General features: G+C 31.1%; 28 protein-coding genes and 1 pseudogene across 36 annotated transcripts; 13 read left to right on the plus strand and 16 right to left on the minus strand.

Annotated features, from left to right (window-relative positions):
* Nucleotides 1-22,035: 22,035 nt before the first annotated feature.
* On the minus strand, nucleotides 22,036-182,843 carry LOC135957022 (putative uncharacterized protein DDB_G0290521). Of its 4 annotated transcripts, XM_065507674.1 has the most exons (5): nucleotides 182,832-182,843; nucleotides 55,150-55,244; nucleotides 24,878-25,017; nucleotides 24,648-24,804; nucleotides 22,036-23,192 (listed from the first exon to the last, which is right to left on the minus strand). In XM_065507674.1, exons 2-5 carry the CDS (start codon nucleotides 55,189-55,191, stop codon nucleotides 22,431-22,433), a joined length of 1,101 nt encoding a protein of 366 aa, XP_065363746.1. In that variant the 5' UTR covers nucleotides 55,192-55,244; nucleotides 182,832-182,843; the 3' UTR covers nucleotides 22,036-22,430. The 4 variants fall into 4 exon arrangements, with proteins under 4 accessions (XP_065363746.1, XP_065363748.1, XP_065363749.1 ...); XM_065507676.1 differs by lacking the exons at nucleotides 55,150-55,244; nucleotides 182,832-182,843 and adding an exon at nucleotides 36,184-36,332; XM_065507677.1 differs by lacking the exons at nucleotides 55,150-55,244; nucleotides 182,832-182,843 and adding an exon at nucleotides 36,188-36,325.
* Nucleotides 95,024-100,507, plus strand: LOC135958648 (cytochrome P450 4d10-like). The gene is made up of 2 exons (XM_065509542.1): nucleotides 95,024-95,122; nucleotides 100,004-100,507. Exons 1-2 carry the CDS (start codon nucleotides 95,024-95,026, stop codon nucleotides 100,505-100,507), a joined length of 603 nt encoding a protein of 200 aa, XP_065365614.1.
* Nucleotides 100,972-113,704, plus strand: LOC135956382 (cytochrome P450 4d1). Of its 3 annotated transcripts, none has more exons than XM_065506848.1 (4): nucleotides 100,972-101,548; nucleotides 112,522-112,591; nucleotides 112,654-113,204; nucleotides 113,269-113,704. In XM_065506848.1, the coding sequence occupies exons 1-4, from the start codon at nucleotides 100,987-100,989 to the stop codon at nucleotides 113,616-113,618; spliced, it is 1,533 nt and encodes a 510-aa protein (XP_065362920.1). In that variant the 5' UTR covers nucleotides 100,972-100,986; the 3' UTR covers nucleotides 113,619-113,704. The 3 variants fall into 3 exon arrangements, with proteins under 3 accessions (XP_065362920.1, XP_065362919.1, XP_065362921.1); XM_065506847.1 differs by lacking the exon at nucleotides 100,972-101,548 and adding an exon at nucleotides 106,523-107,147; XM_065506849.1 differs by lacking the exon at nucleotides 100,972-101,548 and adding an exon at nucleotides 111,767-112,214.
* Nucleotides 135,320-312,065, minus strand: LOC135957023 (sex-lethal homolog). Of its 2 annotated transcripts, XM_065507678.1 has the most exons (8): nucleotides 311,887-312,065; nucleotides 310,986-311,080; nucleotides 201,410-201,455; nucleotides 170,277-170,579; nucleotides 164,237-164,344; nucleotides 151,382-151,563; nucleotides 150,959-151,164; nucleotides 135,320-135,456 (listed from the first exon to the last, which is right to left on the minus strand). In XM_065507678.1, the coding sequence occupies exons 2-8, from the start codon at nucleotides 311,048-311,050 to the stop codon at nucleotides 135,389-135,391; spliced, it is 978 nt and encodes a 325-aa protein (XP_065363750.1). In that variant the 5' UTR covers nucleotides 311,051-311,080; nucleotides 311,887-312,065; the 3' UTR covers nucleotides 135,320-135,388. The 2 variants fall into 2 exon arrangements, with proteins under 2 accessions (XP_065363750.1, XP_065363751.1); XM_065507679.1 differs by lacking the exon at nucleotides 135,320-135,456 and having other exon boundaries at nucleotides 150,869-151,164.
* Nucleotides 312,066-313,537: 1,472 nt separating this feature from the next.
* On the minus strand, nucleotides 313,538-317,108 carry LOC135957321 (cytochrome P450 4ae1-like). Its single transcript, XM_065508046.1, has 6 exons — nucleotides 316,969-317,108; nucleotides 315,247-315,450; nucleotides 314,798-315,184; nucleotides 314,669-314,738; nucleotides 313,961-314,529; nucleotides 313,538-313,899 (listed from the first exon to the last, which is right to left on the minus strand). The coding sequence occupies exons 2-6, from the start codon at nucleotides 315,398-315,400 to the stop codon at nucleotides 313,538-313,540; spliced, it is 1,542 nt and encodes a 513-aa protein (XP_065364118.1). The 5' UTR covers nucleotides 315,401-315,450; nucleotides 316,969-317,108.
* Nucleotides 317,109-317,709: 601 nt separating this feature from the next.
* Nucleotides 317,710-322,006, minus strand: LOC135957660 (cytochrome P450 4d2-like). Its single transcript, XM_065508443.1, has 4 exons — nucleotides 321,804-322,006; nucleotides 318,950-319,336; nucleotides 318,817-318,886; nucleotides 317,710-318,748 (listed from the first exon to the last, which is right to left on the minus strand). The coding sequence occupies exons 1-4, from the start codon at nucleotides 321,958-321,960 to the stop codon at nucleotides 317,851-317,853; spliced, it is 1,512 nt and encodes a 503-aa protein (XP_065364515.1). The 5' UTR covers nucleotides 321,961-322,006; the 3' UTR covers nucleotides 317,710-317,850.
* Nucleotides 322,007-326,827: 4,821 nt separating this feature from the next.
* LOC135957618 (cytochrome P450 4d2-like) lies at nucleotides 326,828-328,773 on the minus strand. The gene is made up of 4 exons (XM_065508400.1): nucleotides 328,525-328,773; nucleotides 327,991-328,450; nucleotides 327,345-327,919; nucleotides 326,828-327,280 (listed from the first exon to the last, which is right to left on the minus strand). The coding sequence occupies exons 1-4, from the start codon at nucleotides 328,685-328,687 to the stop codon at nucleotides 326,934-326,936; spliced, it is 1,545 nt and encodes a 514-aa protein (XP_065364472.1). The 5' UTR covers nucleotides 328,688-328,773; the 3' UTR covers nucleotides 326,828-326,933.
* A 17,109-nt stretch (nucleotides 328,774-345,882) lies between these two features.
* On the plus strand, nucleotides 345,883-349,058 carry LOC135959284 (cytochrome P450 4d2-like). Its single transcript, XM_065510413.1, has 6 exons — nucleotides 345,883-346,062; nucleotides 346,135-346,521; nucleotides 347,791-347,860; nucleotides 347,933-348,123; nucleotides 348,186-348,560; nucleotides 348,622-349,058. Exons 1-6 carry the CDS (start codon nucleotides 345,900-345,902, stop codon nucleotides 348,957-348,959), a joined length of 1,524 nt encoding a protein of 507 aa, XP_065366485.1. The 5' UTR covers nucleotides 345,883-345,899; the 3' UTR covers nucleotides 348,960-349,058.
* A 6,509-nt stretch (nucleotides 349,059-355,567) lies between these two features.
* On the plus strand, nucleotides 355,568-361,653 carry LOC135959283 (cytochrome P450 4d2-like). Its single transcript, XM_065510411.1, has 6 exons — nucleotides 355,568-355,751; nucleotides 355,820-356,206; nucleotides 360,448-360,517; nucleotides 360,592-360,782; nucleotides 360,844-361,218; nucleotides 361,306-361,653. Exons 1-6 carry the CDS (start codon nucleotides 355,589-355,591, stop codon nucleotides 361,641-361,643), a joined length of 1,524 nt encoding a protein of 507 aa, XP_065366483.1. The 5' UTR covers nucleotides 355,568-355,588; the 3' UTR covers nucleotides 361,644-361,653.
* Nucleotides 361,654-364,106: 2,453 nt separating this feature from the next.
* On the plus strand, nucleotides 364,107-369,058 carry LOC135959281 (cytochrome P450 4d2-like). Its single transcript, XM_065510409.1, has 6 exons — nucleotides 364,107-364,302; nucleotides 364,365-364,751; nucleotides 367,839-367,908; nucleotides 367,971-368,161; nucleotides 368,231-368,605; nucleotides 368,670-369,058. Exons 1-6 carry the CDS (start codon nucleotides 364,140-364,142, stop codon nucleotides 369,011-369,013), a joined length of 1,530 nt encoding a protein of 509 aa, XP_065366481.1. The 5' UTR covers nucleotides 364,107-364,139; the 3' UTR covers nucleotides 369,014-369,058.
* A 5,885-nt stretch (nucleotides 369,059-374,943) lies between these two features.
* LOC135959279 (cytochrome P450 4d2-like) lies at nucleotides 374,944-379,923 on the plus strand. The gene is made up of 6 exons (XM_065510408.1): nucleotides 374,944-375,110; nucleotides 375,178-375,564; nucleotides 377,342-377,411; nucleotides 377,473-377,663; nucleotides 377,725-378,099; nucleotides 378,162-379,923. Exons 1-6 carry the CDS (start codon nucleotides 374,948-374,950, stop codon nucleotides 378,503-378,505), a joined length of 1,530 nt encoding a protein of 509 aa, XP_065366480.1. The 5' UTR covers nucleotides 374,944-374,947; the 3' UTR covers nucleotides 378,506-379,923.
* Nucleotides 379,924-388,461: 8,538 nt separating this feature from the next.
* On the plus strand, nucleotides 388,462-391,280 carry LOC135959282 (probable cytochrome P450 4d14). Its single transcript, XM_065510410.1, has 5 exons — nucleotides 388,462-388,639; nucleotides 388,706-389,162; nucleotides 389,224-389,420; nucleotides 390,424-390,795; nucleotides 390,855-391,280. The coding sequence occupies exons 1-5, from the start codon at nucleotides 388,477-388,479 to the stop codon at nucleotides 391,190-391,192; spliced, it is 1,527 nt and encodes a 508-aa protein (XP_065366482.1). The 5' UTR covers nucleotides 388,462-388,476; the 3' UTR covers nucleotides 391,193-391,280.
* A 5,077-nt stretch (nucleotides 391,281-396,357) lies between these two features.
* LOC135959285 (cytochrome P450 4d2-like) lies at nucleotides 396,358-407,813 on the plus strand. The gene is made up of 5 exons (XM_065510414.1): nucleotides 396,358-396,555; nucleotides 401,538-401,994; nucleotides 406,717-406,901; nucleotides 406,974-407,345; nucleotides 407,413-407,813. The coding sequence occupies exons 1-5, from the start codon at nucleotides 396,390-396,392 to the stop codon at nucleotides 407,748-407,750; spliced, it is 1,518 nt and encodes a 505-aa protein (XP_065366486.1). The 5' UTR covers nucleotides 396,358-396,389; the 3' UTR covers nucleotides 407,751-407,813.
* A 736-nt stretch (nucleotides 407,814-408,549) lies between these two features.
* On the plus strand, nucleotides 408,550-415,745 carry LOC135958649 (probable cytochrome P450 4d14). The gene is made up of 5 exons (XM_065509543.1): nucleotides 408,550-408,608; nucleotides 413,923-414,393; nucleotides 414,501-414,685; nucleotides 414,978-415,340; nucleotides 415,408-415,745. The coding sequence occupies exons 1-5, from the start codon at nucleotides 408,550-408,552 to the stop codon at nucleotides 415,743-415,745; spliced, it is 1,416 nt and encodes a 471-aa protein (XP_065365615.1).
* Nucleotides 415,746-428,665: 12,920 nt separating this feature from the next.
* LOC135958650 (probable cytochrome P450 4d14) lies at nucleotides 428,666-431,536 on the plus strand. The gene is made up of 5 exons (XM_065509544.1): nucleotides 428,666-428,701; nucleotides 428,767-429,086; nucleotides 429,250-429,446; nucleotides 430,764-431,135; nucleotides 431,199-431,536. Exons 1-5 carry the CDS (start codon nucleotides 428,666-428,668, stop codon nucleotides 431,534-431,536), a joined length of 1,263 nt encoding a protein of 420 aa, XP_065365616.1.
* A 4,402-nt stretch (nucleotides 431,537-435,938) lies between these two features.
* LOC135958651 (cytochrome P450 4d2-like) lies at nucleotides 435,939-437,822 on the plus strand (annotated as a pseudogene).
* Nucleotides 437,823-437,988: 166 nt separating this feature from the next.
* Nucleotides 437,989-438,761, minus strand: ND-B14.5A (NADH dehydrogenase (ubiquinone) B14.5 A subunit). The gene is made up of 3 exons (XM_065508515.1): nucleotides 438,717-438,761; nucleotides 438,574-438,648; nucleotides 437,989-438,462 (listed from the first exon to the last, which is right to left on the minus strand). Exons 2-3 carry the CDS (start codon nucleotides 438,634-438,636, stop codon nucleotides 438,223-438,225), a joined length of 303 nt encoding a protein of 100 aa, XP_065364587.1. The 5' UTR covers nucleotides 438,637-438,648; nucleotides 438,717-438,761; the 3' UTR covers nucleotides 437,989-438,222.
* A 1,323-nt stretch (nucleotides 438,762-440,084) lies between these two features.
* MED22 (Mediator complex subunit 22) lies at nucleotides 440,085-442,705 on the plus strand. The gene is made up of 3 exons (XM_065506664.1): nucleotides 440,085-440,279; nucleotides 442,267-442,368; nucleotides 442,428-442,705. The coding sequence occupies exons 1-3, from the start codon at nucleotides 440,177-440,179 to the stop codon at nucleotides 442,643-442,645; spliced, it is 423 nt and encodes a 140-aa protein (XP_065362736.1). The 5' UTR covers nucleotides 440,085-440,176; the 3' UTR covers nucleotides 442,646-442,705.
* On the minus strand, nucleotides 441,346-442,067 carry LOC135956246 (uncharacterized). The gene has a single exon (XM_065506663.1). The coding sequence runs from the start codon at nucleotides 442,010-442,012 to the stop codon at nucleotides 441,464-441,466; it is 549 nt and encodes a 182-aa protein (XP_065362735.1). The 5' UTR covers nucleotides 442,013-442,067; the 3' UTR covers nucleotides 441,346-441,463.
* A 3,653-nt stretch (nucleotides 442,706-446,358) lies between the features above and the next one.
* Nucleotides 446,359-446,955, minus strand: LOC135958652 (ADP-ribosylation factor 6-like). The gene has a single exon (XM_065509545.1). The coding sequence runs from the start codon at nucleotides 446,953-446,955 to the stop codon at nucleotides 446,359-446,361; it is 597 nt and encodes a 198-aa protein (XP_065365617.1).
* Nucleotides 446,956-449,877: 2,922 nt separating this feature from the next.
* Nucleotides 449,878-450,450, minus strand: LOC135958654 (ADP-ribosylation factor 1-like 1). The gene has a single exon (XM_065509546.1). The coding sequence runs from the start codon at nucleotides 450,418-450,420 to the stop codon at nucleotides 449,878-449,880; it is 543 nt and encodes a 180-aa protein (XP_065365618.1). The 5' UTR covers nucleotides 450,421-450,450.
* Nucleotides 450,451-453,300: 2,850 nt separating this feature from the next.
* LOC135957416 (uncharacterized) lies at nucleotides 453,301-454,496 on the minus strand. Its single transcript, XM_065508155.1, has one exon. The coding sequence runs from the start codon at nucleotides 454,420-454,422 to the stop codon at nucleotides 453,883-453,885; it is 540 nt and encodes a 179-aa protein (XP_065364227.1). The 5' UTR covers nucleotides 454,423-454,496; the 3' UTR covers nucleotides 453,301-453,882.
* Nucleotides 454,497-456,637: 2,141 nt separating this feature from the next.
* LOC135958655 (uncharacterized) lies at nucleotides 456,638-459,011 on the minus strand. The gene is made up of 7 exons (XM_065509547.1): nucleotides 458,852-459,011; nucleotides 458,663-458,797; nucleotides 457,894-458,035; nucleotides 457,630-457,825; nucleotides 457,170-457,403; nucleotides 456,829-457,107; nucleotides 456,638-456,764 (listed from the first exon to the last, which is right to left on the minus strand). Exons 1-7 carry the CDS (start codon nucleotides 458,909-458,911, stop codon nucleotides 456,638-456,640), a joined length of 1,173 nt encoding a protein of 390 aa, XP_065365619.1. The 5' UTR covers nucleotides 458,912-459,011.
* Nucleotides 459,012-459,409: 398 nt separating this feature from the next.
* On the plus strand, nucleotides 459,410-489,425 carry tko (technical knockout). The gene is made up of 2 exons (XM_065507962.1): nucleotides 459,410-459,625; nucleotides 488,996-489,425. The coding sequence occupies exons 1-2, from the start codon at nucleotides 459,574-459,576 to the stop codon at nucleotides 489,358-489,360; spliced, it is 417 nt and encodes a 138-aa protein (XP_065364034.1). The 5' UTR covers nucleotides 459,410-459,573; the 3' UTR covers nucleotides 489,361-489,425.
* A 3,019-nt stretch (nucleotides 489,426-492,444) lies between these two features.
* LOC135959026 (uncharacterized) lies at nucleotides 492,445-495,513 on the minus strand. The gene is made up of 5 exons (XM_065510011.1): nucleotides 495,343-495,513; nucleotides 494,866-495,271; nucleotides 494,168-494,272; nucleotides 493,470-493,574; nucleotides 492,445-492,888 (listed from the first exon to the last, which is right to left on the minus strand). Exons 1-5 carry the CDS (start codon nucleotides 495,385-495,387, stop codon nucleotides 492,752-492,754), a joined length of 798 nt encoding a protein of 265 aa, XP_065366083.1. The 5' UTR covers nucleotides 495,388-495,513; the 3' UTR covers nucleotides 492,445-492,751.
* A 5,894-nt stretch (nucleotides 495,514-501,407) lies between these two features.
* LOC135958656 (uncharacterized) lies at nucleotides 501,408-507,825 on the minus strand. The gene is made up of 4 exons (XM_065509548.1): nucleotides 507,532-507,825; nucleotides 506,921-507,405; nucleotides 505,169-506,830; nucleotides 501,408-501,630 (listed from the first exon to the last, which is right to left on the minus strand). Exons 1-4 carry the CDS (start codon nucleotides 507,823-507,825, stop codon nucleotides 501,408-501,410), a joined length of 2,664 nt encoding a protein of 887 aa, XP_065365620.1.
* A 7,104-nt stretch (nucleotides 507,826-514,929) lies between these two features.
* LOC135958268 (uncharacterized) lies at nucleotides 514,930-525,182 on the minus strand. 2 transcript variants are annotated; one of them, XM_065509164.1, is made up of 3 exons: nucleotides 524,958-525,182; nucleotides 515,740-515,967; nucleotides 514,930-515,671 (listed from the first exon to the last, which is right to left on the minus strand). In XM_065509164.1, exons 2-3 carry the CDS (start codon nucleotides 515,956-515,958, stop codon nucleotides 515,243-515,245), a joined length of 648 nt encoding a protein of 215 aa, XP_065365236.1. In that variant the 5' UTR covers nucleotides 515,959-515,967; nucleotides 524,958-525,182; the 3' UTR covers nucleotides 514,930-515,242. The 2 variants fall into 2 exon arrangements, with proteins under 2 accessions (XP_065365236.1, XP_065365235.1); XM_065509163.1 differs by having other exon boundaries at nucleotides 524,966-525,181.
* A 9,708-nt stretch (nucleotides 525,183-534,890) lies between these two features.
* On the minus strand, nucleotides 534,891-538,503 carry LOC135958657 (uncharacterized). The gene is made up of 3 exons (XM_065509550.1): nucleotides 538,210-538,503; nucleotides 537,599-538,026; nucleotides 534,891-537,508 (listed from the first exon to the last, which is right to left on the minus strand). Exons 1-3 carry the CDS (start codon nucleotides 538,501-538,503, stop codon nucleotides 536,071-536,073), a joined length of 2,160 nt encoding a protein of 719 aa, XP_065365622.1. The 3' UTR covers nucleotides 534,891-536,070.
* An 11,764-nt stretch (nucleotides 538,504-550,267) lies between these two features.
* LOC135958224 (uncharacterized) lies at nucleotides 550,268-560,568 on the minus strand. Of its 2 annotated transcripts, none has more exons than XM_065509110.1 (3): nucleotides 560,353-560,568; nucleotides 551,127-551,354; nucleotides 550,268-551,058 (listed from the first exon to the last, which is right to left on the minus strand). In XM_065509110.1, exons 2-3 carry the CDS (start codon nucleotides 551,343-551,345, stop codon nucleotides 550,558-550,560), a joined length of 720 nt encoding a protein of 239 aa, XP_065365182.1. In that variant the 5' UTR covers nucleotides 551,346-551,354; nucleotides 560,353-560,568; the 3' UTR covers nucleotides 550,268-550,557. The 2 variants fall into 2 exon arrangements, with proteins under 2 accessions (XP_065365182.1, XP_065365183.1); XM_065509111.1 differs by having other exon boundaries at nucleotides 560,345-560,568.
* Nucleotides 560,569-576,716: the final 16,148 nt, after the last annotated feature.

Genomic DNA, 576,716 nt, shown 5'->3' on the forward strand with positions numbered 1-576,716 from the left:
TCTCAAAGATTTCAAGTAGACCAAAAAGTCTTTTGGAGGGTTTTAAAAAGTGGCCATATTTCATGGTTATGGTCACTTTTTGATTTCATAATTGATTGATTAAATTTAAATTTAATTGTGCTGTTTTTGTTTTCGATAAAACGCATGTAAGCAAATCGGGTATCGATGTCTTACATTTATAGCAACCTTGGCTGCGCCAAAAATGAAGATTTCAAGATTTTTTAGAGCTTGCCGTAACAAGAATTTGTTTACTAGTCTAAACCTTTGGCCCTTATTTTGTAAATCACGTCACCAAAGTGATATTTAAACAAAATTTCACACATTTTAAAAAATTGTTTTTGTTTTATGTACAAAATTTTCAAATTATGAAAGGCAAATCAACGCTCGAATGTTTATGCGGTTGTTTGGTTCAGAATTTGTATGTATATAAAACAAAAACAAAATTTTTAAAATGTGTAAAATTTTGTTTTTGCTATGCACATAAATATCACTTTGGTGAAGTGATTTACAAAATTAGGGTCTTTATATATTGGTAATTCGAATGCTTTTTGTTTTTACAATACTTGAAAAACCCAAAGCATAAACCACATAAATAAGGAAAAACTAAGTACAATAGAGTTTAGTTATACAAAAAAGATAATTTAAATGGCAATATTGTTTTATATAATTCATACATTCGGCACGAAATAACCTAAGCATACAAATACTAATTAAATAGGAACAATGGGCACGAAATAACCTAAGCATACACATACTAATCAAATAGTAACAATCACCCTTATCGTGGTTGGCGTAAACGTTTTACGCCTATGACAGTTTCGTACTAGATTAAAGAAATAGTTTGCATTTTATCTTTAATCTAGTACGAAACTTTCGTAGGCGTAAAATAATTACGCTAACCAAGAAATAAATAAACAAAGCATACAAATAAAGAAATTAGATTAATTTTGTCTTCTAATTGTAAAATTGTTTATCCAGGGATAAAGTTTAAGATCTAAGGCATGTTATAACTGATAAATTTGATCCAGATATCGCTCCAATATTTTTCAGAAAAATGTCAAAGTGCTTATTAAAAGATCAAAAAAGGGGAGGTGTATAATGGAGATATGAACATGTCTCAACATGGTAAAATTTATCAGACTGTAAAGGTACCAGCACGTTACCAAATCCATGTACTTTTCAGAAAAGGAAATTACCATGCGTTCAATTCAAGCCCTTACCATTTGGGAAACACCCTATAAATTTCTAAAGTGTCGGCAATTTTCATTCCACAGTGTTTTTTAAATTTTTGTAATTTATTTTGAAAAACATTTCACAGCATACATTTTTACAAATGCGAATTAGGTTTTGTTGATTAACTAAATATGTATGCTTAGGTTATATTGTCCCTATTTATATAATTTCTTTAAATATTGCCACAAATGAATGAAACATTGGAAGATTTATACTTTCTGCAATTCTTTTTTAAATTGTATTTTTTTAATGATTTTCTAAATAAGTTTTCAAAGATTAATTTTATTTATTTATTATTTAAATATTTTTAAACATTTTACGATAATTTTTTAAATATGTTTTTCCAATAGTTATTTTTTTACAGCTTATTTGGCACATTTTTGTCACTGAATTTTTAAAATTTTAACTCCCTACTGATTTTGATATGTACAAATTCTAGAAAAACTTCCTGATATTTTCATAAAATTGGTCAAGGTTGTTAATACAATTGAAACATAGTAGAACCAAAAAGTAGTAACTTTGATAAGATTAGAGGAATTCATTGATCATAGTAAACAACTACATAGTAAAACTTGCAAACATTGTCTAGCAAAAATTTTACAATTTGCAACACCACAGCCATAAAATGTATAAAAATGGGATTTGCTAGACTTTAGTAAATTAGCAAGACTTATAATTATGATCAAATGGTATGAAAATTGAAAATTTTATAGAAATCCAAGTACAAAATACACTAAAAAATTTGTAACATATTGAATTTGTAATATTTTACCATTTGCTTATAATGCCCAACTCCTCTTTGCTAACAAGTCTTGTTAATATACAAGAGCTAAACAGATAATGGCTTTGATGGCAAAAACATTATACTCTTTGAAGCATTGTTTCTTTATGATAAAGTAATACAAATAATTCAACTACATAGGGGATCAATTACCACATTCTTTTATTGAGGTTCCATTGTATCTACTACTCCTGTTATCTTTTTATTTTTAAACTGGAATTGGTTTATCTGAACTAAACACAAAGAGCCTGATTTTACAGGCTCTTTGACAGGAAATGAATTTTAAAATTTGTTTATGAAATAATTTTTCAGTGTTTTTCAATAAAAATTTCAAATTTTTAGATATGAGATGATGATCAATAACTTTAATTATAATGATTTATTAAAATTTTGTAGGTTTGTTAATTTCTAAACTATATAGCAAGTCCAGATTTACATATTTCTATGTTTAGTTTTAGAGATTTCAGAGTCTCTTTCAGGTATATAAATTTTATAATAAAATGTATATGTTTTTTAATAAAATATAGTTAATTTCTCTTGAATCATTTGCTTATTTCAATTAAAGGTGAAAAGAGTTTTAAAATAAATTTCTTAGAATATCAAAAATACGGTTTACTTGATTTCTAAATTACCAAATCCTATTGTATCTAAACATTTATTTGTTTATATTACCTAGCAAACGTAGGAATTTCCAAAAATCTAATTGGCAGCTGTAATATTTTGATTTTTAATTTTGTTTGTTTAAATTTTTCCTTAACAAATCTTTAACAATATTTTCTTGCACCTAATTATTAAAAAAATATTACTGGACAAAATTATCAATATACTTATATAAAAAAACAAAAACATTTCTTACAATAAACGAAAATTGTATTTTATTATTTACTTAAAACACATTTTCTTTTCTAGAATATTTTGCTTTTAATTTCTTTTTTTGTTTTTAAATGAATTTATTTTAAATTTTTTATTTTACTGTTTTTTTTTTTAATGATTTTACAAGAAAAATGTATTTTTGTTTTAATTTTTTTTTAAAAAAATTTTTATTTTGTACAATTTTAATTTGTATAATTTGACCATTGTAAATTTACACTTGACCATAGTTTCTATACGTTTTAGTAATTTAAAACACTTTGCTTGACCTTAAATAGATTTGTTCATAATTTATTTTGTTTAAGACTTTAAAACTTGACCTTAACAAAGAAAAACAGAATTATTTGTTTTAAACATAACCGATCATTTTTTAAATACTACAATTATTGTTTTTAATTTTTAAATGGGTTGTGCTATTTGTATTGTTTTTTAATAGCACTTCCAGTTTCATTCATTTCGCTTATTTTTAATTATAAAATAATCATTTATTTCAATAAATCATTTTTATTTTATAAAATTTCTCTTACAACCTAAAAAATTTTTAATTTGTTTGCCTTTTTTTATTAGAAATAAGTTAAATTTTTTATAATTTTTAAGCCATATAATTTTTATACTTTAATTTAGTTTTAAGCTTTATTATGTAAGATTACTAATCCCCCTTCACTTTATAGTTTTAAATTTAAGCTTGTCTAATCCTTAAATTTAGTTAATAAGTTAACAAAATAACAAAAAATATTAAAATTAAAATGCTTTAAATAATAATATTTTTAGCATTTTATTGCATACAAATCTTCAATAAATTTAAATAAAATAATACAACAAATTATTTAAAAACAAAAAATAAACAATTGTTATAATTTTTTTTTTGGTTTAAATTCAAGCAAAACCTGCAAATCTTGTATAAATGTTATATTAATGTAAATTAAATTATATAAACAAAATCTGCTTAAAATTTAAAGACTTTTTAAAGCAAAGTAAACAATGTCTGTCTTAGTCTGTTTATTAATATATATTATTTAGTGTAACATATAATTATTAACATATAACTGTACTTAATATTTTATAATAAGAATATAGTTAATAATACTACACAAAACTCTACTCAATTTTGTTAAACAAAATTGTATAGAAAATTAAATCTAAGTTTATAAACAACAACCAATTAATGAATGATATTTTAAGCTTGAGCTTAAATTGTTTAACTTAAATTTTATATAGCTTTAAGTTTTATGCTACTCCTGATGATTATTTGTTTATAATTTTTAAAGCAAAATTAATTTTTTAAAAAGGGGGCCTATTTTTATAAAGTATTTTGTTTCTAAAGACAGTCTATTATATTTTTAGAGCAAAAGTACTTTTTTAAAAAGGCTACTTTTTTATAAAGTTATTTTTTTTCATAAAGTTTCTTATTATTGAAGGATCTTTTTTATAAATATCCGGTTTTAAAAAGTATTTTTTTGTAAGACAGGTACTTTTTTTGAAAAGATATTGAATTGAAAAGTCACTTTCTTAAACACCTCAAATATTTTCCCAAACAAATCCACATAATTGCCGTAATATTTAACACTTATTTATTGGCCAGTTGGATTTTTATTAAGAAATGTACTATTAAGAAAGTTTAAAATATCCAACCACCATTTCGCTGACAAAACAATTACTGCATCTGTTTGGCCATTAAACCTAGTAGATAGTACAAACTATTAGCAGACTTTGTGCTTTGTAGCAACCCTTTGCTTTAAATTTGTATGTATTTCTCATTTTCATTTCCTATCACGAAACTGTTGCAGTGTAAATTTTCATGAGATTACCAAAATCTTGAATATTAACCCTACTACCTACAGAAGTTTATGACACATCTTGGCATTAACTTCTACCTGGGGCTAAATCACCGCATTCGAAATCCAGTACTTTGTCATCGAAATGTAGTTAACGTGGATCACGGCAGTCGTTATCGAAACGTATTTACTCGAAGTTGTTGTCTATTGGTAATCTCTTATCGAAAAGAAACAAACACTGCCGTTTTGTGGTAAAACTAAACAAAGCAATGAAGTAAAATAATAAATAAATAAAAATATACGTATTTTTCTGATATTTTCTCAAAATAAGTGTAAAAAATATACATATTTTATTTTAAAATTGTAAAATTTTGGGCCACAATTTGTTTTGTATTTTGTTTACGTTTTTCACAACTTTGCACATGGTACTTTGTGTAACTCAAAGTACCATGTGCAAGTAAAGTAAGTTTTAATTAATTCTAAATTAAAAAAGTCTTACACAGTTTCAGGTAAGCAACTAAAACATAACATGTATACTCTGATTTCGAATGTTGTAGGCATAACGGATTCGAGCGAATTTTTGAAATTCACATTACCACTACGAAATCGCGTATTATAAATAAATTCTACTTCATCCATTTTTTTTTCGAATAAATAAAAATTCTTCCGTAAATTATTGTCTGTACCTTTCAAAGTTCATTATGCAACTGAAGCGAAAAAAGGGATGACGGAGGGTTAACACATTTTAAAATTTTGTAACTTTATACTTAACACTGTAACACTCGATCCTGTACGGTTCATGAAAACGTATCCGACCAGTTTTGCGTTTGAGCAAATATCATTGACACTTTTTTCAAATATCATTCGTGCATTCTGGCATCGAGTCAGGCCACATATTACTCCGATTATATTGCAAATGAAGTGAATTCCGGGCTTAAGCAAGGGAAATATGATCTCCGGTAGATAGCATTCTACTCATACCATGTATAGCTTTCGTTGAAATTTTTGCTAGATGGTATTGATATTATTCAGGGGTTTCTGCCAATGTGACAACCATATCATCTTTGTCTCTATGAGATAATCCTTCATTCAATGCAAATTATACTTTGTGATCTGTACGGTTAATGAAAACATATCCGACAAGTTTAGCGTTTGTCAAAATATCATTTATACTTTTTTCTATTATCATTCGTACATTCTGACATCGAGTCAGGCCACATATTACTCCGATTATATTGCAAAAGAAGTGAATTCCGGGATTAAGCAAGGGAAATATGATCTTCGGTAGGTAGCATTCTACTCATACCATGTATAGCATTCGTTGAGATTTTTGCTAGATGGTATTGATATTTCATATGTGGATACAGTATTATGTGCTGTATATTCCTCTCTTTAATTTTCTTCTTCAGGGATATCTGACAATGCGGCCACCATATCATCTTTATCTCTTTGAGATAATCCTTTGTTCAATTCAAATTATACTTTGTAATCTATACGGTCCATGAAAACTTATCCGACAAGTTTAGCGTTTGACAAAATATCATTTATACTTTTTTCTATTATCATTCGTGCATTCTGACATCGAGTCACGCCACATATTACTCCGATTATATTACAGAAGAAGTGAATTTCGGGATTAAGCCTAGCTGAGAAAGCACTGCGATTGCATAGACCAAGGTCCATGTGATATGGGAAATATGATGTTTCTTTATCATATCTGTAAGACTTTAATGCAGCACAATCTCAGAACTATGATCAGATTGTTGCAACTCTTAAAATTCCCCTTTGGTCTTTATCAAACTTATTAAAGTACATATCCACTGCAGCAATTAATTTCTGACAATCAGTTTTTCACACTAACCGTAAACGATTTAAATAATTTTCTTCTATAATCCTCATCAGTACTCTTAATCAATCGAAAAGTTCCGACTATCCAGATACACATCCACAGCTCTGAATCTTCATATGAGTCTGTTCCTTGAATTATATCTGGAATGTCAGCAGGGACCCTATCTACCTTAAGATCAATTGGAATGATGAAAGTGTTTCCTGTTCCCATAGTTACAGAGTAGGATTTCCAGTATTCAGATAGTCTGTTTATATCTACATTGTACTTTTTTTTACCTAAGATTCATTAAAGGCTTTCCTCATCGATTGAATCCCAATTGAAGTTTCTATTATTGATACAGAGGGCTTTTGATTAGGGTGGTTGCTGGATTTCTTTTCAGTAATGATGGTGTTTACGTTAACCACTTGCTTTATGAGGGCACATAAAACTGCTTTAGTTTGTCATTCAGCGGCCATCCAGAAAAGTAAAACTGATAAAACAATGAGAGTTGTTAAGCTGGAAATGTAACATAACTACTTTAATTTGCTGCACACTTTCGATGTGCATCTTTGCAAATCATCCATTGCAGTATTTCAAAAAGTTCATCAATACTAAAGAGATTAGAACCATCTTTAACTTGACTTATTAACCCTGTTATTGCTGATGTTTTGGTTTTTGTTACCTAAGGTTGGCAACTCAGTAGCATGATCTATTCTGTCTTTGCCATATTTTTTGCAGCCCGTTTTTCACATGCATTAAATGGGCAAGAATCTTTATGATGCAGTTCATACATGCAGCAGTACAATGACAGTGTTCTCCGCCGTATCCATACATTAAACAATTCCAACATTGTGTCGGTTTTTCACCGTTTTTTTGGTTTATATTTTTTCCAAGTAATAATTACATTGGCAATTGTTCTCACATTTTTAAGCGAGGTAGGGTTTGAAAGTTTTGCGGCGGCACTGAACTGAGCTGTATTTAGTGGGAATTTCCATTACAAAAGAGGAAGATAAGTTGTAACTTATCAATTCTTTTTTGATGTCTATATAATCTATTATCCTTAGAATTATAGGAGTGAAACTCTATTTGGTTTTCTTTCAAAATTTGTTTACAGGCCTTATATTGCGTCTCATTAGGAGTAAATATTTTCGTACCAATGGAGGTCCGCTTATAAATACATTCTTTATCTACTTCATTTCCAAGTAGCTTTCGGATTTCCGTGGTAGGTGTGTTGACTTCTTTCATGCTTACGTACTTATCTGTATTTCAAATCCTCAATGACTTTTACATTTTTAATATGTCTAAATAATTCTAGATAAATGACAATCAGTTAACAATTGACATTAAGTTGCTAATGTTTACTTTATTCCTTCTCAAAAACATAATACATAGTTTTTTAGGGCGTATAAATTGTCTAATCCTATCGACTATTCGCCAGCCATTTGCTATAACCGCGAACATATTCGGTATATCCTTAATTTCTGCAAAAAAAAAACATATTTTGTATGGGTGTATACATTTTCCAATCCTATCCAATATTCGCCAGTCACTTGTCAGATTTCGGTATATAGATCCAGTCAGAACATCATCAATGTACATTGCGTGAACTTCCTGTACGTCGTCAGCTAATGGCCAGATATGAACACCGAAGATTTCCGTTTTCAATTCGTAGTGACGTAAGAATTATTTGTATCTTCTCAGAATTGAATTGGCCGAAGTCTTACCTTTTGTGGAAGGTCCAAATACTGGTCAGTTGTTTAAGGGTGTCTACATTTTCTAAACCTATGCAATATTCGCCTGACATTTGCTATACTATAATATTTCCTTTATTTTTGCTGGAAAATATAGTAAGGGCATATAGGTTTTCTAAACCAATCCAATATTCTCCTGTCACTTATCAGATTTCGGTATCAGGATCCATCATCAATGTACATTGCTCTAATGGGTGAACTTCCTGTACGTCATCAGCTAATTGCCAGATATGACGCGCAATTAACACCGAATGTTTCCGTTTTCAACTCGTAGTCACGTATAGAATTATTTGGATTTTCCAGAATGGAATTGGCCGATACATAGAAGCCTTGCCTTTTGAGGAGGATCCAAGTTTTAGTCAGTTGTTTAAGGGCGTCTACATTTTCTAATCCTATCCAATATTCGCCTGTCACTTGTACAGCCGTGAACATACTCGAACTAAGTATGATTTAAGTTTAATACTCAAACATGTCTTAATTTCTGCAAAAAAAACCAACATATTTTGTATGGGTGTATAAATTTTCCAATCCTATCCAATATTTGCCAGTCACTTGTCAGATTTTGGTATCTGGATCCAGCGATGCGCGAACTTCCTGTACGTCATCAGCTAATGGCCAGATATTTTTTTCATTTTCATTTATTTATTGCATAGCAACGCTTAATGGGTTAATTTTATTTGTAATCAGTGTGAAGCTGATATAGAATACCAGAAAATAAAAGATTTTTGTTTTCTGGTATCTCCAGACTTACAGCTGTTGTATTTTCTTTCGTTTGACAATCATTAGTTGTTGTCAATGCGGTGGAACAAGAACGAGCACGGTTAACAGGCTTGGCTTTTAAAAACAAGTTGTCATCTATTCTTCTGTTTGTTTTGTTTATATTTTTTTCATCTGCATTAACTGTAACGTATGCATTTCTGCAGTTTACACTTAACCTTCGCTCACAGTGTGATGTTTCCGAATGTTTCTGTTTTCAACTGGTAGTCACGTATATGACTATTTGGATCTTCTCAGAATTTAAATGGCCTTCACATAGTAGCCTTGCCTTTTGAAGAAGATCCAAATATTGGTCAGTTGTTTAAGGGCGTCTACATTTTCTAATCCTATCCAATATTCGCCTGCCATTTCCATTATTTCAACTGGAAAAGATAATAAGGGCATATATGTATTCCAATCCAATCCAATATTCACCTACCACTTGTAATCACAATTAGAACTATCTGTATTTTTATTTCTGTGCATTTTCAATTTGAAGCAGCAACTGATGTTGTTGATCCTTTATTATTTCTTCTTGCAATTGTCGATCCTGTGTAGAATTTGTTCTGTATTCATATTTACTGTTTAGTATATATTTCTATTTTTGTTAGGTTCGCAATATATCGTTAGATATATTGTCCAGTGACTGCGCCACAAATGTAAATGAAACAACTGAGTTGTTTTGTTGGTTTTTCAAAACTAATTTTATTTTAAATCTTAAAAAATAACTTAAAGGTAAGAATTGCAGTTAATCTGCAATTCAGCATAAACTTATGTCACAGTACTGATATTGCTACTATCCACAATTACAAAACTATCAGGTTGCTCTGACATACAAGTTGTTTAAGGGCGTATACATTTTCTAAACCTATGCAGTATTCACCTGCCACTTGCTGTACTATAATATTTCCTTTATTTCAGCTGGAAAACATAGTAAGGGCATAGAGGTTTTCTAAACCAATCCAATATTCGCCTGTCACTTATTAGATTTCGGTATCAAGATCCATCATCAATGTACATTGCTCTAATGGGTGAACTTCCTTCCAGATATGACGCGCAATTAACACCGAATGTTTCCGTTTTCAACTCGTAGTAACGTATATGACTATTTGGATCTTTTCAGAATAGAATGGACGATACATAGAAGCCTTGCGTTTTGAGGAAGATTCAAATTTTGGTCAGTTGTTTAAGGGCGTATACATTTTCCAAACCTATCCAATATTCGCCTGCTACTTGCTATACTATAATATTTCCTTTATGTCTGTTGGAATATATAATAAGGGAATATAGGTTTTCTAAACCAATCCAATATTCGCCTGTCACTTGTTTGGCCGTGGACATTCTCGAACTAAGTATAGTTTAAGTTTTCGGTATTAAACATTGAGTCTATCCTTATTGTCGAGGAAATAAAATTAAAATTTTAACGTTTAAAATTCTGTTGTTTCCCTCTATTTATTTGAAATTATCAATGACTTTTTTACATCTTCAACTTGTTCAATTAAATATAAATTAATATAAACGTCAACCAAAGAGATAAAGGAGTTGCAAAATGGTGTAGATTCTTTTATTTTGCCTCTAACTTATTTATATATCTAGAAGTATGGCAGATTTAAAATATCCAATGGCTTTTTTACATGTACCATTTCTCTTAATAAATGTAAATAAACATTAACCAATTCACAATCTTATAAGGAGATAAACTGTTGTCTTTGAGCAGATATAAATGGCTCATAGACACTTGTTTTTAAGGGCGTTTACATTTTCCAATCCTATCCAATATTCTCCAGCCACTTGCTATAAAAGTGCAGTTTTCTTTGTTGGCAGGACTTTGTAGTGAAGTCTTCCTATCGACTGTTAGACTCCTATCAGTCGTCAGTTGTTTAAGGACATATACATTTTCCAAACCTATCCAATATTCGCCTTCCACTTGCTAACTGTAATATTTCCTTTATTTTTGCTACAAAACATAATAAGGGCATATAGATTTTCCAATCCAATCCAATATTCGCCAGCCACTTGCTATAAAAGTGCAAAGGTTTCTTTGTTGGCAGGACTTTGTAGTGAAGTCATCCTAACGACTGTTAGACTCTTAGTAGTCGTCAGTTGTTTAAGGGCATATACATTTTCCAAACCTATCCAATATTCGCCTGCCACTTGCTAACTGTAATATTTCCTTTATTTTTGCTACAAAACATAATAAGGGCATATAAGTTTTCCAATCCAATCCAATATTCGCCTACCACTTGTACAGCCGTGAACATACTCCAACTAAGTATGATTTAAGTTTAATACTCAAACATGCCTCAATTACTGCAAAAAAAACATATTTTGTATGGGTATATAAATTTTCCAATCCTATCCAATATTCGCCAGTTACGGTATCAGGATCCTTGCCTTTTGAGGAAGATCCAAATTTTGGTCAGTTGTTTAAGAGCGTATACATTTTCTAATCCTATCCAATATACGCCTGTCACTTGTATAGCCGTGATCATACTAAACCATGTATGGTTTAAGTTCTCGGTATCATTGTGACATATTCTTGTTGATGAAATAAAATTAAAATTTTAATGTTTTAAATTCTGTTGTTTCCATCTATTTATTTGAAATTTTCTATGACTTTTTTTATAACATGTTCAACTTGTTCAATTAAATGTAGATAAACGACAACCAAAGAGATAAAGGAATTACAAAGTGGTATAGTTGCGTTTAATTTGCTTAATACTTATCTATCTGGCTTTTTTACATGAACAATTTTTCTTAATAAATGTAAATAAACGTCCATCAATTTCCAACCTTATAAGGAGATAAAATATTGTCTTTGAGCAGATATAAATGGCTCAAAGACAATAGTTTTTTAAGGGCGTTTACATTTTCCAATCCTATCCAATATTCTCCAGCCACCACTTGCCATAGCCTTGAACATCAAGTTTTAGGTAACATTATGGCGCCTTTGAGTAAATCATTCATAACTTTTAAAATTATGTTAAAATTATGTTATACTTAGCTTTGAAACAAACATCCAAATTAGAAATCTTAAAATGATTTATTTTTAATATATTCTGGGTAGTCTAAAAATTCCATTTTGACTCCTTTTATATTCTGTCAATAAGAATTTTAAATACTCTTGTGTAATAATCAAATGTATGATATTTATTATAAAAATGGTGATTTATTTCCTTTAAATAAAATGGATTCTCTTAATTGAAAATAATCACCAGCAACTCTTCGTTACTATTCAATTATACACCGCGCCATCTTCTAGCTAATTCCAGCATTATCTATTAAATTGATCAACCAGAAATTTTAAAGCTGCTGCCATAATTGTAAACAACTTGCTATCAACATTGTTTATAAGCAGAAGTTTCTAGCGGTTTTGGTTATATTTGAGGACAAATTCGAAATTTCAATATGTTCGTTGGCTGAAAAATATAGAATCTAGGAACCAGAGGCTGCTTGGTTTTTAAGGAATTGTAATTCTGTGAATTCGAATAGTTGAATTTATCCAACTTAAAATAATTGTGAAAAAAAATATTTGCGGCACAATAACAACTTTAAATGGATGGATTTTTTTTAATGAGATGGGGGGCATAATATATGGTCAGATTATCCATTAACCTAATTGAAGTAATTTTATAACATTATCATGTTACATGGATGCTTTTCTTATGCTAACATTATTAAAGAAATTCATGTAAAATAAAGAAAAAAATCAAAAATAATAGTGAAGCTTAAAAATCTAAGGATCTTTTGCTCAATCTCTGGTTATTTTTTATCGTGATGATATACTGACAGTTCTTATACAAAAGTTATATTAATTGGATGTATTTCGGTAGGAAAAACGATAACCAGATATTGAGAAAATGGGGCTAATCATTTTAAAATAAGAAATAAATAAATCTTACTTATTTCAAAATTAAAAAATACTACGATTTTCGTTTTTGATTTTTAGTATTAAAAGAAATATTTTAAATGTAACTTAAATAGCCGATAACTATAATATTTCAAGAATATATAATTTAAAACAGAATTTATAAAAAATATGCATAACAAATTATTATATTTGAAAACAGCTTAGTTAATGTTTAATAAAAATACACAATTTTGTTAATTATATATTAAAAACAAATGAATAAATCATTATAAATATAATATTGTAAAATTAACAAACTAATAAACTAAACTATTTATAAAAAAAGTATAATAATAATTTCTAAAAATAAAAAAGGATTTTAAAAATAAAAACAAAATATGTATAGAAAAAGAATCCAACATTATTTGTTAAAAAAAATTATACTAAAAAATCTTTAAAAATTAAAAAAAAAGATTTGAAAATATATAGAAAAAAATAAAATACATAAAAAATATTAAAAAAAATATTGAAAAATCCTTAAAATCTATTACACATTTAAAATATTAAAAAAAAAAATATAATAAAAATATATAAAATAAAACTTAAACAAAATCTTTATAAAATAATAAAAATTAATGAATTAATAATAAAAAAACAAGAAAATATTAAATACATACACACAAAAAGATATATCCTTGAATATAAATAAAATATTAAAAATATATTAAGCTTAAAAAATGAATAACTAAAGGCCTTATTCATCAACAATTTTTAAATGTAATAAAGGTTTGTAAATTAAATTTTTGTATTGAAATTTTGTTTTATAAACATTTGATAAATTTAAAAATTGATTATGAATATAGGGGAAAGTATTTAAGTATAATAAGGAAATGGATTAATTATTTATTAAGAAGGAATCTAAAATGTATAAATAATACAAATTTAAACATTCAATTGCTTAACAAGATCATTATCTAGTTGTAGATATTGTTTGTTTTTTAAAAAAAATTGATTCTTCTCTTCTTTAAACTATTTGTTATAAGTAAAGCAAAAAATTGTCATTCAATTAAAAGTAAAATGTAAAATTTATGTCGAAATCGAATCAGCTCTATTCTGTAAACAGAAAATATTTGTCATAGATTTAAAATAGACCATTTTAAAATTAATTTTCTATAAAAGTAAACAAACAATTTGGTCTAAAATTCAACATGGACCTTGAAATTTATAACAAAACTTTAACTGCCCTAAAAAAAAAAAATAGAACAAAACTTAATAAGAGAAAGCCACATTTTAATTGTAATACTTCAAATTTACCACAAAATGTGAATTTTATAAAAAAAAATTAAGCTGCCCAATCGGTAAACAAAAAAATAGCCTTAATATTTGTTGGTTTATTTCTGCCCTATTCTGTAAACTGAAAAAAGCCTTAATGTTATTGGTTTATTTTCATTTAGAATAATAAACACTTGTAATAGACAGTTTTACACCCCCATTTTCTCAATCTCTGTTCTCAGTTCTCATTAAAAAAATGCTAATTGGAGGTTTATCGTTACGAAAAACGTTAACCAGATATTGAGAAAATGGGGGTTAAACGTTAAAAGCAAAATTATGCTTTAAATTCAAATTAAAACATGAAATTTACGCCAAACTTAACATAATCCATTCTGTAAACAGATGAAAGCAACATTTTATTTGTAACAGACTTGTAATTCACAGTTTAAAACATTTCTATTAAAGTAAACATACAATTTTATATACATTTTGAAAAAAATCAATCTGCCCTATTCTGTAAACTGAAAAAAGTCTTAATTTTGGTTGGTTTATTTTCATTTGAAATAAAAAATCACTTGTAATAGACAGTTTTAAACTGTTTCTATAAAAGTTAACATATAATTTTACTTTAAATTCAAATTAAAACATGAAATTTACACCAAACATAACATCCTCCATTCTGCAAATGAAAGAAACCTACATTATATTTGTAATAGACTTGTAATGCACAATATAAAACATTTCTATTAAAGTAAACATACAATTTTATATACATTTTGAAAAAATTCAATCTGCCCTATTCTGTAAACTGAAAAAAGCCTTAATTTTTGTTGGTTTATTTTCATTTGAAATAAAAAAAACACTTGTATTAGACAGTTTTAAACTGTTTCTATAAAAGTTAACATATAATTTTACTTTAAATTCAAATTAAAACATGAAATTTACACCAAACTTAACATAATCCATTCTGTTAACAGATGAAAGCAACATTTTATTTGTAACAGACTTGTAATGCACAGTTTAAAACATTTCTATTAAAGTAAACATACAATTTTATATACATTTTTCAAAAAATTAATCTGCCCTATTCTGTAAATTGAAAAAAGCCTTAATTTTTTTTTGGTTTATTGTCATTTGATATAAAAAAAAACACTTGTAATAGACAGTAAACTGTTTCCATAAAAGTAAACATATAATTTTACTTTAAATTCAAATTAAAACTTGAAATTTATACCAAGGTTAAGATGCAACATTCTGTAAATGAATGAATAATACATTTTATTTGTAATAGACTTGTAGAACATTTCCATAAAAGTAAACATACAATTTTATTTAAAATTAAACATAAAATATGGATTTTATAAAAAAAATCTGCCCTATTCTGCAAACATAACAAATAGCCTTCATTCATTTGTAATAGTCAGTTTAAAACATTTCTATAAAAGCAAATATATAATTTTCATATTCAATTTAGCCTAAAATCTGAATTTTATAACAAAATTTAATCTGCCCTATTCTGTAAACTGAAGAATAACCTTAATTTTTGCTGTTTTATTTTCTTTGTAATAATTTTTTTTGCGACAACAGTTTATTTAACTTTAAATTCAAACTTAATATGGGTCATTCTGTAAATAGATTTCTAATGGACAATTTACAACATTTCTATAAATGTATTTGTAGGTTTACTTTACCATAAAACAAAATCTAATCTGCCCTATTCTTTAAACAGCCTTTATTTTTTATATAAAAAACACTTTTAAACATTTTCTATATAATTTGAGAAAAGGCTTGATCAGCCCAATTATGAATAAAAATTCCCCGGAAGTTTTTTCCCTTTTCCCATTTCTCCTATTCAAATTCAATGGGAAAAAACTCCCGGGGAACAAACTCCAGGTAACATTTTTATTCATAATTGGGATGGATATGTTTTAGATTCTTCAGATTCCGTTTGATTTTGTCAATTCCCAAAATAGTTTATTATTCAGAATTTAGAAATTATTTAAAAATATGAGAAAAACAAAGAATTATGTACAAATTAAGGAATACACTTAGAAAACTGAAAATGGTTTCATACCGAAAAAAATTTTCTTTTTCTAAAGGAATGGAATTCTGTGACTGGTGTGTGCCCTATTCTGTAAAGTGAAAATGTATTATTTAAAAAAAACTTGTAATAGATAGTTGTTGTTGTAACAGCTCTGCTTTCGTCGAAACTTCTTCCTAGGGAAAAAAAACTTGCGGTTGATACGGCTATTACTAAGTTGAAATCTTTGGCAGAGTGAGACTCGAGTCGTTCTGGAGCGAAGTTACATTTGTCGTGGGAATTTATTAGACAGTTAACATTTTTGCTATAAATTTCAATCCAAATTAAATTTTTTTTTTTGGTTATGAAATGTTTTTCTAAATAGAGTCATATTATGTTTAAAAATAACTATAAAACCAATTAAAAGAAATAAATTCAAAATAATTTTAAAGATTTAAATCTATGCTTTTAAGATTATGTAAAAATCCTTAAGAAAATCTGAAAATTTAAGAAAAGTTGAAAGCAAACTAATATTTATATTCAAATTAAACAAATAATAGCTTAAAGATTAAAATATAAGAAATAAACAAAATTTGTTTTTATTAAAAGCACTTGTCATTTCAGAATCTTTTTTGTTTTATAACAAAATATTGTATGAATTAAAATAACCCTTAATTTTATTAAATAGTACTTGTACAAATAATATTATATTATAAAATATGCCTATTAAACAGACAAGCAGACATAAAATTGTTTACCAAACAAAATAATATATTTAAATTTAAGAATTAATAAATATTAAAAGTAACAGATACATGAAAAAACACAAAAAGAGCAGAAACACTATAAATTAAAGAAAAAAAATACAAATTATAACAAACAAATATTAAAATATTTAAAAAAATGTAGCAACCACTTTTAATTGTTCAAATTCATTTATTTAGTGTTAACTTTATTTTGAAAATACATGTTTTTTTTAAAAAAATAAAAAAATCTTATTTATAAACATGGAAATATTTTAATAATTAAGCTTGGAAAATATTTGCTAATGATAAAGAATTAACCGAAAAAGTACGAAAAAAATAAATTTTATAAAACTTTATAATTAAATGTTAGTTTAGTAACAACATAAGTACACAATATATTATAACATGACAGAGAATATTTGCATAAAAAAGATATTTTGTGTGTGACCTTTGACCTTTAATATCTAAAAAAGCAGGCTCATGATTTCCCAAGTTATTAAACTTAAAGTTAATGTCATTTATATCGAAATTTAAAAGATTTCATGACTTATAATGGAAACCTTAAATTATATTTAAAATTTTCTAAAAATAATTCAAATATGAAATTAAAATTTTTTTAAAAAATAATAAAATTTCAAAACAAGCTACAATTTGAAATTGAAAACTCTTTAATACAAATATTCTAAAAAACTTATGGTTCAAAGAATGGTCCTTTGCAAATTTTCTCTCCCCGGGTATAAATCTAAACCAATATATACTAAATAATATTCAATATAATCTTAAATAATGTGTTATAATTTCTTAAATTTAAGTTTAATCAATTAGTCCATACTATTTTACTATATAAAAAAAAACATATAAAACAAAATCATTTAATAATAAATAATAAACAATCCCTATATTAATCTCTATTAATATTTTTAAACAAAAAACCACAAAACAAAATCTAGAAATATTTTTAAACAACAAAACAAACAAAAAAAACAACAACTGTGATTATTTTATTTATAATTTTTGCATTTTATTACATTAAACAAAACAAAAAAGTAACTCAAACTGTACAAAAAAACAAAATCCCAAAATCATTAGATAAAAACAGCAACAAAAAAAAATCTTGAAAAAACAATATTGTGATATTTGCATTTAAAAATTCTCATATTTTAATAATTTTAAAACAAACCAATTCACAAAAAAACATAGTTATTATTTATTTCTTTTTTAAATACTTCTTAAAATTATCTTCAAATTTTTAAAAAAAAAAATTCAAAATTGTTTTTATTGTCGTAACAATTAGTTACCTAAACAATATTTTTTAATTGCATCATTGAGTAATTGTGCCTTAAATATTATGCTCAATTTTTATTCTATTTTTATTAAATATTGGTTTTACCTATTTTATTTATCAAATTGTTTATGTTGTTTGTAATTAATTTTCTTTAATTAATTTGTATACACTCACTTACACACTTTTTTATTATTATTTTTAATTGTAGTTATAATTTTGTTTTTGTTGAAACCAAGTTTTTTTTTTTTTATTATTATTATTATATCTTTTATAAAGATTTTTTTCTTACAGCTACTTTTGTGTGAGTTCGTTTTATGAACTCATCGAAAGTTTAACTTTTTTTGAAACAGTATTCAAAAAAAAGCCGAAAAAAGTAACAAAAGTTCTCAATGAATTCACAAAATTCATTGGAGAATTACTGAATAAAGAATGAATATTTTTTACAAAAAAAAAAGAAAGCAAATGTGTTTTTATTTTGAAAAAAAAAAATTGTTTATATAAGGTGAATGTATGTGTCTCAAAATTAGAAAATAAGTTCAATATGTGATTCACACAAAATTCGAATTTTGTATGAAAAACTCAAGAATTACTAGAGTAAATATTCAGACTTTCTAAAAAAAAGTGAGACTTTTTCAAGAGCTATGAGATTTATTCTAGACAAAAAGTTTCTCTTTTGTAGATAAAAAAAGTGTCATATTCGATGAGACTTTGCTAGTGAGTGTCTCAAAATTAGAAAATAAGTTCAATATGTGATTCACACAAAATTCGAATTTTGTATGAAAAACTCAAGAATTACTAGAGTAAATATTCAGACTTTCTAAAAAAAAGTGAGACTTTTTCAAGAGCTATGAGATTTATTCTAGACAAAAAGTTTCTCTTTTGTAGATAAAAAAAGTGTCATATTCGATGAGACTTTGCTAGTGAGTGAGACTTTTTCAAGATAAAAATTGCCTCTTTCGATTAGGCTTTTTTCGAGAGAAAAGGTGACTGACTCCTTTGTTTAGACCAGGGAAGCGCAAAAAGAGAAATTGCAGTTTGTGTGCATGTATAGGTTAAAAATAAAAAATCCGCAACAACATCAAGCAACAGAATGAAATATTTGTATCTTTACGCTCAATTGTTTGCAACTAAATGAGTTAATTGTATTTTTTACGCTCTTGCTGTTTGTTTTGTTTACTTTCGGGTTGTGTACGTGTAAATTCACGAAAATGTTCGTAATCTCAACAATATGAACGCCTACCAATGGTTTAGACTTTCTAGAGAAAAAGTGTCTATCGATGAGTCCTTTTCAACAGAATAAGTGTCTCCCTCTATAAGACTTTTTCTAGAGAAAACATGTATTCTTTGATGAATTTTTTTCTACAGAATCATTTCTTAAAATATGTAAAATTTGTGTAGAGAAGTTCCTACATTAATGAGATTTTTTAAAGAAAAAGGCTCTTCATTCATAATTTTTTCTAGAGAAAAAAAGTCTTCTTTGATGTTAGATACGAAGAAATTAAATTGGAGAGAAAAGATAAATAAGGTGCAAAACCCAGTCCAAAGAAAAAGGACAGGAAATAAGTATAGTGGGATGCACAGATTCCTGTTACCTAAAAATAGCCAGCCTATTCCTCTGATAAAGCCTAATTGATTTCCTAGATCATATCTAGCTATATCCCACAGTTCATCATGTTCCACTGTTTCTACACCATTTCCAATTGTATTTCAGAAATTTCCATTTGTATTTCAGAAAATTCCAATTCAATTTCAGAATTTTCCAATTATATTTCAGAATTTTCTAATACTATTTCAGAATATTCTTATTATATTTCACATACACACATTATGTTCCACTGTTTCTACACCATTTCCAATTATATTTCAGAATTTTCCAATTTTATTTCAGAAATTTCCAATTATGTATCAGAATTTTTAATTTATTCTTAAAAAATTTCCAATTGTATTTCAGAAATTTCCATTTGTATTTCAGAAAATTCTAATAGCAATACCAATTTAAATTTCTGAAATACAATTGGAAAATTTTGAAATACAATTAGAAATTTTTTAAGAATAAATTAAAAATTCTGATATATAATTGGAAATTTCTGAAATATAATTGGAAAATTCTGAAATATAATTGGAAATTTCTGAAATTCAATTTGAATTTTCTGAAATATCTTCGCACAACCTACAGAATTGATCATAGGCTGATCAATTACACTATGCGACAAATAGTAGGGTCAGTGATCGGCGGAGGTTCTGCCCAGTTTGTAAGATAACTAACGAAGAAAATGATGAAAAACTAATTATCCAGGGTGCCATCACAGAAAATCTGTGATTTTGTAACGAAAATTTAAAAATAATTAAAATATCTTATAATTCGTAAACTATAGGGCCTAGAGCGAAAATAAATCACTCATATTTCCCACCAAAATTTGATTTTTATAACGAAAATTCAAAAATATCTAAAATAGCTTATAATTCGTAAACTAAAAGACCTAGAGCGATAATAAAGAAAATCTGTGATCACGCATATTTCCCACCAAAATAAAGAAAATCTGTGATCACTCATATTTCCCATCAAAAATTGATTTTTATAACGAAAATTGCAAAATATCTAAAATTGCTTATAATTTGTAAACTAAAGGGCCTAGTGTGAAAATAAAGAAAATCTGTGATCACTCATATTTCCCACCAAAATTTGATTTTTATAACGAAAATTGCAAAATATCTAAAGGTCCTAGAGTGAAAATAAAGAAAATATGTGATCACTCATATTTCCCAGTATTAAACAACATTTTATATTGCATATTTCTTCAATTACAATATTTTTTGAGAATTACATACAGTGAGGTCTCGATTATCCGTGATGCGATTATCCGGCAACATCAATTATCCATGAAAGAAAAATAAACAAATTTTGGATCGATTTCAACTTTTTTGCATGTTAATAAAACGAAAAAGAGGAATACCCCATTCCAAAACTGAAAATATTTAAAGACAGCTGAAGAACCAAAAGTTCTAGATTAATAGTGAATGAAAAGGCTAAAATATTCCACTCAAAATTAAACAAAATTCACAAACTTAGGACAAAAATCTTCAGCTGATTATATAGCTGCCACAATTCATATCAATAGAATAGAAATACTCAGCAATGAACGATGTATACAATTTTCCAAACCAAATGTGACGTCTTTGATCTAACCGATGGATCAGGGTGCAATATGGAGCTTTAAATGTCATTATCGGAAAACTATAGTGCAAAAACTATTCACGTCAATCAATAGATAAGAATTTAAGAAAGCGTTTAACATCAAGAAAGCAGTAGTAGTTTTGAAAAATGCGTAGAATAACTTACTCTGCATAGAAAATGAAATGCTGTGGGCATATGTCCGAAATTTAATAAAATCCTTATATTATTTAAACATGTACATAAAATCCTTTAAAAAATTACTCAAAATTGGTACTCAATTAACCGGGAAAATTGATTATCCAGAATGCTTCCGGTCCCGACCAATACGGATAATCGAGGTCCCACTGTATATATTTGTTCCAATACAAAATTAAAAGTTTTTTTCTAGTGGTTCCATTAAGTTCTTTCAGAACTAGTTTGTGTTCTATATAACTAGTCTAGAACTAATGTTTTACTAGTTGTAAATAACTAGTTCTTATAAATCATTAAAATTTCTTATCGTTCCTCAGAACGGGTTCTGGAAGTAGTTACGATATCACTAGTTCTATGGATGTTATCAAGAAGTCTGAAGTGGTTCTGGTTATATATTATCCAAGTCGTTCTAGAACTACAGATTTTGAATATTTAGGTAACAGTATTTTAGGGGTATTGGTAGCCAAACTTGCTTTAAATTCCAACTAATAATTTAAACAATTTTCTTTATATTTTCGGTATTTTTCATTTCTTTATTAATTTATAATTTCGTTATGTTATTTTATATTTTATGTATCACTATGTTTAAATAATTTAAAAACCAAGGAGAAAAAAGCAAAAATTTAAAAGACTACAGACAAATTTAATTTAGCTTAATTTATTCGATATTTACATCATTTATAATACTGCAGCCTAGAAAAGGAGACAGAATTTAGTACATATGTATGGATCTAATAACTTTATTTAGATTAAAAATAAAAATTCAAATTCCAAATTAGGTTGCATATTGAGTTGTCGTCTTGTCACTAAATTATAGTTTTTTGAATTACATTTAATTTAAAACTAATGTTTTTTTTTTGTGTTTGAAATAAATTAAGAGACTTAAATTTAATAGATTAAGCACTGGCTGCAGCCACTGCGGGGGCGCTTGAAACTGCACTGTTGGACTCAGAATCAGTTTTGGCAGGAGCTTCGTAAACTGCTGTGGCTTCTATAATAATGGTGGGTACATCGTTGTTGTTATTAATGTTATTGTTGCTGTTGTTATTGTTATTGACATCTGTTTTGATTTCTGAGGCTGCAGTTGGAGTGGCTGTTACCTCCACTGGTGTGGGCTGTTGTTCCTGGGGAACTACTTCTATTGGCTGTGGTGGTGCTTGTTGTGCCGTTGTTTCAGTTGGAGCTTTTACTTCCTCTGCTGGTTTGTTAGGGGTCTCTTGCGGTTTATTTTCCACAACTTCAGGTTTAGTAGCTTCACCTGTGCCTTGGCTTATTTGAATTTTGGGAGTTTCCGAGGCTGCTGGAGCTTCAGCAGTCTTAGCTTTAGTTTCACGTACTGGTGTTGGGGCCTTAGACGTTTGTGGTGAAGGTGTCCGCGACACAGAACTTCTGGGTGAGGCACCCTTGGGCACATCTAAACCATGAGCTTTCTTATCCAATAGAACCGAGGTTGCCTGTGGTGCTGGACTGCCACATCGTTTAATGCTCTCTATTTTAGACTCCATATCGCGACGTATTTCATGTATGGGCTTGAGTAAGAAAATGGGCACATCGTCGTCACGTCTTTGGAATAACATTTCACCCTCGAATTCGACCAATTTGTGTTTGCGAGCTCTCAAGAGAATGCCCACCACTTTGTCGGAAATGTAGTTGTAAATCTGTAAAGAATAGGAAAAAAATGGTGAATTGTTAAATTGAATTTAAGATAAAAATCTTTTTTTCAAGAGAAACACTTTTCCTCTAGATAAAGTCTTATCAAAAGAGACTCATTTTCTCTACGAAATGTCTCTTCAAAGGAAACTTGTTTTCTCTAGTAACAGTCTCATCAAAGCAGACTCTTTTTCTAGAGAAAGTCGAATCAAAGGATATTTTTCTCTAGGAAATGTCACCAAAGATACACTTTTTCTCTAGAAAAGGTCAAAGAAACAGGTCAAGAAGACTATTTTTCTGTACAAAAAGTTTCATCAAAATGAGACGATTTTTGGGTGGGAACAGTTTAAGCATAGGGAACTATTTTTCTGTAGAAAAAGTCTCATAAAGGAGACAATACATCTCTAGAAAAGGTCTCAACAACGGAGACACTTTCTCTAGAAATAGACTCAACAGAGAAGATACTTCTTCTCTAGAAAAAGTCTCATTAATAGATACTTTTCCTCTAGAAAAAGTTTTGTCAAGGGAGACTATTTTTCTCTAGAGAAAATTTCACCAAAGAAAACAATTTTTCCGTAGAAAAAGTCTCAGCAATAGAGACTCTTCTTCTGAAGAAACAACTCACTATAGAAAACATAAGAAAAGTCTTATCAAAGGCGACTCCTTTTTTGTACAAAAAGTCTCATCAAAAAGACTCTTTTTCTATAAAAAATTTCATAAAATTAGATGCTTTCTCTAATCTCAAAGAAGATACAAGTTTTACTTGCTTCTCTAGAAAAAGTCTCACGTACTTTTCAAAAATTGTCTTTAGAAAAAGTGTCTCACAAGGAAGGAGGCACAATTTTTCTATAGAAAAAGTCTCACCCAAAGAAAGGTCCACAGTTTCTCTATAAAAAAAAGTCTCACCAAATGAAAATACACAGTTTTTCTATAGAAAAGGTTTAATCCAGGGCACACTTAAAAAGGTGACTGCATCACTACAACAAATACAACAATACAAAAACAACAGGAACTTTGTTTTTGTTAAAAGGTAGGTGAACTGTCAAAGTTGCCTGTTGTTGTTTTTGCTTTTGGGTTTGTTGTATTTTTCGCCATAACAACCACAAGTGAATTGACAATTCAAACTGAATAAAAAAAATAATCAGCTGTTTCATCGCAGTCACCTTTCTCAGTGTGCCCTGGTCTAATCCAAATAAAGAGACACAGTTTTTATGTAGAATAAGTCCCACCTTTGGAAAAAGACACTGTTTTTCTATAGAAAAAGTGTCACCTAAGGAAGGAGGCATTTTTCTTTAGAAAAAGCCTCACCCAAAGAATGAAACACAGTTTTTCCATAAAAAAGTTTCACACAATTAAAGAGCCTCCGTTTTTCTATACAGAAAATAACACCCAAAGAAACAGGACACAGTTTTTCATTACAAAAAACCCTCAACTAAATAGAAATCCACTAATAGAAAACTTACATTAAATAACTCTCCAAATGGTATAACACGCATAGTAGGTTCATCTTTCACATCATAGCCCTCTGAATCAATAATCTGGCACAATTCCAACATTTCCTTCAACACATGCATATTGGCTTTCTGGCCTCTCATTTCTGTCAAACTGCCAGCCAAAGGTCTGCAAAAAAAAAATAGAGTTTTATAAAAATGTCTCCGATTTATTTAAATGGTTTTCTTTTATTACTACTTACTTGCCGTATTCATCTTTGGAAAATGATGGCTTGGGCGATGATCTGCCATCTGGATTGGAAAATGGATTCAAAAGTTGTGCCTGTTTGTGTTGATTAACATGTTGATTAAACATGGCGACTTTGGAGGACAGTGGAGAGTCCTGTAATGATAAAATAATTTAAAAGGTTTGCATTAATTTAAAATTGTTTAAAAGAGATTTACAGAATTCATATTTATTTAAACAAAGAATTTTGAGAAAGAATTAAATGAAATAAAGAACTATAAAATAATAAATTGTTTTGTTTTCATTCCAATTTAAAGTTTTTTTTTATGCCCAAAAACACACTGAGCCAATTTTCATCACATATGTACCTGAATATCTCAATGTGTATTTATTAAGTTTTCAAAATTCAACAGATTTGACTGAATTAAGAAAATAAACAGCAGCCGTAAATGAAATAAACTTTATGCGAATTGCATGAAAATGTTCGAAAATAATTGAAATTAAGAGAATAAATACAACTGCACTGCTACGGCTTTCTATATGAAATGATTTGTGGAAATATGCGACCAGTACAATGTCGTTAAATACATTTTATTTTCTTTTCTTAATCTTTCTTTTTTAGGCCTTCAGACAGCATTACTGTGTGCATTCATTGCGAAAAAATATACGTATTTAATAAATTTTGTTTAAAAAGTGAATAAAAACGGGTATATTGATTTTCTCATTCCGTTTGTAATTTATTGTTACGAAGTTGTATTAACGATTTGAATTTAACGTTCTGTAACGACTTCTTGCAACTTTCTTGAAACTTCTACTTATCAACAATGTAGATAATGCGCTGTTATTAACATGATTTGTAAGTATAACATCATTAATTGTTAAAGCTGCTAAAAACTCTAGAAATAGAAGATTCTAGTTTTGTCCGTTAGATATACAATTCATGAAACTACTAGAAGATGGCACTGTGTATATAGTAAGTAACCGATAATTACAGTCAGTCAGTTTATTGTAGGAGCTGTTAGAATTAACATCAACTGCATTCTTGTACAATATAAAGTGTGTAATTTAAGTGTGTAATTAATTGTAATTAAAAGAATAAGGTTTATTTAAATAAACAACTGTTTTTAAAAAGTAAAAACGTAACAATATCGATATATTGGCCGTAGAACCTAAAGTTATATATATCCTGGGTTCTCATACGATTCTAAGACGATCTAGCTATGTCCGTAGGTCCGTCTGTCTGATGAAAACACGATAGAGCCCAAACGAAAGCAGCTAGCTGGCTGAAATTGTCCACAAATACTCTCTATTGATTGATTGATGATTTCACCTAGCCCACATGCAGACGATCCCCCGGGAATACTGTTCGAGCAGTCATAAATTTGTTGATTATGCGGCAATCCTGATAAAATGTTGCACAAATTAGTTGTGCAACAGTAGTTCAAAGTATTTCGAAAATCGGGCATAGAAAATGACTTGAACATACATAATTGTCCTATAAAAATTAATATCCTGATGAATTTTAACATAAACAAGTTTTATATGAATCTTTCTACTAACTTTTGTGAGGATCGGTCCATAATTGAATTAAAAATGCAGGATTTTTTCAAATTGTTAGCTTTTATTTTGAAACATTTGAGGAGCCGCAGAACAAAAGGAACTTTTTCGAATTTTTTTACAAATTGATTTTTCGATATTTTTATAATATTTGGGTTGAAATCTTCTAGAACAAATCGGCGGCTTCTTATTTGTACAATATAAATTCATTCAAAGTATTAGCCATTGTTAGCTATGACCTTTTCCCATCTATCTAGCAACATATGGATTCCAAATCCTAAAGAACTGCTCATCTGAACTGTCAAGAACCAATCAAGCCAATATCGGCAAAACTTCCCAGTCACTTCATTTTAAATACTTTCTAACAGGGATTGCAACATTTGGCCGAGCGTTGTCATGATGGAATATTACGGTTTCATGCCTGGCCGCATATTCTGGGCGTTTTTCGCTCAATGCTCACTTCAAATGAATCAACTGCTTACCGTACAGGTTCCCTGTGATGGTCTGGCCAAATTTCTGCAGCTCATAAAAGATAGGACCCTTTTGCTCCCCTCAAATTCAGAGCATTAACTTAGAGCCATAGATATTTGGTTTTGATGTCGATTCGGGCTTCATATCCCGATTCGCGATAATCACCCTTATCGCGAATCAATAATTCACATGAAATATGTTCCCTTTTCCCATTATTCGTTCATCAACTTTGTTCGCGTGAAAAAATTCCCCATGTTGTGAAATTTTTAGATGGAATTTTGTAAACAATAAACAGCTGTTACGAACAAAATCTACTATTGTGAATGAAAAGTTTAGGGGAATATCACGATAGCAATTTTCCCTTCGAGGGAAATGGATATTTCATGGGAACTTATCCATTTTTCATCCCAAGCAATGATTCGGTACAAAAATTATTTTCTTTTATAGCATTCAAGCATTATTTCAGACATGCAAAATCAAGGTCTCTCGGCTTTAATTCGTATGGTATCCAATTTCTTTGCTTTTGGATGAATCCTTCTCCTCGCAAACGTTTTGAAATTGCTGCTCGAGTAGCTCCCAATATTTTTGCAATATCTTGAGTTGAGTTTGACAACAATCTTCATGGAGTATTGCCTCTAATTGGTCTTCAATCTTTTTTGGATGGCCTGGGCAATCTTTGTTTTCCATGTCAAAATCACCACTTCTAAATCGAACATACCATCTCTCGCACGTTTAAACCGATGGAACACATTCAAGGTCTCTCAGCTTCAATTTGTATGGTACCCCAATTCCCTGCTTTTGGATGAATAATTCTGCTCGCAAACGTTTTGAAATTGCTGCTTAAGTATCTCCCAATGATTTTCAATCTTCTGTTGAGTTTGACAACAATCTTCATGGAGTAATCTTTCTTTTCCATGTCAAAATCACCACTTCTGAATAGATCAAGCCTTCTCTCGCACGTTGAAACCGATGGAACACATTCAAGGTCTCTCGGTTTCAATTCGTATGGTACCCAATTTTCCAGCTTTTGGATGAATACTGCTACTCGCAAACGTTTTGAAATTGCTGCTTAAGTATCTCCCAATGATTTTACAATCTCCTGTTGGGTTTTACAACAATCTTGTCAAAATCACCACTTCTGAATCGAACAAACCATCTCTCGCACGTTGAAACTGATGGAACACATTCATCATAAGCAAAAAATCTTTGTTGTTTACACCATAATATTCAATAACTAAGTGAGAATAAATGACAGATGCAGCCTATAAAATTCTGTATAGATCGGACCATAAATACATATTGATGGTGGGTATACAAGATTCGGCACACTCCTACTTGTTTTTATTTAAGAAATTTTTTCAAAAATAAAAAAAATTCTTTATTATAACATCAATTTGATAATAAAGAAATTGAAATGAAACATTTCTCAAAAGTCCAATTTCCTTGGACTGTGTACTGTATGGAATCACCCACATGTTGGTTAAAATTTTTGTAAATAAATTTGTCAACAAACATTTAAACATTTAGATTAGATTTGCAACAGATGAGTCATTTCAATTTTCTGCATAATCACCGACAAAATCATTGAATTTTAAATAAAAAGGCATAAATCCTTAGTTTTTTTTTGTTTCAAAATCAACCAAAACAAAAGGCAGTATTATGATTTAAAGGCCAAAAAAAAAAAAAAAATAGTAGAAGCTTAACACCCACAAGTATTTGAAATTTTGTATATTGAAATCATAAATATTGTCGCTGTCTTGTATTTTGGCCGCATCATGTAAGAAATATTTTAATTAAAACAAAAATTTATGCAAGTTTATAACCAAATAAAAAAAAAAGATGCAAGGGAAGTTAAGCCATTTAACAAATATCAAAAGAGAAAGATGAATTTAAAAAAAAGATTTGGAAAACTAAATGTTTTCAAAAATTTCTAATTATTTGGCTCTATAAGTCAAATTCCAGTACAGATCGCCCAAAATTAGATCGTGGTTGTTTAATTTTTACAATATTATGATCTCAAATAGTTTTTTATATCTTTTGATCCATCTTACTTGGCTCTACTTCCCTTTAACACATCTGTCTATTCATCTACTTGTACGAGTGCAAATTTTTTTAAATTTCTTTTTTACAACATTGCATATAAAAACATATTAAATATGCTAAGCATGAGGCATTATCTGAAGGTCATATTTAGCCAAGATCATTAGCAAAAAAAAACTGAAAAAACCAGGAAGACTGCATTTACAAACGACTACATATAAGTAGTTTATAATAGATGCTCTTTTTCTATTTCTATTTCTTTTTCATTTATCATATTTTTGTTGTTTTTATTTCAAAAAATTTATGATAAAACATCTGCTGTGCCTGCGTCTCAGAGAAATATATTTTGAAAAGAAATGTGTTTCGTAGCAGAAAAAAGATGTATTAGTTTTTAAATACACAGTTTTTGAAGAACAAAAAAAAAAAAAAAAAGATAGATCAGACATTGTTTCATACTTGGTAATAAATTACAAATTTAGATAAATTGAAGAAATACACTCGTATTTAATGGGTTTTTAATTAAAAGTTGTTTGATAAACAATTTTTTTTTTTTGGGTTTATGTGTTTTTCCAAAGGGGGAATATGAGATAAAAACAAATTAGTACTTAAGATTTTTATTAGAAATTCTTTGAAACATTGAAAATTGGGAAAGATTTGTTTATAATAAAATAGCATTTAGTAAATATTTACTAAATATATTGTAGTTTTTACCTAATAAGAAATTATGTGCAACAATCACCCTAACTTTTGAATACAAATCGTTTTGAAATTGTACTATTATGCAGATGGAGTTCGTTTCGAAATCGTACTATTATTTAGAGGGAGTTCTTAATTACTCGCTATATTTTCAATATTGTTTAGGCAACTAGAATGTAATTTTTCAATTAAAATGTTGGGACACAAAAACATCTCTTCAGTTTGTCAAAGTACCAGAAAACTAAACGAAAACTTAAAAATACCAATTTGTGAAAACCTATTAAAAAATGGTTACATTTTTGAGACTTCATTTTGGTTGTCGAGTAGTTGTATTTGATATTTAGGGAATTAATAAGGGTTATCATATAATCCAATCATTGTCGAAATCGGGTTTGAAAACGACAGAAAAGGTATATTTGACTTATGAAATCCAAAATAATTGTTTGTTTAATCGTTAAAGAATTTAATTCTAGATCGAATATAACTTTCGATTTCACGAGACCAATAATGTACTATTTCTTTCGTTTTCAAATTCGATTCCGACAACGATTGGATTCTATGACAACCCCAAATGTATGAGTATCATTCGGAGTATCACAGAACCTCTAATTTGTACAGCCATCGAGGCAATGTGTAAAGTTCCTACTATGCACGATTGGGCCAACGACCAGTTTTTGAGGCAATAAATCACAGGAAACAGCTACCCCTTTCAAATTTCGTACAGATGATAATAAGTTTTTAAATCTTCAGTAAAAAATTAAAAATTTAATTTAAGTATCAAATATTTAGTTGAATTTTATTTATTATATTTCCTTTAGCTTTAGTATGATTTATATTTTCTTTAGCTGAAACATTTCGTACTCCATTTGATTTTTCTCAATTAGAATCTGAATTAGTATCAAGCTTATATTCGTCTAAAATTAAGTGGAACTCAAATGTAGACAATTGGCAACAATATGCATTAAAGGGTTAAGTAAATCGGACAGTGCCACGCCCATTTCCAGTAGTTGGAGTAAAGTGCAACTGCGAATGAAGATCACTGGAAAATAATAAGTTGCTGACTTTCAATTAGGTCACATAAATGTTCATCATAGACTTTAGTAATCATTTCAAGTCAATCCGCCTACTGCCACACCCACCTCTAGTGACAGGAAATATATGCATGGCGATAGGCGGATCATGAAATTAAGCGAGGTGCTATCACTAGTTATGGACAAATCGCCCTAAAATTAGGTGGCATGTTTTCTGTGTACATGAAACTTATGTATTTACGTTGAATTTTATTTTAATACGAACATCTGTAAGAAATCTATGCTCGTTAAAATGATTTTTGGAAGTGGGCCTTATATGGGAGCTATGACTAATTGTGGAACGATCGTTATAAAATTTGGTGACATGAATTTTGTATCTATATAACTTATTTGTATTGAATTTTAATGGAATACCCACATTTTTAAGAGATATATTTTTTTTTTTTTTTTTAATAACGCCAAACGAGGGCTCAATATTTTATTTCATTTAAAAAAATTTGTTTACATATTTAACTTAGTTCTAATCCCGCGAAGCCATTCGGCTTTTCTGCAGGATACAAAAATAAAAATATGGACTCAAATAATTTTATTAAAAAATATACATACATATTATGTTTAGATATTAAAATGTTTAAATTCATTGCGAGGATATAAAATGTAATTTTAATAATGATTTTCTTTTATAAATATTAGTTATATTAAGTAGATATAACGGTAACTTGTTGAAAATTGTAGGTAATATAACGGCTAAGGTGTTTTTGCCATAGTTGTTTCTGTAGCGCTCAACTTTGTATCTTCCTTCAGTACGAAGTCGTGTGCTGTATGTATGGTCTAGTGGTTTTAGGAATCTGTCGTCTTTATAAAATTCATTAAAAAGTGTGGTGTAATATATACTTTTGACGTTGAGTATTCCTAGCTGGGTACCGATGTTATTATTTGGGCTGATGTTGTTGCTCCTATTAATGCTATTACTTTCTATATTGTTTGCGTTCAGGTTTCTGCGATTCTGGATATTGGTGTTTGAGGTGTTGTTGTTTGGATAGTTGTTATTCGTAGAGTTGTTTGTGTTTATATTATTGGCTGTGTTACCGTAAACCAGGTCGTAGTTAATAAATCGTTTGTTGTACTGGAGATTTTTAAATAGTATCTTCAAAATTTGGTTTTGTGTTTGTTGCAGCGATTTGCAGTATGTAGAACTGCCCCATGAAGTAATACCATGTCTCAAGTATGATTCAGCTAGTGCAAAATACGCCAGCTTAAGGACATTAAATGTGGTACAGTTGCTGAGATGATATAGGCTGTATGCTGTTTTCCGTAATTTTTTGCGAAGGTATTGGATGTGAGTTAACCATTTAAAATTTTCATCGACATAAACACCGAGATATTTATATGATTTTACCACTTCTATCATTGTTGTACATTTATCAGTTGAATTGGTTTTGTTGACTGTATCATGTAGACATTGGGTATCGTGAAATTTTATGTTTATGTTAGTGTGGGTGATGTGAGGTGGTTTAATGTGCATTAGTTTAGATTTTGATGAGTTTATTACGATCCCGTTGTCATGACACCATTTATTTATATTATCTAATTGGTTTTGCATCACATTAATTGCAGTATCAACATTTTTGTGAGATACTATTATTGCTGTATCGTCTGCGTATGCGAGTGTCGTGCAGTTTTTTAGCATGTTGATCATTTCATTTGCATATATGAGGTAGAGAATAGGACCTAGTTTTGACCCCTGTGGTACACCGTTGTTCGAAGTGGTTTGGCTGCTCGTTGTGTTTAGGATTTTGACACGATATGTTCTAAATGCAAGGTAGTTTTTGAACCAATTCAAAGCGTTGCCTCTAACGCCATTTCTTTCCAAGATATCAATCAGATTTTCATGTGATAAGGTGTCAAAAGCTTTGCTAAAATCGATGAAAAGAACTAGGCAGTGGTTATTTTCGCTCAAACTTCTATTTATAAAATTAGAGAAATTTCCGAGGAGTTTGTTGATGTTTTTCCCTTTTTGAAAACCAAATTGGTTAGGGTTTATAATTTTATATTTCCTCAGAAAACTAGAAAGTTGCTTCACTATTATTTCCTCTAAGACCTTTTCGATAACCGGGAGAATTGATATAGGTCTATAGTTGTTATAATCGTTTTTAATGCCGTTTTTGTAAATTGGACGGATTATAGATGTTTTTAGTAGGTCTGGTATTGTCGCGCTGTAGATACAAGTATTAATAAATGATGTTACTAATGTGGTTATAATATTAGCATTGTGTTTTAAATCTTTTGGCCTGATCCCATCTGCTCCTGCGCCTTTATTGATATTTAGACTTCTTAAAATATGCTGGTTAAAGTGATTTTCGGAAGTGGGCCTTATATGGGAGCTATGACTAATTAAGGACCGATCGTCACAAAATTTGGTGGTGCAATTTCGGCTTATCTAAAACTTATTTGTGCTGAATTTGGTTTGGATATCTATATAACTAAGATTTTTATGAGAGCTTAACTATTTTCAGATAGGGCAATCGTATGGGGGCTAGGAGAAATAATGGACCGATTCTAATCAAATTCAATAACCAAATTTTGTCGAATTATCTTTAAAATTGCAACCTGTAGTTTGATTACAAGGTTTACATTGACAGAAGTACAGATGGACGGACGAACATCGCTTAATCGACCCAGAAAGTGATCCTGAGCAGATTGGTATACCATAAGGGACAATATTTTTGCACGTTGCCATTGTTTAATTTTTCTAATATTTGAGTGTTTTAAAGTGTTAAATATAAAATTCTGTTATTCACCCCTACCGGCAAAACATGTGAAATTTATGTTCCCATAAAATATCCATTTCCCTCGAAGTAAAAATTGCTATCGTGAAATTCCCCTGAACTTTGCATTCACAATAGTTGATTTTGTTCGTAACAGCTGTTTATTGTTTACAAAATTCCATCTAAAAATTTCCCATGTTGGAGAATTTTTTCACGTGAAAAAAGTTGATGAACGCAAAATGGGAAAAGGGAACATATTTCATGTGAAATATTGATTCGCGATAGGGGTGAGTATTTTTTTAAATGGTTGACTTGAAAAAAGGCCTTTTTGCCTCAAAACCTGTCATTGGCCCCATCGTGCTATGATTGAAACAGAATGATTGACTCAACATTGATACGCAAATTTCATTAGGATCAGGAGATTACCACAATCATTACACTGAAAGATAACTGGAAGTGCTTACTCACATTGAGAGATAACTGGAAGTATTGAAGTGTTTACCAAAGGTTTAATAAATAAATGATATTGACACGAGAAACTGAGAATATTACAAAGTTCTTTAAACTGAAGTAAAATAAATAAAGGTTGTTGGCCTGACTAATGCGCCATCGCACCACAGTAAAAAAGATTTTCTCCTCCTTTCACCACCTTTCCTTTTACAATCTATCCCCTTTATAATTGTCTGAGTGTAACTTATCTTTTTTTTTTAAAAAAACTGAACATTTTGCGACATGAAATATTTAAGGTATCCGAACTAACTGCTGTTACAAATGAGGACGAAATATCCAACGATATAACTATTGACTTAAATGACTTATAAATGCGGAATTTATAATAGATGGCGTATCTTTTGAACGCGGATTTGGTTTTTAATAACTTATATGTCATTTTGAAGGGTACAATATCTGTCATTTATTCCCACTTAGTTATTGAACATTACCCCCTGTCTATACTTGACAAATATTTATCATAACAATTAATGACGTTTGTTGTCAATACAAAGTTGTCTGAGCAAAAGCACTAACAATTTTGTCATAACGAAGCAATAATACTAATAAATTTGTATCCTGACAACCATTTTGACGTTTATCATGATAAAAATTTATCAGGTATAGACAGGGGGTTATAGTGTAAACAACAAAGTTTTTTTTGCTGCAAAAATGTCGAATTTTGTTCCAACAAAGCGTCATAAGTGGGAATTTTGGCTTTACTTGTTTACTTTAAAAAAAGTGCCGCTGAGGCACAACGATTGCTCTCCAAAAGCTTATGGTGAATGTGTTCTATCGATTTCAAGGTGCGACAGATGGTTTGTGTGGTTCAGAAGTGGTAATTTCGACACGGAAAACAAAGATCGCTTAGGCCCGCCAAAAAAAGTTTGAAGACCAAGAATTGGAGGCATTACTCCATGAAGATTGTTGTTTAACTAACCAAGAGCTTGCAAAATCATTGGGATCTACTCCAGCAGCAATTTAAAAATGTTTGCGAGTAGCAGGATTCATTCAAAAACTAAGAAATTGGGTATCATACAAATATAAAAGAAAATCATTTTTCCACCCAATCATTACTAGCGATTAAAAGTGGATCTATTACGATAACCCGAATCCTAAGAGATCGTACGTGGAGCCCAGCCAAGCAGCTGAATCGACACCAAAGCCAAATATCCATGGCGCTAAGTTAATGCTCTGTATTTGGTTAGAGCAAAAGGGTCCTATCTATTATGAGCTGCTGAAATTTGGCCAGACCATCACAAGGGAACCTATACCATATGCAGCTGATTCGTTTGAAGCGAGCATTGGGCAAAAACGCCCAGAATATGCGGCCAGATATGAAACATTAATATCATGATGGCCACATTATTCGTTTTCGAAAATCGTTAATTTATGTATTCACTCGATTTACAGAACAGAGACCAATGATATGCAGGCACTTGGTAATAGGAATATTCTTTTAAAATCGAAAATGTTACTCGGATTCGGTTTACAGAACAGGGGGATTAGATCGATTAAAATCAGTCAGGTCGCAATAATATTGAAGAAAGTGATATTCCGGATGTTGTGACGAATCGGATGTAGGAACATATACATCATCCCTGGTTTTGTGTACAAGACGATAAATGATAAACTGAAAGTCGCTGCAGATATGAACGATAAATTGAGAATTTTTTTAAGTAGACTTCTTAGATATTTTGAAATGAAGATTCGAGAAGTAGAAGAATAATCAAGTATTCAGGTACTCCAAAATAAAATTTTCTACTGAAATTTGAGTATTAAATATGATAATTGATATTATAGTTCAACTAATAATGCAAATTGTATATTCAGTTTCCAAATTATCAGATTCAATACCTTAATTTAGAAATTTTTTTAATTGTCTGATTAATTACGGATCGGCCGTTTATTATGTTATAGTGAAAAACGATCAAGTATCCATCGCATGGGAAAGGTCTCTCATTATGCGAGATATATCCAAAAATGGTTCCACAAATCCAGGTACTCATATTTTTTGATTATATCTTAGCGATTAATAGACCGATTTTGTTGATTCTCTATTTCGAATATGGAAGGAAAGATCTTTGAAATAACTCACTATCTGAGATATGTCCAAAAATAGTTTAAAAAATTTAAGAAGTCAGGTTTTTTTTATCATATCTCAGCTATTTAGGGACCGATTTTGTTCACATATTGATTTGGATCTATCAGATATCATTTTTAAAAGTTATCAAATCTTTTTCTATGTTTATTTATTATCATTAACTTACGCACTTATTTTATTTGTATTATTTCGTAATTAATTTCTTATTTGTACTTATTTGCTGACTTCTCTCCAACTTCTAAGAATCTATTAAAAATTGTCTAACCTCCTTCACTTCCGATTTCACTTTAAATACTAAATTCGCAAAATAGACTAGTTGTTTGGTTCATTTCACGGTTTTGTTTGAATTTGAAATTGTTATTTTTTTAGTAAACAATATTTATTTTATTTTTTATTAAACAAATAAACAATAAACAATTTTAATTTCAGACAATATGTAAACAAAATTCGAACATCCTATTAATTATTTATAGATGCAATTTAATTGATACGAAATTGTTTTGTAATTGATTTTATTTAAAGAGCCAATTTCACTTGTTTTCTACCCTTCTACGTGAATGAATGAAAGGAATTTAAAAACAAATATTATTAAATAAAATTTGGCAACAACAGACGAAAGTTAATTTTAAAACAATTACCGGAAATAGGAATGAAATTAAATACGAAATCAATAACAGTGGAAAGAGGGAAAAAAATATTTCTTTTAAGGAAATCAAAATTCTAGGCTCTTCTTAAGAAGCTATTGAATTGTAAGAAAGTACAACTGGATAATTTTCGTTTCTCTATATATAAATTAAACTTGTTCTAATTGAAACGGTTTTTTAAATACTTCGTTTGGTCCTTCGAACCAAAATTTTGTTTCGAAAGCCTGTTTATTTCAATTCCTATAATATTCAAAATCATGTTCTCTTTCTGTTCTATTTATTAGTTGTTAATATTCTAATACTATTGGAATTTTTTCATTATTATTATATCTTTTTTTCACCAAATGTTTAAGCATAAATCACAAGAAATTCTTAAGATTTTTATCTACTTAAACACGCAAATATCGTGTGACTATTTTATCCGCTATTCATTTATTTCTTGATTCTTTATTTTGCGGCTGTCATCCGAACACTTGACCATTTTATATCAAGTTTTTTTTTCCGATTTAGCAAAAAAATTATTTTATGTTTTATTTTAAATATATTGAGACTTCTTGTTTTTGGTTTTGGTGAATTAAAATATTTTCGAATTTACCGCCACATGTGGTGTGATGCCAAGAATATAAAAAAGCCAAAAAAATGTTAAATAAAGAAAATGTTTTTGCTACAAATTCGCCACAATTTTTTTTTTTAATTATTTGAATTTTTTTTTATTATTTATTTCGTTTAATGTCGCAAAGAAAGAAACATTTTATTTTTATTAACATTTAAGAAACCAACAAAATAAAACTGAAACAATTAAAAATAACAAATCATGTTATTACAAACAGGAGGTGGCAATAAAGCAGCCGTCTAGAAAAGACAAACTAATGTTGGTAAGTAAAACTTATTTTACTAGATTTAATCAAAAACTGTCTGAATATTTATTTTATTCAATATCGAATTCTAAATCGTTTTAATTTTAAATTCTGATCCGACTTAATAAAAATCTTTAATTGGAAATTGTTCGTACTAAAGATCTGACTGAACCCCTGAACAAAACTTTCGCTTAAATAGGCCAGATTTTTTTGTATATTTGGTTTGTTTTCACAAAACAATTTCACAATTTTATGACCCAGATAAAAAAAAAACATATGATTAATATTCGGGCAATTTCATCTATTTAACCTCCTGTCAAGGGTTAACATTTTAAATATTAGATATTTGTCTAAAAAAAAATACAAATCGGAGAAGAAGTATTTACAATTTTGATATCACTGACCCTACACATTTTAAAAAGCTAAATTACATTGTCGGAATGAAACATTTAAATATTGGATGAAGAGTGGTTTCCCCATATTAGAACCTTGTGGACCGTGGTTTATTTGAACATTCTTTAATAATTTTTTCTCATTGGATTGTATATGGACAGTTGATTCATGTTAGATGGCAATCTAGATCATTGGTAGGCAAAAAGAGGCATTTAATTTGTGTGCTTTTTTGGGTAAAAATAAAATATCATCAAGCAACTGAATGAAATGTGTGTATTTTTATGCTCTATTACGCTCTTTTGTTCACATTCGGGTTGTTTGACGAAAATCATCGTAACCTGAACAATATGAACGCCTACCATGGATCTAGAATCTAGATGAATGTTTAGCATGGTATTGGTTATGTTCAGGAATTATGATATAAATATAACATGTTTATAAAAGAACAAATTTTTTTGATTCATTGAATAAGAGTTGTTATTCTCTATATTAATTCGATACATTAAATTAGTATTCAATTCAAATCTATTTTAGAAACTTATTTCATTCACATTTTATGACGAACATTTTTAGATTACGAAAATCTGCAATCATTTGTCTCCTTGCTAAACTGGGCTACGCAGAATTCGCCCATTATTTTCAGGCAGTATTGTAGTAATTTTTTGTAACCCAGCCTGAGTATGTAAAAGAGCAGTGACAAGCCAATGCTCTCCAACTCTGTTGGAACTCATTAGGTTGTGACATGTCTAGTGAGCTCATGTGTAGACAGCCGAGGGCTGTATTCTCGGAGTAGATGTTTATGGCAGTCGTTGATATGACTCTCGTTCTCAACCAATCCGCCACCTATTAAATTGCATATTTGCTTGGAAAACATTGCGTTGATTCTGAAGCCGTTTATATATAATGATATTCAAATCCCTTAAGTATATCCCTTACTCCAAACCTTCGTGAAACTTACAATTAAAATTTAGAAATGTGTTGCACTCATATCATTCGGATTTCCCTCTGTAGAACCAACCAGAGCTTATTGTAAAGTATTAATCCATCGTAGTTCAATGACCAATGATGTCAGAGAGATCCCAAAATTCAAGAGAACCCATTGTAATTTTCTCGCCCATACGAGACAATGACAGAGGTGGTGTTCTAAACTTTCCTCCTCATGTACACAAAAATTGTCCGCCTTTCACCAAATTCAGAAATTCAAAGAATCCTAGCCTAAAGACAGTATGTTACTTCACCTTAAACAATTAACTAATGTAATACATACAGTTATTATTACAAATGAACTCATCGGAAAGGAATCCACTTTACATCGATTCGACTTTAGTGAAATTAAGCTCATTTGTGAAAATCCGTTACCTCCTTAATTGCTAGCATCTTTGCTTGGAAAATACTGCCATGATCAATATAAAGAGTTTCAAATCCTGAGTCTTTGAGCCATCAGTATAAATTGTCAGATCTATTCATCGATCCGGAGTAGCATAATGTCATGAACACCGCAATGATATCCGGGTCGTGTAGAGGCCTTTATGAATTACAGTGAATGGTGTGGTCAACCCTCCACATCAAAGCTTCTGGATCAAATATACATACAAGTTTGTGCATTTATCGATTTATGACCAAACAAAATAAATGGTGTTTTTAAAGGCAGAGAACTTTAAATTGGCAGTATTTTTTTCAGTGACAGCTGATTTGACAGTTCTGGGTTGTTTTGAGTTTGATTTGGTTGGCAGTTTATCATGAATAGACTCACGTCAGAGTCTATCATGGTTCAATTCGACAAACTCATCGGGCATTACGTGCATTTCATGGTGCTCATAATCGTCCATCAGATCGATTAATTCGAGAAACTATCGATCGTTTTCTCAATGCATTTATTCTTAACGATATTACATATCCCGAAAGAGGCGTAAAGATCTTGGAAGGCGTTAGTATTGCAGGTGTCAAGAAATTGACCTCATTCATGTAATTTGTCGCCATTACATTATTTTCTCTGGGGATATATAAAGTCCCAGGTCTATGCAGATAAACCAGAAACGATCAAGCACATGGAGGCGAATATTCGACGCGTTATTGCAGAAATACAGCCTGAGTTACTGCAAAGGGTATGTGGAAATTTGACCTCCAGGTTGCGCCATGTTTGCGCTAGGCGGGCAGTGCTCATGTCCTAAATCAAAATTTGAACATTATTGCCATAGAATTATCTAATTAATAAAGCCATTTTGATGGACATTAAAAACATGTTTCTTCTTTATTTCATTGTAAAGTTCTCCGTCTCTATAAAAAATCATATAAAGGGATTTCTGTGGATTCTAGGAAATCTATTTAAGCCTTCAAATATCAAACATGTGGTACATATTAGTATACCTGATATATTCGTTAGAATGTATATAGATATGGTATCGCTTCTTCAGAAAACGTAAAACGAATATTACTTTCGGAATGAAACCACTTTCAGTTTTCAAAGTGAAATTGATATTTCATTGTAATTATTTGTTTTTCTAAAATGTTTAACCTTCCGTTAGTCGCAATAATTTTTAACTGAGACTAATCACAATGTATCAAATTATTATCAATAAAGATAAAGCCGCGTTTGAAAATAATATCTGAAGAACTTAAAACGAAATCGATCGGAATAAAAATATGTCAGGCCTGTATATTGTAAATGTTTCAATATTTTAAAACATGACTTTTAGTATAATAACTGCAAAATCGGGAAGTATATCATTAAAGTAAGTAACTAGATAGGAAGTAGTTTCCAGCCAAAATATTAAGTTTTAATTTAACGCCTAATACGACCCTGTATGCCGTCAAATTTCGGAGATTTTAACATTGGTTTACACATGAAATCGGGGTTGCTCAAAAATATATTATTTCAACAAATATACTTTTTTGCGTACTAAGCAAAGGGTATATAAGATTCGGCTCAATCGAATATAGCAATCGGAATTAGTTTTCCATGCATAACATTGTCTTTTTATTTATTTTCCCCTTGGCCTTTTTATGTCACTTGCTGTATACTGATAAAAACAAGTAAGGAAGTATGGTCGGTCAAGCCCGACCATATAATACCCTACACTAAGTAAAAGAGCAAAAACATTTTTCTTTTAAAATTTCAATAATTTATATTTTTGAGTGATTTTCGGAAGTGGGCCTTATATGGGGGCTATGATCAATTATGGACCGATCACCATGAAATTAGGTCGTGTGATTTATGTCTATTTATGTCTATATTAAATTTACTATGTTGAATTTTGTGTGTATACCAACATTTTTAAGCGATTTATGCACGTTAAAGCGATTTTCGGAAGCGGGTCTATATGGGAGCTATGTCTAATTATGGACCGATCGTAACAAAATTTAGTGACATGAATTTTGTGACATGAATTTTGTGTATATAAAACTTATTTAGAGCGGAATTTGTGGAGATACATATATAAATTAAACATTTATGACCGATAAAGTCCAATTTCGGGAGGGCATTTGTATGGGGGCTAGGTGAAATAATGGACCGATTTCAGTCAGTTTCAATAGGCTTGGTCCTTGAGCCGAAAAAATAATATGTACCAAATTTAATCGAAATATCTTCAAAATTGCGACCTGTACTCTGCGCACAAGGTTTACATTGACAGCCAGCCGACCAGACGGACGGACGGACATCGTTTAATCGACTCAGAAAGTGATTCTAAGTCGATCGGTATACTTTAAGTTGGGTGTTAGGCTAATATTTTTGGGCGTTACAAACATCTGCACAAACGCATAATACCCCCCACTATGGTGGTGTAGAGTATAAATATATCGAACAAAAAGACCTGTTTGCGGCAATTGAAATGTGTATCATCCACAAACTCTCATAAAGAACAAACATTTCTGAAAAATAAAAAAATGTTCATCGTTAGATTCAGATTTTGTTGTTATTATTAGTGACTGTTTGTTGTAGATGAATTTTCTTGTATTCACTTGGCTTTGACCGTCAACGAGGTTAAAAGTGTGTGGTTTGGTGGTGTGTGCGCGAGGGTGTGTGTTTGAGAGTGTGTCCGGCGTTCGTTGTCGCAGAAATGGCGTCTTCTGGCTGTTAGCCGGTATTTTCAAAAATTTTTCTTCAACTTGGCACGAATGTTTTCATATGTTCATATGTATTTTAGTTTGGCTAAATGCGACAAGTTAATATGTTTAATTTTATTTATTTTACACTCATTTAAAAGCAGAAATTTTTGTACATGATTTGTGTTATTTGATTTGTTTTAAGTGTTTTATAATGATGTTGCCAGGCCAACAACAGCAACAACAGCTAAGATATATTTTTTTTAAAGAATTTTTTTTTATTTTTATCAGTTTAAAGATTTTTCACATATTTTTGAAAAATCCGATTTGTATACAAACATATTTATGTACGTCAGCATAATATTCAAATATGTTAGTTGTGTTAGATTTAGATTCAAGTTATTTAATATTGGCGATATTTATGCTATTTAATAGCGTTGACAAATAATTTGCGTATTACTATTAAAATCTTTTGAATATACAAATAGATTTTAAAATATTTTTGTTAAAAAAAAACATGATTTATATTGTGGGTGTCTTTAACCCCTTGCGGAAATATATTAGATAAATCAAGAGATTTAGTTTTATATAAAGAAACTACAATGAAAACGCTAAGCGATAAAGTGAAAGAAAAAAAGATTTTTTGCTATTTTTCTTATATAACTCTTAATGATGACTAAATATTATTAATTTTTCAATATTTAATCATATAGTTTTGTTAAACTTATGACCTTGCTTTAATTTATTTGTTGCGATTTTAATTATATATCCGCCAAATGTTACCATTATAATTTCAAATCTTCTTCTAACTTAATTATTTTAATATCCACAAAATTTCTATCACCAGAGAGAAAGTTTGGTATCACTTTGGTTAAATAATTAATTATAACAGAAACTCTGTAACGTTTTTTTCAGTTGCTGGTTTTTTTCTCCCCCAAAAAAACACAATAGAAGAAATGTAAACTAATTTCACAGACCTTTGAACAGCCATATAATAATTAGAAAGAAGTGCTGGGAAATCTTTTTTAGATATAGAAAACAAATGCATAATTTAAACAGATAAAGTTCATTTGGAGAAATGGAAAATTAAAATTCAAAAATTCGGTTCACAGCAGGTAGACAATGAATGGATTTCTTTTGTTTAAATAAATTATTTTGAAATAAATTTCAAATAAACATTTTTTTATCATTCACAACCTCTTTTTTTTGTATTAAAATGTTTTGATAGTTGAGACAAATTATGTTGTAAAAATTACAAAAAAAATGCATTTTAATTTTAATAAAATACAATTGGTTATAGGGTAAAAGTGTGATGTGAACGTACAGTAAATATTTGATGAAATAAAATATAAACAATATGAAATGAAATAACAATGGTATTTTCTAAATTAAATAAATATTTGTTTAAAGTCTTGGGAAATGTGAAATTGCTGGAGGTTATGCTTATTTATTTGAATAGTTGAACAGTGTGAACGTACTTTTCTAATATTTGAATGGATATTCTCTATTTTGTTTAAAATTCTTCAACAAACCATCCGGTAGTTTCTATAAGAATCATAATGTCAATTCAACGGTTCGATATTACTTTTTTTTGACAACTGTCATTTGTTGCATATCTGTAATAATCTATGCCTTGAGGGTTCCATTAAATGGCTCTTTTAGTAATAACACCAGGTCTTCCAGATAATTTGAATGAAAAATAACGGCATTATTTTTGAAATATAGGCCAAAGTGTTAATTGTATACAAAATTTTGAAATATACGTCCAATTTCGAATGTGAAATATTTATTTAATGTCTTTTTAAATATTTGAGCCATAAAAGTTTATTTTTTTTATCTAAAAATAATCATTAGAATAAAAACAAGTAAGAGAGCTATATTCGGCTTTGCCGAATCTTATATACCCTTCACCAAATTATACTTCAAAATACAAATTTAAAATATTTTTACGTAAACAAAATTAATTTTTTTTCCAAAGTTGTTTTTTTTAATTTTTTGGTAAATTTTTTAAATTAATTTTTAAATTAAATATTTTTTTTCGAAATTTAAAAAAATTTTTTTTTGTTTTTTAAATTTTAATTGGTGAAAAAAATTCGGGTTAAAAAATATTTTTTCCGATTTTGAACCATTGGACTATGGTCTTATATACGTCGTTGTAAAGGTTTTTGAAATATCTATCATCAGATATCCATATTGTATATATTAATGACTTAGTAATCCAGATATAGGTCAAAAATCGAGGTTGTCCTGGTTTTTTCCTCATATCTCAGCCATTTGTGGGCCGATTTTGCTGATTTTAAATAGGAAACTTCTCGAAAGCATGTTTGTCAGAATTATTGAAGATTTGGATTCCGACGATATCTGGGGTCTTTAGAAAATTGATTTCAACAAACAGACGGACAGGCAGACAGACAGACATGGCTTAATCGACTCTGCTATCTATAAGGATCCAGAATATATATACTTTATAGGGTCGGAAAATTATATTGTGGAAATTACAAACGGAATGACAAAACTTTCCATAAAAGAATATTTGACACTGAAGTCCTCTTAAAGAAACTGCATATTTTGGCCTTAAAGCAAAACATCAGAACTTTATCCGGAATTTTGAGGTAAAAAGCGGAACTTAACGACCGCCAGTATGCTCTACGGTATATTTGCTAGCCTTCCTATCAGTAAAATGGTGTCGCTCCATTCACCGTTTTTGGCGAAAGTAAAGTGGTTATTTGCAAGGCGTTCGATAGAGTTTTATCAAAACTTATTGCTTTTGGTGTCGATATTAACTTCTCTCGATTTATATCAAGCTTTCCCTTAGGATTTCATCAAACGAGTTCAAGATAAATTCAGGAGTAACGCTACGGCTCCGTTCTTTCTCCTACTCTATTCCTATTTTTGCATTTGGTGTCGGTATTAACTTCTCTGGATTTATATCGAGCTTTGGAATCTCATCAAACGAGTTCAAGATAAATTTAGGGGTACTGCAAGGCTCCATTCTATCTCCTACTCTATTCCTTATTTTTCTAATCGACCTTCTACGTCAAACTTCCAATCCTATCTATTCTTTTGCAGATGACAGCAACATTTGTCATTCATATTCATTCAGTTACATACCAAGCTTGTCGAAGATTGGGACAATGAGACAAAACATGAATGATCCCCTTAATCGGGACCTTCTGAAATCTCTAAATGGTTTCGTGCGAATAGGGCGCTTTCAACACTCGACTGACCATGTCGCTTCATCTGTATTTATGGTTAGTGTAAATATTGTGGAATCAGACGTTCTTGATATTCTGGGCATGAGAATACAATTTGATAACCGCTGGTCTAAACACATTTTTCAAGTATCTAAAGAAGCATTCAAGTGTCTTGGTTTTCTGAATAGGTGATTTCCTCACTATTTGCAACACCTATAATCGACCGAAAATGGGGCGCTACGAACAAAGTCCCCAAACCGCAAATGAATTAAAACCCCAAAATTGGGGGCCTAATTCATTATGAATTAAAACCCAAAAGTTTTAAATGAAATAAATCCCCAACAAAAGCAACTAAACCCTCAAACAAAAATGAAAAAAACCGGCTTCGCATACTAAAAACTTTTTGCAGTGCCGGCCTTTGGCCGTGCGCAAAGGTTTTCTCCTCTGTGGTGTATCAAAAACCGGCTTCGCCAAGAATGCACACCCCAGAGGAGAAAACCTTTGAGCGCGGCCAAAGGCCGGCAATGCAAAAAAAAAACTTTTCTGAGCGAAGCCAGTTTTCGATACATTCCGAGAGGAGAAAACCTTTGCGCCCTGCCGAAGGCAGGCAATGCAAAACAACTTTTTGAAATAAATCCCCAAAAAATGAACTAAGTCCCTAAACCTTTGAAATGTGTTCTGATGAAATTAGGGAACTTTTTCCTGATACACGCAGATTTTTACATAATACACGTTTTTCATCAAGAACAGATCCCTTTGTGGTCGATTGACCAGTGGATAGCACAACACACTACAGCCGTACTGTCCGTATATGGAACAAACTTCCCGCTGAAGTTTTTCCTGTCATTTTCAATGTAGAACAGTTCAAATCGAATGTCCGCAAACACTACTCCCTCTTTCCTACCTCCCATAACCTATTTTCTTAGTTCCAAACACAATGTTTTGCATGAGTAGGGACCATCCGCTGAGTGCTGATCCAAGAAAAAAACAACAAAAAGGGCCGAAAACTCGGCTCGAATATCAGTCTTGGAACTTCGGAATTAGGGATCCGGACTCTTAGCATTCCCGGGAAATATTAAAACAAATAAATTTCGGGTAAATTCTTTGAAAATTCTAGAAATTACTAACTTATGCCCTTTTCATTCATGGATAATAAAGCTATTAATTTGAAAACATGACCCCAATAAGCAGCAAAGCCCCAAAAATTCAAGCACTTGAACATTTTGTTAAAATTTGACTTGAATTTTCAAACAAATAAACATATGGCTTGAATTTATGTTTCCTTTTCGCTAGTGGATGCTATTGAAATAAATTGTAATACAATAGTATTTCAATTGCTTGATTATAATTCAAGGCTTGAATTACACTTGCTTTCAACTTGAATTCCAGTAAAAATGCTTATTGGGATGTATTAGTTCAGTTTTGCTAATATTGATCTTTAAACTAGAGCCAGTTGTGAACGACTCTAAAAGTTACTGATCATTTTGGAACAACTGTGCATTAATAGACTAATATTATCAGGGTAATCGAAGTCGTTGAGGTTGGCCTAAAGGCTCCATGTTGTACCTTTGCTACTAAGGGCCTAAAGAAATTCAACTATAGTGCTAAATATAGCAGGTAACTATAAAACATAACTACAATAAGTTAAGCTACTATGAAAATTAGCAACATTTTTTTTTGGCTTAAAATTTACTACAGGGGATATTTGAATATTTGTTATTACTTTCCACTACATTTTAATGTCATGAACTACAAATTATAATCTTGTATAACACCACATTAAAAATTGTTTATATTTTGTAATGTCACCACCTCCACTGTTTCCCCATTTCGTTTATAATGTCTTAGTTTTCAAACCGTTGCTTGTCCTTATTTTCATTCAAACTTCCCAAACAAGTCTTTGCTTCATCATGAATTATTAGTTTTTAGTTTTCTTAATTATTTATCAGTTAAACTAAAAAATGTGTGCCGGCGTAAAATCTAGTATTGCTGTTGCATGTTGCTGCAAATCAAGTAGAACTTCTACTTGATTTGCCACAAATTGCTACCTATTTTTCATATTTTAGAATTTTTTTTGTAGCTGTTACAGGCCAAACAGTAAAATTTTATTAAATAGTTCAAAGCTATTAAACATTTAGCATAAGATACTGACTGATAGACAGACATAAATAAATATATGGATGGTTGGTTATTAACTGGTTTGTTTAAGCCTGACATTTATTTGGGTGTATTACTCACTGACAGTCTATGGGCAAAATGATAATTACGCTACAATTTATCATAAAAAATTAAAAAGTTATCAAGTGATTTATTCCATTTTCGTTGGGGAAATAAACTTTTTTAAAATTTATGGAATGTGCACTGAAGTTATTGAATCAATGGGTCACTATATAAGTCTATCAATGCAAAAGTGGTGTAACCACAAATACCAAAAGATAGCTTACCCCACTTTTGTATTGATATTGTTAATGTAAAGACTGTTGTAACACCAGAACAGCAACCAAAAAAAATTGTGGGTTACACCATTTTTGTGCTGATGGGCTTTAGCCACCCAAAAATGGGAAAGAAGTTTTGATGCTAGAATGACTTTTAGATCCCATCTAGGGAACAATTTTATGAAGCAACAGGATTTTATAATGATTAACATAAAAAATCTAACCAAATGTAAACTAACAATAATTTGCCCTCCTTTCCTGAGCCCTTCCAATTAAAAAATATCAGCAATTCATTCCATACAGACGTTCTTAATAAAACAAATTCTTTAGACTTCATTTCAAGGCTTGTATTTGCACCCAATAAGCACCAAAGCAACAAAACAATTCAAGCACTTGAACATTTTGTTGGAATTTGACTTGAATGCTAATATAATTATGTTTTATGCTTGAAAAATATTTGAATAAGATATGGCTTGAATTTATGTTACTTTTTACTGGAGAATGCTATTGATATAAAGTGTAATACAACTATAATTTGACTTGAAGGCAAATGTAATTATATTTTAAACTTGAATAATATTTGAAAAAATAAAATATTTTTCAAACAAAAAACATATGACTTGAATTTAAGTTTTCTTTTTTACTGGAGAATGCTATTGAAATAAAATGTAATTCAATTGCTTGACTATAATTTAAGGCTTGAATTACACTTGCTTTCTATTCCAGTAAAAATGCTTATTGGGCAAGTTGAAAACAATTATAATTCAAGCCTTGAATTATAGTCAAGCAATTGAATTACACTTTATTTCAATAGCATTATCCAGTAAAAAAGAAAACATAAATTCAAGTCATATGTTTTTTGTTTGAAAAATATTTAATTTTTTCAAATATTATTCAAGTTTAAAATATAATTACATTTGCCTTCAAGTCAAATTCCAACAAAATGTTCAAGTGCTTGAATTTTTGGGGCTTATTGGGTGGGTATAGAATCCCAATAAGAATTTTTATTGGAATTCAAGTTGAAAGCAAGTGTAATTCAAGCCTTGAATTATAGTCAAGCAATTGAATTACATTTTATTTCAACAGCATTCTCCAGTTAAAAGGAAATATAAATTCAAGACATATCTTATTCAAATATTTTTCAAGTTTAAAACATAATTATATCAGAATTCAAGTCAAATTCCAACAAAATATTCCAGTGTTTGAATTTTTGGGGCTTATTCGGTAAACTATATATTTAAATGTTTGAATTTTTGGGGCTATGTTGCTTATTGGAATTAATTAATTCGTCACAAAAATGCATTCAATATTTGAATATCCAAATTTTGGTTAATTCAAAACTATTCCAAAGTGTATGAAAATATTTTTTCTTCATAAAATTTTATGTTTGTTTTGTTTTTAATAACTTACAAAAAGAATTGAAAAAAATACTTCTAAAGATTTGAATTGAGGAAAAAAATAATCATTCAATAAATTTTATAAAGAATTGGAATTAAAGAAAATTTTAATGATGATTTTTAAGGGATTTAAATTAAAGAAGCCTTGAAAAATTCAATAAGAAATTAATTCTACAAATAATGAATTCTAAAAGCAATGAATTCAATACTTTTGAAGTACTTGGAAATTAAGCCTATGAATTATTCGTAATGAATTCTTTAATGAAATGATTAAAAGATGAATTTAGTTTGAAATATGTTACTAAAATCTTAAGCCAGCATTAAAAAACGTTAGAAATTCATTCCATACAACATACAAAAACTTGTATTTGAATAGAATTCATTAATTGTTGAATTAACTTATAATGAACTTAATTCATAATAAAATTAATTTCATATTTGAATGGTTAAATTTTTGTTCATTGAAATCTAATCCAAAGTGAATGAGAATAATTGTTCTTCATTCAATTTGTTATGTTTTAAATAATTTACAAAAAATAAAATAGATTTGAAATGAAAAAAAATTCAATTAAAGGAATTAATTCTATAAGAATGAATTCAATACGTTTGCAGTACTCAGGAATTAAGCCTGTGATCCATTCGTAATAAATTCTTTACTATACCATTTGTATTTCAGATTTTTTCTAATTTTATTCCATTAATTCCCAACTGAACTTCATAAATGTCTAATTATATTTCAGAAAATTCCAATTGAATTTTAGAAATTTTCAATTATATTTCAGAAATTTCTAATTGAATTTTAGAAATTTCCAATTATATTTCAGAATTTTCCATTTGTATTTCAGAAATTTCAAAATTTTCTAATTATATTTCAAAAAATTCAAATTTTATTTCGGAAATTTCCAATTATATTTCAGATTTTTCTAATTTTATTTCAGATTATTCCAATTATATTTCAGAAGTTTTCATTTATATTTCAGAACTTTCCAATTAAATTTTAGAATTTTCCAATTGTATTTCAGAATTTTCTAATTGTATTTCAGGAACTTCCATTTATATATCAGAATTTTTGAATTGAATTGAAAACCAATGGAAGTTTCTGAAATACAAATAGAAAATTCTGAAATACAAATATGAATTTCTGAAATACAATAAGAAACTTTTTAAGTATAAATTAACCCCCATATGCATAAACAGTTTATAAATTTATCAAAGGTTTATAAAACTGATTTTGTATGGAAATTTGGTTTTATAAACCTTTGATAAATTTATAAACTGTTTATGCATATGGGGGTAATACTTCTAAAATACAAATGGAAATTTCTGAAATAAAATTAGAAAATTCTGAAATAAAATTGGAAAATTCTGAAATTCAATTGGAAAGTTCTGAAATATAAATGGAAACTTCTGAAATATAATTGGAAATTTCTGAAAAAAAATTTAATTTTCTGAAATTTAATTGGAATTTTTTGAAATACTTCTGAACTACAATTTGAAATGGGGTAATTTGATTTTGAAAATTTTAATCGTTCAATAAATTTTATAGAGCCATTTTATATTGAATTTGAATTAAAGAAAGCTTGAATGATAAGGAATTAATTCAAATAAATAATGAATTTCCAAAGGAATGAATTCAATACGTTTCCAGTACTCTGGAACTAAGCCTGTGAATCAATTAGTAATAAATTCATTACTATAATGGGTAATAGAAAAAATTTTCCTTGATTTTGAAAATTGAATTAAGAATTAATTCTTTCGAACCGAAAGTGAACGAGAATGTTATAAACTAAACTAGAGTATTGAAAAACGAGTAGGAAGTCGACGCTTTGGTTTATTTAATTATAATTGAAGAAAAAAGGATTCAGGATTCAGAATTAATTCCTTATTCTATAAAGAATTAATTTTAAAAGGAATGCATTCAATACGTTTGTAGTACTCAGGAACTAAGACTGTGAAACAATTCGTAATAAATTCATTACTAGAATGTGTAAGAGAATAAATTTAATTTGATTTTGAAAATTTTAATCATTCAATCAATTTTATAGAGCTGTTTTGTAATGAATTTGAATTAAAGAAAAATTAAATGATAGGGAATTAATTTTATAAAGAATGAATTAAATTCAAGCCTGTGAATCAAATCGTAGAATGGGTAAGAGAAAAAATTTAATTTGACTTTGAAAATTGAATTAAGAATTAGTTCTTTCGAACGAGAATGTTATAAACTAAAGTAGAGTATTGACAAACAAGTAGGAAGTTGACGCTAGGGTTTATTTAATTATAATTGAAAAAAATGGATTCAGCAAGGAATTAGAATTAATAATAAAGAATGAATTCTAAAAATAAAATTCTGATATTCAATTGGAAAGTTCTGAAATATAAATGGAAACTTCTGAAATATAATTGGAAATTTCTGAAAAAAAATTGAATTTTCTAAAATTTAATTGGAATTTTTTGAAATATAATTAGAAAATTCTGAAATTCAATTGGAAACTTCTGAAATGCAATTGGAAATGGGGTAATTTAATTTTGAAAATTTTAATCGTTCAATAAATTCTATAAAGTTATTTCGTAATGAATTTGAATTAAAGAAAGCTTGAATGATAAGGAATTAATTCAAATAAATAATGAATTTCCAAAGGAATGAATTCAATACGTTTCCAGTACTCAGGAACTAAGCCTGTGAATCAATTAGTAATAAATTCATTACTAAAATGGGTAATAGAAACAATTTTCCTTGATTTTGAAAATTGAATTAAGAATTAATTCTTTCAAACCGAAAGTGAACGAGAATGTTATAAACTAAACTAGAGTATTGAAAAACGAGTAGGAAGTCGACGCTTTGGTTAATTTAATTATAATTGAAGAAAAAAGGATTCAGCAAGGAATTAATTTTAAAAGGAAGGCATTCAATACGTTTGTAGTACTCAGGAACTAATACAATGAATCAATTCGTAATAAATTCATTACTAGAATGTGTAAGAGAATAAGTAAATTTAATTTGATTTTGAAAATGTTAATCATTCAATAAATTTTATAGAGCTGTTTTGTTATGAATTTGAATTAAAGAAAAATTAAATGATAAGGAAATAATTTTATAAAGAATGAATTAAATTCAAGTCTGTGATTCAATTCGTAATAAATTCATTACTAGAATGGATAAGAGAAAAAATTTAATTTGATTTTGAAAATTGAATTAAGAATTAGTTCTATCGAACGATAATGTTATAAACTAAAGTAGAGTATTGACAAACAAGTAGGAAGTTGAAGCTAGGGTTTATTTAATTATAATTGAAGAAAAATGGATTCAGCAAGGAATTAGAATTAATAATAAAGAATGAATTCTAAAAAGAAATGAATTCAATACATTTGACGTACTAATTAATTAGGACTATGAATTATTTAATGAAATGGTAAAGAACTAGTTCATTGTTGAACGAGAGTGTTATAAACTAGAGTTAAAAAAAATAATAAAAATTCTAAATCCTATTTGAATCAGTCATTAAATATTAGAAAGCTATTTTCTAATGAATAGAAGACTTGAATGATAAGGAATTATTACTAAAAAGAAGGAATTCTTAAAGGAACTAATCTTATGAATCAATTCGTAATGAATTATTGGGTAAGATACAAATTTTATTTGATTTTGAAAATAGAAATAAGAATTGTTTTGAACATTAACGTATTCCAGTGAACAAGAATCTTACAAACTAAAGTAGAGTATTGACAAAATACTCTACTTTAGAATTATCTAATTATAATTTAAGAAAAGAGGATTCAACTTATGAATGAATTCTAAAAGGAATGAATTCAATATATTTATTTATATTAGTACTATGAATTAATTCGTAATGAATTCTTTAATGAAATGGTTAAGAGCTGAAAATGATTATGGAAATGAATTAAGAATTTATTAATTCTTTCTAACTTTGATATGAAGTTATTGTATTCAAGTGAACGATAGTGTTATAAATTAGAGTTTTGAAAACAAAAATTCAAAAGCCTATTTGCAATAGATTTGAATTAAAGAAAAATTGAATTAGTTATTAAATTTTAAAAAGCTATTTTCTAATCAATTTGAATTAAAGGAGACTTGAATGGTAAGGAATTAATTCTATAAATAATAAATTCCCAAAGGAATGTATTTAATACGTCTGCAGTACTCAGGAACTAAGCCTGTGAATCAATTCGAAATAAATTAATAAGAATAATGTTATTTTTTTTTATTTTGAAAATTTAACAAGTAAGGAAGTATGGTCGGTCAAGCCCGACCATATAATACCCTACACTAAGTAAAAGAGCAAAAACATTTTTCTTTTAAAATTTCAATAATTTATATTCGTGAGTGATTTTCAGAAGTGGGCCTTATATGGGGGCTATGACCAATTATGGACCGATCACCATGAAATTAGGTCGTGTGATTTATGTCTATATTAAAGTTAACTATGAATTTTGTGTGTATACCAACATTTTTAAGGGATTTATGCACGTTAAAGTGATTTTCGGAAGCGGGTCTATATGGGAGCTATGACTAATTATGGACCGATCGTAACAAAATTTGGTGACATGAATTTTGTGTATATAAAACTTATTTGGAGCGGAATTTGTGGAGATACATATATAAATTAAACATTTATGACCGATAAAGTCCAATTTCGGAGGGACATTTGTATGGGGGCTAGGTGAAATAATGGACTGATTTCAGCCAGTTTCAATAGGCTTGGTCCTTGAGCCGAAAAAATAATATGTACCAAATTTCATCGAAATATATTCAAAATTGCGAAAATTGGACAGCCAGCCGACCAGACGGACGGACGGACACCGTTTAATCGACTCAGAAAGTGATTCTAAGTCGATCGGTATACTTTAAGGTGAGTGTTAGACTAATATTTTTGGGCGTTACAAACATCTGCACAAACGCATAATACCCTCCCCACTATGGTGGTGTAGGGTATAATTAAGAATTAATTGTTTTGAAGGAACTATGCTTATGAATCAATTCGTAATGAATTATTTAATAGAATGGGTAAGAGAAAAAATTGCATTAGATTTTGAAAATTTAATTAAGAATTAATTCTTTCGAACCTAATAGTTTTCAAGTGAACGAGAAAGCTATAAACTAAACTAGAATCTATAATTATAATTGAAGAAAAAGGCATTCAGCCAGTTATGAATTCTATAAAGATTGAATTCAATATATTTGATGTAATAATTCATTAGTATGTATGTACTATGAATTAATTCATATGCATTAATGCATTAATTCACAGTAATTAAGAATTAATTCTTTCTAACTTTGGTCTGAAGTTATTGTATTCAAGTGAACGAAAGTGTTATAAACTAGAGTTTTGAAAAAAATTCTAAAGCCTATTTGCAATAGATTTGAATTGAAGAAAAATTGAATTAGTTATTAAATTTTAAAAAGCTATTTTCTAATGAATTTGAATCAAAGGAGACTTGAATGGTAATGAATTAATTCTATAAATAATAAATTCCCAAAGGAATGTATTTAATATGTCTGCAGTATTCAGGAACTAAGCCTGTGAATCAATTCGAAATAAATTAATAAGAAAAATGTTATTTTTTTTATTTTGAAAATTTAATTAAGAATTAATTGTTTTGGAGAAACCATGCTTATGAATCAATTCGTAATGAATTATTTAATAGAATGGGTAAGATAAAAATTCTATTTGATTTTGAAAATTGAATTAATAATTAATTCTTTCGAACCTAATCGTTTTCAAGTGAACGAGAAAGCTATAAACTAAACTAGAGTCTATAATTATAATTGAAGAAAAAGGCATTCAGCCAGTTATGAATTCTATAAAGATTGAATTCAATACATTTGATGTAATAATTCATTAGTATGTACTATGAATTAATTCGTAATGCATTAATTCATAGTAATTAATAATTAATTAATTCTTTCTAACTTTGGTCTAAAGTTATTGTATTCAATGTTTTGACAAACGATTGGGAAATCGAATCTAGTGGGCATTCAATATTATTTGAAATTTGTAGCAACAGTAAACAAATTGTTAAAGTAAATTAAATAAAAGTGCATAATTTGCCTTAATTTTATGTAAATTGTAACGGTTTTAATTCACGTATTGTTATATGCTGTAATAAATTTTGAAAGTATATTAAGTTACGTTTCGATTGATAACTTACCACAACAAAACGCAAAGCACCCAATTCATGTGATACATCCATGGTTTTATTATTATTTAAATGAATTTATTTACAAAAATAACAAATAAATAAATAAATATAAATTTTATTGCTGTTTTTACTTTATTTTGAATTTATAGTTAAATAAATGCAGTTTTTTTTCTTCTTTTTTAATATATTTTATTGTTATATTCGCTGTCTTAAGCTGAACTGTTAACACCACATAACCAACACGCGTCGTTATAAGTTTCGAATGAACAATAAACGCATTAACGGTTTGAAAATCGAATGTAATCAAATCAGTTTGTTTTCAAATTGTTTTAAAGTAACGGTGTTTGTTATGATTACATACACTTAACAAAATAAAACGTTATGGGTTTTTAAGTTTTTAAATACCACAAATTGTTATCACTTTTTTTTAAAAAAAATTTATGTAATTTTTTGATATTTTTTTTTAAATTCACTATATATTTTATTTTATATTTTTAACAAAAGATTTATTATCTTATTTTTTTTTTTCTGAATTATAAAATGTTTAAAATTTAAGATTTATATCTAGCTATCTTTTCACTTTGACGTTCTAAATGAAAATGTTGACTTTTTCCAAATTCTCTATGGTTTTTATTAATAAAAAAAAATATTTTTCTTTAACTCATCAACAACTGAGAAAAAGAGCCAAACTACAAATATATGCGTGTTAGAATTTATAAACACAAAAATTCATTCAGAAATTTCTTCTTTTACGTTTTTCTTTAATTCAAAATTCACGTGTTTCTTATTTCAATGTTAACAAAGAATTATTTAAAATTCAAATCTCAACAGTTTTCAATGCTGCTGTGGTTTATATTTATAATAACAACCACTTCTTTTCCGTTTGATTGCCGGGACAAAAGTGAGCACATCTTTTATCAACTTTTTCATTTTATACCCACAACAAAATTTTAAAAGAAAATAAAACTACACGAAATTTTTGTTGAACAAAAGAAAAGATTTTTTTTCAAGTTTTATTTATACCACAAATGCGAATAGTTCAGTCAGTTCGTTTATAATTGTATGTAAATCTACTTCTTTGGCCCGTTTCTTTTGGTCTGGTCTCTCTTTGTTCAGTTGAGTTCAGTTTTGTTTTTATTTTATTTGTTTTGATTTGTAAGATACTCGCTTCGCTGTTGCATGCATGCGCCTTTCTCTTTGGTTGCTGTTGTATCTGTGCATCTTTTAGATACTTGTTGTGCTTCTTGTTTACGTATAGTAACCCAGAAGTTTTCCAAAAGATAGTAATGGACACTAATGTCTGACTCCAATTTAAATATTTTTGATCATTTGAGACGTATGTGCTCTTTGTAATGCAGATAGAAGTCAATTGGTTACTTTATATGTTCTAGGTAATCTAGCATGAAGTCAATCGTCTCTTAAGTGTCTGTAAGTAATCTAGAATGTAGTCACTTTAAACGTTAATTTTGAACTGCTCTCTTTTTGTGAATGCTACTTACGAACTGGTGTTTTACAAAGTCAGTGGATACTTAGGTAATCTAGCATGAAGTCAATTGTCTCTTAAGTGTCTGTACATCCCAGGTAATCTAGCATGAAGTCAATTGACTCTTTAGTGTCCCTAAGTAATCTAGAGTGTAGTCACTTTAAACGTTTATTTTGTATTGATTTTTTTGTGGGAGCTACTTACGAACTAGTTTTTTACAAAGTCATTGGTTACTTTACTTATCCCAGGTAATCTAGCATGAAGTCAATTGTCTCTTAAATGCCTCATAGTAATATAGAGTGTGGTCACTTTAAAGTTAATTTTATACTGCTCTTTTTTTGTGCGAGGTACTTACGAACTGGTTTTTTACAAAGTGATTGGTTACTTTACACATCCGATGTAATCTAGCATGAAGTCAATTGCCACTTGAGTATCTCTAAGTAATCTAGAGTGTAGTAACTTTAAACCTTTATTTTCAACTGCTCTTTTTTGTGAGTTGTACTTTTGAACTGGTTTTTTACAAAGTGATTGGTTACTTTACTTATCCCAGGTAATCTAGAGGGAAACCAATTGTCTCTAAAGTGTCTCTAAGTAATCTAGAGTTTAGTCACTATAAAAGTTTATTTTGTACTGCTTCTTTGTGGGAGCTACTTACGAACTAGTTTCTTACAAAGTCATTGGTTACTTTACTTATCCCAGGTAATCTAGCATGAAGTCAATTGTCACTTAAGCGCCTCATAGTAATCTAGAGTGTAGACACTATTACAAACTGTTTTTTACATAGTCTTTTGGTTACTTTACTTATCCCAGGTAATCTAGCATGAAGTCAATTGTCTCTTATGTGTCTCTAAGTAATGTAGACTGTGGTCACTTTAAACGTTAATTTTGAACTGCTCTCTTTTTGTGAATGCTACTTACGAACTGGGGTTTTACAAAGTCAGTGGATACTTTATACATCCCAGGTAATCTAGCATGAAGTCAATTGTCTCTTATGTGTCTCTAAGTAATCTAGAGTGTAGTCACTTTAAACCTTTATTTTAAAAGGCTCTTTTTTCGTGATTGGTACTTACGAACTAGTTTTTTACAAAGTCATTGGATACTTTATACATCACAGGTAATCTAGAGGGAAATCAATTGTCTCTTAAGTGTCTCTAAGTAATCTAGGGTGTAGTCACTTTAATCGTTTATTTTGTACTGCTTTTTTGTGGGAGCTACTTTACTTATCCCAGGTAATCTATCATGAAGTCAATTGTCACCTAAATGCCTCCTAGTAATCTAGAGTGTAGACACTGTTTTGTACTAGTCTTTTTTTGTGAGTTCTACTTACAAACTGTTTTTTACATAGTTATTTGGTTACTTTACTTATCCCAGGTAATCTAGTATGAAGTCAATTGTCTCTTAAATGCCTCATAGTAATATAGAGTGTAGTCACTTTAAACCTTTATTTTGAATTGCTCTTTTTTGTGGGTTGTACTTACGAACTGGTTTTTTACAAAGTGATTGGTTACTTTACACATCCCATGTAATCTAGCATGAAGTCAATTGCCACTTGAGTGTCTCTAAGTAATCTAGAGTGTAGTCACTTTAAACCTTTATTTTGAATTGCTCTTTTTTTGTGGGTTGTACTTACGAACTGGTTTTTTACAAAGTGATTGGTTACTTTATACATCACAGGTAATCTAGAGGGAAATCAATTGTCTCTAAAGTGTCTCTAAGTAATCTAGAGTTTAGTCACTATAAAAGTTTATTTTGTACTGATTTGTTGTGGGAGCTACTTACTTACACCAGAAAGAATCTATTCGAGAGTAGTTGGAGGAAGGTTTGAAGCAATTTAATCGTTTATTTCAAAAACCAGTCAAGTAACAAAAAAAATCAAAAATTGAGTTATTGGGCGTTTACTGTTTTGTAAATGTAAAAGCTGTGTTTAATGCAAACAAAATTCAATACTGCCCCCTATTATGGTGAAGCAAAGCCGATAAATCTGTGTTTATTGCTGAAATACGTCAAGTGGTTTATTTTTTACTTTGTAATATTAGGCCCTAATCTATTTATTTTTTCATAAATGTTGTAGGTCACAATAAATGAGAAAAAGGGAAAAGGTTTACCAGCTCTAAAACCCTACTTGGTGGGATGTGGAGAGTTTTATGGAAATATAATTCAATGGCCTACAATGGCAGCAGAATGAATGTATGATGACGAATACTTTATAATATTTTTTAAATATATGTTAATATAGATCAGGCGTGGATCTAGGTCAAACATTTTGTGTGTGGGGGGGGGGGGTTTGTTTGTTTTGTAATTAAATTTGTTCTACATATTTATTTTTTTTTACTTTTTTTATATGAAAACTTTTCGGTTTTGGGGGGGGTGGAATTCCTATTTCCAAACAGTTACACAAATGGTTGACTTTCATAGGAAAAAATTTAAATTTTGTAAAAGTAATTTTTAGGTAGCTAGGAAGTTTTCTTTTATTTTTTCAAAATCAATAAGTTGTTGCTTGACTGGTTTTTGAAATAAACGATTCAATTGGTTATTGGGGTGTTTAGAAAATGTCTTTATAACTGACTATTTGAGAACAATTAGCTTACGCTTAGCACTCACACATGTTGAAATAACTAGTTATCAGTTAGATAGATAGTAAGGTAGCTAGCTCTATGTAAATGGTCTGCGAATCCAATACCTTGACTTCTTTGGACCAGCTGTCTCTTTGTAATCTATATAGGGTCAATTGACACCCTGCTTAGGACATGCACATGTTAAAATAACTAGCTATTTATGTAACTAGTGGTCACTTTAAATGATACGTAAAATCACTAATTTGGGACCGTCTTCCAGAACTGTTGGGTACTTTGAAATACCATTAACATGAATATTCACTTTTGACTTTTTGTTGTTGTTTTGCGTACTTATTTGTTGTGCTCTTCTTTTCATATATTTTTTTCTTGGAGTGCAAAGAAATTAGCTCTTTGCATCGGCGCTTACAAGTCACTTAAAATGTTCGTGTGCCATCTTCATAGTACATTTGTTGATATGTTTCCGTATGATTTTTTTTAATTTGCTCAGGTACACTCGCCAGAAAATGTTAGGTGAATTTCATATTTATTAAGAAAAACAAGACATAAACTTATAATTTTAGTAATAACATGGATTGCAAGGGTTTTGGAGCCAAATCAATTTGAAGAAATATTTTAACATTTCGTCATTCTAGAAAAGGTACAGTTTGTTTTTAAATTTAAATTGCCAGGTTATCCCACGTTGATTTTTGTTCCCAGTCGACCTATATCTTCATATAGGAAGTTGGAACTTTAAATCATTTATTAAAAAGTTAGGTTATGAAAACCAAAAACGATTGCATGTGGACAATGCAAACTTCGAGAAACTGTAACGCGGTACAGTTAGACGACGCCAAACATTATCCAATGCGAGAGTGAGCCGCAAAACTGTCGAAGGCAGCGAAATGACAATGACGCGCGAGCTCTTTCTCCACCCAGATCTGAATTACGACTGTTATTTTTAAGTGATATATTAAAATGTGGAAGTTAATAGTTGACGGAGCCGAAGAAAGCTGTGAGAAAAATGTGAGATGCTCAATTTGTCAGTTATCTGTATTAGAGTGACAGCCGATTTTTTTTTAGATTTCAAAGAGTGCCGGGTGGAATACTGTGACTGTGCTGAAAATTTGAGCCAAATCGGACAACGATTTCTAGACGCGCATCGAGGTCAAAGTTCAGATATATGCAAAATTTTAGTATTTAGATGGAATAAATAGGTGAAACTCGTTAACTTTCTGTATTGTTTTCTAAAATATAGATTTATTTATATTAATGAGTATTACATTAAAAATGAATCCAAAATTTGGAAAAAATGCAAATTTTGCTACTAAATAAATACTTTTGCATCGTTGTAATGAGATATAAATGACAAAATTTGTTTAAAAAATGTTAAAGTTATTACAAATTCGCCAGACCATTAATGTGTCTCAGGCCACTTGAACAAGAAATTTAGGGAAAAAATTAACATATTTCGTGAAAAATTAAAATAAAAGCTAATTTTTATTTAAAATATATCCGTATTTACTTGTGTATGAATTTTTGTCTTCGTAGGATACCGTTAACCTATTCGTAGGTATGGCCAAAAAAAATATTTTTAACGGCTGTTTCGAGTCTCCATTTTCAATTTTTAAAAATTTTGTTAACAAATTTCAGAATTTTTCGAACATCACATTGGGATTTATTGAGATCATAATAGGGAATAAAAATATAAAAAAATATGTCAATACCTCTTACAGTTTTTGCGTACCTTCGATTTAAATTTTGCGATTTTCAAGAAAAACTAATTTTTTGTCCATATTTTGGTGAAAAACGAAAATATGAACCCAGAGGTAAGAGAGCAAACGCCAATTTTCAATTTTACCCGACTAGAATCTACAATAGAAACTCTTGTGCAATCGGTAAATAACTTTACAAACTCATAAATGGATATGTAATATATGACACCAAAGATCCCAGAGGTAGAGCATGCGGAGGCTCGGCAATTTTAATAAAAGCTCGAATAAAACACTACTTAATGTGTGATTTTTGCGAAGATTATCTTCAAGCTACTACAATCTGTCTTGAAGATTTTCATCGAAACTTAGTGATTTCATCGATATACTCACCCCCAAGATTCTCAATTACAGAAAGTCAATATAATAGATTTTTTAAATCACTAGGCCCCCGTTTCCTGGCTGCTAGCGATTATAATGCTAAGCACACATTCTGGGGATCACGACTGATTACCCCTAAAGATCGTGTTTTGCAGGCACAAGAATAAATTGGCTCAAATATAAAAAATACCTCAGTACACATTGCTCGGAAAACATACCGCTAAGAACACCAGAAAACATCGATCACTCTCTTATCAACTTCGATAAAAATCTCAGACTGGCTGCTCAACATGCTACCCAAACCCCACGACAATTCAGATATAATAGAATTAATTCTGCAGATGTCGAACGGCTCTTAAATGAAAAAAGAAGATTTCGAAGAGAGTGGCAATTGCACAGATCCCCCAACTAAAATCGAAGCTTAAAGATTGTATAAAAAGACTTAAAAAGCTCTTGGAATTTCGAAAAATGGAATCATTGAATAAATATTTAGAAAGCCTGGACGCAACCCCGCAATCGGATTACTCATTATGGCGAGCAACAAAAAATCTTAAAAGACCCGTTATATATAAGTCCCCCTTGCGAAATTCAAGTGGTGGTTGGGCAATAAATGATACTGAAAAAGGGAATCTGTTTGTTAATCATTTAAAAAAAGTATTTACACCGAACACATCAAACGAAGCAATTGAGTTGTTACCTGTTGCACCCTATTTTGGAGCAGTCGTACCCCTACGTTTTGAGATTCGAGCGATCGAAAATGCTATTGCTGATTTAAATCCCAAGAAAGCGCCTGGTATGGACAAGATCAGCAACAAGATGCTTATGGAGCTACCCCGGATAGCAATAAAAATAATTCTTTTTATTTTTAATGCTATATTACGACTTGAATATTATCCTCCAGAATGGAAGGTTTCACTGGTTACCATGATACCCAAGCCGGGAAAAGATCACACAAAAGTAGAATCATACAGACCCATCAGCCTATTGTCTAATATATCAAAGCTATTTGAGAAGATACTTATGAACAAGTTGTACCCGATGTTAACTGAAAACAATTGTATTCCGAATCATCAATTTGGATTTAGAAGAAAACACAGTACTATCGAACAAACCCAAAGACTTGTAAATATGGTGAGAAAAGCGTTTGAAGAAAAGAAATACTGTTCTGCACTCTTCATCGACATCTCTCAAGCGTTTGATAAGGTATGGCATGCTGGATTAATATACAAATTGAGTCAAAATTTACCGGCAAACACACATAAGCTGTTGGAAAGCTATTTAACTGGTCGAACATTTAAGGTTAAAGAGGGAAACTTTTTAAGTACTGCACAACCCATTGAAGCTGGAGTCCCCCAAGGCAGTATCATGGGACCTTTTTTATATTTGATGTATTCGTCTGATATGCCAACTAACAATCGCACTCATACATCAACATTTGCTGATGATACTGCTATTCTAAGCATTCATGAAAACCCTCAAGAAGCGTCTCGTTACTTACAAAACCACATATTTGAATTAGAAAAATGGTTAAAACAATGGAAAATTAAAGTCAACGAGCAAAAATGTACACACATTACATTTACATTGCGTAGAGAATCATGCCCCCCTATTCATATCAATAACCAAACAATAATTCAACAATCGGAAGTGAAATACCTCGGAATACATCTCGATCGTCGCATTACATGGAAAAGTCATATAGATGCAAAGTTGACTCAAATGAAATTGAAATCAATTCAAATTAATTGGCTTATTGGCAGAAACTCCACGCTTAGTTTAGATTGTAAACTTCTACTTTATAACATGATCATAAAACCGATATGGTGTTATGGCATACAATTATGGGGCACGGCCTCAGCGTCAAATGTAGAAAAGATCCAAAGACGCCAAAACAAGCTTCTAAGAATGATCACAGTTGCCCCCTGGTATATCAAAACCGCGAATATACACAAAGATCTGAACGTGCCCATTGTAAAAACTGAAATCTCGAAAAACGTACAAAAATATTTAAAAAAAACTTGAAGTTCACCCAAACCCGCTGGCCCGCAACATATTAGATAACCGTGGCCACACTCGATTAAGAAGGAGGGACACAGCAGACCTAATCTAGAAGGAAGAATGCCAATTTAACCAAAACAACCATGAACACAAAATTTTTTCGTCCGGCACTGGCTGGACTAATTAAATAATAATATTAGATATAAGATTTGAACCACTTATTGTTAGTTCATTAAATAATGAAGATACAATAAATAAATGATGAAAAAAAAAATATTTTGGTGAATGAGCCCAATTTCCTTACTGTTATAAATTTTAAGTAAAACCTATTCATAATATTATAGTACAGATAATTTTAAACACACTCTGAAAGTTTTACTTAAATCGGAAAACGTTAACCTTTAAATCGTGGAGGTCAAAGGTAAATTTTTTCAATATTTGGAATTTCTTATGGAAAGATTGCGAAATGCTATATATTTTTGTGCAGATTTTAATGAAACTTGAGGAAAAAAAGAATTTAATTAAATTAACCCTTATAGCACTTGGGTTCCAAATGACCCTCAACCTTTAAAATCACGAAAAACTCAGCCATTTTGACCCAAAAATGGTCAAAAATTGTATGTCTTGAGTTAAAAAATATTTATTTTGATAGATATCCCACTCGCATCCCACTAAGCGACCAAATAGGTCTTCAAGAAAAATATCTAAGTTTTATTTTAAGAAAAAAGGGCCCATTTTTTTAAAAAAAAACAAAAAAATTTGATTTCGGAAAAATAATATTAAAAATTTTTTATTTTTTTTAAATATTTTTTTTCGAAAGAAGAAAGAGCTATCTAAGCTATTTGTGACTCATTATGCTAAGAACAATAAGTAATAAGATACATGAATAAGAAAAAGCACCTGCTTGGCCAAAATGTCAACTCAGAGAGTTCTCGACCGATCTTGTTGAAAAATTGTGCCTGAGTTACTATCTAACTAACCTTGGTGCAAATTTCATCCCGATCGGAAGACATCGATTTCAAAAGTTGGTTCACTTGACATGAAATGCCCCATATATATTCTAGATCGGATTCGATATAGCGTTGTCCGTCTGTCTGTTGAAATTATCTTCACGAAGCCCACAAATAACTTTCACACATGATTGTAGTCCAAGCTGAGATATAAGCAAAAGCGACTATCTCGATTTTTCACCCAAATTTAAAAAAATTGTTTTTACCACTTTTTTTCATCAGAATTTTATTTACAAAAAAATAGCTTTTAATATTTTTCTTAAAGTAATCATTGGTAAAGTGTATGTAAGATTCAGTACAGCCGAATATAAAGGATGCTTTTTTAAGGGCGATAGAACTTACAAAATTATCAAAATTTACTTTGGATTGCAAAACTATGTTCAGCGATGAGGCTCATTTTTGGCCTACCAGGTTTGTTAATAAACAAAATTGCCTGATATGAAGTCAAATCAATCCACAACAGACCCTACAGACTTCATTACATCCAGAAAAATTCATCGTTTGGTGCGTTGTACAGGCTAGTGGCATCATCGGACCTTATTTCTTCAAAAATTAACCTTATTTCTTCAATGGAGATCGTTACCGGACCCTGATCAATGATTTTTTGTATGAGAATATGGATGCTCCTGGATGGTGCCACGTACCATCGATGTATTGAAATCACAATTTTGAAGATAACTTGATTTCGAGAAATGGACCTGCCAATTGGCCTGCAAGTTCGTGCGATTTCAAACCTCTCGATTATTTCCAGTGGGGTCACGTCAAGTCACTGCTTTAATCTGAAAAACCAACAACAATTGACACTTTGGAGGCCAATCTCGAAAAAGTGGGCTAAAATTGGACGTCGAGAATGTGCTTCGTCAAGAACAGTCGCTGTGGTCATATGCCCGAAATCATTCAAATGTTAATGCCAGATATTGATCTTTGGAAGAAAAAAATTTTTTGATTAAAATTAGCTTTTCATTTTTTACAATTTTAGGTTCTATGGGGTTTAAAAATAACCCTTAGCACTCTTACTTGTTAATTAATTTGGAGTAAATTTTGAAATTATAATTTTCCATATTTTATGTATCTATTAAGAATATAATTTTAGCAAGTATTTGTAGCTACATATATTTTCACTTGTAAGTAGTATAAAATTTCCCTGCTGCTATTTTGGATGAGTCTATTTTTTTATTTAATTAAATTCACTTGTAAGTAGTATAAAATTTCCCTGCTGCTATTTTGGATGAGTCTATTTTTTTTATTTAATTAAAAACTGACCTAAGTCTGAATAATTTTTAGTTATTTTTATCTTGGATTTGGACATACGGTCATACAAACAGGCCTTCTCTATTCGCTAAGACCAACCTGCAGGGGACACTCTGCTTAGACAAAAAATGAAAAAAAAAAACTATTTTAGTCTGGGGAAATTTGGTGAAATGCCAAACGAATGACACTTCTGTGTGGCACGTTTCCTTACAAATGAATAAACAAAAGTATCATCAACTGACTAGTTGATAATCATAGATAGAATATTAGGAATAGTTCCGAGCCCTTTATGCCCACCATTTCCGGTCACCTATGTAGGTGTGTTAGTGTACATTTATGTAGTCACGCCAACGATGTCATTTAAAAATAAAGTTAATTGAACTTTTCTTTCTCGAATGGCTCGTTAAACAAAATAAACAACATTTTTGTGATTTCTTTATTATAAACAACTTAATTATATTTACATATTTGTTTGTTAATCATTCATTCATTTCATTCTTCGTTCATTTATTCAATCCATTATTTACAATTTAATTTGATGCGAAACAACAAAAGTTTGTTTATTTTTTTCTTTTAATTTTGCGCCAAATAACCAAATTTGGTAGGAAAATTATGTGAGTGTGAGACTGACGACAAACTACTGCGACGAGTTCGTTACAAAAATAAGAAATTCCACATATTTTAAATAAAATTCAAAGAAAAATGTAAAATAATAATAATATTTTTATTAAAATAAATCATGAATCTTATTTGAGGCAAAGCAGGGCGTGAAAAGAATGTAGTTTTGATTGAAAATTTCCAAAAAAGTTTTGAAAATTAATTTGTATTTTTAACATTAGAGGAAGTTTGATGAATATTTAGTAGAAATAAAACCATTTTGGAATACTATCGCGAATAGAAAAACTATCAATAAGAGATTCAATAAGTTGCTAACTGAAATCTGTGAAAATATTAATCATGACATCTTTATTCTCGGCAATCCGTATAAAATTTTGTTTTACATAAATTAGTTGTAAGTACTCTGGCTGCCAACTTACTATAGCCTTATCTACATCGTTGCAATGGACTTTGAAATATCTATCATTATATATCCATATTGTCTATATTAATGACTTAGTAATTCAGATATAGATCAAAAATAGGTCAAAAATCGAGGTTGTCCAGGTTTTTTCCTCATATCTCAGTTATTTATGGACCGATTTTGCTGCATGTCTGACAGAATTATTGAAGATTTGGATCCCGAAGATATCTGGGGTCTTCAGAAAATTGATTTCAACAGACAGACAGACAGACAGACAGACAGGCAGACAGACAGACAGACAGACAGACAGACAGACAGACAGACAGACAGACAGACAGACAGACAGGCAGACAGACAGACAGACAGACAGACAGACAGACAGACAGACAGACAGACAGACAGACAGACAGACAGACAGACAGACAGACAGACAGACAGACAGACAGACAGACAGACAGACAGACAGACAGACAGACAGACAGACAGACAGACAGACAGACAGACAGACAGACAGACAGACAGACAGACAGACAGACAGACAGACAGACAGACAGACAGACAGACAGACAGACAGACAGACAGACAGACAGACAGACAGACAGACAGACAGACAGACAGACAGACAGACAGACAGACAGACAGACAGACAGACAGACAGACAGACAGACAGACAGACAGACAGACAGACAGACAGACAGACAGACAGACAGACAGACAGACAGACAGACAGACAGACAGACAGACAGACAGACAGACAGACAGACAGACAGACAGACAGACAGACAGACAGACAGACAGACAGACAGACAGACAGACAGACAGACAGACAGACAGACAGACAGACAGACAGACAGACAGACAGACAGACAGACAGACAGACAGACAGACAGACAGACAGACAGACAGACAGACAGACAGACAGACAGACAGACAGACAGACAGACAGACAGACAGACAGACAGACAGACAGACAGACAGACAGACAGACAGACAGACAGACAGACAGACAGACAGACAGACAGACAGACAGACAGACAGACAGACAGACAGACAGACAGACATGGCTCAATCGACTCCGCTATCTATAAGGATCCAGAATATATATACTTTATAGGGTCGGAATTGAAAAATTTAGAAATTACAAACGGAATGACAAACTTCTCACGAAGGTGAAGGGTATAAAAATTTAAATAAAATTGTGAATTTTTTTAGACGTTTCCACACATAATTAATGATAACTCAAAAACACTTAGTCCGATATATTGTGAAAATACCAAACTTTTTTGTTTTAAAAAAATCATAAAAAATCGAAAACGTCAGAAATTGTTCAGATTTATTATTTATCGCAAAGCCACATGTAATAGGAACAAAATGAGATATCGATCATAAAAATCAATGGATTATTTTCGAATTTATTCACAATTAAGTGAATTCGCTCATTTTCACAAAATTTTAGTTTTTTGTTTGATATACATAAAATTGAGTTGTTAGTGTTCTACTTTCAATTGATTGAATTTTGAAAACATTTTCTCCATGCTATGTACAACTTTTCATATATATATTGCGTTTCAATCCGCTCAGTAGTTTCGGAGTTATAATAACAAAATTAAGCAAAAAATATATTTTTTACGTGAAAATAGCAAATTTTTTTGTTTTAAAAAAATCATGAAAAATCGAAAACGACAGAAATTGTTCAGATTTATTATTTTATCACAAAGCCACATATAATAGCAACAAAATGAGATATAGATGATAAAAATCTATGGATTGAATTCGAATTTATTCACAATTAAGTGAATTCGCTTATTTTCACAAAATTGTATGCGCTTGTAAGCGCTACTTCTACTTTACCGATTTTGCCTATTTTTAATACCAAGCATTTCTGGTCAACAAAGAATATTTGGAGAATATATATTTCCCTCTAGGCCCTATCGAGCCAACAACAGGCATGGGCATAGCTAGATCGCGTTAGAATTTTATAAGGACCCATAATATATATAATTTTTGGTTCTACGACCGCTCCACCCATATTCTTGGTGGTGGTTACAAAACTGTGTAAAAATTTATTAAAACTAAAGAGATTACATTCCTTCAAAACTCCTTCACTTATGTACATTAGGGTGGCCCCAAAATTAAAGTTGCGGATGTTCCCACCTAAAATGAAAATTTGATTCATTCTAAGACTACGTTTTGAATTTTTTTCGTCCTGGGGTCAATATTTGGCAAGCTGGATCGAAGGATAAAAAGGTCCTTTTTTGAGGTTTTTTACATTTTTTCCATATTTCTTCCAAAGGAAGTATATGTAAATTTGGTATCATATGAAAGGTCTTTGAGAGACGCATTCAATTGGTTAAAAGAAATTTAAAAAAAAAAATGTTTAATTAAAAAATTTTAAAAATTTTCGACAAAATTTTAGTTTTTTTTATTTTTTTCATAGAATTTATTCAAATACATAGATGAAATTTCTTGATCATAAACATCATGTAATTTCACCGAAATGGTTTTTCTCGTTTTTTAAAATTCAGTCCAGTTCAATGTTTATTCAAATTTGTTTAAACCCAATTTCATCCCTATCTGACAATCTCTGTATACTCAATTCATAGTATATGTAATGGGCATCAAAATAACTCAAATTTTATAAGCTTTCCATCGATGTATAATTTCGTATACTTTTTTTTTGTTACACTACGAATATTTAAATTTAAGCTAAAACATTTACTATACATCGCGCTATAATGATTATTTTAATGTTATTCCTTTGGAATGTTGTTGTTAATTTTAAGTAACATGTGAAAAACTGCTTATTACATATATTTTTACATTGTTTAGTATATTGTTTGCTAAATGAGAAATATTAATTAACAGTTAAAAATTAAAAATATAAATTCATAGAAAATATTCTATTAGCAATATAAGAAGGTCGATTTTTTTTCGATTACTGATAGCATGGATTGACTGACAAAATGTACAAATCGTTCTGTATTTTGTGAATGACATAGAAAATCTGAAATTAGTAATATATTATTAAAATATCACGATTTTATACATAATAGCTTAACCAAAGATAAAATAATTTTCTAGTAAAAAGTTTAATTTTATTATCGCGATTTTTATGAGAATTTATAATGTTTTACCTGGAATATCTATAATGTTGCTTGAGTCGTTGTATTTCATTAATTGTTCTGTTGAGTAAAATTGAATGCAAGGGGGCTCTGAGAAGGCTACCTCTTTCCAATCTATTAAATCCGTGTACGATTGACAATTAAAATTGAGTGTTGGAATTGTGAATTGACGAAGTATATAATAAATAATAAGTTTATAATAAATATGTAGTATGAAAACTATTTTTGTTATAAATATGATTTGTTCTTACATTTATTATCTCCCAACCTACACAATCATGTCTGATATGCCCTTTGAATTTTTCTTTAATAAAATTAAAATAAATAAAATTGGTATTGTTGACAACAGTGTTCTAAAATGTGTTATGTTGCAATGTATTATTTCCAATCAAAATGTAAAATTTTATTTTTTTGGTTGTTATGCCCTTTTGATTTTAAGGTGACCATATATAAGATTTTTTGTAAAAATTAAAAAAAAGAGACAAAATTTTCTCTTAAAATTTTACTAGTTGTCAATGATTTTATACAAATTCTTCATTACTTTAAAAATAAACGACAAAATACAACAACATTCAAAAGCAAATTATTATTATTATTATTATGGAATAATGTTTTAGCTTAAATTTAAATATTCGTAGTGTAACAAAAGAAAAGTATACGAATTTATACATCGATGGAAAGCTTATAAAATTTGAGTTATTTTGATGCCCATTACATATACTATGAATTGAGTACAGAGATTGTCAGATAGGGATGAAATTGGGTTTAAACAAATTTGAATAAACATTGAACTGGACTGAATTTTAAAAAACGAGAAAAACCATTTCGGTGAAATTACATGATGTTTATGATCAAGAAATTTCATCTATGTATTTGAATAAATTCTATGAAAAAAATAAAAAAAACTAAAATTTTGTCGAAAATTTTTAAAATTTTTTAATTAAACATTTTTTTTTTTAAATTTCTTTTAACCAATTGAATGCGTCTCTCAAAGACCTTTCATATGATACCAAATTTACATATACTTCCTTTGGAAGAAATATGGAAAAAATGTAAAAAACCTCAAAAAAGGACCTTTTTATCCTTTGATCCAGCTCGCCAAATATTGACCCCAGGACGAAAAAATTTCAAAACGTAGTCTTAGAATGAATCAAATTTTCATTTTAGACGGGAACATCGATACCTTATTTTTTCTCCATACAAACGGGGCCACCCTAATGTACATAGTTAGTGGGTATTTCTACCAAAAAGTCTATATTTATATATATATTTCATACAAATCTATAGATCCCAAAGGAAAAGCGTCAGCATTCATTTTATTTATTTATTTTTACTCACATTCAATCACTCAAATATCCCGCCACCAAAAAAAATAAAACAAAACAATCAGAATTTTTTCAAAATAATAAGAACCAAATTTATTTATATTAAGATATAAAAATTCATATACCCTGTTATATTTTAGATACTTTTATATATTTTCTTTTTCCCCCCAAACAGCCCGCTCGAAATTCTTCGGAAAACAAAAAATTGGCAAAGTGTTTCGCTTATTCTTCAGTTCGATGAAACGAAACACACAAATAAATTTAAATGACGTACATTAATTATGAGCAAAAACCCCAAAAAAATCACTTAATGAATCGAAATTTTTCATTGAGAAAATATGCATAAATACATATGTATAATAAAAATATATTTCTTCTTTATCTTTCTTTGTAAGTAGTTGGATATATTATTTATTGAAATGAAACGAAGTAATTTGAGCCATAAAAATTAGAAAAATAATAAGCACAATTTGTGAAATGATTTAAATGCATTTGTGGCCTCTGTATAAAACAGCTGGAGTCGTAAAATTATTTAATAAATAAGACTTTTTATAGATTTTTAGTAATATTAACATGTTTAGAGATAATGAATGATTTCCAGTTCTTTATTTCAAGTTTGAATTAAAGAACATTATTGTTTGTATTAATGTTTTTCCTTGAAAATGAAATATATATTCAATATTTTATTTCTAATATTAAGTTAACATGATGAAACATGCTTGATCTAGTATATACTTTGTTCTATCTAGTCGTAAACTTTCATACAATCAAAGTCGACTGATACAAATCGTTCAACCCATTTTCTATTTTACATTTTCTTTGAATATATTGTAATACAGAGGCTTTGACCAACTGTTAAATACAGGTACTTCGTCAACTGTTCAAGACAGAGACACCGGTCTTCTGTTCAAGACAGGCTTCGGCCAACTGTTCAATACAGAGACTTCGGTCGTCTGTTCAGTACTGGAACTTCTGACGACTGTTCAAGACAGAGGCTTCGACCAATTGTTAAATACGGAGACTTCGGTCGTCTGAATAAGTCAGAAGCTTTGACCAACTGTTAAATACAGAGACTTCGGTCATATGTTCAAGACAGAGGCTCTGACCATCTGTTCAAGACAGGCTTCGGTAAACTGTTCAATACAGAGACTTCGGTTGTCTGTTCAGTACTGAAGCTTCGGACGATTGTTCAAGACAGAGGGTTCGACCAACTGTTAAATACGGAGACTTGGTCATCTGTTGAATACAGATGCTTCGACCATCTGTTCAAGACAGTGGCTTCGACCAACTGTTAAATACGGAGACTTCGGTCGTCTGTTCAAGTCAGAAGCTTTAACCAACTGTTAAATATAGAGACTTCGGTCAAGACAGAGGCTCTGGCCATCTGTTCAAGGCAGGCTTCGGTAAACTGTTCAATACAGAGACTTCGGTCGCCTGTTCAGTACTGAACTTCGGACGACTGTTCAAGACAGAGGGTTCGACCAACTGTTAAATGCGGAGACTTCGGTCGCCTGTTGAATAAAGAGGCTTCGACCATCTGTTCAAGACAGTGGCTTCGACAAACTGTTAAATACGGAGACTTCGGTCATCTGTTCAAGACAGAGGCTTCGGACGACTGTTCAAGAACTGGGGCTTCGGACGACTGTTCAAGACAGATACTTCGGCCATCTGTTCAAGGCAGGATTCGGCAAACAGTTAAATACAGCGACTTCGGTCATTTATTCAGTACGGAGACTTCGGCCGACTGTTCACGACAGAGACTTCGGCCAGCTGTAATACAGAGACTTCGGTTTTATAAACCTGTAATAAAATTAAAACTTGATTATGAATAAAGCCATAAGTATATAAAAAAAAATTATAGTACCGACGAAACGCCAGAAATCCGTAGCTATCACTTGTGACAAACTATCAGTTAGAGTGTTGTACCAGTACATAGTACCGCCGACGATTATTAAAGTCCCTAAGAATCCGAGAAACATATCACCAGAATCGTCTACATCCGAAAGTAGTAATCATAGTAGTAATAACCCGATCGTGGAAACGCATCTCCTCCAGTAATGCCTCGTGCCAATTCATCACCACCAACGAGTATTGAAGTCCCGAAGAATCCGATATACGCATCACCAGAATCGTCTGCATTCGAACGTATTTTCGTAGCTGTTTGTAATAAATACCCCAGAAAGGGATAAATCAGTTTGTGTTATCACTTAATGTTTGTTTATCCCTAAGTCTACCCTGGACTTGGCTGAACTACCTCAGCCGACGACAAAACCACGTTATACTAGGCAAAAAAGATCTACACTAGAACTTGGTACTGGAAATCTAGGACATCTGTCAAGCAAGGAACTTGAAATTTGCTGCTATTTTGCAGATGAAATTTCCGAACTTCAAAACAACCCACACGAATTTGAATGTGACATTTAAGGTAATTTAGAAATGAATCTTAGGTAAGCTGCGATGTATTGTAACTTCCGGCGACTTCTTTGGGAAATATGGGAGATGCAAAGTCCTATTTAACAATCATTTTGTTCGGAAATATTGGCATTTACCGACAGTTAGGTGACACTTCAGTCACTTAAATCTTACACTACTTCCTTTAATTTTTTCTGACAGTTTTTCTGCCCTTACAAAGGTAATGAACGAGCAGACGAACTAATCAGATCTGATTACTCTTTAAAAATCTCGAATGAGATATCTATTGCAATATCGCTTAGAATGCTTAAAATATATGTCACAAAAAGAATACCTGTAAGATCGCGAGAAAAATATGGTCCGAATATAACGTAAGACGCCCTGTGCAACTTACAAGTCGTAATCGTAGTGACGTTTCGAGTCTTATGAACGTTCAGTTTGGATCTAGAATTCTTTCACGGGTTTTCAACCTTGACCTTGGTTGGGTTAAAGGAGACCACACATAGTTCTGTGTGCTTCCGTTCGTCCGTCTGGCTCCACAAAAATTCCTCTACAAATAAGTTTTTTCTAAAAGGAACTCACATTTAATGATATTGGATATTGTCCAAGGAATGTAGAAAACTTGTTAATAAAGCGAAGAGATACCAAGACCCGTTAAGCTGATACGACTATCGTCAAAGATACAACACTTTCAAGAGGGAAACTAGACGGGCAGAGAATTAATATTGGGAGCGTTTCAGCGAAGAACTTGTAAGTACAACGGATGCATCGCATCTGAGGAATCCAAAGATTCCGGTACGCCTATATTCCTGTTGAAACCGGATGGTAACATTACTGAAAGTAGTACCGAAAATTTGGAGCTGCTTATGGAGACACACTTTCCGGATTGCAGAGAAGATAAAAATGAGGGCTCCGCTTCGGAGCACCATGAAGATTCTCACATCCACATTGTTAGCGAGGAGAAAATTTTGTTGGCGGTGGCATCCTTCAAGCCCTATAAATCTCCAGGGCCGGTTGGCATATTACCAGCGTTACTCCAAAAATCGATTTCAGCTATCATACTATGGCCCATTATGGTATTTAGAAGCAGTCTGGAAACAGGATACATTACTAAGGAATGGATAGAGATTATAGTGGTTTTTATACCCAAAGTGGGAAAGGTAAACCTCATTACCGCCAAAGACTATAGACCGATCAGTCTGTCATCGTTTATTGAAAACACAGGAAAGACAGGTCGATATCAATGTCAGGAATATCCTCTCCCCCGATAAACTCCGTAGGGCAAAATTTAAAGGGAGATCGGTGGAGACAGCCTTGAATGACGTTGTCGGAACTATAGAGGGGACATTTGACAGAAAGGATATAAAAGGTGCGTTTAATAATGTGAAAATATCCGCAAAAGTCGATGCATTAGGTGTTGATCAGCTGATAACGAACTGGACAGAAAATATGCTTAAGAGCAGGGCCATAAACTCAAATATGGGTATTCGTAGGACAAGTAATGTTGTGACAAGGGGCGCACCACAAATTGGTGTCATCTCTTCACTTTGTGGAATCTTGTCGTAAATAAAGTCTTTTTCAAGCCTAGTAGAACAGGCACCAAAGTAATCGCATATGCTGACGACGTTGAGCTTTCTATTAAAGGGAGGTTTCTTCCCACAATCTTGACATAGTCATAGGAATTAGGAAAGAAAATCATTCTCTTTCTCATGTATGATTTTCTGCATACGAGAAAAAAGTTTTTCTAAGGGTATCGCAATGGGCCACAAGGCCTACGAGTGAACTCGCTATCTTGTGATCAACCCCCGTAACCTAACCAGGATCAATCCATAATTGGTCATGGCACCCATATAAAGCCCACTTCCGAAAATCACTTTAAATCTCTTAAAAATGTTGGAATCCAAATGAAATTTTACAAAATAAGTTTCAGGTAAAAAGAAATCACGCGATCTAATTTCATGGCGATCGATCCATAATTGTTCATTATAAGGTCCACTTCCGAAAATCACTTTAACGAGCAGAAATCTCTTAATAATATTGGTATCCACATATAATTCAACAGAAAGAGTTTCATAAGAGTTCCATATCAATCTGGGATTTTCCCCAATTGTTGGAAGGTTGCCAATGTCCAGCCAATCCCCAAAAAAGGTGACCCCACCAATCCGGAAAATTATCGCTCAATCGCAATTTGTTCGGCGCTCTCGAAGGTTATGGAGAGCATGTAAAACTATCACCTTGTCAATTATTTAGAATCGAACAAACTTCTAAATGACAGACAATATAGCTTCCGTAGTAGTCGTTCAACTGGAGACCTAATGGCTTTTCTTTCTGAACAGTGGTGTCAATCAATACACCGCATGGGAGAGAGTCAACGCACTCAAAACTCAGTGCTGCCTATTGACACTTAAACGTCTCGAGATTTCACCAGAATCAATTCTTCGTATGGGTAACACAACTGTTGGTATTTCAGATAACCTTTTGATTCTAGGTACGAGAATACAGTGTGACGTCCGTTGGAATCGTCATATATTCGATGTTGCGAAGGAAACTTTTAGGTGCTTGGGTTTCTTGAGACGGTGTCGAACATATTTCTCCCCTTTCGAACTTCCTCGTATATACACAAACTTCATTCGTCCAAAAATGGAATATAATTCCCACATATGGGCCGGATCTGCAAGGTCAAGTGTAGAGCTGCTGGACCGGGTTCAAAGAAGGGCGGTTGATCTTATAGGTGATGAAAATGTCACCCGGTTTATCGATACTTTGGATCCTTATAGATAGCGGAGTCGATTAAGTCATGTCCGTCTGTCTGTCTGTTGAAATCAATTTTCTGAAGACCCCAAATAACTTACATACACGATTCATGCATCAATATCTCCGGAATTCGGTCCACAAATGGCTGAAATACAAGGAAAAACCAAGGACAACCTCGATTTTTGACCTATATCTGGATTAATAAGTCATTAATATAGACAATATGGATATCTAATGATAGATATTTGAAAGACCTTTACAACAACGTATGTATATAAGACAAAATCGGGAAAAATATTTTTTATCCCGAATTTTTTTTAACAAAAGTTTTATTTGTTAAATATTAAAAAAAATTGAAAAAACAAAAAAAAAATTTCGAATTAAAATTTAAAAACAAATCGAAAAATTTGTTTGTCCAAAAAATGAAAAAAACTACTTTGGAAAAAAAATTAATTTTGTTTACCTAAAAATATTTAAAATTTTTATTTTGAAGTATAATTTGGCACTCTCTGATTATCTTATGCAGTTGGTCAAATATCATAGCAAGAAATACAGTGCGTTGAGTACAATTGTACTTATGACAATTCCTTAAAGATTTTTAAAATCTTATGATCCAGATCGAGAAAAATATTTAGTGAAAACTTAAAGCTTTTTCCCATTTTAACCTGGGGCTGTCTAATGAGCAAACTTTTGGGGATGACCTCGACAAATTAAATGAATCAAATTAATCAAAGTTTTTATTGTAATTTATAGCTATCGATCAATCAAAATTATTAAAAATGTCTATATAATGTAACTCCTTGAAAAGTCAATAATATTAACATGTATAATTTCAATATTTTATTAAGATTTCAATGTTTATTTTAATGGAATTTGTTTATTATTTTAAACTAGAAAAAAATCAAAACACGAGGAATAGTAGTATTTTTTTGTATAAATTTTAGACAAATGGCGCAAACGTTTCAAATCTAAATCCACTATCATATGGATCATCACAACACTCACTCGTTTAGTCATTTTCGTAATTTTTGAACATAATTGAAATGTACACACAAGTCAAATGACAATTTTGACAATTTGTATATTATATATTATACAAATGTTTGCGAATTGTGTACATAAATTTTAAAGAATGATATTCTAAAACAATTTGAAAATTTTTAAAGACATGTTTTATTTTAAATACGAGCATTTCAACATGTATTTAACAATTAATATGAATCACTGAAGCAAAAATAATTTCAACAAAACAATTATGAAAATTTGTAATAGAATATTAAATAAATTTTAAAAGAACATTGAATTAGTAGCTGAAGAAGAAAAAATAAAAATAACCAAAAATCTATAAAAGTAAATAGAAACAGATAATTGAATGAAATTTGTTTTTATATAGAGAACATTATAAAACATTTTAGCACATGATAAATGAGTGATTTTTCTGATATGCAGACATTACAATATGTTTTCAAATTTTTTTTTTGTTTCTTGTTTGTTTTTTTCTCGAGATTTTAGTAAGAGTTTTCAAAAATTTTTTAGCATCTTAGTATTATCGCGAAATATCTAGTACATTTATCATATTATAGCCAAAAATTGTTGTTGTCATTTGGGGTGGATGTGCATCTAAACAGGGTGTCAGGAGAGTAATTGGACCAATAAAAATAAGATATCTTTCTACACAAAGCTAATGTTGTAATAGAATTTTGTTCAAAATTTTGACTTTTGTTTTGATAGTAAATTCTGTTGGGTCTGATGTCTACCTAATAATAATTTCTAATAATGAAATGTTTTTTATTGTTACAAAACTTTTTTCACATACTGTTAGCTGCCATATTGTTGTTTATACATACAGTGAACCAATAAAGTTGTGACATTAAGAAAACAAAAAATACGTTCTGGTTTAAATAAAGGGAACTCATCTCTCAATGCACTATTTTTAGTTCTCTCATATTTTAGGAGTTAGTGCTGGTTTACACACGTCTAGATTACTTGAGCAAACTTGATGTGTGTGAACCAGCACTTATAGACCTTTTAAAACGCGATGTATAAATGTGAATATCTCCTTAACACCTAATCTGATTTTAATAATAATAAAGTCATATGAAAGTCTTTATAAAAACCTCTCAGATGATATAAAAATGTTTCTGATAAATTAATATTTATGAAAAATAAGTTTTTTGCAAATTACTTTTTACATTACAAAGTTTCTCCAATTTGTTTATACCTTCTAATAAATAATATTTGTCGAGGTCACCAAAATAGGTATTTTTTGTGAGATGATTTCATCGTTGGAGTCAAATCTCCTTTCGCCGATGGAGGTCCTTAGGACACTCCCGTGTGATACTCCAACAGTAATCTGCCATTATATGTACATCCCAGCGATCATGGTATTTATCTTCCATCACTTTTAAACCTTAATGGAAACGTTCTCCTTGTTCTTCGCTATACGATTCAAGATTTTCAGGAAACATGTTTAAATGGCTGTGTAGATAGTGTACGTTTATGCTCATATTACATTCAAGATTTTGAAAGGTCTATAACTAATTTTTAGCCTTCAGATTTTCTAAGAAATTTTTCACAACGACAACAAAAGATTTCCAAACCGTTGCTTGCAATCATTGAATGCATGAAATCGTTGTCTTTTACTAAAAGTCTTATTTGAGGGCCATCAACAATATTTTATATACTCAATCCTGAAAACTTTTTTGAAAGAAAAGCAAAACATGGACCACTTTTATCTAATGCCTTCAGACACAGGAGGAAAAATTATCAAAGGCAAGTTTATAAAATTTTGTTTTCCAACCGTCATGTTTTCTCTCAGGGGCAAGTCTTTCTTGATCCATGGGTCATATTTTGCTCTGATGTTCCACAAATAGATTAAACATAGAAATTTAGTGTGCCACTTTGTTGACCTAATAAGAAATTACCCACAAAATCTACGTTTTGATACTTCTACTTTAAATTCGTAGAATGAGCAATAGGCTAAAGCTACATGCCTATTACCAATATCTATTAAAATACTTTACATCAGTTTGAGAGTTCCATTTTTGTTAAAAGACCCCTAATGTAAGTACAAAAGACTACATTATTTTCTGAGCTAAAGAATGAACGAAGTTCTCTTTCGCGACCTCGTTAAAATGAGACTTTCATTCCTTGAGTTAAAAGATTTCTTTCTTTGAGTCTAGATGGTAGCAGCACAGATTTCTCTTTCGAAAGGTGAAGTCTTGTGAAAAAAGCGAAGCGAACACATCAAAATCGCTGTCATGTTTATCCGAAAAAAAAACTTTCACCATCTGAAGCACACCGATTGCTTACCAAAGCTTATGGTGAATGGGTTCCATCGGTTTCAACGTGCGAGAGATGGTTTGTACGGTTCAGAAGTAATGATTTTGACACGGAAGACAAAGATCGCCCTGGCCAGCCAAAAGCTTTGAAGACCAAGAATTGGAAGAATGAAGATTGTTATAAAACTCAACAAAGCTTTGCAATATAGTTCCCAATGACTCAAGCAGCTATTTCAAAACGTTTTGTGAGCAGCTTATAATCTGTTCTCCTTCAATACAAATGGGGTTTTCAATTAGACATTTCGTTTTTTTAATATTTTACTGCTTTACTTAATTACATATATCTCAATTGTTTTACCATATAGAAATTCATACTTCAAAACATAGATAAACATTGATATAGACTTTTATTAAGTGTATATCTTATATTTATGGGCCTCACCATTTTCCTGTTATAGTCCTTTAAACTTGGGTCTCAAATATACTGATATTTTTTTTTCGAAGACGTCGAAGCCCGTCCAATGACTATATACATCATTTAAAGAAACTTCTGGAAAAGAAATTGTAGCCGTCAGCATCCGCCGAAATACTTCGCAATTTTGAAGATATTTCGATCAAATTTGGTACATATTATTTTTTCGGCCCAAGGACCAAGCCTATTGAAACTGGCTGAAATCGGTCGATTATTTCAGCTAGCCCCCATACAAATGTCCCCTCGAAATTGGACTTTATCGGTCATAAATGTTTAATTTATCTATGTAACCACACAAATTTCGCTTCAAATAAGTTTTATATACACAAAATTCATGTCGCCAAATTTTGTTACGATCGGTCCATAATTAGTCATAGCTCCCATATAGACCCGCTTCCGAAAATCACTTTAACGTGCATAAATCTCTCAAAAATGTTAGTATACACACAAAATTCAACATATTTAACTTGAAAATAGACATATATTACATATACTAATTTCATGGTGATCGGTCCATAATTGGTCATAGCTCCCATATAAGGCCCACTTCCGAAAATCACTTTAACGTGCATAAATCGCTTAAAATGTTGGTATACACACAAAATTCAACATAGCTAACTTTAATATAGATATAAATCGCACGACATAATTACATGGTGATCGGTCCATAATTGGTCATAGCTCCCATGATAGGCCCACCTTCGAAAATCACTCAAAATTATAAATTATTGAAATTTTGAAAGAAAAAAGTTTTTGCTCTTTTACTTAGTGTAGGGTATTATATGGTTGGGCTTGACCGACCATACTTTCTTACTTGTTTTTTATTATTGATTTTTATATATCTAGAGTCTAGACCCTACTGTAACTTGAAAAATCTGTATATTGATCTTTTAAACATTTTTTTTTTGGAATCGGAGACACCAATTCTATATAAGAGCGCTAAATAATTTTGTCCACCTAGATTTTGATTTGGAAACACAGTGCATGACAACGCTAGGCCATATATTGCAATACCTGTTAAAAACTATTTCGAAAGAAGTGGTTGGGAAGTTTTGTCTCACCCGCATTATAGTCCAGACCTTGTCCCGTCCGACTACTATTTGTTTCGATCGATGCAGAACGCTCACTCTCTGGGATACGCATCACTTCAGAACAAAGTATCCGATATTGGCTTGATTCGTTCTTGGCCTCAAAAGATGAGCAGTTCGTTTGGCTCGGAATACATATTGTTACGTTTTAACCTTTTCAAAACGCTGGTTTATTTCCTTTAAATAAACCGGATACTTTTGATTGCAAATAAAAGCCGTTTAGTAGTTTGAAAATTGTAACAACTCTTTGTACAACAACAACATAATTAAATAGCCACTCAATGTTTTTTTATACACGTTTATAAATTCTCAGAATTACAGACACAATTTATAATGTACACGAATTTACTTGAAAAACACAATACACTTTAAGGCACTTAGATGATGTTTATTCGAAAAGCGTCTCTGATAAACTCACTCACGACTGCAACCTCTGCCACTATTTATAACACTGCATTATCATCTAAAAAGCTCTTTAACTGTCTAGAGGTTTCTAATACATACGCCATCTGTGGTGTACTTTCTACAATGTTCTTTAACTGAATATTCGAAATCGAATACAGCGTTGCCAACTTACGATCAAATCAACTGAAAGCTTTTATTTAATAATGCCCACAGATATGTTACAGTTAACTACTACTACTACTTTTAAATCAGCCGTTAAAATCGTTATATTTGAATTCAAGTACAATTTCGTAACAATATGTTGCCAGGAAGATGGGAAAAGCACATAGCTAACAATGGCCAATGCTTTGAATAAGTTTATATTATACAAACGTCTGAAAATAAAAGCTATAAATTTAAAAAAATCCCGCATTTTTAAGTTATACACCCAATATATGTATAATTTTTGGTTCTACGACCAATCAATATACCCACATCTTTTTGATGGTGGGTATACAAGTTCCAAGATGTACATACACTTTATTGGTTCACTGTACATATGTACTATATTAGTTGATAATGTCTTGAGTGACTTAAATTGAATTACAATTTATATGAATTTTATTTTATAGGATATGATTCTATTATATGCATATATTTGCATATGACGAGTACATATGTTTATTTAATTGTTAGTTGTTGTCATGTAATCATAAATCTTATATGCATCATAAAATACCCATAACATTTTTATAATAAAAGTTTTTTCTTTGTTGCCTCATTTTACCAAGAATTTCCTTTTTTGTTTAAGGTAGTTTTCCACACCATATCTACTATGTAAAAATGAACAAACAAATTCAAAATTTGTACGGCCAATTCTTACACAGAGAAAACAATCGAATGATTCTGCATTAGTGATCGAATTTAACAGTTGTGACTACAATATTTTAGAAAGGGTAACAAAAGTTTGGTTGCTTCAACCAAAATTCTTCTTTGTCAATTGACTTTCTGTTGATAGAACCGAAAAATTCTATGTGTACAACCGAATTATTCGATTGGCAACAAATTCGGTTGCTATCACGAAACTGTTTTCTCTGTGTAACAATTGTTTTGTTTTAGAAAAGCTTAATTTTCTAATCCCGGACCAGCTATAGACCTTAATTTCTTTTTAATTTGTTTTAACTGAGTAACAACTCAGTTTTAGTGCACAATTCCAGAATATTGTGGCGCCATTCATTACAAATATATGCTGAAAATTAATCAAGACCTCTGAGTCATGTAAAATGTCTATTGCTTTCACAATCTCTCGCACTTGCAAGCTCCGATCGGCCAACACCCAATTATGAATAAAAAATTCCCCGGGAGTTTGTTCCCTGGGAGTTTTTTCCCATTGAATTTAAATAGGTTAAATGAGAAAAGAGAAAAAACTCCCGGGGAGTTTTTATTCATAATTGGCCTGTGTAACGTTTTTTTTTTTCAATATTTCGGGTGTACAGACCTCAACTGGATGTCCAGAACGTTCATATCTTGCGTGCTTATAAGGTCACAACTACTCAGTAAACCACTTTTTTACCATTGAAATTAATGGTGCAGAGTTCCCATAGTATTTATTAAGCTTTGAGTTTCCACACAAAATTCAATTTTCTGCTCAAGTCACGCGGTAGTCGGCTATCAATAGCTGTCAAACACAAACTAAATGACGAAGCTTGTTCAAATTTTGACAGGAGTCAACTGACAGAAGGCTGTTCAGATGAGGAGTGTTGCTCTTTCAATTAAGAGGCGCGGAATTCAAAAGGTCACGGATTTATTATTTGTTCTTAGATATGGCTCCAATAAGATGCAATTTTTTTCAATCTACTTTAAGTTACATAAGTTTAATAGAAATTTCCTAATAAGATTTTAATTTTTAAACTAAAAACTGTATTATACAATAATTTTTTTCTTTTTTAGATTTTTCTATAGTCGAATTTTAATCAATTGAATTTGTCTTCCTTGTTGCATTTTTCTTTCAAATTTAATTAAGAGAAAAACTTGAACATCTATTGGATTTCATTCAACAATTTTTCATAATATTTTCTTGCTTTGTAAAAGCGACATTATTTATGTGTTTCTATTAATTGTTTTTTTTCTGCTTTTATAATTTCAAATTTATTTTTTTTTAATTTAATTTATTTAACACAAGTGTATCATTTTCAAAATGAAAAAAAAATAATTAAATAGCAATAATAATAGATATATTACGTGTGTACAATGTTTTTACAGTGGTAACGCGAAAAAGAGATGAAATGAAAATGAATTCTAGACGATTTATACTTTATCTGTTCCCATTAACACTCCCAGACTTTCACGGATATTGTATCTATCACTAGTTCTCTATTACGGAACTAGTTCTACCTCAGTTCTCTATTACGGAACTAGTTCTACCTCAGTTCTCTAGACTTTAGGCAAGAATGTATACATTATCTTAGTTGTTCATTTAATGATTCCACTGTTAATATAAAAATAATTTTGACATATTGCAAACAATACCTGATAAATTTCTACAAGTGTTAAATAATTAAATTAAAAGAAATTAAATTGACACACACAACAATTTGTTTAATAAAAAAGACATTAATAATTATTATTTTGCAGCAAGAAAGAAATATCTTGAATTTCTTGAAATTTCCTGACTAATTAAGTCATTACAAGTTTTGCGATGTTATAAATATTTCTTTGAAACATTTGAAAGTAAAACAAATTATATGTATGTTTGTTACATGAAGAAATCAAAAGTTTATAAAGTTCGAAAACTTTCAGAACTATTTACATAGTTCTACTGAAGTGTTATAGATATAGAATATAATGAGAGACAAAATGACCTAATGGCGTTTCCTTATCAGGCATAAATGCTGCCTTTATACTGCCTTCTAACCTTCTTTGTGTTCTTTTCTGAACAAAATTTAATTTTGTAAGCTTATAAAGTGTTCTTTTCAAATAATGTTGCCCTAAAACCCCAAAAATATAATACATGTTTCACCCTCAATTTTATCAAAGGGTTAGAAAGCCACCACTGTTTAAATAGCTTTTCTTGTTATTCTTTTTGAAGTTCGTTTGTGTTAATAATAGTTTTTGTTTTTATAGCCTTCACCTTTGTAATTTCTACATTTTTCATTTAATATATTCATATAATATATTCTGGATCCTTATAGATAGCGGATCCTTATAGATTAAGCCACGTCTGTATGTCTGTCTGTTGAAATCAATTTTCTGAAGACCCCAAATATCTTTGGGATTCAAATCTTCAATAATTCTGTTAGACATGCTTTCGAGAAGTTTGATATTTAAAAACGGTCCACAAATGGCTGAGATATGAGGTCGATTTTTGACCTATATCTGGATTACTCAGTCATTAATATTGTTACGCAATTGTACTTGAATTCAAATGTAACGATTTCAACGGCTGATTTAAAAGTAGCAGAATGCTTTCAAATAGCAGTGCCCAAACTTTAACATATCTGTGGCCATTATTAACATTGAATAAAAGCTTTCAGTTGACCATTGATCGTAAGTTGGCAACGCTGTTTGCTGCGACCGTATATTCGAATTCGAATATTCAGTTAAAGAACATTGTAGAAAGTACACCACTATTCGAGCTTTGACAGTTAAAGAGCAATCTAGAGTGCAGATGGCAGTGTTATAAATAGTGGCAGAGGTTGCAGTCGTTAGTGAGTTTATCAGAGACGCTATTCGAATAAACATCAACTGAGTGCCTTAAAGTTTACTGTATTTTTAAAGTGAATTCGTGTAAAGTGTCTGTATTTCTGAGAATTTATAAACGTGTATAAAAACATTGAGTGACTATTTAATTCTGTGGTTGTTGTACATTTTAAATAAATAAAGAGTTGTTACAATTTTCAAACTACTAAGCGGCTTTTATTTGCAATCAAAAGTATCCGGTTTATTTAAAGGAAATAAACCAACTTTTTGAAAAGGTTAAAACGTAACAATATAGACAATATGGATATCTAATGATAGATATTTCAAAGACCTTTGCAATGACGTATATAAAACCATAGTAAGTTGGACCTACAATAAAATATTTTTTAACCCGATTTTTTTCACCAAAAAAATTTTAAATTTAAAAAAAATAACAATTCGAAAAAAAATTTTACCAAAAAATTAAAAAAACAATTTTGGAAAGAAAAAATAAATTTTGTTTACCTAAAAATATTTAAAATTTTTATTTTGAAGTATAATTTGGTGAAGGGTATATAAGATTCGGCACAGCCAAATATAGCTCTCTTACATGTTTTTTATTAAAAGTGTTAAAATGGAAGCAAAAAGGGCCAAATTTCCGCATTCGTGATCGAAGCTCTCGTACCAAAAAAGAATTTCTATAGCGAAATTATAATCAAATATTGTTACGTTATTACCTTTTAAAAACGGTGATTTATTTTCTTTAAATAAACCGGATACTTTTGATTGCAAATAAAAGCAGTTTAGTAGTTTAAAATTGTAACAACTCTTAATTTATTTAAATTTAAACAACAATAGTTAAAATAGTAACAATGCTATACATATGTTTTTAATTCACAATAATACACACACCTAAATTACACTTTATAATGTACGAGAATGCAGTTTTTGATGATAACTATTACAGCGCATATGATTAACTGACCACCGACAGCAACTGCTGCCACTATTTATACACAGCGACATCTACCTTCCAGTAGCTTCATGAATGTTTGAATTCTAGAGCTTGTAACAGCTTCAATGTTAATGTTAGCAGCTTACAAACAATAAGCTTCTACTAATGGTCATATTTATAAATAAGATGAATGTTGCAAGCATTCGTTACAGATCGTTAAATTCAAATTTATAATGCAATTTAGTTTTTATCGAGGCAGAATCTTCACGGTTTCTGTTATATACAGCGGGAATTGATTTCATACCTAAGAATTTCGTTCAAAGCTGTTCAAAGCGAACGATCTGCGATCAAATGGATCATGCCTTTGTTTGATATCCTCGAACGGTGGAGCCTTATACTGTGGCATATCGAAGTTTTGATGACTTATCCGATAGCATCATAGAGGATACGTCAACATTATAGTTGGGTTGTTCATGAATGAACAAGTTCAATTGAACAATTGAGTCAAATTAACAGTGTGAAGTTGTTCAGTCTTCTTGTTTATTTTTATTCTCTTGGTTTTAATTTGTTTGAATTTTATTACCTTTTTGTTTGTTGTTTTCATTATGCTAATAATAATGAAAGTAAGTTTCCAAAAGCATTAGTCTCCTAAATATTCACAGAGAAATTGGTCAACCACTTCAGAATAAAAATTAACAACAGAACAAACTTCTTCATTTATTTGTTCTGAACAAAAATTACCAATCATTTAAAAGAACGAGTCAACATGTCATAATCAACTCTGCGGAGTTTTGAAGAATTGTTTTCAAACTCCACTCGGATAATTCAGAACTCATCTCATTGTACTATTGGGTATTTTATACTATAAAATGTCCTGCAAGATCGCGGTGTGGCTGACAGTGTTGAAAGGACAACTGATACGATGCTACTATATTCACATTACCTCTGCTGCTTCAAGCCTTGGGAAATCCGACTGGCTATAGTGGATAATGCTGTGATGGTGTAAATCTTTTGTTATCAATGCTGTTGATGGCGGATCATTTGGGGAAGGAGAAGAATTTGAAGTATCTTCGATATACTCGCGATGTTTCCTGGTTTCATCAACGGCATTACTCGAACCCTCGATATTATCATTAGCAAGAATAATCCATCTACATCATTGGCTTTGCTGAACCAGCCATTATTTCCGTATGTCCTTACTTACCAACCCGCTTATATCACGATTTACCTTAGGAATACATGGATCGTCAAGATTGGTATATCGGATGCCATGAAGCTCGAGTCCATCTGGAAGCAAGAGGTGTCAAGAAAGTCGGAAAATGATCCTCCAATTTATTCAATATCGTTACGTTAATATAGAAAGGCATTTTTTTGTAAGATCACATTTTCATTTATTTCGATAAATTGTTAGCCCAAAAATCTTGACTTAAAAAAACCCGAGTTAGGGCCTTTCTATACGATATACTAATGGATAACATCTTGGAGAAATCAGCAGAGAATAAAAAGGCCGCCTGTTGAAGTATATGGTCATACGCTTCTCATTTATGCCTGTGACATTGAGATATTTGAAATAATTATACGAGATATATCTGCTGTTTCTGAGAAGATTAAGAAGGAATTGTCTAAAGTACTCTAAAGTAAGACCAAAATTAAAGGCAGCAAATATAAAGAAAACATTACTATAAAAGCTGGCGATAAAGTAAATGCAAGTAATTGCAACTATATAGGATCCGTAGCAATCAAGGCAAATTTCATCAGCTGAAATAAAATAAAACGAAGAATAATTCTAGCAAAAATAAGCTACTTTTGTCAGTATACGAACTTCGGATGCCATGAATCTCGACTTCCTCTGCTTCTGCTGGGGAAGTGCGGCCACACTATGGATAGTAGACCAACAGGGATGAAGTAAGCATCTGCTGTGGCCAAATATCCATGGTACTTTCTTCTTCGTGTACTTTGGATGGCATAGGAAGATCATTGAAGATGAGTTCGGTAAATTCCCTTGAAGCCGTACATAAATGCTTTCTTTTGGTTCGACATTCTTAGGTGATTAAATCATTAGGTGGTGGATCTGTGGACTTTTGACAAAACAACTAAAGTGGAATTTTAAAATTTTTCAGGAGAGCGTAAAAACTGTTGAATTGATCTATAATTTCGAAAGCTTTGAGAACACTTTTTTCGCTCTCCTCAAAAATTTGAAAATTCCACTTAAGTTGTTTTGTCAAAAGTCCACAGATCCACCACCTGCAACCGGAATTACGAGGTCTCCAGATATCAAGGAGAAAGTACCGTGAAAATGTCACCGCAAAAAAATGTCAAATTGTTTAAAATATCAAATTGGATTTTGAAAATTTTATTAAGAACTAATTAATCTGAAGAGACCTAATGATTTAATCACCCAAGAATGTCGAACCAAAAGAAAGCATTTATGTACGGCTTCAAGGGAATTTACCGAATTCATCTTCAATGATCTTCCGATACCAACCAAAGTACTTCATCCCTGTTAGTCTACTATCCATAGTGCGGCCGCCCTTCCCCAGCAGAAGCAGAGGAACTCGAGATTCATGGCATCCGAAGTTCGAATACTGACAAAAGTAGCTTATGTTTGCTAGAATTATTCTTCGTTTTAAGTCAAAAGTCCACAGAATATTCAAATTTAAAATTTTTATTTTAAAAATTTGTTATATAATTTATATAAATTTCCTCTTTTATATACAAAAAAAATACTTATTTAAATTCCTTCGAAATTTATTTTCGCATAAATTTAAAATTTTCTTTAGAAATTCCTCCACAATTACGCACAAAAAAAAAACACTGCCCATTCATGTTATTATTGCTGTAGCTAAAAATACAATTTAAAATTTTGTATTTCAAACAATCCTACTCTCTCTGATTCTAAATATAAATTTGGAAAACGATAACAAAAGAAAACATTTGTTTACATTGAGTTGGAAGACGTCAGCATGTAGTAGTAAAAAGAAATCATACGTAATGAGTATGTAGACAGTTTGAGAAAGATTGAAATCATTTTAAGTGTAATGATCCTCAGAATTTCATTATCAAACAAATTCTTTCTTATGCCTATTTAAGGCTTTAACACTTGATCGCTGTATATAGATCACAGTGAATGAATTCCAAACAAAAAGTGAAAATAAATCTTTAATTTCGGAATAGATAAAGTTTGCCATGTCTACACAGGAGGTGCAGTTAAGTTTAGATTTTGAATTTGGAGTTTAAACACCAATGTGCGGAGTCTCAGGCTCCAATCTAACCAATACTTTTCCTATTAAAAATATTTCTCTAATCTAAAAGATCACCTTCCTTTCCTTCACTGCTTATCCATTACCCTGAGTAATTCTCATTTTTTTTTCAAGTTTAAGGTAAACAAATAGTTTTTTGTGCAAAAACATTTGTACGCGCCGCGCCATATTTTTGCAAAATACAAAACAAACCCAAATAAAATAAAACAACCATCAAAACATTCCTGAAATTCTTTGGCCCGTAATAAACTTTAACAATCATGGATGTACTTGAAATACTTTTAATCTTGAAGATCATTAGGAGATCTCATCAGCAGGCAAAATAAAATATTTTTATTATTTTTTCCATGATTCATAATAACTACACGACTGTAATAATAAAGTGTGAACAGATTAAGACAATCAACAGCTGAGTGTATTACAGGAGATATTCAGAAGATCAAAGTCTGAAGTATGATTAATAAATAATAAAACTGGCGACACTCAGTATTAAAAATTAGTGATGATATAAAAAGATTTTCTGGGAGATAAATGAAAATTTAATGAACATTTTATATTGGATTTAGTTGTATTAAATGAAAATAGTGTGGGATATTTGGCAGTGGGATATTAAATTTTCTTTCATTAAATTGATATGTGAAAAATACAAGACATTTTTATATATAATTTAGGGTATAGCTTGAGGCAAAACTTACTAGAGGCGAGCAATAGGTCCCATTGTGATCATAGCGATCTAAGCGATGATCTGTTGTAGATATCAATGATACTTCTAAGAAGTGAGTTTGAGGGATGAAAATAACATTTTAAACTGACCGTTTCAATGATATTTGTAAGAATTAATATGATTTAAATGGTAAAGTTCTCCAGTATATCCAGTCCCGGAGATTTGAATGGATGAAAACTATTCATGGCCAATTGTATCCGATCAGCATTCTGAACATTGTGCTTTCGACAGTCTGAAAAATATGTATCTATTACAACATCTTCTGACTAATTTTATATCACAATGAAAATATAAATAATTTTGTGAATTTTGCAAATTTTAAGTTCTTTTTGCCATTTTTTTTTATCATTTAAAATATTTATTAATTAATATTACAGTGCAACACGAAAAAAATAACCATATACGGACAACATTACGTGATAAAAGACCAAAAAAAAGACCCGTGTTTTGCCCAAAGTTTTGCACTTTTTTTATGGACCCCCAAAGATTTGGACCCTCGGTATCATTTTTGCAAAAAAGTGATCATTTTCTCAGGCTCATATCCTGCAAATCGTTCGGAATTTTGATTTACTCTCTGAGGCAAAGTTCTAGCTCTTGTTATAAAGAACAAAAATTGTAAACACATAAAATCAAAAAACTTTATTTTCAAGATCAAAATCGCAAAAAACTTTATAAAATTCGATTTTTTTTAATCTTTTTTCTCCTATTCAGGTCCATAGGTAACAAACCGTTCAAAATTCAAGGAAACAATTAACTACAAAAATGTACCTAAGATCTGAATAAACAACTTTCTAGAACATATGAACTACCTAGGAATGATTCTTAACACCGTTTAGTTAGGTCAATATAAGTTAGTAAGAAAAAATTAAAGCATACTATTAGGCAGCTTAAAAAATAGAATTTTTTACAGTTTTTTGCGATTTTGATCTTGAAGACGATGTTTTTTTGATTTTATGTGTTCACAATTTTTGTTCACTATGACAAGGGCAACAACTTTGCCTTAGAGAGTAAATCAAAATTGCGAACTGTTTGCAAGATATGAGCCTGAGAAAATTATCACTAAGGGGCGGATTTTCATGCATTTATAAATAAAATTATGCGCCTAAGAATATGCTTTATTAAAAAATAATTAAAATTAAATCATGAAAACAATCAAACAAAAAGAACGAGTATTGATCTATTTTGTTTTTGTTGTTTTTCGTTTAACAGATAGATCTCTTGCCTATCTTTAGGCGCATAATTTTATTTATAAATGCATGAAAATCCGCCCCCTAATTATCACATTTAAAAAAGAGCATGACTTTGGGCAAAACTGGGACACACGAGTCTTTTTTTTCTGGTCTTTTATCAAGTAGTGGTGTCCGTATATGGTTATATTTCCATGACTCAAAAAATTACACACAGTGTAATCATACAGATCGGAGCTGTTTTCCATAACCTCGAAATATATGACTATTTATTTTGAATTATTTCCTAAGTTATTTCTCATATATCGATTAACATTTATTATTTCCATTAGTTACACTGTGCAAACGAAATAATATGCAATCAATATTTCCATATAAGCCAACTTAACTACAAATAAACTCTATTTGTTTATAAAATATGCACATTTAATAATGCTTTTAATGAATTTAAATAAATTATTTCTCTCTAACAGCTACAAATTATAAGCATTTATCAACATATCAAATATAGTACATTAACAATTTATAAATGTTTAAAATTTCAGGCAGAACACAAAATCTTTTTTTCATTTTATTTAAATTAAATTACATTTGTTTATTACATACAAAGTAATTAATCAAAATTATTACAAACATACGGTATTTATTATTTAGTTTAGGAATATTTAATATTTACAAGGTAAATGAGAATTAATAATTTAATTATTACACTTCAGTTGTAATTTAAATAAAATTGCAGAACAATTTCACATACTATTTATTTCAAACAAATATTTGTAAACTTTATTTAGATTTTGTTAATCATAGAGGGAGGAAGAAAATGTGCCAAATCTTATATACCCTTCACCAAATTATACTTCAAAATACAACTTTTAAATATTTTTAGGTTAACAAAATTTATTTTTTCAATTTGGAAAATTTTTTTTTCGAATTGTTATTTTAATTTTTTTTTTTAAATTTAAAAAAAATTTTTTTTTTGTAAAAAAAAATTCGGGTTAAAATTTTTTTTCCGATTTTGACCCATTGTAGGTCCAACTTACTATGGTCTTATATACGACGTTGCAAAGGTCTTTGAAATATCTATCATTAGATATCCACATTGTCTATATTAATGACTTAGTAATTCAGATATAGGTCAAAAATCGAGATTGTCCTGGTTTTTCCTCATATATCTCAGTCATTTGTGGACCGATTTTGCTGATTTTAAATAGAAAACATCTCGAAAGCATGTCTAACAGAATTATTGAAGATTTGGATCTCAAAGATATCTGGGGTCTTCAGAAAATTGATTTCAACAGACAGACGGACATGGCTTAATCGACTCCGCTATCTATAAGGATCCAGAATATATATACTTTATAGGGTCGGAAAATTATATTGTGGAAATTACAAACGGAATGACAAACCTACATATATATACCCTTCTCACGAAGGTGAAGAGTATAATAATTATGTAAATGGATCTAGTTCTAAAACATTATGTGAAAATGACCTGCTACTTTAAATTGATACCTTTTTGACACTTTGTGACAGCTCACGGAACTAATCCAAACTAACTTATTTTGTTTTCGATATTTTAATACTGGTCACAAAGTTGTATTGAAATTGATTGCTAATATTTTTCATCAAATATGTTTAAAATTCATTAAAAAATTGAAAATTCTATTTTTTGCAACAATTTGACAGGTTGATTAACACAAATTTTAAGCGGGTTTATTAAATTGTTCATTACTTTCGTTTTCATTGAGTGTTACAAATAGTAGGTGATCATTTAAAATACCACGTATTTCAAGGTAGAGTATCTATCAAAACAATTATTTACTAGTTCAAGTGCAAGGTTTATTTATAAAAGATTATAAACATTATTATCATAATATAATAAACAATAAATATAAAACAATGTTTAGATGTAGCGTTTAAAAAAAAACCTCACTGATTTATTTGTACTAATTATTTCATATATAGTTGAAATTTAAAGAATATATTAGAGTAAAATGATCAGGGTTCTAGCGGGGAAAATAATAATGTAGAAAGCTGTTCTTTCAAAAATATTGTCCTGCGGATATCTATTCTTCAATTCCTTCAATTTTAAAATTTTGCCATACCTTGGTCCGTTTTTTATTAAAATATAGGGCGTACTTTTGGACCAAATGGAGTCAAATTTTTTTTGTTAGTTAGGCACTAATTTTTAAAAGTGGAATATTTTTGAATCTAATTGAAATATTGACTTGAATTTTTTTTTGTAAAACCAAAAATTAACTTACCTAAACAAAAAAAATTAGTTCGGAATAAATGTGGATCAAACTGGTCCTAATATTTGCAATCCAATTAAAATTTTGATACAAATTTTAGTTTTAGAAACTCAATAAATATGTGATAAAATCTTTATTTATTAACAAAAGTTAATGAAACGTTTTTTAAATTTGTCATTCCAAATAACAAAGTGTAACAAAACTTGTCAAAAGGTCAAAGGGAATCGCGCAATTCCTAAAAACTGGAGCGAAAATCCCAAAATGGTATGTTTTACATACCATTTTAGGGAACATATCGGGGTTTCCAAAGCTGCTTTCCATTTTCTGATCCCAGCTTAAGGATTTTAGAACATGTGGCCCAATGTTGAAATTTTGATAAAAAAATAGGTCAATTTCCAAATGGCGTAAGGCCGACATATTCGAAAAATAGAACATATTTTTTATATCAAAATGTTCTCCGTAAAGATACATTACAGAAAAACATACACAGAGAAAACAGATTCGTGATAGCAACCGAATTTGTTTCCAATCGAATGATTCGGTTGCATGCATAGAATTTTTCGGTTCTGTCAACAGAAAGTCAGTTGACAAAGAAGAATTTTGGCTAAAGCAACCAAGCTTTTGTTACCCCGTTTAAAATTTTGTAGCCACAACTGTAAAATTCGGTCACTAAGGTAGAATCATTCTATTGGCAACAAATTCGATTGCTATAACGAATCTGTTTTCGCTGTGTAAAATTGTTATATGTTCTTAAAAGAGCTAAGTCACCTTTTAATATTTTTTGAATTTTTTAATTGAAAATCGTTTATTTTTGGATACATAATTGATATTGCTCTGAAATCTTTTGTATATTTTTTGTAATTTAGCTGCCTAACTAACAACAAAAAGTACGACTTATATTTTTAAAAAAGAGGACCAAGGTATGGCAGAATTTTTAAATTTAAATTTTATATAATTAATATAATTTCCGAGTTATAGGTATTATAACTCGGTAATTATAAGAGATAAATAGAACACGCAAGCATATTTTTTTCAAGACCTATAAAAAAATTTTGAAATCGGAATTGAATCAAAAAAACGACACGTGTTTAAACATTTTACAATTCGAAGGTACCCTACTTTGAGCCACCATAGTGCTGCCCCTGGAGCATTTGTGGAGCCCTTTTTAATAACTTAAACTCGAATAATCCTATACATACATCAATTTTATCCCTATCGGACCAGCCGTTTAGAAATGCCAGATTTATTTCCAAAAAAATTTTATTCTGTCCCACTCGGCGTCGACGCTCTCTCTGGGATACGCTTCACTTTGGAACCGAGTATCCGCTACTAGCTTGATTCGTTCTTGGCCTCAAAAGATGATCAGTACTTTTGGCTCGGAATTCATATGTTTCCAGAAAGATATGTAGAAATTATAGCTAACAATGTCCAATACTTTGAATAAATTTATATTGTACAAATGTTTCGAAATAAAAGCTAAAAGTTTAAAAAAAAACCCGCATTTTTTAACTCATAGACCAAAATTTTCTCTAATCGCTTAGATGCTTTCAAAAAATTAAGACTAGTTTTGTATGCAGTGAAATGTTAATTTCAAAACAAGATGCAGGTATCGTACAATTATATTCGCCCAAAGACATTCCTGTTGCGGAATTTTCATTGGAGTTGTCGTTGGAGGAGGCAGTGAGTAACTTGGGTAATATGATAAACTATGTTTTATTGGGGCAAATGGATGAATTGAAACTAAACTTCGCTAATCCCGTGTTATTCGGGATTTAGAAACCTGGCTATTATATCAAGATTAAGGGCAAATCTAGTGCAGACAGAGACCCCATAGAATATTAACGGTTTAACCTTCGAATTAAATAGCCAATTCACATTTTTGGTTCCGATTACCCATCTCAGGCCTTTGATGTCCTTACCAGAGTAATGGGTTTCCAGGACAGTTTTGTGTCAGAAATTATACCCAATATTTTTTAAGCTATTCGAAATTGTCTGTTCAATATATGTATCATTCAAGTGGCGCTGCGAAAAAATCTTGTATCTCTACGAAAACAATGCAAGTTCCGTTTTGTTCAGATTTACATTCAGTCCTTTGTCTATGTTGTATCCATCAGTCGACAGTTTTATAACTCATAGAATACAATTTCCAAACAGTTTATGGTCAAATTCCACAGAAGTTGAGATAAGACGACCCCTTGGGATGTGTCTCTTTTGGAAAGTCTTGAAATCGAGGACGTCCCCATTATAGAATGAATAATATTGTTACGAAATTGTTTTTGAATTCAAATATAACGATTTTAACGGCTGGTTTAAAAGTAGCAGAATGCTTTCAAATAGCAGTGCTGTAATAGCAAACTGTAACATATCTATGGGCATTATTAACACTGAATAAAAGCTTTCAGTTGACCATTGATTGTAAGTATGGCAACGCTGTTTGCTGCGACCGTATATTCGAATTCGAATATTCTGTTAAAGAACATTGTAGAAAGTACACCACAGATGGCGTATGTATTAGAAAGCTCTAGACAGTTAATTAGCAATCTAGAGTGCAGATGGCAGTGTTATAAATAGTGGCAGAGGTTGCAGTCGTTAGTGAGTTTAACATCAACTGAGTGCCTTAAAGTATGCTGTGTTTTTCAAGTGAATTCGTGTACATTATAAAGTGTGTCTGTATTTCTGCGAATTTATAAACGTGTATAAAAAACATTGAGTGACTATTTAATTCTGTTGTTGTACATTTTAAATAAATAAAGAGTTGTTAAAATTTTCAAACTACTAAACGGCTTTTATTTGCAATCAAAAGTATCCGGTTTATTTAAAGGAAATAAACCAACGTTTTGAAAAGGTTAAAACGTAACAATATGTTACTTTAGTAGGTCCATGACATATCTAACAAACGTTTGATCAATAGTTGCAGATTCAACATTCTGAAAATCCCCTTCCATATCTTAGATGACTACTAGTGTGAAATTGCCAAACTCAAGTAATTTCCTAATATATTCTATTAACGAGTAAAACATTCGTATGTAAGTGTCAATGATTCTTTTCAAAATGTACAGGAAGAAGGATGACAAACTTAGTGGTCTAAAAACTAATGCCCTGGTATTTAACGCTATCCACCCTTTGGAATGAATGCCACAGTGCATTCCGTCCATCGATCGGGTATTTAGGACCAATAAAGACAGTCATGATAGATTCCAATCATCCAAGGAGTGACAAGGTCTACGTTATTTTGCAAAATCGACTGGTATTATGTCATACTTATAAGAGTCAAAACATTTGATATCCTCATCAATTGTAATCGAGGTTATTGTGAGACTACACGGTTGGGATTTTTTACCCGTCGTATTCAATGGAAAATTGTGCGGAAATTGTTAGTCCATGAGCACTTCAAGAGTCTCAAGTCCCCAATTTGAACTTTACCTCCTTAAAGGCTACAAATTTGAAGAAAAACTTAAATCGTACTTATTAATTATAGTGATGTAGTGTACCTTCCAAATAAATCGATCAATTGCTTTGCAAAGCCCTATCAGCCCCTTATTCTAAATTTTAGATTATCTACAATTATAAACAAATTTCAATTTAACGATAAAGGTAAATAAACCTCTTTGTTTATAAACATTTAAGAAAAATTCTAATCATGCACACAAACGTTGGACATATAGAAAATTATGAAAACTCAAATAAGGCAGCTAAATAAACAATAATTGAAATGGCATATTTAAAAAAAAACATTTCATTCCAACACGATTTTCAATAGTGTTTTTTTTTTCAATGCCTAATTTGGGTCAAGGTTACTTCTAATGGAAATTGCAAACATTTCAAAAGAAATTGTAATGCTGTAAACATTTTAAATAGAAAACATATTGTTGAGTAAATAATTTATGGGAAATTTTAATTACAATGCAATTATTATTATTATTTGCATTAGAAATTGTTTGATTTTGTAATGAAATACATTTGTTATTAATACAATATTTAATTGGTTTTAAATCGTTTATAAATATAAAAGAGTAACGTACTAACTGATTAAACATCTCCCAGCACAAATGCCAAAAGTTAAAAACATTAAATTTGGATTATAGGTTTCCCCCTCCTTATTAGATCCACTAAGAAGGAATTTTTGAAAATTCGAAAGTAAATTAGGTAAACTTATATCTTCTAAACTAATACAGATACCAAAAATATTCAAAATGCTTCAGATGTTTGTTTGGTACCGTTTTTAAATTAAGGGAGAAAACGGGACAAAACTAGGTTTTGATACTTTTTTGCACCCTATGTATCTTCTAAACTAATAAACTTATCAGAAAACAATTAAGAGAGCTATATTCGGCTGTGCCGAATCTTCTATACCCTTCACCAAATTGTACTTCAAAATAAAAATTTTAAATATTTTTAGGTAAACAAAAATATTTACAAAATTTTTTTTTCCTTTTTTTTTAATTTTTTTAAATTAAATTTTTTTATTCGAATTTTTTTTTTAAATTTTTCATTTTTTTAATATTTAACGAAAAAAAATGTTGGTGAAAAAAAAAATTCGGGTTAAAAAATATTTTTTTCCGATTTTGATCCATTGTAGGTCCAACTTACTATGGTCTTATATACGACATTACAAAGGTCTTTGAAATATCTATGTTTAGATATATAGACAATAACAATAGACATAAGTAAAAAAAAATAGGTCAAAACACCAGGTTGTCCTGGTTTTTTTCTTATATCTCAGCCATTTGTGGACCCATTTTCTCGATTTTAAATAGCAACCAAGCCGGAAGAATTCTGTAGATATTGTTACGAAATTGTACTTGAATTCAAATATAACGATTTTAACGGCTGATTTAAAAGTAGTATAATGCTTTCAAATAGCAGTGCTGTAATAGCAAACTTTAACATATTTGTGGGCATTATTAACATTGAATAAAAGCTTTCAGTTGACCATTGATCGTAAGTTGGCAACGCTGTTTGCTGCGACCGTATATTCGAATATTCAGTTATAGAACATTGTAGAAAGTACACCTCAGATGGCGTATGATTAGAAAGCTCTAGAAAGTTAAAGAGCAATCTAGAATGCAGATGGCAGTGTTATAAATAGTGGCAGAGGTTGCAGTCGTGAGTGAGTTTATCAGAGACGCTTTTCGAACAAACATCAACTTAGTGCCTTAAAGTGTGCTGTGTTTTTCAAGTAAATTCGTGTACATTATAAATTGTGTCTGTAATTCTGCGAATTTATAAACGTGTATAAAAAACATTGAGTGACTATTTAATTCTGCTGTTGTTGTACATTTTAAATAAATAAAGAGTTGTTACAATTTTCAAACTACTAAACGGCTTTTATTTGCAATCAAAAGTATCCGGTTTATTTAAAGGAAATTAACCAGCGTTTTGAAAAGGTTAAAATGTAACAATATATTGCCAAAAAAAGTACCAAAATATAGTTTATATCCGATTTCTCCCTTAAAATTTTGGAATTTCAAAAAATCACCAAACACCCGACCACTTTTTTTAATGTAGATGAAGATTTAATTAAACTAACAACAGTTAAATTCGGTTAAATTAGAGTCTAAATCTTCGAATTTCCAAAAATCCCTTTTAGGTCATTTTGGTGGGCTGGGCGATGTTGAAATGGACAGTAACTCAGTAACGTTATTTTTTCATACCCTTCACCTTCGTGAGAAGGGTATATATAGTTTGTCATTCCGTTTGTAATTTCCACAATATAATTTTCCGACCCTATAAAGTATATATATTCTGGAGTCGATTAAGCCATGTCCGTCTGTCTGTCTGCTGAAATCAATTTTCTGAATACCCCAGATATCTTCGGGATCCAAATCTTCAATAATTCTGCCAGGCATGCTTTCGAGAAGTTTCCTATTTAAAATCAGCAAAATCGGTCCACAAATGGCTGAGATATGAGGAAAAAATCAGGACAACCTCGATTTTTTACCTATTTTTGATCTATGTATATCTGGATTACTAAGTTATTAATATAGACAATATGGATATCTAATGATACATATTTCAAAGACCTTTGCAACAACGTAAATAAGACCATAGTAAGTTGGACCTACAATGGGTCGAAACCGGAAAAAAATTTTTTTAACTCGAATTTTTTTTTTCACCAAAAAAAAAACATTTTTAAAAACAAAATTTTTTTTTTTTAAATTTAAAAAAAAAATCATTTAAATCAGATTTGTTTACATTTTCATTATTGTCTATATCAACTAAATGTGCTCCAGTTCCGATTGCAATTCAAGTTTTCCAACAACTTGCCGCTGGTGTCTGATCCTCGCACTTAGTACTAAGTAGCAACAACATCAGCTCACAAATTTAATTACTTATTACTTAACTATACTATAATCTTAATATGCGATTAAAACAAAACAATTAGAATTTAATATACCACATTAAAAAGGGTTTTGATTTTAAACGTTGTTTAGTTGCAATCTTAAAATCAAACCTAAAACATCGTTTAAACACTTTAAAACAACACCTGCAATGTATTTTATTTGTCTAATTGCTGGCATTCTGTGTATTCTATTTATACGATTACATAAATTTTTCAAGCGTCTTTCGCGAGCCCGTCACTTATCCAAACAATTTATTATACCGCCGACTATACCAATTCTGGGTAATGCCCAGATGTTGGTGGGCATTAAACCGGAACGTATAATCTATGTTATACGCGAAATAATCGAGAAACATGGCAAAACGGTTGGTTTTTGGTTTGGTCCCTTTATATTTGGTATTTTCATGATGGACATTAAATATGCTGAGTGTGTCTTGAGTTCCAACACTTTGCTGGTCAAGTCAATGGAATATGATTTTTTAAGGAACTGGCTGTGTGAGGGTCTTCTCATCAGTAGGCCACCGAAATGGTTTAAACGCAGAAAGATTTTAACGTCGGCATTTCATTTTAATATTTTGACACAATTTATTGAGAGTTTCGATCGTAATGCTCGGGTTTTTGTGCAAAATTTACAGAGTGCAGCGGAGCGTAAAGGAGGTGGTATTGTGAATATGGATCATTGGCTGAATTTGGTGACATTGGATATTATTTGTGGTGAGTAGAAAATACAGACATATGGATACCAGAGGACATCTGGCATGTGGATAACATAAAAATGTAAAGAGGTTGTAAATACTAAGTAGTAGGGTATTCAATCGATTAACCGTTAATCGGTTAACCGATTAATTTTTGACGGTTAACAATTAAGCTCCATTTTTCACATTTATTATAATTTTTTTTGCAATTGACTCTACTGTGCGGTTTATTCAATTCAATTTCAAAATGAAATTTTCAATTTCCTCTTAACTCTTTGTAAAAAAAACCGCTGAATTATTTCTCACAACTGTGAAGGTGGTCGCAGATTCATTTAAATTATTACGTTTCCATTCAATTCATAAACTATATTTAATAATGATTTAAATTTTTAAACAGACTAAACACTCGCTTTATACTGATCAAATGACACTTAAAATAACAAATTTGTTTTATTTTATTTAGTTGAAATCTGTACGCCAAAGCAAACACATCTTCTGCCGTCCTAATGTATTTAATTTATACTATAATATTGACTATTTCCACATTATTATTGCTTGTATTCTTTAAATCATTAAAACATCTGATACGTGCAAAATATTTAGCCCGCAAATTTGTCGGCCCCAAAACTTGGCCCTTGCTGGGCAATTTAAATTTGTTTTTCGGTGCCCAACCGGAAGATGTTTTTAAAATCGTGGGCGATGTTTTGAGTAATTATGGTAAAACGGTTAAATTTTGGGTGGGCCTAGAGTTGAGTGTCTTTATGTTGGACACCAAAGATGTTGAATATGTTTTGGGCACCAATAATTTGCTGTTCAAATCGAAGGAATATGAATTCTTAAACAATTGGTTGTGTGAGGGTTTGCTTATTAGTAAACCGGCTAAATGGTTTAAACGTCGTAGAATTTTAACGCCGGCATTTCATTTCAAAATATTGGAAGAATTTATTGAGGTATTTGACCGCAATGCAAGAGTTTTTGTGGAAAATTTACACAAAGCAACTGAAAAGAGAAGCGGTCTTATCAGCATGGATCATTGGGTGCACTTGGCTACACTGGATGTTATCTGTGGTAAGTAGTGTAGTATATTATGACGTCATGTATAAGTGCAAAGTGGGGTTTAAATGTAGCTTAGATTATGAGTACAGTCATTTAAAGAGAGGGAGAGAGAGCAAATTTTAATTCAAAGATTTATTTTTTTTTATTATTTCATTGTTTATAATATTTATTATACAGTACTTTATTACAAATAATTTTGTTTATGAAATTTGATAAGTTATGTTATTTTTATTGGTTTCGTTTAAATAATCACAAATTTTTACCCCCACTGAACTCACAGTGGTGCCGATTGTTTTAATACCCATCACGAAAAAGATGGTGGTTTATTGATTTTGTCATTCCGTTTGTAACACATCGTAGGCCCAAAAAAGTATTTATATTCTGGGTCCTTATAAAATTCTAAGGTAATCTAGCTATGTCCATCCGTCCGTATGTGTTTCTGTTGAAGGTACGATAGGGCCTACAGGGAAAGACTTATGGGGATGAAATTGTCCTTAAATTTTGGATCGTTATAAAATTCTAAGACGATCTAGCTATATCCGTCCTATGAAGGCATGCTAGGGCCTACAGGGAAGGAATTAGGGGAATGAAATTCTTGGTAAATCTAACCAAACTACTGTTTTCAGCGGGATTATTAATGGAAAAGGATTTTATTTATATATGTGAATTGATGCAGAATCAAAGCATTCTTATGCAGATCCTGCTAAATAAAAAATGAATTTGTTTTTGAAATGCTAACGGCCTTAGCCAACATAAGAACTTCAGGAAATTGAAACGGATACTACACTTATGATACAAAACATTAAAGTGGTAAAGCATGTTGCGGAACAGCTACATTAGTAAGAAAAGATATTAGGCATTTCCCAATGCCAGTTTTTTTAATATTTTTGAAAACTCTAGGTCCAATATTTATAGATGCTGGTAATTACAATGCAAAACATACATTTTGGGGCTCCCGCCTTATTACTCCTAGAGGGAGAATATTTAGATGCCATATCCAGTGGCCAACTAACTTATTGGCCTACAGACTTCAATAAGATTCCCGATCTAATTGACTTTGCTGTAATCAAAAATATAAAACGATAATTTATTTCAGTGATCCCTTCGCTGGACCTCTCATCAGACCACTCGGTCAAGGTCCAAGATTTATACATTTTGGGGATCTCGCCTTATTACTCCTAGAGGGAGACTATTTATTAGAATTTATTTTAACGTTATTAGAAGTTCCAAGCAAATTGGAAAACTATTGCTCTTGTTTCCCTAATAAGAAGACGAACTGGTTAAAGTATAAAATGTATGTTAGCTCACACTTGCCGCAGAACATCTCATTGAAAAATTAATACGAAATACAATTCGCTGTCGATAATTTACAGATATTTTAACAAACCTTCGGGAATTATTTTATTTATTTCAATTATTTTAGATTGTAAGCCCTTAGGGCTTAATTAATCCAGCTTAATCATATGACAAATACAAAAGTTTATTATTTGGATATAACATACAAATTAAATTAAAAATTTCAGTATAGATGTATTATTTTTTTTCATTATTTAACACCTCTATTGCACAAATGTTGAAAACTAAATTCCATAGTCTCGAAATTCGGACGACAAACGATCTATTCATAATCTGGGAGTAATATCTAGTTCTAGTAGACAGGCCAAAATTAAATCTGTAGAATAGGTACGATGGCGTCCCATATTTCAGAATCTTATAAAATTTATAAATTACAGACATTCAAAATGTCCTAGATACATTGAGTCTCTTATCAAAGAAAAGAGAACACTCAGACATCAATGGCAACAATCGCGATCTTCGAGCGTAAGGTTAAACTTAATCAGTGCCAACAAAGACTTCACGTCGCCTTAAAAATTAATAAGGAATCTAATCTGAGAAAGTATCTTAAAAACTTAGACCCTACTAAGAAAACAGGATATAGTCTCTGGAAAGCTGTGAAAAATGTGCAATGCCCTATTGTATATGAGTTTAATTTTATATGTCGCACATTAAATAGAATTTCATTATTTTTGACAAAATCTATTATTTTTTCCTCTTCCAATAAAGAAAATTAATTTTTATACCCTTCACCATCGTGAGAAGGGTATATATAAGTTTGTCATTCCGTTTGTAATTTCTACATTTTTCATTTCCGACCCTATAAAGTATATATATTCTGGATCCTTATAGATAGCGGAGTCGATTAAGCCATGTCCGTCTGTTGAAATCAATTTTCTGAAGACCCAGATATCTTCGGATTCCAAATTTTCAATAATTCTGTCAGACATGCTTTCGAGAATTTAGCTATTTAAAATCAGCAGAATCGGTCCACAAATGGCTTGTATATGAGGAAAAAACCAAGACAACCTCGATTTTAGACCAATTTTTGACCTATATCTGGATTACTAAGACATTAATATAGACAATAGGGATATCTAATGATAGATATTTCAAAGACATTTGCAACGACGTATATAAGACCATAGTAAGTTGGACCTACAATGGGTCAAAGTCGGAAAAAAAATTGTTAACCCGAATTTTTTGTTTTCAAAAAAAAAAAAAATTTTAAAAAAAAAATTTTAAATAACAATCGAAAAAAATTTTTTTCCAAAAAAAAAAAAAAACAACCAGAAAAAAAATTTAATTTTGTTTACCTAAAAATATTTAAAATTTTGAAGTATAATTTGGTGAAGGGTATATAAGATTCGGCACAGCCGAATATAGCACTCATACTTGTTTTTATTCATTTTGATTTTCTTTAAATTTGAAATAAAAAAATAATTAAAATAATTTCGTTGCTACAGCACCGAAAACAACCTACTTGAAGTTGTTTTCGTTCCGGCCCCAAATGACAGGTTTTTCGTTACTGATAGGTGCCGTTTCGTTCCCAATTTTCGTTGCCGATTTCTGAAACAAACTTTTTTTCGGTGCAAATGTATGGAATTTCGTTTTCGGTGCCGATTACGTTGTATGCGGAAACGTAGCTTAAGTATTGGATATTTCCCATCCTAATGGAAAATATCTGAGATAGTTATGATATCAAATCCGGGAAAATATGTCACTGAAGTGATATCATACCATCCCATTAGCCTGTTAGTACCATCCCATGTCAATATTATCGAAACTTTGACGAAAATTACATTATTCCTGCCCATCAATTTGGTTTCCGAAGGAAGCTTAGTACTATCGAACAGGTACATCGGATAACTACTCTTATCCGGAAAACCTTCGAGAGCAAGCAGTATTGCTCTGCATTATTTATTTACATAGTATCATAAGTCTGGCACGATGGACAAAATTATTAGATTACTACCTGCGAATGTACATAAATTGCTTAAAAATTAATCACAAGAAAGATCTTTCCAAATCAGATCTAAACATGTGATCTCGTCACGTCGAAAAATATCCGTAGGTGTATTCTAGGGCCGTTTATACTTATCTTCTTTTGCGGGCGATACCGTTTTTGTATGAATACATGAAAACCCCGCAATAGCTTCTGAACAACTACAGTCTCAGATTGGAGATTTGGAAGAATGGCTGGATTGATAAAATTCAATGCAACAAAATGTACTCACGTTACATTTACTGTAACCCCCATTTTCCCAATCTCTGGTTATTTTTTATAGTAACGATAAACTGACAGTTCTCATACAAAAAAATGTTAATTGGAGGTTTATCGTTACGAAAAACGATAACCAGATATTCAGAAAATGGGGGTAAGACGAGAAAGTAGTCCTTCCATACAGATAAATAATATCAAAATTCCTGAACAGAACAATGTGAGATATCTCGGTATCCATCTTGATCGCCGTTTAACATAGAACCACCATATTAAAGCCAAGGCTACACAAATAATATTAAAGTCAGTTCAATTGCACTGGCTAATTGGACCACGGTCTGCTCTAGACTTGGAATACAAAGTGCTTTTGTACAAAACAGTTATAAAACCGTTATGGCTATACGTCATTCAGCTATGGGGAACAGCCTTCTCATCTAACGTTGAAAAAATGCAAAGAATAACAAGTGCCCTATGGTAAATTCGCAATAGTAATAACCATAGGTATCTCAATGTCCCCATAATACGCGAGGAGTTCAGCTACCTGTCAAAACTAATGGATCACCGAAATACCCTTGCCAGGGAGTTACTGTCATTTGAGGGTCATAGACGACTGAGACGTTTGGAAACACTGGATCTGGCCAGATAGTATCGATCTTAAATAGTCTAATTGCGCCAAAACGGGGCCAATTGTCATGGCTAAGAAGGTTGTAAAATGTGGTGTTTAATTTCGTTACACACTATAAAACGACAGGGACCGTGAGTATTGTCCACTAGCTAATATTCTAAACCACACTTATTTTTATTTAACGTTGCAATATTTTATTTAAGTTTGCAATATTTCGCGACTTATTTTGTTTCCACGAGGTAAAACACTGACTGAAAGTCTGTTTTAGGACTACTTTAGTATAAATACTACTTTATAAAAATATCATGTTATTGTTCAATTTACTAAAAAAACAGATATCATTCATAGTCAGACATATTGATAGGAGTGGAGTGCATGACACATTTAAGCAATGATGAACGTTTGCATATAATATAAAATAATCGCCACATTTATTAATCGAAAGTTTAAAGTTCCTTTAACTGTAATACATTTAAAATTAAAATGTCAATAACACCAAATTGACAGTATGCAAATACATACATGAAAATACACCATAAACTCGTTTTGCGAAGACCAGCTTAAAATTATTTGCAAGATTAACTCATACTTATCACTGCAAGTAATTGCTTGCACAGCAAAATTCTATTTAAATTGCCTGAAAGTTTCCCAAACACAATTAACGATGCTAATTGAGGTTTAAGTGTATTACATATATAAATCTTCTTATCACATTTTTTGCGTGCATTTTGCATTTATATATTTCTTTTTTTTGGAATAAAATTCTATTTAAAATAAAACTCATCTCTTAATTGCACTTCAGTTCAGTTTCATTACAATGGTCTACGGTGACGAGTTACAGTTCGGTTTTCTGGCGTATCTCTTAACGAGTATAGCAATTTTTATTGCCTCGGCCGCCATTTATGGTCTAATTTTATATTTCACCAAATTCAAGCGTATTATCGAAATTACACGCAACATACCCAGTGGCCCCACCTGGCCTATTATAGGCCATGCCCATCATTTTATAGGTGTGCCGGCCCACATGATGCTGCAACGCATTTGGAATTTGAGTCAGGAAAATCTAACCGATAAAAAGTATATGAAAATCTGGTTGGGACCCGAATTGAATTTAATAACCAGTGATTTGAAAGATATTGAAATAATATTGGGTGGCATTGTGCACAATGAAAAGGCTGGTGAATATAAGGTATTGGAGCCCTGGCTAAAGGAAGGTCTGCTTATATCGCGTGGTCGCAAATGGCATATGAGACGTAAACTGATAACAGGAGCATTTCATTTTCAAATTCTACCACAGTTTATTGACAATTTTGAAAATGAATCGCGTGTAATGATTGCGGAATTGGAGAAGGCAGTGTGTGAGGGTGGCAATAAGGCCGAAATACATTTGTATGAGCTAATAAGTTTGTGCACTTTGGATGTTATATGTGGTAAATAGAATTTATTTATTAATAGATTTAAGTTTTAATCTTTAAAGTTATCTTAATAGAAAGTATTTAAATTTTCATTTGTGTTGAATGTTAAAAAATCAATTGGAAGTCTAAAAGCATTTAAATTACACTGTGTGTCATGGAAATATAACCATATACGGATACCACTACGTGATAAAAGACCAAAAAAAAGAACCGTTGCTCCCAGTTTTGCCCAAAGTCAGGCACTTTTTTTTATGGGCACCAAAAGATTTGGGTCTTCGGTGTCATTTTTGCAAAAAAAAGTGATAATTTTCTCAAGACACCACTACGTGATAAAAGACCAAAAAAAAAAAAAATGTGTCTCCCAGTTTTGCCCATAGTCAGGCACTTTTTTTATGGGCCCCAAAAATTTGGGTTTTCGGTGTCATTTTTGCAAAAATGTAATCATTTACTCAGACTCATATCTTGCAAACCGTTCGGAATTTTAATTTATTCTCTGAGGCAAAGTTGTAGCCCTTGTTATAGAGAACAAAAATTCTGAACATATAAAATCAAAATAACTTCATCTTCAAGATCAAAATTGCAAAAAATTCGATTGTTTTAACCTTTTTCCCCCTGTTTAGGTCCATAGCTAGCAAATCGTTAAAAACTCAAGGAAACAATCAACTACAAAAATGTACCTAAGATCTCAATAACCAACTCTAGAACATATGAACTTCCTAGAAATGATTCTTGACACCGTTTAGGTAGGTCAATTTAAGTTAGTAAGATAAATATGTGCATAACTTTGGGCAAAACTGGGAGATACGAACGAGGTGGCCAGGTAACATATCCATTTCTTGAAACTATTCGTTCACCAAATGTTTCTCACAGTAAATTGGTGACATCCTGTTGAAACCATATGTCTGAAATACTAATATTTTACACGAGGCACTAAAAAGTTACTAAGCCTGTCTCTATCGTTATTTGTGAAGACATATGGACCAAGTGAATTCCCCCATCGTGGATTTTAACTCATGCAGGAACATGTGTGTTTTATTTCACAATATTCCTAAGTATTCAAAAAGAACCATTAGAAGAAAGAAAAAGTACCATTGTGTACTTATATATATAAAAAGTACCAAAGTGTCAATTTCCCTTTCTCTCAAGTTTGAAATTTCAAAATACTCCATTTGGACATTCTTTTAACATAAACGATTCAAATTTATGTTCATGTGCTCAAGAAAACAATAGGTTTTAAAAAATTACCAATCTGTTTAACCGGATTTGACTTAATTTGCACCTTGGCACTCGAGTTTGCGTTTTTACCTCTTTTTGTTACTTTTTTTTGTCCCAATTGAGGTAATAAAAATGTTTTTTAAATAAATTTCAGTATCATGGTGAATCAACACTTTCACCTTTTCCCATCTTTCTGGCCAAGAACGAATTAAGTCAATTTAGGATACCCTGTTCCAAAGTGAAGCGTATCCCAGAGAGAGAGAGAGCGTTCTGCATCGATCGAAACAAATTGTATTCGGACAGGTCACGTTCTGGACTTTAAAGTAGATTAGACAAAACTTCCCAACAACTTCTTTCTAAATAGTTTTTAACAGGTATTGCAACATGTGGCCGAGCGTTGCACAGTGGTATGAGAAAAAAAAAGACTGAAATAAATCTGTAACTTCTAAACCCTTACCCCCAGTAACACGAAGTCTGGTTATGTTTTAACTAATAGTTATACTGACAGTTTTGATACAAAAATAATTTTAACTGACTGTATAACTATTAGTTAAGGCATAACCAGACTTCGTGTTAATGGGGGTTAGTCCGATTTCAACATGCGCAAAGAAGATGTGTTGTTGAGTTTTGACCGCATGGGCCCACCATGGATGCGGCCAGGGTATCAAAAAGTAGGACACCTCGCCTATATTAAATTTTTAAAACTATCCTATTTCTTCGGCTGTGTTCCGATTTCAAAACCATTCTATATATAAAATCTCTTCGTCGAGCACTACAAAAAAGCTATCAATTATCTCTTATAACTTAGGAGATATTAGCATTTGAAAATTAAATTTTCAACATTTTTACCCACCCTACTCCAGTTTTTTGATAACAGCGGGTCCAAATATTTCCCGATGTTCTCCATTTTTCTTTTAGAATTTGTTTTCTAACAACAAATGTATATGTCAAACAAAAAAAGAATTGTTTAAAAATCGTGACTGAATCCATAGTTATATGCATTTGAATTTAAAAAATTTTAAAAAGGCGATTTTTCGCAACATTTTTTGGGAAAAAAGTAATTTTCTTCCTTTTAAGTTATCTCAAAAAATTTATACGAAGATGTATAATGAGTCTATATTTTTTAAAAAGCTAAATTTACATAAAATATTTTAAATGAAAACAAATTTGATAAATTTTGATACCGAAGGGACCAGGTCTATTCAAAAAACGCTTATTTTTTATGTAACAAATTGGCGATTTTTCAAAACTTTAATGGGAATTGCGGGATTCCCGATAATAAATTTCAAAATTAGTTTTTATTTTCAATATAATAATCTATATAACTGTAAAATTTCACTAATAAATATTAATAAATAAAAATTTAATTTAAATTTGAAAAATTTATATATTTGCAAAAACTCAATAAATGGCATTTTTTGTCATATTTTTCAAAAAAGTATTCCATGAATTTTTTTAATTTTTAAAAGTTACTTATATTTTTGAAAAGTAGACAGAATCTCCTATCTATTGATATATAATATGTCTACCTTATGTTTTTCACGTAGCAAATTAATTAGGGAAAACTTAATAATTCGCAGAGAATTTACCTAACATATACTACGTTTATACGCACGGCTTATTCGCAAAAAAAAATATTGCATTTAGAAAAATTTGCCGCATAAACAGTGAATTAATTTTTTATTTGCGAATAGCTAACTCACGAAAACAATTCCTGATTAACGACACTATTTGCAAATAAGATTTTAATCATTGCCATATGTTTTAACATTTTTAGTTTATTAAGACTTTTTTAAATATTTCATTGTGTTTTTGCATTAATTGGATTGCGAGACAAATATGAATTTTAGATTCTATCATTTTTGCATTTAAAAAATAAAAAATTTATCATATTTTGTTCAAAAACATTACTTTTATTTATTAAAGTTTACAATCCGGCATCACATAAAAACATAAATTTTCCGACTTATAAACAGTGAGTTAGTTAATTGCAAATAATTTTTAATTTGCGAATAGGCTACGTATAAACGTAGGAATAGAAATTCATAAGAAAATATGTTGCCTACCTAACAATGTGTATTTAGATTTAGGAAAAGCAAATTCCGCAATTTTCAAAAACCCAAAAAACTTCCTATATTCACATTTTCATCTTAGTATCAATAAAAAAGTTTTTAAATACGGAAGGGTCTAGGAAAACCTTTTCTTCTGTTTAAAAGCTATCTTTGTTGAAATACCTTTCAAAGAAATATCAAACCATTATAAGTTCCTTAAGAAACTTTTCATCTATGCAAAGAAATTGAGTAATTTTCTAATTTTTTTTTTATTTCCAATAATTTTTGAACTCGAAAAATTAAAAAATTAATTTTGAATAGTAAATTGATTAGAATATTATGTAAATGCCAACAATTTCAAGAGGAGGCAAGGTTTGTGAGTCTCCTGAATGGTAGATATAAGCAATGCCTATCAAAAAATTGATAATAACTTGCTATTATTGAACAACTTACTTTTCAATGGCTACTTCATACCAATTGCATTACTTAGAAGTAGTTTGGTATTGGCTAACATATAATCTGATATATAGTTTTACTAACTTCATAATTATCTGAATATAAAATTTCTTGACATTCGGACAACTGAATTTTTGGAGATTTTTTTAAATTTTGTGGCAAGAGTTGAGCAACTTTAGGGGGGCCGACAATCCACTAGCCCCCATGCCAATTACGAATTCATATAAATACAAATCAACTCAACCCTTCACCACTATGTGAAATATTATTATGAAATGAGTATCTCCAATCGTTCTCGAGCTACCGAATTATTTCCAAAATAAAAAGTTTCTAAACCACTGTCTTGTTGTCATTTAGTAAATTCAATGACCCCAAATCTCATATTGATGGTTTAATGTAGAAATGACTTATCTCGTTTTGTTTAAAAAATCAGTTGTTTACATATTTCCAGAACCTATAAATCAGATTACAAAAAACTATCAACAAATGCCATAAATTAATTGTTTACATTATTTTATTAAATAAACAAAGATTTGTACAACATGGACTTTGACTTTATTTGGGGGGTTTGCAAATGTTTACCAAAAAATAAAACCCAATAAAACTTAAGTGAATAGTCAATAAGGCTGCCTATATTATTACCAATTTACATACAACATTGATAGCATTATCGATAAGATTAACAACAAAATTTTAAACAAACACCAAACAAAATTCATAGCTAAGAAATTCCCCAACAATCAGTACTCCGCCTAAGTTCTTTAAGTAATCACACACATAATGCTGGAAATTTTCAGCAGCTCTCTAACTTTGATAATCGCTGTTGCCGCATTACCCCTGCTCTTGGGTGTATTTCTTTATTTTCATAAATACAAACATTTAATTGAGATTACACAAAATATACCAAGTCCACCATCCTGGCCTATAATGGGACATGCTTATCATTTTATAGGCCAACCTCCTCACCGAAATATAGCTATAATTACGGAATTTCTAGAGAAATATGGCAATACGCTAAAAATATGGCTGGGTCCTGAGTTGAATATGTTTTTCAGTGATATCAAAGATGTGGAAATCGTGTTGGCCAGCATGCGTTTCAATGACAAGGCCGACGAATATCTGTCTTTGGAACCTTGGCTGAAGGAGGGTCTGTTGGTGAGTCGTGGCAAAAAGTGGCATAAACGTAGAAAGGCTATAACCCCAGCATTTCATTTTAAAAGCCTGGATGAATTTATAGAAATTTTTGAAAGAGAATCTCGAGTATTTTTGAAAAATTTGGAGCGGGAGTATTGCATGCAAACCGTTAAGGGTTTAGACTTGTATGAATGGGTGAATTTGTGTACGTTGGATACAATTTGTGGTAAGATTGAAATATAATAAAAAAAATATTTATTTATCTGAAATATCGAAACAAACTGAAGTTAGAAAAGATCTGAGCTTTCTTTCTGCATCTCTCCGAAAGCTTAGAAATTTAAATTTGTCATAATTGGGCTTTAAATCCAAACGGATCTAGTTATTTTAATTTCGAAAGGGTCTATTTCTATATAATTGAATTTCAAACAAATTTCTCATTTTGAAAATTTGTCTGGTGTAACTAAAATTTAACTAAGATTTTCTAGATTCTCTATAATAAAAATGTTAAATTGAGAATTTTTTTATTTTTTCAGAATCTGCCATGGGTGTTTCGGTACATGCTCAGACCAATGCTGACTCGGAATATGTCAGAGCCGTTAAAACGTAAGTTTGTATACAACCCTACATATACAAATCTCTTACAAAACAAATTCGTTTTTTACCAGAATTTCTACCGTCCTCCACAAGCGCATGTTTGATATTTTATATCGCTTCAACTTAACCTATCAATTCACCAAATTGGCTCGCGATGAAAAGAAAGCTTTGGCTATATTACACGGCTTCACTGAAAAGATTATCGTCCAAAGACGTGAAGAACTTTTGAAGGCCAAAGACACTGAAACACAATCCCAAATCGATGATGTGGGTTCTAAGCGTAAAATGGCCTTCTTGGATATTTTACTGCAGTCGGAAATTGATGGTAAACCTTTAAGTAATTTGGATATACGTGAAGAGGTGGATACATTTATGTTTGAGGGCCATGACACCACCTCTTCAGCCATAACATTCTGTTTGTATAATTTGGCTTTGTATCCCAAATGCCAGCAGAAATGTTTCGAGGAGATTATACAAGTGTTTGGCAAAGATAAATCTAAACCGGTAACCTATGAGGATCTTAATAATCTACACTATGTGGAATTGTGCATAAAGGAAACATTGAGAATGTTTCCTTCAGTGCCCCTGCTGGGCAGGAAGGTAACAGAGGAGTGTGAGATAAGTAAGTTTTAACTTTATTATAAAGCTTGAAACTTTATTCCAACTTTCTTAATTCCCTTTTACAGATGGTAAAATAGTGCCTGCCGGCACCAACATTGGGATTTCACCTTTACATTTGGGCCGTCAAGAGGAACTGTTTCCCGATCCCAATACCTTTAAGCCGGAACGCTTTGAAATGGACTATACCACCGACAAAATGAGTCCCTATGCCTACATACCCTTCTCGGCTGGTCCACGAAATTGTATTGGTCAAAAATTCGCAATGCTGGAAATAAAGACTGTTTTGACCAATGTTTTGCGTCACTATGAACTTGATTATGCGGGCAATAAAGATGAGGAACTATTGCTGATTGCCGAATTGATATTGAGACCAAAAGATCCATTAATGTTTAAAATTACACCTAGAGTGTATTAGTTTTACGAAATTTGTGTATATGTTTTTTTATATTTGTGTATCTATGTGAGTGTTGAAATATTTATAAAAGTTATAATGGAAACGAAGATATCTGGAGTTTTGGCTTATTCCTTTTCTTTCTGCTCAAGACACATTTCTCTATGGAAAAGTGTCTGCTCACATTTCTCTATAGAAAAGATCTAATGAAGACTCATTTCTATAGAAAAGCGTCTGCTCACATTTCTCTATAGAAAAGATCTAATGAAGACTCATTTCTATAGAAAAGCGTCTGCTGAAGACTCATTTCTATAGAAAAGTGTCTGCTGAAGACTCATTTCTATAGAAAAGTGTCTGCTGAAGACACTTTTCTATAGAAAAATGTCTGCTGAAGACACTTTTCTATAGAAAAATGTCTGCTGAAGACACTTTTCTATAGAAAAATGTCTGCTGAAGACACTTTTCTATAGAAAAATGTCTGCTGAAGACACTTTTCTATAGAAAAATGTCTGCTGAAGACACTTTTCTATAGAAAAATGTCTGCTGAAGACACTTTTCTATAGAAAAATGTCTGCTGAAGACACTTTTCTATAGAAAAATGTCTGCTGAAGACACTTTTCTATAGAAAAATGTCTGCTGAAGACACTTTTCTATAGAAAAATGTCTGCTGAAGACACTTTTCTATAGAAAAATGTCTGCTGAAGACACTTTTCTATAGAAAAATGTCTGCTGAAGACACTTTTCTATACAAAAATGTCTGCTGAAGACACTTTTCTATACAAAAATGCCTGCTGAATAAACTTTTCTATAGAAAAATGTCTGCTGAATACACTTTTCTATAGAAAAATGTCTGCTCAAGGCACTCTTCTATAGAAAAATTTCTGCTCAAGACACTTTTCTCTAGAAAAATGTCTGCTCAAGACACTTTTCTCTAGAAAAATGTCTGCTCAAGACACTTTTCTCTAGAAAAATGTCTGCTCAAGACACTTTTCTCTAGAAAAATGTCTGCTCAAGACACTTTTCTCTAGAAAAATGTCTGCTCAAGACACTTTTCTCTAGAAAAATGTCTGCTCAAGACACTTTTCTATAGAAAAATGTCTGCTCAAGACACTTTTCTATAGAAAAATGTCTGCTCAAGACACTTTTCTATAGAAAAATGTCTGCTGAAGACACTTTTCTATAGAAAAATGTCTGCTGAAGACACTTTTCTATAGAAAAATGTCTGCTGAAGACACTTTTCTATAGAAAAATGTCTGCTGAAGACACTTTTCTATAGAAAAATGTCTGCTGAAGACACTTTTCTATAGAAAAATGTCTGCTGAAGACACTTTTCTATAGAAAAATGTCTGCTGAAGACACTTTTCTATAGAAAAATGTCTGCTGAAGACACTTTTCTATAGAAAAATGTCTGCTGAAGACACTTTTCTATAGAAAAATGTCTGCTCAAGACACTTTTCTATAGAAAAATGTCTGCTCAAGACACTTTTCTATAGAAAAATGTCTGCTCAAGACACTTTTCTATAGAAAAATGTCTGCTCAAGACACTTTTCTATAGAAAAATGTCTGCTCAAGACACTTTTCTATAGAAAAATGTCTGCTTGAGAGACATTACTATATAAAAGTATCAGCTCAAGACACATTTCTATAGGAAAGAGTCTGCTCAAGACGCATTCAGTTCTTGTTTTACTATTTAATATTTACTAAATATATTCAAATACTTAGTGTTGAAAATAGAAAAATATTTCGATGACTAACAATGCGGAAGTTCACAGACAACGTAATTCTGTTAATTTATATTTAGTATCTTCGGATATGTCGCATTTTTTTCTCTATTCTTAAAAACGTCGTTTTGTTTTGATATAAAAATTATATATTTTTCCACTTTTTTGCAAACAAAATAAAATCATTCAACAACTAGATATGTAGCAACAAAAACAAACCCGATAGTGAGAAAAAGATTCCCAAAAATGAAAATTTTAAAAACAATTTTTCATCAGCTGCGGCATCATCACCATATAATTATTCTATTTGATGACAAAATGACAATATTTTCTGGTAGTTTTTTTTTTAAATTTTAATTTCGACAAAAGAAAGAAAATAACACATCTTAAACAAACAAAGACCTTGGGGAATTGTGTATAATAAATTTTGGTATTTAATGTTTTATGTAGCAAAAATGTCTTTTGAAGCCGCTAAAAAACATGTTAATGAAAATTTGTTTAGATTTTTTGTTTTTCTATTTTGCGCAAAACAAACATTAAATATACAAGGTCTTAATGGAAATTAAAAGAAAATATTGTGAATTTGTTTATAAACATTTGTGGCGAATGTTTTGAAAACAAAATTTATGGGGACACTTGGAGAAAAGTCCATATTTAGGGTGTGTTATAGGAATTGTCCAGCACTGTCCAGGGGAGTGTCTCTGAACATATTAAAATTTCGCATTGCATTGCATATCTATAGATCTACTTTCTAAAGAGAAATATATAATGAGTTTAAACTGATTACCCTGTAGAATACTAAGGTACAATAAACTGTCAATTGACTTAAATAATACAAAATTATATTAAAAGGAGTCTGCTAAATAAGTAGTAGTTTGTATGAGCTAATATATTGTTACGAAATTGTACTTGAATTCAAATATAACGATTTTAACGGCTGATTTAAAAGTAGCATAATGCTTTCAAATAACAGTGCTCTAATAGCAAACTGTAACATATCTGTGGGCATTATTAACATTGAATAAAAGCTTTCAGTTGACCATTGATCGTAAGTTGGCAACGCTGCACAGTGGTATGAGAATAAAAAAAGAGGGAAATAAATCTGTAACTTTTAAACCCTTACGCCGATTTGAATGAAATTTCACATGCACAAAGAGGAAGTGTAGTCGAGTTTAAGTTTTGAATTTGGACCTCATGAGCCTACCAGGAGCGGGACCAGTGGTTCCCAAAGTAGGACACCTCGGGTATGTTCAATTTTTAAAATGATCCTATTACTTCGTTTGTGTTACGTTTTAAAAAAAATTACACATATAGAATCTCCTCGCACTACATAAAACCTCCTCGTAGCTATCAATTATATCTTATAGCTTAGGAGATATTCGCATTTGAAAATTTAATTTTCAACATTTTTACCCACCCTACTCCAGTTTTTTGGTGACCGCGGTTCCAAATATTCCCCGATTTTTTTTTCTTTTATAGGATTAGCAATAGATCTATATATCAAATAAATAAAGAAGTGTTTAAAAATCATGGCTGAGTCCAAATTTATATTCATTTGAATTTAAAAAAATTAAAAAAGGAGATTTTTCGCAATTTTTTTGGGAAAAAAGTACTTTTATTCTTTTTAAGTTATCTAAAAAATTTCTAACAGGATGTATAATGAATTTGTACTTTTTGAAAAGCTAACTTTACGCCAAATATTTTAAATGAAGAAAACATTTATAATTTTTGATACCAACGGGAGCAGGTCCATTCAAAAAATGCCTATTTTTTATGTAAAATTCAACTTTAGGGCAAAAATTCTCAAATCGCATATTCGATATCAAAATATAGTAACCTATTTTAGATGGCCCAATAAGTTCTTAATTATTTTGTAAAGGGTTCCGATAACCCCGTCCCTGGTATGGATATTATAGCCAAAAAACGAAAAATCCCATTTTTGGGATTTTTCAAGATTTTTTTTAGGAATTGAGGGATACTTGATAATAAATTTCAAAATTTGTTTTCATTTTTGCATTTTAAATAGAAAAATCTACATAACTGTGAAATTTCATTAAAAAATATTGATAAATAAAAATTTTATTTCAATTTGAAAAATTTGTATCTACACAAAATTCAATAAAAAACATTTTTTGTCCTATTTTTCAAAAAAGTATTCCATGAATTTTTTAATTGTCAAAAGTTTTTGAAAAATAGACAAAATCCTCTATCCATTGATATATAACATGTCTACCTTATGTTTTTTACGTGTCAAATAAATTAGGGAAAACTAAACAACTCGCTGAGAATTCGAATATTCTAGTTCGAAGATCATTTTAGAAATAGAGATTTCTAGATGGTAATGCAGTGAGAACACCAAACAAGTCAGTCTAATTTGAAGCATCGTTAAGTTGAGACATCAACTGCACTACCAGTGTATACTTGTACATTATAAAGTGTGTATATTTCTGTGAATTTATAAACGTGTATAAAAACACTGAGTGACTATTTAAACTGTTATTGTATAAATGTAAATAAATAAAGACTTGTTACAAATTTTAAACTACTAAACTGCTTTTATTTGCAATCAAAAGTAACTGGTTTATTTAAAGGAAATAAACCATCGTTTTTAAAAGGTAAAAACGTAACAATATATAGGAAGTGTTGAGTATAAAAGTATTTTCTAAAAGAAGTCTTGTGTATAACAGATTTTCTATAGAATTTGTTGTGTATAACAATATTTTAATAGAAAGTACTATGGAACAGTATTTCCATAGAAAATACTATAGAAAATTTTGTGTCTAACTGTATTTTCTATAGAACATGTTGTGTATAACAGTTGTTTCTATAGAAAATTTGAAGTATAACAGTTATTTCCATAGAATATTTGGTGTATAAAAGTGTTTTCTATAGGAAGTCTTGAGTATAACGGTATTTTCTATAGAAATTGTATTAATATTTTTTTTAAACCCTAATATATCTTCCGATTTCCGAAATAATTATCAAAGTTATAATTTTTGTAATTAAATTTTCTTTTTATTAATTTTTTTCTTTTATTTTCTTTTTGTCAATCTTTTATTATTATTTTTATTTTCGTTTGTTCTTTTTTTAAATATTGCTGGAAAGGTAGATACACAAAATTATATTCACATTTCAATTTGTTTTTATTTTATAATTTGAAAATGGTTTTTAAAGTTTTATGTAAAGGATTTATTAATTGCAATTTCTTTTTTGTTTTTTACTAATTAAATGGGTTTTTTTTTTGACATAAAAAATCTGTTGGTTTTTTTTCATTGTTTAGTTAAATATAATTGTAAATATTTGTTTTTTTTTTGGGTTTTTTTATTGTTTTTTCTTCTTTTATTTATATAATATAATATATAATTGGAATATATAGTTTGGTTTTAGTTGTATATAACATTTATAAAGATACATTATATATAACAAGTTTATAAATTGGGAGGTTGGTTTTTTTTTATTTTAAGTTTTTTTTTTATAACGATTTTTTTATATTTGTTTTAATGGTTTTTGTTGTTAGTTGTTATTAAGAGTTTGTAAAAAAGATTTGAATAGGATTTTGGTTTTTTTTGTTTAATTATTTTATATATTAATTAATTAATTGATTTTTAGCTTAGAAAATATAACTAGAGGAGTTTGGTTTTTGTAGATATTAGAATGGTGTGTAATAAATAAATCATAATAAATTAAATCTATAAATACATATAAATTATGGAAAATGTTTCAAGATATAAGGATGCATGAAGAATCCCAACAAAATGGATGATATACAAAATAGAACCAGAGAGTCTAATCCTATCTAGGGTAACTAAGTGAAAACGATCACTATTCACGGAAAGCTAGTTCCCCTCCCCCAAAAAGACTAGACGATAGTGTGCTGGACTATCAATCCAAGGGTTGCGGGTTCGATTCCTGCCCGAGACTCTGGGTGTTTCTGCAGACAAGCAAAACTCTTCGCAGTTTGTGTTTGTTTTAAAAAAAAATGTCAACCCACAATGGTTACTTCAAAAAGAGAATTATCTAACTCAAAAAAGAAAGTTTAAAGGTAGCTAAAGTAAGTGGAATTGAGCATGATTCAGCATTCCCATGAGCTTTACTTTCTGATCATTTGTTGTTTCGAAATTAACAAAATTTCTGTCGAAAAATCGATATTTTATGTGAAAAACTTTTAGCGTTTAGTAGGTAAACGCTACTTGATTTGTGATCAATCAAAATTCTGATCGAAAATACGTCAATAACTTTGTAAATAAACGTTTAATGGGGATAAGGAAATCAAACTATTTTTACTCCTATACCTTTACAAAAATAGATCTTAAATCGTCAATTACTTTATAAAGGATGATGTTTAAAGGAGCTATCAATATGTGATCACGGATATTCCTGATCAAGAATCCATCAACGATCCCGTCAGAGAGCATTTAGTTTTAATTTTAGTTATAAGATTTTATTACTTATTGTCATGCCTAAGTAAGGCAGATTCGATAAATAAATAAACGTTAAAAAAAAGAATCGATCTTACAGGTGAAACTCAAAAAAAAAACTTCACAATTAAAATTACAATCATCTTTTAATTGTAAAAAGTTCTTTGAAAACTTCATTAATATTCTGTGGCTACTCTTATTCCTCAGTAAAACTCGTTCATATTAAAAACTAAAAAGATCTAAAATCATCGTTTGTAAATAAGCGTTTAATTGGGAAAAGGTGTTCGATTTGTGTTCTCATACATATATTTCTGATCAAAAATAGATCTTTCATACTAATAAAATATGAAATCAATAACTTTGTAAATAAGCGTTTAATTAATTTGAAAATTTGTTCGATCTGTGATCACTCTAATTCCTGAACGAAAATCTATCATTGAATACGTCAATAACATAACAAAAAAAAAATTAATGTTGAAAATGAATGGTTACTATCAATCCTGAGCAAAAATTGATCTATATATGATAAACTAAAAAGATCTGAAATTTCAATAAACATGTGAAGGAGCTACATCTATGATCATTCATACTCCGGAGCAAATATTGATCTCTAATATGAAAAACTCAAATAAACTGGGAAACTGAGCTCAATCTGTGATCACTCATATTTCTGAGTAAAAATCGATCTTTCATATGAAAAACAGACGGGATCTAAAATAGAAGCAACTAAATGTTTTATCACGCTTATTCGAAACAATCACCGATCTTTAATATTAAAGACTTCAATATAATTAAATAATAAATAACCTTTTAATCTAGAGAATCGATCGATCTATGATTACTCATATTCCTGACAAAAACTCTATCAATATGAAATCGTAAATGAGTTTGTAAATAAGCCTTTAAGCGATTTGTGATCACTGCAAATAAGCGTTCAATTGGGAACAGGAACTTAGTCCGTGATTACTCTTATTCCCGATCACATATCGATCTGACAAAGGAGCTATATCTGTGATCACTCATATTCCGAACCCAACATCGATCTTTATTATGAAAAACTCAAATAAACTTAATAATAAATAATAAATGAGAATTTAAACGGGAAAAGAGGCTGACTCTGTGGTTACTTAGGATCGTTAGTAACTTTTTATGATTTTGTGCTCAAAAAAAGTCAGTTTTTTGTATCGACTAGTTTTGCCTCACTTTTCTGTGCTGGAGAATGATCTAATTATGAGGATTGAAGTTCCTTATTGCTCCAAAGACTTCTCTTCTTAACAAATTGTGGTGTACTGTGCCGAATTAATTGCATTGACGTTGATCTAGTGGCTCACTAAACACATATCAGGGGTTTCCGAAATAACAGTTGTGTATTTGCAACATGTTTGAACTATTTTCGCAAGAATAGGATCATCGTAAAATACCCAGACAGTGAAATGATTAATTTCAGTGTCATATGTCACACAAATTTTACAAATAAATACAGATATGAATCAGCTGATTTTAGTAATAAGGAAACATTAAAAACACAAAATTAATTGTCGTAGAGAAATACTTACAGTGAGCCGCAAAAGTGAGTATACACCAAAAATTATTGGATATTTTTTAAGATAATGAAAATTCTAAAATTTATCCATGATTAAAATTTTAAAGTTTCGGTTTGATAGAGATTGGCTTGAATAATATCTTTGGTTGTGAAAAATATAGATTTAAGTCGGACTATAATGATTTTCATGATCTTAAAAAATCAAAAAATTCGCTGCGGTTTACTCACTTTTGAGGCTCACTGTATATCTCACACTCATTGTCTACTGCCAACCTTAACCCACATCTTGATTAGCAATCAATTTGTTCACTCAGCGAACCGTTTCTTGTCCACAAATGAATATGTCTCATTTGGACACCTCTTGTCAGAATTATGTTATGTCCACATTAGACATATTTATGTGTAGACAAAAAATTGTTCGCTGAGTAAACAAATTACGGTTCATGATTATGTTTTTGACAGCTGTCATATCTGTACTTCCTGATTTGCTTGTATTTTAAGCAGACTTTATTAAAAAGATTATTTAATTTTGTAATATTTCAATTCTGTATATAAAATCAAGCAGTAATTGTTCTAAAAATGTGCTAATGACAATTAAAAACATTAAACTATACAATCCTGATAACCGATTTGACTGATTTGACATATTCTCTGGTTATGTTGATATCTCAAAACAATATTAGTAAACTCTTAAAGCATTCCGGTATAATCTGGAGGATTTATCCAGAACAGCTGATAAAATGACAAAAATGTGAGACGACTGAAGAGATTCAAGTCTTCATTTAGAGAATCTGTTGTAAAAGTTCTCAACATAGAGCTGAAGCTATAAAAAAACTCAAACAAAAAAATTACTCAAAATAATCGCACATACGAGTGATACTTTTGTTTTCACATAGTTCTTTTACTCATCACTTAGGTTTTTGACAACTGAGTTAGGTCTTTGACAGGAGAGTTTCCACTCTATGTCTATTCTCTATTGTTTTTTTAACTAATACATTATCACCACTTAGGTCTTTGACAGCTGAGTTTCCGATCTATTTGTATTTATCTATGTTTCCCAAATTGTCGTATGAAAGCCGGGTTAAACTCTAAACTTATTTCTCATTGTTTAAAACATAGAGAAAATATAAATAAAGCGGAAACTAGAAAAAAAAACTCAAACAAAAAAATACTCAAAACAGTTGCACATAGGTTTTTGAAAACTGAGTTAGGTCAGATAGTTTCCGATCTATGTGTATTAATCATAGAGAAATCTAGAGCGAAAACTAAAAAAAATCTCAAACAAAAAATTTACTCAAACTAATCACACATACGAGTGTTGTTTTTGTTTTCACATAATTTATTCTACTAACACATTCTCACTACTTAGGTCTTTGACAGGAGAGTTTCCGCTCTATGGTTTAAAACATTCAAAAATTTTAATCAAATTTCCATAGCTGTCAAACATTTTGTTGGGGTACGATTTGTATGTAATTTATGAAGTATTTTAAGCAGACTTTATACATTATTTCATTGTGAATCTAATGTCAGTTATAGAAATACATAATTGTTATTTATTTGTTTAATTAATTTAAGTATTTATTTGATTACAAAAATTTCAAGTCTTTTCTGTAGTATACTTTTTGCTTAATTTTTGTTTTTTACTAATAATATACAAATTTTCGATAATGAAACTATGGACAACTTAAATAAAATAAGGAAGTTCACTTAAAGAAATAAAATTTTTGAATTCAATAAGCCAATCATGAAATTTTAAAAGATTTAAAAAATTATTAACGTTTCTAAATACGCTAGAATTTAAATCAAACAGTTTCCTGAATAATGGAAAATTAATTTGGTTTAAGCTGCAGCCTCAGATTCCAGCTTAACTCCTATCATAAGTAGAGAATGTTTATTTTTTATTTCTCTCTTTGTAGATCTGGGCCTGTTTACATGCTATGACTAGCAGGGCTTTCAACGGAACAGTTAGTATTAAATTTCTTTCAATATTTATCTTTAAATTTATATTGTATTTTAAATGAACATCCTTAGAATCAATTAATATTGAAACGAATAATATTTAAAATCATAATAGAATATTATTTTTTGTGGCAAAATTATAACCAGCAATATAAAAGAGAATGTCTTTTTTTATATTTTCTTTAGTTTGTTTTTATCATTAAATCGTTATTATTATTAAACTATTCTTAACTGTTTTATATTTATCATTATTTGTAATTATTTATATATATATTTAGACTTAGAATCAATTTTTATTTAGCAGCTAATAAAACATATTATTTACGTATGTACTTAGAATTTAAAAACTATATTTTATTCTTAATAATTGTTTAAGACTCTTTAGTGTCCAAAAAGGAAAGTGTAGGAAATTATGTCTGGAATAGTAAACAAATGTTAAACAATAGTTTTTAAAATTGTCTAATCTTTTTACTTGTCTAATTTATAGTAGATTACGGTTCAATTCTTTACATTATCAAAAAATGTTTGTATTTCAAGGACATTTCACTTTAATTTACATTTTTAACCTCAAAATTCAACTAATACAGTTAAGCAGAATCAAAATATTTTGTAAATAAATTTGCCATTTCTAACTAGCTGATATTTCAGAAATTTCTAATTGTATTTGAGAAATTTCCATTTGTATTTCAGATTTTTTAATTTTCCAATTGTATTTCAGAAATTTCTATTTGTAGAATTTTCTGAAATACAATTGTAAATTTCTGAAATTAAAATGGAAACTGAAATATAATTGAAATTTCTGAAAAAAATGGAAATTTCTTAAATATAATTAGAATTTTCTGAAATACAATTGGAAATGGTGTAGTAGGAGTATTTAAGGTTAATTTTTGAAGATGGACTCCAAAGACACTTCAGGAACATTGCTGTGGGATATCAAAGTAGGGATATCATAAAGCCCTCGATTAGTCCTACACAAAAATGCTTATGAGTGCTATTTATATGTTCTTATAAAAATCCTTTCATTAAGCGCTTCTTATCTGTAAATTTAAATAAAACAAACAGCCCGTGGGAGCTTTTTCCCTTTTCCCATTTTCAACATTGAATTTGAATAGGAAAAATGGGGAAACGAAAAAAAAGTACTGCGGATTTATTATTCATAATTGAACTGAAAGTTTGTGTGAGATATCATCGACATTTTTTTTCGTTTGAAATTCCTATCGATGCCATTAAGTATGGAATATAACATCGTGCAAATGTCCGCTACAGTTTCGCTGTTCAATTTTCATTACTCTGACGCATAAATCAGACTGAATTTGACCAATGACATTGCTTATGTTGGCTTTTAGGTCCGCTGTGGTTTGTGGCTTATTCGCATAGACCTGTGAATTGAGAAACCTCCACAAGAAAAAGCCTAACGGTGTCAAATCGTCCGATCTGTGTAATGACCTCAAATCGCACGTGCAGAATGTCCAATGTAAATCCACACCAAACATTGATTTTTTCAGGATGCATTGAACGCTCTTGGATCTCATGTGGATTTGTATAGTTCCAAATCGACAATTTTGTTTGTTGACGTACCCATTCATCCGGAAATGAGTCTCATCGCTGAAGATGATTTTTTTAAGAAAATTAGCGAAACGTTGCCCGAACAGAATACCCATTTTAATAAAACAATTTTATCATTTGCATGCTATATCCGTCCAAGGTGATTTGACAAAACAAACTGAATAAATGACAGCTAAAACAATATGGCCGCTATCAACTGACCCTTTACTATGTCTGCTTTTACACAGGGCAAGTTTTCTTGCGCAAGTCTAGAGTTTATAGGAGACTCTTTTGTTTTCTCATTTTCACTATGACGCACAGTGGTATGATAATAAAAAAAGAGGGAAATAAATCTGTAACTTCTAAACCCTAACGCCGATTTGAATGAAATTTCACATGCGCAAAGAGGAAGTACAGTCGAATTGAATTTGGACCTCATTAGCCCTCCAGGAGCGGGACCAGGGGTTCCCAAAGTAGGACACCTCGGGTATGTTAAATTTTTAAAATTATCCTATTTCTTCGTTTGTGTTCCGATTTAAAAACATATAGAATTACACATATAGAATCTCCTCGTCGAGCACTACATAAAACCTAGCTATCAATTATCTCTTATAGATTAGGAGATATTCGCATTAGAAAATTTAATTTTCAACATTTTTACCCACCCTACTCCAGTTTTTTGGTGACCGCGGTTCCAAATATTTTATCCATTTTACTTTTATAGGATTAACAATGGATCTATATATCAAATAAAGAAAGAAGTGTTTAAAAATCAGGCCTGAGTCCAAAGTTACATGCATTTGAATTTAAAAAATTAAAAAAGGCGATTTTTCGCAATTTTTTTTGGGAAAAAAGTACTTTTATTCTTTTTAAGTTATCTAAAAAATTTCTAAGAGGATGTATAATAAATTTGTACTTTTTGAAAAGCTAACTTTACGCCAAATATTTTAAATGAAAAAAAACATTTGTAATTTTTGAAACAGACGGGATCAGGTCCATTCAAAAAATGTCTAGTTTTTATGTAAAATTCAACTTTAGGGCAAAAATTCTCAAATCGCATATTCGATATCAAAAAATAGTAACCTATTTTAGATGGCCCAATAAGTTCTTAATTATCTTGTAAAGGGTTCCGATAACTCCGCCCCTATTATGGATATTATAGCCAAAAAACGAAAAAATCCCATTTTGGGGATTTTTCAAGATTTTTTGGGAAATTGCGGGATACTTGATAACAAATTTCAAAATTTGTTTTTATTTTTCCATTTTAAATAGAAAAATCTACATAACTGTGAAATTTCATTAAAAAATATTGATAAATAAAAATTTTATTTCAATTTGAAAAATTTGTATCTATGCAAAATTCAATAAAAAGCTTTTTTTGTCATATTTTTCAAAAAAGTATTCCATGAATTTTTTAATTGTCAAAAGTTATATACATTTTTGAAAAGTAGACAAAATCCTCTATCCATTGATATATAACATGTCTACCTTTTTTACGTGTCAAATAAATTAGGGAAAACTTAACAACTCGCTGAGAATTTACCTAGCACTGTTATTTACATTCATAAAAATGTTGTTATGTAGGCAACATGCTTTTTTATGAATTCCTATGTTAGGTAAATTCTCAGCGAGTTGTTTAGTTTTCCCTAATTTATTTGACACGTAGAAAACATAAGGTAGACATGTTATATATCAATGGATAGATGATTTTGTCTACTTTTCAAAAATTTCTTGACATTCGAATAAGAAATGGATTTTCTTTGCCGAATTATTTCCAAAATAAAAAGTTTCAAATATAATTTTTCGGGGAACTTTTAAAAATACCGAATTATTCTCCATAATTTTTCGAATTGAATTTGTAGAGAACTTTTAAAATACTGAATCTTTTCGATATTGCTAATGATTGGTTATTGATATCGTTCTCGAACCTTCGAATTGTTTGCGATAGTCGTTCTCGAATGTTTGTAATGAGTAAGTTCACATAAAGTAAAATGATTTTATCTGGTGGGCCTAACAATGCAGAAATTGATAGGCAGACATTTTTCTCATTCCCTTTTGAACTAACCTAAACCTGTGTAAAACACACTCTACCTTTTCAACCCCTCGCCCACAATATTCATCTGTCTGCCTTTCAATTTCTGCATTGTAAAATGGGACTTATATACATTTTATTACAGGATTAAAACAGACGTGAATTTTTATCAACTTAAAAATTGTATTTTGATTTATAAAATCAAATGCAATAACTGAAAATAAATACATAACGAATTATTGCCAAATAGAATATATTTATTATCTTAAAGATCAGGGCAAATGTGAATTGCATTTAGAAAACAATAGGGAACCCTACACGCATCATTACCTATCATTATCAGGGTGACATCTAGTTACATAACTAGCTACACATAGTTAGTAAAGTATACGTACGATCGACTTTTTGGGCCTTTTCTTAAAAATCTAAATATTTAAAAATACAAGGCCTGACTCATTCATTCACTCACTCATTCACTGACTCATCAGTCATGCCGAACCATGATTTTTCTTTGCGTGTATATAATGACAAACTAAGTAATGCTATGTACCGACGGTTGTCAGATCTTACAATGTTAACAGATCTGGTAATGTATGGAAAATGAAAAATTATTAGCAAAAGGTAAATTGTCAGTTCAGACGATTGCAAGAAAACCTTACAATTTCATTGGCAGACAATTGTCAGATAAATAATAAATTTATCTGCCAACATAAATTGTCAGTTCACACTGTTGTCGGATTGTTGTATGGGAAAAATGGCCAGATCCGTCAAATCATTTGTTACAAACAATTTGAAATTGTTCAACAGTGTCTTGGCCTGACATTTTTCTTCTGAATTTTTCCAAATTGCAATTGAAGGAGGTGCGAGTTTTGGTCATTTTCCTTAGCAATATTTCAAACTTGCCTGCGACATCTTGCCATAAAATATTGTTTTAAATATTATTAATATGAACTTTTGTTTTTCTTTAATAGTAGTCTGAGAGTGGTGCCATTGTCAGATGCATAAACTTCGGACATCTGACAATAAAAAGTGTCTGACAATGGCAACATAATGAGTTCAAACAATTGTCAGATGTCTTACAATGTTGCAAGATAAAAACGTTCACACGGTTGTTAGAAATTTTTCTGACAATATTGTAAGATCTGATATGGCTTTAGATAACTCAGTCTACGTCGTTGACGTCTTTGAAAATGTTGGACACTTAAGAAAAGAGTCGTATGTAGTTTTATTTGCCTAAATAACTTATTAATAATTTGTTTAAATATATTTGTGGTTTTTTGTTTGTTATTTTATAAATAATGCAGTTTAGTTTAGTTTATATTATATAATAATTGAGTCGTTTAATTTGAAAACTGTTTTCACTTAGGTAATTTTTTAAATTAAAACAAAAAACTTTGTGATTTTACCTAAGTTTTGTGAATTTAATTTGCTAAATTTAATGGTTTTTTCTGTCTGTTATTAAAAATTCGTTTTACATAAATTATTATCATAATAATACGTTGTTATTGTTACAGTATTATAAATAGTGTTTTTTTTCTGCTTTTCTGGGTTTTTTTGTTATTATAAATAAATTATTAATTATTTTTATGCTTTGTTTGTTTTATTAATTAATTTGTTAATAATTTGATCCACTAACAGTTTATATATATATTTATGTATATATAAATATTAAAATTAGATTTTAGTTTTTGTTTTGTTTTTGTTCTTTATAATTATTATTATTTTTTGGTTTGTTATTTAAATTTTATATCGGTCTTAACTTCTTTAAAAATCTTTATATGGGCAGTTGACGTTGTTCATTTTCTTTTTAAACTTCTTCTCTTTAAACTTTTTCTTAAGTAAAAAAAGTGTGTTTTTTTTTAATTTATTTTTATAGTTATTTGAAAAAAGTTAATATTTTACAAAGTTTTTTTTGGGTTTTTTTGTTAAATAATTGTTTTTATTTTATTTTTTAATAATTTACAAAAAATTTTAACTTTTTAACATGGATTTTGGTTTCAACAATTTATTTTTTTTTATAACAATTTTAGATTTTTTTTGTATATAATTTTTTTTCTTTGTTTAATTGTAATAATTATTTTTTAAATGCTAAAGCTAATGGTAAGTTCTATGGAAGTCAGTTTTTTTTTATTAAAAATATTAAACAAAACATAAATAACAGGAATTTTTAATTAAATTAACAATTTTGTAAACAAAACTAAACATGTTTTATAAACCTAGGTCTCTACGTAGCAATATTTATTGCCGCAATTAACAATTTTACGTTTTCTCCACCTAAAGCAATAATTAATTGCTGTACGTTTTAGCTTATGCTTAGCAATAAAAATTGCTAGGTGGAAACCTAAGATCTAAACAGATCACAAGCTCTTACTTTTTTCTTGAATGTTTAAGCTTCCATTCATTAGACTTTAGAACTATTAAATAATAATAATAACTTATTATAAACTTATTTTTTAAATCAATATTAAATTGAAATAATAATATTTTCTATTTAACAAATTTTCTTTAAATAATTTTATTAACTAATTTAAATTTTAATATATGAAAATTATGCATGACTTTGTTTTGTTTTCTTTTTTTTAATTTATAATATTCTATATTTGTTATTATCTCTATATATATATCATTTATTTATTTGTTTGGTTTTATCTTTTATTAAATAATCTAGCAAATATTTTGTTTTCTTATTAATCAGTCAATAATTTATTTATTTATTTAATTATTATTTCATTTTAAATATTTGTTTTTTTTATTATTTAAAACCTTAGTAGAACTTGTGTAAATTATAAATTTTTAATCATGATTTATGTTTTTCACTAGGTACTTTGATTTAAATTTAAAAGTTAGTTAAAGTAATAAAAATAACAGGCATTTGGAAATATTAAAATATTGAAAAATTAAAAAGAAAAAAACTTGTAAAATAATTGAAAATGTCAATTTTAAACGCCATATGTTATCAATTTATGTTAGTCTTGGGTTTAAATTTTAGTAAAGTTTAAACTGCATTTCTTTTAATGAAATAAAACCAACATAAAAAACATTTGGGGGATTCACACGGTCTGCTATTAAGTCATATTTGTCATAATATCCTAATACATTATGAACTAATACCAGAACCGTGTGAATCCCACAAGTGTAACTGGTCCTAGCAAAAACTTTACTTTAACATTCAGACCAGGAAGCAAAAATTCAGTACTTTTACAAATTATTGGAATGAAATTTGTAAGCTAATTAAGTAACAGCTTTTACGATTCTTTAACAATAAGAATATTAGCCAATTGAATCGTTAGTTTTATCGGAACATTATTATCAGTCAATTGTGTTTTTCAAGAGTTTTTCACGGGAATTCCCGGGACGAGAAATCCCAGGAATTCCGCAATATTTTCAATCCCGAAATCCCGGGAAATTGTGTGAGAATTCCCGGGAATTATTTTCCTTAGTTTTATTTGACGTTTTTTGAACTTGACTTTCTCTAAAATATGCTTAAAGCTCCGAAATAAATGCAGAAGATTCATACAACAAAAAAGATTTAACCCAAATAGACCAATAATATTTTCATTCATCCCTATCGTGAAAAACATGTGAAATTTGTGTTCCCATGAAATATCCATTTCCCTCGAAGGGAAAATTGCTGTCGTGATATTCCCCTAAACTTTTCATTCACAATAGTTAATTTTGTTCGTAGCAGCTGTTTATTGTTTACATAAATTCATCTAAAAATTTCGCAACATGGGGAATTTTTTCACGTGAACAAAGTTTATGTACGAAAAATGGGAACATATCTCATATGAAATATTGATTCGCGATAGGGGAGATTGTTCAAATTATTCCAAAAACTCGTGAATTTTCAGGGCTGTCACAAAATTCTATTCCGATCGAATGTGAATTATTTTAGTATTTAGCTTTTTCACAAAAAGTAAAACGAAAATTTTTGGAATAAAACCACTTTCGGTTTCGGTTTTGAATTTTGTTTAATATTATTGGGTTTTCTTCAAGTTTTAATTAAAATCATTACTTAATTTTTGATTTAATAAGCAAAATATTGTCAATTCAAAATAAAAAAAAATATTTATTTTTTGCGAATTAACATAATTAAACGAAGGTAGAACACAATCTAATGGAATTAGAAATCGCGTCAGTTTATTTCTTTATATTAAATTTTTATTGGATTTTTTTATTTGTATCCAACTACATTTTAAAACCAAAGATATTTTTTCGCGTTTTAGTGAAGTCTACATTCTTAAAATTGGATAATTTGTTCTATGCGGGAATTCCCGGCAAATTTAAAAATTAATCCCGATTTCCTGGGAAATGAAAAAGTGCGGGAAAAGAAAAACTCTAATTGGGATTCAAATTCTTTATTGACATAACATTTGACAGTGTAATTCACCACAGATTAGACGTAGTTAATTAAAATCGCCTTACAATTCGTTTGCTGCAACGTAACCTTTGAAATACTTCATTACTTACTTTTCTCAAATATTGTTTGATGATCAGGGGGGTTACTCTCTATTGCGATGCGAAAGAAAAACTGAATAATTGGTACCCTCTACTCCGTTTTCGCATCGCAAACAAATGTGTTTAAAATATTTTTATTTACAAGTTTTGACATTTCATTTCGCTATTGTTTATTCTGTGGTACCAGTGTTGCTTATTTTTCAACTTATTTTGGGAAAGAGTTTGCGTAGACAATACAGAGTACTAAATTGTATTCTTATCGCATTTACCTTTCGCATCGAACTTGCTTTCGCATCGCAATACAGAGTAACCCCCCAGAATAGTTTTTGGTATTGAAAATGGGCAAAATCGATTAATTAGAACCAGAGTTATGGACCAAACTGTGAGATAACTTCCAAAAAAATATTTTTTAAATTTTTTTTAAACATATAGCAGATAATACATTGAAATCTTGCACACAATATTCCTATTCTAAAATAACAATTTCGGATTTCTACTAGCACCCATACAAATATCTTTCCGGAATAGCTCTATGATATATAAATATCAGAGCTGTAAAATAATGCTTAAATATTGAATGAATCTTTGAATCATTCATGCAGTGAATTGTAATTTTTTGAATGCATTAATTTGGCCCAAAATATGGAATTTAAATTTGAATGAATTCATCATGAATTAAAAATTCTTGAATGCATTCTTTCTGCTTAAAATTTGAATGGAATTAAAATTATGGAATGCATTCATTTCACCCAAAAAAGAATTGAATTAAAATTTTAATGAATTCATTTTGTTACTGACTTTCATTCTAAGTCAGTTTTTAATTCACTTTTAAGTTCAGATCTTTAACAAAATGGTGCCCATTGCGATTCTAAGATATTTCGTAATTAAGCTATTAATTGTTTTAAAATACTTCTGAGCTACTTTTTAAATCTCCCTAGGGTTTTTCGATAAAAAAAAGAAAAACTTTTTGATTTGTCATTCTAATTAAAAAATTCAATGGAAAACTTAATTAAAATTCCATTTCTTTTAATCGCCGATGAATTCAATAAAATTTCAATTCTTTGGTTTAGTTAGTAAAAATGAATGCATTCAAGAATTTTTAATTCATAATGAATTCATTCATATTTTTTGGGCAAAATGAATACATTTAAATTTTTTTAATTCATGGAGAATTAAAAATCAAATATGAAACAATCATTTACAAAATTTGGTATTGAAAATGAGCAAAATCGGAATAAATAAATTTACTAAAATCGGTGTCACCCTTATATTGATTGCATTTAACCCTTAAATGCATGATTTTTACTTTTATTTTTATATAAAATATCAAATATTTAGTTGATTTTTATTTATTATATTTCCTTTAGCTTTAGTTTGATTTAGAATTTCGTTAGCTGAAACTTTTCATACTCCATTTGATTTTTCTGAATTAGAATCTGAATTAGTATCAAGCTTATATTCGTCTAAAATTAAGTGGAACTGGAATGTAGACAATTGGCAACAATATTCATTAATGGGTGATGCATATATTCTCGAACGTTATAGATAAAGGAGTCGAGATATCCGCGTCCTTCTGTCTGTTGAAATCAACTTTCTGAATCCCCCAAATAATTTACAAACATCATTGTTACATAAATATACCGATTTTGTTTACCTATATCTCTTTTACTATGTCAATCACCCCTATCGCGAATCTATTTTTCACATGAAATATGTTCCAGTTTCCTTTTTTTGTTCATCAAATTTGTTCACGTGAAAAAATTCCCCATATTGTGGAATTTTTCGATGGAATTTTGTAAACAATAAAAAGCTGTTACGAACAAAATCGACTATTGTGAATGAAAAGTTCATGGGAAATTTCCTGATAGCAATGTACCCTTCGAAGGAAATTTCAAAATTTCACATGTTATTGCCGATAGGGTTGAATATAGATATCAAATTAGAAGCAACGACGTATTTTTATTTTAAAGTATACTTTGGATTCGGTATGATTTAAAGATGGCGTATCTTTTGAACGCGGTTTTTGTTTTTAATAACTTATATGTCATTTTGAATGGTACATATCTGTAATTTATTCTCACTTAGTTATTTAACATTATAGTCTAAATAACATTTATTTTTTTGCTTCGAAATCGTCCAATTCTTTAATTTGAAAAAAAGTGTCGCTGAAGCACACCGATTGCTCACCAAAGCTTATGTGTTCTATCGGTTCAATCGTGCTAGAAATGGTTTGTGCGGTTCAGAAGGGGAGATTTTGACACGGAAGACAAATATCGCCCTGACCAGCCAAAAAAAGTTTGAAGACCTAGAATTGGAGTCATTATTCCATGAAGATTGTTGTCAAAATCAACAAGAGCGATTTCAAAACGTTTGCAATCAGCAGGATTCATCCAAAAGCAGAGAAGTTGGGTACCACACCAATTGAAGCTAAGAGACCTTGAAAGATGATTTTGTATATCTAAAATGCTACTTGAACGCTATAAAAGAAATCATTTTTGCACCAAATCATTACTTGCTATAAAAAGTGGATTCATTACGATAACCCGAAGCGTAAGAGACAGCATGTGAAGCCCGACCTCATCCGCCTTATAGTCCAGACCATGCCCCGTCCGACTACTATTTGTTACGATCGATGCAGAACGCTATCTATGGAATACGCTTTACTTCAGAACAGAGTATCCGATATTTTCATTATTCGTTCTTGGCGCCAAAAGATGAGCAGTTATTTTGGCTCGGAATCCATATGTTGCCAGAGAGATGGGAAAAGTTCATTGCTAAAAATTGCCAATACTTTGAATAATTTTATATTGTGCAAATGCTTCAAAATAAAAGCTAAACATTTGAAAGAATACCGCATTTTTAAATCATACACTCAATAAATTAATCAAAAGTATATTTAATTTTATATTTATTTGTAAATTAAATCCAATCTCTTAAAATTTTAAATTTATATTAGAAGTATTTCAATTCCCAGTGAAATTAAGAGGCACTCTTGCTAAAAATGTCGTGTAAGTGGCAGCCACATAATAATAAAACCTTTGACACACAATTGGTAGACGCTCCGGAACGATCCGACATGCAATCGAACTAAGATTCTAAACTCAGCGACAACTGAATAAATGGATGCCTTTTTCCCCAGACATGAACTTTTCGAACAGTTTCGAGAACTTCTCAGATTTCAAATGAAACCACAAACATTTCTAACAAACAGGCCTGTCACAAAATTTCATTCCGATAGAAAGTGGAATTAATTTCGTATTTTGCTTCTCAGATAAAGTAAAACGAAAATTTCTTTCGGAATGAAACCACTTTCAGTTTTCAAAGTGGAATTGATATTTGATTGTAATTATTTGGTTTTCTAAAATTTTTAATCAATTTCTGTACCAAAACCTTCACATTTGTTTTAATATGAAAAACGCTGTCAAATTAAAATCTGAAATACAGAATTATGAAATATTTTTGGAATTAATAAATTACGCGAAATCTGAAGAACCTAAAACGAAATCGATCGGAATAAAAACTACGGAATTGAAACCATTCCGAACAAAATGTGTGACAGGCCTGAAAGTATTAAAAAATATAAAATCAATATAAAAAAACAAACAAAAGTTTAATGTTAATATTTTTCAAATAAATTTCCAGTCTTTGTTTTTTATTAAAATCAAAATAAACCATAAAAAATATATATAATTACAAAAAGCAAAAAATAATAATTTAAGAATAATAAGAGTTTTAGCAATTAATTAAACAAACTTATAAATATAAATACTCTTATAATAATAATAATACATTAAAGAATCTATAGTACAATACTTAAACAACTAAAATATTTTGAAAATAACGCCTGCATTAACTCAAAATTTAAAAAATAATAATAATATGTAAAAGAAAAAAAATATAACATAAAAGTAATTTATTCAATTTGCTTAAACAAATTATTAATTCATCTTGTAATTAAGTTTAAATTAATTAATTTAAATTAGTTTATCGTATTTTTGTTTGTTTGTTCTTGTTTTGTTAATTGTTATTATAATTATTATTTGTTTTGTCTCTCCTAACATTATACACATTACTAAATTATTATTAAATTTAATTATTTACACTAAAGTCTGGCTGAATTATAAATAAGGATAATGATACGATTTGTTCCGATAAAAACCATCCAAAAGTCCAGAGTAGTTGTACGCTGTTAATGGGTTAATTGTTTGTTCCATTTCCAAGAATTTTGCCAGCACAGCATACAGAGAGCAAGCAGGTGAGAGCATGCAAAAGATACAAAAATTTAAAAGAATTAGTATTTGGTTTTAACAAATTTATTGTTTTTAATGATGTAATTTTAAATTTCAAAACTTAAAAAAAGAATTTTACTTTTATCCTGTTTCTTGACACTTTCTGTTGTCTTTGCACATTTGTTGAGTAGGTTTTAGTTTATTTAAATTGGATTTTAAAAAGAAATTGCAATAGATGGGATGATAAATGAAAGGGAATCCAAACAATTGCGATCACATGGAAATAGCGAAAGCTTTAATAATAGACAATCTATATATATAAAAATGAAATGGTCCATGTATGTAATGGCATCACGTGAGAACGAGCGATTTGGCTGATTTTTTTTTTATTCGATTCGAAATTTTCAGGAGATGTTTTGTAAAGAAAAAAAATTCAAAAATTCCGGGTAAAACTCGCAAATTCTTTTTTTGTGAGTCCAGTCAACTGTAATAAAAAAGCTCCCTAAAGTATGCAGTACAAATTTAGATATTTTATTTGCAAATAAATACAGGCTGGTGTGAGTGGTTTGGAGAAACTTGAAGAACTAACATTAGTAAATGCAACCGGGCGATCAACTAGTTTCATATAAAAATTTTTTATAAACTTTTCTAAATTCCCGATCTAATATTATTGATTTTGGGAATTTTGAAATTCAGGTTTTTTGCCCAGCCACTTTTGGTTGTTATCCAGATGTATAATCAAATAGTAGGTGAAAAAATGTATCGTAGGTGAAATATAGTCCGACCAATGTCTATGATTGATACCCCTACTGCGGTCATTTGTCACAATTTGCCTGACTCCCTTTCAGATGAAATAATCTGTTCTCGACTGGCCTATAGAGTGAAATTTCATAGAAGAAGATATGTCTCTGTATCAACATAAAAATTTCCAGGACACTACTTACAATATTTCAAAATATTCTAGCCAGATTTGGTATCATCTCCTTACAGGATGATGCTAATATTTCTCTCTGTTACAATAGTGCTAATCTTTAGTCATATTAAACACAATAAACTTGAAGATTTATGTTAAAGAGGATCTTCACAACAGATTGATCCACTTCTAACACAAGTGCCTGTGTATATTTTTTACAATTTTGCTCATAGGGTCCACATTTCCTTGGGCTAAATAGGCAACACATCAAGGTTTGCAAATCTGCTTTCCGTTTTCTGAACCCAGCTTTGGGATTTTAGAACATGTGGCCCAAAGTTGAAATTTTTATAAAAAAAAATCGGTCAAATTCTGAAGGTCTTAGGGGCGACATATTCGAAAAATGGGACATGTTTTTTATACCAAAATCTTCTCCGTAAAGATAACAGAAAATTGCTATATGTTCCCAAAAAAAAAATAAAATTTTTTTTTTTTTCAATTTATATATTGAAAATATGTAGTTAATTCAGTTATAGGAAATTATAACAGAATTATAAATATCACACACAAGCATGTTTTTTAAAACCTAGCCGACCGCTTTCCAAAAATATAAATCGGATGGGAAACATAAAAATGGTGGCACGTGTTTAAAAATGTGACATGTCGAAGGTACCCTATTTGATAAATATGATTGCCACAAACATATATTTGTTTACTGTAACCATATATATGGTTGATACAATCATGTGAATCGTAAATTAAACATATTATGGTTACCACAATCATGTAAATGGTTACTGTGACTATAATATTGTTAAAAATCTTGTAACACTATTTAAATGGTTACAGTAACCATGCCCAATTATATTTTTTCTCTGCGTGTATGAATTGATGCCGGCAGACCTTGAAAGGCGAATATGCATGTCTGACATTATGCTTGAACGCTATAAAAGAAAATAATTTTTACACCGAATCATTACATGCCACTATGGTTTCAAATACAGTTTTTATGGCATAAATTAAAATAATCATGTCAGAGCTTTTAATTTCAGCACATTTAATGTCCATGGCATATAAATAAATTTAAACAAAAAATAGTCAATTGGACCACGCCCACTAAATGGGAAGGTATCCAAACTGAACTCTTTTTTTATATGTAACAGAATATTATATATATTTGTTTTATTTGATTATTTTTGTTAATATTCAGATTTTTATTGATTTTTTTAAAGAACCCACTCTATTAGTACATCATATTTGTGCCCATTAGTTGTTGCTCGTTATACAATTGTAATACTGTTTTAACACTTATTTAAGAATACGTGTTTAAAGTTTCAACTTTGTAAGCCTAGCAGACCAGCAGTGTTGTCAACTGTTTTTTTTAAATATATTTTCTTGATTGCTTGGAGTATTGTCTTTAGGAAAATAAATTAATTTTTAACAATTTTTTAAATTTTTTTTTTGAATTTTTGCCAAGAAAATCGATTTGGGACCATAGTGCATGCGATGAAAAATGGATCCCAATAACAGGGAAATGAAGTACCATACGAATTGAAGGCGAGATACCTTGAAAGAAAATCATTTTTGCACTGAATCATTACTTGAGTATGTGAAGTCCGGCCAACCAGTCGAAGCTATGGCGCTAAGGTAATTTTCTGTATAAGAGGGTTTATTATGAACTGCTGTAATCTGACTAGACCATCACATGGATGCTGTACCAAACGAAACTGATTCGTTTGAAGCGAGCATTGGCTGAAAAAAGCCCAAAATACGCGGCCAGACATGAAACCGTAATATTCCAATGCTAGGCCACATGTTGCAATACCTGTTAAAACTATTTGGAATAAAGTGGAGGTGAATTCCAAAACGTCTGTATGCAATGCAACCTTAAAAAGTCGAGCGATTCTTAACGCAACCGTGTAAACTTTGATAATGTTTCATATAGCAAAATGTATGAAAAAGTAAAAACAGGCAGTATGATAAATTTTTTGTTTTTAAGTTTTAACTACGCGTTTGCTTGCTTTGTCTTGATAAAGATATGACTGCATTGCATACAGACATTTTGGAATTCACCCTGGTTGAGAAGTTTTGCCTCACCCACTTTATAGTCCAGGCCGTACCCCGTCCGACGACTATTTGTATCGATCGATGCTTCTTCATCGCTCTCTGTGGGATACAATTCACTTTGGAACAGAGTATTCGATATTGGCCTCAAATAATGAGCAATTATTTTGGGTCGGAAATCATATGTTGCCAGAAAGATGGGAAAAGGCTAACAATGGCCAATACTATGAATAAATTTATATTGTACAAATGTTTCAAAATAAAAGTAGAAACATTTTAAAAAACCCACATTTTTAAGTCATAACCCCAATAAAATTATAAAAATTCATCTTCAAGATCAAAATCGCAAAAATTTTTACAAAAACTCGTAATAATTTTTGTTTAAAGCTGCCTAAAAGTATGCTTTAGTTTATAATTTTATAGTTTATGGACCAAAACACTTAATTCCTACCTAAACTGTGTTAAGAATCATTCCTAGGATGTTCATATGCTCTAAAAAGTTGTTTACTGAGATCTTAGGTACATTTTTGTAGTTGAATGTTTCCTTGAATTTTGAACGGTTTGCTACCTATGGACCTGAACAGGGGGAAAAAAGTAAAAAAAAATAATTTTTTTTAAGTTTTTTTCGATTTTGATCTTGAAGATGAAGTTTTTTTGATTTTATATGTTCACAATTTTTGTTCTTTATGACAAGGCCTACAACTTTGCCCCAGAGAGTAAATCAAAATTCCGAACTGTTTGCAAGATATGGGCCTGAGAAAATGATCACTTTATGGCAAAAATGACACCGAGGCCCCAAATCTTCGGGGGCTCATAAAAAAAAACTGCATGACTGAGAGACACGGGTCTTTTTTTGGTCTTTTATCATGTAGTGGTGTCCGTATATGGTTATTCTTTTCGTGTTGCACTGTGTAATTTGCTGATATGCTTCTAAGTAAATAACGCCAAGGGACCTACTGTATGAATCCAAGTGGGTTGTTTCTTTTCCTGCTTTTTACTAGTCGATTGCCTGATAACCTAAGTAAAGAAATAATCAAGGACAGGAGGCTTAATGGTGTTAAGGTAGCAAAAATGGAGAACTAATGGTACTTTTTCATTCATCAAATGGTTCTTTTTTTAAATTTCTAAAATAATGAACTTAGAATAAGGACACACATGATTCTGAATGAGTTAGAATCCACAAAACAGGTACTTTTTTATCATTTTATAAGGACGTAGAAACGTGAAATTATGCATATATGATTCTGAGTGATTGAGAATCAAAAATGGTGTAATTAATGGTACTAAAATCCACAAAGGGGGATTTAATTAGAGACATGTTATCCTGCATAAGAGAATCTATCAACTAGTAGCTAACAAAACGTTAAAATGGATTATAGCAGCTCTTAATTGAAAACATTTGGTTGTCTATAGTCTAAAGTAATAACTGTATTGATATTTAGGTACAAAAATGGAGAACTAATGGTACTTTTTCGTTCTTATAATGGTACTTTTTCAAAATGTCTATAATAATGAATCTAGAATCAGGAAATTATATACACATGATCCTGAATAAAGTTAGAATCCACAATACAGGTACTTTTTTCCTAGTTATAGTACTTTTTGATTGTTTTATAACTGACCTAGAAACGTGAAAATAGGCATATATGATTCTGAGTGATTGGGAATCCAAATGGGGTAATTAATGGTACTAGAATCCACAAATATATGAGAATCGATAAGCTAGTCGCTAATAGAAGGTTAATATTGATTATAGCTGCTTTTAATTGCAAACATTTGGTTGTAATAACATTGATTTCACTACAAAACTTTCAACTTATTTTTAAAATCCAATTTATATTAAAACATTTTTTTATTTCAAATGTGCTTAGTTAATAAAATTAAAACTAAAATAATTAAATAACAAAAAAAAATAATAAAAATTGATATTTATGTTTTTTTGTTTTAATAAAAAAAAATACATCAATTTATGTACAAGTACATGCATTAAAAAAAGCTTTTTATTATGTTTCTGCCAAAAGAAGGCAAGTACAACTGGTTTACGGATATTTTTTTCCGCTCAAAAAAAAAACATATTTTTATATAGATAAAAAAAAAATATTGTGTGTGTTTTTATTTGGTATAGAGATATATATAAAAAAAATAAAAAAAAATATAGTTATGTATATAGTAAGTATATAAAAAAAAACAAAACAAAAATAATTCTCACCTCCTTTAGGGAAATATAAATTTTTAAACACTCAATTTCATTCAATTTCATAAATCATTGATGGCTGTTATTAAAAAAAAAAAATATATAAAAAAAATAAAAAAAAAAATATGTATTTACAAAGATTTTTTGAACAATATTGAGGGAAGATTCAACAACAATATATAACGGGACCGATATGGGCGGTTAATAACTTCTTTTCATTTCTTTTTTGGCTTTGAGGTGAATATAAATATCGGTTGGCGTATACTTACCACGCCCACCTTTAACGCTCTTTGAGTTGGCTAGAAGAAGAGTTAAAAAAAAACAACAAAAACAACAAAAAAAATTTGCTTCCCGTTGAGTTTAGGAATTTAAAAAGAGGATTTTCATTTCTTTCTTTTCAAATTTGGAAGAGGACCAGAGGAGGTTTTTTTTAATTTTAAACAAGTTTTGAGAAAAATTTTGTTTAGGAGATCTGAAATATTGTTTCCAGCTACCTTTATGAAGCTTAATAAAAAAAATGGTTTAAACACACACTTTCAGTAGACTGTAAAAAAAAATATTTAAAAAAAAAATTCGGTTTTTGGGTTGTTTTGTTTGTTAAAGTAACTAATATTTTATTACTAAATTTCTACAGAAACTTGTATGAATATTAATTTAAGAATTATTATTTTAGTATTATTGAATATATATTGTATTGTGTTGTAGGTTTTATACAGTGAAAGTTTTGACAAAACAAAGGAAACTTGTTAAAAGTTTTGCTTAAAATACAAAAAAAATTGTTTTGCAACAGGGAAATATAATTAGTTAGAGATTGTATTAAAAATATTGATAAAAGACTTACAAATTCAGCACGATAATGAAAAAAATTCCCCGGGAGTTTTTTCACTTTTCTCATTTTTCCTATTCAAATTCTATGTTAAAAAAACGAAAGGGGAAAAAACTCCCCGGGAATTTTTTTTCATAATTGGGCTGATTATATTTTAATTGACTTTGGAACCAAAATAAATCATGATGTAGCAAAAATTTATTGAGTTTCAATATGAGAGACTAAAATCTGGGCGGGTTATTGTTTCGAAAGAAGAACTTTTCGCAACGATTTACAAAATAGCCTCCCAGTAAAAACTGTGAATAAGTTTTCATTATATTAAGATTAGTTCATAATTTTTCAAAATTTTATATTAATTATTGTGTAAATCAACAATACATTTTGATAATATCAAGATTTTGTTTTATTATTTTTCAAGTTTCAAGTAAATTGTTGTGAAATTTAGTGCTCTAAAGAGTCACTAGAAGGCTGGCTATTAAATTTCATGAGTATTTCTAATTGTTAAATTGACTGTCGTTTTTAAATTCCTTTAAAAGCATTTAGAATCTATTTATAGTTGTTTAAAATTGAAAATCATTCACCCCTATCGGCAATAACATGTGAAATTTCTATTTCCTTCGAAGAAAAAATTGCTATCGTGATATTCCCCTGAACTTTTCATTCACAATAGTCGATTTTGTTCGTAACAGCTGTTTATTATTTAAAAAATTTCACAACATGGGGAATTTTTTCACGTAAACAAAGTTGTTGAACGAAAAATGGGAAAAGGGAACATATTTCATGTGAAATATTCACCCTATCGTGAAAAACGTGTGACTTTTATGTTCCCATGAAATATCCATTTCCCTCGAAGGGAAAATTGCTATCGAGATAATCTCATGAACTTTTCATTCACAATAGTTGATTTTGTTCGTAGCAGCTGTTTATTGTTTACAAAATTCCATCTAAAAATTTCACAACATGGGGAATTTTTTTCACGTAAACAAAGTTGCTGAAAGAAAAATTGGAAAAGCGAACACATTTCATGTAAAATATTGATTCTTTATCCAATAAATCTCTTGAAAGGGATTCATGGGATTGAACATTTCAAAAATAAGTAAGATTCAACATGAATTCATCTTGTCATTTGTAAAAAACATTTAAAACAATATTCCAGAACCGGATGAACAAGATTTTAAAGTTTAAAGTACAGAAAATCAAAAATTCCAATTGTTAAGTTCACAATCGGTTTTAAATTCCTTTAATTTCAGTTTATTTCATTTAAATTCTATTTATAGATCTTCAAAATTTAATTCCATGTTATTTATTAATCCATTACAGTATTTAAAATCTTATTTAATCCAATAAATGCTTTAAATAACATAAATCATATTGAATATATCAAAAATAAGAATGAATTTATCTTGTTCATTGTGAGGAAAACTTAAAACAAAATTCCGGCCCTACAAGAACAATATTTTAAAGTTTTAAGTACAAAACAACCTTAAATAATTTGTTTATTACAATCAAAGGTTCGAAATAATCAATTCATAATTCCAATTTCGAAATCAAATTAAATAATCACCCCTATCGTGAAAAACATGTGAAATTTATGTTCCCATAAAATATCCATTTCCCTCGAAGGGAAAATTGCTATCGTGATATTCCCCTAAACTTTTCATTCACAATAGTTGATTTTGTTCGTAACAGCTGCTTATTGTTTACAAAATTTCATCTAACAATTTCACAACATGGGGAATTTTTTTCAAGTAAACAAAGTTGAAAGAAAAATGGAAAAGCGAACACATTTCATGTGAAGTATTGATTCGCGATAGGGGTGATTATCTCTTAACAATTCCATTAATGAATTAATTCATACGCTTAATTCCCTTGTACTCCAAATGTATTGTGAATTCATTCTTTACAGAATTAGTTCCTATTTAATCATTCAAATCCACTACAAAATGGCTTTAAAAATTTATTACATCATTAAAGCTTTCTTTAATTCAAATAGTATTGAATGATTCAATTCAAATCAGTTACAAACCTTATCAATTCATTTCGTAACTGATTAAAAGCTAAACAACACAGAATGAAGAAAAAAAATAGTTCAATTCAATTTGTATTAGATTTGAATTAACAAACATTTAATCATTCAAAGGACATGAATGAATTCTATTTAATAAACGACTTGAATGAAGCTAAATAATTTGATGTTGGGAATGAATTTGTGGAATAAATGGCGGATATTTTTTTAATTCCGAATTAAGATTATAGTGAATTAAGCTCAAATTGAATTAATTAATTCTAAGCTCTGATTACAATAAAACTAACTACCCCATTGTTCTGAACGAATAGTAGACAATTTGAGGTTCTACAAATTGCACGATTTTGTACATTGAAACAGATTTATTTACTCGATATTAAATCGTGTCAAACATGTGGATTCGATTTATAGAACACTAAAATATTTGAATTCGTTTTAAAACGTTAAGATTAATAGTGTTTTATATCTAAACCCCTTAAATAGTCTGTTTCATACAATAAAACTAATAATTTTATTAAAATTCAACTTCTGTTGCCCATTTTAGGCAGTCAAATCAATATTTATTTTAACCAGAAGAACAAAATTACAAAATTTGAAGTGTTAAAACTATGCCGGGTCTAAATAAACAATATTTTAAAGTTTTCCATATAAAAATCTTTAATTCATCTGTTTCCTACAATAAAACAAATCGTTTTACTAAAAATTTAACTTCTTCGAACAATAACTTTTAACCAAAAAAACATTAAAATAATATTCTGAGACCAGAAGAACAAGATTTGAAAGCTTTAAGTATAAAACTGTTTCTTGCAATAAAATTAATAGTTTTATTAAAAAAATACTACTGCAGCACATTTTTGGTTTCGAACAATGTTTTTTTTTACCAGAAGGAGATTTTAAAGTTTTAAGTATTGAAAATATTCCGGCACCAGAACATGATTTTAAAGTTTTAAATGTAAAAAAACCCTTAAAACTATTAATTTAATTAAAACCGAACTTCTGTGGCCGATAATGAGAACAATATATTTTTACCAGCAGAATAAGATTTGAAAAATTTAAGTTTTAAAACTCTATCGGTTCCAGAAGAACAATATGTTAAAGTTTAAATCCTTAAATAAGTTAATTATTAAAATAAAACTATTAATTTCATTGAAATTCAATATTATAGTCATTCGAATGAATAAATGTTTGTACTTTTTTTACAATTATTAAAAAATATCAATAAATTCCTACAATAGCAATCATCTTCATTTAATATTTTCTTAACAAATCCTTTTAAAACCTTTTCAAATAAATTTTTAATTTGTTATACCCTTCAGCTTCGTGAGAAGGGTATATATAAGTTTGTCATTCCGTTTGTAATTTCTACATTTTTCATTTCCGACCCTATAAAGTATATATATTCTGGATCCTTATAGATAGCGGAGTCGATTAAGCCATGTCCATCTGTCTGTCTGTCTGTCCGTCTGTCTGTCTGTTGAAATCAGTTTTCTGAAGACCCCAGATATCTTCGGGATCCAAATCTTCAATAATTCTGTCAGACATGCTTTCGAGAATTTTGCTATTTAAAATCAGCAAAATCGGTCCACAAATGGCTGAGATATGAGGAAAAAACCAAGACAACCTCGATTTTTGACCAATTTTTTACCTATATCTGGATTACTAAGACATTAATATAGACAATATGGATATCTAATGATAGATATTTCAAAGACATTTGCAACGACGTATATAAGACCATATTAAGTTGGACCTACAATGGGTCAAAATCGGGAAAAAAAATTTTTAACCCGAATTTTTTTTTTTCAAAAAAAAAAAATTTAAAAAACCAAAAAAAAATTTTTAAAATTTAAAAAAAAAAATTTTAAATTTAAAAAAAAAAAAAATTTTATTTAAAAAAAAAAATTTAAAATAAATTTTTTTCCAAAAAATGAAAAAAAACAACTAAAAAAAATTAAATTTTGTTTACCTAAAAATATTTAAAATTTTGAAGTATAATTTGGTGAAGGGTATATAAGATTCGGCACAGCCGAATATAGCACTCTTACTTGTTTTTTTTTAAATTTTCTTTATCCAATCTCCTTTGTATTGTCAATTACACTGTATACCTACAGATATATAAATATTGTTCTTTTTATATGTTTAATATATGTTATGTATGTAAATCAAGACCTAAAGTTTTTATATAAATCTAAATATTTGTTTAATATAGAAATAAAGTCAATTTATAAAAAGAATTCATGCATCAATTTCTTAACCTCCAAATGGTTTTTTGCTTTCCTTTGAATTCTCTTTACAAAACTTTATTATTTTGTGTTAAATATTATTTTAAATGTTTCAAGACTTTAATTAAATATGTTTAATGTTTCTTTTTCTTTCATACATATATTTTGTATTTGTGTTAAATATTTCAAAAATCTTTAATTTAACTATTTTATTTAATGAATTCCAAAACTGTTTTAGATAAATGTTAATTTTATTAGTATTAAAATGTGTTTATAGATAAATTCAGATGTATTTTTTAGAGGGTAGAAAATGTTTCAGGGAGATTTTGTGTTAAATTCAGAAGAGTTTTTTTCAAAGGGGATGAATATGGTTAATATGTTCTCAGTATTTGCTTAAACAAGTAAATAAAATCGTGTTGAATCGATTTCAGTTGTTATAAAAAAAATAAACAAGTTTTGCAAAAAATATGGTTTAAGTTCTGCTGTTTAATGGAACCAGAATATGACCCATTTTTCTTAAAGGGGCAAGCTGGCTGCTTTTATAATTTAACCTATCTATAGCTTTCATTCCCGGGAAATAATAAAAATAATCAGGTATTCCGAAGAAAAAAAAAACAGTTTTCGAAAAATGTTTCTCAATTTGGAAGCCATCGACCACAACTCCTTTCCGTTTTAGTTTCTAATTTTGTGGTTCGCAGTTGAAAATGTTAATTATTCTTAACATTCAATCAAAAGAGTCAAAAGCAGTGAAGATCGCTTTTGAATGTGATAATCAATTACTTTTTGTGGAATAGAGATATAGTAAATATCACTCGGAAAGGTAGTCTGTTAGATCATCTCTACAAATATAGTGGCAACTTCTTACCAATGCTGTTAATCGAGAATATAGTTGGAGACCTATTAAATGACACTTGGAAAGTTCGTCACTGCAGCCAGCCAACACAATGACAATCATTGAAAAACTAATTTAATTTTTCATTTGATATGAAATGAAAAAGCTATTATTTTCAAATTCTATCAATGCATTTTCAAAGTTTGAGAATAATTGACATCTAACTTCCGTGTTCACTGTTTATATTCTACAAGAAATTATTAGAACTTCAGCGTACGAAGTCAAGTTACTTTTGTTATGATTAATAGGTATTTATATGTCTTCTATATTCGGGGGAAGAGATCTGGGATCTGAGATCTTTAATAACAAATCGAAATCTGGAGAATAGAGTGTCCAAAATGCTTTAGACATATATTGTAAAAAGTTAATGAGAGCTACGTCGAGAATGTTCTCAGTATTTGCTTGTCCAAAACTTTCAACTCTTCTTCAACGACACAAAAGTATGACGTCCAGATTAACTAAGGAATTGAGACCATTCTAGATGCCTTTCGATCATGCCAGACAACATTGGCTACTGTATAATTAAAGCTTTTTCTTATAAACAATTATAGATCTTCAGCTGACTATTTACGATTTTTTCTCTGAATGAACCAAAATCTGATGCAAAATTAGATGGAGACTCCCACATTCTTTGCCTCGTTATGGATGCACTATTGACCTGAGAATCTAAAAGTTCAAATAAGTGACTTTGAACTATGAATGTAAGCTGGTTGCCTATCAATATGATGGCCAGCAAGTGACTTTGAATTCGACAATTAGATTCAAAGTTATGTTATGGAATCCGAACTATTCTATATGTCTTTTGGTTATTCCTGATAATATCGGCTATAGTACTCCTAGATCTGTCTTCATTTTCAGCCGACTGTGTTATGTGATATCTCTATTTAGAAGAGCACACCTGATATCTTTACGAACGAATCGCAATCTGATGGGAAAGTAGGCGGAGACTGACATATTCCTCGGTACAACCTAACCTTGTTTGTTCAATTCATCAAAATATCAAAATTAAATAAATTTAAAAATAAGACAGTGGAAATCTAAGACCGTTTTTATGTGTTTAAAATACACAAATAATTGGAAAACGAACCAAAAACTGTTTTGGCGATATTAAAGACGAATGAAGCCTGGTTAATCATATGTGTAACGTAATGTTTCCTTAACGGAACTGAAGCTATGATAGATTTTGTTTTTATAAAAATCATATTATACGTTTTTCATGTTCTTTAAACGAACTAATTTTATGAAGTAAACGGTACAGTTAGATTATATCGGCTAACCCAGCCTTGACAGTGATAAATCAGATCTGGGGGGATAAACTAGGTAAAACTCAATTGATAGATAAGTCAGACATAACATTGGTGAAAACCCGTTTATCCACAGATTGAAGATTGATGGATTAACATATAAATTCGGAATATGTTCTCTGTAATTCTCTGTCTCCCTTTTAGGAAAACTGTTGTGTAAGCTATCTATATGATGATACTGTTTTGTTCTTAAATATGTAATGTAATGTTTTCTCAGACAATTAAGAGGTTGGAAAAGCTGTTCCGGACTTCGTCTTATTCTCCAGAAAACTATGATGGTTCTATGTATAAAGAAAAAAAGAATTCCGAACTTCCTGGGTTATTAAACTTGGGTAAACTCGATGTCAAAAGAAGCGAAGTTTTTAGGTGTGATTTTTTATTATAAAATGGACAGACTCCTGAATCTGCTGGAAAGTGTTAGAGTCGTATGCGGCAATGGCAACCTGTCAGGTATTAATTGATGAAACGTGGGTACTTAAACAACAACAAAAATGTTGGATTGAAACACTTGTACAATGAACGATAATGGACGAATGTACGCACCTATTCATTATTCGATTCAATGTGTGGAAATCGTACTCTATATGGAAATACTGTTTTGTTCCTAGTCATGTATGAATTATTCGAAAATATAGTACAAGATGAAAATTCTAGTACTGAAATCTACATGAAAAAGTATCCCTTATAAAATTTTCAATTAAAATCAGGGATACTAGTCTATAAATCCAGGTCTTCTTCCGAGAGTTAGAAACCTCCACAGCATTGATCGGCTCTAAAAGATAATGCCGGATTTTAAAATCTTATTGTGTGTTTGCAATGGAAGAAAATCTGTGTCGCATTTTGTAATCTACCCAGCAGTTAACCAAGTAGTCAATGAATCCCATATAGACAGTAATTGCCACAAATTTCTGTCCACTTGGCTGACTCCAATTTATATATTTTGGGTCATTTGACACCTATGTGCTCTTTTTAGTGCAGAGATAAGTCATTTGGTTGCTTTATACATCCCAGGTAATCTAGAGAGAAGTCAATTTTTATTTTATTTTTTACTGCACTTTAAAAAGTTATCCACCAGAAGTAATCTATTGGAGAACTGTCGGAGGAAGGTTTGTTTACAAACAATCGGTTATTGGACTGTCTATCCCCCAGTAACACGAAGTCTGGTTATGTGTTAACGAATAGTTATACTGACAGTTTTCATACAAAAATAATTTTAACCGACAGTATAACTTCTAGTTAACGCATAACCAGGCTTCGTGTTAATGGGGGTATGAGATATATTTTTAACTGGTCAATTAGCATCCGTACATGTTAAAAGAACTAGTTGTTCAGCTGATCAAGTAACCAGTTAGGTAACTAACTCTATGTAACCGGTATGGACTAATTGCCACCCTAATGATAGGTAAATCAATAGTTCGGGACGGTATTCTAAAACTGCTGGGTATTGTACGTGTACAATAACAGGGTCGTAAAACTGATGGACGAATTTTGAATGTTCTGAAATCTTCTTAATTCTAGGACGAATAGCTTAAATAATATGTATGAATATACTTATAGGTCTTGGTATGGACTGTAAATTCTGGAGAACCGCATTGTTTAGCAAGCTAATGGTATTGTCTCCAATTAATTTTCTATACATAATGCTCAAATGAACCAGTAATCAGTCATAACGCCCGCTAGGCTACGATCAATAAGAAACTATAGATCTCGTCTCATAATTATTTTAAAGACAGAATACCACTTAAGAACTCTAACGAAACATTAACCGTTTCCAACTCCCTTTAAAGGTTATGTTTATATAAATTTAATTTTCATTAACCGCTACCAACTCTCTTTTAGGGTTATGTTTATATAAATTTAATTTTCTCGTTTCTTATTTCTGTAATATATTTCTTTTGTTTGAACATTTAAATTTGTTATTAACTTTATTTTAAGTGAGGATTATATGTTATTTAAAATATATTGATTATATTATAAGGGATTTATTAGGATTTCTATGATATTTGTTTTAAGGATCAAAATGTATTTCTTTCATTTTTTTTAAACTTAAATATTAACGTTTTCTATATTCATATGTTATCGTGTGTGAGGGGGGTTTCTTAAAATTAGTAGATACATATACAATATTAGTAATTTTAAAATGTTAATTGAATTTTTGTTGTGTTTAAAAAACATTATTTTTGTTATAATATTTGTGATAAATATTTGTTTCTTATATAAATAGAGGAAACAAGTTTTGAAAAGGGGCATAAATTGAAAGATAAATAATTTGTCAAGGTTATACGTGATATTTTAAAGAAAGAAACCACAAATAGGGGTATGAAATTCTTTTTAAATCTAATCATTAAATTATTTTTAAATCTAACAATGAATTGCTAAAGCCGAGCTATAATTTGGAAACTATAACGAGAAACAATTCAAACAGAAAATTATTCGAATTGCTGTAAATTATGTAAAATAAATTGAAAAGGCAAAAGGCCTTTAGTTTTGTACCTATAATTTCGAAAACAAGCTGCCCATAATAAAAACTGTTTAATTATAAAGATTAACAAACATTTTTCAAAATACTTGTTCATTCATTTGAGTTAAAAATCTCCCTTTTCAAAACTTGTTTTCAATTATGTTCTCTTAGCTTAAATCTATCTATAATTCTAATAAAAACTGTCCTTTAAGAGGTCACAGTTGAGAAGACCAATGAAATAATAATAAAACCATATTTTTTTTATAAAGTTTTTAATATTTCTGCTTGTTTTAATTAATTATTGTAAGATGTACTCAGAAGATGATGAAGAAAAAAAATTTGTCATTCATTTAAGAAATTTGTGTAGCATTTCTTTTTTATAAATTGTTATATTAAGAATAATATAAATATTTCAACTCTTTTCATAGAGCATCAAAAAAAAAAAAAAAAAATGAAAATAAAAAAAGATATTTGTTCTTTTTTGTTTGTGGATGTTTAAATGAATTTCTGTGGATTATGATAGGGATGTGATTTTTGATTACGATTTTTATTGTGTCTACCTCTATGCACCATGTTATTGTAGCCAGGTCCAGCCGCAGGTATAGGAGCAGCAGGTGGACCCATGCCCAATTGATTCATAAAATGATTAGCTTTCATTTTGCCATGCTCCTCGGCCAAGCGTACGGTTAAAGGTTGTGAGGCACCTTCAGGTATAACATTGTTTAAAGCTGAGATGGCTTCTTGGGCTTCTTCGCGTTTGTTGAATCTAGTTAAAAGAAAGAAATTATTAAGAATTGTTTAAAACTAGCAATAAATACACAGATGGAAATTTCAAGAAGTTGCTGTCACGATTTATAGCTTTGGGACCCAAATTTAAGTCTAGTTGACAATGTTTAAGAATCACGGAGGTTTTTATTAAAAAAACTTCCCCCGGGGGACCTAAAATTTCCATCTGCATATTTAAATATTATGAAATTACTTACCTTACAAATGCTACACCTCTTGGTTTACCAGTTAATTTATCTCTGAGTATATTCTTTTGTACAATATTGCCATATTTACCAAAGATTTTTTCCAATTCGTCATCGGTGATTGTACGCGGTAAATTGGTAACATATAAATTGGTATCCTTGATTGATTCACCACCAGGTCGGGCATATGAAACCTATAATAAATAGCAGAAATTGCAAATGAAATAGAGATTTTAATAAAATTTTTTAAGACAAATTTCCGTTTCCTTTTTTTCAATATATCCCAAATATTTTCAATAAAATCAGGAAATTGTAACAGAGGCTACAACTCAAAGGGTTGCAATTACACCAACCTTGTGAATTTTGGTATTAAATTAAATTATCCTGGATCTTGATAGATTTGTAGTGGCCTGCAGATAGACCTTTTTGAATATAAGCCATTGAGGGCTGATGATGTTAGTTAATGGCAAATTCTTGTGGACCACCAGTTGTGTTTTTTGGTGATAATCATCAATAAGTGGAGATGGTTGTATTCACAAGGAGAAGGTTACCGAACTTCAGGATCTCCAAACTTGGTTGAAAATCTCAATCTTGGCTAAAGATGTTGTGATTTTCGATTGTATATATACAAAGGACTCCTAATCTGAAGGAAAGAGGAGGTGCAAGCGCCAGGAAAACCGAATACCGAAATTCAGGATCTCTAAGCATGGGGGAAATCTCAATCTTGACAAAAGATGTTGTGATTTTCGATTGTAAATATACAATGGACTCTTAATCTGAAGGAAAGAGGAAGGGTAAGCTCCAGGACAAGGATACCGAAATTCAGGATCTCTAAACTTGGGGGAAAATCTCAATATTGACAAAAGAATTTTTGATTTTCGATTGTAAATATACAATGGACTCTTAATCAGAAGGAAAGATAAATGTGTATGTGGTAATGCATTCGTGTCAGTTATTTTTAGGTAAAATTTTGGGACTTAAGCCACTAACTAATTTATTGGATATCTATAGTCTTTTGTATGTTGACGATAGTGGACGTACGCACTCCTGCTTTGAAGTCTACAGATTCAAAAACATAATTCAGATTGAAGGATTTACCGATCGATTAAAAAAAAGAAAATGAGCTAGAAGTGAAATTTTTATTTAAGACCATTGGGGATTTGATATAGTTCTAGACTTAGAAACTAATGCAATATTTTCGAAGCGGAAATATTTGCAGCTAGACCATGATCTGTGTGGCCGATATAGGCAACTCATATCACCATATTTATAGATAGTCGGGCTGCTATTAAGGCTATTAGTCAGCCGTTGTCGCAGAGAGCTACAAGTTTCTAACGGAAAAAACGTAGTGAAACCGCCAATTCACAATAATATTGATGGTAATGAAGCTGTGGATGAATTAGCACGGGCCGGAGAGGATCTTGATACAGACATCGAATATAAGGATGGATTAGTTTACAAGGCGATCATGAATAAATTCAGACTCAATGCTGACACATTAAAGATTAATTCTCCAAGATGTATAGAAACGAAATCAGTTTGGGAATCTATGGGCAACAGGAGTAAATCTGAATTGGCAATTTGATTTAGCTATTATTGCAAGACATAATGATTTTTAAATATTTCCTAATGAAGATTAATTTTAAACTGGTTACCAGTTGACTTGATGGTGATACAAATGGTTCTCAACTCTGCTGTGAGACTGAATGCTGGTTGCACGTGGTCTGCTGGATATTTGACTACTATGGGAACATCCATGGTGGCGAGGATCCCACGACTTCTTTAGAAGTTGTCAGAATGAGGAAGAGTGCCGGACAGTTACACTTCTGTAACTGTCCGGCACTGGGTGATCTACGTGCCAGGCTTTTAGGTGAGCGATTCTTTAGTACCTTTTCCGGGTTATCTGTGAAGGAATTGAGGTGCATAGACACCTTTATCAGGGAAAGCGGATGGTTGATAAGAACGGACATGCAAATTGTACCTCTTAGGGACCCAACAACCATCCCATGATGGTCTGCGTTATTCGAATTCTTTGAATTCTCAACTCCTCTCCTCCTTCTTTTCTTTTTTTATCTACAGTCTACTCTTGCAAATTTCACTATAACTCAATCTATATATATCCCTTTTCTTTCTTTCTGTTTTAATTTTTCTTCTTCAGGTATCACAAAGGGAACGATTATTGGACCCAAGTGAGCTGTACGAGACGAAGGTTTTGGACGGCTGCCTGAATATCATACCATACCATGGGCACATCCTTAGTAATGTCGATTATTGCATCGTAAAACCATTTTTTGATATGCAATTCCATATAATATTTTCAAATAGGGATATATGGCTGTGAGGACTCTACCCCCTAATGATGTCATAAGGGTATATACTGACGGTTCCAGGATCGGTAGAGGTTTCTATATCGAGAACTATGGAATAAAATCCTACTTCATCCTAAGACATCTGCACTGCTCTCTCTTCAGGCGGATATTATAGCCATAAAACGTGAATAAATCACCATGAAAACATGTGAAATTTATATTCCCATGAAATATCCATTTCCCTTGAAGGGAAAATTGCTATCGTGATATTCCCCTAAAGTTTTCATTCACAATAGTTGATTTTGTTCATAACAGCTGTTTATTGTTTACAAAATTCCATCTAAAAATTTCACAACATGGTGAATTTTTTCACGTGAACAAAGTGTATGAACGAAAAATGGGAAAAGGGAACATATTTCATGTGAAATATTGATTCGCTATAGGGGTACATGTCTGTGGTATTATCGAATATCTGGAGGTAACCATTTATTTACTAGCAGCATATGGCGGGTGTCTTCACGACATCTAGGTTAACCGAGGATTGCCGGGTATCCCTAAATGAGATAGCGTGACATTCTAGTATAAAGCTTATATGGTTGCCTGGACACCATGATTGAATTGTATAGCAGACGAATTTGATAGAAGCAGAATGATGATGGTGAGGCAATTGATCCCTTTTCAGGTATTTCCCTTGCACAGCACAAAACAGGTGGACTAATGAATCCACCTGTGTTATCGCGAATTCGACGTGGCCCGCAAGACGAATCTTTTATTACAGAACACTGCATAATTGGAGCACATGCCTCTTCTTCGTTTCCACAGCTTCTGCACATACTGCAGAAGCTGACTTCAAAACTCTTCAAACTCGTGTTTAGAAGAGTTATTTAGATGAGTTACAGAATCTAGTTGCTTAACCTCGGAAACAACGAATATCGAATAAGTATCCAGCTGTTTACTTCTCGGGTATCATAATAGGATGAGTTTTGAATGGTCTTAAGTGATCTGCTTGATGATATTTGCAGATGGTATGATGATGAAGAATAGGACACCTTCACTTGCAGCTGGTGCCCAGCATTATCACGTAATCGGCTTAAAAGTTTTTGCACTTTTCTCTTTCAGGGAGTTACATAAATATCTTGGTAATATAAATATTAGATTGAGTTTATTCGGCCGTTGCACAGTGGCGCCCGTAGAACAAGTGAGATTGCAAAAATCAAAAATTACATGTGCCCCTAAAAAATATTGAATAAACCTATTTTACAGTAAATTGTCCAACAATCAGATTTTTGGTTCAGAAGATATAGCCCTTCAAAGTTGACTGACCATTTTTAGGTAATTTGGTCCACTTTCAGATACAATATGTCGAAAACTATGTAGCGGTTCGTCATTATTTTTGATTTCATTGATAGATATATTTATTAAGAAAGGAATAAACAAACATTGTACTGTATGCTTTGTTTTTGTCCAGGTAAATCGATAATTACCAACTATCCAATTTGATGGAAAATAAAAAAAACTATCAATATCTATATTTGCCACATTTTCAAAATAGGTTCTTTGATTATTCCTTTACCTAATGCAAAAAATTCCAGCTGACCGTTCTTGATCCATTTTTTGCTAGAGATAAAATTTTGAAAAAAGACATGGCTCCAAAAGTGACATATAACCGTGAAAAAACAACCAAGAAAAAAATTTTTTTTTTATCTTTTCTGAAATAATTTTAAATCATAAAAGCATAAATTTAAAAAGAAACATAAAAATCAAAAATTTTTAAAAAATATTTTTTTTACTTCCCATAAAATTGATTTTTCCACAAATTTCCACTTTGCGAATCCATAAGTAGGCACCTGAAAGGCGTAGAACCACTCTCCAACACTCATTTCATAGGCTGGACAATTATCTATCATATTCCTTTTAAATTTTTTGATTATCTCATTTTGTTCAAACGTTATGATTTTTGCAAGGAAAAAACTTAAAGCGCAGAGAGCCTGTACAAGATCTTAACGAACCAGGACAAAATAATATTGGAAGTCCTGAACAAGCGAATCTTAATGCAAACCTCTATTGTGAGTCATTCAGGTCTCGACTTTGTATACAAAATGCTACAGAATAAATTGAGACACGATGCAGACACATTGTGTAATAATTCTCATAAATATTTTATAGACAATTTTACATAAAATGTTAATTTTTAATAGTTTTTTGTAAATATTTTAAAAATTCTGAGTTCAGTTTCTAACTGTCATCCCCCAATTTGTTGTTATTATCTTAAACATTCTTCTCTATTGGAAAATCGTCTGTCTAATGTACTATTTTCCTTATTTTCACTTTTCTTGCACGTTTTTTTTTCGAAAAAAAAAATCTTTCAAATTCATTGCACGTCTTTGATGTTTAAATGTTCACGTAGCTTCACTCTAACACTGAACTATGTGATACATCAGGTGAAATGTGTAGCCAATTGGCTGCCATTAAGCGTGACAATTTAAGTAATTAGTAGTTCACTCTACTCTACTCCACACTACACTTCAGTTTAGTTACGTTGTTAAAGCTTAAAAAAATAAACACAAGCTAAAAGTTAAAGGGAAAGCAAACTACTGCTAGTTACACTAAATGTTTTGCTGGAACACCCACAATTTTATTTATATGAAGAAAAGTGATTAAAGTAGCTATTCCCGGGTTTTTTTTTTTGTTGCTCCATGGAACAGCAGACTAATAAGTATGTAGTTGTTTGTTGTAGAAGAAAGATTAATTAGTTTTGCTTTTCCACCATACAAACAATCACACACGAGTGGACGTGGACAGGGACGCCATAACAATTTTTGAAGGATGACAAATAACAAAAGTAGTAGTTACAGTGTTGCACAATGGGGGTTGAGGAAAATGTGTGTATAATTGAATAAACGTTGAATTAAATGATTGATGAAGGTGAAAATGTGTAAGCGAAAGTTTTTTTTTTTGGGTAAATGTTTTGTTTTGGCAAGACAAACAGAAAACACAGAATCATATAGAAGCAGAAATATTTAATTTGATTGGTAGTAAAGGAAAAATTGGTCAGGAAGGTGTAAAAGTGAATGAAATTTAAGAAAAAAAGGTCTGCTTAAAAGCATTTTAAACCCACATATTAACGTATCCAACTGATTGAAAACCACTGAACATACCCTAGACATTTTAAAGGAATTTTGACAAATGATTTATGTTATGAAATTTATTAGATTTAAAAGCCCTAATGATAAAATGGTGTATGTAAAAGGTCAATATTGAATTTACTTTTTTATTACTTAGGAATTTCATTTTCTCAGACACATATCTTTTAAATAGTTCGGAATTTTGATTAACTCTCTGTGGCAGAGTTGTAGCCCTTGTCATAAAGAACAACAATTGTGAACATATAAAATCAAAAAAACTTCATCTTCAAGATCAAAATCGCAAAAAACTTCGAAATAAATTTAGAATTACATTTTTTTAAAGCTGCCTAAAAGTATGCTTTAGTTTATAATAATTTAATAGTTTAATTCCTTTAGTTACCTAAACGGTATTAAGAATCATTCCTAGGAAGTTCATATGTTCTAGAAAGTTGTTTATTGAGATCTTAGGTACATTTTTGTTGTTGATTGTTTCCTTGAATTTTGAACAGTTTACTACCTATGGACCTGAACAGGGGAAAACTGTAAAAAAAAATCGATTTTTTAAGTTTTTTACGTTTTTGATCTTGAAGATGAAGTTTTTTGATTTTATATGTTCACAATTGTCGTTCTTTATGAGAAGGGCTATAACTTTTCCTCAGAGAGTAAATCAAAATTTCGAACTGTTTGCAAGATATGAGCCTGAGAAAATGATAACTTTTTTTTTTGCAAAAATTACATCTTTGGGGGCCCCTAAAAAAAAGTGCACGACTTTGGGCAAAACTGGAAGACACGGGTCTTTTTTTGTTGGTCTTTTATCACACAGTGGTGTCCGTATATGGTTATATTTCCATGTGTAAAAAAATTACACACAGTGTAATGGAAACTAGTTTTCTTAAATATGAGAATTAATGACCGCGTCCGTAATACAATATATATTTATGCGGAATAAAGAACAAATTGAATATTTGATAATGGTGGATTTGAAGGACTAAAGTATGAAAAGCATTGATCGTCGTTAAGCTTAAAAAGACTGCAGGCAAAATGTCATTACTGATCGAAATAAGTTTAGAGAAAGTGTTCCCAAATATGTGAAGAATTACAATCCGATGTAATTTCTTAACACAAAAACAGACTTTGTTACAGTAAGATAGATAAATAGATAGATTTGAAGGAGTGTGTACTATAAGAAATATACTTCGAATCGAAAGTCCATAGGATACATTTTGATACAATTTAGAAATAGAAAAAGGCGTGAACTAGTAGATGTGAAGAGAAGAAATGAATTGAAAAGAAATAAAGTGAAACTCCAATCTAAAAAGGACAGGAAATAAGTATAGACTGGGATCCTCAGAGACCTGTTACCTAAAATTCCTCTGATAAAGCCTAATAGATTGACTGATACCCTGTTATCTAGGACAGTTATGAAGAATATGTTCTACTGTATCTAGTTCCTCAATATCCACGCACATTCCAGAAAGGCTCCAATTGAGCAATGACCGGTTATCACTCCTATTAAAAAACTGAGACTTTTCCTATCCAACCCAATTAATATTCTGGTTGCCTTTGCATCCAACTTTGACCAAATAGCCTTGCACACCCTGCAATTCATCTGCTACACCAGGATGGATTCGTAGTCCCGGAATCTTTTGAAGACCATACTATAGGAGGTTTAACTTCCCTGTCTGGTCATCTGCTATCTCATTTCCCTGTATGTTACAGTGCACTTGTAACCAACACAACCTGATTGCGTACAGTTCCATTAACGCTTCTAGAGCCCTCTTACAGTTCAACACTATGATCGAGTGTACTATATGACATTTCTAAGCCCTCACTGCTGCTTGAAAATCTTCATAAATTTTCACTACAGACCTCTCTGTGACTTGAGGCCTTATCAAGTCTGTGGCTTTCCACATCGCTGGGATCTTCGCCTTGAAGACGCTGCATTCGTCTGGAAGTCTGTATGACAATTTGATGTCTTATTCTACTACATAAACATCCGCCTCGGTGACAGATTCCATCTTGGAACCATCAGTGAAAACTATATCCCCTTGACACAGCTAATCAGATCCAATCCACTCATCCCTACTTGGAAAAACAATTAGGGGTGAAATTCCGAACTCTAAGTAGGTTCGAAATCCCACTAGGTATGCTAACCTGATGAATTAGATCTACCTTGTACAATATTTTCGTGTGACCTACCCGCTTACGTCTTACCAGAGAAGACTCAAAGAGTCTAAGCAAGTTCCTAGCCCCCACAATTCCCACATAATCAGTAAGATATCCATTCAAACATCTCAGAGATATATTTTTAAATCTTAAATAAAAATCAGCAAAAGCTGCAATAAGTAAAAGAGCCAACAAAATAAAATACTCGTTATTAACTTCACACGTAAACCATCATCTGAATATGGAAATTTCAAATTAATTTAAATCGTGAATTGTGTCTTTTAATCCACATCTCAAGCAAGGAAGTTATTACACATAATTAAATGTTAATAATTCGTAACGAAATCTGTATGCATGAAATATGCAATAAAATGGTAATAAAAAAAAAACAGAATCTTCATAAATTTTTATAAATTAACCAACATTAAAATGAAGAATACGAGGTTTTGCTAGCAATAAGATGGATTGCATAAAATTACACTTAGAAAAATAATGTTTTTAAGAACACACATAAAAATGTAAACTGCTGACATTTTAAAGAGAATTTCCCATTCATTCTGACTGTAGCAACTGAGTATGAAATAGAAATTTTAAAATCTCCTTTCAAAACTGGATGATCTTTTAAAAAGATCTAAAGATCTTTTAAAATCTAATTACTGAAAATGTTAAAATCAGGAAACTTCTTGGAATCCCTTTTAATTTTTACCAAGTTTTTAATTTTTACAATTTATATCGATTTAAACTTGAATTTCCACTTTAAAGATGTTTAAATTCAATGAAAATAAGACAAATCTATTAAAATTCAGCAAGTTTGTATCTGTACCGACTAAACCGAAGTTTGTTTTGTCGGCTTGCAAGATAATGAAGTTTTTAAAGAAATATTATTTTCTTAATGAAAATTAAAACTTTTGACCAATATTTCGTGATGGTCTGAAATTATAAATTGGTGGTACAACCAAGTAGATCGAGAACATGTCATATACAAATTCCGTTGTATTTTCTGATAAATATAAATAAGACATTCCACATAATTTTCGAAGTGAATTTATAACGTTTTTGCAAAATACTATATTTAATACTTAATCTTCCGGGTCAATTACAAATCTTGACCCGGAAGATGTGAAAAGTCTGTCAGTACATAAGTTTCATAATCCATCACACAAAAAAGATGTATTTTTTTTTTTAGAAAATTTGACTTAAATTTTTTCGCTCATTCTTTTCCTTCCAAGTTCTTTAAGACATAAAGATCAGAATCCTTCTGAACTTTATACGACTTCAACCCAGTATTAGCATTGGCTCTGCTCACAAAAGAATCAGAGCATTTACCTTTACGAGCTGATTTTCTGATAGAAGTGTTCGGTGCTCTTCGAAAGAGTTGTTCGACTTCTTTTGCCTTACCAATATCTGTTAGACCTTTTTTTCTTCCCGATCCAGGTTTTGTTTCAATGTTTAAGTCTTCCTTATACTGTTTAATGGATTTTGAAACAGTGTGCCGATGAAATTCCATATTGGAATTTTTTTTTTAAATTTTTTTCACGTACTTTTTTTCGGTGACTATTTTGTCCGAAATAACAGTTATTAAAAAAAATAATTTGTTGGCCCAAGGTTAAGTTTTGGCTGGAATAATGTGTATAAGTTTTTTCTAACACACTCTTTAAATGGAAACAAGTAAGAGAGCTATATATTCGGCTGTGCCGAATCTTATATACCCTTCACCAAATTATATTTCAAAATAAAAATTTTAAATATTTTTAGGTAAACAAGATTTTTTTTTCAAAGTTGTTTTTTAAATTTTTTGTAATTTTTTTTCCAATTGTTTTAAATTTAAAATTTTTTTTTTGTTTTTTTTCTATTGTTTTTTTAATATTTAGCAAAAAAAAAACTTGATGAAAAAAAATTCGGGTTAAAAAATATTTTTTCCCATTGTAGGTTCATCTTACTATGGTCTTATATACGTCGTTGCAAAGGTCTTTGAAATATCTATCATTAGATATCCATTTTGTCTATATGAATGACTTAGTCCAGATATAGGTCATAAATCGAAGTTATCCTGGTATTTTCCTTATGTCTCAGCCATTTGTGGACCAATTTTCTCGGTTTTAAATAGCAACCGAGCCGGAAGAATTCCGGAGATATTGATGTATGAATCGTATGTAAGTTATTTGGGGGCTTCGGAAAGTTGATTTCAACAGACAGACAGACGGACATGGCTTAATCCTTATAAGGCTAATTATATTGTGGAAATTACACACTCATATATATCCTTCTCACGAAGGTGAAGGGTATAAATATAATAATTATTATAACTTAATCAACCTGCATTTATCTATACCCGGGATCTCAGATATCCAATATATTTTATCAGAATAGTGAGGTTCGAGTTCGTTCTCTGTACCGTGAAAGTTTGTAGAACTGCATTTTGGAACCAGATAGGGCTGATATGTAAATAAAGGGCTGATTTTAGCAATACAGTTATGTCACAGCTTAAGTTAGGAGAAACCCTAAAGTTCATAGTGAAAGAAGAAATTTCAGCATGAAAAGAGTGGTAAGAAAGGAAAGAAAGTTTAATTAGCTTTATTTTTGCTAAAACTTAATACTTATGTCACACATTAAGCCACCCGATTCCCCTAAGGAAACAGAAGATAATGACCAGTCTACAACCAGTAATATCTTGGAATCTTCAATATTTGTTAGTTCAAACAGTATTGTGGCCTTCGCCAATGACAGCTAATATGTTCCATAATATCACTATTATGAAAATCTTGAACATCCTATAAAAATCAGGAGTGCTTTTGTTCCATTTACTACTGCCGATATTGAACAGTGATCTTTATAGGTATGATAACATCTGTAAAGATCCTGAAACTCCAGCTGTCTAATCCTAATAGCATTATGGTTCTCGATGTGTACAATTTAGGTTATATGGCTCTTGAGAGCTGGCACTCCGTACTGATCGATTGATAGCATCCATGTTCTTTTCAGATATTAAACTATAATAGTTACAAATAGGAGATTTAACCCCAATCTCCTACACCTCTAAGATCAGTCTAGAACCTTGCCACGCAAGATCGTCCGCCACCAAATTTTTCCGTACGTTACAGAGCCGCGGTATCTAGCATATCCTATCATTGTAATTATTCACCAGTCCATGTACAGCTCCTTTACAATTTCCAATATCCTTGTTGTACATGTCACCCCAAAACCTTCGGCGCCTCTTGACTCTTACATCTACCCCCTAGTGACGTTCGCCGTTATCAATTCCAAGGCTTTAAACACCTCCATTATCTGAGCTTGGATGGAGCTGCAGTCGTGAAATATATATAACATCAGAGTATCAAGCTTCTATGACGATACTAGCTCCTGAGCCTATATCTATCTCTTAGATCCTTCTGTGAATATTTCTAACCTTTGAAATCATAACTGAATCGATCGTGCCTTTCAAAAAGCGAGCTCAGAGAACCTGGAGTGCCCGATTCACGACTGAATCATAGTATTGTACTCATGTCATAAATAAGTCTTATAACGTTGATACATGTGAGACAAAGAAGGATAAAATCAAGAGATCATCTGAATATTCGGTTTCGGTTTAGGCCAACAAGCGGATTACGGCCAGTATTATGGAACAATTTTGGAGAATACCGAGTCAAAAGAGTAACAAGTTTAGAGTAGCATAACTCAAATAGGAGGACCTATATCTTTTTATAAGAAAACTAATAAATATTTAAAAACTAATTTGAAAAACACTTCCATAAAAACACACTTTTCTGGTTCAAGCTGATGATGAAAGTTTGATTTGGAAAAGGAGTACTACAGGGCTACTAAAACGTAAGCTGAAACATGCTCTAAAACTGGTATAAATAAATTATTTCAAATTGTTATTGAAAAGTTTGGATCGAATATTGACCTTCTCCTTCCTCCTCGTTCTCAAACCTATAGTAAAATGCTCCCAAGACGTTTCATATTATATTTTTTAACTTTTTGAACACTTGTAGTCTGAGATCTTAACCCAGTCCAGTAACAATACAAAAGTTAAATTTGGATTCCCTAAAGGATGGAAGCCAGTTTTATTGTTACTTAGATATTCCACTTTCATTCAAAGATACTGGATATTCATCGACAAGGAGAGATTCATTGTGTATCTTGGTTGTCCGGGCTTATCAACTAAGTGTCTGTTTAAGGTGGCATTGCATCAATATTCATGTTTAGAAAAAGGAGTAAATTCATGTTTAGAAAAAGGAGCAACATTTGTATGGTTAGTACCCATACAAATGTTGCCACAAGCTGAAAAGATACCGGGTATCCATTGACAAGGATAGGAAAGGCTTCAGTTCAAAAATCATGTTGAGAAAATGGAGAAAAAAGCAGGAAAACTCTGCTGAATCTATCAATAGTCATGTTTAGAAAAAGGAGGAAATAGAAATTGGAGGAAGCTGAAAAGATTTCAGATATCCATTGACAAGGATAGAAAAGGCTTCAGTTCAAAAATCATGTTGAGAAAATGGAGAAAAAAAGAAAGCAGGAAAACTGCTGATTCTATCAAGTATCAAAAAAACGTTTATGCCTTATTTTTCCCTAAGTGTAACCCTCATCTCATCATAGTGAATGCTCCCAAAAATATTATCTGTTTCATTTTTATTATCACCATGAATAATACAATCTTCAGAACAAAAATAAAAAAACAAGACAGGAAAAGAATATGTTTAAATAAAATTCACTTGCAAACAAACAACAGAACAGAAAATTCACTCCTGGCAAAAATTAAAAAATAAAAACTGAAAATAAAGAACATTTAAACATAAAATACTCAAGGATAACGACGAACGGCAAGAATATTGTAGACGAAATGTTAAAAATACATAAAAAGAATAAGGTTCACAAGGTTGAAGAAAAGTAAAAGAAATTTGTAAAACAGACAGACACTTAAAGGGAACCATCATCAGTTGAAGTAATTAAAACAACAATGTAAAGGTGCATGTAACAGCAAAATACATTTCCTTTATAGCAGGTCCTTGTGCCAATCAAGCAACCCACACCATGTTAAAATAAGAATGCAAAAAAAAAGGAAACGGAAGTTGAATAAACCTGATTTCAATTAAAAATTTAAATCAATTTTTGTGTTACCGGTTTATTATACCATTTATATTGTAAAAAAAAGAAACTACTTGCACAATTGAATTAAATAATATACAAACCAAAAGGAAATACTTACAATAACTGACAAAAATACTTAAAAGTACAAGGAGGAGTAAGAATGGATTTAAACTTACCTTTAAACGTTTATTCCTTACTGTAACACCATTTAATGACTTGATCGCATTTTGGGCATCAATTTCGGAAGCAAAATCAACAAAAGCATAACCAAAACTGTAGCCAGTCTGTTGCAATTTCAGTTTATTGTTGTTATGGTTGGTTGTATTCCCCAAAGGACACCCACCGCCAGCCAGCCAGTCAGCCAACACACAGGTTGTTAAATTTAACGTGATGAGATAACAAAAACAATGGAGGTTTTGTTATACGAATGAGTGAGTAGATGTAGGAAAATTTGAAAAAGACGGAGGAGAAAATGAATTAAATAAAAAAAAAAATTATTTTAATATTTAAAGAATTTAAATAAGTTTCGTTAGGTAGACAGGCGGAGCACAACAAAATCTGAACAGTTGGGAATTTAGTTTAAAATGAGATTAGTTGTTAATACCTAAAATAGCACATATTTTCTAAGATTATTTGGATTCAATTCTTCTAGCATAACATTAACCTTCATTTAACTGGACCCTCAATATTTTATATATTTTGCCTTTTAATTCCCAGTGGATCGTAGGACCATCACCAATTTCATCCATTTACTTCTATCGCATGCTAGCAGTATAAATTCTAACCAAGTAGTTGAAACTCGGTCTCGATTTGTTTCCAACTATTGGCATGTATTCCGGGTATTCTGGAGCATGTGGGTCAATGAACTGTTATCTCACTGGCCTTTTCTCATTGTATGACCCAGACATTTACATGTTCGATTGAATGTCTTCTTTTAGCGATAGGTATATTCGCAGTATACGTAGAAGGCAGATTAGTTGGATTCAATTCTTCTAGAGAAGATGTTTATAGTAAAGACATTATATCATTTAACTAGACTTTACCTTTTAATTCCCAATGGAAAATCACTAATTTCATCCATTTATTTATATCGCTTGCTAGTAATATCATTTCTCTCCAAGTTGTTGAATCTCCGTCTCGATTTGTCTCCAAGTATTGGCAGGTATTCCATGTCTTGTGTGGGTCAATGAACTGTTAGCTCACTGGCCTTTTCACAATGTATGACCCAGCCATTTAAATGTTCTTGACTGAATGTCTTCGTTAAGTGAGGTATGAAGAGTTAGGATGCATAACTCTTGATTTAAATAGTAACTGGTCAATACAAAATTTTGTCAAATATGAAGCCAATATCGAAATGTCATGCTGACGGTCAAAGGAGAGCGCTGAACTTACCCGTGCCAAAAATTAATGCTCTGATGCCGAAATTGATATAACTGAGAATGTTCGACATAATTTGGTAATATTGATCTGAGGAAAATTAGAAGATTTCGGATCGCTCATTTACAAAGTCCAATAGATTCAGGAATTTAAAGCAAACTAGCATCCGAATATATATGGTTCCTTTATTTGGGGTTTGCAACAGCTTCTCACACTTAATGCTTTGCGATCAACAGTTTGCTGTGTTGCATTTGTAGCGTGGAAGAATTTTCCGACAAATTTCCTTTAAAATTGTAAAGTAATACTGCAACAGAGTGCTATGATATAGTTTGACCTCAAATTAAAGATATGTTGTAACTTTCGATTTCAGCCGAATGAGACGTCCTCTTAATCTAAACAATCGAACGTTTTGTTTGCAAAATCGAGTAATTGGTCGAAGAGCTCTTATAATGGAATAGGTTAGGTTAGTATTAACCAGCTCACTTGTGTCCATAAATTGGTCCCTTTGTGATACCCTAAGGATCATACTCAGGTCCTCTATAGGTCCTTTACATGTCGGAATTGGGTTCAGTGCCGAACCAACCTGGCGCACGAATGAACGAATCCATCTTCCTGACATCCACAGTAGATAGATCAGCTAGGCCGAGCAAAAAATTACTGCCTATTGTCGCAATCCGAACCCCCGATAGATCAGGGCAAAGACAGAGGAGATTCTTAACAGTTTCCTTCTCGTCTTCATCATGGCAACTTCTAAAAAAGTCGTTGTAAGGAGTGTTCAGTCTCCTTGCAGATAGATCAGCTAGGCCGCTCAAAATGGACTACCTATTGTCGCAGTCCGAACCCCCGATAGAGCAGGGCTAAGACAGAGGAGATGTTCAACAGTTTCTTCCTCGTCTTCATCATAGCAACTTCTACAAAAGTCGTTGTATGGAGTGTTCAGTCTCCTAGCAGATAGATCAGGTAGGCAGAGCAAAAATGAGCAAAGACAGAGGAGATGTTCAACAGTTTCCTCTTCGTCTTCATCATGGCAACTTCTACAAGTCGTTGTATGGAGTGTTCAGTCTCCTAGCATGCGCACCAATCAAGCAGTGTCCAGTAAGCACTGATATCAGAGCTCGCAGCCTAGCCCGTGATAGCCCCATGAGGGACATTGACCTATCATGGTCAAGAATGGGCTTCGATATCGAGCAATTGTAATGGGATGCTTTGAAAGGATTATATTAAGCAGTCAATCCACAAATGATACAAAATCTTAAGCACAGCTTTGAGAGATATACGCGCGTAGAGCTTGATACCATCGTCCGTCGTCTGGCATGCAAGAAGGACCAACGAGTTTTTTAACAAGGAGAACGAAAAACTATAAATTTTTTATATGAAAACGGGGAATTTTTCAAAAGGGGTGATCGGGAGTTTCGGAATCATGAGAGATATTTTGTTAATTGAAAATACGACAAAAATGTTCTCAAATTCGGAATTTGCAATCTTTTGAATGCGGTTTTTGTTTTTAATAACTTATATGTCATTTTCAAGGATACCAATCTGTCATTTATTCCTACTTAGTTATTGAACATTACAGTGTAAACAACAAGGTTCTTTTTGCTTCAAAAATGTCGAATTTTGTAACAACGAATCGTCATATGCGAGAAGTTTTGCTTTACTTCTTTAATTTGAAAAAAAAGTGATGGTTTTAACGTGCGAGAGATACAAAGATCACCCATACCAGCCAAAAAAGTTTGAAGATCAAGAATTGGAGGCATTACTCCATGAAGATTATTGTCAAACTCAACAAGATCTTGCAAAATCATTGGGAACTATTCTAGCAGTAATTTCAAAACGTTTGGGAGTAGCAGGATTCATTCAAAAGCAGGGAAATTGGGTACCATACGAATAGAAGCTGAGAGACTTTGAGAGACGACGAATATCCGAAATTATGCTTGAACCCAAAAAAAGAAAATAATTTTTGCACCGAATCAGTACTTTTGATAAAAAATAGATCCATTGCGATAATCCGAAGCGTAAGAGATTCGGGACCAAAAGGGTCCTATCTATTATGAGCTGCTGAAATCTAACCAGACCATCACAGGGAAACTGTACCGAACGCAACTGATTCGTTTGAAGAGAGTATTGGCCGAATAACGCCCAGAATATGCGGCCACACATGAAACCGTAATATTCCATCACTACAACTCTCGGCCACATGTAACAATACCTGTTAAAAACTATTTAGAAATAAGTGTTTGGAAGGTTTTGCTTCACCCGCATTATAGTACAGACCGTGCCCCGTACGACTACTATTTGTTTCGATCTATGCAGAACACTCTTTCTGGGATACGCTTCACTTTGGAATAGAGTATTCATTATTGTCTTGATTTCTTGGCCTAAAATGATGAACAGTTATTTTGGCACGTAATCCATATGTTGGCAGAAAGATGGGAAAAGGTCATAGCTAACAATAGCCAATACTTTGAATAAATTTATATTGTACAAAGGCTTCAAAATAATAGCTATAAATTTAAAAAAAATCCCACATTTTTAAGTCATACACCCAATAAAATGTTTGCGTATGGTGCGTTTGAAGATACTGGAGTATTAGTATCATAAAGAAATTGGGAAACAAACATAGAGAAAACAGATTCGTAATAGCAACTGAATTGGTGGCCAATCGAATGATTCTGCCATACTGATCAAATTTTACAGTTGTGGCTACAAAATTTTAGAAGTGGTAAGAAAAGTTTCGTTGCTTCCATCGAAATTCTTCTTTATCCAATGATTTTCTGTTGCTAGAACCGAAAATTTCTATGTGTGCAACCGAATCATTCGATTGGCAACAAATGCCTTTGCTATTACGAATCTGTTTTCTCTGTGTAGAAGATTGATTTAGCAACCCTATGCTAAAGTTCAGAATACCTCCCTATAATGTATATCGTAAGTAAAACTGTTTGAGGGTAGTGGAGTAGTACACCGTTTTTAATCTGGACGCTCATGCAGTCTAAACCATGAAAGCTGTGGTGAGTAGAATTCCAAAGAATTGTTCGGTTATTTTAACCTGCTTTAGAACTGGTTTCGAGAGTTCAAGGGGTTGGCGTTTATATCTGTTTACTTTATGAACAAACAGCACTCTTTTCAATCATCAGACTGGGTAATCTCTTACAAAGATGTCAACAAAAATACATTTACGATTCTGGTTTATTGTTGTACTATTTATAGCAGTGTCCGGCATAAAGAGAACATGCAATAAGGATCATAATATCATGTTATTCACTTTCTCTCTCTGTTGTTATGTGACAAGCTATTGTGATTTTTGTTTCTTGTGAACTTTGTTGATACTCGTGTTGTTTACAGGTCGTTTATCATGTTTACGGTCATGCTGGCTATTCGATTGGGCCACTGATTTATATATAGTGCAATACCATAATCAATGATCTTATTGGACTAAAAAGTAATGCATAACCTTAAATTTAATCGAATTCCTGACCACAATTTTGTTAAAGTAATTTTAGCATTTAAAGTAATCTTGTTCAGTTTTTGTTGTGCATAGCCTTTTACTAATAAACAAAATTTCACCTGCGCGAACATAGTGACTTTCAAAATGTACTGGGTGAACTTTTAAAATAAATAATGTAGACAATATTTTGATGTTGACACTAATGTCGGTGCTAAAATGTATGTGTCATAGAATATTGTTGACAGTTGATATATTTTTTTTTTGAGAGAAAAAAAAAATGACAAGCAAATCTGAAGAGAATAAGATTTACTCGATGTTTTAATATAATTTAAAAGCAAAATAAAAGATAAAACTTATAATCAAGGGATTTAAGATATAAATATTTAATAAATTCTAATAGAAAAACATAAAAATATTTTACAGAGAATTTTTAATTAAAGTAGAGTTAGTTAAGATAAATTTCAATAATTAAAATGGAGAACAAGTAAGAGAGCTATATTCGGCTGTGCCGATTCTTATATACCCTTCACAAAATTATACTTCAAAATAAAATTTTTAAATATTTTTAGGTAAACAAAATTTATTAATTTTTTTATTTTTTGGAACAATTTTTTTCTCGAATTATTTAAAATTTTTTTAAAAATTAAATTTTTTTTGTTGAAAAAAAATTCAGGTTAAAAAATATTTTTTCCGATTTTACCTCAATGTAGGTCCAACTTAGTATGGTCTTATATATGTCATTGCAAAGGTCTTTGGAATATCTATCATCAGATATCCATATTGTCTATATTAATGTCTTAGTAATCCAGATATAGGTCAAAAATCGAGGTTGTCCTGGTTTTTTCCTAAATTCTTTCTCAAAAAAATGAATGCTTTCGAGAATTTTCCTATTTAAAATCAGCAAAATCGGTCCACAAATGGCTGAAATATGAGAAAAAAATCAGGACAACCTCGATTTTTGACCTATATCCGGATTACTAAGTCATTAATATAGACAATATGGATATCTAATGATAGATATTTCAAAGACCTTTGCAACGACCATATTAAGTAGGACCTATAATGGGTCTAAATCGGAAAAAATATTTTTTAAAACAATTAAAAAAAAAAACATTTTAAATTTAAAAAAAAAATTTTAAATTACAATCGAAAAATTTTTTTTCCAAAAAAATTAGAAAAAAAAACTTAGGAAAAAAAATAAATTTTGTTTACCTAAAAATATTTAAAATTTGTATTTTGAAGTATAATTTGGTGAAGGGTATATAAGATTCGGCACAGCCGAATATAGCTCTCTTACTTGTGTAATCAATGTATTTTCAATATTCCACAACACACATTTTGAAACTCTAAACATATTTAAATAACACAAATATAATATAATTGAAAAACCTTACCTTATAGTCTTTCATGATACGACATGTATTGATAGGACCACACGTCCTAAATAATGCATATAGTTCACGGTCTGTCATATCTTGAGGCAGATAATTCACAATTAGATTGGTACCATTGCAGCCCTGTGTATCACCACAATCGCCGCCCCCGCTATTCACGGAATTTGTGCTAATCGCCGGTGCCATGTTGCACATGGAGCCCATGGCACTGCCGCCACCTGAAAAATCATTATAACCACCGCCACGGCCGCCGCGATGATTCATTGCTGAGGGACCTGGATACGATGAGGTGAAATCTGTGTCCTGTGGTGAAAACGCATAACGTGACTGAAATATCAAGTCAAAGAATTTTGGAAACATTTATTTTGTAGATGGCGCTTTTGTCTATTTTACACTGTTGGGTATTTTTTAGTTTTTTTTTTTTTTTGTTAATTAATCGTTGCATTTATATATTAGAGATTAAGTAGTATTTTTGTTGTATATTTCACAAACAAGTTTAAAACAAAACAATTTGTTGCAATTGCATACGATTTTATAGGTTTATTTGTTTTTTTTCATTGCAAAATTTTTAAACCGTTTAAAAACAATTAAAGGAAAAAGTGGGGGGGTTAAAGTTGTACATTTTCAAGAACTTTTGTAACAGTATTTAATTAATTTTTTTAATTTCTTTTCTTTTGTTTTATATATATTTTTTGGTTTCTTTTTAAGTTGGCAAATCAAAATTCAAATTACAACACACTTTACATTAACTATTTTACAAAAATAAAATGAAACGTAAGAAATAAATGGTTTCAATTTGTAAAATTTTTTTTAACGAAATTATAACAATCACAATCACAACAACAACAAATTGCAAACTTTATTTATACTATATAAAAAGAGGTGGTTCTACAAATGAAATTTTTAAAACAAAAGGGTTATAAGATGAGAACCAAAAAAAAGAAAAATAAATTATGTATTACAAATGTAAATGTAAGTACACCATTTCCTACAAGAAATTTAAAATTTATTAAATATGGAGATTAAATATCGGAGAAATCTTTTTTCAATGTGCCGTGTACCTCATAGGGGACATCAGGACCTCCAGTTGTCGGTTCCGATATGATCTCACATTAATTTTAAGAAGTTCATTTTAAAAAAATGTTTTTTTAAGATCTATTTACTGGGATTGGAGTCAAATGAAAGCAATACATTTTGTGTATCCTGGAACTCAGATTGGTCATGCTTCCAATATGCTCTCAAATTGATTTTTGGAAGTTTATTCTAAAGAAAATCATTTAATAGATTTACTTGCTAGGATTTGTTTTCTATCTAATTCAGGGTCAAATCACAGCTGTATATTTTAGGTACCTCAGGGGTCATATTCCAGCAAGACAATCCAAGGGGGGACATAAGGGTCAGCAAACTATGGTCTCAATATGCTCCCAAATTAATTTTTTCTGTACTTTAGGGGTCAGCAAACTATGGTCTCAATATGCTCCCAAATTAATTTTGTATCTATGGCCACCTTTGCCCTGCTGAACTAGCTTCCTAGTGACCTTATGGCGTATGCAACCAGAGGAACTTTGTTCATGTAACCATATTGGGATGAATTAATGAACTCCCACAGAACATTGAATGTGCAATAACCCAGATCTTTCTACGATGAGTACTTCAATGGACGAAATGCAGGTATATTAACTCTTTTACCCCCATTAACACGAAGTCTGGTTATGCCTTAACTAATAGTTATACTGTCGGTTAAAATTATTTTTGTATGAAAACTGTCAGTATAACTATTAGTTAAAACATAACCAGACTTCGTGTTACTGGGGGTTAGAGAACACATTTAACTGATGACTCAAAGTCGAAGATAGATTGTGTGGTTAGGCCTTTTTATAATGCATGTACTGGAAAGCAAGTATCACAGCGCCCTCTTTCGGTGGTATAACATTAAAACGACACCGAAGTAAAATAATTAAATAAAGGTTGTTGGCTTGACTAATGCGCCATCACACCACCAGAGTCGCAGCAACCTGCACTAATAACAAACACAAAGCGCAATTGCAGAGTTGTCAATAAAAGCTTTTCTCCTCCTCTATTCACAACCTTTCCTTCTACAATCTATCCCCTTTCCAAAGAAAGTAACACAACTAATTATAGGCTTATTAATTGCCTGTGTGTTACTTCTCTTAAAAAAAAAACTAACGGACCAGAGAAGTATTCTTCTGGCTGAGGTGTTACCAAGAATACGGTTAGAATATTCGGATTTATTTTCATAGTCAGGCCGCCCTAAAATCGCCTATGAATGTCTGCAGGATTTCAAATCTTGTCCTGTAATACAGGGCATCTCTAAACGAGAATGCTAAACATTTTGCAGTTGGACTATTGGGGTACCGGCATACCAAGGGGTAGCAGAACTTTAATGCGTATTAATTTGTCTCGCTCTAGTGAAATGAGGTTGATCAATTGACTGAAATACCGCTTTCAACGTGCAAACGATTGGTCTAGACCAGATGGACTATTTTGTGTACCGGGACACCAAAATGTGCTGAACTAAATTGCGGCTTCACTGGCCAAATGGTGAGCCTTGTTCTTGGTCTTCTAGAGAAAAATTTTCTCTGATGGCTCCAAGTCGAGGGTGAGTTGCGGGGTTAGGCTTTTATAATGCAGGTACTGGAACGCAAGTATCAATTAGACTATCGTACCAGTGAAGTATTCTTCTGACTGAGGTTTGACCGAGTATACGGTTAGAATATTCGGTTTTACTTTCATAGTCAGGTCGTCCTAAAATCTCTTGTGGATGTCTGCACGATATCAAATCTTGTCCTGTAATACAGGGCATCTCTAAACGAGATTGCGAAACATTTTGCAGTTGGACTTTTTTGGACTGAAATACCGCATTCAACGTGCAAACGATTGGTCTAGGTTTTGCGCGCAGACGAGATGGAATATTTTGTGTACCGGGACACCAATATGTACCTGAACTGACCAAATGGTGAGCCTCGCTCTTGGATGTAGGGGTTGACCGATTGATTTATGTAACCATTGGTCCAGGTTTGCGCGTAGACGAGATGGAATATTTTGTGTACAGGGACATAAAGATGTATCAGATCCAAGGAGACCCTGAACTGTATTGCGTATTAATTTGTCTCGCTCTAGGATAATGAGGTTGATCGATTGACTGACGTGCAAACTATTGGTCCAGTTTTACACGTAGACGAGATGGAATATTTTGTGTACCGGCATACCAAGATGTACCTGAACTGTAGTGCCGATTCACTGGCCAAATGGTGAGCCTTGCTCTTGGATGTTGAGGTTGACCGATTGATTTATATACCGCTTTCAACGTGCATTCAATGAGTCCTGTTTGCGCTCAAGCGAAATGGTCTCTTAAGATCAACTGTGCGACGGGAAAGGTCAATATAGCCTAAATATCACTGTCTCCACATAGACCAAGGAATGTGGTGGAGATTAAAACTCCATTATAAAGACTTCTGAAGCAGCTGTAATCAGGGGGAGAGGAGTTGAGGCTGGTGCACCACTTTTGCCACAGCATGGCCCTTACTGACAAAAGATTCATAATTCTGGGTGATTTTATATTGCATAATCAGGGGATTCTGTCGAAGTCGGACGTGCAAATCGATAGTTTGGTTAATAACTCGAATTGTTTGGTTGAGAGACGCCTTATTTCCCAGGTATCATAACGGGAGAATTGATTACCCGTTTAAACTAACTGGGTTTTGTTTTCTATACAGTTGATAGTAAAGCGTCAACAAAACAAATGTAGCACTTGGTCAATAGTACTCAAATCTCGGAGCAGGGAACTGCAGAAAGGTGGTTCTGTCGAAGTCGGACATGCAGATCGATAGTTTGGTTGATAACTCGAATTGTGTGGTTGAGAGAATATAGCTTTCCTCTTCGGATCCTTTATTTCCCAAATATCTCCATGGGACCCATGGAAACCTGTTTAAACTATCTGGGTTTTGTTTCCTATACAGTTGATAGTCAGGCGTCAATAAAACAAATGTAGCACTTCGTCAATAGTACCCAAATATCGAAACACGAAACTGCAGAAAGGAGTGCCAACAGAACATGGGGAGATTTGAGAAGATTAATTAAAATCAAGCATCTACAATCATTTCTTAAATCAATAGCTTCAAATTGCTACAATTATTTAGCATTATACTAACTTTTATCTTAAAATAGTGGTCGAACATTACAATGTAAAGAAGGAAATTGTTAACAAAGTCAATCAAAGAAGTAGCTGGATATAAACGATCACATCATTCACATAAGTTAACATTAAGATAGAGGCAATTGGGGGTTCGTTAGAGGTTCTTAGAATCATATAAATCCTGGCCAGTATAACAAATTTCTGGTTTATTTGAGCGTTCTGCGAAACTAAACAAGAACCTCTTTGATCTTAGAGGGTTTCGGAATTATTTTTTAGATCATTTGGCTTAAAATTACTATAATTATTTAGCATTTCTATACTAATTTTGATCTTATAATATTGGTCCAACATAACAATATGAAGACGAGAATTAATATCAAAAAAATTGCTGGAAATCAGCGATAACATATTTGAAATATTTTAACTTTAAGATACTGAAAATTAGGGATTCGTTACAGGCACTTAGGATCCAGGATATCCTGGTGAATTGGATATTTTGCATGCTTGGCAACAGAATTATTAATTCGACTCTACGAGAGGAGAGTCTAAGAATAAAGCTGACCAAAGGATCATTGTCTATATGCGGTCATCGTTATCGTGAAAACTTTTGTAACAATTGGACATAAAACAGTAGTTATGACGGGGGACATTCATCCTGGGCTAAAAGTAAAAGACTGAGAGACAACTCGTGGAAGTTAGATTTAATATTCTTTACCAGGAGTTACACGGTGTAGAGGGTTAATATGCCGAAAATCGGAGGTATGGGTCTATAATTAGAGGACGAGGCAAAATACTTAAACATTTTTGTAGATAGTACATTATATTGGAGAAGGAACTTCCAGGAAAGATTGATAAAGGTACTCAACGCCTATTATGCCTGCAGGATTTGAATAGTAGGAACTAAGGCCTGCAATCAACCATTTAATTTTCACAACGATTGTCATACCTTTACTTACTAATGGTTGGTTTTTATGAGATTGGATAGATACCCGATAAGGTATCTTCATATAGCAGGAGTGGCAGCAAGACGCTTAATTCGTCAATATGCTTTCTTTCGTAAAGCCAATTAAGAAGTCCATACGAATATTTGGTACGAAATTGAACACGACGTAATATATCCGGGAATCATGGACAACACGGTATCTATACTCGATTTCGCAAAAACCAAGTATCCCAATAGTGATCTTAAAAAGGGATCTAAGATGGCGATAGCCACAGAAGCTGGTGTCTCCATAATGTAGACCGTTACTAAAATATAATATAGACTTCCCGACAATATTGTGATCTTGGCGGTATTGATAAGATCAGAATTAACAACGGTGAACATCACTAGGAGGGTTGTGACTTTTTTTGTGTTGACAGTTGGACGGCGCTGAAGGCTTTGAGGTACCATGTGATAAACCCCAGGTTAGTAAGACTGTAAAAGAGCTTTACGATATTAGGTTGAGCTAGGTATCGGTTCATTGTTCAGATTATATACTGAACTTGGATAATACCTCCGATACGTCGCTATTATAAGGTTATGTCTGAGGTTTACATACCCGAGAAAGCTGAAAACACTCAAAAGTGTTGAGGTATGCCATATGCACCTTGCTGTGATCACCTGCTATTGTTATTGTTGCCTTTCATACCATCCGATCCAAAAAAGATCCTAGAAATTCTAAATGTCAGTATTTTTATATATTTTTTCCAGACAAACACAAACTACGAAGCTTTTTTCTTGTCTGCAGATACACCCAGAGTATCTGGCGGGAATCGATTGATAGTCTATCGATCGCAACCAGCAACAACAGACGTCTGGGAAGTAGGTAAGGTCGAATAGAGACTACTGGTACGACTTCTGCATAAAAATGAAAATATCTTCTGTGATTTTATAACTATTTGTCTCTATTAAGGTGACGACCTAAATAATTAAGGTAAATTTCAAAGTATCTTGGAAATGATGTAATCCCTTTCATACATTTCAAAAGGTTAAAATAATATGAAAAATAATTAATGAATTAAATATGAATTGTGCATTTTTTTTGCTACATAACAAACTACAAAATATAAATTTTAATAAACGATTTAATGGTCTATGATTTCATTATTTTCTACTATAAATATTTTGTAAAATTATTTTTGCTACTTATTTCTAAAAGAAAAAAAGAAACATTCTTCATTCAACTACATTTGAACCAAAAACTATAAAAAAATATGATTTAATTTGATTTCAAAATTAAATTTTTAAAGCGGAATTAAAAGTTATTTTAACAGATTTTAATTTCCCAATAACAGGATAGGGCGCTCTTTATTAAACATCCGATTAAATACAATTCAATTAAATTTAAAATATATTGGTGTTTGATGTTAAGGTTTTTTTTGAATATTTGAGTTTTGTAGTAGTTTTTAAAAAGTATTTAATTTAATGTTTATTATAAAACTTATAAAATTAGCAGGAAATTAGATAACTAAAATTTGTTTTACGTAAATTAACTAAACAGAAAAAAAAACAAAACTGAAATGTGTTTTAATTAACTAATTAAAAATGGTTTTAAATATTAATGATATTGTGTAAGTAGTTGTTTGAAATATTTATGTATGAGTTAAAAATATAAAGGGGGGGAGTTATATACATAGGTTTTAGTTAAATATAGATAGATTTTGGGGGAAATGTTTAAGTAACTTTAAGCATTTAATTAAGTTTATATATAGAACATTTTAAAAATAATATCTAAATTATAACCAATAATGTCTTAGAGGATATTAATTATACAGATAAAAATACTTCTAGAACTAATATATACACATCTGCTCAAAATAATAGATACACCTAATTGGAAAAAATTTAAATGGCGGTAACATTGAAAATTTCCTCGCAAGCGTTAAGAATACATCATATTATTAAAATTTCTATCTGGCAATGTCATGTCAGTCAAAAATCTGGCAACTATTTGCTTTCATGTTGATTTTTAAAAACGAATTTATTTGAATTACAAAAAATTATTTGCTCATAAAAATAGATACACATCAGTAATTTGTAATTTGTTTATATACAATTTTTTTTTTGTGCAATTTTTTGTTCCTATTTACGTGAAACAGTAAGTATAATTTAAATTTTAGCAACAATTTTATAAAAAATAGGACTCTTTTGAAGAAAATGGGACGAAATCATCATTGTACCGAAGATGAGAAAAAAATTGTTCAAACGATGAGAAATCAAGGAAAATCATTACGGGAAATAGCAAAGAGCATAGGAAGATCTTTACATTTTGTCCAAAATGCTTTATCTAAAAAACAAAAAAGAGAAACTCGCGGTAGACCAAAGAAAACCAGTCCAGAAACAGATAGGCGGATCGTCCTTATGGTTAAAAAAGACCCTTTCATATCATCGAAAGCTATTTCTGCGGAGCTATGTAACGAAATCAGTCCACAAACAGTTCGTCGTCGTCTTTTACAAGCTAAATTGCCGGGAAGAATTGCCAGAAAAGTGCCACTAATGCGCCAAAAAAATATCAAGACAAGATTAGAATTTGCTAAAGAGCACTTACAATGGTCCGGGTGTGAAGGCGAAAAAAAATGGAGAAATATTTTATGGAGCGACGAAACAAAAATAAATTTGTTTGGAAACGACTGCCAAAGAAATGTACGCCGACCAAAAGGAAAAGAATTCCACGTTAAATTTACAAAAAAGACGGTAAAACATGGCGGGGGAAACATAATGGTTTGGGGTTGCTTTTCATGGAATGGTGTTGGTCCGATATTCCGAATAGAAGATACCATGAATGCTAGTGGGTATAGAGACATATTGGAAAACGTAATGCTTCCATATGCATCGGAAAATATGCCATTAATATGGACATTCCAGCAGGACAACGACCCAAAACATAGTTCAAGATTAGTTAAAAACTGGTTCTTGGAGAATAACGTACCTGTTTTAAGCTGGCCCAGCCAATCCCCTGATTTAAACCCAATAGAAAACTTGTGGAGTGAATTAAAGATAAGGCTTTCGAAGGAAGTTTTCAAAAATAAAGACGATTTATGGGAGAAAACGCAAAAAATATGGTACGAGATTCCATTGGAGAAGTGTCAGAACTTGATATCCAGTATACCCAGAAGAGTGGAGAAAGTTTTACAAAACAAAGGTGGATATACTGGATACTAGCTTTACTTTAATAATAAACTAATTTTTTTAAGATAAAATTTATTAGCTTTTGTTTAATAAGAATTTTTAAAAATGTATCTATTATTATGAGCACCAAATTTTTCGAAATTTAAGAAATTTAATTTACTTTATAATATTTATTATTAATTATGAAATATTTTGTTTTTGTTTTTTACTCTCCTTTTAACTATAAATAAAAATCGACTGAATTTTTTTTATAATTTTACAATATACCATTATTTTTTTTCGTTTTTAAAAAATAAATTTTGGTGTATCTATTATTTTCAGCAGATGTGTATGTATATTATACAGATATTAAACATATTCAAATAATCACAACCTTGCAAATATATATGTATTTCTATTTCTTCCTCGGTGTCATTTTTGCAAAAAAAAGTGTTCATTTTCTCAGGCTCATATCTTGCAAATAGTTCGGAATTTTGATTTACTCTCTGAGGCAAAGTTGTAGCCCTTGTCGTAAAGAACAACAATTGTGAACATATAAAATCAAAAAAACTTCATCTTCAAGATCAAAATCCCAAAAAACTTTAAAAAAATCGAAATACCTAAATTTAGAAATACATATTTTTAAAGCTGCCTAAAAGTATGCTTTAGTTTATAATAATTTAATAGTTTATGGCCCAAAACACTTAATTCCCTTAGTTTTTTCTTACTACCTACTAGGGTATTCATTCGACTAATGATCGTTCGATTAATCGAATAATTTCTTACGAATAATTATTCGAACAATTTAAAAATGCCCATTTTCGAATAACGAATAATCCGAACAATTTTATGTAGAATAATCGAATAAAACGAATAAATGTTCATATGTATTTAAATTTATTAAATTGCTTAAAATTTTTCATAATTTCAAATTTAAATAAGTAATAATGACTCACAACAATTGTATTGTTTCTGAAATTCGACAAATAACTAAATACAAAGGGACTTTTGATCACTGTAGGTGAATGTTCCGACAGCTCCTTCTATAAATGTATAAATATTACTGCAATAAGTTACAATTCTAAAAACAAATCTTTCAAAATTTTTAACTTAGGTCTTGAACCAATAAAAATAAATGGTACGGAATAAAATATTTGTTATTTAGCTGGCAAAATATTAGAAGAATCGCAATTAATAATCAAAATATTAACTTAGATTAAAGTGGAGTTGAATGTGATGGAGAATGTGATTTTGAAACGGTCGTCGAAAGTTATATTAAGGATGACATTTATAATGATTACATTGAAATAGATGAAGGCCATGATCTTAAAATATATGTATATAAGTGATGTTATTAACCGCGTACGTAAGTGTTGCAAAATATTTAATAAATCGAATGATAAACACAAATATTGCAAACTAACGTTTTGTTGCAAGAGTTCGTCATATACATGATTTTGAACATCTTTGACTGACTTCAAATTAGCCACGTTCATTGACAATGATATCAAACTTTGGACAGATTCCCTTTATTGTGTAATTCCCTAAAACCACTTTATTAAGCAAAGATTCGGCAACGTTGGTAGAGCTTGATGTATAATACAATTTGTTATAAATAATTTAGATAAAGTGAATAATTCATTTACTAAAGAATTAGTCACTCATTTTAAAACCCGAATTAATGAACGACATAAACAAGTTCTTAATACGTTTATATTGTATTTGAATTCAGGATCATGTCCAACTAGCTCAAATTTTTTAAAGCATAGCTCCAAAACGGAAAAAGGGGTTTGCTAGTCAATTGTTTTGTAGATTGTTCGGGATCAGATCAGAATATTTCTGTTGAAAATTTAATGATGGACTTTGTTTTCGAATGTTTTTTAACATTATCAATACTTGAATTTTTAACTTTAACTTTATTTTTTGTTTTTCTTTATCAATAAAATATTAAAAAACCAACATCAAAACTTCATTCTTTACTTTTTTAAAAAAATTTAAATTATTCGAATAATTCGATTAATTTTAAACGTGTGATCGAATTATTCGAACAAGTTAAAATCTCTTAATCCAATTATTCGTTTTATTCGAACACGAGAAAAATCGAATAATTCGAATACCCTACTACCTACCTAAACGGTGTTAAGAATCATTCCTAGGAAGTTCATATGTTCTAGAAAGTTGTTTATTGCGATCTTAGTACATTTTTGTAGTTGATTGTTTACTTCAATTTTGAACGGTTTGCTAACTATGGACCTGAACAGGGGAAAAAAGATTTTTTTTATAATTTACCTCCATCAAATACTTATATAATTGCCATAATCGTGTGGATGGTAATTTTAGCATATTATGGATACCGCAATTATATAAATAATTACAACAATGACCATAGGTTAGGATATAAAGGCAGCCAGTACTACAAGCTCATTTGGGTCCACTGTGATACCCTAAGGATTATACTCAGGTTCTCAAGAGGTGTTTCACATGTCAGAAATGGGTTCTGTGCAAAACCAACCTAACGCACGAATGAAGGAATCCATCTTCCTAAATCCACACTAGACAGATCCGCTAGGCCGTGAAAAAAGGACTATCCGCATTCCCCCGATAGAACAGGGGAAATACAGAGGATATGTTCAAACGTTTCCTCCTTGTCATCCTAATGGCAACTTCTACAGAAGTCATTGTATGGAGTAAAAACAATCCAGGGCACACTTAGAAAGGTGACTGCATCACTACAACAATACAAAAACAACAGGTACTTTGTTTTTGTTAAAAAGTAGGTGAACTGTCAAAGTTGCCTGTTGTTGTTTTTGCTTTTGTGTTTGTTGTATTTTTCGCCACAACAACCACAAGTGAATTGACAATTCAAACTGAATAAAAAAAATAATCAGCTGTTTCATCGCAGTCACATTTCTAAGTGTGCCCTGAAACAAGTCATGTAAGCCTTGATATCGAGCAATTTGTCAAACTAGACCATCTGAGCTGAGCAGACTCTAACAATTTATGCTGTATGAGTGATTTACAGCAGGTGTGCAGTAAACCGACCAAAATATCGATCTCGTCGGCTTGCCAACATGAACCTTTTTTGGCCAGTTCATCCGCAATAGCATTGCCTAGTACACCCAGAATAACTCCAGGTTAGAATGTCTCGTTAAGAGATACCCTGCATTCATGTACCAATCTGGATGTCGAATAGACACCAAAGAGGGATCTGATAGCAGGCTTACTTTCAGTACAAATTCGGATATTCACACCAAATAACCTATAGTACTTTATCCAGTGTAACGCCCTTTTGATGGCTGAAATCTCAGCTTGAATTACACTACATTCATACTGTAGCCTGAAACACACCTCCTTCTGAAAACGGGGAATATAGAAGACACCACTCACTCCAACAGCAGACTTGGAGCCGTCTGTATAGATGACAAACGTGTCCCTAGAAGATGGTAACTCGCCCGCCATCGATACAGAGAAGCTTCGGTCAATAAAGGGTAAGGAGTCCTGTAGTCAATGTTCATAGAAATACAAGATATACATCCCAGAATAGACGCATGGCCGATATAACTAGACCTCCATGCTCATACAGTGTTTAGCCTTAACGCCGAATTTAGAGCCAATTGTTTGGCCATGATATCAGCCGGTAGCCAGTGCAGTAGACGGATTTACTTAGAGCCTTCCACCATACTAGTGCTCTATACATTAGTATGGGCTCTACAACCAGATCTACCCAGTGGGCCTTCTACAGGCATAAATAGCGATAGCCGTCTTGCACGCTCTCGCTTCGATAATCGGGCTCCAGGATAGCTTGGAGTCTAGAATGATACCTAGATAATTCGCACTATCCGAGAGCCTAAGTTCCACTCCGTTAAGGCGCGGTAAAAGGAAGAAGGGAATTTTGAGGAATTTCGGTTTCTCAATCCCATTCAGGATGGAGCCTGCTGAAGGTCTCTCCGTCGATGAAATGAGGCTATCAATCAATACGGATGGGTCCAAAAAGGGGGATAGGGTGGGCGGCGGTATATACATTCCAGAATTCGGAATAAGAATATCCTTTAGACTCCCAAATGGATGCAGAATCCTTCAGGTTCAGAGATATCGGCCATTAGAAGAGCGGCAAACTGGCTCAGATATTATAGTGTATCTGGTAGAGATATCCATATATATACTGACAGTAAATCCGCATTTAAATCCCTGGTAGGTGTTTACACAACATCAAATATGGTCCAGGAATGCCGGACATCCTTAAATGAGATGGCGAGACATTCGACAGTTGTACTCACATGGGTATGTGGACACAGAGATAATGAGGGCAATTTTATTGCTGATTACTTGGCGGGAAGAGGAGCCTGGATGTCGGACGACGAAATAGACTTCCTCTGTGTAATCCCGTTGTCAACCTGCAAGAAACTGATACATGACGCATATTACAAACTTGCCCAAGCAAGGTGGGTTAATAAATCAACCTGTGCCACCACATTATGGACTTCTGATCCCTATCGCCGAGGAGCCAAGCAAGGAACCTCCTCTGTGTTAATTCCCTTCCCTCTAATTCTGTTTCGTCGAGTTTATTTCCACTGAAAAAATAATTTTTGTCTCTTTGTTATCTAAGATAAAGATATGAAGAGATCGCTAGTGGATTTTTGCTTTCTCTTTTCTTCTCATGCTGATCTATTATATTTAAATTTAAATATAAACTACATGAGAATTATTTACTGTAGGTACAACTGTAAGTATTACTGTTTACATTACAGAAACCAACTATTTGGTTTCTGAATTTCATTCTTTCAAAATTTCATTCTTTAGAGAATTATAATTTAAATTTTTTTAAGAATTTTTAAAACATCATTCAATATGTTTCTTTTTTTTTATTTCTGGCCAAACTTATCTCACCCATCTTCATATCTGTTATGTATAAAACATGTGCTAGTTTTGAGTACAATTCCATCTAATTTACATGTGTCACAATTTTTTGAGTATTCATTGTAAGAATTTCCATTTATACTATTAAACATATTGTAATAGTTGGATGACAGATGGAAAATTATGATTGATGGTTAAAATATTTAGCAAAACAAATGTAATTTTAAATAAGAGGAACTGTTTAATGTTAATAAATTCAAGTTTGTAGTAAAATTTGTTGGAAACATCTAATAAGAAACTAAGAAAATATACTATAGATAAAAGAAAATATGTATAAGAAGATAATTTGGTCCTTCGCGCCAAAATGCTTTTAATGAAAGAAATCTAATTATGGTCCTTCGCACCAAACAAGAGTAAGTGGTACTACTACAATTTAATCTCTTCGATTCAGCCTAATTTTTATTATATTATTCTTAAAATGTAACGATTTTGAGAGACTTTGATTGATATCGAATGGGTGTTGTTTTATCCTGCATATTTCTTCAAATTTAAGATAAATTATTAAAAAGAGTAGTAGTAAAATCGTTATTCATCTCAACTTTTCTAATAGTCTGAAAACTTTTTCTGTTATTTATTTCTTGCCAATTTATTTTTACTTTCAAAATTTCCACTCTAACTCATAAGTTCTTCTTTTCATATTAAATTTTATCGACTTTTCAATTTAACATCATTACGTACCCCGTCAAACGTCATTAATTCCACATAAAAATAAGACAGAGTAGCAAAGAAAAGAAAAAGAGGTAAAGTTCTTTATATCTTAAAAGTTCAAATACGCTCTAATGTTTATACTTGTTGTTAGAAATTTATAAGTTTTCATTACAACAACTATGTTGATTTTCCTACTAAACTTAAACCAAAAAACTTAAAATAAACTTTTTTGCTGTAAAGAAACTAAGACAAAATGAAAGCAAAAGTCGAGATAAAAAAATTGCAGCAATCTACTTTATGGTATGATTGTGACACCTCTAGTGTCCTTTGGATTATGTGGTTGCCAGTACGATTACAACGTTCGAAGACAGACAAGACTGTTGCATGTGAGAGAACAGATAAAGAGAGAGTAAGATTAGGGTGGCATTTAATTTTGGAAATTTTGGAAATAAGTGTTGAAAAATGTGGTCCTTCGAACCTGAATAAATGTAATCATTAAATCAAGTGTTATTTAAGCTACTAATTCTAGGGGTATTGAAAAAATATAGTTCTTATATAAAGGAGACATATCTTAATATCCAGGCATGGTAAACAAATAAATTGATTGCCTAGAAATTCAACTACAAATAAGAGAAAATATATAAGAAAGTATTGGTCCTTCGTACCTAAACCCCAAACATTAAATGGTTTAATGTAAACATATTGAATTATGTTAATAAGACAATAATAAAAATATGGTCCTTCGAACTAAAGAGCAACTTTCATTTTATCAGGAGGAAAATGACCCCTAAGCAAAGTGCTAATTCACTGTGAACATATTAAATTATGTTGATAAGACAACAATCTTAATGAATTTATAAAAATTATGGTCCTTCGAACGTAAACATGGCATTCAACGGATGTGGTCCTTCGCACTTAAACTCCTAAGCAGTGACAACATTTTGTGATGGAATTTAAAAGGACTGTTTCGCTTTGAACTAAACAGCAACGTTTATTAATCAGAAGGCAAATGACGGATATGATCCTTTCCACTTAAACCCCTAAAAATAAATTGATTGCCTAGAAATCCAACTGCAAATAAAAGGAAATATATAAAAAAGTATTGGTCCTTCGTACCTAAACCCCAGACAGTAAATGGTTTAATGTAAACATAATAAGACAATAATAAAAATATGGTCCTTCGAACTAAACAGAAACTTTTATTTTATCAGGAGGCAAATGACACCTAAGCAAAGTGCTAATTCACTGTGAACATATTAAATTATGTTTATAAGACAACCATCTTAGTGAAATTATATAAAATATGGTCCTTCGAACTTAAACATGGCATTCAACGGGTGTGGTCCTTCGCACATAAACTCCTAAGCAGTGACAACAGTGTGTGATGGAATTTATGGATGGAATAGTGTTAAAAAGGCAATAACCTTAGTGAAATTATAAAAACAGGGACGTTTAAAAATCAATATTTTATCAGGAGACAAAAAACTCCTAAGCTGTGACAATAGTTTGTGATGGAAGTTAAAAGATCTGGATCGCAGTGAGAAATATGTTCCTTTGAATTAAACAGGGATATGTTGCATTAATTTTTATATTAGGAAATAAATTAAGAATTTAAAACCCCTAAACAGTGACAACCGTTTGATGATGGTTCACGGTGAACATAATAAATTATGTTTATAAGGCAACAATCCTAATGGAATTGTGAAAAACTAAACGGCTATGGTTTGAAGGAAAAAAACGAATTTGGTTCATCGATTATAAAATCCTAATCAGTGACAATCGTTAGTGAAGGATGTTAAAATGACTGGTTCACGGTAGACATAGACATAAATCTTAGTGAAATTATGAAAAATATGGTCCTTCGAACAACACAGGAACGTTTATTTTATCAGAAGGCAATGGCTGATATGATCCTTCGCACTTTAAACCTATAAGCAAAGTACTAGTTCACTGTGAACATATTAAATTATGGTCCTTCGAACTAAACAGGTCAATATGGCATTCAATATTTTAGCAGGAGGCTAAAAATGGAAAACGTCCTTCGCACCTAAGCAGCGACAGTCGTTTGTGATGGAATTTAAAAAACTGGTTCGCTTTGAACATATTAAATAGTGTTAAAAGGGCAATAATCTTAGTGAAATTATAAAAACGGGAACGTTTTAAAATCAATATTTTATCTTCGCACCTAAGCAGTGACCATAGTTTGTGATGGAAATTAAAAGATCTGGATCGCAGTGACAGAGAAATATGCTCCTTTGAATTAAACAGTGGTATTTTGCATTCATTTTTATATTAGAAAGTTAATTAAGGATTTGGTCCTTCGCTCCTCAAACTCCTAAACATTGACAACCGTTTGATGATGGTTCACGGTGAACATAATAAATTATGTTTATAAGGCAACAATGATAATGGAATTGTGAAAAACTAAACGGCTATGGTTTGCACTCAATATTTTAACAGAAGGAAAAAACCAAATTTGGTCCTTCGCTTATGAACTCCTAATCACTGGCAATCGTTTGTGAAGGAAGTTAAAAGGACTGGTTCACTGTGAACATATTAAATATATAAGACAATCATTTTAGTGAAAATAGGAAAAATGTGGTCCTTCGAACTTAACATGAACGTTTTGCACTCAATAGTTCATGGGAACGAATGTGGTCCTTCGCACCTAAACCCCAAGCATTAATAATAGTCTGAAATGAAAATTAAAAGGGCTGGTTCAGTCAACATATTAAATGAATCCCAGTAAGCACCAAACACCCAAAAATTCAAGCACTTGAACATTTTGTTGGAATTTGACTTGAATGCAAATGTAATTATGTTTTAAACTTGAAAAATACTTGAAAAATTAAATATTATTCAAAGAAAAAACTTATGACTTGAATTTATGTCTCCTTCTTACTGGAGAATGCTATTGAAATAAAGTGTAATACAACTGTAATTCAATTGCTTGACTATAATTCAAGGCTTGAATTACACTTGCTTTCAATTTGAATTCCAGTAAAAATGCTTATTGGTATAAGTCAATACTATTAGTTAAATTGAGAAAAATATGCTTTTTGAATTGAATAGTAACATTTTACATTCAATAAATCCTTTTTCAAGAGATAAAGGAAGTTAAAAGGATTGATTCACTGTCAACATAGTTTGTCTCTTGACAATTATGGTCCTTCGCTCCAAAACAAATTACCACAATTCTGTCTAACCTAATTTTGATTAAATATCATAAATTGGAATGTTTTGCATTCAATTGTGTCCAAAATTCTCACATACATTTGTCAAATAGTGGCTGTTTATGTAATTAAAAGGAATGGTCCTTCGATTTAAATTCAACTTAGACAAATAAGGCTCTGCGCATGAAAAACAGAATGTAATCAATACAATTTAATATAAATACAATGTAGAAATCCCAAAAACATTACCTATGGAAGCATCATTGTGGTCCTTCGAACCAAAACAGAATTAGTGGTTCTATGACAATTAAGCCTGCTTTTGATTCAAATTCAACTTAGACAAATAAGGTTCAGCGCATGATAAACAGAATGTAATCAGAATAATTTAATATAAATACAGAATTCCGAAAAACAATACCTATGGAACCACTATTGTGGTCCTTCGAACCTAAACAGAATTAGTGGTTTTAGGAAAATTCAGCCTGCTTTTGATTCAAACTAATTTTGACTATAACAATCAAATGTTGCACTTACTTAGTGCATTTATGTACAGTTTTTCGTTTAATTATCCTGTTTTCCACAAACAACTTTCAAAATACTATTTTTTAAAGACCCTTAAAACCTTTTAATTAGTTTCCTCCTTACGAATAATACCTCATCTTTCAAAGTATTATTATTTTTTTTTGTTGTTAATGAGACTTTCTTCAACTTTTTATATTCAAATACATAAATCTTAACTTTAAACCCAACTGATACATCTTACACGCCATAAAAGAAACTTCAAACTCCACCTTTGCTTTTTTTCCACACAACAACAGAAATACATATGAATAGAAAGAAAAAAAAAAGAAACCTTATCATAAAAACTGCAACTAAACTAAGTTTTACTTTACTTTGGGTATGACAAGAATAGAAAAAAAACTTTGTTAAAAAAAAGTAAAGGAAGAAACAAAAACGTCGTGTATTATATTGTCACCTTTGTACTGAGACTGTCATTAGGATCAAAGGTGAAAAGTATCACTGGCTGCCTGCCTGCCTCTTATGTTAATGTACTTGGTTTTAGAAGTAGAGGAATACAAAAAAAATCAACTACTTTCAAGGATTTCTCTGTCGAAACTTTATATTTTAAACTACAACACAAATAGCAATAACCACATACATATAGTTTAGGTTGAGCAAGAACAACATACTCAGGATGTATGTATAGAAAGGAGTAGGAAAAGAGCAACGTTTATGCAATTTTTTAACTCTATTTCCCTCAACTTCAGGTCTTAAGACATGCATAAATAATAACTTGGAAAATTTGTAGTCACGTTCGCTATTTTGAATTCCAAAGCTTTCAAGACCGCCAAGATCTCAGCATGATATATTTCCCCCCATAGTAACAGTCGCCATAATCAGTTCCAAAGCATTAAAGACCGCCAAGATCACAGCCTGGAAGACACTCGATTTGTCTTCTCTATGGAGGCACCAGTCCTGTGCCTATCTCAGCAAAAACTTCAAAAAGTCTGTCACTCTTCACTTTCTGAGAACTTTATTGGAAGACAGAGACCATACAGTCCGTAGATTCCCGGAACGTAGCGTCCAAGGCATCCGATTTAGTGCAAAATCATAAACAGTCAACATAAATAGTCATATTTTCTCCCTAGTCACGTTCGCCATAATCAATTCCGAGGCTTTAAAGACTGGCAAGATCTCAACCTGGAAACAATCGATTACGCGCAAAATTGTCAGATTTGATTATGGCAAACGTGACCATAATCAATTCCGAGACTTTAAAGACCGTGAAGATCTGGAAGACACTGGATTCGTCGGAAAGTCTATGACATACGAGTGTCAGTCTTCTCTATGAAGACACCAGCCTTATCTCCTATCTCCGTCTTAGATCCGCCTGGGAATACTACACACCCTTCTAACAGTCTGTCGGATTCAAGTCACTCTTCTCTTTCTGAGAACTATCTAAAGTAAGTAGATTCCCGGAACGTCGCGTCCAAGGCATCCGATTTAGTGTAAAATCTTAAACTGTCGACATAAATAGTAATATTTTCTCCCTAGTTACGTTCGCAAATCTTTCTTTTCTATGAACGTTATTGGAAGATAGAGACCATGCAGTCCATGGTTCCCGGAACGTCGTGTCCAAGACGTGCCAAATTGTCATATTTTCTCGGAATTTATTATGGCGAACGAGACTTTAAAGACGCCAAGATCTCAGCTTGGAAGACACTGTATTCGTCGGAATTTCTATGACATCCGAGTATCAGTCTTATCGATGAAGAACACATGAATACTACACACCTTCAAACAGTCTGTCGGATTCAAGCTTTGTGAGAACGCGAAAATTGTGCAAAATTGTTTTCTCCCTAGTCATGTTCTCCATAATCTATACCGAGGCTTTTAATACCGCCAAGATCTCAGGATGGGAGATAGAGGATTTGTCGGGAAGTCAATATGACATCCGAGTATCAGTCGTCTCTATGAAAACACCCGTCATGTGCCTGTCTCCATCTTAGATCCGTATGGGAATACTACACATGCTTCTAACAATCTGTCGGATCCAAGTTATTCTTCCCTTTCTGAGAACGCTATTGGAAGATAGAGATCAAGCATTCCGGTTGCAAGACATCCGATTTCGTGCAAAATTGTTTTCTACCTTATCACGTTCGCCATAATTAATTCTCAGGCTTTCAATACCGCCAAGATCTCAGGATGGGAGATAGAGGATTTGTCGGGAAGTCAATATGACATCCGAGTATCAGTCTTCTCTATGAAGACACCCGTCATGTGCCTGTCTCCATCTTAGATCCGTATGGGAATACTACACATCCTTCTAACAATCTGTCGGATCCAAGTTATTCTTCCCTTTCTGAGAACGCTATTGGAAGATAGAGATCATGCATTCCGTAATTCCCGGAACAACGGTTTCAAGGCATCCAATTTCGTGCAAAATTGTTTTCTCCCTAGTCACGTTTGCCATAATCAATTCCGTGGATTACAATACCGCCAAGATCTTAGCCTGGCGGTATTGAAATCTGGATTCCACGGGAAGTCTATGGCATCCGAGTCTGTCTTCTCTACGAAGATTGTGTCTATCTCCGTCTTAGATCCGTCTGGGAATACTACACACCCTTTCGATTTCTAAGATCGCTAAAGAAAGAAAAATATTCCCAGAACATCGTGCCAAATTGACATATTTTCTCCTTGGTCACGTTCGCCATTATCAATTCCTCGGAAACTTTAAAGACCTACAAAATCTCAGCCTGGAAGACACTGGATGCGTCGGGAAGTCTCTGAAATTCGAATATCAGTCTTCTCTATGAAAACTGTGCCTGACTCCGTCTTAGATCCGTCTGGGAATACTACACACCCTTCAAACAGTCTGTCGGATATAAGTCATACTTCGATTTCTAAGAACGCTAATGGAAGAGAGAGATACCCAGAACATCGTGCCAAATTGTTATATTTTCTCCTTAGTCACGTTCGCCAAATTCAATTCCGAGACTTTCAATACCGCCAAGATCTCAGGATGGAAAACACTGGATTCGTCGGGAAGTCTATATGACACCCGAGTATCAGTCTTCTCTATGATGACACCAGCCAAGTGCCTATCTCTATCTTAGTTTTATGCTATTTACTTCATCCCCACTGTAAATCCATGCATTAGCAACAAAGAACATTTTCCACATTACTATAATTATTACACACATTCGCACTCACACTTACACATTTACAAAGATTGTTGCTTTCCCTGTGATATTTTTCTAGTTTCTTCTCTCTCCTGCCTGCCTCTAACCAATTGTGTGTGTTAGTTTTTCTTATTTTCAGCTCGTGGAAATGAACATTGACAAGTGAATGAATGAATGAAGTGAAGCGAAATGAAATTGTTGCAAGTAACATGTTGCTTTTTATCGCCATTTGAGGTTGATTTTTTTCTAGTTTCACTCTACATTTTTAAATTGAAAACTGTTAAATGTAATGAAACTTTACGTTTAATAATGTAAGGTTGGATATTGTTTCATTTTTTTTCTGAGGCTTCCTTCCTACTACTACTACTACTTGGTTAATTAATTCGAAATTATTGCTAGAGTTTAGGGCAACAAATTTTTGTTGACTCCACTTGATGGTTGTGTAGTTCAGATTACAAGTCAGTCAGTAAAATACACAATAACTTTGTTAAATGCTAATGATTTTTTAATTGGTAAATGATGGTTTTTGTTAGGGTTCTAGTATTTTTTTTATTTTTGAGATTTGAGAAATTATATTAGTATTTTTTTTTTTATAAAACAGAGAAGAAAAAAATCACGCATTAACATAAATAAATGTGACCTTTTTATTTGCTAAAATTAAACTTTTTCTGTTTAACATTGCAAAACTTTTGTAGAATTAAAGGAAAAAAGGCAAAAACTTTTAGCACAAGAAAAAGAGCTTATCTGATCAAAAAAAAAAGAAAAGTTTTTTGTTTGTGTAGAAAAAAATGGTTACAAATAAATTAAATTTAAACTGTAGGGTGAAGGTAAGTAAAACTAAGTTGAAATAACAAGTTTTTAGAAATTATTTATTTCAAAATTAAACTTATCTTTTACTGGATTTCAATAATTCCTGCCTATTTATAAAATAGTGTGTTAAAAGGAGATACAAACTAAGTTGGTCCTTAAGACCCCTTACTCAATGTACTTAACAAAAATGCACAATTGATACCCTCGAAGGAAAATAATGGATCTTTTAATATCAGCATTCATATAAAGAAAATTTATTGAACTCATTTTAAGCAGATAAAAATTGTAGTTGTCCTTTTTCAGCAGGCTTTTTAATTTAAAATTAATTACTGATCATAACTGTAAACATTTTGCAATCAAAGTACAACAAATGGTCCTTCGGACCTTGAAATTGAATTTAAAATATGAAGTTTACAAACCAATACATTGGAATTGCTTTTGAAAGCAATAGGTTCTTAAAATCTGTTTTTAAATGATTTATTAAAGTTCAATCTTGAAGGATTTAACAAATTCTGTGTAGTAGTTCTTGAGTTAATCGATTACGAAGCAACACTTATCTTTAAATTATATAGAAGATATTCAAAAATCGATTCTAAGTAGATTGACTAAGTTCTGCTGCTGAATAGAATTTGATAGAGCTTTATGTTTAAGGAAAAAAAAAACAATGTGTTAAAAACAGTATTATAATTTGTATTGTAATATCCAAAAAAGATGTTGTGTAAAAATTGGAACCATTTCCTACCCCCGGCAAACCAATCACGGTTTCACTTTTGCGACGGCTCGCTTTCGTTGACTTTAATCCTTCAAATTGACCACAATTATGATCCATTGAAAAATGTTGCGCTACATTTTAGTCCACTTAGGCAATATACCAATACAAAATACAATTGTCCAGATTATAGATTACTTAGGGTAAGTATAATAACTAGTCCCTAAATAAGAACTAAGAGGAAGTGTTATTATAATGTTACTTTTATAGCAAATCAAATTACAGCATTACATAGATACAGTTGGAATCGATTGTTACGAAATTGCACTATCAATTTGAATTCAACGGTTTTAACAGGGGTTTCCATATCCACCAGCTTTTTTATACATTTTCATAAGTGGATACTTGGCAGCACAGTGCTGCCCACATTAACTGTTAAATCTGCTAACACTAATGCATTAAACACATTCAAGACAACAGGCTACACGACTACACGAACACAAATTCTGCTGGTTACAGTTGTAGTCGTGTGGCAGCTACTGAATTATTTTAAAGACGACAGCTACAAAGTAAACAGCTGATTTATAATTCAGTGGTGCCACTTTAATAAAAAATAACCATACAAAATTCCAAAGTAATTAAGATTGAAACAATTATTTTGAGTAAAAATATATATATGGTTATAATTAATTATGCACCTGTTATTAACTTATTTCAATATGTTTATCAGAAACTTCTCTTAATTAAGTAAAAAAAAAATATTTTTTTAAGCACTAATTTGATTTACATTTTTTTATTATATTGGCAACACTATTTCTGTTTTGTAGTTGTCAAAAATAGATATTATCCTAATTCCGCTACATCGGCATGAGTAGTCGTGTGGCCGTGTAGCTGTGCTGTCGTTAAAATAATCGTCTTCATATAAACGTGTGCGTTTTATTTTTGACAGATTGAAGTTGGTAGCCTGCTGTCTTGAATGTGTTTAATGCATAAGGCTGCTGAAAGCTCTAGAAATGGAACATTCTTGTTTTGTCCATTAAATTCATGAAACTTCTAGAAGCTGAAACTGTATATATAAATAAGGAACAGCAAGTTGCAGTCATTCAGTTAGACGCTATTTTGGACATTATAAAGTGTTTTTTTTAAAGTGTGTATTAGAAGAGAGTGACTAAATTTATAATAAATTTATTTGCAATTAAAAAATTTAGTTTTATTTAAATTAAATAAACAACCGTTTTTATACCCTTCACCTTTGTGAGAAGGTCTGTCTGTCTGTCCGTCTGTCTGTTGAAATCAATTTTCTGAAGACCTCAGATATCTTCGGGATCCAAATCTTCAATAATTCTGTCAGGCATGCTTTCGAGAAGTTTTTTATTTAAAATCAGCAAAATCGGGGTGTCTGTTGAAATCAATTTTCTGAAGACCCCAGATATCTTCGGGATCCAAATCTTCAATAATTCTGTCAGACAATCGGTCCACAAATGGCTGAGATATGAGGAAAAAACCAGGACAACCTCGATTTTTGACCAATAACTGGATAACTAAGTCATTCATATAGACAATATGGATATCTAATGATAGATATTTCAAAGACCTTTGCAACGACGTATATAAGATCAAAGTAAGTTGGAACTACAATGGGTGACCTTCACCTTCGTGAGAAGATCTGTCTGTTGAAATCAATTTTCTAAAGACCCCAGATATCTTCAGAATCCAAATCAGCAAAATCGGTCCACAAATGGCTGAGATATGAGGAAACAACCATGACAACCTCGATTTTTGAACTATATCTGGATTACTAAGTCATTAATATAGACATATGGATATTTCAAAGGCCTTTGCAACGACGTATATAAGACCAAAGTAAGTTGGAACTACAATGGGTCAAAATCGAAAAAAATATTTTTTAACCCGAATTTTTTTTTTACCAAAAAATTTTTTTTTTTTAAATTTAAAAAAAAATTTTAAATTCAAAAAAATTTAAAATAACATTTCGAAAAAAATTTTTTTTTCAAGAAATGGAAAAAAAATAACTTTGGAAAAAAAAATTTTTTTACTTAAAAATATTTAAAATTTGTATTTTGAACTATATTTGGTGAAGGGTATATAAGATTCGGCGCAGCCGAATATAGCTCTCTTACTTATTAAAAGTAACACTATTATATAGATTTCCAAATTTACAATGTCTCAAATATCGAACGTTTAAGAATGATTTAATAAATTCCTCAACAAAATAGGGGCTAATTTCCAGTTAAAGAAATATCTTTCTTAAATTTGTCTCAAACCGTACACAATACATACATACATTTGAGAGCATTTTTAATATGAACAAATCAGCTTCAAGGTGAATTAAATGAGAATGTTTTGAAAAAAACGAACTCTTCTCAGATGTCAGAATTTTAAGAACCATTTAATCAATTTCTCCTAAACTAAACTGCAGAGTAATTTCAAAAGTTTTAAAATATTTTATTTAATTTGTTTATATACATATCTATCAATAATTTTTACTAACTAAAACTATATTTAATAACATTTAACTATATTAATTTCTTAGAGTTGATAAACGATTTTTAAACTAAATTAATTTAGAAGTACATATTTTATTAATAACATGAATAATTCTAATATAATAGTTATGTAACTAAATACTAAAAATAGTAGATTCTAGAGCTAAATATAAATTTCCTAAAATTATGATATCTACAGTGACAATACAATAAAAATATAATTTTATACATCTGAATTAAAAAAATATTCGACCTCACAATGGAAATTAGCAGTAACTCTATAGTATAACTCATATTATTCAAACGAAATCAGGTGTTTCATTACAAAATTAATAATTTAAATTATTATCTATATATATAAAAATTAAATGGTCCATGTATGTAATGTCATCACGTGAGAACGGCTGGAGCGATTTGGCTGATTTTTTTTTTATTCGATTCTAAATTTTCAGGAGATGGTTTGTAAAGAAAAACAATTCAAAAATTCCGGGTAATACTCGGAAATTCTTTTTTTTTTGTGACTCCAGTCAACTGTAATAAAAAAGCTCCCTAAAGTATGCAGTACTAATTTAGATATTTTATTTGCAAACAAATAAGAACAGGCTGGTGTGCGTGGGTTGGAGAAACTTGAAGAACTAACATTAGTAAATGCTACCGGGCGAAGCTGGGGTGATCAACTAGTTAAGAATAAAACGAAGTACTTCAAAGCAAAGTTGTTACAGGACATGTTCCATGGATCTAGGCATATGAACCCAACTTATTGACAAGAAAATATTTTTCTGATATAGGGGTTATATGGGGGGTAGGGTCAATTATTGACCGATCCTCACAAAAGTTGGTAGAAAGATTGACAGGGTTTTATAAAACTTGTTTGTGTTCAATTTCATCACGATATTAATTATTAGAAAACAATTATGAATGTTCAAGTCATTTGTCTCAGGGGGACCTTGTATGGGGACTACAGACAAATGTTGCCCGATTTGTGCAATACTTTACATTATAATATTAGAGTACTAAGAATTAATTTGTTTAAAATTTTATAAGGATCGTCAGATAATCAACATATTTATGACTGCTCAAACAATATTCCGTGGAAACATTTGTATGGGGACTAGGTAATATCATGGTCCTATAATGCCCATTTTCAATACCAAACAAAACTTATCAACAACGAGTATTTAGAAAGGTATTTCTCTAAATGGAAATAAAGTTCCTTTTTTGTTAAGAAATTGCTTAAATCGTTCTCAAACCTTTGACATTTGAGAAGAGATTTTATTTCAAAACATTCTCATATAATTCTTCTTGAAGCTGATATGTTATTTTATAAGATTGTTGAACATACAGCCTGCTAGCTCCTTTCGTTTGGGTCCTATCGTGTTTTTAACAGACAGACGGACATAGCTAGATCGTCTTAAAATTGTATGAGGACCCAGCATATTTTGGGTGTATGACTTAAAAATGCAGCATTTACAATAGATGGCGTATCTTATGAACGCGGTTTTTGTTTTTAATAACCCCTATCGCGAATCAATATTTCACATGAAATATGTTCCCTTTTCCCATTTCTTGTTCATCAATTTTGTTCACGTGAAAAAATTCTCCATGTTGTGAAATTTTTAGATGGAATTTTGTAAACAATAAACAGCTGTTACGAACAAAATCAACTATTGTGAATGAAAAGTTCATGAGAATATCACGATTTCAAATGTTATTGCCGATAGGGGAATAACTTATATGTCATTTTGAAGGGTGAATATCTGTCATTTATTCTTACTTAGTTATTGAACATTAGTGTAAACTACAAAGTTTTTTTTGCTTCAAAATGGTCGAATGCGGAATGTTTAGCTTTGCTTCTTTAATTTGAAAAAAAGTGCAGCGGAAACACACCGATTGCTCAGCATAGCTTATGGTGAATGTGTTCCATCGGTTTCAACGTGCGAGTTCGCAAGTTTTGATTTTGACACGGAAAACAATGATCGCCTAGACCCATGATAGGCGTTCATATTGTTCAGCTTACGATGATTTTCGTCAAACAACCCGAATGTGAACAAAAGAGCGTAATGGAGCGTAAAAATACACACAATTCATTCAGTTTCTTGATGTTGTTGTGGATATTTTATTTTTTACCCAAAAGAGCACACAAATTAAATGCCTCTTTTTGCCTACCAATGGCCTAGACCAACCAAAAAAGCTTGAATACTAAGAATTGGAGACATTACTCAATGAAGATTTTTGTTAAACTCAACCAGAGCTTGCAAACTCATTGGGGGCTACTCAAGCAGCAATTTCAAAATATTTGTGAGGAGCTGGATTCATTCAAAAACAGGGAAATTGAGTAGCATACGAATTGCAGCTGAGAGACCTTGAAAGACGAGTTTGTATGTCTGAAATGTTGTTTGAACGCTATAACAGCACAAATCATTTTTGCACGGAATCTTTACTTGCGTTGAAAAAATGGATCCATTGCAGTGGATCGTCACCAAAGCCGAATTTCCAATGCTCTGTATTTGGTGGGACAAAATACAGATATGCTGAAATCTGGCCAGACTATCACAGGGAACTTGTATCGAATACAACTGATTCGTTTGAAGCGAGAATTGACCGAAAAACTCCCTGAATATGCGGCCAGACATGAAGTCGTTAAAGCTATTTATAAACAAGTGGTTGGAATGTTTTGCATCACTCGCTCTTCACTTCAGATTATAGTATCCGAAATAGGCTTGATTCGTTCTTAGACTCAAAAGATAAGTGGAAACGGAATGACAAAATCAATTTATCACCATTTGTTTGATGGTGGCTATAAAAATTGTATTTGCCTGAAGCACCAGTTGATCCGTTTAAGTGCATATTTTTGGAATAGCCCTTATCCGAGTAGCAAATTCAGTGGTCTGCAATGATGGCAACCAGGGAAAGACATGAATGTCTAAGTAATTCATAAAAATAAACAGAGTTTCCCAGCGGGAAAAAATGATAGGACTTCAGTTTGTAGGCCTTCTAAAAGGCATACTTACACATTCTAAAAGATCCGATACTCATTCCACACTGCCTGCTCTTAGAAGGAGTTCATGAAGGCCTATGAATCCCCTTCTAATAACAAGTGGTTAAATAAAAATATTCTACATCAAAAAATAAAATACTCTGCATCTCTTTGATTAACTCTCTTTACAAAATTTACAACAATAAATTGCTTGATGTGGCTTCTTATTTATTTTTGTTGCTTTTAAGTATGTAATCAGAAATTATCATGTTTCAAAACATTAAACAAACAACTTCATTTTAATTCTTATTTTTATTTTAGATCTTCTAATAAGACTTTAAATAGGTCTTCCATGGTAGACGTTCTATAAAACTTTAAAATGCACAACTTTTCATAGGCCGTCCTTTGATGCCTTATTCTAATGCTGTTTTTCTCTTTTAGGCACTTTATTAGGCCTCTCATGTAGCCCTTCCATAAGACTTTGCAGTAGTCCTACCTTTCTAGGCATTCCATATGACATTCCTCTACAGGCCTTTCATTATATCAGTAATAACAGGTTTTTGTACAGGCATAAGACCATATAGCAGCCCTTCGAATAGCCCTTCCAAAGTATACCTACTAATAGCCCTTCCAAAGTAGACCTTCTAATAGCTCTTCCAAATTAGGCCTTCTAGAAGCCCTTGCAAAGTAGGCCTTCTAGTAGCCCTTCCTAAGTAGGCCTTCTCTCAGCCCTCTAACAGCAGCGAGTGTGCAAGGCCTTGGCTCGCAATGACACGCCGTGTAAAATTGAAATGATTTTGCAATGCGGCTAGAAGTCCTTGTGTCTGCATAAGAAGGCCTTTAGGAAGGCCTCTTTACAGCATCTTTTTCCCGCTGGGTTTCTTTCAGTGCAAACACATATAAACGTCTACAAATGTAATACGATATCCTTGTGCCGATCGCTGTTTTCAATGACTGAGCAACTGTTTGATACATTCCAACCGAATTGAATTATTACTTCGAGAGGTGTTTTAAACCAGTTATCACTGAGGGCGATCTGGAGCCGATCTTAATCGGCTATTTACAAGAACATAGCACGAATGCCGAAGGAACTCTTATACACAAATACATTTATGTATTTCAAGGCTGGCAAAATTGTTTTTTTTTTAAGAAAAGAGAAGTAACACTCAGGCAATTACTTTCTTTGGAAATGGGATAGATTGTAGAAGGAAGATTGGTGAAAGGAGGAAAAAAGCATGTATTTGACAACTCTTTAATTGCGCGTTATGTTTGTTATTAGTATTGCAGCGCCTCTAGTGGTGAGAAGGTGCATTAGTCAAGCCAATAACCATTATTTAATTATTTTACGTCGGTGGCGTTTCAATGTTATTACGACCGAAAGAGGGCGCTGTTATAAATATTAGTTATTAGTAAACTAATATTTATTATAAACTGATGTTGTTGATTGGCAGCGGCTGGGAATCGAACCCAGGCTGCAAATACCATATCATGCTTAATGATCAAACGTGCTAACCAATTAAGTCACAGCTACAGTATTGTACTTAATGGAGAGTAAATATTTTGCAAAACCCTGAAGTAATTTCTATTTTAACGAGGAGTAACCCTCGTTGAACATTTTTAAACTTTTTATTGTATTGTCACTCACTGTTCTATATTAAGTTCTAAAAATGTTTGAGAAACAAAGTCTAAATATATTTAGAAAATAAAATGTTTATTTAATACAAAAAAAAGTAGGTACGTGTTAGTAAGTGTTGTAAAGTGGTTTATTAAAGTATTAAAAGTGTTAACAAAAAGCGTATGTTTGAAAAAAGTTTGAAATAAAACAAATGTTGTTGGTATTTGTTGTTGTGTAAAAGTAATAAAATTTAAGGAAATTAAAAAAGAAAAGAAATATTTAAAAAACAACAAGAAGGGAGAGGAAGTTTCTTTAAATGAAGCGAAAGGATTCCAATTTAATAATTTAATTTTAAGGCGTTTTTGACAAAACATGTTAAGTCACAAAATAAAATTAAATAAATATTTTGTAAAATAAACTAATTCTGTACATTTCAATTTGAAAATAATTCTCTATAATTCAGAAACATAAATGGAAAAGAATATTCAAATTTTTGTATGAAAATCACTTAAAATTTTTTTTGAAAACTTCATGATTTTCATAATCACCCCTATCGCGAATCATTATTTCACATGAAATATGTTCCCATTTCCCATTTTTCGTTCATAAACTTTGTTCATGTGAAAAAATTTCCCATGTTGTGAAATTTTTAGATGAAATTTTGTAAACAATAAACAGCTGCTACGAACAAAATCAACTATTGTGAATGAAAAGTTTAGGGGAATATCACGATAGCAATTTTCCCTTCGAGGGAAATGGATATTTCATGGGAACATAAATTTCACATGTTTTTCACGATAGGGGTGAATAATTTTTAAGGGCCTGATTCAGAAACACAAAAGAAAAACAATTCTTAAAATTTGTGTATGAAAAACTCTTAAAAATTATTTGAAAACTTGGTGATTTTCATTAAAGTTTTAAAGGACTTGATTGAAATTTTTGTATTATTTGAAAACTAATTGATTTTCTTACAAAATTTTTAAAATTGTTCTCCGTTGATGTTTCCTAAAATAAATTTTCTGTTCGTGTTCCTAAATCAGGCCCTAAAATTGATAGCAAAATAAATTTGCTTGAAAATATAGAAAAATCTATACTGAGACTTTTATATTTTAAATAAGTTTAAAAGCAAACAAAATTCGTTTTATAATAAAAAAAAAATCTATATTAAAGTTGAGAATTTAGAAGATCATTTTAAGACCTATTTAGCATTAAAGATTGGAAAGAGGTGGACTCTGAATTTAGTTTTTCAAATCTTCAATAAAGGTTTTTAAAAAAACCCAATTAAAATATAATAATTGAGTATTGAAAAAAAAACATTTTGAAAAAAATCCAAAAATAAAGCTAAATTTGTAGTCTAATTTACTCTACTTTGAAACTTCCCTCCTCCATTTCTATTGTTTTTTTTGATAAATTTCTAAACTAAAATTTGTATTTAAAAAGTTTTGTTTAAAAATTAGTTAAATATACATGTGTGTGTTGTTTGGTTTTTGTTTTAAAGTGTTTTTTTTTAATTATTTAATGTATAATTATTCAGGGTAGTAAAAAAAAAATTGTAAAATTTTCTGGTCAATAAATTTAAAGGGTTACAAAAGCGTGTGCCCCATGTATTTTATAATATTTTTTATTTTTTTTTAGAAAAAATATTCAATTAAAAAAAATTGATTTAAGTCATCAAATCATCAAAAATGCCAAAAACAAATTTTAAATGCATTCAAAAAACTTTGAACTTGAATTTCAGTAAAAAAAAATAAACGTAAACTCATAAAATAATAATGATAATAATTATAATTGTAGGAAAAAAATTTGAAAAAATTGTAACAAAATTTGAAAATATAAAAATAAACATACCATGCCGGAGGGCAGAGAATGACTCATACGCCACATACGTTCGCCGCTAAAAATTAAAAAGAGAAAAGAAATAATTTATTAATATTTAATATAAATGTTTTACAGCTCTGTTTAAAATTAATCATTTTAATTTATGTTTAATATAACAGCAGGTCAAAGCTTGCAAAAAAAACTCTCTGTTAAAGGTTAATAAACTCAACAAAAAGCCTGTTTTCTCTGTTGCTTTGTTTGCCATAATAAAATAATAATAAAAAAAAAACAAATAAAAAGAGAAAAGAGAAAAAATGGCAAAAAACAACACAAGATGAAAAAAAAGTATAAAAAAGCAAACATTTGTTTTATTACACTCGGCTAGTGATTGTTTCATAAAAAACATCCTTCATTATACTTTAGGGTGGCCCTAAAATAAAACATTTTAAATTGTCAAATGCTGAAAATATGAGCAAAATCTAATTTTATGCTTCAAATTAGCAATATTTAAAAAAAAAAAATTCCTAAAAAATTTCGAAAATCCAAAAAAAGTTCAATATAAGGGTCACCCTATTAAACACCCATACATTCAAATAAAGACATATGTATATAGACGCCATCATACTCAATGTACATTTCTACACACAATAAAAATGAATTTATTTACACGTAAACCGTTATATACAGTATAAAAGAGTGAATGTGTGCGAAATAAAGGTGAAAATTTCCACATCACACTTCTTAACATACAAAACCCACAAACACTCATACTCACTCACACAACAACAAAACCAATAAAATAGCTTGAGTATATTTTGAGTTAAACAACAGCATAAGAGAGCAGGAGTAAATTTAACGGTTTATTTCTCCTTAAAAATATTGTTAAACTTTTACCTTTTAAAAACAATGGTTTATTTCCTTTAAATTGCAAATTTCCTTTTGATTGCAAATAAAAGCAGTTTAGTAGTTTAAAATTTGTAACACTTAATCTAGTCAAAACCATACAACAAGTCGAAATCCAAACAGTCACCCATCCAAATAAACACACCCACAGTACACACTTCAAAAACACACTTTATAATGTACAAGAATACACATGCCTATGATAAACTCACTAACGATTGCAACCTCTGCCACTATTTGTACATTGCGGCATCTTTCGAGTAGCTTCTACAATGATATTAACGGCCAAAACTAGAATATTCGAATTCTAGAGCTTTTAGCAGCTTCAATGTTAATGTTACCAGCTTAAACATTTAGTGTTGCCATACTTACAATCCATGCTAATAACTGTTTGCTATCAACATTGTTGATAAGTAGAAGCTTCTAAATATACACATGTTTATAAACATGATGAATGTTGCAAATCGTTAATGCAAATTCGTAACAATGTTATTACCAGGGAAACCAAAATATGCAAATGCATGTTTTTTCTGGTGAGTCTAATGAGCACATGGATAAGATATTTACATGTTTCAGAACTATTTAAGAATTTTGGCATCGTTTTGTTAGTGCATATTTTACCCTTAAATTTATATTTTTGCATATAATTGTTTTAAGAGCATATTTATGACATATTTTTGCATTTTTAGAGCATATTTTACTGTTTAATAGCATATTTTGACTTTATCAAAAACAAATTTTGTCTGACTTAATTTTCGCTGTGTTACAGATTTGTTCATCCTTTGTTTAAAATTAAAATTTGAAAAATAGATGGCTTTTTATACCCTACACCACCATAGGGGGGAGGGTATAATGCGTTTGTGCAGATGTTTGTAACGCCCAAAAATATTGGTCTAACATCCACCTTAAAGTATACCGATCGACTTAGAATCACTTTCTGAGTCGATTAAACGATGTCCGTCCGTCCGTTTGGCTGGTTGGCTGGCTGTCCATGTAAACCTTGTGCGCAGAGTACAGGTCGCAATTTTGAAGATATTTCGATCAAATTTGGTACATATAATTTTTTCGGTCCATGGACGAAGCCTATTGAAACTGATTGAAATCGGTCCATTATTTCACCTAGCCCCCATACAAATGTCCTCTCGAAATTGGACTTTATCGGTCAGAAATGTTTAATTTATTATGTATCTCCACAAATTCCGCACCAAATAAGTTTTATATACACAAAATTCATGTCACCAAATTTTGTTACGATCGGTCCATAATTAGTCATAGCTCCCATATAGATTCGCTTCCGAAAATCATTTAAACGTGCATAAATCTCCTAAAAATGTTGGTATATACACAAAATTCAACAGAAATAACTTTCATTAAGACATAAATCACACGACCTAATTTCATGGTGATCGGTCCATAATTGGTCATAGCTACCATATAAGGCCCACTTCCGAAAATCACTCAAAAATATAAATTATTGAAATTTTAAAAGAAAAATGTTTTTGCTCATTTACTTTGTGTAGGGTATTATATGGTCGGGCTTGACCGACCATACTTTCTTTTAATATAAAGTAAGCACTATTTTAATAATAGCGCCATCTAAATATCAAAATTTAGTTTTAATTCAAACATAACCGTTCTAAGTGTTAAAGAAATATTGTCATTTAAATTTGCTCTTATAACATCAGTTGATGTCGAAAGAACATTTTCTATGTATAAAAAAGTTTTCAGGTCCAATAGACAACGATTTTTATTTGAAAATTTAAGTCAATATTTTGTAATTTATTGCAATAATAACCTTAATGAAAGAAGTGACTTTATATTTATATAAAATATCATCAAAAAATACCTCTTGAGGCTTTTTCATAGCTTAAGTTCCTATTGTTTTTATGTTGTATTTATTTTTTGTTATACTTGTTTTAGTTTATGTTATTTTTGTTTATTTTATGTTACTTTACCTTTTTAGATATGAATTGTATTGATTTTGTTAAATAAAAGTATATTTTTTGGTTAAAAATTATGTAAAAGTTTGTTTTTTTAAGAGCATATTTTAAAGTTTTTACTGCATATTTAAAGCGCTTAAAATGCTTTTTTAGAGCATATTTCAGGTTTCCCTGATTATTACCAAAATTTGTTTGAACAAGTGAGCTATATTCGGCTGTGCCGAATCTTATATACCCTTCACCAAATTATACTTCAAAATAAAAATTTTAATGTTTTCAAAATTTTTTTTTTAAAATTTGCAAATTTTTTCTTTTTTCAAAATTTAAAAAATTGTTTTTTTAAATTTTTTTTTTAAATAAAAAAAACTTTTGGTAAAAAAAAAATTTGGGGTTAAAAAATATTCACCCCTATCGTGAAAAACATGTGAAATTTATGTTCCCATGAAATATCCATTTCCCTCGAAGGGAAAATTGCTATCGTGATATTCCCCTAAACTTTTCATTCACAATAGTTGATTTTGTTCGTAGCAGCTGTTTATTGTTTACAAAATTCCATCTAAAAATTTCACAACATGGGGAATTTTTTCACGTGAACAAAGTTGATGAACGAGAAATGGGAAAAGGGAACATATTTCATGTGAAATGTTGATAGGGGTGATTTTTTTTCCGAAATTTGTTTGAACAAGTAAGTGAGCTATATTCGGCTGTGCCCTTCACCAAATTATACTTCAAAATAATGTTTTTTTTTTCAATATTTAAAAAAATAGTTTGTTAAAATTTTTTTTAATTTTTTGGTGAAAAAAAAATTCGGGTGAAAAAATATTTTTTTCCGATTTTGACCCATTGTAGGTCCAACTTACTAATGGTCTTTGAAATATCTATCATTAGATATCCATATTGTCTATATTAATGTCTTAGTAATTCAGATATAGGTCAAAAATCGAAGTTGTCCTGGTTTTTTCCTCATATCTCAGCCATTTGTGGACCGATTTTGCTGATTTTAAATAGGAAACTTATCGAAAGCATGTCTGACAGAATTATTGAAGATTTGGATACCGAAGATATCTGGGGTCTTCAGAAAATTGATTTCAACAGACAGACGGACAGACAGACATGCCATAATATATTGTGGAAATTACAAACGGAATGACAAACTTATATATACCCTTCTCACGAAGGTGAAGGGTATAAAAAAGGCAATTGAAATGAATTTAAGAATTTAATATGACCTACATTTGAAACTACTTTGAGACTCCAAAATTATCTACGCTTGAAGCTAATTTGAGATCCTAAAAAGACTTACAATTGAAGCTAGTTTTAGTTTATAAAATAAATACGATTGAAGTTACTTTGGAGAAAATTTTAAACCCTATTTGAGACTGTAAAAAGATCTATAGAGGTATGATTGAAGCTAATTTGATCCATTTAAAATGGTATACGGTAAAGGCTTATTTGATATTCCAAATTTGAGAACGTATAAAGGCTAAAATTTAATCAAATTTCAGGATTGAAGCAAATTTGCTAACCAGAGACTAAAAAAGATCCAGTATTAAAGCTAATTAGAGACTCAAAACCGATCTACGATTTAAGCTAATTTCATAATATTTATGAATACTTCAGAGAATAATCTGACAAGACTGAGGTATGAAGCCAACATTAAGCTACTTTGAGACTGAATAAAGAGCTATACTTGAGGGGAATTTGAGACTCTAAAGCAGGGAAAGGCAACCTATACTATTGCATTTTACGATTGTATTAGTTATACACTCTCCCCGCTCTCACCACGAATCGGTGTTGCCAGTAAACTTTCGTCGGTTTTCCCCAATTAAAAATGTAAAATCTCATATTGTTCTTCATACATCTTTAAATGTTGGGACATATTTTTTTTCACTGGCAACGCTGATTCTTAAATTGTGCGATAAAAAACGATACACAACCTGCTTGTTTGAGTTCTCAAGCTAGACTGATTAAAAGTTGTTTATTTCTCTACAGTGCGTGTGCACACGTACGTAAGAGAAGAGTTAATGAAAAACGCGGCGCCCATGTTTTGCCTTTCCCTGCTCTAAAGGCTTTAGGATTAAAGGAAATTTAAGACTTCCAAAAATGTATGATATTTGAAACTCCGAAAGATCTATAATTGAATCTCACTTAAAACTCCAAAATATTAAGGATAGAAGAAAATTTAAGACTTTAAAAGATGTAGGATAGAAACACATTTGAGACTCAAAAAAAAAAAACTCTACAACTGCGGCTAAAGAATTAAAATTTAAGACACCAAAATATTTAGAATTGAAGCAAGTTTGACACTCTTAAAGATCTACAATTGATGCAAATTTGAGACTACACAAGCATTATAGAATAATTCAAAAAGATTCACGTTTGAAGTTAGAATTGGGTTATTTTAAGACTGTATTTACAGCAAATTTTTTTTATTTTTTTTCAGTATTTTTTTCTTTATTGAATCTTTCTTTTTAGAAATTTACAAATAAGTATTCAAATCTTAACCTAAACCTAAACATTTGAAGCAATTTTGAGATTCAAAACGATATAGAATTGAAGAAAATTTAAAAAGAAACACGAAAGGAAAAAAATTTTAAAATTTTTGTACGAAAATTACTCAAAAATTATTTCAAAACTGAGTAATTTTCATACAAAAATTTTATAATTGTTTTCCTTTTGTGTTTCTGAATCAGGCCCTTAATTTGGGAATCTAAAAAGACTTTCGATTGGAACTTATTTGAGACTCTAAAAGGAGTCAGAATGATCTAGGATTGAAGCAAATACAAGACTCCGAAAAATCATACTATTAAATCAAGTGTGGAAATTACGATTAAAGCTTAATTGAGACTTTGAAGAGACATAGCGATTGTAGCTAATTTAAACTCTAAAAAGGAATTTTTTTAAAGCTTATTTAATAATAAAAATTTCTACTACAAGAAACTAATGATTAGTAGTTATCTGGCCATTTTTATACCAAATAATAAAAAAAACTAAAGCATATCTTAAGGAGCACGTTTTTAAGACACCATTCAAATAATAAAGTTGAACATTTCAAACAGCATAAAATAAATGGAATTAAATTTGAAGAACTTAAAATTTAGTCTACAATAAAATATTATACTAAACATTGGACAAAAAAAAAACTTTTAACAAAAACTATTAAAGCTTTGCACACGTAGCAAAAAACCCCTCTAAAATAAGTATAATAAAATAAAAGTAGCAGCCAACAACACACACGTAATACAGAATTCTGACTGAACCATAAAGCAAGACAAGTTCAGGGCTAGTAAATCATAAGACTCTTATAAAATATATAAATCTAAAAGTAAAAAAAAAAACAAAAATATTGATATAGTTTTTGACAGCTACAAAGAGAACAAAAAAACACCGACAATCTCTTATAAGTAAAGTAAACATGTTTAAGATGACAGGATAATGGAAATTTTACGCCAAAACTACAGCAGCAACAAAAGTCAATAGATTTTCAGTAATAAAAAGTGAAAAAATAAAGAACTGACACATAAAAAATAGCCATAAAAAGGTGTGTAAAGGAAAATAAATTTATTTAACTTAGCATGGCCTTATAATTATAAACAATATTTTATTGTTTAGGAATAATAGGGATACTAAAAAAAACAAGAAAAAAACTGTGACAAATTATTTAACCTTGACTTGTAAATAAGAAATAAATTTCCTTAGTTTTTTTGGCAAATTTGGGCAAATTTGTTTGAATTTCCTTTAGCAGGCGCCTAAAAGTAGTCACTAAGTTTTTGTCTACAACTATTTAAAAATAAAAAAAACAAACCTATGCTTAACAAATTTTGGCAAAATGCAACGAAAGTAAATTGTTTTTTCTGGCCCATAAATATAAACATATATAAACATATATATTTGTTTTAAACTAAAAAGAAATAAATTGAAATATGAATGACCTTTAGGGGAGAAATGTAACCAATACTTTGGCAACCATAGAGCAACATTTAGGTCTTTAAGGCGCCTAAAAGTAGATGTTATTATACTATTTCTTACAGCCATAAAACAGGCACCTTGAAAATACAGATTTAGGGGGAAAAATAACATAATTTTAGATATTTTTTTGGCTTACAAATGAAGAGATGAGTTTTTTTAGCGCCTAAAAGTATGTGTAACTTTAAATTTTTTACTTTCGCCTTTAAATATGTTTGCTATACAATTTCCCTTTCCCTAACATTGAAAATTCCTCCAAATTGTTGGAATAAATTGTTCTGCTTAATGCTTCTTGCTTTATTAATAATGTCTTCACATAAAAAAACATAAATTTTGTTGGGTTTTCTAAAAGTTGTATTTTCAACAAACAATTTTAATTCAGTTTAATATACTTGAAATGTTTTAATTAAATAAAAAGCTTTTGTTTGCACAATCTTCTCAAAAAAAAAAATGAAAATAACAAATGAATTGAAAAGAGAAAAAAATTATGAGTAAAGTTTATAACCATATATCATCTCATCCAAAGGAAAATACAACGATACACCATTCCATATTTATTGGAAAATCATTTTTGGTTTAACCAAAATGGCAAATTTTTGTGGAGCAACAGTTATGCTTGAAATAATGTTAAAAGGAAAAATCTATATATATAAAAATGAAATGGTCCATGTGTGTAATGTCATCACGTGAGAACGGCTGGAGCGATTTGGCTGATTTTTTTCAGGAGATGGTTTGTAAAAAAAAATTCAAAAATTCCGGATAAAACTCGGAAATTATTTTGTGAGTCCAGTCAACTGTAATAAAAAAAACTCCCTGAAGTATGCAGTACAAATTTAGATATTTTATTTGCAAATAAATAAGAACAGGCTGGTGTGCGTGGGTTGGAGAAACTTGAAGAACTAACATTAGTAAATGCTACCGGGCGAAGACGTAGCGATCAACTAGTATATAATAAAAATTACTCAAACTGGGACTTTAAAAATATCTACAACTGAAGCTAAATTGAAACTCCAAACAGCTCTGTGATTGAAGCAAAATTGGTACTCTAAAGAGACCAAAGATTAAAGCTAATTGGGATTCTAAAAAGATCTACGATTCGAGGCAAATTGTTACTCTTCGATAAATCTACATTTGAAGCTTTAATTCGAACTCTAAGTTAAGATAAAAAGCAATAAGATTGAAGCAAAATGAAAAGTCTAAAATAACCTAAGATTAAAGCAAATTGTAGATTACATAAAACGTACGTTTAAAGTTAATTTGAGACTCTAAAGCGATCTACAATTAAAGCTAATTTGAGACTCTAAAGAGATCTAATTTGGGGCTCTAAAATCATCTGAGGTTGAAGATGATTTTACTCTAAAACAAATAAGAGAGCTATATTCGGCTGTAGCGAATCTTATATACCCTTCACCAAATTATACATCAAAATACAAATTTGAATTATTTTTATTTTAAGTGTTTGGAAAAAAAAAATTTTCGAATTGTTATTTTAACAATTTTTTTTTTAATTTTTAAATTAAAATTTTTTTTTAAATTTTTAAATTAAATTTTTTTTTTTAAATTTTAAAATAAAATTTTTGGATTTTTTCAATTTTTATTTTTGGTGAAAAAAAAATTCTGGTTAAAAATATGTTTTCCGATTTTGACCCATTGTGGGTCCAACTTATTATGGTCTTATACACGTCATTGCAAAGGTCTTTGATATATCTATCATTAGATATCCATATTGTCTATATTAATGACATAGTAATCCAGATATAGGTCAAAAATCCAGGTTGTCCTGGTTTTTTCCTCATATCTCAGCCATTTGTGGACCGATTTTGCTGATTTTAAATAGCAAACTTCTCGAAAGCATGTCTGACAGAATTATTGAAGATTTGGATGCCGAAGATATCTGGGGTCTTCAGAAAATTGATTTCAACAGACGGATAGACAGACGGTCATTGCTTAATCGACTATGCTATCTATAAGGATCCAGAATATATATTTTATAGGGTCGGAAAATTATATTGTGGAAATTACAAACGGAATGACAAACTTCTCACGAAGGTGAAGGGTATAAAAAGCCCTACATTTCCAGCTAATTTAAGACTAAAAACTCCAACGATTAAAGCCTGATTTGAGACTCTAGAAAAATCTACAATTAAATCAATTTTCTGAATGTAAAATAATCTTTGATTGAAACTAATTTTAAATTAAACAAGACCCAGGATTTAAACTCTAAAAAGGCCAAGGGTTGAGACTTATTTGAAACTTTCAAGAGATTTACAATTGAAGCAAATTTAAGACCCAAGTTTGAAACTCTAAATATCAACTTCTGAGATTCATTTGAAACTCTAAAGAGATCTACGATTGTAGGCAATTTGAGATTATATAAGACTCAGGTTTAAAACTCTAAAAAGTTCAACTTTTATGGATCAGATGAAACTCTAAAACGACCCAGGATTGGAGCTAGTTTGAGAATATATAAGACTCTAAAATCACAAACGTTTAAGCCTCATTTCAAACTCTAAATAGATATACGTTTGAAGCTAATTTGAGATCATGAAAGACCTATTTTTGAAGCTAAATTCCTACGATTGATGCTACTTTGAGACTTTCTAAATTCTTGAGATTCTAGCTACTTTGGGACTCTAAATAGACCCACTTTGCTGCTACTTTGAAACTCATAAAAGACCTACGATTGAAGCTAATTTGAGACTTTCTAAATTCGTAGGATTGTAGCTACTTTGGGACTCTAAATAGACCTACAATTGAAGCTACTTTAGTCCTACAATTGAAGCTACTAAAGACCTACGATTGAAGCTATGTTGAGACTCCAAAAAGATCTACAATTAAAATACTTTGACTCAAAGAAGGCCTACAATTATAGCTGCTTCGAGTCTTTGAAAATATCTGCGTGTGATGCTATTCTGAGACTCCTAAAAGACCTACGATTGAAGCTAATTTGAGACTCTCTAAATTCTGAAGAATATACCTACTATTGAAGCTAAGTTATGACTCCAAAAAGACATACGATTGAAGCTAAGTTGAGACCCTAAAACGTCCTAAGATTAAAGCCACTTTGAGATTTTAAATTAAATTTTATTAAAAACTCGCAATAGATCTGCGTTTGAAGTAAATTTGAGACTAATAATTTCTATGATTAAAGTGAATTTGAGACTTTTCAAGTAACTACGTATCAAAAAATTAATTAATTAACTATTTGTTCTCTTTTTAGTTTTGCTCACAACTGTAATATACTCTCCTACACCAGCAGAAACATTTACCAGATTCGTTTATGGCTTAAAATAAATATTAACAAGTTTGTATAAGTGCTACTAGGCCTGTTATGTGTGAAAATGTGAGTGTTTGAATGTATAACTATTGCCGCCACCATAGGCTAAAATGTATAAGAAAACCATAGCATATTTTAGGGGATAACCACAAACGAATAGCAACGAACTACCGTAAGCGGAAGGAAATTGTTAACAAAAAAAATTTTGAAAAAAAAACGAAATGAAAACCAAATACAAATGGAAAAAATTACTATACAACAACAATAAAATTTAGGAGAAATGAAAAAGAAACACACAAAAAAATAAAACAAATATACCAAACCTATTAATAACAAAAACAAATATAAACACAGCAAAAAAAACAGAAAAAGCAATAATCTAGAGAACTAAATATTAAAATATATTTAGTTTTATTAGGATTTTTTTATTATTTAAACATTTTGCTGGGTTAAACAGGAATAACAGTTACAGGAAACTTAGCCTTAGTTGGAGTTAGTTAGTTTATGAAAACCCGTCGCAATAACAAAACATAACAGCCAGTTTGGCAGCAGGAGGCAGTTTAAAGGAAACTGTATAAACATCTACGGAAATCAAGATGAAAACAAATCAAGCTAATACTTTGCATATTTTGGTAGATGGTAAGGGTAAGAAAACCTAATTAATGATTGTGGTTTTAATGTTAAATTGGAAAGGACTATAGCAACAACTAGGTATGAGTAACTGACTAAACAAAAATTAGTTTAAAAGGCACAATTTATTAATTAACCAGCTGTTAAATGCCTTTAAAACCTTTATAATATCATAAAATTAAAGAATTTTTAATATTTAAGCAGCTTTCTCAGAAAATTTATTTAACAATAAACTGAAAAAATCCCTAATCTTTTATTTTTTAGCTTTATAACTATTAAATTAAGTAATTTTCTTTATATTCTTCACTAAGTTTGAGTAAGTGTGTAAACAATTCTGTGAAGTTTGTTTTCTGCAAGATAAGGACAAATCAAGCAACAAAAGTTGTTGTATACTTTTAGGCTCTTACCCAAAATGTATAGAAGAGATTATAGAGGTTAAATCATGTGTGCTAAGTTATTAGAGTCATTAAAGAATTTGTATTAAATGTTTCTCTGACTAAACAGTTTTAAAACAACTATAAAAGCATATTATTTATAAACTTTTAGGAATTTTGATAAGACAGCCTAAAAGTAGTCTTTAAAATAATGATAATAAAAAAAGACAGCTAAAAGTAGGCTTTACAAATTTGAGGGGAAAAAGAAAAATTAAACTGAGACTCAAAAATGTTAAAATGGAAATCTAGACAGAGGTAAGTTTGAAATTAAATTCATACTATAATAGGACCTAGGATTGAAGCTAAATGGGGGATGTAAAAGCAAATATTTTGAGATTTTACTAAAGGTACTATTGAAGCTAATTTGAGACTATATTGAAGCTAAATATAAACTATAGGAAGACTTGCCTAGGAAGCTAGTTTAGGACTGTGAAAACACAGGCGATTGAAGTCAACACTCTACAACGACCAGCAATTTTAGCTAATTGAAGAAGCTTTGAGATTCTAAAACACTTACGTTTCATGGTTATTTGAGTCTAAAAACAACTTATTTGAGACTCAAAAAAGGCCTGTACTCAAAGTTAATTTAAGACCCAAAAATACCTAAATTTGATGATTATTTGAATTGAGACTCTAACAAGTAATAGAGCTACATATATTCGGCTATGTCGAATCTTATATAACCTTCACCAAATTATATTTCAAAATACAAATTTTAAATATTTTTAGGTAAACAAAATTCATTGCTTTTTCCAATGTTTTTTTAAATTTTTTGGAAAAAAAATTTTTCCAATTGTTTTTTTAAATTTTAAAATTTTTTTTTAAATTTAAAAAAAAAAAAATTTTTTTTTGTAAAAAAAAACCGATTTAAAAAATATTTTTTCCTATTATAACCCATTGTAGGACCAACTTACTATGGTGTCATTGCAAAGGTCCTTGAAATATCTATCATTAATCCAGTAATCCAGATATAGGTCAAAAATCGAGGTTGTCCTGGTTTTTTCCTCATATCTCAGCCATTTGTGGACCGATTTTGCTGATTTTAAATAGGAAACTTCTCGAAAGCATGCCTGACAGAATTATTGAAGATTTGGATCCCGAAGATATCTGGGGTCTTCAGAAAATTGATTTCAACAGACAGACAGACGGACATGGCTTAATCGACTCAGCTGTCTATAAGGATCCAGAATATATATACTTTATAGGGTCGTAAAATTATATTGTGGAAATTACAAACTGTCATTCCGTTTATATATACCCTTCTCACGAAGGTGAAGGGTACAAAATCTAAATTATTATAAACTAAAGCATACTTTTAGGCAGCTTTAGAATAATTTATTTCGATTTTTTTTAAGTTTTTTGCGATTTTGATCTTGAAGATGAAGTTTTTTGGATTTTATATGTTCACAATTTTTGTTCTTTATGACAAGGGCTACAACTTTGCCTCAGAAAGTAAATCAAAATTCCGATCTGTTTGCAATATAAGGAGTGAGATCGAAAAATTCTTAACACACGTTTTTCATTACATTTTTTAACCCAAGTATTATTTGAATTTTTTTTTGATCAAGTTACCTTTGAAAAACATGTCAGTTATTATGTGTAATGTCAATTATATTAATTTTTTTGTTAACCTGATTAAAATGAGTGACCAGAAAAAAGTGCGTACTGAAATTATTAAATATTTTCAACAAAACCCAACTTGGTCTTACAAAAAGTTGGCCAAGCATACAAAGGTCTGCCGTCAAACTGTTTCCAATGTTATTAAACAGTACCGGGAGAACTTGTCAGTTGATAGAAAACCTGGTTCAGGTAGAAGGAATGGTCCACATGATGTTTCTAAAGCCAAAAAAATAGAACGCATTTTCAAAAGAGCTCCCAACACATCCGGTAGGAAAGCAGCCCGGTTAGCTCAGTGCTCGGACTATTTGGTACGAAAAGTTAAAGCTAATGCAGGTTTAAAAACATACAAGGCTCAAAAAGTTCCTGACAGGAACGCTACTAAAAATTTAGAGGCCAAAAACAGAGCACGGAAATTGAAGTCAAGTTTTATAAAAAAATATTCTTGCTGCATAATGGATGACGAAACGTATGTTCTGGCAGATTTTTCGCAACTTCCAGGTCAAAAATTTTATGTTGCTGATGCTCGAGGGAATGTTGAAGAAAAGTTTAGGACCCAAAAGCAGACAAAATTTCCCAGAAAGTTCTTGGTATGGCAAGCAATATGCAGTTGCGGCAAAAGAAGCCACTCATTTGTTACAACGGGCTCTATAAATACCGAAATTTACATCAAGGAATGTTTACAAAAAAGGCTGCTTCCATTCATAAGACTTCATAATGTGTCCACTTATTTTTGGCCTGACTTGGCATCCTGTCACTATGGCAAACAAGCCCTTGAGTGGTACAAGAACAATAATGTGGTATTTGTACCAAGAGAGGCAAATCCTCCAAACTGCCCGGAGCTAAGGCCAGTGGAGAGATATTGGGCTCTTGTTAAAAGAGAATTGAAGAGTACAAAAAAGGTGTCCAAAAGTGTGGTAGATTTTAAACGGAGATGGACTACATGTTCGAGCAAAGTGACAGAAAGCACTATAAAAACGTTAATGGAAGGGTTTCCGAAAAAGGTTCAAAATTTCATCACTAGTGATTAAAACTATAAAAATAATTTTTTTTGTAAATTGTAATAATAATTTCAATCAAATAAAAAAAAAATTAAAGCTGTAAGTTTAGTGGTTTCTTTTTTATAAACATATATGTATGTTAAGAATTTTTCGATCTCACTCCTTATGAGCAAAAATTACACCGAGGCACAGTGTGGTAGATCGCAAATCTAACTGGACAAAATTAATAAATCACGTTGGGTTCACTTCTCACTTATGAATCATATAAAAAATGAGTTTAAATGTATAAACGATTATAAAAAACCAACTTTTTTTTCGCAATGTATTTTGGGAGTTTTTACCCATTCATCAAAAATTTTCTTTCGTGAAAAAGTAGAAGTCATACTGGAAAAATTAAAAAATTTATGGCGGTCGCAAGAATGTGCAAGATGTTTTTGATTTACCTTGAAGTAAACACTTGAAAGATTAACTCAAATATAGTTTTACACCGGAACTATCCGGAATAAACAGCTTTAACTCTACTTGAAAAAAGGAAATATTTTATTTTTTCCAATTTCTGATCTTCTCACAAAAAATAGTTTTTTTTAATAGTTACAATGGGAATAATTAAATGAAAATTGTTTCATATTTCCTTGAAATGGAGCTTAATAATAATATAAAAAAATTATGACAATAAAATCACCGTAGCCTTTTTAATCATAAACCAAAGTCACACAAAAAATACACTTCTCTTTGAAATCTTAATGTACCTGTTGACAACAACTGACTTTAAAGCTTAGTTTTTCCTAATCGGAGCTAAAAACCAAAAAAACAAAACATGAATTACAGTTTCCTATTGTATTGAGAAGCTCATGAAATGATCAGAAGGAATGTTGCCAGACATTTATTTTTTAATTTTGTCCAGCTAGATTTGTGATTTACCAAAGTGTGCGAGGGCCCAAATCTTTTGGGACCCATAAAAAATGCATGACTTTGGGCAAAACTGGGTTTTTTTTTGGTCTTTTATCAAGTAGTGGAGTCCGTATATGGTTATATTTCCATGACTCAAAAAATTACAAAAAGACATAAGGTTGAAACTTGTTTGAAACTCTAAAAATATTGAAGCTAAGAAACCAACATTAAATATGAATGAAGCCTAATTGAGACTTTTAAAAGACCTACAATTTATGCTTATTTACGACATTAATAAGACTAAAGATTGATGCATATTTGAGACTCAGAAAGATCAACGATTGAATCTAATTTGAGTCTCTAAAAAGACTTACGATTCCAGCTAGTATGACCTTCAAAACTATCTTACGATTAAAGCAAATTTAAGTGTCTAAGAAAGAGCTATGTTTACAAGAAATTGAGATTTCTAAAATAGCTAATTTAAAGCAAATTTTATACTCCAAGAAGTCCTATGATAAAAGATAATTTGATACTAGTCTCATGGTTTCCTCAAATGACAGAAATTCCCTTTCTTTTTATACTTCGTAATTCATTTTCTGCCAATAAAACAAATAATTTCTTATAACACTTTAGTTTTCATTAACAAATAAATCTCTTTTTTAATTTAATTTTTAAATCTATTAATTCCCTAAATCAATTATCACATATCTGTAAACATGTGAAAGCTTTAAGTCAATTTACCTACCTAGCATTTTCAAACGCCCTAAACTATGCCTTACAAACACATACTCTAGTTGTTTACCTGGGAAGTATGTTACGTTATTAAAGCATTTGAGAAATTTTCCTACAATATTTCCTCAAGCTTTTTAGTTATACATTTTATGGCAAACAAAATTTCCTAAAGCCCTAAAGTATACTTTTAAAAGGGAAAATGTGGGCAGTAACAAAAACATATAAATAATTGTATATAGAAGATAAATTTATTTATTAGATATTGTTGAGGAGTTATGGCCTTTTGACTAATTGATACACATTTGTGTAATTGTGATAATATATTAGGATTTTGTTGCTACCTACATATGATCAACTTTATAAAAAAAAATAAATAGAAAAAAAAATTTGGGTAATTTGTCAACAGCCTAAAAGTATGTAGGCTTATTATTTCTAAAGATTTAATAGAAAATTTGACTGCTGACATTTTAACAAATGTTAAGCTGGAGGTCCACACTACGCGTCTTCGCGTCAAAGCATTGCGTGCTTTTCATACCTACATCGCATTCTACGCTTCAAGTTACATGCGATGCTTTTTAAGCGTCAATTTTTTGTTTTATTATTAAAAAAACTTCGCGTTTTCTGCAGCTTTTATTTATTTTTTCACCATTAAACTTGTTTTAATTTATTAAAATTGAAGAATAAACATTAAAAAAAGAATATAAATTGTCAAAATCAGCTGACATGTTCGTGCGCCGCTTGTGACGCTTATAAAAGTAGAAAGTAGATCTACTTTAAGCATTCTACGCGTCATGGCATTCTACGCTTTTGTACTTGTAACTTGCAGCGTACAAATATATTGATTCTACTTTTTTGACAGCCGCGTAGAATGCGAGAAAGCGTAAAACGCGTGGTGTGGACCTCCAGCTTAAGAGAAAGTTTGTGAGTTAGTGCTGGTCTGAATTAAACCAACTGGTTTGATCTTAGTCGACTGGTTGCTAAATTAATTAAACTTTCAATGAGTTCGAAGGACCAATTTATTGTTAATAGTAAGAAAATACAAGAAATTACTTATAGACAACCAGCTATTAAAGCTAGAGAACTTTTCGAAGTTCGAAGGACCATTTCAATAAACTGTATCTGAAACTTACCGATCTTTTTTTAAGTCCGAAGGACCATTTTATTGTTAACAGTATTAAAACATAACCTATTACGTTTTCAATCTATTAGTTCTTACACAGACGGACTTTTTCTTAAGTTCGAAGGACCAGTTTTTTTGTTTTAAAAAAAACTTTTTTTTAAAAAACATTCTCTCAATAATTCACCTTAAAGTCTGCCATTAAAATATACAACAGTTTTAATCAAATATTTCACTCTAAATATTTTACTTTTTTGCGCAAAACTAACCTTGTAAATTTGTACAAACACTCTCAACCTCACATGCAATGAACCGGAAATAGTGATATGCCTCCTGATGAGGCATGCTGATGCATGTGCAAGCTGAAAACGTTTTGCAACATAATTAAATTTACTTTGATTTCTATGGAACTATCAGAATGAGAAAACACAAAACACAAAACTGAACTAAACAGCCAGTATAGAAAACATGACAGTAAATATGAAATTGACTTTCAATTGTTCTCTAACAAACCCGCTATCTGCTACCCGCTCTCACTGTTCGTCCTCGTATTGATTGAGCAGGGAAGGTAATGAATTGAAATGTAAAACGTATCAAATCATCTGAGATCCACCATACAAAAAAAAAAACGTAACAGCAGCAGCAACAATGACATACAAAATTATACGTACGATACAGTACAGTACAATACACGTATCAATGTCAAACAATCATAAACACACTAGTTTTGTTTTGTGTTGTCTGTTTTTTCTAGCGATTTTTTATATCTTCTTGGCAATTTTTATTTATTTTTTTTGTTTTGCAAAAAGAACAAATCACAACAAATGTTTGCTTGTGTTTTTCCCCTTGAATGGAAAAACAGGGTAACAAAAGGAGAGATAAATGAAGGAATGTATGAATGAATGAATGCTGTTGTTAACTTTCTACAGATAGACAGACGGACGTAGGGACAGACGGACTGACTGACTGACTTTGAAACATGATGATGCAGTTGACTATAAGATTACAATAGAATTTCCAGGCATCAAAACAATAAACTAAGAAACGTGTAACGACAGCAGGCAGCCATAGCTAGAAACTTAAATTTCCATAATATGTTTTATTATGGTTTTATTATTTAATAATTTTCCACTTCAAGGCAAACTAAGATAAAGGAATATAAGCATTAATAAAAGAATAACAGAAAATAGAAAAAATAAAGAAAGTTGTAGATGTGATTACTGCTTTTTAAGGGAGATATACGGCCTAAGGGGCTTAACAACTACGAGCAACTGAAACTAAGAAAGAAAACTAAAGAGGGGGAAATATTAAAAAAAACAAAGTGTTAAAACAAACAAGTTTAACACAATTGGGAGTATATATATCCAGGAATGTTAACATAATTATTTTAATTCATTATATGTATAGGAAATAGCGCGAAGGACCATCAAGAGAAATTTAATAAGTTAAATTAATTACAATTAAAACATGTAACCCGAGTTTAAACCAACGTTTTCAAATAGTTTCAGGTTAAAAGATTAGGTTAGGTTACTTGTAACGACACTGTGAATCTTGTGGTCTTCGTCAGAACCAATCGGTATGTCTTACAAATTTAACAAGATTCGTCAGTGACGCAACTTTGAGACGCTCCAGATAATGGTACCAGCTAGATCATGATCCAGACAGCTTCTGCAATACTTTTTAAGTGGGTAATCCATGTAACAATCACACTGATAGGACACAGTCTAATCGAGTTCCAAACAAGAACCAGAGAATCTTGGTCCTTTATCCTGTCAAATAAAGAGCTCTGTGGATATTCTGTAAGTAATCTTAGAATTACACAGTGCAACTCCAAAAAAAAAGTAAAAGAGCTATATTCGGCTTTGCCGAATCTTATATACCCTTCACCAAATTATACTTCAAAATACAAATTTTAAATATTTTTAGGTAAACAAAATTTTTTTTTTTTTTCAAAGATGTTTTTTTTAATTTTTTGTTAAAAATGTTTTTTTGAACTGTTATTTAAATTTAATTTTTTTAAATTTGAAATATATGGCAAAAATAGGTCAAAAATCGAGGTTGTCCTGGTTTTTTCCTCATATCTCAGCCGTTTGTGGACCGATTTTGCTGATTGTTTGAAGATATTGATCCCGAAGATATCTGGGGTCTTCAGAAAATTGATTTCAACAGACAGACGGACATGGCTTAATCGACTCCGCTATCTATAAGGATCGAGAATATATATACTTTATAGGGTCGGAAATGAAAAATGTAGAAATTACAAACGGAATGACAAACTTACTTTTTTATGGGTCCCCAAAGATTTGGGGCCTCGGTGTCATTTTTGCAAAAAAAAAGTGATCATTTTCTCAGGCTCATATCTTGCAAACAGTTCGGAATTTTGATTTACTTTCTGAGGCAAAGTTGTAGCCCTTGTCATAAACAACAAAAATTGTGAACATATAAAATCAAAACAAGTAAGAAAGTATGGTCGGTCAAGCCCGACCATATAATACCCTACACTAACTAAAGGGCAAAAACATTTTTCTTTTAAAATTTCAATAATTTATATTTTTGAGTGGTTTTCGGAAGTGGGCCTTATATGGGGGCTATGACCAATTATGGAACGATCACCATGAAATTAGGTCGTGTGATTTATGTCTATATGAAAGTTTACTATGTTGAATTTTGTTTGTATACTAACATTTTTAAGCGATTTATGCACGTTAAAGTGATTTTCGGAAGCGGGTCTATATGGGAGCTATGACTAATTATGGACCGATCGTAACAAAATTTGGTGACATGAATTTTGTGTATATAAAACTTATTTGGAGCGGAATTTGTGGAGATACATATATAAATTAAACATTTATGACCGATAAAGTCAAATTTCGGGAGGACATTTGTATGGGGGCTAGGTGAAATAGTGGACCGATTTCAGCCAGTTTCAATAGGCTTGGTCCTTGAGCCGAAAAAATAATATGTATCAAATTTCATCGAAATATCTTCAATATTGCGACCTGTACTCTGCGCACAAGGTTTACATGGACAGCCAGCCAGCCAGCCGACCAGACGGACGGACGGACATCGTTTAATCGACTCAGAAAGTGATTCTAAGTCGATCGGTATACTTTAAGATGGGTGTTAGACTAATACTTTTGGGCGTTACAAACATCTGCACAAACGCATTATACCCTCCCCACTATGGTGGTGTAGGGTATAAAAACTTCATCTTCAAGATGAAAATCGAAAAAACTAATTTAGAAATAAATTTTTTTTATTGCTGCCTGAAAGTATGCTTTAGTTTATAATAATTTAGTAGTTTATGGCCCAAAACGCTTAATTCCTTTAGTTTTCTCTTACCAACTTATATTGACCTACCTAAACGGTGTTAAGAATCATTCCTAGGATGTTCATATGTTCTAGAAAGTTGTTTATTGAGATCTTAGGTACATTTTTGTAGTTGATTGTTTCCTTGAATGTTGAACGGTTTGCTATCTATGGATTTGAACAGGGGAAAAAAGATAAAAAAAAAATCGTTTTTTTTTAAAAAAGTGCATGACTTTGGGCAAAACTGGAAGACACGGGTCTTTTCTTTTTGGTCTTTTATCACGTATTGGTGTCCGTATATGGTTATATTTCCATAACTTAAAAAATTACACACAGTGTTATTCATTAAACGACATTGTGAATCCCGCGAGAAGCAACAAATTCAGAAAAATCCTGCAGTGACGTAAGTTTGTGCAGATCATGAAAGTTAAGTCAAAAGTGGCCTGTACCAACTTTTGTAGAGCAGGACAGTCAAATGGAAGGTGTGGTATCAATTCCCCCTCTTCTTTTGCCAGACAACTTCTGCAATAGTTATTACGTGGCTTGATGAACAAGCCACGTAATAACTATTGCAGGGCTTAGTGTAATCAACTTAATACTAAGAACCATAAATGTCCTCCTGGAAAACAGTGCAGGTCTCGTGTAATTTGAGAGATACCAAGAGCGCAAGTTTATCACAGAAAATTTAGGAGCCAGTACCCATTTCCGTCTTTTAACAGTCAGTTTAGAGTCATATGGCGTCACTCCGTAGGACAGAGTTTTCAACCCAGTCATCTCTTGTCGGTATTCTGATTTCAAAGGCCCTATAAAAGTTTGGTGTAGGTGCTATATAATCCGTCAGCTGCCCTATGATTGTACCGCCCACTTTTCCTAGCATGTTACTACAACCAAATGGTCATGCTGCAGTCCGTGTGACTCTAAGAACCGACTAAGCAGAGAACATTAGCTACCAAGGGAAGGAATATTATCATTGTTTCCAGACTGAAATGAGGAATGAAACTCATTAAGTCAGTAATAATAACATAGGATCTGCATTACATTTCCACGACAGCTAACAGTCCAAAATTCAGCAAAGACAATTCCAAAATGGTACCACTAATAGCAGTGGACTTTATACCGAGATTCTATCTGGGATTTTTTCTAAAAAATAGCAACTCAATCATGTATAAATATTTTAGCCTGAACATGTATGGTCCTTCGAATCCTTTAAATAGATCCAGTTTTTATAAATTAAACAGGACAGTCTTTCAAATGACTATGTCCCAATTGAAACTGAACAATGATAACAAAGTAGAAAGACTATTATGGCACTTTGTCTATCAACCCACTGAGGAAAGATAGTAAAATAAAATAATAAAAGTGTTTTTAAACTGCAGCAATTTTAATTAATTAATATTTAAATTATGGTCCTTCGAACCATAGGAAATATAAGAAACGTTTATAAAAAAAGACAATATATGAGAAATTGAATTGTAAAATTCGTTGAACAATTTCAAAAACAATTAGATTCATTTAAATGGTCCTTCGAACCTCGCAAAATATTCAGAAGTTTAGAACAATTTAACAATCGCAAAACTCTAAACTTTAGTTCTCAATTTCTAAGAAAGCTATTTGATTTCTTGCATTGTGTTGTAAACTTTTATACTTCAAATATTAGTTGGCTTAGAATCTCAGCAATATCACGTTGATAATATAAATAATCAGCAGACTATGATGTAAAAAAGACACATTGCAATTGGTGGTCCTTCGAATTATAGAACAATATAATAATTTTAATAAACAGTGCAAAGAGGACTCCTTTAAGAAGTTCTGAAGCTAATGATATGGCTTAGTTTATGAGAGCTTGAGGTTAATTCTTCTATCAACAGGCTCTGTAGTATTCTAATTTTAATGGTAGGAAAGTTTATGGTCCTTCGAATCTTAGAACTAAGTGGTTATATGTACTTTTTTTACTAATACATAGAGTATTCAAAAATATATAACAGTAGCAATACCATTTAAGCAAATAATCATTCGATTTGATTCTTCTTCTCATATTGTTTTCTATACTTTTATACGCGAACATCTTTAAAAGATTCTTAACACTTTGTTAGTGTAAAGAATCAGCAGATTTCAAAACATTCTGAACGTAAAAGCAAAAGCTGCATGTTGAAGTTTATGGTCCTTCGAATCAAAAAACATTAAAATAATTATAAAAATTCAGATATTAGAACCAATGCTAGTGAGTTGAACTTTAGGGTCATTCGCATCAAGGAAAACAAAAGTGTCTGTCATAAGAATCTTCATAGCAAATGTTGTGTGTGGAAGTTTATGGTCCTTCGAACGATAGATATCAAGAAAAACAATAAACAGGCTACACAGATCTCTGATTATAAGCAAATAATTAAATGTTTAACCCAAATATTCATAAACAGTTTTTAAATTTATGAAAGGTTTATAAAACAAATTTTTTATGAAAAACAAGGTTTTAGAGCATTAAAGCTCAGAAAAAACAATTGCACTCAACCATTAAACAATAGAAAACAAAAGTATTTAGACTGGAATTGGTCATTTGAGCCGATTTCTAAAACGGCTAATTGAACATTTACAAAATAGCTTGGCTGTGTTGAAATCTCAACAAAAGTCAGCATATGGTCCTTCGAGCCGACTCATAATACTTTATAAAGCATTTCTCAGCGATCTGAAAGAGAATAAAATAATCTGACTCTCTTTAAACTCAATGTTTTTGTTAAAGCTCAGCTACATTTTTACTCCTCAAAGACTATTAAGTTTAATACCTTTTTTTAAAAAAGGGAAAATAAAATATAAAATTTTCTCAATTGTTACAAATCGCTCAAAGTAAAAACTCATTGACAATCAAGGTAAATAGACTGAGCAATTGAAAATGATTTCTACAATGCAAAAATACAGCAACAAATTATTATTTTTTTTATGAGAAAAATCATTGTTTTTTTAGAAAAACTATACCAGCGAGAGTATTTTTTAAACAACTGACTGACCACTTGAAAATATTTATAAATAAAAAAAAGAAATAATGAATGGTACAATTCTATAAAATGAAGAAAAGAAAAACTACTACTACGTTACTAATACAAAAAACGCCAAGTTAAACAACGGAAGCGGAAGTAACTATATGAATAAACTAAGAGTGAGAGAGAAGCAGGGAGGAAGGGAAATAGAAACAAAGTAGTATCTCTAAAAATAAAACTATATAATAAAAAATTTATAAAATGAAAGACAGAAAAAAAGGTATTTTAAACAAGTTTAAGCATTACAAATGTACATACAGACAGACACAAATACCGAGAAAAAAGGAAAATATTATGAACAAAAAAAAGCCGAGCTAGAATACAAAAATAAACTAAATAAGTAGTTCATAACAAAGTATGGAATGCTGTACTGTTTTGGTTAAAATGCCAAGCAAAAATGGATAAACTCATACAAAAAATGTTAGTAAACATGGAATTACAAGAGTTAGGCGGCAAAAACTGGGCAATTATTTGCAATTACTGAATCAATGTGCATTACATACTCTTTACATTACTTAGAAGTAGTGGAATAAAGACTTATGCGGAATTTACAATAGATGGCTTATATTTTGAATGAATACGACATTTTCAAGGATACATATCTGTCATTATACCCTTCACCTTTTTGAGAAGGGTATATACAGTGGTTGACAAAACAATGGAAACTTTTCCAAATATTTCATTAGTGGCCTAAAATCTGAAATATTTTTTTAAAAAATTTTAACATTTTTGTAGCATTTTATTTGTATACTTTTATTAACTTAATTTAACTAAAAACAAAGGACATACTTAATTAAATTCTAAAAATGAGAAAACAAAATTAAAAGATTTCTTTATTACGGCATTGACAAAACAATGGAAACTTAGGTATTATTTTAACAAATATGGTCTAAACTTTGCAATAACTCAATATTTTGTTGGGTATCCCTTATTTTTTATAACTGCTACACATCAACGATGCATTGAACCAATTAAAGAGTCAATTCAATGGTCTCCTTTGAAATATTTGCCATTCCCTTATAACCGCCTCCTATAAATCTTCCTTGCTGGTGTAATTTTGGGTCCTTCTTTTACGATCTACAATTTCCCATAGATTTTATATGGGATTGAGATCTGGCGATTGGGCAGGCCATTTCAAAACACGTACCTCGTTGAATTGTAACCACTCGGTTACAACCCTAGAGGTGTGTTTGGGGTCGTTGTCCTGTTGGAATCTCCAAACTAGGGGTATATTTTCCTCAGCCATACATAACATCGTTTAATATGGTTCTGTATCCTATACCTGTCAAGGTATCTTTTATGATATGAATTGGGCCCATACCTTGCCCTGAAAAACATCCCCATACCATAATATTGCCACCGCCAAACTTTACAGTCTTATTTGTGTACTTTGGATCTAATCTTTTTTACATTTGGTCGTCTTACAAATGTTCTTCCATCACTGCCTCTTAAATTGTATTTGGATTCGTCGAAAAAGAGGACAGTATTCCATTTCTGTATCGACCAGTTTAAATGATCCCTGGCAAATTGTAGACGAGCAGAACGGTTCTTTTTAGAAATGAGTGGTTTTTTCACCGGACGATAGCAACCAAGACCAGCCTCATTTGCCCTGCGACTAACTGTTCGGGTACTTATTTCTAATTTTAGGCTATTAACAACCTCTCGAGGAGTTATTTTTGGGAATTTCTTGAACTCTCTCGCTATTAAATTATCTTGTCTAGGAGTAGTCTTACGAGGTCTTCCACCTAAATGTTGAGTTTTTACAGAACCGGTCTAACCAAATTTCTTTATAATTTTTGAAACTGCTGATTTATTTATTGAATATTTGTCACAGATACTTTTTTGTTTTAAACCAGCTTTAAAATCGTTAATTATTTTATTTTATAAGTCTTTACAAATATTAACTTTAGCCATTTTCGATAACTTTGAAAAAAAGCAATTATGCGAAAAACTTAGAAAAATAAATTGTGAAAAATTACCAGAATTTAAAAATAAAATAACTGTAAACAGGATGCTTTTTACTTCATTATTTTAAATATTATTTTCGTTTTACACTTCTTTCTTGCAGAAGTTTAAAAGTTTCCATTGTTTTGTCAGTAGCGAAATAGTGAATATTTTTAATTTTGTTCCCTTTTTTCATAATCACCCCTATCGCGAATCAACATTTCACATGAAATATTTTCCCTTTTCCTTTTTTCGTTCATCAACTTTGTTCACGTGAAAAAAATTCCCCTTGTTGTGAAATTTTTAGATGGAATTTTGTAAACAATAAACAGCTGTTACGAACAAAATCAACTATTGTGAATGTAAAGTTTATCATGATATTCCCGATAGCAATTTTCCCTTCGAGGGAAATGGATCAACCAAGTTTTTTTTGCTTCAAAAATGTCGAATTTTGTGCAAACAAAGCGTTATTGCGGGAAGTTTTGCTTTACATCTTTAATTTGAAAAAAAAAAAACAAGTAAGGAAGTATGGTCGGTCAAGACCAAATATTACCCTACACTAAGTTAAAGAGCAAAAACATTTTTCTTTTAAAATTTCAATAATTTACATTTTTGAGTGATTTTCGGAAGTGGGCCTTATATGGGGGCTATGACCAATTATGGAACAATCACCATGAAATTATTTCGTGTGATTTATGTCTATATGAAATTTTACTATGTTGAATTTTGTGTGTATACCAACATTTTTAAGCGATTTATGCACGTTAAAGTGATTTTCGGAAGCGGGTCTATATGGGAGCTATGACTAATTATGGACCGATCGTAACAAAATTTGGTGACATGAATTTTGTGTATATAAAACTTATTTGGAGCGGAATTTGTGGAGATACATATATAAATTAAAGATTTATGACCGATAAAGTCAAATTTCGGGAGGACATTTGTATGTGGGCTAGGTGAAATAGTGGACCGATTTCAGCCAGTTTCAATAGGCTTGGTCCTTGAGCCGAAAAAATAATATGTACCAAATTTCATCGAAATATCTACAAAATTCCGACCTGTACTCTGCGCACAAGGTTTACATGGACAGCCAGCCATCGTTTAATCGACTCAGAAAGTGATTCTAAGTCGATCGGTATACTTTAAGGTGGGTGTTAGACTAATACTTTTGGGCGTTACAAACATCTGCACAAACGCATTATACCCTCCCCACTATGGTTGTGTTGGGTATAAAAAAAATGCCGCTGAAACACACCGATTACTGAACAAAGCTTATGATGAATCTGTTCCATCGTTTTCAGAGTGCGAGAGATGGTTTGTTCAGTTCAGAAGTTGTGATTTTGACACGGAAGATAAATATCGCCCAGGCCAGCCAAAAAAGTTTGAAGACAAAGAATTGGAGGCATTACAACATGAAAATTGTTGTAAAACTCAACGAGAGCTTGCAAAATCATTGGGAGCTACTCAACCAGCAATTTAAAACGTTTGCAAGCAGTAGGATTCATCCAAAAGCAGGGAAATAGGGTAACATACGAATCTATTAAAAAGCTTTTCTCCTCCTTTCACCACCTTTTCCTCTACACTCTATCCCCTTTCCAAAGAAAGTAACACATTTAATATAGGCATATTAATTGCCTGAGTGTTACTCCTCTTTTAAAAAAAAAAAACATACGAATTGAAGACGAGAGACCTTAAAAGACGAATTTGCATGTCGGAAATGCTGCTTCAACGTCATTAAAGATAATAATTTTTGCTCGGAATCATTACTTGCGATGAAAAATGGATTCATTACGATAAACCGAAGCGTAAGAGATCGTATGTGAATCCCGGCCAATCTGCCGAGTCGACACCGAAGCCAAACATCCATGAAGCTTAGGTAATTCTCTGGTAGCAAAAGGGTCCTTCCTATCTATTATGAGCTTCTGAAATCTGACCAGACCATCACAGGGAACATGTTCCGAACGCAACTGATTCGTTTAAAGCGAGTATTGGCCGAAAAACGCCCAGAATATGCAGCCAGACATGAAACCGCAATATTCCATCATTACAACGCTCGGCCAGACATGAAACCGTAACCCGAAGCGTAAGAGATCGTATGTGAAGCCCGGCCATCCAGCCGAATCGACAGCAAAGCCAAATATTCATGGCACTAAGGTAATGCTCTTTATTTGGAGGGATCAAAAGGTTCCTATCTATTATCAGCTGCTTCTGATAATTTTCTTTTTCTTTCTTTTCTTTTCTTCTTACATCTCCTTCTTAACTTCTTCAATCTTCTTCTTCTCCCTTTTTCACTTATATCTGTCCCTCTTTCTTCTTCTTTCTTCTACTTTCAGGTAACACAAAAGGACCATTGTTGGACCCATGTGAGCTGCTCTCTCTCTCTTCCTCATTTCGTGGCTGCCTGGAAAACCTAACCTATTATCAGCTGCTGAAATCTGACCAGGCCATCACAGGGAACCTGTACCGATCGCAACTGATTCGTTTGCAGCGAGCATTGACCGAAAAACACCCAGAATATGCGGCAGACATGAAATTGTAATATTCCATAATGACAACGCTCGGTAACGTTTAGAAAGAAGTGATTTTGAAGTTTTGCCTTACCCGCCTTATTGTCCATAACTTGCCTCGTCCGACTACTCTGGGATACGCTTCACTTCAGAACGGAGTATCCGAAATTGGCTTGATTCGTTCTTGGCCTCAAAAGATGAGCAGTCTTTTGGTTCGAAATCCATATGTTGCCAGAAAGATGGGAAAAGGTCATAGGCTATTTTTTGTAAGCCCGATAGAACTTACAAAAATGTTAAAAGTCAAACAAACTGTCATACTGCGCCCCATTTTTGACATTTATGATCAGTAAACTCTGGCAAATCATCAGACAAGGCTAACAAATTATCCAAATTTACTTTGAAGATCAATCATCGATTCGCGAAACTTATAGACGACTGTTTTATCGAAACATTTGTTAATAAATAAAATTTCCGCATATGTAGTGAGACCAATCCACAACAAACCCTACAGATTACATTACATCCAGAAAAATGGACCCTTTTGGTTCTGTTAACACGGTAGTGGCATCATCGGCTCTTATTTATTCAAAAATGAAGCCATAGCTCTCGCTGCGGTCATTGGAGATCGTTACCACACCATGATCAATGATTTTATTGTTTGAAAATATGGATGGCATTGATCCGGGCCAGATGTATTTTCAACAGAATCACCATCGATTTATTGAAATCAAAATTTGGCGATAACTTGATTTCGATTATTTCCTGTGGGGCCACGTGAAGTCACGGGTTTATGCTGATAAACCAGCAACTATTGACACCTAGGAGGTCATCATTGTACGATTAGCACTTTCGAAAAAAGTGACCCAAAATTGGATGACCAAAATGCTCTTCAGCAGAACAGCAACGTTGACTATATGACAGAAATCAGTTTGAGTAAAATTAACATTTTTGTGTTATTTTTTACAATTTCAAGTTCAAGCTGTATTTTGCAATTTTAGTTTTACTAATTATCACTTTCGAGTGTATTTTCATAAACCCTAAAAAACGACTGTAGTAAATAAATACTCGTATGAATGCATTTTGTAGTTGTTGCTGATTGTAAATGTGGTGGCTGGCTATGGTTGTATGTAGCAGTTATTCTGGCAATAATAATATTCTTTATGGTAAATATTCAGCAATAGCAGCAGCTGCTGCTGCTGTAGCTGACAAGTGCAGCAGCAACTATTGCCGTACAGAGGAGCAAGAAGATGCAATAATTGTTGTCTCTATGTATTACTATAAGCCTTTGTTCGTTTACGTTTTGCAAAAGTGTATGTGAGAGTACATAAACGTTGAGTATGTCAAGGCCTTGACATAATTTAACAAAAAAAAAAAAGAAAAACCCCACAAATAACATTAAAACATGAACCTAAAAATGCACAAAACCGTGGCAACGTTTTACGAACCCAAAACGACTGATTCCATAAAAAAAAACCATGATGCTGCTAAAGCTGCTGGATGAGAGTATGAAAAAATAAAACAAGGTGAATGTATTACTAATGTTTAAATTTTGTTTAACAAAAAAAAAAAAAAAAGTGCCCAAGATTATTTCAATTTTATTCTGGTTGAAAATTTACATTTAGCATACATACGTTAGTGTTTGCTTTAGAATATATGAATTTCAAGTGTTTTTTGTAAGTGTAACACAATTTAAAGTGTAATAAAGAGAGAGTGAGAGAGAGAGACACGAGAAAAGAGTGTGTGTGCTCAACTTTATCATCATTTATATGGAGCAATGTACTCACTTCCTTTATCTCTGCTAACATTACATGTACATATGTGTACGATTGAATGTATGCTACACATGCTTTATTATTTATATTGTTTAGCATATTTTTAGGAGGAGGTGTATGCGTTTAAGTGTATTACAACACTATCAAAATTGAATTGAACCTAAAAAACTAAGAAAAACAAAATCTACATAAAATGAAAAATGTTTCAAATCTTGGTTAAATAATGATTTTTATCTTGTTTTTATACCCTTCACCTTCGTGAGAAGGGTATATATAAGTTTGTCATTCCGTTTGTAATTTCTACATTTTTCATTTCCGACCCTATAAAGTATATATATTCTGGATCCTTATAGATAGCGGAGTCGATTAAGCCATGTCCGTCTGTCTGTTTGTCTGTCTGTCTGTCTGTCTGTCTGTCTGTCTGTCTGTCTGTCTGTCTGTCTGTCTGTCTGTCTGTCTGTCTGTCTGTCTGTCTGTCTGTCTGTCTGTCTGTCTGTCTGTCTGTCTGTCTGTCTGTCTGTCTGTCTGTCTGTCTGTCTGTCCGTCTGTCTGTCTGTTGAAATCAGTTTTCTGAAGACCCCAGATATCTTCGGGATCCAAATCTTCAATAATTCTGTCAGACATGCTTTCGAGAATTTTGCTATTTAAAATCAGCAAAATCGGTCCACAAATGGCTGAGATATGAGGAAAAAACCAAGACAACCTCGATTTTTGACCTATTTTTTTACCTATATCTGGATTACTAAGACATTAATATAAACAATATGGATATCTAATGATAGATATTTCAAAGACATTTGCAACGACGTATATAAGACCATAGTAAGTTGGACCTACAATGGGTCAAAATCGGGAGAAAAAAATTTTGAACCCGATTTTTTTTTTTTTTTTTAAAAATTGAAAAAACAAAAAAAAATTTTAAAATTTAAAAAAAAAAATTTTAAATTTAAAAAAAAAAAATTTAAAATAACAATCGAAATTTTTTTTTTTCCAAAAAATTCAAAAAGCAACTGGAAAAAAATTAAATTTTGTTTACCTAAAAATATTTAAAATTTTGAAGTATAATTTGGTGAAGGGTATATAAGATTCGGCACAGCCGAATATAGCACTCTTACTTGTTTTTCTTTTTTGCAAACATACTCAGACACCCATGATAAGTATAAGACCTACTGCTACAAGACAAATGTGTAGCAAGCTTTATTTAAAGAGCAATAGCAGTTAGAACAAATAGAAAAAATTTTGATGGAAAGTATGCTATAAATTAGAAGAAAATATACATATACAAAGGTAACTCAATTATTATAGTAACAGGCACAGGTGGTTTGTTAAAAAATGTTGATACAAATACTTTCATATGTCCAAAAATCTTTTGAAAATTAAGGAAATAAATTAATTTTAAACAGAGAAGGGTAATAATAGTGAAACATATACAAATATACTATTTTTTAAGCAACATTTTAAATTTAAAGCCTAGTTTTAGGGTCATAAACAGAAAACAGATTCGAATCTCTAGGTACTCTCCTCGAAGATGGTAGGACTGAATTGCTAACATAGACAGATAGTAAATATTCTGGGAGATAAGATGAAAAAAAACATAATTTTGAAATATAGACAATAAAAGATATATTTATGCATACAAATTTTTTAAAATTATAGAATCACATTAATTTTGCTAATTTTCCTTTAATATTTTAATTTTCACAATTTTTTGCAAATTCGAATTTTTCGAACTTAATTTTGAAATTTTCGAACTTAGCCAAATTAACCCAAAATCGATTTTAAATGGTTCTGATATAGTTTAAAATACTGAAATAGTTAAATTCTTTCCAAAAACTAAAAAATATAATATTCCAAACAACTTCGAAATTTTCGAACTTCGCCAAAATTACTCCAAATTAATTTTAAATGCTACTAAATTAATTAAAAACAGTAAATTAATTAAATTTTAATCAAAATTTTGGAAAAAATCAACATTTTAAGCAACTTCGAAATTTTCGAACATAAGTTCGAATTTTGCCAAAACTAAAGCAAACTATATTTTAAATGATTCTAAAACAGTTAAGAACATAACTATAGTTACTCAAAATCGATTTCCTAACATTTTAATATAGTTTTCATGGATTTTCGAGACTTTGACGCATTTTCAAGTTAAACCTTTTTCAAAAATTAAAATTTTGTCTTAAAATTACTTGCTAAAATTATAAAAATACGCAAAATTTGCTAAATTTCTTTTAAAATTTTAATTCTCGCTATTTTTACGGATTCACGTTTTTCGAATTTAATTTTAAAAATTTTCGAACTTAAGCAAAATTACTCAAAATCAATTTAAAATGTTACTAAAGTAGTTAAAAACAGTAAATAAATTAAATTCTGTTCAAAACTCATAAAAAAATCAGCATTTTAAGCAACTTCGAAATTTTCGAACTTAAATTCGAATATAGCTAAATCTATTTTAAATGATTTTAAAACAGTTAAAACTTTAAAATTAGTTAAATTCTGTTAAAAAAGGCCATTAGAAATTGTTGAACTTAATTTTGAAATTTTCGAACATTTCAAAATTTTCGAACTTAGCTAAAATTACTCAAAATCAATTATAAATGTTACTAAAATAGTTAAAAACAGTAAATAAATTAAATTCTGTTCAAAACCCATAAAAAAATCAGCATTTTAAGCAACTTCGAAATTTTCGAACTTAAGTTCGAATATAGCTAAATCTATTTTAAATGATTTTAAAACAGTTAAAACTTTAAAATTAGTTAAATTCTGTTAAAAAAGGCCATTAGAAATTGTTGAACTTAATTTTGAAATTTTCGAACATAACAATATCGAATTCTTAACATTTCAAAATTTTCGAACTTAGCTAAAATTACTCAAAATCAATTTAAAATGTTACTAAAGTAGTTAAAAACAAAAATTAATTAAATTCTGTTCAAAAACTAGAAAAAAATCAGCATTTTAAGCAAATTCGACATTTTCGAACTTAAGTTCGAATATAGCAAAATCTATTTTAAATGATTTTAAAACAGTTAAAAACTTTAAAATTAGTTAAATTCTGTTAAAAAAGGCCATTAGAAATTGTTGAACTTAATTTTGAATGTTTCGAACATAACAAAATCGAATTCCTAACATTTCGAAATTTTCGAACTTAGTCAAAATTACTCAAAATCAATTTAAAATGCTACTAAAATAGTTAAAAACAGTAAAATAATTAAATTCTATTCAAAAACTAAAAAAAAAATAATTTAAACATCTTCGAAATTTTCGAACTTATCCAAAATTAATCAAAATCAATTTTAAATGCTACTAAAATAGTTAAAAACAGTAATTAATTAAATTCTGTTCAAAAACTAACAATAATCTGAATTTTAAGCAACTTCGAAATTTTCGAACTTAAGTTCGAATTATCCAAAATTAAAGCAAAATCTATTTTAAATCGTTTTAAAACCATTAAGACCTAAAATTTATTTTAAATCTGTTAAAAATAACCATTAGAACATAATTTTTAAAATTTCGAACATAACTAATGTTATCCAAAATCGGATTTCTAACATTTCGAAATTTTTGAACTTAGTCAAAATTAATCAAAATAAATTTTTAGCAGCTTTAAAATGACTTTAAAATAGTTAAAAACAGTAAATTAATTAAATTCTGTTCAATAACTAACAAAATCTGCATTTTAAGCAACTTCGAAAATTTCGAACTTAAGTTCGAATTCAGCCAAGTCTATTTTAAATGGGTTTGAAACACTCAACTGTTGAAAAATCTCCATTTTAAACAACTAAAATTACTTGCTGAAATTATAAAAAGATGTTAAATTTGCTAAATTTCTTTTAAAATTTTAATTCTCGCTATTTTTACGGATTCACATTTTTCGAATTTAATTTTTAAAATTTTAGAACTTAGCTAAAATTACTCAAAATCAATTTAAAATGTTACTAAAATAGTTAAAAACAGTAATTAATTAAATTCTGTTCAAAAAACTAGAAAAAAATCAGCATTTTAAGCAACTTCGAAATTTTCGAACTTAAGTTCGAATATAGCAAAATCTATTTTAAATGATTTTAAAACAGTTAAAACTTTAAAATTAGTTAAATTCTGTTAAAAAAAGCAATTAGAAATTGTTGAACTTAATTTTGAAATTTTCGAACATAACAATATCGAATTCTTAACATTTCAAAATTTTCGAACTTAGCTAAAATTACTCAAAATCAATTTAAAATGTTACTAAAGTAGTTAAAACAAAAATTAATTAAATTCTGTTCAAAAACTAGAAAAAAATCAGCATTTTAAGCAACTTCGAAATTTTCGAACTTAAGTTCGAATATAGCTAAATCTATTTTAAATGGTTTTACAACAGTTAAGAACTGTAAATTAGTTAAATTCTGTTAAAAAAATCGCCATTAGAAATTGTTGAACTTAATTTTGAATGTTTCGAACATAACAAAATCGGATTCCTAACATTTCAAAATTTTCGAACTTAGCTACAATTAATCAAAATCAATTTTTAATGCTAAAATAGTTAAAAACAAAAATAGTGTTCGAAAACTAACAAAAATCAGCAGTTTAGCAACTTCGAAATTTTCGAACTTAAGTTCGAATTTAGCCATTATTAAGGAAAAATCTACTTTAAATGGTTTTAAAATAGCTAAAAACTATAAATTAGTTAAATTCTGTTAGAAATTTAAAAAAAATCGCAATTTTAAACAACTTCGAATTTTTTGTACTTAATTTCGAAAGTTTCGAAAATAAATAAAGTTATTCAAAATCGATTTCAAATTATTTAGAAATAGTTGAAAACAGTATATTATATAAATTAAGCACAATAAATTTAATTTTCAACACTTAAAACGAATTCGAATTTTTCGAACTTATTTTCGAAATTTTCGAACATTACAAAAATTACTCAATATTAATTCTAAATTATTTTAAAATTGTTACAACCTATAAATTAATTAAATTTTGTGGCAAAAATTATAACAATTTAGAATTTTTCGACCATATTTTTAAACGTTAGAATGTATTCTTGGAGATAATCGCCGAACCAAACTTTATGATGTAGTAATCATTCTTGGTCTTAAAAGACCTTAACATATTAAATTATGAAAAACAATGGCAATATTTAAATAATGTTTTTGTTTTGTTAGTGGTTGACAAAACAATGTAAACTATTCCAAATATTTCATTAGTGGCCTAAAATCTGAAATATTTTTTTAAAAAATTTTAACATTTTTGTAGTATTTTATTTGTATACTTTTATTAATTTAATTTAACAGAAAACAAAGGACATAATTAATTAAATTCTAAAAATGAGACAACAAAATTAAAAGTTTTCTTTATTACGGCATTGACAAAACAATGGAAACTTAGGTATTATTTTAACAAATATGGTCTAAACTTTGAAATAACTCAATATTTTGTTGGGTATCCCTTATTTTTTATAACTGCTACACATCGACGATGCATTGAATCAATTAAAGAGTCAATGGTCTCCTTTGAAATATTTTGCCATTATCTTATAACCGCCTCCGATAAATCTTCCTTCCTGGTGTAATTTTGGGTCCTTATTTTACGATCTACAATTTCCCATAGATTTTCTATGGGATTGAGATCTGGCGATTGGGCAGGCCACTTCAAAACACGTACCTCGTTGGATTGTAACCACTCGGTTACAACCCTAGAGGTGTGTTTCGGGTCGTTGTCGTGTTGGAATCTCCAAACTAGAGGCATATTTTCCTCAGCGTATGGATACATAACATCGTTTAATATGGTTCTGTATCCTATACCTGCCATGGTATCTTTTATAATATGAATTGGGCCCATACCTTGCCCTGAAAAACATCCCCATACCATAATATTGCCACCGCCAAACTTTACAGTCTTATTTGTGTACTTTGGATCTAATCTTTTTCCCTTTGGTCGTCTTACAAATGTTCTCCCATCACTGCCTCTTAAATTGTATTTGTATTCGTCGGAAAAGAGGACAGTATTCCATTTCTGTATCGACCAGTTTAAATGATCCCTGGCAAATTGTAGCCGAGCAGAACGATTCTTTTTAGAAATGAGTGATTTTTTCACAGGACGATAGCAACCAAGACCAGCCTCATTTGCCCTGCGACTAACTCTTCGGGTACTTATTTCTAATTTTAGGCTTTTAACAACCTCTCGATGAGTTATTTTTGGGAATTTCTTGAACTCTCTCGCTATTACATTATCTTGTCTAGGAGTAGTCTTACGAGGTCTTCCACCTAAATATTGAGTTTTTCCAGAACCGGTCTCACGAAATTTCTTTATAATTTTTAAAACTGCTGCTTTATTTATGGAATATTTGTCACAGATACTTTTTTGTTTTAAACCAGCTTTAAAATCGTTAATTATTTTATTTTTTAAGTCATCACAAATCTTAACTTTAGCCATTTTCGTTAACTTTGAAAAAAGCAATTATGCGAAAAACTTAGAAAAAGAAATTGTGAAAAATTACCAGAATTTAAAAATACTGTAAAAAACGTATTTAACATACATATATATTTCCAAAATATTTTGATTCTGCCCCACTGTGCAAGGTCTTTATCAAAATTTTAATTAAAAATTAAATAAAATAAGAATTTTATTTAAGAAATTCTACAAATTAAATTATAAAAGCAGCAGGCTTTGCAGAATTTTATATTTAAAAAATAAAGTCTACTTTTAGGTGCTCATAAAAAATGTGTAATCTTTAACAAAATGTATTTTTTAAACAAAATCCTTTCCCTCTCCCCTTAATTAATTTCTAAACAATTCAATTAGTAAACTTTTTTTTTTTGTTTTCAATTTTTGTAGTTGCTTAGAAGAAAAAAAAAACTAGTTAATTTTCTATATTATTTTAGCTGTTATTCTACTATGTGTCTAAAAAAAACATTTGGCACGATGTAGTTTCCTACGTTTTTTTTTTACAATATATTTTTGTTTTTGGCTTTTAATACCAATGTTTTTGTGATGTCAGCATTCGCTGCTATTTAATTTAGTTCTATTTTTATAAGAGTTTTTGTTTTTTGCTCTGTATATATTATTTGTACAATTTTTCTGTGTTTTTTGTTCATATTATTTTAGTGGCATTGCCTTAAGCGGCTTAAATGGCCGGACTTGAGTGTATATTATGGACTTGTATTACTGGCGCTGCAATTACAATTAAGTCATTGACCTAAACTTTGGTAGCTGGGCGTTAAATAAGGCAGAAATTAAAAATGTAAACTATAAAATTGAAAAGAATTCTTTTCGTTTTTTTGATTAAACTAAAACGAGCTTTTGTCCCTGGTAGTTAAATAAAAGTGAAAAATAAATGAAAATGTTTATTTATTTTAAATTTCTTAATTTAAATCTATTTTTCATAACTAGTGCTAACAATTTTGTTTTGCAGCCAAAAAGTATGCTACAATTATACAAAATAACTAAATAACAAAATGGCATTGTAGCTGTTTTATGCCATAAATAAATTTTTAATTCAATTTATGTTTTACCAACTAATTTTGATAACAATCTGAGTTAATAAAGAATTTTTCTTGTGAAAATTAATTAAACTAATGCAGCAGCCAGAAAATATGCTACTAATAATAGTTTGTTAACAAAACACAACACAAAACAGGCTGTACGGAATAATAAACAAATTAATTAATTACATTTAAAAAGTAGTATAAAAATAGAGAATTTTCTAAGGGAAATGAAAGGCAAGAGAATTTAAAAAAAAAACAGATTGAAAATTTAATTGTTAAGTTGCAAAACTTTCAAATCACTATTAACATCAGATAACTGGAAATGAAACAGAAATTAAGCTTTCAGAATAATTTTTCTATAACTTTCTTATTTAAAATCAGGTTGAAACTTTACACAATTAATTTCAACTGCATACTTTAAGGAGTTAACTGAAATAGTTTAAACTGTGAATAGAAATAAATCATTTTAAATGAAAAATAGAAAAGTAAACATTTGCAACTTTAATTTCTTTGTAAATGTAGTATTTACAGCATACTTTTAGGCTTTAAATATAATTTTCAATTATAAGTTGAAACTAATAATTTTTATAGAAAAATTACTGTCTCAGTTGACACTTTGTTTTAAATTTTGAAATAAATTCCTTCTAAAATAAAACTGTAAGCCTTAATTTATCAATATTTAGCTAATTGAATATTTAGCTAACTAATTAAAGCCTATTTATATATATTACAATTTACCATTAAACTAAAGCCTACTTTTAGGCCACAAAATATAATTTATAACCAAAATTTCAAAAAATTAATCATGTAAAAAGTTACAAAAGCATAAAACAAATTTTAAAACAACCAACTTTAATTGTTCAACATAGAAATCAAATCTCTTCGTGACTATTTCTCTTGGCAGGATATGAAAACAATCATCATCATTTAAATTTATAAAACTAACACTTACACGAGAAAATCGCACTGCAGCACTTGACAAACTAAAGCGAGGAAAAATGACAATAATAAAATATGAAACCCCTAAAACATACCAACCAACATTCATTCATAAAATCTGGTGGCCTGAGTCAAAGCAAGAGGCGGCAAAGATTTAAGAAAAATATGAAGAAAAAAAAATAACGTGAAAATTATATTGTAGACATGTCTTTATAACAAAAAAAAATAAATAAAAAGAAAAGAAAATAATAAGAAACTGTTTTACAAAAATGTCTGCTTTTTAATACTTGTAAAAAAATATAAACACCCAACAAGATATCTTCTTTAGGTCTCTACACTTATGTAAATAAACAACTAGAACAAAAATCCCATAGAGGGCATAATCTCTGGTGTGTGTTTTATATTTTGGTGGTTACCCCAAAATATTATATATAAAAAAAAATCTAGCAGATTTCAAAAACAGACACACTACACTTAAACATTCTAAACACACACTCTTATTAAATGTGTGTGAAAGACTGGGGGGACACAAAACCTAACACTTGCCTCATGCTCTTCTTAACAGAAATTTAAGTTTATTTGTTAATATACCAACAAAATTTCTTTAAAAATTGTGTTTAAATTGTTAATTGTTAGAAAAATTTGTAAACAAAAACTTGTATTCATTTCTGTAAGGTGTTTTACTTGGAAATTACATTTTCTGTGGCCTACTTTTGGGAGTTGGTTAAACAATTGTTAACATTGTTATAAGTAAATAATAATTTTGGGGGTTTTAATACAGTTTAATTCTTAATAAAATAATTTACAGTAAATTGTTTAAGAAACGCTTTTGTTACAATTGTTAAGAAAAGAATTTACTGCTAATTGCACTCTTATATATTTTTATATCCTTCACCTTCGTGAAAAGGGTATATATAAGTTTGTCATTCCGTTTGTAATTTCCAGTATAATTTACCGACCCTATAAAATAGATAGCGGAGTCGATTAAGCCATGTCCGTCTGTCTGTCTGTCTGTCCGTCTGTTGAAATCAATTTTCTGTAGACCCCAGATATCTTCGGGGTCCAAATCTTCAATTATTCTGTCAGTCATGCTTTCGAGAAGTTTCCTATTTAAAATCAGCAAAATCGGTCTACAAACAGCTGAGATATGAGGAAAAAACCAGGACAATCTCGATTTTTGACCTATATCTGGATTACTAAGTCATTAATATAGACAATATGGATATCTAATGATAAATATTTCAAAGACCTTTGCAACGGCGTATATAAGACCATAGTAAGTTGGAAATACAATGGGTCAAAATCGGAAAAAATATTTTTTAACCCGAATTTTTTTTCACCAAAAAAAAAATTTAAAAAACCAAAAATGTTTTTTTTAAATTTAAAAAAAAAAATTTTAAATTTAAAAATTTTTTTCACCAAAAAAAAAATTTTAAAAACCAAAAATTTTTTTTTTAAAATTAAAAAAAAATAAAAATTAAATTTAAAAAATTTTAAAAAAAGTTTTAATTTAAAAAATTTTAAAAAAAAGTTTTAATTTAAAAATTTTAAAAAAAAGTTTTAATTTTAAAAAAAAGTTTTAATTTAAAAATTTTAAGAAAAGTTTTAATTTAAAAATTTTCAAAAAATTAAAAAAACAACTTTGGAAAAAAATTTTAAAAACCAAAAATATTTTTTTTAAAATTAAAAAAAAAAAAATTAATTTAAAAATTTTAAAAAAAAATTTAATTTAAAAATTTTAAAAAAAGTTTTAATTTAAAAATTTTAAAAAAAGTTTTAATTAAAAATTTCCAAAAAATTAAAACTTTGGAAAAAAAAATAAATTTTGTTTACCTAAAAATATTTAAAAGTTTTAATTTAAAAATTTTTTTCACCAAAAAAAAAAATTAAAAATCAAAAATATTTTTTTTAAAATTAAAAAAAAAAATTATTTTAAAAAAATTTTTAATTTAAAAATTTTAAAAAAAGTTTTAATTTAGAAATTTTAAAAAAAGTTTTAATTTAAAAAATTTTAAAAAAAGTTTTAAAATTTTCAAAAAATTAAAAAAACAACTTTGGAAAAAAATTTTAAAAACCAAAAATATTTTTTTTAAAATTAAAAAAAAATTTAATTTAAAAATTTTAAAAATAAATTTAAAAATTTTAAAAAAAGTTTTAATTTAAAAATTCTAAAAAAAGTTTTAATTTAAAAATTTTAAAAAAATTAAAAAAACAACTTTGGAAAAAAATAAATTTTGTTTAACTAAAAATATTTAAAATTTGTATTTTGAAGTATAATTTGGTGAAGGGTATACCAAATTCGGTACAGCTCTCTGACTTGTTTTAATAAATCTTGAATTTCCAATCCAATCTTGCCGTATACTACAGGCCTTCCAACATAGATATTTATCTTTAAACGATTTTCTTACTTTATTTTGCCATCAAAACTATGGAAACCAACAATTTGTTTCTAAACTTTTGCACATTTCCCTAAATGCTTCTAACTATTATCAATTCTTAACAAATAATTTTAATTGTAAATTTGTTGCCAACATCATTTTAAATAATTTAAACATCTTACAATGTTTTGAAAACCCAATAAATTTATATTTATTTACTCTGACATTTTAAAGTTCTTATATTTGCAATTTTAATCATGCCATAATCATATAAAACACATATTAATTGCATACCTTAAGGCAAAATTTTATAATACCTTAATACTTGTACAAACACATAAACTTCCTTAGAAAATTTATGAATTTATGATGATAGAGAGCATTAGTGAGTGAGAGAGAGTCTAGTGGAAGTAATTTTAAGTTTATAAAATGTAAATTTCTTAGTTTGCAGAATTTAAGAAAAGTCCTTTAAAGCAATTAACACATACGCATTTATGCATAAATATTAAAGCTTAGATGGAAAAGAAACATACATATAGGAATATCCCAGGAAAAATATAGAGAATTAAAGAACTTTAAACATTTTGTGAGTAATGTTTTTTTATAAAAGAGCGACCCACAGGAATCTATTAAGGGTTAAATTGATGCTTAACTGCTCCCAAGTTATCTACTGCGGAGTCAACTGACTACTTTGGGCTGGTGAAATTACTACTCCTGTTATCTCAATGGAAATTAATTGAATTCTTCTAGGAGTGTCATACATTAAAGTGATTAAGAACAGAGATTTCCCTTTTTATACTTTTATTTCTTTAAGAGCACATTCAGAACCATGAATTTTATTTCATTAGCGATAATGCAAATTTTACCATTTTCGAAAGGCAAGTTATACTCCTTTTTCGCTTCTTTGGAAGTTATTTTTTTTTTTGCTGGGATACATAACACATGTTTATTTCATAAAGAGAAGTATTAGTAGTAAATTTACTTCTACTTCATAAGGTATTGTTGTGCTATTAATTATGCCAGCAGTAAATATGATTCTTTTAAATAGAATATTAAATTGAAAATTCTTAAAAAGAGTTTAAATTTTTAATGAAGATGAATAAATAACGTAAGTAAAACAAAAATAAACAGAAGAAAATTAAAGCATAATTAACATACATAACACAACACAATTGTTTAAAGCATAGTTTTAGGGGTTAAGCTCTAAAATCCAAAATTATATTTTGAAATTGTTGGCATAAACAAAAAAAATAGTTGATGACTTTAAAAAGATAACAGCACTAAGTAGAACTTACTTATTTCAAATGGGCGTGGCAACTCCCACACAAAGTAAATAGTTTTTTTTTTCGAATATCTGGCGAACTGTTATAGTGAAAGTCTTTACACATTGTATGAATCAATTTCTTATAAATGCACGAAATTTGACTTAAAATTACCGGGATTGTAACAGTGGGCGTGGCACCTCCCTTGCAAAGTGTTTAATTACTTTCGAATATCTAGAGAACTATAATTTTCAAAGTCTTTAAACTTTGAATAAATCAATATCTTATCACTGCACGAAGTTTGCCTAAAAATGGGCGGGATTGGATTAGTGGGCGTGGCACCTTCCATACAAAGTGAATAATTATTTCCAGAAACTATGATTGCAAGAGTCTTCCAACTTTGTCTTTATCACTTTCATATCATTTTACGTTGTTTGGCTGAAAATAGGCGGGATAACCCCTCCTTCTTTGAGCATAATTTGCAATTGCTTACTTTAGCCTACTTTTAGGCGTTAATAAACTCAATATTTTTCTTATACTCCCTCATATATATTTTCTAAAATAAAAACTTTTACTTTCACTAAATCATAAATTATACTTTTCGTCATACATATTTTCCCTTTTGTCCGAGAACAAAACAAGAAAAAGCAACCAGTCAGTCAAAGTTTACTTTAGCAAATTGTAAATTTTCTCAGTCATTTAATTCCATAAATGAAGTAGAACCGAGAGAAAGATAAGCATCATTGTTGGCTAAACATTGAAATCAATAATTATGATTGAAGCAACAAATAAAAGTTATTGAGTAAATGCTGTCAATTTTGGTTTAACAAAGTCAAAGTTTTAAATGCCAAAAGAGCACAATTAATGGAGCAAAAAAAACTAATAATGGAAACTTTAATAAAAGTGGAAAAGAAAATCAAGTTTTTCTTTTCTTTTGGCAATCCAAACAATTCAAGGAGCAAGGCAATAGAACAAAAAACTTACTTGTTTTATTGATGGCTAAAATTTTTTGTAATATGCTTCTGATATCCGATAAACACTTACCTAAAAGAAAAGAATAAAAAGAAATGTGATTAGTTATTAATTATACAAAGGAAATTCTAATAAATATTTAAAGAAAAAATCATTAGAAATGAATAAACGGAAAGAAATTCTAGTAAATGAAAAGTCGAACTCAAAAAAAATAAATTTAAAAAACATGTTTGATCATGTCACAAAATGTTGCTAGAAATCATTCGAAAATTCCTGATTTTGTCTTAAAATTGGGTGTTGAATTATGGAATCCTATTAAATTCATTAAAATTTCTTTAGAAATTAAATTTTGTGAATTTTCATTTCAAAATTTTCGAAATTCTAAAAATTTCGAAATTTAAAAAATTCATTAATATTTCTTTAGAAATTAAATTTTCTAAAATTTCCAAGACTTAAAAATTTTTGAAATTAATTTCAAAATTGTAAAAAAAAAATTACTCAAAAATGATTTTCAATAAATTTAAATTTATTTCAAGCTATTAAAAACTTATCCTATTTTAATTTCGAAATGTTCGAAAATGTAGAATTGTGGTTTAAAATATGGTTTTAAAAGGTTGAAACCCATTAAATTTCTTAAATTTTCTTTAAAAATTAAATTTTTCTAATCTTTCCCATAACATCGAACTTGATTTCGAAGTTTTCGAACTTAATCAAAATTACTTAAAATCGTGTTTTTATTTAGAATTATGTTGAAATGGTTGAAATCCATTAAATTTTCCAAGCTTTTCTATAAAATAGAATTTTTCAAACTTGATTTCGAATTTTTCGAACATACTTAAAATCGTGTTTAAATGATTATAAAACATTTTTAACAATTTATTTTGAAACCTTAGTCTAAAAATTATTCAATTTCTAGTTCTGAAATTTTCGAAGATGTCAATTTTGTCTAAAAATTGGTTTTAGAATTATGCTAATAAATTAAATTAGCTAAATTTTATTCAAAATTTAATTCTCGCTATTTTTTTGCAACTTCGAATTTTTTCGAAAATAATTTCGAAATTTTCGAACATAAGTAAAATAACCAAAATGGAATTTAAATGGTTTAAAAATAGTTTAAAACAGTGAATTAGTTGAATTCAGTTTTAAACTTACTTTATTGCCATTTTAAACAACTTCGAATTTTTCGAACTTAGACAAAATTACTCAAAATCGATTTTAAATGTTGAAAACAATAGTTTTACACAATAATTCAGTTTAATTCTTTTCAAAAATTAAATGTTCTCTACTTTAAACAACTTTGATTTTTTCGGACTTTATTTCGAAATTTTCGAACTTAAACAAAACCTACACAAACTTGATTTTTAATGATTTCAAACAGTAAATTAGTTAAATTCTGCAAATTTTCAGTATTACAATCAAATTTGAATTTTTCGAACTTAATTTCGAAATTTTCGAACTTAACCAAACTCAACAGAAAGTCGCTTTTTAATGATTTTAAAATAGTTATAAACAGTAAATTAGTAAAATTCTGCACAAAAATCAAATTGAATATTTAAAATACTTTGATTTTTTCGAACTTAATTTCGAATTTTTCGAACTTAGCCAAAATTAAAGCAAAATCTGTTTTAAATGGTTTTGAAGTAGTTAAAAACTGTAAGAAGTTGAATTCTGTTAAAAAATACATTCCAAACAACTTACAATTTTTCGAACTTAATTTCGAACTTGACAAAAATTACTCAAAATCAATTTTAAATGGTTTAAAAATAGTTTAAAACATAAAATTAGTTGAATTTTACATTTTTTTTCATTTTAAATAACTTCGAATTTTGTGCGAAATTTTCGAACTTAGACAAAATTACTCAAAATCAATTTTAAATGTTGAAAACAATAGTTTAACACAATAATTCAGTTTAATTCTTTGCAAAAATGAAATGTTCACTACTTTAAACAACTCTGATGTTTTCGAACTTAATTTCGAAATTTTCGAACTTAAACAAAACCAACACAAACTTGATTTTTAATGATTTCAAACAGTAAATTAGTTAAATTCTGCAAATTATGAGTATTACAAACAAATTTGAATTTTTCGAACTTAATTTCAAAATTTTCGAACTTAACCAAAATCAACAGAAAGTCGCTTTTTAATGATTTTAAAATAGTTACAAACAGTAAACTAGTTAAATTCTGCATAAAAATCAAATTTTGATTATTTCAAATAATCTGTTTTAAATGGTTTAAAGTAGTTAAAAACTGTAGGAATTTAAATTCTGTTGAAAAATTAAATTCTAAACATAGAATTTTTCGAACTTAATTTCGAACTTGGCCAAAACTACTCAAAATCAATTTTAAATGATTCTAAAATAAAGAATGAAAGTAAAACAGTAAAATTCTGTTTAGAAATTAAATTAATCAACATTTAAAACAACATCGAATTTTTCGAATTTAATTTCGAAATTTTCGAACTTAGCCGAAATTACTCAAAATTTTGAACATAACTAGAATTACTTAAAATCTATTTTAAATAATTCCAAAATATAGTAATTTTCACCAGTTTAAACAACTACAAATTTTTTGAACTTCGCTAAATTAATGATCTTAATTTGATTAACATAGTGAAACCAACACAATGAAGAATTTTATTTGTTTTAACATTTCTGGCATGATTTGAAATAGTTAGTTAGTTAACTTTATTGAGACTTCTTTTTTTTCATATTACAAGATTTACAACATTAAATATTATAAGAAAACTTAAAACTATAGCGTATTATTTTAATTTCCTGAGTATCCTTTCGGTCATGCGACTAGCTTATCAAAATTCTAGAAAACTAATTACTTATATGTAAAATTAATTATTAATATTGTGTGAAACAATGTTTGCTCCCGACATTTAGCAATACGAGTAGAGTTATATCTACATTTATTGAACTTAAAACTAAAAAACTTAAAAACTAAATCTTAAATCTATTTAAATCTAAAACAAAAAATGTAATAAATAATAAAATTAAACAAAACAAAACAAAAAAAAAATTAAAAATAATGTTCACCCCCTATGTATTCCGGGAGTTGTACTTGAGTAGAAGTTTAGACCAGGAAAATGATTCAGTGGTTCATGTAAAATTCCAACAGTGGAGAGGTAATTAGTGTTTGACCAACTAAATCCTTGCTCGTTTGACAGAATATCTTGCATTACATTGCCTTCAAAATATGACAATCTGTCAACAAAGCGTTTCATCAAATCGAGAGCATAAAAAGAAAGTGGAGGTATTTTTGCCACCTCATAAATGAATTTATTTGAAAACCTTTTATTATAAGCTTTGAAATTCTTCTCTATGCACTTTCGTACAATATGCCGTTCAAAAATTTCCATCTTCCTCATCATTGTTTTTGAAATGCTGAACCATATTGGAAATGCATACAGAAGAATTGGTCTTATACTTACTTTATATAAAAGTAATTTAGTATTAATTGGCAAGAATTTGCTATTAAATAGTTTTGAAAATGCACCCTTAACACGATTTGCCTTCTCCATGTTAAAAACAACATGTTTATTAAACTTTAAAAGTTTATTAAAGTTAACTCCAAGGTATTTTATGCTGTCCTTAAATGTGATTTCAAAACCATTTAACATTAATTTCAAATTCTTGCTCTCCGGAACAACAGTATATTTACATTTCCCGGAAGCATTTCTTAAACAGATTGCATTGCTTTTCGAGGCATTAATTTTTATTCCCCAATGAGAATAAAATTCATCAACATTCTTAAGGTGCAATGAAACACGTTGGAGTGCAATTTGAGGTGACTCATCATGAGCATAAAGCAATGAATCGTCGGCATAAAGTATTCCTTTGGAATCATTATATTCATGTGGAAAATCATATATGAAAATATTGTATAAATGAGGTGCCAATACAGATCCCTGCGGAACACCACAATAAACACCACCCTGAGATGATAACACACTATCAATCTGTATGCAAAATCTCCTGTCATCGAAAAAGCTCCGAAAAAGTTTTATAATTGATGAATCAAAACCTATCCTTATCATTTTAAATAATATGCCATCTTGGTAGGCCTTATCAAAAGCTTTTTCGACGTCAAGCGATACTGCAACAGTACATTTACCTCTTCTCAAATTCTGTATTACTCCAGAGTGAAACTTCAGAAGAGCATGCACCGTAGAATTACCTTTCTTAAACCCAAATTGATTCTCAGGAATATACGCATCATTTAAGGCTATATCCATTTTCTCCCGAATAATTCTTTCAAATAACTTCCCTACATTAGAAAGTAATGAAATTGGTCTCAAGTTGTTAACATCGCTATTGCCCTTCTGTTTTGGAATAGGAACGATTTTAGCAATTTTCCACACACGGGGAAAATAGCAATTATTTAAACAATTATTAAACAATATGGTAAGATATTCAAAAGCCTTTGCTGGAAATTTCCTAATTATATAATTTGATACATCATCCAAACCACACGATTTTTTATTATTTATTAATTTAGAAATGTCTAAAAGAGAATTTAAATCCGTAAATTTTGGGTTGCCAAGATTATTCAATGATGTTATGTCATCATTGAATGTTATAAAATTTGAAACTTGAGAAATAGTGTCGGTGATTGTTTCATTTATTTCCGAAATATTTCTATTTGGAGGAGAATCTTGATAAACAGTTGCAAAATGTTCCTTTAAAGCGTCTAATTTTTGATTTAGCTGTGTAATTTTGACCCCATTTACTGAAACTTCCTTAACGTGAGAACGATTTTCATTTCCTATTATCCTAAAAATTTGCTTATAAGCCCATGGACCAGGTTTAATTTCCTTTAATCTCTCATTGAAAAGGGTTGCTTGCTCCTTTTCAATCTGTTCCTTTATAATAATTTTAAGTAAATCAATTTGTTTCGAAATAAGCAAATATTCAGGATGTCTCCTGTTTAATGTTCTAGTGAATATCCTCTTTAAATCTTTTTGCCAGTTATATTTAATTTTTAAAAACTTTTTTACTTTCTCCGAAACAATATATTTTCGGTTTCCGTTTTCAATCTTTTTAGAATTTATCTTCGTTATAAAACTCACAGAAGTATTAAATTCCTCTATAAAATAATCTATTTCATCATTAGTTAAATTTCTATTGTTTGGGGGGAAGTGATTTAATAGGCTTCTACTTAAATCCATTTTGAATGCATTCCAGTTTGTTTCTTTAAAAGACACAAAACATTTGGGAGTTTCAAAAATAAAGTTAAAATCTGAAATGCATATCTGAAGTCCCAAAGGAATATGATCCGAAAAAGTTGGAAGTGTAGATGTCTTATAATTTTGTTGAGAATTATCTATAAAATTTGTGCTTACTATAAAGTGGTCTAAATGAGAGGATCCGCCGGGATATGTTGGGTATGCATCACAAATTCTAGTAACCGAAATAGATTCGTCTTGAAGCCATGTCGTTAGCACTTCACCATTGAAATTGTTGTTGACATCACCCCAAGAAATGTGTTTTGCATTTAAATCACCTCCAAGTATCAACCCATCATAAGAGTTTGAAACATTCAAAATTGAAGAAAGACCACTACAAATAATTTGACGATTACAGTTACATTGAAAATAAATTGAACCACAGAGAATTTTCTTAATACTACCATTTATAGAAACATTTACTTCCACAAACAAATTTGGAAACCGAAGATTTGGAATACTGATCCTTGAAAATGATATAGATTTTCTTAGAGCTATACTAACACCTAATGAGCTGTCATCCCTCAGAATAGTATAATTATCAAAATATACATTTGTGTCCGAAGACAAATGCATTTCTTGTAAAAAAGCAAAATCAATATTAAATTGATTCAGTAGCCTATTCAGCTCAATTTTCCTTCCTATATGGATAAGAGAACCAACATTAAATGTAACTAAATTCAGAGAATTACGGGCCATATACATCTTGAATATCTTTAATTAAACTCAAGCACTCTTTCCTTGCCTGATCTCTTGACATTGTCTTATAATTTTGCATAAAATTATTAACTTTTTCCTCTAAAGTTAGAGGATCAGGAGCACATAACATTTTCGCTAGCTTTATAAATTCTTGAATTAATAAAGGTTTTTCCGGTTTGCTTTGTGTCGGTACTTCATTCAAAACATTGAACAAACTGGAAAATGGTCTATCAGGTAAAACGGAATTGGAGGGATTTAATGCTCTGGCAACATTGTCAGCTGCGGACATTTTCCTATTTTTTGCTTCCTGATATGACTTTTCCTTAAATGAAACGTATTTCTTGTAAGCGGGGCAGCCCCTATAACTTGAAGTATGACCATTCTCATTACAGTTAACACAAAATGGTGTTACATTACTTTCAGTAGTAATAGTGCATTCACCAGGGTTGTGCTTATTGTGGCATTTTACACAAGAAAATGGACGGCTACAATTTCTTGAATAATGACCCCAACGTTGACATCTCCAACATTGGGGTATTTTTTTACTAGCCTTTGGCCGTTCCCATGACACTACTTGATTCAGAATATACTTCAAACCGAGCAACTCATTAGCTTTATGATTGGGCTTAAGGATCACCAAAAACAATCCTGTGTCGGTACCGTTTTTCCTAGAATATTCAGTCGAGAATTTCGAAATAGAATCAACCGTATCCGGAATAATTCTATCAATTTCCGACTTAATATCGTTAATATCAGATTTATAATAAAGGCCTCTACAAACTACGCTCTGTCGTTTATATTCCTTAGGAGTATACGTGTATGAAGGAATTTCCTTTTCTTTTAATAACTGCATCATTTCCGCATGAGCAGACGAATCTTTAAAATACAATTTACTTTTGTATTTAGACTGATTTTTGATTTTAAATTCTACATTCTTTGAATTTAACTGGTCAATAAGAGATTTTACATTTACATTCTCCAGAAATATAGGGGGACAATACGAATTATTCTTGTTAACACGTGTTTGAGAATCATTATTATTTCTAGAATTATTACGTTCTGAATTCATGTTATTAATTGGCCTTTCGGCTTCTACATTCAAATCTCCTAAAAGTGAATACTTATTTGTACGATTAATACTATCAACTACCTTATTTATAAATTGACATTTTGTCAAATCGATTTTTACGTCACCTTGAAATTTTCGTTTTTTATTTTTGACAGTTTTAAAGTCTTCTTCTATTGAGGATATTGAACTTGATTCTTGATCCATATAGAATTCTTCTTCCAATTGTACATTCTGAATTTGTATGTTCTCTAAAATTGTAACATTGTTGTTGCTAGATTCCAATGTTTTTTTAGAATCATTTAATTGAGTTGTTGTTGACTGTTCAGCAAATACAGCATCGAAAAATTGTTTTCCAAGTTGAGAATTTTTATCAACATCAATATTTTTTACAGCTTCTTTAAATTTATTTGCAATTTCTGCTCTTGATTGCGAGCCAGATGGTAATAAATTCATTGCGCCATTGAGAATTGCTGATGTTTCGACGTTATCATTTGTTAACGATTTTAGGGAATTGTTCGGAGGACGTCCTCCAGTCTGGGAAAGCAATGGATCCCTTTCCATTTAAATTGTTCAATTGAAATTGATGGAAAAAGAGTTTTTAAATGTTTGATTTAGCCAAACAATTGAAAATAAAATTTGTTATATTTAATTTATTTTTTTTTGACAGGAAAAAATTTTTTTTAAAATATTTTTCAGAGCTTTTTTTAAAATACGTCTGCTACGTTTCACAGTTGACAAGAAACTCCCTGATTTGAAATATTTTTTTCATAACAAATAAATCTCTAGAGTATTTTTTACATTTTAGAGCATACTTTTAGGCCTAACATATAATAAAATATTCTTAATAAATGAAATAAGTGAAATTTGTTTATACATTTTTCTACATTTCCTTTTCCAAAGTTCTACACATTGTCCTGGTTTTTACAAAATTTTGTTTTGCATTTAAATTCTATTCATTTTCCTTATAATTGTATACAATTTGTATAAAATTGTATTCATCACAATTGAGATTTATCTAAATTAAAGAAATATTAAAAAAAATCGTTTTATTTTTGTTGTAATACTTTGTTTATTTCCTTGCAATTTTCCAAATCAATGCTTGTGAAAAATTACATTTTTTTTGAGCCAGTCTTCTTCACTGGACAATTGTAGGGAGGGACAGAGATTTACAAAAATTGAGGAAATATTGTAGGACAAAAAAATATATAAATATTACAAATGTAGCTAAAACAGAATACCAAAAGAAAAAAAATCATGGGAATTTCAAATAATAAAACGTAAAGAAAAAAAGTTCATGGTTAGTAAAGCACAAGTTATAGATTTTTGCTGTTGTGTGTAGCACAACGAATTGATAAAGAGGGAGGCGGAGGAGAAGAAGGAGGCTGTTGCTACAGACTGCTGAATGAATGGGAACACAAGCAACAACATGTTGAAGATGACAATTTAAACAACAAAAAAAGAAAAAAGATAATTCCATAGAGTGTACAAAGAGAAGAGGTTGTAAAATAATGACATACAATGGAACTATGTATAAAAGAAATTATCAAGTTTAATGTGTGTAGTGGAAATTTTAAGGAGGTTACCACCAAATTGACCAGATTTAAATGTTGACAATTTCTCTTTTAAACAACATTTAATTAGTTTGACAGTTAACTCTGACCTTCAAGTAACTTTCAGTTGCCACCATTATTACTTTTCTCGCCTGTCATCAGCAACTTAAAGTATTAACACAATATATGTATTTATTGCTCTCTTCTCTATCCACTAAGATAAAATATATAGTATACATTTAGGTGTTAATTATTTACTATTCTTTTAATAAAGAATTTATGGTGTTGACTGCTGTGTTAGGGGAAATAATGTTGCTGCTTTATAATTTTATAGAATTCTGCCTGTGAATGAATTTCAATTTCAATTGGCTGCACAATTTTGAGGTTTCAATATCAATATAACAGAAAACCACAACTATGAACACACACACACACACTTGCTATATTGAGAAGGGAGGCTCACACTCATCACTTTAATACAAAACCCTAATGTATGCTATGCTTTAACATATGCAACAAATTGCATAAATAACTATTAACACAAGGCATTTTCGAAAGCAGACATTTATAATCATACCAATACTACTCTCTACACTCACTCTCTATACAATATAGAGAGAGAAATATTACACACATTATTACTTAAAGTTAGATTTTCGAGGGTAGCTTGAGAAATCTGTTCTCTAACTTTGTTTTAAATGAATAATTACGAAAATTTCGAACAAAATTAATTCTGAAAATGTGGAAATGCTATAAATGTGTTCAATTTGGTTTGGATGTTAAATAATAAACATTTTCGAAGTTTATTTCGAAATTTCCCCGCTCAGCCATTAAATAACATCAATTTGAACTACCCCCCGTTGCAACAGACATATGACAACAAAGTAACATATGCAAATGTACTTAGAAACAACCAAACTCAGCCGCAAGTCCGTCAACCCCAAAACGAAAATATGAACCCAGAGGTAAGAGAGCAAACGCCAATTTTCAATTTTACCCGACTAGAATCTACAATAGAAACTCTTGTGCAATCGGTAAATAACTTTACAAACTCAATGAGTAACATGATGCAAGAAATGCTTAAGATGCAATCAATGTTATTGCAGGCTGTGCTTAACAGACCATGAACTGCCTAAGAATATGTTTTTGGAATGCAAATGGCATACGCCAACACAAAAACGAACTCGAATATTTTTTAAGAAACCAACAAATTGATGTAATGCTGGTTTCTGAAACTCATTTGACGTCCAGAAGTTCCTTTCGAATAAATGGATATGTAATATATGACACCAAAGATCCCAGAGGTAGAGCATGCGGAGGATCGGCAATTTTAATAAAAGCTCGAATAAAACACTACTTAATGTGTGATTTTTGCGAAGATTATCTTCAAGCTACTACAATCTGTCTTGAAGATTTTCATCGAAACTTAGTGATTTCATCGATATACTCACCCCCAAGATTCTCAATTACAGAAAGTCAATATAATAGATTTTTTAAATCACTAGGCCCCCGTTTCCTGGCTGCTGGCGATTATAATGCTAAGCACACATTCTGGGGATCACGACTGATTACCCCTAAAGGTCGTGTTTTGTTCGACTCAATTTCTAAAATGGGTTTGCATGTGCTTTCGAGCGGCCAACCTACTTACTGGCCTACTGACCAACGAAAAATACCGGATGTTATTGATTTTAGCGTGATGAAAAATATCCCTAGAGAAATGATTCAAATTGAATCCTCGCTGGAACTATCTTCAGATCACTCACCCACTATTATTACTTTATTGAGCCCCCTAGAAATTGTATCCCCGACTGGTAATTTAGCGATGGCAGGCACAAGAATAAATTGGCTCAAATATAAAAAATACCTCAGTACACATTGCTCGGAAAACATACCGCTAAGAACACCAGAAAACATCGATCACTCTCTTATCAATTTCGATAAAAATCTCAGAATGGCTGCTCAACATGCTACCCAAACACCCCGAAAATTCAGATATAATAGAATTAATTCTGCAGATGTCGAACGGCTCTTAAATGAAAAAAGAAGATTTCGAAGAGAGTGGCAATTGCACAGATCCCCCCAACTAAAATCGAAGCTTAAAGATTGTATAAAAAGACTTAAAAAGCTCTTGGAATTTCGAAAAATGGAATCATTGAATAAATATTTAGAAAGCCTGGACGCAACCCCACAATCGGATTACTCATTATGGCGAGCAACAAAAAATCTTAAAAGACCCGTTATATGTAAGTCCCCCTTGCGAAATTCAAGTGGTGGTTGGGCAAGAAATGATACTGAAAAAGGGAATCTGTTTGTTAATCATTTAAAAAAAGTATTTACACCGAACACATCAAACGAAGCAATTGAGTTGCCACCTGTTGCACCCTATTTTGCAGCAGCCGTACCCCTACGTTTTAAGATTCGAGAGATCGAAAATGCTATTGCTGATTTAAATCCCAAGAAAGCGCCTGGTATGGATAAGATCAGCAACAAGATGCTTATGGAGCTACCCCGGATAGCAATAAAAATAATTCTTTTTATTTTTAATGCTATATTACGACTTGAATATTATCCTCCAGAATGGAAGGTTTCACTGGTTACCATAATACCCAAGCCGGGAAAAGATCACACAAAAGTAGAATCATACAGACCCATCAGCCTATTGTCTAATATATCAAAGCTATTTGAGAAGATACTTATGAACAAGTTGTACCCGATGTTAACTGAAAACAATTGTATTCCGAATCATCAATTTGGATTTAGAAGAAAACACAGTACTATCGAACAAACCCATAGACTTGTAAATATGGTGAGAAAAGCGTTTGAGGAAAAGAAATACTGTTCTGCACTCTTCATCGACATCTCTCAAGCGTTTGATAAGGTATGGCATGCTGGATTAATATACAAATTAAGTCAAAATTTACCGGCAAACACACATAAGCTGTTGGAAAGCTATTTAACTGGTCGAACATTTAAGGTTAAAGAGGGAAACTTTTTAAGTACTGCACAACCCATTGAAGCTGGAGTCCCCCAAGGCAGTATCCTGGGACCTTTTTTATATTTGATGTATTCGTCTGATATGCCAACTAACAATCGCACTCATACATCAACATTTGCTGATGATACTGCTATTCTAAGCATTCATGAAAACCCTCAAGAAGCGTCTCGTTACTTACAAAACCACATATTTGAATTAGAAAAATGGTTAAAACAATGGAAAATTAAAGTCAACGAGCAAAAATGTACACACATTACATTTACATTGCGTAGAGAATCATGCCCCCCTATTCATATCAATAACCAAACAATAATTCAACAATCGGAAGTGAAATACCTCGGAATACATCTCGATCGTCGCCTTACATGGAAAAGTCATATAGATGCAAAGTTGACTCAAATGAAATTGAAATCAATTCAAATTAATTGGCTTATTGGCAGAAACTCCACGCTTAGTTTAGATTGTAAACTTCTACTTTATAACATGATCATAAAACCGATATGGTGTTATGGCATACAGTTATGGGGCACGGCCTCAGCGTCAAATGTAGAAAAGATCCAAAGACGCCAAAACAAGTTTCTAAGAATGATCACAGTTGCCCCCTGGTATATCAAAAACGCGAATATACACAAAGATCTAAACGTGCCCATTGTAAAAACTGAAATCTCGAAAAACGTACAAAAATATTTAAAAAAACTTGAAGTTCACCCAAACCCGCTGGCCCGCAACATATTAGATAACCGTGGCCACACTCGATTAAGAAGGAGGGACACAGCAGACCTAATCTAGAAGGAAGAATGCCAATTTAACCAAAACAACCATGAACACAAAATTTTTTCGTCCGGCACTGGCTGGACTAATTAAATAATAATATTAGATATAAGATTTGAACCACTTATTGTTAGTTCATTAAATAATGAAGATACAATAAATAAATGATGAAGAAAAAAAAAAAAAAAAATTTCGAAATTTTCGAACATTGATAAAATTTTAAAAATCAATTTTAAATGATTTCAAAATAGTGAAAATCAGCCGATTAGTTAATTTTTTTTTTCAAAAATTAAAATATAAAGCTTCGAATTTTTCGAACATAATTTCGAAATTTTCCAAGATAGCTAAAATTACTAAAATTGAATCATAAATGATTATTAAATAGATTTATATGATTTTTTTCTATATCAATTCTATATCAAAATGGCTCAATTTTAAATTTCGAAGTTTTCGAACATGTTTTAAATTAATTTAAAATATTTGTATAGCTTAAAATATGTTAAATTTAGTTTTAAAATTAAATTTCTCACATTTTAAACAACTTCGAATTTTTCGAAATCAATTTCGAATTTTTCGAAGATAGCTAAAATTAGTCAAAATCGACTTTAAATTGTTTTAAAACATACTTACTGCATTTAAATTAATTTAATTCTGTTCAAAAATTAAAATATGCGCTATTTTTAACTACGAATTTTTCGAACATAACTAAAATTACTCGATTTCATTTTGAAAATGCTAAAAACACAAAATTAATTGCATTCTGTTTAAAAAAATTTAATATTTTTAACAATTTTGGCATATTTTCAAATCGATTTTTAATTATTTAAAAATAGCAAAAACCAGTGAATTAATTAAATTCGGTTAAAAAGTAAAAAATCGAAATTTACACAAATTCGAATTTTTAGAACTTAATTTCGAAATTTTCGAAAATAACTAAAATTGCTCAAAATCTTTTAAAAATAAATATAAAATAGTTTTACATCAAAATGGCTGAATACTGAATTTCGAAATTTTCGAACATTATTGAAATTGTCTTAAAATGTATTTAAAAATCATTAAAATGCTATCAACTAGTTTAATTTAGTTTGGAACTACAACATAGGTTTTTTCGAAATTTTCGAACATCATATCAAAATGGCTGAATACTAAATTTCAAAATTTTCGAACATGATTGAAATTGTCTTAAAATGTATTTAAAAATCGTGAAAATGCTATCAGCTTGTTTAATTTAGTTTGGAACTACATTTTAAACAACATCGATTTTTTCGAACTTAATTTCGAAATTTTCAAAAGTAGCTAAAAAAAACTGAAAGTCTTTTAAAAATACATACAAATTAGTTTTAAATGATTTGTTGACATATTCTACATCAAAATGGATGAATACTAAATTTCGAAATTTTCGAACATGATTGAAATTGTCTTAAAATGCTATAAATTTGTTTAATTTAGTTAGGAAATAATTTTTTTTTAGTTGTTAAAAACTTTGATTTTTTCGAACTTAATTTCGAAATTTACGAACTTATTCAAATCATCTTAAACAATTAAAAAGTATGATTATTAAGTAAATTCTTAAGTTTTAGGTTACAAAATGTTCGAGCTTGTAAAAATTTTGTTTCAAAAATTATTTTGAAAATGGCTTAATTTAAAATTTCGAAGTTTTCGAACATGTTTTAAATTATCATAAAACTAATTTAAAACATATGAAAATGCTTTAATTATGTTAAATTTAGTTTTAAAATGAAATTTCTAACATTTTAAACAACTTCGAATTTTTCGAACACAATTTCGAAATTTTCGAAGATAGCCTAAATTTAGTCAAAATCGATTTTATATTGTTATATTGTTATTATATTGCAGTAAATTAATTTAATTCTGTTCATAAATTTAAATATTCGCCATTTTTAACTACGAATTTTTCGAAAATAATTTCAAAATTTTCGAACATAACCAAAATTAGTCAATATTAATTTTAAAATCAATTTTAAATGCTTTAAAAATAGCAAAAACTAGTAAATTAATTAAATTCTGTTAAAAGGTAGAAAAATCCAAATTTGAATTTTTCGAACTTAATTTCGAAATTTTCAAAACTTGCTAAAATTACTGAAAATCTTTTAAAAATAAATATAAAATGGTTTTAAATGATTTGTTACCATATTCTACATCAAATGGGTTGAATACTAAATTTCGAAATTTTCGAACATGATAGAAATTGTCTTAAAATGAATTTAAAAATCATGAAAATGCTATAAAATTGTTTAATTTAGTTTGGAAATACATTTTAAACATCGATTCTCGAACAACAAATCAAAATTGATGAATATTAAATTTCGAAATTTTCGAACATGATAGAAATTGTCTTAAAATGTATTAAAAAATCATGAAAATCATATAAATTTGTAAGTTCGATTGGAAATAATTTTTTAGCATTTTAAACAACATAGGTTTTTTCGAACTTAATATCGAAATTTTCAAAAGTTGCTAAAATTACTCAAAATCTTTTGGCTGAATATTAAATTTCAAAATTTTCGAACATGATAGAAATTGTCTTGAAATGTATTTAAAAATCATGAAAATTTTATAAATTTTTGAACTTTTTATTAAATTTTTGAAGAAAAATTTACATCAAAAATTACTTAAAATCAAGTTTTATTAAAATTTTAAAGATTTCTTTATGAAGCATTTTACAAAAACTGCTTTATTTTAATTCAATTTTGAAAAATTCCCACAATATTTTCACACATTTTAAATGAAATTGTCACCACAGTTGTTGCTACATTTTTAAAGGCGTTACATGTTCCTTTTTGTTTTGCATTCACACTCAAAAGTAAATCACACAACTATTTTGTAATCGACACACGTATTTGAAATTGAAATAACAGTAACAATAACAACAATCAAAATGAATATACAAAAAATAAAAAAAAGATGGACTGTAAACATGGACACTAAAAAAAACTTCATACTACCTTTATACTGACTCCCTCTTACACAGTTGTATCCCTTAGAAACAGACTCACTCCCCTCTTTACAAACTCTATCTCTTCCCTAACATGAGTACGCAACAAGCAGACATTGCAACAAAAAATATATAAATAAAAGTACATGTGAATGAGAGTAGAATAAACAACAACAAAATTTACATCAAAATACATACAAGTAAACAACAACAACATCGCTACAATGTAAAATGATTTCCAAGAAGAAGAAATATAAATAAAATGCAATGAATTCAATTGAAATGAAATGTAACCATAAACAATCACTTGAATATACAATATAAAAGGAAAATGGCGGGAGTGGGTAGGTGAGTGAGAGGGAGAAAGAGAGAGAGACTTCATCATATTATACCATAACAACAAAAACAACTGTTAAGAACTAACGGCTTATTGTAGCTAAAAATGAAACATCATTTAACAGGAAATTTGCCATAGAAATAAATGCAAGAGCCCACTGCACAATATAAAGAAAGGATAAATATGAGGGAGTGTGGGAAGGAAGTAGAGTTAAAAATAGAATACAAATACCTTTAAAAATCATATGTCAAGGATTTGAAATAAAGAAATTTATATTTTTTTTTAATTTAAAAATTATTAAAGTTAAAAATATACAATTTTCAACATATTTTTTTCTATTTCTTGCTTAAATAAATTAAAAATTCCTATTTACTTATTACTTTTTGTGTTCTTATTGTTTGTTAAATTTCAATTTGTTAACCTTTTCAACAATAACTTTTAACCTAAATTCCTTTTTGAAAATACATAGTTTTTTTTTTGAAGATTTTGTTTAAATGCCAACAAAAATATTGCACTTGTATTTATTTCTAGTTTTTGCTTGAGTTGCCAGTAACATTATTTTGTCATAAAATATACACAGCGAGAAAGCAAAATTATTTGCTTTTATTATGGCGTCTTTTAGTCTGCCACTTAATGGTTTTGCTACACAACAGCAACAAAACAATAAAATCAATGACATACATACTAAAACGAAAAAAAGGATAATAAATTTTGTAGTTTTGGTATAAAAATAGAGACAAAAAAAATTTTGAATTTTTTAACCATGACAGACGGAGACAAAAAAAAAACGAAATCACATTGCAATTAAATGCAAGAATCAAAAGTTGTGTAAGAAATGTAATTATAAAAAAAATGTGAAAGAAAATCCTAGATTTCAAATGTTGAAAATTTAATTTCTGAAGAAAATTTGTCTCTATTTTACAAACATTTAAAATTGATTTTGAGTTTGGCCATGTTCGAAAAATTTTAAGTGCTTTAGAATGACATTTTTGAACAGAATTTAACTTATTAAAGTTCTTAACTACTCTAAAACTATTTAAAACAGATTTTGCATTAATTTTGGCCAAGTTCGAAAATTTCGAAATTAAGTTCGAAAAATTTAAAGTTGTTTGAAATACTGAAAATTTGCAGAATTTAACTAATTTACTGTTTAAAATCAATAAAAATCGACTTTGTGTTGGTTTTGGTTAAGTTCGAAAATTTCGAAATTAAGTTCGAAAAATTCAAAGTTATTTGAAAAACTGAAAATTTGCAGAATTTAACTAATTTACAGTTAAAAATTATAAAAAATCGACTTTGTGTTGATTTTGGTTAAATTAAGTTCGAAAAAATCAAATATTCAAAATTTGATTTTTGTCCAGAATTTAACTAATTAACTTTTTTTCTATTTTAAAATTATTAAAAATCTGATTTGCTTTGATTTGTTTAAGTTCGAAAATTTCGAAATTAAGTTCGAAAAATTCAAAGTTATTTGAAATACAGAAAATTTGCAGAATTTAACTAATTTACAGTTTAAAATTATAAAAAATCGACTTTGTGTTGATTTTGGTTAATTTCGAAATTAAGTTCGAAAAATTCAAATATTCAAAATTTGATTTTTGTCCAGAATTTAACTAATTAACTTTTTTTCTATTTTAAAATTATTAAAAATCTAATTTGCTTTGATTTTGTTTAAGTTCGAAAATTTTTAAATTATATTCGAAAAATTCAAATTTATTTGAAATACTGAAAATTTGCAGAATTTCACTAATTTACTGTTTAAAATCATTAAAAATCGACTTTGTGTTAATTTTGGTTAAGTTCGACAATTTCGATATTAAGTTCGAAAAATTCAAAGTTACATATTTGAAAGACTGAAAATTTGTAGAATTTCACTAAATTACTGTTTAAAATCATTAAAAATCGACTTTGTGTTGTTTTTGGTTAAGTTCGAAAATTTCGAAATTAAGTTCGAAAAATTCAAATATTCAAAATTTGATTTTTGTCCAGAATTTAAATAATTAACTTTTTTTCTATTTTAAAATTATTAAAAATCTAATTTGCTTTGATTTTGGTTATGTTCGAAAATTTCGAAATTAAGTTCGAAAAATTAAAAGTTATTTGAAATACTGAAAATTTGCAGAATTTAACTAATTTACAGTTTAAAATCATTAAAAATCGACTTTGTGTTGATTTTGAATTATTGTGTTTAACTAGTTTTTCAACATTTAAAATCGTTTTTGAGTAATTTTGACTAAGTTCGAAAAATTCGAAGTTGTTTAAAATGATAATAAAGTAATTTTAAAACTGAATTCAATTAATTTACTGTTTTAAACTATTTTTAAAGCACTTAAAATCGATTTTGAGTAATTTGCTTATGTTCGAAAATTTCGAAATTATTTTCGAAAAAAATTCGAAGTAGCAGAAAAATAGCTAAAATTAAATTTTGAATGCAATTTAGCTAATTCAATTTATTTCCATAACTCTGAAACTAATTTTAAGATAAAAGTGACATCTTCGACAATTTCAATTTCTCAAAGAAATTGAGTCATTTTTAGAGTAAAATTACAAAATAATTTGTTAAAAATGTTTTTGAAATGATTTTAAGTAATTTTTAGTATGTTCGAAAATTTCGAAATCAAGTTCGAAAAATTCGAAGTTAAGAAAAAAGCTTGAAAAATTAAATTTTTAAAGAAAATTTAATTAATTTCATAGATATGTATTTTTTTCTGAAACAATTCTGATTAAAACTGTATTAATACTTAATTATGTTTTTGCACGATTTCCTGCCTGAAAAATGTAAATCAATTTTAACTGCGTTGTGTCAAGTTTGACTGCATTTATTTGACAGATATCAAACATAATTGCCTATCAGTAGAAAGCTAATTATGTCTACTTTTAAAAAAAATTATGAAAGAAAAATTAAAAAAGTATTTTTTTCTTAAATTTTAATTTCTTAATAGAAATATTAAGAAATTTTTTTTTAACTTATCTTCATTCTTTCAATCTAGTTCGAAGGACCATAATATTAACAATTATTTTCCGCAAAAATTTGTATAAAATTCGAAGGACCATAAACCTCAAAATTTATTAATTCCTACAAACAGCAATAAAACATAATAAATAATGATTTCTTTTGCATTTTTCAGTTTGAACAAGTTCGTAGGACCATAAATTATTATTTTAAAGAACCATAAATTAAATTTGTCTCATTAAACATTTCGTGACTGGCTTTATTTGCATATTTTTTATGCTTTTTAAATTTGATTTTCTATTTTTTCCAACAATTCAGCAATTCTTTTTCCTATTTATGAGTTTTCTATGACATTTTCCTTAATGTTCCCGTTTATGTTTCTCTAGCTGTCGTTGTCATTGTTTTTATGTTGTCGTCATGCAAAATCAAACAGCTTTTATCACATATCCTGTTTAAAAAAAAATTTTTGTAAAATACAAATAACATAGAAAAGAAAACGACAAACAAACAAACTTCTTTTGATAAAAACCATATGGGAAACATATCTACAACATAATTTACAAATTATATGTCAGAATAAAATAACAAGAGGGTGGGAAAAGAAGGAAAGAGTGAAAGAACCTAGAGTAGGAAATGCTTGATACAAAGACGTTAAGAGTTCTAGGGGAGCAGCTGGAGTTGGGGAAAACGAACATTGTTTTATATTTCCTATTATGTTTGAAGATTTTTCAAGCATATAAAATAAACATGTTATTTTGAATATTTTACACACAAATTACTTCAAATTATGTCTTAATGTTTCCTTTTAAAACATGTAGTTATTTTACAGGGTTACAACCACACAAACTTGAGAATTTCCACAAACATTTACTTTAAAACAGGGACAATTTCTGAAGCTTCTGGCTGATACTTCGAGAACAATACAATCATATAAGAGAGATATGTATATTGAGTTAAAAATTAAGTTCTTTTCAAAAATTTGTTCACTCAAAATGTGGATATAAGTGGTTAAAGATTCTCTATAGGATCTGATTAACCTTTAAGAAGTCATAAAGAGAATCAGATCAGAAGCTTCAAGATTCCAGGGGAATATAGTTTATCATCATAATTTGTCGTTTAAAGGAAATATATCGTCTTCAAATAGTCTGGCTTTTTTTAAAATTAACCCCAAATATATATAGCCCCATAAATAGTATTAAATATTTGTTCCCCTTTTTTCGCCACAAATATTTAGTCAAATTTTTTTTTTCTATTATTTGTCTTTCAGTTGTTTTTATTTTTCTCCTACGTTTACGCAAAAATGTTAAAAGATTTTTTTGTTCTCAGTTTTGTATTTCTTTTTGTATGTAAATCCAATGTTAAGGAAAAATTTACATAAATTTCTTTTATAACCAAGATTTCAAGCATAAAATAATTTAGCATAATTGTAATATTTATGCTATGGCGCCAGTTTTTCATCCATTTCTTTCATTCATTCATTCTTTGCTCTTGCTATTGTAGGTAGTTTTTGAGGTTCTTCTAAAATCCTACTAGGTTTTATTTATATTTTTCATCTTTAATAAATTTGTGGAAGAAAAAAAAAATTATGGAAATAAATAAAAAACATAAGAGTAGTGGACTCTTTAGAAAGTGTACTTGGCATTAATAGTTCAAATAACCGCAGTACACACTTGAATATTATGTGGCAAACAAGACAAAAAAAAAATACTCGAACAAATTTGTGCAAGTTTAGCAGAGTTGGAAAGGTATGGAAACTTATTTTGAATTAGAAGAACTAGAATAGAAAAGAACTAGAACAGAACTAGAACAGAACTAGAACAAAACTAGAACAAAACTAGAACAGAACTAGAACAGAACTAGAACAGAACTAGAACAGAACTAGAACAGAACTAGAACAGAACTAGAACAGAACTAGAACAGAACTAGACAGAACTAGAACAGAACTAGAACAGAACTAGAACAGAACTAGAACAGAACTAGAACAGAACTAGAACAGAACTACAACAGAACTAGAACAGAACTAGAACAGAACTAGAACAGAACTAGAACAGAACTAGAACAGAACTAGAACAGAACTAGAACAGAACTAGAACAGAACTAGAACAGAACTAGAACAGAACTAGAACAGAACTAGAACAGAACTAGAACAGAACTAGAACAGAACTAGAACAGAACTAGAACAGAACTAGAACAGAACTAGAACAGAACTAGAACAGAACTAGAACAGAACTAGAACAGAACTAGAACAGAACTAGAACAGAACTAGAACAGAACTAGAACAGAACTAGAACAGAACTAGAACAGAACTAGAACAGAACTAGAACAGAACTAGAACAGAACTAGAACAGAACTAGAACAGAACTAGAACAGAACTAGAACAGAACTAGAACAGAACTAGAACAGAACTAGAACAGAACTAGAACAGAACTAGAACAGAACTAGAACAGAACTAGAACAGAACTAGAACAGAACTAGAACAGAACTAGAACAGAACTAGAACAGAACTAGAACAGAACTAGAACAGAACTAGAACAGAACTAGAACAGAACTAGAACAGAACTAGAACCGAACTAGAACCGAACTAGAACAGAACTAGAACAGAACTAGAACAGAACTAGAACAGAACTAGAACAGAACTAGAACAGAACTAGAACAGAACTAGAACAGAACTAGAACAGAACTAGAACAGAACTAGAACAGAACTAGAACAGAACTAGAACAGAACTAGAACAGAACTAGAACAGAACTAGAACAGAACTAGAACAGAACTAGAACAGAACTAGAACAGAACTAGAACAGAACTAGAACAGAACTAGAACAGAACTAGAACAGAACTAGAACAGAACTAGAACAGAACTAGAACAGAACTAGAACAGAACTAGAACAGAACTAGAACAGAACTAGAACAGAACTAGAACAGAACTAGAACAGAACTAGAACAGAACTAGAACAGAACTAGAACAGAACTAGAACAGAACTAGAACAGAACTAGAACAGAACTAGAACAGAACTAGAACAGAACTAGAACAGAACTAGAACAGAACTAGAACAGAACTAGATCAGAACTAGAACAGAACTAGAACAGAACTGGAACAGAACTAGGAAGCTAATGAAGATTGAATCTAATTTAAGATTCTAATATGTCCTACAAATTCTAATTTTAGACTGAAAGCTAATCTAAGACTCTAAAACGAACCACGTTGGAAACTAATCTAAGACTCAAGAATGATTCACGTTGGAAGCTAATCTAAGACTCTAAAACGAACCACGTTGGAAGCTAATCTAAGACTCACGAACGAAAAACGTCGCAAGCTAATCAAAGACTGTAAAAAGAATCACGTTGGAAGCTAATCTAAGACTCAAGAATAAACCACGTTGGAAGCTAAGAATCTAAATAAATCCACAACTGAAGCTAATCTTAGACTCTAAAACGAACAACGTTGGAAGCCAATCTAAGGCTGTAAAACGAACCACATTGGAAGCTAATCTAAGACTCTAAATAGATCCAAGACTGAAGATCTAAGACTCAAGAATAAACCACATTGGAAGCTAATCTAAGAATCTAAATAGATCCACGACTGAAGCTAATCTTAGACTCTAAAACTAACCACGTTGGAAGCTAATCTAAGACTCCAGAATAAACCACATTGGAAGCTAATCTAAGAATCTAAATAGATCCACGACTGAAGCTAATCTTAGACTCTAAAACTAACCACGTTGAAAGCTAATCTAAGACACTGAAACTAATCACTTTGGAAGCTAACTAAGATTCAAGAATAAACCACGTTGGAAGCTAATCTAAGACTATAAACAGATCCACGACTGAAGCTAATCTAAGACTCTAAAACGAAACACGTTGGAAGCTAATCTAAGACTCAAAAATAAATCACGCTGGAAGCTAATCGAAGACACTAAATAGATCCACGACTGAAGCTAATCTTAGACTCTAAAACTAACCACGTTGGAAGCTAATCTAAGACTCCAGAATAACCACTTTGGAAGCTAATCTAAGACTCTAAATAGATCTACGACTGAAGCTAATCTTAGACTCTAAAACTAACCAAGTTGGAAGCTAATCTAAGACTCTAAAACGAACCACGTTGGAAGCTAATCTAAGACTCAAGAATGAATCACGTTGGAAGCTAATCTAAGACTAAAAAACAGATCCACGACTGAAGCTAATCTAAGACTCTAAAAAGAAACACGTTGGAAGCTAATCTAAGACTCAAAAATAAATCACGCTGGAAGCTAATCGAAGACACTAAATAGATCCACGACTGAAGCTAATCTTAGAATCTAAAACGAACCACGTTGGAAGCGAATCTAACACTCAAGAAGAAACCACGTTAGAAGCTAATCTAATACTATAAATAGATCCACGACTGAAGCTAATCTCAGACTATAGAAAACCAAATGAGCAGCTATAGCTAATATGAGGCCTACCTATCTATGCATCAAAAAATTCCCAGGAAGCTAATTTAGACCTACGGTTTACCCTAGAAATATCTAAACTGAGCTGTAAATTGAGGTAATCTAAGACTCTTTTTAAATCATTAATTCCTTTATATAACTGCTTTTATTTATCTTAAGTTTACAGTAGCAGAGACCGGCAAAAGGTGGCAGTGGGTGTATGAGTGAGTCAGAAGCACTAGTTGGGTTGTAGTAAAGTAAGTACTGGTTTTTGGCAGGTTTGGTTTTATTTGTAGTTACACAGACTAGAACAATCAGAGTTTGTAATGTCACCAGTTAATGCAGCTAAAACTTGAAGTAGTAAAAATCAATTAAAAGGCGCTAAAAGAGACATTAGAAAACAAAACCACAAAGAGTTTTGCACAGTTGGCTACAGGTTTATTTTCAAAATAAAAGCCTGTGTTAAATAAAAAAAAATCTGGGTCAATAGGACAGGACTTACTGACAATATCCTTATGTACCCTAAAATAAAAAATTAATTCCAAAATTCTTCTCCCTAAAACTTAATGTTACAAATCTTTTCTACAACTTAATAATATCTGCCCAAAAGTAGGCTTTTAATTATATTCAGAGAAAAAAAAAACACAACAACATTTCAGTCATTTGTTTGTTATTTGGCAAGTTGTAAGAGTACTCAACTACACACCACAAAACGGAAGTTTAGCAAGCCATGTGTAGTAACGGAAACGGAAATAAGTGTATGTGTGTGTGTGCGTGGTAGTGTGGTGCGAGAGTAGTACAGCCAAAGTGAGAACATTTGCAAGTGCGAATGCAACACATACATGGTTTACACTACCACCACCTGTAATATAATGAGAGAGTGTGTCAGTGTGCTGCACCCACATATTTAACTAATACCGGAAATTTTATTTCTAAATTTAGTTTTTTTTTTGTTTTTTCTCCTTGTTGTTTCTTGTGGTTTTTCTTTCTGTTTGCATTAGATTGTTTGCTTTATTTAATTTTTTTTTTAGTTCTCCCGTCCTCTACCTTTAACTTTTCTGTTACCGAGCAGCTCTTACATTCAGTCCAAGCACACAGCTTTTTGTTAAATATGCCAGTGTCTCTTTTGTTGTATAATTTAACTGTGGGTTCTACAATTCTACAGATTGTTGTACTTTTATTTATATATTTTTTTTGTTTTTCATTCTTTAACTGGGATGTGGGTATTTGTTTGTTGTTTTGGTTGTTTTTTTTTTTGCCCTCAACTATTGTATTCTGTGTGCATGAGAGTAAATGTTTGTATGTCAAGGCCTTGACACATTTTATTTCATGTTTTACCAACTGTAAACCCTTTTTAGTAGTATGTAGTTTATGCTTCTTCTATCGTTGCATTTTGCAGATTTTTTTCCAGCTACTACTATTTAAAATTCAAGAGATTTTTGTCTGTGGACAAGTAAAAAGTAAGGAAAGACGGAAAATATTACAGGTATTTGTAGAAATCAAGTGAATTGGAACAGAAATATTATTAAAGATATTGGAAATGGAAAAACTGGGAAATAAATTGGAAGTGTAAAGATACTGAAGTCAAGCTAAGACTCTAAAAAGGATCTAAGGATGTAAAAAGAACCACGATTGAAGGTAATGCAATACCACGATTGAAGCTAATCTAAGACCACGATTGAAGGTAATGCAATACCACGATTGAAGCTAATCTAAGACCACGATTGAAGCTAATCTAAGACCACGATTGAAGCTAATCTAAGACCACGATTAAAGCTAATCTAAGACCATGATTGAAGCTAATCTAAGACCATGATTGAAGCTAATCTAAGACCACATTGAAGCAAATCCAAGACCACGATTGAAGCTAATCTAAGACCACGATTGAAGCTAATCTAAGACCACGATTGAAGCGTATCTAGGACCACGATTGAAGCTAATCTAAGACTACGATTGAAGCTAATCTCATACCACGATTGAAGCTAATCTAAGACCACGATTGAAGCTAATCTAAGACCACGATTGAAGCTAATCTAAGACCACGATTGAAGCTAATCTAAGACCACGATTGAAGCTACTCTAAGACCACGATTGAAGCTAATCTAAGACCACGATTGAAGCTAATCTAAGACCACGATTGAAGCTAATCTAAGACCACGATAGAAGCTAATCTAAGACCACGATTGAAGCTAATCTAGGACCACGATTGAAGCTTATCTAAGACCACGATTGAAGCTAATCTAATACAGTAAAAAGAACCACGATTAAAGCTAATCTACCACCACGATTGAAGCTAATCTAATACAGTAAAAAGAACCACGATTGAAGCTAATCTAAGTCCACGATTGAAGCTTATCTAAGACCACGATTGAAGCAAATCTAAGACCACGATAGAAGCTAATCTAAGACTGTAAAAATAACCACGATTGAAGCTAATCTAAGACCACGATTGAAGCTAATCTAAGACCACGATTGATGCTAATCTAAGACCACGATTGAAGCTAATCTAAGACCACGATTGATGCTAATCTAAGACTACGATTGAAGCTAATCTAAGACCACGATTGAAGCTAATCTAAGACAACGATTGAAGCTAATCTAAGACCACGATTGAAGCTAATCTAAGACCACGATTGAAGCTAATCTAAGACCACGATTGAAGCTGATCTTAGAGCACAATTGAAGCTGATCTTAGACCACGATTGAAGCTAATCTAAGACAACGATTGAAGCTAATCTAAGACCACGATTGAAGCTAATCTAAGACCACGATTGAAGCTAATATAAGACCACGATTGAAGCTAATCTAAGACCACGATTGAAGCTAATCTAAGACCACGATTGAAGCTAAACTAAGACCACGATTGAAGCTAAACTAAGACCACGATTGAAGCTAAACTAAGACCACGATTGAAGCTAATCTAAGGCAACGATTGAAGCTAATCTAAGACCACGATTGAAGCTAAACTAAGACCACGATTGAAGCTAAACTAAGACCACGATTGAAGCTAAACTAAGACCACGATTGAAGCTAATCTAAGACCACGATTGAAGCTAATCTAAGGCAACGATTGAAGCTAATCTAAGACCACGATTGAAGCTAAACTAAGACCACGATTGAAGCTAAACTAAGACCACGATTGAAGCTAAACTAAGACCACGATTGAAGCTAATCTGAGACCACGATTGAAGATAATCTAAGACCACGATTGAAGCTAATCTAATACCACTATTGAAGATATTCTAAGACCACGATTGAAGCTAATCTAATACCACTATTGAAGATAATCTAAGACCACGATTGAAACTAATCTAAGACCAGGATTGAAACTAATCTAAGACTACGATTGAAGCTAATCTAAGACCACGATTGAAGCTAATCTAATACCACTATTGAAGATATTCTAAGACCACGATTAAAGCTAATCTAAGACCACGATTGAAGCTAATCTAAGACCACGATTGAAGCTAATCTAAGACCACGATTGAAACTAATATAAGACCACGATTGAAGCTAATCTAAGACCACGATTGAAGCTAGTCTAAGACCATGATTGAAGCTAATCTAAGACCACGATTGAAGCTAATCTAAGACCACGATTGAAGATAATCTAAGACCACGATTGCAACTAATCTAAGACCACGATTGAAGCTAATCTAAGACCACGATTGAAGCTAATCTAAGACCACGATTGAAGCTAATCTAAGAAAACAATTGAAGCTAATCTAAGAACACAATTGAAGCTAATCTAAGACCACGATTGAAGATAATCTAAGACTTCGATTGAAGCTAGTCTAAGACCACGATTGAAGCTACTCTAAGACCACGATTGAAGCTAATCTAAGAAAACAATTGAAGCTAATCTAAGAACACAATTGAAGCTAATCTAAGACCACGATTGAAGCTAATCTAAGACCACGATTGAAGCTAATCTAAGACCACGATTGAAGCTAATCTAAGACCACGATTGAAGATAATCTAAGACTTCGATTGAAGCTAATCTAAGACCACGATTAAAGCTAATCTAAGACCACGATTGAAGCTAATCTAAGACAAAGATTGAAGCTAATCTAAGACCACGATTGAAGCTAATCTAAGACCACGATTGAAGCTAATCTAAAACCATGATTGAAGCTAATCTAAGAACACGATTGAAGCTAATCGAAGACCTCGATTGAAGCTAATCTAAGACTGTAAAAAGAACCACGATTGAGGCTAATCTAAGATCACAATTGAAGCTCAATCGTTGTCTTAGATTAGCTTCAATCGTGGTCTTAGATTAGCTTCAATCGTGGTCTTTAGCTTTAATCTAAGACTGTAAAAAGAACCAAGATTGAAGCTAATCTAAGACTTTAAAAAGAGCTACAAATCAAGCTAATCTAAGCTCCATTCTCTAATTATTTTTTATCCTGACAGTTCTCGTTACGATATTAGCCTAATTTGATGATCTCATATTCACACACATGTTCAATAATCTCATTTAAGTGTTAAAGTATTTAGAAACTAGTTTTTCTATTTGGTCTCTACAGCTTTTGGCCTAAATCACTAAAAGTATGTATAAACAATAAACACTACAAGATAAATAGATGTTTAGCTTAATTTTTACTAAAGCAACTTAATTTTATATGAAGGGAAGGGGAGGTTTTTGCTAAAATACAATAACAAAAATGTGAAAAGATTTGCAAAATGATAAAAATCATTGTAAGCAATTTTCTGCACTGCGTTTACGCACTTACTCCCTTTTGTTATGGATGATGATAAGTAGTAGCTGCTGCTGCTGCTGTTGTGTCCTGTCAATTTTAGTTGTTGGTTTTTGATTTATATAAACATTTTACTATAGTAACATTATTTTTGTCGAAAGGATAAATATCTTTATTGGCGTCAGATTTTGTTTTTCTTTTCTTTTTTTTTTTGGCATTTCAAAAGCCATCCATTTAAGCAAACAACCAACCCTGTGTTGATTTTGTCCCCAGTCTCCTTGTTATAATATTTTTTCTCTTCTCCAAACATAATATTTAGCACTTGACCTGAATTACTTCATTTTTACATTATAATAATGAAAAGCCAACCAAGCCGCCATCCAGCCAGCCAACCAACCAACCATCCAACCAACCATTTCCAAGTACTCATCCAACCGACAAACAACTAAATGAGTGAAAAACAACGGAGAAAAATATTAAGCCGCCAAAAAAAAAACACACACAAAACAAAAGAAAACTTTTTCATAATGACTTGATTTTATCATTTACGACAGAAAAACCAACAACAAACAAATACATAAATAATAAAAACAAAAATTTATATATTTCCCGGAGAGGTTTATAGATAAAACTTTTCTGTTCTATAGATTTTTTTTTATTTCTGGTTTATTTCAATGTACGAGTAGTAACTATTGCGTGATTTTTCAACCAAAAACTAATTTGTCTAGTGAAAAGGAATTCTGTGGGTAACTTGAACGAAATTCCTTGAAACAAAATCATAAATACTGCGTGTCTTTTGGTAAACACACAAAATGGAGAAGGTTAACAATGTGGTTAACCAAATAATAATGAACAATTAATGAGGCATTTTTATGAAGTATTCGAAGAAAAGCCTACTAAAAACGATTGTAGCCAGTTTGAAGACTCTAAAAAGGCCCACGATTGAAGCCAGTTTTAAGACTCTAAAGAGACCCACGATTGCAGCCAGTTTTAAGACTCTAAAAAGGCCCACGATTGAAGCCAGTTTTAAGACTCTAAAAAGACCCACGATTGAAGCGAGTTTTAGACTCTAAAAAGACTCACGATTGAAGCCAGTTTTAAGACTCTAAAAAGGCCCACGATTGAAGCCAGTTTTAAGACTCTAAAAAGACCCACGATTGAAGCGAGTTTTAGACTCTAAAAAGACCCACGATTGAAGCCAGTTTTAAGACTCTAAATAGACCCACGATTCAAGCCAGTTTTAAGACTCTAAAAAGACCCACGATTGAAGCCAGTTTTAAGACTCTAAAAAGACCCACGATTGAAGCCAGTTTAAGACTCTAAAAAGACCCACGATTGAAGCCAGTTTTAAGACTCTAAAAAGATCCACGATTGAAGCCAGTTTTAAGACTCTAAAAAGACCCACGATTGAAGCCAGTTTTAAGACTCTAAAAAGACCCACGATTGAAGCCAGTTTTAAGACTCTAAAAAGACCCACGATTGAAGCCAGTTTTAAGACTCTAAAAAGACCCACGATTGAAGCCAGTTTTAAGACTCTAAAAAGACCCACGATTGAAGCCAGTTTTAAGACTCTAAAAAGACCCACGATTGAAGCCAGTTTTAAGACTCTAAAAAGACCCACGATTGAAGCCAGTTTTAAGACTCTAAAAAGACCCACGATTGAAGCCAGTTTTAAGACTCTAAAAAGACCCACGATTGAAGCCAGTTTTAAGACTCTAAAAAGACCCACGATTGAAGCCAGTTTTAGGACTCTAAAAAGACTTACGATTGAAGCCAGTTTTAAGACTCTTAAAAGAGCAAAAAGTGAAGCTAATCTAAGACTCTAAAAAGACCCACGATTGAAGCCAATTTAAGACTCTTAAAACAGCAAAATCTAAGGCTCTAAGGCTCTAAAAAGACCCACAATTGAAGCTAATCTAAGACTGTAAAAATACCCTCGATTGAAGCCAATCTAAGACTCTAAACAGACCCACGATTGAAGCCAATCTAAGACTCTTAAAAGATCCACAATTGAAGCTAATCTAAGACTCTAAAACGACCCACGATTGCAACGATTGAAACTTTAATCATTGAACTAAGGAAATACTGGTTGAAGTAAACTCAACATGTTCCATCATTTCAACTAGAAACTTTACAACATTTTGTCCCATTTTCAACTTTTGAAAATACTGAAGTCGAGGTTATTGGTCACTAAAAGTCACGAAAATCTTTAATATTTTGAAAGTTTCGACTTCGTAGGACAGCTCTGAAAGACTTTTAACGATTTCTAAATTTAAAATTTGGTTTACTGAAAGGAAACAACGAACAACAAATAAGAATTCGAGGTCCTTGATCTTCAGCTTAATTTTGCTCTATAGAGAAAGCGAAATCATCCAAGATATCAAGTTTCAATTTCGTTAGACTGTACTCAAAGACCTTAACTTGAACTTTTGATTCCTGAAAGGCTTTTTCTTCATATTGCACTCTAGCAACTACGAAATCGATACATTCGGCTTAATTCGAAAGTACTAGAAGACTTTCTGGAAGAAAATTTCAGTTCTTCTTCAACATGTTGCATCTCAGAAACAACGAAATCGATGTATTTCATAATTTCAAGAAGCATTCGATTTTTTTAGACTGTAACTCTAAGAATTTCATTGCCATTTTAAGTTGAATTTTTGATATCCGGTTCTGAAAGACTTTTTTTTGCCATTTGAACTGGAAATTTAGTTTCCTAGAACAAACAGGCCAAGATTTTTGGTCAAAGATATGAAGCTTTTGTCTTTGTTAGACTGTTCTTTATTTGGGTACCAGGGCACTGTAACATACATGGAAAAGAGATAGCAGATGAGCTAGCCAGACAGGCTTTGGACTATATCAGTTGGGACTGGGAGGCTAAACCTTCTATATGTCACTAGAATAAGTTGATCTTCGAAAGATTCCGGGTCTCAACGAACCAATCCTGGTGTAGTAGGACGGATACCAGGTTGTCCAGCACTAGTTGTATGCAAAGCCAACCAGAATATTAATTGGATTGGATAGAAAAAGTCTCAGGTCTTTATTAGGAATAATAACCGGGAACTACTCAATTGGAGCCTTAATTTTTAAATGGGATATGGGCGCACAGGACTTCTGTAGGTTGTGCGAGGATACTGAGGAAATACAGGGTCTCAGGCAAAAATGGCTAGGGAAAAGTTTCCATGATGTACTGGGGAATATAGCTAGATATGATCTAGGAAATCTATTAGGCTTTATCAGGGGAATAGGCTGGCTATTTTTTAGGTTACGGGACTCTGTGAATCCCAGTCTATACTTATATACTGTCCTTTTTCTTTTTTCTTATTTTTCTTTGGACAGGATTTTTCACTTTATTTATCTTTATGTCACCTGACTTCTTTATGTTTCTCTACAATTTAATTTCATCTCTTCACATTAAGTTCATACCGGGTTATATTTCTAAAGGGAGTCACAATAGATCCAAGTGAAAGTGTACTTCTATAGTATACACTCCTTCAAATCTATCTATCTATCTATCTATCTATCTATCTATCTATCTATCTATCTATCTATCTATCTATCTATCTATCTATCTATCTATCTATCTATCTATCTATCTATCTATCTATCTATCTATCTATCTATCTATCTATCTATCTATCTATCTATCTATCTATCTATCTATCTATCTATCTATCTATCTATCTATCTATCTATCTATCTATCTATCTATCTATCTATCTATCTATCTATCTATCTATCTATCTATCTATCTATCTATCTATCTATCTATCTATCTACACTCTACTCAAAGACTTTATTTGTCAATTAAATTTTAAATATTATTTGTTAGAAGAAGAATTGAAGCAATTTTTGTCACCTCCTAGAAACACAGAGGCCAATGCTGTGGTTTTAGCAAGAACTGGTTACTTTGATGTCAAAAATTTTAGGAATTTTGTATGATATGAAGCTATTGTCTTAGTTATAATGTACTCAAGGACTTTCTTTGATATTTGAACTTGAAATTTTGTTTCCTGGATGAAAAATTAAAGAACATTTTCTCAATTTGCAAGGTTCTTATTTTCACACAATGGTTGATCTCAAAACCTTGCTAAGTTCTCTATGATACAAGGCGTTTAACTTTGTGGGACTGCAAGTCTTTCCTTGACATTTGAACTGTGTTCAAATGTGTTGGATGGGAAGGGAAAATCCTTTGAAATAATTCTATCCTTGTTCGTTTCTCTAGAATTGGAAAGACGTTCTCACGATGTTATCCAAGACACGAAAGATTTTCTTTATTATAACCATCACCTTCGTGAGAAGGGTATATATAAGTTTGTCATTCCGTTTGTAATTTCTACATTTTTCATTTCCGACCCTATAAAGTATAAATATTCTGGATCCTTATAAATAGCGGAGTCGATTAAGCCATGTCCGTCTGTCTGTCTGTTGAAATCAATTTTCTGAAGACCCCAGATATCTTCGGGATCCAAATCTTCAATAATTCTGTCAGACATGCTTTCGAGAAGTTTGCTATTTAAAATCAGCAAAATCGGTCCATAAATAACGGAGATATGAGCAAAAAACCGGGACAACCTAGATTTTTGACCTATTTTTGATCTATATCTGGATTACTAAGTCATTAATATAGACAATATGGATATCTAATGATAGATATTTCAAAGTCCATTGCAACGATGTAGATAAGGCTATAGTAAGTTGGACCTACAATGGGTCAAAATCGGGAAAAATATTTTTTAAACCGAATTTTTTTTTCATCAAAAAATTTTTTTTGTCATACATTTTTTTTCCAAAAAAAAAAAAATTAAAAACTAAAAAAAAAAAATTTGAAAAAAAAAATTTTGAAAAACAATTTAAAAAAATTTAATTTTGTTTACCTAAAACTATTTAAAAAAATGTATTTTAAAGTATAATTTGGTGAAGGGTATATAAGATTCGGCACAGCCGAATATAGCTCTCTTACTTGTTTTTTAATTAGAAATGTTTTATTCTAACGTTTGTATCTGCAACTCAAAATTTGGCTTATCAATGCTTAATTCCTCAACCTAATTTCTTGTACCCATTAAGAGTATTAAGTTTCTTTATTTTCTTTAAACTTTTCTTCTAAAAAACTGTTCTGCTTGTCACAAAACAACATTTAGTTTATCATACATTTTGACAGGTATTTTAAACACTTTTAACACAACCAAAAATTGAATTTGTTTTCCACAACTCTAGTATTTACTTTTTTTTATTCCAGTTACAAAAAACTTTCGATTTAAGTCCTTTACAAATAAATATGAAAAGGACAGCCAAAAAAGTAAACTCAAGTCTTTATGCCCTGTCATCATACTTGTACATTTTAACTTTATTATTATATTATACACGTATAAATACTACACAAATATTATAATAATAAACCATAAATTATTATTGTACTGCATAAACTAAAGTTACACCTACTTTTTGGAGAAATAAAAAAATGTTCATTGAAATGCAAAAAAAGAAAAATGAAAACTGTAAAGAAAAAAAAATTATTTTATTGTGTGGAATAAAAATAGGACAATATTTGTGTGAAAGAACAAAAATAAACTTCGGTACAATTAAAGAAATTTAAGACGATTTAAGAGAAATTTAACTGTAACGAAGACAGGGAACTGAACTAGAGACCCGAATTAGAAAAGAAGAAGTTTACCTTCAATGTTTATTTCACATTCCAATAAGTTCATACTCGATCCTTGTGGATCTCTCGTTCTCCTTGAGCTCAAAAAATTGCAAAGTAATCTCATCAATCTCATTAACGTTTTGATAAGAAGACTTTGCGATTTTTAATTCCTCATATATTTTTTATTTATTGTAATAAACTTTAGCCAAAGCCCTCAAAAACAAAATCAAAATTTTGTATGTTAAGACAGAAATTTTATATTTTTTATTGCTTTATATTTCTTTTTGTGTAGTCTCTTTCCTTTATTTTTTTTAAACCCTCTCTGGTGTGAAACATATTTTTAGGTTAAATGGCCTTTAGTGTTTAGTGCAAGAAAGTGTATAGGTTTTTTTTTAGGTTACCAAACAGACAGGTTAAAAAGGAAAATGAAATTGGTAAAAACAAAAAAAAAACTTTGCTTAACAAAACATATAGAGTGTGTATTTGAGCTTTAAAGTTTCAAGATTATGAACTTTTTTTTGTTTGAAATCAAATACACTTTGAGGGAATTCATAAAAAAAATATATATGTAAACAAAGAGAAAAGTTAAAAAATAGTAAGATTAAATGAAATTTGAATAAATAAAAAAATTAATTACATTAAATAAATCAAATTTAAAACATAAAAAACAGGCAATATTTTTTAATATAGTTTGAGCCTAAAAGTCTGCTTTTATTTTTGGCTGTTAAAAATAAAAATCATTTAAAATGGTTTTTAACCACTTTTTCCTGTTACTAAATTTGTTTTTGACAATTTTTAAATTATTGCCTAATTATTATTGTTTTTTTAAGTTTATATAAAAATATTTACATTTTTATGTATGTATATGGGAAAATATTGTTATAAACAATAAGAAAAGTTAAAAAATATTAAGTAAACATGAAATTTAATAAATAAATACAATAATTCCAAAGAATCAATTAAATTTTCTATAGAAATTACCCTATAAAATCTTAAAAATAAAAAAAAACACCTACAATATTAATTTATATTGTTTGAGCCTAAAAGTCTGCTTCGATTTTTGTCCATTAATAACTAGTTCATTTATACAAATTATTTAAAACAGTTTTTTCCCAACTTTTTTTTTATGGGCCATTTTCTCAGGCACATACAGTGGTTAACAAAACAATGGAAACTTTTCCAAATATTTCATTAGTGGCCTAAAATCTGAAATAATTTTTTAAAAAATGCTAACATTTTTGTAGTATTTTATTTGTATACTTTTATTAACTTAACTTTTATTAATTTAACAAAAAACAAAGCACATAATTAATTAAATTCTAAAAATTAGAAAACAAAATTAAAAGATTTCTTTATTACGGCATTGACAAAACAATGGAAACTTATGTATGATTTTAACAAATATGGTCTAAACTTTGCAATAACTCAATATTTTGTTGGGTATCCCTTATTTTTTATAACTGCTACACATCAACGATGCATTGAACCAATTAAAGAGTCAATGGTCTCCTTTGAAATATTTTGCCATTCCCTTATAACCGCCTCCGATAAATCTTCATTCCTGGTGTAATTTTGGGTCCTTATTTTACGATCTACAATTTCCCATAGATTTTCTATGGGATTGAGATCTGACTATTGGTCAGGCCACTTCAAAACACATACATCGTTGGATTGTAACCACTCGGTTACAACCCTAGAGGTGTGTTTCGGGTCGTTGTCGTGTTGGAATCTCCAAACTAGGGGCATATTTTCCTCAGCGTATGGATACATAACATCGTTTAATATGGTTCTGTATCCTATACCTGTCATGGTATCTTTTATAATATGAATTGGGCCCATACCTTGCCCTGAAAAACATCCCCATACCATAATATTGGCACCGCCAAACTTTACAGTCTTATTTGTGTACTTTGGATCTAATCTATTTTACCTTTGGTCGTCTTACAAATATTCTCCCATCACTGCCTCTTAAATTGAATTTGGATTCGTCGGAAAAGAGGACAGTATTCCATTTCTGTATCGACCAGTTTAAATGATCCCTGGCAAATTGTAGACTAGGAGAACGGTTCTTTTTAGAAATGAGTGGTTTTTTCACAGGACAATAGCAACCAAGACCAGCCTCATTTGCCCTGCGACTAACTGTTCGGGTACTTATTTCTAATTTTAGGTTATTAAAAACCTCTCGAGGAGTTATTTTTGGTAATTTCTTGAACTCTCTCGCTATTAAATTATCTTGTCTAGGAGTAGTTTTACGAGGTCTTCCACCTAAATGTTGAGTTTTTACAGAACCGGTCTCAAAAAATTTCTTTATAATTTTTGAAACTGCTGATTTATTTATTGAATATTTGTCACAGATACTTTTTTGTTTTAAACCAGCTTTAAAATCCTTAATTATTTTATTTTTCAAGTCTTCTCAAATCTTAACTTTAGCCATTTTCGTTAACTTTGAAAAAAAGCAATTATGCGAAAAACTTAGAAAAAGAAATTATGAAAAATTACCAGAATTTAAAAATAAAATAACTGTAAACAGAATGCTTTTTACATCATTCTTTTAAACATTATTTTCGTTTTACACTTCTTTCTTGCAGAAGTTTAAAAGTTTCCATTGTTTTGGGCGTAGCAAAATAGTGAATATTTTTAATTTTGTTCCCTTTTATCAGAATATAATTAATTATGTTGTTTGTTTTTCAGTTAATTTATATAAATAAAACTATAAAATTAAAATACTAAAAACAAATTTTTATTTTAAAAAAATATTTTAAATTTTGGGCTACATATGCAATATTTGGAAAAGTTTCCATTGTTTTGTCTTGCAAACAGTTCGAAATTTTTATTTACTCTCTGAGGCAAAGTTGTAGCCCTTGTCATAAAGAACAAAAATTGTGAACATATAAAACCAAAAAAACTTCATCTTCAAGATCAAAATCGGAAACAAACTTTAAAAAAAAATTGTCAAAAAAAATGTAACATAAACTTTTATTTTTATGGGAAAATGTTTGTAGATGGGAATTAGATGCCATTCGCAAATATGAACAATCTTGCAAAAGTGAACTGGCCTGGTTTTAATTAGTTCATATTATCGCGAGTGCATTGTATGTTCATTTGCTGTTAATCTGATTAAAATAAGTGACGAGAAAAAAAGTGCCTACTAAAATTATTAAATATTTTCAACAAAACCCAACTTTGTACCGCAAAAAGTTGGCCAAACAATCAAAGGTCTGCCGTCAAACTGATTCCAATTTTATTAATCAGTAAAGGAAGAACTTGTCCGTTGATAGAAAACCTGGTTCAGGGAGAAGGAATGATGTTTCTAAAGCCAAAGAAAGCATTTTCAAAACAGCTCCCAACACAATCGGTAGAAAAGCAGTCCGGTTAGCTCAGTACTCGTACTATTTGGTACGAAAAGTTGAAGCCAATGCAGGTTTAACAAGTAAGAGAGCTATATTCGGCTTTGCCGAATCTTATATACCCTTCACCATATTATACTTTAAAATAAATTTTTTTAAATATTTTTAGGTAAACTAAATTTAATTTTTTTCAATTGTTTTTCAAAATTTTTTTTTAAAATTTTTTTAAAATTTTTTTAAAATTTTTTTTTTTAGTTTTTAATTTTTTTTTTGGAAAAAAAATGTATGACAAAAAAAATTTTTTGATGAAAAACAAATTCGGGTTAAAAAATATTTGTCCCGATTTTGACCCATTGTAGGTCCAACTTACTATAGCATTATCTACATGGTTGCAATGGACTTTGAAATATCTATCATTAGATATCCATTTTGTCTATATTAAAGACTTAGTAATCCAGATATAGATAAAAAATAGGTCAAAAATCGAGGTTGTCCCGGTTTTTTGCTCATATCTCCGTTATTTATGGACCGATTTTGCTGATTTTAAATAGCAAACTTCTTGAAAGCATGTCTGACAGATTTGGATCCCGAAGATATCTGGTGTCTTCAGAAAATTGATTTCAACAGACAGACAAACATACGGACATGGCTTAATCGACTCCGCTATCTATAAGGATCCAGAATATATATACTTTATAGGGTCGGAAATGAAAAATGTAGAAATTACAAACGGAATGACAAACTTATATATACCCTTCTCACGAAGGTGAAGGGTATAAAAACATACAAGGCTCAAAAAGTTCCTGACAGAAACTCTGCTAAAAATTTAGAGGCAGAATGCAGAAAATTTTCCCAAAAAGTTCTTGGTATGGCAAGCAATATGCAGATGCGACAAAAGAAGCCAAACATTTGTTACAAATGGCTCTATAAATACCGAAATTTACCTCAAGGAATGTTTACAAGAGGGGATGCTTCCATGTATAAGACTTCTTAATATGTCCACTTAATGTTGGCCTGATTTGGCATCCTGTCACTATGGTAAGCATGATCTTGAGTGGTACAAGAACAATAATGTGATATTTATAACAAGAGAGACAAATCCTCCAAACCGCCTGGAGCTAAAGCCAGTGGAGAGATATTGGACTCTTGTTAACAGAGAATTAAAGAGCTTAGAAAAGGTGTCCAAAAGTGTGGTAGATTTTAAACGAAGATGGACTACCTGTTTGAACAAAGTGACAGAAAGCACTATAAAAACCTTAATAGAAGGGTATCTGGAAAAGGTTCAAAATTTCATCACTAGTGATTAGAAATATAAAAATATTTTTTTTTTTGTAAAAAAAAAAGTCAAAACTGTAAGTGGTTTCACTTTTATTAACATATGTTAAGTATGTTAAGAATTTTTCCATCTCAGTCCTTATAAAAAAACCTACAATATTAATTAATTTAGCTTGAGCCTAAAAGTCTACTATGATTTTTTTCTGCTAGTCCCTTCACGAAAATCATTTCTGTAACTCAAACATTTTTTTGACATTTATAAATGTTGACAGTTAAATTATGGCATAATTGTTGTTGTTATTAAGTTGTTTTACAATAAAAAAATGTTTACATTTTAATATAGAAACCAAAAAAAGTTTATAAAATTTATTAAAACATGCTATACAATAAAACAGGCTTTTCTATCTATCTCTCTCTCTCTCTTTCTCACAAATTCAAACATTTTACGTGAGTTTTGTTATATAAATAAATAACGAAATTGTTTTGTTTTTGTTTTACCCTTAAAAAAAATGTGACGTGTCAGTTTGTTTGACTCTATATAGGTCTCGTGATAGTTGATTAACACATGTTTGTCATATTGTAAATTATTAATTATATGTTTATGATTTTGATGTCATATTATAAAAGCACGGTACGTATGTACATACAAATATATTTATTTGTATGAATGTTTAAGTAAATATTTGCATTTGATTTTATTGTATTATAATGTATATAAAAATTTAATTAGTTGTTTATTAAAAGCCACACAAGTAAATATTTATGGGAAAATAAACACGCAAACAAATCTCTAGAGAATTTAAAAGATTTTCTGTAAAAAATATAGAAAAATATTGGAAAAATTAAAGCCTTTTTTGTAATACATTTAAATATTTCACAAAATTTTTTTATTTTTTTAATAATTTAAAAAAATTTGTTATAGTTTTCGAATTTATCTAAATATTGAAACAATTCCTTAAAAAGATTAAACTAAATTATACAAAACTTCTGGCTGCTTTAATTGAAAACTTTAACGCAGCCCTTATAAAATGGATTTTTATTGATTTTAAAATTGTATATGATTAATTTGTGCAACCCAGAAAAAATCCAACAAGAAAGACTGAAAAAAACTAAAACAATAAGAAACACAAGCCATGCTAATACATCTCACACTCCCAAACCCAAAGAAATCATACGCCATTGAAAATCCATTTAAAAGGAAATTGTTTAAATATGGCGCCCAGATTGATAACAAAGTATCAAAAAAAACGAAAAAAAAAGAACCCAACATTTTGTAATAAAAGCAATGAAATGCAAAAAAGTAAATACTCCAATACTTTGCTCTAATAAACTTAAATAAGGCAAAAGCAACACTCCCCCTCCTCACAATAAATAAAAAAACCAAACTCCATATTAATAAAAACAAAAAATAGGCTGCTTACAAGATGACAACAACAAAAATACAGTAAAAGTAGTTAGTGGCAGAGGCAGCCTCTGTAAAAAACAAAACAACAACAGAAGAACAATAAGAAACACAGGAAAAGTAAACATGGCGCCTTTTTGTTCTCATTACTAAACTCGTACTCTTTACTCGTACTCACACTCTAATGTTTACATGGCGGGGAGTAACAGTAAAAAGCTGTGTGTGTGTTTCTATGTTTACTTGTTGTTTTTGTAAGTTTAATAGTTTAAGATTTTTAACAACAAAAACATAAGTAAATATAATAATAAAAATACACAAGATTACGAGTAGACAGTTTTTGGCAAAAGAGAAACAAACAAAAAAAAACATGGCGGGTATGAGAAAACAAAAACCCATAAATAACTTATACATAAATATGTATGAGAGCTCTTTATTTCCATAACTTGATGTAGGCTTAAATAATACAGTTACTACCCCTACTACTGTTATTAGCAGTAATATGCAATTCAAAATGATAGCTGCTTAACAGTGTGGCCAATAAGTATGGGAGCACTAACAAATTTTAAGACATTTTTAAGATAAAAAGTAAAAAAAAACATCTATTTAAAAAATCATACAATTTCCCATAAATAATTAAAAACTATTGTGTTCAAAAATGTTTAATTCAAAAATGTTTTTAAATTTAGGGGTGAGACCGAAAAAATTTTAATATATAGTGTTTGACAAAATAATGAAAACTTTTCCAAATATTCCATATGTAGCCCAAAATTTAAAATATTTTTTAAAATAAAAATTTTGTTTTTAGTATTTTACTTGTATAGTTTTATTTATATAAATTAACTGAAAAACAAACAACATAATTAATTATATTCTGAAAAAAGGGAACAAAATTAAAAATATTCACTATTTCGCTACTGACAAAACCATGGAAACTTTTAAACTTCTGCAAGAAAGAAGTGTAAAACGAAAATCTTATATATAAATAGGCCACACGTTTTTTTGTGGTACACTTTTAAGTATGTTATTGTCCATCAATATTGATGAAACATATATGGTTTAAGAGGATATTTGCTCTAGATTTGCAGAACATCATTTTTTAAATTCTTTTCATAAAAGTGGTAAAAAGCGTTTAAAAGTGGTCGAATTGCGGCCACAAGGCGATCCTAGTAATATTTAAAAGAATGATGTAAAAAGCATCCTGTTTACAGTTATTTTATTTTTAAATTCTGGCAATTTTTCATAATTTCTTTTTCTAAGTTTTTCGCATAATTGCTTTTTCTCAAAGTTAACGAAAATGGCTAAAGTTAAGATTTGAGAAGACTTGAAAAATAAAATAATTAAGGATTTTAAAGCTGGTTTAAAACAAAAAAGTATCTGTGACAAATATTCAATGAATAAATCAGCAGTTTCAAAAATTATAAAGAAAATTTCGTGAGACCTGTTCTGTAAAAACTCAACATTTAGGTGGAAGACCTCGCAAGACTACTCCTAGACAAGATAATTTAATAGCGAGAGAGTTCAAGAAATTACCAAAAATAACTCCTCGAGAGGTTTTTAATAGCGTAAAATTAGAAATAAGTACCCGAACAGTTAGTCGCAGGGCAAATGAGGCTGGTCTTGGTTACTATCGTCCTGTGAAAAATCCACTCATTTCTAAAAAGAACCGTTCTCCTAGTCTACAATTTACCAGGTATCATTTAAACTGGTCGATACAGAAATGGAATACTGTCCTCTTTTCCGACGAATCCAAATACAATTTAAGAGGCAGTGATGGTCGAACATTTGTAAGACGACCATTGTGCTAATATGCATCTTGAATGCCTGGGTAATTGTCTCTCACTACACGGGATAGCAGTGAGACCAGCGTTTTACGAGCACTTGCAATTGACAATCGGTCGACGTCTGATGTTATGACGTCTAGGAGCGCCGAAAGTCTGGATGTGTCAGGGAAGGAGATCTTTCATCCGAATCTGATGGTTGGGATGACTCCGCAGATGTCATGCCAACAGGAACTGTCTAGTCAACAATACATTATATTGTCTGACCGACAGTAACCTGGTCTTCTCATGTAGATGATCCACATTTGTGATTTCGACACAAAAATTGTGATCTAAGCCTTTTATAAAGCTCGCCATTGGGTGTCATTAAGGAAGGAGGTCCATACTGGGCCAGCATATTTAAGAAGAGAGCGACCAATTGCCTAGTACGTCGCTACAATCGTCTCCTTGTTCGTGACCCAAGAGATGCCAGCTAGAAATTTAAGCACTTTGGTCCTGTTTCTAACCTTATGGTTGACGTAAATTGCGTGCCTTGAGAAGTGAAGGAGGCTGTCGAAGACTATCCCTAAAATGTTCGTGTTTTGAACAGTAGGGATAATATGTCCTTCGACTGAGATTTTGAGCGCTGCTCTTACTTCTTTGTTCCAAGGTTTTCGAAGCTGATAACCTTAATTTTCTTTCCTGAAAAAAGTCTGTTATGGTGGCCAGATATTTAGTGATTTTGGTATTGATGTCGTCGATGTTGACACCTGATGAAATTTTAGTGCAATCATCTGCATAAGACACCATAGAGGCAACTGTGGGGGCTTCAGGAAGTTTAGCAAAATATATATAATACAATATTAATGTGCATTAGTGAGAGTACTTCTTCTTTATCTTGCAGTATTTTTATTTTTGACCTCTGAACTCAACAAACAAAGACATGCTCCACATATAACTTTGTCTATCCGGCGTTTGACATCATTAGGGAGTGTGGAGTTCGTGGTGTCATTTATCAGCATCGAGTGATCGACCGTATCGAATGCCTTGGATAAATACAGTGCGGCGACGAAGGTACGTTGACACGGCTGTTGCTGATTGAGACCTTTGGCGATCTGGGAGGTTATCTGTGTTAGTGCTGCCGTTCTGCTATGCGCTTCCCTAAACCCAAGCTAATGTGTGGCGAGCGGGAAATGCTCTTTCAGGCTTGGTAACAGTGGCGATTCTTAAATGTTTGCTACCGGTAATAATGAGATGAAGCGGTATGATTCTCCCTGAGTAGCGGATTTGTCTTTGGGATAATTCGAGCGACTTTAAAAAAAAAGACAAAAGAGAAGTAACACACAGACAATGAATGTCTATATATTAATAGTGTTACTGTCTTTGAAAAGGGGATAGTCTAAAAGGAAAGGTGGTGAAAGAAGAAGAAAAGCTTTTATTTGACAGCTCTGCAATTGCATGTTATGTCTGTTCTTAGTGAAGGTTGCAGCGCCTTTGGTGGTGAGATTGCACATTATTCAAGCCAACAACCTTTATTTATTTATTTTACTTCGGTGACTTTCCAGGTCAATTAAGAGTTGCTGGGCGCTATTCCAGACCTACTATACCAAGTATTTTTAGCATTACCTAGAGCTTTTTGAAGGGTTTTGAGTTGGAAATAATGTTCTCGACTTCACGGGAGGTGAAGGAGTGTGGCTGAGGATCTCGGGTGAGATTTTTAGTTTATTGTACTGAAAGATTCGGTTTGTACAGCTCCGAGGGTGAGAATTTCAAACAATCATTAGTTGCAACGCCAAACTAGAACGAGTATTGGCTATATGCATGCGTTCTAGAACTAGTTGTGTTACTAATACAGTTTTTCATGGGTTTAATAATACCAGGGTCATAATTATTTCAAAAATATAATAATAATAATAAAAAACAAGTATTTTTTATTGAAAATCGCTTAATATGTTATCTTTAAACTTAGAAATCATTTAAACCCAGCAAATTTTCCTCCCCAAACAACATTTTCTTAACAGATTTCCCTATTAATTATACCCTACACCATCATAGTGGGGAGGGTATTATGCGTTTGTGCAGATGTTTGTAACGCCCAAAAATATTAGTCTAACCGATCGACTTAGAATCACTTTCTGAGTCGATTAAACGATGTCCGTCCGTCCGTCTGGTCGGCTGGCTGGCTGTCCATGTAAACCTTGTGCGCAGAGTACAGGTCGTAATTTTGAAGATATTTCGATGAAATTTGATACATATTATTTTTTCGGCTCAAGGACCAAGCCTATTGAAACTGGCTGAAATCGGTCCACTATTTCACCTAGCCCCCATACAAATGTCCTCCCGAAATTTGACTTTATCGGTCATAAATGTTTAATTTATATATGTATCTCCACAAATTCCACTCCAAATAAGTTTTATATACACACAATTCATGTCACCAAATTTTGTTACGATCGGTCCATAATTGGTCATAGCTCCCATATAGACCCGCTTCTGAAAATCACTTTAACGTGCATAAATCGCTTAAAAATGTTGGTAAACACACAAAATTCAACATAGTAAACTTTCATAGAGACATAAATCACACGACCTAATTTTATGGTGATCGGTCCATAATTGGTCATAGCCCCCATATAAGGCCCACTTCCGAAAATCACTCAAAAATAAAAGAACATTTTTTTTTGCTCTTTTACTTAGTGTAGGGTATTATATGGTCAGGCTTGACCGACCATACTTTCTTACTTGTTTTATATTGTTTTCATGCCATGAAACCCACTTTTTATTTACATTTTCATTTCCTTCAGTTAATAATCTTTATTACCACCAACAATCTAAACAAAAATCTGTACGAAAGTACCCCCCAAAAAATGTAAATTTATACAAGCTTTTTGCATAATTTCTTTAGGAAAAAAAATCGCTTAAATAGCATTACTGTTAATAACGGTAACTGCTACTCTCTCGCGAAGGAAAAAAAAGAGGAAGACAATTCCATTGCTTTTGTGTAAATCTGTGCATAGTTTTTGTTGTTGTTGTTTACTTAACAAATAACAATATTGGCAAGAACAAGCTGAGGCATGTATAGACATGCACCCACATACTACATTCAAACTGCTATGAATACAACTATGGATTTAACATCCTTTACAGTGTTACTTAATTTACAGGGATGTGCCGGCTTAAAGGGGATAGAGATTAATTCGCGTAAAACACAAATTAATATTTAAAGTCTCAAGATTGTATTACTGTTAAGTCACGATTATCTAAATCTGATATGTCAGCCAACTATATTCTGAAAGCTTATCTTTCGAACTAAAAATATAACAAGTTTTGTTTAAAATTGGCCAGTAGCTAGTGTACCAGAGAAGGAGTTTTACCTCTTTCTCATATTTTCAAGAATCGAAAAGTTGTTTAAATTAAGTCTCCACTTTGACCTCATTTTAAAGCCCCCTGTATATGATCCAGATTCTATTAATACTGCTAAATCATTTCTTAATTTTTGGTCCCCTTTAAATTTGTTACTCCCTTTATTCTAATAATCTTACTTGCTATAAAGACATAAGACTGGCAAACATACAAAATTACAATAAATGATTGAAATTCCTTACTAAATATGATAAAATAAGTATTGTATCGCAATTTCTTTTTTTTCAATACTAAAAGGCATTGCCTTTACAACAACATTACTGATGATGATGATGTTGCTATTTTGTCTTATTATAAATTGAAAAAAAAGAAATATAAATGTATTTATAACAAATAAATATGTACTACAATATATAGACATTGTAATATGGCACGCGTTTGTTATATTAGATTAAATATTTGTTTATTAGATAGATATTTCTGTTTTTTTTTTTTTTTTTTTGTGCTATTTTTTTTAATTGGATAACATGACACAGTGGTTATTAAGGGATACAATTACAAAAGGAATTATATTCCCCAAAGAAAATTAAGATACAATCATTTATAAGAGAAAGAGAGAGAGGAAGAAAGGGGGAACAATGTCCTGAGATTTGTTATTGTAATGATTAGAGAATTAGAGCAAAACTTGTCATAAGAGTTTTGCTAAGATTTATAAAAGAAATATGCCTAAAAAGGAACACATTATTCAATTGATTTTAATGAAAATTGGGTAAAAAAAATAAGTTAGAAATTACATGTATAGTACCTTCTTGACTCTGTCATCTGTTTAATTCTAAAAAACTTCATGACATTCTGTTCGTCAAAGATTTGGGTCCTCGGTGTCATTTTTCCAAAAAAAAAGGGATAATTTTCTCAGGCTCATATCTTGCAAACAGTTCGGAATTTTCATTTGCTCTCTGAGGCAAAGTTGTAGCCCTTGTCATAAAGAACAAAAATTGTGAACATATAAAATCAAAAAAACTTCATCTTCAAGATCAAAATTGCAAAAAACTTTAAAAAATTCCATATTTTTTTAACTTTCTTCCGCTGTTTAGGTCCATAGGCAGGAAATCGTTCATAATTCAAGGAAACAATCAACTGCAAAAATGTTCCTAAGATCTCTATAAACAACTTTCTAGAACATATGAACTTCCTAGGAATGATTCTTTACACGGCTTAGGCCCCAAATCTTTGGGGACCCATACAAAAGAAAGTGAATGACTTTGTGCAAAACTGGAAGACACCGATCTTTCTTTTTTCTGGTCTTATATCACTTAGTTGTGTCCGTATATGGTTCTATTTCCATGACCCAAAAAATTACACACAGTGTTAATGAACATTATAGCGAGAAATAGTTTGTTCGGTACACAAGTGGTGATTTTGACACTGAAGACAGAGTTCGCGCAGATCAGCCAAAAAAGTTTGAAAACCAAGAATTGGAGGCATTACTCCATGGAGAATGTTCTCAAACTCAACAAGACACCATAGAAGCAACTGTGGGGGCTTCAGGAAGCTTAGAAAAATATATACAATACAATATTAATGAGCATTAGTGAGAGTATCCCGTCTTTATCTTGCAGTATTTTTATTTTTGACCTCTGAACTCAACAAACAAAGACATGCTCCACATATAAGTTTGGCTATCCGGCGTTTGACATCATTGGCGAGTGTGGAGTTCGTGGTGTCATTTATCAGCATCGAGTGATCGACCGTATCGAATGCCTTGGATAAATCCAGTGCTGCGACGAAGGTACGTTGACACGGCTGTTGCTGATTGAGACCTTTGGCGATCTGGGAGGTTATCTGTGTTAGTGCTGCCGTTGTGATATGCGCTTCCCCAAATCTATGCTAATGTGTGGCGAGCGGGAAATGCACTTTCAGGCTTGGTAATAGTAGCGATTCTAAAATGTTTGCTACCGGTAATTATAAGGAGATGGAGCGGTATGATTCTCCCTGAGTAGCGGATTTGTCTGGTTTTAGAATTAGGATAATTCGAGCGACTTTAAAAAAAAGAGACAAAAGAGAAGTAACACTCAGACAATTAATGCCTATATATTAATGCCTATATATGAAAACCAAGAATTGGAGGAATTACTCCATGGAGATTGTTGTCAAACTCAACAAGAGTTTGCAAAATCATTGGGAGCTATTCAAGCAGTAATTTCAAAAAGGTTTGCGAGCAGCAGGATTCATTCAAAAGCTGGGATATTGGCTACCATACGAATTGAAGCCGAGAGACCTTGAAAGAGGATTTTGTATCTCTGAAATGGTGTTTGAACGCTAAAAAAGAAATAAGTTTTGCACCGAATAATTTTTTGCTATGAAAAATGGATCCATTACGATTACGCGAAGCGTACAAAATCGTATGTGATGCCCGGGCAACCAGCCGTTGTCCACTGTTGGAGATGATTTCATCGTTGGATTCTAATCTCTTTCAGGCGAGCCATTTCTTCAGGTTTGGAAACAAGAAATAGTGACTCGGGGCTAAATCCGGTGAATAGAGCGGAAGAGCGAGCATTTCGTAGCCTAATTCATGGATTTTTGGCATGTAAACCGCACATCTAAGCACGATTGCGTTTGTGGTCGATTGTTTTTGCTCCCAATTGACAGCCATCTTGCGGAAAGCTTTCTCATACCCAAGTTATGATTTAAAATTGAAATCACTGAGCCATAAGAGATGCCTACAATCTCTCACACTTATAAAATCCGATAGCCCAATACCATATTCTGAATTTTTTCACTTCCGGGTGTAGAGACCTCAACTGGCCATCCAGAACGTTCGCCATATTCCGTGCTTGTACTAACACAACGAAATTCAGTAAACCACTTTTTTACAATTGAAATTTATGGTGCAGAGTTCCCATAGTATTTATCAAGCATAGCCTTGGTTTCAGTGATGGTGTTTTTTCAATTGTTCCCAATTTCTCCTCAAGTCACGAGGTAGTCTGCTATCAATGGCTGTCAAACACAAACTAAATGACGCAGCTTGTTCAAATTTTGACAGGAGTCAACAGATGACAGATGCCTATTGACAGTAGCAGTGTTGGCCATTCAGTTAAGAGGAAAAAAATTCAAAAAATTCTCAGAATTTAAACCGCTTTCGTATTTTTAATTTTCATCAATTTAGTATAGTAATCCTTGGAGGACCATGGCTGAAAAGTTGTTGCTTATGTTGATTTATATTTACTATAAAGGACTGCCTAGTCCCTCTGTCCAAAAGGTTCAGATTCCCCATTAATGAAACGGAGCTCATTCTGAGTTATTTAAAACTTATCAGAGATCAATCTTACCGCCAGAGCCAAATAACTTGGTATCATTCTGGATAGTAAGTTAAGATACCAAATTAATTTCATGAAACAGATAAAGAACGCCGTAGTCGGTATATAGTCCTGTAAGATGATCATTGTAAAGAGTTGGAGACTGAGTCTCACCTTTTGGGTGAGACTCAGTCGATTTGGAAGTTAGAGATATTGATACAGATGTGTTATCAGTGCTCTTGGGTAAACATATTCCCTACCTAATGACACTGGATTTGGTGGAAAAGGCAGTGGCAAATATCACAGCTATACGTAAACTATGTTCTCTTCAATGTAGTATGATGATGGCTGATATCTCTCCAATCGATATACGTAAGTATACGTACACAGAGAAAACAGATTCGTGATAGCAACCGAATTTGTTGCCAATCGAATGATTAGGTTGCACACATAGAATTTTTCAGTTCTAACAACAGAAAGTCAGTTGATAAAGAAGAATTTCAGTTGAGGCAACCAATCTTTAGTTGCCCCTTCCAAAATATTGTAGCCACAACTGTAAAATTCGGTCACTAAGACAGAATCATTCGATTGGCAACAAATTCGGTTGCTATCACGAATCTGTTTTCTCTGTGTATGTATAGGAAGCTGTTACCATCCCGTGAAGCTTGGAGAAGCTAATCCGGGTGGTTTATGTCGTAATCCGAATCGAAAAGAAAATCATTTGAATGCTTAATACATTGTAATTCGAAAATGTTTTCGTTAGAAGGAAGAGCATTGACTTTTTTAAAGATATTTTTGAAAATCTCCTCATATCCAACATATTTGCAATGTGGAATACTATCTTGCTAACATAGCGGAATACTGAAGAGTTTCCGAAATTTTAAAATCTGGCTTCGAGGGATTTTAAGCGCGAATAGTATTATAAGTATGAGGAATATTATGTTTCTAGGTGTTTTGGGAGCTTCATACAACTTTCAAAATATAAAAAATTCTGCAATTACCTGTGATTTATACAAAAATTAACTGGATATTCGGAATCAGGATTGACACTAGGGTTGTCAATCCTGATTCCTCTCTTTTGTATTTATTTACTATTCTGTCTTCCAGAATTAGGTGGCTTTTAATAATTTTGCATAAATTTGATGATAAACGTTAAATTTCAATATAAATTTCGTTTATAATTTCTATTTTTCATACAAACATATAAATTTGCTTTATTATACAAATTAATTTTTTTGCAACTCCTTAAAGTAGGCAATGCAAATTGTATAGACTTTTAATGTTAATCAGGGATGGAAAATTGAGTACTATAAAGAACAGCATTATTTTGCTCTACAATTTAATAGTATATTTTATAACTAAAATAACTAGAGTAAAGTAATGTTTAAAATGTGCTATGGAAAATAAAGATCGTTAATTTTTTTATTAATTCGACTTTAAACATAAAGTTTAGTTGGGTTTTACTAAAATTATTTTATTTATTAATTATTTACTTTAAATAAATTAACAGAAAACTTATGTTCAAATACTAAAGGTTTGGAAAATAATGTGTCGTTTAGTTAAGTTTTAAAAAATTTAAAAAATAAGAATAAATATATAAACTAAAAAATAAAAATTTTCGTTAAGTTTTTAAATAATCTTCAAAATTAAGACGAATTTTAGTAGAGTTAAAAAAAAATTAAGGAAACATTTTTTCCCCATTGTATTTAAATCTAAAGTTTCGTTAAGTTTTTAAATTGTATGAAATTACATATATTTGACCAAATTCAATTAGTATAAAATTTCTATTAAACATTTATAAAAAAATCTGCTTAAAAATGCATTTGGTTTGAAAAATAAATTTTCGTTAAGTTTTTTTAAATGAAAAAATATCAAATTTCTTCAAAATTAATAAAAAGGTTATACAATTGAAATGAAATATGATAAAAAGAACACTTTTTAATTAGTTCAGTTTTAAATTTAAACATTCGTTATGTTTAAAAAAATCCTGTTAAATTACATATTTTTGTAGATTTCAATAGTATTTTGTTTAAGCTAAAATAATGCAGCATAATTTTCGTTAAAATTTTTGTGGATTAGGAATATAAAGCTTCGTTAAGTTTTTTTTAAATAGCTTTAAATAAAAAAAACTTTAGAATTATAAAGATATTTATTTAAGTTAATAAAATAGAGCAGAATTTTCGTTAAAATTAGCTTGGTTCAGAAAATAAAGTTTCGTTAAGTTTTTAAAATATCTTAAAATAACGAAACTTCTTTAGAATTATAAAAAAACGTATGGAAGTTAAACATTTTTGTTAAAGCTAACTTTTCATATGTTCGGTTAAAAATTTAAAGTTTCGTTAAGTTTTAAAAATTCATAAAAATTATAATTTGTATTGATTTCAGTAGTAGATTAATTAAGCTATCTAAATAAAGCGGATTTTTTAACTTTTCATATGTTCGGTTAAAAATTTAAAGTTTCGTTAAGTTTCAAAAATACTTAAAAATTAAAATGTTTGTAGATTTCAGTAGTAGATTATTAAAGCTATCTAAATACATCCGAATTTTCGTTGAAATTTATTTGGTTCAGAAAATAAAGTTTCGTTAAGTTTTCAAAATATCTTAAAATAGCAAAAAGTCTTAAAAAAAATTATAAAGAAACTTATTAAAATTCAGAATTTTGGTTTTAAACTAACTTTTTATAAGTTTCGTTTAAAATCTAAAGTTTCGTTAAGTTTTAAAAATTCTTAAAAATTATAATTTGTATTGATTTCAGTAGTAGATTATTAAAGCTATTAAAATACAGCAAATTTTTCGTTAAAATTTTATTGGATTAGAAAATAAAGTTTCGTTAAGTTTTTAAAATATATTAAAATAGCAAAAAATTTTTAAAAAATTATAAAGACACATATTAAAATGCAGAATTTTGTTTTTAAACTAACTTTTTATAAGTTCCGTTTAAAATTTAAAGTTTCGTTAAGTTTTAAAAATCTTTAAAAATTAGAATTTTTGTAGATTTCGGTAAAAGATTATTAAACTATCTAAATATAGCAGATTTTTCGTTAAAATTTTATTGGTTTAGAAAATAAAGTTTCGTTAAGTTTTTAAAATATCTTAAAATAGCAAAAAATTCTTTAAAAATTTATAAAGAAACTTATTAAAATTCAGAATTTTGGTTTTAAACTAACTTTTCATAAGTTCGGTTAAAAATTTAAAGTTTCGTTAAGTTTCAAAAATCCTTAAAAATTAGAATTTTTGTAGATTTCAGTAGTAGATTGTTTAAGCTATCTAAATACATCCGATTTTTCATTGAAATTTTTTTGGTTCAGAAAATAAAGTTTCGTTAAGTTTTTAAAATATATTAAAATAGCAAAAAATTCTTTAAAATATAAGAAACTTAATAAAGTTCAGCATTTAGAATTAAAACTAACTTTTCTTAAGTTCCGTTTAAAATTTAAAGTTTCGTTAAGTTTTAAATTTCATTACAAATAATATATTTCCCTTGATTTAAATAGATTATTATCTATATTAAATTAATAAAGTAAAAATTATACACAAATGATTTTGCTTTAGAAAAAGAAGTTTCGTTAGGTTATTGAAATATTTAAAAATATGTAATAAAATTTCCCAACCCTGTTATTAGCAGTTTAAATTTATATAGATTGTATTGTATTATACAAGTATGAGTGTAAGTCTGAATGTCTGCCATTACAGCTACAAAAACTTGTGAAATCAACTTGTGTTTTTAATTGTAAATTGTAAAAAAAAGCCAACTTAATTCCACACTAAAATCGTACACACACTCCCCAAACCATACGAGTAAATATGTATGTATGTATTGCTGTTAAAGCCAACTCTCCTATAAGTATACTTTACAAATTGTTAATAAACAAATTCTGTTGCTGCTGGCTGGTGCTGTTTGCTGCTGCCATTGTTTTGTTGAATTTTTATTTGTGTATTTAAGTTTCTAGTTGTAGTTTCAAATACCTTTAAATGTAGTTTTTATAAAAGATTATTTTTTTTTTGTTTAGTTTTTAATGGGTAGTTGAATTGTGTTGTGCTGGAATTAATTAAACAACCTTTAACAACACCCATGTTTCTCACCTGTGTGATTATTTGTAAGTCATTGCAAGGGATTTTACTCGAAAGTATTTTTTTAAAAAACAATTCAAAAAACATAAAGGTATTTTGCATATTATATTAACTTTATTTGCATATATATTGTATTATTTCCTTTTTCACTGAGCTGTTGTTTACGAGGACATTTCTTTCGTAGGTATGAGTGCGAGTGAGTATGTGTAAATACAATTACACTTTGCGTGTGGCACTTTGCTTATATACACACATCCCCATTAAGTTATATGAACACTAATTTACAGACACATAGAAGTGTGCGTTGATATATAGACATTATAACGATTTAAGTAATTTTATTGCCCAATGTCTTCTTTGAAAGGTTGAGTTATAAAAGAGTGATTTCATGTTGTTTTTTTTTCAAAGAAATTTTCCCACACTAACGGACACCAGACACGGTAATCTCCACGTAAACATCCAATAACCGCCAATTGATTGATGCTTAATAATATTCTCCTCTCTTTTTCGGATCGTCTTCCTCTTCTCTTTTCTAACTCTTTGTCACACCTGACTGTCCCCTTCTCTTTTCATTTATATATGTCATTTATACATATATGTCTTTTCTATCTTTTTACTTTCAGGTAATACAAAGGGACCTATTGCCTGGACCAAGTGCACTGCTCTTCTTTCCAGTCTTCACTTTGCGGCTGCCTGGAAACCTAATCTAATGGAAGTTGTAATTTCCCTATTTTATTAAGACATCCAATATTACTTTTTCACTACTTATCTATTAAATTTTAGCATTATTCAGGTCTTCTGTGGAGGATTCCGGTTGATACTGTCTGCCACTGAATTGACTATGTATTCAAAATGCAACTGTCGTGGGAACGTCAACAATCAAATTATCTAATAGCAAAACTTTCATCGCCACCATAAGCCACTGTATCCTGATTCTCATTTCAGATATAACGGTTGTGGGGATCACAAAGTACTTGCCTGATTATAACATTCTCAAAGCCGCGGAAACGAGGTATATCAGCGAAGGTTCCCTTTCATCTTCTAGGAATTGTATCACGTTCACATTCTTATGGGAATTATAACATCATTCGGATGGATAGAGATAAAGACGACCATGAGGAAGGACTTGTGTAAATCAAGCTACGAAATATCAGCTAGCGACTGATAAATATTACTTACAGCCCAATTATGAATAAAAATTCCCTGGGAGTTTTCTCCCTTTTCCCATTATTCCTATGTAAATTCAATGGGAAAAAACTCCGGGGAAAAAAACTCCCGGGGAATTTTGTATTCATAATTGGGCTGTTAAGCAATTATTCCCATTAATCTTCTAGTAATTATAACAACATTCGTTCCAACTATCAGCTGGGACTCCCATCTGTCTTGATCATTTGGATAGACACTGGAGTTAACTTGTAAGATATCCTCAATATTATATCTCTACCTTTAACATCATCGATGCTAGTTATCAGCCGAGCTATTCTCAATTATCAAACGAAGCATGAGGTATTTGCATATAGACGTTTTCAACATCACAGCCACGACTTGTATCCTAAGGAAACAGCAAGGTCTTTAAAGCTCCCAGATTTTTCCAATGCATGCGGTACTTGCAATGTACCACCTGGCGAACTCCAACTGGAATATTGTATAGAATTATAGAGAAGTCATTCGATTTAATGGAAACGCTCGTTTGTAAATTAAAGCAAGGCTTTACAAACTTTATTGACGATTAGACCCGACGTCGGGAATGGATTGAGCAATGCACCAAAATGAGATTTATGGTCTTGTTCAAGTGAGCTCATTCCACGTCCTAAGGAAGCATAGCTGAATGCTACCATGCACGTCCACAGGTTGTGGATTTTGGAAAGTTCCGTAGAAATGTGGAGCAGCTGCCATGGCAGTCGCGGACAATTAGTGGTTCCGAGTGGAGATTCTCAAAGGGATTCCGGGTGGCGCCGGACTCCTAGCAAGTTCTGAGTGCCTATGATACTTGGAACGTCAAGGCGAGTGATTGGCGCCTTCAAATAACCCATAGCCAATAACTACCAGTGACTGTCCCTCATGTTAGAGGCGGCTGGAAGCGGGCGTGGATCTTCAAACAAGCTGCTCGCTATATAAACGCGATGTAAGGCTTATAAGCCAGCCCGTCTGCAGGCCATGCTGGCAGCCCCAGTTCCAGGAACAGATGCAGAAGCCCAAGCAGCTACTCATATTAAACCAACTGATTACCGAAAACTCAAGAGGTCCTATGCTCCTTAGTCTCCTTTTACAATACAGAAATTGAAAGGCGGACATTTTCTCACTCTACCTCTTCAACCCCTTGTCAACAAACTTTCTCTGTCTGCCTTGCAATTTCTGCGTTGTAAATGGGGGCTTATAGAAACTAAAGGAATTAATATATATTGACAGTTCTGGCAACAGGTCGCATTTCCCATCTCAATCAGAATGTCTTTGCAGATCATCGAGGTAACTTGAGAGCCTGTTAACCAGCTGATGAGCAAATAGTGCTGTTGACGGCTGAGATCGTGAAAGATATCGTCACAACAAATGGTAAGTCCACCTCAACCACTGCACAATGAGCTAGTAAACGCTTTGATTTACTTTTAAAACTCTATCTGTTTCTAAAACAATTCGCTGGGTACTAATTGCTAAAAGTGCGGCATTGTGTTCCTCCAAAAATTTGTCGTGAGGTGAAAAGTCACAGACCCATAACTAAATATTCATAGTCCGAAGAACAATGAATCTCCCTCGTTGAAATTGATAATGGTATCTGCAAATCATCATCAAGCTCCTGGGGTCTGAGGGTTAAAAAAAACCTATTCGAGTACCACTAGAATATCTCACAAATCTCCTGCAAACTCTCGATTCGGCAAATCGAGGATTCAAGATAACTGTACTACCGCACAATGAAAAAGCCTGGGTCTGTTGTTAAAAGTGTATCAGCTACACAAAGAGTACAATTCCGTTCCGCCAACAAATTGCAGAACTTTCCATCTCACAGAATGGGAAGAACAAAACTGTAATAATCTGGAGAACAAGGAATCTGCAATGAGTTGCTGAGCCCTATGCCTTCACTCCCGTTGAAGTGAAAAACATTATCTCCAAATCATCATCATTTAAAGGGGTTTGTGCTTAAGGGTTAAATAAACTCTTCCGAACTTTCCACCTTACAGAACCGGAACAGTGCAGTCATAATCCGGAGACACAAGAATCCGTTGAAGTTAAAAATATTATCTCCAAATTGTTACCTTCTAAAGCCCTTTAGGTTAAGAGATAAATAATCTCCAGGAACCATCTATTCGTCAATCGAAGATTCCAGATATCTGGAAGGTGGCGTGAAGTGGTCCAAACCGTGAAGTAATTTGGACAACAACTCAAATTACAGTGTCACTTTGCGCATCATGGAGACGTAACTGTAAACGAAAAAAGAGGGGTAGTCTTCGACATCCTTTTCCCTCCTCCGAAAATTAAATTCCGGAATAAGGTAATAAAATCATTTATTGGTACGTCCTAAACATGGACAAAGAGACGATTGTAATTGTAATAATTGTTCACAAAATCATTTGGAAAAACGAAAGTTACAATTACAATCTCCAAAATCGACAGTGTTACTTTTCACTTCATGTAGACGTATCCGAAAAAGATGTTTGGGGTAACTTTCAACAGTCAGAAAGGGAAGGTCCTTTCTTTTCTTTTAAATGTATGATCCAGAAAATTAAATTCCGGAATGAGATCCTAAAAGCTATAGGATCTGCTGATTCTTCCTGGAGCAGGGACATGAAAACGAATACAATTCATAGTTCTCGAGTTCATCCGCAGGAGTTTCAGTTATTAATTTAAAAATTGACAGAGAAGTCTTATGCATCCTTTTCCCTTCCTTTTCCTTCATTAAATGCAACAATAGAGTGAATTTACGCAATATAGTACTAAAAGCTCTTGTTGGTACATTCTGGGTCGATGACAAGGAGACGATTGCAAGTCATCGACCGTTTCTCAATTAAACTGTTTCAGGGACAATCAATAGCGAGGATTACAGGCGACCTAAAATAATAGAAACGTTATGTAGAAGACTGGATTTGGATTTACATGAGACCAAGATTCTGGTACAACCTGGGTCGTTGACAAGGATACAATTGCAAGTCATCGACCTTTTCTCAATTACACTGTTTCAGTATGGACGTCTTTTTGCAGTGACAATCAATGGCGAGGTTTACAGACGACCTAAAATAATCGAAACGGCATGGAGAAGATCTAGATTTACATGAGATCAAGATTCTGCCAGACAGACAAATCATCAAATTCAGACACATTCTACTTTCGACATTATTACCCCCTTGGGGCATGTTTGGACATCTTGATGAAAATCCACACCTTGATGTTACATAAAGCGAAACCTGGGCTCCAAGATGCACGGAACTCATTTCTGGTAAGAATTTAATGTTTTTAAATCGCAGCTGACTCTAGTCTGGTCTATCTAGTATAGCGGAGATAAAGTGAGCACCAGGACTTTGTCCTGTCTGAATCAATAATGAGCACGCTGTGGTTGTGATTTAAACCCCAAAGGGGGTAGAAAACCGTTGCTTAAAAGACTGATATTTGGTCTAGTAACAAATTTCGGGCCAACAATTGTATCTTACTAGGCCATTAAAAGTAGCAGATAGCAATTGTCTCAGGAAACGTATTGGTTGTTGTTGTAGCAGCATGAACAGTTTTACATTAATCAATCTGGATGTTCTGGTGGTTCTGCATGTTGTTCAAGTCCAAGAAATTGAGCTACTTCAACAGGATGAGTCCATAAATACATTGGACAGAGTGAAGTATGGTTGGCTGAACAGTTAAATATGTGGAGGGTGTCATGAGGAACCTGACCACATGCTGGGCATAAGTTAAGGACGGCACGGTCTATGCGGGACCAAAAGGCATTAAGCCTGTTGCTCCATCCTGATCTAAGTTGTGCCAGAACGACTCTTGTTCCATGCGGCAGAATTTTCTCGGCGTCTGCTATCGGTGGTGGGCGACCTCCAAGTACGACATTCATACGGTATCCTGCTACCGCGGAATTGATGGCGTCTCTGTGAATGTCGTTCAAAGCTGTCATATACGAGCGGCCATCAAATGGATCCTGCACATCCCTCTGTATGTTCTCCTCGTATTTCCGAAAGTCCTGTCTGACATGCCTCGGGGGAGACTCCAACTGTGTGATGTTGAAGTTTGGATGACTTCTCCGATGACATCGCAGAAGGAACTGTTGCGTCAACATGACGTTGTGTTCCTTGACCGGTAGAACCTTGGTTTTCTCGTGAAGGTGGTGTTCGGATGTTATTTGAAGGCAGCCTGTGACGGTCCTTAAGGCTGCGTTTTGACAACTTTGAATATTTCTCCACTGGGTATCACTCAACGAAGGCGACCACACTGGAGCAGCATAGTTAACCACTGACCGACCAATCGTCTTGTAGGTAACAAGCAAGGTTTCTTTGTACATACCCCAAGTACTGCCGGCTAGTGCTTTGAGGACCTTGTTCCTATTTCGAAGTTTATGCCTGATTGCAGTGGCGTGTGCTGAGGAGGTAAAAAGGCTATCAAAAGTGACACCCAAGATTTTCGGGTGGTTCACCGTGATGCCTAATTTTACCTCCTTCGTCCAGGTGGTTAAGAGTTGTTACCGATGACTTCGTTGGTGATAACTGCAGGTTACGTGCAGTGAAGTAATTGTGGATTTCATTGAGATAACCATTTACCATACCACAAAGCTCATCAACGTTGTGACCTGTTGCCAATATAGTGCAGTCGTCCGCATACGAGATTATCTCACGCCCTGTGGGGGCACTGGAAGTTTAGAGAGGTAGAAGTTAAACAGGAGTGGCGACAGGACCCCGTCCTCCTTGTTTAACTCTACGGGGTTTTGAGCGTTTGTCTCTAAACTCCACGAACGACTGCCTGCCACTCAGATAGTTCACTATCCATCTCTACGTGTTGTATTACGTGTACGTGTGTACGTATTGGTCGTTAGGCTTGGTTCTCGGTCGAGGTTTATAGTGTGTAGAGTCAGAAACACATACTTTGACTTTTATCGGAAGGGAACTTTTGTCACGGATCGGACTGCTTTACCAGGCTAAAGGTTGCTACTTTGACTAGCTAGCTACGATGGCAGGAATTTGATAGCCCGATCTCTCGAGCAAAAGGTTTGTGCTCGAAATGTCTACCTTCTTTATATCCTCATACACTAGGACCGCAAGACTCGAGTCTATTTATTCAGAATATATAGATTTATTTATAACAAAAGACAAAATTCTTAACATTTCAATTCCTTTAAATAATGCCTCTCTCTCCCTTGTTACGTTTCAGTTACGAATTAAAAACAAACCCCAAACGCGTCTCTTTAGTCTAAATAACCACAATTTCTTTGTTACGCATTTAACGGAAATAATTGTTGGAAACTATTACACAGCCAGAACAAGAACAACAACAACAAAGAAAACAACTAGAACTATAACTCTCGCTCAATTGTTTTTCTACTTGAAGTAATTGCAAATATTTGTTAAGTAATTTGATTTGATTTCTACTTTTCTATACGTATTTTCCTTTCCTTTATTTGCATTTGTTTTTATTATTTTTTTTTTGTGTTCAATTTTCCAGCAAATAATAATCTAGAGGAGATTTCCTTTTGATTGTTTTGGGCTCTTTGCACTGTCGTAAGCAAATAGTTCAATTAAAATGATGTAATATTTAAATGGTTGGAAAATAAATGGATATATGAGAAGTATTTTAACATAAAACTAGGGATTTCAATAAAGAAATTAAAAATTCAACAGGAATTTTTTAAAAAAAATTTAAAAAGAAAACAATGAAAAATTTTAAGAATTTAAAAAATCATCAATTAAATTGTTAAATATTTAACAAAATGTAATTAAAATGAAAAATGTTTTAAAATATTGAATAAATAAAAATTCAACTTCTTTTTCGTTTCCATGGAAGTGGTTTTTTGCATAAGAGTTTTAAACTCTTAAAAATTTATTAAAAAACCACAATAAATTAAAAAGATCATCAATTAGTTTGTTAAATATTTAACAAAATGTAATTAAATCAAAAAATATTTTAAAATTTCTAAAAAAATAAAAATTCAACTTCTTTTTCGTTTCCATGGAAGTGGTTTTTTGCATAAAAGTTTTAAAAATTATTAAAAAACCATGATAAATTAAAAGAAATATAATATAACTTTAATAAAATGTATTTCAAAACGAAAAATATTTAAATATTTTTTTAATTAGAGAAAGTTAGTATTTATATTTACCGATACATTTTGGAAATTCAAGTTGTTTGAAAACTTCCCGCTGACTCAAATGAATTAGAAGTTAAAGTGACTGTGACAGAGAATATTATAATCCTAAATACAACGTTATAATGGCCTGGTTCCGTTTAGTAATTGATGATTTTGATGAATTGATTGATTTTCCTTGATACTTTTAAACGAGTTATTATTATTTTTTTTATTGATTTTTCTTTTCAAACTTTTTTTTTATTATAAAATAATTGATTTATTAGATTACTTTATATAATTCACAATAATTTAAACACTATTTGTTAATGAAACAACAAAAAAAAAGAAGAAATCACAATTGATTTTCAAAAATTATTAAACATTTTACAAAATCATCTTAAAAAGTCAAAGGAATTTTTTTGTTTTTCTCTTTCAATACTTGCTATAATTCGCAATAAATAAAACCATTGTCAATGTTAATAATTTTCACCTTCAATCATAATATTTTCTACAATATTTTAGACATTGTACTTTTTTACTACACACGTCGTCTACGACAATAATGTCGTTGTATATATTCACATGTATGTAGCTATATAAAATCCCTATATATTCTTCATTTATTCACATTTATATGTACAGTTACACGCCCCCATACTTAAAATGTCATACATATAGGAAAAAAAAAATAAAAAATATGAATGGAAAAAAAAATTTAAAAACAGAAATTATAATCTTTAAACAAAAATCACAGCCTAAAAGTAGGCAAACAAAAAAATAATATACAAACAAAATAACATGTAAGCTATTCACACAGTAAGCTGAGAACGAATAGGAAATGCTGTACACTAAGAAAAAATAGAGAAGTGTTATTTGCAATATTTTGCATTACAATCTCTATAAAGGAATTCTCAATTTCGTATATTATTCAACTTTTTTCTTGAAAATACTCCCTTCTAGGATTTTATAATCGATTATGTTCCTTTTTATACCCTTCACCTTCGTGAGAAGGGTATATATAAGTTTGTCATTCCGTTTGTAATTTCTACATTTTTCATTTCCGACCCTATAAAGTATATATATTCTGGATCCTTATAGATAGCGGAGTCGATTAAGCCATGTCCGTCTGTCTGTCTGTCCGTCTGTTAGTTGAAATCAATTTTCTGAAGACCCCAGATATCTTCGGGATCCAAATCTTCAATAATTCTGTCAGACATGCTTTCGAGAAGTTTGCTATTTAAAATCAGCAAAATCCGTCCATAAATAACGGAGATATGAGCAAAAAACTGGGACAACCGCTACTGACAAAACAATGGAAACTTTTAAAGTTCTGCAAGAAAGAAGTGTAAAACGAAAATAATATTTAAAAGAACGATGTAAAAAGCATCCTGTTTACAGTTATTTTATTTTTAAATTCTGGTAATTTTTCACAATTTCTTTTTCTAAGTTTTTCGCATAATTGCTTTTTTTCAAAGTTAACGAAAATGGCTAAATTTAAGATTTGTGAAGACTTAAAAAATAAAATAATTAATGATTTTAAAACTGGTTTAAAACAAATCAGCAGTTTTAAATAAATCAGCAGTTTCAAAAATTATAAAGAAATTTCGTAAGACCGGTTCTGTAAAAACTCAACATTTAGATGGAATACCTCGTAAGATTACTCCTAGACAAGATAATTTAATAGCGAGAGAGTTCAAAATAACTCCTCGAGAGGTTGATAATAGCCTAAAATTAGAAATAAGTAACCGAAAAGTTGGTCGCAGGGCAAATGAGGCTGGTCTTGCTTGCTATCGTCCTATGAAAAAACCACTCATTTCTAAAAAGAACCGTTCTGCTCGTCTACAATTTGCCAGGAATCATTTAAACTGGTCGAACCAGAAATGGAATACTGTGCTCTTTACAAATGAGAGAACATTTGTAAGACGACCAAAGGGAAAAAGATTAGATCCAAAGTACACAAATAAGACTGTAAAGTTTGGCGGTGGCAATATTATGGTATGGGGATGTTTTTCAGGACAGGGTATGGGCCCAATTCATATTATAAAAGATACCATGACAGGTATAGGATACAGAACCATATTAAACGATGTTATGTATCCACACGCTGAGAAAAATATGCCCCTAGTTTGGAGATTTCAACACGACAACGACCCGAAACACACCTCTAGGGTTGTAACCGAGTGGTTACAATCCAACGAGGTACGTGTTTTGAAGTGGCCTGCCCAATCGCCAGATCTCAATCCCATAGAAAATCTATGGGAAATTGTAGATCGTAAAATAAGGACCCAAAATTACACCAGGAAGGAAGATTTATCGGAGGCGGTTATAAGGGAATGGCAAAATATTTCAAAGGAGACCATTGACTCTTTAATTGGTTCAATGCATCGTTGATGTGTAGCAGTTATAAAAAATAAGGGATACCCAACAAAATATTGAGTTATTGCATAGTTTAGACCATATTTGTTAAAATAATACCAAAGTCTCCATTGTTTTGTCAATGCCGTAATAAAGAAATCTTTTAATTTTGTTTTCTCATTTTTAGAATTTAATTAATTATGTCCTTTATTTATTGTTAAATTAAGTTAATAAAAGTATACAAATAAAATACTACAAAAATGTTAGAATTTTTTAAAATATTATTTCAGATTTTAGGCCACTAATGAAATATTTAGAAAAGTTTCCATTGTTTTGTCAACCACTGTATTTCAGTTATTTCCCCACAGTCTTTTGCTTTTTCAAGTAGAAAGTACGAACTCAAATTTGAACAATTTTTATTTAAAAAAAAAAAAACATTTTAACAATCTTTTTGTAGAAAAGCTTTTTTTGAAAAGTTTATATTGGAAAAAATGTCATTAAATGGAAAAATAAAGCATTTTTCTATAAAAAAAAAACTTTTTATCACAAAAGCTTTTTTGATACATTTTTCAACATACAAAGTTGTCGTCAATAATGGCTACGTTAAAATAGCTTTTGAAAGAAAGATCGTTATAAGACTTTATCAAATAAAAAAATTTTATCGAAGGAGCTTTTTCACATAAAATATCAAAATAGCTTTTTCCAAATCATTTTTTCTAAAAGAAAAAATAATCCAAAAAATCTTTAGAAAAAAAAGCTTGTTTCAAAAATGTTTATATTCAATAATACTTTTCATCAAAAATGGAAAAACAAATACATATTCGACACAAGCAGCTTTTTCCAAATAAGTTTCTACCAAAATAGACTTTTTATAAAAAGTTGTTTACCGCAATAGTTTATTGAATATTTTATCTAAAAGATGTTTACTAAATTAAAGTTTGTATTCAAAAAAGCTTTTCCAAAGAATAACTATTTTAAATAGAAAATTTTTATTTTTGAACAAAAAACTTTGATTCTGTTTTGCCAATAAAACTTTTTATTAAAAAATCATTTGATCTAGAGTTTTAATATGAATTTTTCATTTTTATATGAATTTTTCAAAAAAATCTTGTTTTCATAAGAATTCTTTAGAGTTGTGTATTAATTCTTTAGAGTTTTACAATCCTGTATTCGAACTATTTTCAATTTGATTTCTATTATTCATAACCAATTCATTGCAAGCATTTAAGCTCTCTTTGCCCTCAAAAATGCTTGGCATTTAAATAATTTAAAATTTGAAAATGCATAACTATAATCTTATTGCATGCTTAAACAAATTATAACAATTCTTTCTTTATTTTTGTTTGTTTGTATAACAGTTATTATTGCCTTTAATGATTTTCTAAGAATGCAATATGTAGGCTCTTAATATTTGTGGTAAGATTTTTTTTCTTCTTTTATTAAGGCTAAGAAAGTAAGTAAGCATGCTTATAGGCAGGCAGGCAAGCAGCTGAATATTATGAATACAGTTCAAAAGCACTGCAGCTAAAAGTAAAACATACATATGTTTATTACCAAAAATGTATTAGCATATAGGGGGATAAAAGTTCATAAAAACGGAAAACCCAATTAGGCTTCAATTTTATAACCAGTTCTTTAAATTTTAAGGAAAATAAAGAACGTAAGTTCCTTACTCCCTTCAGTTTCTAGTATTTAAACTTCCAGTTTTCTTTATGTAGGGTGCAATATCATTAAAACGCTTGTTGTTCGTGTAAGTAGTTTTGTACAAATAAAATTATTGTATGTACCAAAGAATTTTTGATAAGGATTTATTTCTTTTATTTTTTTGTTGTTGTTTGTAATGAAAATATTAAATGAAATGTTAGATATGAAGAAATTATTCATAAAATAGTTGTGTGTTGCAATATATTTCTTCTTGTTTTGTGCTGGATTTCTTTTAACAGTTTGAGTAAAAGCAACTAATCAATAAAAAGAAAAGAATTAAAAGCATACTTTTAGGAGCAACAGCAAAACTAATACAAAGATTTCATCATTAGCATTAGATGAATGCTAGTAGCTAATATTTGTAATGATTATGCATAATTAATATGTGTGTATTTGCTGGTCAAATTGGAATTTGTAAAGATTAATTTAAGGCAATAATTTCTACTTGGCTGGGTTAAAAGGTGTGGGGGAGGGAAACAGGCTGAAAGTATAGAAATTTATTAAATAATGCCAGTAAAGGGCAGTAAAATAATGGATATATGAAGATTATAGCAAATATGTTTGGTTTTTCATAAGATTCTTTAATATTTTACAAATCTTTGGATAAAATTAGAATGATTCTTAAAGAAACTCTTGAGAATTACTAAACATTCCTGTAAAGGGGAGTAAAATAATAAAAATATCAAGATTAAACAAATATTTCTGTTTCATTTTACAAATATTTGATGAAATTATAGTGACCAGTAAAGAATACTCTATTCCATGATAATTTTAAGAAATATTTTAACATTCTTGAAATCTTTGGATGAAATTACAGTGATTCCTAAAGAAACTCTAGACAAATACTAAATATTTCTGTAAAGGGGATTAAAATAAGGAAAATATCAAGATTAAACAAATATTTCTGTTTCATTTTACAAATATTTAATGAAATTATAGTGACCAGTAAAGAAATCTCTATTCCAAGTTAGTTTTAAGAAACATTAAGGTAATAAACATGATTTTATTAAGAAAATTCAAAGTAACTGATCATTTTTAAAGTTGTCTGACTTTGCTTGCATGAAAGATCAAATAATCTTAATATTTTTTACAAATATTTGATGAAATTATAGTGACCAGAAAAGAAAACTCTATTCCTAGTTAGTTTTAAGAAACATTAAGGTAATTAAACATGATTTTATAAAGAAAATTCAAAGTATCTGCTCATTTTTAAAGTTGTGTGACTTTGCTTGCATGAAAAATCAAATAATCTTAATGTTTTTTTACAAATATTTGATAAAATTACAGTCACCAGTTAAGAAAACTCTATTCCAATTTAAATTTAAGAATTATTGAGGTAATAAAACATGATTTTATAAAGAAAATTCAAAGTGTCTGCTCATTTTTAAAATTCTCTGAAAATTGGTTTGTAATCAGCGGGTCAAAAGACGGCAATTTTACGAATTCAAAAAATCTGAACGCGGCAGAGAATTCCATTAAACCCTTTAGGGCCCCAATAGCTTTATACGTCCTCTATTTCATTTCATATTCAGCCCAATTATGAATAAAAACTCCCCGGGAGTTTTTTCCCTTTTCTCATTTTTCATATTCAAATTCAATGGGAAAAAACTCCCAGGGAACAACCTCCCTTGGAATTTGTTATAATCAGGGAAACCGGAAATATGCTCTAAAAAAAGCGTTTTAGGCGCTTTAAATATGCAGTAAAAACTTTAAAATATGCTCTTAAAATTTAAAAAATATGCTCTTAAAAAAACAAACTTTTACATAATTTTTAACCAAAAAAAATTTACTTAAATTTTCAAATAAAAATCGTTGTCTATTGGATCTGAAAACATTTTTAAATATAGAAAATGTTCTTTCGACATCAACTGATGTTACAGGAGCAAATTTAAAAGACAACATTTCTTTAACACTTAGAACGGTTAAGTTTGAATTAGAACTAAAATTTGATATTTAGATGGAGCTATTATTAAAATATATATTATTATAAAAATATATGCACTAACAAATCGATGTCAAAATTCTTAAATAGTTCTGAAACGTGTAAATATCTTATCCACGTGCTCATTCGACTCACCAGAAAAAACATGCATTTGCATATTTTGGTTTCCCTGGTTATAATATTGTTTCTGCCTTTAATAAACTAAACCAAGTTTTTCTAAATTAATGACCAAAGGCACATCTAAGTCTCTGTGAATGTTCGATTTCTCCTATGTACCGTCATGGTTCTAAGAATTTTGGATTGTGCCCTGGTATTGCTTGCTGTTCCCCATAATTGGATTCGATATGTGCAAATTGGTTTTAAGACCATCTTATACAGGATGACTTTGCAGTTAAGGCTTAATTCCGATTGATGGTGGATTAGCCAGAAGCTTTTAGTTTCACATGGAGCCGCTTGGCTTCCATGTGCCAAGGCATCTATCTAAATGAATACCAAGGTATGTAACGTGATCAAACTATGAGATGTTCCCAGTATTTAGTGTCCCTGGTGGACAACTCCTCTTCTAAGGGAAAACGTTTTATTATTATTTTCTTAAATAGTTGAGAAAAGACGTAGGAAATCCGATATTATATTTATATTCTTTAATTTGAAAAAAAAGTGCCGCTGAAGTACACTAATTGCTCATCAAAGCATCAAAGTGTTTCATTGGTTTCAATGTCTGAGTGATGGTTTGTGCAGTTCAGAAGTGGACACGGAAGACAAAGATCGTCCAGACCAGTTAAAAAAGTTTAAAAACCAAGAATTGGAGGAATTACTCCATAAAGATTTTTGTAAAACTCAACAAGAGCTTGCAAAATCATTGGGAGCTACTCAAGCAGCAATTTTAAAACGTTGCGAGCAGCCCAGAGACATTGAAAGACGATTTTGCACGTCCAAATAAAGGTAATGCTCTGTATTTGGTGGAATAAAAAGACCTATCTATTATGAGCTGCTGAAATCTGGCCATCCCATCACAGGGAACCTTTACCGGACGCATCTGATTCGTTTGAAGCGAGCATTGGCCGAAAACCAGCCAGAATATGCGGTCAGACATGAAACCGTACCGTAATATTCCATCATGACAAAGCTCGGCCACATGTTGCAATACCTGTTAAAAGGTATTTAGAATGAAGTGATTGGGATGTTTTCGCTCACAGGCCTTATAGTCCAGACCTTGCCCCGTCTGGAGTACATTTCACTTTGTTATAGAGTATCCGAAATTGTCCTGATTCGTTCTTGGCCTCATAAGATGAGCAGTTCTTTTGGCTCGTAATCCATATGTTGTCAGAAAGATGGGAACAGGTCATAGTTTACAGAAGTAGTAGAATTTCTAGCATTGCTGAATGTAAGCTTCATGTCCAGAGTTCCTAGACATATGTAGGTACATTTGTTAGAATTTTATTTAACAGCTTTTATCTTAAATTTTTAGTAATATTTGTTCACAGATAATTCAGATTCGTTGTGTTTTATGGTAAACGATAAACTCAATTATATTAATTGTAATTCTTGGCAATGAACAAGTCTTTTTATTTACCGGGAATGGAAAAAGTCCCGGAAATGGGAATCATATACATGTCCAAAGTTCGTTAATTAAACTCAGCAGTAAAAAACTTTATGTTCATTTAAAATGTAAGTTTTTCTTCTTTGACTAAATTAATAAATTGCTGTTTTCTAATTTAAGATTTTTTAATAACCAAATGGTTTGATCAACTTAAACATTAAGGGCCTGATTCAGTAATGGAAATCAATTTTCAAATTTTTGTTTGCAAAACCTTTCAAAAATTATTTCAAAACTAAGTGAAAATTGTTTTCCAGACGTGTTGCTGAATCAGGCTCATAGTCTTCTTAATTTCAAGTTGAAAGCAAGTGTAATTCAAGCCTTGAATTATTGTCAAGCAATGGAATTACACATTATTTCAATAGCAATCTCCAGTAAAAAAGAAACATTTTTTTTTCTTAATATTTTTCAAGTTTAAAACATAATTACATTTGCATTCAAGACAAATTCCAACAAAATGTTCAACTGTTGGATTTTTGGGGATTTTGTACAATAATTTTCATTCCACTTGTATTTTAAAATTTCCAATTTTAGGATTATTTTATCTCTCAAATGTGTGAAAAACATAAACAAATAATAACCTAAATTAAACATATTTTTGTGGAACTTTGAATGAATTAATAATAAAAAATCTAACAAAAATAAAAAAAATTCCAAGACCTTTACAAAATGTTTACTTTTATTGAACAAAAAATAAAGGTTCTCAGTCCACTATACACAATTTTTAAACACTTTTTAGATTCTTCATTATTTTAGCATCAAAATAATAAAAATTTTAAAACGAAAATTTAAAAAAAATATATATAAATAACAAATTATATGAAATTAGAAATAAATACCTTTGTCTATAACCATTATAACCATAGGGAGCATATGTAACGTTTCTTATATTTTGTCCATACATATTCAATTAATTATAAATGTATCTTATTAACTAGAAATTAAACAAAAAAAATAAAAATTTGGATTAAATTTGGAAAAAGAAAATTTTACACAAAAAATCATAAAATCCCTAGAATCCACAAATAAATTAGATGGTAACTCCCAAACGATCTGAGATTTAAAGAGTAAAACAATAAAAAAAATTAAACCGGTAGAAAGAAAAGAAAATCGCAAAAAAGGGGAAGTAGACAAACAAAAAGAAGACAAAAATAGAATTAGCACGAGTAAAACAATTGACACAAACAAATAACCCCTGGTAAATAAAAGGTAAATTAAATTAACATAAAACATTTAATTTGTTTAAAACTAAAAAAAACAACAAAAAACCTTAAAGAACAACAACATAAAGGTAAATTAAAAGCTAAACAAAAACACATACACACACAAGCTCTCACACATACTCTTTGCTATTTTTTATGCTCTTTTTTTATTTTATTTTTGTTGGGCTTTTTAGTCTTCTTTTTTAAAGGCTTTTTTTATTATCACTTATTTTATTCTAACTTTATTGTTGTTAAAAACGTAGTAATTTCTTTTAAAGCAAACAAAAAATCCATTCATAAACTTATTAAATTATTGCTGGGAAAATTGATTTATTTAAAGCATTTTCCTTCTAAGCCACCCTCGCAAGAAAACACACAAAAAAAAAACAATTCTTATATTGCCACCACCACTAGCACAACTATTAAAATATACTTTTTTGCTTCCCCCTTTTTACACAAATTCTTTTTTCGTTTTTGCAATTTTTTTTTCGCTATAAAATTATAGAAAAATTTGTCTTATTCTTTGTAATATACACACCAAAAAAACTCAGTAGATTATGTTAAATACTGCCCCCTTCACAGTGCAGTATGAAAATTAAAAAATTAGTAGTAAAATTTGTGTTAATTTTTTCTTATTTGTTTATTTTTCACTAAACAAATTTTGTTGTTTAATTAAGCCGTTTTCTAAGAGGGGATAAACTCGCGCGTGCCAAGCGAATAATGGTACTAATGAAATAAACAAGGTGCATTTACTAAGATGTAAACGGCAGCATAACTGATTATAGAAATAGCTCACAGAAATGTCAAACTGCACATATAAAAAATATAACACCGAAAGCATTTATGTCAAACTCCATATATAAAAAATTCTCATGTATTTATTTCAATTCGCCACTGCTGTCACCTTGTTAAATTCGCCTTGCAGCAGAGTAACTTAAAAAGGTACTTTCAATATGCTGCCAGATTGTTCAACTTTATACTCCGCCTCATCTGGTTCACGTCAAACACAATACACACACACATCGTTCATTTCTTATGGGACTGTTTTGTTTGGTCTTGCCACCCCATTTCGCACAACAAAAAAACCAATATAAAAAAATGGTTTTGTTCATTTGAGCGCCTCATGACGTGAGCAGCGCAGTCGCGCTGCAAATAATCTAGCATTTGCAGCAGGGTTAACTTCAAAAGGTATTAAAACAGAATAAACTACAAAAAACTACTAAAACTTAAAAAGGTATTTAAAGTAAAATGGACCAGTAACAAAAACTAAATTTTACCAATAAATTATAATTGATGTTTATTTTATTTAGTTAATTTAACTTAGCTTTTTAAAACATTCACAAAAAGTATAAAGAAATACTTTTTAAGCAACTGTGTTTTATTCTTATTGGGTTAAAAAGAGACAGCTATAGTTCTATTGAGCAAGGTTGCCACGACAAGCAAAGGTTGTAGCAATACTACCAGATGGGTTATGTGCTGTTTTCATTAGCAAAGAAGTTGCCATTGTAGAGGGTTTGATTAATAAGAGTGGTAGTAAATCAAAATAAAAAAACGTTAATTTAAAAAATATATTTAAAAATAAAACAATTTGGGTTTAAACGGAGGCGTTCAAATAAACTCGTCAAAATTCGTTGGTATTGTGACTTCGCAGCGTTCATTAATTAATTTATTTTACATCATCCACTGTTGTAGAAGGATACTGTTCTGTATACATTTCTAACAGAATTTAGGACAGTTACACAGTATATGTTGGCCTCCAAGGCTTCAATTGTTGCTGGTTTATCAGAATTAAACTGTGACTTCACGTGGCCGCCCAGGAAATAATCGAGAGGTGTCAAATCGCACGAACATGGAGGTCAATTGACAGGTCCATTTCTCGAAATCAGGTTATTGCCAAATTTTGATTTCAATTAAACGACGGTTTGGGTTCGTCACGACAGTTAACACTTTCGTAAGTTCTATCGGACTTAAAAACACACTTTAGTTGTTTTTAAAAACTAAAATTATGATATATAACTTTCAAAAATAGTTTCCATTGTCACTGTATATGTAGTATATAAAGAGAAGACTTATTCTTCCAATATTACGAAGATATCAAAAAAATTTTAATTTATTTATATTAATGCACTAAAACTAAACTATTTTTAAATATTTATGTACATTTATAAACCAATTCATTTGATCCCAAACTAAACAACATCTTTTTCTGTGCCTTTCCCATAATAACGCGGCCTAAGGCCAATATTTATACCTGTAGTCGAACGCAATATTATTTGCATTGACGGCTGTACATCTTCGCCCAAGGGCAGCAGTTCAAAATTCCTTATAACTTTAATTAAAATCGTGCGCATTTCCAATTGGGCAAATTTCTGTCCAATACAATTGCGTGGTCCGGCACTAAAAGGTATATTGCTGAAGGCATTTACACGGGCATTGTTCATAAGATGACGTTCGGGTAGAAATCGTAGGGGATCGTCAAAGACTGCAGGATCACGCAGCATTTCCCACAATAAAATAATAACATTAGAGTTGGCAGGAAGACAGCAGTTATCTGCAACAAAAGTTTTGTTTACACTAACGTTCTTTATTTTTTGAGTTCCTTTTTTACTTACCCACTTTCAAATCGTTCTTTAAACAACGTCCTACGGCCAAAATTGGTGGATACATCCTTAACGATTCTTTAATTACACAATTTAAGTAGTTCAATTCCTGCAGATCTTTATATGTTATGGCACGATTTAATTGATCTCCAAAATATTCCCTCAATTCAAGAAATAATTTCTGCTGCACTTCGGGATGACGCGATAGAGCATACAGGCAAAACGATGTAGCCGAAGTGGTGGTATCATGACCCTCAAACATGAAAGTATTGACTTCGTCACGTATTTGTTTGTCCGTTAAGGATTCACCCTCTACCTCGGATTGCAGTAAGACATCCAGTAAAGCCATACGTTTCTTAAGACCCAAATCAAGAGGATCATTGTTGTAATCTTGCATGTTTCCTTTCTCTTTGTCTTTTAACAGAGATTGCTGACGTTCGGCTATAATTTTCTCGATAAATTCATGCATGATTTTAATGTCTTTTTGTTGGAGATGATAGGTTTTTGGCGCCAAAAGACGAAAAGTTGATAGATAGGCCAATTGAGGTCTTACAAAACGTATGGCCATAATGTCGGTAACTCTAAAGAAAGAGGAGTGCAATGCGAAATGGATTATAAATACCAAAGATCTTAGATTAACCATGGTTATTTAAAATTTTAACATAAATATTTAAATTTAATTTAGTTTTTAACTGATTCATTGGAAACTTTCAAACTTACTCTGAAACCGCCTTAACATATTCAGATTTCGAATCCATTTGAGCATTTATTTTCACACCCATGGCAGTTTCTTTAAGAAAAATAATTAGTTTATATCATGACTTACTCTCCTCCATTAGCCTCTCTCACCTGCTATTATATCCATAGTCAACAAACCCATATGCTGATAGATATTCACCACTCTTTCACCATCAGCCAGCAGCATCAATTTTTGTACGAAAACATCTGTTTGACGATCAAACACCTCAATAAATTGCTCCAAAATCTTAAAATGGAATGTTGGCGTTATAATTTTACGCATTTTATGCCACGTTTTGCCACTACTCAGCAATAGGCCATTGCCTAGCCATATGCTAAGCATTTTATAGAGAAAATGTTTCTCCAAATGTTCTTGGCTACTGAGCACAGCCTCCACTATGCGATGATCCACGGTAACAACGATCAGTTTACCAAGTGCGCGAGCACAGAATGTTTTGCCAAAGCGAGCAATATATTCCGGCCATTTTATATGGAAATCTGGTAGAGAAAGTCATTTCAAAAATTGTTTAAATTAACTATAGCATCATTTAAAAACTTACTGTCAGGTGTTATAGTAGATAGAGCCAAAAAACTACCCAATAAGGGTAATTTAGATATTACGGGCACATTGACTAAATTTCTGTTGGCATAATTGCGTGCCAAGCCATCGATTATAAATACCAAAATCACGAATAATAAAATTTCCAGCAACATTGTATGACTTAAACTATAAAGTTAGAGCAAAGTGAAGGTGTTCTGGTTGTCTGGAAATGAAAAAGATTTTGAAAAATATAAAATTTGTTGAAACTCTCTTATTCTGATGCAAATCAGCAATGCATTCTCAGGAATTATAATTTTCCCCCATATTTGCGTTTCTTTACCAATTTCATATGGCAGCACTGTAACTGTATATACATTTTAAGCAACACTACCGTTATATCTATTGTAAACATTTAAAATGTTGCTAGCAACATGTATGTTGAAATGTACAAATTAACTTGTTTACCAGATGTTTGAAGATTGACCTTGTGGCCAGCAAACAATGTTGGGTATTAGTTACTTGTAATTTATGCCATTTGAATTAAATGTAATGTTTATTTTTAATTTATTTTTGAATTCTAAGACGAAGGCAAACATAAGTATTAACCGGTTTTAAGATAGTTACATAGTTTAATTAATTAAAAATATAAAAAAGTTATAAAAAAAATTTTGAATTTGAAAGAAAAATTTCTAATAAAACATTGCTAAGAAGACTAAGTAGGAATAATTTGCATGCAGGAGTGCCAAGGTAAAAATCGAGTTTTAATAGTGATGCCTTGAATTTGTAAAAGTCGTATGGAACTTTATATCTGGAGCTTTAAGAAGAAAACTTATAAATAAATTCCCGGGAAAATTTTCCCGCATAGGAATCCTAGTTGTATAGGTACCTATAGATTATGTTTGAAACTTGATATTTTTAATGGTAATTGTTATCCCTGTTAATGATCTTAAGACTCAATAAATTTAATTTCAAACAAAAAAAATTTCACAATAATGCATCCTGGAACCTTCAAATGTGGATTCCTTATAAAAAACCATTTAGTTTGGATACAACTAAGTTTAGACAGTTGCCGATACATTTTGTGTATGTCTTTATATAAAGGATTTGAACAAATTTCAACCGAATTGTGACCCAAATTGTTCAAATAAATGTTCCTAATTGCTTAGCAGTAATCCCTAACATCAACTGATATTATAAGAAATCATTAATTTAGTTGATCATAAAACAGAATGACAAAACCATTTCCAAATTAATACGTTGGTTTTTTTTTATTATTTCTTAACTTATTCATTTTTATCTATCAAACATTCGTTTTTGGTATTTTTATTGTTACGTTATTTTGCATTTTAGCTGACGATATGTTCATATGTATGTTAAGAACAATTGGTCAAGGTTGTTGAAAAATGTTGCATAGTGTTTATGATTGCAACAGAAATGGTAATAAATTGAAGCTAATTTATTGATCTCCATAAAAAATTTTATAAAAGGAAATTTAACAAAAACATTACAAGTTTATCTAGGGACCAATAAACTTAAATAAAACTTTGAACTTAACAGAAATTGTTAATTTATCATTCAAGAATTCTTATAAATAAAGAAGATAGCACGTTCTATTAACTACTGTTCTTCTGTTCAGTTTTCATGCAGCCGGCCTGGCCTGCATGTTTATTCGATTTTACAAAGTGCATGCAATAGTTTTTCATTTGTATTTTATTGTTTTCTACTCATCTTCCACACTTACACTAATTTGTCATAATTTTACTGATAAATTTTATTAAACTGTTTTGTTTCTAGCTTTTACATAATAATTTTTTTGTTCTATAGAAAATTATGTTATTTTCAGTCACGAATTTCTTATTAATTTTCCATTAAATTGAAATTCCACTGTATAGAATTTCTGTTCGTGTTTATTTGTTGTACCGTATTTCGATTATTCTTTTATTTTTCCACCAAAAATTCTATATTATTGTTTTTGCTATTTGCCGTTAAATTAAATGACAACTTATTGTTGTAATAGTTGTAACAACACTAAAAGCGAATTGCACATAACGGCATAAAGGCGAAAGCAAAACAGTGATTAAAAGAGAGAGAGAGAGAAAAAAACTAGTGCATTTTAGATTGTGGGGATTTGTTGCTAAACATATGGACATAATGGCAAAGGTAATGATGCTTTACAGTACAAACAGAATTACAACGGCAGCGATATGGGAACAAATAATTCAAATAAAATCTACAGGATTTGTACAGTAACAAAAAACAATTACGAATTATTAAAAATTATCCAGTTTTTGAAGTAATTTCAATTAAAATTTGTAACAATTTTCAACTAAGTTTCTACTGATGGAAATGTTTATAAACATGATGAATGTTGCAAGCAGCTGTTACAGACCGCAAATTCGTAACAATATTTTATTAAATTAATATTAATGGAACTTTTCACAACATTAAGTACACTACAATTCGAAAAAAATTTAGAGCATCCTTTAATTACAAATTGTATTAATTTATATTAGCTTTTATTAAACATCGTCTAAATTATAATATTAAATCTTTATAATACCAACACATTTAATTAAATTCTTGTTAATACATATTTAAATTCAAAATTTAAGCTTCATTTTCTTTAATATTTCCTCGGTCTCAAACCCATATGATTGCCATTAGCCGAGCGTAAAATTAAATTCATCATGGGCCTCACCTCCGGTCCCAAGGGCAGCAATTCGAAATGCCTCAACATTTTGCTAATTGTGCTCTTCATTTCCAAAATGGCAAATTTCTGACCAATACAATTACGCGGTCCGGCCGAGAACGGTATATAAGCATAGGGATTAATCTTGTTAGTGCTGTCGTCCAGGAAACGTTCGGGCTTGAAAGCATCAGGATCGGCAAAATACATGGGATCACGTAAACTAACATAAATTCCCACGGTGTAATTAGTGCCAGCTGGTATTTTTTTACCCCGAATATCCACATCTTCTGTAAAATAGCGACCTATTATGGGTACTGGAGGATACAAACGCAAAGATTCCTTGATCACACATTCCAAATATTTCATTTCTCCCAGGTCACGCAATGTAACAGAACGTTCTTTATCGTTGCCCAAAACCTCAACAATTTCCTCGAAAATTTTCTGTTGTACTTCGGGATGTCGGGAAATTAAATACAAAGCAAAGGAAATGCCACTGGTGGTGGTGTCATGGCCTTCAAACATAAAAGTATCCACTTCTTCACGTATGTCCTCATTGCTTAAGGGCGCTCCATCCACGTTGGCTTGCAGTAAAACATCTAGCAAAGCCATGCGTTTCTTTTGGCCAAATTCGTTTTCTTCAGGTATGCGAAAGTTTTCATTGAGAGATTTTTCCAAGGTCTGGCGTCTTTCCATAATGATATTTTCGGTGAAATCATGCGTTAGCTTAATGCTAGCATTCAAACGTTTGTAATCCTGAGCAGCGGTTAAACGGAATATCCAATTAATACGATGCCAAACATTAATAAAACGTTTAGAGCTAATGTTGGTAACACTAATAGGAAAAAGTAATTATTGTACTAAAAAATGAGCAAGAAATTAAAATTCTGTAACAAAACTTACGCAGTCACCGCCTGGACATAAGGAAAATCGGGATTATTTTGGGCATTGATCTTTACACCCATGGCAGTTTCTAAAACATAGAATTATTTAATAAAATGCCTACACAGTTTAAGTTTAATCATGTATTTTTTACCCGCTATAATATCCAAAGCCGTTAGACATATCACCGGAAATATATTTATCGCCGTTTTACCATCTGCCTTTTCATACAGTTTCTTCACCATAACCGCACTTTGTTGATCGAAAATTTCCACAAATTCTTCTAAAATCTTAAAGTGAAAGGTGGGCGTTATTATCTTGCGCCTCGAATGCCATTTCTTGCCAGTACTCATTAGCAGTCCGGTGCCCAACCATTGATGTAACAGCTCGTACAGATTATTTTTGGTTATGTGTTGAGGAGAACTTAGGATTACTTCTACATCCTCGGGATCGGAGGAGAAGACGGCCAATTGTTGCAAAATCCAAACACGATAAAGTTTGCCATATTTTCGCTTGTTATTCGTAATGAATTCCATGATTTCTGGAAGAAACAAGGTAGGGGATTACATTGGAATGAAAATAAACTTAAATATGATCGGTTTAGAAGGAGCTGAGCTTTTATTATTTTGTTGTTTTACCAAATATTCAAGAATTTATGAATATCCAAATATTGAAACTTTATGGCTTCGTTCGCTATAGTCCATCTCCAATGGAATAAATATTTATTCGATTAATCGATTAAATATTCAAGAATTTATGAATATCCAAATGTTGAAACTTTATGGCTTCATTCTCTATAGTCCATCTCCAATGGAATACATTTTTATTCGATTAATCGATTAAAGAATAACCTATTAATCGGTGGTTCGATTTCTCCATTATTTAAATTACATTTTTTCAAGTTTTTTTTTTATTTAGCCGATTATTCGATTTGTTCAGTAACCGGTTTTCGATTAATTGGTTATTCGAATAATCGATAATTTTATTTTTTTTTAATTATTTGACAAGCATTTTGTGAAATACAATATTTTTGTTATATAATTTTTTTAAAAATGTTTTAATGGTTATTCGATTAATCGATTATTATTCTATAATTCTGTGGTAACCGGTTTGTTCTTAATTGGTTATACAAATAATCTGTAATTTTATACATTTTACAAAATTTTATGAAATATTGTTTGTTAAATAATTTTTGAAATTTTATACGATTAATCGATTACTGAAATAACCGATTGTTTGATTAATCAGTTTAGAGAATTATAAGTAATTTTATTTATATTTTTTGTTTACTTAATTTTATAAATATTTTTGAATAAGCAATTAAACGATTAATCGATTATTTCAAGTATTATTCGATTAATTCGATTAATCGGTAGCCGAATAATATAAAATTTTATTGAATTTTTTGTTTTTATGTTGTGAAAAGTTATGAAAAATTTGCTAAAAAATATTCTAATAAAAAATTATTCGATTAATCGATACTTAAACTAACCGGTTGTTCGATTAATCGGTGGTCCAATTTGTCTTTAATTTTATTTATACACTTTTCACGAAGTATTCAAACATTTTATAGCGATAAACGATTATTCGTTATGTTTAGTAACCGGTTTTTGAGTAATTGGTTATCCGAATAATCGGTAATTTTAAAATATTTTTCTTATGCTTTTTAAAAAATTTAGTGAAATCATTTTATTAAATAAATTTTTAAATCATTTTTAATAACCGGTTATTCGATTACTAAAATAACCGGTTCTGACAATTATAGGTAATTTTTTTTATATTTATTGTTTACTTAATTTTGTAAACATTTTTGTATAAATAATTATACGATTAATCGATTATTTTTATGGTCGGTTGTTCGATTAATCGTTTAGCCGTATAATAAATAATGTAAATTTTTTTGAATTATTCGTTTAATCGACTATTGAAATAACCGGTTCATGAATTAATTAATTACCGAATAATCTTCAATAACCTTTAATGAAAAGTGTTGTTGTTAGATTAATGAATTACTGAATAATCGAAAATTTTATGGAATTTTATTTGATAGATAATTGAATTGATAAAAATATTCGATTAAATAGTTATTGGATTAAACTTTTATTTTTCTAACCGGTTGTTCGATTAATCGGAGATTCGATTACTTTATTTGTATATGAACAATTATTAAGTTTTGAAAAATATTTTCTATAACCGATTAATCATTTAGTTTTGTAACCGATTTTTGATTAATTGGTTATTCGAATAATCGGTAAAAAAATATTGTTCTTATGCATTTTAAAAAATTTGGTGTAATAAATTTTGAAAAAAATTTAAATAACCGGTTCTTTGATAACTAACATAACCGGTTATTTATTGAAATAATCGGTTGTTTGAATAATTAATTACCGAATAATCGGTAATTTTATTAACTATTATCTTTAATGAAAAATCGATTAATGAATTACTGAATAATCGATAATTTTATGGAACTTTGTTGCAACAAATGCTTATTACCGCTTATTCGTTTATTATAACTGGTTGTTCTATTAATCGGTTATTCAAAGCATTCGTAATCTTATCATTACTTGTTATTATAACTTATTTAGCTTGTTCCACAAATTAAATTTAAATTTTTAAAAAATAAAAGGGCTTCATAAGGGAGTTAAAGTGTATCAATCAGGTTCAAAATATTAACAATATAATTATAGCTTTTAAAATTGTTTAACAGTTTTGATTACTATTGTTATTGTAGCATTTTAAACTGCTGAAAATTAGCTTTAAAAGGTATTATTAATGATCACAGATTATAAGGTGATAATGCATTTAAAAACCAGATTAAAAATTCTATTTAGATTATTAATATATTCAAACAAATAATCAAAATTTTATTTTAAACGCTCCAATTTAATATAAACGTTTATTTATTATCAATAAAACACGAAACTGAAATTAAAGTTAAAACAATTGTCGGAAAACTCCTTACACCCAACTATATTTTGAATTTGAACTACATAAATAAAATTTACCTTCAGGACTTTGACCTCTGTACATCAAAACATTACCCACTATGGGTAGAGTTTTGGGACCCGGCATATAACTCAACATATCATTGCGTCTTTTTTTCGACAAATAATCCCACAATAGTATGAGAGTTATTAAAATTATTAGAATTTCTATAAACATTTTGCACGAAAATTGTTTATAATTTCCAAACACAACAACTTTTCTCCACGAATAGAAATAAACAACTAAATGTTTGTATTATTTTATATACTAGATTCTCTTTTAACAAAAGAATTTGGGGTTTCGTTATCAAAATCATATATATGTACTCGTACTAAGAGATAAGAGTTTGTTTTATGGATCTTGTGGGGGGTATCTGTATCTGAAAATAAAAACAATTACTTTTTTTGCTCTTTGGCTCTCCCACTGCTCCATTTCTTAAGAGTGCAAAAATACTATGGATGTGAATATTTTTCCCTATTCTATAAGATACATTTTCAGCCCCATTCTACACTTTAATAACGGCCGAATATTCCATACTAATCGTTAAGAGTATAAATAAATACTCTTCATTTGAGCATCTTATAATTATTCCACCATCTCTTCTGTTTTCAAGAGTAACATTTTAGCATCATTATCTACAATACAAACAGTAAAACCTCGTCAAAGTGTACTAACATGATCTCAAATTGTTTGTTTTTCTATAGTCGTATTTACAGAAAATAGTTTGCATTTAAAAAATTATGTAAATAAAGTTTTTCAGTTCCTTAAATAAAGAATTTAACTTACCACATTGTTCAATGTTCAGAGGTTTCACTGTAGCTATAGTTAAAGAACTTGAGAGTTATATTATGTATCTTTAAAAGGCAACACATATAATTTTGTTTATGAACTTCTGCTCTATATCTATTAGAACATTGGTAAATAAACAGGTTGTATAATTTTAGATACAAATACAAATAATGTGTGCGTGCATTGGCAGCTAGAAATGATAATGATGATGAGAAAATGGAGGATACTTAATACTATCAAGAGCTAGCCATAGGCAGATTTCCATACAGGGAAGCTTTTAGAGCTAACGATATACAGATTTAAGTAAAGTCAAGCTTTTAGAGCAAGCGCTAATTAGATTTCTGTATAAAAAATCTTCTAGAGCTAGCGATAGATTGTTTTATTTTAGAAAATCTTCTACAGCTTTCATATAGAAAGATTTCCTCACAGAAAATCTTCTACAGCTATCATATAGACAAATTTAACGATTTTAACATGGGTTTCCACATTCAACAGCTTTTGTATACATTGTCATAGGTGGAAACTTGGCAGCACAGTGCTGCCCATATTAACTGTCAATGCTGCTAACATGAATATTGAGGCTGCCGAAGGCTGAAGGAGTCTTCTACTTTTGCCCGTTATGCCATGTTTCCACGGCAGTCTGAATTACTTAATTCGCGTTTTGAATTACGATTGCGAATCAACCTGTTTACACGACAACATTCGTAATTCAGTTTGACATTTATTTATTTCTTCTTCTTGTTTTTTTTTCTTCTGTTTACACGTTTTGTTTTTTTGTTTGTTTGGTGTGAATTTTAAATTTGTAATTTGACAATTAGAAAAAAGAAAAGTGCAAGCAAGTGGGACCAGGGCAGCGAGCGGGCATTATTAGAGGTGTGGGCTGAAAGAATGGCAGAGCTGCTACTTCTACAAATGAATTTAACTTTAATCAGACTTTTTATTTCTTTTAATTTATTTATTTAATACAAAAATCTTTTTCTTAATTTTGTTTTGACATTTTTGTTTGGACAGCTGATATTGATACATAAATAATCGATAAAAATTAGAGATGACAGTCATTCGTTCGTAATTCATAAGGTAATTCAAACTGAATTACGTACGAACAAGGTAATTCGCACTTGTAATTTTGTATGGCGAATCATGTAATTCAGTTCGTAATTAGGGGTTGAATGACGAATGAGAGCGTGAATGACGAATAATGCCGTCGTGTGAACATGGTATTAGATAATTCATGTAGCTTCTAGAATATGGCACTGTGTGTATAAATAGGCACATCAAATAGCAGTCGGTTTGGTTTATCATTAAAGTGTGTGTACTAAAATAGTGACTATACAAATTGCTGTATAAATTTAAATAAATAAAGAGTTGTTACAATTTTAAACTACTAAACTGCTTTAATTTACAATCAAAAGTATGCAGTTTAATTACAGGAAATAAAACTCCGTTTTAAAAGGTAAAGACATAACAATATCTTATACAGCTAGCATATAAACAGATTTCTTTACAGGAAATCTTCCGCAGCTATCATATAGGTAGATTTATTTACAGGAAATCTTCTACTGCTAGCGATAGACCGACTTCCATATATAAAATCTTCTTTATTGTAAATCTTCTTGAGCTAACGAAAGACTGATTAAGATTTTATGTTTAACTAGCATATTACCATGTACCCGTAGCATGAAACACCTTAACTTATCAAATTATTTGATTATCATATGACGTTTGTACATAATTTTTAAAATATTTAATCGTCCTATTCCATCAGATTCCTTTTTATTTGAAAACTTTTAATCACTCAGCTCCATATATGCTAAATTTCATATATGTATCTAATTATATTATTGTAAAAATTCAAAAATTACCCTTAGAATAAAGAAAAAGTTCCATAATGTCAGTACTTGCAGATTCGGGTCCATAAAAACTTAGCATAAAGTTCATTGGTGATGAAAATAGAAAAAGTACCACTTTGAATTCTCACTCACATAGAACCATATATGCTTAATTTTATGTTTATAGGTAAAAGTACCCATGACAATAAAGAAAAAGTACCAGGAAGTATACCCTTGAATTTACACTCACATGGTTCGCTTAATTTCATATTTCTAAGTCAATTGTTATAGAAAATTCAAAAAGGTACCATTAGAATATAGAAAAAGTACCAAAAAGACCCAACTTGAGGTTTCCCACTTACTCGGGTCCATATATCCTTTATTTCATGTTTCTAGGTTCATTGGTGAAGAAATTACAAAAAAGTACTATTCGAATAAAGAAAGTACGAAATAGTCTCGCCCTAGTATTCTCACTCACTTAGGACCATATATGCTTAATTTAATGTTTATAAGTTCATTGTTATAGAAAATTCAAAAAAGGACCATTAGAATAAAGAAAAAGTACCAAAAAGTTTTCCCCTAGAATTCTCACTCACTTAGGACCATATACGCTTAATTTCATATTTTTAGGTCCAATATTACAGAAAATTCAAAAAGTACCATTAGAACAATAAACAAGTAAGAGATCTATATTCGGCTGTGCCGAATCTTATATACCCTTCACCAAATTATACTTGAAAATAAATTTTTTTAAATATTTTTATGTAAACAAAATTTAATTTTTTTTAAATTGTTTTTCAACATTTTTTTTTTCGAAATAGTTTTTTAATTTTTTAAAAAAATTAAAATATTTTTAGTTTTTATTTTTTTTTTTTTTTAAAAAATTTATGACAACAAAAGTTTTTGATGAAAAAAAATTCGGGTCCAACTTACTATATCCATATTGTCTATATTAATGACTTAGTAATCCATATATAGATCAAAAATAGGTCAAAAATCGAGGTTGTCCCGGTTTTTTGCTCATATCTCCGTTATTTATGGACCAATTTTGCTGATTTTAAATAGCAAACTTCTCGAAAGCATGTCTGACAGAATTATTGAAGATTTGGATCCCGAAGATATCTGGGGTCTTCAGAAAATTGATTTCAACAGACAGACGGACATGGCTTAATCGACTCCGCTATCTTTAAGGATCCAGAATATATATACTTTATAGGGTCGGAAATGAAAAATGTAGAAATTACAAACGGAATGACAAACTTATATATACCCTTCTCACGAAGGTGAAGGGTATAAAAAAGTACCTATAGTTCAGTTCTCACATTTTGGTACCTAAATATTATCCCTTATTTCTAACACTAACTTCACTTAGATACATATCAGCTAACTTTAATGTCGATAAGTGAAATAATTTAAAAATATTAAAAAAGTACCATTAAGAGAAAAGTACAAATTTCCCTTTTCCTCCTTGAACATGAGGGTTGTTTGAAATTTAAAAATAATCCATTATGCCAAAATAGTTTGTGCTACAGACATGTCTCAAACGATTAAAATTTGTGTTAATGTGCCCAAGAAAAAATATGTTTAAAAAAAAAGTACCAAACTGTTTAACCGGATTTGACCCAATATAAACCTTGCCACTGGAGTTCTAAATAACATGTTAGTTAATTTTTGCATGAATACAGGAACCAATGTTAAAAAATTATCAAAATTGGCTTAATAATTTCAAATAAAATGTATTTTCCCGAATTTATCCCGATTTTGGTACCTTTTTCATCCCCATTGCGGTGGTAAAATTTTATTCAAATAAATTTCTGTATTGTGGTGGGAGCTCATAGTAAAATATTCGTATGTCTGTGTCAAATTATAGAAAAACATATTTTATGAAAAAGTACCAAAAATAAACACAATTTTTATCCCTTAAGGATTCGAAATTCCAAAAAGTACCAAACTTATATTTCTTATTTTTTGATAAGTAAAGAATACAATTTTAAATTTGTTTCTATTTTTATTGGTTTAAAAGATACATAGGGTGCCAAAAATGTACCAAAATGCAGTTTAAACCCGTTTTCTCCCCTGGTTCGAATTTCGAAAAAGTACGAAACACCTGTCAGCTTATTTTTTAAGTGGAGTAACATGCAATTTTAAGTTTTTATGTATCTTTATTAGTTTTGAAGATATAGGGTTACCGAATTTACCCGGTTTTACTTTTTTTACCCCCTAAACGTTCGAATTTCCAAAAAACCCTTCTTATCGGATCGTTTTGGGGAGGAAAGAACCCACAGTTAAAATTTCATGATTCTAGCTTCAGTCGTTTGGGCTGTGCGATGATGAATCAGTCAGTTAGTCAGTCAGTAACGATACTCTTTTATATATATAGATTTATCCTACATTCCAATTCCAATACAAATTTAAAGGTCTTAAAATTTTTAATATACAGAATTTTAATATGCTTCTAATTTTCTAAAAAAAATATATTTTGAAAAGCTTTTAATCCACCTTTGTTTTTCAATTCAAAGATTAATAATACTACTAATACACCGAGTACAATCTCGGTTTTAAACCAATATGTGTGCCAGTTTTGGAACGTAAAATTAAACTCAATACCGGCACCACCTCAGGTCCTACAGGCAGCAATTCATAATGACGCAAAATTTTACTTATAACACTCTTCATTTCCAGCATAGCATATTTTTGACCAATACAATTGCGTGGCCCCGCACTAAAGGGCGTATAGGCAAATGGAAAAATATCTTCGGGATTTTCTGAAGCAAAACGTTCGGGCTTAAAGTCATTGGGATCTTGGAAGTAGTCAGGATCACGTAAGACCACAAATAAGGGTACATTTAAATGACAATCACCGGGTATAATAGTGCCATCTAGAGGAAAAAAAAAGATACATTTTTATTCATAATAAAATCATAAAAAATCGTGGCTACTTACTCAAATCCGTATCCTCTTTAAAATATCTGCCAATTATGGGTACTGGAGGATACAATCTCATTGATTCCTTTATAACACATTCCATATAACGTAGATTTTGCAATTGTCTATAGGAGGGCGCTTGATTCTTATCATCTCCTATTACTTCTCTTATTTCGGCAAATAATTTCTTTTGCACCTCGGGGTGTCTGGATATTACATAGAGAGCAAATGAGGTACCACTGGTGGTGGTATCATGTCCTTCAAACATAAAAGTTTCCACCTCTTCACGTATATCCTCATTGCTTAAAGGTTTTCCCTCAACTGAGGCTTGCAACAGAAGATCTAGGAGAGCCATATGTTTCTTACCACCAATGGCATCATCTTCATCAATTTCTTGAGGTTTTTCGGTGTCTGTATTTTTGAGTAAGTTTTCTAGGGTGTCTCGACGTTTTTCGATGACATCTTTGGTAAAATTTTGCATAAGATTTATGTGTTTCATCATGTTTTGATGAACATGAGGGGCAAATAGTTTGAAGAGACCATCTGTGCGCCAGAGAGGTTTACGTAGGCGAGTTGAGATGATTTCGGTTACTCTGAAAAGAAATAAAATCATTATTCAATGTTTACAATACAAAATGAAGAATCTGTTGGAAGCACTACTCACATTTTCACCGACTGCACATAACCAATATTCGGATTCGACTGAGCATTAACCTGTACTCCCATGGCCGTCTCTGCTATGATATCCAAAGCTGTCAAACACACTACCGGAAACATATCAATGGCTACATTTTCATCTTTGACCTTAGCACTTAACTGCTTGATCATAACATTAGTTTGACGATCAAATATCTCCACAAACTCCTCCAAAATCTTGAAATGAAAACTGGGCGTTATGATCTTGCGACGTGTGTGCCACTTTTTGCCCGTACTCATAAGCAGACCATCTCCCAACCACAAAGACAACATATCATAGACATTATTCTTTGTTATATGCACGGGACTACTAAGCAGAGTCTCTAGGACCTTAGGATCGGCACAAAATACAACCAGCTGATGTAGAACCCAAGTATGAAACATTTTGCCATTTTCCTTAACAAACAAACGCAAACGATCGATGACATCTGTGTGAAATTTTTAATATAAAACACTGTAATTAATATCAATTAACCTTTGTATTTAAACTCAATGGACTTACTTTGTGAGTTGGTGCCCACCATACGCAAAGCTCCTCCTATTAAAGGCAGCGATAGACCGCCATAGATATTGGATTTTCTTAATATTTCATTGCGATGTTTCTTATTGAAATAATCCCATATTAATAGTAAAATAAAGGCACTAATTAATAAAGTACCCCACATTTAGATTAGACAAGCAAAATCAAAAAAGTATTAGTAATAAAAATTGTAACGATTGTAGCTGGAGCAGCCATACAACCGTAAACCAACTGTCGAGAAAGATAACTAAATGGTTTTTCCAAATTTTTAGCTGTGGAACTCAAGTTGCAGGCCGCAAGAGAAACATTTTTAATTAATGTAATTAAAAGAAATAAGAGATTCTAATGAAGAGAAATGTTTAAAAAAAGAAAAAACTCATACGCCGTGTATTGTTTTCAAGTAAAAACACAATTGATAACACAAGACAAAAGAGATCAGAATATAAACTGTATATAGCAGACATCGGCAGAAAGTAAAATTGCATTTGCACTCTATCACCACTTTGCGTTTTTTGAGTAGCGCTCTCTGGCATTCAGTGCACTGATACAAAGGTTTGTAAGAATGATTTCTTTTAATTTTGTTTGCCAATTACGTACGTGTGAAAGAAAATAAAACCAGAGAGCTCTTAAGGTGGCTCTTTGCCGATGTCTGGTATATAGTATCGTCTTTAGTCTCGTATAAAGTCTCTAGTCTCGTCTCTAGTCGCGTCTTTAGTGTTGCCTCTAGTCTCGTCTATATTATCGCATCTATTCTCATCTATAGTATCATCTTTAGTCTCGTCTATAATATCGTCTCTAGTCCCATATATAGTATCGTATATATTATCTAGTCTCGCTTATAGTATCGCCTCTAGTCTCGTCTATAGTATCATCTATAGTATCTCCTATAGTTTCGTCTATATTATCGCATCTATTCTCATCTATAGTATCATCTTTAGTCTCGTCTATAGTATCGTCTCTAGTCCCATCTATAGTATCGTATATATTATCTAGTCTCGCTTATAGTATCGCCTCTAGTCTCGTCTATAGTATCGCCTATAGTTTCATCTATAGTATCATCTTTAGTCTCGTCTATAGTATCGTCTCTAGTCCCATCTATAGTATCGTATATATTATCTAGTCTCGCTTATAGTATCGCCTCTAGTCTCGTCTATAGTATCGTCTATAGTCTCGTCTATAGTATCTCCTATAGTTTCGTCTATATTATCGCATCTAGTCTCATCTATAGTATCATCTTTAGTCTCGTCTATAGTATCGTCTCTAGTCCCTTCCATAGTATCGTATATATTCTCAAGTCTCGTCTATAGCTTCGTCTTTATTATCATCTCTAGTCTCGTTAATAGTATCGTCTCTAGTTTCATATATAGTCTTGTCGCTAGTCTCGTCTATGTTATTGCATATAGTCTCGTATATAGCCTCGTCTATAGTCTTGTTATTAGTATCGTCTGTAGTTTCGTCTATAGTATCGCCTGTAGTCTCGTCGCTATTCTTATTTATAGTATAGCCTGCAGTTTCGTGTATTATCTCTAGTTTCATATATAGTCTATAGTATTGTCGCTAGTCTCGTCTATAGTTCCGTCTATATTATATTGTAGCATCTAGTCTCATCTATAGTATCGCCTCTAACATCGTCTCTAGTCTCGTAGTCTCTATAGTGACATCTATAGTCTCGTTTATAATATCGCCTCGTCTTGTCTCTAGTCTCGTTTCCAGTTTTGTTTTTGTCTCGTCTTTACTTTCGTTATTATTTCGTCTTTAGTTTCGTTATAGTCTCGTCTGTAACATCGTTTCGGTCGAGTCTATAGTATTGTCCTTAGTTTCGTCTATAGTTTCATACTTCTAGTTTTGGAATTTCCTCACAAATTATCCTATTCCGGATGACAACAATGTATCTTAGTTCAAAGCTAATTCTAGTTATCTACATTATCAGTAGATTACCAAATCTGAAAATTTAATAGTGTTCCCATCAGGATACATTTTTGCTAAAATGTTTATGTCCTGAATGTCGACATTGAAACTCCCTTCTAATGTCCGCAATATTGTTAGTTTCCTCACAAAGCCATTACCCAAATGACGGCATTGCCAATTTCTTAGGGCACTGCTACACGTTGAATATATATTGACCGCTATCCAGTATCGCGATATTTATTAATCATGTAGCATGCAGTATTGATGGATCGCGATCCAAATTGCAGAAAACCTAATTTTGCGTGATCCATTACAATGGATCGTGATCCAAATATCACAATATATATTGAACGTGTAGCAGTGCCCTTAGTTTTATAAAATTCTTAGCAATAACACTTTTCTGCGATGCCACTGTGTTTAGGTGTGGAACACAATTGTGTTTATGACATTAAAATCAGAATAATGATTTGTTTATATAGGTACGTATACTGGTTCAACCGAAGATAAGGAACCTGAAACGAACTATAGGCTGGCGAACGAACATTGACATTAATAAATTGTTGACAATCATAATAATTATGATTTTAGAAACTATTATCGCTTGTCTGGGCCTTGCATTAACTGCGTCAAAGTTTATGTTTATTAAAATAATTTTTAGAAGCTAAGACCAGATGGTGAGGAATTGTTTAAAAGACTGTATTATTTGAATATTGTGCTTTAATTCGTGAGACATTTAAGATTCATTAGATTTAACTCAGGTTGAATAAGAGATCTACAATAAATCCCTCAGTTTAAAACTGGATGACAACTACTATTTATATATCTATACTCTCGCTAATAATCTCTTATACAGTTTTGTCTATAATCCTGTCAACTGTATCATTTATAGTTTCGTCTATAGTATCTATAGTCTGTATAATCTTGTCTATAGTCTCATCTCTAGTCTCATCGCTAGTCTCGCCTATAGTTTCTTCTACAGTCTCAGCTATAGTTTCGTCTATAGTCTCAACTATAGTCTCACCTATAGTTTCGTCTATAGTCTCAGCTATAGTTTCTTCTATAGTCTCACCTATAGTTTCGTCTATAGTCTCAGCTATAGTTTCTTCTATAGTCTCGCCTATGGTTTCGTCTATAGTCTCAGCTATAATTTCGTCTATAGTATCACCTATAGTCTCGCCTATAGTTTCGTCTATAGTCTCAGCTATAGTTTCGTCTATAGTCTCAGCTATAATTTCGTCTATAGTTTCACCTATAGTCTCACCTATAGTTTCACCTATAGTCTCACCTATAGTTTCGTCTATAGTCTCGCCTATAGTTTCGTCTATAGTCTCAGCTATAGTTTCATCTATAGTCTCACCTATAGTCTCGCCTATAGTCTCACCTATAGTCTCGCCTATAGTCTCACCTATAGTCTCGCCTATAGTCTCACCTATAGTCTCGCCTATAGTCTCACCTATAGTCTCACCTATAGTCTCACCTATAGTCTCGCCTATAGTCTCACCTATAGTCTCGCCTATAGTCTCACCTATAGTCTCGCCTATAGTCTCACCTATAGTCTCGCCTATAGTCTCACCTATAGTTTTGTCTATAGTCTTAGCTATAGTTTCGTCTATAGTCTCACCTATAGTCTCGCCTATAGTCTCGCCTATAGTCTCACCTATAGTTTCGTTTATAGTCTCAGCTATAGTTTCGTCTATAGTCTCACCTATAGTCTCGCCTATAGTCTCACCTATATTCTCGCCTATAGTCTCACCTATAGTTTCGTCTATAGTCTCACCTATAGTCTCACCTATAGTTTCGTCTATAGTCTCACCTATAGTCTCGCCTATAGTTTCGTCTATAGACTCAGCTATAGTTTCGTCTATAGTCTCACCTATAGTCTCGCCTATAGTCTCACCTATAGTCTCGCCTATAGTCTCACCTATAGTTTCGTCTATAGTCTTACCTATAGTTTCGCCTATAGTCTCGCCTATAGTTTCGTCTATAGTCTCAGCTATAGTCTCGCCTATAGTCTCACCTATAGTTTCGTCTATAGACTCACCTATAGTCTCACCTATAGTTTCGTCTATAGACTCACCTATAGTCTCGCCTATAGTTTCGTCTATAGTCTCAGCTATAGTTCGTCTATAGTCTCAGCTATAGTTCGTCTATAGTCTCGCCTATAGTCTCACCTATAGTTTCGTCTATAGTCTCACCTATAGTCTCGCCTATAGTCTCATCTATAGTGTCGTCTATACTCTAACAGTCTCAGATATAGGCTGCAGTTTAGTCTATAGTCTCGTCTATAGTTTCGTCTATAATCTTGAGTTGTATCAACCCTATTTTCGATAATTTTGGTAATAGCATTTTTGCGGTAACGGTAATTGCAGTTATTTCTATAACGGTAGGAATAATTATACTTGGTAACGTAATTAACTTTGTGACCAAAATATTAAATTAAGGTCCAATCTTTTTAGATTTTCTACGAATTTTTTAATATTCCAAGTAATTATTTCTTATTTCACACAAAGAACAAACAGAAATTCTCAGAAATTCGATAATTTTTTTTTTAATTTCTGTACTAAAATTTTCAATAATTATTTGAAAAGATAAAAACAAACGATTATAGAGATTGCCACATGTACACGAAAATTCGCAGAAATTCGATAGTATTTTAATTTTTGGCGTTTTCTAAGAATTGTTTGATATTGTTTGGCTTTGAATGATGATTATTGAAAAAAGAAATCATAAACACTCATAATTAATTAGATGTGTGGAGTAAGAAATTCGTGGAAAATCGATAACTAACGAACTGTGAGACCATTTATTTTATGTACCATTTTTTCTATAAGAAATTTAAAGTCTTATCTTTAACAAATCATGTATAACTTTGGTAGAGCAGTTAAAATCTTAAAGAAAACTTTGATCAAATTATTGAGGTCCAATAGCTTTGAATATGAATTTGTACTGGTAACATTAAAACATGTGGCGACCAAAATTCTCGGAAAATCGATAACTAACGAATTATGAGAGCAACTAATTGTGTACCGTTTTTTTCACATTCAAAATCTAGGGTCTTATCTATAATAAATCATGTATAACTTTTGTAAAGCACTTGGAACCTTAAGAAACAACTGTGAACTAATTAGATATAAGACCAATTTTGTTTGGTATAATGTTTAGCTAATCTTGGATATTTTAATTTTTCTATTATATAAATTAAAATACGAATTTTAATAAACTTTAATAAGGGTCATCTTAATAAAGTTGTTGAAATACTTACTTAAACATCTCTATTAAATAGTACTTTTATCCCCCATTTACCCTCTCTAACATTAATATTGTTTAAGAGTAACTTCCATTCACTTCTCTCAATCCAGTTTTATCTCAACAATTTGTGATAAATTCAAACCCGTCTCCCAAACAAATCTCAACTTAAATAGTTTGTATTTTTCGAATTCAAGTTCAAGAGAGGCTGCATAAACCTGTTTTCCTATTTATTATTGGGACCAAAACAAAAAAATTGCTTGTCATTCTTACATTCAGTTTGTTTACAGTTTTATTTATTGATAATTTTGTTGTTGATTTTTAGAAATGAACTTTGGAATCTTTCAACTTTGATTAGTGTGTATCACTCAAATGTTATGAAATAATTTAGTGGAAAATTGTTAAATCTAGTGTCTACTAAATAGAAATGATGTTGTGTTTAGTAATATAATATTTTGTAAGAGATTTATGAAAGTTAAAGGTTTTTTTCTTAAAAAATTTTAAGTAAAATTTTGATTTTTTTAGACGTTTCTCCACATAGTTAATGATAACTCAAAAAGGGTTAATTTGATGTTATTAAAATAAACTTAGAAGAGTTGAGATTTACATAACCTTTAATCCGTTTATATATTGCGTTTTAATCGGCTCAGTAGTTTCGGAGTTATATTAACAAATTGAAGCAAAAAATATATTTTTTACATGAAAATAGCTAATTTTTTTGTTTTAAAAAAATCATGAAAAATCGAAAACAACTTGGATAACCGCGTTCAAGGCTCTGTTGATCAACTTTACCAATTAGCGCTTTTCAATGACCCAAAACTTGAACTTTTTCCAATCAGCGATTTTTTGGAAAAGTGCGATAGACGAATTTTGTTGAAACAGCTAAATTTTATCTTATGATTTTACGAACATTGGCAAAAATTATAAGGTCGAAACCAAAGTGATGCATAAGTGAGTGCGTTTAAGAGTATTTTTCTGCAATAATCCAGACATAATTTTATTATTAAAATCGACTCCTATGAAATATTTTGTCAATCCCATATAATCCATGCCTTGCCCTGAAAAGCAACTCCACATCATATATTTCCACCGCCAATTTGACTGTATTATTTTTGTGCTTGGGTTCCCGACTCTTTCCCTTTGGCCATCTTACAAATTTTTTCCCATCACTGTCTCTTAAATTGTTTTTGGATTCATCCGGAAAAAGTCTTGATCCATTTCTGTCCTGATCAGTTTAATGTTCTTTGGTAAATTGTATACAAGAAATATGAGGTTTTTCAGGGAGAGATAGCAACCAAGTCCAGACTTAGTTCCATAACTAATTTCCAATTTTACACTACTGATAACCTTTCTGGGAGTAGTTTTTAGGAATTTGTTAAGCTTTCTTACTAATTAATAATCATTTTTAGATCTCTGATCTTTGAAGAATGTGTACATCATGTTTACGTACATTTTATACGAATACCGAGAACCTATTGAAAAGAACGAAATATTTTGGGTCTTTCTAAAATTAATGTCTGGCTCAATTTTATTGAGAACAGCTGTCACATCGTTAAGGCTCTCCATGAAAAATAACTGATCATGGAACAGAATCTGAATCCTATTGCCAATAAAAGATGCGAAAAAGCACTGGCTTAATTTGCCAAGACTCTAATTGTGTCACTTAATAGAGGTTATAATCATCTTGCGAGCGTTCAAAGCGACCCTACTCGAACGACCCAATTCAGAGGTCCCAATTAAGGGAATCATTCATGTTTTGTCTCATTGCGCCAATCTTCGACTAGACTGAATATGAAGTTAGAAAAATAAGTAATATAATAGGAGAAATAACGGAGAATTGCAGTGCCCCAGAATTTATATTGAACTCGTTTAATGAGATCCCATCTATAGCAACTCGTATAGTGCGATAACTGAGAAAGTTCGTTATAAATCGACTCCAAAATCAATAAGTGTTGATAAAAGAGCACCTTTCCACTATCTATGGAACGCCTTGGAAATATCCTAGAGCCACCACTTTACTTTCGCCTAAACGGTAAATGGAACGACACAATTTTTCCGATAGGTAGGTTACCAAGTCTCTCGTAGAGCGTCCCTAAGAAACCCATAAATTGTTGGACTTCAAATATTTAACAAGATGGTAGTTTAGCATACTTTGGAAAGTGCCGAACAAATTGCTATTGGTAATTTTCAGGGTTATTAACCTGTCCCCTTTTAGGAATTGGCGTGACATTAGAAACTCTCCAACATATATGAAATACGCCGGCAGGTGTGAACATCACGAGCTCGAAATAATATACTTGGCATAGTTACTCATACTCTTTCGAGTTCGGGCAGTGTTTGATCACTTTTCGGCAAGTGAGAATTTATATACACAGAGTGACTTTTTAAAACTGCTGTTGTATAAATTTAAATAAATAAAGAATTGTTAAAATTTTTAGGGTCATTATTACAACTTGCGGTTTTAACTATAACTTTAAGCATTAGAAAAAGGTACCCTTAAGGGTAACTTTAACTATAACGGCAAGTTCTAATAATGGCCCTTAAACTACTAAACGGCTTTTATTTGCAATCAAATTATTTAAAGGAAATAAACCAACGTTTTTAAAAAGGTAAAAACCTAACAATATTATTTGCAATATATTAAAGAAATTAGCAAAACATTTTTGAAAAATTTCAACTTTTATTGGATTGTCTCTCATTTTAGTTGGAGCGATTGTACTCATTTTCAATACCAAATATTTCTAATCAATAAAGAATATCTGCAATTTTATCCCCTTAGGTACTTTCCTCGGGGCCCTATCGTGTCAACAACAGACAGAAGTTAGTCTTAGAATGTTATAAGGACCCGGGATATATTTACTTTTAGGTTCTACGACCAATATTTCGATATGTTACAAACGGAATGACAAACTATATATAACCTTTGGCTGGTGGGTATAAAATAATGTCCAGTTCAAAATTTTTATTCAAAAAAATGTCATATAATATTTTAATTAATTAATTTTTTTATTTAAATATTTTCTGTTACTAATACACACTTGCAAAGTTGTTGAGGACTTGGGTCGTTTAACTGCCATTAATCTTAATTTGTAATCTGGCGTCTATTTTTTATTTTATTTTATTTATTAAATTTGTGTCATTGTAAGTGAGATTATTAAAGAATTTGCTGTCAATATAAATGAAAATGATGAACAATATTGGACCCTTCTCAAACTATGGTATGGCATACAGGCAGCCGTCCAAAACCTTCGTCTCGTACAGCTCACTTGGGTCTAATAATCGTTCCCTTTGTGATACCTGAAGAAGAAAAATTAAGACAGAAAGAATGAAAAGGGAAATAGAAATTAAAGAAAAGGGAAATCTATAGATTAAGTTATAGTGAAATTTCAAGATTTTGACCCATTGTTGGTCCAACTTTTATGGTCTTATATACGTCGTTGCAGAGGTCTTTGAAATATCTATCATTAGATATCCACATTGTCTATATTAATGACTTAGTACTCCAGATATAGGTCGAAAATCAAGGTTATCCTGGTTTTTTCCTCATTTGTGGACCGATTTTGCTGATTTTAAATAGGAAACTTCTCGAAAGCATGTCTGACAGAATTATTGAAGATTTGGATCCCGTAGATATCTGGGGTCTTCAGAAAATTGATTTCAACAAACAGACGGATAGACAGACAGACGGACATGGCTTAATCGACTCCGCTATCTATAAGGATCCAGAATATATATATTTTATAGGGTCAGAAAATTATATTGTGGAAATTATAAACGGAATGACAAACTTATATATACCCTTCTCACGATGGTGAAGGGTATAAAAAGAGAAAAGAAGGAAGAGAGAGGTCGAGAATTCAAAGAGTTCGAATAATGCAAACCATGGGATGGTTGGTGGGTCTCTAAGAGGCATAATTTGCATGTCCGCTTTCCCTAATAAAGGCGTCTATACACCTTAAATCCTTCACAGATAACCCGGAGAGGGTATTAAACCATCGTTCGCCTAACTTCAGTTACGGAAGAAGTGTAGGATGGTCTCTTCCTCTTCCTCATTCTGACAACTTCTACAGTAGTCGTGGTAAGATAACCCAAGTCTTGCAGCATGGGTACCGAAGGTGCAATGCCCGGTGATCATTGCCACCATGTTGCTCAGTCATATTCGTTGTAAACGAAGCAGATACGACGTGCGTTTACAGTCCAACGCATGCCATATTATCCTTGTGATGGCACAGGTGGACTCATTTCCTCACCTTGCTTGGGCAAGTTCGTAATATGCGTCATGTATCAGTTCCTTGCTGGTAGACAGCGGTATTCCACAGAGGAAGTCTATTTCGTTGTCCGACATCAAGGCTCCTCTTCCCGCCAAGTGATCAGCAATACAATTACCCTCATTATCCCTCTGTCCACGTACCCATGTAAGTACAACTGTCGAATGTCTCGCCATCTCATTTAAGGATGTCCGGCATTCCTGGACCATATTCGATGTTGTATAAACACCTACCAGGGATTTAATTGCGGATTTACTGTCAGTATATATACGGATATCTCTACCAGATACACTGTAATATCAGAGCCAGTTTGCCGCTCTTCTTATGGCCAATATCTCGCCCTAAAGGATGCTGCATCCATTTATGAGTCTAAAGGATATTCTCATTCCGAATTCAGCAATGTATATACCCCCGTCCACCCTTTCCCCCTTTTTGGACCCATCTTTATAGATTGATAGCCTCGTTCCATCAACGGAGAGACCATCAGCGGGCTCCATACTGGATGGGATTGAGAAACCAAAATTGTGCAATAGTCAATATGATTTTGTAATCTTTCTATTATGCAGACATGTCCATAGCGTCTTAAATTCCATGCGTTGCATGCGTTGAGCCTAAAGGCAGTGTTTAGTGCCAGTTTCCTGGCCATTCGATCTACTGGAATCCAATTGAGTAAAGTAAAAAGCGACTTCGTCGCTGTAGTTCGCAATGTCCATGTTTCAGGATTGCCATTCGTCTAAATACCCTTTTAAAGATTATTATATATCAAACTAGATAAAGGGCACTGACACATACAAGTGATAGCTATTATCTCCTATTTTCAAAATCCCATTAACTGTAATTAACCTGTAAAAAGGAATTCCATTTTAGCCAATGTTAATGTTGAAAATATTGTTCTTATTCTGATTTTTCTTTTACCAATCTTCGGAATCAAAAAATAAATCAATCTTCTCTATCTAAGAGAATGGTTAAGGTTGAGTAGCAACTCTTCAATTCGTTCATGATCATGCTGAATTTCCCAACATTTACACTCAAACATAATGACCAATTTTTTTTCGCGATTATCACCACCACCACAACCAACCATTAAGGGTCTATTTACATTACTCACACCACAGCCGAGCCCACTTTTCTTAGGCGTTTACCGCAAATCGTCGTAATTTTGAACAACGGAAATTTGCACAAGTCACACAACCTATAAAAATATTAACAATATATTTAACAATAACAACAATAAATATGAGACACTTCGTAGACGGACTTTGATAACAATAAATATGTATTTAAATAATATTTAAATGATAATATGCCAGACTAATAATAACATACTATACTCGTGCCAAAATATTAATAATCATATTATGTATAGACATTGTATACATTTGTTTATATTTTTTATTTTTTTTCAATTTGAACTTTAGACTGTCTAAACGTATGTATGGTGAATTAGGTTAAGAGGGTCAGGTGTGTAAGTGAATGAATTCGTGGTGAGGAAACAAAAAACCGAATAGATGCTGAAGAGAGGTAAATATTTTAATCTGAAATTAATTAGTTATCATTAGAGTTTGCTATTGGCAACGGCTAATGTGTAATATCTTCAAATAGGTGGAAATTTTGAGCAGTTCGGGTCATTAGACATTTTTTATAGTAAAATATTTTACTCCGTGTATTCACTGAATGTCATGATTTCAAATTTGTTGTGCTGTCTTTGGAATGAAACCAATTTCTGATTGATAATGTTCAGGAACATTTCTTCGATTATTCGCTATAGAAAACTACTATTCAGGACCTATGTAAAGTTTGAAATTACCCAAGTTTCTTCGCTCATAACAAATCATCACACAGTCCTACTTTCTAACCAGAATTTTTCTATTGAGGTTTTTCACCATTTTGAGTTTCAGCTCTTTTGTTTTAAACATTTCTGATTTACACTCATTAATTATGACCTATTGAACTTTGTGACCGCAAGCAAAAGTCCTGGTCACTTTTATCTCTAATGAAATGTTTATATAAATTCAATTCGTTTGATTTTGAATAGTCTCGGTTACGAAATAATAAACCAACTGAATTTAAAAGCATGAATTAATTCTGACTCATTTATTTTTTTATACTTATTTTGATTGTGAAAAAATTTATTATTGGCCAATTGGATATTTTATAGAAGCTCTTCTTATTAGGGCTTCTACTTCATAAAGCTGAGGTTTCGTCGAGCGAACCTGATGACTTTCTTAGAGCCGACATGAACTCTCATCATATAGCCTAAAATGTCCAATTATTATTTACAATTAATCAATAAAGAAATATTTAAATATTAATCGTTCATACTTTAGGAAATTAATTACAAATCTTAGATATGAAGACAACCTTCACTATATAATTGGTTGATAGTGAGCTAAGAATGAAAATTGAGGGATGATAAAGCTAAAGACCTATAGAAGTCAGATTTGATAAGCTCTTGTTTTGATAGGAGATTGTATGTAGTGTCAGATCAAAGAAAGTGAGAAATCTCAATCTCAGAGAAGCTCTCTAATCTAATAAAATTTTAAAAGACATTTACTCTTACTCGATGTGGGTTTTACAAGAGCATTATCGAATGACAAATTTCTCACAAAAAATATAGAAACAAGGTACGGGTTTATGTTTGCCCCAAAATCTACAAATTTTTAAATATAAGAGGGATAAGATAAAGTTCTGTCTCCTAGTTCCAAAGGTCCCGAAAGCTGCGACTCTGCCTTTAACCTTTAATGCTCCTCGATTATAATTAAAAAAGTTGAATAGTTTTCTTATATGAGGGTAAGATTTTCTCTAATACTAATCTCATCAAAACGGCATGTAATTCTTAAGTATTAAATTTCCATTTCCGAATTCGTATAGCTGTCTCTAATATTAAAATTGAATAAACTCATTAAGATTTCCTCAATTATGCCCATGATTTTATGTTAAAAGTGTAGGAATCCGCAGGAAAACGATTGTCGTTGTTGTTGTAGCAGCATAAATAATTTTACAATATTCAATCAGGGGGTTCTGCATGTTGTTCAAGTCCAAGTAATTGTGTTACTTCGACTGGATGAGTCTATAAATCCATAGGACGACGAAGTGAAGTAGAGTTGGCTGAACGGTTGACCTAGACCACATGCTGGTGATAAATTGAGGTCGGCACGGTCTATGCGGGACCAAAATTCATTAAGCCTGTTGCTCCATCCTGATTTTAGTTGTCCTAGAACGACTCTTGTTTTATGCGGCAGAATTTTTTCGGCGTTTGACCTTCAAGTACGACATTCAAACGGTATCCTGCTATCGCGGAATTGATGGAGTCTCTGGGAAAATAAGAACGCATCATATTAATTCAATAATAATCATTATAATAGAAAAATTATATTGAAATACGATAAATCAATAATTTTCAGTATTAAATTAATATTTTTCCATATTAAAATAAAAAATTTCAACATTACTAGACTTTAGTTAATGTTTCTTATTGATTCAATATGGTTTTTATTGATATTAAGTTGGTTTTTACGTTGTTTCTCCTGTCTGACTCCAACTGTGTGATGTCGAAGTTTAGATAACTCTTCCGGTGACATCCCAGAAGGAACTATTGCGTCAACATGACATTGTGTTCCTTGACCGGCACAACCTTTGTTTCCTTTTGAAGGTGGTGTTCGTAGGTAATTTGAAGGCAGCCTGTGACGGTCCTTAAGGCTGCGTATTTGAATATTTCTCCACTGAGTATCACTCAAAGAAGGCGACCACACTGGAGCAGCATAGTTGACCACTGACCGATCTATCGTCTTGTAGGTAACTAGCAAGGTTTCTTAGTCCATACCCCAAGTACTGCCGGCTAGTGTCTTGAGGACCTTGTTCCTATTTCGCAGTTTATGCGTGATTGCAGTCGCGTGTGCTGAGGAGGTAAAAAGGCGGTCAACAGTGACAACCAAGATTTTCAGATGGTCCACAGTCATGATGCCTAAGTTGGAGTTTTACATTCTTCGTTCAGGTGATGAAGAGTGTTGCCGATGACTTCGAAGAAATTGTGGATTTCATTGAGATAACGATTTTAAAAAGTGGTTAGATTCGATTAAATAAGTCTTAAGCACTGCGACCATTATATTTGGACTTCCCGAATACAACTGAGAATACTGTATGGTTAGAAATAATAGACGTCTCTTGGAGCTAATGTGGCCTCACCAAGAAGCTTCACTCTATATGACTCCAATATAAGGCAATCATAAAGAACTTGCTTCGAGGTTACGTCCAGCTTCTCACAAAATCTACGGTCGCCCTTATCGAGCGATATTGAATTCAGGGATTTATCTGTTTGACCCTAATTAATTCTAACCTGTGACAAACAAACTTCAGCCGGTTTTCTCTCTATCATACCAATTTAGGATATCGGTTCCACAGAAATGTGTGGAGTCCTCTGCTGGTCAAAAGTTTGTCTCTATAAAGGTCCTAATGCCTAGATAAGAATCTAAGCGATCCTCGGCTAACTGACATCACAAGAATCCTTGTACTCCTGATCAGACTCCTCAAGCAGTATCTGGCGCAACTGAAAATGGCGCATATTTTCGCCTGGAAGAAATTATTTGGTCCACAATAACACACAGATGAAATTCAGTATGAGATTAAATGTTATCTTTGCTGGTAGAAGAATTTAACTAGCAGTCGCATTTATAATTAAGAATAATGTAAATTGGCTGCAAACTGCGCCAAACTGTAAAAATTGCTATTAATATTCTTCATATAGTAGAATGGTGGATTTCAATGAAAAATCTCGAGATTCAGTATTCGTTATTTCCATGGATAAGTTGAAAGAAGAATTTCGACGTCTAACATTCCATTTTAATGTATGGTTTTATGTCAAAGAAGACTTAGTTTCGGTAGGTAATTTTGGAGTATGGATGCGACTAAGGAAGCTTCTTCGTCATACTTTCATTAATAGAGTTATAAAAAACATTGGCTAATTGATTATCTGCGTTGTAAAAGTTGATTCAGATCGACAGTTCAACTTTTCAAATACAACTTTCACATTACATAGGCTATTGATGGATTTCCTATATTTTAAGGTCAAATATTAATGAGCCCCTTTAAATCTGTCATCCGCTAAAATGTTCAAATAGGACTTTCACATTCTAAAGTCAGTTCGAGTTCAGTATCTATCAACTGCTCTTTAATATGTTATCAAATATGCTTGTTTTTTGTTTCTGAATTCTCAAACTATGAAACAAATGTTTATAAGTCACTTAATGAGCTACATTTAAAATTAATAGCTGTCCATAAATATTGGAATACTTTATTTAAAGACATCAAAATATCTTCATGCCAGTAGAGGGATTTGAAATCAAAGAATTATTCCTTTTAATGATGCCTTCGAAATCTCCGCAAATTTTTCACCTTTTAAAGCAGAGGAGAATATTAATATCTTAAGATAATAACACAATTTCATACCCTTAAATCTAACCAATCTAAGACTAAAAATCCACAATAGCATCTCATTATTTGTTGACTTCCAAACATAAAACCATAGACAACAACTAGATAGGTAACTGAGAGACTAAAACCTAAGTCTGCTGTCAAAAACCTAATTCATGAGAATGTATTGCATGTATTTTGTTTTTGTATCACCCGTATGTGTGAAAAGAGAGTAATTTTTTACTCTCTCCTTCCGTTCTATGCGTTTATTCTATGCATAAAACACTCAACAGGAACATGTCCACATAAGTATGTAGGTGCTATAAATTTTATTAAAAAATTACTCTATTTATAGAAGAGGTAGGTCCTACATTGGTTCCGACAATTAGGTGATCGAGAAGAGGGAAGAAATTCCCTAATATTGAGATATCAAACAAATCATTCGGTTGCCTGTATGAAGTTATTTAACCAACTGTTTTTCATCTACGACAGATCCATCTGGCGATCCAAAAGAACTCTCTCATCATTGTCAATATATAGCCAGCCAGATGAAATGCCCCACAGAATCCTTCTCTTATTCATCATGAAAATTTTTGCAGAAGCGATTATATGGAAGATTTAATCTCTCTCACAGTCACACCATTTAGTAGTTGATTTCCCGGAATGTCTATCATAATCATAGAGGGTCTCCATGATGCATTGTTTGCACAATGAAAGCGATACACCAGTCAATCGATCAACCTCATCACCCAAGATCGAGATTTCCTTCTTGACCAGTGAAACCGTAATAAAGTTTACAGAGATACTTTGATGCCGCGGTATTCAGAAAATTCCACCTGTAATATCTCTCGCTATTTCGTTCGAGATGATCAGCATTCCAGGACAAGATTGGATATTGTTTAGACAACCAAATTCAAATATATTTTTTTCACCATTACCCCACTTGGGGGCATTTGGCTTCCACAAAGCATCTCCATCTTATACGAATTGTTGCAGTTGTTCTTCGCGTATTTCCCATGTTCTAATTATTGAAGTATCATGCGTCTCCAGGTACAATGTTGCCATTAGATCCATTGTTATTGTTTGTATCAGTTTAAACAGTTGTTGTTCCAGCTAAGTAGATGATTGGTCTGCTATAGCGGGTCCTCGGATACATGTATGATGATTCCATAAGGACTCAATCAATTGTTATTATTGCCTTGTGTCAGTTTCGTTAATCGGTTGTTGTTTCAGCTAAGCAGATGATTGATCTGCTGTAGCTGGCCTAGGATAATGGTGCTGCCATCTGTGGTTGCCTAGAAACAACGCCCTCTGTGTATTTGGTGTAGTGGTGGGGAACCTTCCTCATATTTGATTCCTACCTTTTTCTCCCAGTCGGTGTCAGGCTGCCTGACAGCCAGTATATTCGATAAAATCTGTACCAGTTAGCAGGCTTTTTCACGACTGATGTCTCAACCTAAAGAACGGTAGTCTTGAAGACACAGACCATGCAATATTTAAGCCTACCTTCAACTTCGAGTCATCAACGATCTATGCTCTAGCATCATCGGAGTGTTATGTTTCGAAATCCAGAATAGCTTCCAGATATTTAGCGCTATTGATTGATGTCTCAGCCTAAAGAACGGTAGCCTCCACACCCATCTTCGACTTCCTGTCATCAACGATCTATGCTCCAGGATCACCGGAGTGTTATTCCAGATACTTTGCATTGATTGATGTCTCAGCCTAAAGAACGGTAGCCTCCACACCCATCTTCGACTTCCTGTCATCAACGATCTATGCTCCAGGATCACCGGAGTGTTATTCCAGATACTTTTCATTGATGATGTCTCAGGCTCATCTTCGACTTCCAGTCATCAACGATCTTTGCTCCAGGATTTGCAGTCATCAACGATCTATGCTCCAGAATCACCGGAGTGTTATTCCAGATACTTTGCATTGATTGATGTCTCAGCCTAAAGAACGGTAGCCTCCACACCCATCTTCGATTTCCAGTCATAAACGATCTATGCCAGGATCACCGGAGTGTTATGTTTCGAAATCTAGAATAGCTCCCTGATAATTTGAGATATTAAATAATTAGAGTTCCACTAAGTTTACCCAGGTGTTTGGAATAATAGGGCTCCTGTGATTCCTAAAGAAAAATAGAGGATCACGATCGCAACTGATTTAAATATCATTATTAATAGTAAAGTATTTACAACATAAAGAATTAATTCTTTAAAATATCTTTTAAATATTAAATGCAAATACTAATACCAAGACTCTTCTGCAAAAAAACACATAAGAAATTCAAACATAATCAGTAATTATACGCACAAACATCAGTATATAATAAACTAATACACACCAACTCGTACATCCCTAGGTATAGATAGACCTGCTGTATATATCAGCGACCAATACACTCTTATCGAAAAAAAGAAAACGTCTGGTATAAAAAGTGGTCTAGCTCAAGACATAAAAACCACTTCAGACGAGCCTCCAAATTCAGTTAGTTGCCATTCAACACAACGATCAAACAACATGTTCATAGAATTAATCTTGGGAGTAATAGGCTTTCTACTAGTCTGGGATTATTTGAGTAAAAAACATCGTAATGATGTTTTTGCCAAAGCGAAAATACAAGGACCAAAGACATTGCCTATATTGGGTAATTCCTTGGACATAAAACATGTTAATACAGAAAGTGAGCAGGAATTTGAATAAAAAAATATTTGAAATTGGAAAATTTAATGTGTTTAATTAAAATTATTTCTAGATATGATTGATTTTGTGCAACAGTGTAAAGAGAAATATGGCAAAATCTATCGGATTTGGGTGCTGCATCAAGTGAGTGTTTTTGTTTTGGATGTGAAATATTTGGAAGTGATTTTGGGCAGCCAACAAATGATTAAGAAGAGTCGTTTATATGATTTTATTGTGGGCTGGTTGGGGCGTGGCTTACTTATGAGTTGGGGCAAGAAATGGCATTCCAGGCGTAAGATTATTACACCCACCTTTCATTTCAAAATCCTGGAGCAGTTTGTGGAGATTTTCGATCAGCAGAGCAGTGTTATGGTGAATAAATTATATGAGAAGGCTGATGGCAAGACAGAGATCGATATATTTCCGGTGGTGTGCTTGTGTGCCCTGGATATTATAACGGGTAAGTTAAGTTATATGATTTTAAGGAATCTACCCCCATATGCATAAACAGTTTTTAAAATTGTCTAAGGTTTATAAAACAAATTTTGAATGGAAATTTTGTTTTTTAAACATTTGATAAATTTAAAAATTGTTTATGCATATGGGAGCTAGTTTAAATAGAGTGAGGTTTTCCTATCCGAATCTAAGAAAGACTGGAGATCTTTTTCAGAATTTTGAATATTTTTCCACTGAATCTTTGTGTTTAAAATTCATGATAGGACATGTGTTTCCACTCCAGAGATTTCTTAATCAGGATCTTGTAAATATTTTGCAAACTTTAGCTCTAACTTTGGAGATGCCCGGATCTTTGAAACTTGTTTAAAATTCTAAAAGTCTAAACTTTATTTGTAATCAGAAGAAGAAAGCAACTGGAGAGTTGGATAAAGAATTAAACAGAATTATCTAAAATTAAAGAACTGGTTTTTGCTTTTAACAATTTTTGTATAACCTTCATAAAGTATATATCCTGGATCTTTATATATAGATGAGACGATATAGCCATGTCCGTCTGTCTGTTGAAATCAACTTTCCGAAGATCCCAAATAACTTAGATACATGATTGATACATCAGTATATCTGCAATAGTCCTAGTTCGGTTCATATTTAAATTCGGGAAAATCGGTTGAGTTACGTCTGAGATATAAGCAAAACACCACGACTACCTCGATTTTGGACCCATTATTGAGCTATATCTGAATTACTAAGTCATTAACATAGACAATATGGACATTTAATGTTAGATATTTCAAAAACCTTTCCAACAACGTATATAACGTCATCGAATTTCGGACCAAAATCGGGAAAAATAATTTTTACCGGATTTTTTTTTCATCTTTTTTGGCGTTCATTGTTTGAAATAATTGAGAATATTCACCAAAATCATTCGAATATTTTAAGGATTTCACATTCCTCTTTGAACTCGAAGTACGATTTCAGAAATCTAAATCGTTCAATACATATTTTCAATTCTCATACCCCCAGTAACACGATGTCTGGTTATGAATTAACTAATTGTTAAACTGACAGTTTTCATACAAAAATATTTTTAACCGACAGTATAACTATTAGTTAGGCCATAACCAGGCTTCGTGTTAATGGGGGATAGAAGAATAAAATCGGAGATGATTATAAAAAATAACCAAAACATTGCAAGACTTTTGAAAATTACCTATTTTTCTAAAAGATTTGCAAACAAATCAATGACCTGATTTCTTTTATTCCTTTTCAGAAACTGCCATGGGCGTAAAAGTTAATGCCCAAGAGAAGTCAGGTCTGGAATATGTGCAGGCCATAGCCAAGTAAGTATTCAAACTGAAATATTCGCCAATAATAATTCAAATTAACTATGAAAACTTGTTCTGCAATCCTAGTATGTCCAGAATTTCGGCCAATCGTGTGTTTAGTCCTCTACAAAGAACTGATTTTCTGTTTCGTTTAACCGCTCCCAAATTGTTTAAAGAAACTCAACGCTGTATTTCCAAACTGCATAAATTCACCATAGATGTTATAGAACAGCGGCGCTCGGCACTGGAACAATCCATTAAAAATGGCAGTCTTAAAAGTAAAAACATAATTCAATTCAGTTTCAGTCTATAAAAAATATTAATTCATTTTTCTATTTAGAAGAAACTGAAGATTCTGATTTAAATACCAAAAAACGCATGGCCTTATTAGATGTTTTATTGCAGTCCACGATTAATGGCACCGCTTTGACCAATGAGGACATACGCGAAGAAGTTGATACCTTTATGTTTGAGGGTCATGATACCACTACTAGCGGCATAGCATTTGCTCTTTATTTGATTGCCCGTCATCCCGAGGTGCAAGAGAAATTGTTGGAGGAAATCAAACATGTTTTGGGCACCGACAAGTACAAACCAGTGGCTTTTAGGGACTTGCAAGATTTGAAATATATGGAATTGGTGATCAAAGAAACCTTAAGATTATATCCCTCGGTACCGGTTATAGGCAGAGAAATAACCGAGGATACAGTAGTGGGTAAGTGTGATTAAAAATTTAAACAATAAACTAGAATAACAACTTTGTATTTTAAAACCAGGTGATGTCGTCATACCCGCCAATACCAGTGTTAACATCAATCTTTTCGCTGTTATGCGCGATTCGGATTATTTTGATGAACCCAATGCCTTTAAACCCGAACGTTTCTCTGATGATTGCAACCAGAAAGTCAATCCTTTTGCCTACACCCCCTTTTCGGCTGGGCCACGCAATTGTATTGGCCAAAAGTTTGCCACCATGGAAATGAAGAGTACCATATCGAAAATGTTGCGCCATTTTGAATTGTTACCCTTGGGTCCCGATGCTAAGCCTATAATTAATCTTATTTTACGTTCATCGACCGGTGTTCATATTGGTCTTAGACCAAGAGTTTTATAGATGATATTTTTTTTTAGAGATTTATGGACTTAAATCTAGTGATTTTTTTTATTAGTTTGTATTTGTAAATAAATTATATAGTTTTTAGTTTAAAGAAAACTTTATTGAATAAAATGTTTTATTGAAGAGATTTGTATTTTTTTATACCCTTCACCTTCGTGTATAATTCTGTTTATAATTTCCACAATATAATTTTCCGACCCTATAAAGTATATATATTCAGGATCCTTATAGATAGCGGAGCCGATTAAGCCATGTCCGTCTGTATGTCCGTCCGTCTGTCTGTCTGTTGAAATTAATTTTCGGAAGACCCCAGATATCTTCGGGATCCAGATCTTCAATAATTCTGTCAGACATACTTTCGGGAAGTTTCCTATTTAAAATCAGCAAAATCGGTCCACAACGGTCCACAACAACCTCGATTTTTGACCTATATCAGGATTACTAATTCATTAATATAGACAATATGGATATCTAATGATAGATATTTCAAAGACCTTTGCAACGATGTATATAGGATCATATTACGTTGGACCAACAATGGGTCAAAATCGGAAAAATTTTAATCTGAACTTTTTTCTCCAAATTTTTTTTTAAATTTAAAAAAAAAATTAAATTAAAAAAAAATTCAAAATTTAAAAAAAAAAAATTTTAAATTTAAAAAATTAAAATAACAATTCGAAAAATTTTTTTTTCCAAAAAATTAAAAAAATAAATTTTGTTTACCTAAAAATATTTAAAATTTGTATTTTGAAGTATAATTTGGTGAAGGTTATATAAAATTCGGCATAGCCGAATATAGCTCTCTTACTTGTTTAAATATATACTTGGTCAATTCACAAGGTCTCTTATCAGTCATATTGTCATAATGTCTTAATATATCTCGACTCGGCAGCTCGGCTTAACCGACTCTTAGTCATTCGGCGAAGGTCTCTACTGGTTGGTTACGATAACACAATAAATATAGTATACAGATTATTATTATTTTAGGACACTTTTTACTTGAAAAACAATAAAAACCATTGTGAAATATTAGGACATTATGACAATATGACATGATAAGAGACCTTGTGAATTGACCAAATGAAAATTTAAGAGAAAATGTTAACTGAAATCTAAAAATTCTTGTTAAAGATTAAACTTTTTTAAAAAAATAATGATATTTGTTTTATTTCAGTTTACAATTTCTGGTGAATCGGGTTCAAAATTAAGAAAATTTCAAAAATATGGTTTGGGCTCCACTTAATTATTAAACGACCCGCTTCATGCCTCTCTTGTGATATTTTCCAGAGATTCTATAGAGCCCTTAATGATTTCATTAGGGTCTCTCTTCCAGTAGGTCCCTCCTCCATTGCATATCTATGGTTAAAGTCGAAAATTGTGAACGATTGTACCTCCTACTAAGTATGTTTTGTTTTCTCCATATCCAATATCCTTCTGATTGTAGCCATAAAATATTTAGATCGAAAAACACATTTTATTAGAATTGAAAAGACTCTCGGAAATTACTTGATCGTGCTAAGCCTTTTTGAGGCTCTCTCAAAAACATTTGTTCAAGATTAATCCGATACCAATAGATTAAAAACCGAGCGCTATTACTTAATATTTTAGTTACAGAATCAGTTAAACTTATTTAAACTTAAGGCCTAAGTCCATAGAAGTATTAAATCTGGAAATGCAGATATTAGTTGTATATTTGTACAAAATTCCACTCTCGCAATGGACGGATAGATAAAATCTTTTCCTAATAGTTTTTCGGCTAAATCTATAAATCGCCCATTATCGTCAAGAAAGTCGTTACTAAAAATATGCGAATTTAGGACTCAGAACTACAAAACATTATACTGACTAAGTTCCTTTTGATAACACAGTGCGACACGGTGTTATTTTGCAAAAAAAGTGATCATTTTCTGAGGCTCATATCTTTCAAAAAGTTCGGAATTTTAATTTACTCTCTGAGGCAAAGTTGGAGCACTTGTCATAAAGAATATATAAAATCAAGAAACTTCATCTTCTAGATAAAAATCGCAAAAAACTTTAAAAAATTCGATTTTTTACCTTTTTTCCCTGTTCAGGTCCATAGGTAGCAAACCGTTCAAAATTCAAGGAAACAATCAACTACAAAAATGTACCTAAGATCTCAATAAACAACTTTCTAGAACATATGAACTTCCTAGGAATGATTCTTAACAACGTTTAGGTAGGTCAATATAAGTAGTAAAAAAACTAAAGGAATCAAGTGTTTTGGGCCATAAACTATTAAATTATTATAAACTAAAGCATACTTTTAGGCAGCTTTAAAAAAAAATTATTTCTAAATTTATTTAAATTTTTTTTAAGTTTTTTGCGATTTTAATCATGAAGATGAAGTTTTTTTGATTTTATATGTGCACAGTAAGATATGAGCCTGAGAAAATTATCACTTTCTTGCAAAAATTACACACAGTGTAATTCAATAATTTTACAGAAATCCTTGTTACTTTCGGGGTGAGGGAAAAAATCGAGCATTTTTTTTCATGTCTTTACACTACAATGGATCTAATAAGTGATCAAAAAGTCGGAAAAAAAAAGTCTATGATTAAAACAGAACAAAACTCAAACAAACCAGCTTTCAATTTGGAACTCATCATACAAAAATCGTGATTTCTGTAAGGAAAAATGCTGCGTTTGTCTCCAGCTGCCGTAAATTTATGTTGTCTTCCTTACGGATGACATGATTTTCGTATGATGAGTTCGACTTGGAATCAGGGGGCTATGTTTTTTGTTATCTTTTATTAATCATAGCTTTTGATTTCTCGCTTACAATTGATCGTTTATTTCCTTATACTCATACATCTGAGTTTAATTTCACTACAAAGTTCATAATAATAAGTTTATTCTCTAACTCTCTTGACTTTTACCCTCCACTGTATGTTTTCTTTACAAACTTTAGTCATCTTCCATTTTGTATAATCAATATGCAAATAAATCTATTTAACTTGGACCCGGATTATCAGTGCTTTCCCATTGTTTCTTATCACCTACATTTACACTTTGATCAATGCAAAATGTTGTTTTGAGGAAATAAGTACTTGTTGAAGGTGTATGGAGAACTAACAAACAATTCTGTTTCATTTCAATCGTCTCAAATTAACCATTTAACGGGATCTTGAGTCTGAATTGGCTATTTTAGTTTTTTTTTTAATAAAAATATATTACATTTCTTAACCTTGACAATAATATTTGGACCGTGAAGTTTATTATTGTGATTGTTAAGCTAACATATCCTGGGTCACGTTTTGATAGTTTTTATTTGACTTTTAATCGATTATAGATTTTGTTATTCACTTTAGAACGAAATATTGGTCGTAGAATCAAAAATTATATACTTATATCCTTATAAGATGAATGCTTGGGCGCTCTTGGATCTCATGTGGATTTGTACCGTTCCAAATTTGACAATTTTGTTTATTGACGTACCCATTTATCCAGAAATGGGCCTCACCGTAAAATGGGCGAAGCGAGAGAAACGTTGCCCGAACGGAAACCATTTTTGATAAATTAACGATTTGAATTTAACGGTCTACTTTCAACCTGCATGATGTTTATAAACATTTCAAGTGCTAGAAACTTCTACTTATCAACAACGTTGTTAACGCACTGTTATTAACATTGTTTATAAGTATAACAAGATTAACTGTTAGAGCTGCTAACATTAACATTAAAGCTGCTAAGAGCTCTAGAAATAGATAATTCATGAAACTACTAGAAGATGTCACTGTGTATACATATAAATAGTAACAGCAGGTTGGAAATATTCAGTTTATCATAGGCGCTGTTGTAATTAACAACGACTGCATTACCAGTGTAATCTTTTATATTATATATTGTAGATAAATTTTCTATCATGTTAAAGGCATTTGAAAGACCCTACTAATAGTAGTACTTTTCAAAAATTAGTCAATATATAATTTACAAAACTATTGATTGTTTAAATAGTAATTTCCCCTATTTATTGTGATACATCCTGAAAATAAAATACCTTCAATTTCAAAATAATCTACAACAAATAATTTGCAACATATTTGAAAGAGAGGGCAGAAAAAAGGCAACATTTTTAGTTAGAAAAGAAAACGCCATGTTATTTTAAGAAAGATTGAGACAATAACATATAAATTATTGGAATAATGCGAAATTCAAGGTCAAAAATTAAAAATTTCAAATTAATTTGAAAGTAAATTTAATTTGGCTCAAGTTCTGTAAGAATTCAAAGAATACCATTGTAAAGTAATTTCGACAATTGGTAAATTGGAATGCATTTTCTAACCTGCTAAGAGCTTCTTCAGCAATCTTATATTTCCAAGTTCTACTGTATCATTTATTTAACATACCATTATTGCGAAATAGAATATGGGAAATCAAATTCATATGGTTTTCTTTACATGTTTTGTAAGACAGACGAAATTTACTTACGCTTATAATGTAGGTGTTCAACTCCGCTTTCTGAAAAATAATTGACGTGAGCGTAGGCAAGGAGTATTCGACTTAAAGTTATTAAAATGGGCCCTATAAATTCTAAAGAGGCGGAGCTATAGGGGGTTCAAAGTAGGGTATCTTCGATTTTAAAGATTTTTGGAAAGCGCTCAGCTAGAATTTTAAAAAAAACATGCTTGCGTGTGCTGTTTATCACATATTATTTCCAATTTATAGGCATTTAAAAACTGAAATTTTAAATATTTCAGAGAAATATCAAGTATGGATCGAAAAATAAACGATTTTCAGTTAAATAATTCAAAAAATAGTAGATTTTTGCTGTTTCTTCAGCGAAAAGGTGACTTAACTCTTTTTATACCCTTCACCTTCGTGAGAATGGTATATATAAGTTTGTCATTCCGTTTGTAATTTCTTGATCCTTATAGATAGCGGAGTCGATTAAGCCATGTCCATCTGTCTGTTGAAATCAACTTTCCGAAGCCCCCAAATAACCTACATACACGATTCATACATCAATATCTCCGAAATTCTTCCGGCTCGGTTGCTATTTAAAATCGATAAAATCGGTCAACAATTGGCTGAGATATATGGAAAAAACCAGGACAACCTCGATTTTTGACCTATGTATATCTGGATTACTAAGTCGTTAATATAGACAATATGGCTATCTAATGATAGATATTTCAAAGACCTTCGCAACGACGTATATAAGATCATAGTAAGTTGGACCTACAATAGGTCAAAATCGGAAAAAATATTTTTTAACCCAGTTTTTTTTCGCTAAATGTTAAAAAAAATTTAAAAAACTAAAAAAAAAATTTTTAAATTAAAAAATACAATCCGAAAAAAATTTTTTTTTCAAAAAATAAAAAAAGAACTTTGTAAAAAAATTAATTTATTTAAAATATTTAAAAATTTTATTTTGAAGTATTGTTTGGTGAAGGGTATATAAGATTCGACACAGCCGAATATAGCTCTCTTACTTGTTTTATTAAAAAAAAATTTCTTTAAGTGTATATAACAGTAGTATAAATATAGGGATTTTGGCGAGTTTTAGTGGAATTTTTTCCTCTAAACTGGCAGAGAAGAAAAATATTGAAAATTTTTATGAGGATTACTGAAGAGAATTTTATGAAATTAAGGCAGCGACAATTTGATGACGAGGAATTTTATGTTTAAGGCATCTTTATGGAGAACATTTTGGTATAAAAACCATGTCCTACTTTACAAATATGTCGACCCTACATCCTTCGGCAATTCCCCTATATATTTTTTATCAAAATTTAAAATTTGGGCCACTTATTCTAAAATCCCAAAGCTGGGATCAGAAAACGAAAAGCAGCTTTTTAAACCTTGATGTATTCTCTATTTATTCCTAATGTATTTTCCCAGCCCCGAAGGAAATGTGGACCCTATGAGCAAATTTTTGGTCCTACAAAAAAAATTTCAAATCAATATCTCAATTAGATTAAAAAATATGCCACTTTTAAAACACAGTCTTCACAAATATTGCACTCTGATTCTGTACCACTGTGCAATGCTCTTTAAGCGGGTTTCACAGATATGGATCAATTTGGAGGACAATTCTGAAAGTTTATCTGACAGATTTTAGTGTTCATAGTTCTATCAAGCTTTCAAAAGTGAACTTTTCTGTAAATATTTTGGGCACATGCTTGAGGTAGTTGTAGGTTTTTGTTTATATCTCTATATATTCGGAAAATCATGACAAAGGTTATAAAAAGGTACTTTTTTAACATTTCATATTTATATGATGAAACAGTGGTAAATTATGATGTAATAGTATCTAATTGTTAGCGATACAAATGATCTCACAACTGTTTTATTATTCAATGAAACAATTCTTTTAAAGTTATATTTTTAACAAATTTAGCTCAATCACAAAGAGAAAAACATTCATATGTTAAACATTTTCCTGTATCTCTTAAAATATAAATACAATTCATTAAATACACAAAAAAAAACAGAACAACTTTATCTAAAAAGACAATCAAAATAAATGATTAAACAAAAAATAATGTATGTTATCAAAGTCCACCACAGAAATACACCGGTTTATTTAATCTTAAATACTGAATATTCAGACGAGCCTCTACACGTTTTACTATCAGTAGCAGTTGTGTACTTCAGCTGACAACATGTTTTGGGAATTACTGCTAGGCTTGATTGCCTTGCTCTTCATATGGGATTATTTCAATAAAAAACATCGCAGTGAAGTATTGGATAAATCGGGTATACCAGGACCTAAAACTTTGCCCATACTGGGCAATGCCTTGGATATTAAACATGTGAATAGTGATAGTGCGTATGAAACTGAATGAAAAAAAATAATTTAAACGATTACTTAACATTTCAATTGTATCTTGTAGATGTCATTGAGTTTGCTCGTGATTATAAAAGAAAATATGGTAAAATTTATCGCATTTGGGTGCTGCATCAAGTGAGTGTGGTTATTTTGGATCCTAAGTACTTGGAAATTGTTTTGAGCAGCCAACAAATGATTAAGAAAAGTAGTTTATATGATTTTCTGGTGGGTTGGTTGGGTCGTGGTCTGCTGTTGAGTTGGGGCAAGAAATGGCATTCGAGACGTAAGATTATAACACCCACCTTCCATTTCAAAATTCTTGAACAATTTGTGGAGATTTTCGATCAGCAAAGTGCTGTGATGGCGAAGAAATTGTATGAGAAGGCTGATGGTAAAACTGCAATTGATATATTTCCGGTGGTGTGTTTGTGTGCTTTGGATATTATAGCGGGTAAGTGAAGAAATTTTTATTTTTAACACTTCTTTACATTTTGTAAACAATGTAAAGAATATAATAAATAGTGTAAAGAATAAGATAATTGGTGGAATTGTTATAAAATCTCGCGAATTTAAATGGAATTTCCTTCAAATGTAAAAGTTTTTGAATTGTTTACAAAATGTAAACAAAATTTATTTACATTGTTGACATGATGTAAACAATGTAAAAAGAAAGTAAAAACGGTAAATTATTCTATTCTATGATAATTTCAACTTAAAATCTCTTTAAATCAGCGAATTCTCGAATTGTTTACATAAGGTAAACAATGTAAATAATTAAAGAATAGTCTTCTAAACACTTGTTTAAGTTTAAAAAAGGCAGGGATATAAAAAATAGCTTTAATTGAGTAGTTGGCATTATATAAATAAAGTAAAGAATTGAGTAAAAATTATGAAACGAAACAAAATTATGGGATTTTATATTAATTTTTTTATAAAATTTCATAAAAATTAAAAAAATATATTTTCATAAGGTAAACTATGTAAATAATGTAGCAAAGAAGTTACACAATAGAATGCCATCAATTTTACTTAAAAATGTCATTAAATCAGCAAGTTATGGAATTGTTTACATCAGGTAAACAATGTAAATAATGTAGAAATGAACTTCTAAACAAGTTTTCATGTTTACAAAATGCAAGGATTTAAAAAATAACATTAATTTAATTGTTGACATTATGTAAATAATGTAAAGAATTGAGTAAATAATAAGAAACTGAAAAAAATTATGAGATTTTTCTTAAATTTCTAAAAATTTCAAAATAATTAATTGTTTACAAAGGGTAAATAATGTAAGGCAAAGAGTAAATATGCTAAACAAAAGAATTTCATAAATTTTACCAACAAATTCCTTTAAATTTGAAAATTGTGGAATTGTTTACATCAGGTAAACAATGGAAATAATGTAGAAATAAACTTATAAATAAGTTTTCATGTTTACAAAATGCAGGGATTTAAAAAACAACATTAATTTTAATTATTGACATTATGTAAATAATGTAAAGAATCGAGTAAATAATAGGAAACTATACAAAATTTAAATAATTTCTTTGAAATTTTTAAAAATTTCAAATAATTAAATGTTTACAAAGAGTAAATAATGTAAAGTAAAGTGTAAATATGGTAAACAATAGAATTTCATAAACTTTACCTACAAATTCCTTTAAATCTGCAAATTGTGGAATTGTTTACATCAGGTAAACAATGTAAATAATGTAGAAATAAACTTCTAAACAAGTTTTCGTGATTACAAAATGCAGGGATTTAAAAAATAACATTAATTTTAATTGTTGACATTATGTAAATACTGTAAAGAATTGAGTAAATAATAAGAAACTGAAAAAAATTAGCAGATTTTTCTTAAATTTTTAAAAATTTCAAAATAATTAATTGTTTACAAAGAGTAAATAATGTAAAGTAAGGAATAAATATCGTAAGCAATAGAATGTCATACATTTTACCTACAAATTCCTTTAAATTTGGATATTGTGGAATTGTTTACATAAGGTAAACAATGTAAATAATGTAGAAATAGTCTTCTACACAAGTGTTCATGTTTGAAAAATGCTGGGATTAAAAAAATAACATTCATTTTAATTGTTTACATTATGTAAATTATGTAAAGAATTGAGTAAATAATAAGAAATTGAACAAAATTAGAAAATTTTTCATAAATTTTTAAAAATTTCAAAATAATTAATTGTTTACAAAGTTTAAATAATGTAAAGTAAAGATTAAATATGGTAAAGAATAGAATGTCATACATTTTAACTACAAATTCCTATAAATTTGGAAATTGTGGAATTGTTTACATAAGGTAAACAATGTAAATAATGTAGAAATAGTCTTCTAAATACGATTTCATGTTTACAAAATGCAGGAATTTAAAAAACAACATTAATTTTAATTGTTGACATTATGTAAATAATGTAAAGAATTGAGTAAATAATAAGAAACTGAACAAAATTTCCATAAATTCTTTGAAATTTTTAAAAATTTCAATATAATTTATTGTTTACAAAGAGTAAATAATGTAAAGTAAAATGTAAATATGGTAGAAAATTGAATTTTATAAATATTACCTACAAATTCCTTTAAATTTGGAAATTGTGGAATTGTTTACATCAGGTAAACAATGTAAATAATGTTGAAATAGTGCTCTAAATATGTTTTCATATTTGCAAAATGCTGGGATTAAAAAAGTAACATTAATTTTAATTGTTGACATTATGTAAATAATGTAAAGAATTGTGTAAATAATAAGAAACTGAAAAAATTATGTTATTTTTCATAGATTCTTTAAAATTTCTAAAAATTTCAATATAATTAATTGTTTACAAAGGGTAAATAATGTAAAGTAAAGAGTAAATATGGTAAACAGTAGAATTTCATAAACTTTACCTACAATTTCCTTTAAATCTGCAAATTGTGAAATTGTTTACATCAGGTAAACAATGTAAATAATGTAGAATTAAACTTCTAAATAAGTTTTCATGTTTACAAAATGCAGGGATTTAAAAAATAACATTAATTTTAATTGTTGACATTATGTAAATAATGTAAAGAATTGAGTAAATTATCAGATTTTTCATAAATTCTTTTAAATTTTTAAAAAAATCAGAATAATTAATTGTTTACAAATTTTAAATAATGTAAAGTTAAGAGTAAATATGGTAAACAAAAGAATTTCATAAACTTTACCTACAAATTCCTTTAAATCTGCAAATTGTGGAATTGTTTACATCAGGTCAACAATGTAAATAAAGTAGAAGTAGTCCTCTAAATACGATTTCATGTTTACAAAATGCAGGGATTTAAAAAATAACATTAATTTTAATTGTTGACATTATGTAAATAATGTAAAGAATTGAGTAAATAATAAAAAACTGAAAAAAATATGTTATTTTTCATAGATTCTTTAAAATTTTTAAAAATTTCAAAATAATTAATTGTTTACAAAGAGTAAATAATGTAAAGTAAAGAGTAAATAAGATAAAGAGTGGAATGTCATAAATTTTACCTACAAATTCCTTTAAATCTGCAAATTGTTTAATTGTTTACATCAGGTAAACAATGTAAATAATGTAGAAATAGTCTCCTAAATATGTTTCCATGTTTACAAAATGCAGGGATTTAAAAAATAACTTTAATTTTAATTGTTGACATTATGTAAATAATGTAAAGAATTGAGTAAATAATAAGAAACTGAAAAAAATTAGCAGATTTTTCTTAAATTTTTAAAAATTTCAAAGTAATTAATTGTTTACAAAGAGTAAATAATGTAAAGTAAGGAATAAATATCGTAAACAATAGAATTTCATAAACTTTACCTACAAATTCCATTAAATCTGCAAATTGTGGAATTGTTTACATGAGGTAAACAATGTAAATAATGTAGAAATAGTCTTCGAAATACGATTTCACGTTTGCACTTAATTTTTAATAGTTGATTTTTTGTAAATAATGTAAAGAATCGAGTATATAATGAAAAACTGATTAAAATTATAAAATTTTTCTTAAATTTTTTTAAAAAATTTTTTAAAATCCCAAAATTTAATTGTTTACTTTAGGTAAACATTGTAAATAATACAGTAAAGAGGGTAGAAAATAAAATAACATTAATTTTACCCAAAAATTCCTTTAAATCTGCAATTTTTTTAATTGTTTACATAATGTAAACAATGTAAATTATAGAGAAATAGTCTTCCAAAAACTAGTTCTTGTTAATAAAAGGCTGGGATTAAAAAATTATGAAAATTTCCTTAAAATATTTAAATTTTTTTTAAATTTCTCTAAAATCGGAGAAACTGAATTGTTTACATAAGGTAATGAATGAGTTAACATAGTAAATAACAGAATGTCCTAAATTTTACATAGAAATTTCTTTAAATCTGCAAGTCTAAACATGTAACAATATCAATGAACTTTTATCTTTAACTTATATCTGTCATGACTTGCCACTTTTAGATATCCAGACATGAGTTATTAATGCAAATAATATAAAAAATGATAAGGCAAATAAAAATAACAATGATTAAATTAAAACACTTTATAAAAAGCAATTCAATTTAGGCCAAACAACTTTTATTATTACTGAGATAATGTTAAGATTATGATAAGATTTCTAGACAAAAATTTTAATATTAACAGGGTGTTTACTAGTTCATTTAAAATTGTCTGTAACTTTTATTTCAGAAACTGCCATGGGTGTTAAAGTAAATGCCCAGGAACAGCCTGGCCTAGAATATGCCCAAGCCATAACAACGTAAGTTTTATCTATAAACTTGCCTTTTAAAAAAAAAAAAACTGTTGAACTAAATTTCCTTTACTAATATTTAGTGTGGCCCGCATAATGGCGAATCGTTTTATTAAGCCTCTGCAAAGAACTGATGTCCTATTCCGTTTAACAGCCCCCAAGCAATATCAAGAATCTCAGCGTTGCATTAAAGTCTTGCATAAATTCACCACAGATGTTATAGAACAAAGGCGTGCGGCTCTCGAGCAATCGCTAAAAGATGGCTCTTTGAAAAGTAAGTATTTTCTAAATTATTTCTAAACATTTTTAACTGAAATCTTATATCTATTTTTTAGCTGAAACTGAGGATTCCGAATTAAATACCAAAAAACGCATGGCCTTATTAGATGTTTTATTGCAATCCTCTGTGAATGGTGTGCCTTTGACCAATGAGGATATACGCGAAGAAGTTGATACTTTTATGTTTGAGGGACATGATACCACTACTAGTGGCATATCATTTGCCTTGTATTTAATAGCCCGCCATCCGGAGGTCCAAGTGAAACTAGTGGAGGAGATTAAACAAGTTCTGGGTACCGACAAAAATAAACCGGTTACATATCGTGAGCTACAAGATCTGAAATATATGGAATGTGCTATAAAGGAAAGTCAAAGATTATATCCTTCAGTGCCTGCCATAGGCAGGGAAATAACCGAGGATATAACAGTGGGTTAGTATTAACACTCTATAAAAACTTTATATCTTAAAAAACTTTATATTTCTGGATTTTTATTTAAAATTTTTCTATTCCTTTTAGGCGACATTGCCATACCCGCTAAAACTAATCTCAGTTTATCTCTATTTATGGTTTTACGTGATCCCGATTACTTCTCAAATCCCGATGACTTTAAACCCGAACGTTTTGAGAGCGAAAGCGATGAGAAAATCAATCCCTTTGCCTATACTCCCTTCTCGGCGGGACCACGCAACTGTATTGGCCAAAAGTTTGCCATGCTGGAAATGAAGAGTACTTTATCGAAAATGTTGCGTCATTTTGAATTATTACCGCTGGGACCAGATGTTAAACCGGTAATTAATCTAATTTTACGTTCCACAACTGGTATACATGTTGGACTTAGACCTCGAGATTTGTAAAAGGCTGATACTAAAAAAGGCACACGATGTGTGTATGTAATTATTATTTTTAGTTTATGAAAGTAGTATTATCTTGTACTTGTACTTCTATTTATATTTAGATAAGGAATAAAAAATTATATAAAAATAGGTTGGTAATTTTTTTTATATGACTGCCCTAGCTTCTCAACATTTATAAGAGAAGCTGATTAGGAAGGGGAGGTATTGCAAAAGTTGGACAGGTAAAAATACCAGGTTCTTGTACCTGGTACTTTTATCTGCTGCCACTTTGGTAAACGAAATCAATGAAATTTGTTGTGATTTAATTCACTTGTGAATAACACAACACATTATTTACCGATCCCATTATTCATTAGATAATCCGATACCCTCAAAAGTATAAGAATTTGAGATAAAGTTCTATAAAGCTGTCATCATAATAGCTGCTATCCAGCAAAAGCACTGGTTCTCGCAAACGAGCATAATGACTTCCGATGGGAAATTCGAGTGATCACAGATATTCTTTATTATCGCTCTAGGCCCTGTAGTTTACAAATTATAAGCAATTTTAGATACATATATTGGAATTTTCGTTATAAAAATCAAATGTTGGTGGGAAATATGAGTGATCACAGTTTTTCTTTATTTTCGAATTGCGAATTTTAATCTATTGTTACGTTTTAACCTTTTCAAAACGTTTGGTTTATTTCCTTTAAATAAACCGGATACTTTTGATTGCAAATAAAAGCCGTTTAGAAGTTTGAAAATTGTAACAACTCTTTATTTATTTAAAATGTACAACAACAGAATTAAATAGTCACTCAATGTTTTTTTTATACACGTTTATAAATTCGCAGAAATACAGACACACTTAATAATGTACACGAATTCACTTGAAAAATACAGCACACTTTAAGTCACTCAGTTGATGTTTATTCGAAAGGCGTCTCTGATAAACTCACTAACGACTGCAACCTCTGCCACTATTTATAACACTGCCATCTGCACTCTAGATTGCTCTTTAACTGTCAAAGCTCGTATATTCTAAAGCTTTCTAATACATACGCCATTTGTGGTGTACTTTCTACAATGTTCTTTAACTGAATATTCGAATTCGAATATACGGTCGCAGCAAACAGCGTTGTCATACTTACGATCAATGGTCAACTGAAAGCTTTTATTCAATGTTAATAATGCATACAGTTTGCTATTACAGCACTGCTATTTGAAAGCATTATGCTACTTTTATATTTGAATTCAAGTACAATTTCGTAACAGTATTTATGAGAGCATAACTATTTTCAGATAGGGCAATCGTATGGGGGCTAGGAGAAACTCAGAAAGTGATCCTGATCAGATTGGTTACTTTAAGGTGGGTGTTGGGACAATATTTAGGCAAGTTACAAACATCAGCACTAACCCAATATACCTTCCCCACTATGGTGGTGGTATAAAAACAGCGTTCAAAAGATTCGCCATCTAATGTAAATCCTTCATTTTTAAGTCATACACAGTTGGATTTGTGAAAGTATGTTTAAAGCATCGTATGTATCGGAAAACATAAGATAGAAATCGTAACGCTCAGGAATGACAAGTCAATCTTTTGATAATATAGCCTTGAATCGCTGATGGAATCGTTTTCCTTGTTCGTGTGATTCGGTGGACAATTAGTATAAGAAATCATCAAAGTTGTGATGCAGAAAATGTAATTTCAATGTCATAGATGCATTCGGCTTGCGGTTTCCGGTATGCCGTGGAGCTAAGGTTCAGCTGTGTGAGTTTTCTCTGCTTCTAAAATGAGGTAAAAAAATTCTGAATTCCGTTGCGATAATCCCAATTTATGTAATCCATTCCGGATTTTGCAAATTGGATGGCAAGGAGAAAACACTTTCGAGAGCCCATATGGACATAACTAAGGACTCGGGGGTTTAGGTGGATCGACACCATCAGAGCGTGGCACAGGAAGTGGGGCAATAAAAACTGAAATATATGATTTTGTCTTCAACTTTTTCTTATTCGTTCCAACAGTATAATTTCCAATTTTGATGTAAAACAAAGTTTGAATATGTGAAAATGCTTTTTCCAATATTATAATATTCGAAATGGAGTTTGTATTTTATGTGTTGCACTGTGTACTTGAACGATGAGATTATATATATTTATAGCAAGTATTCATGCAGAAATGTCATCAAAAACTTACACCATCGATCACACGACTACTATTTTGTGAGGTGATCGTTTCTTTAGAATTATTATAAAATCCAGTGAATCAACATACCATGGATATTGGCTTACTGTAGTTCTTAAATTAAGCAAATTATTTCAAAACCACAAGTTTGTATGGAAAAAACATCAACCTATATAAATGATGAAAAAAACCAAATATATCATTTGTTTACAAATTGCTCCACCTTAATCATTAAAAAGTAAACTGATATACACTTAGACGAGTCTCTATTTAAACCCTTTAGTTACAATGAAGATTTTTAGTAGTAATTTTACTCTGTAGTTAGCACCATGTTTACGGAATTGCTGATGGGCTTAATTGCCCTTTTATTTGTGTGGGACTATATCAATAAAAAATATCGTAATGATGTGTTGGAGAAATCGTGTATACCGGGACCTAAAGTAATGCCTATTCTAGGCAATGCTATGGACTTGAGACATGTTAATAGTGATAGTAAGTTTGAATACAATTAAAGTTCTAAAATAAGTACTTAACTATAATTTGTTATCTTTTAGATGTTATTGATTCTATACATGATTTTAAAAGAAAATATGGTAAAATCTATCGCTTGTGGGTGCTGCATCAATTGACTGTTGTTATATTGGATCCCAAATATTTGGAGATTGTTCTGAACAGCCAACAGATGCTGAAAAAGAGTACTTTATATGATTTTATGGCGAGTTGGTTGGGTCGCGGTCTACTGCTGAGTTGGGGCAAGAAATGGCATTCGAGGCGTAAAATTATAACGCCCACCTTCCACTTCAAAATTCTTGAAGAATTTGTGGAGATTTTCGATCAGCAGGGCAGTGTTATGATGAAGAAATTGTACGAAAAGGCTGATGGCAAAACCGCAGTTGATATATTTCCGGTGGTGTGTTTGTGTGCATTGGATATTATAGCGGGTAAGTAGAAAAGTCGCCCTGGAAGAAATATCAGGGAGACAAGGTTCTTAGATCCGTCTGGTCTTTAAATAATGAGGAATTTAATGTTCGAAAACGGTTGTGAATTTTTCGAAGTAGAATCGATTTACTCCGGAAAAAACTATTTAAATGAAATTTGTAGCTTTTAACAGGAACTTACCAGAGCTTTCAATGTGGGAATATACAATGACTCGGTTTGCACCATCGAAGTTTCGACCATCGCACAGTGGTTTAAAAACTTTTTTTCTTGAGAAGTTCAGGTCAAGTTCAGTTCTAGTTCAGTTCTAGTTCAGTTCTAGTTCAGTTCTAGTTCAGTTCTAGTTCAGTTCTAGTTCAGTTCTAGTTCAGTTCTAGTTCAGTTCTAGTTCTAGTTCAGTTCTAGTTCAGTTCTAGTTCAGTTCTAGTTCAGTTCTAGTTCAGTTCTAGTTCAGTTCTAGTTCAGTTCTAGTTCAGTTCTAGTTCAGTTCTAGTTCAGTTCTAGTTCAGTTCTAGTTCAGTTCAGTTCTAGTTCAGTTCTAGTTCAGTTCTAGTTCAGTTCTAGTTCAGTTCTAGTTCAGTTCTAGTTCAGTTCTAGTTCAGTTCTAGTTCAGTTCTAGTTCAGTTCAGTTCTAGTTCAGTTCTAGTTCAGTTCTAGTTCAGTTCTAGTTCAGTTCTAGTTCAGTTCTAGTTCAGTTCTAGTTCAGTTCTAGTTCAGTTCTAGTTCAGTTCTAGTTCAGTTCTAGTTCAGTTCTAGTTCAGTTCTAGTTCAGTTCTAGTTCAGTTCTAGTTCAGTTCTAGTTCAGTTCTAGTTCAGTTCTAGTTCAGTTCTAGTTCAGTTCTAGTTCAGTTCTAGTTCAGTTCTAGTTCAGTTCTAGTTCAGTTCTAGTTCAGTTCTAGTTCAGTTCTAGTTCAGTTCTAGTTCAGTTCTAGTTCAGTTCTAGTTCAGTTCTAGTTCAGTTCTAGTTCAGTTCTAGTTCAGTTCTAGTTCAGTTCTAGTTCAGTTCTAGTTCAGTTCTAGTTCAGTTCTAGTTCAGTTCTAGTTCAGTTCTAGTTCAGTTCTAGTTCAGTTCTAGTTCAGTTCTAGTTCAGTTCTAGTTCAGTTCTAGTTCAGTTCTAGTTCAGTTCTAGTTCAGTTCTAGTTCAGTTCTAGTTCAGTTCTAGTTCAGTTCTAGTTCAGTTCTAGTTCAGTTCTAGTTCAGTTCTAGTTCAGTTCTAGTTCAGTTCTAGTTCAGTTCTAGTTCAGTTCTAGTTCAGTTCTAGTTCAGTTCTAGTTCAGTTCTAGTTCAGTTCTAGTTCAGTTCTAGTTCAGTTCTAGTTCAGTTCTAGTTCAGTTCTAGTTCAGTTCTAGTTCAGTTCTAGTTCAGTTCTAGTTCAGTTCTAGTTCAGTTCTAGTTCAGTTCTAGTTCAGTTCTAGTTCAGTTCTAGTTCAGTTCTAGTTCAGTTCTAGTTCAGTTCTAGTTCTAGTTCAGTTCTAGTTCAGTTCTAGTTCAGTTCTAGTTCAGTTCTAGTTCAGTTCTAGTTCAGTTCTAGTTCAGTTCTAGTTCAGTTCTAGTTCAGTTCTAGTTCAGTTCTAGTTCAGTTCTAGTTCAGTTCTAGTTCAGTTCTAGTTCAGTTCTAGTTCAGTTCTAGTTCAGTTCTAGTTCAGTTCTAGTTCAGTTCTAGTTCAGTTCTAGTTCAGTTCTAGTTCAGTTCTAGTTCAGTTCTAGTTCAGTTCTAGTTCAGTTCTAGTTCAGTTCTAGTTCAGTTCTAGTTCAGTTCTAGTTCAGTTCTAGTTCAGTTCTAGTTCAGTTCTAGTTCAGTTCTAGTTCAGTTCTAGTTCAGTTCTAGTTCAGTTCTAGTTCAGTTCTAGTTCTAGTTCAGTTCTAGTTCAGTTCTAGTTCAGTTCTAGTTCAGTTCTAGTTCAGTTCTAGTTCAGTTCTAGTTCAGTTCTAGTTCAGTTCTAGTTCAGTTCTAGTTCAGTTCTAGTTCAGTTCTAGTTCAGTTCTAGTTCAGTTCTAGTTCAGTTCTAGTTCAGTTCTAGTTCAGTTCTAGTTCAGTTCTAGTTCAGTTCTAGTTCAGTTCTAGTTCAGTTCTAGTTCAGTTCTAGTTCAGTTCTAGTTCAGTTCTAGTTCAGTTCTAGTTCAGTTCTAGTTCAGTTCTAGTTCAGTTCTAGTTCAGTTCTAGTTCAGTTCTAGTTCAGTTCTAGTTCAGTTCTAGTTCAGTTCTAGTTCAGTTCTAGTTCAGTTCTAGTTCAGTTTTAGTTCAGTTCTAGTTCAGTTCTAGTTCAGTTCTAGTTCAGTTCTAGTTCAGTTCTAGTTCAGTTCTAGTTCAGTTCTAGTTCAGTTCTTTGGGACTATATAGAATTTGTATATGATCCGGAAAGATAACTTAATGCAAAAGCGTGTAAAGAAAAATTTGGCTCACTTAAGCGGACATACCACCCCGCAGTCCTATCCAAACTTGGCATATTTAAAAAAAATGTCGGTTTGAGTAAAAAATTCTAAAAAATTTAAAAATAAATTTCGACCTTCCGTAGGCCCGCCATATCAAAAAAACCATAAAAAGATCGAGCAAAATTAAAAGAAATAAATCAATAAACCTGCGTATTTTTTGTAGATCCTTCAAGGACTATTTATATTCAAAATTTCAGATCATTCGGATAATAAATGAATTTTTGGCGATTTTTTTAAAAAAATTGAGACCCGAGGTGACCAACTTTGAGGGGCTACGTACTGGCCCCCATTAGCGAAAACACCTCAGCTCAAATCATGTGAAATTTCGTAACAATATTCCAATAATTCCCAAGATATTGAATTATTTCCAATAAAAAGTGTCTAAACCACTGTGCATCGTCATAAACGAATCGGGTAAATGTTGCCTGTAATGGAAAAACTGGAGCAGGGTTCTAAGTTCATCACATTCAAAGTAAATCAATCGCTGTTATAATTAATGTAAATTATTTGGTACAGCGGTCGCTTGATAGAGCCGCCATTATTTGAGAGCATATCGGTCTGATCGGTATAGAACCCTACCAGCTAGCAACCAAAATGTTTCATTAAGATTTTACATTTTTATAATTATTGAATCCTTTTTTTATTTGAAATCTTTCAGAGACTTCCATGGGTGTTAAAGTAAATGCCCAAGAAAATCCTGGTTTGGAATATGTCCTAGCCATAGACAGGTAAGTTTTTCAAATTATACAATTCCATTAATTTAAAACAATTATTTTCCACACCTTTGCAGCCTTGGTCGCATATTGGCAGAACGTTTCATTAGACCTCTGCAAAGAACTGATTTGCTATTCCGCTTAACGGCCCCCAAACAATACCAAGAGTCTCAGCGTTGCATTAAAGTTTTGCATGAATTCACCATAAATGTTATAGAACAAAGAAGGGCGGCTCTCGAGCAATCGCTAAAAGATGGCTCTTTGAAAAGTTAGTATTTTTTAAAATGATTTCTATGAACTTTTTAACTGAAATCTGAATCTTATATCTATTTTATAGCTGCAACTGAGGATTCCGAATTAAATACCAAAAAACGCATGGCTTTACTAGATGTTTTATTGCAATCCAACGTGAATGGTGTGCCTTTGACCAATAAGGACATACGCGAAGAAGTTGATACATTTATGGTTGCTGGTCATGATACCACAGCCAGTGGCATATCATTTACTCTACATTTGTTAGCCCGCCATCCCGAGATCCAACAAAAACTGGTGGAGGAGATCAAAGAAGTTATAGGCACTGACAAAAATAAACCAGTGACAATTCGTGACCTACAAGAGCTCAAATATATGGAATGTGTCATAAAGGAAAGCGTTAGATTATATCCTCCCGGACCTATTATTGGTCGCCAAATACAAGAAGATGTTAAAGTGGGTAAGTGTTTCATTTAATTATTTGTATTTGTTAATGTCAACAACTAATTTTAAAATCTCCTTAGGCGATATTACCATACCTGCTAATACAAATATAGATATACCTTTGTTTATGATCATGCGTGATCCTGATTATTTTATTAAACCCAATGATTTCATACCCGAACGCTTTGAAAGTACCAGCGATGAAAAAATCCACCCCTTTGCCTATATCCCGTTCTCGGCGGGACCACGCAACTGTATAGGGCAAAAGTTTGCCATGTTGGAAACAAAAAGTATTGTATCGAAAATATTGCGTCATTTTGAATTGTTACCGCTGGGACCTGATGTTAAGCCGTTGATTAATGTTGTATTACGCTCAAAAACTGGCATGCATATTGGACTTAAGCCCAGAGATTTACAACATTGATCTGAAGGGAAAGCAAGTGTGTCTTTTAATAAAGTAATAAAATATAAGCAGTATTATTTATAATGTAAAGAAATCATAAAAAAATCTTATTAATTTATTAGTGAAATTTCAGATTAGATGAAATATAGGTTCTGTTTTAAACTTATTTGGTTAAATATTTGTTTTCTGCTTTTTTTTCTGTATGTCTGTCTGTCTGTTGAAAACACGATACGGCCTTAACTAAAGGAGCTAGTTAGCTACAATTTTCCACAAATACTCTCAGTTGATAAGGTTTGTTATTGTTATTGAAAATGGGCAAGATCGGTCCTAGCCACATACAATGTCCCCTCGGAATACTGTTTGAGCAGTCATACATAAGATTAAGCGGCAATCCTGATAACATTAATTCTATGTACCTTGAAATTTTACTGTAACATCCAAGGTCCCTTTTAAAAAAAATACCGAACAGATTTCTGCTCTTCTTTGAATTGAGTCGGAAACATTTTAAATTTCGTTTCAGTGTTTATCTATTTGGAATAAGATTGACTACTGATTGAAAACGGTAAAAGGTATCAATAAGGCTAATTTGAATTATTTCGTATTAACGGTGATTTAGCGGTATTTTGGCTTATATTAGAGTTTCAAAACCGCGATGAAACTAAAAGAAAACAAGTTACAAAGCTATTTTTTCACCAAACAATTTGAAATGTTTTTATTTGGGTTTTTCGAATGATACAATAATTCTTCGCTATCTATAAGACGTCAGAGTATATACATATATATTAATATACTTTATGGGGTCGCAAAATAAAATTGTGGAAGTAAACTTAACGGTCATGGTATAAAAAAGGATAGAAAGTATTTATTAATTCTTAATTCCATTTTCGAATTCAAAATAAATTGTGTCTCTTAACGATTCAGTTAAATGTATTGAATTCATTCCTTAGTGAATTTATTCATTTGAGAATTCATTATTTATAGAATTAAATTTTCTTCAATTCAAATCGATTACAAAAAGGCTTCAGACAATTTTATTCAATTCATTTGTAATGATTAAAAGCAAAACAAAGCTGAATGAAGAAAAATAATGTAAACTCAATTTGTAGTAGATTTGAATAACAAAAATTTAATCATTTAAAGTTTGAACAAATTCTGTTATTAATTAACATCAAAATTAATTCAATTTAAACAAAAACTTTTGAATGAAGCTTAATAATTAGATGTTGGGAATGGACTAATGGAATGAAAGGCTGACATTTTTTTAAATTAAGCTCAAATTTAATTAATTAATACGAAGCTGCAGTATGTAATGATTATAACCAGGGCAACCAAAAATATGCTCTAAAAAAAGTATTTTATGCGCATAAAATATGCACTTAAATACGAAAAATATGCTCTTAAAATGCAAAAAATATGCACTTAAAAATAGTTGGTTATTGTTTGATTTCAATGTTTTATTAAAAATAATATAAGAAGTAAATAAAAAATTGTTTAGTAATTTGTTGCATAATATCGAAATGTTTCTATTCTACATAAAGCTTTAAAATCTACTTTTTTTATTATTTGAATTATGTTTCGCAATCACTATAGAGAGCGTTTGTAATTGTTTGGTAAAAAATTGCAGTGGATTTTGGAGCATTCATCAAATATGAAGATTAACATCTAAATTTGACTTCCAAAATTTAAACAGAATTATCAAAAAGCCTTACAATAGTGAAATGATTTGTTTTCTTTAAAACTGCGGAAATATAAAAAAAAAATTTTGCATTTTTATTACTGGAACTCAAAATCCTTTCTCATCAATTGATTGTATTGTAATGATTTCCTAATATCTTTGTTACAATTTGTGTAAATCCTTCAACGTGCTTTGAACGTGATATTTTCGATGGATCTTAATATTCTGAACATTTGCTGAAAAGTTGTTTAATTTTACATTAGTGGTAAACTGTTAATGCCCAACCATAACTGTTTCAAGCAACCTTAAGTTTTTTTTCTAATGTATCCAACATTTTGTTAAGAAGTTGCCTATTTTTTTTTCTTTTAATTTTTTATGTATTTTTTACTATTTGTTAAATTTTGTTATTTGTGTGTGAATATTTTTAATTTAATTCAAATATATGGAAACTAAGATTCCTTAAGTCAATGAAAATTTAATGAAGATAAGTCGATTATTGGTACTCTAATTTTTTCTTTAAGTAGCTTAGGCAAATTATCATTGGACCTTAACAAAATTGTAAAATATAGAAATGAAAAATTAAAATACAAGCAATAAAATTATATTTAGAAAACAAAATAATGGAAATAAAGACAATATGCAACAAAAATATGCATTTATGATTTAAATAGGCAAAAATATGCTATAAAACGCAATATATGCAAAAATATGCAGTAAAGAGCAAAATATGCAAAAATATGCACTAACAAATCGATGCCAAAATTCTTATAATTGTCTGAAACGGATAAATAACTAACTCATATGTTTATACGATGCACAGCAAAAAATATGATATTGCATATTTTTGGTTGCCCTGATTATAACACTATGTTTTTATATGAAATATGGCTATAATATTAATAATTAACAGTATCATTGTACATTTTGGGAATAGCGGGGTACCCGGGAATGTAAAAAAAATCCCCGATTCCCACAAGAGGTTTTCTTTAGGTATTCAAAGAAATGGCATTTTTTGAGATAAATTATCGGATGTTTATTTCATAATAAAGAGGAAGGTAAGCCGTTAATAATGAAAAATCATCTGCCCAATGGCCACCACGTCAACGCTTACAGGACCATATCCTTTTCATGAAATTTTCCATAACCAAATCGCAAAGTGGCTGCCCTATGTCCTCAAATTCTATCTTTGATGTCTTGAATAGACGCTGGGCTGTTGGCGTAGACCTTATCTTTTACGTGGCCCCAAAGGAAGAAGTCGCAAGGTGTTAAATCACAAGATCTCGGTGGCCAATTGTGATCACCTTTTCGAGAGATAACACGGTCCGGAAACTTTTCCCGTAAAATAGCAATGGTTTCGTTGCTAGTGTGGCACGTAGCGCCGTCTTGTTGAAAGTAAACGTTGTCCAGATCAATATCATCCAACTCCGATCATAATGACGTTTTTGGAATGAACAATTCCAATTCTTTAACACTTTTTTGGAGTGAATTTTAATAATTTGCGTTGTTGAAGCGTGTATCGTATATAACATGTATGTATCGTAAATAACACCTCTTGTTGGAAAACCCTTTATTAGGACATAAAAGATACTATACTGGTTATATATGACTGTACTACTGCCAATTATAACGTATGCCTGGATAGTATTCAGGAAGAACAGAGGTAGTGCAATGAGAACCTAATCAACTACAGCTATTGAAAATATTTTATCAATACTACCGATCGAAATACAGGTTAAATATGAAGCAGCCCTAGCTGCAACTGGATTGATGATAATGGGATAATGGCTAATAAATGACACATAACCAAACACTAAAAGATAATAAACATCTTACCAGATGGTAAATTTGACAGAATTCAAACTTAAGAATTAGATGAAGTAACAAGAGTTCAATGGTTCAAAAATAGGTGACCAAACCAGAATTGACTTCTTTGAACTAAGCCAAAATACAGATAAATACTTGCGTCTCCCAAATCACAATACTGTTATGCAAGCTGAGTTAATGTCAGTTACGGAAGGTATTGAATGGTTTAAGAGATAACAAAACGCCAACTCCTGTTTTTACGGATACTAAAAATATAGAGTTAACATGTTAGAATGAGAACAAACATTATGAGATAATATGGGTACCAGGCCATTTCCGAGTTATCGGGATCGAAAGGATCCAAGATGGGAACATTCATGAATACCATGAATGTCAGAAATTGGCAGAACTCTGCAGTCATCAGATCGACCGACATTCTATGAGAAAACCCAAACTAGGAGAATACAAAGGATATCAACACTCAGATGTGGCGACTCATTTGGTTCGTTTGGGTGGGTGGATTTGTCAGCCAATAAAGTCATGGCGATCGTACCTTCACAAGAGTAAAACATGTCAACAAATCCATGAATTAGGGTACGAATTGCGCCTACACCCATCCTATTCTGCAGATTTTGCCCCGATTGACTATTTCTTGTTCCCAAATCCGAATAAATGGCCTGATGGAAAGAGATTTTACTCCAACGTTGAAATCATCTCACAAACAAGTATCTATTTTGATGACCTTGACAAATCAAGGGAGTCAGGGACATCCTACATTTGGCTCCTCTCATGCTATATGGCGCACGATCAGGCCGATCCATCAACCAACAACACGATGAGAAATATGATGCGTGTTGTCAATCGCAAACCATTATGCTATCTGGGGAAGCTTAGACACCAATGCTCGAGGAGAGTTTTTATAAGACTTCATATTAGCCTCTAATCTAGTGGTAGTCAATAAAGATTCTGCACCTACTTTTGTAGTCGCAAATAGACATGAGGTTCTTGATGTTACGCTTGTCAGTGCAAGCCACTCCTACATGATCAGTAATTGTTCCCTCTCTGATCATTGTTATCTAGTATTTTTTATCAAAGGGAAACCTTATGGGATTGTACACTTTTTGAATAGAAGGAAGACAAGATGGAATGAGCTTCAACGAATCCAATCTCAGCTCTTTCCCCAACTCCCTTTGATAAGTGACACTGAGGATAGTGTAAGAGCTGTGAACAAGCTTACGGGCTCCATAACTGAAGCTACTGCAAATACTTGGTAGTCTCCAGAAATAGCGGACCCCTGAAAGAGGTCTTGCAGACTCTTCAATGTGGCTAAAATATCAGGCAACTGGTCATCTTATAAGTCATTATTGAATAAATTCAAAACTCTGCTCAGAAATGCAAAGCCAAAGTCATGGAGGGACTTTTGTAGCGGCGTTGAACGCTCCTCGGAAAATCGGGAGCTTGATACTTATTCCCCAAGAAGCCTGCCAGTAACACTCTTGTCGAACTTGGCATTAAACTGTCTGCTTAGGAAATTAGATTCCCTAAACTATAAAACTGTAGCCTATGCGGTTAATGTAGAGGTGGCAGTTTCAGGGATTTATCTGGGTACGATTTCGCAACGACTGGAGACGGCACTCAAAATAATAAATCGATGGAGCATCGATAGTAGTTTTAGTGTAAAACTGAACTTGTACTGTTCTCAATGAAGACTAAGATCCCTAATTTTACGTTACCCCAACTGAGCGGAACCGATTTTTCGCTCTCGGCTAGTGCAAAATACTATGGCAGAAAGAGCAAATGGCCACCACGTCTGGGCTGCCTCACCACGACTTTTGCAGGAGTTGCCAAACTGAGGAGGAGGGAGAGACCATCTTACACTTCTTTTGCAATTGTCCGCCACTTGGTGATCTGCTGCCAGGCTTTTAGGCGAACGATCCTTTAGCAATGTCTCCGAATTATCTGGGAAGGAATTAAAGTGCATAGATGCCTTTATGAGAAAAAACAGATGGTTAATAAAACCTAGCATGCAAATGACACCTCAAGAATTAATAATGAGTTGATTTCAGAAAACTCCTCTTTCAATATTTTTAATTATGCCTTAATCGTACTTTTTTACAATTTTCGACTAAAACCAATTCAGTATTCTAAAAGAACTTTATTAACGTCAAAATACTCTTATGATAACATTGACTCAGAACGTTTCTTAAGAGACATAAATAAAGAGAACATTGTTCCAGTGAGTCAACATGGACTTTGGCTTACAGTAGCTCTTAAAATAAACAAATCATTGAAAAATATCAGGTTTCATTTGAAAACAATCAATCAATATACATGATGAAAGAAAACAAAAAAATGGTGATACGCTTTTGTACACAAATTGATACTGTAATCATGGAAAACTATTGGACGAGCCTCTATTTAAACATTTTAGTTACAATGAAAATCGTTAGTAGTAATTTTTCTCTTTAGCTGGCAACATGTTTTTGGAATTGTTGTTGGGCTTAATTGCCATTTTGTTTGTGTGGGATTATTTCAATAAAAAACATCGTAATAATGTATTATTTGAATCGTGTATACCGGGACCTAAAGCAATGCCTATTTTAGGCAATGCTATGGATGTGAGACATGTTAATAGTGATAGTAAGTTTAAACTTAATTAAAGTTCTAAATTAAGTACTTAACTATTGTATATTTTGTTATCTTTTAGATGTCATTGATTCTATACGCGATTTTAAAAGAAAATATGGTAAAATTTATCGGTTTTGGGTGCTGCATCAATTGAGTGTTGTTATTTTGGATCCTGAGTATTTGGAAATTGTGTTGAGCAGTCAACAGATGATTAAGAAGAGCAGTTTATATGATTTTCTGGTGGGTTGGTTGGGTCGTGGTTTGCTCTTGAGTTGGGGCAAGAAATGGCATTCGAGACGTAAGATTATAACGCCCACCTTCCATTTCAAAATTCTCGAACAATTTGTGGAGATTTTCGATCAGCAGAGCAGTGTTATGGTCAAGAAATTGTACGAGAAGGCTGATGGCAAATCGGTTATTGATATCTTCCCGGTTGTGTGTTTGTGTGCCTTGGATATTATAGCGGGTAAGTTAATTATAGATCTTAATTATTTATAGTTTGCTATTGTTAGAATTTTTCTCATGAATTCACAAACTTTTTAATTGTTAAAGTAGCAACTAGAAGTGAGATTATTAAAATTATTAACATCTTTATATAGTTACGTCATTAATATTTTGTTAAGTCATTGTTGTTGTAGAATTATTAAATAATTGGCTTTGAAAAGCAAGTGCAATTAAATATATAAACACACATTTCGATCTAAATACAAACATATGTAAGTTGTATTTAGTATGCATTTATTAAAGCGCAGTGAAACACTGAGTTAATTGATGCTGCTAGCACAGTGGTACCGAACGAAAACTGATCTTTATAAAATATGTACCTATTTAACTAAACATTATTGAATTGTTTCCATGAGCTAAAACAATTAATTAAAATCTTTTCTTTGAAACCCAAGAATTGAAAAATTGGGGGACAAACGAATTGAAGCCAGAGACCTTGAAAGACTATTTTTGCACCGAATCTTTACTAGTGATGAAAAATGGATCCTTTACGATAACTCGAAGCGTAAGAGATCATATGTGATGCCCAACCAGTCAGCCGAAACGACGCAAAGCCAAATATCCAGGGCGCTAAGGTAATTTTCTGTATTTGGTGGGAGCAAAAGTGTTCAATCTAATATGAGCTGCTGAAATCTCACCAGACTATCACAGGGAACCTGTACCGAATGCAACTGATTCGTTTGAAGTGAAGAATATGCTGCCAGAGATGAAACCGTTATAATCCATCATGACAATGCTCGGAAATACGTTGCAATACCTGTTAATATTATTTAGAATAAGGAAGTTTTGCCTCATCCGCTTTATAGTCCAGACCGTGCCCCGTCCGACTACTTTTTAAGAAGTGATCTAGAATTACAACTGAATTTGAACTGAACTAGAACTGAACTAGAACTGAACTAGAACTGAACTAGAACTGAACTAGAACTGAACTAGAACTGAACTAGAACTGAACTAGAACTGAACTAGAACTGAACTAGAACTGAACTAGAACTGAACTAGAACTGAACTAGAACTGAACTAGAACTGAACTAGAACTGAACTAGAACTGAACTAGAACTGAACTAGAACTGAACTAGAACTGAACTAGAACTGAACTAGAACTGAACTAGAACTGAACTAGAACTGAACTAGAACTGAACTAGAACTGAACTAGAACTGAACTAGAACTGAACTAGAACTGAACTAGAACTGAACTAGAACTGAACTAGAACTGAACTAGAACTGAACTAGAACTGAACTAGAACTGAACTAGAACTGAACTAGAACTGCACTCGATCGATGCAGAACGCTCTCTCTGGGATACACTTCACTTTGGAACAGAGTATCCGACATTGGCTAGATTCGTTCTTTTTTCTCGGAATCCATATGATGCCAGAAAGATGGGAAAAGTTCATAGCTTACAATAGCCTATACTTTGAATAAGTTCATATTGTACAAACGTTTCAAAATAAAAGTTAAAAACTTTGAAAAATCTCACATTTTTAAGACATACTCCCAATATAATTGAGTATTTATTGTAAAACCCAGTGTAATTAAATAAAATTGGTTTATTTAATGCTACATTATTATTTATTTATTACAATACCATTATATTCTAAGTTAATTTAACGAGAATATAGAGTTATGATTATGAGCCCTTTCAAAATCTCTGATTTGAATCAAGTCCAATTCTTGAATATTTTTAAGCTTCAGATTTAATGTAAAATTCTTAAATATTTATTTTCGTTTAATGTTTTCAGAAACTGCCATGGGTGTTAAGGTAAATGCCCAAGAAAAACCCGGTCTGGAATATGTCCAAGCCATAGCCAGGTAAGTTTTTCAAATTACGTAATTCCATAAATTTAATGCATTATTTTCCATCTCCTTACAGTCTTTCCCGCATTATGGCAGATCGTTTCGTTATGCCTACGCAAAGAACTGATTTCCTATTCCGTTTAACGGCTCCCAAACAATATCAAGAATCTCAGCGTTGCATTAAAGTTTTGCATAAATTCACCACAGATGTTATAGAACAAAGGCGTGCGGCTCTCGAGCAATCGCTAAAAGATGGCTCTTTGAAAAGTAAGTATTTTCTAAATTATTTCTAAACATTTTTAACTGAAATCTTATATCTATTTTACAGCTGAAACTGAGGATTCCGAGTTAAATGCCAAAAAACGCATGGCTTTATTAGATGTTTTATTACAATCCAACGTGAATGGTGTGCCTTTGACCAATGAGGACATACGCGAAGAAGTTGATACATTTATGTTTGAGGGTCATGATACCACTACCAGTGGTATATCATTTACTCTTTATTTGATAGCCCGCCATCCTGAGATCCAACAGAAACTGGTGGAGGAGATCAAGGAAGTTATAGGCACTGACAAAAATACACCGGTAACCTATCGTGAGCTGCAAGATCTGAAATATATGGAATTAGTTATTAAAGAAAGTCAAAGATTATATCCTTCGGTGCCTGCTATTGGTCGCGAAATTCAAGAAGATATAAAAGTGGGTAAGTGTTTCAGTTAAATTAAACATTTATAGATTTCTATACAAAATTTTTAATTTTTTTAGGCGCCATTACCATTCCCGCTAATACAAATGTAAATATTCCTTTGTTTATGGTCCTGCGCGATCCTGACTATTTCATTAAACCCAATGACTTCATACCCGAGCGCTTTGATAGCACAAGCAATGAAAAAATCCATCCCTTTGCCTATACTCCCTTCTCGGCGGGACCACGCAACTGTATCGGGCAAAAGTTTGCCGTGCTTGAAATTAAAAGTACTGTTTCGAAAATGTTGCGTCATTTTGAATTGTTACCGCTGGGACCTGATGTTAAGCCGGTGATTAATCTTATATTACGTTCAAAAACTGGTATGCATATTGGTCTTAAGCCCAGGGATTTGCAACGTTGATCAAAGAAAAGCAAGAAAGAGTTGCTTTTTAATAAGTATTTTTATAAACATGTAATAAGTACACATAGAGAACAGATTCGTAGTAGCAATCGAATGATTCGGTTGCACACATAGAATTTTTCGGTTCTATCATCAGTAAGTCAGTTCATAAAGAAGAATTTCGGTTGCAGCAACCAAACTTTTGTTACCCTTTCTAAAATTTTATAGCCACAACTGTAAAATTCGGTCACTAAGGTAGAATCATTCGATTGGCAACAAATTCGGTTGCTATCACGAATCTGTTTTCTTTTTGTAGAAATATAACCGTATGATTTAATAGTTTTTAACAAATAGTAGTTGTATTTATATATAAATCAAAAATATTTAACATCTAATATTAGTTTTTTTTTATAACAGCTCAAATTTTATTATAAAACAATTAATCACCCCTATCGCGAATCAATATTTCACATGAAATATGTTCCCTTTTCCTTTTTTCGTTCATCAACTTTGTTCACGTGAAAAAATTCCGCATGCTGTGGTATTTTGTAAACAATAAACAGCTGTTACGAACAAAATCAACTATTGTGAATGAAAAGTTCATGGGGAATTTCACGATAGCAATTTTCCCCTCGAGGGAAATGAATATTTCATGGGAACAAAATTTCACATGTTATTGCCGATAGGGGTGAATAAAACCATGATTTGTCTCAATTACTCCAAAAATTCTCCCATTTTTATCAAAAGGTTTCTATACAAAAATTTGTTATCAGTTCTTCAGCGTGTCATTTCAAATTAGAGGTCAAATTTTCATGACTCTGGCGCATAAATCAGGCTGAATTTGATGGCTGTGGTTTGTTGCTTATTCGCATAGACCTGCGATTTAAGAAAACACCACAAAAAAAGTCCAACGTTGTCAAAACGCACGATCTCTGTGAGCAGTTCACATCCCACCTCTTGGGATGACCATGCCCTCTTGGATCTCATGTGGATTGATATCGTCTCAAATTCAATAATTTTGTTTGCTGACGTATCCATTTATCCAAAAATGGGCGAATCGCTCTGAACGTTGCCCGAACAGAACACCCATTTTGATAAAACAATTTTATAATTTGTATCACCATGAAAGGATACATCGTGATTTGACAAAACAAACTGAATAAATTATATCTAATTCGACAGATATAGCTTTAACAATATGGCCGCTATCAAATGTCGAAGTTCGCAAGTCCCTATTGGAAGACCCTTTAGTTAAGTTTATACACCTACAAATAAAATATAACGTGTTTTGTAATATTGTAAAAATTAATTATGCCTTAATCTATTGTTAGTTTTACGAGTATTACTACATTAATAAACAATAATTAAATTTTAATAATGATATTCAGTACAATACAATATTATTCAATAAATCATGTAAGCTGTAATTAAAATATATATGTGAATACACTTGAATACATTGCATAATAACAAGAGATGGAAAATAAAATAAAAGAAAAACAATGTTTCCGGTATAATAGTGGCATATCTTAACCCTTTCGAATCGAAATTTCTATCAAGCTGGGGGCAGAGAGCCAAGCCGAAGTAAACAGATCAAGTGGCTGGGGGAGCTTCTTTTATTAAAACTAGCATATCCCGGTGCACTTCGCTACCCCTATTCTAGTAAAATTAAGAAATATGAATGGATTTCTGATACAACCTAACAATTTTGAGAATCTCTCAATTACAGTTTACTTGATATTCAAACAATAACTAATTTGGTATGGGAGATACCACTCATTTTTATGTATTTTATGTAAAAAAAATAACTCATATCAAGCTTCACTTTAACTTTCCTTTATATGGGAGGGGTCATTCCTACTAATCCGATCACGTTTAGCTAAACTTTGTAAAAAGGATCAGGAATAAATTCGTTTTTAGCAAACCTCCGTAGAATGGAAATAAATTGATTGATACACATTTAAATACTTTTAGAATTATAGTTCTCCAGATATTCAAAATTAATTATTTACTTTGTATGGGAATTTCCACTACCACTAATGCAATCCCAACCATTTTCATCCAATCTCTGTAAAATGGTAATAGAGCTATGCGGACAAAGTTTGAAGAATCTTGTAATTATTACTTTGTATGGGAGGTGACTCACCTCCTTTACCAACCCTCCATTGTGGTTCCCCAGACTTTCGAAATAAATATTTACTTTGTATGGGAGGTGCTAATCTAACTTAGCCTATATTCAGCTAACTCCGCACAGTAATAAGAAATTAATTCGTAAAAAGTTTTAACACTTTTATAATTGTAATAATTCTCCAGATATTCAAAACTAAATATTTACTTTGTATAGTGCAACGCCCACTATTCCAATCCCGAAAATTTTCAGCGAAACTATGCAAAATGATAAAAGAGCCATTTATACAAAGTTAGAATAATCTTGGAATTATAGTTCACAAAATATTTAAAAATAACTATTTACTTTATATGGGAGGTGACTCGCCACCTGTTCCGATCCGTCCCATTTTTGCTTAAACTTAATGCAGTAATAAGAAATTGATTCTTATAAAGGTTAAAGACCGTCACAATTATAGTTCTGCAGATATTATAAAATAACTATTTACTTACTATTTACATATTGAGAAAATAAAAAAAACCTTCAAAATAATTTTTTCTTCTTCATTGTTTTCAATAACAACTCTCACTTAAAACAGAGCGAAATCAATACTGTTTATTTGTTTCTCTTATTTATTTACAACAACAAATTGGACAAACACGCATTGCTTTGTTTACTTTTTAGCTTAAGGTTCACACGTACACGTTTTGCATATGTGTTAGTAACATCTTTAAACGCTTATAACTCCTAAAAAACTGAACCGATTTCAATAAAATATATATTCTGCACTTCTGTGAATAAATCCCTTTAAAATGGTATATTTCTTGCCCAAATTGAATGTATAATTTGAGCGTAATAGGGGTCTAAAGAAATCGACTTGCCTATTAATATTATGATGGTGATGCAATAATACTGATTTTAAAATGCCGAAAATCCTGGATTTCCCCTTTGACATTTCTAATGCCCACGTTATACTCTAATTATACAGTACGATAAAATTTTATTGTTTTTGTAAATAATTAATTGGTTTTAAATAAATTTTAACTTAATCATAATTAATTAGACACTCATATGGTTAATATTTTTAATTACATCCAGCTGTAAAATGAATTTACATGTCAAATAAATTAAATGCGTTTAACATTTATTTAAACTGCGTCATACAGTAAAATTTTTAAATATTTTTTCTTTGCTAATTGTTTTAATTTGTCAACAAATAAATAACATACACACTTATTTGTATGGTTTTAGTTAAATTGTTAAAATTTTATGATGAATATGTTAAAACAAAATATTAATAAAGGTATTTATAGACGGCAATACTGAGTATTAACACTTTTCAAATTTAAAATATTATTGAAATCAGTCGGTATTTCAAAAAATCGTTTCGAAAAAACATTTATTGTTTACACGATAGTATTACAAATATTTTATTTCTTTGTTGATTGATATTTTTCTGAAAATTTTATTTTTATTTTATATTTTCTTGACATTTTTATTCGCCTTATTTGTTTTTATAAATACATACCCGATACATATGAAAATAAAAAGTTTTTGAATAGTTTTAAACAAATTTTCAATACCGACCGTAAATCAAAAAAATCATTTGTATTTTTTGAAAATCTAATACAAATTTTGTTTAGACGATGAAATTGTATTATGATACTTGAGTTTTTGACAAATATTAATACTCAGTATTGCCGTCTATAAATACCTTAAGTAACATTTTTAAAAGGAATACACTTATATGTATTTGAGAACTTTTACTTTAAATTTGAAAATTTAGAAAATCTGTATTTGAAAATTCTTTTTAAATGTTAGAGTTGAAAAATATTTTGTTTGATTGTTTTAAACATAGAGAATAGACATAGAGCGGAAACTCTCCTGTCAAAGACCTAACTCAATTGTCAGAAACCTAAGTGGTGAGAATGTATTAGTAGAAAAAACTATGTGAAAACAAAAACATCACTCGTATGTGTGATAATTTTGAGTATTTTTTTTTTGTTTGAGTTTTTTATAGTTTCCGTTCTATGCATAGAGAACATAGAGCGGAAACTCGAAAAAAAACTCAAACAAAAAAATTACTCAAAAAAGTTACACATACGAGTGTTGTTTTTGTTTTCACGTAGTTTTTTTTACTAATACATTCTCACCACTTAGGTTTTTGACAACTGAGTTAGGTCTTTGACAGGAGAGTTTCCGCTCTATGTGTTTTCTCTATGGTTCTATGTTTCTCTATGGTTTTAAATACAATATAATAAACAAATTAAACTCATATCAAATAATAGTAATCTTATCAAAAAATATGAATCAAACAGTAGCTGTGGTACAACATATTTTTAGACCACAATCGAACCAACAATAAATAGCTAATTTTGAGATAAAAAATCGGCTAATCTGCTAATCTGAAAAGCAGCGTTTAACTAAATTTATCTAAATATTGACATTTGATCAATGAATTTTACTAATCGCCACAAAAAGTGTTTCTGAGCCAATCGGTATACTTTAAGGTAGGTGTTAGGTGATCACTTAGTTTAAATCTTATTTTGTGACCATCTATAATATTCAAAACAAAACAAGCACGTTTAGGCTAGTTCAGGGACCTATCACAGAGTGTCTAATAGTACGACTAATTTCAGCAACTCGGGCCATACCAGTTCCCTTCTCTTTAGGTTACTTGAGACAAAAGTGCTTCCACACTTTGTTAACACTGTGATCACCAGGGAAACCAAAATATGCAAATGCATGTTTTTTCTGGTGAGTCTAATGAGCACATGGATAAGATATTTACACGTTTCAGAACTATTTAAGAATTTTGGCATCGATTTGTTAGTGCATATTTTTGCATATTTTACCCTTAAATGCATATTTTTGCATATATTTGTTTTAAGAGCATATTTATGTCATATTTTTGCGTTTTTAGAGCACATTTTACTATTTAATAGCATATTTTGACTTTATCAAAAACAAATTTTGTCTTACTTCCTTTGTTTAAAATTCAAAATTGAAAAATAGATGGCTTTTCACCAAAAAAAAAAAAAAATAAAAAAACAAAAAAAATTTTTAAATTTAAAAAAAAACAATTCGAAAATTTTTTTTCCAAAAAATGAAAAAACTGAAAAAAAAATTTTTTTTGTTCACCTGTTTAAATTTTTTATTTTGAAGTATAATTTGGTGAAAGGTATATAAGATTCGGCACAGCCGAATATAGCTCTCTTACTTGTTTTAAAATAAAATAAGCACTATTTTAATAATAGCGCCATCTGAATATCAAATTTTAGTTCTAATTCAAACTAATCCATTCTAAGTGTTAAAGAAATATTGTCTTTTAAATTTGCTCCTATAACATCAGTTGATGACGAAAGAAAATGTTCTATGTATAAAAATGTTTTCAGATCCAATAGACAACGATTTTTATTTGAAAATTTAAGTCAATATTTTGTAATTTATTGCAATAATAACCTTAATTGAAGAAGCGACTTTATATTTATATGAAATATCATCAAAAAATACCTCTCGAGGCATTTTCATAGCTTAAGTTCCTATAGTTTTTATGTTGTATTTTTTTGTTATAGTTCATGTTATTTTTGTTTATTAAAAAATTATGTAAAAGTTTGTTTTTTTAAGAGCATATTTTTTAAATTTTAAGAGCATATTTTAAAGTTTTTACTGCATATTTAAAGCGCTTAAAACGCTTTTTTTAGAGCATATTTCTTGTTTCCCTGGTGATCACCCTAGTAGATAATATAATTTATTTAAAGCGGTTTAAGCTATTGCACGATTAAGTAAATATATTAAAGTCAAATCATGATTACCTAATAACAAGTAAGAGAGCTATATTCGGCTGTGCCAAATCTTATATACCCTTCACGAAAATATACTTCAAAATACAAATTTTAAATATTTTTAGGTAAACAAAGTTGTTTTTTAATTTTTTGGAAAAAAAAATTTCGAATTCTTATTTAAAATTTTTTTTTAAATTTTAAAAAATTTTTTGTTTTTTAAATTTTTTATTTGGTGAAAAAAAAATCGGGTTAAAAAATATTTTTCCAGATTTTGACCCATTGTAGGTCCAACTAACTATAGTCTTATATAAGTCGTTGCAAAGGTCTTTGAAATATCTATCATTAGATATCCATATTGTCTATATTAATGACTTAGCCATTGTGGACCGATTTAGCTGATTTTAAATAGGAAACTTCTCGAAAGTATGTCTGACAGAATTATTGAAGATTTGGATACCGAAGATATCTGGGGTCTTCAGAACATTGATTTCAACAGACAGCCAGACGGACATGGCTTAATCGGCTCCGCTATCTATAAGGATCCAGAATATATATACTTTATAGGTTCGGAAAATTATATTGTGGAAATTACAAACGGAATGACAAACTTAGATATACCCTTCTAACGAAGGTGAAGGGTATAAAAATAGCATTTATATTATAATCTTAGCAATAAATAATGTGGATCAAAATAAATTGGACTTTGTTTTTGTAAAGGCAATAAATGATAAACAATTAAATGAACAATGTCATGATCAAGGCGAATTCATACAATACAAGGTGGTGGCAGTTCTACAAAAACAACAATATAGTGGGGATAATAGAATACTGTAGGTTGTCCATTACGAAGTTCCAACTTTCGATCAATCTTTCCAGCATTGGCTGCGGTAACTCGCCAATTACGCAAGTAATGTTAGCTTCCAAGCCGTTAATCGTAGCTGGCTTATTGATGACACACATAGAAAAAATAGAAGAAAAAATCCACGATCTAGACGGACCTCCCTGATATAGTAGACGAAAGTGTGATGGAATATTTATCTGAGCGAGAATCGAACTCGCAACCCTCAGATGTATCTGTAGACAAACTATTCTAAGTTTGTGTATGAGTTTTAATATAAAAAAAAGCTACGATTCAAGACTTGGGAGCCAACAGGTGCCATGAGATCTACGACTACGAAGTCAACTTTCGCTATGATATATTGTTTACTAGCACATCTTATTGGGGCTGAAATAGGTGTTTAGACTCAGCGTATCTGGAGATTTGAACATAGGTAAAAATGTATAATCTACCAAGTCTGATAATGTTGTCACTCGATTAAAAATTATTTAATTAATAGAGGAAAAAAATTAATTTTATTCGAATGAATTCTATTTAGAATAAAAAAATATTCCATCAATAACTTTCGATTAATTGATTACTCGAATAAATTTATTTTCAGGTAAAAATTTGGGGAAAAATATGTCAATGAAACAAGACTAATAGTTTATAATCATATTCCAATTGGCATTTATTCTCACTTAGTCTGCTTTTACATAGGGCAAGTTTTCTTGCCGCAAGTCTCTTCAATTCTCTTTTGTTTTCTCATTTTTTGACATACAAAATTGAACACAGACTTGCTGTGTGTAAACAGACGAGCAAGTTTAAAAAGGAATCGAAGAGACTTGCTTCAAGTAAACTTGTCCTGTGTAAAAGCAGACTTAGTTATTGAACATTATATTGTAAACAATCGAAAATGTAAAATTTGTTACCAACGAATTGTCATGTGTGGGGAAGTTTTGCTTTAACACTCCGATTGCTCACCACAACTTATGTTGAATTTGTTCCATCGTTTTCAACGTGCGACAGATGGTTTGTGCGGTTCAGACACGGACGACAAATATCGCTCAGGTCAGTCAAAAAAGTTTGAAAACCAAGAACTGGAGCCATTACTCCATGAAGATTATTGTAATAGTCAACAAGAACTTGCAAAATTATTGGGAGCTACTCAAGCAGCAATTTCAAAACGTTTGCAAGCGGCAGGATTCATCCAAAAGCAAGGAAGTTAGCCGCCATACGAATTGAAGCCGAGATATATTGAAAGACGATTTTGCATGTCCGAAATGATGCTTAAACACTATAAAAGAAAATCATTTTTGCACTGAATCATTATTTGGGATGAAAAATGGATTCATAACCCGAAGCGTAAGAGATCGTGAAGCAGCCGATTGGACAACAAAGTCAAATATCCATGATGCTCTGTATTTGGTGGAATCAAAAGGGTCCTATCTATTATGAGCTACTGAAATCACAGGGAACCTGTACCGAAAGCAACTGATTGAAGCGAGCATTGGCCGAAAAACGCCCAGAATATGCGACCATACATGAAACCGTAATATTCCATCATGACAACGCTCGGCCACATATTGTAATACCTGTTAAAAACTATAAGTGGTTGGAAAGTTTTGCCTCATCTGCCTTATAGTCCAGACCTTGCCCGTCCGTCTACTATTTGTTTTAATTGATGCAGAACGCTCTCTGTGGGATACGCTACACTTTGGAACAGAGAGAAAATAATACTCAAATAATCGACAATCAATCACAGGAGAAACACTCCTCGTCACAGCAAAATCTCAATGTATTCAAGGAGATCTCTAACAGGAGAAAAATAGTGCGTAATGGTGTCTATATTGAGGAATTCAGGATCAGGTGTCTTTCATGTTCCCAAATTAAAGTAGTTTTCTTTCAGAGAATTTGTTGTTTATTAAAGAGGCAGCAAATAGGATGAGGTATTATATGATATTGAATAGAGATTTGGTTGGTTGGTTTACGTGGTAGTTCACTGCGTGCGAACAATCAAGTAGTGTCGAAGGGACTCCGTTTTGACAAGACGTTCATCTTTTTCCATATCCTTACAGCTAAGACAATGGTCGTTAAAAGGATGTCTCAGGCTATTTGCAAGTTTGCCTAATGTCCAGTGCCTCTTTAATACTGCCAGCAACCATGATATATCCCTTCTATTCCAGAGTATCAGTTACATAGTTCGTCTTTCGTCTAAATTACGCCATCTACTCAGCCTTTATAAGAAAGTGTCAGAAGATAATACCTTTAATAGTCATCAGTGGAATTGCTACTGAGACCGTATTGGAGATCCCATTCTGGCTAGTTCGTCTGCCTGTTCATTACCGTAGTAATCTCTGTGCGCATTGACCCAAACCAGATTAATGTCAGATAGATGACCTAGCCTTGACAGAGAATTCTTACATTGTCTGAATAGTGAATATGAAGTTGTGTAGGCCTTCAGTGAGAGAAGTGACGCGAATATTATGATCATGTAGTGTGTTTTACAAGCTACCATGATTGCAAAAATATCCGCATGGAAAACACTACACTCATTCGGAAGACGATATGAGATGCCTACCCCAAGTTTGTCACAGAAGACGCCAGAACCAACACCACAGCTAATTTTAGAACCGTCTGATTACCCCTACCCCTCTCACTCCTGGAGGAAATTAAGATCAAATATCGAATAGAGATACCCGAATAAGTATTTTTCGATTGTCGTACTGCATAAGAAACCTGACTAGTGATTACAATTCGTCCAGGAATGCCATATTCATTTGGGGGACATTACACCGTCAAAATTGTATTGCATAATACCTGGTGTAGAGAGGGTCTAGGCTTTCAGACGAGACCCTCTCTAGAACGATAATGCTATCTTCGAAAAGGTACAAACTAGATGGGTAAACGATACGATCGGCATGGCCAAGGATGGAACGGATTTGTATATCATATCTACAACGGTTATTAAAAAAATATTAATTTCTGTTTAATATCTGTATCTAAATAATAATCAAATTAAAACGAACCGTTTCACTTAAACTTCTAAATCTATTCGTCACTAAATCTCTTTATAATGGCATTTCTTTAAGGCGATAAGATTATACCAAATCAATGAATATTTTCGGCTATACAAAACAAATGTCTGTCCAATGTTTGGCTGATAAGAGAGAGTACAAGTAGTTAGGGCGATTAAAACAATTGCCATAGTCCCCCATAAACTTTGAAATATTCATAAAAACAAATCATTTAGAAAAGACGCGTAAAAGTTCACGGACTCGCTATGATTGTGGAATTAATAATAGTTATATTTACCTGTCTTTTAGTCTTGGACTATTTCAATAAAAAACATCGTGAGGAGTTATTGAGGAATGCAGGCATTAGGGGACCCAAGACAGTGCCTTTAGTGGGTAATGCTTTATTGGCCATTGGCAATAGTACTTCGCGTAAGTTTCCTTATTTTGTTTTTACAAATTCAAGTTATAATTAAAATTGTATGCAATTGCTTTTAGAGGTTTTTGACTTTTTAAAGCAGCTGACAGATGAATATGGCAAAGTGGCACGCATGTGGTTTTTTGGCGAATGTGTGCTGATGGTGCAAGATGCTAAATATTTCGAAAGTATACTGAGCAGCCAGCAAGTTATAAGGAAAAATGCTTTGTATGATCTCTTAACCTGCTGGCTGGGCGATGGTTTGCTTTTAAGCAGCGGTTCCAAATGGCATGGACGTCGTAAGATTATTACACCTACCTATCATTTCAAAATTCTGGAACAATTTGTGGAAATTTTCGATCAGCAAAGTTTTGTTATGGTGGAGAGATTGCAGCAGCAGGCAGATGGTAAAACGGCATTAAATATGTTCCCCATTGTGTGTTTGACAGCCTTGGATATTATAGCCGAAACAGCCATGGGTGTTAAGATTAATGCTCAAAAGAATCCAAATTTCCCCTATGCCAAAGCGGTGACAGAGTGAGTTGTTTTTATTTAATTTTATCTTAAACGAAATCAAGTTTTAATTGTTTTCTTTCAGTGTTGCTGATATTATTGCTACGCGTTTCATGATACCAGCTCAACGTTTTGAGACGCTTTTTAGATTGTTGAACTACAGAAAATACCGCCAGATGAAGGAGAGCATTGAAATTATGCACAATTTTACGGATAAGGTTATTACAGAGAGACGTGAGGCTTTGGAGAAATCTATTGCAGATGGCACTTTTGTGGCAATGAGTGAGTGATTTGGAATAGCTATGGGATAATTTAAAAGGTTTATAGATCTTCAACAAGTCTAGGAAAATGTATTAAACTGCTTTCGAGACATTTTAGCGATCAAAGTCATGGGATTTCAATAATATTTAGATCATAGTGCTATTAGTAAGACGTGGGTAATACAATAATGTTCCCTATCGAATTAATAGTTTTAAAACACCAAAATCCTTTTAAATAACCAGAATTATCCGGTTCCTGAGTTGAGTCGGAGTTTGTTCATCACTGAAGGTGCAATTTTGGACTCAGACAGAAGAAGCGTTTTGTCACGCTGTCAAAGGGAAAATCCCTCTATAGTCGCTATCTTAGAATACTTGCGGGATGGCTTACTAGATATTGTGGTCTTTAATGCCGTCGCTACGTTCTGGGTAATGCTGAGACGATCCTGTGAGTCATGAAGAACGAGATTTATCTGTGAGGAAAGATGAACAATTTTCCAATCTCTTCTCCTCCCTCTTCAATAAACTCAAGACTTTATCAAGCAAACTTGGGGTGTGTGAACCAGATATTAGGATCATGTAGAACGAGATTTATCTGCGAGGAAAGAGGAACATTTTTACAATCTCTTCTCCTCCCTCTTCAATAAACTCAAGTCTTTCTCAAGTAAACTTAACATGTGTGAACCAGCACTTCGGGTCATGAAGAATGAGATTTCTCTCCGAGAGGAAGAAAAAGAGGAACATTTTTCCAATCTCTTCTCCTCCCTCTTCAATAAACTCAAGACTTTCTCAAGTAAACTTGACATTTGTGAACCAGCTGTTAGGGTCATGAAGAACGAGATTTCTCTCCGATTTTTCTCTTACCGAACAGGAGTTTTGGTTTTATGCGTGGTCTTATTTTTAATAGTGAACTATAGATCCTTAGGGACCCTTTAATCTAATCATAAAGGGAAGTGGACCACTTTAATACACATCAAGCTTTTTAAAACAGTTATTGAGTAAAATTATTAATTTTCTTCACTTTCTAGACAATGAATGCAATGACTTGGGTGTTAAGAAACGCATGGCTTTCCTAGATGTATTGCTGCAGTCCACAGTTGCCGGTAAGCCCTTAACCAATGAAGATATACGTGAAGAAGTCGATACCTTTATGTTTGAAGGTCATGATACCACCACCAGTGGTATATCACATACTCTCTACCTATTGGCTCGTCATCCACAGGTGCAGCAAAAAGTTTTTGAAGAAATCCAACAAGTTATAGGAAATGATAAAGATAAAGCGATAACCATGAGAGAATTGCAAGATTTAAAATATCTAGATGTTGTTATTAAGGAGAGTCTACGTATGTATCCACCAGTGCCCATGATTGGGCGTATTACAGAACAAGATGTGGAAATGGGTAAGTTTGAAGTTATAAACAATATAGGAAGTACAATAATTTTTTTCTTTTTTTTCTAGATGGCAAAATTATACCCGCCAATGTTAATATTACTCTGCTTATTTATGCCGCTTGCCGTGATCCTGAGTATTTCCCTAATCCCAATGATTTTATACCCGAACGTTTTACCAACGACAGCTTGGATCATGTTAATCCTTTCGCCTATGTACCCTTCTCGGCTGGTCCACGCAATTGTATTGGCCAAAAGTTTGCCGTTTTGGAAATGAAGAGCACTATTAGTAAAATGATTAGACATTTTGAATTGTTGCCCTTGGGTGAGGATGTGGTGCCGGTAATGAATTTGATTTTACGTTCGGCCACGGGTATTAATTTGGGTTTAAAGCCTAGAGTTTATTAAGAAGAGAAGATTTTAACGTTTTAGTATTATTGTGTAATTGTTTTATATTTTTGTAATAAACACTCAAATGACTTTAGCTTCTTTGTAATGAGTATTGAATTAGCATGACTCTCTTATTTTCAATATGACAAAAGACGATACGAAAGAATAGAAGATTATATCGAACTAATTATTTGAATAAATGAATGTTTGAAATTATAACATTAGTCAGGGGAGTACTACGACACTTTTGAATCTATATAAATAAAAATCAAATGTCGTTCGTTGGTAATTGCATTAGCTGAGAACTGCTGGAACGATTTGGACAATTTTTAAATGTTCGCCATGGTCCTACTTTTTTCGATTTATCTAAAATTGGAAAACGGCTGCAACGATTTGGCTATTTTTTTAAATGTTCGTAATCCAATTTAAGTTTTTACTGAAAGAAAAATTGACAACGCTCTCTTTTTTGATAAATCTAAAATCTCAGAACCGATTTGCCTAATTTTTTTGCAATAGTCAACAAAAGGTTTTTACTGAAAGAAAAATTGTCCACGGCCACTTATACGCCCATTTTTTATTAAATCTTCGGGTAATTTTATGTACAAATTTAACTGTATAGGTCACGAATAAGGTTTTTGGGGAAATAAACATCCCAGCAGTTAAGCAAGTAGTCAATGTATCCCTTAAAGACAGTAATTGTCACAAATGTCTATCACTTGGCTAACTCCAATTTATATATTTTGGTCATTTGACACTTGTGTGCACTTTGTAGAGCAGAGAGAAGACAATTGGTTACTTTATACATCCCAAGTAATCTAGCGTGAAGACAATTGACACTTAAGTGTCTCTAAGTAATCTGGAGTGTAGTCATTTTAAACGTTTTGTGAGTAATTCGTACAAACTGGTTTTATACAAATTGTGTTGATATAATTCTCATACAGTTTATTTTTATTTTTGCTTAAGTATCTGGTATCCCATGTAACATAGCATGAAGTCAATAGTCACTTTAGTGTCTCTTAGTAACCTAAGTGGCTTAATTGGTTAGCGCGTTTGATCATTAAGCATGATATGGTATTTGTGGCCTGGGTTCGATTCCCAGCCGCTGCCAATCAACATCAGTTTATAATAATTATTAGTTTACTAATAACTAATATTTATCACAGCGCCCTCCTTCGGTGGTATAACACTAAAACGCCACCGAAGTAAAATAATTAAATAAAGGTTGTTGGCTTGACTAATGCGCCATCTCACCACCACAGGCGCTGCAATCTGCACTAATAACAAACATAACGCGCAATTGCAGAGTTGTCAATTAAAAAGCTTTTCTTCTCCTTTCACCACCTTTTCTTCTACTCTCTATCCCCTTTCCAAAGAAAGTAACACAATTATATATAGACATATAATTGCCTGAGTGTTACTTCTCTTTAAAAAAAAAAAAAAAAAAAGAGTCAATTGAACCCCTGCTTAGGACATGTACGTTTTAAAATAACTAGTCAAGTAGCTGATCAAGTAACCAGTTACAAAGCTAGTAAGGTAACTGACGCTATGTAACCAGTATGTGAATCTAATGCGTTGCCTACTTTGGTCCAGCTATTAGACAGTCCCATTGTAATCAAAAAGAGACAATTGACCCCCTGCCTAGGACATGCCGGTGTTAAAATGACTAGTCACGTGGCTATCGAAGTAAATAGCTCCCACCCTAAAGGATGGGTAAAATCACTAGTTCGGTACTGTCTCCTCGAACTGCTGGGATGCTTATGCTTATAGCATATGCTTGCCATCCAAATCGACTGATTTGTGGAGCAAATACAAAGATTTCATGTGTGATGATGATATTGTTACGTTTTAACCTTTTCAAAACGTTTGGTTTATTTCCTTTAAATAAACCGGATACTTTTGATTGCAAATAAAAGCCATTTAGTAGTTTGAAAATTTTAACAACTCTTTATTTATTTTAAATGTACAACAACAGAATTAAATAGTCACTCAGTGTTTTTTATACACATTTATAAATTCTCAGAATTACAGACACTTTATAATGTATACGAATTCACTTGAAAAATACAGCACACTTTAAGGCACTCAGTTGATGTTTATTCGAATAGCGTCTCTGATAAACTGACTAACGACTGCAACCTCTGCCACTATTTATAACACTGCCATCTGCACTCTAGATTGCTCTTTAACTGTCAAAGTTCGAATATTCTAGATCTTACTAATACATACGCCATCTGTGGTGTACTTTCTACAATGTTCTTTAACTGAATATTCGAATTCAAACAGCGTTGCCAACTTACGATCAATGGTCAACTGGAAGCTTACAGTTTGCTATTACAGCACTGTTATTTAAAAGCATTATGCTACTTTTAAATCAGCCCTTAAAATCGTTATATTTGAATTCAAGTACAATTTCGTAACAATATTTTGCATCAGATGCGTATTAGAACATCAAATCCAAATTTCCAACTGAGTGATGAAATTTACAACAGGGTTTTGATATCAATTGAGGACTTGTGCTTGATGATGTTGAACAAGGTATTATCTGATTTAGGCATGACAGCTCCCAATCGTCCGATGCACCACGCGAAAAACAATATGATTGCGAATCAGTTCGAATAATCGTTACACTGTTGAATCGAAAACAAAAATATGCGTACGACACTTTTATGAAAGTGTCCATCCAGTTGCTATTGAATATGCAGAACAATGCAGATTCAACATGCAACATTTCCGAGAACAGTCCGATGGCCAAAGTTTTGCAGGTTGGGATGAGTGTACAATGGCTCATAAAAAGGAGATTTGGAGTCATTATACAAAATGTAGTTTCGTAGATTTACGAAACAACCAAAGCCGGTTTGGTGGTGCGATGATTTTGTTGGCCGGATTTTCGGCAAACATTGATAGTGATTCCACGATCAACGTCAGCCGATGAACTTAATGCCGTTTCATGGATACACGTCAAGAAACTGAAATTAACTGTGAACATGCGTGTAGAGCACATCACGATCAATCCGAAGAAGTATTTTCCAAACAATTGTTGGACATTGGCAACGTCAAAATCCCAGTTGACATTTCGAACGGCTGCATTCAATTTCCCGGCGTTTTCTGCCTGTTCATCGAATCAAAATCTGAACTCATCCGAGAAGTGTTTCCAAAAATTACTCAAAATTGCAAAAATCATGATTGACTGTGAAAAACATTGATGTCGACGAATTGAATTTTAAGATTCAAAGTTAAATTGCTGTAGAATTGATGAGGTACAAATCGGAGGATTTTGTTATTTCCCAAGATAAGGTCAACTACTATCCAACCGAGTTTTTAAACTCGCTGTAATCATAATGTTACGACTTGCGGTAAAAAACCTGCTGAATAACGTCATCGAAGCAACAATACTGGAAAGTATAAAGGAGAAGACGTTTTGATACCACGGATGCCAATGGCTCGAACCGGCATGCTATTCGATTTTAAAAGCTGGCAGTTTCCGGTACGGCTTGCATTCGCAATGACAATTAACAAATCTCAAGGGCAGTTAGGCACTTCTCAATCAAAATGTAAATAGAATACCATAAGATTCATTGCACATATTTTCAAATCAAATGTAATTCAAAACTGGAGAAACAACAAGAGCGGAAACTAGAAAAAACTGAAAACAAAATTTTACTCAAAATAATCACACATACGAGTGTTGTTTTTGTTTTCACATAGTTTTATTTACTAATAATTCTCACCACTTAGGTTTTTTACAACTGAGTTAGGATCCTTACACAGAGAAAACAGATTCGTGATAACAACCGAATTTGTTGCCAATCGAATGATTCGGTTGCACATGTAGAATTTTTCAGTTCTAACAACAGAATGTCAGTTGATAAAGAAGAATTTCAGTTGAGCCAACCAAACTTTAGTTACCCCTTACAAAATACTGTAGTCACAACTGTAAAATTCGGTCACTAAGATAGAATCATTCGATTGGCAACAAATTCGGTTGCTATAACGAATCTGTTTTCTCTGTGTATAGATAGCGGAGTCGATTGAGCCATGTCCGTCTGTCTGTCTGTTGAATTCAATTTTCTGAAGACCCCAGATATTTTTGGGATCAAAATCTTCAATAATTCTGTCAGACATACTTTCGAGAAGTTTCCTATTTAAAATCAGCAAAATCGGTCCACAAATGGCTGAGATATGAGGAAAAAACCAGGACAACCTATTTTTGACCTATATCTGGATTACTAAGTCATTAATATAGACAATATGGATATCTAATGATAGATAATTCAAAGACCTTTGAAACGACGTATATAAGACCATAATAAGTTGGACCTACAATGGGTCAAAATCGGAAAAAATATTTTTAACCCAAATTTTTTTTTCACTAAAAAAAAGAAATTGAAAAACAAAAAAAAATTTTAAATTTAAAAAAAAAATTAATATAACAATTCGAAAAAAAAATTTTTTTACAAAAAATGGAAAAAAATAAATTTTGTTTACCTAAAAATATTTAAAATTTTTATTTTTAAGTATAATTTGGTGTAGAGTGTATAAGATTCGGCACAGCCGAATATAGCTCTCTTACTTGTTCATAAATAAATTTCAGTAATCCAACAATAAATTTGTCCCCCAAACTAAATGTTTCAGCCAACGTCATTATTTGTTCCCAAACTTCCAACAGGGATTTTCTACATACTAATTGCTGACATATTGTATATATTAAATAATATAAATTCTAAATATACATAGATTCACCATATGAAAGTGTATTTGATAAGTGATCTTGAACACTGTTATCAGCAAGCAGGCAGTAGTAGTGCTTGCAACTATTAACCCAGTTCACATTGAAGCCAAGTTGATCTGTTTTGTTATTGTCAAACATGATAATAATCTTGAAAATTTTAATTTCAAGCAAAACAAAGTAAGTGAAGCTTTAGAAATTGTATAGATTTTCCAGTAAGTAACAAACTGTTAATAACAAATTTATAATTAAACAAAAACAAACAAAACAAAAAACATTAATTTCATTCATCATTTTATTTAGTTGTTTTGTTTTAATTGTAAAGAAAATATATACGTGTTTCTATAATCATTTTAAAACAATTTATTAATATTAAAATCAGTTTTAAAACTGTATTTTAGGAAACAACATTAAATATTTTCTAAAATCGGATTAAACAAAACGTTTTGAAAAAAAATAACGGTCGTTAAAGTGTTTGCAAAAATCAATATGTGGCTTATTATTGTTTTTATTTTGATAGTGTGTGCTTTAATATGGGATTATTTATTGAAAAGAAGACGTTATCGGATTTTAAAAATGTCTGGCATAGCGGGTCCTTCCTATACATTGCCTTTAATAGGAGATGTTATAGAGACCATAGGAAATGATACTTTAAGTAAATATTAAAAAAAAAAGTAATATAATAATGTGTTAAAATATTTGAAAAAATATTTGTAGTGTGAAAGTCGATCTTTAATAAAAATTTTAGTGATCAACTAAATCCGAAAAGCGAACCAACATGTTTGTATTTTCCCAACAAGTACATTTGATATAAAACCTAATTTTTAATGATTTCTCAAGCCTAGGCCTAGAGATTTGAATATCAAACTGAAATTAAATTCGAGAAATTTTATTTTCTCAATTTGATATCAAATGTTACTCTCAAATCATTCTCAAACATAAATTTAAGAAAATACTTTTGGAAAATGGCATTTTCTTATTTTGATAACAAATATCCATCTTAAATCATTCTCAAGCCTAACAAGTAAGAGAGCTATATTCGGCTGTACCGAATCTTATATACCCTTCACCAAATTTTACTTTAAAATACAAATTTTAAATATTAGATTAACAAAATTTAAAAAAAAAAATTTTTTTGAAAACTGTTTTTGAAAATTTAAAAAAAAAAAATTCAAAATTTTTGTAAAAAAAAAATTTTTTTTCGAAATTTTTTTCAAATTTTTTAGTGAAAAAAATGTATGACAAAAAAATTGTTTTAGTAAAAAAAAAAATCGGCTTAAAAAATATTTTTCCCGATTTTGACCCATTGTAGGTCCAACTTACTATGGTCTTATATACGTCGTTGCAATGGACTTTGAAATATCTATCATTTGATATCCATATTGTCTATATTAATGACTTAGTAATCCAGATATAGGTCAAAAATCGAGGTTGTCCTGGATTTTTCTTTATAGCTCAGCCATTTGTGTACCGATTTTCTCGATTTTATATAGCAACCGAGCCGGAAGAATTCCGGAGATATTGATGTATGAATCGTGTATGTAAATTATTTGGGGGCTTCGGAAAGTTGATTTCCACAGACAGACATACGGACATGGCTTAATCGACTCCGCTATCTACAAGGTGGCGCAAAAGTAAACTTCCGATGTTTTTTAGCTGTAATTAAAAAAGAAAATTGAAAAACTTTGATTATTTTTATTTGGTCTTTTAATTTTTTTTATATCAAGTCGAGAATATGATGTCATGTAAATGGCCGCCGCCATAGTTGATTGTCATTTGAGCCCTTTTTATGGTATTTTCCATTACTTTGGCCAAAACTTCCGGCGATAGGTCCTCACATTCTTGACGGATATTGTCTTTAAGAGCTGCAAGAGTCTGAGGCTTGTTGACATAAACCCGCGACTTCAAAAAGCCCCACAAAAAGAAGTCTGGAGCGGTCAAATCAGGCGATCTTGCTGGCCAGTGCAAATCGCCAAAACGGGAGATTAGGCGCCCTGGAAATGCATCCTTCAGCATATCGGTTGTGGCACGTGCAGTGTGTGCCGTTGCACCGTCCTGTTGGAACCACATGTTTTCCAATCCCAATTCATCAAGTTGCGGCAAAAGAACTCGTTGATCATTGCTCTGTAGCGCTCACCATTCACTGTAACCGTTTGGCCCGCGATGTCTTCGAAGAAAAATGGTCCGATGACTCCTGCAGCGAAAGCAGCACACCATACAGTGACTTTGAGCGGGTGTAATGGCTCTTTGTGGGTTACACGCGGATTTTCAGTGCCCCAGAAGCGTAAATTTTGCTTATTTACGTACCAGCTAAGATGGAAATGGGCCTCATCACTCATGATTATTTTTGATGAAAAAACCGACCGATTATTGGTCAAATAAATAGTCAACAATATTCCGCGTTCTGGAGCAGTGTAAATTCAATAACATTGTTTATTAACGTGTATTTCGCATGTGTTTACTACACAAATGTCAAAACAGAACTGACATTAGGAGGATTACTTTTGCGCCACCTTGTATATAAAATTATATTGTGGAAATTACAAACTTATATATACCCTTCTCACGAAGGTGAAGGGAATAATAAAATACTTTTCTTAATTCGATTTCTATTATCTATCTCAAATCATTATCAAGCCTAAAGATAATTCTTAATTTTTTATTTAAATAAATTTAATATTACACAGTGCAACACGTCATGACTACGTGATTAAATACCAAAAAAATTCCCTTGTCTCCCAGTTTTGCCCAAACTCATGCACTTTTTTAGGGGCCCCAAAGATTTGGGGCCTCGGTGTAATTTTTGCAAAGAAGTGATCATATTCTCAGACTCATATCTTGCAAACAGTTCGAAATTTTGATAAACTCTCTGAGGCAGAGTTGTAGCCCTTGCCATAAAGAACAAAAGTACTCCATCTTCAACATCAAAATCGATTAAAACTTTAAAAAAATTCGATTTTTGTTTGCCTTTTTCCCCTGTTCAGGTAAATAGGTAGCCAACCGTTTAAAATTCAAGGAAACGATCAACTACAAAAATGCATTGAAGATCTCAGTAAACAACTTTCTAGAACTATTAAATTATTATAAACTGAAGCATACTTATAGGCAGCCTTAAAAAAATTTATTTCGAATTTTTTTAAGTTTTTTGCTATTTTAATCATGAATATGAAGTTTTATTGATCTTATATGTTCACAATTTTTGTTCTTTATGACAAGGGCTACAACTTTGCCACAAAGAATAAATCAAAATTCCGAACTGTTGGCAATATATGAGCCTGAGAAAATTATCAATTTGCTTGCAAAAATTACACAGAGGCCCCAAATGTTTGGGGACCCATAAAAAAAGTGCATGACTTTGGGCGAAACTGGGAGACACAGATATTTTATTTTTTGGTATTTTATCAAATACTGGTGTCCGTATATGGTTTTATTTCCATGTCTGAAAAAAATACACACCGTGTTATAAAAGAATAATTAATAAGCATCTTTAAATACATATTTCCGAATATATTTATTAATTGGTACTTTAAGATCAAAGCTTCGAAATAATTAATTTTTTATTCCATTTTCGAAATCGAATAAATTTTATCTCTTAACCATTCTCTTAATGAAATCATTATGAATTAATTCATAGGCTTAATTCCTTTGTACATCAAATGTATTGAATTTTTTTTGCTTATTACTTACTATGGTCTTATATGCATCGTGGCAAAGGTCTTAGAAATATCTATCATTAGATATCCATATTGTCTATATTACTGACTTAGCAATCCAGATATAGGTCAAAAATAGATCAAAAATCGAGGTTTTCCTGGTTTTTTCCTCATATCTGGACCGATTTTGCTGATTTTAAATAGCAAACTTCTCGAAAGCATACCTGACAGAATTATTGAAGATTTGGATCCCGAAGATCTGGGATCTTCAGAAAATTGATTTCAATCGACTCCGTTATCTATAAGGATCCAGAATATATATACTTTATAGGGTCGGAAATGGAAAATGTAGAAATTACAAACGGAATGACAAACTTATATATTGTTACGTTTTAACCTTTTCAAAACGCTGGTTTATTTCCTTTAAATAAACCGGATACTTTTGATTGCAAATAAAAGCCGTTTGTAGTTTGAAAAATGGTAACAACTCTTTATTTATTCAAATGTACAACAACAACAGAATTAAATAGTCACTCAATGTTTTTTATACACGTTTGTAAATTCGAAGAAATACAGACACAATTTATAATGTACACGAATTTACTTGAAAAACTCCCTCACGACTGCAACCTCTGCCACTATTTATAACACTGCCATCTGCACTCTAGATTGCTCTTTAACTGTCAAAGTTCGAATATTCTAGATCTTACTAAAACAACGCCATCTGTGGTGTACTTTCTACAATGTTCTTTAACTGAATATTCGAATATACAGCGTTGCCAACTTACGATCAATGGTCAACTGAAAGCTTTTATTTAATAATGCCCACAGATATGTTACAGTTTGCTATTACAGCACTGTTATTTGAAAGCATTATGCATTAAACACATTCAAGACAGCAGGCTACCAACTTCAATCTGTCAAAAATAAAATGCACACGTTTATATGAAGACGATTATTTTAACGACAGCACAGCTACACGGCCACACGACTACTCATGCCGATGTAGCCGAATTAGGCTAATTTCTATTTTTGTCAACTACAAAACAGAAATAGTGTTGCTAATATAATAAAAAAAATGTAAATCAAATTAGTGCTTAAAAAAATATATTTTTTTTTACTTAATTAAGAGAAGTTTCTGATAACCATATTGAAATAAATTAATAACAGGTACATAATTAATTATAACCATATATATATTTTTACTCAAAATAATTGTTTCAGTCTTAATTACTTTGGAATTTTGTACGGTTATTTTTTATTAAAGTGGCACCACTGAATTATTAATCAGCTGTTTACTTTGTAGCTGTCGTCTTTAAAATAATTCAGTAGCTGCCACACGACTACAACTGTTACCAGCAGAATTTGTGTTCGTGTAGTCGTGTAGCCTGTTGTCTTGAATGTGTTTAATGCATTATGCTACTTTTAAATCAGCCCTTAAAATCGTTATATTTGAATTCATGTACAATTTCGTAACAATATGTATTCCCTTCTCACGAAGGTGAAGGGTATAAAAATTTAATCATTCAAAAGTTGAATGAATTCTGTTATGAATCAAATCCATTATGAATTAATTCAACGATGAATGAATTCGATTTAAATAAAATCTTTTAAATTCTGTATTGAGCTAATTCCATTATGAATTAATTCAACGATGAATGAATTCTTAATAAATAAATGCTTTTAAATAAAGGAATTAGATGTTGGGAATAGATTTATATAATGAATAACTGTCATTTTTTAATTCCAAATTATGATTTAAATGAATTAAGCTCAGATTGAATTAATTAATTCGAAGCTGTGTTTAAGATTAATTTGTACTTAAAAAAATACTTTCACACGACTTTGTAATCAACATTTGAAATGCATTAGAAAAAAAAGAATTTTCTCAAGTTGAGAACAAAAGTAATCTCTCATGGGTTAACCTTCAAACGATTTCATATAATCTTCATTTTACTCAATATTATTCTCTTCCACTTTTTAGATGTCTTCGCCCTTTTCGAACGCCTCGGCAACCAGTTCGGTAAAGTATTTCGTTTATGGCTATTTCAACGTCTGGGACTAGTGGTCAAGGATCCCAAATACTTTGAAGTTATACTAAGCAGTCAGCATCTCATTAAAAAGCCATTTATATACGACATGCTGTCGTGTTGGTTGGGTGATGGTCTGCTACTAAGCTATGGTGCCAAATGGCATGCACGCCGTAAAATTCTAACACCCACATATCATTTTAAGATTTTGGAAGAATTTGTTGAAGTTTTCGATCGACAAAGTAGAGTCTTAGTTCGGAAATTGGCAGCGAAAGCAGATGGCAAGTCGGCATTTAATATTTTTCCCATAGTTTGTCTAACGGCCTTGGATATTATAGCGGAAACGGCAATGGGCGTTAAAATAAATGCCCAGGAGAATCCTGACTTTCCATATGCGAGAGCGGTAAAAGAGTGAGTTTAAAAAAAAAAGATTTTTAATAGAAAAAGTTCAAAATAGGATTTATTATAGTGCTCTATATCTGGCAGTAAGAATAGGCTGCTTATTATTTTGAAAATTCTAGTGGGAGTGGCACCTCCCACCATACAAGTAAATATTACGGAATATCTGGTGAAAGCCGTAAAAACTTCCCGGGAATTAAGTCGGTACCATTAGACTATCTGAATTTAGTAAACCTTAACATTAGATATAGTTTAAATTTCGAATTTGCACATTATACACCAATGGACGTCACAATATGGGGCCCTGCTTAATTGGGTATATGCAATATTGAAAACGCAGATAAGACTTAATTTCCTACACTATGAATATCAATAGTCTACCTAATCTTTGCCATTATTCAAAATAAATAACAATAAATAACCTTCACCTTGTTATTTTCATGCATACTTGGTTATGTATATTACAAAACAGCAAGATCCACAAAATTTCTGATCTTGAATCTATTAAATTGATTAGTGGCAAATTTAAAAAATTGTTTTCTTTTACCCTACATAGATTACAAAGAGACTGTCTGGTAGCTGGTCCAAAGTTGCTTTAGAATTCACATACCGGTTACCTAAAGCCAGTTACCAGACCAGCTATATAACTAGTTATTTTAACAAGTATGTGTCCAGTTTGGTCTAACAAGGGATAGTATAATGGTAATACATCCAGCAAATAATACTTTACAATGAGTAAACTTTACACAGACTACACTTCAGATTACAAAGGGACACTAAGTGGCAACTGACTCTCCAAAAGTTTAAATATTTATATTAAAATAACTTTTTTATAAAGTGGAAAACGTTTACAAAACATTAAATGACTACACTCTAGATTATTAAGAGACACTAAAGATTCTAATGACTTCACGCTAGATTACCTGGGATCTATAATTGAGCAATTGACTTCTCTTTGCATTACATATATGTCTAATGTCACACAAATATATAAATTGGAGTCAGCCAAGTAATTATTCGGTGTATGACTTAAAAATGTGGTATTTACAATAGATGGCGTATCTTTTGAACGCGTTTTTTTGTTTTTTGCAGGGTACATATGTATCTGTCTTTTTTATACCTTTCAGCTTCGTCAGAAGGGTATATATAAGTTTGTCATTCCGTTTGTAATTTCCACAATATAATTTTCCGACCCTATAAAGTATATACATATATTCTGGATCCTTATAGAAAGCAGAGTTGATTAAGCCATGTCCGACTGTCTGTCCGTCTGTATGTCTGTTGAAATCAATTTTCTGAAAACCTCAGATATCTTCGGGATCCAAATATTCAATAATTCTGTCAGATTTGCTTTCGAGAATTTTCCTATTTAAAATCAGCAAAATCGGTCGACAAATGGCTGAGATATGAGAAAAAAACCAGGTCAACCTCGATTTTTTATCTATACCTGGATTGCTAAGTCATTAATATAGACAATATGGATATCTAATGATAGATATTGCAAAGACCTTTGCAACGACGTGTATAAGACCATAGTAAGTTGGACCTACAATGGGTCAAAATCGGAAAAAATAATTTCAACCCGAATTTTTTTTTTCACCAAAAAAAAATTTAAAAAACATGACAATTTTTTTTAAAACAAAATAAAATTTTAAATAACAATTCGAAAAAAAAAATTTCAAAAAAATTAAAAGCCAACTTTGCAAAAAAAAATAAATTTTGTTTACCTAAAATATTTAAAATTTGTATTTTGAAGTAAAATTTGGTGAAGGGTATATAAATTCGGCACAGCCGAATATAGCTCTCTTACTTGTTTATTATCGCTTAGTTATTGAAAATTTGCTTCGAAAATGTTGAATTTTGTGAGGGAAGTTTCTCTTTACTTTTTTTAATTTTAAAAAAAGTGTCGCTGAAGCACTCAGATTTCTCACCACAGCTTTTGGTGAATTTGTTCCATCGGTTTCAACGTGCGAATGATGGTTTGTGCGGTTCAGAGATGGTGATTTTGGCACGAAAGACAAAGATCGCCCAGGCCAGCCAAAAAAGTTTGATGACCAAGAATTGGAGCCATTACTTTACTTACTTTTACTTACTTTTTGCGATCAGCGGAATTCATATAAAAGCAGGCAAATTGGGTACCATACGAATTGAAGCATGCGATGAAAAATGGATCCATTACAATAACCCGAAGCGTAAAATATCGTATTTGAAGCCCGGTCGACATCAAAGCCAAATATCCATGGCGCTAAGGTAATCAATACTCTGTGTTTGGTTTCCATTATGAATTCCACCAAAGAACACAATAAACACAAGTTTTTAACCTTGGGTGTTCCGATTTTGATTATATTCGCGAAATCTTATGAAGCTGATGTCGGATTTGATTGATTTAAGACGTATTTGAAAGATAATTATGCTACGTTGACAATGATAGAGTACTCCACTCTGAAGCAAATTATATTTCTTTCTCTTTTGTATTTATTTAGTTTCATATTTGGCTATTTCTTTTTATTCCACTCCACGGTCGAACACTCTGGAGTTAAAATAATTACTAATATTAATTAAAACAAGTAAGAAAGTATGGTCGGTCAAGCCCGACCATATAATACCCTACACTAAGTAAAAGAGAAAAAATGTTTTTCTTTTAAAATTTCAATAATTTATATTTGATTTGAGTGATTTTCGGAAGTGGACCTTATATGGGGGCTATGACCAATTATGGACCGATCACCATGAAATTAGGTCGTGTGATTTATGTCTATATTAAAGTTAACTGTGTTGAATTTTGTGTGTTTACCAACATTTTTAAGCGATTTATGCGCGTTAAAGTGATTTTCGGAAGCGGGTATATATGGGAGCTATGACTAATTATGGACCGATCGTAACAAAATTTGGTGACATGAATTTTGTGTATATAAAACTTATTTGGAGCGGAATTTGTTGAGATACATGTGTAAATTAAACATTTATGACCGATAAAGTCCAATTTCGGGAAGACATTTGTATGGGGGCTAGGTGAAATAATGGACCGATTTCAGCCAGTTTAGGCTTGGTCCTTGAGCCGAAAAAATAATATGTATCAAATTTCATCGAAATATCTTCAAAATTGCGACCTGTACTCTGCGCACAAGGTTTACATGGACAGCCAGCCAGCCAGACGGACGGACGGACATCGCTTAATCGACTCAGAAAGTGATTCTAAGTCGATCGGTATACTTTAAGGTGGGTGTTAGACTAATATTTTTGGGCGTTACAAACATCTGCACAAACGCATAATACGCTCCCCACTATGGTGGTGTAGGATATAACAAGTAAGAGAACTATATTCGGCTGTGCCGAATCTTATACATATACCCTTCACCAAATTGTACTTCAAAATAAAAATTTTAAATATTTTTTTAATTTTTTGTAAAATTTTTTAAATTTAAATTTTTTTTTTTTTAATTTAAAAAATTTTTTTTTAATTTTTTTTAATATTTAGCGAAAAAAACTTTTGCTGAAAAAAAAAATTCGGGTTAAAAATATTTTTTCCGATTTTGACCCATTGTAGGTCCAACTTACTATGGTCTTATATAAGTATTGCAAAAGTTTTTGAAATATCTATCATTAGATATCCATATTGTCTATATTAATGACTTAGTAATCCAGATATAGGTCAAATATCGATGTTGTCCTGGTTTTTTCCTCATATCTCCGACGTTTGTGGACCGATTTTGCTGATTTTAAATAGGAATCATCTCGAAAGCATATCTGACAGAATTATTGAAGATTTGGATCCTGAAGATATCTGGGGTCTTCAGAAAATTTATTTCAACAGACAGACGGACATGGCTTAATCGACTCCGCTATCTATAAGCATCCAGAATATACATATATACTTTATAGATTCGGAAAATTAACTTTAATTATCCTAATGTTAATAATATTAACTATTCAAATTAGTAGAGTTCGACCGAATATTCGATTGAGGCCTAAAAACCTGTTTCAGTCGGACTCTATAAATTAGATAATGATTAATCATGGCTATTCCTGTGCTCACTTTCACCATTGACTCTATTTTTGAAAGCATAATTACAACAATATAAAATAAAATTTCGAAAATTATATCATTAATGTTAAAAAAATCACGTGTAAAAATTTATAATTAGAAATGCTGAGAAAATTTGATACTAAGCTTCCAAAAATAAGATGAATGGTGAAAGTAAGAACAGGAATAACCCTGAATATTTAATTAATAACGCTGAATGTAATTTTTTGAGTCATGGAAATATAACAATATACGGATACCACTACGTGATAAAAGACCAAAAAAAAGACCCGTGTCTTCCAGTTTTGCCCAAAGTCATGCATTTTTTTTATGGGCCCCCAAAGTCCTCGGTGTAATTTTTGCAAAAAAGTGATAATTTTCTCAGGCAGCTTTAAAAAAATTTATTTCGAATTTTTTAAAGTTTTTTGCGATTTTGAACTTGAAGATGAAGTTTTTTTTGATTTTATATGTTCATAATTTTTGTTCTTTATGACAAGGGCTACAACTTTACCTCAGAGAGTAAATCAAAATTCAGAACTGTTTGCAAGATAGGAGAGTCTTAGAAAATGATCACCTTTTTGCAAAAATGACACATGACTTTGGACAAAACTTATTTTTTTGGTATATTATTACGTGGTGGTGGCCGTATATGGTTATTTTTTTCGTGGTTTACTACGTAATTAATACATTTCTAAAAAAATAATTTACAGTGCCACCGATATCCTTGCAACGCGTGCCGTGAGACCTGTACTTTACTTTGACATAAGCTTTCTATTGACCGAATTTCCTTCTTATCTCAAACTAAGGAAAAGTATAAAAATCATGCATGATTTCACCAACAAAGTCATAAATGATCGTAGAGCTGCAATGGACTCTCAGAAACACACAACTGAAAGTAAGTTAAACTCATACAAATTTAAATTAAAACAGTTTCGATTTACTAATTAATTTCATTTTAAATTTTTAGCACAAAATAATTTGGCCGAAGGCCAGAAGAAACGTATGGCATTTCTCGATGTTCTGCTGGAGGCCAACATAGATGGCAAGCCTTTGTCCCAAGAGGATATACGTGAAGAAGTTGATACTTTTATGTTTGAGGGTCATGACACCACTACTAGTGGCATATGTTTCTGTTTATATCTGCTGTCACGTCATGCCTCAATACAGCAAAGAGTATTTGAGGAAATTTTAGAGGTTTTGGGTCCCGACAAAGATAAACCCATTACAATGAGAGATTTACAAAATTTAAAATATTTAGAGGCTGTTATTAAGGAAAGTTTGAGAATGTATCCATCGGTGCCCATTATAGCGCGAGAAAGTTTGCAGGATATTCAAATAGGTAGCAAAACTTTTTAAAAGATGTACTTATAACAATATTTCTTAATAAAAAGTATTTTTCTTTACAGGCAAACAAACCATACCTGCTAATACCAACATTATTATGCTGTTTTATGCTGCCGGTCGTGATAACGATTACTTTCCTCAGGCTAATGATTTTAATCCAGAACGTTTTTACAGTGAATCTCCCGATAATATCAATCCCTTTGCCTATGTACCCTTCTCGGCTGGACCGCGTAATTGCATTGGCCAGAAATTTGCCATGCTTGAAATGAAGAGTACCATTAGTCGTGTTCTGCGATATTTTGAACTTTTGCCTTTGGGTGACGAAGTTATACCAGTATTAAGTTTAATTTTACGTTCTGTTAATGGCACACAATTGGGATTAAGACCTCGTAAATATTGAAAAGAAACCAGATTGATTTTGTAAATATAGTCGTAGTATATTACGATTTTTAATGTGACAGGCGGGAGGAAATGTTTTAAAATTAAACTTTATTATCCGCGATAATTAATTTTTCTTAAATTATATAAGTTTTTGTTTATACCTACTATATTATTAATAAAGTTTAACCCCCTGTCTATACTTGACAAATATTTATCATAACAATTAATGACGTTTGTTGTCAAGACAAAGTTGTCTGAGCAAAAGCACTAAAAATTTTGTCATAACGAAGCAATAATACTACGATTTTGATGTTTATCATGATAAAAATTTATCAGGTAAAGAATCATTATCAAATAGTTAATTTCGGTGGTATATCATTATTCATTCCATAAAGTATTTATAAAATATCACAACGAAAGAGTTATTTTTAATAATATATCAGACTTTTGTCCATCAGTGTATGTATTATTCTGGGTCCTCATAAGATTCTAAGACTATCTAGCTATGTCCGTCCGTCTGTCTATTAAAAACATTTTTTTCCACAAATACCTCTGTTGAAAAGGTTTGTTTGGTATTGAAAATGGGCAATATCGATCTATGATTTCACATAGCCCCCATACAAATGTCAACTTTGCATTACTCGTGTGAATAGTAAGCTTTTCAAAGGCCGAAAACTTTAAATTGGCAGCACTGTTTTCTGTGACAGCTGATTTGACAGTTCTTGGTTGTTTTGAGGTTAATTTGGTTTGGCAATTTATCATGAATAAACTCATACCAGAGCAACTGTTGCAAATTGTTCAAATTTATTTTGAAAATCATGGTTCACATCGACTCGATTGATGAGGTACAGAATAATGTTACTGATGAATGGTTTCAGTAGGATGGTGCCACATGTTACACAGCGCGCAATACAATCAATACTGTTACGTTTTAACCTTTTCAAAACGTTTGTTTATTTCCTTTAAATAAACCGGATACTTTTGATTGCAAATAAAAGCCGTTTAGTAGTTTGAAAATTGTAACAACTCTTTATTTAAAATGTACAACAACAGAATTAAATAGTCACTCAGTGTTTTTTATACACGTTTATAAATTCGCAGAAATAAAGACACGCTTTATAATGTACACGAATTCACTTGAGAAACACAGCACACTTTAAGGCACTCAGTTGATGTTTATTTGAATAGCGTCTCTGATAAACTCACTAACGACTGCAACCACTGCCACTATTTATAACACTGCCATCTGCACTCTAGATTTCTGTTTAACTGTCTAGAGGTTTCTAATACATACGCCATCTGTGGTGTACTTTCTACAATGTTCTTTAACTGAATATTCGAATATACGGTCGCAGCAAACAGCGTTGCCAACTTACGATCAATGGTCAACTGAAAGCTTTTATTTCAATGTTAATAATGCTCACAGATATGTTACAGTTTACTATTACAGCACTGTTATTTGAAAGCATTAGGCTACTTTAAAATCAGCCCTTAAAATCGTTATATTTGAATTCAAGTACAATTTCGTAACAATACAATCTATGCAGATAAAACAAAAACAATCGATCACTTGGAAGCGAATATTCGACTCGTTATTGCCAATTTACTGCGAAGGGTGTGTGAAAATTTAACCTCCAGGTTACGCCATGTAATTGTCACTTAATTGTCACTAATATTTGACATTTGCCTGACACCAATTTATATAGTACTTTATTCATTCCAGATAATCTAGACAATTGTCACTCAAGTGTATCTATGTAGTCTATAGTGTAGCCATTTTAAACGTTTATTTTCTACTGCACTTTTTCGTGGTTAATTCATAAAAACTCATACAGTGTATTTTCTTTTTGCTTAAGTATACTGACATCCCATGTAAATAGAGTTTTTCACGATAATTCCCGGGAATTCCGCAAAATTTTCAATCCCGAATTCCCGGGAAATTGTGCGAGAATTCCCGTGAATTATTTTCCTTAGTTTAATATGATATTTTTGAGATTTTCTCTAAAAGAAGCTTAAAGCTTCAAAACAAATGCAGAAGATTCATACAAGAAAAAAGATTAAACCCAAATAAACCAATAACAAATTCATTATTCAAAATCTAACATTGAAATCTAACGAAGGTAGAACAAAATCTAATGGAAATTGATACAAATGACAAAGTGACTGGTTTGTATCGAATTACGTTTTATAAACAAAGACATTTTTTAGACTTTTAAAGAAGTCTACATTCTTAAAATTTAATAGTTTGTTCTAGGCAAACTGACTGGTTTGTATCGAATTACGTTTTATAAACAAAGACATTTTTTAGACTTTTAAAGAAGTCTACATTCTTAAAATTTAATAGTTTGTTCTAGTTTGTTGATTCCGGGAAATCGGGATTCTTTTTGATATTTCCCGGGATCCCGGGAATTCCCGAATAGAACAAATTATTAAATATTAAGAATGTAGACTAATGAAAAATTGCAGGAAAAGAAAAACTCTACATGTAACATTACGTGAAGTCAATTATCACTTTTGTGTCTCTAAGTAATCTATAGTGAAGTCACTTTAAACGTTTATTTTGTACTACACTTTAGAAAGTTGTTATTTTAGCAATCAGATGTAAAATAAGGTTTGTTTACAAGCAATCGGATATTGACCTGTTTATGAGATGTCTTTTTAATTCACTATTTGAGGTCAATTAGCATCCGTATATGTTAAAATAACTAGTTATGTAACCAGTTAGGTAGCTAGTGAGGTAACTGACTGTATGTAACCAATATGTGAATCCTATGCTTTTACTAATGTGGACCATCTATCAGACAGTGTCATTGTAATCAAATAGGGTCAATGGACCCCCTGCTTAGGACATGAACGTGTTAAAATATCTAGTCAAGTAGCTAGTTATCATTCTAAATTATAGGTAAAATCACTAGTTTGGGTCAGACTTATAAATCTACTGGGAAGTATCGAATTAATAATGCCAATTGGATGGATATTAAAAACTATTTCCTCTGTTTTATTTCAATTAAAAGTTCTCCGCCTCTATAAAAAACACCGTTTATAACAGAACTGGTCTAAATGTGTTAAAAAGTAGACTAATTTTTAATTGTCATGTCAAAATTACGTTTTTTTTCTCTTCCGTAAGAAGTAGTACAAGTAATTATAGAGGACACAGTGTTTTATTAGATATAAAATCTAGAAGTGACCTTGACCCAAATAACATTTGTTTAATCTCGAGATTTTATATTCATAAATTTATTATTTCAGGTTCGAGTTTAATAATAAAAGAGTCATAAGTATGGGCAAAAGCAGCACGTTCAAGAACAACTTGAATTTCCATTCACGAATATCACAAACATAAAGTCAAATGTTTGAAAATTTTTTATTTTTTCACCTTCGTGGGAAGGGTATATATAAGTTTGTCATTCCGTTTGTTATTTCCACAATATAATTTTCCGACCCTATAAAGTATATATATTCTGGATTCTTATAGATAGTGGAGTCGATTAAGCCATGTCTGCTGTCTAAAAAATATTACACAGTACAACACATGATTTTGGGACTCAATTCTGACAATTGTACGTGAAAGTAGCCCCAAAAATAAAAACTTCTGCATCATTAGTTTTGTTAAGTTGGCTGCCGTAATAATTTAATGGCCATACGAATTTTTTTTTCCTCAAGGTGGATTTTTATCACTTTTTCTATATTTTAACACGGTTATATCTCGTATACCGTACGGAATATCTCTTTTGTGGCTGAAGCAAAGTTGTAGATATTGAATAGTAGAAAAAAAGTACGGAACATACCTACCCGAAAAAGGTGCATCTAGTGCCTTAAAAATCGCAAAAATGCCCATTTTTTAAAAATTTTTACCAATTTTTCACCTTTTTTGCTCAATAACTGGATTACAAATGCAATTATGGACCGATCGCCATGAAATTAGGTCGTGTGATTTGTGTCTATAAGAAAGTTATTTATCAAGAATTTTGTATGTATACCATAATTTTTATGGGAGCTATGACTAATTATGGCCATTAAATTAATACGGCAGCCAACTTGACAAAACTAATGATGCAGAAGTTCTAATTTTTTGGGGCTACTTTCACGTGCAATTGTCAGAATTGAGTCCCAAAGCAATAAACTGAAAAATGTTGTACTGTGTTATTTTTGGATATCAACAGTTTTAAGAGTTTTATGCTCGTTATGTGTGATTTATTTGTATATAAAACTTATTTGTGAACAAAATTATGTGGAACTTATGTATTTATGACCGATAAGTCCCATTTCTGCAGGACATTTGTATAGAATCGATTTCAATAGGTTTTGTCATTGGCACAAGAATAATACATGTGCAAAATTTTATGGAAATATGTATCTTCAAAATTGCGATCTGTACGTTGTGCAAAAGGTTTACAGTAACTAGCCAGCCTGACGGACGAATGGCATCATTAAATCGATTCAGAAAGTGATTCTGAGTCAGTAATGTTCACGCCATACAACAATTGTTTGAAAAATTTACACACATTTGTTACGCTCTTTTAAAAACTTTTGTTCATTCATCGTTTAGCTCTCGATGAAAACACATGCGACGGACTATCGTCATTTTTTTCAGACATTTACTAAGCATTGTTGTTGGTTGTTTTTGGACGAAGCATAGCAAACACAAGCGTTTCAATTGCAATTGAACACATAATAACAAAGTCAAAAATAAATACAAAATTAAATAGAATTTAGGCCGTATAATGCATATTTTTTCTTTTCCTTAAAATTTAAATTACATTCATTAAATAAATTGGTTATATGTGACAAAAATTCTAAATCTAAACTTTCATTATTTTGTTCTTATTTTAAATGTTTGACATTATGTTTGCTGGGTAGCTCTCTCACCAATACATCTTCATTTTTATTTTTGAACATCACTGTTCTGAGTCGATTGGGTGTTAGACTAATAGTAGTATGGAATTCAGCGTTACAAATATCAATACAAACGCATAATACCCTTCTCACTATGTAAATGTAGGGTATAAATATATTATAATTGCCTTTAAGTGCATACGAATTACCTCTATGAGGTAATTAAACATGCACCCTTTAAACGCATTCACCCAGATAATTAGCCAAAAATCCTGACAATTTTAATGAGGTAATTGACCGAGTTTTATTGCAGTTGATTTGGTATTTAAATAAGAATTCAATTACTAATTACATCTCATTTACACGTCAAATTTGTTGTATACACGTTTTTCTTATTTCCGTAATAAGAAGTTGTAATAATAGAGGGCACAGTGTTTTACCAGATATAAAATCTAGAAGTGAACTTGGCCTAAATAACAATATACATAATTATTTTATATTAATATTTATGTAACTCGATACTAAGTTCTTACGCGTATTAATTTGTTGTACCTTCGAAATGGGGTTTTAATTTTATGAACTTTAAAAAAAAATATTAAAACAGCCTTCATTTTGATGATGACCAAGAAAATGTTCTGAAAATTTATTTTTTGAGATGTTACATTTTTCTTTTTTGAAAATTCATGTTCTTAAATTTATTATGTACGAATTTTGAAGCACAAGTGTTTAAAAAATATCTGATTAAAAGCTTTCCCACAACAATTTAATCTTAGATGCGAGTCCCACTTGCACAAATATTGTAAAATTAGTCACCATAAAGAAGTTGTTTCCACAGGAATGGTCTATTACATCTAACGTTTATATGAAAAAAAAATAATTTCAAAACATTACATTTCATAAAATGAGACCTTAAATTAAATTTTTTTTATTAAATAACAAACCGCATTGTTAAACCTTCCCAACCTAAAACACTGTTTCCTTTCTACGAAATATCCCCTATTTAATGCAATTTTTCTTATGATAATTAGCACCAATTTAAACAGCACATTTATAAAAACTTTAGAGAAATGAAAGCCAACTATCAGTCAACTACTAGACACAACTAATACATGTTCTAAAAAAAACCAAATTCACTAAAACAGGAAATGTTTTTCGAAATTGTTTTACTCGTTTTCACGGTACTTATAATCAAGGATTATTTAAAAAAACGTCGAATCGATAAAATATTCAAAGCAAGTGGTGTGGGTGGACCCAAATTTACGTTGCCCTTAATAGGCGATCTCTTGATAGCAATAGGATTGAATGTGACAAGTATAAAACTTTATTATCAAGAAAAAACAAAAAAAAATTCATAGATTTCAAATTGCAGACCTCTTGGAAGTCCTTAAACAGTGGAAACTAAAATACGGCAAAGTTTATCGGTTGTGGAGTTTCAACACATGTATATTAGTTGTACAAGATGCAGAATATATTGAGAGCATTCTAAGTAGTCCACGTCTCCTTCAGAAAGCATTTTTCTATGATCAATTATCAGTATGGCTGGGTGATGGTTTGCTATTGAGTAAGGGAACCAAATGGCAAAAACGTCGTAAGATTTTTATACCCACATTTAATATTAAAATTCTCGAACAGTTTGTGAAAATCTTTGACCAACAGTCACAAGTTATGGTGGATAATCTGCGAGATAGAGCCAATGGTGAAACTACTATTGATATAGTGAATGTGGCATGTTCAACGTCTTTGAATATTTTACTTGAAACTGCTATGGGTGTCAAAATTTCTGCCCAGAGTGCTGATGGAATAGCGTATATAAAGGCTTTAAAGAGGTAAGCTATAGTTGTGATACGTTTCTTCGATTATTGTAAAATGTAAGCATTTTCATTCCAAGGGTACAATAGTAATTCTTACAAAACTTTTTTCTTATCATTACCAGTTTAACACATATTGTAGGAGCTCGCTTTTTAAAACCGCTACAGTATTTGGATTTCACTTTTAAGCTACTGTCATTTAAAGCGTATCGTACACTTCAAAAAAATGTTCAAATATTACATGGGTTTACCGAAAAAGTTATCAATGAAAGACGAAATGAATTGATGAAATCTATTGCAGATGGAAATGGTAAATTAAAATTATAGCTTTTTTTATTGAAAACAATAAAACAAATCAAATTTATTTGTTGTTTTCTATATAAAATAAAAAAGAAAATGTTCGCATTTAGTGAGCCAGACCCTTAATTATTAAAATGAATATTAATTTTGAATTTTCGGATTTTCATATGCAAATTGATACCCGATTTTTAAGATCTATACAAAACTTTTCGATCACAGTTATGTATCTATAGAAACCTGTACGACCGCTGGATTTTCCAATGATTCTTTAAAATTAACAAATTTAAATTTCCATTAACTAGAAAACGAGCGTGACATCAGGAAACGCATGACATTTTTAGACGTTCTCCTGCAAGCGACCATCGATGGACAACCGCTAACGAATGAAGATATACGAGAAGAAGTAGATACATTTACATTAGGAGGTCATGATACGATCACTTATGCCACATCATTCACTTTATATCTAATATCTCGTCATCCGGAAGTTCAACAAAAAGCTTTTGATGAAGTTTTAAAAGTCATTGGCCCCGACAAAAATAAGCCCGTGAGTATGAGGGAACTGCAAGAGCTCAAGTATTTGGAATGTGTTATTAAGGAATCATTACGCTTATATCCTCCGGGACCAGCTATAGGCAGAATAACAGTGGAAGATCATAAAATGGGTACTTAAGTGAAGTTCATACCTATGGATGGAAAATAAAATTATTTGTTTCTTATTTTATCTTTTAGGTGATAAAATTATACCCTCCAATACCAACATTGTATTACTGACTTATGCCGTAGGTCGCGACCCTGACTACTTTTCCAGACCCAATGATTTTCTACCCGAACGCTTTGCTTCTGTTAATGGTGAGAAAATTAATCCATATACCTTTCTTCCATTTAGTGCTGGTCCTCGTAATTGTATGGGACAAAAATTTGCAATGTTGGAAATGAAATCCATTGTCAGTTGTATATTGCGGCATTATGAGCTTTTGCCTTTGGGACCTGATGTGGTCAGAATAATAAGTATGGTTATGAATTCGGCAACAGGTATAAACATAGGTTTAAAGCTTCGGGAATCTTAAGTTTTACGCTAAATGTAGGGTTTATGGGTTTAATTGTACAACATTGAATTTGATATGTAAAATTAATTTGGTAAACCTAGGTTTAGTTGTAAAATGTTGTCCTGCAATAAAACATGAGTTTACAGTTTGAAAAATTTTGGTTTTATTTATAACGCAATCAATTGTTTCTAAAGTTAAAAGGGGTTTTCATTTACTTTCCCAGTAAATACTTGCAACGAGAGAATAAAATTAAAATTTACAAAATTACTCTCTTAAATTCTCAAAAATAGTAAAAAGTAAATGAACGCTTTTCCAGCATGAATGAAATAAACAAGATTGCGCCATCGACAATTCCGTCTTTTTTCGTGACGTCAACAGTGCCCCTTTTCTTATGTTTTGAATTTAAAATACTTACTTTTTATATGAAATTTCAAAACAAATAGTGAAAAATAAATAAAAAAAATTAATTAAATATTAAAATGTGGTGTGCAGTAAAAAATTGCAACAATAATTATAACTAGGATCGCCCGGTAGCCGACTTTTAAACGCTTTTTACCAGTTTTATGAAAAGAATTTTTTAAAAAAATTATGTTCTGCAAATCTAGATAACCTTTTAAACCATATATGTTTCATGAATATTGGTGGACAATAACAAACTTAAAAGTGTACCACAAAAAAACTTGTGGCCTATTTATACGAGTATATAAGATAATAATAATAAAAAATCGATATCGTGAACTAAAATATAGCAAAAATATTGCAAATTAATAAAGTAAAATATGTCTAATAACATAAAACCTAAAATACATTTTATTTTATTAAACATAAATAACTTTTAAACATAATTATTGACTTTTCCATTCTAAATCACATACAATTTTCATATATTTTCATATCAGTTTAGGGCACTGTTGACGTCACTGAGCTTAAGATAATTTTTTTAAGAGAGCCATATCGCCATCTGTGTTTATTTCTTTATGCTTTTCCAGTAATAATTGTTTTATACACACAATTTTCTTATTTTGTTTCTTTTAAAATGTATAAATACTCACATTTTCTTAAATTTTATTGAAAATTCTTTTGTTTTGACATTTTTTCACCACAAAAATAAAATTTTAAATGAATAAAGAATAACACAAAACATATGAAATATAAGCTGCTAACCATAGGGTACAACTAGAGGCGCAACTGAGAGTAAGCTGAGAGTAACAATAATTTTCTCTTCACACGTACTTGTGATATGTGAATTCAACATACTTGTGAGAGAATTAAACACATCAAAATACTTCAAATTTTAACTTTGATTTTCCGACTAAATACAGACCGAACCACTTTATTACACTTCTACACCAGTGTTTAAAAAGCTACGATAACTAACAAGTTTTTAACTGTTGCTACAACTACTGCTTCAAAAAAGTGTATGTAGCGGTAGCAGTATCATTTATCTTTTTTCGTTTTCTTGTTTTTTTTAAAACTACTGCTACCTTCAAAATATAAAACTCTTAACAGAGCAGTAGTAATAAAACATGAATTGTAAATGGAGTAGTAGCATAAAAATACAAATCATTGCTACTGCTCTATATCGAGTTTTAATTTTTATTATTTAGAAATAAGGTAGCAGTTAAGTAGCAGTTGATGCAGCAGTTAAGGTAGCAATAAAAGTAGTCAAAAAGGAAAATCTTCAGTCATAACACCAAAATTTACAGAATTAAATACTGTATGTTGTTTTTGTTTTGAGAGTGTTTGAAAGAATTATTCGTTTTTTTTCGTCTCAGGTGTTCGTGTTGCTAACAGAAAGATCGTGTTGTCTGTGTGTATAACAAAAAAGCCGAACTTTTGTTTACAACACGACCAACTTAACAAATATACATTCACAACAACAACACACAATATACTTATTTGGTTGAAGATTTTTATTTTTGACTTATTTTATTGCTACCTCAACTGCTACTTAGCTGCTACTTCAACTGCTACTTCTTCTACTACCTCAACTGCTACTTCTATTACTCCTAATTTTAAAAGTAGCAGAATTAATAAAAATCTAATGACACTGCTACATCAAAACTTTTTTTTTAAGGTAGCAATAGAAAATAAATTACTCTGCTACTTTTAAATTTTTCTTTTATTGGTACTACTACAACTACTGCTACCAAAATGTGTAGGTAGCAGTAGTAGTAGTAATTGATTGACTCCGAGTTTTTATTAATTTTTTAACTAGACTACTTGTGTTTTTTCGTTGCTACTGCTACTTGTAGTCTAGTTTTTTAAACACTGTTCTACACAATATTTTGCAATTTTTTTGAATACTTTGCAGGACACTTTTATTTCCAAAACACATTAATTTTGCTCAAATGAAAAAAAAATATTTTTTATTAATTTTTGACACTTAATTTTATTTGTGGTGGAATTTAATTTATAGAACAGAGTTTCAATTTTTGGTATTGAAAATAGAACAAAATTTAAATAAATCAAAATTTATACATTTTTATAGAACTCTGTGTGTCTGATGAAAATTAAAAAGGCACCAATACATCCTCAAAACTATGTACTAATACATTCTCACGACTTATGCTAGGTATACACGTTTCGATAAGTCGTACGATAAATCGTATAAGTATGAAATTAGTAACGTGTATCATGTTGTCGTTCTAACGAAGTATGAAAATCAAAAATTTTTGATTTTTGTGATATTTTTATTACTTCTCATTTTTTTCAAAGGAAATAGTACGATTTGTAGTAACGTCTATCACAAAATCGTACTTCAACTCATACTACGATTAGTACGAAAAATAGTATCGTGTATACTAGGGTATTCATTCGAATAATTATTCGAACAATTTAAAAATGGCCATTTCGATTAAAGAATAATTCGAACAATTTTATGTAGAATAATCGATAAAACGAATAAATGTTCATACATATATATTTAAATTTATTAAATTGCTTAAAATTTTTCATAATTTCAAATTTTAATAAGTAATAATGACTCACAAAAATTGTACTGTTTCTGAAATTCGACAAATGACTAAAGACAAAGGGACTTTCAATCACTGTAGATGAATGTTCCGATAGCTCCTTCTATAAATATATAAATCTTACTGCAAGAAGTTACAATTCTAAAAACAAATCTTTAAAAATTTTTAACTTAGGACTTGAACCAATGAAAATAAAAGGTACGGAATAAAATATTTGTTATTTAGCTGGCGAAATATTAGAAGAATCGCAATTAATAATCAAAATTTTAACTTAGATTAAAGTGGAGTTGAATGTGATGGAGAATGTGAATTTTGAAACGGTCGTCGAAAGTGATATTGAGGATGACATTTATAATGATTACATTGAAATAGATGAAGGCCATGATCTTAAAATATATGTATATAAGTGATGTTATTAACCGCGTACGTAAGTGTTGCAAAATATTTAATAAATCGAATGATAAACAAACTAACGTTTTGTTGCAAGAGTTCGTTATATACTTGATTTTGAACATCTTTGTCTAACATGGTAATAAACTTTTTGCGTATTTGTAAATGCGTCAATCATGCACTGCCTGACTTCAAATTAGCCATGTTCACTGACAATGATATAAAACTTTTGACAGATTCCCTTTATTGTGTAATTCCTCAAGACCACTTTATTAAGCAAAGATTCAGCAACGTTGATTGAGCTCGATGTACAATACAATTTGTTATAAATAATTTAGATAAAGTGAATAATTCATTTACTAAAGAATTTGTTACTTAATTTAAACCCCAAATTAATGAACGACATAAAAAAGTTCTTAATACGTTTATATTGTATTTGAATTCAGGATCATGTCCAACTAGCTCAATTTTGTTTAAAGCATAGCTCCAAAACGGAAACTAAAAGGTTTGCTAGTCAATTGTTTTGTAGATTGTTCGGGAGTTAATCTGATCAGAATATTTATGTTGAAATTTTAATGATGGACTTTGTTTTCGAAAGTTTTTTAACATAATCAATACTTGAATTGTTAACTTTAACATTTTTTTTGCTAAATGCTTTTTAGCATAATTTGCTTGATAAAAAAAAAATTTTCTCGAAAAAATTTTTACTTCCACAAAATATTTTACTCCATAAAATGCTTTTGGAGAAATAAAAAATAACTTTTTTTAATATTTCAACTAAATTTCTTTCGGTGTGGTAAGTAAATGAACACAACGCACAAATTTACTTCCTTTTTTATAACTATGTAAATTTTTCATAATTTCAAATTTTAATAAGTAATAATGACTCACAAAAATTGTACTGTTTCTGAAATTCGACAAATGACTAAAGACAAAGGGACTTTCAATCACTGTAGATGAATGTTCCGTTACGTATTTTTACAACTGTTTTATATCAGTAGTTTAAAGAAATTAAAAACAAAAGGGAAAATAATAACAGTTATTTTTTTTGAAACATTAATAGTAAGATTCTTTTGATGAATTTTTACTTCCATCGCCGTATTCAGGATTTGAATTTGAAAATTTAATAAAGCAAACGATTAGCTTAAAAAAAATCAATTGAATATTAGAAGAAAATTCGAAATATTTGCATTTTATTTTTAAAAGAACTTGTTAATAAAAAATATTTCCATGTTTTCTATACAAAATACCCTAAATCATGTAAAGAGCCCAATAACAAACATTTTAGAAGAGTTCAAGTATAGTTTAACTGATATAAATATTATTCAAAATCAGTGTTCTTATATCTCAAAAAAAGATTGGGATGAAAAATCTGATACAATGATTTTTTGGATTCATGTATATAATTTTAAAAATTCTGTCGGTGAAAATGTACTTAAAGAATTGTCTATTTTTCTATTGTCATTACTCATTTCACCATTTTCTAATGCCGAAGTTGAAAGACTTTTAGTTTAATGGCTTTAATTAAAAATAAAATTCGTAATCGAATTAAACCAGAATTGTTAAGTTCAATAATACAAATTCGAGAAGGATTAAAATTCGAAAATGCATGTTGTTACACTTACAATATAACTAATGATATTGCAAATAAAATAAGATCATCATTCAATTAATTATTTTGTATAATCAGTAGGTATTCTAATAGCTTTTGTATCGAATAATATTGATAAATGTATTAATAAATTAAAAATCTTATTTCATTAAAACATGGAAGTTATAAAAAATATTTGTTATTTTATTCTTTAAAACAAAAACAGAAATTCAATATAAAAGTATATTTAAAAAAAACTATATATGTATGTATGTATATTTAATGTGAAATACATATATAAAAGAATATTTAATTCTGAATATAATTAATTTTTTAAAAATTAAAATATTTATTTAAATATTTTTGTACTACATTTTATAAAATAATTGTAGGTTATTTCTTCTTATTCCCAATTTATTTTCAGAAAAATTTTTTAATTAATAATTCGTTACCTTAATATAGAAATGCCCTAACTCGTTTTTTTCCAAAATTTAGTTTTTTGCATACTTCGATAGATAATCCCGTAATACACCATTAATAAAATAAAATGTGACAACATTAAATTGGATGAACACCTTCATAAAATTTTGTGTTAAAAAAATCATAACTACAGAAATTTAAGTTTTATTAAGTTGTTTTCTTCTCCTGTACATTAATGAACATTTTAGTTAGGGCCTTTCTATATTAAGGTAGCGATATGAAATGTAATCTATTAAAACAAGTCAACAATTGTTATGAACAAAATTAGAAAAAACTTTAATTTATATTTGTAACATTTGAAATAAAAATTGTATTGTTACATTGAAAAAATTTTGCACTTTTTTTTTCTTCTGCAGAACATTTTAGCATTTGGTTTTTCAAGTTTTAGCATATTTTGAAATTCATTTTCTGGCAACACTGCTTCTATGGATATATTATTCTATGCTGCTAACTATTACGAGTTCAAAATAGAACTTGTAATAGTTTGCAACGAGAGAACACTCTTTAAAATTGATACGCTCTTGATTTTTTCTCTACTTGCAAGTTTTTGAGTTAATGAACGCTTTTCCAGTAACAATTGTTACTAAACTAGTAACAACTTTCAGTTATTGAACATACAGTGGTGGCCAGGATTTTAAGACAAAAATTGTTTGCTAAATTCCATGTGATTGTCAATTATTTTTTCAAATATTTCCACAAATATGTATGCATGAGGACTGTTTTAACACACAAGTGTGTTTTATTCGACTGTACCACGAACTCATAAGATTTTTCTACAACTTGACCAAAAAATTTTTTTTTAAATAAACATATTTTCTCACATTTATATCATTATAATTTTATTATTATAAAATAGTCAGACCAAATTTCGTATTTTTAGTTCCATTAATTTCGGTCATATCATGTAATTAACACCGGATGTTAGCTGAGGTGGGTCAACGTATTTCCACATATCTTTGTCCATATATGTTTTACCGATTTTTCCAAACATTTTTCAGAAACTAGAAACATTAATAATAAATTTCATACCCTTTTTTTTGGCTCTATCGCACTTAAAATTCAGTTGATGAAAAAAATTAAAGTATTTGTCTTAAATTGGTGGCCACCACTGTAGCTAATATGTATACATATGTAAATGAAATTATATTTTTCAAGCCTTTTAGATTTAATTTAATTTGAAATCAAATCATAATATTTATGTTCATGACACAACAATATAAGGTACAATCAGCAGAAAATAAATTCTCAATTATATACAATTCTTGTAACGTCAAAGGAAAATATAAAAAAAATATGAAAAAATTCAAAGTTTGACGTTATAGGGCTAAATATTGAAAACTCTCCCTAGTGATTCTACCTTCTACAATTATTGTATCATGATTTAAGTTGAAACTTTTTTTCTGTGTAGTTAGAAGAGAAGTTTATATGTATTTACCAGAGTTAAATGTCTCAGGTGTTTAGTTTTGTTAGCAGTTTATTTGAAGTTGTTAGGTGGCTTTTGTAAAAAGTTATAAGTAAATTTATAAAAAAAATGGTTATAATTAATATTAAAGATACGCTCTAGGTTTCAAAATGTTTATTTTGAAAATTTTATGCATATTAAACAGATTTATCATTTTCACACGTTTGATATTTAATTAAGAAAGTGTCAATATAAAACTTAAACCAAAACTAAATGTGCACCTTTATCCAAGGTATGTATGCTGTTGGACATGATTAAAACAACCATGAGCTTGTATAGTATAAACAACAATCAACTTCTAATAAGTTCTACTTCCACAAGATTTCAAGTATCACAAATATTGTAACGAATCTTAGCTTTGGGATTTATCGTTCAAAAAAAGCCGGTATAAAATCAATGGATAAAAAAATGTTGTTATATAAATGATTTTTTTTTACATTTCAAACAAGTTCTTTTAAAACAAGTATGTATTTATAGCTCCTCTCATTTGCGATAAGATGGTCATAATTCAAAAAAAATGTTTTTAAATATTTTAAATGATCAAAATCGATTGTTGAGAAACATAAAAACGGAAATTTTTATATATCTCGATTACTTTTGAACTGAATGATACAAATCTGTCATTTATTCTCACTTAGTTATTGAACATTTTGCTTCGAAAATGTTGAATTTTCTACCAACGAATCCTCATATACTGCGGGAAGTTTTGCATTAATTCTTTAATTTGAAAAATAGTGCCGCTGAAGCACACTGATTGCTAACCAAAGATTGTGCGGTTCAGAAGTGGAACACAAAACACCAGGTCACGGAACACCAGGTCAGCCAAAGAAGTTTGAACACCAAGAATTTGAGGCATTACCAAATTATATTTCAAAATACAAATTTTTAATATTTTTAGGTAAACAAAATTTATTTTTTTTCCAAAGTTTTTTTTTCCATTTTTTGGAAAAAAAATTTTTTGGGGTCTTCAGAAAATTGATTTAAACAGACAGACAGACGGACATGGCTTAATCGACTCCGCTATCTATTAGGATCCAGAATATATATACTTTATAGGGTCGGAAATTATATTGAGCTACTCAAGCTGCAATTTCAAAACGTTTGCGGATACAGGATTCATCCCAAAAGCAGGGAAATCCGAGAGACCTTTAAAGACGAAATGATGCTTGGACGCCATAAAAGAAAATAATTTTTGCACCGAAAAAAAATAGGATTCATTACGATAACCCGAAACGTAAGAGAATGTATTTGAAGCCCGTCCTAAGGTTTCTTCTCTGTATTTGGTGAGAGCAAAAGGGTCCTATCTATTATGGGCTGCTGAAAACTGACCAGACCATCACAGGGAACCTGTAACATACGCATCTGATTGGTTTGAAGCGAGCTTTGGCCGAAAAACGCCCAGAATATACGGCCAGACATGAAACCGTAATATTGCATTAAACAATATATTGAGTTTTTTTTTTTAGGTAGGTGTATAACCATGAAGATTTTTCGGCGTTCCACTTCTGGAGCCAGCAACATACGATTGGACGTTTTTAAAACTTTTGTAGTATTTTCTAAAGTAGAAATATACTTGTTCGAGTTGAAACCGAATACTAAAACTAATATGTCGGATTTCGAATTCGACAGTTTAAAAAAAAATCACTTTCGAATTACCAAGGAAAATTAGTCCAGCAACCAATTAAGATGTTTTGTTCCCCTTCTTTGTTAGTTTAGGGCTTTTATAATAAAAAATTGTTTAATGTATATGAAAAATATTTCCATTTGAAATTTTTTTAGAAGGACTTTAATTCAATTTAAATTTAATTTCTAGGATATGGGATTAGGGTTGCCAAACGGCCTGGATTGTCCAGCTTTTTGTGTCTTTTTCAGTTTCCAGCTAAAACACAATTTGTACAGTTAAAAAATAATTTCTTTCATTTTGCAAAATATTTTTTTTATTAATTATATTTTTTATTAATTAATATTTTGTACAGAAAAAAATTGTACAGTTATACAATTGTGATTGCAAATGTATAGTCAGTTGTATTTTTTTCCTTACAGTGATTAGTACCTATCGAGCAACCGACCGATTCATATATCCTTGGTCAGCAGTAAAGAGGTAAAAATACCTGTTCAACACGCATGTCGAAAAGTCACATGGGAATTTGTTATAATGACGACGAAGAATATATGGATGAAGGTTTGTCAGAGGCATATTTGTATTTTATGTATAACGTAATGCATGAATTTAGCCCTAGAAAGTGATTCCTTTACAGTGAGTAAATAATCTTTTGAATTGTCTCAAAAATCGGTTTAAATATGGAAGCAATGTTGTAACTATTTTAAAAAAATTTCATCTTTCGAAACAAAACCTTTACAATTAGAAGCAAATCAATTTTTAAAAAATGATATTACGTACTTAGAGCAATGATATGATTTCCTAGACGAATCACTTTACGACAAAATTTAAAACAATCCCTTTTATCGTGGGATAACTTATCAAAGTTTCCAAAGTTTTAGAAATATCAAATATAATTGACGACATATTGCTTTTGCCGCAAGATATTCCATGTTTTTTTCTGAATTTTATCTTTGATATTTTTTACATTACTCCAAAAATTGACATTTAACCTTTTAAAATTTTATTTACACAATTTTAAAGACATGCAAATATAGCATTTAAAATGGAATAAAAAATTATGTTGGACTTTGAGTAGTTTCAATATTATAGGCAATTATGTGTATATAATCTTAGACAATTTTAACGAAAGGGTTTCCGATGATTCATTTGAGGAACCCTTTGGAACCGTAATATGTGTGGCAATTTTGATAAAAATCGAAGATGTCAAATCCAAAAATAGCAGCTTTCTGTCCGTTTTGATATGGATTCTCCCACTTGTGATATTGAAACAAAATTTTAAAATTTGGATTACAATAAAACTAGAAATATATTCTATAAAAAAGTACACTTTTCTTTTATGATATGCGTCTTACGTTATTTTGAATTTCGTTTTCTAAAACCAAAATAACGTATCATCAATGTAAATTTGTATGAAAAAATTAAATCTTAAATAAAAAAGGAGTTTTTAAAGATACTTATTTAAATAAAAACAAGTAAGAGTGCTATATTCGGCTGTGCCGAATCTTATATACCCTTCACCATATTATACTTGAAAATTTTAAATATTTTAAGGTAAACAAAATTTAATTTTTTTTCCAGTTGTTTTTTTAATTTTTTGGAAAAATATTTTTTAAATTTTTTTTTTTAAATTTAAAATTTATTTTTTTTAAATTTTAAAATTTTTTTTTTGTTTTTCAATTCTTTTTTTATGAAAAAAAAAATTCGGGTTAAAATTTTTTTTCCGATTTTAACCCATTGTAGGTCCAACTTACTATGGTCTTATATACGTCGTTGCAAATGTCTTTGAAATATCTATCATTAGATATCCATATTGTCTATATTAATGTCTTAGTAATCCAGCTGATTTTAAATAGCAAAATTCTCGAAAGCATGTCTGACAGAATTATTGAAGATTTGGATCCAGAAGATATCTGGGGTCTTCAGATTTCAATTACTTTTCAATTTATTAATTAATTACTCAAAGCATTAAAGTTATTTTGTATAAGAAAATCATGCACTTGATGATACGTTTTTTGAATATTGGTTATAATTTGGTTATTTTTGAAAGTAAAAGTTTAAAATTTTTTGCACATATATAATACGATGTCAACCTATATGGGATACAGAAAAATACTAAAAGAAAAGTACAAAAATCAAAATGTACCACATAGCTCTGCACTTATTTTTTGCATAAATTCAGATTAAGTTGGATATTTGGAGCTAGCTTTATTAGTTCCGGAGATGTAGAGCTACCGACTTTACCAGTTTTTACCATCTTAAAATTCGAATTTCCAAAATTTCCTTCTTAGTTGATCTGCACATGGGGAGAGGTGCCTACATAAAAAATTTCTAGAATTATAAATTTTCAAAATTGGGAAAAAGTTACGAAAATCGAATTCACAAAATTGTCTTTCTAATACAGCGAAATGCAAACTCACACCACTACACTTTTTAGATATTGTAGTTGTATGAGTTGAGAATTATTCTCTGGCAAAAACAAAAACAAATAGCTGAAATAATGAAATAAACAAGCATAAAAGCGTAACACAACCTCCTTCTATCAATGCTCATGCGAGACTGACTGTTTTTATACAATGTGTGTGCTTGCGTACATGTGAAAATAAAAACAAGAGAGGTCATTTGAGAGCTCATTGCATTTCGCTGTTCTAATATAACCGTTTTGGAGTTCATCGGTTGAATGGTTTCAGAGTCTATAACGGACATATATTTTTGTCCCTCTTTCTTAGCCACTACCATTTTGACATTTTCTCAACTTTCTATCTGTATTGATCTGTGGATATGCGATTTAGTTTTGATGTTTATGACCTCTTTCTCACCGAAAATAACATTTATTTTAGTAAAGAGTTGAAAATATCTGAATGATTAACCCACAATTTTAAGTTACGACACTTTTATTGCAAATTGAATGATGCAATTATTTTATTTTACTAATTATATTACTCGCTGCAACACAAAAAGTTTAAGTAGCATGAACAAAGTTTAAACTAAAACACTTACGCATATTTAGAAGTTGAAACTATATATGGGGGCCTTTTCATTTTAAGAATATTTAAAATTGCGTTTTCCACAGATATACTTTCAGTGTAAATACCGTTTTTGGGGTCTACAATACATTTTTGAGGTGTTGTGTGAAGACAACCTTAATATATATGTACATATTGTTACGGAATTGTACTTGAATACAAATATAACGATTTTAACGGCTGATTTAAAAATAGCCTAATGCTTTCAAATAACAGTGCTGTAATAGCAAACTGTAACATATCTGTGGGCATTATTAACATTGAAATAAAAGCTTTCAGTTGACCATTGATGGTAAGTTGGCAATGCTGTTTGCTGCGACTGTATATTCGAATTCGAATATTCAGTTAAAGAACATTGTAGAAAGTACATCACAGATGACGTATGTATTAGAAACCTCTAGACAGTTAAAGAGAAATCTAGTGTGCAGATGGCAGTGTTATAAATAGTGGCAGTGGTTGCAGTAGTTAGTGAGTTTATCAGAGACACTATTCGAATAAACATCAACTGAGTGCCTTAAAGTGTGCTGTATTTTTCAAGTGAATTCGTGTACATTATAAAGTGTGTCTGTATTTCTGAGAATTTATAAACGTGTATAAAAAACATTGAGTGACTATTTAATTCTGTTGTTGTACATTTTAAATAAATAAAGAGTTGTTACAATTTTAAAACTACTAAACGGCTTTTATTTGCAATCAAAAGTATCCGGTTTATTTAAAGGAAATAAACCAACGTTTTGAAAAGGTTAAAACGTAACAATATGGTTTTTCTGGAGAGTAGTGGGGAACCTATTTCTGGGACTTGTATGATCCGTACGTGTAGTCTTGATATTTTGTTAAAGGTCTATGACACTCTAAGCGGCAACCATGACATGTCTAAGGCCCTAAATAATATTTTCGATGCCTACATATCTATTAAATATGAAAACGTATTGATAAACCTTTCCAAACTAAACCAATATTTTCTTCTGTGAAATACCCCCTATTTAAAGCAAATTGTTATTTATTTATTTATGACCAATTTAAACAACAAATTAATAAAAACGTTAGGCAAATGTAAGCCATCTACCAGTCAACTACTAGACCTGTTAAGGCCACAACTAAAATAAACAAAATTCTCTAAAATAAAAAAAATGCTCTTCGAAATAGCTTTAATCGTTATAACAATTGTCATACTCTCGGATTATTTAAAGAAAAATCGAATAAATAATATTTTTAAAGCAAGTGGTGTGGGAGGACCGAAATTTACGTTGCCCTTAATAGGCGATCTCTTGATAGGAATAGGATTGAATGTGACAAGTATAAAACTTTATTATCAAGTTAAAAAAAAAAACAAAATAAAAAAACTAAATTCAAATTACAGACATCTTGGAAGTCCTTAAACAATGGCAACTAAAATATGGCAAAGTTTATCGGTTGTGGAGTCTCAACACATGTATATTAGCTGTACAAGATGTAGACTATATCGAGAGTATTCTAAGTAGTCCACATCTCCTTCAGAAAGCCTTTTTCTATGATCAATTATCAATATGGCTGGGTGATGGTTTGCTATTGAGTAAGGGAAACAAATGGCAAAAACGTCGTAAGATTTTTATACCCACATTTAATATTAAAATTCTCGAACAATTTGTGGACATATTTGACCAACAGTCACATGTTATGGTGGATAATCTGCGAGATAGGGCCAATGGTGAAACTGTTATTGATATATTGCCTGTGGCATGTTCAACGTCTTTGGATATTTTACTGGAAACGGCTATGGGTGTAAAAATGTCGGCCCAGAGTGCTCATGGTATTGCCTATATGGAGGCTTTAAAGAGGTGAGTTAGTATTCAATTTTAACTTCAACGTATTGTAATCTCAAGTTCATAAAAAGAGAACTTCTTATCCTAACAATTTGGTCTCATTTGGAACCCAAATATTTAATACCTAGAACTCGTTCCAATAGTAATTCTTACAAAACTTTTTTCTATTCATTATCAGTTTAAGTCATATAGCAACAGAACGTTTTTTAAAACCTCTACTGCATTTCGATTGCACCTTCAAGCTAATATCCTTTAAAATGTATCGCACACTTAAAAAAAATGTTCAAATGTTACATGGGTTCACCGAAAAAGTTATCAATGAAAGACGAGCCGAATTGCTGAAATCAATTACCGATGGATATTTTAAAAGAAATGGTAAATTAAATTTAATATACATAAATATTTCTATAGAAAACTTAAGTACTATAAAAAACAAGTAATACTATGTTCACATTTGCAGAGTTAATCATCTCAAACGTGATTAAGCTCTAATCACTTCAAAATCGAGATGATTATCCATCCATACATTTAAATGATTTGTTAATCACTTCAAATTGACATGATTAAATCTTAATCACGTAGGATCAACTGAACATAACTCAAACTGATGATGATGTAGCATCGGCCACCTTTTAGTGTAGTACCGATAAATAAATTTTGACAGAAGTTTTTTTTTTCTTTTAAAAACCTTAAATAATCCATCAATGTTCACAATTTCATTATTAAAAAGTTTAAAATAATTTGCTGATATCTTTAATAAAGTATTTATTTCCATATTTAATGCCTTAAAGAAATTTGTTGTTTGTTTGTTGTTTTTTTATTTGTCAACTTAATCATTTTAGTGTCAACTTAATCATCTCAAATGTAATGTGAACGGCTTTGATTAACTTAATCAAAATTTTGCTTAAACGCATTTAAAAGCCCAAGTGTGAACATAGCATAAGAGAGCTATATTCGGTTGTGCGAATCTTATATACCCTTCACCAAATTATACTTTAAAATACAAATTTTAAATATTTTTAGGTAAACAAAATTTATTTTTTTTTCCAAAGTAGTTTGTTTAATTTTTTTTTTTAAATTTTAAAATTTTTTTTTTTAATTTTTTTTTTTTGGTCCAAAAAATTCTGGTTAATTTTACTATGGTCTTATTGTTGCAAAGGTGTTTGAAATGTCTATCATTAGATATTGTCTATATTAATGACTTAGTAATCCAGATATAGGTAAAAAATCGAGGTTCTCCTGGTTTTTTCCTCATATCTCAGCCATTTGTGGACCGATTTTGCTGATTTTAAATGGGAAACTTCGAAAGCATGTCTGACAGAATTATTGAAGAATACCGAAGATATCAGGGGTCTTCAGATAATTGATTTCAACAGACAGGCAGACAGACAGACAGACATTGCTTAATCGACTCCGCTATCTATAAGGATCCAGAATATATATACTTTATACGGTCGGAAAATTATATTGTGGAAATTACAAACGGAATGACAAACTTATATATACCCTTCTCACGAAGGTGAAGGGTATAAAAATTAAAACTAAGGATTTCTACACACAATTTTTCGACTGCTGTTTTCTATAGAAATACATTCCAAAATGTTGTACATAAAACTATAAAACTTTAAATCTTGGGTCTGGATTTTCCAAAGATTCTTTCAAAATTAACCAATTTTAATTTTCATTAACTAGAAAATGAATGCGACGAACTGGGCATCAGGAAACGTATGACATTTTTAGACGTTCTCCTGCAAGCGAACATCGATGGACAACCGCTAACAAATGAAGATATACGAGAAGAAGTAGATACCTTTACATTTGGAGGTCATGATACGATCACTTATGCCATATCATTCACTTTATATCTAATATCACGTCATCCAGAAGTACAACAAAAAGCATTTGCAGAAGTTTTGAAAATCATTGGTCCCGACAAAAGTAAACCAGTGAGTATGCGGGAACTACAAGAGCTCAAGTATTTGGAATGTGTTATTAAGGAATCTTTGCGTTTATATCCGCCGGCGCCAGTTATAGGCCGAAAAACAGAGGAAGATTATAAAATAGGTACTTAGATGAAGTTCGTATGTATAAAATTTAAATATATTTGTTTCTATTTTTATATTATAGGTGACCACATTATACCCTCCAATACCAATGTTATGTTATTGATTTATGCTGTCTGTCGCGACCCTGACTACTTTTCCAGACCCAATGATTTTCTACCCGAACGCTTTGCTTCTGTTAATGGTGAGAAAATTAATCCATATACCTTTCTACCTTTTAGTGCTGGTCCACGTAATTGTTTGGGACAAAAATTTGCAATGTTGGAAATGAAATCCATTGTCAGTTGTCTATTGCGCCATTATGAGCTTTTGCCTATGGGACCTGATGTCGTCAGAATAATAACTCTGGTTATGAGTTCAGCAACAGGTATACACATAGGTTTAAAACTCAGGCAATATTAAGTTTTATGCAAATTAAAGTTAAAAAAATTATTGTTTTTGTTGGTTCATGGGTTAAATGATAAAATTGTTTTAATATTTAAATCAATATAAATAGTAAATCTAGTTATAGTTGTTTATTATAAGAAGTTGTCCTGAAATAAAATATGAATTTATTAAAAAAATTTTGTTTTCTTTAAAACACAAAACATAGATTTGTTAAATATCCATTTGGACGCAAATATCGTTACAATATTGTATTATCAATTTGAATTTAACGAACTATAAAACCTGGTTTTCCTATTCCTAATGTTTTTCATTATTTTTATAAACAAGATGTTATCAAAATTGTTACGGAGTATGACAGAGCAATCAATGTACAACGTTTTAAAAGCTTTATGTGACAGTGATGGTATTCAAAAAAATAAATATATATCGAAAGATTATGGAATTTTAATTCAGAGTTGTTTTTTTCATTTTTTGAAAAAAAAAATTCGAATTGTTTTTTTAAATTTAATTTTTTTTTTTTTAATTTTTGTTTTAATATTTAGCGAAAAAATAATTCGGGTAAACAAATATTTTTTCCGATTTTGACCCATTGTAGATCCAACTTACTATGGTCGCTGCAAAGGTCTTTAAAATATCTATCATTAGATATCCATATTGTCTATATTAATGAATTAGTAATCCATATATAGGTCATAAATCGAGGTTGTCCTGGTGTTTTCCTTATATCTCAGCCATTTGTGGACCGATTTTATCGATTTTAAGTAACAATCGAGACGGAAGAATTCCGGAGATATTGATTCATAAATCGTGTATGTAAGTTATTTATTAGCGACTCCGCTATCTATAAGAATCCAGAATATATATACTATATAGGGTCGGAAAATTATATTGTGGAAATTAAAAACGGAATGACAAACTTATATATATACCCTTCTCACGAAGGTGAAGGGTATAACAAGATAATTGAAATAACGAATAATGATTTGTTTTGTCGAATATAAGGTTCGGATCGGTTTCAGACTGAAAAAAGCGGTTTCGTACGAATTACTCACAAAAATTGCAGTACAAAATAAACGTTAAAGTGACTACACTCTAGATTACATAGAGACACTTAAGTGATGTTTGACTTCACGCTAGATTACCTGGGAAATGCATCTTTCAGCATATCGGTTGTGGCACGTGCAGTGTGTGCCGTTGCACCGTCCTGTTGGAACCACATGTTTTCCAATCCCAATTCATCAAGTTGCGGCAAAAAGAACTCGTTGATCGTTGCTCTGTAGCGCTCACCATTCACAGTAACCGTTTGGCCCGCGACGTCTTCGAAGAAAAAAGGTCCGATGACTCCTCCAGCGAAAACAGCACACCATACAGTGACTTTGAGCGGGTGTAATGACTCTTCGTGGGTTACACGCGGATTTTCAGTGGCCCAGAAGCGTAAATTTTGCTAATTTACGTACCCGCTAAGATGGAAATGGGCCTCATCACTCATGATTATTTTTGATGAAAAATCACCGACCGATTATTGGTCAAATAAATAGTCAGCAATATTCCGCGTTCTGGAGCAGTGTAGCGTAACATTGTTTATTAACGTGTATTTCACATATGTTTACTACACAAATGTCAAAACAGAACTGACATTAGGGGCCAATTGCAAATTTTATAGCATTTTCTGATAGGAGGATTACTTTTGCGCCACCTTGTATAAACCCTTGGCACTCATTTCATACCAAATTATACTTCAAAAAAATTTTTTTTTTCAAAGTTTTTTTTTTTAATTTTTTAGAAAAAAATTTTTTTTGGAATTTTTATAAAATTTTTTATCAAATTTTAAAAATTTGTTATTGTTTTTAAAATTTTTTTTTTTCGGTTTTTTCCGATTTTGACTTGTCTTATATACTTATATACCCTTCACCAAATTATACTTCAAAATAAAAATTTTAAATATTTTTAGGTAAACAAAATTTATTTTTTTTCATTTTTTGTAAAAACAAATTTTTCCAATTTTATTTTTAAATTTTAATTATTTTTTTTTAAATTTTATTTTTTTTTTTGTTTTTTCATCTTTTAATATTTAACGAAAAAAAAACTTTTAGTGAAAAAAAAATTCGGGTTGGAAAATTTTTTTTCCGATTTTGACCTATTGTAGGTCCAACTTACTATGGTCTTATATACGTCATTGCAAAGGTCTTTGAAATATCTGTCATTAGATATCCATATTGTCTATATTAATGACTTAGTAATCCAGATATAGGTAAAAATCGAAGTTGTCCTGGTTTTTTCTTCATATCTCAGCCATTTGTAGACCGATTTTCTCTATTTTAAATAGCAACCGATCCGGAAGAGTTTCCGATCTATGTGTATTTATCTATGCCTACTGCAATTGTAGGGAAAATAAGTAGAATCTGTGATACCAAAAATCGATTTTTAGTATAAAAATCTCAAATATCTTAAATCGTTAATATTTTAAAGAAAATAAGCTCAATCAGTGATGACTCATATTTTAGCACGACCATGTTATACCACGACCATGTAGATTTTAAAGAAAATAAACTCAATCTGTGATCACTCATATTTAAGCATGACCATGTTATACCCTACACTGAGTAAAAATTTCAATAATTTTTATTCGTCAGTGATTTTCGAAAGTAGGACTGGGAACTATGACCAATTATAGGCCGATAGCCATTAAATTAGGTCGCGTGATTTATTTCTATATGAAACATATTTATGTTAAATTGTTTAAGAGCTTTATTCTCGTTATAGAGCTATGGTCAATTATGTATCGATCGACACACAATTTTTATGTGTGATTTATTTGTATATAAAACTTATTTGTGAACAAAATTGTGTGGAAATTATGCATTTATGACCCATTTCTGCAGGACATTTGTATAGAATAGATTTCAATAGGTTCCGTCATTGGCAAAATTTTATGGAAATATGTATCTTCAAAATTGCGATCTGTACGTTGTGCAAAAGGTTTACAGTAACTAGCCAGCCTGACGGACGAAGGGCTTCATTAAATCGATTCAGAAAGTGATTCTGAGTCGATTGGGTGTTAGTCTAATAGTAGTATGGAATTCAGCGTTACAAATATCAATACAAACGCATAATACCCTCCTCATTATGGTGATGTAGGGTATAAATATATTATAATTGCCTTGAAGTGCATACGAATTACCTCTATGAGGTAATTAAAAATGCACCCTTTAAACGCATTCACCCAGATAATTAGCCAAAAATCTTGACAATTTTAATGAGGTAATTGACAGAGTTTTACTGCTGTTGATTTGGTATTTAAATAAGAATTCAATTACTAATTACATCTCATTTACACGTCAAATTTGTTGTATACACGTTTTTCTTATTTCCGTAATAAGAAGTTGTAATAATAGAGGGCACAGTGTTTTACCAGATATAAAATCTAGAAGTGAACTTGGCCTAAATAACAATATACATAAATATTTTATATTTATATTTATGTAACTCGATACTAAGTTCTTACGCGTATTAATTTGTTGCACCTTCGAAATGGGGTTTTAATTTTATGAACTTTAAAAAAAAACACTGTAAATGTACTTATTGGGGTTACATTTTTGTATACTTGTATGAAAACAGCCTTAATATACCCACTTCATTTTGGTGATGACCAAGAAAATGTTCTGAAAATTTATTTTTTGAGATGTTAAATTTTTCTTTTTTGAAAATTCATGTTCTTAAATTTATTATGTACGAATTTTGAAGCACAAGTGTTTAAAAAATATCTGATTAAAAGCTTTCCCACAACAATTTAATCTTAGATCCGAGTCCCACTTGCACAAATATTGTAAAAGTAGTCACCATAAAGAAGTTGTTTCCCCAGGAATGGTCTCTTACATCTAACGTTTATATGAAAAAAAAAAAATAATTTCAAAACTTTACATTTCATAAAATGAGACCTTAAATTAAATTTTTTTTATTAAATAACAAACCGCATTTTTAAACCTTCCCAACCTAAAACACTGTTTCCTTTCTACGAAATATCCCCTATTTAATGCAATTTTTCTTATGATAATTAGCACCAATTTAAACAGCACTTTATAAGAAATGAAATAGTTTAGAGAAATGAAAGCCAACTATCAGTCAACTACTAGACACAACTAAAACATGTTCTAAAATAAACCAAATTCACTAAAACAGGAAATGTTTTTCGAAATTGTTTTAATCGTTTTCACGGTACTTATAATCAAGGATTATTTATTATGTGGGTGGACCCAAATTTACGTTGCCCTTAATAGGCGATTTTTTGATAGCAATAGGATTGAATGTGACAAGTATAAAACTTTATTATCAAGTTGAAAAAAAAAACAAATTAAAAAGAATACTAAATTTCAAATTACAGACATCTTCGAAGTCTTTAAACAGTGGCAACTAAAATATGGCAAAGTTTATCGGTTGTGGAGTTTCAACAAGATGCAGACTATATTGAGATGCAGACTATATTGAGAGCATTCTAAGTAGTCCACGTCTCCTTCAGAAAGCATTTTTCTATGATCAATTATCAGTATGGCTGGGTGATGGTTTGCTATTGAGTAAGGGAACCAAATGGCAAAAACGTCGTAAGATTTATATACCCACATTTAATATTAAAATTCTCGAACAATTTGTGGAAATCTTTGACCAACAGTCACACGTTATGGTGGATAATCTGCGAGATAGAGCCAATGGTGAAACTATTATTGATATAGTGAATGTGGCATGTTTAACGTCTTTGGATATTTTACTTGAAACTGCTATGGGTGTCAAAATTTCTGCCCAGAGTGCTGATGGAATAGCGTATATGGAGGCTTTAAAGAGGTAAGCTATTGTTGTGATACGTTTCTTCGATTGTATAAATTAGCTTAGTGTGCAGACGTGGTAAGTTCAAATCTAAATTTTAATAAAAAGTGGATTTAGCACGCCTGCACACTAAGGTAACGTATTTCCTTAAAATAATTTGGCATAATTATGAATCCAAATATGTACCTACAATTCGATAAAATAGTAATTCTTACAAAACTTTTTTCTTATCATTACCAGTTTAACTCATATTATAGGAGATCGCTTTTTAAACCCGCTACATTATTTTGATTTCACTTTTAAGCTACTGTCATTTAAAGCGTATCGTACACTTCAAAAAAATTTTCAAATATTACATGGGTTTACCGAAAAAGTTATCAATGAAAGACGAGACGAATTGATGAAATCTATTGAAGATGGAAATGGTAAATTAAAATTATAGCTTTTTTTATTGAAAACAATAAAACAAATCAAATTTATTTGTTGTTTTCAATATAAAATAAAAAAATGTTTGTTCGCATTTAGTGTACCAGGCCCTTAATTATTAAAATTAATATTAATTTTGAATTTTCGGATTTTCATATGTAAACTGACACCCGATTTTTATGATCTATACAAAACTTTTCGATCACAGTTATGTATCTATAGAAACCTGTACGACTGCTGGATTTTCCAATGATTCTTTAAAATTAAGAAATTTAAATTTCCATTAACTAGAAAACGAGCGTGACACCAGGAAACGCATGACATTTTTAGACGTTCTCCTGCAAGCGACCATCGATGGACAACCGCTAACGAATGAAGATATACGCGATGAAGTAGATAATTTTGCATTCGGAGGTCATGATACGATCACTTATGGCATGTCATTCACTTTATATCTAATATCTCGTCATCCGGAAGTTCAACAAAAAGCTTTTGATGAAATTTTAAAAGTCATTGGGCCCGACAAAAATAGACCCGTGAGTATGAGGGAACTGCAAGAGCTCAAGTATTTGGAATGTGTTATTAAGGAATCATTACGCTTATATCCTCCGGCACCAGGTATTGGCAGAACAACAGTGGAAGATCATAAAATGGGTACTTAAGTGAAGTTCATACCTATGGATGGAATATAAAAATATTTATTTCTTTTTTATATTTTAGGTGATAAAATTATACCCTCCAATACCAACATTATATTACTGATTTATGCCGTCTGTCGCGACCCTGACTACTTTTCCAGACCCAATGATTTTCTACCCGAACGCTTTGCTTCTGTTATGGTGAGAAAATTAATCCCTATACTATTCTTCCATTTAGTGCTGGTCCTCGTAATTGTATGGGACAAAAATTTGCAATGTTGGAAATGAAATCAGTTGTAAGTTGTATATTGCGACATTATGAGCTTTTGCCTATGGGACCTGATGTGGTCAGAAGAATAAGTCTGATTATGAGTTCGGCAACAGGTATAAACATAGGTTTAAAGCTTCGGGAATATTAAGTTTTACGCTAAATGTAGGGTTTAATGGTACAACATTGAATTTGATATGTGCAATTAATTTGATAAACCTAGGTTTAGTTGTAGTTTTTTAAGTAGAAATTTATAACCGATTATGGCCAATAGGCTAGGTTGTTGAAAATAAATAATAATAAAAAAAAAAAAAATGTCCTGCAATAAAACATGAGTTTATTGAAAAAGTTTGGTTTTATTTATAACGCAATCAATAAAATAAAGAAGCCCCAAGTTCGTTAAAAGTAATTATGAATTTGAAATATTATTTACAGTTTTTATCGTGTTTATTTTTTCGGCATACCTCTTTAAGTTTTAAATACGGACCACCAAAACCATTAATACACTTTCAATTTAACTAAATTTTAACAAATCTATGTTTTATTTCTCTCTAATCCCATTTGTAAACTTTTCCTGGAGTAGGCAAATTAGCAGCTGGTTTAGCATCTTTATCACCACTCAACAGTTTTTGTTGTACCAAATTAATTGGTGGAACGACCAAGCGACGAGGATCGCGGGTGCAGTAGTAGTTGGCGGATAGAATATGTGCTGGGCCACCGGGCACTTCTGGAGGTGGTTGTGTACGATCGGCTACACCATCTTCAAAACGTAAAGCTACAGTGTGTTCACGCTAAAAATATATATAAAAAGTGGTCATATAAAAATCCTTTTCTATCTGCAACCTTACATAACCACAACAGAGCTATTTGGAGATATTTTAGCAAATTTAAACAATACTTACGCCCAAAAGGAAGGCACGTAGGCGCTGTAGGAAAGGAGCAATATCACGACGTGCCACTGACATTATTTTTATATCCTTAAAAGAAATAAATTTTGAAAAAATTAATAAAATCGCTAAACAAAATTTTGCTTAAAAACACATACCCCACGAACTGTCAATTAGCAACAACAAATCTAACTGTCAAAATATATTTAATTTCAGCATTCACAATAGTTTAAATACAGAGTTGTTATATAGCGGCTAATTTTTCAGAAAAGGAGTTGGTAATGCTTTTTAAACTATTGTAGGGTAATTTGTTTTTAACGGGTTTTCACAACAAATAAAAGATTGGTTATGTTGTAATAAAAAAATTAATGCACAATAACTTTACGAAACAATATTATATTAACAATATTATTATAATAAACCACGAAATATTATCAAAATATTATCTTCAGATAGACAGCTTTCCTAGAGTATAACATGGCAATGATTTTAATTATCAATCAGAAAATTTTTCGAATCTAAGAATTGACACTATATTTTTGAACTAATTTGTTGTAAATCAGTATAGGCATATAATAGACAAAAGAAAATAGAACTCAGATAAATAAAAATATTTTTTACAGCTTAAGAATTGTCTTTAAAAATGTGTAATTTGTTTATAAAATAGCTAATTTTCTACATACATGATTAAAGAACACATCAAATTATTAATTTATCAAAGTTCACAACAGAGTATTTACAAAAATAAGCAAATGATTTGAAATCGATAGTCACTTAAAATCACATAATTTCAGATGTGTTTGTGCGCAGAACACCGTATTTGAATAAAACCTCCTATAGTTATTTAAAAATTAATTTTTATACGTTTCCGTTTATTTGATGATCATATTTCTCGCCGTAATTCGTTTAAATTGCCTATTTTTTATAATCATAATTATTTAAAATCAATTGCAATGCATTATGTGATTGATAGACACACAAACCAAAGAGAAATACACAGAACTGTTGTTGATTGGCGGGACACTATTATGGTCACATTAGTTAATTGATACCCAGTGGATAAATATTCAAAGCTTTTAAAATACATCCTTAAGGATTTTAGCATTACATTTCGGGGTAACACGACACCGTATGAATTTAGTACTTGTAGGTCAACAATCGCCAATAAAACAAGAGTCTTTTTGGCACAACTGATATCAGAGTAGAGCAACAGGCGAACCTTACTAGGTCCAGTGGATTTATATACTCATACTGTCGAAGTAACAGAATTCATGGGACTTGAACTACATGCAGAATAAAGAGTATAAATATTGTAATAGTGTTAATGCTGTTACAAAAACAATTAGACACACTAGAATGATTTAATATTTTTCAATTAAAAAAGATATAGAACATAAATTATTAAGGAAATAACACACAAATTTAGGTACATATTTTATTTTGGTGATTTTTAATACAAAATAAGTTGGCAGCATGAATAAATGGCATATTTACAGCGGTTGATTTGCTAACAGAAAGTTGGTAACACTAAAAGACAGCTGCACATTATTTACAATTATTTTATCATTCGCAATTTTTGTTTACGATATTTTTTTTTTGGCAATTTAACTTTAAGAAAATGACTTCAAATCGTTCTATAACACAATCTAAAGAAGCTTTATTGAAATCTTATCAAGTACGTCTCAAAGATGATGTCAAAAGTATGCTGGAAAACTTCGAGGGTAAGTACCACTCAGTTTTTTATTAAATATAATCTAGATTTCGTTTTACGCTCCTCATACATTTGCACTAGTTTTTGCAAGCCTTGCCACACACCATCACCGGTTAGGGCACAACACTCCTGCACAGCCCAGGAATGATATGTTGAGGCATTTCGTAAATCTAATAACTCTGCAATTTCCTGTTGTTTCAAGGTACTACTACTGCCTAAGTCTTGTTTATTAACAAATATCAAGAAAACTGCTTGAGATAACTCGGGTCTCCACCACAACCATTGCAGCTCATTTGCCGCATAAGGTAGTCTTTGAATATCGGCGCCATCTATAACAAATATAATGGCTTTAGTGTTTTTTTCATTGTAGTGCCGCCATAAACCACGATTTTTTGAGTTACCGCCACCCACATCCCAAATTTTCAATAAATATTGTTTATATCTTATGGTCTCCAGATTGAAACCTGAGGTGGGCTGTAATTCTTGATTTTGTAAATTTCCTATTAGTTGATATAATAGAGTAGTTTTGCCGGCGTTTTCCAAACCCAGCATGCCCACTCTTATTTCTTGTGTTGAGTTGCAAAATAATCGCGACAAAACTTTTCTCATACTTTGATATTATTGCTTTAAAAGTATTTTAAGAACTAATTGATTAGAGTTACATATGTTTTGATTCATCGTTTCTATTGTTTGATAATAAATTTGTATTTTTTTTCGTATATTTACCTTTGGGCAGATTTTTGCGATAAGCTTTGTGTGAAAATAAAATATAATTGTTTATACAAGTTGTTGCGTTATTGTAAATGATAAGAGCGCCTTCCAAATTAGTCATTATTTTATATTAAGTGGCAATAATTGTTTGTATCAAATGATCACAGGGAGTAATTTGTCTTGCAAATTTGTGTACATTTACAAACATTGTTCAAAGTGCTAAATATTTACCTTGAAATCGATTTGAAATAAATTCAAAGATATTCATTTTCAAATCGAATTATAGAGTAAACTCCAGGCGTATTTCGTAGGGTTCATTCTTGGACCTAATAAAACCTAAAACTATCAAACTATAGTGCAAAATCTTTAAGTAATTGAACATTTTATTTCCAACTGAGTTTCGAGTAAATTTGTTGTTGCTTAAATCTAAAATAAGTAAATAATACAAAATAGTTTTTTTATACTCTCCTTACATTCTACAAATTAATTGCTTTTATTGCTCCGCAACATTTCCCGTAATTGATCCAGTCCTTCATAAATACCCTCTCCTCTAGTAGCAGAAGTGCCCTGAATATGCCACATTTGTTTTAAACTATGCAATTCCAATTGTTTGGCCAATTCGCTGACATTTAAAGCATTAGGCATGTCTTGTTTATTTGCCATAACCACCAGTACGGCATTTCTTAAATCGTCATGCTGCAGAATTTCATGAAGTTCCTCCTTAGCAGTTTCAATGCGTGTCACATCAGATGAGTCCACTACAAAAATCACAGCCGCAGTATTGGGGAAATAATGATACCACAGAGTTCGTATGGTTTTTTGGCCACCAATATCCCAAACAGTAAAGGAGATATTTTTGTATTCCACAGTCTCGACATTAAATCCAATGGTGGGTATAGTTGAGATTACTTCACCCAGTTTTAGTTTAAATAAAATGGTAGTTTTACCAGCACCATCTAGGCCCAGCATAACAATGCGCACATTTTGTTTGCCCAAAAAACTGTCCATAAGTTTGGATATAATTAAACCCATGTTTGTTATGAATTTAATTAATCAGTAATAAAATTGTCAGATTTAGCTGTTTACCCTGAGAGTTGTTGGATTAAACTGTCAAGTGCACACAAAAAATACCTTACTATATATGTGCGTATAGAAATGTATTTAACTGACGTGGTCTTTTAAATCTTAGTGGAAATTCAAAAGAAAAATGATGAAATTTTATATTGAACATCCAATTGTAGATATTAATCATCACATGAACTATTTTTTTTTTTATTTTATTTTAGAAATCATTAAACTAGCCCGTGGTGAGTGTGATTCCCAAATCTCTAAAACTACTCAATGTGAGCAGGACACCTATGAGATGCAAGTTCGTGCTGCTAATATTGGTAACGGTTTTTGTTTAAAGTTTGTTTAGAAATAACTTATGTATTTTGTTTATTTTTAGTAAGAGCTGGCGAATCTCTAGTGAAATTAGTTTCCGATATTAAACAGTATTTGATTTTAAATGATTTCCATTCGGTCAATGAAGCGATTGCCAATAATTCACAACTTTTTCGCGCCACCCAAAGGGATTGTGATAAAAAGTTAACAAAACTTAGAGATGAAATGGCCATGGATTTATACGATTTGGAAGAGGAATATTACACGAGTATATTTAAATAGTGTTTGTCATATATTTAAATCAAAAATTAGTTAATAAATTAAAAAAAAATATTGCTAAAATTTATTTATTTAGTTAAGGTATTTACAGACAATACAATTTCATCATCTAGACAACAATTATATTAGACAAATGATTTGTCTTTGCTAAAGTACCAAACTCAAAATACATATCGTCACCTAATATGCAAAAGGGCTTATCATCACTTTAAAATTTTACAGAATAAAAATTAAATTAAGAGTGTTGTGGTAACAAATATGATTTTCTTTCTTTAATAATAAAGTCGTTATTTTTAAAAATAGAAAAATATGAAGACGTGGGTATTGATGCCATTAAAAATTCAATTTTAATTTTTTTGTTTGTTAAGCCCTTTTGCATTTTAGGTGACGATGTGTCAGTAACCATAGATAAATAAAAATACATCGGAAACTCTCCTGTCAAAGACCTAACGCAGTTGTCAAAAACCTAAGTGGTGAGAAGATATTAGTAAAAAACTATGTGAAAACAAAAACAACACTCGTAGGTGTGATTATTTTGAGTATTTCTGTATTTCTCTATACATAGATACTTGTTATCATAGGATAACATAGAGACGAGACGTAATTGTCAAAAACCTAAGTCTGTTGTCAAAAACCTATCTCTCACAACAACAAAATACATGCTAGTCAATGTATTTTGTTGTTGTATCAAACATATTTTTTGTTGTATTTTTGTTTGACAAATCGTAGTGTCTCGTCTCTATGTATAATTCTCTATGCTTGTTATACTTTGCCCTTCACAATGAGTGTTAAGATTATATATAAGTTTGTAATTTCAACATTTTTCATTTGCGACCCCACAAAGTATATATATTCTGGATCGTTATAGATAGCGAAGTCGATATAGCCAGGTCCGTGTATCCGTCTGTATGTTGAAATCAACTTTATACATCAATATATCGGGAATTCTTCCAGATCGGTTGCTATTTAAAATCGGCCCACAAATGGCTGAGATATAAGGAACAAATCGGGACAACCTCGATTTTTGGCCTATTTTTGATCTATATCCGGATTACTAAGTCATTAATATAGACAATATGGATATCTAATGATAGCAATTCCATTGCTACGATGTGTAGAAGCTATAGTAAGTTGGACCTACAATGCGTCAAAAGGCCCAACTATAATATGCATAAGCTAGCTTAAGGTAATGTCAAAACCGAACGAAAAGTCTGTCAAATGCTTAAGGAAATTCAAAGAAACTTTTAGGTGGCTATAATGTACTTACGTGCATTCAAAACTATTTAGCCCCATTTGAACATTTATGTGCAACTTGCAATTAAAAAAATACGTATTTTTTATTTTATCAAAATATGTATATAAATTTTCTTCATCCTTTTCATTTATTTTCTTTGTATAAAATAAATAAACAGCTGATTCCGTACGGAATGTGCGACCAGCTTCGCACTTTGCTTAAGCAAATAAAATTCGACGAAACTTGACGAAACTCTCTTAAGTACATTATAGTTTGTCACATACGTTTTATATGTATTCGCACATTTGCTTAAGCTGACTTAAGCTAGTGTATGCATATTATAGTTGGGCCTAAAATCGGGAAAAATATTTTTTAACCCGAATTTTTTTTTAATTCAAAAAATTTTAAAAATTAAAAAAAAATTCAAAAACAATTTGGAAAAAAAAATTATTTTAGAACAATTTTTAAAAAAATTTAAAATTAAAAATTTATTTTAAAGTATAATTTGGTGAAAGTTATAAGATTCGGCACGGCCGAATATAGCTCACTTGTTATATTTTGTTTTTGAACTGAAAAGAAAAATATTTTATTTTGAACGCAAATGATCATAGATGACAACAAGATAGGTAACTGAGAGCAAAAAACCCATATGTGTGAAAAGAGAGTAATTTTTTCCATTGATATTTCTCTCTCCTTCAGTTCTATGTGTTTATTCTATGCTAATGATTTTTATTGTTTTCGGTTCTTAATTACTGGTCTGCCAATAGTAGAAAAATAAAAAACTTTAAAAGATTTTATAAAAAATTATCGAAGGACTATATTCAATAACTTCTATCTTAGATTTCCAAACAAGCCCATTTGCGTTATAAATTTCAAACAAAAAACTTATTTTATTTAAAAAAATTATATTTCTACATGCAAAACCATAATCAATTTTTAAATCTATTTTTTAAACAAATTTTGTATGGAAATTCTGTTTTATAAAATTAAAAATTGATTATGAATAAGGGGGTAAGTTTTTAATTCAATTATTTTGTATAATTTCCACTCGCAAAATATGTTTTCTTATATTCTAGTCCATTTCCAATAGCTTCAATTAAATGAAATTAGAATTGAGGAAAGCATAACTAAACATGTTACTATATTAATTATATCTATTAATAATAATCTTGTGTTATTTATAAGCAGAACTAGTTTTTCAAGCCAAAAGCTTACAAGTTTTTTTTTGTCTTTAAAGATTGTACAAATCAATTTCCCATCACTACACAAAGTTTGTTTAAAAATGGAAGGAATCAGAACAATGGAGATTGCCCTTACCATACAAAGTAAATAGTTATTTTCAGATACATATCTAGAGAACAATAATTTCAAAAATCTTTAAATTTAGTCTAAATAATTTATTATTATACGTAGTTTAAAAAATCGACAGAATCAAATTAGTGGGCATGGTCTATCTCATATACAGTAAATAATGTTTGAATATCTGGAGAACTATAACAGTTAAAGCCTCTAAACTTGACATGAAAATGTTACCATTGTACATAGATGAAATAAAAATGTGTGGGATCACAACAGCGGGCGTGTCCCTTCCATACCAAGTAATGAGTTATTTTAGAATATCTAGGAACTGTAATGTGTACCTATGTGAATCTTCTAACTTGTTGTAAATGATTTTGTTGCAAGTGTCTGCTGCAATATCGAATAACTTTTTCAGGTGAGGATATTAAGCCAAATCAATTAAACAATCCGTAAGTTGGAAGCGTAAATATTAATACATTTCTAAATGAGTAATTATTAATTATACCTAGTGGTCTGTCTATCGTATAAACTGGGATATCTGAAAGTTTGTAGTGGTGTAAAACAAATGAGACTATAGGTATTTAAAATTAGATTTATTTCAGCATTTTTTTTCAAATTATTTAAAAATATGCACACAAATATGCATAAAAAAGCATAGATATGCACAAGAAAAATCAAAAATAAGAATTTAAATTAATTTTATAGTAAAAAACATTGTTTTTCAAAGAACAATTGTTACATAAAATGCTTAAAAATTAAACTTAAAAAAATGACAGACGGACATAGCTAGATCGTCTTTAACTTTCATAAGGACCATACATATATATGTATATGTTTTGGGATCTACTACTAATATTCGATGTCTGCATCAAAAGATGTAGACATTATTTACACTTTATGGAAGATGCCACGCCCACTAATCCGTTACCGTCCGTTTTAAGTGTAACCAAATGGTAACCAAATAAATCGTGTAATGTTTTAAGGTCTCACTATTGCAGTTCGCAAGATATTCGCTAATAACTATTTATTTTGTGTGGAAGGTGCCACACCCGCTTACAATTAAAAAACAAAAAATAGTCTGAACATACACACTTTCATTTTTATATATATTTAGTCCTTTTACTACTAAAAGGAGCATAGGGCCATTTAGGGATACATAGCCATTTTAAAGTTTTAATTTTTATTAAAAATCCACTGTTTTTTTTAAATATAATCTAGATTTCGTTTCACGCTCCTTATACATTTGCACTAGTTTTTGCAAGCCTTGCCACACACCTTCGCCGGTCAGGGCACAACACTCCTGCACAGCCCAGGAATGATATATTGAGACATTACGTAAATCTAATAACTCTGCAATTTCCTGTTGTTTCAAGGTACTACTACTGCCTAAGTCTTGTTTATTAACAAATATCAAGAAAACTGCTTGTGATAACTCAGGTCTCCACCACAACCATTGCAGCTCATTTGCTGCATAAGGCAGTCTTTGAATATCGGCGCCATCTATAACAAATATAATGGCTTTTGTGGTTTTTTCATTGTAGTGCCGCCATAAAACACGATTTTTTGGGTTGCCGCCTCCCACATCCCAAATTTTTAATGAATATTGTTTATATCTTATGGTCTCCAGATTGAAACCTGAGGTTGGCTGCAATTCTTGATTTTGTAAATTTCCTATTAGTTGATATAATAGAGTAGTTTTGCCGGCATTATCCAAACCCAGCATGCCCACTCTAATTTCTTGTGTGGAGTTTCGAAATAATCGCGACAAAACTTGTATCATACTTTGATATTATTGCTTTTGAAGTATTTTAAGAACTTACGGCCGTATCTATATATAACGAAAAATTAGCCGATTAAGCATAGCAGAGAGTTAAAAAACAGTTTATTTATAATGCACTTTTGTCTTTTAATAAATAATTTGAAAATCATCTCTAAAAGTGTGTGATGCATTGCCAACTATTATTTCTATTTCTATTTAAGTTTTTCCCCTCAAATCATAAAAAGAACAAAATGTGGAATTTTTCAAAATGGGCCCTTTTTATACCCTTCACCATAGAGAATTATACATAGAGACGAGACACTCCGATTTGTCAAACAAAAATACAACAAATAATATTTCTGATACAACAACAAAATACATTATCTAGCATGTATTTTGTTGTTGCAAGAGATAGGTTTTTGACAACAGACTTAGGTTTTTGACAATTCCGTCTCGTCTCTATGTTACCCTATGCCCTTCACCTTCGTGAGAAGGGTATATATAAGTTTGTCATTCCGTTTGTTATTTCCACAATATTATTTTTCGACCCTATAAAGTATATACAGTGCCGGACTTAAATATTCACACAGCATACAGATTTATCTTTAATCGTCCATATTTTTTAAACGAAGGCCCCAACATTCGTACGGCTTTCAACAAAAATATTTATTTACATATAACTTATGGAAATATATGGAAAAACTAAAGGCGGCACATTTCAGCAAAATAATTATCTAATGTTTTAAAGTTCGATTTTAAGGGGGACAAAAATATTCACACAGTTTCTAATTTTTAATAGGAAAATAGTTGTTTTTAATAGTTTAATATTTTGTGGAGTAGCCTATCTTTTTAATGACTTCTTTTAATCGTCTTGGCATTGAATCGACCAATTTTTGGTGACGTCAGCTACAATATTTTGCCATTTTTGTAACAGGACTTCTTTAAGTTGAGTCTTACTAATAATATGGTGCTTTCCTACACGTTCGGCCAATTTATCCCACAAATGTCCTATGGAATTCATGTCAGGTGATTGCGGAGGAGTCGGGAGAATGTGGGGAACATGATGTACTATTCATAATCAGACGTCATGGGCAGTGTGTTTGGGGTCATTGTACTGTTGATAACAGAAATATTCCCAAGCTTTAACTTTAGAGCACATTGTAGTAGGTAAGTTTCCCACACCAGATGCAGCCATACAACCCCACAACATGACCCCTTATCCACCATGTTTGACAGTGTTTACTATTACTATATTGAAAAATATTATCTAAGAATAGTATTACGTTCCAGAAATCTTCAGATTTATTTTTGTAAGATTGTTTGTAAGTATTTTTCAATCGGACGACAGAGTAACAGTTTGGAGAAGGCCAAACACTGAATTGGAAAATAACAATGTAGTAAACACTGTCAAACATGGTGGATAAGGAATCATGTTGTGGGGTTGTATGGCTGCATCTGGTGTAGGAAACTTAGCTTTCATCGACGGTTCAATGGACAAAACAGTGTACCTTAATATTTTAAAAGAAAACCTACTACAATGTGCTCTAAAGTTAAAGCTTGGGAATATTTCTCTTATCAACAGTACAATGACCCCAAACACACTGCCCATGACGTCTGATTATGAATAGTGCATCATGTTCCCCACATTCTCCCGACTCCTCCGCAATCACCTGACATAAATTCCATAGGACATTTGTGGGATAAATTGGCCGAACGTGTAGGAAAGCACCATATTATTAGTAAGACTCAACTTAAAGAAGTCCTGTTACAAAAATGGCAAAATATTGGAGCTGACGTCACCAAAAATTGGTCGATTCAATGCAAAGACGATTAAAAGAAGTCATTAAAAAGATGGGCTACTCCACAAAATATTAAACTATTAAAAAAAACTATTTTCCTATTAAAAATTAGAAACTATGTGAATATTTTTGTCCCTTTAAAATCAAACTTCGAAACATTAGTTAAATTTTTTTTCTGAAATGTGCCAACTTATGTTTAATCATAAATATATCTTTGAGGTGTTCTAAATAGATTGTTTAAAAATATATTTTGTAATTATATTTTACGCAGTTGGAAGATCAAACATTTTTTTCTGTACTATTGTTTTTTCTTGTAACAGAACCACAACCATAGAGAAAACACATAGAGCGGAAACTCTCCTGTCAAAGACCTAACTCAGTTGTCAAAAACCTAAGTGGTGAGAATGTATTAGTAAAAAATACTATATAAAAACAAAAACAACACTCGTATGTGTGATTATTTTGAGTAATTTTTTTTTTTGAGTTTTTTTCTAGTTTCCGCTCTATGTTTCTCTATGCATACTATGATTAGAAAATGACTCCAAAATGAACAGCAAATCAACTCAAAAATTACTCCATTTTCTCCAGAGAAAAGTATCAAATACGATCAGAAAATGATCGCATTTTATTAAAATTTCCAAAAAATGCTAGCAGGGACAATTCAGTTTTCAATATAATCCAAATCAAATAGTGATTCACTAAACATAACACATATTTCTCTGTTGGATTAGCCAGCGGCCGGATATAAACCCGCAAATAATGTCTAGACTCAAAACATAAAAACAGTGAGAGATCAAACTAAAAATGAATTGTTGTTACAAAATTAGTGGAAAACTTCGAAGAATCATGATTAGTCCAATTATGAAAAAATATTCCCCGGGAGTTTTTTTCCTTTTCTTTTTTTTAGCATAGAATTTGAATAGGAAAAATGAGAAAAGGAAAAAAAGTCCCGGGGAATTTTTTTTCATAATTGTGCTGGATATAAAATTAATTGTAATGTGCTACAAAAGAGCATTTGCAACAGATAGCTGATTAAAAGATCTTAAAAATTAAATAAATATGCCACTGATTAGAAATTTCCACTATTTTCTTCATAGTACATCTTTAATATTTTAAAATAGTTCATAAAAGTTAACATATTTTATTAAAATAAATTCATATCTCTTAAATGCACCATAATATTTTTAAGACTCTCACGATCAAAGGCACTACTACGTACAATGCGATATGACTGTTTTAAACTTTTCAAGTCCAATTGCTGTTCCAAATCTTCATCAGTTGCACAATTTGTCTTATCCTGTTTATTGAACACCACCAACAACTGTACTCCATTTAAATTATCATGGCTCATAATTATATGTAAAAATTCTTTAGCCATTGCAAAAACCTCTAAATTTGAAGCATCGACAACAAAAACTACTGCATCTTTATTTGGTATATAGTATTCCCATAGAAAACGAAGAGATTCAAAGCCACCAATATCCCAAAATATATAATATTTTTCTTCAAATTTTATTGTTTCTCTTTTGAATCCATTAGTGGGTGGTATAGTAGTGACATCACAATCATTTGATATTAGCTTGTTAAGCAGGGTGGTTTTACCGGACTCTGGTAAGCCCACCATTAGAATGGCTACATTGGGTTGCGGTGAGGCATATTCTCCTAGGAGGTCCAGTGTCATATCCATATTGGTAAATATTGTGGCGAAGATGTCAGTTTTGTTCTGTTTTCTAAAGATTACTGTGTTAAACAATCAATTACCTGTGTTTTTGTTATAAAGCAGATGAAAACATGACGTGTTTGTGTTACTGCAAAATATATACATATGTATATATTTCATTTTTATTATACTTATATATAGTTGAACCTCGATTATGTGGTTCTTTATTAATCTATATCTATTAACTGATATTTTCTATTCCAATATAATCTATTATCACCTATTCCCATCTTTCTGGTAACATATGGATTACGAGCCAAAAGAACTGATCATATTTTGGGGCAAGAACGATTCAAGCCAATTTCGGATACTCTGTTGTATGATAAAGCGGGGCAAGATCTGGACTATGGGGCCGTTGAGGCAAAACTTCCCAATCACTTCATTCTAAATAGTTTTTAACAGGTATTGCATTATGTGGCCAAACGTTGTCATTAAAGTTATTAAAATGGGCCCTACAAATGATCCAGGGGCGGCGCTATGTGGGCTCAAAGTAGGGTACCTTCGACATGTAAAATTTTTAAACACGTGCAATTTTTTTGTTTCCCATCCGATTTCAAAGTTTTTTATATTTTTAGAAAGTGCTAGGTCTTGAAAAAACATGCTTGCTTGTGCTATTTATCTCTTATAATTTCCGAGTTATAGGCATTTCAAAATTGAAATTTTAAAATTTGCCATAACTTGGTCCGCTTTTTTAAAAATATAGGCCGGACTTTTGGACCGAATGGACTCGAACTTTTTTTGTTTGTTATACAACTAAATTACGAATAACATTATGGATCCAAAAATAAACGGTTTTCAATTTAAATATTCAAAAAATAGTTGATTTTTGCAGTTTTTTGGGGGAAAAGGTGACTTAACTCTTTTTTTTATTTAAAATAAACTTTCTTTAACAACATATAACAATATTATATTTTTCTGTAAGGTATCTTTGCGAAGAACATTTTGGAATAAAAAACATGTCCTATTTTTCGAGTATGTCGCCCCTACGACCTTCGGAATGTGACCACATGTTCTAAAATACCAAAGCTGGTATCAAAAAACGTGAAGCAATTTTAGAAACCTGGATGTGTTCCTTATTTATCCAAAAGTATTTTCCCAGCCCAGAAGGAAATGGGCAAAATTGTAAAAAATACCATTTCTGGGATTTTTTTCCAATTTTTAGGAATTGCGGGATTTCCTTTGACCTTTTGACAAGTTTTTTTTACATTTTGTTATTTAGAATAGGATTGCAAATATTAGGAACAATTTGATCCACATTTATTCCGATTTATATATTTTTTTGTTTAGATAAGTTAATTTTTGGTCTTACAAAAAAAATTTCAAGTCAATATCTCAATTAGATTCAAAAATATGCCACTTTAAAACTCCGTGAAACTCAAAAATATTGCACTTTTTCATAATAAAAAAATTGTATAAATTTTCAAAATATTTTATTCAACAAAATTGGTCAAATAAGATAATTTATAAAAAAAAATTTAGTATGAAAAAGTGCAATATTTTGAATGGACGGATAAATACTCCTTGGCTACGCTCACGTCAAATTGTATCCCGAAAATTGTAATTCTGCCCCACTGTGTGCTCGCAACCGTTTCGAAATTGCTGCTTTAGTAGCTCCCAATGATTTTGCCAGCTCGGTGTGCTTTAGCAAAACTTCCCACATATGACGCTTTGTTGGATAGAGACCAAACCGTATCATATAATCGAGGTTCAAATGTAATTTTATTTTATGAAGTTGGCATCATCTTTAAAATAAAAATCTATCGTTAAAAGCCCATTTAAACAATTATATTTTACGACACACTTTTGGAACGGTGCATTGTAAAATTATTATTTTACTGCTTTAACGTTTATATGATAAAGGGTGTTTGCTATAGAGTCGAATAACTTTAAATTGAAACAGAGAAAAACTTATTTAATATGTATCCAATCGGTTTCATTAATTAGATAATTTTATGGCATTGATGGACCTGCACGTCCAAGTTTCACACCCTTCGCAGTAAATCAGGCTGTATTTCGGTAATAACACGTTGCATATATGGTTCCATGTGCTTGATCGTTGCTGGTTTATCAGCATAGACCTGTAACTTTACATATCACCAGAGACATTTGTTTTTGATTTTATGAAGCCGGCTTTTTATGGGGCAAGGTTCAATTATGAACCTTTAACATTTTTATGAGTATAAATATTATGTGCAGCTCCGAAGTTGGGTTCATTTAATTGGGCGTTGGGCGTAATTAATCCTAAAACTATCAAAAATACCCCGCCTTTAACTCAAAAAACACTTCTAATAGTTTTGGCCAGGATGTCGTATATTCTGGATCCTTACAGATGGCGAAGTCGATTAAGCCATATCTTCGGTTCCAAATCTTCAATAATGCTTTCGAGAAGTTTCCTGTTTAAAATCAGCAAAATCGGTCCACAAATGGTTGAGATATGAAGAAAAATCCAGGACAACCTCGATTTTTGACCTATATATGGATTACTAAGTCATTAATATAAACAATATGGATATCTAATGATAGATATTTCAAAGACCTTTGCAACGAGACCATAGTAAGTTGGACCTACAATGGGTCAAAATCGGAATAAATCAAAAAATTAATCCGAATTTTTCTTTTCACCAAAAACAATTTTTTTTTTTAAATTTAAAAAAAAAATTAAAATAACAATTCGAAATAAATATTTTTCCAAAAAAATTAAAAAAACAACTTTGGAAAAAAAATAAATTTTGTTTACATAAAAATATTTAAAATTTGTATTTTGAAGTATAATTTGGTGAAGGGTAATAAGATTCGGCACAGCCGAATATAGCTCTCGTACTTGTTCAATTTTTCAATTTAGTTTAGAAATTATAATAAACATATTTATTGAAATTAATCTGGCATTTAAACGTTAACCACTCGGCAAATAAAGTGGTCAGGTAGTAATTTTTCAGTAGCATTTTTTTAATTGCATAAAAATTATACCTACTAACATTATTTTTTCTTTCTTCATACTATTAGCTTTAGGTAAATTTAACTAAATTACTAATGCCCGTAACTTCAACAAATAAATATCTACGGAGTAAAATACCCAGCAGATAAATTTTCCTAAAAGGTAACTTGACATTAATTTCAAATCAATATCTATGGGTAAAATTACCAAATATTTTTACACCATAAGTGACTAAGCCCTGAAAGATATCTATTTGTTGAAATTACGGGCATAATTTCAGAAAACACCGGTGGTAAATTGCACCTCAAACGGTTCAATATTTAAAATGGGCAAAATATCAAGCTAGCATTTTCACATTTTTGTTGCACTGTCAATAAACAATAACTTTATATTTAATTTTGTTTAACATTTTCAACGATTATTAATTAAAATCACTTTTCAATATAAATTAAATATACATATTTCCTTATAACTAATTTATGTAGGTGGACATTTTAAAATAAATTCATATCTCTTAAATGCACCATAATATCGGTAAGACTCGCGCGATCAAAGGCACTAGTATTAATAAGGCTACATGGTTGCTTTAGACTCTTTAAGTCCAATTGTTGTTTCAGATCTTCGACACTGTCACAATTTGGCTTATCCTGTTTATTCGCCACCACCAATAACATTGCATTACTCAAATCCTCATCAGACATGACTGTGTGTAGAAAATCTTTAGCCAGGGCAAAACGCTCTGAATTCGAAGCATCGACAACAAAAACTACAGCAGCTTTATTTTCATTATAGAATTTCCATAAAACACGTACAGTTTCATGGCCACCAATATCCCAAAATGTATAATTTTTATCTTCAAATTCCACTGTCTCCACATTGTAACCAATGGTGGGTATTGTGGTGAGATCACCATCACCAAGTTTCAATTTGTAAAGCAAAGTGGTTTTGCCGGCTTCATCTAAGCCCACCATTAGAATGGATACCTCCGGTTTCTCTAGGATACATTCTTCTTGGCTTTCCTGTGTCGTTTCCATGTTGTTGTTAAAGATTGTGAAGAAATTGGTTTAAAAGGTGGTAGATAACAGGTTGTTGTCTGCTGTGAGTTGTTTAGATTACTGAGTATTTGTGTTTTTGTTATGATAGAAATAAAAACAATAAGCCAATGACGTGTTCTTAGTATTCATTATTATGGGGGAAAAATACTATATATTATGGTGAAATATTTTAGTTTCATTATAATTTTACTTTGAGCATTTTGTATGACTGTATCACTCACATACATATTAACCGGTCAATTTGCAAATAACATCTTTTTATACTCTTCACCATGAGTGGTATGTTTGTCATTAAATTTGTAATGCCCACATTTTTCATTTGCGATCCCATAAAGTATATATATTGTGGATCGTCGATATAGCCATGTCCGTCTATCTGTTGAAATCAAATAACTTACATAACTGATTGATACATAAATATATTCGCTGTCCCGGTTTGGTGACTATTTAAATTCGGAAATGTCAGAGATTTTTTTATGTTTTTCATCTACATATATCTGGATTACAAAGTCATTGTAGATATATAATGATAGACAATTCAAAGACCTTTTCAACGCCATAGAAATTGGGAACCGGAACCCGAATTTTGTTCGCCCAAAAATAATTTTATTAATCAAACATTTTTTCATTAACAATTTTCTTTCATCTTTATCTAAAATCATATTTTTGTGAAGGGTACACAAGATTCGGCACTGCTGAATATAGGTCTTTTACTTGTATAAATCTTATTTAAGTACAACGTATTTTATTCGGGGAATTCCCCGTGTATTACTTAACAATGATGTTGAGCTCTTAGGCATAGAGAATAGAGCGGAAACTAGAAAAAAACTCAAACAAAAATATTTCTCAAAATAATCACATACGAGTGTTGTTTTTGTTTTCATTGTTTTTTTCTACTAATACATTCTCACCACTTAGGTTTTTGACAACTGAGTTAGGTCTTTGACAGGAGATTTTCCGCTCTATGTCTATTCTCTATGCTCTTAGGCATATTATTGAGAACTAATTAATAATAGAGAAAATATATATAGAGCGGAAACTATAAAATACTAATACATTTTTACGACTTTGGTTTATGACAACAGGAGTGTTTCCGCTCTATGTATATTATCTCTATGTTTTTGTAAGAAATCAAAATGAAAGTTAAAATAAACAAATTATGAAATTAATAGTTGTTCAATTAATAATTAGTTCAACAGGAAGTTAAAAATGATGTTCAATTGAAATTTTTATTGAAAAATTTTAAAGGTATGTTTTGTGGCTGAAATTCGAACTCATCTTCGAGAAATGTTTAAAACTGTTAAAATAACACTATGCGACAAATGGTAGGGGTCAGTGATCGGTCAAAAAAAAGTATATAGTCTCGAGGTTTCGCTGGGTCAGGTCTAGGAATCGAGATATATCGATTTGAAGTTAGTAAGTATAGAATAGGGTAAATTGTAATTTGTTGTGTCTTTTTCATGAATATATTTACTATCTAAATGTCTGAATATCGCAAAGTGGTGTTCAGATAAGTTGTTAAGCTCAACGCTGGCTACAACATATCCAATAAAGGAAAGAGGGACTCTGGAAAATCAGTTTTTTTTAATAATTTTTTCGTAAGTTATCTATATAAATCTCTTAATCATGAGAATTTTGAAAAAAAATTACAGTAATTTAAACATTTAATAATTCGCCTTTTTTAAATGGAACTTTAGTTAAAAAAAACTTTAAAAAAAGTCCATTTTGCTGCGTGTGTTCCCTTAAATTTTTTTCAAATGTATTAAAATGATTTGTAATAATGTGTATCACAAACCCCTACTTTTAACTCATACAACGATTAGTACGAAATTTAGTAGCGTGTATACCCAGCTTAATATTTTAAAAATATGTTCGAAAATTCGAATTTAAATTCGAAATAATCAATAATAAAAGATGACAATAAATTAATTATAAAAAATACTTCTGAAAACATATTTTATTTAAATGCTCTAAAAAGAAGAAAATAAACTTTAAATTAAATCAGACAAAAGCTTGTTGCGATATGCCTAGAATCAGGAATATATCGCGACATGATTTTAATGTAATAAATAATAGTTCAAGTTTATTTTCTTCCATTTTAGCTTTTAAATACCAGCTTTTTTAAAAAAAGTTTTTTTTTATTAATTTATTGTTCTTAAACTTAACAATTTACTTAATAACCTTTATATTTCACTTAAGTATCACCATCACTTTCGGAATCCGTTAAATAAGGTCCAGTTTTTTTAGTCGTCTTTGATAGATGTCCCGCAATTATTGTCATAGGTTGTTGTTTACTATTAGCGGGCAATTGAAAAGGATAACTAAAATAAAAAAACAGCAACATTTTTCAATCTTGTTAATATAATTTATGATTTCCAAACATACCTCAATTTTCTTTCTTCTTTAATCTTTATTTTCTCCTTGGCTCCCACACAAAGTTCATACAGATATTTCGGTACAATTGATTTGTTATTGAATGTATCGACTATGCCAAATATACGTTTCGGCTTGACCAGCATACATAATAATTTCAAATGAAATGGTGAAGGTTCAGGACTGTAAAACAATTCATAATAACCTTGGTTATTGTAGATCTCAGAGTTCATACAATTAATGGCATCATGACAAATGTTTATGGTAATTTCATTGGTTTTTTTAAACTTCCTAAAAAAAAATTAAATTAAAAGTTCTAAATATGCAATGGGAAAGAAAACTGTTGCACATACATATAAGCTTGGTAAGATGTGTATTTAACTGGCTGTAATATTATTCTTTCATCACTGACCTTATCGTCAAGGCAATGCATTGCAATTTGAGAATTATCGTCGTCAAGATTTATGTAAAACTGTTTAAGATTAGAATACTTCAAACGATTGGGAAATCGTTCGGCTAATTTTAAAATGAAAACTTCATAGCCGAATAAAGGTAAATGTAGATGAATTTTTGATTCACGGTGGTTCCTAGATAGTAAAAAAAATAATAACTTAAACTAAAACAATAACAACAAACTATTACGATTTAATAAAATTTTTCACAGACAAAGGAATTAATTCATTAACGGAAGGGTTTAAGAGATAAGTTTCATTTTGATTTCGAAAATGGAATTAAGAATTACTTCATTCTTAATGGTTTTTTGTTATTGAACAGAAGAAAATATAAATTAAATTTTTATACTTCAATACTTACTTCATAATAGCCTCTATATTATTAAACACTTTTTCCATTTGATCTATATCATTAAACGTATGATTTTCTTCCATTCTCTTTAAATTGACATACAATTTTTCCACGCCATGTGATATCCAAGAAGCAAATGTGTCATTTAATAATGCCGATCGTATATCTATAAAATTTCCTCCATATATATAATTTAATTTGCCATCTAAAAACAATTATATGCAACTTTAGTATGTATTAATTAAAACGATTTGTAAATAGTTTTTCACTTACTTTCTCTTATTAAGACCATAACATTATTGGACTCTTCCTCTTCGGAAGCACAAAATAAAACTTGCAAAATGAGTTGACGGTCCAGTACAATGTCAATGAATTCATAAGGTTTTACCACAATTATATTACTTTTATTAATGCACTGAAATTATAGTAATATAATTTGTTATTAAAGTTAAATGTAAAATTTTTCAGAATAAAAAGTAAATGAGACAAGCAAAAGGATAATCAAATGTATAAATTGAGTAATTTTAAATCTCTTAACAAGGATCCGTTCGAAACTACAGGAGTTCAAGGGTCTGAATTACTGTTCAGTACTTAGGAACTTATTTGGCCAAATTTGGTCACAATTTGATTTAGATTTTTATAAATATTTACTTAATATAAGATAGGCGTTATGGATGAAATAGGTATTTTACCAACTTCTCCAAATATAAACAAAACAATTTATCGGGACCATGTTTTGACCTTGGGTTATCTAAAGTAAATGTTTTTTTGGTATAAAGAAACCACATTTGAACGTTTCAGGTGCTTTTTTGTGAAATATTTTTGTTTGAAATTAAATTAATTGAATCTTAAGGCCATTTTTGTAACAGTAGGATTAACAATTTTTTTCATAATGGTCTTAAATGTTCCTTAATAAGAGACACTGTAGATAAACTATTTCATATTAATATAAGTAGAGCTGGTTTTAAATTCTTGTAAAATCTATCATATGTACATTATTTCAGATTTCTTTTACTATATCTTAAATTATTTATTTTCTTACCGTATGCTTTTTATCACAACAATACTTTCTCAATTGGTCAGCAAGCTTTTGTGTGGTAAATATCATGGACAATTTCTGAGGAAACATTTGCTCTTCCAGATGCAGCAAATGGGTTAAAATAATTTTTTGTTTAGGCTAAAAAAAATTACAAATTTACACAAAATCAATACAATTGAAATAAAAACTCACATTAAACATTAATGGAAATGTATCAAATACCAGCAAATCACCCAAATTCTTTAATTTCATTATTAAAAACAATATTTTTTAAGAATAAATTTGCAAAAAGAAAATCAAAACTTAAGTTGCGCGAAAAATAATAACAATTGCCTGACATTCACAATTTTTGTTTATTTACATGGCAATACCATGACAGCGGTAGATTTTCCTACTTTAATTGCCAACCTTTTGTATGAATAGTTTAAGAAAACTTGGTAACTCTATTGACCATATGTCAAAACCAAAGTAAATTAATAAAGTAGACTCAGTAGAACAGCTGACTATTTTTTTTACTTTGGTCTGAACTGTCAATTCACTTGTGGTTGTTGTGGCGAAAAATACAACAAGCCCAAAAGCAAAAACAACAACAGGCAACTTTGACAGCTCAGACCTTAAACCAAAAACAAAATTGCTTGTGGTTTTTGTAAATGTTGTATTTGTTGTAGTACTGTCGCTACTTTATTAATTTACTTTGGTCAAAACATATGTTTGTTTTTTTTTTGTTCTGTCCTACACTTCCATTGACTGCATGTTTATATGTGCAGATTTATGGTTTAATTTATTCAAGTTAATTTTGTATTAAAATCTAAATAAGTTAAAGAAATTATTAGTTAGTATAAAAGTTTGTTAAATTAACTTTAAAACAGTGTTTTTTGTTTTTATCAAGCAACGTTAAAGTCTTGTCAAACAACATGAATTTCTTAAGACAAACATTCAGCGTTACGAAACAATTGACAGCACAGGGTAAGTTATTTATATGTATGGTTCCCGGCGAGATGGAATTGTGCAAAATTATTCTTTATGTGTATTAATAATTTAAGAAGTTTACATTAAATTATAATTAACAATTACAGGATGCTGTGTAACTAAAGTTTAACCTTGTAGTATTGTATTAAATTTAATCAGATTTTTTGGTTTACTAGAAAATTAACCAATTCCAATTGGAATTACAAAAATCCTAGTTGTCGAATAAGATAATTAATCCTGTTATAAATATTACGTGGAAATGTATAGCATACTTTAATAATAATAATTATATATCCCTGTATTAGACCAATAAAAATGGAAGTGTAATGCATTTTCACATTTAGCAGGACAATTGTTTTAGTGTGGACATTTACCAGCGGAAATGCAAAATATCTAGCAGATATCTTTACCTAACAGTAAACTTGATATTCATTTCAAATTAATGACCAAATATTTTTAATCCATGGGCATTAATAGATATCTATTTGTTGAAATTACCGGCATAAGTCACGTAGAATGTAGCAGAAGATATGCTACAGCCATTGTTAATTTCTAATCCATAGTGGAATTGTCGATCTAAATATTAATGGCAAATAGATATCTACAGTATAAAATACCTACCTAGATATCATTACCAAATATTTTTACGCCATAGGTTATTATGCACTGATAGATATCTACTTCTTGAAAGTACAGATATTAGTTATGTATTCGAATGATGTCTTTCTTTTGAGCAAATATCTAACACAATAATAAATATCACATAGAGTTAGAGCAATTTCGTCATGAAAACCTTAAATATTGGTTCTTATTTCATATACGATTAGTTGGTCATCTATCATATTACGATAATTTACACCAATTAATCTCCAAAAAACTTAAAAAATCAATAAAAAAAAAAAATGTCTTTTAAGACGTTTTGTTTAATGTTGTTTATTGATAATTTTTTATCTTATGTTTTACTATTAGCCGTTATCTTAAATAAATCACGTTAAAAACTGACAGATGGCATAAATGTAATTAAAATAATTTAATTTTATAATTATTTTTTTTATCTTAAAGTCCCCAATAATTCAAAATTTTAAAAACCATTTATATGTGAGATTCATCAGTTGCTTTAAAAAAAATGTACCGAAAAATAGAATACTTTATTTTAATAACTCAAGTAATATGCGAAAAAAAACTGTTTTTGGCTCTCCTGAAAAGTTGTGTTTTTGAATATAGGCCTTCGCTATTTAAATTAAGGTCTTTTTGATTTGAACCGTACGACACAAGGCGTATTAACAAGGTGAGTGCGTCCCGGCAACAAATACAACAATGCAAAAACAACAGGCAATTTGTTTTTGTTAAAATGTACGTTAAATGTCAAAATCAAGGCGAATTAAAATATTACTATGTTATTTACAATAACAAATGTAAACATAAACAATGTTTGACATATAGCAAAGTAAATTAATAAAGTAGACTCAGTAGAACAGCTGACTATTTTTTTTACTTTGGTCTGAACTGTCAATTCACTTGTGGTTGTTGTGGCGAAAAATACAACAAGCCCAAAAGCAAAAACAACAACAGGCAACTTTGACAGCTCAGACCTTAAACCAAAAACAAAATTGCTTGTGGTTTTTGTAAATGTTGTATTTGTTGTAGTACTGTCGCTACTTTATTAATTTACTTTGACATATAGTGTACATAAAACCACAGCGAATTAAGAAACAGCTGATTTTATGCACTCACCTTGTTAATACGCCTTGGTACGACACAAATTTGTAAATGATATATAAATAACTTAGTAAGTGGCTGTGCCAATTGCTTCAAAAGTTTTATTATAAAACCAAATTCACTTTGATCAATTGTTTGATGTATATATGTAGTTCTAGGGTTACTATTTGGTTGAAGGATTCTAAACATGAATGTTGGAAACATTATTTTCTTAGATATTTAGATACATGGAATAAATAATCTCCTAATACTCAATTTGTTTAGTATAAAATTAGTTTAGTTTCAGTTTCTTGGCCTACCAGAATGCAAGCAATTCTAGAGAGCATAGGGCTTACACTCCAGAGCTTCTCTACATTGACTTTGGATTGTAGAGAGTGTGTCCAATTCATCTCCATTTTTTCTTTGTCTTATTTGGAATATTATTGACCTCGGAGGATCTACAGACTGTCATATTCAACAAAACTTTAAATCATTCAAATGACTATGAAGATTTAGCTTGAGGTCAGACATTTTTTAATTTTTATTCCAAACTAGCTGACCCGACAGACGTTGTCCTGTCCAAGCAACAACAGCATACATGTAAATCAATGTACATATTTTGAGTATTTATATAAGTAATCGAATTTTGGTCAGAAATATGAGTGATCACAGTTCGAGCACTTTTTATTGATTAAACGCTTAGATATTTTGAGTTTTTATATGAAAAATCGATTTTTGTTCAGAAATATGAGTGATCACAGATCGGTCTCCTTTTCTTGATTAAACGCTTTGATATTGTGAGTTTTTGTAGTAAAAATTGATTTTTGTTCAGAAATATTAGTGATCACAGATCGAGCTGCTTTTCAGATACTGTGAGTTTTTATATAAAAAAAAGATATTAGCGATTTTAGATATTATGAGTTTTTATATAAAAAATTGATTTTTGGCCAGAAATATAAGTGTCACAGATCGAGCTGCTTTTCTTGATTAAACGCTTATTGGCCAAGTTATTAGCAAATTTAGATATTTTTTTAGTTTTTATATAAAAAAACAATTTTTGTTCAGAAATATGAGTGATCACAGATCGAGCTGCTTTTCTTGATTAATCGCTTATTGGCGAAGTTATTAGCGATTCGCAAATCGTTTCTCGGATGGACCTAATGTGTCGTTGGAAAATAAATGGGGGGAAACCTGAAACTGGAATGCCTTGTTTTCACCGTTGAAATTTCTTTGACGATTGATTCCAAGTATCTTGGCTTTTCGGAGTTTAGCAGATTTTAGATAAATCGAAAAAAAGTGGGCGTAAGAGTGGGCATGGTAAGTTTTTCATTCTGTAAAAACCTAAGTTGGACTATGACCAACATTTTTAAAAAAAAAATTGTCTAAATCGGACTGATGCAATTACCAACGAACGACAATAGATTATAGTTTTGTTTTAAAATTGTAATTGTATTGTTTTGTTTGATAGCAATTGAAAATAAACTTCTCAAGTAGGAGTTCTAAATTGTAGTATTATTAAATAAAAGCCGGTTCCTTATTCAATAAAGCATATTCATGTGTTTATTTAATTAAGTATATATAAAAGTACAAAAAGAGAATTCCAGAAAAACGTGTCTTATAAAAAGGTTAACTTAACAATATTACAGAGTTGTTTATACATTTTTGACATTACATGAAGAGAGTTGCCATAACTTCATACTACATCCCCTTCTTTTAGTCAACTATATAATCATTTAAGTAAGAAGGTAGGTTTATTTTCCTACCAGCTCTAGAAATACCTGACGAGGATCCAGCCCCAATTTCACCCACTTCGCTTTGGGGAACTGTATTCTCGTTCCCACTTTCCCCTTGAGTATCAGAATCCCTATTAATATTAATCTCATCATCAAAACTAATTTCACCCGAGTAATCGTAATCTTGATGTTGTTCCATCCTAGCAGGTATCAGATGCCAACGATTTCTTCGGTATGTGCCTTTGTCCGTCTTTACCAAATAAGAGCGCGGATATTCTAATTTCTCCATGATGATGCCATAGCTCTTTAGATCTGTTATCCAAACTCGTTCCCCTTCTTTTAGTTCTGAAAGTTCTTTAGATTTGTGTCTCTTGTTGTAATTCATTTCATTTCTCTCTCTAATTTTTCCTTCACGTTCAATAACTTTCTGGTTGCCTACGTTCAATAATTTCGGCAATACTGGTAAATGTGTTTTAATTTTACGGCCCATCATAAGTTCCGCTGGTGAAAATCCGTTTTCCAAGGGTGTAGATCTGTAACTAAGCAAAGCTTCATAATAGTTATCTTTATTTTTGTACAGGAGAGATTTTGCAACCTTCACTGCCGCTTCTATTGCTCCATTTGACTGACTAAAATAAGGGATATTCGAATTGTGGGTGATGTTATAATTTTCACAGAATTTCCGAAAATTATAGGAGTCAAATTGAGTACCATTGTCCGTTCGTAAGACGGAGCAAATTCCAAATGTAGCGAAGTACATTTTTAACCTTTCAATTACCATCAGATCGGTTAGTGATTTCAATCTATAAATTTCAAAATATCGTGAATAATAATCGGTAACTATCAAATACCATGAGTTGTCCTGTTTGCTTTTGAATAAATCGGCTGCTACTCTTTCCATAGGTCTTGTGGGAATCTTGTCCTTAAAATATGGTTCTTTGGGATTAGCGCGATATTCTATACAAATATTACAGTCCTTAATTAATTTTTCCAATTGGCTAGATAAACCTAACCACCAAACACTTGCTTGAGCCCTACGTCGGCATTTAGTCAGACCCTGATGTCCCATGTGAATAAATTTCAAAACTTCCTGTTGTAACTCGATAGGTATTATTATCCTACTACCATGCAATACCAGATCTTCCACAACAGATATATCATTTCTATATTGGTAATACGGAACCATAATCTCTGGTATTTGATTTCTCGATGGCCATCCACTGTAGCAAAAAACCCGTAACTTTTGTAGAATCGTATCATTCCTTTGAGCAGTTCTTATTTTCTCTAAGTAGTGATCTTTTACTGGAAAACATCCAGAAATAAAATTAACATACATTTCAATTTCATCTTCCAGTTCCTGTGATTTTCCTTCAATTTTCAAAGGGCTTCTAGATAACGCATCCGCTATAATTAGCTCCTTTCCTGGAATATACACAATTTCATACGTATATCGCATAAGACGCATTCTAAATCTTTGTATCCTTAGGCTTAAGGTGTCAATTGGTTTCGTCTGAAGAAGCTGAACTAAGGGTTTGTGATCTGTCTCAAATATAACCTTTACACCATTAATGTATTCTGAAAATTTATCCGCTGCCCACACCAAAGCTAGAGCTTCACGTTCAATCTGGAAGTACTTCCTTTCAGTATCCGTCATACTCCTTGATGTATATGCCACGAGTTGTCTCTTATTAGAAATTCCATCTATTTGCATAAGACATGCTCCTAGTCCGTAGCTCGATGCATCAGAACTGATTACGATTTGTTTCTCTGGATCAAAAAACGATAATGTAGGAGATTTGGAAATAAGTTCTTTAATTTCATTAAATGATTTATCTTGTATTGCTGACCATACAAATTCACTGCTCCCCACTAATGAGTTTAGTGGTTCAAGTACAGAAGATCTCATTTCTATGAATCTTGCAAGGTAATTTATCATTCCTAAGAATCTTTGGACTTCAACTTTACACGTTGGTTTTGGAAATTTAATAATCGACTCCACCCTTTCAGGATCTACTGATACGCCATTCTTTGACAACACATATCCTAGGTATGTAACCTTTTCAACACCAAATACCGATTTATTTCTGTTAATGGTAATTCCCTCTTGAGACAAACGTTCCAATACTATCATTAACGTTTTATCATGTGACTCCTTCGTATCCCCAAATATAAGTATATCATCAATGTGCATTAATAAATTTTCAATTCCTGTTAATATTTGACTAAATTTTGTAACAAAGTACTCAGGAGCACATGAAATTCCGAAGGGTAATCGTTTAAATACAAATCTGCCAAAGGGACATATAAAACAGGTTAAATGTTGACACTCTTCACGAAGCTTAATTTGATAAAAACCCTTATTACAATCAATCTTTGAAAAATACTTCGCCTTCTTAATTCTAGCCAGTTTCATCTCAACTTTTTCAATAGGAAAATATGGACGCATTACTGCCTTGTTCAATTGTGTATAGTCAACACATAGACGTATCTCATTGTTTGGTTTAGGTACTACAACAATCGGGCTTACCCATTCCGTGACCTCTTCCATAGGTTCTATAATTTTCTGTTTAATTAAACGATCCAATTCATTCTTAAGTCTCGGCAAAAGTGGCACTGCAACATTTCTAGGTACCGATTGTACAAAGGGTTTATAATTGGGTTTAAGTTTTATTCCAACATCACCTCGAAATTCGCCTATTTCCTTGAAAAGATTAGGGAATTGTTGTAACATTCCTTCGTATTTGTTATTTTCAGTTACCGTAAAGCATTTTCCCGGCGGAAATAATACCTTTAGCCGGCGTATAGCATTTATACCCAACAATGGAACTTTCAGACCGTGTACTAAATAACAAGTAAATTTGTGAATTTCATCCACATACCTTAAAGTCAATTCAATACTGCCAACGATTTTGAGAATGTTTCCATCAGCACTTTTGAGTTTCGGATGATTTTGCCTTTTCATCTCTGTTTGTATTATTCCCGAAACAAATACAGAATCCGAGGGTAAACAAACACAGTCCGCACCAGTATCCACCAAAAATTTTATTTCTTCATTTAATTCATTTGCGAAACACTTCACATACCAGGATTTACCATCATCCTTTATGCCGGAGACACTTCCTAAAAAATATTCATCTTGGTCCTCCACATCGCTGTCAGGATTTCCTAACTCAACATTACGATTACTCCCACAAAGTGCAACAGTATGATTCCTATTATTATTATTAGAAAATTTTACATTGTTTCCCATTTTATTATTATTACTATTACCACTACTAAATACATTTTTCCTACATACTCTCTTGTAATGTCCAATGCCCCTGCAGTTATGACACATTACTTTACGGGCCGGGCACTGCAAACGATCGTGAGGACCATAACCACAATATCCACATTTTGCTGGCCTCTCCTCTTTACTTCCTCGAACAATGTTCACTACTTTCTCCTCTCGAATTACTTTTGTCTGCTTAGATTGCATTTCTGCTTGTCTTGCACAATCAATAGCAACTTTTAACGTCAGATCATTCTTTAGTTGCAGTTGTTCACTAACCTTTACGTTCTGCATGCCCACAACAATGCGATCTCTAATCATTTCATCCTTCAAATTCTGAAATTCACAATTTTCGGCAAGCGCATGCAGGTCTGTTATAAATTCTTCAACGGGCTCCCCTGGCTGCTGAACTCGAGTGTTAAATTTAAACCGTTCAAATATAATATTCTTTTGTGGTAAGAAGTAGTTGTCGAATGCCACAAGCAGTTCTTTTAGTGTTTTTGGTTCACTATTAATTTGCAATAGTACCTCCTCACTCTTCTCACCCATGCAATACAAGCATGTGTTGATCTTCTCTTGTTCATTACCATTACTGTCTAACTTCGATAATGTTGCATATCTTTCAAATCTTTTACGCCAGACCGGCCACTTTTCTGGTTGTTGGAAGTTAAATTCACCCGGAGGATTCATATTCGATGACATCATGACCACCTGTGTTGCATTCGCTGCTCCTCCCGTTGCCATTTTCTGTTTGTATTCTTCCTTTTGACTTAATCCTCATTTGCCTTTGTTTCCAAATAGTTTGTTTTTTACCGCTGCCACCATGTAGTATTATTAAATAAAAGCCGGTTCCTTATTCAATAAAGCATATTCATGTGTTTATTTAATTAAGTATATATAAAAGTACAAAAAGAGAATTCCAGAAAAACGTGTCTTATAAAAAGGTTAACTTAACAATATTACAGAGTTGTTTATACATTTTTGACATTACATGAAGAGAGTTGCCATAACTTCATACTACATAAATTATTAGTCAAACATTTTGTATGACCTTCTTTGACAGCAGATGTATCATCTTCGGTTAAAAAGTTGTTTAGTATGTCAAGTATTACCAATTTCCAAAGGCTATCGTTATTAACTCAAAACTAGCATGTCATGCTCCATGAGTTTCACTCTTCAGGTCAGTCTGGAGACAATGCTGGACATACAATAGTTCACAATACAAACAGTATTCATTATTATCGTATTGAAAAACCAGAGGAAATTAAATGTAGGTTTAATTTTTACAAACATTGTTCCATTCTTTTAATTACGCAGTTTTGTTTTGGATATCGCTTGTGTTTTATGACCCCTTCACAGCGACGATGCATTGAACCAATTAAAGAACCTTTGAACTATTTTGACAATCCCTTAAAACCCCAAAAGTGGCATACTTTTGCAAAGGCCACTTCAAAACACATTGTCGTGTTGGAATCTCCAAACCATGAGCATAAATTTCTAAGAGTATGGATACATAACATCGCTTAAAATGGATCTGCTTCCTATTTCAGTCAAAGTATCTTTTATGTTATGAGTTGGAACCATACCAGTCACTCTTATATTATATTTGGATTCATCAGACTGATTCGCTTTCTATTTCGACAAGATTAAATCTTCTTGGGCAAATTGTATGCAAGTTGTACGGTTTTTTTTTTAGAAATAAGAGTTTATTTCGTGGGCCGAAAGCGATCTACACCAGCCTCATTTGCCCAGCCGCTAACAGTTCGAGAACTAATTTGCCATTTTAGATTATTGATAACATCCGGGGAGTTTTTCATGGGCAGCTCTTACTCAGCAAATGGAAGCATTATGCTTTGCAATATATTTACGTAGTCCTGGAAGCATATTTCGTTCTTTATCCAATATACTGGACCGACACCGGAAGAAGAGAAACTCCCCCATATCATGATGGCTCCACCGCCGTGTTTTACGGTTGAGCACAATGATCCGCAGCACCTCTCAAAATTGGCAAAGAACAGGTTAGCTGTCAACAAAGTACCTCTTATGGAATGGAACACCTTTAGGGAGTGCTCAAGAGGAAGCTGGAGGGTTTCAGTTCGAAAAATAAGGACGAATTGTGTAAAAAAATATAGGGAGAGTGGTTTTCCATTGACAAGGAAGTTTGCAAAAAAATTGGTTGATTCCATGAGTCGCAGATACAAAGAAGTTGGGAAAAACAAAGGTAGAGCAACAAAATATTAAAATAAAATAATTTTTTAACAAAAAATCAAATGTGCCTCTTTCTATTATTTGTTCCAGTAAAAATATGGACTCTTTACATTGTTAGTCATATAATGTATTTAAATATAAATGAAAAGAGGAATGAATAAGTTTTTTATTATGTTGATGTCTGATAAACAAAACTGCATATAATTTGTTTTTTTTTAACAAAACTAAACTTGACTAATATACTTACAAAATTTGAAAAAAAAAGCACACGTTTCTATTGTTTTTTCCAACACTGTACATTCTGGATTCTTATGAAATTCTAAGACGATCTAGCTATGTCAGTCCGTGTGTCCGCCTGTCTGGAGCTATCTGGCTCAAATTATCCACAAATACTCTCTGTTGATAAGGCTTGTATGATATGGAATGGTATTCAGGCAGCCGTCCAAAACCTTCGTCTCGTACAGCTCACTTGGGTCCAATAATCGTTCCCTTTGTGATACCTGAAGAAGAAGAATTAAGACAGAAAGAAGGAAAAGGGAAATAGAAATTAAAGAAAAGGGAAATCTATAGATTAAGTTATAGTGAAATTACGAGAAAAGAGAAGGAGGAGATGAGGAAAGGGGTCGAGAATTCAAAGAATTCGAATAACGCAAACCATCATGGGATGGTTGGTGGGTCCCTAAGAGGCATAATTTGCAAGTCTGGTCTTATCAACCATCCGCTTTCCCTAATAAAGGCGTCTATGCACCTTAGATCCTTCACAGATAATCCGGAGAGGGTACTCAGGCATCGTTCATCTAAGTGCCTGGCATGTAGATCACCCAGTGCCGGGCAGTTACAGATGATCATTGCCACGGTGATCATTGCCACCATGTTGCTTAGTCGTATTCGTTGTAACCGAACAGGTGGATTCGTTTTCCCACCTTGCTTGGGCAAGTTCGTAATATACGTCATGTATCAGTTCCTTGCAGGTTGACAGCGGGATTCCACAAAGGAAGTCTATAACGTCGTCCGACATCAAGGCTCCTCTTCCCGCCACGTAATCTGCAATACAATTGCCCTCATTATCCCTGTGTCCACGTACTCATGTGAGTATAACTGTCGAATGTCTCGCCATCTCATTTAAGGATGTCCGGCATTCCTGGACCATGTTCGATATTGTATAAACACCTACAAGGGATTTAACTGTCAGTATATATACGGATATCTCTACCAGATACACTGTAATATCTGAGCCAGTTTGCCGCTCTTCTTATGGCTGATATCTCGGCCTGAAGGATGCTGCATCCATTTGGGAGTCTAATGGATATTCTTATTTCGAATTCAGGAATGTATATACCAACGCCCACCCTTTCCCCCAACTGTCGAATGTCTCGCCATCTTATTTAAGAATGTCCGGCATTCCTGGACCATGTTCGATGTTGTATAAACCCCTACCAGGGATTTAACTGTCAGTATATATACGGATATCTCTACCAGATACACTGTAATATCTGAGCCAGTTTGCCGATCTTCTTATGGCCGATATCTCGTCCTGAAGGATGCTGCATCCATTTGGGAGTCTAAAGGATATTCTTATTCCAAATTCAGGAATGTATATACCAACGCCCACCCTTTCCCCCAACTGTCGAATGTTTCGCCATCTCATTTAAGGATGTCCGGCATTCCTGGACCATGTTCGATGTTGTATAAACCCCTACCAGGGATTTAACTGTCAGTATATATACGGATATCTCTACCAGATACACTGTAATATCTGAGCCAGTTTGCCGATCTTCTTATGGCCGATATCTCGGCCTGAAGGATGCTGCATCCATTTGGGAGTCTAAAGGATATTCTTATTCCCAATTCAGGAATGTATATACCACCGCCCACCCTTTCCCCCTTTTTGGAACCAACCATACTGGATGGGATTGAGAAACCAAAATTCCTCAGGAAGAAGGGTTTGGGGGTGCAATAGTCAACATGATCAGGAAGATTTTGTGATCTTCCTATTATGGAGGCATAGGAAGGTCTAAAATTTCATGCAATTCAACGCCTGCAGAGCCTAAACGCAGTGCTCAGTGCCAGTTTCCTGGCCATTAGATCTACTGGGATTCAATTGAGTAGAATAAAAACCGACTTCGTCGCCGTAGTTCGCAATGCCCCTGTTATCAGGATTGCCATTCTTCTTAATACCTTTTCAAAGAGTATTCGATTGGAGGCCCCGTCCATTGCTCCCCACCAGACAGAGACCCCATAAAATAGTATAGGTTTAGTAACCGTGTCAACTAGCCAATTCATGTTCCAGGGTCTAATACCCCATCTCGTGCCTATGGCCCTTTTGCAGACATACATAGCCGTCATGGCCTTAGCTGCCCTTGCTTCTAAGGCTTGTTATACCTTTTACCTTCGTGAGTAGGGTATATATAAGTTTGTCATTCCGTTTGTAATTTCTACATTTTTCATTTCCGACCCTATAAAGTAAATATATTCTGGATCCTTATAGATATCGGAGTCGATTAAGCCATGTCCGCCTGTCTGTCTATTGAAATCAATTATCTGCAGACCCCAGATATCTTCGGGATCCAAATCTTCAATAATTCGATCAGACATACTTTCGAGAAGTTTCCTATTTAAAATCAGCAAAATCGGTCCACAAATGGCTGAGATATGAGGAAGAAACCAGAACAACCTCGATTTTTTATCTATTTTTTACCTATATCTGGATTACTAAGTCATTAATATAGACAATATGGATATCTAATGATAGATATTTCAAAGACCTTTGCAACCCATTGTTGGTCTAACTAGTAAGTTAGACCAACAATGGGTTTGTTAAGAAACAAAAAATTGCCGCATATGGAGTGAGACCAATCCACAACTGACCCTACAGGCAGAAAAATGTAGCGTTTGGTGAGGTGGCATCATCGGACGTTATTTCGTCTAAAATGATCGTTACAGTAACATGATCAATGATTTTTTGTTTGAAAAAATGGATGAAATTGATTTGGGCGAGATGTGGTTTCAAATTAACTTTGAAAATCAGTATTCGATTCGCGTAAATCGGAAAAAATATTTTTTAACCCGATTTTTTTTTTCACCAAAAAAAAAAATTTAAATTTAAAAAAAAAATAATTCAAAATTTTTTTTTTTGGAAAAAAAAATAATTTTGTTTACCTAAAATTATTTAAAATTTGTATTTTGAAATATAATTTGGTGATGGGTATAAAAGATTCGGCACAGCCGAATATAGCTCTCTTACTTGTTTTGTATTGAAAATGGTAGGTATTAAACCAAATATTGGATATTCAATGGCAGAAATGAGTTAAAGGACTTCTTCCATAATTCCGATCTGTTTATAGGAAAAAGAAAGTACAATAAAATTACTACAGACATTTTATACTTATTAATACGACACATTTTATGCAAAATTGTTTAGTTCAGAAACAGTATTAAAAACAGCTACCATTTTATTTATTGATCAAATAAAATTAGATTGTGGGCGTCTATATGTTGAACATTTGGAATGAAAATATCTATCAACAAAAAAGTGTGACAAACGCGTGCAAAAATGAGGGTAGAAAGTGTTCGAAACAAATAAGAGGGTTAAATAAAACATGAAATATAAACGATTTACACTTTAATCAAATATGGTCGTCGACAGATGCCACATTGGTAAATAACTCTAGGAAATAAATATATACAACATAGAATATAAATCTGTATATAAATACATAACGGTTTAAAAAAAATATGGAATATAGAAGTAAACATAATACATATCTAGGACAAACATATTTTTTCAATTTTTTGATTTCACATTTTGCCAATGTGATCGTTTGACGACAAAAGACACAGTAAAACAATGAAGTGGAAAAAAAATAACATTTGCTACAATAGAAATCAATATGCGAAAGTACTTTTGTACTTTCGTCTAATCTCTGTGGAAAATCTTTAAACAATGTTTAATAAAAGATTGGGCATACTGGAAAATGTATCTGCCATTCTAAGGATTTTTTTCCTTTTGGATAATTGCCACAAAATGACAAGGTTTTTACCAACAACCAACAGTTTTTTTTAGTTTATTTATTTGGGTTTTTGATTTGTGATTGATAGTTATTGTGTGTATTTTTATAACAAACCATAATGTTATTAGAAACACTGACCCTTTCTTTCTATTTGTCTAGCGGGAAATGATTCTAAATAAAGTGTTGTTAAAGGTTTTTGCAGGGTCTTTGTTTGCGACAATATTAATACTTGAAGATTTCGTTTATCAATAATTATTGAAAACTACATACATACTTATATAACGGGTTTTCCAATAAGGACTTGACAACTTTTTTTAAATAAAACGCAAACCATTTGAGATACATATTTCCAAAACTTTATGATCGACTTGAAATACAATCAAAACATTTATGAATTTAACTCGACTTTGTTCATATGGCCACCGCGGGCACGTCGGCAGTGGTCGATTCGTTGGACCCAATTGTCGATGACTCGGTCACACATTAGGCCGTAACAGCAGCTATTTCGCGTTCAATGTTGGCTCTGAATTCTTCCAACGTCGTCGGCTTGTTGGCATAGAACAAAAAAAATTCTAGAGGCGTTAAATCATACGAACGAGGCGGCCAATTGACTGGTCCATTTCTTGAGATAACACTCTTCAATAAATCGATGGTAACGTCTGCTGTATGGGTTGTGGCACCGTCCAGTTGAAACCACATGTCATCCAAGTCCATGTTTCTTAATTCGGCCCAAAAATAATCGGTAATCATGGCGCGATATCGATCGATCAGTAACGTGACGATCGTTATTGTCGACGAAAAAATATGGCCCAATGACGCCGACGGATTGCAAACCGTAACAAATAGTAATTTTTTGTGGATGAAGTGGTCATTCATGAAGCACATATGGATTTTCACCAAACCAATAACGCATATTTTGCTTATTGACGAACCTATGAGCTTCGTCACTGAAAATGATTTTGCCATTAAATTCATCATCTTGGCATCATCTCCAGAGCCCAATCGGAGAACGTACGTCGCGTCAAATGGTTCAGTTCTTGAGTCAGCTTGATCTAGTTAGTATAGGTGAAGAAAAAAGACACACTGGCACGGCAGCAAATTTTTGCACTAAACTTGTTATTGATTGTCTACTAGGGCGAGAATAACGATCGAAAATTGGAGTTAACGATCTTAAATTTGCGGTAAGCGACTCCGAATTTCGGTAGTACATTTTTATAATTTGCATACGTTGTTCGTACGTGAACTTTACCATGATGAAAATGTTGAGTTTACTGAAAAAAAAGAAAGTAACAGTTAAATGATCAGTGAAATAGTAAGTTCACAAATTAAATTCAAAGTTGTCAAGTGCCTATTGGAAAACCCTTTACTTATTTTTTCAATGCTACGTGTAGTTGTAGAAATTGCGAAAATACACTATAGTTTGCAATTTAGAAATTTTTTTTTAGATTTTCTACAATGGAGGTCCTTTATACACTTCCTTGTGATCATGTGCCATCTCAGCAACCTTGGTATCTATCTTATATTACTTTTAAATCTTTATGGAAACTTCACCTGGCTCTTCGCTATACGATCAAAGATGTTCCGGAAACTTGTCTAAATGACTCTAACATCAAAGATTTTTAAAGCTAATTAAAAGGTCTATAACTAATTCCTTGTAATTTTCATCCTTCTGACTTCCTAAGAAATTTTTCACAACGACAGCGGAATATTTCCAAGCCGCTGCTTCTAAATCATTCATTGAATGTATGAAATCGTTGTCATTCAATAAGTCTTATTTGTGAACCAACAATTTTGTTGTACTCTTGAAAGAAAGGCAAAAACCTGGAACAATTTTATCTAATGCCTCGTAATTTTCCGCCTTCTGACTTCCTAAGAAGGACAACAAAAGATTTCCAAAACGCTACTTCTAAATCATTCATTGAATGTTTGAAATCGTTGTCATTCATTAAGTCTTATTTGTGAACCAACAATTTTTTGTACTCTTGAAAGAAGGCAAAGAAGGCCTTGTAATTTTCACCCTTCTGACTTCCTAAGTAATTTTTCACAACGGCTACAAAAGATTTCCAAACCGCTGCTTCTAAATCATTTGTTGAATGTATGAAATCATTGTTTTTAATTAAGTCTTATTTGGGGCCATATGGTTTTCTGTACTCTTCAAAGAAAGGCATAAAACTGGACCAGTTTTATCTAATGCCTCGTAATTTTCAGCCTTCTGACTTCCTAAGAATTTTTTTCCAAAAAACGACAACAAAAGATTTCCAAACCGCTGCTTCTAAATCATTCATTGAATGTATGAAATCTTTGTCTTTTATTAAGTCTTATTTGGGGGCCATATGTTTTTCTGTACTCTTCAAAGAAAGGCATAAACCTCGACCAGTTTTATCTAATGCCTCGTAATTTTCAGCCTTCTGACTTCCTAAGAATTTTTTCACAATAGCTACAAAAGATTTCCAAACCGCTGCTTCTAAATTATTTTTTAAATCGTCGACTTTCATTAAGTCTTATTTGCGGGCCATCAATTTTTCTGTATTCTTGAAACCTGGACCAGTTTTATCTAATGCCTCCACATACTCCTTATAAGTCCCAATTTGATGTGTAATGGATGTAAAATGATCTTATCTCTGGAAACCAAAGGCGTGTTTATAACTTTTTGATTTCTAACCGTCATGGTTTCTCTCAGAGGCCAATCTTTCTTGATCCAATGGTCATGAGTTGCTCAGCGGTCACATAAACAGATGAAAGAAACATGGAAATTAAGTGTATCCACTTTGTTGACCTAACAAAAAATTAACCCTTTTTAAATCAACGCAAATAACCTATTGGTGATCCGAGTACTTAAGTTCTTTGGAAACAAGATCAACATTTTGATACTCCTCCTTTAACTTCGTACAATGAGCAATAGGCATAGCTGCAAGCTTAGTACCAATATCTAGTTAAACACATTTTAAACTTAAGTTTAAGCTATCCATAAACAATCTCCATTCATCAGCTTTGTAGCTTGATAGTGCAATTTTCGTTAAAAGGCCAACAGTGTCATAACAAAAGACTACATTATTTTCTGAGCTAAAAATATGGAAGAAGTCCCTTTTCCCGACCGCAATAAATTGAGACTTCCGTAACTTGAGTTAAAAGATTTCTTTCTTTAAATCTAGAAGCTCAGATTTCTCTTTCGCAAAGTCAAGCTGTCTTATCAAGTCACTTAAAGCATCTTGTGAAAAAGGCGAAGGCGTCGTTAATACTTCAAAATCGCTGTCTGGTTCATTTGAAAAAAACTTCCACCATCTCTGTGTCTGAGAAAACCACTAACGGTATCTCGGCAACAATTTTTTTCTTTATTTGTTGTCCAGTGTAATAGAAATAATGAGTGTATAGAACTTACGAAAGGGCTAACTGTCAAACAAACTGTCATACTGCTCTTACTTTTTGACATTTATGATCAGTATATTCTGGCAAATCATCATGAGTAGATTGACGCTTGAACAACTCTACCAAATTATACAAATTTACTTTGAAAGTCAGTCATCGATTCGCGCAACTTATCGTCCAACTGAGCAAGCTTAACGACTTAACAAATGACCCTACAGGCAGAAAAATGTACCGTTTGGTGCGGTGGCATCATCGGACAAAAATGATCGTTACAGCAACATGATCAATGATTTTTTGTTTGAAAAAATGGATGAAATTTATTTGGGCGAGATGTGGTTTCAAATTAACTTTGAAAATCAGTATTCGATTCGCTTAACTTATAGACGACATCGTGATTTGTATGGCGCACATAATCGTCCAACTGATCAAGCTTAACGGCTTTGTTAATAAACTAAATTGACGTGCATGGAATGAGACCAATCACAACTGACCCTACAGGCTCAATTACATTCACAAAAATTAAACATTTGGTGCGGTTTAAATGCTGGTGGCATTGTTGTACCTTATTTCTTCAAAAATGAAGTCGGAGCTTGACGTTACGGTCAATGAAGATCGTTACCACACATTGACATTGTACTGGGCGAGATCTGGTTTCAACAGGATATGGCGCTACGTGCTATAACTTGATTTCGAGAAAGAGACCCGATAAATGGCCTCCACAGTCGTGTGATTTGACACCTCTCGATTATTTCCTGTGGGGTCACGTGAAGTCACTGGTTTATGCTGATAAACAAGCAATAATTGACGCCTAAATTGGTGACCACTTTTCTTGATCGAGGGACTATAATCAAGTTTTCAGGAGTGCAAAAACCATTTAAGAAAATTAATATCCGAAGCTAAAAAAGCTTAATCTCTCGCTAAGCGTCAACCAAGGCGTATTTAACAAGGTGACAGCAGTGGCGAATTGAAATAAATACAGGCGAATTCACAAATTGTTTTCATATGGTGTTTGACATAACTGCGTACTGGCGAATATTTTTGACATTATTGCGTGCTATTTCTATAATCAGCGATGATCAACATTGTTGCCCTGATGAATGCAAAATATAACAATGTTAAGTTAATAAGAAGTAGTTAGAAACACGCTTATTGAAACAAAACAGAATTAAATGTCGAATATTCACACTGAAGTTAATTTGAAAGAATAGTTAGTAAAGTATACTTGCGCCTCTCTCATTTTTCAGGTACAAAAACATTTTTCATATTCTAGCTTTTATAGTACAGTCGTCTATTAAAATGTAGGAATTATATAAAATGCATTTTCCTTATTTGAAAATCATATTTTTGCATTTAGAAAACGCACATGCACACACATGTTTGACCATCTATTCAAACTGAAAATGACCACCCATTGTGTAAATAAACTCTGACCAGCAACAATTTTAATCCCTTCGGATGCACTTTTTTCTATTGTCAAGACCAAAACGAATAAACAAAACTCGAAACAATTGCAAAACAAAAAAAAGGGATAGAAAAAACAATAGAGATGAATGTGAATTTTTTTGACAACTTTAAATAACCACACAGAGATTAATGGAATAAATATTTGCATGTGAAATTGAAAACTGTATTAAAACTGGTCTAAATCAATGCATAAATAAAAATAATAAAGTTGGCTTGAAAAGGCTAATTTTTGACGGATTTGGTTGTTTATTGTTTTTTTTAGAGAGATTTAAAAACGGTGGGAATGTGTATTTTTTTTAAAATTGAAACACCTGAATTTTTGTGGTATGATAGGGGGTTGTTCTAAATTATAATTAACATTTATTTTAATAGAAGTTTTATTTTTTTTTCAACAATTCTAAGATCTATTTTGTTTAAGAATCATATTGAACTGGGTTCAATTAATAATAATATGTATACGTATTATATACTGACATATAATTTGCATTACATGTCACTTTGACAGTGACAGCTTAAAATATGAATAATGCAATGCTTTAAATTAAGTATAAAGAGTCAGAGAAAGGGCTCTTTTTCATTGTAATACTAAAAATAACATTGTATTGTAATCGCGAAAGATTTAAAGGTTTATAAAATGTTGCCTAGTAAACATACAGGAGAAATATGATCTTATTTTTGCGAGTGATATCATCTGTCATCTTGTTACTTTGGAATTTTGTAAAGAAAATATTTAGGTGTAAAATATATGACAACAAATCCTCACAAGTGGGGAGTAGAGTTTTTCACGGGAATTCCTGTGACGAGAAATCCCTGGAATTCCGCAAAATTTTCAATCCCGTGAAATTGTGCGAGAATTCCTGAGAATTATTTTCCTTAGTTTTATGTTTTTGATTTTATTGAACTTGATTTTGTCTAGGTTAAGTTAGGTTCCATGGGTAGCCACTCTTCAAGCAGCTCACTTGGGTCCATTCAAAACTGATCCCGTTGTGATACCCAGGGGGTAAACATCTTGGTATTAATTATACGTCCGTTGTTTCCAGGCTAAAACTACCAGGTTCTCTGATGAAAGAGTAGATTCGTCTAAGACTTATCCTTGATAGCTCATCTAAGCATGATAGGAATGGTATTCCGAAGATGCGTTCCCTCAGGTTTATCAGAGCCGGGCATTGGCAGAATAGGTGTGACACCGTCTCATCCTCTTCTTCATTATGGCAGCTCCTACAGTAGTCATTATACCGTAGGCCCAATCTCCTAGCATGTGTCCCAATTATACAGTGTCCTGTAATGAAGGAGACAATTAGCCTTATTTGCTCACGACGAAATTCCATAAGTAGATTCGTCCTGCTGGCATCATATACGGACCAAGTAGACCTCGTTGTAACACAGGAAGACTCATTGGTCCACCTGCTTTGTGCAGATTCATATAGTGTCCGCTGAACAGCCATCTTGAATATAGCAAGGGAGATACCAGAAAAGGGGTCGATCTCATCATTATCATCCATCATCGCACCCATTTTGGCCAGTTCGTCAGCTATACAATTACCCTGATTACCATCGTGGCCAGGGACCCATATAAGCGTTATCCTAGAATGTCTCGCTATCTCATTAAGAGATACCCGGCATTCCTCGGTTAACCTAGATGTTGTAAAGACACCCGCTATTCCGTTAACGGCAGCCTTGCTATCGGTAAATATACATATATCACCAGATATTTGATAAAACCTCAGCCAGTTGGATGCACGTTTAATGGCCGTAATTTCCGCCTGAAGAGCCGTACAAAAGTTAGGTAGCCTGAAATAGGATTTAATCCCATAGTTCTCAATAAAGAAACCACCCTTATGACCAGACCACGAATATCCAGCATTCAGTCTCACAGCAGAGTTTAGAGCCATTTGTATCACCATCAAATCAACTGGTAGCCAGTTTAGGATAGTAAAAAGTGCCTTAGAGGGGATAGTCCTTATAGCGCCTGTAATCAGTATCGCAATAGTCCTGAGAACTCGTTCCACAGCCTTACGGTGAGTAGCATTATCCAAGGCGTGCCACCACACCAACACTCCATAGAACAAGATGGGTTTAACAACTGCTTTGAAGATCCAATTGATACCCTTCGGCATAATACCCCAGTTTGTACCAATTGCCTTCTTACAGGAGTAGATGGCTACATAAGCCTTGTTAATCCTGTTTTGAATATTCAAATTCCGGACAGTCTTTTATCTAGAATGATGCCAAGATACTTCGCATTATCTCTAATCTCAAGACTGATTCCATTCAGTCTAGGTGGTCTGAAGTCATCGATCTTATACCTCCTAGTGAAGAGAACCAATTCCGTTTTTTGTGGGTTCACACTAAGTCCACTTGAAATACTCCATTCACTCAGTGTACTTAATGCTGATTCCATACAACTAGATATTGTATCCAGAAATTTACCAGATATAAAAACTGCAACATCGTCAGCATATGCGACTGTCTTGATCCTTCTGTTGTCCATCCTGATCAACAGGGAATTCATAGCCAAATTCCACAGAAGTGGTGATAATACACCCCCCTGCGGGGTTCCACGATTGGCCACTTTTAAAACACTTACACCACCTAAAGTAGCACAAATGACTCTATAACCGAGTATCTTTTCGACTAGTCGGCGAACACATAGATCAATTCCCAGTTCATCCATCGCAGATAGGATGGCATCGGGCCTGACATTGTTAAAAGCTCCTTCAATATCGAGAAAGGCAACAAGTGAATACTCCTTATGTATTAGCGACTGATTTTGTCTAAATGAAGCTTAAAGCTCCAAAACAAATGCAGAATATTCATACAAGAACAAAAATTCCATCCAAATAGGCCAATAACAAGTTCATTATTCAAAATATATTTGGAAAAAAAAATTTTTCGAATTGTTTTTTAAAATTTTTTATAAAAATAGTTTTTAAAAAATTTTTTTAAATTTTTTTTAATATTTAGCGAAAAAACTTTTGGTGAAAAAAAAATTCGGGTTAAAAAATATTTTTTAGATTTTGGCCCGTTGTAGGTCCAACTTACTATGGTCTTATATATGTCATTGCAAAGGTCTTTGAAATATCATTAGATATCCATATTGTCTATATTGATGACTTAGTAATCCAGATATAGGTAAAAAAATCGAGGTTGTCCTGGTTTTTTCCTTATATCTCAGCCATTTGTGGACCGATTTTCTCGATTTTAAATAGCAAACGAGCCTGAAGAATTCCGGAGCTTCGAGGTATAATCTCGATGGTAAATATACAGGATATATCCACATTTACTTTCTCGGGAAATATTAAAAAGAACTAAACATCCAAATACAAAGATAGGAGGGAAAATCGCTAAAAAAAAATCAATGGAAAGACTCCAATCACAGTCATTAGTCAAAGTTTACTTCAAAGTTTACATAACTTATTTTAGTTCCATAATGATCTACGATTGAAGCTCATTAGGTACTACTTGAAGACCTAAAGATTGAAAATCAATAAGGACTATATAAATATTTACAATTAAAGCTAACTAGGGACTATATAAAGACCTAAAATTTAATATAAAGTCCACAAAATTGAAGCTAATTTGGGACTTCAAGAAGACCTATAATTAAACAAAATGTGGGCCTACATAAAAATCTAAAGATTAAAACTATTTAGGGAGGACTTTATCTCCAATTGAAGCTCATTAGGGACTATATAAAGACCTACGATTAAAGCTCATTACGCACTACAAAAAGACCTAAAATTTAATACAATTTGGGACTACCTATAGATTAAAACTCATTAGGAACTATGTAAAGACCTATGATTGAAGCTCACTTTATTCCTTTATTTATTATCCACTTGGAAACATAGGGCTTCTACAATCAAATTCCAACTAATTCTATCATTACAAATTAATTTAATTTCATCAAAAGATTTGTTAACTTTATTTAGATCATTTAAAATTATTCTACGCCATGTATTTTCCTTGGGGATTCCATTCTAATACGGCTCTTGTAACGCTGCTAATAGGTTTACGGAGAATATGTCCTATCCATCTCCATTTTCTTCTTGTTATTTGGCGAACTATTGGTTCTTCCTTTGTTAGCCTCCAGAGCTCTGTGTTTGTGATTTTATTTTGCCAAAATATCCAATATATTATTCGAGACCCTTGTTTATAAAACAAACTTGGAGTCTCTGTGCTATAGTGTTTGTCATCAGCCAAGTTTCGCTTCCATAAAGCAGTGTAGATTTTACGCAAACATTGAATATGGGGATTTTCCTGTTTTGTGATATTTGTGGGGCCAAATGCTGCGCCGGTGTGCGCCACTCCGATGTGGCCGAAAACCTGCCTGTTCGTCTCGCAGTCTATTATTTATTATTATAGCAATTACTTTGTAAATAGTGTTAAGCAGGGTGATGCCCCTCCAGTTATCGCAGTTGGTCAAATCTTTTTTTGGAAGCTTAATGATGACTCCTTTTGTCCATGTTCTAGGAGACTGTTCCTTTGCCCAAGCATCACGAATATAGGGTAGTAAAATGTCTGCTGTTATTGTGGGTTAGCCTGAAGCAGCTCTGGCGGAATGCCATATTCCGCAGGTGATTTATTTCTTTTAAGTTTCAAAATAGCTCATGTAATTTCATGGTCAGCAATTGTAGTTGCTACGAAAAAGGATGAAGGGTTTTCTACACTGTTGTCTTCAGCGATGTTACTAATGTTTTCGAAATGTTGGTTCCATCGACGAGTTTGATCTTCTAGATTGGTAAGTAGCTGACCATTTGTATCCTTTATGGCATGGTTACGGCTCTTATTTTGATTCGAAAGTCGACCTATTAGTTGGTGGAGTTCTTTCATATTATTCGCTGCTTATTCGAGACTGAAAATATTACGACTGAAGCTAAATAATGACTTACGTTTGAAGCTCAATAGGGACTACTTTTTTGAGATCAATTCCAAAAAAGTTTAAAGCTATGTGAATTACCCAAAAACCCCTCAATATCTGGCAATTATTTGTGAAACATTTCTGTCTCGGTTCTTCAACTCCGATAGAATTAACATTAGGTATGTTATAAACGATTTGTGTCCATTATCAGATGATCTACTCATTGAATTTCTAAGAATGCTTTGATTGAATCTCTAAGAATCTCGTACAAAGCTTGATGTATGATTTTTCGTTAGTTGGTTTACTAATTTCAAGGAAGCATTAAAACTGATTGAGGTTTGCCAATCAAGCTGGAATGTGGCTACGATCATGATCTTTCTCTTAATAATTCTAGACCAATGATCGGCATAAATAAAGCATGGAATATGGATTAAAATAACATGACCTCATAGCTTTCTATTGTGATTTTTGTTTCTTATTTTATGATTTTTATGAACCTTGTCGACATTGATTCTGTGTTCAGGTAAAGCTGGGTTTCCGCATACAATAACGAAAACTGAAACAGAAAAACGTTGGTGTTCGTCACCTTCTCGTTTCCGAATTGCTTTCGTTTGAGTTGGATGCGTTGCGGCATAAAACAGAAACGAAATTATTTTTTAATTTTGGATGTCGCACATTAAATAGAATTTCATTATTTTTGACAAAATCTATTATTTTTTCCTCTTCCAATAAAGAAAATTAATTTTTTTTTATTCATTTTGATTTTCTTTAAATTTGAAATAAAAAAATAATTAAAATAATTTCGTTCCAGCAGCACCGAAAACAACCTACTTGAAATTGTTTTCGTTCCGGCCTCAAATGACAGGTTTTTCGTTACTGATCCGTGCCGTTTCGTTCCCAATTTTCGTTGCCGACTTCTGAAACTGACTTTTTTTCGGTGCAAATGTATGGAATTTCGTTTACGGTGCCGATTACGGTGTATGCAAAAACGTAGCTTATATAAGCGATTATGTTCGTGATCTGTTAGCTTTGAGGGCCGAACTTAATTGAGAAACTTAAAGTTATTTCCACAATGCTGTTGATGGAATTTTACAATATGACTCGATGGTAGGATTTAAGAAAGTTGGTTTAGTATTTAAATTTAATTTTGTTTAACTGGTTATCGATCATCCATCCAAATCAAAAATAAACCGTAAATCGTGCTCGACACGCTTCTAAACAATTAATGGTTTCAATACAAAATAACCGATCCCCACTCTAATAATTAAGGGTTATCATTATCATTGAACCTTTTCAAATAAAAAAAATCTGCCCTCTCATGCTATTTTCAATTTCTTTGCAAACACTTAAGGGCGTATGAAATGGAAACTCTTTTCAATTAAAATCACCTGCTTTTACCGTTCGTTACTAACAAAACGGTATATATTATTTGTCGCATGTATCATATTGATAAATAAGTTAAAGAACAAATTTAAAATGCTGGAAAATGATTGGCGTCTGCCAAACATGCTTCAGAAGCACGATGGCCACACACAAAATAAGTAGTAGGGGTAGTAAAAGTGGTTTTAAATACAGCTGGCTGGATGGCTGCTTGATCTATAGATGATTTAAAGATGATGATGATGATTTGGCGTTTTGGATGGGAGATGCGACATGTTTACACATCAAATAAATATTGACAGTAATAAAATTCAAATTTGTTAAGGTATAAAAAAGGTAGAATTAGAATAAAATTATAAATATAATTTTAAAAATTCATTCTTAAAGATGAAAACATTTAATTAGTGGCAATTAAAAACTAAATTTGTTTATACAAATTGTAGTTTTTAATAAAATTACACGAATTTAAAATGAATTCATATAAATTTCCGATATTCATTGCCACCAAGACCAAAGCATGATCGTTTATTTACAAATAAACAACAGGAATATCAATGAAGATCATCAAAATTATCAAATAAGAAACAAAACTCACTATCAATAGCTGTTCAGATTACAACATAGAAATAAGCTGCATAATTTGTTATTATAATCTATGTGCCATGTTAACTTTATACCGACCACTGATTTAGATTTAGAACTTTGATACAAATATTATTTGTTTTAATAAGATTTCATATTATTAAATTATACTTTGATACATTTTGATAAAATGATCTCTTATACAGGAAGGAAGTGGATATAAGTGTTATAATCTCCTAGATCATTTCTTAATCCTCTCATTAAATGTGATAGTAAATTTGCATTATTAACTGTGGTTCTTTGAAACTTTGTAAACGCATCTAAGAAAATATCGTACATTAAAGCTTTTTCTTCCAAAAAAATAATATGATCGTACTTACATCGTTTATAGAGATCAGGGGAATCAAAAGTTATGCTGGTCTTAATTAACTTTACTCAGAAACATTAATTTTCTTCCAAAAAAGAATTTACACAATTGAGATCATACATGAATCTCTTTTAGCCTGAGCTTTTGTAAACATTAGAGGCCGTATTCATAAACAAATTTTAAATTTAAACAACATTTTAAAATCAAATTTTGTATGGAAATTTTGCTTTAAAACATTTGGGGGATTCAAACGGTCTCCTATTATGTCGTATTGTCATAATGTCGTAAAATATTTTTTTAGTTTAAACAAGTTCTTGTAGTGATGCAAACAAAAAAGGTGTTATTTTATGACAAACCTAGGGTTTTTAATTTCTCGACCTTTTTTGATTGCCGGGAATCGGGAAATTTTTTTCTAAATTCCCGGGTACCCGACTATTCCCGAAATATATAATGATGCTGTAAATTAGGAATATTATAGCCAAATTTCATATAAAAACTTAGTGTTATAATTATTAAATATCAGATCTTCGAATTAATTAATTTGAGCTTAATTCACTAAAATCTTAATCCGTAATTAAAAAATGTCAGCCTTTCATTCCATAAATCCCTTCCTAATATTTAATTTTTTAGATTCATTCCAAAGCCTTTGTTTAAACTAAATTAATTTTAAAGTTAATTAATAACAGAATTTATGCAAACTTTGAATGATTATATTTTTTTTTAAATCAAATAATTTCCAAAATTAATTGAAAAAGTTGTCTTAAACCTTTTTGTACTAGATTTTAATTGAAGAAAAATTTAATCATTTAATTAATTTTTGAAGCTATTTTGTTATGGATTTGAAGAAGAAATTTAAAGAAATTAGAATGATTCAATAAGAAATAAATTCTATAAATAATGAATTCTCTTTTTAAAATTCATTACAAAAAATAATAACAGATAAATAATAATAATAAGCGGTCTATTATTGCCAGGATATAAGCAAAAAACTTTTAACTGTATTTGTTGAAAAAAAAAACAGAGTTCTAACTTGTTTTCTATGTATTTTCGTCAGTTTTTAATTCACGGGTAGTGGAAAATTGGCAAAATTCCCGTGAAATTTGTACCGGGAATTCCCGGGATAAAAACCCTAGACAAACCAATAAACATAGTCCAAAAAGTCTTATTAGTTTATAACTTTTTTGTTTGAAAACCAAAAAAAATTTGTTTAAACTAAAAAAATATTTTAGGACATTATGACAATACGACATAATAGGAGACCGTTTGAATCCCCCAATTGTTTAAATTTAATTTTTTTTTATGAATAAATTGAAAAATAAACTCAACTTATAAAATTAGCTTCGTCCATATAATAAAACATGTTCTGGTTTGATTATACAAGAAGCAGTAAAAATAATCTCCCAATTTCCTAACTTTAGAAAGTAATAACGATATAAGAGTAGCGAACACAGTTAGGTTTAACAAGCCGTCAACTCTGTAGAGTGATACACATTGTTCCTGTAAAGGCTACGTTATGATAACTGGGTAGAAAGGTGATAAGACCAATTTAAGCCATTAACCAATTCCAGCCGTTGCACATATGAAGTTGCCCAACCTTCTGACAGATCCGTCAGTCAGGTTGTTAGGAGAAGTCGCCCAGCATTTTTAAACTCCATCCAGTAGGAGAAGTGATGTTTCACCATATCCTCCTCACCTTATTATAACAATTCCGACAGAAGTCATTATATGGTGATATTTTTCAGGGAACCAGAACCTATATGCGAAAGATCAATCATTTCGTAGAAATAGAGTATTTCCAATCTCTGGTCAGCCAGGTCCGGGCAGTACCAGATTATGTGCTTCTCGGTCTCCTCCTCCTCTCATTTATCATAACAATTCCTACAGAAATCTTTATATACCGAACAGTAACCACATTTCTTATTCGATCATGCGCAATGTTTAACAGTATTGTAATCCGATGACAGTTATACAATGAGAGTTGTACACCAATCAATCGATCAACCTTATCATTCGCTCTTTTTTTGACCATTGAATCCATAATTTAGTTCCCAGGAACATTTTGTTGTTTGTAGACCATAGTTAAGACAAACAGACTTGCTATTTCTTATAAAATATTAATTTTTAAGGTTCCAGGAGCCAAAGCATTGCCTCTCACAAAAACGTAAGACGTTTAACAAGCCAAGCTAAAATCGAATGATATTTTACAAAAATGTTAACACAAACGTCTATAGACAGAGATAAATACATACATAGAGTAAGGCAATGGAAACGACGCGTCGCATACAGAAATCCATAGTTTGATGTTATAGGGGTAAATATTGAAAACTCTCCCTATAAATGCTATAAAAACTTTGCTCATTTCCTTATGATTTTGTGGGGGTCATAACTGAATTTGAAGTTTAATTGTGAAGAGATATGATCAATATTTTGAAAGGAATTGGTAATATTCTTTATTGAAAGCATAGAATAAATATATAGAAGAGAAGAAAAGAGAAATTTCAATAACAAAAAAAATTAACAAAATGTCTATTTTCCCACATATAGACATAGGGTAACATCAAGACGAGACGTAATTGTCAAAAACCTAACTCTTGCTACAATAACAAAATACATGGCAGTACATTCTCCTGAATTAGGCAACAGACTTAGGATTTTGGCTCTCAGTTACCTAATTAGTTGTCATCCATGATTGGAAGTTTGCGATGTGACATTAGAGAAATAAATTTTTTAATGATGGACTATTACGATTTCATATCTAGCTTCATATTCTGGTGGTCTTTCGGCAAATGCTCGCTACAAACGAATCAGTTGCATTCTGTACAGGTTCTCTCTGATGGTCTGGTCAGATTTCAGCAGCTCATAATAGATAGGACCGTTTGGCTACCACCAAATACAGAAAATTACCTTAGCGCCATGAACATTTGTCTTTGGTATCGATTCGGCTGGTTGGCCGGGCTTCACGTACGATCTCTTACGTTTCGGGTTATCGTAAGGAATCCATTCGTTGCAAAAATGTTTTTATTTTATAGCGTTTAAACTGCATTTTAGACATACAAAATCGTCTTTCAAGGTCTCTCAGCTTCAATTCGTATGGTACACAATTTCCGTGCTGCTCGCAAGAGATTTCAAAATGCTGCTTGAGTAGCTCCCAATGATTTTGCAAGCTCTTTTTGAGTTTGACAACAATCTTCATGGAGTAATGCCTCCAATTCTTGGTTTTCAAACTTTTTTTTGGCTGGCCTGGGCGATCTTTGCCTTGAAGCGGATGAAACACATTCACCATAAGCTTCGGTGAGCAATCGGTATGTAAAGCACAAAATTCGACATTTTCGAAAAAAAAAACTTTGTTGTTCAATAACTAAATGAGAATAAATGAAAGATATCTACCCTTCAATATGTCATATGAGTTATTAAAAACAAATCCCGCATTATTAAGTCATACAATAAATAACTTATCATGTTGGGCCTCTGGTAGCTATGTGAGCCTACCACTGATTTAAAACAAATTTTTGATTTTCTTACGAAAACTAACCCCCTGTCTATACTTGACAAATATTTATCATAACAATAAATGACATTTGTTGTCAAGACAAAGTTGTCTTAGCAAAAGCACTAACAATTTTGTCATAACGAAGCAATAATACTAATAAATGGAGACTATACCTGATAATTTTTTATCTTGACAACCATTTTGACGTTTATCATGATAAAAATTTGTCAAGTATAACAGGGGGTAAATTACTATTTTGTGTTAAAAAAAACTGAGACTCAGTTTGTGTTAAAATTTATTAATTTTAAACGATTGCATTAAACGAAACCCAATTAACAATATTTCATCATACTGTTACGTTTTAACCTTTTCAAAACGTTGGTTTATTTCCTTTTAAATAAACCAGATACTTTTGATTGCAAAATAAAGCCGTTTAAAATGTACAACAACAGAATTAAATAGTCACTCAATGTTTTTTATACACGTTTATAAATTTGCAGAAATTCAGACACACTTTATAATGTACACGTATTCACTTGAAAAACACAGCACTCAGTTGATGTTTGTTCGAAAAGCGTATCTGATAAACTCACTAATGACTGCAACCTCTGCCACTATTTATAACACTGCCATCTGCTCTCTAGATTGCTCTTTAACTGTCTAGAGCTTTCTAATACATACGCCATCTGTGGTGTACTTTCTACAATGTTCTTTAACTGAATATTCGAATTCGAATAGAAGGACGCAGCAAACATCGTTGCCATACTTACGATCAATGGTCAACTGAAAGCTTTTATTCAATGTTAATAATGTCCACAGATAAAGCATTATGCAACTTTAAATTAGCCGTTAAATTCGTTATATTTAAATTCAAGTACAATTTCGTAACAATACATTTTTTTATCTACATATATAATTTCCTTTCTCTTACTTTCAGTTATCAACAACTCGTTCCTCCAGCAGATGCGTGAAATGTCTTCACTCTATCAAATGCATCGTACCGGACCCCATATTAAGAAGCGTCCACCACGACAACCCTTAGAGGGCAAACCCTTTGCCAAGGGTGTAGTGCTCAAGACTCTGATCAAAAAGCCGAAAAAACCCAATTCGGCGAATCGTAAATGTGTGCTGGTGCGTCTGTCAACTGGCAAAGAAATGGTGGCCTATATACCCGGCATCGGTCACAATTTACAAGAACATAATATCGTATTGTGTCGTGTGGGTCGTGTACAGGATACACCCGGTGTTAAGCTAAAATGTATTAGAGGTGTCTACGATTTAAATCATGTTATTAAAAAATAAATAAAAAAATATATGAATTCTTTGTAAAACAAATAATCAATAATAATGTTGCAATTGTTTTTCTTATTATTATTGTTTTTTCGAAATAACAAGGATTTATGCTCATTTGTAAGATTACAATTTGTATAGACAATGTTGCAACTTCCAGCTAAAGGTAAGTCGGCACTTGCCACTGCTTGCAGGGTTTATTTCTTTTTTTTTACTTTTTGTGTCTCTTGGAGTTTTCGTAATCTTAAGTCAACAACATCATTTTACCAAATAATTGTCTTTAGACAACTAAATACAAAAATGTTCTTTAAAGTCTTTATATTTGTTGTATTGTTTCTAGGTATCCTTTTTCTTTTGTTTTGAGTCCTTTACACAATGCTTTAATAACCAAACAGGATTTCAAAAGTATTTTTACGCTTTAGTACAATATTTTTTTGTGTGCGCCTTAATCTCAATGTCTTCATAATATATTGTGGTTTTATCTATAATTTACTTTATATTTTTCTGCATGCTCATTATTCGCATAAATGAGTGATTTTGTCTAGGTATCCTTTGTCTCGCCCATACGCCTTTTTTTCACAGCCACAACGATTACGTCTTGTGTTACATGTCATTTCAAAGGAAGGAACCTCAACTAGCTTACAGACAAAAGGAGATTTACTTGTTTTGACTCAGCAAATAATCACAATGCTAATAAAATATCTATGGTTAATCTTGAACCAGAGTTTGCCATGATTCTAGGATAGTATTTATAAAGATTTTCTTAAAGGACATTTTCGAAGCAGGCAATTTGTAATTGCATTTAGTTTTAATTAATAAGTATGGAAGACGTCTATGGTTAATTACTTTAATTAGGCAGCGACACTTACAGAGTTGAAATTAATCAATAGAGGATAAATGTCCTGTATGTCAACAGGTAATAGTCGAATGAATGGTCTTAGTACAGTAATCATATCATCCTCTTTTAACCACATAGTCGAAGATTGAGTTTTAGGACCCTCTAACTGGCAAGACCGTAAAAATTATCCGATGAAGCCAATAATTTGTTTCAAGTTGATATAGTCAAAAAAACATTCTGAACGAACGTCAGGTAAAAAATTATGAAGGCGAGCTTGCCGATTTGCATGTAATATAAAACCACAGGTACATTTTATATATAAACAAATTTTATTGAGACAAGGGAACAAACAAAAGTAATCCTCCTATCAGAAAATGCTATAAATTTTGCGATTGGCCCCTAATGTCAGTTCTGTTTTGACATTTGTGTAGTAAACACATGCAAAATACACGTTAATAAACAATGTTACGCTACACTGCTCCAGAACGCGGAATATTGCTGACTATTTATTTGACCAATAATCGGTCGGTGACTTTGGCACAACGTGAATTTCGTCGCAGATGAGTGATGAGGCCCATTTCCATCTTAGCGGGTACGTAAATAACGAAGAGCCATTACATCCGCTCAAAGTCACTGTATGGTGTGCTGTTTTCGCTGGAGCAGTCATCGGACCTTTTTTCTTCGAAGACGTCGCGTGCCAAACGGTTACTGTGAATGGTGAGCGCTACAGAGCAATGATCAACGAGTTCTTTTTGCCGCAACTTGATGAATTGGGATTGAAAAACATGTGGTTCCAACAGATATGCTGAAGGATGCATTTCCCGGCCGCCTAATCTCCCGTTTTGGCGATTTGCACTGGCCAGCAAGATCGCCTGATTTGACCGCTCCAGACTTCTTTTTGTGGGGCTTTTTGAAGTCGCGGGTTTATGTCAACAAGCCTCAGACTCTTGCAGCTCTTAAAGACAATATACGTCAAGAATGTGAGGACCTATCGCCGGAAGTTTTGGCCAAAGTGATGGAAAATACCATAAAAAGGGCTCAAATGACAATCAACTTTGGCGGCGGCCATTTACATGACATCATACTCTCGACTTGATGTAAAAAAAATTAAAAGACCAAATAAAAATAATCCACAAGAAGAATCAAAGTTTTTCTTTTTTTAATTACAGCCAAAAAACATCGGAAGTTTACTTTTGCGCCATCTTGTACACATTATTTTCGATGGTGGTAGTCCCAGAAACAATTTTGATCGAATATAAAGCCAGGTCGCATTTGGAACAAACGACTTGGGTGTCACATTTCTTGCAATGTTTGCACTTTTTTTTGCCTTTTCACTCCAGCCACACAAGAAAATGATCATCAGCAACTTGATGAGCAGCTCTTTTCCCAACATAACGGTGTGTAAATATAGTACTTTAAAAAATATTTTATAACGCCTTATACATGTCATGTATCACCGTTTTCAAAGACTACAATCCAACCAATTTATAAAGAAAAATTCCGTTCATTATCGATAATAATATTGTTACGTTTTAACCTTTTCAAAACGTTTGGTTTATTTCTTTTAAATAAACCGGATACTTTTGATTGCAAATAAAAGCCGTTTAGTAGTTTGAAAATTGTAACAACTCTTTATTTATTTAAAATGTACAACAACAGAATTAAATAGTCACTCAGTGTTTTTTATACACGTTTATAAATTCGCAGAAATAAAGACACACTTTATAATGTACACGAATTTACTTGAAAAGCACAACACACTTTAAGGCACTCAGTTGATGTTTATTCGAAAAGCGTCTCTGATAAACTGACTCATGACTGCAACCTCTGCCACTATTTATAACACTGCCATCTGCACTCTAGATTGTTTTTTAACTGTCAAAATTCGAATATTCTAGATCTTACTAATACATATGCCATCTGTGGTGTACTTTCTACAATGTTCTTTAACTGAATATTCGAATTTGAATACAGCGTTGCCAACTTACGATCAAATCAACTGAAAGCTTTTATTTAATAATGCCCACAGATATGTTACAGTTTGCTATTACAGCACTGTTATTTGAAAGTATTATGCTACTTTTAAATCAGCCCTTAAAATCGTTATATTTGAATTCAAGTACAATTTCGTAACAATATGTTTCATTGATAGTTTGATTTTGTGATAGGTCCCATTTCAATAAAATATTCAATTGACTTTATGCATTTTTTAATTGGATTTGAATTTTAGTTTTTTCTGTGTGTGAAAAGCGACTTAATAATTTATAACAAAATTTTATTACATTTAAATGTCTAAATTCAAACGATTCTTAAATTTATTAATATACATATACAATTTGTTCTGTAAAGATTTTATAAAGATACATATTTTTCTGCTTTCTATTTCATATTTTCTTCTAAAAATTGAATTTATTTGAATTTTTTTTAAATTTTCAATACAAAAATTTTCAACTTTGTTTTTTTATCAGTTTTAATTTCAATATGTTTCGGTTATATAAATGCATTAAATGTTTGAAAAAAAAATTTGTGGAATAGTATGTAACAATTGCTATTTTAGTGGAAATTTTAAGAATAATGTTTGTTTTTGTTAACATTACGTTCATACTCTTCCAAGAGTGCTTTCCTCTCTGCTATTCGTTTGTTATGTTCCAATGGGGAAATACCAGTGAAAGAGTTTCCGTTCTGACGATTTGCAATTTGTTCTGTAAAGATTTTATAAAGATACATATTTTAATGCTTTCTATTTCATATTTTCTTCCAAAAAATTAAAGTTATTTGAATTTTTTTTTTTTTAAATTTTCAATACAAAAATGTTCAACTTTGTTTATTTATCAGTTTTAATTTCAATCCTCAAAAATTTAATGTCAGAAAAGTTAAAATTTATTTTTTCGTTTTGCGAAATTATATCCCAATAAGCATTTTTACTGGAATTTAAGTGTAATTCAAGCCTTGAATTATAGTCAAGCAATTGAATTTCAGTTGTATTACACTTTATTTCAATAGCATTCTCCAGTAAAAAGCAAACATAAATTCAAGACATATGTTTTTGTTTGGAAAATATTTAATTTTTGCAAGTATATATTTTAATTACATTTGCATTCAAGTCAAATTCCAACAAAAATGTTCAAGTACTTGAATTTTTGGGTATTTGGTGCTTATTGGGAATATGTTTCGTTTATATAAATACATTAAATGTTTGAAAAAAAAAAATTGTGGAATAATATGTAAAAATTGCTATTTTAGTGGAAATTTTAAGAATAATGTTTGTTTTTGTTAACATTACGTTCATACTCTTCCAAGAGTGCTTTCCTCTCTGCTATTCGTTTGTTATGTTCCAATGGGGAAATACCAGTGAAAGAGTTTCCGTTCTGACGATTTGCAATTTGTTCTGTAAAGATTTTATAGAGATACATATTTTACTGCTTTCTATTTCATATTTTCTTCCAAAAAATTAAAGTTATTTGAATTTTTTTTTTAAATTTTCAATACAAAAATGTTCAACTTTGTTTTTTTATCAGTTTTAATTTCAATCCTCAAAAATTTAATGTCAGAAAAGTTAAAAAATTTGTTTTCGTTTTGCCAAATTATATTTCAATAAACATTTTTACTGGAATTCAAGTGTAATTCAAGCCTTGAATTATAGTCAAGCAATTGAATTTCAGTTGTATTACACTTTATTTCAATAGCATTCTGCAGTAAAAAGCAAACATAAATTCAAGCCATATGTTTTTGTTTGAAAAATATTAAATTTTTGCAAGTATATTTCAAGTTTAAAACACAATTACATTTACATTCAAGTCAAATTCCAACAAAAATGTTCAAGTACTTGAATTTTTGGGTATTTGGTGCTTATTGGGAATATGTTTCGTTTATAAAAATACATTAAATGTTTGAAAAAAAAAAAAAATTTGTGGTATAATATGTAAAAATTGCTATTTTAGTGGAAATTTTAAGAATAATGTTTGTTTTTGTTAACATTACGTTCATACTCTTCCAAGAGTGCTTTCCTCTCTGCTATTCGTTTGTTATGTTCCAATGGGGAAATACCAGTGAAAGAGTTTCCGTTCTGACGATTTGCAATTTGTTCTGTAAAGATTTTATAAAGATACATATTTTACTGCTTTCTATTTCATATTTTCATCCAAAAAATTAAAGTTATTTGAATTTTTTTTTTTCAATTTTCAATACAAAAATGTTCAACTTTGTTTATTTATCAGTTTTAATTTCAATCCTCAAAAATTTAATGCCAGAAAAGTTAAAATTTATTTTCTCGTTTTGCCAAATTATATCCCAATAAGCATTTTTACTGGAATTTAAGTGTAATTCAAGCCTTGAATTATAGTCAAGCAATTGAATTTCAGTTGTATTACACTTTATTTCAATAGCATTCTGCAGTAAAAAGCAAACATAAATTCAAGCCATATGTTTTTGTTTGAAAAATATTTAATTTTTGCAAGTTTAAAACACAAGTTAAAAACACAATTACATTTACATTCAAGTCAAATTCCAACAAAAATGTTCAAGTACTTGAATTTTTGGGTATTTGGTGCTTATTGGGAATATGTTTCGTTTATAAAAATACATTAAATGTTTGAAAAAAAAAAATTTGTGGAATAATATGTAAAAATTGCTATTTTAGTGGAAATTTTAAGAATAATGTTTGTTTTTGTTAACATTACGTTCATACTCTTCCAAGAGTGCTTTCCTCTCTGCTATTCGTTTGTTATGTTCCAATGGGGAAATACCAGTGAAAGAGTTTCCGTTCTGACGATTTATAACAGTACTAGTTGTTGGCTCATCATCGTTTTTCGTTTCATTTGTATGATTTTTCAGCTTCGGTTTTTTGGGGGTTTTTGTAACAATAAATTCTTTTAAACTTTCTTTTATTTTCTTAAGATTGTTGTTGGCAAGTTTAATTTTATCAAAACATTTTTGGCAAACAAATTCTTTTCCCTGCTCGTCGTCTACCATTTTTTTACATCTTAGAAATTCGGCAATTACCACTGACTGTTCCTCTGGAGAAATGTCTACTACAGACTCATTGTTAAGGGCACACAAATTACGACATTCAGCCTTTGTGCGTTTCTAAAAAAAAATAGATATGTGTGTGGGAAATTATATTGATTGTAGTATATTGTATATTTTTCTTTCTTTACCCTCCTTTCCACTAAGTGTTTTAAAATTGTAATATAAATTTCCATTGTTTCTTTAATATCGCGTGCACAGTTTTTGCATATATATACTTTTTTAACTTTCACAGGTCTCAGTCTGCTTCCAGTCAACTGATCGTATTGATCGTTTGTTATGATGTTAAGTATTGGAATATTATCCGCTTTAGACACGAAACAAATTTTACAATCTTCCATTGCGTGAAACTAAAAAGAACAAAAAAGTATTACATATAAATATATATTTGATAAGTATTTTAATATTGAAATATTATCACCCAGTCTTGTAAGTAGATGGGAGGGAGCATTTTTTTAATGCTTTAAAATGAGTATCCTGATATAATAAAGTTATATCTATTTGTAAGATGTGTCTCAGAAATTAACATTACATCGATGCATTTATTTAACATAAAATGGGAAATTTCCAATTTGTGCTGGTTTAAACCATTTGCATTCCAGAAACATATCTCTTCATATCTTTTAGTCATATTTTGATTAAGAGAGGAAATATTCTCAGTAAGTGCTTGCATAAGGTTTTCCAACCCTCCCATATTTTGGGGGACTTTAGGCTTTTCATTACCCGTTTTTAAAATACAGGCGTATGAGCTGGCTGCAGCATTAATTGTAGCCCCTTGGTTATTTTGCTGTGATATTGGATGAGCCGCATTTATTTTTTCATTTGAGAAAACTACTCCAGAGCTTAGTGGTCTAGATGTAGCTATTTCACCTCTCAACAGCTTTTATATAAGTTCCCGTCGTTTCTACAAGGAGCATAGGGCCTCAATAAAATGTTTGAACATCTCTTTATGTTGTGCTAACGCCTTTACTTATCCCCAACTCTTGCCACTGCTATTTACTTCGGCCACAATCTGCAATCTCCATGTGTGAGCTGGGCGTCCTCTTCTTCTGTTCCCTTGTGGGTTCCAGTCTATGGCATTTCTAGTGATGTCGTTAGGCTGCCTTCTAAGGGTGTGACCGATCCATCGCCATTTTCGTCTCCTTATCTCAATCGATAGGATTTGTTGGCCTATTTTTTCCAAGAGCGTGTAATCAGAATACAGCGGTTCACGAATACTTGCATTTTCCGCATATCACGAGTGGCAGCGTTCCAAGTTTCACAGCCGTACAAAAGGGTAGATTATACATTTGCATTGAAGATTGCTATTTTCGTACACAAAGATAAAGACGGCGATCTCCAAATTGGCGACCAAATGTTTGACGTGCCTTCTGCAAGAGATTGTCGATGTTCTCACCCGATCCCCCGTTCGCAGATATAATGCACCCAAGATAGCAGAATTGGCTGACATCTTCTATTTCGCTTACACCTATTGCAAATAAATCCCGGGAGGTTACATTTATACGTAAAGTTTTCGTCTTCATGACATTTATTTTCAAACCTGCTGATTCCGCTGATAACACGTAGGCTATTTAGGTGGTCGATGGTGGACTTATGGGGTCTGAATCCTGCTTGTTCCTGCCTTAGAGTTGGTCTTACCCTGTCGGAAATCCTTTTGGCAATTATCTGATCAATCACCTTATTAATCACGCATAGTAGAGTAATGCCGCGCCAATTGTTAGGGTCCGTGAGATCGCCCTTTTTTTGTATATTTATTATCACGCCCTCAGCCAGCTAGTTGTCGAGATTTTAGCTCTCCCAGAATGTACACGCAGAGAAAAAATATAGTTGGGCATGGTTACTGTAACCATTTCAATATTGTTACAAGTTTTTTAACTATATTATAGTCACAGTAACCATTTACATGATTGTGGTAACCATAATATGGTTAATTTACGATTCACATGATTGTATCAACCATATATATGGTTACAGTAAACAAATATATGTTTGTGACGTTGCAACGTCACTTTTTCATTTATGAAACACGGTCATTTCGCACAAACTAAAAAATCTAGTTTTGTATTAATTTTTGACATTTTATTTTGTTTGTGGTATAATTTAAACTATTAAATAGATCGTTAAACGTAAATGAATCACACAATAGTAATCAAATCAAAAATTTGCAAAAAAAAAACATTTTCGACTGACTCGTTGTGTGCTTTTTGTCACTATTATTAATTTAAATAATATTTAAAACTACACATGTATGTGTTTTTACAAATACAGCAGTTGTTGTTTGTTAAATTCTTCACCAAATAAATATTTTTTTTAGTACTTTTAATTTTTTTTTATAAAAATTATTATTTTACACAATAAAAAAACTGACTAATAGAAGCGATGCTGCTATAGTGGCTGTTGGCTTACTAATGCTTTGGGAATAAATTTGTGTATTTTTGCAAAATGTTTTAAATATGAAATTATACATAAGAATTCTCAATAATTGATAACATGTTCGTGAACATGTTTTTAACAATAAAGTTATCCAGCGCACAGTGGTATAGAAAAATATGTAAGAGAGCAGCTACATATACATATATATATTGTTACGAAATTGTACTTGAATTCAAATATAACGATTTTAGGGGCTGATTTAAAAGTAGCATAATGCTTTCAAATAACAATGCTGTAATAGCAAACTGTAACATATCTGTGGGCATTATTAAATAAAAGCTTTCAGTTGACCATTGATCGTAAGTTGGCAACGCTGTTTGAATTCGAATATTCAGTTAAGGAACATTGTAGAAATAGAGCTTTCTAGATGGTATTGAAGTGTTATAAATAGTGGCAGAGGTTGCAGTCGTTAGTGAGTTTATCAGAGACGCTTTTCGAATAAACATCAACTGAGTGCCTTAAAGTGTGTTGTGTTTCTCAAGTGAATTCGTGTACATTATAAAGCGTGTCTTTATTTCTGCGAATTTATAAACGTGTATAAAAAACACTGAGTGACTATTTAATTCTGTTGTTGTACATTTTAAATAAATAAAGAGTTGTTACAATTTTTAAACTACTAAACGGCTTTTATTTGCAATCAAAAGTATCCGGTTTATTTAAAAGGAAATAAACAAACGTTTTAAAAAGGTAGAAATATTTAATGGTTTTAGCAACTAGTTATTTCCCTTCAAGATCAATATTTTAATATAATTTTTTCGCAACGTCACTTTTCATTTATGAAACACGGTCATTTCGCAAAAATAGAGTGATTAAATATTCGACATATACAAAAAACCGGTTTTCGAATAATTCGAAAATGCGTAATTTTTAAAAACCGGCTTTCAGTTTTTTCTATCAAAAACCGGTTCGAATAACCGGTTTTTAGCATTTTTTTTTGTCACTTTATGACTTGAGGTATAAATTAACTTAAATAATTTTTTTTTATTAAAACTAATTAAATCTTTTAAAAATTTATTTAACATAACTTAAATTTCTTAACATAACTTTAAATTTATTCCAAATTTTTGACATACGAATACTCAGAATGTTAAATCCAAAGAAATGATATATGAGGGAGCCGCAGAACAAAAAGTACTTTTTCGATTTTTTTTACAAATAGATTTTTTGGTAATATTTGGCTTGAAATCTTCTAGAAAAAATCAATTTCCCAATATTTTTAAATTTTCAAAAAAGTACCTTTTGTTCTGCGGCTCCTCATATATTAATATAATATTAATACATACTTTTATACATAGAGAAATATATGCATAGAGCGGAAACTCTCCTGTCAAAGACCTAACTCAATTGTCAAAAACCTAAGTGGTGAGAATGTATTACTAGAAAAAACTATGTGAAAACAAAAACAACACTCGTATGTGTGATTATTTTGAGTAAAATTTTGGTTTGAGTTTTTTTCTAGTTTCCGCTCTTGTTGTTTCTCTATGCTTTTATATAATACTAATAGTTAGTTGTATTTTTTAAAATAATCTCCTTTCAAAGTCCTAACTCAGTTGTTTTATCAAAATTAAAAGACACGCGATTGGTGTGAACTACGTAGAGCAGGAAACGTTATACGAAGCTACATCACACACGCCAGAACTAGACGCAAAATTGTCGAATGAAATAATATGAACACGAGCCTTAAGAAATAATGACAATGATACGCGAGTTGTTAATCAACCCAGACCTACTTAGCGATTCCGCCTTGCTCTTGATGTATAACTTGTTAATTCTTAAAAGTAATCGCATATTAAAATAAATAAAAAAATTATTCGATTTTGTCGAATAATTCGAGACAAAAAACCCGGTTTGTCGAATAACTCGAAAACCGTCCTTTTATAAAAACCGGTTTTCAATTTCAAATTATTTTTTCCAAATTTTTTTTTAAAAAAATTTCTTTTTTCCAAATTGTTTTATTAAATGAATTTTTGACCAACAAATTTTTTTGAAAACAAATTCGGGTTAACATTTTTTTCCCGATTTTGGCCCATTGTAGGTCCAACTTATTATACATCGTTGCAATGAACTTTGAAATATCTATCATTAAATATCCATATTGTCTATATTAATGACTCAGTAATCCAGATATAGGTCAAAAATAGGGCGAAAATCGGGGTTGTCCTGGTTTTTTTCTTATTTCTCAGTCATTTGTGGACCGATTTTGTCGATTTTAAATAACAACCGAGCCGGAAAAATTCCCGATATATTGATATATGAATCATGTATGTAAGTTATTCGTTGGCTACGGAAAGTTGATTTCAACATATAGACGGACATGGCTATAATGACTTCGCTATCTATAACGATCCAGAATATATATACTTTGTGGGGTCGCAAATGAAAAATGTAGAAATTACCCTGGTGAAGGGTAATTTCTGTAAATTCTAAACAGTTAGTCTGACATGCGCAAATAGGAAGTGTTTTCTAGTTTAGATTTTGAATTTAGATCTCATGCCGATGTTTATAGTAAAGTAAATATAAGCCTTGACATATCCAAACCTGATGTAAGTACTACAATTTCTTTGGCAGCATTCATAGGTGACTTTTTGGCTTCTTCCCTTTTATTTTGTGGAAGAAAGCGTCGAAAGCGTGGATCCAAAAATATTGCTGCAATATCGTCTGCATTAAGCAAATTTGGATCTCTCACACTTTAATACAATCAAATATAGTTGTTCCTTGTATCTTTGTACCACCGCCAGGGGTCTCCAAAATAGGGAACCTCAGGTATGTAAAATTTTTTAAAACAATTCTATTTCTTCGTTTGTATTCCGATTTAAAATAATTACATATCTCCTCTCTTATACCTAGGGAGATATTCGCATTTGTAAATTAAATTTTAAAAATTTTTACCCAACCTTTTTTTATTGACGTCTACGGCTTGTATTCCTAGGCAGCTTTCTAAGTTGTACACCTTTTTCTCAATAACTTCCGAAATTTCTTGAAGTTTCTCGTCTGTAGCTTTAGAATTTTCTTGAAATTTTGCTTCAATTTCAACTAACAGTTTCTCTTTGTTGACCCTAAAAGTTTCTTGAAATTCTTCTTTGACTTCAGCTAGAAATTTCTTGTTGTTGGCACTAGAAGTCAAATTGTTTTGACATTGTAGTTAAACCTGAATTAATAAATGTGTTAAATTCATATATTTATTTGTAAAATACAAGTAGTGCTTTACTTTATATTTTATTGTGATCTCTTATTTAAAAACTTTGTGAAACCCAGTTGGAAAAATTGTCGTAGACGACAAACTGATTTTCGGGACATTTGCTAGAAAAAGTCGTTGATAATTTGTTCTAGCTGTCCCTAATATGTCGTGCACTTATCATAGAGGATGTCTTGAGGACGTGATCAACTGGGAAATTAAAAAGGCACCAGCACATGTTAAAGAGAAGAAAATTTAGCATGTTGTTTTGTTGTTGGGCAAGAGACTTGCGCTACTAAATTTCCTACTGTGATAGGGGTCTTATTAAAATTGCCATCGACCGTATGTAACTTTTATTAGGTTTTCAGTAGTTTTGTTACTTCCGCCACAGAATTCCAGAGGCCACGCCGCGGAGCGCGCCCTATATGTTCGAATTGAATGAAAAAATATAAATAAGAAGTTTTGGAGTTTATTCAACTTTTTGTTTAACTTAACAAACATAAATGATCATAAGGAAACTTCTGAAAGTTTGCATCTAGGATCACTTGATACTAATCTTAATGCTGAGAATGCACGCTCGACACTAACTTAAGTTGCTGGAGCAGCATGTATTTTTTCCTCCCAATATTCCAAAAGGTTGGCATCTTCTTTTTCTTCTCGGTAGGTTTCAATTTCGGCCAAAGTATTTAAAAGCCCCATGCATGGCGTTTCATCCTCTGCCGACGAGACAACTTCTAAGCTTCGTAATTTCTGGCGAACCAATGAAGAATTGCTCACATTGCTATCTAAAGGGGTGGGGATGTCTTTCGGACTGAAATAGAACAAAATAGCCGATGTTTATAATAAAGTAAATATAAGCCTTGACATATCCAAATCTGATCTGACTTTTGGCTTCTTCCCTTTTATTTTGTGGAAGAAAGTGTCGAAAGCGTGGATCCAAAAATATTGCTGCATTTAGAACGTCTGCATTAAGCAAATTTGGATCTCTCACACTTTAATACAATCAAGTATAGTTGTTCCTTGTATCTTAAGAGTTTCTGTATCATTAAAAATGTGGAGCTCCAACGTTTAGGGACATCTAATGATGGTACACCTAGTTTAAAGATTTCTAGGACTTGTCTAAGCAAAGGAAAATGTATAAACAAAACATTATTTTAAGGAAGAAAAAGAGAGGCGGATTAGCCAATTACTACTCCTTATGCTCTCTAGCCTCATGTGCGAGAGCTCAGAAAGACTATTTAGGGAACGATGTTCCAGAAACCTTAAGCGTAGATCTCCTAATGCCGGACATTGACAAAGCAGATGAAAAATGTTCTTATCCTCCTCCTCATTTTGACAACTTCTACAGAAGTCGTTGTAGCTCAATCGAAGTCTCCTCGCATGATTGCCAACAGTACGGTGTCCGCCACTGCATCACTCAATTGTGAGCGAGTCAAACAAAGAAGATATGTTGTGCGACCACAATTCAGTCGGGATCATATCTGTACATGTGGGTTCGCGACCCCTTGTCTTGTCTAAGCGAGCTCATAGTAGAAGTTACTAATATGAAGCCTGCATTTGGATAACGGAATCCCACATAGGAAATCTATGTCTCCGTCCTAGTTATACCAAGACTTCTAGACCATTTGTTATAAAATGTATCATGAAGTCTTGATATCGCTGGAGCCGTCATCAGTACCAGTACTCATTTGTACAAAATGTGTCACTGGTCTAGATGATGGCTCCCCCTATCCGCCACCTGGTACTAACTGGATAACTCCAGTTTCCGTGTATTATAAAAGCGGTTTTAAAAGTTCCAAAACCCCCGCAAATTTCCAAGATATAGGCAAAAGTATATTTTTATGGAACCGCAAATTTAAACATTCTTAACTTTGTCATTATTTAACCGATTTTAAATTTTTAAACGACATTAAAAAGGTATGAAGAAAAGTTTTTTTTTCGCTAAATATTAAAAAAATTAAAACAAATTTTTAAATATTAAAAAAAAAATTAAAATTTAATAAAAACAATTCGAAAATTTTTTTCCAAAAAATGAATTATATTCGGATGTGCCGAATCTTATACTATATCTACCCTTCATCAAAATATATTTCAAAATACAAATTTTTAATATTTTTAGGTAAACAAAATTTATTTTTAATTTGTTTGAAAATTTTTTTTTTCGAATTGTTATATTTAAATTTAATTTTTTTTTTTAAATTTTAAAAAATTTTTTAGTTTGAAAAAAATTGGGTATATTGTGGAAATTACAAACGGAATGACAAACAAATATAACCCTTTTTTTGGTTAAAAGAAAGCTTAGGTCTTTTGCTTTAAAAGATTTTTGTTCGCTTAGTGGGATTCGAATGGGATATCTATCAAAATAAATGTTAGACATAAAATTTTTCACTTTTTTTTTGCAAAATCTAAAATGTTTTTTTCGAAATGGACCTTAAAGTGGGATTCGACTGGGATATTTACCAAAATAAATGTTTTTTAACTCAAGACATTAATTTTTTTTTTTTTTTAAATGGACCCTTCAAATTGACGTTTCGAAACTGTGCATTGGTGGAAAGTCTAGAACCATGGTAGGCGTTCATATTGTTCAGGTTACGATGATTTTCGTCAAACAACCCGAATGTGAACAAAAGAGCGTAATAGAGCGTAAAAATACACACAATTCATTCAGTTTCCTGATGTTGTGGATATTTTATTTTTTACCCAAAAGAGCACACAAATTAAATGCCTCTTTTTGCCTACCAATGGTCTAGAATATCCATAGTCAGTGTTTGTTATTCATGAAATTATAAATATGTAGTTAAGTTACTTTATTTTATTCGATACTAGTTGACCCGGTGGCATTTACTAATGTTAGTTCTTCAAGTTTCTCCAACCCACTCACACCAGCCTGTTCTTATTTATTTGCAAATAAAATATCTAAATTTGTGCAGCATACTTTATGGAGCTTTTTTATTACAGTTGACTGGACTAACAAAAAAAAGAATTTCCGAGTTTTACCCGGAATTTTTGTTCTTTACAAACTATATCCTGAAAATTTCGAATCGAATAAAAAAAAAATAAAATAAACGTGATGACATTACATACATGGACCATTTCATTTTTATATATATAGATAGATAAAACACATTTAATGATAAAAAAAATATATAATATTGTTTTATTATTTACATAGAAATGTAATCTTTATAATTTACTTAAAATTTATAATTTATTTACTAAATTTATGAATATTTTTTATTTTTTTACATTTATTATTTTTATTAAAAAACAAATAAATAACAATAATTTAATTACATATGTGTATAAAAAAAATTCAAAAAAAAAATTAATATTCTATTTCCATTGTATCTATTTTCTTGCAATTTTCGTCATCATTATTTTCCAAAACAGTTTGCATGTAATGACCCCAAGCTAGGGTATTAACTTTATCATTGCATATGAAACGTTTATTATCTAAAAAACTTAAACTAACTTTTGTTTTATATTCTGTGTACAAATCATGTAATATTGACTTAAAAACATGCATATTTGCATAATAAATTTTATGATTTAATAAACAATCTTTATAGTCGGACAGACTCAATTTATTGCTAACATTTCTTTTGACACCCTTAGCTTTTTTGGTTTCTTTTAAATCTTCCGTTTTAAATGAATACATCTTTGCTCTTAAACCCACAAATTCCTTCATAAGTATGCCATTGTTTTCATCCTTCATCATCCCTAATACCTTTTTATTCTTTTGTGGGATACCAAATTGATTATTAATTTCATATTCAGATGTATCGAATCTTGTATCGATATCATTTAATATATCATTATAGAAATCATCCGTTTGTATTGTATAAATAAATGAATCTGTGTCCATATAATTAAGTTGTACTTTGGATTTATATTTAGGCAAAATATAATCATAATGGAAATCATACATCTTCCATTTTGAAAGCTCTAGAATTGTAAATCCTAAATAAATTGGTTTATTATAATATGAAAAAGTTCTATTTAGTTGGATTGCAATCATATTCTCATCAAATATGCTATATGAATGAAATTCTGGCTTGGCAATCATAGCTCGAGCTCCAGGTCTTTTACCATCACTTTCCCATGCATTCACTATTTTAATGTTTTTACGTTTATCTACGTTTTCCATTGTTTTACCGTAAACCGCATTATTTAATAATTTAAAGAAATTTTTTTCAAACGTATTTTTTGCATTTGTCCTATGCAAATTATTCAATGAAATATACTTCTGTAGCCAATTGGATTGTTTAAATTTTAAAATTCTATGTATTTTACTTAATTTTAAACCATGTTTTAAACATTGTTGTAAATTTTTATAGTAAATTACATACTCGCATTTATCATTTAAATCAATGAGTAATTTTTTTTCATTCGAATTGGGTGGAGTTTTGTTTTCACAACAGAATGGTAAATCATTGTGGTAATCATGGATTTCTTTTGGATATATTAAATCAACTTCCAATATATATCCAATATCCGAATCAGTTGGAATCGTTTCCAATGAAAAATTATCAATATCTGTTAACCATTCAAACTTGCCTTCTGGCAAAGCTTCTGACATTGCCCAACCATACAAGTTATTTGCATCTAAATATGTCAAGTATTTAGAAGGAAGTTTCTCATCATAATCAGAAAGATATTTGTTGTTGGCTGAAGAATACCTTTGAGAACATTGAACTATTCCACCTCTAATACCTTTTTGTAGAAACCGAATCATTTCAATGTCAGTAAGCAAATCCAATTTAATTTCAGTTATTTTTAGCATAGCATCCCAAGATAGGCCTGGTGCTGTATAATAGTGGCATGGATCCAATTTATAAATGCTTTTACAAACTGACCTGAAATTTTCAAATACGTCTGCTAATAATAAAACATCACTTTTTAAGTATACCATTAAATAATCTTCTAATGTCTTACATTCAAATTTACTCCAAACTTCTTGGGCATGTGTATAATCTTCTATAGAGCATTTGGAATCAGTTAGTTTGTTATAGAAGTCATCTATGCTTGGCAGACAAGTTTCTTTGAGTTTTTCTAAAGAATTTAAATAATTGTATGGAAAGACGCCCTTTCTTATTAATAAATTAAATTGATTTTCATCTTCTGAATAAAACTCTTTAACAATTTTTAATTCATCTTTTGTTAAATTTTGTATTAAACTATCCAAACTTGATGGCATAAACCTATATGAATCTAGAAATCTAATTTCAATATTGTCCCCTTTATCACTCTTTATAGTTTTTGATAGAGATATATATAATTCCTTATTTAGGGGAATAACGTTAATGGGGCCATCGTCAATATTATTGAGCTCTTTCACAAATAAATGGCAATCATATGAAGAAAAATTGTGAAAAATTACTGGGAACAATTTAGGTGTTTTGGCATTAAGATTACAAGAATTATGAGCTGGTCCTCTATATTTACCGCTTAAATGACAGTGGTCTCTTACTTTAATTTCATTTGCAATCGGTTTAAAGCAAATATGACATATATCATTCAAAGCATAATCTAAATTTTCCTCTACGGTTAAGGGTGTCATCGGTATAATTTCCTTTAAATAATTATCATTTAAAGATTTGACATCTGCAACTAATGATTCTACAAACAATTTAGCAGCGTCTATGCCTTTAAAATGACGTAGCTTATGACTTAAGTCATTATTGTTGATATTAGATTTTATAAAATAGGAAAATGCATAGGGAATATGTCTATCAACTAATGTTGTGGACGATTTGTTCCCATTCGGAATACAAGTTTGAATATTTTCAAATATGCATTCTGAGTCGGCATATATAACAAAAGGTACATCGAATTTATTTTTGTAATTTTTAAATTCTAAAATGGACTTATCTGGTGTGGGTACACGGAAAACCAGCTGACTGCAAATCTTCTGGTGTAAATCCAACTTGTCTTGATGATGAAAATGTTGGAGACAATCATCACATACAAATATTTTTGATTCATGTTTCGTTTGCTGAGATCTAATCAATCTGTAAAACACATTGCGATTATATGAATAATAAATAAAATGTATGTATGTAGAAATAAACAAAGTTTGATTTTTTCGATATTTCACTTACCTTGAAATATTTTTGATCCATATATAATGACATATGGTATTATGTGCAATATTTTTCTGAAGAAACAATAGATTGATGTGTTTCGACCTTTTAACTTTGCTTTTATAATAAGGTCCCACAATCAATTTAATGCTCTCATCATATCCAAATACATTAATGCTAATATTTGGATTATTTATTTCAAAGATTGATATATCTTTTACTTTTAATGGGAAGCATAACCCTTTGAAATTCAAGCTGTTACCTTTCACAGTGATATTTTCGGCTTCGATATTTACATTATACTTAGATGGACGACCAGCATCTTTTTTAAAATCAGCAATTGCTGAGATTATAGCCCATTTAAAACAGAATTCATCAGCATTTTTAACGTTTATGCATGCATATTTTAAATGTAATTTCTTTGGCAGTTCTATATATGATGAACCCTTTAGAGGTTGATATTTATTTAAATTTAGATAAACTTTTATTAATTGAACTAAAGTCTAACCACTATCTTTTTCCTGGAATTCTTCTGATTTTTTTCTGATGTTCATAATTTTGCTTGAAAATGTAGATTCAAAATCGCTTATATTCAAAATTTCTTCCATCTTGGTTTGAAAAGTTTTCACCTCTAATGGCGTGTTTTCCAAATCATCCAAATTGGGTTTGGCATATAAAGCATGGAGTTCAATATTGTACTTTAATGCATAGTGTTCTTTTAAAAAGACTTTAACTTTCTGCATGAACGGTGTGTAAGCTTCTTTTAAAAATATCTCAGGTATGAGACATTCTTCATTCATATTTTCATATGAAAGTGTCATCACTCTTTTTTTAAACGCGCTTTTCACCATTTTGACATCTCTAAATGGTGCTTGTACTACGTCATTGGCCCTTGAAGTAGATGTATGATTTTGTTCATGCATTTTTAAATTTTCCTTGGCAAATAGAATTTGTAAAATATCCGCAACACACCTGCTTCGTTGAAATGCTGTCAAGCAACTGAATGATACTATATTTGTATTTTTACTCTCTATTGTTTACTAACGGAACAATATGAACTTGCACCACTGATTTAAATATATTAATATGCCAAGCTGTGTTTATGTTTGTAAATAACTTTATTTATATGAATTGTTTAAATTATAACAACTATATTTTATTATTTAATTCAGAACGATCGATTTGTCCGAACTATGTGATATACTGGATAGTACCCGTTTTACAATGCAGAAATTGAAAGACAGACAGACGAAGTTTATTGGCGAGGAGTTGAAAAGGTAGAGGGTGTAGTGTACGACTATCAGTACTAAACATTTTTTTGTTTCTCTTTTCCACATTTAAATGCATTTGACAATGATAATATTAATAAGCATCAACAGCGAAAAAGAAATAACAAAATATTAGTAATAAACAAACGGTACTCAATTTTTCTAGTGCTCCGAAATTAAAAATAGAATTTAATCATCTAATTCTCAAGCATGCTTATTCATACACATTTATTAGTCATGTACACTAAAGATGGGGAATCCCAAGATACACACATCTCTACTATCTTCTCTTTGTAGAAATACAAATATGTATTTCCTGTTAAAGACTATATTAGCATAAAAAAAAACTTTGTAAAAAAGATGAATAAAATGACAGCCGTACGTGTGATTAGTTTGAGTATTTTTTTTTGGTTTTGACTACTCTTTATTATACTCAATAAATTTTTTTGGGTTCTCGAAAAAATTCTAATTTCATAAACACAGTTGCACTTTTTCACTGAAAAATATAAGGCCCTAATTTTGTAATTGTGAACGCGTAACAAAAAATATAAAATTTTATAAATCACTACGGCATTGCGTTTAGTCAACGCCGAAATATTACGATGTCACTTCTATTGTCAAATCTCAACGTAGCCGTGGTTGCCATTGTATAAATTGATACTAAAATTTAAAATAAAAACATACAAAAAGATGTACTTATATCGTGTTGGCAATGCTGTAAGCCAAACAGCTGTATGGCGTTTATTTACTTTTGAATCCATAAAATATTTGTCCAAAGAAGACACAAAAATATAACAAAATAAATATTAAAAACATAAAAGTGAAGTTTTCTGCTGGGGTAGAGAACGATACTTGTGGAAGCTCAGTACCGGAATTCTGTAACTTTTTAACGACAAAATTTTGTCGTTAAGTTATCAAAATTCATAAGTTAACAATACTTATCGTTAAGAGATACTCCGAATTGAATTATACGGATTATTTTCGTTAAAAATAGTTGGTAAATAACGACATTTGTCAGGTTCTAATTAAGCCATAACGATAATTGTTAAGAAGTTATTTTTGTAACATAAATATTTGAAATAAGCCGTTCTTTGAAAGTACGATTGGTCAACCTTTTTGTGTTCGTTAGATACAGACTGATTTGAGTTTTAAATATACAAATTAACTTGCCTTAATTATCATTTGCTTTTAAAAAATAGTATTCGAATTTTAAGAGCAACTTTTATATGGGGCATAATATCCTTATTTAACACATTTCTGGAGTGTATAATGTTTATTCCTATATTCAAATTTCCTATTGAGCAATTTATTTAGCGATGTGATACGAGTATAAACTTATATAAAAGCTAAAAAATCGTTTTTAAGACCGTCTTTTTAGAAGGAAATTCATCTGAATTTTTCGACGGCCCTTATAACAACAAATATCTAAATTCTGAATCAATGATCACTTGTGGTGGCATAGACATATGGATTACACTGGGTTACTTTGATATTTAGAAAAAAAAACTCTTGTTCTTCTGTTTTCAGTAGGTTTCGCGAATATATGTATTTGGGGGAGCTGGTGTTTGATTTTTAAATATAAATGCGATTATTTATATACACGACTACAATTTTATCTACGAAAATACAGTGTACATTTTAATAAATAAAAATTATTTTTTTAATTTTAAAAATAATGAAATTTATATTTTTAACTATATTCGTCGTTAATATGTATTACCGAGAGAAATAGTTAACTTCAAATACTGAATATTAAATTCGTTAGAGCAACCGATATTTTTCGTTACTTAACAACTGCAATCACAATAACGTAAGAATCAGATGTTACAACGCGAGCAGTCACTTGGTTCAACGCAGTGATTTGCAAACTGTAATTTAATGCAACGCAAAGAAAATGGAGGCGTTGCGTTTTATAAAATTAGGGCCTAAGGTTTTTTTCTTATTATACTGAAAAATACCACTTTGAAATGATCGAGTAGTACTAATTCTTTTGGATTCTATAAAATCTATAAAATAAAAACATATTTTGAAAGACTCCTTCAAAATCTGTATCACAATCGTGCTATGAATCACAGAGTATCTCAGAGGTGTCAAATTTGACGTTTCAAAAATACCAAAATCAGATTTTAAGGCAGCTCTCTTATAAAGAGTTAGCAAATATTTTGTACTACAATAAGTATCAGTGTGTGTTTACCCCCTGTCTATACTTGACAACTTATTATCATAACAATTAATGAAGTTGCCTGAGCAAAAGCACTAACAACTTTGTCATAACGATGCAATAATACTATTAAGTAAGACAGCTATATTCGGCAGTGCCGAATCTTATACTATACCCTTCATCAAATTATAATTCAAAATCCAAATTTTTTTTAGGTAAACAAATATTTTTATACCCTTCACCATCATGAGTGGCAAGGGTATATATACAGTCAGCGTCAAAAGAAAGTGTACAAATTGTTTTTACATTTAAAACGTTTTATATTAAAAAACAATTTTTTCTCCAGTTCTAGTATATTTAACAAAACACTTAATTGTTCTCTTGCAATATATAAACAAAAAACTAAACTATTTCAACTGCAACAAAAACAGTAACAACAAAACCAAAAATACTCCATTTTTAACGCGTCTGAAAAAAGTGTACACATTTAGAATTGCAATAAGATTTTTCTAGCTACATAAAAAAATATATTGTTATTCTTTATTTTTGCCTAGATTATAATTTTTTGTGGATCTTGGATTTTAAGATAGTAGCTTTTCTTGTTTGATCGCGAGAACTTTAAAACCAAAATGGGAAAACAAACTGCAATTGAAACAAGAAAGTAAGTCATAAAATTTAAAAATGAAGGCAAATCGTCACGTGAAATCTCCTCTATAATAGGAAGAAGCCATAATACTGTAAAAAAAATTATAGACAAACAAAAAAATTTAGAATTTTAGAAGATCAGCAACGTGCCGGAACACCAAAACGCCTTAACAACCTAGAAATACGATCGATTGTGAGAGCAGTGAAGAAAGTATTCACAGTAAGTGCAGTAAAATTATGCGAAGAATTAACAGATTCGTCTGGATTGAGAGTTAGTAACAGTACGGTTCGCCGAGCGCTACACCCAAATCCTCTATATGGTGGAGTTCCGAGAGAATAACCCCACATTTCCAAACGAAATAAAGAGCGACTTCGAGAATTCGCAAACAGGTATAAAAACCAAGAAAATTGTTTTGGAATAATGTGCTGTTTACGGACGAAAGCAAGTTTGAGATTTTCGGAAGTAAAAAAAGGAGTAAAACTTGGAGAAGCAAAAATCAAGAGTTCGACCAAAAAATGTACTATCCACCGTAAAGCATGGTGGTGGTTAGGTGATGGTGTGGGGGTGCATGGCGGCAAGTGGCATAGGAAAACTCATATTTATTGATAGTTTGATGAGCAAAACCGATTACCTAAACATTCTTATAGAAAATATGGAACCCATCATTAGAAAATTAAATCTAGACCGAACCTGGATCTTCCAACAGGACAACTATCCGAAGCATACTTCTTAACTTGTTAAAGAATGGTTGTTGTATCATACACCGAAACAACTGGAACAACCCCCACAGTCACCGAACATTAATTCCATTGAACATCTGTGGTAGCATTTGGACAGACAGATCAGAAAATGAAATATTACCAGCAATGACTCTCTACACGAAATCCTGCAGGAGAGTGGTTCAACATCCCAACATCGGTGACATCAAAATTGGTAGAAACAATGCCAAGGAGGCTTGAAACTGTTTTAAAACCCAAAAGATGTCAAATAAAATACTAAACACGTTTTTTCTTCTAATTTCCCTAAACTGTACACTTTCTTTTGACGCGTTAAAAATGGAGTATTTTTGGTTTTGTTGTTACTGTTTTTGTTGCAGTTGAACTAGTTTAGTTTTTTGTTTATATATTGCAAGAGAACAATTAAATGTTTTGTTAAATATACTAGAACTGGAGAACAAATAGTTTTTTAATATGTAAATAAAATGTTTTAAATGTAAAAACAAGTTGTACACTTTCTTTAGACGCTGACTGTAAGTTTGTCATTCCGTTTGTAATTTCTACATTTTTCATTTGCGACCCCACAAAGTATACAGTGAATCCAAAAAGTTTTGGCACACCATGATGTTCAAGATAAATCTGTGAATAACTCTGTTTCTTTTCAATTTAATAAAATAATTATGATGAAGTTTCATGAGTTGGTCGCTTTATTGATCATTCAACACAAACATATTTTATATTTTATTATTTGTAACAAAATACGCTAAAAAAAAACTAAAAAATATCATAAATCCATGTAAAAAAAGTTTAGGCACAAAGGAGATAAGTTTGGATTTTTGTACATTTAATATTTGGTTGGGCCTCCATTGGCCTGGATTATTGCTTCTAAGCGGCGAGGCATACTTCTTACTAGGCTAGATGTCTCACCCGGTGTAATGTTTTCCCATTCTATACGAAGAGCAGTTTTAAGAGATTCTTTGGATGTGATATGATGTTTGCGTGCTCTATAGGATTAGTGTCTGGCGATTGGGGTGGGGTTTTTAGTTGTTTGCAATGGTAGATAAGCCACTCCTGCACAAGATATGAAGAATGTTTAGGGTCATTATCTTGTTGGAACAAGAACTTTCCTTCTAGCCCTAGTTTTGCAACACTTGGAGCTAAGTTTTGTTTCAAAATATTTAAATATGAATGCTTGTCCATTTTTTCGTCTATAAAAACGAGACTCCCCACCCCAGATGCCGCCATACACCCCCACACCATAACATTTCCGCCCCCATGTTTTACTGTTTTTACAACATTATTCTCCTGAAGCTCTTTATTTGCTTTTCGCCAAATTTTTTGTGCGCCATCCGATCCAAATATATTAAACTTTGATTCATCGCTAAATATCACACTATTCCAGAATTCTTCCGACTTTTGGATATGGAGTTTTGCGAATTCTAGCCTCTTTTTTTTGTTTTTGTCAGAAAGAAATGGCTTACGACGAGGAACTCTACCGTGATAACCAGCTTTGTACAACGTATTTCGAACTGTTTGTGGACTGAAGTTTTCCTTAAAACTTTGTTTCATCTGTTCGCACAATTTCACAGCCGAAATCTTTGGGTTTTTAGCCACTTCTGCCACAATAAGCCGTTCCTGACGTGATGTAAATTTTTTTGGGCGACCACATCTGCTTTCGCGCTCTAAATGTTTAGTTTTTTGATAGTGCTTTATAATATTTCTTACGCTGGTATAAGGCCTCTGTACAATGGCACCAATTTGGCGATAGGATTTTCCTTCCGCGTGAAGATGAATAATAATTTTACGCACGTCTAAGGAAATTTCAGAACGGTTGCTCATTTTGCTGTTTTCGGCAGAATTTAATATCGATAAATAAATGTTGACATTTGAAACTTGGCTAATATGCAATTCACATTTTTAGAAATCCAAAACAAGGTGGAAAAATTAGCGTTAAATTAGTAAAATAAAACGTATGTGCTTAAACTTTTTGTATGTGGGTTAACGTTGTTCTTTTAGTTTTTAATGCATTGTATCTTAGAAATAATAAAATTTTAAAGTGTTGTTGTACTGAATGGTCAGTAAAATAATCCAGATATTATTCGACATCAAAATTATTTCTTAAAATGAAGAAGAAAAAAAGTTATTGGCAGATCATTCTTGAAAATTATAGTGTGCCTAAACTTTTTGGATTCACTGTATATATTCTGAATCGTTATAGATAGAGGAGTCGATATAGCCATGTCCGTCTGTGTGTTGAAATCAACTTTCTGAAGCCCCCAAATAACTTACATACACGAATGATACATCAATATCTCCGAAATTCTTCCGGCTCGGTTAAAATCGAGAAAATCGGTGCACAAATGGCTGAGATATAAGGAAAAAACCGGGACAACCTCGATTTTTTACCTATTTTCGACCCATATCTGGATTACTAAATCATTAATATAGACAATATGGATATATAATGATAGATATTTCAAAGACCTGTGCAAATCGGAAAAATATATTTTAACCCGAATTTTTTTTTTTCACCAAAGTTTTTATACCCTTCACCTTCGTGAGAAGGGTATATATAAGTTTGTCATTCCGTTTGTAATTTCTACATTTTTCATTTCCGACCCTATGAAGTATATATATTCTGGATCCTTATAGATAGCGGAGTCGATTAAGCCATGGCCGTCTGTCTGTCTGTTGAAATCAATTTTCTGAAGACCCCAGATATCTTCGGGATCCAAATATTCAATAATTCTGTCAGACATGCTTTCGAGAATTTTGCTATTTAAAATCAGCAAAATCGGTCCACAAATGGCTGAGATATGAGGAAAAAACCAGGACTATATCTGGATTACTAAGTCATTAATATAAACAATATGGATATCTAATGATAGATATTTCAAGCGACGTATATAAGACCATAGTAAGTTGGATCTACAATGGGTCAAAATCGGACAAAATATTTTTCAATCCGAATTTTTTCACCAAAAAAAAAAAAAAATTTATAAAATTTAAAAAAAAAAATTATAAAATTTAAAAAACAAACATATAAACTAATGGAGGTTATGTCACATGCAATTACATATGTACGTTTGAACGTGAAAATTATGAATCGTATGTATAACGTGAATTTTTACATACACATGGAATTCCATATGTATGGAATACATGCCATCTGACCAACCCCCCCTATTAGGCCTCATAACAAAATGTATATGGAACTAAATTTGAATAACAATATATTTCAAACCAAAAACAAAATGCAACTAACCCCCAGTAACACGAAGTCTGGTTATGTTTCAACTAATAGTTATACTGACAGTTTTCATACAAAAATAATTTTAAACGACAGTATCTATAACTATTAGTTAAGGCATAACCAGACGTCGTGTTAATGTTGGTAAGTAGTTTTTTTTTTTTTAATTTTATTTTATATACATACATACTTATTATAGGCCTTATTCATAATCGATTTTTTAATTTATCAAAGGTTTATAAAACAAATTTAAAAAGTTATTATGAATATTGAAACTTATTTTTTAATATTCAATTTCTTTACTTTTTGAACCATTTCCAAACTACTATCGTCATGATAGTGATAGTACAAACTATCATCGTCATCCGTGTAGCAGTTGTTGGAGATGATTTATTATTGACCGATACATTTGTGGCTTTTTTTGGCTTGGAAGTTTTTGGTGTAGTACCAGTTGTTGATGGTAAATCATTGTTTTTCGTTTCATTAGCTGATTTTTGTGGAGTGTATTGAAAGTCCTTTAAACTTTCAATTATTTTCTTACAAGTTTTGTTGGCATTATCAATTTTAACAAAACAATTTTGGCAAACAAATTCTTTGCCCTGCTCGTCAGATTCCAATTCACGTCTTATCAAATTGGCAATTAGCTCTGTCGGTTTGTGTCGAGAAATGTCAGTTATAGGCTCACTGTTAAGGGCACAAATATTACCACATTCAGCCTGGGCACGAGTCTAAAAAGATAGATACATATGTGGAAAATTACATTGCTTGTAGTAAATTATTAATTTTCATTCGTTACCTTTCTTTCCTCTAAACTTGTTATAATTTTATTATGAATTTTCCTTGCTTCTTTAATATCGCGTGCACATTTTTTGCATACATATATTTTTTTAACTTTCTGTGGTCCCAGTGTGATTCCAGTTAAATTTTCATATTCATCGATTGTTATGATGTTAAGCATTGGAGTATTATCCGCTTTCGAGACGATACAAATTTTACATTCTTCATTTTCGGCCATTGTGTGAAACTAAAAGAAACAAAGAAGTATTACATATAAATACATATAGATTTGATAAGTATTTTAATATTGAAATATTATCATCCAGTCTTGTACGTGAGATGGGAGGGAGCATTAATATATTACTCCTCGAAACCATTTTGAATTACAATACTGTAATTTCCCTGCTCGTATATATTTTGTATATGTTTCTGAAAGAAGTTTTAACATACATAAGTGTAAAATAAAAATTGACTCATTTAAAGGTACCGGCCCAATCAAAAATCGTGAAATTTTTATTAAAAATTTCAGATTTATCGAAAAAATTTTACAAAACGCAGATTACAAAAGAAATATTATTTAAATTCACCAGATATCACGAGGTATATAACGCAGAGCGGTCTCTTTTATGAAAAAACAAGTAAGAGAGCTTTATTCGGCTGTGCCGAATCTTATATACCCTTCACCAAATTATACTTTAAAATAAATTTTTTTATTTAAACAAAATTTTTTTTTTTTTTTTTTTGTTTTAAAAATTTTTTTTAAATTTTTTTTTTGAAATTGTTTTTTTAATTTTTTAAAAAATTTTTTTTTTACAAATTTAAAAAAAAATTTTTTTTTGTTTTTTTAAATTTTTTTGTAGTTTTTAAAAAAAATTTATGACAAAAAAAATTGTTTGATGAAAAAAAAAAATCGGGTTAAAAAATATCTTTCCCGATTTTGACCCATTGTAGGTCCAACTTACTATATCCTTATCTACATCGTTGCAATGGACTTTGAAATATCTATCATTAGATATCCATATTGTCTATATTAATGACTTAGTAATCCAGATATAGATAAAAAATAGGTAAAAAATCGAGGTTGTCCCGGTTTTTTGCTCATATCTCCGTTATTTATGGACGGATTTTGCTGATTTTAAATAGCAAACTTCTCGAAAGCATGTCTGATAGAATTATTGAAGATTTGGATCCCGAAGATATCTGGGGTCTTCAGAAAATTGATTTCAACAGACAGACAGACGGACATGGCTTAATCGACTCCGCTATCTATAAGGATCCAGAATATATGTATATACTTTATAGGGTTGGAAATGAAAAATGTAGAAATTACAAACGGAATGACAAATTTATATATACCCTTCTCACGAAGTTGAAGGGACGTATATATTTTTAAAAATTACCGAACCCAAGTAGGTTTATCACATCAAAAAAGTTGGCGAAAATTTAACAAATATCTCTTAAACCAAAAATTTCTAAATTATTCTTGACATTCGGATAAGAACTGAATTTTTGTTGATATTTTGTAAGTCCGAGGCGAGCAACTTTGGGGGCTGCCCACCAGCCTCAAATTTAAAACATAAAATTTTCTATAGAAAATATGTAACTGTTATACACAAAATTTTGTTTAGATTTTCTTGGTTGGATTGGTTGGTATAACAATATTGTGTCTGTGAAGTACTCAAATATGCAAAGAATATTTGGTTTGAATGAGTCTCTTCTATGTAATATAAACGCCATGATTGGATTATAACGAAAAGCAAAAGAAATGTGTAAATACACTCAACAACGTTAATTGAATATAAATTCATCCTGTATAAGACCGTTTTAAAACTAATTTCGACATATGGAATTCAATTATGGGGAATGGCTAGTATACACCAGTATTTCTCTTGTACAGAGGGCCCAATCTAAAATTCTTAGGACCATGACGGAAGCACCATGGTATATAAGAAATGAAAATATCCACAGGGACTTAAGGTAGGATCACACGATTGCCGCAATGCATTTAATACAATTTGTTTTGTGCTGAATTGGGGACCAATAAAGAAATTGTCCCAATCAAATTCTCTGCAGTCAGCCTCATTTTATATAAATTTGATTGTCGTAAATTGGCGCAAAGCGATTTAGTGGCAATAATTGTCGCATTCCAGTCACACGATTGTTCTAGTTTACGGCAACTCAGAGAAACAGCTGTTGTGCTAGATGTTAAATTTTGTTTTGTTTACAAAAATCTATTTGTGAAAAAATTATTTGTTAACTAGAAAAAGAAAATAGCGTCGGCCTTAATTATCGCATAAAAAAATGAATAAAGAAATGTTAAAAGATGTACATATGTGGCTCAGAAATAGAATATTTAATTTACAAAAATGAATATTGGCGCTAATTGTCTTCTTTGATTTCCGCACTAGAACACAATAAATATTGGTGTATTTTTAACTTTTGCATTTGATTGGGCCCAATAAGCACAATATTGTTGTGGTTTGACATATGAACCAATAAGTTGTGAAATCACACGATTGACATATAAAATAGACCAATAATTGGTGCATTGCGGCAATCGTGTGATTCTACCTTTAGAAGTGACATTGGTAAAGGAAGAGTTCAAGAAAGTCCGTGATAAATATATTGTAAAGCTGCAAAACCATCCCAATACGCTTGCAAGACAACTTGTGCAGATCCAAACCCGATCCAGGCTCCGTAGAGCAGATCTACCACCCCGCTAAGATGAGTGCCAGTTAACCATTAAGGCTCTCTTGTTGAAGAGCAAATTGTTTTAATTTTTAGTTATACGATTTAAATACTTATTGTCGGGTCTATAAAAGGCAGATTCAATAAATAAATAAAGCGTTTAAAAAAAATGTGTAAATTTATCTTTTTTAATAAAATACAATACAAAAAAATGGTTTGAAAGTATCAAATGAAACGCAAGAGTACTATGCAAGTACTAAGTAAGTACGATCGTATCAACTTTTCCATCTCTGATGTTTTTGTTTATATTCCTCTTTGTGATTTTCGCTGTTTTGACGGAAATGCCACTTGATAATAACACAGGAAAAGCGATATTGTTATCGTGGCTGTTGGCTTACTAATGCTTTGGCAATAAATTTGTGTTAGTTTCCAGAATGTTTTAAATATAGAGAAAATATACTTACTAGAAAAAAAACTCAAACAAAAAAATTACTCAAAACAGTTACACATACGAGTGTTGTTTTTGTTTTCACATAGTTTGTTTTTTGCTAATACATCCTCACCACTTAGGTTTTTGACAACTGAGTTAGGTCTTTGACAGGAGAGTTTCCGCTCTATGTATATTAAATTATCCATTAGAATTCTCAGTAATTGATAACAGAATTGTAAATTTTAAATACATTTATAGCATTCGCAATTAGTCATTTATACATATACATACATACCATCAAAAAATTGTGGGTATATTCGATTTGTCATACAACAACTTCTGTTGATTACTGTTGCGACTGAGGGATCGTTAAAAGTAAATGCATCGCACTTAGAGATGCTAAACGGGGAATCCCGTTCCCGAAAATCCCGGGGTTTTCGGATTTTCTAAATCCCGAAGCCCGGGATTTTTTAATTTTAAATCCCGGGGTTTTCGGGATTTTCCAAATCCCGTTTTTGTGTGACTTTTTCATTCATTTATCGCAAAGTGATGTTCAGCAAAGTTGTTAAGCTCAACTCGTGCTACAATATCTATATATGTATATAAAAGAGTAACGTTACTGACTGACTGACTGATTCATCATCGCACAGCCCAAACGGCTGAAGCTAGAATCACGAAATTTTAACTGTGGGTTCCTCCCTATTCAAAACGATCCGATAAGAAGGGATTTTTGGAAATTCGAACGTTTAGGGGGTAAAAAAGGGTAAATTCGGTAACCTTATATCTTCAAAACTAATAAAGATACAAAAAAACTTAAAATTGCATGTTACTCCATTTAAAAAATAAGCTGACAGGTGTTTCGTACTTTTTCGAAATTCGAACCTTTTAGGGGAGAAAACGAGTAAAAACTGTATTTTGGTACTTTTTTGGCACCCTATGTATCTTTTAAACCAATAAACATAGAAACAAAATTTAAATCGTATTCTTTACTTATCAAAAAATAAAAAATATAGGTTTGGTACTTTTTGGAAATTCAAACCCTTAAGGGATAAAAATTGTGTTTATTTTTGGTACCTTTTCATAAAATATGTTTTTCTATAATTTGACATAGACATACGAATATTTCATTAGATCTCCCACCACGATACAGAAATTTATTTGAATTAAATTTTACCAAAGCAATGGGGATAAAAAAGGTACCAAAAAGGGGATAAAATCGGGAAAATACATTTTATTGCAAATTATTAAGCCGATTTTGATAATTTTTTTAACATTGGTTCCTGGATTCATACAAAAATTAACTAACAGGTTGTTATTTGGAACTCGAGTGCCATGGTGTATTTTAGGCCAAATCCGGGTAAACAGCTTGGTACTTTTTTTAAAACATATTTATTATTGGGCACATTAACACAGATTTTAATCGATTGAGACATGTCTGTAGCATAAACAACTTTTGCAAAATGAAATAATTTAAAATTTCAGACTTGAGGGGTGTTCAAGGACGAAAAGGGAAATTGGTACTTTTCTGCTAATGGTACCTTTTTAATATTTTAAATTATTTCACTTATCGACATTAAAGTTAGCTGATATGTATCTGAGTGAAGTTAGTGTTAGAAATAAGGGATTATATTTAGGTACCAAAATGTGAGAACTGAACTATAGGTACTTTTTCATTCTTCTAATGGTACTTTTTGAATTTTCTATTACAATGGACTTAGAAACATGAAATTAATCATACACGGTCCTAAGTCAGTGAGAATTCTAGGGGGAGACTTTTTGGTACTTTTTGAATGGTACTTTTTGTAATTTCTTCACCAATGAACCTAGAAACATGAAGTAAAGCTTATATGGACCGGAGTGAGTGGGAATCAACAAGTGCCTGATTTTTGGTACTTTTTCTTTTTTTTTAATTTTTTTTCTAGTTTTTAAAAAAAATTTATGACAAAAAAAATTGTTTGATGAAAAAAAAAATCGGGTTAAAAAATATCTTTCCCGATTTTGACCCATTGTAGGTCCAACTTACTATATCCTTATCTACATCGTTGCAATGGACTTTGAAATATCTATCATTAGATATCCATATTGTCTATATTAATGACTTAGTAATCCAGATATAGATAAAAAATAGGTAAAAAATCGAGGTTGTCCCGGTTTTTTGCTCATATCTCCGTTATTTATGGACGGATTTTGCTGATTTTAAATAGCAAACTTCTCGAAAGCATGTCTGATAGAATTATTGAAGATTTGGATCCCGAAGATATCTGGGGTCTTCAGAAAATTGATTTCAACAGACAGACAGACGGACATGGCTTAATCGACTCCGCTATCTATAAGGATCCAGAATATATGTATATACTTTATAGGGTTGGAAATGAAAAATGTAGAAATTACAAACGGAATGACAAATTTATATATACCCTTCTCACGAAGTTGAAGGGACGTATATATTTTTAAAAATTACCGAACCCAAGTAGGTTTATCACATCAAAAAAGTTGGCGAAAATTTAACAAATATCTCTTAAACCAAAAATTTCTAAATTATTCTTGACATTCGGATAAGAACTGAATTTTTGTTGATATTTTGTAAGTCCGAGGCGAGCAACTTTGGGGGCTGCCCACCAGCCTCAAATTTAAAACATAAAATTTTCTATAGAAAATATGTAACTGTTATACACAAAATTTTGTTTAGATTTTCTTGGTTGGATTGGTTGGTATAACAATATTGTGTCTGTGAAGTACTCAAATATGCAAAGAATATTTGGTTTGAATGAGTCTCTTCTATGTAATATAAACGCCATGATTGGATTATAACGAAAAGCAAAAGAAATGTGTAAATACACTCAACAACGTTAATTGAATATAAATTCATCCTGTATAAGACCGTTTTAAAACTAATTTCGACATATGGAATTCAATTATGGGGAATGGCTAGTATACACCAGTATTTCTCTTGTACAGAGGGCCCAATCTAAAATTCTTAGGACCATGACGGAAGCACCATGGTATATAAGAAATGAAAATATCCACAGGGACTTAAGGTAGGATCACACGATTGCCGCAATGCATTTAATACAATTTGTTTTGTGCTGAATTGGGGACCAATAAAGAAATTGTCCCAATCAAATTCTCTGCAGTCAGCCTCATTTTATATAAATTTGATTGTCGTAAATTGGCGCAAAGCGATTTAGTGGCAATAATTGTCGCATTCCAGTCACACGATTGTTCTAGTTTACGGCAACTCAGAGAAACAGCTGTTGTGCTAGATGTTAAATTTTGTTTTGTTTACAAAAATCTATTTGTGAAAAAATTATTTGTTAACTAGAAAAAGAAAATAGCGTCGGCCTTAATTATCGCATAAAAAAATTAATAAAGAAATGTTAAAAGATGTACATATGTGGCTCAGAAATAGAATATTTAATTTACAAAAATGAATATTGGCGCTAATTGTCTTCTTTGATTTCCGCACTAGAACACAATAAATATTGGTGTATTTTTAACTTTTGCATTTGATTGGGCCCAATAAGCACAATATTGTTGTGGTTTGACATATGAACCAATAAGTTGTGAAATCACACGATTGACATATAAAATAGACCAATAATTGGTGCATTGCGGCAATCGTGTGATTCTACCTTTAGAAGTGACATTGGTAAAGGAAGAGTTCAAGAAAGTCCGTGATAAATATATTGTAAAGCTGCAAAACCATCCCAATACGCTTGCAAGACAACTTGTGCAGATCCAAACCCGATCCAGGCTCCGTAGAGCAGATCTACCACCCCGCTAAGATGAGTGCCAGTTAACCATTAAGGCTCTCTTGTTGAAGAGCAAATTGTTTTAATTTTTAGTTATACGATTTAAATACTTATTGTCGGGTCTATAAAAGGCAGATTCAATAAATAAATAAAGCGTTTAAAAAAAATGTGTAAATTTATCTTTTTTAATAAAATACAATACAAAAAAATGGTTTGAAAGTATCAAATGAAACGCAAGAGTACTATGCAAGTACTAAGTAAGTACGATCGTATCAACTTTTCCATCTCTGATGTTTTTGTTTATATTCCTCTTTGTGATTTTCGCTGTTTTGACGGAAATGCCACTTGATAATAACACAGGAAAAGCGATATTGTTATCGTGGCTGTTGGCTTACTAATGCTTTGGCAATAAATTTGTGTTAGTTTCCAGAATGTTTTAAATATAGAGAAAATATACTTACTAGAAAAAAAACTCAAACAAAAAAATTACTCAAAACAGTTACACATACGAATGATGTTTTTGTTTTCACGTAGTTTTTTTTTTTTTGCTAATACATTCTCACCACTTAGGTTTTTGAAATTATCCATTAGAATTCTCAGTAATTGATAACAGAATCGTAAATTTTAAATACATTTATAGCATTCGGGTATATTCGATTTGTCATACATAATCAACAGAAATTGTTGATTACTGTTGCGACTGAGGGATCGTTAAAAGTAAATGCATCGCACTTAGAGATGCTAAACGGGGAATCCCGTGATTTTCGGGATTTTCCAAATCCCGTTTTTCATAAATAAATAGGGAAAATTGTAATTTTTGTGTGACTTTTTCATTCATTTTGACATTCTACATGGCCGAATATCTCAAAGTGATGTTCAGCAAAGTTGTTAAGCTCAACTCCTGCTACAATATATGTAGTTAATAAAGGAAAACGGTATTTTTGGTTTTCCTTGAGTGGGGCTCTAGAAAATCAATTATTCAACATTTTTTGTAAGTTATCTATCAAAACTCAATTTAAATCCTCTTCAAATGAAATTGATTTTATCTCAGATGAGGAGCTCGAACAAAATGAAAATATTTCGATTGCTAAAAGGCTAAAAGATATTATTAATAAATGTAAAAACCCCAAATAACAATAACGAAACCAAATTATAATGTAGATTTTCAACTTGCAAAAGAAATACATCATTTTATTTCTGAAGGAACAAGAGGAAAATACTTGCAGATTTGTTATAAGTATTTGCAAACGGGTTTGCCAATGTGAAAGATGTTTTTCGGCAGCAGCATATGTCGAAAACAAAATTCGTTCCAGAATGGCAGATGAAACCATAGATGCAATAGTATTCTTAAGAAGCTATTTAAAATAAACACTTTTTATACTAAAGTACGGTTTTTCACCAGTATGTCGATTTTTTTCACGAAAAATCGTATAGCAGAAACGCATTCTACGGAAAATTCTAAGAAGAAACCAGAGGTCTAAAATCGCATTCGTCTTTTATCCAATGATGGCTGACTTCATAAACGCATTTTGCAAAGCAACACTGCAATACATAAGCGGAGTTCAGTATTAAGTGCGAATGGTATTGCATCATTGCAAATGCAAAATTGTAAATGTTTTTGTGTGTATTTTGTTATTGGATTACGGTAAAATTTTGCATTTGCAATGATGCTAGACCATTCGCACTTAACAGTGAATACCGCTATAGTGTTCATAAACGCAATAGATTTTGTTTTGGCAATGTCGCAAGTTCATTATTGCATGAACTGCTTTTATTTATGATTCTTTACAAAACATTTATGCGTTCATGAATGTCACAAAGAATTGCTTTGCCTAGTAATTGCTTTGCATTACTGCGTTTATGAAGTCGGCCGATATTTCAGTATATATATTTTTTTTAATAGTTTTTTTATTGGATAAAAGACGAAATGCGCAAGATAGGATTTGATTTTAGACCTATGGTTTCTTGGGGATAATTTCATAGAATTTTGCGTAGCTTGCGTTTCTGCTATACGATTTTTTACATTTTGATCGTCCATACAAATCGACCCGGCCTAATGTACAGACTTTATTGTTATTTCTTCTTATATAATGACTCATGCAAGTATTTTATGCTTTTTAGTGTCTAATAAAAATGAATTGCTAAATAAAAAATTTACTTTCAATTGTAAAGACATAATTATGTACGTTTCTTTCTTATAATTTTCGGGATTTTAGATTTCCCGATTTCGGGATTCTTTACAAAATCCCGAACCGGGGTTCGGCATTTGGTAAAAATCAGTCCCGATTAGCATCTCTAATCGCACTACAGAAATCAAAATTTAACAATAAACCATTTTTCACTATTATTGATTTAAATAATATTTACCAACTTACAGATGCAACAGTTGTTGTTCAATTCTTCACCAAATAAATATTTTTTTCACCAAGAATTTATATTTTGTTTACTTAAGTATTTTTCTTCAACTTGTTTTATACAGATTTTTTATTATAAAATATAATAATTATTTGTTATTATTTTACAAAATAAATCTAATAACTGACTTAAAAAAGCGATATTGTTATCGTGGCTGTTGACTTACTAATGCTTTGGGAATAAATTTGTGTTAGTTTCCAGAATGTTTTAAATATAGAGAAAATATACTTACTAGAAAAAAAACTCAAACAAAAAAATTACTCAAAACAGTTACACATACGAGTGTTGTTTTTGTTTTCACATAGTTTGTTTTTTGCTAATACATTCTCACCACTTAGGTTTTTGACAACTGAGTTAGGTCTTTGACAGGAGATACATACCGCTCTATGTATATTAAATTATCCATTAGAATTCTCAGTAATTGATAACAGAATTGTAAATTTTAAATACATTTATAGCATTCGCAATTAGTCATTTATACATATACACTGAATCAATTAAGTCTCCGTACAGACATACTCATAATATAAACTAGCAATTTATGGTCACTTTTCAATACATATTTAAAACTTTTTTTAATTCATTTTATAAAAAATCTTATAAACTAGAAATCAACATAAAAAAAATACAAACGTTTTCCTTAAAAACATAAAAATTTACATAAATTCAATAATTGTACGAAAAGTATCACCAAAAAAGTCTCCGTACAGTTAACCGTTTTAAGGCTAGGAATCCCAATATTAAACTTAATTGCATTTAATATGTGGTAGGTCCTCCTTTCTAAGCAATTGCTTAATTTTAATGGCTGTGCATGGAATGGACCAGCTTTGTTGTTGTCAGGGAATCCAAAAATAAGCAAATTTTAATGGATAGAAAGAAAATTATTATTAACTTGCAAAATGAAGGAAAAAATCTAACCGAAATCAAGGATATTGTAAAAAGACCACGCTCTTCCATTCAGTACGTTATTCAACAGTTCAAAAAAACCGGAACAATGGCAAATAAACAAAGAACTGACCATCCAAGAAAAATAGATCACCACTTAGAGAGAAGAATTGTACGATTTGTAGAAGGTAATCCAAAAATTAACGCATGTTTAATTGCGGGAAACTTGAAAACTAGTGATGAATTAACGGTAAACCCCCAAACTGTAAGAAACGCTCTTAAACTAAATGGATACAATGGTCGAGTAAGCCGTAAGAAGCCCCTTGTTCGAAAAGTGAACATGAAAAAGAGATTGGATTACGCTATCGAGCATATTGATAAAGATTTTTTTATTTTGGGATCGAGTTATTTTTAGCGATGAAAGTAAATTGAATGTTTTTGGTTCTGATGGAAGAGAAATGTTATGGAGAAAGCCAAATACTGAAATGAATCCGAAGCATTTGACGCTAACCGTAAAGCATGGAGGAGGTAACGTTATTGTTTGGGGTTACATGGCTTCATCTGGGGTGGGATAACTTATTTTTGTTGAAAACACTATGGTATAATATGCATACCTTAATATATTAAAAGAAAACTTAAAACAAAGTTCTGGAAAATTAGGCTTGGGACGTTTGTATTGCTTCCAACAAGACAACGATCCTAATCACACATCTAGATTAGTAAAGGAATGTCTTATTTATAATGTTCTTAAGCACTTAAATCGCACAGCTCAGCACCTGATCTCAACCCGATTGAGCATATATGGGATCACTTGGAAAGAAAGGTTCGGCAGCACAATATAACAAGAAAAGATCAGCTAAAAGCCGTTATAATGGAAGAGTGGTATAAAATAGATTCCCTGACAACAACAAAGCTGGTCCATTCCATGCACAGCCATTAAAATGCTGCAATTGCTCAGAAAGGAGGACCTACCACATATTAAATTCAATTAAAATTAATATTGGGATTCCTTGCCTTAAAACGGTTAACTGTACGGAGACTTTTTTGGTGATACTTTTCGTACAATTATTGAATTTATGTAAATTTTTATGTTTTTAATGAAAATGTTTGTAGTTTTTTTATGTTGATTTCTAGTTTATAAGATTTTTTATAAAATGAATTAAAAAAAGGTTTAAATATGTATTGAAAAGTGACCATAAATATCTAGTTTATATTATGAGTATGTCTGTACGGAGACTTAATTGATTCAGTGTACATACCATCAAAAAATTGTGGGTATATTCGATTTGTCATACAACAACTTCTGTTGATTACTGTTGCGACTGAGGGATCGTTAAAAGTAAATGCATCGCACTTAGAGATGCTAAACGGGGAATCCCGTTCCCGAAAATCCCGGGGTTTTCGGATTTTCTAAATCCCGAAGCCCGGGATTTTTTAATTTTAAATCCCGGGGTTTTCGGGATTTTCCAAATCCCGTTTTTCATAAATAAATAGGGGAAATTGTCATTTTTGTGTGACTTTTTCATTCATTTATCGCAAAGTGATGTTCAGCAAAGTTGTTAAGCTCAACTCGTGCTACAATATCTATATATGTATATAAAAGAGTAACGTTACTGACTGATTCATCATCGCACAGCCCAAACGGCTGAAGCTAGAATCACGAAATTTTAACTGTGGGTTCCTCCCTATTCAAAACGATCCGATAAGAAGGGATTTTTGGAAATTCGAACGTTTAGGGGGTAAAAAAGGGTAAATTCGGTAACCTTATATCTTCAAAACTAATAAAGATACAAAAAAACTTAAAATTGCATGTTACTCCATTTAAAAAATAAGCTGACAGGTGTTTCGTACTTTTTCGAAATTCGAACCTTTTAGGGGAGAAAACGAGTAAAAACTGTATTTTGGTACTTTTTTGGCACCCTATGTATCTTTTAAACCAATAAACATAGAAACAAAATTTAAATCGTATTCTTTACTTATCAAAAAATAAAAAATATAGGTTTGGTACTTTTTGGAAATTCAAACCCTTAAGGGATAAAAATTGTGTTTATTGTTGGTACCTTTTCATAAAATATGTTTTTCTATAATTTGACATAGACATACGAATATTTCATTATGATCTCCCACCACGATACAGAAATTTATTTGAATTAAATTTTACCAAAGCAATGGGGATAAAAAAGGTACCAAAAAGGGGATAAAATCGGGAAAATACATTTTATTGCAAATTATTAAGCCGATTTTGATAATTTTTTAACATTGGTTCCTGGATTCATACAAAAATTAACTAACAGGTTGTTATTTGGAACTCGAGTGCCATGGTGTATTTTAGGCCAAATCCGGGTAAACAGCTTGGTACTTTTTTTAAAACATATTTATTATTGGGCACATTAACACAGATTTTAATCGATTGAGACATGTCTGTAGCATAAACAACTTTTGCAAAATGAAATAATTTAAAATTTCAGACTTGAGGGGTGTTCAAGGACGAAAAGGGAAATTGGTACTTTTCTGCTAATGGTACCTTTTTAATATTTTAAATTATTTCACTTATCGACATTAAAGTTAGCTGATATGTATCTGAGTGAAGTTAGTGTTAGAAATAAGGGATTATATTTAGGTACCAAAATGTGAGAACTGAACTATAGGTACTTTTTCATTCTTCTAATGGTACTTTTTGAATTTTCTATTACAATGGACTTAGAAACATGAAATTAATCATACACTGTCCTAAGTCAGTGAGAATTCTAGGGGGAGACTTTTTGGTACTTTTTGAATGGTACTTTTTGTAATTTCTTCACCAATGAACCTAGAAACATGAAGTAAAGCTTATATGGACCGGAGTGAGTGGGAATCAACAAGTGCCTGATTTTTGGTACTTTTTCTTTTTTTTTGTTTTTTTTTAATTTTTTTTCTAGTTTTTAAAAAAAATTTATGACAAAAAAATTGTTTGATGAAAAAAAAAAATCGGGTTAAAAAATATCTTTCCCGATTTTGACCCATTGTAGGTCCAACTTACTATATCCTTATCTACATCGTTGCAATGGACTTTGAAATATCTATCATTAGATATCCATATTGTCTATATTAATGACTTAGTAATCCAGATATAGATAAAAAATAGGTAAAAAATCGAGGTTGTCCCGGTTTTTTGCTCATATCTCCGTTATTTATGGACGGATTTTGCTGATTTTAAATAGCAAACTTCTCGAAAGCATGTCTGATAGAATTATTGAAGATTTGGATCCCGAAGATATCTGGGGTCTTCAGAAAATTGATTTCAACAGACAGACAGACGGACATGGCTTAATCGACTCCGCTATCTATAAGGATCCAGAATATATGTATATACTTTATAGGGTTGGAAATGAAAAATGTAGAAATTACAAACGGAATGACAAATTTATATATACCCTTCTCACGAAGTTGAAGGGACGTATATATTTTTAAAAATTACCGAACCCAAGTAGGTTTATCACATCAAAAAAGTTGGCGAAAATTTAACAAATATCTCTTAAACCAAAAATTTCTAAATTATTCTTGACATTCGGATAAGAACTGAATTTTTGTTGATATTTTGTAAGTCCGAGGCGAGCAACTTTGGGGGCTGCCCACCAGCCTCAAATTTAAAACATAAAATTTTCTATAGAAAATATGTAACTGTTATACACAAAATTTTGTTTAGATTTTCTTGGTTGGATTGGTTGGTATAACAATATTGTGTCTGTGAAGTACTCAAATATGCAAAGAATATTTGGTTTGAATGAGTCTCTTCTATGTAATATAAACGCCATGATTGGATTATAACGAAAAGCAAAAGAAATGTGTAAATACACTCAACAACGTTAATTGAATATAAATTCATCCTGTATAAGACCGTTTTAAAACTAATTTCGACATATGGAATTCAATTATGGGGAATGGCTAGTATACACCAGTATTTCTCTTGTACAGAGGGCCCAATCTAAAATTCTTAGGACCATGACGGAAGCACCATGGTATATAAGAAATGAAAATATCCACAGGGACTTAAGGTAGGATCACACGATTGCCGCAATGCATTTAATACAAGTTTGCATCTAAGACCACATGATAATAATCTTAATGCTGATAATGCGCGCTCGACACTAACTTCAGTTGTTGGAGCAGCATGTATTTTTTCCTCCCAATATTCCAAAAGGTTGGCATCGACGTTAACTTTTTCTTCTCGCTAGGTTTCAATTTCGGCCAAAGTATTTAAAAGCTCCATGCATGGCGTTTCATCCTCTGCCGACGAGACAACTTCTAAGCTTCGTAATTTCTGGCGAACCAATGAAGAATTACTATCTAAAGGGGTGGGGATATCTTTCGGACTGAAATAGAACAAAATAGCCGATGTTTATAATAAAGTAAATATAAGCCTTGACATATCCAAATCTGATGTAAGTAGTACAATTTCTTTGCCAGCATTCTTAGGTGAGTTTTTGGCTTCTTCCCTTTTATTTTGTGGAAGAAAGCGTCGAAAGCGTGGATCCAAAAATATTGCTGCATTTACAACGTCTGCATTAAGCAAATTTGGATCTCCCACACTTTAATACAATCAAGTATAGTTGTTCCTTGTATCTTAAGAGTTTCTGTATCATTAAAAATGTGGAGCTCCAATGTTTAGGGACATCTAATGATGGTACACCTAGTTTAAAGATTTCTAGGACTTGTCTAAGCAAAGGAAAATGTATAAACAAAACATTATTTTAAGGAAGAAAGTCCGCAAAAAGAGAGGAGATGACATTATTAACTACGCACCAGGGGATTGGCGGATTAGCCAATTACTACTCCTTATGCTCTCTAGCCTCATGTGCGAGAGCCCAGAAAGACTATTTAGGGAACGATGTTCCAGAAACCTTAAGCGTAGATCTCCTAATGCCGGACATTGACAAAGCAGATGAAAAATGTTCTTATCCTCCTCCTCATTTTGACAACTTCTACAGAAGTCGTTGTAGGGCAATCGAAGTCTCCTCGCATGATTGCCAACAGTACGGTGTCCACCACTGCATCACTCAATTGTGAGCGAGTCAAACAAAGAAGATATGTTGTGCGACCACAATTCAGTCGGGATCATATCTGTATATGTGGGATCATAGTAAAAGTTACTAATATGAAGCCTGCATTTGGATAACGGAATCCCACATAGGAAGTCTATGTCTCCATCCTAGTTATACCAAGAATTCTAGACCATTTGTTATAAAATGAATCACAAAGTCTTGATATCGCTGGAGCCGTCATCAATACCAGTACTCATTTGTATAAAATGTGTCACTGGTCTAGATGATGGCTCCCCCTATTCGCCACCTGGAACGCGCCTGATGGTAGACTGATAACTCCAGTTTCCGTGTATTATAAAACCGGTTTTAAAAGTTCCAATACACCCTCAAATTTCCAAGATATAGGCAAAAGTATATTTTTATGGAACCGCAAATTTAAACATTCTTAACTCTGTCATTATTTAACCGATTTTAAATTTTTAAACGACATTAAAAAGTTTTTTTCCGCTAAATATTAAAAAAAAAACAAAAAAAAATTTTGAAATTTAAAAAAAATATATATAAATTTCGGCTGTGCCGAATCTTATACTATATCTACCCTTCATTAATTATACTTCAAAATACAAATTTTAAATATTTTTAGGTAAACAAAATTTTTTTTTTCATTTTTTGGAAATTTTTTTTTAATTGTTATTTTTTTATAAATTTAATTTTTTTTTAATTTTAAAAAATTTTTTAGGTTGAAAAAAAATTGGGTTAAAAAATATTTGTTCCTATTTTGACCGATTGTAGGTCCAACTTACTATGTTCTTATATACGTCGTTGCAATGGTCTTTGAAATATCTATCATTAGATATCCATATTGTCTATATTAATGGCTTAGTAATCCAGATATACATATGTAAAAAATAGGTCAAAAATAGAAGTTATCCTGGTTTTTTCCTCATATCTCAGCCATTTGTGGACCGATTTTGCTGAACTTCTCGAAAGCATGTCTGATAGAATTATTGAAGATTTGGATACCGAGGATATCTGGGGCATAGAATAATATATCCATAGAAGCGTTACTGAGAGGGAAAAAACCTAAGTCTGTTGTCAAAAACCTAAGTCGTGAGAATGTATTAGTAGATAGTTTTGAGGTTGTCTTGGTGCTTTTTTTAATTTTCACCAGACACACAGAGTTCTATAAAAATGTATAAATTTTAATTTATTTAAATTTTGTTCTATTTTCAATACCAAAAATTGAAACTCTGTTCTATAAATTAAATTCTACCACAAATAAAATTAAGTGTCAAAAATTAATAAAAAATATTGTTACGTTTTAACCTTTTCAAAACGTTTGGTTTATTTCCTTTAAATAAACCGGATACTTTTGATTGCAAATAAAAGCCGTTTAGTAGTTTGAAAATTGTAACAACTCTTTATTTCTTTGAAATGTACAACAACAACAGAATTAAATAGCCACTCAATGTTTTTTATACACGTTTATAAATTCTCAGAATTACAGACACAATTTATAATGTACACGAATTTACTTGAAAAACACAACACACTTTAAGGCACTTAGATGATGTTTATTCGAAAAGCGTCTCTGATAAACTCACTAACGACTGCAACCTCTGCCACTATTTATAACACTGCATTACCATCTAGAAAGCTCTTTAACTGTCAAAGTTCGAATATTCTAGATCATACGCCATCTGTGGTGTACTTTCTACAATGTTCTTTAACTGATTATTCGAACTCGAATACAGCGTTGCCAACTTACAATCAAATCAACTGAAAGCTTTTATTTAACAATGCCCACAGATATGTTACAGTTTTACAGCACTGTTACTTGAAAGCATTATGCTACTTTTAAATCAGCCGTTAAAATCGTTATATTTGAATTCAAGTACAATTTCGTAACAATATTTTTTTTCATTTGAGCAAAATTAATGTGTTTTGGAAATAAAAGTGTCCTGCAAAGTATTCAAAAAAATTGCCAAATATTGTGTAGAAGTGTAATAAAGTGGTTCGGTCTATATTTAGTCGGAAAATCAAATTTAAAATTTCAAGTATTTTGATGTGTTTAATTCTCTCACAAGATGTTGAATTCACACATCACAAGTACATGTGAAGAGAATAATTATTGTTACTCTCAGTTGCGGCTCTAGTTGTACCCTATGATCTGGGGTCTTCAGAAAACTGATTTCAAGGATCAAGAGTTTTCCAAAAACTCGTGAATGTTGAGGGCTGTAACAGAATGCTATTCCAATCGAAAGTGGAATTATTTTAGTATATAGCATTTTCACAAAAAGTAAAATTATAATTTTTGGAATAGGATTTCTTCAAGTTTTAATTAACATCTTTAAATAATTTTTGATTTAATAAGCAAAACATTGCCAGCCAATTCAAAATTAATAAAAACTATATATTTTTTTTATATATTTGCGAATTAACATAATTAATTGGAATCTAAGGAAGGTAGATTATATTCGTATTCAATTACATTTTAAAACGAAAGAAAAAAAATGATTAGCTTTTTAACGAATTCTACCTTCTTAAAATTTAATAATTTGTTCTATGTGGGAATTACTGGGATCCCGGGAAATTTCTAAATTAATCCCGATTTCCCGGGAAAAGAAAAAACTCTACTGGTAATGCTTTTGAAAAATCACTGAAACAAAAAATGATAACAAAAGTAACTTGCTACCTATTGTTCTTAGCCAAATTTGTACCAAATAGTTTAGATAGCTATTTATTCAATCTTTCGAAAAAAAAGATTTTTTTTTTGCTAAATCAAAAACTTTGTTGACTTTTTTTTCAAAATTGAACCCTTTTTAATATTTTTTTTGGTTAAAAGAAAGCTTAGGTCTTTTGATTTAAAATATTTTTGTTGGCTTAGTGGGATTCGAATGGGATATCTATCAAAATAAATATTTTGTAACTCAAGACATAAAATTTTTCACTTTTTTTTTTGCAAAATCTAAATTTTTTTTTTCGAAATGGACCTTAAAGTGGGATTCGACTGGGATATTTACCAAAATAAATGTTTTGTAACTCAAGACATACCATTTTTGACTATTTTTGCAAAATCAAATTTTTTTTTTTTAGAAATGGACCCTTCAAATTGACGTTTCGAAACTGTGCATTGGTGGAAAGTCTAGAACCATGGTAGGCGTTCATATTGTTCAGGTTACGATGATTTTCGTCAAACAACCCGAATGTGAACAAAAGAGCGTAATAGAGCGTAAAAATACACACAATTCATTCAGTTTCTTGATGTTGTTGTGGATATTTTATTTTTTACCCAAAAGAGCACACAAATTAAATGCCTCTTTTTGCCTACCAATGGTCTAGAATATCAATAGTCAGTGTTTGTTATTCATGAAATTATAAATATGTAGTTAAGTTACTTTATTTTATTCGATACTAGTTGACCCGGTGGCATTTACTAATGTTAGTTCTTCAAGTTTCTCCAACCCACATACACCTGCCTGTCTCATTTATTTGCAAATAAAATATCTAAATTTGTACTGCATACTTTAGGGAGCTTTTTTATAACAGTTAACTGGACTCACAAAAAAAAATTTCCGAGTTTTACCCGGAATTTTTGTTCTTTACAAACTATATCCTGAAAATTTCGAATCGAATAAAAAAAAAATAAAATAAACGTGATGACATTACATACATGGACCATTTCATTTTTATATATATAGATAGATAAAACACATTTAATGATAAAAAAAATATATAATATTGTTTTATTATTTACATAGAAATGTAATCTTTATAATTTACTTAAAATTTATAATTTATTTACTAAATTTATGAATATTTTTTATTTTTTTACATTTATTATTTTTATTAAAAAACAAATAAATAACAATAATTTAATTACATATGTGTATAAAAAAAATTCAAAAAAAAAATTAATATTCTATTTCCATTGTCTATTTTCTTGCAATTTTCGTCATCATTATTTTCCAAAACAGTTTGCATGTAATGACCCCAAGCTAGGGTATTACTTTATCATTGCATATGAAACGTTTATTATCTAAAAAACTTAAACTAACTTTTGTTTTATATTCTGTGTACAAATCATGTAATATTGACTTAAAAACATGCATATTTGCATAATAAATTTTATGATTTAATAAACAATCTTTATAGTCGGACAGACTCAATTTATTGCTAACATTTCTTTTGACACCCTTAGCTTTTTTGGTTTCTTTTAAATCTTCCGTTTTAAATGAATACATCTTTGCTCTTAAACCCACAAATTCCTTCATAAGTATGCCATTGTTTTCATCCTTCATCATCCCTAATACCTTTTTATTCTTTTGTGGGATACCAAATTGATTATTAATTTCATATTCAGATGTATCGAATCTTGTATCGATATCATTTAATATATCATTATAGAAATCATCCGTTTGTATTGTATAAATGAATGAATCTGTGTCCATATAATTAAGTTGTACTTTGGATTTATATTTAGGCAAAATATAATCATAATGGAAATCATACATCTTCCATTTTGAAAGCTCTAGAATTGTAAATCCTAAATAAATTGGTTTATTATAATATGAAAAAGTTCTATTTAGTTGGATTGCAATCATATTCTCATCAAATATGCTATATGAATGAAATTCTGGCTTGGCAATCATAGCTCGAGCTCCAGGTCTTTTACCATCACTTTCCCATGCATTCACTATTTTAATGTTTTTACGTTTATCCACGTTTTCCATTGTTTTACCGTAAACCGCATTATTTAATAATTTAAAGAAATTTTTTTCAAACGTGTTTTTTGCATTTGTCCTATGCAAATTATTCAATGAAATATACTTCTGTAGCCAATTGGATTGTTTAAATTTTAAAATTCTATGTATTTTACTTAATTTTAAACCATGTTTTAAACATTGTTGTAAATTTTTATAGTAAATTACATACTCGCATTTATCATTTAAATCAATGAGTAATTTTTTTTCATTCGAATTGGGTGGAGTTTTGTTTTCACAACAGAATGGTAAATCATTGTGGTAATCATGGATTTCTTTTGGATATATTAAATCAACTTCCAATATATATCCAATATCCGAATCAGTTGGAATCGTTTCCAATGAAAAATTATCAATATCTGTTAACCATTCAAACTTGCCTTCTGGCAAAGCTTCTTACATTGCCCAACCATACAAGTTATTTGCATCTAAATATGTCAAGTATTTAGAAGGAAGTTTCTCATCATAATCAGAAAGATATTTGTTGTTGGCTGAAGAATACCTTTGAGAACATTGAACTATTCCACCTCTAATACCTTTTTGTAGAAACCGAATCATTTCAATGTCAGTAAGCAAATCCAATTTAATTTCAGTTATTTTTAGCATAGCATCCCAAGATAGGCCTGGTGCTGTATAATAGTGGCATGGATCCAATTTATAAATGCTTTTACAAACTGACCTGAAATTTTCAAATACGTCTGCTAATAATAAAACATCACTTTTTAAGTATACCATTAAATAATCTTCTAATGTCTTACATTCAAATTTACTCCAAACTTCTTGGGCATGTGTATAATCTTCTATAGAGCATTTGGAATCAGTTAGTTTGTTATAGAAGTCATCTATGCTTGGCAGACAAGTTTCTTTGAGTTTTTCTAAAGAATTTAAATAATTGTATGGAAAGACGCCCTTTCTTATTAATAAATTGAATTGATTTTCATCTTCTGAATAAAACTCTTTAACAATTTTTAATTCATCTTTTGTTAAATTTTGTATTAAACTATCCAAACTTGATGGCATAAACCTATATGAATCTAGAAATCTAATTTCAATATTGTCCCCTTTATCACTCTTTATAGTTTTTGATAGAGATATATATAATTCCTTATTTAGGGGAATAATGTTAATGGGGCCATCGTCAATATTATTGAGCTCTTTCACAAATAAATGACAATCATATGAAGAAAAATTGTGAAAAATTACTGGGAACAATTTAGGTGTTTTGGCATTAAGATTACAAGAATTATGAGCTGGTCCTCTATATTTACCGCTTAAATGACAGTGGTCTCTTACTTTAATTTCATTTGCAATCGGTTTAAAGCAAATATGACATATATCATTCAAAGCATAATCTAAATTTTCCTCTACGGTTAAGGGTGTCATCGGTATAATTTCCTTTAAATAATTATCATTTAAAGATTTGACATCTGCAACTAATGATTCTACAAACAATTTAGCAGCGTCTATGCCTTTAAAATGACGTAGCTTATGACTTAAGTCATTATTGTTGATATTAGATTTTATAAAATAGGAAAATGCATAGGGAATATGTCTATCAACTAATGTTGTGGACGATTTGTTCCCATTCGGAATACAAGTTTGAATATTTTCAAATATGCATTCTGAGTCGGCATATATAACAAAAGGTACATCGAATTTATTTTTGTAATTTTTAAATTCTAAAATGGACTTATCTGGTGTGGGTACACGGAAAACCAGCTGACTGCAAATCTTCTGGTGTAAATCCAACTTGTCTTGATGATGAAAATGTTGGAGACAATCATCACATACAAATATTTTTGATTCATGTTTCGTTTGCTGAGATCTAATCAATCTGTAAAACACATTGCGATTATATGAATAATAAATAAAATGTATGTATGTAGAAATAAACAAAGTTTGATTTTTTCGATATTTCACTTACCTTGAAATATTTTTGATCCATATATAATGACATATGGTATTATGTGCAATATTTTTCTGAAGAAACAATAGATTGATGTGTTTCGACCTTTTAACTTTGCTTTTATAATAAGGTCCCACAATCAATTTAATGCTCTCATCATATCCAAATACATTAATGCTAATATTTGGATTATTTATTTCAAAGATTGATATATCTTTTACTTTTAATGGGAAGCATAACCCTTTGAAATTCAAGCTGTTACCTTTCACAGTGATATTTTCGGCTTCGATATTTACATTATACTTAGATGGACGACCAGCATCTTTTTTAAAATCAGCAATTGCTGAGATTATAACCCATTTAAAACAGAATTCATCAGCATTTTTAACGTTTATGCATGCATATTTTAAATGTAATTTCTTTGGCAGTTCTATATATGATGAACCCTTTAGAGGTTGATATTTATTTAAATTTAGATAAACTTTTATTAATTGAACTAAAGTCTAACCACTATCTTTTTCCTGGAATTCTTCTGATTTTTTTCTGATGTTCATAATTTTGCTTGAAAATGTAGATTCAAAATCGCTTATATTCAAAATTTCTTCCATCTTGGTTTGAAAAGTTTTCACCTCTAATGGCGTGTTTTCCAAATCATCCAAATTGGGTTTGGCATATAAAGCATGGAGTTCAATATTGTACTTTAATGCATAGTGTTCTTTTAAAAAGACTTTAACTTTCTGCATGAACGGTGTGTAAGCTTCTTTTAAAAATATCTCAGGTATGAGACATTCTTCATTCATATTTTCATATGAAAGTGTCATCACTCTTTTTTTAAACGCGCTTTTCACCATTTTGACATCTCTAAATGGTGCTTGTACTACGTCATTGGCCCTTGAAGTAGATGTATGATTTTGTTCATGCATTTTTAAATTTTCCTTGGCAAATAGAATTTGTAAAATATCCGCAACACACCTGCTTCGTTGAAATGCTGTCAAGCAACTGAATGATACTATATTTGTATTTTTACTCTCTATTGTTTACTAACGGAACAATATGAACTTGCACCACTGATTTAAATATATTAATATGCCAAGCTGTGTTTATGTTTGTAAATAACTTTATTTATATGAATTGTTTAAATTATAACAACTATATTTTATTATTTAATTCAGAACGATCGATTTGTCCGAACTATGTGATATACTGGATAGTACCCGTTTTACAATGCAGAAATTGAAAGACAGACAGACGAAGTTTATTGGCGAGGAGTTGAAAAGGTAGAGGGTGTAGTGTACGACTATCAGTACTAAACATTTTTTTGTTTCTCTTTTCCACATTTAAATGCATTTGACAATGATAATATTAATAAGCATCAACAGCGAAAAAGAAATAACAAAATATTAGTAATAAACAAACGGTACTCAATTTTTCTAGTGCTCCGAAATTAAAAATAGAATTTAATCATCTAATTCTCAAGCATGCTTATTCATACACATTTATTAGTCATGTACACTAAAGATGGGGAATCCCAAGATACACACATCTCTACTATCTTCTCTTTGTAGAAATACAAATATGTATTTCCTGTTAAAGACTATATTAGCATAAAAAAAAACTTTGTAAAAAAGATGAATAAAATGACAGCCGTACGTGTGATTAGTTTGAGTATTTTTTTTTTGTTTTGACTACTCTTTATTATACTCAATAAATTTTTTTGGGTTCTCGAAAAAATTCTAATTTCATAAACACAGTTGCACTTTTTCACTGAAAAATATAAGGCCCTAATTTTGTAATTGTGAACGCGTAACAAAAAATATAAAATTTTATAAATCACTACGGCATTGCGTTTAGTCAACGCCGAAATATTACGATGTCACTTCTATTGTCAAATCTCAACGTAGCCGTGGTTGCCATTGTATAAATTGATACTAAAATTTAAAATAAAAACATACAAAAAGATGTACTTATATCGTGTTGGCAATGCTGTAAGCCAAACAGCTGTATGGCGTTTATTTACTTTTGAATCCATAAAATATTTGTCCAAAGAAGACACAAAAATATAACCAAATAAATATTAAAAACATAAAAGTGAAGTTTTCTGCTGGGGTAGAGAACGATACTTGTGGAAGCTCAGTACCGGAATTCTGTAACTTTTTAACGACAAAATTTTGTCGTTAAGTTATCAAAATTCATAAGTTAACAATACTTATCGTTAAGACTAATACTCCGAATTGAATTATACGGATTATTTTCGTTAAAAATAGTCGGTAAATAACGACATTTGTCAGGTTCTAATTAAGCCATAACGATAATTGTTAAGAAGTTATTTTTGTAACATAAATATTTGAAATAAGCCGTTCTTTGAAAGTACGATTGGTCAACCTTTTTGTATTCGTTAGATACAGACTGATTTGACTTTTAAATATACAAATTAACTTGCCTTAATTATCATTTGCTTTTAAAAAATAGTATTCGAATTTTAAGAGCAACTTTTATATGGGGCATAATATCCTTATTTAACACATTTCTGGAGTGTATAATGTTTATGCCTATATTCAAATTTCCTATTGAGCAATTTATTTAGCGATATGATACGAGTATAAACTTATATAAAAGCTAAAAAATCGATTTTAAGACCGTTTCATCTGAATTTTTCGACGGTCCTTATAACAACAAATATCTAAATTCTGAATCAATGATCACTTGTGGTGGCATAGACATATGGATTACACTGGGTTACTTTGATATTTAGAAAAAAAAACTCTTGTTCTTCTGTTTTCAGTAGGTTTCGCGAATATATGTATTTGGGGGAGCTGGTGTTTGATTTTTAAATATAAATGCGATTATTTATATACACGACTACAATTTTATCTACGAAAATACAGTGTACATTTTAATAAATAAAAATTTTTTTTTTAATTTTAAAAATAATGAACTTTATATTTTTAACTATATTCGTCGTTAATATGTATTACCGAGAGAAATAGTTAACTTCAAATACTGAATATTAAATTCGTTAGAGCAACCGATATTTTTCGTTACTTAACGACATCGGTAGGAATATATAAAAAATTATTATTATTAACGAGGCCTCAAGCACTTCGACCCGTAGGATCTTTTCCTATTAGATGATTATCCTATTAGATGAGAGATCAATTACATCCACTGGGGCCATAAAGGCCCTTCCGAACCATCTTGTTCTGCGTATTGCCAGCATTGGGCAGTCGCATAGAATGTGTTCAGAAGTTTCAGCTTGAAGTTCACAAAACCTACACTGTTCATTCGCAGCATTACCTAAGGTAAATTGGTGATACCTAAAGCCACAGTGTCCTGTGAATAATCCAGTAAGTAGTCTCAATTCACCCTTTCCGAGCGATAGCAACAATTTAGATCTACGTTTGGATAAAGTAATAAACCTTTTAGACTGTCTAAGTCCTGGTAGGTTGTTCCAAAATCGGGAAAATTCCGATTCAACCCAAGAACGAATTCGTTCCATAGTGTATCCACGTGGGATGCCAAAGAACGGTTCAGGGCCTATAAATGGGCGCCGGGCACCTCTATTGGCCAAACAATCAGCACGTTCATTGCCAGCATGGCCTTCATGACTCGGTACCCAGCACAAGGTAAGTTCATTGTGTGTGCCGAGTTCATTCAATGATGTCCAGCAGTCCATAACAACACCCGATCTTACCTCATATGAAGATAAGGCTCTGAGAGCAGCTTGGCTATCGGACATAACAAATATCTTATTATTCCTAACTCTCCGTCTCAAGCATTCGTTAGAGCATATAAGGATGGCGTAAATTTCCGCCTGAAATATAGATGGGAATGTACCCATTGGGATACCTCTTTGAAAATTTGGCCCATATATACCAGCCCCAGTGTCACCATTTGCCTGTTTGGAACCATCGGTAAACCACACTTGATCGGCATTATTCTGCCACCATGTTTGGTTTAACCACTCATCCCTTTCAGGTATAAGGACCCTAAAATTCCCATTTAACACCAGAGTCGTTGGCATATAGTCCGATACTGCAATACTGGGATCATTCCCAAAGATACCCAGTATGCTCATGTGCCCTACCAGGTCACCCGGCATTAAGCGCGATATCTCCGGTAATCTGGATGCACTCCTATAGGCCTCCTCCATTACTGATAAATGTAAGGGTGGGATGTGTAGGATTGCACCCAGAGCATGAGTGGGACAGGTCCTCATGGACCCAGTAATAGAAATACAGATAAGCCGATAGACCTTATCAAGTAGCGATCTTGCTGTTACCTGTTCCACTTTTTTCCACCATGCCAAAGCAGCATATGTTATTATTGGTCTAATAACTGTAATAAAAGACCAATATATCATCTTCGGTCTTAACCCCCACGTTTTACCAAAAAGTCGCTGGCAGGCATATATTGCCCTAGTGGCTCTTTTGATAGTGTTGGATAAGTGAGAATTCCAATTGAGAGAACTATCAAGTGTGACCCCAAGATATTTCACCTCCTTAGAAAACCCTATAGATGAGCCATTCAGTGTAGGCTCTATGAGTCTGATAACTCTTCGTCTTGTAAATGGTACAAGAATTGTCTTAGATGGGTTGATGGTTAACCCCCTATCCAAGCACCACTTGGTGGTAATATTTAGAGCAGTCTGCATCCTATCCGATATCGTTACGTCATCCCACCCAGTAACTGAAATTACTAAGTCGTCGGCGTAGCCATATGTACGGAAACCTAAGTTGTTAAGTTCCTCCAGTAGTTCATCTATAACCAGAGTCCATAATAGAGGCGATAGTACACCACCTTGTGGACATCCCCTGGTTGCCCGTATGGTTTTCGATGACCCTCCTAAGTCCAACTTAATAACCCTTGATGATAGCATCTCCAAAATCCATTTCCTTATAATTTGCGGAACCCCTTTTCTATACAGTGCTAAATCAATAGCACCATATGACGTATTGTCGAAGGCTCCCTGAATGTCAATAAACGCACAGAGCGATATGTAATTGGCATCTATGGCCTTCTCGATTAGCGTCGTTACTTGATGAATGGCAGTCACCGTAGATTTACCAGGTTGATAGGCAAACTGGAAACGGTGTATTGGATTCATCAAGAGATAGCTATCTCTTATATAACTATCGAGTAGTTTCTCCATCGTTTTTAGGAAAAACGAGCTGAGACTAATTGGTCTATACGACTTTGGCAGTTGTTCAGATTTTCCCCCAGCCTTAGGTATAAATACCACTTTAACCTCGCGCCAAGTCGTTGGCACATGACAAGCCATTAGACTTGATGTGAAGATTCTCGATAGTTGAGGAACAATAATGTCACCTCCTTGTTGTAGAAAGCATGGAAAGATTCCATCTGTTCCTGGGGATTTATATGGACTAAATTTAGATAACGCCCATTTTACCCGCTCTTTACTAAAGATCCTGCCTGCCAACCTGCGATTGCTATTGGATATTGAGGGATCCCATGTGTAAGTCGCAGTTGCACTGAAAGGCAATGATCCTGGAAAGTGAGTATCCAGGAGAAGTTTACAGGTCTCCTCCGGAGACTCAGTGTACGTACCATCTGGACGTTTCAGCATACAAAGACCATTGGTATGATCCCGAGATAAGGTCTTTTGTAGCCGAGTGGTTTCCGGGAGATTATCAATTTTCTCGCAGTAGCTACGCCACGTTGATCTTTTTGATCTCCTGATTTCCGTATTGTATTCACTGAGCCGTTTTGTAGGTGATCCAGTCACCTGTGCGTTTGGCTCTGTTGAATAGACGTCTTGCCTTAGCCTTTAGTTTATCAAGACCATTGTGCCACCAGGGTACATCCCTTTTCGGCCTCCTTGACTTTAACTGAGAACTAGATTCGAAAGCAATACGAATGTTCGAACTTAATTCACTAGCCTCAAAATCAATATCCGTCTTACTAAACATTGAGTTCCTATTAGAATTCTCAGTGTTACCTAAGTGAAAGCGAAATAGTTCCCAGTTCGTATTTTTGGGATTACGACATTTCGCTTCGTACGTCAAAGATCTTTCAATATCGAACATTATATATTGATGATCGGACATAGAAACATCATCAGAAACGTGCCAGTTCCTTATGGCATATGATAGGTTATTACTAGATAATGTGAGATCCAAAACCTCCTGTCTAATACTATTCCTAAAGGTGGGTTCATCGCCCTTGTTTGCTATATATATATTGTAATTGCAAATGAATTCTAATAATGACTCACCCCGTTTGTTGATATCACTGCTTCCCCAAACCGTATGATGAGCATTGGCATCGCAGCAAATAATCCATCCCAGATTTCTATTTTGGCAATACTCTACCAGTTTAGAGACCTCTGATGAAGGCGCTATTGTATCATCACCTGGCAAGTAGGCAGAGGCAATGACCACTTCGTGTTCGCCTGCTATCGATGGAATGTTTGCCCGTATCGCCACCAGATCCCCATGTAGGAATTCTGAAATAGTTAAAAATGTTAGATCCTTCCTGACAAGCATTGCCGCTCTGGGCCTTGTCGCATTTGAATCATAAATGAGCTTACCATGATCACAATGGAGTCCCTTAATTACCCCTGAGTTGATCCATGGTTCCTGGATAAAGCTTATATCCAGAAGTTCATTGATGAACTTACGGCATAGCAAATTAGACGCTGCCTTGGCGTGGTGTAAGTTCACCTGTAGGCACTTCAAGTGCCTCTTGGCTTTTTGTTTGCTAGCGGTCGGAAACATTAGTGTTTCCTGGACCGCGCTGCCATCTTTCTGCCGCGGTTTGTGCTGTTAAGAGCTGCTTCCTCTGCAGAGGCACTGGCGCCCCTTCGTGGTCTGTTTCCAGAGCTACTCTTCGCTGAGTTGAATTTTGGCTTAGTCACAGAAGAAGTTATACCTTTCCTCGAACTGGTTGGTTCATCAGAGGACCTTTTGTGGGCAATATTGTCCTTTAGGTCATGATGAACCACTCCCGTTGAGTAGGGTACATCCTTCTTCAGCGTAGCAGGCTTGGTGATTGTACCAGAACAAGAAGGTTGGTCTAATTGCATTTTTGGGCACTTAGTGTCCTTTACGCTAGACGCTAGCTGACTTGTTCTGTCACTCACTTTTGCCTTCATGGGTAAATCTTTCGCCACGTGCTGGCGATTAGTAGGCCTCAAGTGCACTGTACCATACCCATAGCCAATGTTGTATTCCTTAGCCTTTAGTTTGGAGGCTGATTTAGGGTCAATTGCAAATGTGATTTCAGCAATACTACCCTTGCTGACCCGATTCAAGACCTTCCAATATTCTACCGTTAGGTCATCATTCTGGCCTTCGATAAGTGATAGAATTCGGTTGGTGGGTATATCAGGAGCTTCGGGAAAATATCCAACAAATTTCTCCGTCCGTGGAACATCATCCTCTGATACAACCTTTAGTACCGCTTCCTTCCAAGGTTTCAGTGTGGGAACATGATTCTTGATCCACTGTGCTGAATCGTTTCCCTTGCAGTTAAACACAAGCCAGCCTGGTTTAAACGTGCAGCCTGCAAATTGTGGTTTTATCGAGCCTTTTTTCAGCTCCACAATTTTGTCCAGGACTGCTGCTTGTATGAGCTTTAGCTTGTCATCAGACCAAATTGTTATCGGAAAATCTGATGGAATCACCCCTAACCGTACAATTTGAGCTACATCCTTGTACGAAGGTAGAGTAGAATTGGGCGTGTCTATGCTATTGGTAGCAGGTATACCATCTGCAGTAGCACTAGCTACTCTTTTAGGGGGGTTAGGTTTCTCAGGAGTGGACCCGTCTGACCTGCCTCTTTTCCTGGGGATTTTAAGGTCACGCAGCTCGCTACGAACCTCTTTCATCGGCTTTAGGCACAATATTCTAGCCTCCTCGATGTTCATGCCTTGCTCCACATAAAGCTTTAGACGTTTGCGTGCAGCCCCACATAGTTTTGGTCTATCGTTGACGCCTTTTGTCTGTTGCACCGTGGCAACTGTCTTGGATGATGTAGAGGGTTGCGTGTTAGGCGTTAACTCCAATAACGCATCTTCTTCATCCGTTGGGATGGTTACCACAGTAGATTCGGGACATAAGTCCCCCAACACTAAGGTATCATCCAATTCTTCGATCTTCGAGTTAGGCACGGTAGAGCCTTCAACAGATTCAGTAAGGTCCATAGCGACCTGTTCTGATTTGGTTTCTTTTTCATACATGTTTAATTGTTTGTCCATCTGTAATTAAAGATATATATTATTAATGGGGAGAACAAAGAACATCATGCAACAGAGCCCCTTGTCGCAGATGGGCATAAAATACAACCGGACAATGCCCTTGTCCAGAGGCCACCGTTTGAAGACACACTAACGTAGTGCCATTCATTCCATGGACACGGTGCGGATAACATCCGGAATTACGGGTTTTTATCGAGCGTCCGCTCTAGATCCGCCATGTTCAGCTATAACAACAGAGACACCTCGTGTAGGGTGCGGTTCTACACCGCGCATGGACGGTCATTGGATACCGAAGAGGCTTAGGCATCATCATCAGATTAGCTATATTGCGCATTTCGGACCCTGCAGCCACCGCTGCTTGCCTCCATAAAAAAACTTACAGAATTGCGGTACTGGGCAGACATTTGATGCTAGTCCAAACCTAAAGTAGTTACATAAGTATGTTTATTTCAGAAACAATTATATTTAAAAATGTTTAAATATTTGTTATTTTTTTTTAAGAATATTTGACCACTTTTTAAACTAACGCCAAGAAAATTGAAGCGTTAAATTTGACAATCAAAGTGACAATTTCAAACAACTGCAATCACAATAACGTAAGAATCAGATGTTACAACGCGAGCAGTCACTTGGTTGAACGCAGTGATTTGCAAACTGTAATTTAATGCAACGCAAAGAAAATGGAGGCGTTGCGTTTTATAAAATTAGGGCCTTATAGTGCATTTACACCGAAGCGAAATCTAGTACATATGAGATTTCGAGCCAAATCTAGTTATTTTGACGAGATTTCCCATACAAAATGAAATCTACTTCGTGACTAGATTTTGGGGAAATCTCCTCAAATCTACTCAGTACCAAGTGATGCAACCGTGAATTTCTTCATAACTGACTAAAAAATACAGCACTGTACAAGTAAAATTTGACTGATACAAATAAAAAAATAATATAAAAAGTGCGGAAAAATTTTAGCGTTTGATAAATATTTTCAATGGATGCAAATATGAATAAAAGTTAAATTTATAAATTATAATACTAAAAATTTACTTATTTACTGCGGGTTTTGTTAGTCAGCTGTTTTTGTTATTAAATGAAATCTTGCTAAATGTCAGAAAACAGCGGTGTAAACGGTATAGATTTTGAACAAGATTTCAATTAAAATCCACTAGATTTCGCATCGGTGTAAATGCACTATAAGGTTTTTTTTCTTATTATACTGAAAAATACCACTCTGAAATGATCGAGTAGTACTAATTCTTTTGGATTCTATAAAATCTATAAAACAATGAAATTAATTTCAAATTAACCAAGAAAAATTATAAAAACATATTTTGAAAGACTCCTTCAAAATATGTATCACAATCGTGCTATGAATCACAGAGTATAACAGATGTGTCAAATTTGACGTTTCAAAAATACCAAAATCAGATGTTACGGCAGCTCTCTTATAAAGAGTTAGCAAATATTTTGTACTACAATAAGTATCAGTGTGTGTTTACCCCCTGTCTATACTTGACAACTTATTATCATAACAATTAATGAAGTTGCCTGAGCAAAAGCACTAACAACTTTGTCATAACGATGCAATAATACTATTAAGTAAGACAGCTATATTCGTCTGTGCCGAATCTTATATACCCTACACCAAATTATAATTCAAAATCCAAATTTTTTTTAGGTAAACAAATATTTTTATACCCTTCACCATGAGTGAGTGAGCTGACTGTATATATACCCTTGATATACAGTCAGCGTGAAAAGAAAGTGTACAAATTGTTTTTACATTTAAAACATTTTATTTACATATTAAAAAACAATTTTTTCTCCAGTTCTAGTATATTTAACAAAACACTTAATTGTTCTCTTGCAATATATAAACAAAAAACTAAACTATTTCAACTGCAACAAAAACAGTAACAACAAAACCAAAAATACTCCATTTTTAACGCGTCTGAAAAAAGTGTACACATTTAGAATTGCAATAAGATTTTTCTAGCTACATAAAAAAATATATTGTTATTCTTTATTTTTGCCTAGATTATAATTTTTTGTGGATCTTGGATTTTAAGATAGTAGCTTTTCTTGTTTGATCGCGAGAACTTTAAAACCAAAATGGGAAAACAAACTGCAATTGAAACAAGAAAGTAAGTCATAAAATTTAAAAATGAAGGCAAATCGTCACGTGAAATCTCCTCTATAATAGGAAGAAGCCATAATACTGTAAAAAAAATTATAGACAAACAAAAAAATTTAGAATTTTAGAAGATCAGCAACGTGCCGGAACACCAAAACGCCTTAACAACCTTGAAATACGATCGATTGTGAGAGCAGTGAAGAAAGTATTCACAGTAAGTGCAGTAAAATTATGCGAAGAATTAACAGATTCGTCTGGATTGAGAGTTAGTAACAGTACGGTTCGCCGAGCGCTACACCCAAATCCTCTATATGGTGGAGTTCCGAGAGAATAACCCCACATTTCCAAACGAAATAAAGAGCGACTTCGAGAATTCGCAAACAGGTATAAAAACCAAGAAAATTGTTTTGGAATAATGTGCTGTTTACGGACGAAAGCAAGTTTGAGATTTTCGGAAGTAAAAAAAGGAGTAAAACTTGGAGAAGCAAAAATCAAGAGTTCGACCAAAAAATGTACTATCCACCGTAAAGCATGGTGGTGGTTAGGTGATGGTGTGGGGGTGCATGGCGGCAAGTGGCATGGGAAAACTCATATTTATTGATAGTTTGATGAGCAAAACCGATTACCTAAACATTCTTATAGAAAATATGGAACCCATCATTAGAAAATTAAATCTAGACCGAACCTGGATCTTCCAACAGGACAACTATCCGAAGCATACTTCTTAACTTGTTAAAGAATGGTTGTTGTATCATACACCGAAACAACTGGAACAACCCCCACAGTCACCGAACATTAATTCCATTGAACATCTGTGGTAGCATTTGGACAGTCAGATCAGAAAATGAAATATTACCAGCAATGACTCTCTACACGAAATCCTGCAGGAGAGTGGTTCAACATCCCAACATCGGTGACATCAAAATTGGTAGAAACAATGCCAAGGAGGCTTGAAACTGTTTTAAAACCCAAAAGATGTCAAATAAAATACTAAACACGTTTTTTCTTCTAATTTCCCTAAACTGTACACTTTCTTTTGACGCGTTAAAAATGGAGTATTTTTGGTTTTGTTGTTACTGTTTTTGTTGCAGTTGAAATAGTTTAGTTTTTTGTTTATATATTGCAAGAGAACAATTAAATGTTTTGTTAAATATACTAGAACTGGAGAACAAATAGTTTTTTAATATGTAAATAAAACGTTTTAAATGTAAAAACAAGTTGTACACTTTCTTTAGACGCTGACTGTAAGTTTGTCATTCCGTTTGTAATTTCTACATTTTTCATTTGCGACCCCACAAAGTATATATATTCTGAATCGTTATAGATAGAGGAGTCGATATAGCCATGTCCGTCTGTGTGTTGAAATCAACTTTCTGAAGCCCCCAAATAACTTACATACACGAATGATACATCAATATCTCCGAAATTCTTCCGGCTCGGTTAAAATCGAGAAAATCGGTGCACAAATGGCTGAGATATAAGGAAAAAACCGGGACAACCTCGATTTTTTACCTATTTTCGACCCATATCTGGATTACTAAATCATTAATATAGACAATATGGATATATAATGATAGATATTTCAAAGACCTGTGCAAATCGGAAAAATATATTTTAACCCGAATTTTTTTTTTCACCAAAGTTTTTATACCCTTCACCTTCGTGAGAAGGGTATATATAAGTTTGTCATTCCGTTTGTAATTTCTACATTTTTCATTTCCGACCCTATGAAGTATATATATTCTGGATCCTTATAGATAGCGGAGTCGATTAAGCCATGGCCGTCTGTCTGTCTGTTGAAATCAATTTTCTGAAGACCCCAGATATCTTCGGGATCCAAATATTCAATAATTCTGTCAGACATGCTTTCGAGAATTTTGCTATTTAAAATCAGCAAAATCGGTCCACAAATGGCTGAGATATGAGGAAAAAACCAGGACTATATCTGGATTACTAAGTCATTAATATAAACAATATGGATATCTAATGATAGATATTTCAAGCGACGTATATAAGACCATAGTAAGTTGGATCTACAATGGGTCAAAATCGGACAAAATATTTTTCAATCCGCATTTTTTCACCAAAAAAAAAAAAAAATTTATAAAATTTAAAAAAAAAAATTATAAAATTTAAAAAACAAACATATAAACTAATGGAGGTTATGTCACATGCAATTACATATGTACGTTTGAACGTGAAAATTATGAATCGTATGTATAACGTGAATTTTTACATACACATGGAATTCCATATGTATGGAATACATGCCATCTGACCAACCCCCCCTATTAGGCCTCATAACAAAATGTATATGGAACTAAATTTGAATAACAATATATTTCAAACCAAAAACAAAATGCAACTAACCCCCAGTAACACGAAGTCTGGTTATGTTTCAACTAATAGTTATACTGACAGTTTTCATACAAAAATAATTTTAAACGACAGTATCTATAACTATTAGTTAAGGCATAACCAGACGTCGTGTTAATGTTGGTAAGTAGTTTTTTTTTTTTTAATTTTATTTTATATACATACATACTTATTATAGGCCTTATTCATAATCGATTTTTTAATTTATCAAAGGTTTATAAAACAAATTTAAAAAGTTATTATGAATATTGAAACTTATTTTTTAATATTCAATTTCTTTACTTTTTGAACTATTTCTTCCAAACTATCATCGTCATTAGTTGATATTTTCCGTGTAGCAGTTGTTGGAGATGATTTATTATTGACCGATACATTTGTGGCTTTTTTTGGCTTGGAAGTTTTTGGTGTAGTACCAGTTGTTGATGGTAAATCATTGTTTTTCGTTTCATTTGTAAGTTCTTTCTGCTTCGGTGTTTTTGGGGAGGGAGTATTTCCAGCAGCTTCAGATTTAGTAGCTGATTTTTGTGGAGTGCATTGAAAGTCCTTTAAACTTTCAATTATTTTCTTACAAGTTTTGTTGGCATTATCAATTTTAACAAAACAATTTTGGCAAACAAATTCTTTGCCCTGCTCGTCAGATTCCAATTCACGTCTTAGCAAATTGGCAATTAGCTCTGACTGTTCGTGTCGAGAAATGTCAGTTATAGGCTCACTGTTAAGGGCACAAATATTACCACATTCAGCCTGGGCACGAGTCTAAAAAGATGGATACATATGTGGAAAATTATATTGCTTGTAGTAAATTATTAATTTTCATTCGTTACCTTTCTTTCCTCTAAACTTGTTATAATTTTATTATGAATTTCCCTTGCTTCTTTAATATCGCGTGCACATTTTTTGCATACATATATTTTTTTAACTTTCCGTGGTCCCAGTGTGATTCCAGTTAAATTTTCATATTCATCGATTGTTATGATGTTAAGCATTGGAGTATTATCCGCTTTCGAGGCGAGACAAATTTTACATTCTTCATTTTCGGCCATTGTGTGAAACTAAAAGAAACAAAGAAGTATTACATATAAATACATATAGATTTGATAAGTATTTTAATATTGAAATATTATCATCCAGTCTTGTACGTGAGATGGGAGGGAGCATTAATATATTACTCCTCGAAACCATTTTGAATTACAATACTGTAATTTCCCTGCTCGTATATATTTTGTATATGTTTCTGAAAGAAGTTTTAACATACATAAGTGTAAAATAAAAATTGACTCATTTAAAGGTACCGGCCCAATCAAAAATCGTGAAATTTTTATTAAAAATTTCAGATTTATCGAAAAAATTTTACAAAACGCAGATTACAAAAGAAATATTATTTAAATTCACCAGATATCACGAGGTATATAACGCAGAGCGGTCTCTTTTATGAAAAAACAAGTAAGAGAGCTTTATTCGGCTGTGCCGAATCTTATATACCCTTCACCAAATTATACTTTAAAATAAATTTTTTTATTTAAACAAAATTAAATTTTTTTTTTTTAATTGTTTTAAAATTTTTTTTTAAATTTTTTTTTGAAATTGTTTTTTTAATTTTTTAAAAAATTTTTTTTTTACAAATTTAAAAAAAAATTTTTTTTTGTTTTTTTAAATTTTTTTGTAGTTTTTAAAAAAAATTTATGACAAAAAAAATTGTTTGATGAAAAAAAAAAATCGGGTTAAAAAATATCTTTCCCGATTTTGACCCATTGTAGGTCCAACTTACTATATCCTTATCTACATCGTTGCAATGGACTTTGAAATATCTATCATTAGATATCCATATTGTCTATATTAATGACTTAGTAATCCAGATATAGATAAAAAATAGGTAAAAAATCGAGGTTGTCCCGGTTTTTTGCTCATATCTCCGTTATTTATGGACGGATTTTGCTGATTTTAAATAGCAAACTTCTCGAAAGCATGTCTGATAGAATTATTGAAGATTTGGATCCCGAAGATATCTGGGGTCTTCAGAAAATTGATTTCAACAGACAGACAGACGGACATGGCTTAATCGACTCCGCTATCTATAAGGATCCAGAATATATGTATATACTTTATAGGGTTGGAAATGAAAAATGTAGAAATTACAAACGGAATGACAAATTTATATATACCCTTCTCACGAAGTTGAAGGGACGTATATATTTTTAAAAATTACCGAACCCAAGTAGGTTTATCACATCAGAAAAGTTGGCGAAAATTTAACAAATATCTCTTAAACCAAAAATTTCTAAATTATTCTTGACATTCGGATAAGAACTGAATTTTTGTTGATATTTTGTAAGTCCGAGGCGAGCAACTTTGGGGGCTGCCCACCAGCCTCAAATTTAAAACATAAAATTTTCTATAGAAAATATGTAACTGTTATACACAAAATTTTGTTTAGATTTTCTTGGTTGGATTGGTTGGTATAACAATATTGTGTCTGTGAAGTACTCAAATATGCAAAGAATATTTGGTTTGAATGAGTCTCTTCTATGTAATATAAACGCCATGATTGGATTATAACGAAAAGCAAAAGAAATGTGTAAATACACTCAACAACGTTAATTGAATATAAATTCATCCTTTATAAGACCGTTTTAAAACTAATTTCGACATATGGAATTCAATTATGGGGAATGGCTAGTATACACCAGTATTTCTCTTGTACAGAGGGCCCAATCTAAAATTCTTAGGACCATGACGGAAGCACCATGGTATATAAGAAATGAAAATATCCACAGGGACTTAAGGTAGGATCACACGATTGCCGCAATGCATTTAATACAATTTGTTTTGTGCTGAATTGGGGACCAATAAAGAAATTGTCCCAATCAAATTCTCTTTTTATATAAATTTGATTGTCGTAAATTGGCGCAAAGCGATTTAGTGGCAATAATTGTCGCATTCCAGTCACACGATTGTTCTAGTTTACGGCAACTCAGAGAAACAGCTGTTGTGCTAGATGTTAAATTTTGTTTTGTTTACAAAAATCTATTTGTGAAAAAATTATTTGTTAACTAGAAAAAGAAAATAGCGTCGGCCTTAATTATCGCATAAAAAAATGAATAAAGAAATGTTAAAAGATGTACATATGTGGCTCAGAAATAGAATATTTAATTTACAAAAATGAATATTGGCGCTAATTGTCTTCTTTGATTTCCGCACTAGAACACAATAAATATTGGTGTATTTTTAACTTTTGCATTTGATTGGGCCCAATAAGCACAATATTGAACCAATAAGTTGTGAAATCACACGATTGACATATAAAATAGACCAATAATTGGTGCATTGCGGCAATCGTGTGATTCTACCTTTAGAAGTGACATTGGTAAAGGAAGAGTTCAAGAAAGTCCGTGATAAATATATTGTAAAGCTGCAAAACCATCCCAATACGCTTGCAAGACAACTTGTGCAGATCCAAACCCGATCCAGGCTCCGTAGAGCAGATCTACCACCCCGCTAAGATGAGTGCCAGTTAACCATTAAGGCTCTCTTGTTGAAGAGCAAATTGTTTTAATTTTTAGTTATACGATTTAAATACTTATTGTCGGGTCTATAAAAGGCAGATTCAATAAATAAATAAAGCGTTTAAAAAAAATGTGTAAATTTATCTTTTTTAATAAAATACAATACAAAAAAATGGTTTGAAAGTATCAAATGAAACGCAAGAGTACTATGCAAGTACTAAGTAAGTACGATCGTATCAACTTTTCCATCTCTGATGTTTTTGTTTATATTCCTCTTTGTGATTTTCGCTGTTTTGACGGAAATGCCACTTGATAATAACACAGGAAAAGCGATATTGTTATCGTGGCTGTTGGCTTACTAATGCTTTGGCAATAAATTTGTGTTAGTTTCCAGAATGTTTTAAATATAGAGAAAATATACTTACTAGAAAAAAACTCAAACAAAAAAATTACTCAAAACAGTTACACATACGAGTGTTGTTTTTGTTTTCACATAGTTTGTTTTTTGCTAATACATTCTCACCACTTAGGTTTTTGACAACTGAGTTAGGTCTTTGACAGGAGAGTTTCCGCTCTATGTATATTAAATTATCCATTAGAATTCTCAGTAATTGATAACAGAATTGTAAATTTTAAATACATTTATAGCATTCGCAATTAGTCATTTATACATATACATACATACCATCAAAAAATTGTGGGTATATTCGATTTGTCATACAACAACTTCTGTTGATTACTGTTGCGACTGAGGGATCGTTAAAAGTAAATGCATCGCACTTAGAGATGCTAAACGGGGAATCCCGTTCCCGAAAATCCCGGGGTTTTCGGATTTTCTAAATCCCGAAGCCCGGGATTTTTTAATTTTAAATCCCGGGGTTTTCGGGATTTTCCAAATCCCGTTTTTCATAAATAAATAGGGGAAATTGTCATTTTTGTGTGACTTTTTCATTCATTTATCGCAAAGTGATGTTCAGCAAAGTTGTTAAGCTCAACTCGTGCTACAATATCTATATATGTATATAAAAGAGTAACGTTACTGACTGACTGACTGATTCATCATCGCACAGCCCAAACGGCTGAAGCTAGAATCACGAAATTTTAACTGTGGGTTCCTCCCTATTCAAAACGATCCGATAAGAAGGGATTTTTGGAAATTCGAACGTTTAGGGGGTAAAAAAGGGTAAATTCGGTAACCTTATATCTTCAAAACTAATAAAGATACAAAAAAACTTAAAATTGCATGTTACTCCATTTAAAAAATAAGCTGACAGGTGTTTCGTACTTTTTCGAAATTCGAACCTTTTAGGGGAGAAAACGAGTAAAAACTGTATTTTGGTACTTTTTTGGCACCCTATGTATCTTTTAAACCAATAAACATAGAAACAAAATTTAAATCGTATTCTTTACTTATCAAAAAATAAAAAATATAGGTTTGGTACTTTTTGGAAATTCAAACCCTTAAGGGATAAAAATTGTGTTTATTGTTGGTACCTTTTCATAAAATATGTTTTTCTATAATTTGACATAGACATACGAATATTTCATTAGATCTCCCACCACGATACAGAAATTTATTTGAATTAAATTTTACCAAAGCAATGGGGATAAAAAAGGTACCAAAAAGGGGATAAAATCGGGAAAATACATTTTATTGCAAATTATTAAGCCGATTTTGATAATTTTTTTAACATTGGTTCCTGGATTCATACAAAAATTAACTAACAGGTTGTTATTTGGAACTCGAGTGCCATGGTGTATTTTAGGCCAAATCCGGGTAAACAGCTTGGTACTTTTTTTAAAACATATTTATTATTGGGCACATTAACACAGATTTTAATCGATTGAGACATGTCTGTAGCATAAACAACTTTTGCAAAATGAAATAATTTAAAATTTCAGACTTGAGGGGTGTTCAAGGACGAAAAGGGAAATTGGTACTTTTCTGCTAATGGTACCTTTTTAATATTTTAAATTATTTCACTTATCGACATTAAAGTTAGCTGATATGTATCTGAGTGAAGTTAGTGTTAGAAATAAGGGATTATATTTAGGTACCAAAATGTGAGAACTGAACTATAGGTACTTTTTCATTCTTCTAATGGTACTTTTTGAATTTTCTATTACAATGGACTTAGAAACATGAAATTAATCATACACGGTCCTAAGTCAGTGAGAATTCTAGGGGGAGACTTTTTGGTACTTTTTGAATGGTACTTTTTGTAATTTCTTCACCAATGAACCTAGAAACATGAAGTAAAGCTTATATGGACCGGAGTGAGTGGGAATCAACAAGTGCCTGATTTTTGGTACTTTTTCTTTTTTTTTAATTTTTTTTCTAGTTTTTAAAAAAAATTTATGACAAAAAAAATTGTTTGATGAAAAAAAAAAATCGGGTTAAAAAATATCTTTCCCGATTTTGACCCATTGTAGGTCCAACTTACTATATCCTTATCTACATCGTTGCAATGGACTTTGAAATATCTATCATTAGATATCCATATTGTCTATATTAATGACTTAGTAATCCAGATATAGATAAAAAATAGGTAAAAAATCGAGGTTGTCCCGGTTTTTTGCTCATATCTCCGTTATTTATGGACGGATTTTGCTGATTTTAAATAGCAAACTTCTCGAAAGCATGTCTGATAGAATTATTGAAGATTTGGATCCCGAAGATATCTGGGGTCTTCAGAAAATTGATTTCAACAGACAGACAGACGGACATGGCTTAATCGACTCCGCTATCTATAAGGATCCAGAATATATGTATATACTTTATAGGGTTGGAAATGAAAAATGTAGAAATTACAAACGGAATGACAAATTTATATATACCCTTCTCACGAAGTTGAAGGGACGTATATATTTTTAAAAATTACCGAACCCAAGTAGGTTTATCACATCAAAAAAGTTGGCGAAAATTTAACAAATATCTCTTAAACCAAAAATTTCTAAATTATTCTTGACATTCGGATAAGAACTGAATTTTTGTTGATATTTTGTAAGTCCGAGGCGAGCAACTTTGGGGGCTGCCCACCAGCCTCAAATTTAAAACATAAAATTTTCTATAGAAAATATGTAACTGTTATACACAAAATTTTGTTTAGATTTTCTTGGTTGGATTGGTTGGTATAACAATATTGTGTCTGTGAAGTACTCAAATATGCAAAGAATATTTGGTTTGAATGAGTCTCTTCTATGTAATATAAACGCCATGATTGGATTATAACGAAAAGCAAAAGAAATGTGTAAATACACTCAACAACGTTAATTGAATATAAATTCATCCTGTATAAGACCGTTTTAAAACTAATTTCGACATATGGAATTCAATTATGGGGAATGGCTAGTATACACCAGTATTTCTCTTGTACAGAGGGCCCAATCTAAAATTCTTAGGACCATGACGGAAGCACCATGGTATATAAGAAATGAAAATATCCACAGGGACTTAAGGTAGGATCACACGATTGCCGCAATGCATTTAATACAATTTGTTTTGTGCTGAATTGGGGACCAATAAAGAAATTGTCCCAATCAAATTCTCTGCAGTCAGCCTCATTTTATATAAATTTGATTGTCGTAAATTGGCGCAAAGCGATTTAGTGGCAATAATTGTCGCATTCCAGTCACACGATTGTTCTAGTTTACGGCAACTCAGAGAAACAGCTGTTGTGCTAGATGTTAAATTTTGTTTTGTTTACAAAAATCTATTTGTGAAAAAATTATTTGTTAACTAGAAAAAGAAAATAGCGTCGGCCTTAATTATCGCATAAAAAAATGAATAAAGAAATGTTAAAAGATGTACATATGTGGCTCAGAAATAGAATATTTAATTTACAAAAATGAATATTGGCGCTAATTGTCTTCTTTGATTTCCGCACTAGAACACAATAAATATTGGTGTATTTTTAACTTTTGCATTTGATTGGGCCCAATAAGCACAATATTGTTGTGGTTTGACATATGAACCAATAAGTTGTGAAATCACACGATTGACATATAAAATAGACCAATAATTGGTGCATTGCGGCAATCGTGTGATTCTACCTTTAGAAGTGACATTGGTAAAGGAAGAGTTCAAGAAAGTCCGTGATAAATATATTGTAAAGCTGCAAAACCATCCCAATACGCTTGCAAGACAACTTGTGCAGATCCAAACCCGATCCAGGCTCCGTAGAGCAGATCTACCACCCCGCTAAGATGAGTGCCAGTTAACCATTAAGGCTCTCTTGTTGAAGAGCAAATTGTTTTAATTTTAGTTATACGATTTAAATACTTATTGTCGGGTCTATAAAAGGCAGATTCAATAAATAAATAAAGCGTTTAAAAAAAATGTGTAAATTTATCTTTTTTAATAAAATACAATACAAAAAAATGGTTTGAAAGTATCAAATGAAACGCAAGAGTACTATGCAAGTACTAAGTAAGTACGATCGTATCAACTTTTCCATCTCTGATGTTTTTGTTTATATTCCTCTTTGTGATTTTCGCTGTTTTGACGGAAATGCCACTTGATAATAACACAGGAAAAGCGATATTGTTATCGTGGCTGTTGGCTTACTAATGCTTTGGCAATAAATTTGTGTTAGTTTCCAGAATGTTTTAAATATAGAGAAAATATACTTACTAGAAAAAAAACTCAAACAAAAAAATTACTCAAAACAGTTACACATACGAATGATGTTTTTGTTTTCACGTAGTTTTTTTTTTTTTGCTAATACATTCTCACCACTTAGGTTTTTGAAATTATCCATTAGAATTCTCAGTAATTGATAACAGAATCGTAAATTTTAAATACATTTATAGCATTCGGGTATATTCGATTTGTCATACATAATCAACAGAAATTGTTGATTACTGTTGCGACTGAGGGATCGTTAAAAGTAAATGCATCGCACTTAGAGATGCTAAACGGGGAATCCCGTGATTTTCGGGATTTTCCAAATCCCGTTTTTCATAAATAAATAGGGAAAATTGTAATTTTTGTGTGACTTTTTCATTCATTTTGACATTCTACATGGCCGAATATCTCAAAGTGATGTTCAGCAAAGTTGTTAAGCTCAACTCCTGCTACAATATATGTAGTTAATAAAGGAAAACGGTATTTTTGGTTTTCCTTGAGTGGGGCTCTAGAAAATCAATTATTCAACATTTTTTGTAAGTTATCTATCAAAACTCAATTTAAATCCTCTTCAAATGAAATTGATTTTATCTCAGATGAGGAGCTCGAACAAAATGAAAATATTTCGATTGCTAAAAGGCTAAAAGATATTATTAATAAATGTAAAAACCCCAAATAACAATAACGAAACCAAATTATAATGTAGATTTTCAACTTGCAAAAGAAATACATCATTTTATTTCTGAAGGAACAAGAGGAAAATACTTGCAGATTTGTTATAAGTATTTGCAAACGGGTTTGCCAATGTGAAAGATGTTTTTCGGCAGCAGCATATGTCGAAAACAAAATTCGTTCCAGAATGGCAGATGAAACCATAGATGCAATAGTATTCTTAAGAAGCTATTTAAAATAAACACTTTTTATACTAAAGTACGGTTTTTCACCAGTATGTCGATTTTTTTCACGAAAAATCGTATAGCAGAAACGCATTCTACGGAAAATTCTAAGAAGAAACCAGAGGTCTAAAATCGCATTCGTCTTTTATCCAATGATGGCTGACTTCATAAACGCATTTTGCAAAGCAACACTGCAATACATAAGCGGAGTTCAGTATTAAGTGCGAATGGTATTGCATCATTGCAAATGCAAAATTGTAAATGTTTTTGTGTGTATTTTGTTATTGGATTACGGTAAAATTTTGCATTTGCAATGATGCTAGACCATTCGCACTTAACAGTGAATACCGCTATAGTGTTCATAAACGCAATAGATTTTGTTTTGGCAATGTCGCAAGTTCATTATTGCATGAACTGCTTTTATTTATGATTCTTTACAAAACATTTATGCGTTCATGAATGTCACAAAGAATTGCTTTGCCTAGTAATTGCTTTGCATTACTGCGTTTATGAAGTCGGCCGATATTTCAGTATATATATTTTTTTTAATAGTTTTTTTATTGGATAAAAGACGAAATGCGCAAGATAGGATTTGATTTTAGACCTATGGTTTCTTGGGGATAATTTCATAGAATTTTGCGTAGCTTGCGTTTCTGCTATACGATTTTTTACATTTTGATCGTCCATACAAATCGACCCGGCCTAATGTACATACTTTATTGTTATTTCTTCTTATATAATGACTCATGCAAGTATTTTATGCTTTTTAGTGTCTAATAAAAATGAATTGCTAAATAAAAAATTTACTTTCAATTGTAAAGACATAATTATGTACGTTTCTTTCTTATAATTTTCGGGATTTTAGATTTCCCGATTTCGGGATTCTTTACAAAATCCCGAACCGGGGTTCGGCATTTGGTAAAAATCAGTCCCGATTAGCATCTCTAATCGCACTACAGAAATCAAAATTTAACAATAAACCATTTTTCACTATTATTGATTTAAATAATATTTACCAACTTACAGATGCAACAGTTGTTGTTCAATTCTTCACCAAATAAATATTTTTTTCACCAAGAATTTATATTTTGTTTACTTAAGTATTTTTCTTCAACTTGTTTTATACAGATTTTTTATTATAAAATATAATAATTATTTGTTATTATTTTACAAAATAAATCTAATAACTGACTTAAAAAAGCGATATTGTTATCGTGGCTGTTGACTTACTAATGCTTTGGGAATAAATTTGTGTTAGTTTCCAGAATGTTTTAAATATAGAGAAAATATACTTACTAGAAAAAAAACTCAAACAAAAAAATTACTCAAAACAGTTACACATACGAGTGTTGTTTTTGTTTTCACATAGTTTGTTTTTTGCTAATACATTCTCACCACTTAGGTTTTTGACAACTGAGTTAGGTCTTTGACAGGAGATACATACCGCTCTATGTATATTAAATTATCCATTAGAATTCTCAGTAATTGATAACAGAATTGTAAATTTTAAATACATTTATAGCATTCGCAATTAGTCATTTATACATATACACTGAATCAATTAAGTCTCCGTACAGACATACTCATAATATAAACTAGCAATTTATGGTCACTTTTCAATACATATTTAAAACTTTTTTTAATTCATTTTATAAAAAATCTTATAAACTAGAAATCAACATAAAAAAAATACAAACGTTTTCCTTAAAAACATAAAAATTTACATAAATTCAATAATTGTACGAAAAGTATCACCAAAAAAGTCTCCGTACAGTTAACCGTTTTAAGGCTAGGAATCCCAATATTAAACTTAATTGCATTTAATATGTGGTAGGTCCTCCTTTCTAAGCAATTGCTTAATTTTAATGGCTGTGCATGGAATGGACCAGCTTTGTTGTTGTCAGGGAATCCAAAAATAAGCAAATTTTAATGGATAGAAAGAAAATTATTATTAACTTGCAAAATGAAGGAAAAAATCTAACCGAAATCAAGGATATTGTAAAAAGACCACGCTCTTCCATTCAGTACGTTATTCAACAGTTCAAAAAAACCGGAACAATGGCAAATAAACAAAGAACTGACCATCCAAGAAAAATAGATCACCACTTAGAGAGAAGAATTGTACGATTTGTAGAAGGTAATCCAAAAATTAACGCATGTTTAATTGCGGGAAACTTGAAAACTAGTGATGAATTAACGGTAAACCCCCAAACTGTAAGAAACGCTCTTAAACTAAATGGATACAATGGTCGAGTAAGCCGTAAGAAGCCCCTTGTTCGAAAAGTGAACATGAAAAAGAGATTGGATTACGCTATCGAGCATATTGATAAAGATTTTTTTATTTTGGGATCGAGTTATTTTTAGCGATGAAAGTAAATTGAATGTTTTTGGTTCTGATGGAAGAGAAATGTTATGGAGAAAGCCAAATACTGAAATGAATCCGAAGCATTTGACGCTAACCGTAAAGCATGGAGGAGGTAACGTTATTGTTTGGGGTTACATGGCTTCATCTGGGGTGGGATAACTTATTTTTGTTGAAAACACTATGGTATAATATGCATACCTTAATATATTAAAAGAAAACTTAAAACAAAGTTCTGGAAAATTAGGCTTGGGACGTTTGTATTGCTTCCAACAAGACAACGATCCTAATCACACATCTAGATTAGTAAAGGAATGTCTTATTTATAATGTTCTTAAGCACTTAAATCGCACAGCTCAGCACCTGATCTCAACCCGATTGAGCATATATGGGATCACTTGGAAAGAAAGGTTCGGCAGCACAATATAACAAGAAAAGATCAGCTAAAAGCCGTTATAATGGAAGAGTGGTATAAAATAGATTCCCTGACAACAACAAAGCTGGTCCATTCCATGCACAGCCATTAAAATGCTGCAATTGCTCAGAAAGGAGGACCTACCACATATTAAATTCAATTAAAATTAATATTGGGATTCCTTGCCTTAAAACGGTTAACTGTACGGAGACTTTTTTGGTGATACTTTTCGTACAATTATTGAATTTATGTAAATTTTTATGTTTTTAATGAAAATGTTTGTAGTTTTTTTATGTTGATTTCTAGTTTATAAGATTTTTTATAAAATGAATTAAAAAAAGGTTTAAATATGTATTGAAAAGTGACCATAAATATCTAGTTTATATTATGAGTATGTCTGTACGGAGACTTAATTGATTCAGTGTACATACCATCAAAAAATTGTGGGTATATTCGATTTGTCATACAACAACTTCTGTTGATTACTGTTGCGACTGAGGGATCGTTAAAAGTAAATGCATCGCACTTAGAGATGCTAAACGGGGAATCCCGTTCCCGAAAATCCCGGGGTTTTCGGATTTTCTAAATCCCGAAGCCCGGGATTTTTTAATTTTAAATCCCGGGGTTTTCGGGATTTTCCAAATCCCGTTTTTCATAAATAAATAGGGGAAATTGTCATTTTTGTGTGACTTTTTCATTCATTTATCGCAAAGTGATGTTCAGCAAAGTTGTTAAGCTCAACTCGTGCTACAATATCTATATATGTATATAAAAGAGTAACGTTACTGACTGACTGACTGATTCATCATCGCACAGCCCAAACGGCTGAAGCTAGAATCACGAAATTTTAACTGTGGGTTCCTCCCTATTCAAAACGATCCGATAAGAAGGGATTTTTGGAAATTCGAACGTTTAGGGGGTAAAAAAGGGTAAATTCGGTAACCTTATATCTTCAAAACTAATAAAGATACAAAAAAACTTAAAATTGCATGTTACTCCATTTAAAAAATAAGCTGACAGGTGTTTCGTACTTTTTCGAAATTCGAACCTTTTAGGGGAGAAAACGAGTAAAAACTGTATTTTGGTACTTTTTTGGCACCCTATGTATCTTTTAAACCAATAAACATAGAAACAAAATTTAAATCGTATTCTTTACTTATCAAAAAATAAAAAATATAGGTTTGGTACTTTTTGGAAATTCAAACCCTTAAGGGATAAAAATTGTGTTTATTTTTGGTACCTTTTCATAAAATATGTTTTTCTATAATTTGACATAGACATACGAATATTTCATTATGATCTCCCACCACGATACAGAAATTTATTTGAATTAAATTTTACCAAAGCAATGGGGATAAAAAAGGTACCAAAAAGGGGATAAAATCGGGAAAATACATTTTATTGCAAATTATTAAGCCGATTTTGATAATTTTTTTAACATTGGTTCCTGGATTCATACAAAAATTAACTAACAGGTTGTTATTTGGAACTCGAGTGCCATGGTGTATTTTAGGCCAAATCCGGGTAAACAGCTTGGTACTTTTTTTAAAACATATTTATTATTGGGCACATTAACACAGATTTTAATCGATTGAGACATGTCTGTAGCATAAACAACTTTTGCAAAATGAAATAATTTAAAATTTCAGACTTGAGGGGTGTTCAAGGACGAAAAGGGAAATTGGTACTTTTCTGCTAATGGTACCTTTTTAATATTTTAAATTATTTCACTTATCGACATTAAAGTTAGCTGATATGTATCTGAGTGAAGTTAGTGTTAGAAATAAGGGATTATATTTAGGTACCAAAATGTGAGAACTGAACTATAGGTACTTTTTCATTCTTCTAATGGTACTTTTTGAATTTTCTATTACAATGGACTTAGAAACATGAAATTAATCATACACGGTCCTAAGTCAGTGAGAATTCTAGGGGGAGACTTTTTGGTACTTTTTGAATGGTACTTTTTGTAATTTCTTCACCAATGAACCTAGAAACATGAAGTAAAGCTTATATGGACCGGAGTGAGTGGGAATCAACAAGTGCCTGATTTTTGGTACTTTTTCTTTTTTTTTAATTTTTTTTCTAGTTTTTAAAAAAAATTTATGACAAAAAAAATTGTTTGATGAAAAAAAAAAATCGGGTTAAAAAATATCTTTCCCGATTTTGTGTTACGTGTCCCTACAAGGCGCTATAGTTGTGTCGCCAGCTAGCTCAAGCGAGTACAGAGGGCAGGTTCCAACCCACAACCATAGCCCAGAGACAAGCACAAAAAAATAATATATGATATCACAAAAAGAACAAACTTACAAAAAGAAAACAACAGGAAACATTAGAGACGAAGGAACAGCTGTTAATGTCCCTCACTTGCCCACCCAACCTAGGACACCAATCTCCAAACGATTGCCTTTTGGTATCCCCACTGTCAGCACACACTCATTTCACAATACTTACATCTCACCTAACCCTTGGAAACAAAATTAGCACTCAAACATTATTTGATTTACACTTAAGACATAATTTACATATTTATTAAAAACAAAATTTACGAACTAAATTTAAAACTAATTATAAATTATTAAAATTATATAATTACTATTATCCTTTTTTTTGTATTAAATAAAAAAAATCTAAAATAAAAATTAAGTACTATATCTCTTCTTTTGTTTCCTTAAAATGTGATAATATCGCTCACTTTTGAGCTAAACGGGTCAAATAGTTTTCAAAACCTTTTTTATAAAAACGAATGGATTTTTAAAATCCTATTGTATATGAAAATTTAGGACTTATAACACAATTAATAGCTAGATCTATATTTTAGTTTTAAGTCCTAACAATTATAATTAATAAAAAAAATAAACTATTACTATTGTTCTTATGATTTTTTTACAAGATTTGGTAATTTTATATATGTGCCATAAATAATGAAAAAAGGGGTACTTCTCTTCTTGTTTATAAAATAAACAAAAGGAAATAAAAAGAATAGAGTCCACACAAAAAATCCCAATTTCCGCAAAACTAAAAACAAACCTGTTAAGTATATAGATACTGAGGATTACCCAACACTGGTTTTGGGTTCTTTGTATAGCCTACCTAAAGGAGCTCACTTAGGTGGTTTTTATTTTTGCTAAACATGCACAATGGTCTTGATAAGTATCTATTCTAACAAATTTCTTCCTAATTCCGTTTGGGGGACAATCTAATATAAATAATTTAAACAAAAACAGAGGTTTCTTTCTTCGTATCTAGGCACTAACAAATCTATTAATTCAATTCTATAAATAATATTATTCTAATTCTTAATAATAAGCTTATCAAAAAAAAATGATTATAGTGAAAAAAATAAACAAAAAAAAAACATAGATTTTTGGTCAACATATAACACATAAAACCACAAAAGAAAAACAATTTATAATTTAATGTCAGGTTTAAAATTTCCTTACTCTCTTATGTTTGTAATTTTATGCTCGGACAACAGCTTCTAAATATATTAGGTGAACAACAAGCTTATTTACTTCAAATATTTGTACCGGTAAAATAAAGCAAATGGCTGATTATCCGTTAATTTCACCAAACAAGTGCGTATATAATAAAAAAAACAGCTTCATGTATATGAAAAATAACGGCTCCACATATACCCTCAGCGGAACTGTTACTGTGTGGGGGATTTTAACTACACAGCTTATTATCACACTATCCTGGCAATTATATTTCGTTATATTAATATTTTTTTTTGTGATCTTAAGATAAAAGCTTACTTGTCTTATTTTCTGCGAACTATTTTTTTAATTTTCCAAGACAAAATTTGGTGAGTTATTTTATATATATATTCTTCTCCAAAGATGATCACTTTTCTTATTTAAATTTGATGCTGACGAATTCACTTATTCTTGTATAATGGCCTCTAATTTTGTCTCTATACCTAAAATAACTTGTTTTCGATTCCAATAATCCAAAAAAAAAACTGCTAGAAAACATTAAATTCCATTTGTCAAATCTTTTTTTCTTCTTAAAGTATAAGAAAACTTGATAATAACAGATATGTTACGGTGCTATTATTTTGCTCGTTTTATGAATGAATTAATTCTAAAAATGCAACTCTGCTTTTCATTCATAAAAATTGTTTCTCTGGCAACCTTGCTATGTTGTAGTATTTTTTTGTATACAATTTGACACTTACTACTTTGACAACTATACAATCCACACAGCACTAGAAAATACAAACAATAGACAAACACAAAAACTACAATGAATAAAAATTGTTATTAATTCTGGTAAGTATTTCATTTATTTAGAATTAAACATTATTTAATCATTTTACCTTACAGGCAATAGATACATACAACGGAGAACCACTCATACAACAATTGGAAACGCCGACTACAAAAACAAATTACAAGACATCACAGAAAGAAAAGCTACCAAAAATAATACAACAGAAACAACAAAAAGTAAACAAGGCAAACGATGGTTATTTCAGAGCCAACAGTGAATGCCTTAGAATTGTTTAGTACCCAGGCGACACGCAACATTTGACCCATTGTAGGTCCAACTTACTATATCCTTATCTACATCGTTGCAATGGACTTTGAAATATCTATCATTAGATATCCATATTGTCTATATTAATGACTTAGTAATCCAGATATAGATAAAAAATAGGTAAAAAATCGAGGTTGTCCCGGTTTTTTGCTCATATCTCCGTTATTTATGGACGGATTTTGCTGATTTTAAATAGCAAACTTCTCGAAAGCATGTCTGATAGAATTATTGAAGATTTGGATCCCGAAGATATCTGGGGTCTTCAGAAAATTGATTTCAACAGACAGACAGACGGACATGGCTTAATCGACTCCGCTATCTATAAGGATCCAGAATATATGTATATACTTTATAGGGTTGGAAATGAAAAATGTAGAAATTACAAACGGAATGACAAATTTATATATACCCTTCTCACGAAGTTGAAGGGACGTATATATTTTTAAAAATTACCGAACCCAAGTAGGTTTATCACATCAAAAAAGTTGGCGAAAATTTAACAAATATCTCTTAAACCAAAAATTTCTAAATTATTCTTGACATTCGGATAAGAACTGAATTTTTGTTGATATTTTGTAAGTCCGAGGCGAGCAACTTTGGGGGCTGCCCACCAGCCTCAAATTTAAAACATAAAATTTTCTATAGAAAATATGTAACTGTTATACACAAAATTTTGTTTAGATTTTCTTGGTTGGATTGGTTGGTATAACAATATTGTGTCTGTGAAGTACTCAAATATGCAAAGAATATTTGGTTTGAATGAGTCTCTTCTATGTAATATAAACGCCATGATTGGATTATAACGAAAAGCAAAAGAAATGTGTAAATACACTCAACAACGTTAATTGAATATAAATTCATCCTGTATAAGACCGTTTTAAAACTAATTTCGACATATGGAATTCAATTATGGGGAATGGCTAGTATACACCAGTATTTCTCTTGTACAGAGGGCCCAATCTAAAATTCTTAGGACCATGACGGAAGCACCATGGTATATAAGAAATGAAAATATCCACAGGGACTTAAGGTAGGATCACACGATTGCCGCAATGCATTTAATACAATTTGTTTTGTGCTGAATTGGGGACCAATAAAGAAATTGTCCCAATCAAATTCTCTGCAGTCAGCCTCATTTTATATAAATTTGATTGTCGTAAATTGGCGCAAAGCGATTTAGTGGCAATAATTGTCGCATTCCAGTCACACGATTGTTCTAGTTTACGGCAACTCAGAGAAACAGCTGTTGTGCTAGATGTTAAATTTTGTTTTGTTTACAAAAATCTATTTGTGAAAAAATTATTTGTTAACTAGAAAAAGAAAATAGCGTCGGCCTTAATTATCGCATAAAAAAATTAATAAAGAAATGTTAAAAGATGTACATATGTGGCTCAGAAATAGAATATTTAATTTACAAAAATGAATATTGGCGCTAATTGTCTTCTTTGATTTCCGCACTAGAACACAATAAATATTGGTGTATTTTTAACTTTTGCATTTGATTGGGCCCAATAAGCACAATATTGTTGTGGTTTGACATATGAACCAATAAGTTGTGAAATCACACGATTGACATATAAAATATACCAATAATTGGTGCATTGCGGCAATCGTGTGATTCTACCTTTAGAAGTGACATTGGTAAAGGAAGAGTTCAAGAAAGTCCGTGATAAATATATTGTAAAGCTGCAAAACCATCCCAATACGCTTGCAAGACAACTTGTGCAGATCCAAACCCGATCCAGGCTCCGTAGAGCAGATCTACCACCCCGCTAAGATGAGTGCCAGTTAACCATTAAGGCTCTCTTGTTGAAGAGCAAATTGTTTTAATTTTAGTTATACGATTTAAATACTTATTGTCGGGTCTATAAAAGGCAGATTCAATAAATAAATAAAGCGTTTAAAAAAATGTGTAAATTTATCTTTTTTAATAAAATACAATACAAAAAAATGGTTTGAAAGTATCAAATGAAACGCAAGAGTACTATGCAAGTACTAAGTAAGTACGATCGTATCAACTTTTCCATCTCTGATGTTTTTGTTTATATTCCTCTTTGTGATTTTCGCTGTTTTGACGGAAATGCCACTTGATAATAACACAGGAAAAGCGATATTGTTATCGTGGCTGTTGGCTTATGCATTAAACACATTGAAGACAGCAGGCTTCCGACTTCAATCTGTCAAAAATAGAATACACACGTTTATATGAAGACGATTCTTTTGACGACAGCACAACTTCACGACGACACGACTTCGTTTGCTGCTGCTGCCCAATTAGGCTAATTTCTATTTTTGTCAACTTCAAAACAGAAATAGTGTTGCTAATATAATAAAAAATGTAAATCAAATTAGTGCTTAAAAAAATATATTTTTTTTTACTTAATTAAGAGAAGTTTCTGATAACCATATTGAAATGAATTAATAACAGGTACATAAATTATTACCACATATATATATTTACTCAAAATAATTGTTTAACGTTTAATTACTTTGGAATTTTGTACGGTTATTTTTTATTAAAATAAAAAATTAAAGTGACATCACTGAATTATAAATCAGCTGTTTACTTTGAAGCTGTCGTCTTTAAAAGAATTCACCGGCTGCCGCACGGCTGCAACTTCAGCCAGCAGCATTTGTGTTCGTGAAGTCGTGAAGCCTGCTGTCTTCAATGTGTTTAATGCATTACTAATGCTTTGGCAATAAATTTGTGTTAGTTTCCAGAATGTTTTAAATATAGAGAAAATATACTTACTAGAAAAAAACTCAAACAAAAAAATTACTCAAAAAAGTTACACATACGAATGATGTTTTTGTTTTCACGTAGTTTTTTTTTTTTTTGCTAATACATTCTCACCACTTAGGTTTTTGAAATTATCCATTAGAATTCTCAGTAATTGATAACAGAATCGTAAATTTTAAATACATTTATAGCATTCGGGTATATTCGATTTGTCATACATAATCAACAGAAATTGTTGATTACTGTTGCGACTGAGGGATCGTTAAAAGTAAATGCATCGCACTTAGAGATGCTAAACGGGGAATCCCGTGATTTTCGGGATTTTCCAAATCCCGTTTTTCATAAATAAATAGGGAAAATTGTAATTTTTGTGTGACTTTTTCATTCATTTTGACATTCTACATGGCCGAATATCTCAAAGTGATGTTCAGCAAAGTTGTTAAGCTCAACTCCTGCTACAATATATGTAGTTAATAAAGGAAAACGGTATTTTTGGTTTTCCTTGAGTGGGGCTCTAGAAAATCAATTCTTCAACATTTTTTGTAAGTTATCTATCAAAACTCAATTTAAATCCTCTTCAAATGAAATTGATTTTATCTCAGATGAGGAGCTCGAACAAAATGAAAATATTTCGATTGCTAAAAGGCTAAAAGATATTATTAATAAATGTAAAAACCCCAAATAACAATATCGAAACCAAATTATAATGTAGATTTTCAACTTGCAAAAGAAATACATCATTTTATTTCTGAAGGAACAAGAGGAAAATACTTGCAGATTTGTTATAAGTATTTGCAAACGGGTTTGCCAATGTGAAAGATGTTTTTCGGCAGCAGCATATAGTTACATGTTTATGAACTACCCTAATACTTTCTTTATCTCTTTATATTTACATTCTTTAATTTAACTTTAATTCTTCTTATTACTTAATTTATTATTACTTACTATAATTCTTATTTTGCTTTAATTCTAATTGTTAATAGTTTCTATCATCCAAAATTATCAACTATTTTCTTTTAAATTATATTATCGTTATTTTTCATTATTTTAAACCAGTCTTACCGTTATTTTTAAACTATATAAAAGAACCAAATATTGTAACAAGAGTTTAGAATTTAAGTGTCGTTTGAATTGTAAACATCAATTTTTAAATAATAAATATCATATAATTTCGAAAATCACACTTTTGTTTTAATCAATTAAGTGGCGCAGTCGGTATACGAACCAAGTTTAATTATTAAGAAAATCAAAAATTCCATAAGTGAAGTTTATTAAAAGTTTTTCTGCAAATAAATTAAACTATAAACTATTTTATAGAATATTCTTTGGCAAATTTTAAACCATTTGTCTAAATAAAAAAAGAATATTATTAAAAAAGAGAACTTCATATAGTGATCTTTATAAAAACTATTGACAATTTTAAAAAACAAATTGTCATCAAAAATAAATGTTTAAAACAATAAAAGTGTGGAAAGATTTTGTGAAATTTAAATATATATTTTCATCAAACGAAAATTTAAGAAAAATAAATCGGAACTAAATTTGTAAAGTTTAAAAACAAATTATTAACAAACACAAAAATTAAAACAATAAATATATGAACTATATAGTTTTGTGAACTTAAAACTAAAAGAATATTCTATCAAACATTAAAAACTAATAAAATTATGAAAACACAAGATTAAAAAAAAATTTTGACTTAAATAAAAAATTGATAAATTGGTGAACTTTTTGTAAAACAATGACAAATACAAAATAAAAGTCAAAACAAGTAAAACAATTTTTTTTTATATACATCAAATCAAATATAAGAACAACAAATCAATGATAATCAGCAACAAACGAGTTTACAACATTCAAGGTTAAACAAAAAAATTAATAAACATAAAGAAAAACTAAAAAGAAATTACAACAAAACATTAAAAACGAAGAAAAAAAGAAAGCAGGAATAAGTAACACTTGCTCCAGAATTAACAACAATCATCTCATTGATAAAAACAACAACAACTAGCTAGAGCAATAACAATTCATCACTACAACAACACAATATTGCAATCATGGCTTTCAATGCGTTTGATCTCTTGGAAGGTGTACCCGAATTCGATGGGAGAACAGAGGATTTGGAAATGTTTACGAAACATGTTGAGGAGATTCGTAAATTTGTTGATGCATCTCTACTTGTTTTATTTGATTTAAGAGTAAGAAACAAAATAGTATCAAGGGCAAATATTGCTCTTATTAATAACAATAACCCAACTAAATGGGACGAGATTAAGGTATTATTAAGAATTAATTTTAACATTTCAGAAAGTATAGAGAGTATTATTAATAAAATAAAAGTTGCAGAGTTTAGAAATAATGTCAGTGATTTTTACGAATACATGTTAAAATTATTAACAAAATTAAATTTGAAAACAAGTATAGATAGAGAAAACGAGCAATGGTATAGTTGTAAAAATAATGAGAATATGGTATTAAAAATTTTTATATCAAAATTGTCTAATGAACCAAAATTAGTGTTGAATTCCAGAAATCCACATTCATTATTAAAAGCTAAGGAAATACTAATAGAAACTGAGTATTTTTATACAAAAAAATCTAATTTTCAAAATGTAAATAATTCGGACAATAACAAAAATAGAAATTTTTATTATAATCGTAATAGAAAATTTACTAATTCTCAATCATATTCACAATCTTATAATCCTAATTCCAATCAATTTGTGCAGAACAATAATGGATTCATTCCTAATAATGATAATAATTTTCGCCAAGGCAACAATAACCCAATTAATTTTTCAAATCAATATCGGACATTTAACTGCAATGATAATTTTCAAAGTTCACGACAAGCACAAAATAACGCAGGAAATTTTCAAAATCATGGAATATCGCATAATTTTAATGATAATAATAATAATATCAATAGTGGCAATAACCCTGTGAACTTTGACACAGTTAGGTCTCAACAATCTAGTGTTAATAGTTCAAATAGAATGGACGTTAGCAATATTCAGGCTTCAAATTTTCAATTACAGGCCGAAGAGCTTTACCCTGTATAATAGTGCAAACAAGAACCATTCCAATTAAATTATTATTAGATACAGGATCTGGTACTACACTGATAAGAAGAGGCTTATTTCATAGTTCTTTTAGAACAGAACTTGAAATCCCTATTATACTCAACACTATTTGCTCTAAAACTGCGACATCTTCAAAGATAACAATTCCTCTTTTTAAAGAATTTAATTCTCCTAGTGCAAAAATTGAAATGTTAGAAACGGAAATATTTAGTGATTTCGATGGTATTTTGGGATGTAATATTTTAAAACCATTAGGAGCGAAAATTGATTTAAAGGAGAATTTATTGATAACTTCAAATGCTAAAATTCCACTAGTATATGAAAACTCTTCTATAGAATACAATGAAGATGATAAATCGTATTTAGAGACCACAGTAAAAGATGTTAATTTTAATGAACCTAAAATGGAATATTTAACGGAAAAATTAAAAACAGACAATTTGAATAATGAAGGGATTGAGGAATTAACAAAATTAATTAGGAATTTTAAAAATGTTTTTTATATGGAAGGTGATAATTTATCTGCCGTAATTAAATACGGACATAGGATACCGACAATTAATGATATTCCTGTGTATTCGAAAACATATCGTTTCCCACACATACACAAGGATGAGGTTGAAAAACAGGTAGATGAAATGTTAAAATCGGGTATAATAACCAAATTTCCGTAATAAAGAAAATATCACTTCCAAGAACAATTAAGGAAATAAGATCCTTCCTAGGCTTAACTGGTTTATACAGGAAATTTATAAAAGATTACAGCCAAATTGCATTACCAATGATTTCATATTTAAAGAAAGGCTCACATATAGATGTGAATAATCAGAATTACATTGATTCCTTTAACAAATTAAAGAAAATTTTATGTACTACTCCAGTCTTGTCTTTTCCAAACTTTGACAAAATGTTTGTTTTGACAACAGATGCCAGTAATGAGGCCTTAGGTGCGGTATTATCGCAGGATGGACACCCAATCGCTTTTTCGTCAAGGACATTAAACCAACATGAGCTTAATTATAGCACAATAGAAAAAGAATTGTTAGCGATTGTGTGGTCAATTAAATATTTCAGACCCTATTTATTTGGACGAAAATTTAAAGTACAAACTGATCATCGACCACTTATGTGGCTTAGTTCTTTAAAGGAGCCTAATATGAAATTACAAAGATGGAAAATTCTATTAAATGAATATGACTTTGAAATTGAGTACATTAAGGGAAAAACAAATCAGGTTGCAGACTTTCTTAGTCGTGTAGATGTTAATGTCTTAATGGAAAATGAGGAAAATGTAAATACTGACAGAGCTACAATACACAGTGGAAAGGAAAACTTGAACGACCATATTCTTATTTCGGAATCTCCAATTAATATATTTAAAAATCAGATTGTAGTGATGTTAGGAAAAAAGTATAATTATGAGGAACTTACTTTATACGATAGCAAAACTAGACATATAATAACATTAAAGGAGTATTTTGAGGAAAAAGTACTAGATTTTTTGAGACAAATTTTTCCTATAAAAGGAACAGTGGCAATTTTTTGTGAAAATTTTGAACTTTACAAGAATCTCCAACGGACAATAGTTCATTATTTTTCAAATTTATCGGAAATTAAATTTTTACGTTGCTCCAAATTTATTAAAGATATAGATATCACAATGATAAGAATCATAGAGGGATAGAGGAAACATATCTAGAGTTGAAGGATAAAATTTACTATCCTAATCTGAAAAGGGAAATTCATAAATTTATTAATAATTGTACTATATGTAATATGTGCAAATTTGATAGAAGGCCTATAAAGACAAAGCTTTGTGTTACGGAAACACCTATTCAATCAAATGAAATAATTCATGTCGATATATGGTTTTTGAACAAGCAGACAACTTTTTTAACTTGTATTGATAAACTTTCGAAACATGTTTCAGTACATTATATAAGCGACAAAAATTCCTTAACTATTGTTGAAAAACTAAGGGAAAGATTCTCTGTTTTAGGAAAACCAGGTAAGATAATTGCTGACAATGAATTCAACACAGCATTTATCAGAAATTTTTTGAATTCAGAAGATGTCGAAATTCACTTCACATCTCCGAATACACATACTGGGAACTCGGATATAGAACGGTTCCATTTAACATTGAATGAACATATAAGATTGTTTAAATTGGATCGAAAGGATAATGACTTAGATGATAAAGCTCTTGTATATAAATCTGTACAAATATATAATGATTCCATACATAGCACAACGGGATATAAACCAAATGACTTACTTCACAACAAAGTGGATAAATCAGTATGGGATACGTTGCATAAGAAAATTCATGAACAAAAGATTGATAGAATTAGGAAAATTAATGAAAATAGAGAAGATTGTCATGAATATACAGAGAGAGAATTAGTAAAGAATCTTGGGTTTCAGAATTTGAAGCAAAAACCAAAATATATAATAAAACAAGTTAAAGAAAAAAAGAACACGCATTTTATTGATGAAAATAATTGTAAAAGAGATAGACAAATTGTTAAAAGAATTTTTAAATACCAAAATGAAATACCAGATATAAAGTTTGACAGAAAAATCACTGGCAGAAATTATTCGAAAACTAAATAAAAAATCTAAAGAAAAGAAAAAATCTAAAGAAAAATAACAAGTAATGAATTTAATTAATCAGACACAATATAATATACTGTAATATACAATATGTACAATTAGTTTATAAGAATTTATATGCATATTTTTAATTAAAAACCATTGTTAATATTTAAAATACTTGAGAAGTAAATCTAAATTTCCACATTCCAGGAGTAATGTGTACTCAAAGTGTGGGGGAGTTACATGTTTATGAACTACCCTAATACTTTCTTTATCTCTTTATATTTACATTCTTTAATTTAACTTTAATTCTTCTTATTACTTAATTTATTATTACTTACTATAATTCTTATTTTGCTTTAATTCTAATTGTTAATAGTTTCTATCATCCAAAATTATCAACTATTTTCTTTTAAATTATATTATCGTTATTTTTCATTATTTTAAACCAGTCTTACCGTTATTTTTAAACTATATAAAAGAACCAAATATTGTAACAAGAGTTTAGAATTTAAGTGTCGTTTGAATTGTAAACATCAATTTTTAAATAATAAATATCATATAATTTCGAAAATCACACTTTTGTTTTAATCAATTAAGTATATGTCGAAAACAAAATTCGTTCCAGAATGGCAGATGAAACCATAGATGCAATAGTATTCTTAAGAAGCTATTTAAAATAAACACTTTTTATACTAAAGTACGGTTTTTCACCAGTATGTCGATTTTTTTAACGAAAAATCGTATAGCAGAAACGCATTCTACGGAAAATTCTAAGAAGAAACCAGAGGTCTAAAATCGCATTCGTCTTTTATCCAATGATGGCTGACTTCATAAACGCATTTTGCAAAGCAACACTGCAATACATAAGCGGAGTTCAGTATTAAGTGCGAATGGTATTGCATCATTGCATCATTGCAAATGCAAAATTGTAAATGTTTTTGTGTGTATTTTGTTATTGGATTACGGTAAAATTTTGCATTTGCAATGATGCTAGACCATTCGCACTTAACAGTGAATACCGCTATAGTGTTCATAAACGCAATAGATTTTGTTTTGGCAATGTCGCAAGTTCATTATTGCATGAACTGCTTTTATTTATGATTCTTTACAAAACATTTATGCGTTCATGAATGTCACAAAGAATTGCTTTGCCTAGTAATTGCTTTGCATTACTGCGTTTATGAAGTCGGCCGATATTTCAGTATATATATTTTTTTTAATAGTTTTTTTATTGGATAAAAGACGAAATGCGCAAGATAGGATTTGATTTTAGACCTATGGTTTCTTGGGGATAATTTCATAGAATTTTGCGTAGCTTGCGTTTCTGCTATACGATTTTTTACATTTTGATCGTCCATACAAATCGACCCGGCCTAATGTACATACTTTATTGTTATTTCTTCTTATATAATGACTCATGCAAGTATTTTATGCTTTTTAGTGTCTAATAAAAATGAATTGCTAAATAAAAAATTTACTTTCAATTGTAAAGACATAATTATGTACGTTTCTTTCTTATAATTTTCGGGATTTTAGATTTCCCGAAATACCGAAACCCCGGGTCGGGATTTCGGGATTCTTTACAAAATCCCGAACCGGGGTTCGGGATTTGGTAAAAATCAGTCCCGATTAGCATCTCTAATCG

Source organism: Calliphora vicina, chromosome 4 (genome assembly GCF_958450345.1).
Source record: "Calliphora vicina chromosome 4, idCalVici1.1, whole genome shotgun sequence".
Lineage (NCBI taxonomy): Eukaryota > Metazoa > Arthropoda > Insecta > Diptera > Calliphoridae > Calliphora > Calliphora vicina.

What these genes read in the sequence shown, in the direction of transcription:
- MED22 (XM_065506664.1), top strand. Translation starts at nt 440,177, where the DNA reads ATGACTTCAAATCGTTCTATAACACAATCTAAAGAAGCTTTATTGAAA. An exon ending in TATGCTGGAAAACTTCGAGG is followed by an intron (nt 440,280 to 442,266) that starts GTAAGTACCACT and finishes ATTTTATTTTAG; the next exon opens with AAATCATTAAACTAGCCCGT. An exon ending in AGTTCGTGCTGCTAATATTG is followed by an intron (nt 442,369 to 442,427) that starts GTAACGGTTTTT and finishes GTTTATTTTTAG; the next exon opens with TAAGAGCTGGCGAATCTCTA.
- LOC135958650 (XM_065509544.1), top strand. Translation starts at nt 428,666, where the DNA reads ATGGCAAAGTTTATCGGTTGTGGAGTCTCAACACAT. An exon ending in TATATGGAGGCTTTAAAGAG is followed by an intron (nt 429,087 to 429,249) that starts GTGAGTTAGTAT and finishes ATTCATTATCAG; the next exon opens with TTTAAGTCATATAGCAACAG. An exon ending in TGGATATTTTAAAAGAAATG is followed by an intron (nt 429,447 to 430,763) that starts GTAAATTAAATT and finishes TTCATTAACTAG; the next exon opens with AAAATGAATGCGACGAACTG.
- LOC135959026 (XM_065510011.1), bottom strand. Translation starts at nt 495,387, where the DNA reads ATGGAAATTTATATTACAATTTTAAAACACTTAGTGGAAAGGAGG. An exon ending in AACACTTAGTGGAAAGGAGG is followed by an intron (nt 495,272 to 495,342) that starts GTAAAGAAAGAA and finishes ATTTTTTTTTAG; the next exon opens with AAACGCACAAAGGCTGAATG. An exon ending in ACTCTTGGAAGAGTATGAAC is followed by an intron (nt 493,575 to 494,167) that starts GTAATGTTAACA and finishes AAATCTTTACAG; the next exon opens with AACAAATTGCAAATCGTCAG.
- LOC135958657 (XM_065509550.1), bottom strand. Translation starts at nt 538,503, where the DNA reads ATGCATGAACAAAATCATACATCTACTTCAAGGGCCAATGACGTAGTA. An exon ending in TGGAAAACACGCCATTAGAG is followed by an intron (nt 538,027 to 538,209) that starts GTGAAAACTTTT and finishes CAACCTCTAAAG; the next exon opens with GGTTCATCATATATAGAACT. An exon ending in TGGATCAAAAATATTTCAAG is followed by an intron (nt 537,509 to 537,598) that starts GTAAGTGAAATA and finishes TGTGTTTTACAG; the next exon opens with ATTGATTAGATCTCAGCAAA.
- LOC135958656 (XM_065509548.1), bottom strand. Translation starts at nt 507,825, where the DNA reads ATGCATGAACAAAATCATACATCTACTTCAAGGGCCAATGACGTAGTA. An exon ending in TGGAAAACACGCCATTAGAG is followed by an intron (nt 507,406 to 507,531) that starts GTGAAAACTTTT and finishes GATAGTGGTTAG; the next exon opens with ACTTTAGTTCAATTAATAAA. An exon ending in TGGATCAAAAATATTTCAAG is followed by an intron (nt 506,831 to 506,920) that starts GTAAGTGAAATA and finishes TGTGTTTTACAG; the next exon opens with ATTGATTAGATCTCAGCAAA.
- LOC135958654 (XM_065509546.1), bottom strand. Translation starts at nt 450,420, where the DNA reads ATGGATATGACACTGGACCTCCTAGGAGAATATGCCTCACCGCAACCC.
- LOC135958649 (XM_065509543.1), top strand. Translation starts at nt 408,550, where the DNA reads ATGGTTCACATCGACTCGATTGATGAGGTACAGAATAATGTTACTGAT. An exon ending in GTTACTGATGAATGGTTTCA is followed by an intron (nt 408,609 to 413,922) that starts GTAGGATGGTGC and finishes AAAAATTCATAG; the next exon opens with ATTTCAAATTGCAGACCTCT. An exon ending in ATCTATTGCAGATGGAAATG is followed by an intron (nt 414,686 to 414,977) that starts GTAAATTAAAAT and finishes TCCATTAACTAG; the next exon opens with AAAACGAGCGTGACATCAGG.
- LOC135959285 (XM_065510414.1), top strand. Translation starts at nt 396,390, where the DNA reads ATGTGGCTTATTATTGTTTTTATTTTGATAGTGTGTGCTTTAATATGG. An exon ending in TATGCGAGAGCGGTAAAAGA is followed by an intron (nt 401,995 to 406,716) that starts GTGAGTTTAAAA and finishes AATAATTTACAG; the next exon opens with TGCCACCGATATCCTTGCAA. An exon ending in TTTGCAGGATATTCAAATAG is followed by an intron (nt 407,346 to 407,412) that starts GTAGCAAAACTT and finishes TTTTCTTTACAG; the next exon opens with GCAAACAAACCATACCTGCT.
- LOC135957660 (XM_065508443.1), bottom strand. Translation starts at nt 321,960, where the DNA reads ATGTTTATAGAAATTCTAATAATTTTAATAACTCTCATACTATTGTGG. An exon ending in CAGAGGTCAAAGTCCTGAAG is followed by an intron (nt 319,337 to 321,803) that starts GTAAATTTTATT and finishes TGTTTCTTCCAG; the next exon opens with AAATCATGGAATTCATTACG. An exon ending in GGCTTTGGATATTATAGCGG is followed by an intron (nt 318,887 to 318,949) that starts GTAAAAAATACA and finishes TCTATGTTTTAG; the next exon opens with AAACTGCCATGGGTGTAAAG.
- LOC135957022 (XM_065507674.1), bottom strand. Translation starts at nt 55,191, where the DNA reads ATGGATGTATCACATGAATTGGGTGCTTTGCGTTTTGTTGTG. An exon ending in GTGCTTTGCGTTTTGTTGTG is followed by an intron (nt 25,018 to 55,149) that starts GTAAGTTATCAA and finishes TTATCATTACAG; the next exon opens with GACTCTCCACTGTCCTCCAA. An exon ending in CATTTGGAGAGTTATTTAAT is followed by an intron (nt 23,193 to 24,647) that starts GTAAGTTTTCTA and finishes TATTCTTTACAG; the next exon opens with ATTTACAACTACATTTCCGA.
- LOC135957023 (XM_065507678.1), bottom strand. Translation starts at nt 311,050, where the DNA reads ATGTATGGACAAAATATAAGAAACGTTACATATGCTCCCTATGGTTAT. An exon ending in TAAGGAATAAACGTTTAAAG is followed by an intron (nt 151,564 to 164,236) that starts GTAAGTTTAAAT and finishes TATTTATTATAG; the next exon opens with GTTTCATATGCCCGACCTGG. An exon ending in CAATAACATGGTGCATAGAG is followed by an intron (nt 135,457 to 150,958) that starts GTAGACACAATA and finishes ACCCATTAACAG; the next exon opens with CGTACAACTACTCTGGACTT.
- tko (XM_065507962.1), top strand. Translation starts at nt 459,574, where the DNA reads ATGAATTTCTTAAGACAAACATTCAGCGTTACGAAACAATTGACAGCA. An exon ending in GAAACAATTGACAGCACAGG is followed by an intron (nt 459,626 to 488,995) that starts GTAAGTTATTTA and finishes TCTTACTTTCAG; the next exon opens with TTATCAACAACTCGTTCCTC.
- LOC135959279 (XM_065510408.1), top strand. Translation starts at nt 374,948, where the DNA reads ATGTTTTTGGAATTGTTGTTGGGCTTAATTGCCATTTTGTTTGTGTGG. An exon ending in TGCCTTGGATATTATAGCGG is followed by an intron (nt 375,565 to 377,341) that starts GTAAGTTAATTA and finishes TAATGTTTTCAG; the next exon opens with AAACTGCCATGGGTGTTAAG. An exon ending in TCAAGAAGATATAAAAGTGG is followed by an intron (nt 378,100 to 378,161) that starts GTAAGTGTTTCA and finishes TAATTTTTTTAG; the next exon opens with GCGCCATTACCATTCCCGCT.
- LOC135957618 (XM_065508400.1), bottom strand. Translation starts at nt 328,687, where the DNA reads ATGTGGGGTACTTTATTAATTAGTGCCTTTATTTTACTATTAATATGG. An exon ending in GGTGGGCACCAACTCACAAA is followed by an intron (nt 328,451 to 328,524) that starts GTAAGTCCATTG and finishes AATTTCACACAG; the next exon opens with ATGTCATCGATCGTTTGCGT. An exon ending in TATGTGCAGTCGGTGAAAAT is followed by an intron (nt 327,920 to 327,990) that starts GTGAGTAGTGCT and finishes ATTTCTTTTCAG; the next exon opens with AGTAACCGAAATCATCTCAA.
- LOC135958268 (XM_065509164.1), bottom strand. Translation starts at nt 515,958, where the DNA reads ATGGCCGAAAATGAAGAATGTAAAATTTGTATCGTCTCGAAAGCGGAT. An exon ending in CAAGTTTAGAGGAAAGAAAG is followed by an intron (nt 515,672 to 515,739) that starts GTAACGAATGAA and finishes CTATCTTTTTAG; the next exon opens with ACTCGTGCCCAGGCTGAATG.
- LOC135956246 (XM_065506663.1), bottom strand. Translation starts at nt 442,012, where the DNA reads ATGGGTTTAATTATATCCAAACTTATGGACAGTTTTTTGGGCAAACAA.
- LOC135956382 (XM_065506847.1), top strand. Translation starts at nt 106,535, where the DNA reads ATGGTCTACGGTGACGAGTTACAGTTCGGTTTTCTGGCGTATCTCTTA. An exon ending in CACTTTGGATGTTATATGTG is followed by an intron (nt 107,148 to 112,521) that starts GTAAATAGAATT and finishes TTATTTTTTCAG; the next exon opens with AATCTGCCATGGGTGTTTCG. An exon ending in AACAGAGGAGTGTGAGATAA is followed by an intron (nt 113,205 to 113,268) that starts GTAAGTTTTAAC and finishes TCCCTTTTACAG; the next exon opens with ATGGTAAAATAGTGCCTGCC.
- LOC135958655 (XM_065509547.1), bottom strand. Translation starts at nt 458,911, where the DNA reads ATGAAATTAAAGAATTTGGGTGATTTGCTGGTATTTGATACATTTCCA. An exon ending in CATTTCCATTAATGTTTAAT is followed by an intron (nt 458,798 to 458,851) that starts GTGAGTTTTTAT and finishes AATTTTTTTTAG; the next exon opens with CCTAAACAAAAAATTATTTT. An exon ending in ACATCTTACCAAGCTTATAT is followed by an intron (nt 457,108 to 457,169) that starts GTATGTGCAACA and finishes ATTTTTTTTTAG; the next exon opens with GAAGTTTAAAAAAACCAATG.
- LOC135959283 (XM_065510411.1), top strand. Translation starts at nt 355,589, where the DNA reads ATGTTTTGGGAATTACTGCTAGGCTTGATTGCCTTGCTCTTCATATGG. An exon ending in TAAACATGTGAATAGTGATA is followed by an intron (nt 355,752 to 355,819) that starts GTGCGTATGAAA and finishes TGTATCTTGTAG; the next exon opens with ATGTCATTGAGTTTGCTCGT. An exon ending in AACCGAGGATATAACAGTGG is followed by an intron (nt 361,219 to 361,305) that starts GTTAGTATTAAC and finishes TATTCCTTTTAG; the next exon opens with GCGACATTGCCATACCCGCT.
- LOC135959281 (XM_065510409.1), top strand. Translation starts at nt 364,140, where the DNA reads ATGTTTACGGAATTGCTGATGGGCTTAATTGCCCTTTTATTTGTGTGG. An exon ending in TGCATTGGATATTATAGCGG is followed by an intron (nt 364,752 to 367,838) that starts GTAAGTAGAAAA and finishes GAAATCTTTCAG; the next exon opens with AGACTTCCATGGGTGTTAAA. An exon ending in ACAAGAAGATGTTAAAGTGG is followed by an intron (nt 368,606 to 368,669) that starts GTAAGTGTTTCA and finishes AAATCTCCTTAG; the next exon opens with GCGATATTACCATACCTGCT.
- LOC135958224 (XM_065509110.1), bottom strand. Translation starts at nt 551,345, where the DNA reads ATGGCCGAAAATGAAGAATGTAAAATTTGTCTCGCCTCGAAAGCGGAT. An exon ending in CAAGTTTAGAGGAAAGAAAG is followed by an intron (nt 551,059 to 551,126) that starts GTAACGAATGAA and finishes CCATCTTTTTAG; the next exon opens with ACTCGTGCCCAGGCTGAATG.
- LOC135959284 (XM_065510413.1), top strand. Translation starts at nt 345,900, where the DNA reads ATGTTCATAGAATTAATCTTGGGAGTAATAGGCTTTCTACTAGTCTGG. An exon ending in AAAACATGTTAATACAGAAA is followed by an intron (nt 346,063 to 346,134) that starts GTGAGCAGGAAT and finishes AATTATTTCTAG; the next exon opens with ATATGATTGATTTTGTGCAA. An exon ending in TATGTGCAGGCCATAGCCAA is followed by an intron (nt 347,861 to 347,932) that starts GTAAGTATTCAA and finishes CTGCAATCCTAG; the next exon opens with TATGTCCAGAATTTCGGCCA.
- LOC135958652 (XM_065509545.1), bottom strand. Translation starts at nt 446,955, where the DNA reads ATGATACAAGTTTTGTCGCGATTATTTCGAAACTCCACACAAGAAATT.
- LOC135958648 (XM_065509542.1), top strand. Translation starts at nt 95,024, where the DNA reads ATGTTAATTTCAAAACAAGATGCAGGTATCGTACAATTATATTCGCCC. An exon ending in AGTTGTCGTTGGAGGAGGCA is followed by an intron (nt 95,123 to 100,003) that starts GTGAGTAACTTG and finishes AAATTTTTCAAG; the next exon opens with CGTCTTTCGCGAGCCCGTCA.
- ND-B14.5A (XM_065508515.1), bottom strand. Translation starts at nt 438,636, where the DNA reads ATGTCAGTGGCACGTCGTGATATTGCTCCTTTCCTACAGCGCCTACGT. An exon ending in TACGTGCCTTCCTTTTGGGC is followed by an intron (nt 438,463 to 438,573) that starts GTAAGTATTGTT and finishes ATATATTTTTAG; the next exon opens with CGTGAACACACTGTAGCTTT.
- LOC135959282 (XM_065510410.1), top strand. Translation starts at nt 388,477, where the DNA reads ATGATTGTGGAATTAATAATAGTTATATTTACCTGTCTTTTAGTCTTG. An exon ending in CATTGGCAATAGTACTTCGC is followed by an intron (nt 388,640 to 388,705) that starts GTAAGTTTCCTT and finishes AATTGCTTTTAG; the next exon opens with AGGTTTTTGACTTTTTAAAG. An exon ending in TGGCACTTTTGTGGCAATGA is followed by an intron (nt 389,421 to 390,423) that starts GTGAGTGATTTG and finishes TTCACTTTCTAG; the next exon opens with ACAATGAATGCAATGACTTG.
- LOC135957416 (XM_065508155.1), bottom strand. Translation starts at nt 454,422, where the DNA reads ATGGAAACGACACAGGAAAGCCAAGAAGAATGTATCCTAGAGAAACCG.
- LOC135957321 (XM_065508046.1), bottom strand. Translation starts at nt 315,400, where the DNA reads ATGTTGCTGGAAATTTTATTATTCGTGATTTTGGTATTTATAATCGAT. An exon ending in TATGTTAAGGCGGTTTCAGA is followed by an intron (nt 314,530 to 314,668) that starts GTAAGTTTGAAA and finishes CTCTTTCTTTAG; the next exon opens with AGTTACCGACATTATGGCCA. An exon ending in AAAGAACGATTTGAAAGTGG is followed by an intron (nt 313,900 to 313,960) that starts GTAAGTAAAAAA and finishes CTTTTGTTGCAG; the next exon opens with ATAACTGCTGTCTTCCTGCC.